This window comes from Meles meles, chromosome 1 (genome assembly GCF_922984935.1).
Source record: "Meles meles chromosome 1, mMelMel3.1 paternal haplotype, whole genome shotgun sequence".
NCBI lineage: Eukaryota > Metazoa > Chordata > Mammalia > Carnivora > Mustelidae > Meles > Meles meles.
Genome location: NC_060066.1, coordinates 31815388 through 32392103, shown reverse-complemented (window position 1 = coordinate 32392103; position 576716 = coordinate 31815388). Strand labels below are relative to the sequence as shown.

Below are 576716 nucleotides of genomic sequence, written 5' to 3'. Positions count from 1 at the left end.
TAGTGCAAGTAAGAGAGCCATTTAATCTGCTTAAATGTGAAGAAAAGCGACCTGCCTCAGGAGTTGCAAAAATATTCCTTAAATGCAGTATTTGCAAAGAAACAGGGAGATGACTAATTAAACTTTTTTCAGCATCTATGCCTCACTACTACTTTAATTCCACACAAACACATTTAAATGTATAGTAATTATAATTACTTACACACTTACCGCAAATTAAAAATACTTATAAATTTAAATATACTTAAAATATCATAGGGGTGTGTGTATAAACTTTAAATATTCTCCTAGGAACTATATTTAAAAATACTTTGTGGATGTTTCTCATAGCTTACCGTTTCACCATGAGAATTAACTTTCTTCCTCAAAGTAGTATAAAAACAGATGACATATGGACACTATATGAATGCTATTTTGCTGTGTAATACCATATACACATAGTTTTAAACCAGAGAGAGATATCAGAAATATAATTTAAAATTAGATACAAAAAGCTAACAGTACGAAATACCTACTATATCAAAACAGAAGTAAAATGTTAATTTATATCTTTATATATAGACATTTATTTTACCTTTATAGGTTAAAAAAATACAATTCTTCTCAGTAACTTTAATGGATATATTCACATAAATGTATATTTAAACTTTTGAAAAATAAGTTGTTTTGGAAATATTTTAAATATATGTAATACTTTAATATGTATTATGTGTTGTAAATACACCCCCCCACACACATATAATTTCCTCTTTTATCACATAATGAAAATATACATTATGAGTTTATCATTTCCATAATCAAAACCCACCCTGTTTAAATTTGGAAAAGCCTATCTCAAAATACTGACCTTTTAGTATTTAAGATAGAAATTCTGTCTTCTCTAAACTTAACTTCTCTAAACTTCTCTAAACAGCTTAATTTTTTCACTTCTATATTAAGAATGAAAGCATAATATTCACATAAACAGGTTTGAGAATTGTGGTTTCTTAAACTCCCACTCCCATCAGTGTTTCTCTTGCTGTTTCTGAGTCTTTTACACCAAAGTTATTTATAGCAATATACACCTAAACATTAGTAATATGTTGGTTTTGCTTAGTTTTCTAAAATTCCAGCCAAGTAAATTAGAAATAATGATGTCTCTTAAACTCTGAGGTTAATTAAAATCTGCATATGCTTTTGGTAATTTAAATTTTTTTTAACCTAAAGACTTAAAGAAAATAGTGATTAAAATAACTCATAATCAAAATACAGAGGAAGAAATATTTAAAGAGGATAAAATTAATTTGGCTAATTTAGCATTTGAATAATCAGGAAAAAATTCTCTGACAACTTTTATCCTCCTATGTATTTAAAAATCTGTGATTAAAATAGTAATTTATAGTCACTAGAGAAAACTTGGAAACTATAAAAAATTATGAGGAGGGAAATGATACATGATGGCTCCAAAGAGAAAATAACCATCCCCATTTTGGTAATATCCCCACCCAAAGTTCACAGACATGTTCTGACTCATACACACATACACACATTTTTTTCTTGTGTAGCTAAGATTACAATATATACTACACAGACTTTGCAAATGGTATTATTTTTCTAACCATTCTGGGGTTTTTTGGTAATTTAATTTTAATGTTTACAAAATACAAATAGTATTTCAAAGTGATATATAAAAATTTATCTTATTTTCCAGATCTCAGTCATTTCCTATTTTCCCATTTTGATGACACTGTAACATAAAAAGCTTGTGAATTTTTTCCTCTGAATCATTATGTTTAAACCTTTTTTTAATTTAAATTTAATTAGCTGACATATAGTACATCATTAGTTTCAGATGTAGTGTTCAATAATTCATCAGTTGTGTATAAATCCCAGTGCTCATCACATCAGGCGCCTTCCTTAATGCCCATCACCCAGTTACCCTATCCTCCATCCCCTTCCCCACATCTTTTCTCTCTACAACATCATAGCTATCATGGTAGACCAGTTCACCTTCTAATGGCTGTGTTGCCAGCCTCTAAACCAAATGTTCCACATTCACTTTCCCCGTGTGCAATCAAAACTCCACCTAACTGCCAGAGGCGTCTTCTTAAAAAAACTGATAGCCATTTTCTGCCTTGAACTTTGCAGTGGCTGCTCATTGCTTCTAAGATACAATTGAACTGCTTATGCTCAGAATCTGCCTGCTTACCTTCCCCTCAAATCTCATCTCCAGCTAGATTCCTCTTCCCTTATCAAGTTCCTATTGTTCAAGGATTCTTGCAGTTTCTCCTTGGTGCCAATCGAAAATCTTTCCAAAATGCAACCTTCTCCTATGCCATTCGTCCCTCTAGAACAGTTCTTTCCTTCTTCATATACCCAACTTTGATATATCCTTCATGTCTTACTCTAAATGCTACTTCCTTAGGGAGAACATATTTTATATCCCTTCCCAGCTCCCTGAAATTTTTCATAACACTTACCAAGATAGTAAATTTATATGTACATATATATGAAGTTATTTTTCCTTTGCAGTCTTTAACTTGTTTTATACACTTTCTGCATCACGTTGTTCTTTCGGTTTTTTGTGCCTTTTTATAAAGCTACACTTTTTAAGTAGTCAAAAATGTTTACTTCCTCTTGTATGTGTCCTTTTTTTCTGTTTTAAGAAATCATCTTCTATATCTCGGTTTTATATGCAATCTCTAGTGTTTTTTGTAAGATGTTTAATTTTTTTACATTTATGTTTTGTATTTAATGTTAATCCATCTATAATATGCTTGTGTATGGGCATAAAATGTGGGATCATTTTATTTCTTCCAAGATGAATAGCAAGTTGACTGAGCATAAATTAATAAGTAGCCCAGTTTCTCAGTCAATTAAGGTTATTTTGGTATGTAATAAATTCTTATACTTAATAGGTATGTTTCTGAATTTCTATATTTTCTACTGTTTATCTATTTCTATGTTGACATTATGTTGATATGATTACAAAGGCTTTTTTTTTTTTTGGCCTCTCTGATAAGGCAGAGCCATACTCTCATTCTCGATAATATATTCTGGTCCTATCTTGACATTTAATCTACTATATGTATTTAAGTTTATTTTATCCAATATTTTCCACCTAAAAATAAACTTGTTGGCTTGTTGGGATTCTAATTGGAATTGCATAATATTTACATGTTAATTTCTGGAGAACTTATATTTTATGATAGTGAGTCTTACCATTCAAGAACTTTGCAGGTCCCCCTAGTATTTTATTTTGATGAACAAATAACAGCTTACTTGGGTTTGGATTTTTATGATGTAGTTCTTTTCTCTTAGTAATTTAGGAATCTTACATCATTGCCTTTGAACTCAGTTGTGAATAAGATGTCCAGCATCAATCTGATTTTCTGTTCTTCTGTAGACTACTTATTTTTTTCTGCACGGATGCCTGCAAACTTGCGAGTCTTCCCGAATTTGCCTAGGTGAGTGCATTTACTCATTCATCCTGTCTATAATTTATTAAGTCCTTTCAGTTGGCAATGCAGATCTTCCTTCAGCTCAAAAGAAAATCTTCTATTATTTGCTTGATTATTCCCTCTCTGACATCTGTTCCATTCTCCTCCTGCAATCCCCATTTTTCACTTTTTAATTTTCTTGGATCTATCCACTAACTCCCTTATAGTTTCCATTTTATACCTTCAATCTATTTATACTTCCCTCTGTGCTTTGGGATAGTTCTTCAATTTGATCTTCAGGCTAATAATTCAGGTTTCAGTGGAAATCACCGTCTCCTTCATTTATATACTGAATTGAATAGTTATGAAAAATCAAGTTTTAGCTCCAAAAAGTGCTCTTATTTTTCTCTTAAATTTATTTTTGTCTCCTCCAGAGCTCTATTTCACTTGGGATGGATTCCATTTATTCTGATCGATCTTCCTATTTCTGGCTTTTAGTCCCTTTAGATGGGTGGGTTTTTTTTCCCCTTTGTCTGCTTATAAGGGTTCTGCCCAACATTGAAGTTCCTCACGTGAAAGCATTCTCCTAGGCAGGGGAAGGTAATGAGTCCTACCCACATGTGCTGATGGTATAGACACAGGCAGGCTGCCAATTTGCTGATGAGGTCTCTGCAAAAAGATTGTAGGGACAATGAGAGCCTTCTTTATGAACATCTACACTTCTCTAAGGGGCAAGCTTTTACCGGGACCCACTACTCTGATTTTACACTGAGACTCAAACTATTCACTAGTTGTTCTCCTAGACTATTGTGAAGCAATCCCAGTACCAGTTTTCTCCACCAAGATGCCAACTAGATAGAGCATTGTTTGTCCACATCTGCCTATAGCCCTATAGTCATTTATATCTATAGAGACAAATACCATGGATTTAGGTTATAGAAAAAAGAAGATGGACAGAGAGTTGTGTTTGGGTCACTATGTTCCCAGAATGTCCCTCCCAAGTATTTTTTAAAGTTTGTCTTTTCTTTCTATATGTTCTATCTGCCCTAAGAAGGCAAAACCATGCCCATATTACTCACCATTGTATATCCAGGACCCAGAACAACACCTGAATCAAATAAAATAAGGCCTTAATTTATAAGATAAATGAATGTTTCTGATAATAATCCTTAAAGAATATTTTTCAATTAAATATTTAGAGCTATGCTCACGTCTTCTCATTCTTCTTTTTTGTTTTTTTAAAGATTTATTTGTTATTTTAGAGAGTGTGTGGGATGGGGAAGAGGGGCAGAGGGAGAGGGAGCTGAGCACAGAGCCCCACACGGGGCTCAATTTCACGACCCTGAGATCATGACCTGAGCCGAAACCAAGTTGGGTGCTTAACTGACTATACCACACAGGGGCCCCTTTTTGTTATTTTTTATATTGCATTTAAACTTAGAAAGATCTTTCCAGAGCAGATTATTTGCTAAATTTTTATATGTAGATTCACCAGGATTTTTCCTGTTATCAGACAGAGCAGAGCTTTTTTTCATCTTAATGACTCACTGACTTCCCTTGAGCCCATCAAAGATGAGCTAGAGCTTCCTTGTTCTGCCCCTATATGTTCCCCTCAGAAAAGGACATGTTTGCATGTATCTCAGGAGCAATCTCAGTTCAGCTTCCCCATAGAATTAAATATCCCTCAGGAAACCATGTAGTTAGAATTAGATGAGCAACATATAACTATGTTTTTTTAAAACACACCCTGGGAACTTGTTTTCTGTTGCTTGTTTATTATTTTTTTTAAACTCAGGGAGCTTGAGAATGTTAACTGCTTTGCCAGTCAAGAACAGGGGCAAATTCAGTGATCAGGTGACTCTACTGCCTTGAAAAAGGCTAACTTTTCTTTTTCCTAATAGATCCAAAGGCGAAATGACAATATGTTCTGAACTTATCAGTGAATTTCCATATACATTAAAGAAGAGAATTTTTATGTTAAAGCTCTCTTCCAACACTGCTGTGCTCCTCTCAACACATCTTGGCCAGGTCTTCCACATCAATGGGTTATGAGGAGCTTTTACAAACCCCAATGATGAGATCATATCCCATACTAATTAAATCAAAATCTCCGGAAGTGGAGCCCAAGCATCTGCATTTCTTAAAGCTTCCCAAGTCATTCCAATGTGTGGCCACATTGAAGAACCAGGACACTAGATACATACTACATCAAGTGTTGTCTGAGGACTATTATCATTGGCATGACCAGCGAAATATCAAATCTTGGGCACCATCCCCAAACTGCTGAGTCAGAATCTATAATTGTGGTTAATATCCACTTTTAAATTTAAGAAGTACAGAGTTAGACCACCTGGTTTATCTCACTGGTCTTGATCTCTGCAAACTGGCTGATTCTAAGAATTCATTCAGAAGTTGTTAATTCAGTGTTGGTTCTATGTTGAGCATCTTGCTAATAGTACAAGATCCACTGTTTGGATAGGTGTAGATTTTTTGAAGTCACTGGAACAATGTAGAGTAACATATATTTTTAAATATATTAGGTTAACTTTGGTTTCCTTTGGCCCAGAAAAATGAATGGCTAGAGTTGGATGTTCTACTCAGACAGGCCAACCTCTGGGTAGCCACAAAGACATCATAAACCTCTATGCCCTCTCCCTGGTTGTTTAAAATTTAAGACCTCCTACTCCAAATATATCACAAAATATTTGTGTAACCAGGCTGTTTAAACTATCTGTTTCTATTCTGACTTTAAAGGTAGTATTGCCTAAGAAAGCAGAATTCTGCATAAAAACTGAGATACTTAGTGAGACTCTTGTATATAATCTAGGAATTTGGTTTCTGTCTGGCAGGTAGCCTTTTGGCTGATTTTGTGGGCAGCATTTTATTGATTTTTTTCCTCAGTTAATTTTTATTTGTTTTTAAAAAAATAGATATCCTTGTCTATCCTTATTATCCTTTTCCTTGCTTGCTAGCTAAATACACTTAAGATAGAACCACTGACCTTCAGCTCTCCCTATAATACATCTTCCCCTCTCCTCTTTACTGGCAAACATTACAGATATCATCATGACTTGGGCTTAATCCCAGTAGGACAAAGAGAAAAGTGTAACCACCATGTACCTGATAGTAAATTTTTTCTCTGGCAGAAACGATGCTATAATAGTCATAAAGAATATAAACTCTTAATAATCTTCTTCAGTTAATAAATAGATTTTTCAAACAACTAATTACAACATTCTAAGAAAGTATAACATTGTAGAAAACATAGCCCCTGAAATCAAGGAACTTAGAGGTGATAATTTCTACATCTTATATTAATTTATGATTACTATATACTGTACTTATGAATATACTGTTTTATATGTATGTACACATATACATAGACATGCATTTACACCATATATTTTATCCAAATAACATCTATGTTATTTATCAAGAATTTATAGCAAATAACACATAAATGAATCTATATACTTCCCAGTCTATTGCAAGGATATGATTCCCTAAATCCCATGATATAGGAGAATCAATTTCTGTACTTGATACTGGAAAAGTTTCAGCTTGACAAATAGGCAATAAAATTGCTCCCTGACCTTTCTGCAAATATTTTTAAAATGCTTGCATTGTGTAAGTTTCTACCCTGACGCTAGAGTACAGTACTGGGCAAACTAGACAAGGTCCTTGCCTTCATGGGTATTATATTCTCATTTATGGAGACTAGATGGATGGCTAGAGATTAAAAGGAGAGCAGAAATAAAATCAAGGAAAAACAAAAATTATAGCAAAAAGGGACTGATACAAGAAGAGAGCATTCTACAGGTAAGGCCGGCATAATGAGGAGTTTCAGCCATGGAAGGACAAGTAGCAGGGCTCTAAAACAGAGATGAGCTTCTCACGACCTGGAAGCAAACACAGGCTCAGTATATTTGAAGAGTAAGATGTGCTCCGTCTTCTCAAATGCATGATTTTCTAGACCACCTAAAAAAAAAAAAATATACAACCCTAAAAACTCACGCATGAAAAGTTTTTATGTGTCAGGCCTGGAAGGAGCGTGATCTTTTATACACATATTTCATCAACTAGAACTCCATACCATGCCCATTCCTAACTATAAAGGAAACTGAAAACATCATCAGTGAGTCCAGTAAGAAGAGGAAACAGGTTTACTAATTAGAGAGGTATCATTAGCTACAGAAGTCAGACTTAATTTGATTCCTGACTCTCATAGAAGTCCTAGGTTCAAGAAGACCTGTTCTTCTCTAGTGGTAGCTATTCCAAACTCCAATTTCCTCTGGAATGTTTATCCCATTCCCACAAGTAGAATGTCTTAGTACTCCCTTGTGTAATACTGAAACTACTAAAAGACTTCTACTGAGTCTCCAGTGACAAAATTACAAAAGGTACTAGAAACTCTACTTGTCTACTTGGCAGTATCCATCCTCTCCTTCTTCTGCAGGAACGCAACACCTATATTCAGCTTGGGGCATGTTCATTTGGACCAAAGACATTTTTTCAGCCTCTTGTCACTAGTTGAATTAATTTGGGGCAAGGAAACTGAAAAGAAAAGAAGGTATATATAACATCTGAGAAGTGTCCTTAACCTCCTTCCTGCTGGCTGGAATGCAGAGGTTGATGGCTGTAGCTGGAGGACACATCTTCAATTGTAAGCTGCAAGATATGCTCAGCATAGCAGGGCAGTAAGTAAAAGGAACCTGGGTCCTTGATGATTTTAGAGCTGCTACACCAATCCTGAGCTTGCTTACATTTATGTAAGAGAAAAACGATTTTTTTTTAATTAAGTTTCTTTCATTTTAATTCCAGTGTAGTTAACATACAGCATTATATTAGTTTCGGGTATACAATATAGTGATTCAACAATTCTATACATTACTCAGTGCTTATCATGAGAAGTGTACTCTTTAATCCCCACCATCTATTTTACCCATCCCCCCACCTGCCTACCCTCTGGGAATCATCAGTTTGTTCTTTACAGTTAAGAGTCTGTTTCTTCATTTGTTTCTTTCTCTTTTTCCCTTTGCTTGTTCGTTTTGTTTCTTAAATTCCACATATGAGTGAAATCATATGGTATTTGTCTTTCTCTGACTTATTGCATTTAACATTATACTCTTTAGCTCCATTCATGTCCTTACAAATGGCAAGATTTCATTATTTTTTATGACTAAATAATGTTCCATTATGTACACATGGACACACATATCCAGTAGCATGATTATTCTCTTTTCCATAGTGACTGCACCAGTTTGTATTCCCAACAGTGCACGAGGGTTCCTTTTTCTCCATATCTTTGTCAACACTTGTTATTGCTTGTATTTTTATTTTAGCCATTTTGACTGGTATGAGAAGACGTCTCATTGTAGTTTGGATTTGCATTTCCCTGATGATGAGCGATGTTGAGTCTTTCCAAGTATTTGTTGGCCATCTGTAGGTATTCTTTGGAGAAATGTTTGCTCATGTCTTCTGCCCCTTTTTAGTTGGATTATTTGGTTTTGGGATGTTGAGTTGTATCGGTTCTTTATGTATTTTGGATACTAACCCTTTATCAGATAAGTCATTTGCAAATACCTTCTCCCATTCCATCAGTTGTCTTTTAATTTTCTTGATTTTTTCCTTCACCATGCAGAAACTTAGGGGCATGTTCATTTGGACCAAAGACATTTATCAGTTTTGTTTTTATTTCCTTGCCTCAAGAGACACATCTAGAAAATGTCACGGTCAATGTCATGGTCAGTGTCAGAGAAATTAGTGTTTGTGCTCTCTTCTAGAATTTTTATGGTTTCATGTCTCACATTTAGGTCCTTAATCCATTTCTAATTTATTTTTGTACATAGTGACATAAAGTGGTCCAATTTCCTTCTTTTGCATGTAGCTGTACAGTTTTCCCAGCACCATTTAGTGAACAGACTATCTTTTTCCCATTGCCTATTCTTTCCTTCTTTGTCAAAGTTTAATTGACCATATAACTGTGGGTTCATTTCTGGGTTTTTTATTCTTCTCCATTGATCAATGTGTCTGTTTTTGTGCCAGTACCATATTGCTTTGATTACTACAGCTTTGAAATATAAATTGAAGTCTGGAATTGTGATACCTCCAGTTTTGTTTTTCTTTTTCAAGATTTCTTTGGCTATTTAGGGTCATTTGTGGTTCCATACAAATGTTGGGATTGTTTGTTTTATTTCTACAAAAAATGCTGTTGATATTTTGGTATGGATTGCATTAAATCTGTAAATTGCTTCAGGTAGTATGGACACTTCAACAATATTTGTTCTTCCAGGTCCATAAGCACGGAGAATCTTTCCTTTTCTTTATCATCTTCAATTTCTTTCATCAGTGTTTGGTAGTTTTCAGAGTAGGCTTTTCACCTTTTTGGTTAAGTTTATTCCTACGTATTTTATTATTTTTGATGCAGTAGTAAATGGAATTGTTTTAATTTCTCTTTCTACTGCTTCATTATTAGTGTATAGAAATGCAATATAAATTTCTGTACATTGATTTTTGTATCCTATGATGTTACTAAATTCATTTACCTTTTCTAGTTTTTGGTGAGTCTTTCAGGTTTTCTTTATATAGTATCATGTCATCTGCAAAGAGTGAAAGTTTTACTGCTTCCTTACCATTTTGGATGCCTTTCATTTCTTTTTATAGTCTGGTTGCCGTGGCTCAGACTTCCAGTATTGTGTTGAATATAAGTGGTGAGAGTAGATATCCCTTCTCATTCCTGACCTTGTAGGTAAATCTGTTTCCCCTGACTATGATGTTACCTCTAGTTTTTCATATATGGTCTTTATTATGTTGAGTTATGTTCCCTCTAACCCTACTTTGTGGAGGGTTTTTATCATACATGGATGTTATATTGTGTCAAATGCCTTTTATGCATCTATTAAAATAATCCTAGGGCACCTGGGTGGCTCAGTGGTTAAGCCTCTACCTTTGGCCCAGGTCATGATCCCAGGGTCCTGGAATCGAGCCCCACATCGGGCTCTCTGCTCAGCTGAGAGCCTGCTTCCACCCTCTCTCTACCTGCCTCTCTGCCTACTTGTGATCTCTGTCTGTCAAATAAATAAATAAAATCTTTAGAAAAAAAATCCTATAGTTTTTAATCTTTTTCTTTTAGGTATCACATTGATTGATTTGCAAATAATTGAACCAGGCTTGCATCCCCAAATAAATCTGACTTGATTATGGTGAAAGATTTTTTTAAAGTATTGTTAAATTCAGTTTGCTACTTTTTTGTTGAAGGCTTTACATCCACATTCATCAGAGAAATTGGCCTGTAGTTCTTTTTTCTTGTGGTGTCTTTATTTGGTTCTGGTATCAGGGTAATGTTGGTCTCGTAGAATGAATTTGGAAGTTTTCCTCCTTCTATTTTTTTGTAATATTAGAGAAAAATAGATATTAACTCTCCTTTAATGTTTGGTAGAATTTGCCTGTGGAGCCATCTTATCCTGGAATTTTGTTCATAGGTAGTTTTTTGGTTACTGATTCAATTTCTTTGCTGGTAATTGTTCTGTTCAAATTTTCTATTTCTTCCTGCTTCAGTTTTGGGAGGTTCTGTGTTTCTAGGAATTTATCTATTCCTTCTAAATTGCCCAATTTGTTGGCATATAGTTTTTCATAATATTCGCTTACAATTGTTTGTGTTTCTGTGGTGTTGGTTGTTATTTCACCACTTTTATTTGTGATTTTGTTTATTTGAGCCCTCTTTCTTTTTGCTCTCTCTTTTTTTATGAGTCTGGCTAGAGTTTTATCAAATTTTGTTGATCTTTGCAAAGAGTCAGCTTCTGGTTTCATTGCTCTGTTGTTGTTTTTTGGGTTTTGGGGGTTTTGTTTTGTTTTGTTTTTTAGTTTCTACATCATTTATTTCTGCTCTACTCTTTATTATTTCCTTCCTTCTGCTGATGTGGGGATTTGTTTGTTCTTTTTTAGCTCCTTTAGGCATAAGGTTAGGTTGTTTATTTGAGATTTTTCTTGCTTCTTGAAATAGAATTATTGCTATACCTGCTCTTGCTATATCTCAAAGGTTTTAGACACTTGCATTCTCATTTTCAGTTGTTAGCATGTAATTTTTTATTTCTTTGATTTCCTGGTTGTCTCTTTCATTGTTCCATAGCATGTTATTTAACCTTCATGTATTTGTACTCTTTCCAGATTTTTTCTTGTGGTTGATTTTTAGTTTCATGACATTATAGTCATAAAAGATGCATGGTATGATTTCAGTCTATTTTAATTTTTTGAAACTTGTTTAGTGGCCTAATATGTGATCTATTCTGGACAATGTCCAAAGAAAAACTACAAAGTAACCATAAGACATATAACAAAATAGCAATAAATACATCTATATCAATAATTACTCTGAATGTATATGTACTAAACATTATAATCAAAAGACAAACGTGACAATGTAGATTTAAAAAAAAAATAAGACCTATGCTACCTACAAGAAGCTCATTTCGGCCCTAAAGATACCTGCAGATTCAAAATGAGAGGATAGAGAAACATTTGTCATGCAAATGGATAGGAATAGCAATACTAATATTGGACAAAATAGACTTTAAAACAAAGACTGTAGCAGGAGACAAAGAAGGACACTATATGTAATAATGAAGGGAAAAATCCAACAGGAAGAGATAACAATTGTAAATATTTATGTATCCAATATGAGAGCATGCAACTACATAAAACGGTTAATAAGAAACATAAAGGAACTAGTCGATAGTAATACAATAATAGTAGGGGACTTTCACTCCATTTATATCAATGGATAGATCATCCAAACAGAAAATCAACAAGGAAACAATGGCTTTGTGTGACACGCTGAACCAGATGGATTTACCACATATATTTGAGAACATTCATCCTAAAATGGCAGAATACACATTATTTTCAAGTGCACAGGGAGAAAAAATAATTTCTGTCATATTTAAGTGATTATTATCTTGGATTTTCTGTCACTTGCTGCCAAGAGTAATTTTTACCAATACACTAACTTTGTACCAAGTTCCATAGTAGATGCTTTATATTTGTTATGTAATTTAGTACAGTAAATTGGATAGTGTGGATATCATTCTACCCATTTTTCAGATAGCAAAACCGAGACTCAAAGAAATGAAGTAATTGCTTACAACTAGAAAGTGGTGTAAATGGCCTTCCGAAACAGCTATGTCCATCTTGAAGCAAGTGTTGTTAGCCAATATACCCTATTGCCACCCATGGAATATAATCTATACCAGGCTATAGGTTCAATCTACTATCAAGGCACTACTTCCAGGCACAACAGCAACCTTCCTATACCACAAACTCACCATTGCTGCTTCTCTGATGTTATATCCTTTACTAGGACTTGAGTTTGTGCTTTCTCCTAGTTGTTCATTCTTGCATTGAGCTCCGGTTTTAGTAAATGGGTTCCTGGTTCCTTTTGTAAACCCTATATCCCCACCTTAGATTCTTACCTGCTTCTCCAGCTTTCCCTAATCTATGGGGGATCTAATGTCCTGTACCTCAATCCTAGTTCTTGTGGCTGAATGTTTACTAACTCAGCCCTGCTATCTTGCTCTTTTCAACCACAGCCCTGACTTGTCCCCATAATCACAGCTATGAACATGATGAAATAGGTCACAGAGTACAATTCAGATCTTATAGTCTAGCATTGGCTTGTCTGCAATGAAACATCACCTTTGGTTCTAACTGCCTTGTGACCTGGCCATGTCACCTAACCTGTCCCAGGTTCAGTTTCCTCTCACATAAAATGGAATAATAATAATAATCATAACCAACAATAATATTAAACCCATAGGCTTTTTGTGGGAATGAGGTATTATGAGTAAAGCCTATAAGGCTAGTATGTAAAATTCCTCAAAAAATGTTAGTTGTAATCCTTTTCATCATCAATGATTCTAAGGTAATTCTGACCTAACCCCATAAGTCTTCCCTGTTGCTAGGTGGTCCTTTCACTTTTCCTTGTTGACTCTCTAGGCTAACGAATGTTCACAGGGACTGCTTTTTGTTATTTGTCTATGTGTCCTTTTCCTCTAATAGATTGAAAGCCCCTTAAGGGAATGTACCATGTTTTATTCATTGTTATTTCCTCTAAAATGCAGTGGGCATATGGGTAGATTTGTTGAATTAAGACCACAAAGCCAAAATGACTCATTTTAAAGATGGGAAAATGGAAACTCTGTTAGATAATATTCTGGCCAAGCCAAAACTGTGTCATATTATATCTCTGTTTTCCCGTATATTGTTTTTACAACCTGCAATCTTCAAAATCAAGATCAGATGCTACTTTATTTAAATATATTTCCATGAAGTTAATCATTTTCTATCTGCTTCTTTTGCACCTTATTCATGACTGTATCATATTTTTTAGTATTTTATGTTCATATCCAATTTCATTATTCCTTATGAAGTCAGATGTTACAGTGACTTGATCAATTATGTGTTATTCCATAGCATCTAATGCAGTTCCTAAAACATAGAAGGTGACCAAAAAAATGTGTCTGGGATTTAATTAGAGAGACTGAATCACATCAGTGTTTTTCTAAATACTCGGTGTGCAGGTAGTCCCACTGTGAAGAATGCATAGAGATCATAATCAAATTTCACTTGGGAGCTTTTCTTAACTCCAGGAAAATTCAATTCTTCCAGATAAGTTGATCACATACAGAGCTTTATAGGATCTTAATCCACCATCCTTCACTCTAGGAGACAAATGCCACCACCCAAACTTCCTGTTGCTTCACAATAATTGAGTAACCACATTCTAGTTAACCACTGCTATCCCAAATTACTCAGTTGAGCTCTGGAAATCTGTGGGCAGGTTATCAGGCACTCAATTATATAGGCTCATAAGATTCAACAACCCAATCAGTTAGTTGATTCACTGTTTAGAGGTTGACAGTTGGGAAATTCAAGATTCTGCTGTGCTTGTCTTCAATCAAATGCATTATATTCAGGATGTCTGAAGTGAGGTTGGCAAAAGGAGAAAAGGAGTCCAATTGAAGAGTGGGAAGATGATAGGAAAAGATACTTTCATATTCATTTTCATCTAATCCTTTAAAATATCAATTTTTAAAAAATATTTAATGCCAAAATACATCATTGATTAATAAATGTACATATTTTGGAGATGAAAGCTCAAACACTTTTTACTGATAAAATACACTATCAAAAGTTTTACAAAGTACTACCTGACCTATCGCTGTGTGGAGCTGACTATCTCTTTCTGACTAAGGAAAAAAAATTATTACTTTCTTCTCTATGTTAGTGTTTCTTTTTTTTTTTTTCTGTCTCTTTTTTATTATCTGACTCTTCAGTTGATTAGGCAATCAACAAAAACATTTTTTAATAGATCCAGAACTTAAAGACTCAGATCTCAATTTTAATTCAGACATATCTCTATGCTGCAAAGTCTGATTGGTTACCATGCGAATGCATTCCCTTTCATTTAGCTTGAGTGCCATGCAGAAGGGAAGGGAAGAAAAGGAAGGAGAGGAGAAAGGAAAGAAGGAAAAAAGGCAGGCTCACTATGTCATTGATCCTCTTCTTATTGCTGTTTTCCACTAGATAAGATGAGAAGTACTTGTCAGCTTGGTTAAGCAGGCTGCCAAGCAGGATCGGAAAAATAATCAATGGCAAGACAAGTACGATAGATTTCTACCCCCCCTCACCCTTGTAAAGATGAAACTCAGCAACTCATCTGTGTCTTGCTTGTCAATTGCAGAGATAATTGTAAGGACTGAGAACTATAAGGATGGAAGAAAAATAATGCTTAATGATAAGGTTTTAAGATTTCTTAGGTCTTTACTAACTGTAATGTATTTTACACAAATTGGTAAATATCAACTGACTCATTACCTTTAGGATGATAGGAGACTATGATCAAAGAGTGGCAGAATAACACGGAGGAAATGTAGTGAATGTAGTGAATACCATAAGGTCTTTCCCTGACCCAAATTTTCCATGTATAATTGATAGAATCTAATGATTAAATATTGATGTAATACTTATCATTTTACTTTGAGTCACAACTTCCAAAATATGTTTAAGGATAGAAGATGCTAAAACATAAAAAAAATGTCAATCTCTAGGAGATAATGCTTTTTGTTCATAACCTCAACTTAACTACCAAGTGAACTGCTAAGCTTACTGTATTAACTTCTATATTATATTAAATGAGTATATGTAGAACATATGTTTTCAACTTAACAACTACGTAACATACATGAGGTTGTCACTCTGGAGCCAGTATTCGACACCTCCCTCAGCAGCTGACTCACTATCCAACAGGATGTAGGCAACCCTGACTGTCCTTTTGAAGCGCTGGTGATCATACTTAGAATTTTGAGACCACACACATGAGTAAAAGTGAGGATGGCACCAAAGTGGGTGTTAACTGATTTGTTTGTAGAGAGGGATGGTGAAGAACTCTCAATTCTGCTCTGAATATAGAGCTAGTGTTCATTTGTTTCCTGGTTAGACTTCTTCCGTCTTTTTATATCATCCATTCGGTGGCCTCCTTATTAACCATGCTTATGAATATTCCCTTCCAGAGCAAACAGCAGATACCACAGTGGCCAAGATTCCCTTGCTGTGTTCAGTAATAGAGCCTTCAAATTTTAGTTGAGCACTTAAGATCTGGAAGAGAGCAGTATTTCTTAGTCTATTTTATTGGTAGGTGTGGCCATGTAACTAAATTCTGACAGCATGACTAAATTCGGGCAGAAGTTCTCTGCAGCAAATTTGGGGGACTCTACTGAATATCTCTTGCCTATTTTTTTAAATTTATGCCTTCTTCTATCATACTGTTTGGAATGTCAACTCTGCCATATTGGATTATGAACAAAGATCCCACTTGAGTTGGACAGAACCTAGATCCCTGAGAAGTTCACAGAGCAAAAGCTGTCGTGTTAAGTATGGTTTACAGACCTCTAGACTTTTGACTGAGAGAGAAATAAACCTCTATCCTCTTTAAACCACTGTTTTGTTATTATTGTTTGTTTCATCAATCACAGCTGAAATGAATCCTATCTCATTTACCACACAAGTTAGACCAGAACTCATTCAGATTTTGACCAGTGCACTGAGGATGCTCAGAGCTCTAATCCAAATGCCAGGATGACTCAGAAACCCATTCCCTACACAGAGTAAAAAGCATAGACTTTTTTTTTTAAAGGATTTTATTTATTTATTTGAGAGAAAGAGAGAGCATAAGAGAGCATGGGGCAGAGCAGAGGGAGAAGCAGACTCCCCACTGAGCAGGGAACCCAACCTGAGGCTCAGTCCCAGGACCCTGGGATCAGGACCTGAGCTAAAGGCAGACAGACACTTAACCAACTAAGTCACCCAGGCACCCCAGACATAGACATTTTTAAGGGTGATAGTACAATCTTACTTTAAAAGATTTCCTTAGTTGGAGTTATTCAATGTAAAAAAATAAATATAATTCATTTAGATATGTAACATTCCTAGGGGTTCACAATAACTATTGTAATCTAGACTATTTGTCTAGAATAATATCATCTGTCTTTGATCTGATCCACAGAGAATTGTCCTTTTACCATGATGTATGAGGAGACTTGATTGCTAGATGCATTGATATTTTGGAAGGAAACAGTTTACTGGCAGTGTGGCCTGGAGCTGCTCCTGCTCCTGCCTGTACATGCACTCACCCAAGGCTGCTACAGAAAACTCACTGCAAAATGTCATAGGCAGAACATAAACTGAAGAAAGGCTAATTGCCACTTGGAGAGGACAACCTGGTTCCAATGGCTATTGCATAATATACAGATTCAAAGTGAATAGCTTCCAAGTTTCCAAGATGAGAAAAGGTTATAAATCCACTTGGGGAGTAAAATAAAGTGTAATATTCTGTCTTTATAACATATCTACTCTCCAAAGAAACTGAAAGAATTTCAAAGATAAGCTAACATCCTCCAAACTATTCTAGAAACATTCAAAAAGAGATAATCTGAATTTCTATTCATTGTAAAATCCTAAACCATTACCAGAATCCTTCTCTTGGCAGATAATCAGAACACCTACAGTCATTGATTGAGGCCATCTGATATGACTCTTTTCTCTCCTCGTCAAATGTTATTTCTTGAGAAGGATTTATGCACTCAAGAGCTCTGTTCCCATGGGAACCTACAGCCCTCTCTGACTTCTCCAGGACTTCACTGTCTCAGTCTGTTCCATTTCCTTACAAATTCAAATTCTCTCTTTCTACGTCTCAAACTACAAAGAGCTTCAAAACTACCTCTTTAACTCCTCTTCCTCCCCAAGCTAGCCAGCTTCTTCCTTGTACTGCAGAATTTCTCAAAAGAGTATTATTATTTGTTGCCTCCACTTCTCTCTCCCTTTCTATATCTTGGCTCCTATAATCTGGGCACTGTCCCCATCTTGAATCAATCTTCTTTATTAGGGTTCACAAATGTGCTAAATTAAATGGACTTTTCTTAAGTCTCATTCTGGTCACCACTGATGTCTAATTATGGGCTATTTTCTCCTTGAAATTCTTTCCTCCCTTCACATCCTTTCAATCTGTAGTGGCCTAGGTCCTCTCGAATTTCTTCTGACTCCACTTTTTTGACTTATTATTATCCAACATTTAAATACAAGTGGTCCCCAAAGTTCACACCTTAGCACTATCATGTTTCTCCCTATGATCTATTCCATCAAAGATACCATTTTAATAATGTTCATGGTTAACTTCATGCTGATAATTCTCAACTAAATTGTCTCAAGCCCTGTAACCTCTTTTAAGCTCCAAACTAGATATCCTCTACATCTTGCATGGTTGTAGTATAATGCACAGAAATAAAACTATCTCCAACAGAACACATTATTATACATAATTATCCTATCTATCCTCCTTCCTTTTACGTTTCTCTTCCCAATTCATAACCATTTCATCATTCTGATCATACTAGTGTCATCGTCTACTCCTTTAACTCGTGACCTCTGCTAGCCCTATAACCATTGACTTAATTCTAAAGAAGCACAAGAGATTCTCACATGGTGTTGCAGAGGCAAAGATCAAGTATAGGCTTCCTGGGGATGCCTAAAAATTGATGTCAGCCCTCAAAACGCTGCCTACACAATGATTCTTAGGTTCATTTGCTTATTTTCATTCCCATGGATTCCAGTTCAAGCCCATATAACTCTTTCATTGTGCATTGTTATAGCCTCATGAGAGGTCTCCCTCCCTCCACTCTCCTCTCATTTCCTCTACATTGTTTCCATAGTTACCAATTCCAAAAGAAATCTAAGCCAGATATTTTTCTGGTTAAAATAAAAAAAGGGAAAAGAATAAAAGCCCTTGTTGCCTCTCCCCACTGCACCACGGTCCTCCTTGAACTTAAATTTCAACACAATTCACTTGTATGCTCAAAAAGATTATTGAGTATATATGTGTTGGAGGTACACAGTCCATGCCCAAAGCCCTAGAGTTAGCCAGCATCACAAGACCAAAAGTGATTTTAAACAGAGCATACCAAAAAAATCCAGGACACTTGCAGAGTAATATTTTTTTTAAGTCAAGCAGTTGACCATAATTCAAAAGTAATTCCAGTCTTTACATGCTCTTCTTGAAAAACATTACCAGAAATTCAATTTATATTCCATAGCAAAACATTACAAAAATATTTCCTCTCATGGCCACTAAAATTCCTCTTTTGTCTACAAATTCTCTACAGTCTATTTTATTACATCTTTAAAAATTCATCCTCATTATAACCAGGTGGATTTTCAGTTTTTCTCTCTGGCTTCAAATTTTGTTGTTTTTAATCAATTACAAGCATTCTTCACCACGAAAGCAAACCTAGGGACTGACCCTTTCTGCAGCCTTTCTAGTTCTGTCTGTCCTGCCTTTTGCCACAATTATTCCCACAAAAATGTCAAGAAAAGGTTTGGCAAAGAAAAAAATCCTACTTGAATTGAAAAAACACCCCCCCCCCCACACACACAAAAGCCACTGGGAAGGCAACTTGGGAATGCTCACATACTAAAATATTGAATCTTCAAATAAAAAAATACAAAGAAATTTCCTTGCTGGAGTTTTCCAGTGCTAGAGGGTGAAGAAGTCAATCATAGCAGTAGGGATGGCTCCCATGAGAAGGTTTACACCTGAGTTGAATGTAAAAGAATGAGTTAATATGTGGAGAGTAAGGTCAAAGAGCATCGTATTTGAGGCAGTTAACAACAGGGGAGACATGGGAGTCAAACAATGGCAGGACCTATGCCACAAACCTGAGAGTGGAACAAATTCCAGACCCAGAGCCACAGACTAGCATAAAAAAGAGAAAGCATACCATGAATGGATGATCAGAATTTAGTAACAATGACCAAGGAAGTAGCCTTTGTGTGTGTGTGTGTGTGTGTGTGTGTGTTGTTTGGAGGCAGGAGGAGTGAGATAAAGAGTGGTGATGGTAACACAAAAAACAAAACTGAAGGAGGAAACACTACATATGTGTGCAGAGTAACCCCAGAGAGCTGAAGATTGTAGGTGTATCAGGTAATCGAGGTGTCCTGTGGTTCTGACTACCTCCTGGACCCCAGATACAGGTAGCTCGTTAAGTGGAAGCCCTTCAAGGAGTACTGGGATGCCAGTGTCATTGGAGTACCATCTGCTGCAGAATGGATGGACCACAAAATTCAATTGAAGATGCAATCTATTTCCTAATATTTGCAAATGAAGTTCATGGTGAGTTCCAAGGACAATAAGGGGGCAGAGAAAACAATGAGTTGATATCTCCTACCTTTCCAGCATTATTTCCCATTGTCTATTCCTATTTTCTTTTAAATTTTTGGTATGTCCCTTAGAGACACAAAATTGCCTGATATATAATCATAAATCTTTGCTCACAACATATCATTGTCATTAGTAGAGTGAACCTACTTTATTATATTATCTTTATTATTTATTATTATTATTATCTTTATTATTACTATGTATTTAATTCTTTATAATATATAAATATCCATAAAACCACTAGTCAAACCGATAATCAAATGTAACCCTTAGCATCTACATATTTTCCTCCCCCCCAACTCCCTCCAAGTGGTAAATACTATACTGAATGTTTCTCATTCTCTTACTTTTGAGAGAGAGAGAGTGTGTGTGTGTGTATTTGGCAACATACTGTTTGATGTTACCTGTTCCTCATTTCATTAAAAAGGTATAATCCTGTGAGAATGCCTCAATGGCTTGCTTTTATTATTCAGTAGTCAATTCCAAATTTGCCCATGCTGTTGTGTTTAGTCATAGATCATTTATTTTCATGGCTATATACAAATTCACTGTGTACATGGACTATTCAACTCTCCATTCTGACTACTCCCTGAACACACAAACATCCAGCCTTTTTGCTTTGAATAAAGTTATTCCTCTGTCTTTTCTCCAAGACCACAACGTAATAAAAATATTGGAGTTAGCAGACAAGGACATTAATACAGCCATAGGTAAAAGCATGAGTGAATTTATGAGAAATCAGAACAGATAAATGAAATTATAAAAACAAGATAGAAATTTTAGAACTAAAAAATAATGTCTGTGATGAAAAATTCATGGATGAATATAAGAGCAGATTGGACAATGGAAAAGAATGAATTCATGGACTTAAAGACAGTTAAATTATTAGAAACTATTCTAGAAACTATTCAAACTGAAATACAAAAAGGAAAAAAGGAACCAAGCCCTGTGACCTGTAGAATATTAACAAACTCCATAATATATATATGCGTGTGTTTGTGTGTGTGTGTGTGTGTGTGTGTGTGTGTGTGTGTGTGTTTAGGAATCCCAGGACAAGAGAAGAGAGAAGTGGACAGCAAGCAAACATATGATAATAATAATAAATAACCAAGTTTGACAAAAATAAATATATATAGAAACCCACAGATCCAAGAAGATTAACAAATCTCAAGTAGGGTAAACCCCAAATGGGTAGAGGCTAATGGGAATGACTATTCTACAAATGGGCAACATAAGATAGGAGCTCAGAATGTAATCTTTGGAGAGAGATTTCTTGGGTTAAATCTCAGCTATTTCATTTACTATTTGTGTAAACTTGAGCAAGTTACTTAACTCCCCTCTACCTCACTTTCTTCATATGTAAGGACAATAATGGGAACTGGTTTTTAATTTTATTGTGAACATTATATGAATTAATATATAAAAAGCATTCATAGGATATTCTTGTACTTTCCAAGCATTCAAAATTCTGATTTTTAAATAAAAGGGTAAACTTTGATTAAAAAAGAGAAGGAGGGGTGCCTGGATGGTTCAGTCGGTTAAGCATCTGACTTTGGCTCAGGTCATAATCCCAGGCTTCTGGGATCCAGTCCCACACTGGGCTCCCTGCTCAGTGGGGAACCTAATTCTCCCACTCCTACTCTCTCTGCTTGTGGTCTCTTGCTCTCTCTTTCAAATAAATAAATAAATCATAAAAAAGAAAAGAAAAGAGAAGGAATACAGAAAGAAATAAGCATTTATGAAGATGATGTACACAATTTTGAATTATATATAAATGAACTAATTTTCCCCTTTATAAGTGTCTGTTTTCTTTAATTATCCATGCCTATGCTTCCATATCCTTAAAACTCAACCAACCTAAGAGGGCAAATACTACATTAAATGTGATGACATTTCTAGATGTTCAAAATCCTAGTGTTATTGATATTAAGTATGCTAGTCATAACTATATCTTTTTTGCATAGCATATTTCTTCAAAACCTGCAAAACATTCATGACATGAAAATTGTATCTTAATAACATGGGTACTTTTCTTCAATCCAGATGTCATTTTAATCTCTGGAGGAAGAGTTCTTTATATATGAAAGCATTCAAATAATAGATTCTCTATAATTTAACACACAAAATATATCATGTATATTTATAGCATATTCCTTCTTTAATACAATTTATATTATTACCCACCAGGGCATTATTTTCTCACTATCTTAGTTTAATTTCAGAATAGTTTCTAACTCAAATTATCAATACAATTTCAGGTAATCTAAGTTGATTTCAAAGTTAGTGTGTCAGTTGCAATTTTTAAAAAAAATCATTGAGCTAAGTAGAAACTAACTTAATTCTATAATAAAGCCTCCAGTTACCTTTTCCAAAATCATGATTCACTTAAGGGTCTTAACAACATCAAAAAAAAAAAAAAACCCATATTCAATTATGGACACATATGGACAATTTTTATTCATTCATTCAGTGAATATTTACTGAGGGTCTGCTATGTGCTTGGGATGCATGGTAAACACAATTCACAAAAACATTCTTTGTCCTTTTAAAACTTACATTCTCGGGCGCCTGGGTGGCTCAGTGGGTTAAGCCGCTGCCTTCGGCTTAGGTCATGATCTCAGGGTCCTGTGATCGAGTCCCGCATTGGGCTCTCTGCTCAGCAGGGAGCCTGCTTCCCTCTCTCTCTCTCTCTCTCTCTCTACCTGCCTCTCTGTCTACTTGTGATCTCTCTCTCTCTGTCAAATAAATAAATAAATAATTTTAAAAAACTTAAAAAAAAAACTTACATTCTCAATACTCTCAATTGACAGGTCACTTCTGTGCCCCTAGATAACACAATATGAGAAAAACTTCATAACATTTCAGGATTAATTTCTGGGAAAATAATTTTTCTGCCTCCCTTCCAACTCCCTAATCACCAATCTTCTTCATATGCTGCTCTTCCTTCTCCACACACAACTTAATTATAAATATTCCCCCAAACTCTCGGATCAGCATTCTTTCCCCAAGTGAATTCTCTGAACTCATTTTTTTCCCACTCCCCTTTGATTCACTTCCTTCATAGTCTCAGTGATCTTCTCTATGCTGATAATATGTTGATGGCATGATAGGAGTATTGAACTCAGTTGATGGTCAAAAAATTTGGAGCCAGTTCGCTTACACTAAATTGCATGTTATTTAAGCTTTTAAGGTTCAATTTCATAATCTGTAAATTGAGAAGTTTGTACCAGATGCTGCCTAAGATCCCTTCAAGCAATGAAATGCTGTTTTTCTCTGATTCTCAAACATAAATCTTCATTACGGATCTGTCATTCATGGTCTCTTCCTACAATCCCAGCAGTCCTTAGGGTATTTCAATTTGGATATCCTATAGCCTAGAATTTATTATCTAAAAACTCAATTTAGATGACAAATTAGCTCCTCTCCAAATTTTCTTTACATCCAAATTAATAATGTCTTTCTTGAATAGCATATGAATGAACAACAGGTAACAATTGGTTAGTAAGAGAATACCAGTCTAATGTCTTAAGACAAGCTCTGCCCCAAAAGAAAGTAGTTCGTCTTTAGCAGAAGAAATACAATTTGGAGAAGTCTGTAGGATGGCGAGTTTTGAAGGCAACTTTCAGGTCAATTTTTAAATTTTTCCTTTTTAAAGTTCAATTTTTAAACTTTCCCACTGTATGAAACATTTTCAAACAGCGTTTTCAGGCTGTGAGAGCACTTAAAAAGAATGTCACAAGAAAATTGCAATTTGGGCTGCATAACACTCCAGTACGTAATTACTTTTTAAACAGACAAATGTGTGCAGTCTTCTGTGTACGATATATTTGTTATCTCCTCTTTATCATGGGTTATACTGCCTCCATCAGGAATGGTGCCACCCTTCCTTCTGCTTCAAGAGAGGCAGTATTAAGTTGTAGTTGAGCTTTAAGAATATGAGTGGTATAGTCAGGAAATCCTGGGTTTATTTCATCTTTACTAGCTGCATGACCTTGAGCTAGTTACATCAGCCTCCCAATCTTACTTTCTCCAACGGAAACACTTAACACTGAGGCTGCACATAGTAACTGATAAATAAATTTTCATTGTTATCATTATGAACAGCATAATCCAGTTCTAACTCATTCACTGTGTTCTTTTAAATCCACAGTAAATTGTCTTTCCTTCTTCTCCACTCCAACCTGGCTAATCAATTTGTTAAAAAAGACTACTCGGCCATCTCTAAATCAACCCAAAACTTTGGTGGTATTTATGAAAATTTATTATTTTTTTTCCAATCAGTGTCATATTTAAAAGAAAGTATTACTAGAATTCTATCCCAGAAGTGAAATAGTGATTCAGTTTCTGGATTTGCTTTTAGGGGTGGATGAAGAATGAGCTCCATTTCTGGAAAGGTCCTATTCCCTTTCTCTGCCCTCCTTCTTGTTTTTCTTTGCCATTCTTTTTTTTTTTTTTTCCATTTTATTTATTTTTTCAGCGTAACAGTATTCATTCTTTTTGCACAACACCCAGTGCTCCATGCAAAACGTGCCCTCCCCATTACCCACCACCTGTTCCCCCAACCTCCCACCCCTGACCCTTCAAAACCCTCAGGTTGTTTTTCAGAGTCCATAGTCTCTTATGGTTCACCTCCCCACCCCAATGTCCATAGCCCGCTCCCCCTCTCCCAATCCCACCTCCCCCCAGCAACCCCCAGTTTGTTTTGTGAGATTAAGAGTCATTTATGGTTTGTCTCCCTCCCAATCCCATCTTGTTTCATTTATTCTTCTCCTATCCCCCTAACCCCCCATGTTGCTTCTCCATGTCCTCATATCAGGGAGATCATATGATAGTTGTCTTTCTCCGATTGACTTATTTCACTAAGCATGATACGCTCTAGTTCCATCCACGTCGTCGCAAATGGCAAGATTTCATTTCTTTTGATGGCTGCATAGTATTCCATTGTGTATATATACCACATCTTCTTGATCCATTCATCTGTTGATGGACATCTAGGTTCTTTCCATAGTCTGGCTATTGTAGACATTGCTGCTATAAACATTCGGGTACACGTGCCCCTTCGGATCACTATGTTTGTATCTTTAGGGTAAATACCCAGTAGTGCAATTGCTGGGTCATAGGGTAGTTCTATTTTCAACATTTTGAGGAAGCTCCATGCTGTTTTCCAGAGTGGTTGCACCAGCTTGCATTCCCACCAACAGTGGAGGAGGGTTCCCCTTTTTCCACATCCTCGCCAGCATCTGTCATTTCCTGACTTGTTAATTTTAGCCATTCTGACTGGTGTGAGGTGATATCTCATTGTGGTTTTGATTTGTATTTCCCTGATGCCGAGTGACGTGGAGCACTTTTTCATGTGTCTGTTGGCCATCTGGGTGTCTTCTTTGCAGAAATGTCTGTTCATGTCCTCTGCCCATTTCTTGATTGAATTGTTTGTTCTTTGGGTGTTGAGTTTGCTAAGTTCCTTATAGATTTTGGATACTAGCCCTTTATCTGATATGTCGTTTGCAAATATCTTCTCCCATTCTGTCAGCTGTCTTTTGGTTTTGTTAACTGTTTCCTTTGCTGTGCAAAAGCTTTTGATCTTGATGAAATCCCAATAGTTCATTTTTGCCCTTGCTTCCCTTGCCTTTGCCGTTGTTCCTAGGAAGATGTTGCTGCGGCTGAGGTCGAAGAGGTTGCTGCCTGCATTCTCCTCAAGGATTTTGATGGATTCCTTTCTCACATTGAGGTCCTTCATCCATTTGGAGTCTATTTTCGTGTGTGGTGTAAGGAAGTGGTCCAATTTCATTTTTCTGCATGTGGCTGTCCAATTTTCCCAGCACCATTTATTAAAGAGGCTGTCTTTTTTCCATTGGACATTCTTTCCTGCTTTGTCGAAGATGAGTTGGCCATAGAGTTGAGGGTCGATTTCTGGGCTCTCTATTCTGTTCCACTGATCTATGTGTCTGTTTTTGTGCCAGTACCATGCTGTCTTGATGATGACAGCTTTGTAATAGAGCTTGAAGTCCGGAATTGTGATGCCACCAACTTTGGCTTTGTTCTTCAATATTCCTTTGGCTATTCGAGGTCTTTTCTGGTTCCATATAAATTTTAGGATTATTTGTTCCATTTCTTTGAAAAAAATGGATGGTATTTTGATAGGGATTGCATTAAATGTGTAGATTGCTTTAGGTAGCATAGACATTTTCACAATATTTATTCTTCCAATCCAGGAGCATGGAACATTTTTCCATCATTTTGTGTCTTCCTCAATTTCTTTCATGAGTACTTTATAATTTTCTGTGTATAGATTCTTAGTCTCTTTGGTTAGGTTTATTCCTAGGTATCTTATAGTTTTGGGTACAATTGTGAATGGGATTGACTCCTTAATTTCTCTTTCTTCAGTCTTGTTGTTGGTGTACAGAAATGCAACTGATTTCTGTGCATTGATTTTATATCCTGACACTTTACTGAATTCCTGTACAAGTTCTAGCAGTTTTGGAGTGGAGTCTTTTGGGTTTTCCACATATAGTATCATATCATCTGCGAAGAGTGATAGTTTGACTTCTTCTTTACCAATTTGGATGCCTTTAATTTCTTTTTGTTGTCTGATTGCTGAGGCTAGGACTTCTAATACTATGTTGAATAGCAGTGGTGATAATGGACATCCCTGCCGTGTTCCTGACCTTAATGGAAAAGCTTTCAGTTTTTCTCCATTGAGAATGATATTTGCGGTGGGTTTTTCATAGATGGCTTTGATAATATTGAGGTATGTGCCCTCTATCCCTACACTTTGAAGAGTTTTGATCAGAAAGGGATGCTGTACTTTGTCAAATGCTTTTTCAGCATCTATTGAGAGTATCATATGGTTCTTGTTCTTTCTTTTCTTCATGTGTTCTATCACATTGATTGATTTGCGGATGTTGAACCAACCCTGCAGCCCTGGAATAAATCCCACTTGATCGTGGTGAATAATCCTTTTAATGTACTGTTGAATCCTATTGGCTAGTATTTTGGCGAGAATTTTTGCGTCTGTGTTCATCAAGGATATTGGTCTGTAGTTCTCTTTTTTGGTGGGATCCTTGTCTGGTTTTGGGATCAAGGTGATGCTGGCCTCATAGAATGAGTTTGGAAGTTTTCCTTCCATTTCTATTTTTTGGAACAGTTTCAGGAGAATAGGAATGAGTTCTTCTTTAAATGTTTGGTAGAATTCCCCTGGGAAGCCGTCTGGCCCTGGGCTTTTGTTTGTTTGGAGATTTTTGATGACTGTTTCAATCTCCTTACTGGTTATGGGCCTGTTCAGGTTTTCTATTTCTTCCTGGTTCAGTTGTGGTAGTTTATATGTCTCTAGGAATGCATCCATTTCTTCCAGATTGTCCAATTTGTTGGCGTAGAGTTGCTCATAGTATGTTCTTATAATTGTCTGTATTTCTTTGGTGTTAGTTGTGATCTCTCCTCTTTCATTCATGATTTTATTGATTTGGGTCCTTTCTCTTTTCTTTTTGATGAGTCTGGCCAGGGGTTTATCAATCCTATTGATTCTTTCAAAGAACCAGCTCCTAGTTTCATTGATTTTTTCTATTGTTTTTTTGGTTTCTATTTCATTGATTTCTGCTCTGATCTTTATGATTTCTCTTCTCCTGCTGGGTTTAGGGTTTCTTTCTTGTTCTTTCTCCAGCTCCTTTACGCGTAGGGTTAGGTTGTGTACTTGAGACCTTTCTTGTTTCTTGAGAAAGGCTTGTACCGCTATATATTTTGCTCTCAGGACTGCCTTTGCTGTGTCCCACAGATTTTGAACTGTTGTGTTTTCATTATCATTTGTTTCCATGATTTTTTTCAATTCTTCTTTAATTTCCTGGTTGACCCATTCATTCTTTAGAAGGATGCTGTTTAGTCTCCATGTATTTGGGTTCTTTCCAGCTTTCGTCTTGTGATTGAGTTCTAGCATCAGAGCATTGTGGTCTGAAAATATGCAGGGAATAATCCTAATCTTTTGATACCGGTTGAGACCTGATTTGTGACCCAGGATGTGATCTATTCTGGAGAAGGTTCCATGTGCACTAGAGAAGAATGTGTATTCTGTTGCTTTGGGATGAAATGTTCTGAATATATCTGTGATGTCCATCTGGTCCAGTGTGTCATTTAAGGCCTTTATTTCCTTGTTGATCTTTTGCTTGGATGATCTGTCCATTTCAGTGAGGGGAGTGTTCAAGTCCCCTACTATTATTGTATTATTATTGATGTGTTTCTTTGATTTTGTTATTAATTGGTTGATATAGTTGGCTGCTCCCACGTTAGGGGCATAGATATTTAAAATTGTTAGATCTTCTTGTTGGACAGACCCTTTGAGTAGGATATAGTGTCCTTCCTCATCTCTTATTATAGTCTTTGGCTTAAAATCTAATTGATCTGATATAAGGATTGCCACCCCAGCTTTCTTCTGATGCCCATTAGCATGGTAAATTGTTTTCCACCCCCTCACTTTAAATCTGGAGGTGTCTTCACGTCTAAAATGAGTTTCTTGTAGGCAACATACTGATGGGTTTTGTTTTTTTATCCATTCTGATACCCTGTGTCTTTTGATTGGGGCATTTAGCCCATTAACATTCAGGGTAACTGTTGAGAGATATGAATTTAGTGCCATTAGTAGCCTGTAAGTTGACTGTTACTGTATATTGTCTCTGTACTTTTCTGATCTACTACTTTTAGGCTCTCTCTTTGCTTAGAGGACCCCTTTCAATATTTCCTGGAGACCTGGTTTGGTGTTTGCAAATTCTTTCAGTTTTTGTTTGTCCTGGAAGATTTTGATCTCTCCTTCTATTTTCAATGATAGCCTAGCTGGATAGAGTATTCTTGGCTGCATGTTTTTCTCATTGAGTGCTCTGAATATATCATGCCAGCTCTTCCTGGCCTGCCAGCTCTCTGTGGATAAGTCTGCTGCCAATCTAATATTTTTACCATTGTATGTTACAGACTTCTTTTCTCGGGCTGCTTTCAGGATTTTCTCTTTGTCACTAAGACTTGTCAATTTTACTATTAGGTGACGGGGTGTGGACCTATTCTTGTTGACTTTGAGGGGGGTTCTCTGCATCTCCTGGATTTTGATGCTTGTTCCCTTTGCCATATTAGGGAAATTCTCTCCAATGATTCTCTCCAATAGACCTTCTGCTCCCCTCTCTGTTTCTTCTTCTTCTGGAATCCCAATTATTCTAATGTTGTTTCGTCTTATGGTGTCACTTATCTCTCGAATTCTCCCCTCATGGTCCAGTAGCTGTTTGTCCCTCTTTTGCTCGGCTTCCTTATTCTCTGTCATTTGGTCTTCTATATCACTAATTCTTTCTTCTGCCTCATTGATCCTAGCAGTGAGAGCCTCCATTTTTGATTGCACCTCATTAATAGCTTTTTTGATTTCAACTTGGTTAGATTTTAGTTCTTTAATTTATCCAGAAAGGGCTTTAATATCTCCAGAGAGGGTTTCTCTAATATCTTCCATGCCTTTTTCGAGCCCGGCTAGAATGTTCAGAATCGTCATTCTGAACTCTTGATCTGACATAGTACCAATGTCTGTGTTGATTAGGTCCCTAGCCTTCGGTACTGTCTCTTGTTCTTTTGTTTGTGGTGATTTTTTCCGCCTTGTCATTTTGTCCAGATAAGAGGATATGAAGGAGCAAATAAACTACTAATAGGGTGGCAAAGACCCCGGAAAAATGCGCTGTAACCAAATCAGAAGAGACCCCAAATTGTGGGGGGGAGAAACGGGATAAAAAACAGGTTCTGAAAAAAAAAGAAAAAAAAAAAAAAGAAAAGAAAAAAATTTAAAAAATAAAACAAATAAAAAAATATAAAAAAAGAAAGAAAAAAAATATATATTTAGATGAACTAGTCAAAAAACATTAAAAAAGAAAAGGGTAAAAGTTTTAAAAAAATTTAGCAGAAGAAGAAAAAAGAAAAAAGAAAAAAAAATTGAAAAAAGAAAAAAAAAATTGAAAAAAGAAAAAAAAATTGAAGTAGCCGCAAGACTAAAGAATCATGGGGAGAAAGCCATGAGTTCCGTGCTTTGCTTTCTCCTCCTCTGGAATTGCTCTGCTGTCTTAGGAATTGAATCTGCTTTCTCCTTGATAGATGAACTTCGTCCTGGCTGGATATTTTGTTGATCTTCTGGGGGAGGGGCCTGTTGTAGTGATTCTCAAGTGTCTTTGCCCGAGGCAGGATTGCACCGCCCTTACCGGCGGCCGGACTAAGTAATCGGCTCGGGTTCGCTTTTGGGAGCTTCTGTTCCCTGAACGCTTTCCGTAGAGTTCCGGAGGACGGGAATGAAAATGGCGGCCTCCCAGTCTCCGGCCCGGAGGAGCCGAGAGCCTGGGGCCCCACTCCTCAGTGCGCCCCCAGAGGACAGCACCCAATCACTCCCGTATCCCCAGCCTCTAGCCGCGCTCCGAGCTCACCCAGCCCGCGACCAGTTCAAGGTAACCCCGAGCTGAGAGTTCAGTCCTCGGCTCTGTCTTTGCAGCCGGTTTCTCCGTTCTAATACCTGCAAGCTCTCCGACTCTCTGACACCCCCGATCCTTCTGTGACCTTGCGGGGCCTGGGGCCACGCTGGCCCCGCGTGGGCTTCACCCCGGTTTAGCCCCTGGAGCAATGTCCCTCAGTGGAACAGACTTTTAAAAGTCCTGATTTTGTGCTCCGTTCCTCCGCCGCTTGCCGGGAGCCGGCCCCTCCCCCCGCGGTCTATCTTCCCGTCGTTTTAGATTCACTTCTCCGCCAGTCCTACCTTTCAGAAAGTGGTTGATTTTCTGTTTCTAGAGTTGCTGTTCTTCTTCTCTTCGCTCTCCCGTTGGATTTGTAGGTGTTTGCAATGTTTAGATAAGCTATCGAGCTGATCTCCTGTTACCTGATGTAGTCTCAGGCTGCTATTTCTCCGCCATCTTGACTCCCACCCTCCCTTTCTTTGTCATTCTTGATGCCATTGAAGGTGACAGAAGTAAAATAGGAGGTAATGCAAGTCATTTTTGATATTAGAGGACTGATCCCCTGAGTCCATGTATGGGAAAGCAGGAGAGAGGTAGAGGAGAGTGAACGGTGGGGAAGACGAAGGCGGTGCTTCCTGGGTCCCTCTTCCTGGTTTAGTGCATTTATTTCTAAGGAAAACTAAACAAAGATCTTAGAACACCTGAGGGCACTCACTCGAAACATTTTTAATGAAACAAAAGAGAAACCCAGGTTTGCAACCAAATGCCAACGAACACTTAACCTTTTGTAAATGGCTCCCCAAATCTTGGCTTCCAGTTTGATCTACATCAATGGCAAAATGCCTGTGAGGGTAAAAATAGATTCATCAAGCCGCCTTAATACCAGAAATAAATCTTTTCTGATATCGGGGTTGCAGGGACACAGAAGAGCCAAACACGTTGCTATTACTCTATAGTCCACAACATAACTTTCATGTGGAAATAGTCCTTGACTGTTCACAGGTTCCTCCCATACAAATTTATGAAAGGAAATACTTTTTTAAAAAATCCTGGTATTTTTTTGTAACTCACATCCTAGACCTGGTAAATAGGAAGGCCCCAGACAACTGAACAGTTGGATCTGACATTCGTTTCCTCTTCTCATAACATGTGGCAGACCCTCACCCTCCTTTGGTGTGACGGTATCACCTCTAAGGGGAATTACAGGTAGGCATTGCCTTATAATTCTTCATTTGCTCTGGACTTAACGTAGGCAGGTAAATAAATAGTTCTGTTAAAAGATGCCATTACAACGGAAAAGTGTTATGTTGCTTGTACCTGGAGTGCTGTAACATTTTTCTTCTTTTCTGAAATAAACACTTTTAGCCAGCCCAGCAGAGATACAAGCAAAATTAACCTCATACTTCACAAATATTGGCCGTCTATAAATGGAAACAGTCACACTTACCACCCATTTTTTGTACATGCACTTGCTTTTCCTACAGTAGGCTTCGGTGAGAATCTAAAGCACCCTTTCTTTGCCAGTCTTTAATCTGTAGGTTGGTTAAGATGTTGGCTGGGATGAGAAGTATACTTTCTGTGGCATGGTCCCTCCTTGCTGAAGGTCCTCATTTAATCAGGCAGGATATGACCAATAAAACCTGTGAAATGACACCCTTTCACAAATGCATACAGCAAGATCCAAAGAGTACCATCAAAAGCATAAGAATAGCTAACATGCAGTATATGAGACGGTCGCCATGCGTATAAATGAATCACTTCCTCAGCGACATTACATCTTTGAATAGAAGGGATGAGCATGAACATCCCTCCCTTGTTCTTATTCTTAGAAGGAGTTCACTATTTCACTATTAGGTGCTATGTTAGTTGTAGGGTTTTGTAGCTACTCTTTATTGGGTTGAAGTCCTTTTCTATTTTTTTGTTCCTGAGAGTTTTTAATCGTAAATGGATATTAGATTTTGTCAAATGTTTTATCTACCTTTATTTGGATAATCATAGTTTTTCTTCCTGATTCAGGTAATAATGTAAATTAAATTGTCTGATTTTCTAATGTTAAATCAGGTTTACATTTCTGTGTTCATTCACTTATTCTTAAACAGTCTAGCTAGAGATGAATCAATTCTGTTACTCTTTTTAAAATGTATTATTGGCTTTCTATTTCATTGGCTTTTTCTTCTTATTTTTATTATTTCCTTCTAGCTATTTGCGTTTATTCTGCTCTTCTTTGTTGGCTTCTTTTTTTTTTTTTTTGTAAGATTTATTTATTTTAGAGAGAGAGAGAGAATGTGAGTGTATGGGGGAGGGGCAGAGAGAGAATCCTCAAGCAGGCTTCCTCAAGCATGGAGCTGGAAGTCGGGCTCCATCTCTGCACCCATGAGATCATGAGCTGAGCTGAAACCAAGAATCAGATATTTAAATGACTGAGCCACTCAGGCACCCATTTGCTGGCTTCTTAATATGGAAGCTGATTGATTTTCTCCCTCTTCTTTTTTTTTTTTTTTTAAAGGTTTTATTTATTTATTTGACAGAGATCACAAGTAGGCAGCAGGCAGAGAGAGAGAAGGAAGCAGGCTCCCCACTGAGCAGAGAGCCCACCCTGATGCGGGGCCTGATCCCAGGACCCTGGGACCATGACCTGAGCTGAAGGCAGAGGCTTTAACCCACTGAGCCACCCAGGTGCCCCCCTCTCTTCTTTTCTAATATGGGCATTTAAGTCTTTACATTTTTCTCTGAGCACTGCTTCAGCTGTATCCACCAACGTTAATAGGCTGTGTTTTCTTTATTATTCCGTTCAAAATATATTCTAGTTACTCTTGTGATTTCTTCTTTCACAATGGATTATTTAGAAATATGTTAATTTCCAAACATTTTGTGATTTCCTAGTTATATTATTGCCACTGATATATTCTTTCCTTCTCTCAGGAAAATAAGGCCACAATGATTCAATCTTTTAAAAATTTATTGTAAACCATTTTATTGACTGATCTATCTGATCTATCTTTCTACCCCTTGCACTTTTTAAAAAGTTTCCTTGTTTTGTAGTTGTTGGGTTTAGTGGTATGTAAATATCAGTTAGGGTCAATGTGGTTGGTAGCATGGGCTGGATCAATGTTGTTGCTACTAATCTTTTCTCAAGTTATTTTATCAGTTGCTGAGAGAGTAACTGAAATCTCCAAATCTGGGGCACCTGAGTAGTTCAGCTGGTTAAGTGTTGGGCTCTTGATTTCAGCTCAGGTCATGATCTCAGAGTTGTGAGATGGAGCCCCACATCAGGCTCTGCACTCAGCAGGGAGGCTACTTGAAGATTCTCTCCCTTTGCCCCCGCCACCATCCCTGTTTCCCTCTAAAATAAATAAATAACTAATTCTTAAAAATCTCTGAATTTGATTATGGAATTGTAATTTTTTTCCTTTTAATTATATAATGTATTTTGAAGGAACTGAAAACTTTTTAAAAAAACATTTATCCCCCCCTGCAGCTTCTGTATTATCACATGCATATTTGTTGTACATATTTGTACACAAAATTTACAAAACATTTCTTTTTCTTTTTCTTTTTTTTTTTTTTTAAGAGGACAGGGTCAGGGGAGAGGCAACGGGAGAGGATCTCGAGCAGACTCCTTGCTGAGCAGGAAGCCTATCCTGGGGCTGGACCTCCCCACCCTGAGATCTCCACCTGAGGCAAAAATGAGTCCAAAGCTTAACTAGCTGAGCCACTTTGGTGTCCCCTGAAGATATTTCAATTAATGCTTTATATAGTCAATATTCATTTATATTTACACACAAATATGCCCTTTTTAAATTTCTGCTTTTCTACCTGAAATGATTGTCCTTCTGATTAAAGATTTCTTTTCAGAATATTGGTTTTTATAAGTTTTGTTTTGTTTCTAATGCAGGCCTTCTGGTGACAAATTAGTTGGTTTAGTTTGTCAGAAAGCATATCCCTTTGACCTTCCTTTTTGAGAGCTACTTTCACTGGATATGGAATCTTGGGTTGGCAGCTTTCTTTCCCTACTGCCGGGGCTTCTGGCACACGCTGCTTTCCTCCTACTTGAAGTACAGGTAGTATTTTAAATAGGTTGGAAAAGCCCTCCGAGGAAAAAAAATTTAAGTTGTTTCCTGAATCCAATCAATCTGGAATATTTCTTTAAGAAGTGGAATAGTAAATTCAGAGATTTTCAGGTAGAAATACATTTTTTTTTTAATGTTCAAGAAACTGTCGGGGGGGGAAAATGGCAGCATGTCTGGACTATAAAAAACACGAGCAAATATAAAAAAAAAACCAAAAAACTGCAAAACTGCAAAGCTAACTTTGGTCCAAATCATATAGGACCTTGCAATCCAAGATAAAGTATCTGAATTTTAATCTATTTATAATTGGAAACTTTGGAATGTTTCAAGAAGTGATATAACTTGATCAGAATTATTGTATCTAAATCATTCATCTCATTTGTCTTTGCAGCAATGCCATCTAATGCTCACAAATCCTGGAGAATTTCAGGTTGGAAGTGCCATCCTTATCTCCATCTTAAAGATAAGGGAAGTGGACTTTCAGCTTAAAGATAAGCTGAGATTCCCTCTAATGACTTCTCCAAAGTCACACTGTCAATAACTGATGGAGCTTAAATATTTGCCTATATCTCTCTATCTCCAAAACTGCCATAAGGACAGTCTGTATTGAATTTTACTTGATACTTTCTCACAGATCCATAGTACTAACCATCACATACAGTGTGTGATTCTTTTTTTTTTTAATGGTTATTTTTGAAGGCATTTCTAAGAGTGATAAGCTTAAATAAGCTTCTTTTCTATTTGAGTTTATGTACCTTGCTATTATCCATATAAAAAGATTTTTCAATAGAAATGGAATCCAGTCCTACTTTCTTTAGAAGAAAACCTAAAATAGCTTTAAAAAAAAAAACAAAACTTCATTATATCTCAATAACTTTGCCACCTGTTCTCCCATTGAAGCAGCCTTTCTACATATAGATCCAAACATAGTCGGAAAGCAACTTGGTAGTACTGAATTAATTTAAAATTTTCCCCAGAAGCTTGCTTTCCAAACCACCTGATTCCCTTTATGTAGCTATGAAATTTGAAAAAAAAAAAAAGAAAGAAAAAAAAACAGGGGCGCCTGGGTGGCTCAGTGGGTTAAGCCGCTGCCTTCGGCTCAGGTCATGATCTCAGAGTCCTGGGATCGAGTCCCGCATCGGGCTCTCTGCTCAGCAGCGAGCCTGCTTCCCTCTCTCTCTCTCTCTCTGCCTGCCTCTCTGCCTACTTGTGATTTCTCTTTGTCAAATAAATAAACTCTTTAAAAAAAAAAAAAAAACAAACTGTTTCATCCAACTCTAGAAGTTTAATAATCATCCACTCACCTAGAATATGGCATAAGTCAACAACAGAAAAAGGAAACCCTCACATCTACAGTTATCAAGCTAGGTCCCCTGCAGTTTGACAAAAGTTGCTTTTCAGAAAAGAAAAAAAGAGCTAGGACCACCCACTTCCCCTTCCCACTTCATTCCCAAGTGAGAGGAAGGCCTCCTTCCTTGACTCCAGGAATAGAGACTGAAATATATGTATCTTAAATGATCCAATTTCAAGTTGGGGAAAAAAAAAAGAAGGAAAAACAAGAATCAGTGACAACCCAGATAAAAATATCTCTTATTTCAAATATATGAAATAAGAAAACATAAATGCACAGAAGTTGAAATGCCAAAAAAAGAAAAAGAAAACAAAAAGTCTCTCTATTTCCTAGTTAAACCAAACCTGAGAATTGATTTTTTTCATAAGTTATTCCCTTTAACATAACTTAGCCAGTCTAGTTAATTTTTATTCATTCCCCAAGTAACAAATCTAGCTATAACCGTTATCATTTAGAAGAGACTATATGGTTTTCTACGAATGCCATATATATTCTTGATCTCAGAAAACGTAGACATTGATGCTGTAATGTCTCAAATCACAAACAATAGGAATGATTGGAGGCATAGAATTGGAGACAGCACATAAGTACTGTTTGCCTGAGAAGATAATAAACCTCTAATCTGAGATATTTGAAGGGTCCCAAAGAAGGAAAGCAAGGCTTCTATTTAGCAATTAATCTGAGCTAATTAATAGATATGCAAAGCAGCATTAGGAAAAGGAGAAATTGCTAGGGCAAGAGGGAACCACCTACGTTAGACTTCATATTAAAAGGTCATGAACTTGGGCGCCTGGGTGGCTCAGTGGTTTAGGCCACTGCCTTCGGCTCAGGTCATGATCTCAGGGTCCTGGGATCGAGTCCCGCATCAGGCTCTCTGCTCGGCAGGGAGCCTGCTTCCCTCTCACTCTCTCTGCTTGCCTCTCTGCCTACTTGTGATCTCTCTCTGTCAAATAAATAAATAAAATCTTTAAAAAAAATAAAAAATAAAAAAAATAAAAGGTCATGAACTATATAATAAGTGGAAACTACAGGGAGAGAACTTTTGGTTCCTTGGAAAAATCTTTCATACAGTGCAAGACCATTGAAAGATGAAATAGGTTGCCTCAGAAGATCATGAGTTCTTTGTCACTCTCAGTTGCTGCAATTCTATAATAATATATCCAGTGGGAATATAGCAAGTTTTTAAAATATGTGGGTATAAAACGATTCTATCTAGAGAACTGATCAAGAGAAGGGATAAATGAATAATGCAAAGAGAAAAGCACTGATGTTTCTTTTGTGGCAATTTAAAACAGGAATGATACATTATTTATCATCTATTAAATTACCACAAATTAAGAACAATGATATCACCCAGGGTAGGCAAGCATGTGAGGAATCAGGCATTCTCACACACTGGAGTGAGAAAACAAATCAACACACTCGTTTGGGGAACAATTAAGGAAATTAAAAATCATCCTTTTATTAAATAATTTCACATCTAGGAATCTATCATATGGAAATGTTTTCAGTACTATTTATGCATATAGGTAAAAAATGTTTATTTCTGAAAAAAGGAAAAAATAGAAAAGTAGAGAAATATGTGGTCATCAAGAGAGGACAAATTAAATGAATTATGGTGGATTTATATTACAGAATATTTTGTAGTCATTAAAAAGAATGAGATGTTTCTCTCTATTCCAGCAAGGAACAATTTCAAAGCTTATGTTGTTCTGGGAAGAAATGAATACATAGCCTGAATCTATTCTAGTTCTGGTAACAACAACAAAGCTACTACATATGGTTGGATTAACACTGAGAAAACTTCCTGAAGAATCTGTACCACACTCTCAAGAGAGAAGAGGAGATTAAGGACAAGATTTTCACTTCTTACTTTGGATACTTCAGAATTGTTCAAATTATTTTTAAGAAGCATTTACAACTCTTGTAATTGTTTTGGAAGTCCATCACAATTTTAAAACTTTATCCTTTTTGTAACCAGTATTTCCTAATTGATAATCCCCAAGGGTCCTATGAATTGGCAGATTAAGGAACTTTATGCATTCTTGAAAAAAAAAAAAAAAGGACATCCCCTTGGACCAAAAAGCAATAATGAGAAGACAAAAAGAAAAAACAAAACAGTTCTCATAAAAAGACACCTTACATAGGGTGATTTATTATATTCTATTCCTTTCTCTATTGCTTTGTCACATCATTGCTTTATACTCTTAATTAATGTGCCCCCAAACATCAAGATGAAGAAGAGACAAATGGGATTCAAGTCTAAACTCAATTAATAGTGATATACATGATCCATGTGGTGTCTAGTGAGTCTTGCAGAGGAGACCTGGGAGAGAAACATCCCTAGGTAGTAAACATTACCGTGGGGTTCCTCATGCACTTCCGTTGCTTCCCTAGCCTCCTTTGTTGCACATCAGAAGCATTTAGGTCAATCATGCCAGCTTCCCTTGGTGACTCACAAGAGATTATATAAATTGTTGGTTATGCTGCAGAACTGTGCAAATGCCTGCCTAAAATAAAATTTATTTAAGGGAATAAGATTTGGGGTTGTTTTTCCAACTTCTTCATAATTTGAATTTGGCTTTAAAACACAGCATGCAAGGAAAAGGAAGCCATACATGATCTTATTAAAGATTTAATAACAGACTAGACTTTCCTAATTTTCTGTGGTTGCATCTTAAAACTTCAAGGACAATGTAGCATAAATGAGGTTCATTCTCCATGACAGTGTCATGCCACATTGCAATGATGTCAGTCTCTCTCTGGTATCAATCTCTCATTGTTCTCTCTCCGAAGAAGGACTCACAATCAACAATCCCTTACTCACCAATTTTTGGCCCAGGAGAACTATTGTACTTTCCCATTAAAAATGTCACCAGTGCAAGTCTGAGATGAGTAGTGTTAGTTTCACAGTAAAAATAAAATTAGATGCTTTTGTTATCCTATCTCCAAGGAAGAGTGTTTTGCTGGATTATTAGAACATGAAGTATCTGAATTAACTTTTTCTGATTCTCCTCTGCTCCTGCTCTGGAATCCACCCATATTTCTGGACCAGTTTTTCACATTCTCTTTGTACCTTTTCGCCACAGTACAGTCAGTAAAACTTCAACATAAAAACCCCTGAGTCAAGGCCATTCCCCGGTAATGAGAACTCGAACAGTGGGGAATGTGCAGACTAGAAGCTCACCCCAGGTTCCTGGTGAAGACAGTGGACCGTTTTAGAGTGTTGTCTCTTCTAATATTATTGTCTAAGGATTTTGCCTTTTGGATTCTCTCTTTGGGGCTACTCTCCCCTATTTTCAATTCTATCCTGGGGTCCAGTTTCTATCCATTTCTCCCCCTTACACAAAAAGTACTCCTTCTAGAGTTGTTGTGAGTTTTCCTCATATCTCATTTCCCTCTTCCTTATTTGGGGATGTAATTAAGTTGCTCAGTGCACTCTCCTCATTTCCTGAGATGCATTGTTCAGACAATTTTCTCAACATTAAGACAAGTTCTTAGCACAGATATTTCCTCTTGTTCACGCTGTTACTGAGACACAAGGTCAGCAGATCACTGTTTGAGAGCTCATACTCAGGAGACAAATGTTGGTTGGAAAGGAGAGGTTGCTTTATTCAGGAGGCTGGCAACCTAAGGAGGTGGTGAACTAATGTCTAAAGGCCATCTCCCAGGCTCTGAGTTAAGGAGCAAGGCTTTCAAAGGGAAAGTTTGGGGTAGGAGAGTATATACATATTGATGAAAGGGGAGGGGAAACTTACTATTCATGAAAAAAAAAATAGACACATGCATTGAGCAAACGTATATATAACGTACATCCCATCTTCATTTTGGGGTGGAGATTTAACATCAGAATGAGGCAAAAATTAGCTCCTGACATCAGGAGGTTATTTTATGAGAAGGAGAAGGATCTATGGACATGCTCTGAGAGCTGGAGAGGGTCTTGGATTTCTTATGGCAGGTAAGGAATGTGGAGCCTTGCTTATTCCTAGGCTGTACCCGTATCAGTTGACCTTGAGCCCAGGCCTCTGCAGAGACAGTTAGTGGGGTCTGAAAAGATGTAATAGCTCATTAGGGGGAAACAGTTCTCTGAAACATGAACTTTATTTTTTTTTAAGATTTTATTTATTTATTTGACAGAGATCACAAGATCACAAGTAGGCAGAGAGGCAGGCAGAGAGAGAGGGGGAAGCAGGCTCCCTGCTGAGCAGAGAGCCCAATTCGGGACTCGATCCCCTGGGATCATGACCTGAGCCAAAGGCAGAAGCTTTAACCCACTGAGCCACCCAGGCACCATGAACTTTAAACATGAACTTTAAATGTTCTACTAGTTTCAACCTCACTAACCCTATGGGACAGAGTTTTGACACTGCAGGATTCTATACACTGGAGTATTACTTTCCTTAGATGCATGTCAGTCTTGGAGTAAAAATGCCTCTCTCTGATCGATAGTCATGTACCTTGATGTCAGATGTATAAATGAAGCAGATAGTATCATTTTCCCTCAGTGAAACTGCTTAGTGGAAATCTACAAACACTGCTAGCAGTTCAGTGGGCACGTACCAACGCCAGGTGCATTCACATATGCTCTCTCACTTAATCCTTCTACAAACTCTTGTATTCTCTCCAGCACACAGATAAGTAAACCCAAGCCCAGAGAGGACATACAACTTACCAGGTTTTTGCAGCTAGTAACTGGCAAAGCTGGGATTCAAGTTCAGGGCTCCTAAATGGAAAGCCTAGCCCTCAATTTTCTTACCATGTTTCCCATTTTCTGTCAACATCAGAATATCAAAAGCAGAACAAGTAGATAAAAGCATAAAAGTTCAGTTAATACTTATCTTTTCAAGTTTTGTGGTTTTAGGCTAACCTTAACCCTTCCTGGCTCAGCTTTTCCATCCATAAAATTACTTGCCGCTTGATGAATATATCTTTTAAATTAGTGAAACTTATGCTTAAGTGTGGAAATAAACTATGGTGCACCTGGCTTTGTCCTATAAAGAGTCAGAATAAATCTAATGAAAATTAATAAATCCTGGAGAACAGCTAATGTATGTTATTCTTCCCTAGGCATATGTGTGTGAGGTATTCAGAATGAATTCGCAGGTGGCAGGAAATTATATACAGCCTCTTAAAAAAAGATATTGTGATTAGTAGATATAAGTGGTAAGTTTGAGTCCATTTGGAATATTTCAAAACGAATTTTATATTTATATTCTAATAACAACTACAGAATATGTTGTCATTGACAGAAGGAGATTTTTAGGAGTAAAATGCTATCTCATTTATATAAGTCTTTATGACAACAGTTGGGGAAGGAGGAAGGGCAAACGATAAAATCTCAAGTCAGAATGGGAAGAAATAATATCTTCTGCCTCACCCCTCGCATGGGACCCCTGAAAAACTTTGAAAAAGGATGTGTAGTAAAGAAGAAAACACAGGAGCGCCTGGGTGGCTCAGTGGGTTAAGCCTCTGACTTCAGCTCAGGTCATGATCTCAGGGTCCTGGGATTGAGCCTCGCATGGGCTCTCTGCTCTGTGGAGAGCCTGCTTCCCCCCTCTCTCTGCCTGCCTCTCTGCCTACTTGTGCTTGCTCGCTCTCTCTCTCTCTGTCAAATAAATAAATAAAACTTAAAAAAAAAAAGAAGAAAACACAGCAGTGATAGTTTGCTTGAAATAAACCAAAACATGTCTTTGATATCTAGCCATATGATATGGGTCAACTATGGTGATCGCGGTATCCTTGTATCAACACCTCCTTTCAGAATGGTCAGTAACAGATTTTTAGGTGCCCTAAAAATGGGCTTGCAGTGTTAAGTGTGATCCTTTTAAAGTAGGATAGAAACAACCAGGGCCCAGATATATAATAAAATGGTTTATTTATCCAGGTGAATGGCACCTTTGCATACCTGGGGATTTTCTGTCTTTTGCTCTAGAAGCATGTGTCAGGTTTTCCCTGTGCTCTCTGGAATATTGAACAACCCAGTATGTGACCCTGGTATGCTGTGAAGTTATCCAGCAGATTCTATGAGCAACTTAGATGAACACCTTTTCTATCATCTCCTATGAATATTCACTGCCTTTTCTCCAGTGCACTGAAATGGGGGAAAAGTCAGTAAACCAAGGGGAATAAGGAAGAAGAAATTTAAAATAATCATGATCTGAAAGATTTACCATTGACCTAATTGAAACATGATTGCTAATCATATAACTGGATGTTTTGCTCACATATTTTTAGATGAAGATTCAAAGTACTACATACATAATCATCCCATACATTAAATATAGACCTTGAGTGATAAAGCTATTCAAATAGCACAGATGACGGCACTTGAACTTTTGTGATTTGGTGTTGTAAGAAGTGGATCCAGGGACGCCTGGTGGCTCAGTGGATTAGCGTCTGCCTTCGGTTCAGGTCATAGTCCCAGGGTCCCAGGATTGAGTCCTTCATTGAGCTCCTTTCTCAGCAGGGGGCCTGTTTCTCCCTCTGCCTGTGGCTCCCTGCTTGTGCTTGTGCTCTCTCTCTCTCTCTCAGAAAAAAAAAAAAAAAAAAGAAGTGGATCCATATCTTAGCTCTAAAACTTATTTATAGTTGATTACAATGGAACTATTTACTTACCCTCTTCATGTCTAAAAGGGAATTAATAATTATACATAGCTTGCAGAATTTGGGGAAGTACCTAAGATTACTGTACCTTGGAATATGTAAAGCTCTACTAAATCTTAATAACTATTACCATTGACCAAAAAAAAAGGAGATTTTCAAAGCAAATAAGTCAAGATTAGAGGGTAATATAATAATAATTAAAGTGGAAGGTGTGATTATGAATTCTATAAAAATCCCCCATAATTTTCCCACACTTCTACATTATGCTAGTTTATAAACAGGCATGCCCTTTCTTGCCTTAAAGACTTGTTAACATTAATTTATAGCTCATGTCATATACTTTAATCTCCCCATTGTTATTTATTGCATATATTACTTTATATACTTTTAGCAACTAAAATAAATATGTCAAACATCTAGTAATATTTCCTTGCCTAGGATTGTTTTTTATAAAAATGTCTCCTGTCGATTTGAGCATATAGCTGTCATGTCTATGATACAAATAGTATCTAAAAATACAACTTTCAGACCCATGATTTTGCTTCACTGATTACAACAACCTTTTCTATTTTAGGAAAGGAAAATTCATGCCTCAAAGCAAAGGAATCGGGGCCAGACAAAGGAACAGGGAATGCAAAGTTAAAACTAAGGAAGGTCTGCTTTTTGCTCATCTCAATGAATCTGACTTACAAATACTATTTCCTCCTGATTTTTTAGAACAGTAAAGGAGGAATCAGCTTGAGAGGATAAAGTCCTATTCAAGTTTTTCCTTTGGGTTCCACAGCAGCTTTTCCCAAAATGTGCTCCAATACAAAATAGTTTCCAGAGCTCCTCTTGGGCGAGAAAACATAGAGGAGGGTCTGTTTTCAGATTCAACATTCCAATTCTTCTCAGAGATTAACAGCTATTAGTCTCTTTGTGTCCCTGCAAAATCCTACAGTAAAGAAAATTGTTCATCTTTTTTCTGCCTAGCATTTCCAAAGTGCATTTGACCTCAGACTGTTTTTAATTACTTAACGTTTACTGCAACCCCATGTGGGGAATCTGTGTTTTAAAAACCTGTACATGAAATATGAAAAAGAATGACCTGGAAAATAAGCAGGCCAGAAATGCACCATGCAGGATTTGATAGGCAGAGCTGCAGGGATCTAGGACCCAAAAGACTCGGATTTAAGAGGTTCCAGTTTTCAGAGTTTTTCTAAACAAAATCTCTCTTTTCAGATGAAAAGTTTCCATTAAGGGGAAACACACACATGCTTATACCCACATGTCCATAAGCAGTCTCCCCTAGAAATCACAGCCAAAATGATCTCTAAGAACTATGTTCTTGATTGCGGGCTAGCAGGCTATGCCAAAATGCTACACAGTCTGTAAAAACATGACATGTTGGGTCTGCTGTGTGTTCAATCATTTAACCGATGTTTCATGAACTTATTTAACTGAGGTGCACAATAGCAATATTTTTCCCAATCTTTTTGCCACTTCCTAGCCCAAAAAGTAATTGAAAATACACATGTATCAAGTATACTAGTGCATGTATGGCTACCCTCCCATCTACTTGCTCCTGCTCTCACTACTGAGATAACTTGATCCCCTCTTACATCCTGTTTATGTGTGTCCCCACAGGAGGGATTAAAGAAGATCCTTTTCAATACTCAGGCAAGATACTTAGTATCGAATAAAATATGCTGGTGATTTTGCCTAGACAGAATCATGCCCAGCTCTACCAACTGGAATATCATCTTATTCCTTAAAAATCTTAAAATGATCCCACCTTAGATCATGGTTCTTATTAATGTCTCTTGGCCCTGATTCTTATTTCTGTGAGCAGATATCGCACAGACACCAGTATCTTTAGAACTGCAGCCTCAGTGGGGGGGGGGGGGGGGGGGTCATTCACAAAAACTACATGGAAAACTTGGGTTCTGGAGCTGCGGATAGTCTCAGAGCAGGCTTAGCTCTGAGGCTGATTTGTTTCTTATCCATAGAAATACTGAGCTACAGTTCTTTAAATCACAACAGATAGAGAAATAGTCTCTAAACCTTGTTTGAAGCTAAGCCCAAGATGGGGACAATCTGTGAAGGTACAGAGTTCAAAGGCAAGCGGCAGGTAAACCCCTACCTTCCTATTTTTCTGTATGTTGCTAACCTGAAAACCCTTGCCCCTGCCTACAGCTCTGACTCCAGGCCTATAGCAGCAGAGTGTAGTGGAAAAGTAAACAGATGAATTGTATCATTCAAGTTGCTTAAGCTTTCAGAAAGTAATGGCCAGAAAATCAGGGAACAAGGATGTTGGGATTTTGCTATGATCGATCTTGGGATTTCTGTTAGTGATAGTTTTCTGCTTCTCATGGGCATCTTATTAGATCATATTAGACCAACAACTGTCATTTACTTCATCAACAATCAGCATTAATTAGGATATTGTCATAGTAATAGTGTGTTACACTAGTTCTATATGAATTCAGTTCAAACATATAATCCCTATCCATGAGATTTACCATTAAGACCCCAGTTTCCAACAAAATAAAATGGAAAATCTGTTTAGCTGTTTGGCCTGTTGCCCTTCCACTGAGGACTTGGTTTATGTGTCTGAACTTGTTTTTATTCTAGAATTAGTAAGGACCTACAATCCAATTTCTATTATTGTCTGTCTTGCACAACAATACCTTAATAGTTTTAAATTAATCCATCTTCCCATAAGTATTAAATTTTATAATATGTGTACAGAAGTTCCTTTGGAACATTCTAATTTTGTCTTTCAAAGAACTTTGTGGCAAGATTCTAGTCTTAAAAATTTTTTTGTAAATTTATGTATGACAGAAATAAGAAATTTTTGAATTCTTAAGGTATCTGACTAGGACCCTTGACTATAAATTACAGGAATAAAAGGAGACTGGAAACAGTAATGCCGGTCATCAATCTGCCAGTTTTTTATCTGCTCCTACTTACTGAATATTACATTATGCTAAGGGTAACACCTCAGCTCCTTCCTGTGAACATGTTCTGTTGAAAATGCTACCAAAAAAGGATAATGTTCCAAAGGAGCCCAAAGTTTTTGTGAAAACTTTAACCTACTTATAATTTTAGTTTTCACATTTAGTTTGTTCAGGAACGATAACTTCATCATTTATTTCAGTAATTCAATCCCTGTTGGGGTCATTCAGTGCTTAGTCCTGATTTGGGCTAATTGGTTTGGTAAGCTACTGGTTGAAGCAAGAATTGCAATTTCCTTTCTTGTCTGATAACCACAGGAGCTTCCATGATTCTTTAGAGATGAATCTTGACCCTGAACCCCAGACCAATGACCAAGGAGCTGAATAGGCAGCCGATACCTAGGTTTGTGGCTTTACCCTACCATCTGCTTCCAAACATCCTTTGTGCCATTTCTATACTTTACAAAGCGAAATACCCTCAGATTTCCATTCTGCAGGCCTGTCTTCCCACCCATGCGCTAATGACTCATGTGCTAATGACTGCTGCATTCCCAGATGCAGACAGAATGGTCTCCGCCTTCCCCCGAGGGTAGGGCTTATTTGTCCCGCAGATTTGGCTCCTGTGGTCTGCATAGTCTCTAGGTTTTGGCCATGCTTTCTTTAATCCACCATTTTGCTAAAGAACAATAACCTTAGTTGTTCTAAGCAAAGAAGGACAAATGCATATATTTGAAGTTAGAGAGACTTCATAGACTTAGTAACTCTGGAAAAGTATAAAAAAAGATTGATATTACTAATTCTTTATTATTTCATTCATCCAACATCTATGTATTAAATATTTATGCTATACCAGTCAATACAGCCATCACTAAATATTCAGTAGTGAGTAAAACAGACATACTTTCTACTTCATAGTGCTTATATCCTACTTTAAATCTGCCACATGACTCCAACAAAGCTGGGTCAACTTGGATAAGTCACTTAATTACTTAAGCCCTCATTTCCTTTTTTAAATCTAGTAACATAAAGAGGTTAAATTAAATTGTACCAAAGACTGTCTTCAGCATAATCTTCTAAGAAAATTAACTCTCTCACAATCAGAGTAAATGATCTAAACTATAATCTTTCCATAAATATCTTGTCAAGTAGTCAAAAGCAGCCTTCGTTCTTATTAAACAATCAAACCATTCTCAAATGTGGGTGTCTATGAAGAGTCTTCAGTAGTAACAAGTAAATCATAGCACTGGTAAACCAAAGGAAAGAATATTCATTTCATTTATAAAGTTAGTAGAAGAGCTTTAGCAAATTAAATAAGAACTTTACCAAGTTACCTTTATGTAAGTCATGAAATTAAGAGCCAAACAGTGATTGGTTCCCATTTCATGCGATTTTTCTATATTTTATCTGTTGAGAATCATATTTTGAAAGCAGGTTCATTCTTCCAGGCATTTATTGCACTGTATGATTGCGTTTTCATCTGTATGCACAGGTCTGTGCAACACTGGGCCCTTAAAGATACATTTTTTTAAAGCTATTTTCATAGGGATACTTTATGAGCACCTGCCCCTATTTGATACATAATAGCTAAACACTTTTTCTATGATCTGGTCTTCAAAAAGCTACTGCTAAATACCCATATAATACTAGAAATAGGCACTTAACAATCAGCATAATTACTAAACTTACAGAAATAGGTAATCTAGGCAAGATCTTTGGATGCTGAAAATGTAAGTTGACAATAACTGCAAATGGCAAAGTCTGAAGACTGAAGATGGTGAGGGCTGAAGAGATGATAAATGCAAGGAACCTTCAGAGGAATAGTGCTCTGGGAGAACAACTCATGTTCCCTCCCCCACCCCCCAAAACCCTAAGACATAGATCTAGTGCTCTCCTAATCTATATTAGGACCTAGAAAATCAGTGATGTTTAAATCAGAGCACAGACAGGGAGATTAACAAGTAATGAATCAGTTACAATATGATCTGATTAAAGCCTAGCAGCACACTCCATAGACTGCAGGAGAAACTCAATGAAGACCTGGTGAATGGGTACGTGAATCTCCGGAGACGGACAAGTGTTGTAGAGAAGTTAGCTTCGTTTTTAAAATAGTGGGTTCAAGGTACCCAGATGGAAATGTGAAATCAGCAGCTGGATTTATAGTGGAGTACAGGGAAGAACTGAGCTGGAGATAAATATTCAAGAATCATCTATCCAGAAAAATTAAAGATGCTCTTAAAACGTCTCTCTTATTAACTACACGGAAAGACTAAGAGTTTGACCATGACATAGATGGATGATTAAAAATAAACAGATAATGCTCTGTAGGTTCTAGAGAGAATGAGTGGAGTCATTACGAAAAAGAGTGACATGAATGCACTTAAGTAAATTGAGGCGGTGTCAAACACTCTAGATAATGAAGAAGATAGGCAGAAGAGGTGATTGTATTCCAAATTCAACAAAGATGACAAAGTGTTTTTAAAAATTCTGTTTAGGTATCCTACAGAGAACACTGTCTTCACAAATACAACATTCTAAGATGTTGAAAATGTGAGATGGGATTTAAAAGGAAGCAAAAGCGCCATTTAATTCTTCAAGGGTTCTTGCACAATTTCCTTTGAAAGTTGGCCTGATCTATTTAATTAAAATTTTGATTATAATTATTTGTTTTATTATCCATATATATCCAAAATATATCCAGATTTTGTGGCGTGAATCCCACAGACTAAAAGCTCTGTGACGTCAGGAAACATGTCTCTATTATCCACCCACCAATGTCCACCTAGGGCTAGTCCAGTACATGGAATATAGTAGCACACAATGAAGACTTGTTTCAATTAAGGAAGGAAGAGAGGAAGGGAGGAAGGAATGAGGGAAAGAGGGAAGGGGGAAGAAAGAAAAGTTCAATTTCTTACTGAATTTGGAGATAATTTGTTGAACCAATGTTCTATGTGACTTCATTCCCAAGCCTGAGTATTTGAAAGCCTCAGGATTCTATTGTTCTAAGTATGGATTCGGATCTATCCTACTGAAGATATTTTCAACGATTAAAAAAGTTAATGAGTCAGTTTTGTAGATCTTTCCATTTAAAAAAAATTTCCTGTTTTAACTTTCAATCTTAGAAATATTTTTAATGATAAAATGTAAGAGGTAAAAGGTGACATTATTAATGGTTAATTATTTTTACTCCCACATGGAACATTCTATTCATGGTTTCATTTCATTTGAATAATGTTCTTCGGTGCTTTTGCCATAGCAATGCCTTACTTTCATGCAGAATACATTAACCCACAGTTAGAAATTAAATACATATATAAGAATCACATAAAATAGGGGCACCTAGGTGGTTCAGTGCATTAAGCCTCTGCCTCTAGCTCAGGTCATGGTCCCAGGGTCCTGATCAAGCCCCACATCAGGCTCTCTGCTCAGCAGGGAGCCTGCTTCCTCCTCTCCCTCTCTGCCTGCCTCTCTGCCTACTTGTGATCTCTCTCTCTGTCAAATAAATAAATAAAATCTTTAAAAAAAATCACATGAAATGCTCTGTTTCACATCTTAATTAAAGTTACATTGGCAGCAAATTTTAAAATAATTCCAAGCCCCAATCTACTCAAACTATTACATACAGTCTCTGCTGAGAACCTTTGTTCTGAGGATTTCCTCCCTCTAGTGGTGGGGGAAAAACAGATTTTTTTTTTCCTGCTTCACGTGTTCTTTTGCTAAGATGGCCCTTTAAGGTATGTGCCCCTTTCCTTTCAGGACCAAATTTGGTTTAGGCACGATATGATACTTACTTACACATATATTTTATGTATGTGTGTGTGTCTATATATATATATACACAAATATATACATATATATGTATATATGTATATGTATACATACATATATATAAATTTTATAAACATTTTATAAATTTTATAAATATATATTCTATGTTATATGTATTATTTATTATAACTAATATATTAGAAATATATAAATATATAAAATAAACAAATATATAAATATATAAAATTTTATAGATTATGTATATATAATATAATATATAATATAAATATAAAATAAAATTATATTATATAATAATATATAAAGATATATAATAATATAAATAATATATATTATATATATATAACACATAATACATATAAACAGTAAAAAATTCATAGCAAGACAGCCTTCTGCCTTGGGTTTTTTCCCTATCTAATTGATTCTCTTGCACTTGCTGTATTAAAATTCACTGCAAATTTTTTCTCGTTCTTCCCATTGAGAGGCAGCTTTTGTTTCTTTTCTGTTTGAGCCCAGCTCAGCCTGCAATTGCTCAACAATAGAGTGTGGTAGAGGTGACACTGTGCCAGTTCTAAGCCTGCCCTTTAAGAGGGTCACTGATTCTGCTTCCTCCTCTTCGCAATGCTTGTTCTGGGACACTGTAGCTCAGAATGCAGTTGCTGTACTATAAGACACTCCAAATACATTGAAGGCCATATGTAAATATTCCAGTTGAAAGCCGCAGGTAAACACCCATCTGTGAGCTAGCATTAATTTCCAGCCACATGGAAAGAAATCTTAGACATTGCATCCAATAGACTCAGATGACTGCATTCCCAGCCAGCCTCATGTAGAGCAAAAGAAGCACCCAGCTGAGCCCAGGCAACCCACAGAATCAAGAGAAATAATAAAATGGTGGTGATTTTAAGTCACTAAGTTTTGAGTTATGTTATGCAGCTATAGATAACAAAGACAGTGTTGACTCATCTTTCTTTATCTTCCTGTTTCTAGTCTTAGCTTTGCCAATTTCCCCCCATGTTTCTATTTTCTACTCCCATATATCAATTCTGTTTAGCACCAACCAAGCTGAGAGCTCCAGAGCAAGGATGATCTGTAATTTTGCCCAAGATACTAAATTTCTAAGTTAACATTTTCAAAGCAAATAAATGTAGTAAATAGCAAAATCTATTCCTTCTGTATTTTGAAACTATCAAGAAGAAAATAAGGATTAATAATGCAGTGGCTCCTGTTGTAACCACAGAGTTGCATTACTAATTACTATGCTTCTGTGCATCCCCAGTGGAAGGGGTCCCACTTTGAAATTTAGCTTTTCCTCTAGTGAAGCTGGTTTTTCAAAGGGCTTTTCTCCATTTGTGTATTTCTTGTTTACATATCTGCAACAGTTGACCACTGCTTGATTCTTTTCTGGCTCTTCTTCCTCCTTGCAACACCTACATGCAACTATCCTCCCCGGTTCCTGCCCGAATATCTCTCTTTCTCTAAACATAGACTAAATATCAGTAAAACTGGATCTGTTATCGCTTCTCAAGTCAGTCAGGTCTTTATCCAAATTTAGGTTTGATGCACACCCTTCTCTCTGTTTGAAACAGATCTCTGACCCATCTTCCTTGAACTTCTGGAAATAAACACAACTCAGTGATGGAAACCCACACAGGGATCCAATGAGAAGCCACAACAAACACCTATCTTTTATTTTTCTCTAGACCACCTTTAATCACCTTACTACCATACTCTCTACTTATTTCTCTAATCCCTTCTTTTATTCTTCTACCATGATCCTGATTCATCACCTAGCCTGGAAACAAGTTGGAATTTTCTATCTCACAACTCCCATCACATATGGTCTAGTTCCTCATGTTCATTTACTCCTGCATCCTACCTCTTACTCCATGGCCAACATCAAGATCCAGCAAGCAGGCCCTGCTCAAGGGGTTCCTTTTCCATGAAGACCTCCTTTTTTTTTTTTTTTAAGATTTTATTTATTTATTTATTCATTTGACACAGAGAGAGAGAGAGAGAGAGAGTACAAGCAGGGGGAGTGGCAGGCAGGCTCCCTGTTTCTCTCTCATCAGGAGCCTGATATGGGACTTGATCCCAGGACACTGGGATCATGACCTGAGCTGAAGGCAGATGCTTAACCAACTGAGCCACCCAGGTGCCCCTCCATGAAGACCTCTTTGTTACCACCGTTATTTTTGAACTCTCTTTATTTGAATTCCCACAGCTCTATATTCGTATTTTATAGAACTTATCAATACCTACCTCATACAGAAGAAGCTTGTGAGTGTGACTCACTTCCCTACAAATTTCTATCCTACTTAATTAAAGGATAGTATCTGTGACATGAGGACCACATAATAAATACTCACTTTTTCTTTGTCCTGATTATTTAGCCACATTAAGTATTTTATTTTTAACTGTATGTCGGTATTATGGTTATCACTAACCCAAAATGTACAAAAACATTTCACAGAAGTCATAATTGAGGTATTACCTTTGAATCATCTTCATCAAGAAATCAGACTAGAGGAACTTTTTATACTTAGAAATAACAAAGAATACAGACCTTTATATCATATTATCATGAAATATTTTATCAGATAAGAAGTAGACTGATTCTCTGAAAGCTAATTATGTGATCTAAGTCTTTTTTTCTGAATTTGTTTTTTGTCCACTTGAGTTCTCTTCTTAAGACATTTTTTTTTCACTTAATGCAGATGAGTCATTGCTTTCTCCAACTTGTCTCCCTAATTCATGTCACTTTAAAACCTTCATGAAAGCTTTCAAGGTCACCACCAATCAGACCAGTCATCTTGATAAAAATAACATTGCTTCATCATGCCATTTTGGCTTTTAAGTCATTTACTTTATTTGGCATAACCCCAATCCCTTACTTCAGCCACATCTGTTGAGATGAAAGCAGAAGTGTTCTTTTTCAAACCTACACTGTTAAAACATATACCCTTTTAAATATGTCACCAAGAATGCAGAATTTTTTTAAAAATATTTTATTTATTTGATAGAGAGAGATATCACAAGTAGGCAGAGAGGCAGGCAGAGAGAGAGGGAAGAAGCAGGCTCCCTGCTGAGCAGAGAGCCCAATGCGGGGCTCGATCCAAGGACCCTGAGATCATGACCTGAGCCGAAGGCAGAGGCTTTAACCTACTGAGCCACCCAGGTGCCCCAAGAATGCAGAATTTTTAAAGACAAGAGGGTTGTCACTGACTTGTTTCCTTTTCTTCTTTCATTAGAAGATGAAACACGAAGGAGTAAGATCTTGTGCTCACTTCGGCAGCTCATATACGAAGGACTAAGATCTTAAGGGGACTGTGGCATGTGTAACATTGGATTACTCAAAACACTCAGCACCAAGCTTGGGTAGAATAAATGAGTCAACAAATGATTTTTATTCTGATTACCTGTAAAAGGTTCAGCAGGGGACAAATGAGGAGACCCATTTTGGTTGGAGATGGAGAAAGTGAGGAGCCCGTGAGATTTTTAGATATCCATGTTCATGTAGAACTTGGTATTAAGGCTTGATAAAGGGAAACAAGTTTAGGCTGAACATACCAGGATGAAAGTTATCAATGTGTAAGTGGAGTTTAAAGACCAAGAGTGGATGAACATATTCAAGGAAAGCCTATAACATGAGAAAAGAGATGGTGGAGGAGATTCAGACAGTACATGTCTGAATGCCTCAGTAGGGATAGCAAACAGAACTACATCTCAATTCAGCATATGATTCACCCAGGATCAAGGAGGTAATGAATGCTATACATAGAGAATAATTAGACGTGTACAAGTATCTTCCTAGCTTATAGGAGAAATAGTCCTGGTTTATCTATGTGAACAAGACTGAACACAGCTAGAGGGGAAGGGGGAAGGGGGTGAGTTTGAAATACTTGTTGAATGAATGAATGAGTGAATGGATGAATGATTAAAAAAAACATTAAATTTTGTTTCTAGAATCCAGAGGCCTACCTGATCAAACCTATTTGTTAAAACTTTCTTCTTCTTCCTTGGCTCCTTCTTCTGAAAAAGTCTCTAGACAATTGAATTAGAGAGCTAGTTCCTCCTTTTCTCTACCTGTTTTCTCTCTTCTCCAGCTGCTAACCTTTATGCCAAGGTTCTAATAGATACAACAAAATAGATATCCATTCAAATGTACCTGCTCCATTTCCTATCACACTATCTATTCAGAATCCCTGCCATGCTGAGCATGATATGAAATGTGAAGGATTCCTTTATCCATCTTAACTTTGCTTTCTCTCCTCTGAGCCCAGGGCTGACCCTTATGATTCAAAAGAATAAAAAGTATCACCCAACCCGGAACTTCTCACCCCAGCCTGGTGTGCAAAGGCATTTTATAATCCCTTCAATCACTTCATTCCCATACATAAAATAGTTTAGATTCAATGGTTTTAAGGTATTTACTGAGGACCTGGGGCATGTCTGGGGCAGAGTTTGGGGGATGTAGAATCCAATAAGTCTTTAATAAGAAGCCTTTTCCTCCCTATGAATGTTGTTATTTCTATAGTAGTCTTTTAATTCCTGTCTTTGGTGCCTGGTAAGGCCTATACCAGACTCAATTGGATGCCTAAGCAAATGGATTCCACCACCCCCCCCCCCCCCGCCACTCGTTCATAGTGACAGACCCTGTTCTGATGTTTTTTTCCACATAACTGTGTGCTTATGGTGTTAGGATTCCCAGTCAAAAGAGTCTGGGTCTTGATTAGTCCAAGCCAATGGACTCATGATAATTCTATTCTCTTGCCAGTCTTAGGAAAACACACAGCACCCAGTTCTGGAGAAAGAGACAAGAGAGGAAAGCTGGTAAATGAGCTACACTTTCTGAAAAAGGATTTTTTGCTTTGAAAAAGAAACACAGAAGGAAAAAAAAAATTGTCGCCTGCCTCTGGACTTGGTTTGCTGAGGAGGATTATTAAAACTGTTGCAGCCATCTTAAGGTGCTAAAGGAGGGCAAAACTGAGCTGTTGGAGAGCAAAATGATTGGAGATGTATGAATAACTCTCCCTACCTCAGACCACCTGGTTATATGACATTATAAATTTGCTTTATTTTTATAACTTCAAGGTAAGGTTTTTATTACTTGCAGCCAAAAGTTTATCAACTGAGAAAGACCTTAGTAAATAGGGTAGGATGAGAGAAAGGTTAAAGGACAAACATTGACTTCCATTTAGCATGGAGGGAGGATGAAAAGACACCACCCTGTACTTGATTCTGGAGAAGAAACCTGAGGAAATGGATCAGAGGGAAGGAATTGGGAACCCATGTGTTCCAGTTTTCTGTTCAATGTCACATTAAAATAAAACAAAACCCACATTCCATGTGATGAAAAATAATCTCAAATAAAAGTAATTTCAGGTGGCTCAGTGTGTTGGACCTCTGTCTTCAGCTCAGGTCATGATCGCAGGGTCCTGGGATTGAGCCCCGCATCAGGCTCTCTGCTCAGCGGGGAGTCTGCTTCTCCCTCCTACCTTTGCCTGCCTCTCTTCCTGCTTATGGTCTCTCTCTCTCTCTAATAAATAAATAAAATCTTTAAAAAACAAAAGAAAAGTAATTCCAATATTTCCTTGGCTTCTTAAAAAACATCCAAAGGTTTCGGGGGAGATTAGCCCATATCTAATTTACATAAAAAAGCAAAAGCTTGTCTCTGTTTCTGGGACTCCACATTATCCATAGAAATGCCAGCTATTCCCCCAGGCCTCCTTTTCTCCCAATGTGACCTCCTGATCTACAGTGGCTCACAGCCATAGACTACATTCCTTCCAGTGCCTATTTTTCTTTCCTCTTCAGTCTTTTATCTTCATTCCTTCCTCCTTGTACCAGGACAGGTATAGGTCGTCAAATTTAGAGGCAAATTTCCCATCCTGGCTTTTCCCAAGCTCATTGCTCTTTGTTATTGCCAGGACCCTGTGACACGAAGTCCCAAAGAACTCACATGGCAAGGTCAGACTCCTCGTAGGAGCCAGGAGCACAGGGCTGGGAGTCCTCACACTTCTAATATTGCTATGTTTTGTTGTCAGAAATTCGCCGCTCCAGACCGGGAAACCCTACAGAACAAATGACCTGGTTTCTTCCACAAGTAAGTTGTGAGGGTTGTGCGGGACAGAAAGACAAAGATAAAGGGGGAACTTATGGATAGATAAAGACTAAAGAAACATATCAACCAATCGTAATGCATGAACCTTATCTGGATTTTGATTCTACCACCTTCCAAGAAAACACACTTATATTTATGACATCTATGAGATTAATGGAAATTAGAACACCAACTGAGTATTTAATAATACTAAGGAAATATTTGTTTTGTTTGTAATTGTACTGCAGTTACTTTTTTAAAAAAGCTGTTAACTTTAAAGATATATACTAGAATTATTTGCAAATCCAATTACATGGTCAGGTATTTGCTTCAAAATAATATAGGAAGTGGGCACCTGGGTGGCTCAGTGGGTTAAGCCTCTGCCTTCGACTAAGGTCATGATCTCAGAGTCCTGGGATCGAGCCCCGTGTTGGGCTCTCTGCTCAGCGGAGAACCTGGTTCCTCCTCTCTCTCCCTCTCTCTCTCTGCCTGCTTCTCTGCCTACTTGTGATTTCTGTCTGTCAAATAAATAAATAAAATCTTTAAAAAGGATAATATAGGAAGGGTGGGAAATGGTCACATATCTATGGATCCTTATTGAAGCTGTGAAATAGGTACATCAAGGTAAATTATATACCTTTTCTGTTTATGATTGAATATCTTTGTAAAAAAAAAAAAAAGAGAATCTTTTTAGGAATAGATAGTACACAAACTTGAATATGCCACCAGTAGGTGACTTGGTGAGGCTTGCTTGTCAACGCCTGGGAAGAATCATTCTGGAGACTCACAGTCTCTGTGAGCATGTTTCCTAAACATCCATGATCTACCTGCATATTTCCTGTGTTAAAACCCGTATTTCAACCCATATACAGCACTTACAATTATTCTGATAGGTACCATGACCTTTCCAGATTTGCTCAAAACCCAACTACCCACTTCATGTAACCATATAAAAAACATGTCCTAACTATAGACTTTGTTGACACATCTCCTTGAAACAGGATGGTGAAATAAGTTTAAATCATTAGATAAGTCTGTAGCAATTTTCTCTTAGCCATTAATGCCATCAGCCATGGGGTAAAAGGAGTCTTACTGTTTCTGTCTTCCGTAATGTGTGTAATAGGTTTTCATGTCTTCTCTGTATTTAGTAAGGCTCATCTGCGAAAAGGAAGCCAGAGGCCAAATTATATTTAAACATCTCATCTGAAGTTGTCTCAGAAGATGTAAAATTATTTTTTCATTCAGGATGACTCACGCTTTTGTGAAAGACCTTAAGTTCAGATTCTAATATCTTCAAAATATTCACTCACTTTTGTTAATCTGAATTTGTTAACTTCATTTCTAATGGCTCTGACGCAACTCTTTTTCGTAACTCATTTGTATTCGTATAATACAGTGCCAATTTCTAGCTCTCTGGAACTGATTGTGGATTTTAGTTACTGAAACAAATAACTCTCAAACATTTGTGTGTTTCCGTAACTTGGAGTTCCTTTTGTATGCATTTCTTTACTTGAAAAAAATGTAATTCTTGTTTTCGTTATTCAGCTTTGTAATTCATCAGACTTCAGGCTGCCAGTTAGCATGTTCAAGCTAAGGAAATGTATATTCTCAAATCCTAAAACAAATGGCTTCCCAGAGAAGGTAGACGTAAAATATAGTGGGAGAAGTAGACCAGGGAACCAGTGAACAGAGGAATTGTATACAGAAGGCATTTGTCTTTTTCTTCCCTAACTAATAACTGTCCTCCCTTCTGTTTCAGAAATTCTCTAAATAGAGTGTTAATAGAAAATGGAGTCCTTCTATAAAAGCCAAAAAGGCCAGTTTGTTGCTTTCTAAGCCTCCAGTGAAGGCTCCTACTGACGCTTGTGAATCAGGCTAAGCCAATCAAATGTATCTGACTTGGATGTAGAGTCTAGAGCTAGTGATATCAAGAAGCAGGGAAATTCTTTCTGCCGTAGATATGACAGCAACAGCATCAGTGTCTGGAGGTAGGACTGGCACAATCACCATGGTGATAGCCAGTGCCCAGTGCCAGTAACAGTGTGGGCGCAAGCTGCAGTGTTCGTGTCTGGTGGCATTATTACTAGTCTTCTCACTGGGATGTTTTTCAAAACTGTTTTATGGGGCGCCTGGGTGACTTAGTTGTTAAGTGTCTGCCTTTGGATCAAGTCATGATCCCGGGGTCCTGGGATCGAGCCCCACATCAGAGCTCCTGCTCTGCAGGGAGCCTGCTTCTCCCTCTCCCACTCCCCTTGCTTGTGTTCCTTTTCTCACTGTCTCTCTCTCTGTCAAATAAATAAAATCTTTTAAAAATAATACTGGTTTTATTTTTGATTCTGGCTATGCCATCACCTTTTTATACTTATCAATTTTCTGACTGGATCCTTGTGGGGTTTTTGTTGTTGTTGTTTTTATTTTTGTTTTGCCAAAATTCTTCAAGTCATCCATTATCTGTTCAATGCATTATTTTTCAGTCTAATTCAGTCAATGTTAGCTTCTGTTGGTGTGGAGTAAGAATCCTGACTTTATAAAAAATAGTACCAGCAGTGGCTGTAGCACAGAACCTCCAGGAAATCTGGGAGCTAGGGAACATGGAGTCACTCTTAAGGAACAGAAAGTAGTAGCCCATGACCTGCCATGACAAAATATCTAATAAACTATCCCCTGAGTGTCCTTGGAATGAAATACTCACCGAAGGCAAGATTTTAGAAATGAGTGTGACCAGAGGCGTACAACGGGCACGAGGTATTGAAAGTAAGACAAAACAGGGTACGGACTTTTAACAACACTTGTCACTGAAAAACCAAATGAGACACTCAAACCCCAAATCCATGTCTAAAAGCATGGACCTGTGTGCCCACTCCCAGAAAGGAACATCACCTTCTCTTCCTGCACCCACCACTGTGTGTTTGAAAGGGAATTCTGCTCACTGTGCTGGTATCAACTGAAAGTGGGCTGCTGGATGGTTGTATCCACACTAAGCATCGCTTTAAAGGCAATGAAGAAGGCAATACTTATCAGTAGGCAAAACTCTGGACAGTAGACATCTTTGTCCTCTTTGCCTAAATGGACAGTTGTCCAAAATTAAGAACTATACTAACTTGTGAAGAATTAATGGTTTGACTTGATGGTCTTGCATTTGAAGGCCAAAAAAAAAAAAAAAATGAGGATCAATGACAAACAAATTTGAGGAAATGTTATGGACGGATCCAGTGTATGAAGAGAAGTGTTGGTCACCAAAGGCTCCCACTCTGGAAGAAGTGTCTCATAATTAGGAGGAAAGACAACTCACTCCGGGTCCTTCCCCGTCACCCCAGTGCTGTTTGATGGGCTCATGCACAAAGTACCAGAGTAGCCATATCGTTTCTCTATTGCTCTGTAACAAACTGCCCCCAAATTTAGCAGCTTAGAACGAGGGACTGAGGAACACCTGGAAGAATCATGACATGAACACTTGCTGCAGTACATCAGGGTCCTTACTTCTGGGAATCAAGTCTCTCCTTCAGTCAGTTAGTTTCCAGGTCTAATAGCTGTTTCAGGTCTAGGCAAGGTATCCTAATGTTGGGACCAACTGCCCTCAGCCTCCCAATCATTCATTCTTCATTTCTTTTAGTTGCACAGCTTCCATAGTACTTTTACTAGCTGCCCATTTATTTGCCCCTAGAGACACCATATTCTATCACCTATTTCCATGACTCTCTGACAGAACCTACAGGGCAGCCCTTCTAAATTTTTTTTTTAATATTTTATTTATTTGACAGAGAGAAATCACAACTAGGCAGAGAGGCAGGCAGAGAGAGAGGAGGAAGCAGGCTCCCTGCCAAGCAGAGAGCCCGATGTGGGGCTCGATCCCAGGACCCTGGGATCATCACCTGAGCCGAAGGCAGAGGCTTTAACCCACTGAGCCACCCAGATACCCCAGGGCAGCCCTTCTAAATTTGCCACTCATTACAATGTGTCTGACTTCTAACAGTTAACTGCTGCCATCAAACTCTGCTGTTTCAAGGATTTTGCCTCTCTACTGCAAATCTTGTTATTCAGCCTGGTCTACAGAACATGCCCACCCTGACCTTTTCTCTCATGCTGGTATCCTTCTCAACAGGACAGTCTGTATTGCTTCAGTGAACAGCATAAGCTCCAGGCTCTTCTGTGGACTATAGTCCCCTGGTGGGACTTTGGCCTTGTGTCATGTGTTTCTAATAGTTTCCCTCTACCACACCCATATCTCTGAGCCCTTTTATTTCTTCTTATGCTGTGTTTTGGAAATTCTGGCATTCATACTTCATCTGTGGTCAGTGACTAGTAGTTTGTCCTCACCATCTCCCCAAATCCTTGCCAAGGTGTTCAGTCGTCTGTCTCAGTGGAGTGATCTCAAATAAATAAATAAACCCTCCTTTTCCCTGCCCTTATATTTTGCCTATCCTAATCAAGCACTCATAAAATCCAGTACCAAAGGTATTCTCCAGGTCCTAGGGATGCATGTTAGCATGTCCTGCAGTAATGTGGAGATGTAGTCCCTTTCTTTATTAAGCCCAGCACATTTCTAGCTGAGTTTATGTTGTAATTCAACAATTGTTGTAGCCTGGTGGACTAATGGGAGCTTTGGGCAGATCCTAGGGAAATGGAGGACACATGTCTTTGCGGGGAGAGGTTCTGCATCACTTCCAAATGGAAGAAAGTTACTAGTGTTTGACAGGAATAAGCCTTTCGGGATGCCGGGATGGCTTAGTCTTTAAGCATCTGCCTTTGGCTCAGGTCATGATCCCAAGTCAAGCCCTACCTTGGGTTCCCTGCTCAGTGGGAAGCCTGCTTCTCCCTCTCCCACACCCCCTGCTTGTGTTCCCTCTCTCACGCTCTCTCTCTGTTAAATAAATTTAAAAAAAAAAAAAAAGGAAGGAAGAAAAGAAATAAGACTTTCTTTGAAGGCCTATAGGATGCAAGGAGATCTGAGAATTCAAGATTTTTAGGACATCAAATCCATCCAACAGGTCACGATCCCATTCCTTTTTTTTTTTTTTTTTTTTTTAACCAAGGCTCTGATCTTGGTGTCATAGACCTGCCCTGGAAGGATGGATTTTTTGAAGCCCAACTACTCTTCATTCAGTCCTGGGCCTGGTGCTTGGTTTCTCTGCCCTGCTGTGGCACAAGAGGAGTGCCTCTCTTGTGCTACCAAGAAGGCCCCCGGGTTTCCACACCTAGCTTTCAAGTGACAATGAATCATTCTCAGTCTTTTGTTTTGTTTTTCTCAGTATTTTTCAAAAGCTTTCGTCCTGTTTAGCCAGAGCCACCAGCTCCCTCCCTGCAGTTACTAATTTCCCCATGCTTCTCAGACACTTCACACATCACACTGGCTAGTTCATCACCTTCTACCTCTCTGTCATCCTTATTTTCTACAGATGAAAGTTTTAACAATCACACTGTTTTGTGCTGGGGCTCATAGTGTTCTACCTACACCAGTAATGGGGTCCTCCTTGCCTGCAATGCATCAGCATGATCCTGCTCCAAATCCTATCTTTGAGTGGGTTCTCTTGGGTCCGTCCTACCACTGACTGTCACAGATTGGGCTCCTTGATTCTGAGAAGAGATTGCATACAGAAGGTTTATTAGGAAGTGCTCTTTATCTCAATACACCGGTAAGGAAAATGGAGGGAAACAAGCAGAATTGGGCATGAGGAGAAGTAAACCAGCAATATAACCTCAAAGAAAGCTTCAGTTGACCCTGTGGGGAGGCCTGAAGATGGAACAACCCTTCACAGTGTCCCAGGTTGGAGAAAGAAAACTGGGTCACCACAGAAAACCAACTGTATCAGGAGGCTATCTTCAGCTGAAGCAATCTCCAAAGAGGGTTGACAGGTGGAGGCTATCCACTAGTTACACCACCAGAAGCTAGGTGAGTAAGGCCTACATTTCATGCCCCATACAGTACATCAGAACATCCACTGAAAGGTGTCTGCTTCACAGTGGGAACAGGGAAGAGCATAAATGGAGCCAGGTAGTCTCTTAGGGGCATCTCTGATACTACTGTGACTTTCGGGGAAAATAATGGAAGACTACAAGAACCCTATAAGACAACTATTTCAAAATAATCTTAACTAGCTATATGTGAGTTTGCCCGATGATGATTTTTACTCAGTTTATGGTCACAGTCTACTGTGCAAAGGGAGTTTCATAAGGGAAGCACATGGGAGGAGAAATTATCCTGTCCTTAATGTAATCGTGGAAGGCTTCACATTTAGAGTTAGGTAGATAAAAAGCAGAGGAAAGCATGTTAAGCATGGGTACAGTGCATAAAGCCACATAAAGAAATATGCCATGTTCTGAGCATGGCAAGGCATTTGATACTTAAGTTTTTGTTTGTTTCTTTGGTTTGTTTTTTTGTTTTTGTTTCACATCAGAAATGAAGGTTTGGAGAGTAAAGACTACAAATGTTATTCCCTTTGCACTGTAAGAAATCAAGTACTTATACCGCATATCTTTTGAATGATGATGGAAGTCAGTATAAAAGACTGTGATCTCAATGAAAGAATTCTTTTTTTTTTTTTAAGATTTTATTTATTTATTTGACAGAGAGAGAGATCACAAGTAGGCAGAGAGGCAGGCAGAGAGAGAGGAGGAAGCAGGCTCCCTGCAGAGCATAGAGCCCGATGCGGGACTCGATCCCAGAACCCTGAGATCATGACCTGAGCCGAAGGCAGCGGCTTAATCCACTGAGCCACCCAGGCGCCCCTCAATGAAAGAATTCTTAATAGACCTTGGATTTGTTTGCTGGTATATTTTCAACCATGACTTCATATCATATGTAATCACCTTTTCTTGCTTGTCTATTACTTTAACATATTCAACATCTGACACCAAAATATCTCAGGAAGAAATAACCATATCATTTTTGGGGGTGGTTGACACGGCCAGTGGTTCAGCTTAAGATAAGGCTCTCAGTGGCCAATGCTGGTGTACTCAGGCCATTATTTCTTTCACTTTTATGTATCATCTTTTAGAAACGGGACAGGATGTTGCACTCTCCCCCACTAATCATCCCCCTGTGAGCTAACCTGTCTGCTAAGATTCACAGGAGTGCTCAAGCTGCTCACAGTGGTGACGCAATGGCTTTCTGTGAATAACTTCTGGCTCCCTGGGAAGACATTGCATGACCTTACGTGCCATCTGCCAAGCCATCTGCATCTTATTTTGGATCCTAAATAAGAGCAATGGTCCCTGTTAACTTTTATGTGCCATTCATTGAACAAATATCTGTTGAGTGAAAGGCAACTCTGCCAGGTGCTATGGGTAAAAACGTCTTGTGGAGAAGAGCAAAATGCAAACAACTAACTACAAAACAGCTTCGTAAGCAATATGTAGAAGTATGTGCAAAGTCTAAGGGAAGAAGATGCTCATGAGAAAGAATGCGCCATAAAGATTTTCTCTATGTTCCAGTGTGTACATGCTAATAAGCATTTAATTTGGTTATATATAAAAACAGAACCCACGGTGTGATGTGGCATTTTAAACTGTTCTTAGCTAATTGTACTGCTCATAAAATGAATGGAAGTGCACTGCTTTCAACTTGTGCAGTGTTACCTATTATTCATTCTTGAATGATTAGACACCCAGGGAGAAAAAGATAGATGGGCTTGGTAGGGGAGAATGAGGATCTTAAGAGAAGCAACGCTCCTTGTTACACAATATTGATAATACTGCAGGTTCCTTCCACTCCTAAGTGTCAGGTTACATTCGTATAGGAAAAAGGACCCTGCCAGTAGGTAAAAATGGGAAGAACGCTCTTGGTGCACACCCTCTTAGGATGATTATGTTTTCAGCTGTAATGTTTATATAGTCTTATATTTATGGAATACTTACTGTGTGCCAGACACCAGACTAGATCACAGAGGCAGTATTATTTAATCCCTCACAGGAACTCTTGGGTGTAGCTATTAATATCCCTATGCATATGAGTAAACTCTGATCCGGAGAGATTTAAAAATGTAGCAGTTCAGGACCCACAGGAAACAGATGCTATATTTGAAAGGGAAATTTTTTAAAATTGGAAATGGCTGAGAGGACATTAATAGTGGCCATAGGAACTAGCAACAGTGGGAAGCCACATCCACACTTGGATCCAAAAGGGAAAGGGGAGAGATGGATTTTACTGGAGCCACTTGAATGCTTGAAGGAAGAAAGTCATCATATAAGAGATGCAATCCCAGAGCAACACAACCACCGACAGAACCACAGGGAATGGAGGAAGTCTAATGCAGAACAAATAGCCTGACCTCTCTATTGTTACTGTGTCTCCTCCCATCCTCCAGCCTCCAGAGGATGCCATCCATTGGCCAAACCCACCCAGTAACAGAAGGAAAGGGACCCGGGGGTGTTGTACTCTGAAAAGTTCAGCATAGAGAGAGTAAGGAGGATGGGGAGAGGTGAGGGCAAATAGAGAATAATGCAAAGAACTTGCCTGAAGTTATATCATTAGTAACAGCAGTGCCAGCAAATTCTATGAACTATTATCTTCTACTTCAAAGATCATGCAATTTCCACAGTGACAAGTTACTTTCCTATAACTTCTATTAATAACTGTTTCAGAGATCACACTATAAAAGTAAGATATTTAGGGACACATGGGTGGCTCATTCTGTTGGGCATCTGCCTTTGGCTTAGGTCATGATCTCAGGACCTCTAGGATTGAGTCCCATGTCGGGCTCCCTGATTAGTGGGAGTCTGCCTCTCCCTTTCTCTCTGTCCTTCCCCTTGCTCGTACTCTCTCTCAAATAAATACATCTTTAAAAACCAGATTTTTAAAAATATATCCTTTATAACATCAAAATATTTTGGTTCATAAACAAAATTATTTCTATCAGAGCTGTTCAAAGATTACCTTGATAGGTAGTGAGATCTCTTAATAAAGACATTCAAATATAGTAGCCACTCAAAAAACAGTTTATGAATTACTATATGAATAAATGACCATTTATCCTGCACTTGTGAACTTTTCTAACTTGAGGAGCTCTGCAGTTTCCTTCTAAGATTCTATGACTCCATTAAATACCTAGTATGTTCCTCAGACCTCTCGATTACAAGTGAGGGTGGTTTTAAGGATTAGTTGTACAAGATGCTTAAGCAATCCTTGACTAGAAATGTTACATTGCCCAGGGGGAAGTCATGAAGGATCACATCTTACTTAGGAATGCTTTCAGGTACGGGCAACAAAACAATTCTGAGCAGAAATATTTAAATAGAAGGAGTGTTTGTTGGGCGGTTGTTGATGATGCTGATGTCTCTAAAGCTCTCCAGGAGCTTTGGCTCATTGCTGTACCTTAGTTGTTAAAGCCCCACCATTAGGTGTTATGATTCAGTCCTGAAGGAGAGAGAGTGGCGATGCTTGTATCAGGTAAGCCAAGGCTTTCCCGGTGATCTCACTGAAGGACTCCACTTCTATTTAGTGAAAATCCAGAAGGAGGTCTGGAGAAACAGTTGAAAATGAGAAATGGTCAGCCAACCACAACTGTCTAACAGGAATCTCTTTCCCTAGCACTACCAGTTGGACGGATGGTCCTCTTGCAGTAGGTGTCTACAACTACTGATAGAGGAGGAAGATAGCCAGCATCCAACTCACAGGCTCGGGTTCAGGCCTCTATGGGTAGGCTGTGTTGCTTAACATTTCCTCTAGACATTAAAGCACAGGGAATGTTAGCTAACATCTGTCTGAGTTACTGGTCCATTACTGTGACCAGCTCAGTATGGGGAGTTTCCTCTGAATAGGCTGGGAAGGTGAGCACAGCACTGAAAATCAGGCTTACTTCTCTGGTTGTGGAAAATGGAATTAGCCAAACTAGAAGTTTCACGGATTTGGAGAGGAAAATGTGAATTATATTAACATCCAGTCTGATGGGATTTCTGACCGAGCTTTATCCAACATCTGCGTTCACAGCTGGTAGCAGGGGACTTACTGCCTGACAAAGCGACATCACTGCTGTGTTAGAATGACCTTCAAAATGTTCATCCTGAACTAAAGCTGGCAGCCTCTTAAATTCCAATTATTGACGTTACATGTTTGTTTGTTTGTTTTGCCTAGACCTATATTAGAATAAATCCTTATTTCATGCGATAACCCACAAATACTTGAAGTCATCATTCATGTTCCCACATTGGCCACTTTGTCTTGTTTTCAAGAGTGGTGACATTTCGTCTTGTTCACCCTACTATACGACAGTTTGGCAGTGTCCTTAAATTAAAAAAAAAAAAAAAAAAAAAGTCCTGACACATAGGAGGAGGAGCACAGTACTGATGAGATAAGAACATAGGCTGATTCTTTTTGTTCTTATACTACTATTTTTGTAGCCTAAGATTACATCAGTTCTTCCTGTGAACTGTTGTTTGGTTAGCCTCAGGTCAATTACAGGGCCCTGTGGCCTGACTCCAGGCACCCTCTTTAAGGTTGACTCAATCTCTTAATTATTTCATGTTTGCTATGTTCAAAGCACTTAAGGACAATTTTTTTTTCCATCCTCAAACTCTTCAATTTAGATGATAATAATCATCTATCCCAGTGCTCTATTTGCTTTTATTTATACCATCAAACATCTTGTCATGTTTCTTTTTGAAATCATCTTACTATATTAGTACCCCTAAAAATAGGTATTTTTGATAAGTAAGGGTAAAAAGTATAGAAAATTTCAATGAAACTACATAGAAATGTATTAATATATAAGAATTCTAGAAGTTCTTTAAGACTGCCAATATGAACCTTGAGATTAAAGATACAATCAAATTGACTATATATTTAAACAACAACAACAACAACAAAAACCTGACATACTTAGCTGGAAAATTTAGAGAGGTTATGCTGGAAACACTCTCTTTCTTTTTCCAAAAAATAAAAATCTAGGGAAAGTGAAAAGATTTAAGCTCATTCAAATGTAGCAGGTGTTGTATCAACAAGAAATGAAAACAAAAAATACCTTCCAGGGACTATAATGTGAAATTTGTGTCTTTATTTATTTTTTCTTAAAGATTTTGTTTATTGATTTAGTAGGGGGAGGCAGAGGGTGAGGAAGAGAGAATCTCAAGCGACTCTGCCCTGTGCACAGCCCAATATGGGGCTCGCTCTCAGGACCCTGCGATCATGACTTGAGCCAAAATCAAAAGTTGGAAGTCAACTGACTGAGCCACCCAGGTGCCTCCAAAGCTGTGTCTTCAAAGACAAAAAACAGTCATTTGAAAATCATGCTATACATGGCATATTAAAGGAAAATAACAGATAGGAGAGTGAATAGACAAATTATTTATCAACAATTTTAGCGAAGAAGTTTGGAGTCATCTCACTCCCAGATTGCTTTTGAAGTGTTCAGGTACAAGGTTCAAACACTGGCAAATGCCCAGGCTATTCTGGAAATTGGGCACAAACTAAATGCTGATAAATCCATGAGACCAGATGGTAGCTACCTGAAAATTTTAAATTAACCCAAGGAGGAAATGGTTGAATTATTAGCTAAAATGCAAAACAAAAATCAAACAAAACCATTTTCTTTATAAATAAAATAATGCTAGAGGAGAAGAGTTTGCCAATGAGACCCTCCCCGTCTCCCTGTGAGATGAGAAGAGCCCCTCCCCCACAGGAGACTATAGAAAGGATAGCCATGGCACCACTGTCAAAGGTTGGGCCACAGCACACATTAAACTTCTAACCCAAGTCCACCTTATTAAATCAGGTTGGCCCAAGAAGTGTATGAGACAATAGGGAAAACAAACTCATTCACTCAGCAAACATTTGTTGAGTCCCTGCTAGGCTGTCAGGTACTGGTCTAGGTGCCAGAGAAAAAAGAGACATTTCCAAATATTCCCAAACTCAGGCACCTCAATTTCATATCTGTTGAACAAAAAGGTAAGCTGACGTAATTGTACTTAAATCTTCATGGGTTTTCTGGGCTTCTTCGTACCGCCTGTCACAGCTGTGCCTCAGAGAATGGTGGAATTGGGCAGCATCACTCTGTGTACTCGTTTTTCACTTAATTATGGCCAAAGTCAAACTAAACAGGAAAGCATGTATCCTCAAGGACTAAAAGGTAAAAACATCTGGAAAAGTTGTAAGTAGAAAGCTGAGTGAGAAAGAAGACTCAACACACAGTGGAGGGATATCCCCAAAATGGCAGCCGTCAGCGTGAAGGAGTTATGTGACAGGCGGGAGAAAGAAATGAATTGCCCCGAGACAGAAGAGGGGTGCCTAATATGATCTCTTGTAGGTGTCTATCTTCTCTCTGTCCACAGAGGCCAGAGATGTTTCTGAGGTATTAGGAGCATTTACTGCCTCTGCGTGCCAACTGCAAAGACGCGGGGCATATTTCAAAAGAGAATGCTGATGTAAGTCAAACAAGCCAAGGACAGGACGAAGTATAACTCCATTAGCCCCATTTAATGAAAACAACAAACACTGAAAAATGGAAAATACATTTGTCTCTGAGAACAAGGGGCTGACTCTATGCATAAGGCCTGCCTTACCTGCTTACTGAGAGGTAGACACGCAAGCAGAGGCAAGGCATACAATCATATACGGGATGCATATGTGACCTTGGGAGCTAGCTCCTGTTAGACATTTTTAAACAATGTTGGCTGAAGGGATTGGATATAATTTATAAGGCTTTTTAAGTGGCCAAGTGTTTTAATCTTGTGTTTCTATTGAAATGAAGAGGGGAAAATGTGGAGATCTGGAAATTGCTTCAGACTGTGATTCGGGGATCCGCTGTGGTGGTGGCGTTAGGAGTGGTGGTGATGCATGTGTACGTGAGAGAGAGAGAGAGAGAGAGAGAAAAGGGCACAAAGATTTGGTTACCACGGACATAAAGATGCTATTGCTTTGAGGCTGCAGTTCTGAAGGTAAAAATCCAACCATTTTAACACCAACAATACAATTGGATAAGGGTTTACAACAATTTCATTCATTATTTAGCTGGAAACTGTTTATGCCTCTTAAAGTCTTCTACTCCTCCTGAATGTCAGTGGTCATTAGTATGACCATTACCATCTTTAGTCTAACAAAGAGGGAAAGAATGAATAAACTACCACCAGAATTAGATTGGGTCTCCCTGTTACTCACTCTCATGGCATCCTTTGCTTTTCCTTTTAGTTTTTATCACAATTGAATTTAATAATACAATGTTTCCTTTAAAACTAGAGGGTATCATGCTTAGTGAAATAAGTCAATTGGAGAAAGACAACTATCATATGATCTCCCTGATATGAGGACATGGAGATGCAACATGGGGGGTTAGGGGGATAGGAGAAGAATAAATGAACAAGATGGGATTGGGAGGGAGACAAACTATAAATGACTCTTAAACTCAGAAAACAAACCGGGGGTTGCTGGGGGGAGGTGGAGTTGGGAGAGGGGGAGGGGGTTATGGACATTGGGGAGGGTATGTGCTACCGTGAGTGCTGTGAAGTGTGTAAACCTGGCGATTCACAGACCTGTACCCCTGGGGATACATTAAACATTATATGTTTATTAAAAAAAAAAAATTGGAAGGGGAGGCGAACCATAAGAGACTATGGACTCTGAAAAACAACCTGAGGGTTTTGAAGGGGCGGGGGTGGGAGGTTGGGGGAACCAGGTGGTGGGTAATAGGGAGGGCACGTATTGCATGGAGCACTGGGTGTTGTGCATAAACAATGAATACTGTTACGCTGAAAAAAATAAATTAATTAAAAAAAAGTTGTTGTTTGGTTAACATATACCCATTTTCAGGCAGTCCTTTGTAAAGTTTTGACTTTTAATTCAAATTTAGATCTTTAAAGAAAGACTGCCCATCCTTGAATCGTACAAATTAGATATGTTCTAATAGTGTATTTCTGTTGCAATATAATGTTTATTTGGCCCAGTACCTAAGAAAACACTGAACTTCCACTTTCAATATCCCACTAGCTCCAACTCTCTAAGTAATCTTTCTTTCCAGCTGACACCCTGGGATGGATAAACTGAACCATCCATGGGGCACAGTAAGCATCATGCCGGCCATAATGTCTTTAGAGGCTCATAAAGTGTTTAATTTTTTTTTAATTAGAAAAAGAAAAAAGAATGTTTAGGTTGAAGAAAATGTTTTAATATATTATATTAACATATTTAACTTTATACCAGTTGAAAAATAGAGTTTTGAATATTTTTATGGGGAAAGGGACCTACACAGGCAAAAATGCTTAGCACCTACAAAAGTTATAATGTTGGGGGTGCCTGGATGGCTCAGATGGTTAAACATCTGCCTTTGGCTCAGGTCATGATTCCAGGGTCCTGGAATCAAGTCCCATGTTGGGCTCCCTGCTCAGCAGGGAGTCTGCTTCTCTCTTTCCCTCTCAACCTACTTGTTCTATCTCTCTGTCAAATAAATCAATAAAAATCTTTTTTAAAAAGTTATAATGTTGACCCTGAGGATGAAGTGAAGTAGAAAGATGAAACCAATTACCCTAAGCAAATTATGGTCTTGGAGGGATGAAATCCACTAGGTCTTCTCCAAATTAGTCCACATACCAACCTAGCTGTACTACAAATTTTTTATTTATAAAACTGTAAATCAGTCTTTTTAATTTTATTTTTTTTAATTTTTGAGAGAGAGAGCCTGCACGTGTGAGTGTGTGGGGGGAGGGAGAGAGAGATCTTAAGCAGGCTCCACACGTGGCACATACCCAAAAGTGAGGCTTTGATCTCCCGACCTGAGATCATGGCCTGAGCTAAAATCAGGAGTGGAATGCTCAGCTGACTGAGCCACTAGGCGCTCCAGAGCAGGCATTTTAAGTGGAAAATTTCAGTAAAGATTATCATTTATACTTTGTTAAAATCTTGAAAGACTTTTTAGAGATAAAGATTATACTTGCTCTGATGCTGCAGGAGTAAAGAATGCTTAAAAATGCATTTGCCATAATTCTCCTTCTGACTTAGTTCTTCTATTGTTTTTTTTCCTTTTATATATGTTTCAACTACATATTTCCCCATTAGTAAAATACAGCATGTATGTGAACATGTATGTGAACTTCACATCCATGGCAGTTTGGGGAAATCCATTTTTTAATTTGTTGCTGTCATATCTTTGTCTCTGTCTCTCTCTTGTCCGACCTCCACTGGATGACAGGTATGGCAACTCTGTGTTGAACGACTTAAAGAAAAGTAGCAAATACGAAGGAGAGACACAGGGTCCAGCAGAATGTCAAGCAGAAGCGATAAAGCACGAGCATCATGGAAAGATGATCACCATCAAATATCCATTTAGTGCCCATTCGAAAAATATTATTTTAATGCTTTCTGTAGGCCAGGAATAGTAATGAAGTCCATGGGAATGGGAAGTGTTCTACAGCTGGCCCATTTCCTTCACTAATGACTTGTTCAATGGAGGGTGCCGTCAACAGTCCTAGAAGATTCCACCCAACTGAAGGTAGAGACGGCTATTTTGAGGAGGTGCAGTGTTGCTCAGCCACTGGCAAATTAACAAGGCATGCCATAGCTGAGAAAGATTTACTCACTATGGACAACTTGAAATAGCCTAAAATAATCATAAACTGCTTTAAGCTAGTAGGCAGTGCCTGAGAGCATTAGAGAATTGGGCATTTGACTGGTTAACATTGCCGTAAGGATTTGGAATGAAATAAATGGAAAATCTAGGACATGATGCTATTATAATATGGGCTTCAGTAACTGGCTGGTGTCATTTGATGTATAATTACTGCCAAGATGGCTTCTTTCAAAATTGAATTAGAATTATAGAATAAGGAATTTCTTTTCTGTGTATTGTAGGCATTCCATTCCTGCTCTTGAACGTAGGAAACCCATTTTTACCTTAACCTTAATTTGGACCCGCAAATTTACAGTTGTGTGCATACAGTTTAGATATTTATAGATGATTTTTTCTCAGTCCTGTTGATCAACTTAGAAGCCCAGAGGAGGCTCTGGTCCCATCACACCAAACACTGAAATACACCTTAATATCTGCATCTATTTCACAATTTCCATTTACTTTCTCTAAGGTCATTTTAATGATTTGAAACCTATATTGGTCCTTGGAAATGCTGACTGAGCTTCTCCAGGCTCCCAAAGCATCTTCTGAATTTGGCTGCATATTTTTGCCTAGTGAGACCACTTTGAATTCTGTGAATCCAATTTTAATTAAAATAAATTAGCTTGACTGTGAGCTTTCTGATACTCTTAGTTGCATAGTTTTAATTATTCATATTAAGTAAAGAGCTGAGTCGAGGAAAAGCTGGTAAAGAAGATAGATACTTTCCTTGAACAAAATGGAAATACAAGGAGCTGGGAGAAGTCAGATGTAGCCAAAGGTAAAGATGTCGACTTAATCTGACTATAGGTTAAACAACATGCTTTTAAACTTGGGTTCAGTGTTGGACTCCTCTTTCCCCTAAAAAAGCGAGGTTTTCCTGCTTCCTCCAATTCTAGCATCTACTAGAAACTGAGAGTGAAAATCAGGATTTAGAAATGTAATCCAGGGCATCTGGGTGGTTCAGTTGGTTAAGCAACTGCCTTCGGCTCAGGTCATGATCCTAGAGTCCCTGGATCCAGTCCCACATCGGGCTCCCAACACCAAGGGGAGTCTGCTTCTCCCTCTGACTTCCCCTCTCATGCTCTCTCTCACTGTCTCTCCCTCAAATAAATAAATAAAATCTTAAAAAAAAAAAAGAAATGTAATCCAAGGCAAAGGAAAAAAAAGACTGTTTTTGCATCATGAGAGATCATCTTGAGGCTCAATGTTGGAAGTATGATTATTTTGTTAGTCCATTGGCAATATTCAGTGATCCTTGCCTCATTTTAGCTTTTTCATCCAATATGGAACTGAATGGAACAACAACAACAAAAAGGTATACCTGAGACCAGGGAGAAAATGGGAAAACCTGGGAAGGAAAAATAATGCATTAGCTAAAGAAAGAGAGCAGACAACAAGAGTCTAGGTCCCGGGAGGTGCAAGAGAGACAGCCTTGTAAGGTATCCAGCGCCTTTTCCAAAATTCCTCGTCTTCTGGTGAACAGAAGATAATTTAAAAAGAGCAGAGAGGCCATTTCCAGACTCCACTGGATGTTTCCCCGCCTCACCAATGCCACACAATTCCTGTGTACCCAGTATGGTTTATGAATGTGATTCTTGAGCCTGAATTCAGGGTTTGCATCTTCCTCCAGACTTCACGTGTGTGCATAACCAGCGAACAGGCAAAGTGGTTTAAAAATCACTCTACTAGAACTCTTTTCTGATTTTAAGGAGTGATGCTAAGTAAGTGAATTTCAGTTTATCCTACTTAACCTAAGCAGTCTAAGGGAAAGAATAAACAGCTCGATTTTCTTTTCTCTTTATACAGTATCAAGTCTTTCTGGAAAGACATTATTCTGATGCCAGAGTTTAGGTATTTTGGAGAAAACATATAAATATAATTTTAGGGCCTTAAGATACAGGTCCAGAGGAAGCACTAATTCCAGGCTCATGGGAGGAACTCTGTGGCCCAATAAAGAAGCTGGAGATGCAGGGATCCTCAGTTTGCGTTATAATGTTTTTTTGTTGGCTGTGTGAGATTACAAGTATTCCCTAGGGTGGATTTACTTCTCTCTTAGTGTGCGCTCATAGTAACATGGCAGGAAGGATGAGCTTCGGCTTCGTTGTATAACATAGATGTTGTGTAGGGTAATAGGATATGAGCTCCCCCACTGCACCACAATTACAAATCAAAAAGCCCTACCAGAACCCAGAGGGACTGAAATCATAATGGAAATTTGAAAATAAGAGGAACTGGGTAATCCATCCAACTAACTCTCCCTTTAAATAGCCAGTTTGGCCTAATCTGAAGACGGATGGGGCCTGCAGATTAGTTATAGATGTTGAAAGCTAAATGACCCTGTGGCAACTACGGTTGTCCTGGGCCTAGTATGATTTCTAATATAAGGATCATTTTTTAAATCTTGATTGAGTGAGATTGCTCATCAGGAAAATACATCTTTTCTTTATTTTTTCTAACTGCACTTATATATTGAGTAGGTGATTTATCTACCAACTGTAATATTCAAAAATATTGAATTAAAAAAATTTTTCGATATACAAAAAGACCTGTAATAAAAACTCTCCCTTCTATCCTGCACCCCGACCCCCATCACCTTTCCTTTAAGGCCACTAGCATTATCAGTTTCTCATGTAGCTCGCCAGAGCTGTTTTGTTCTTACATGAGCAAACATTTATTAGCCTCACTCTTTTTTTTTGCATAAGCAGTCCTATATTGCACACATTGCTTGGCATCTTGCTTTCATATCATATATCTTGAAAATCATTCCATTTCAACACACAAAACGCTTCCTCGTTATTTTTAAATGCCTGCAGGTTGTTCTGATCTAAGAATGTAGCATTCTACATTTTATTTCTCTCATACTGAGCGACACTTAAGTTGCTCCAGTCTGTGACTACTACAGCATTAATGCTTTAATGAATGTTCGACACGCATTATTTTGTATGGTGCAAATACATCTGTAGAATACATTTCTGGAGAGAGAAATGCTTGGTCCTAGTACAAATACATTCGTAGGTATTGCCAAATCACACTCCATAGAAGTTGTAAAAATGTATGCTCCATCCCTCATTGACAAAGTTATTAACTGCTTTGACATTGCTGGTCTTGTATATGAAAAATAACCTCTCCATTTGGTTGCATTTTGCATTTGTCTTATTATGAATGGCGCTGAGTATCTTTTCATTTGTGTAACAATACGTGCGTGTCTATTTCTGGGACGTATTATACCATCCAGATGAGAAATAGATTTGTGTGTCATTCTCATTCAGGTTATAGGATTACTTTCCTGGTTAATGCAGAAAACATTAGTAGTCTTTGCAGAATGTTGTTCAAACATACAAGATCTCCGGTCCCAAAATAACTGCTTAGGGAATAGATTTCACAATTAGAATTGTCTGTGGGAGGGAGCATAATATGAATATAAAATGAGATGTCTACCTTGCTCTTATCTACAAGCAATGGACGTAATGGAACTATTGAATAAATGACTTAAGTCCCAGATCAAAATCCTCAGCACTCTGAAATGTTAGCAGGTTTGGGTCTGTTCATGGAAACTCCCTTTTGGGACCAGTCTTAATGGACCCTGTCTTTATGGTGCTATCTCCCTAGTCACTTTCCTCCTAGCAGATAAGACCAACGGATAGGGAAAAATGAAGTGAAGGAAATAAACTTGATCAATAAATCAGTTCAGCCTCCCACTCCAGTTACACACTCTGTCATAACTACCGGAAAGATACTACAGAAGAATGACTTGGACATTTCTTTGTTGAAGCCCAAGTGCATATAAAAGTGAAGTTTACTTGTTCCTGGATTTATACAAAAATGTATGATTCATGAAACAAGAAACAAAAATTTTGGGAAAATAATATAAATATGAGATTTCTCACTTATTAAATTAGATCAAGGATTCATGACTTTCTGATTCACCAAAAATACTAAGTAAAATGAAAATTTCCTTTGACCAAATAAAAGGCAAGTTTTGGTTAATTATGGAATGCTTAAGAGCCTAAGAAAAACTGTATGTGGAACTGAACAACTACAAGAAAAATATATGTTTAAATTGCCAAATTATTTGATATTAACAATTTCTACTTGATAAGAGTTTTACTTTTCCAGTCTGGGTCCCTAGCCATGTGTGTTTTTATGATAAGCTAATCTTGATCATGCTGTCATTATGATTTAATTTAAATACATTTCCCTGGTCACAACTATCTATGGGACTTGGAAAGCAAAGCCATCCATCCCTATTTAGAGCATACCTGGAAACTACTCACAGGACTTTCTGTACAAACTAAGAAAACTTAATTCCCATTACCAGAGACCAACTATAGACCTCAGTATTAATAACACTTAATCATACACCTAGAAAGCATCTACAGGTGGACACAACTTTATGGAAGTGCTAGACTTCCACCATAGCTACTGGGGAAGTGAATTTATAGAAAAATAAACAATGATAAGTGGTGTGTACAGAACCTGAGTAAGCCTTAATATGCCTGATGTGAGGACTAGAGGTCACATCATAATGCCTGACTATAATGTTTTTATTAACAGGCATAATATATGTTGGCTAATTGGACATGATTTTAAAAATAGGCATAATATTCAGTAAGCATTTGTTAGAGCCTTAAGTGGTAGAGATTTCAAAATAAATTTCATTTTTAAAACTATCAAATATAGTATGTATATTATAATATACATATATAACATGCATATTTACATAAAACATATATATAATATTATGCATATAATATATAACATGATATATGTATAACATATAATATATAATGTTATACATTTAAAATATATAATATATAATATGTACATATGTAATATGTATATTATATCTATATATGTAGTATATAATTTAATTAAAACAACAAATGGAAAAGTCCATAGAAATTTTAAGATTCAGACCCTGCAGAGTAAATCAGAGAAAACTAGACTGTTTTAAGTCTCTGCATGGAGTAAAATAGTATTAGGACATATAATCTTCCTGGATTTTACCAGGACCATCCAATTTTAAAAATTCCATGGAGGGGCACCTGGGTGGCTCAGTGGGTTAAGCCGCTGCCTTCAGCTCAGGTCATGATCTCAGGGTCCTGGGATCGAGTCCCGCATCGGGCTTTCTGCTCAGCAGCGAGCCTGCTTCCCTCTCTCTCTCTCTCTCTGTCTGCCTCTCTGCCTACTTGTGATCTCTCTCTGTCAAAAAAAAAAAAAAAAAGATTAAAAAATTCCATGGAAAAGGTGCATCTGGGTGTCTCAGTCAGTTAAGTATCTGACTCTTGATCTCAGCTCAGGTAATGATCTCAGGATCATGGGATTGAGTTCCATGTTGGGCTCTGCACTCAGGGGGGAGTCTGCTTAAGATTCTCTCTCTCCATCTGCCTCTGCCCCTCCCCCACCTTGTGATCATTCTCTCTCTCAAATAAATAAATAAATAAATAATTTTTTAAAAAAAATCCATAGAATGAGGAACTAGGTCAAGTGAGAATGTCTGCTCCACATTAGTCAGCTTAGCTTTAGGGTTAGGGAGATTATATAATGAATGGGCAGTGCTATGGTATGATTTGAAATGTGTAGTCAGTCAACATTTAATTGTGGGTCAGACTTTGTCCATGTTCAAGAGATGGAGGCTGCTAATTGATAAGCAGTAGTTAGTAAAAGAATAAAGTTCGATTTAATGGACTTACACAGTACAAAGATTTTCAAAATACATCATTAAGACCTCCCTCCCTAGATTATGCCTTTAGTTCTGGAGTATATATTTCCTTTTTTATTGTGCACAAATTAGAAGTATATATTTTGATGAGTTACCATGAATGGAATACACCTGTGTAACTACCCCTGAAACAAGAAGTAAAATATCACTACCATCCCTGAAGGCTTCATGTCCTCATGCAATTTCTAGTGTCTGCCTCCTCTGCAAATGCAATCTGATTTCTAACACACTTTCACCTGGCTTTGTGCATCATAAATGGAATTGTAATCATGTATTCTTTTGAATCTGGCTTCTTTGTTCAGTATTATATTTGTGAGTTTCCTCCATATTGTTTCATGGTCTTGCAGATTGTTTATTTCAATTAGGGTATAATTTTTTTAGGGTATAATTTTATCAATAATCAATAACATCATAAGTATGCAGAAAGAAGTGAGATCTGCTGAGAATGGTACAATAGCCACTTGCAAGCCTTGGTAAGGCCAATACATTTTTGAAGTTCCAATCAATACACTTGTCAGCTGAATGTTTTACCTATCCACACTATGTTTACATATACAGTAGTCTCCAGTGACCTGTTTTACCCTTGTGGTTGGAAGTAAAAAATCACTGCAGGATAGATAGAAATATCTGGCTTTGCTCTAGGAGACCATTATTGCCTATTCAATGACTCCTCTATCTTTGGGAAAAGATTTAGCAATTCTAACAATTGCTCAGGAAATGAGTGTCAATGTAATTAAAGCATCTAATATTAATATCAGTAACCCTCAGAGGACCACATCTTCTGTTATAAAGACCCTAATTAATAGTGTAACTTTTATAACTAGAGAAAATGTTGCTTTTGAGAGTGAAGTTACAGTATTTGGATAGAAATCACAGAGCATCACACTTGAATTTATTGGGCTCAGAAAGAAAAGGACCTATTTCAATTTGTAAATCATCTTAATCTGTATCTTACATTTATATAAAATGGAGAGGACATAGAGGTGACTGCTTAATGAGCACAACAATGGAACAAATATATGTAACAAATTAGTAGGCAATTTAAAACTTGTGAATGGATGACCCTAAACTACTGAGGAAAAGGCACTCTTGCCTCGCAACCCTCAGCCTTGCTGTGATAGGCTGGGTGTCTATTTTTAGTTATCTCTGCTACTGAGCCAGATGAATGCCACCCCCTTCTTTCACTTTGCTTTGGATAATGGCCAGATACCAGGATTTACTATTCTTTAAATAGATTGCTCCCATCTGTTCACAATCAATAGGGAAAAAAATTGAGATGTAGAATATACCATGGTCTCTTGGCCATTCCTGTCATATCAGACTGAGAGGGATTTAAGGTATTTGTCATGTGACTTTACCTCCTTTTTTGAACATATGGTATTGGTAAAACACCCTTAAGATGGTATGTTATTGTAGAAAATAATTTTTATAATTTATAACAGGGGAAATAAAAAACATCAGATATTTTTTAATGTGTCTGTCTTTCACAATGCCCTAAGAATTTTTGTATGTAGCTAATTTGTGCTCTCTACTATAGAGTAGAAAACTGCCTCTCAGTGCCTGAGTGAGAAAGGGAAAATGGTGACTGGCTATAGTATATTCAGCTTTCCCTAGATTATGCTAGGGTAACAAACAATCCCAAAATATCAGTGGCTTACAATAACAAAGTTTATTTGTTGTCTATGTTATATGTTGCCTAGAAATCAGCTATGGCTGTGCCCTGCTCTAAGTTCTAAGGCAAAGGAGTAGCTCTTACCTGGAACATGCCATCCTCACAGTAAAGGGAAAGGAACAATGATAGAACTTTAAAATGGTTCTTAAATTTACTTCTCAAACATTGCATACCTTACCTATGCTCATATTCCATTGGCTAAAGCAAGTCATTACAAGTTTGAGAGCCAAGGGGCAGGAAGAATAGTACTTTTACAGGAAGGAACACCAAGGAGAAGCTCAGTGGACAACAGCCAGATGAAAAGAGACACCAACATTTTGGAAAGTATATATCCTTGCCCATCATCTTGGATATGAAAGAAAAAGGTAGTTTATCTCAAGAAGGAGATTCTGTGGCAGGAACAACCCAGAGCATTTGACCATAAATACCCCCCCACTTTTTTTTTTGTCCACCCTCTCCTTCTGAAACAGCTGGTTGCTGAAACAGTGAGGAACTTTTTAACTGAATTCTGACTAAATCTTTAGAACAAGGAGAATGAGCTGGCAAGTGGAATCCTGACAAGCCATGAGAAAAGAATAAGATTATTCTATTTTTTTTTTCCTTAAAAAAAGGGACTTGGTTTTAAAACACTTCTGACTGAGAGTTCCCTTTTATTACTTTTTTAAGATTTTATTTTATTTTAAGTAATCTCTATAGCCAGTGTGGGGCTCAAACTCAAATCTCGAGATCAAGAGCCACATACTCTTAGTACTGAGCCAACCAGGCACCCCAGGAGTTATCCTTCAGCATGCCGAACCTTTCATTTGCTTTTCTGTAAAAACAACTTAGAAATTAACTTGGACCCTCACAGGAAACAAATAGCTGCTCCTCCATTTTTTTTGAAATCCCTTTATATAATATTCCCTTTGACAGAATAGTCACACATACTCAACATCTGGGCTTTCCTCTTATAACTCCAACTTCCAAAAAACAAACAAATAAACAAACAAACCTGATCATATGTTCTCTTTCCTCCCTCGTCCCTTGGAAAGGATTCATTCATACAACTTGGCTCATGTGTCCACTCACAAACCAATCCACCATGCCCAGGGATGAGGAGGAGTTTGGAGACATAAGAAGGTATGACTGCCTATGAACTCAGTGTCCATAGTTCATCTTGCAGCTTCCTTCTTGGCTCTTTTTAAAGCAATTTATTTCAGATGTTTTTTTCTGTTTCTTTCTACATTGTATTGCCTCAAGTGATTATAAACAACCTCAGATGTGATTGCTAGAGATCCAGCTCCACTTTCTTGACCAGTATGTTAGGATGAGGACATACCCATTCCTAATAATAAACAATTTTCTAAAAAAATATTGAGAACCTTTAATATGTAGAGAAAATATCAAAACTAGAATAAATGGCCTTATATATCTCTTCTTTAATTTATTCACTTATTCATTACTCATTCATTTATGCATTCATCCAGCAAGTATTCATTAAGTACTTTAATATGCCAGACACAGAGCTAGGTGACTTATGATTCCTGTGAATATACAAAAAGTGTAACCTATTTTAATGGTCATTACCACAAGATCAATGTATCTCACTCCTTTTGAAATTCTAAGTCCTAATTTTAGAAAAGTGGCTTGGAACCTAGTCTAACAACTCACTTATTCTTGTGAAGTAATCATTTGGGACAACTTTCTAATAAATTAATTTGGAAAAATATATCAAGAGTCAAACAAAAGTTTGTATAATTGACCTACTGATTTGTATTTAAGGATTTATTCTAAAAGAAAAATGTTCATAAGATGTTTATTTTACCACTGTATTTATTATAACACCTTAGAAACCACCTGACTGTACAGAAATAAGGGAATAGCTAAGAAAATTAGGATATCAATTAAATAAAAGATTATACTATTTTAAAAATGACACATAGAATATGGGTAATATTTCTGTATATGTGATATGACCATTATATAACCATTATATGGCCATTAAAATAGGTCACACTTTTTGTATGTTCACAAGAATCATAACTCACCTAGCTCTTTGTCTGGTATACTAAAGTATTTAAGTGGCAAAGCCAGAATACAAAAAGATCAAATCACTATGTTGATATTATTTAAAATTTAATATATAATCCAAACTGAACAGTAAATACAAATAATACAAATAATTATGTTTGCTGTTAGTATGTTCAATCTCAATGTATTTAATCATATTGTTTCCCGAAGTGACCTTTTGTGAAGGATAAAACCAAATACTATGTAGGTCTTAGGTATATTAATTTATTTTGGTTTTGTACCGTTTTATAAAATCACAACCGATTTTTCTTGGTGGTGATAACGCAATTAATACTATATCAGGGTGATATGCGCTGCTATAACAAATTTGTCCCCCAAATTTGTATTAGGTCAAATACAGTAGAAACTCCTCTGTTGCTCATGTAGCAGCCTGACTCAAGTGTTCTGATTTGTGGGTCGATCTCTACACACAGTTATGTGGCCCTCAGGCTGATGGTTGCCCTGCCCTCTCCAAGAGTTTCAAAATGCCATTGGTGGCTTCCATCTCAGTGATGAAGACGGGAATGGGGGAACCCGTGGAGAAGATTTTTATGGAGCAAGCCTCACTCATCAGTTCTGCCCCCATTCCACTGGCTAAAATCCAGGACTTTGTGCATACCTGATTGCAAAGGAGACTGCAAAACAAAGATTTAGTATGTTCCTAGGAGGAAGAGTAAAGTAATTTTCTTGAGGTTGTAGCAATCTCTGCCCAAACCCAAAGTTTATTTGGTTCCAGATAATGGTTCCCTTACACATTTTCTTGATAATGTGTGTATGAACTAATTGGTTGTGAGTGGGACTGCAGTAAGAGCTAGCCATATTAGAGAACCTGCTGTGTTAGCCACTGGTGTGTGTGTGTGTGTGTGTGTGTGTGTGTGTGTCCACAAAAACCAGGACACAAATGTTTATAGCAGCTTTATTCACATTTGCTAAAACTTGGAAGAACTAAGAGGTCCTTCAGTAGGAAAAAATGAATGAACAAACTGTGGGACTTTGACCGTGGAATATTCTTCAGCAATATAAAGAATGGAACCAGCAAGGCAGCAAAAGATATGGAGGAAACTTAGATATGCATTGCTAAGTGAAAAAACCAATCTGAAAAGGCTATATGCTATATAATGCCAACTACGTGATATTCTGGAAAGGTCAAAACTATGGAAACAGTAAAAAGATTAGCAATTTCCAGGAGTTTGAAGGAAGGAGGGTGGAGGAATAGGTGGAAAACAGGGGATGCTTAGAGCAGTGAAACTATTCCATATGATACTGTAATAGGGGGTAGGTGTCATACATTTGCCAAAACCCATAGTTTATGCATAAACTATGGACTTTAGTGAATAATAATGCAACAATAGTGGCTCATCAGTTGTAACAAATGCACCACAGTGATGCAAGTAGTTAATAATAGAGGAGACCCTGCCTGAGAGGGCAAGGATGAGAAGCCATATGGAAACGCTCCATACATTTTGATAAATTTTTATGTAAACCCGAAAATCTCTTAAAAATTGCCTATTAATTTTTAAATATGGAATGACAATAAGTTGACTGTTCTTAGCTCTGAGTCTGTTTCTTAAATTTCTTAAATTGTTTCCCATAATTGGGGCACCTGGGTGGCTCAGTTGGTTGAATGTTGGGCTCTTGATTTCTGCTCAAGTTGCAATCTTGGGGTCTTGAAATCAAGCCCTGTATTGGGTTCTGCAGTCAGCAGGGAGTCTGCTTGTCCCTCTTCCTCTGCTCCTCCCCCAGCTCGTGTTCTCTCTCTCTTTCTCTCACTAACCTAACTAACCAACTAACTAAATACATACGTACATAAGTACATACAGACCTACATACATATAGTGTTCAAAAAAATGTTTCTCAAAGTCTGTTTTATACCTTCTCTGGTAAACAGACAATATTCTCTCCCCAGATTTGTCTGAGCAAATTCTATCAGGAAATGAATAAAGGGGATGTCACTTTGGTCACCAGAGCTGGGATAAGGTTACACCTCCTGAAACCTGAAAAAGTAATCTTGGAAAAATTAAAATGAAGGTATACTTATTTAGATGGAGCAAACTCAAAATGTAAGTTGGAAATTAAAATTTTAGGGGTGCCTGGGTGTTCAGTGGATTAAGCCTCTGCCTTTGGCTCAGGTCATGACCTCAGGGTCCTAGGATTGAGCCCTGCATGGGGGGGGGGGTCCTTGCTCAGCAGGGAGCCCTCTTCCCCCCCTCTCTGCCTGCCTTTCTGCCTACTTGTGATCTCTGTCTATCAAATAAATAAACAAATAAAAAATCTTTCAAAAAATTAAAATTTTGAGGTAACATCAATTTATGAAATTAGTATCTAGGAAATTAAGAGAAAAGCTCCACCGAATTTAACCCAAATTGTACAAAACAGAAGCAAAATCAAACCTGTTAAATGATCCTGTGACTATAAACACAACATTAGTATTTGATGAAGTATTATCATTGCTGTACCCTTTTTGAAAAGTCATTTTTGGAAGACTCTGCCTTTATTAATGCTAAAATTGGGTCTAAAATAGATCTTCTCATGTTTGCTGCGGCTCCTAATAAAAGTGTGGAATTTCTTTTGAGTTAATTATTCAGATCTGGGTGAACTTCTCCAATTTTAGATTTTCTCACTGGTGAAAAGTGTAGGAAGGAGACTCATTTCTCTGAATAATGCATTTGGCACCAATATTTTTAATATCTTACAGTGAAATAACATCACATATATTTAGGGACATTCCCTTGTATAGTTTGAAAGACTTGGTCTCTCTTCAGTTCTAAGCTCATATACCAGCCAGAAGGAAATTTCCAATTGTTTCCATTCTTGGTGGTACCTTTCTGAATTCCTGCACTAGGCCAACCTGTTCTTGTCTTTTTCCGTGCATTTTTAACTTGATCCTTCAGATTCCAGACCCCTCCAGGACTATTTCTTATAGACTTTCATAGCCCAAGTACTAAAGTCATAGTATGTGTTTAAAATACACATGTATTGTTGATCATAACAGTACTCAACTTTTTGAATTCTAAGAAATATACTCTCAATGTATTTTAAGAGTTGATATTACCATTGAAAAAATTAATTTCTTAACTAACTGAAGAATCCTGGCACCTTTATAGCATGGAGGTTTATAGCATTGAGGATGCTGGAATATCTAAGAACTAGCTCCCTAAAGTTCAATTTTAACCAGGTCATAATCTGTCATATTAACATATAGAATTGAGAGGCTCAGGAATACCAATACAAAATTCTAAGAAATTCCTTGGAGTTGACCTCTCAGATTTAATCCACTTTAATCAGTTTTAATCCTTTACTGTGTTGATAATGATATAATAATGAATCACCATTTATTTGCACTTGCTAAGAACCAGACAATATGCTACTATATTGTATTTATTCATGCTATTTTATAACAATCACTATATAAAGATAACCATTAACTTGCAATGGCTTCCTCTTTTACTTGAATAAAACCCAAAGTCCTAGACCCTCCTCAGTGTCACCTCATACCCCTCCTCCCTGCTCTTTGTGTATTAGTTAACTCACCTTTTTTAAGTGTCTTCCAGTATTGTGCTGAGATCTTTCTAACTTCAGCACCTTTGCACATGCTGTTCCCTGTGCCTGGAATTCCTGCCCTCTGCTTTTCACTAGCTCACCCCTGCTCATTCTCTCAGTTTAGTGTACCCGTCACTTCTCCTGAATGGCCTTCTGTGACACTTACCCAAATCTCAGTTTAGTCCCTCTTTGCATCATCTCTCATCAAGTATCCATTCTTGTCCTCTATAATCATTCATCAAAACTTGTGATTATTTATTTAGTTGCATATTTGGGTGTATATCCCTATCTCCTTCACTAAGCCGTAAGCTTCAGGAGGGCAGGGACTACCTCTAGTTTATGAAAGATACTTCCTAGTATCTATTGAGTGGACAAATTCATACATCAAAGAAGAATTACAGTTATCTCATTAAAACATGATACTTTCTAACTTATAATATTAAATAACTTCATTACATAATAGTTATCCCAAAAATGTTATTAAAAAGCTATTCTGTATCTAACTACAATAGACTCTTGCCCTTTATATAATGTAAACAATTTCTAAAATAATCTCTTATTTCATGGTTAAAGCGGTGGTTATTTTCCCTAGAATTAAAAGCCATCTGTGAAGCAATCCTTGGACTTTGTCATGGGGGGAATTGAAGAAAATATTCAGAATATCAAACATGGAATACTTCAAAACAGAAAGCTAGAAACAGAAATAGTCTTGTGGAATCATTTTATCATAAGCATCCTTTTGTTGGTGGCTAGATTTCAGCTAGTTTCAAAAGGCCTTCTCCAAATATTCCTACACTGAGATTTCTAGCTTAACATAAAAAACTTCACAGCACTCATATTTGCAATTATTATATATAACTTTGAATTGATATTTTGCTGTTTCATTTCTTATCTAACCAAATAGATGTAGTACTTCGTGTAGAAGGTAGAGGCTGTCTCTTAAATTTCTTTATACTCTCCCCAGCACAGTGCAATGCACAAGGATTGCACATTAATTGCTTGCTAAATAAATTAATTGCTAATTATTTTATTGCACTGAAGAGTCCAATGCAATGACTAGCAAATAGTTTTGACTCTGTTGTTTTCACTGGATGTAGAAGATAATTACAGAAAAGTGTGTGGAGTTTGCACAGAAAGAGAGAATTTTCCATGGGGACTTTATATGTATTGCATATCAATTATGTGCTGGAGTTTTTTAATAGATATTTATCTCTTTTGGTACTCCCGACAACCTTATGAAATTTTTATTATCAATATTGTTCTGCCATAGAAGGAACCAAGTCTGTTATTTTTGAAGACCAACTAGCTAATGAGAGTTGTAACTGGAACTAAAGTCCAGACCTATCTGATTCCAAGGCTGCTCTGTTGACTACCTTTGAAGAACCAAAGAACAGAAATGACTATATCATGGGGGATGGGGAAGTGGATGGTTGGAGAGAAAGGAAATAGAAAGGGAGGAAATGGGATCTCCATTTATAAGTGAAATAGTAATCTAGAGAGAAAGAAGCTATGACTTTTCATCTCATTTCTGCTGAGGGTAAGATTACATCATCAGCAGATAATACAGTAATCCCAGGAACAGAACAATTGCTAAGGCCATGCGCCAACTGATAGAGCTGCCTGTGACTATCTACAGATCAGGAAGAGGTTCCCATAGTGACAGAGCAGGGAAGGTAAGGCAGAGAGGTGTGACCTATCAGTGGCATGCCAGGGAGCTGGTTGGCAGGCTGGACAGGATGGGCAATGCTCTCTCCCTCTCAGGCTGCTGTGAACCAAGGGAAGGGCTCACTGCAGCCTGAGATGTTAAGGATTAAAACAGTTTGGGATTTTCTTTTGTTGTTCATATAACCATCAATCGACTTGAAGGTTTTTAAATGTATAATTTTATATTTATTTAAAAAAATTAATGTAGCAGTAAGGCTACGAAAAGATTGTAAGTGCCTGTTCTGTAGTTCAGATATTCTCGGCTCATAGGAGGAAGAGGAAATCATGCTAGCACTAACTGATAGAAATGGTTCTTTCTGATCTCACAAGAAGGTACCCTAATAAAATCTTCATTCATATTTTATGTCATTACATAAGAGTAATGAATGTATGAATAAATGAAATGTAAAGTAAAATTCCCAGAAATCACAACTAAAGGCAACTAGGTTTATATTTGCAATGATGCTAAAGCCATTTACAGGAATTCTCAGTAAGAAAAAAAAAAATCTAACTCAAAAAATTATCTGGGTAAGTATTCTTTCTGAGTTTCACTGTGGAAATGCAGAATTTTTATTTGACTTATTTCAAAAATCACTAGAAGTTGAAAATACCAATTCACTTGCTCTCTACATTCATTTTTAGTGGGAATAAAAATTGAAAAGCGATCATTTCTGCTCTTCATATAAGTCATTGTGAAGTTCTTCAGAACATACTTTAGAGATCATGATGACTGTAGATACTACCCTCATGATTTCAAATAACTTGCACATAATTAAAGACTATGGTTTTAAAATTTTTTATGTATATATTTTTGTTTTAAGTTTTTATTTCAGTTCTAGCTATGTTAACATAAACTGTCATGTGTCGTATTGGTTTCAGGATAGAATTAGATGTTTTTGAAAGTTTTATTCCTCTAAATATTTCTTGGTTCAGACTTTTTAAAATGTGTATAGTTTTACAAGACTTTTTCTGAACTGCTCTAAGCTATTAGAGTGTGACATTTTGATAATGACTTTTTTTATATGGAACTCCACACTGGCAGTAAACAAGAAAATGGAGCGGATGCATTTAGAGCTGCAGAATTTATCTACTTACTGGAGAATCCAAATGTCTGAAACAAAATGAAAACTGTAAGTCCTGCTCTACCCACTTCCTGAGGGCTTACAATGGCCTTTTTTCTCAGTGTGTTCTAAGGAAGAATACTGCTATAAGATATGTGTTGCCCAAACGTTGGTGATTTAAAAAAAAAAAAAAAAGCCAGGGAAGTGTTGCATATTAGATCTGCTCTTGGTGTGAGTCCCCATGCACAGTTAGCTTATTAGAGGCTCCAAAGGGCATTGAAGTAAAGAAGCTTATCTTGTGATACCTGGTGTTTCCTAACCTTATTAAACAACAAAAACCTTTTCTTTTCCAGAGAGAATGTTTTAGTTTCCTTCAGACCTCAGAGTCCAGGAAACAAACTTTGTAGAATATTGTTGTACAGGTTTCATATTAGTCAGGGTTGTCTAGAAAAACAGAGAGACCGTGGGAGGAGGGAGAGGAAGATGGAGGGGACTGGAGGGGAGAGAGGAAGGGGAAGAGAGGGAGGAGAGGGCGTGAGAGAACCAGAAAGTAGTTCATGCAGTTAGGAAGCCTGAGAAGCTTCATGATTTGCCATCTGCAGGCTGGATCCCCAGAGAAGCCAGTGATACAATTTAGTCTGAGTACAAAGACTTGAGAATCAGAGGAGTCAATGAAATAACTCCCAGTCTGAGGAAAGGAGATGAGATGAGGTATCCCAGCTCAAATACTGAGGCAGGAAAAAAAGGCCATGTTCATCTTCCTCTGCCTTTTGTTGTATTCAAGCCCACAGGGGACTGGAAAATTCCCACCCACACTGGGGGAGGCGGTGGACTTTACTGAGTCCAGGGATCCCAAATGCTAATCTCATCCAGAAACACCTCACAGACACTCTGAACGATGTTTTATCTAGGCACACCATGACTCACTAAAACCGACACATAAAATTAACCATCACAGAGTTTAATTTGAGGTCTATGACATGAACAACCAAAACAAACAAAAAATCATAACAAGGATAATAAAGGGTTAAAACAACAATAACTCGAACCCATTTAAACCATTTAAAACCCATTTATGGCTCAAAAACTTGCATGATTTTATGTGCCCAAACTATTTATACTTTTAAAAAGAAAACAAGTCCCCCAAATGTGAAAGAATACACTGTTATTCTAACTGGGCTTAGCTTGACTCATTATTAAAAATGTCACTGTCATTCTTAAGCTATGCTATGGGTTTCATGGATGCCCCATGTATCTCTTCACACAGACATAAATGGGTTTCATATTCTGTAATTTTCTTATATGCAAAGAGTGACCCATAGCATAAAGAAGCATTTTCTTTCCAAGTGTCCATTTTCCCACATTCTATTTATTCTCATCGAGCTTTTGACAAATTTTCACACAAGTGTGAAAACATGTATCACAGCCAGTATCATCTGAGCAGAATGAGCAAGCTAGTGCTTCAGCTGTCCAACGCCCTCACCAGTACAAAGCAAGATAAAATTTGACCCGACCTTTCACATACAGTTCCACTCTCCTCTTCCATGATGTCAGTTAGGCTCTGAACATACAAACAGATGCAGAAATTGACATTTTGCTGCCAACAGTGAATCTAACAAAAAAGAAAGCCAAGAGAAGATATACTGCCTTTAAGATCACAGTCCCAAGGAATGCCCATCGTGAAAGTATTTATGAAAAGGTCGATCATTATTTGTAGTTAAATTTGGGCAACCGGACAATTAATCTAGTTGAAAGGAGAAGGACATGCAGAAATGAACAGGTCCATGATAGATGTTTTGGCCAATGGTATTTGAAGATGTTTTTGAATAAAGAACCCAAATATTATGGGTCATGAAAAAATCAGATCACCTGGATTGAGCTGTGGAGAAGAAACCAAGAGGCATAGCAATCTGGGTAATAAACACAATCAATGTTTTTTGTTTTTTGTTTTTGTTTTGTAGTGGTGCGCACTTTGACACTGCTTCTTTCTGAGGTTGCACTCAAACTAGATAATCCCATCTCTTTGCATCAAAACTAGTATTTTTTAGATATAATTCTGCATCAGTTTTGCTATTGTTCTATAAAGGGGAAAAAGCAGGGGGAAAGCACTGCACCTGGGTGGCACAATCAGTTAAGCATCTACTGGGTTTCTGCTGCAGTCGTGATCTCAGGATCCTGGGACTGAGCCACAGGTTAGCTGCTGAGTCCCAGCTACCTGGGACTGAGCACAGAGGCTGCTCCGGACTTTCATTCTCTCTCTGCTCCTCCCCACCCCCTCTCTAAAATAAATGGGTGAATCTTTAAAAAAAGAGAGAGGAAAAAACAAAAAAGCAAAAGAGAGAAAAGAAAGAGGAGAAGGAAGAGAAGGGGGAAAGAGGAAGCCGAAGTAGTGAGAGAAAAGGAAAAGGAGGAAAGAGGGGAAAGGAGGTTTCCTTTCTGGTAGCAGAGTAATAGTAATAAGAGTAAATTTTAATGTCTATACTTCATGCCCTAAGAAGCATCAGTCTTTCCTCTGGGAGGCTTATCCTTAAAAAGAGGGAAACGTCTTTACAGAAAACCCCAGGAAACCTTTCATTACATCTCATTTCTTTTTTTCAATGGGTTCTTATGCCTTATCATGAGCACATTTATTATCAGCTCCTTTGTTGCCAAGGAAGCATTCAGCTTCCTTTGAAGTACCTGGACACTATGGGAGAGATAAAAGTATTGGGACAAAAATCTCAGCATTATCAGGAAAGAAGGGAGCAGGAAAAAGATGGTGGCAACCAGTATTTTCCCTTATGCTAATTTTTTTTCCAAAAAGAAATCTTTATAATACTACTATTTGTATCCCTGTGTGTTGTTCAATGAATTAATGAGGTCATCAGACTGAAGTGGCTCGAAAGCAGGGCCCGCCTAGGTAAGAAAACCCAAACCTAATCTTGTAAATGCCTCATGGTTATGAAATCAGAACCAGTCATAAACAGGGATCTAGACTTTAAGCTACAGCCAATCAAATCATTTCCTTTGTTCAGGCACCAGCTCTGCTTACCTTTTCTCATTCCTCTCCATGGAGCTCTCCCAACCACTTCCATTTTGGTGCTGCCCAATTGCAATTAAGCTTTACTCAAATAAACTCTTAAAAATGTTAATATACCTCCGCTCATCTTTTAATAGTATTTATTCCCTTTCCTTTTCTTAGTGTTTTTTGTAAAGATCCTGTTGAGCTCAGCTGTGCCAGAGGGACCCAACTGACATTAGTTTGCTTTTTTTAAAAAAATATACTTGAGCCCGAGCGTTAACGAAGGAACGTTGTGGTGCTGGGAAGATGGCGGCAGTGACCAGGGAGGTGGTCAGGGTTGCATAGTCAGCCACTCTTACCCCTTGACATAGAGTTTCTTCTTGGTCGTGGAATATTGTGTGTTCTTGCTGTCCCAACATTCAGTCATCCTTCTGCTCGTCATACCACCCTCACTTTTCGTAACGAACCCCCTCTCCCCATTCTCAGTCTATGGGGTTACCTTGGGTTGACCCATTCTCAGGCTCTGTGGGTTCCTACGTAATACAGACTTGGCCAGTCAAAACACCACCTTCCACTGGCCACAGAAATTGGCTTAGGGACAGGCATGAAACCAAAGTTTGGCCAAACAGAGCCCAAAAATCAGCCTCAACATCTTTCTCCATCATAGTTGATTACCTTGCTGCTTATAGCCTGGAACAACCGGCAGTCAATATGGCCACTATACAAAGTTTTCCTGATGGTAAAACGAACATAAAAGTAAAGTACAGTCATCAGGCTGAGAGAGTGCCTGGTGAGCCTGATGAGGTTGTTCGGATCCAGTTAATGTCCCTTTGGGCTTTACAGTTATATGGCCCAATGCATTGCCTTTCTTAAACTACGGTTGAGCTTCTAACTCTTACCATAGACTTAACCAGCTCACCTTTCTACTGCTAAACTTTGGAAGTAAACGTTTTATTGTATTAAATAAGTTTCCTTGTGCTTATCCTTTGGCATTTCATGATTTCTTTCTTAGTCACCTGTGAATCTTTTTGCACAACAAAATACCAATTAATAATGGAAGAGGAAAAGGACAACTCCCTCCACAAAAAAGCTTTCTCAATTTCCCCTGCTGGAAATAATCTCCCTTTCCTCTAAATTTTCATGAGATGTATTCCTCTAACATTTTATTTATTTTTTTATTTTCTAGCATTTTTGCTCTTTATTCAATAGGTAATGCTTCTTAATACATAGTCTGCCTCTGCTTCAGCTTGGTATCCACACAGAATCTATTGCATTTTTTTCATTAAATGCTGACTTAAAACTGAAAGAGTGAAAAGAAAAGTAAAAATAAAAATAAATAATTGCAGTGAGCCGCAAACACTCTTAGATACCACTAATGCTTTTAAAATTTAAATAAGGTTTATCTTTCATTTTCGGACGGAAGAAGTTTCAGAAGCTTGCTCTCTTTTGAGGAAAAGAGCAAAAGAGTCCAATAAGTAAACAAATACTGAGTTATAAAGTACTAGCCTGTAATATAATCATCTTACTAACACTTCTTCCCTTGGCTCTGACTCCAAAATAGCTTTTAAATTACTTCCTATGCTCCTTTGGAGAGCACAGTCCTGAACTCTGCCAGACATCCCTGCCAGGGTAATTTCCAGAGGCAAGAAGAACAAAGCCAATTGTTGTGGGCATGCACATGGCAAAGCCAGCGGGAGAAAATAGAAGGTAGTGAAGGGCAACTGATAATTTGGAATTGAGATGCAAAACACCAAATGATGTCACAGTTAGTTTATGAACAGACATCAAAGTCAAGAAATGGTAGAAGCAAATCACGTGTTTGGCAGAAAGCACGTCACAGAAATGTTTTAGAAGGCTCTCCTCAGAACTCTTCAGCTTTTGTCTAGTGACATCCGATATACATCCAAAGAGAGGAAAAATATACAGACAAATCCCAAACCTCTGGATATAACTCATAAATTAGTTTCTCTTTTACTTTTTATTGAAGAAAGAATTTTAAAATTCCAAGTATGTACTTTCTGTGTTAAAGTCTTTGTGACTATTGGAGTAGCGCTTATATCCCTCTCAACTGAGTCCTAGGAGCTTGGTTCTTGTCTCTCCCTCATCTTACTAATAACGAGGAAACCGAAACACAGAGTAATGGTCACATCTCTGATACTACTTGTCCAGAAATGCAAGTGAGGATTAGAACCCAAGTCTTGATACTAAAACTGTGATGTCCAAGAAGAAATCTTCTTTCAACTCAGAAAAATAATGCACAGTGCAAAATGCATTCGTATACACTATTCTTGTGTTCTTGAGATCCTGAAAATAGGAAATTTTAAGAATCAATGTCTACTTCAAAATGGTAACAGTTATAAGAAAGGTGAGCACTGAGGAAATGTTGGAGGGAGACAAGGGGCTTAAATGGGCTTCTCTGTGTTTCATTCCAATCTTCTGATATTAGAAAATTGTAAATAGTCAGATATTCCTTTATTCTTTATCTTCCTCATTTTTTCCCCCTCTCTGATGGATTAAAAAGACAGACACTGAGGTGACCAAGAAAGCTAAATGAGATTATACTGTATTGGATAAACTAGCTCATTTAAGAAAACCTTAGATTTCTTTCATTAATAAAGGCATATTTAGAGAAGAAAGAAATGTTCCATAAAAAGTTTCACAAATTGGTAACTCAGGGGGTGAAATGAGAGAGGTAGTCAGTTGTGTTGCAGTATCATTTTAATGTTTAAACAAGGTGGTATTTCTCGAGGAACTTTCTATAGGGCAGAGATTTTGTTGAAATAATTTGTGAGATTTATACTCTCCGAAACATAATAGCACTGAATACTGTTGTGTTTCCTATATGTATAGATGTTGAATCATCTCTCTTCCTGTACCTGACAAGAACTTTTCACACATCTGTCTACCTGACATTTCAAATTTCTAATTTGCTTTGTGAGAAAAATAAAAATTCTCTGACATACCCACTGAGTAATCTGTGTAGGAAGGAAGAAATCTGTCTGCTTCCATTTGGGAGAAAGGACTGAGGATACTGATTAAGGACATATGGGAAAAAAAAAAAAACGCAGATAAAGGGAAGTAAAAATGTAAAGAAAAGATTTAAAGGCACTGGGACGAGATGATAATAAAATTAATACCAACCAATTTATACTTAATATTTATCATTGGCCCTCTCTGGATGATTATTTCTCCATATGGGTGTCCTATCTTCCCAGCTGGGTTGTGACTTCCTTTCAACTCCAGCACCTAGCTGAAGCTTTGCTCAGCACTGACTGCCAAAAATCCTTGGCTGTCTACTCATCATAAAGAACAAATGGAGGGGTTTCTTTGTTTTGTTTTTTTTAATGCCTAAAGACATTTCTGTGAAAGCCTTACTAAAAAGATATTTATCCCACTGGGAAAAGGGAAGAGAGATAAGTGCTTTGAGGGACTTGAGAGAAATAATAGAGAGATGATTTACTCAAGCCTAGGAAGCAGAAGCGGGCCATAAATCCAATAAATAGCAGGACCTCAGGAAAATGGCAGTTTCCTACATGCTGGGTGAGAAGATAGTGAGAGATCTGTTGGCTCTCAAACACCAGATCTTCCTGGACACTGGCCATGTGAGCCGTAATCAGTGTGGATCAATGAAAAATGGGGACTTCAGATGTACTATTCATACAACATCCAGGGCCTTTGTAGGACTCTCAGGAGGGAGAGTTCCAGGAGTATCTAAGGCTACATTTCCCACCAGCCTGGCAGGTTGGGGACTTTGGTTGGATTAGGTAGAGTCAAAGGAAAAATCTCCTGCACAGATGTATTAGCAGAATAAAAAAATCATAGCTGCTACATGTTTCAAGTGCTTTGAGCCTTTCATAACATCAAAGGGGAAATACATTTTTATGATAAAAGCCATCTTTTGGATTGTATTGAAAAATACAAAAAAGCATAATAATATAAATAAAGAAGATATAATTTCACCATCCAAAGATGAGTTCTGAATTCATCTGAATTTTGGTTTATTATTCTTTCCTTCCTTCTATTATATATTTAGAAGACTAAATTTTCTAAGAACTTTCTCATGAAAAGAGAACATTTATATAACTGTATTCATGGTTAACATTTCTACCACACTTTTTTTTAAGTTTTAATGTAAATTCCAGTTGGTCAATATATAGTGTAGTATTAGTTTCCGGTGTGCAATACTGTGATTCAACATTTCAAGCAACACTGGTGCTCATATTGTATCGTTCTAGTAAAAAACTCATTTATGAATAACTTTGTAACCATATGTAAGACATCTACCTAGTGTTAGCTCTGTATGTCTAAAAAGTTCTAATGCCAACACGTCCCAACTAAAATTTCATCATTCATGAACAATTGTTTTCTACTCATCATTCTTTTGTTTTACAGCACATCTTCAAATAGGTCCTCTGGGCATTGTTAGCAACCAGGAACTCTTATAGGAAATGGCACAGCATCGTGGTTTTTAAGAATACGCAGTCTTTGAGGTTATGCAGCTGAGGCTTGAATTCCAGTTCTACAACAAATGATTTTGTGACTTTAGAAAATGTATTTAATATCTTTGAGACATAAAAATAACTACCTCTTGGGGCGCCTGGGTGGCTCAGTGGATTAAGCTGCTGCCTTCCGCTCAGGTCATGATCTCACGGTCCTGGGATCGAGCCCCGCGTCCGGCTCTCTGCTCCGCAGGGAGCCTGCTTCCTCCTCTCTCTGCCTGCCTCTCTGCCTACTTGTGATCTCTCTCTGTCAAATGAATAAATAAAATCTTTAAAAAAAAAAAACTACCTCTTAAGGTAACTCTGAGGATTAGACAAAATAATTTCTGATAACCGTCAAACTAGACTAAAGCCCCATAAACTCTCAGTTAATGGTAGCTGGCATTAATACTATAGGTTAAACTAACCCGCAGTTTCTGTCGAAGAGATAGCTGTAGTCAGCAATATTTTGTCCTATGTAACTCATCCTCAAAGTTCATCTACAGCTGATTAGGTTAAATGTGGGTTCTGTGTCCTAATGGTAGCTAATCCGTAAACTGGTGGGAAATTAGAAAAACAATCTATGTAACAATGGCAAGCAGGACCAATATCCTACTGCCATTTTGGGGAATTCAACATAGAAGATCTTGTAGATAGAAACGTGCTATGGGAAATGGATGTCTTTTAGGCTAAAAGAAAATGAGGTCAGTAGAAAGTTGGAGCTACAGAAAATAATGGTAAATCAGTAAATGTAAAAGTCTGAGTTTTTCCCCCCTCATTTTTCCTTAAAAGGCAATTGAATTTTTGTTGAAAACAAAACAATAACAATGTAAGGTGAGGTTTATAACATATGTAGAAGCCAAGGATATTAAACAATAACTCAAAGTACAGGAGATTGACAAGTAAATTAAGTTACATTGTTCTAAGTGTGAAGTGGGAAATGCAGGTGAAAGTGAAAATTTTGAAATAAAAGGTAGGAAGTAGAATATATCCAGTATAGTGTGAAATGGTACAATACTGATTCGAATTAGATTCTGGCAATTTAAGGATATATTTTATTATTTAGAGTAATCACTTAAAATACAATAAATTAATAAAAAGGGAATAGTACCATAACAACCACTTAAAAATTAAAAAGAGGGGTGCCTGGGTGGCTCAGTGGGTTAAGCCTCTGCCTTTGGCTCAGATCGTGATCTCAGGGTTCTGGGATGGAGCCCTGTGTCCGGCTCTTTGCTCAGTGGGGAGCCTGCTTCCCCCTCTGCCTGCCTCTCTGCCTACTTGTGATCTCTGTCAGATAAATAAATAAAATCTTTAAACTAAAAAGAAATATAGCTAAGAAATAAGTAGAGGAAATAAATGTTATATTAGAAAATAGTTGGTTAACCCCCAAAAAGACAAGAAAAGAAGCACTAAAAGAACAAAAACAGGGCGCCTGGGTGGCTCAGTGGGTTAAGCCGCTGCCTTTAGCTCAGGTCATGATCTCAGGGTCCTGGGATCGAGTCCCACATCGGGCTCTCTGCTCAGTGGAGAGCCTGCTTCCCTTCCTCTCTCTGCCTGCCTCTCTTGTGATTTCTCTCTGTCAAATAAATAAATAAAATCTTTTTTTAAAAAAAAGAACAAAAACACAAAAGCACAAATGGAAAACAAATAGGAAGATAGTGGGCTTGAGCCAAACCTTAACAATAATTTTACAGAATGTAAATGAAATTGACACTAAAAATTACAAAAAAGCAAGACCCAACTATAAGTTGTCTACAAAATCTATACATTGAATACAAAGACATACATAGAGTAAAAGCAAAAATGATGAAGAAAGACCTGTTATAAAAGCATAGGAGAGCTGGTATTATTCCATCAATATTTATATTAATAATACTATTATTATGAAACAGAGTAAAGAAAAGTATTATTTGGTAATGAAAGGGGCAATTTATTACTAAGACATAGCAATCCTAAATATGTATAGATAATAATAGGGCAACACAATTGATGGAGCAAAACCCTTCATAATTTGAGAAAGATATCCATAGCATAACAGGAAAATTTAACACTCCAATCTCAGTAATTATGGATAAAGCATTTGTGAAGATACAGAGCATCTCATCAATACTATTAACCAACTCCACATAATTAATATTTATAGAACAGTACACCAAAAACCTGCAGAATACACATACTTTTCAGTTGTATGTGAGACATTCACTGCAACAGTCAATATACTGGCATATATAATATCTCAAAAATATAAAATAAATTAAATTAGGAATCAGTAAGAAGTAGACACCTTTTTACAAGCATTTGGAGCATGAACAACACTGCTGAAGAGCCAATGGCTTGAAGAGACAGAGAAATTTAAAAATATTTTAGGGGCGCCTGAGTGGCTCAGTCGTTAAGTGTCTGCCTTCAGCTCGAATAATGGTCCCAGGGTCCTGAGATCGAGCCCTGCATTGGGCTGCCTGCTCAGCAAGGCGCCTGCTTCTCCCTCTCCCACTCCCCCCTGCTTGTGTTTTTTCTCTCTCTCTCTCTGTCAAATAAATAAATAAAATCTTAAAATATATATATTTTAAACTCAGTAATAGTGAAAACACAACATACCACAACATACGTGATACAGCCAAAGCTGTGCTTAGTGGAAAACATAGCTTTAGAAAGCCTGTCCTGGGAAAGAAGAAATTCTCAAAATCAATTGTCTAAATTACCATCTTAAGCTAGGAACATAATTAAACTCAAAGTAATTAGAAGGAAAGGAATAAAAAAGATAATGGCAGAAATCAATGGCATAGAAAATAGAAAAAGTTTAAAAGACAGAAGATTTTTAAGACTATGTTTTTTAGAGCAATCTTAGGCTAGAGAGGAAGGTACAGAAGTTTCTCATACATTTCCTGTCTGTATACATGCATAGCCTCCCAATTATCAGCATCCCCCCACAGAAATGGTACATTTGGGATGTTGAGGTATGTTCTCTCTATCCCTGCTTTGGGTTTTTTAAAATCAAGAATGGGTACTGCACTTTGCCAAATGCTTTTTCTGCATGAATTGAAAGAATCACATGGTTTTTATCCTTTTTTTTTATTAATGTGATACATCACTTTGGTTGATTTGCAAATATTGGACCACTCTTACAATCCAGGAATAAATCCCACTTGATCGTGGTGAATAATTTTTTTTCATGTACTGCTGGATACTATTTGCTAGGATTTTGTTGAAAATCTTTGCATTCATGTTCATCAGGGATATTGGTGTAATTCTTTTTAGTGGGGTCTTTGGTTTTGGAATTAAGGTAATGCTGGTCTCATAGAATGACTTTGGAAGTTTTCCTTCCATTTCTATTTTTTGGAACAGTTTGAGAAGAATAAGTAATAATTTTCTCTATTTTTTTTGAACTTTCAGAATGTTTTATTCACTGTCATGGCATTCTGTACAATGTTGGTCCTCGTCAAAGAATTCATTTCACAACCAAAGACGCCTTCCTTGCAATTTTCAATTCTGTTGATTTGGAGATCTTTGTTCCAAAGGGCAGAATATTTTTGCCAGGAGATATAACAATGAGTCCAGTGAATTAGAAGATGAGATCTATGTTTGGTAGAATTCCCTTAGGAAGCCACTGACCCTGGACTTTTGTTAGTTGGGAGATTTTTTATTACTGACTCAATTTCTTTGCTGGTTATTGGTTTGTTCAAATTTTCTGTTTCTTCCAATTCCAGTGTTTGGTAGTTTCTATGTTTCTGGGAATTTATCCATTACTTCTAGACTGCCTAGTTTGTTGGCATATAATTTTTCATAATATTCTCTTATAATTGTTTGTATTTCTGTCCTGTTGTTTGTGATCCTTCCTCTCTTGTTAATGATTTTATTTATTTGGTTTCTCTCTTTTCCTTTTGCTAAGTCTGGCTAGGGGCTTATCAATTTTATTAATTCTTTCATAAAGAACCAGCTCCTAGTTTGATTGACCTGTTCTACTGGTGCTTTTGTTTGTTTGTTTGTTTCTATATCATTTATTTCTGCTCTAATCTTCATTATTTCCCTTCTGCTTCTGGATTTAGGCTTCATTTGCTGTTCTGTTTCTAGCTCCTTTAGGTGTAAGGTTAGATTGTATATTTGATATTTTTCTTACTTTTTGAGTTAGGCTGGTATAGCTACACACTTCCTTCTTGTGACTCTTTTGCTGCATCCCAAAGGTTTTGGACCATCTTGTTTTCATTTTCATTTGTTTCCATTTATTTTCTTATTCTTTAATTTCCTGGTTAACCCACTCATTCTTTAGTAGGACGTTCTTTAACCTCCATGTATTTGTGGTTTTCCAAATTTTTTCTTGTGATTGATTTAAAGTTTCATAATGTTGTGGTCAGTGCTCGCTTCGGCAGCACATATACTAAAATTGGAACGATACAGAGAAGATTAGCATGGCCCCTGCACAAGGATGACATAATGTTGTGGTCAGAAATTATGCATGGTACATTTGTTAAAAATTGATGAACTAATATTTACACATCATAATCACCTGAAGTTCATACTTTACCTTAGGGTTCATTTTTGTTGACTATTCTATGAGTTTAGACATATGGGTAATGACATATACCCATCATTATAATATCATACAGAGTGTTTTCACCACCTTAAAAATCTGTGCTCTGCCTTGCCTATTCATCCTTCCCACACTCCATCTCCGGGGATCACTGACCCTTTTGACACCTCCATAGTTTTGCCTTTTCTAGAATGTCATATAGAAGGAATCAGACAGTATACAACCTTCTCAGATTGGCTTCTTTCAACTAATAATATTCATTTAATATTCCTTTATGTCTCTTCATGATATGGTAGCTCATTTGTTTTTAGTATGAATAATATTCTATTCTCTGGATATAATGTGGTATATCTATCTACCTACTAAAGGACATTTTGGTTGCTTCCAAGTTTTGGCAATCACGAATAAAGCTGCTATAAACATTTGTGTTCACATTTTTGTGTGGACATATTTTTCAGCTCCTTTAGGTAAATACCAAGGGACATAATTGCTGGATCGGATGGTAAAAGTATGTTGTTTTCTAGAAACTACCAAACTGTCTTTCAAAAGTAGCTGTACCTTTTGCATTCCCACCAGCAATAACTGAGAGTTCCTATTGCTCTACATCCTCATCAGCATTTGGTGTTGTCAGTGTTCCAAATTGTGGTCATTCTAATAGATGTGAAGTGATATCTCATTATTGTTTTAATTTGCATTTCCCTGATGACATATGATGTGGGGCTTCTTTTCATATACTTACTTGCCATCTGTGTATAATTTCTTTGATGATGTGTCTGTTAAGGTCTTTGGCCCATGTTAAAATCTGGCTGTTTTCTTTTTGTTGAGCTTGAAGAGTTTCTTTGTATGATTTGGATAACAGCTCTTTATCAGATGTCTCTTTTGAAAATATTTTATTCCAGTCTATTATTCATCTTCTCATTTATTATCTTTTGGAGCAGAAGATTTTAATTTTAGTGAAGTCAAGATTATAAATTATTTCATTTATGATTTATGCTTTTCCCCAAAGTTCAAAATGCTGCTGATCCTTAGAAGAAAAAGCAAGTCCAGGTTGTGGGTCTTCTAAGAACATGGTTAAACCTCCACCCTTGTTTCTCTGCGCAACCAGATCCTTCTGCCTCAAATCTGAGATATTCTGGTCAGTGGATATGACATCAAGTGCCATGTTTTGTCTCCTTGTTTATTCAACTCATGTTTATTGGTGGCTGCTTTGTGCCTGGACATGCTTTGAGTGTTGGGGATGTTATCTGAAACAAAATATAGCCCCTCTCTTCAATTTGGACATCAGATGAAAAAATATGAAATTGCAACCATTAAGCATTACAGAAGAATGCATGCAAGACTGTGACAAGATGAGAGTGCTTAGGAAGAGTGGTTAGCCTAACTCTAAGTGGTGGGGATGGGGTGTCAATGAAGTGGCATCTAGGCTGATACCAGACAGATGGTGGGAGGTGCGTAGGTAAAGCAAATTCATCTGCCCTGCACTAGCAAAATATGACATGTAGATTCTTGGTTTCCTGTATAGATACTTCTCTGTCGGCATAATATATTTGTTATTTAGAAAGATGTCTCTACTCATTCCAATATTTTATTCTAGAAGTTTAAAATAATGCAACTTAATTTTTAGTAAAAAAAAAACAAATTCTTTATCAGTTCTTATTTAGATAAGCAACAAATACTATATACCCCCCTTTTCAACAAAATCTGAAAGAAATCAAGTCTTCGTGACGTTTCATTTTTGTTTACTCCTTTCTTTTGTTTCCTTGACCTCTTGCCTTATTAAATATGCACCATTTTCATATTTCACAAAATGTTTGCTCAATATTAAATGGTAAAAGCAAACAATAAGTATATAATAGAATATCATCATTGCCCTATGTGCCAAATATCTTCTAACATTTCTGAAAGTAAGTAATTATTCTGTTCTTTTTTGTAAATGAAAGTTCTTTTAAACACAAATCACTGAGAATTGAAGAAATTTATAATGTTTATTACCCATTCCAAACCATGCTTCATCCTCCAAATGATTTCACATCAAATCTTGTCTTAGCAGAATTCAAAACCTTTCTGAATTATAATGCCTAGCACTAAAAACTTCATCTCTACTAGAAGATAGCTGGAATGAAAGTTTCACCATTCTTTAGAAAAGGATGTATCTTAAATAACACACCTATCTGTTTAATCCTTATTTATTTTAGGTGCCAACAATGTGCTGAGAATATAGTGGTGAATAATTCAGACACCTGATTGCCAGACCGAGGCTATAGCACCGGAACTGAGGTACGCTCAGAGAGAAATCTTGCATCCTTGTAGATACTTGATTATTTCTCCTACTCTTTCCCCAAAGGACCTGTAACTATTTACAAGAGTGACTGTATATTGGGCATAGTGAAGGCCCAAACCTTTCTGGGGATTGTTACATTTTAATTCTGGTCCAGAGTGCCACTGTGGTCCACTGACAAGTGATAAATAGAAATTCTGGGCTGAGTTAGGGTCACAGGGGGCTCCGTGCTTCTGCAAACCAGTTCGGTGCTTAATTTCCCCACCCCTGAGCAAAGGGTTACAACAGTATACTCAGCAACTATTAATTAACTTCCTGACATTTTCATGATGCTTTCAAGGTAGAAAGACACTCCCCCCAAAGTAAACCTCCCCCCAAACCTTGTCCTTAACTCCCTAGCAAAGTGATAATAAGCCAAAGTAAAACCACAATCCTTGGGCAATCATAGAGAAAAGTATCACCACCAAATATTTGAAAGATGCAAGGGTAGTGCCTGCAATCATATCCTCCATGTAACTCACTTGTTTAATTTATGCACAAGCTATATGAATTCTGCAAAAACACAGAAGATTCTCAAAATCTTAGTTCAGTAATTATACAAATTATTGTTGATTTTTCAAAGGTGACTTCATTACTAGAACAACTCAATTGAATCTTAGAAACACTTTCATTGGGCACTTCATTTCAGTTAACCACAGGTCATAATCTAAGTAACCCCAGGTTACAATGTAGGTAACACTTGCCCAGTGACTATTATGGACTTCTAGTACTTCATACCCTTCCAGCCAAACCAGGTCGGACAACAGATCCTAGATATCCTTTCCTAATGGTCTGCAAGCACTTCTGGTGCCAAATGCTGCCTGACCCATGGCTCAGTAGCAGATGGAACACACCGTGATTATTATATCATGGAGAAGAAATTATTCAGGGAACTGGTACTTAAACATCATTAGAATAGTTAGAAGAGCATTCTATATACTAAGTTTTCAGAAACCACTTTCAGAACAACTCCCCAAAAATTGCCCACCAGGAGAATAGTTACCTCTGCCACAAGGGAGGTGGAGTTTCACATAGATTTTGTAGCTTCAGCTTGAGAATCCCTCCATTGTAGCCATGATTGGGATACTGTCAGGTCACTAACTATTATCCAAAGATCAGGAAGACACTGCCACACCTGCAATTACTGTTCCAGCAAGTCTCAAGTTCAGCATGTCTCTCCCACGTACTCAAGTCCAACTTTAAAAGTCAAATAGGAGCTTCTGGTTGGTGGAGCCCAAGTTATAGCTAGGATCCCAGGTAGGAAGATGTTTGGGAAGAATAGATGTTCAGACTTCCAATTTCTGCTTACAGGTAAAATCTCTAGAAAGAGATCTGGACATATGATGAGCTGGCCACTTGGAATAGTATCTCTCAGGTTGGGTAAACCAAACAATGTAGTGCCTGGCATGCAAGTGCTCAGTGAAGGTTTCTACTTGCTTTTCTACTCTCAGCTTAAGCACCAATTCTTTAGGCTATTTCTGTCCATCTAGACCAGATGAAATTCTCTGGGCATAGGCTCTCTGAACTCCTACAACTTTTAGTCTTAGCTCATTTGTAATTATACAATAGAAGCGCCATGAAAGCAGGAACCAAGTATATCTTTTCGTAATATATCACAAGGGCCTCATATGGCCATTAGCTAATAACTGGTGTGGAAGAAGTGATTATGAATTGAATTGATGGAGGATTTGTCTCATTTTCAGGTTATATTTCAATCGCGTGCTATGGTGTCTTAAAGGGGTAAAACAATAAATATCCACGTTTCCTAGTTTCATAATATCTCATTAAACTAATGAGGTTCATGGCTAAGAATCTATTTTTAAAATAAATCTATCTTCTTTCTTGCTCTTTAAGCTGAAATATCAAAATGAGATCTCTAAAATGACATTTCATGTATAATGCACATAAAATAACCTAAAGCCTGGTCCTTGACTGTCCTAACTTCCCAGAATTCCATCTAATTTTTAAACTATGTATAGTGTCTTGGTGATAATTTTATTAGAATAATAAGCACTTAGGTCAAGTTTGCCATGATTTCAATTCCACGTTTGTTTTTGCAGTTGGGTTGACGTAATTAGCAGCAGTGTTTTATGGTACTGTGGCCAATATGAAGGGAAGCCTGTAAAGAATGACATTCAAAGGTTTTGTTTGTTTGTTTGTTTTGTTTTGTTTTGGAGTCCACACAATAGACGGTTAAGTTTGAATTCTAGGTCTCATGATTTATTATGTTCATGGGCAAATTACTATATTTCACCAAATCCAAACATTAATTAATATCGCTAAGAAAGAAGCATTCCAGGGGCACCTGGGTGCCTCAGTGGGTTAAAGCCTCTGCCTTTAGCTCAGGTCATGATCCCAGGGTCCCGGGATCGAGCTCCGCATCAGGCTCTCTGCTCAACAGGGAGCCTGCTTCCCCCTCTCTCTGACTCTGTCTGCCTCTCTGCCTACTTGTGATCTCTCTCTCTGTCAAATAAATAAATAAATAATCTTAGTTTAAAAAAATTTAAAAAAAGAAAGAAGCATTCCAGCTTCATAAATGTTAAATTTTATCTTGGAGGGCTATTTTATCTTAGAATTGTTGAAATATAATACTCACTCCCTTGACTTTGAGCTTTTCCTCCATGTTTTTACCAACTGGACAACTGCCTGGTTTATAACTGTCTACTTCTCTCCCCCTCTCCCATTCTCTGAAATGGCAGATGAGCAAATGAGGGACCCAGGGGACATCTTTCTGCTGGATGACTTGGCCTGCTCCTCCCAATTACTTGGTCTAGAATGGACACTTAATCCAAGTTGGTTGGATAATGGTTTTCTCCAAGAAATTTGTTTGACTAACATTAGCTTTATTTTCGATACTTTAAAATGTATTTTTAAAATTAAAAAAAAATGACACTTTGGAATAGTTTTAGATTGATGGGAACGTTGTGCGGATATTATAGATTGTCCCTGTGCAGTCTTCAACCAGTTTCTTCTGTGTTTAATATCTCACATTTGCCAAAACTGAGAAATTAACATTAGTACCTTATTGTTACCTAAACTCCAGATTTTATTTTATTTTTTTTTCATTAATGTTCTCTTTCTGTTCCAGGATCCAGTCCAGGGTATAACACTCTTTTCATCTGTGTGTCTCAGGTCTCCTCTGGTTTGTGACAGTTTCTTAGTTGTTATTGTTTTGTTTTTCATGATGGCCAGTTTTGAGGTGTACTGGTTAGGTTTGTTTGTTTGTTTGTTTGTTTTAAGATTTTATTAGAGAGAGAGAGAGTGTACAAATAGGCAGAGCAGACCAAGAGGGAGAAGCAGGCTCCCTGCTCAGCGGGGAGCCTGATGCGAGGTCCGATCCTAGGACACTGGGATAATGAACGGAGCTGAAGGCAGCTGCTTAACTGACTGAGCCACCCAGGCACCCCCTGGTTAGGTATTTTGCAGTGTCCCTCAACTTTGGTCTGTCTGCTATTTTCTCATAATTGGACCAGAACTGTAGTTTTCTGGAAATAATTCCCCAGAGATAAGGTGCCCTTATCACATCATATCAGGAGGGAAAATATACCCACATGACATCTCTAATTATAACTTTCATCACTTGCTTAAGTTGGTGTCTGTCAGGATTCTCTATTCTTCTTCATGGGTTTTTTTTTTTTTTTTAAAGCAAATCACTAAGTTTTCTTGGCATTTTAAAACCAAACAAATGCAATAGATTCAGTCTTTATACAATGGGGCGGGGCTGGAAATTCTTGGACTATGCAGGTTGTAGAGAAAGACTGTCTGCAAGGTGGGAAAATACAGCTGACACAGGAGAGAGATATTGAGGATGAGTGGGTAGAATCATGACAGCATTTCTGCCCTCTGAGGATCATAGATATCCCTGTCTTCTAGAGGTAATATTTTGCACCAACAATGTGCCAGAAAATCCCTTTTTTGTCTAAACAAGCTTAGATTGATTTTCTTTATGTATAACCAAAAAGATGCTAAATAGAAAAGTATGTCTGTGGATTGCTATGAGAATTGAATGACAAATACTGTGCAAAGTGAGTGTCTACCCCGAATGAGACACATAGAAGTACCTGATAATACTTGAGAATCTGAGATCAGACATTAAGAACATTTGTTGTTAGAGCAGTGCACTCAATGAGAAGTAAAGAGTTGCAGCTGTATTAAGACCTTGCTGCTTGTTCAATAACTAAGTAATATTTGTGTTAGATTTAGAGGCAAGTAAAGAGCAGCCTGATATTTGAAGAATGTGATTATCCACATTCTTCTTCCCTGAGGAAAGGGCCATCAGAGCTGAAGTCTTTTAGTCAAGAAGCATCTTTGATTCACAAATACTATGAGCATTTTTAATGTCCCATGACTATCACTTGGAGCAGTTTCTGCCTTGAAGTACAGAGAGAGGGGGAAATGAACATTTATACCTTTAGTAAATATCATTAGTTGATCTGTTATGACATTTATACATAAAATGAGAAAATGATTTGGGGATTAGTGGCTTTGAATTACTCTCACTTAATTCTCTATATTAAAAAATTATTATTTTTTTTACAATGGGAAAGTAGCTATCAAGAAGATAAGCTTTTAATAGCTCTTCAATGAAGCCAACTTGATATTTCCTTTCTCTTAAAGAACCCAGTTATGAGTTACTTTGCATTCTTAATTTGTTCTGATTTTCTAAAAGGTAGTTCAGTATGCAAGAAGTACAATGGAGAGGGAGCCCAGTGCCCAACAGTCTAAAATGTGCTGTCTCTATGTGACAGGAGCAGAAATGCTCCGTGGTCAGCGCCAGGGTCTGGAAAAACTAGAGCTACTAGGTGATGTGGCACAGATTGTCCTGAAAAAATTCCAAGTTAGAGAAATTTAGTAAGAAAAAGCAAAGGAGGGAAGAAGGGGTTATAAAAGAGTTATCAGGCGCCTGGGTGGCTCAGTGGGTTAAAGCCTCTGCCTTTGGCTCAGGTTATGATCTCAGGGTCCTGGGATCGAATCCCACATCGGGCTCTCTGCTCACCAGGGAGCCTGCTGCCCCCTCTCTCTCTGCCTGCCTCTCTGCCTACTTGTGATCTCTGTCTGTCAAATAAATAAATAAAATCTTAAAAAAAAAATAAAAGAGATCCCCAGACAACATGGTGAAATAGGCAGTCGATATCCTGTTCCATCCTACCTCTAGCATCAGCCCTGGCCATCTTTTCTTTTTTTCACTTCCTGAAACCAGAGTTTAATGCTAGCCCCATGAGTCTCCCTGTTTCAGGTCTAAATATTCACCTTCCCCTTATAATCTGTTAATGCTTCAGCAAGCATCTATTGAACACTGAAAACAAGAAAAATGCACACATATATAAATCTGCCCTATTCCCAATCCTCCATGAACTTGGTTCAGTGGGGGAGGAAAACGAGGCGTGTAGATCACTAAAACAAATGGGAGAGTACTGTAAAAGAAGGCAAAGAACGTTAGGGTAAAATATAGCAACAGAACTAGGCAAAGAAAGGAGGAATAATTAAAGCTGTGGATTAAGAAGGTGTGCTGTGACAAATGTTGTGAGTTCCTAGAAGCCCACATGCTAAAAGTCGCTGAGGAAGAAATTAAGGAAAAGATCCTGGATTTGATGATTTTACTATAAATATAAAATGTGCTTTAAATGAAATGATTCACAGATCACATTCATATATTCATATACAAATATTATAAGACTTAACAGTAGAATTGCTTGGATTTGGGGATAAGTAAAGAGAAAAAGGGTGACAATCATTTATGTAAATAATTCCTCATTTGTATTATGTATTGTATTACATATACATTATTGTACAATGTATTAGGAAAGACATAATACTTTTATAATAGGAAGAACAGCATTTCCCCCATATGTTCAGACTGGAGGCAGAAGAGAAAAGGCCCACTATTACCAAATGGTTCACATAATGATCAAGTATGTGAAATCAAAAAAGAAAGAATGAGCTTTAAGAATATGGAAAATATTGAGTCAATAGATTATATACCTGAAACTAATAGAAAAGTGTATATTAATTATCCTTCAATTAAAAAAAAGAATATGGGAAATGTCCTTTTCCTATAGAGACAGATTGTGGACTGTGGTCCTCAGCTGACTGGGGCTCATTTGAGAACTTTAATGAGTGGCAGTACTTTGGAAACAACCAGGGTCCTGAAATAAAGATGAAAAGGCAACAAAAAGCAGACTAACTGCTACCCTTAGGCAGGCAAATCAAAGCATCTGAACCTAAAAGGAGATAGGAAAAATCACTTCAAAGCTTTATTATTCTTTTGCTCATTTCTGAATAACTCAAACCAACGGATATCCCACCAGGAGCTTGCTGTCCTTTTTTGCCTATGAAGAAACATAGCTGTGGTGGCTATCTATTACTTCTATCTTGCAAGCATCCCCTACTCCGTCTGCTGCTGACTGGATACTTTCCTTTTGAGAGGTTTCTTCCCCCAGAGGATGCACAAGGGTATGCGTGCAACCCAGGGCATCCAACCAGAGCCCTTTGTTAAAGATTGATTGGCTGATCAGAGCACAAGGTTTGCTTTCTTTGTAAGATCGAAAACTTGGTCAGCTGTGTAGGGCTGGAACTGCACTTTGGACACAGTCTGATGGAGAATGAAATCAACACAGAAAGCAACGCTGACGCCAAGTGAGAGAGGGAAACCTATTCTTGCTGATGCTGTTAAGCTACAATTCGGTCCTGTCACCCCTTGTACTTCTGAGGTATGTAACCCAGTGCATTTCTTTTGTTTGCTTAGGTTAGTTAGAGCCAAGTTCCTGCCCTTTGCTATTAAGAGTCCTGTATGCAATGTTTTCGAATTACATATTTAGGTAGGAAATCAATGTCTAAACTTTCAAATCACAATCTGCCCAGTTCATAATCATGTTTAGTGTCATGTTATAGCATAAAGATACTCAGTCAATCCCAACCACTTTAGGATTAACTATTGAGAGAGAAAGAAGAAGAACAACTGGGATAAAGATAAAATATATTTTTCATCTTCTTTCACTGCCTACAGAAAGGAATGGGTTTGTTATATGGATCCCCTAAGGAAATTCTATTTTCATCTTCCCAGTGAATCACCCATGGAACATTAGGAAAATGGTATTGTCATTTCAAAGTGCCTCTAGTCCTGGGAATGCCATCTATTGGAGACATCCTTTAAAGGAAGAATGATTTAAGGAGCTAAAAACTATCAAGTAAAAATCAAACATTAATTGATCATCTGTTTGGGGCTGGACATAACACTGAACAGATCTATACCACTATAGCTCTATGAAAAACATACCCAAGTTAATCAGTGGGGTTAGCAAAACCTCACTAATTTGTAACAATAGCAAAAGAAAGTACCCTTAGCGAAGATATTATAAAATACATTCTAAGTGAAAACATTGCCCTTACAAGATCTCAGTAAATTCTCTGAATAAATAAATAAAAATGCAACGTCACTTTCCACAGAACACATGGGAATCTAAACTATAAATGCCCAGAAAGAAATCAGTTAAAAAAAAAAAAAAAAAAGCAAAACAAAGTTCCCGGTCAGCATTTTTTCAATTATTAGCACTCCACGGAGAATTATTCTTAAATTTCCCAAGCCTTTAGCTCAGGCAAAGGTACAGATTTTGGGTAGTAGGTTACGCGGAAACCACAGAATTTCTAGTTTGGCTGACTCTGGGTTCAACATTATAGTATTACTCCAGGTAAAAGATGAGCATCTCTGAACGGCAAAGTTTTTATCTATCAAACTGGAAATAATGATTCTCTTATAGGGTAGTTGTGAGAGGTGAATGAAAAAGGCGGGAATTGGAAACATTTGTTAAGTCATCGTTTAAAGGTGGAAAAATTTCAAAAGTATATTATCCGGAATTAAGGTAGAATATACTGAAAATTAATAGTGGGGAAATAGTTAATTTGCAGGGTCGGTGGCTTTGAGAGTTCATGAGGCTGTAAGTGTTGGATGCTCAGGAGACCAAGGAAGAGACATCGGGGCCGAGCTCTGCAACACGACCGACGGAACCCTGGCTGCGCACCGTCACCAAATGGTCAGGTTCCAGTTCAGGTCTGCCAGCAGAAACTACCCGTCTCCAGTTTGCATCCTTTTCTTTGCGCAGGTTAAAGCCGGGTTGGAGGAGGAAGGCTGGAGGTAGAACATGGGGCAAAGAAATTACGGTTCGGATAACAAGAACAACAAAACCAGCAGGATCGGGATGGGTGTCAGCGAATATGCCACGGAGTCATAAACGGCCGGAAAAGAAGTTTACAAGTTAGCAGCTTTCTGGGATGCTGAACGTCGCCCTTTCCTCCTTCTAACAAATCCAAGCAACCCCCTACAAAGATTTTTTTCCAGAAATCGGAGCCAATTTCGTTGTGGCGGAGCTTTTTCATCGCTTTAGCCCAACTTTCCTCCGTGTCTTTGGCGACACCTGAAATTGGGCTGCCCCGCGGGCGGGAGTACCCCCGCCCCCCGCCCACTCCCCAGCAGTGCCGGCAGCCCCGGGGCCTGGGTAGGAGGCTCTCTGAGAGGTGCGGGCAGGGGTCGGACTGGGCGCGCGCTCCGGTCCCCGCCGCGGCAGCGAGCGCAGGTTCCGGAGCTCCGGGCGGCGGGGACGCGCGCGGGAGGGGCGCTTTAAGCCCGAGCCGCGGTTTCCGCAGGAGCTATTTTTAGCGGCGCGTCGTCCGTCTTCTTCCCCGGCTTCCAACGTGGTACCCTCCGGCTCGCAGCAGCCCGTTGGTGGCTGCTTTCCGCCTGTCTCCCCCCCCGCCGCTGCTCGCTCTTGGTAGCGTCCACGCAGGCAGGTCCGGAAACTGAGCATGTGTGGAAGCGCTCGGCGGCCTCAGCGGCGGAGCGGGCAGAGCGGGCAGAGCTGGGCTGCGTCAGGCTGAGCCCATTCACCGCGCTGCCGCAGGAGCGCAGCGCCGGCGCCGCGCCGCCCAGCCCCGCCGAGAGGGGCGCACTCGCCGCCGCGGGGCCCGCCGCCGCTCACCGTAGCCCCCTCCTGGCGACCGGCAAGTAAGTTTGTAAGGTGGTTGGGCGGTGGGACGAAGGTTCTGCGCCCGGGGGAGCCCGGGCTGGCTGGCGGGAGGCGCGGCTAGCCGCTGCCCCGAATGCCCGGCGCCTCGGCGAGCCGCTTGGCCAATTTGAGCGCGGGCGGCCACCAGGATGCTCGAGCCGGGGCGACCGGCAGAGCAGGAGGGTTGAACTGACTCTGGCGGGGGCCGAGGGGGCCAACTTGGGCAGAGGGACAGGACCCAGCAGGCGGGGAGCAGACTGGTGCGGGATGGGGAGGCTAGCTTTGGGTGCGGGTGCCCGGCCGAGAAGAGCCGCAGAGGGAAAGCGGGGTGTCTCCGGGGGTTAGGGTGGGAGCGGTGTGAGAGCGCAGTATAGGGGCTGTTGGGGGTGGGGGGTGAACGTGTCCTGGTCGGAGCGGCAGAGATGGAAAGCGGGGCGCGTGAAAAGCGGATTTGAACGAGAGCAAAGGACGCTGGTGGAAGGGACAGTAGGTTCCGGAGAAAACAAGTGGACCCGGATAATTTGGGGAATTAGTGCCAGATTCAGGGCGCTATAATGATGGTGCGAGGCAGCCTTGAATCGAGGTCTTTGGAGTGAGTATGCGAGGCCACTGTTGGGAACCGTCTGGAGAGAGATGGATGCAGAAAGTGGCCTGGAAGGGCCAGCTGGAAAATCGTTGAGGGATTTGGGTGAGGAGGAGGAGGGCAGCGGTGCAGAGATCGGATGGAGGAACCGGGCTGCTGGTGGAGCCAGAAGGCTCGGGAAGGGGTTTAAGGCTACGTGTGGTCCCTGAATACTTAGTAGCGGTTCTCTGAGGTTCATTTGCACCTCGGGCTCCTCCTCCTTTTCCTACCTGGCTTGGTCGCAGGGCCGCTTGCTTGCTCTGGGCGAGCTCTAGTAGGAGATTTGGACAGACCAGGCAGCCGGGAGGGCAGTTATTTACATGGGAATTGCCTGGGCTTCCCGTAAGTGGTTCCCGGCCTCCTCGGAGTGCAGTCTGGAGTCCGAATGTTTGTATTGCAGGGGGCGGAGAGGGGTGGTGTCACTTCTGGGCCACAGGAATCCGTGGTCTGGCCCGGAAGGTGAGGTGTTTTGGGCTGGGAAGTCAGGCAGAAGTCTGCAGCGTGCAACTCGCGGCGGGGCGTGTGTGCGTGAGTGTGTGCGTGTTGCCAGCCCAGGATCGCGTCTGTTGCTGCAGTCTGTCTCCATGACGAGGAGATCCTGGGATCCACAGGCGGCACGGGGAGGGGATTAAGGGAAACGTGTTTTCCTACGTCTCTTCTATCTCCTTTCCCCAGGGTCACATTCCTTGCTCGTCCACTGATGCACCTTTCTAATCTCTTCCCGGTCCCCCGCACACCCCGAACCTGGCTCCAGTCTTGTGCTCTGATTTGGTACCCCGAGGAGGCGGCCGTCCCTTCTGTTCGGGGGGAATCCTAGGAGTCCCGGAGGCCCAAGGGGCTCTGGCCTCGGTTCCTTACCTGGGGCGTCACTCCGGGGATCCGCAGTTCACTCTGCTGCCCCTGCAGGTGACGCGGTGGTGTTGCCCCACGGACTCCGGAAGCACGATGGCTCCAAATGGCCATTGGGACCCAGAAGCCCGGCAGAGTGACCAGCACTCATGGGTTTTCAAGACCAGGGATCTTCCCTGAGTTTCCCCACATGTAAATGTAACTTAAAAAGAAAATAAGACCAGATTAATAGAATAAACAAGCGTCTAATGCAAAAAGCTTTATGCAAAAACGCCTCTTTGACTCGGAAAAATTTCACCCACCAACCGCAAGAAGGGAAGAAGCGTCTTCAGCATACAGGATCGGAAACCGGGGAGATGAGGGGGGGCGGTATCTGTTACCACGTCTGCCCCTTCTCAGACTCCATCCAGCTTTCTGTGCTCTCTGCCGTTGCCATATTTTTAGAGAGACTTTACCAGATACGGGGAAATGAGGATGAAGGTGACTCTGGAAACCTGTACCTTCCATGGAAGGACTCAGAAAGGGACGAGTGAGAACATACCTACTGTCTGCGGATTCCTAAGAGGGCTGGGCTCTGAGGTGGTTGTGCAACCACCAGAAATAGTTCCTGCATCCAAATTGCAGGGGGAGCCGCAGATGAAGGGAAGTGAGAACTCTAGAAGAGTGGTGAGGATCATGGTATGGGCTGTCTTGTGGGTGATCACCGACCTGTGGAGGGTTACAGCAGCAAGGACAACAAGCTTCGTGGCCAGGGCACGTCCTCATATTCCATGTGACAGTGGCTCTCTCATTTTCTACTACAGTAACTATTGAGATGTACCTTTTGAAATATGTCCATGATTCTGGATATCTGAAAGGTGGAGACTTTGAATAAAGACTTAATGCTGTCAGTTTCTCCTTCTATTACTATGCTTTTTTTTTTTAAATTTTCCATCGATTATTGTTAGAACATGTAGTTAAGGTTAGCCACCAATTCTCTTCTCCCTGGAGTGCTGTACAGATACAACATAACCTTATATGTTTGCCCGGTTTTGTTTGTTTGTTTGGAGGTCAAGGAGGAGTGATTATTGCACAAATTGATTTGGGTGCCCCCCCCCCCAAAAGGGCAGAATTTAGGCTCCCGAAGAGCTTATGAGCATGTGGAGGTGAAGTCTTCATTTATAAAATGTTAAATTTAATGTGAAACGAGAAAACCCTTCTCTGTCTATCCTTCATCTCTTGCATTGGAAATAAGATTGTATCCTTGGGCTGGTTCCTAGTCCTCAGAAGCATATTTTGACAATAATTTTCCAGGAGGAGTGTTTCCTAAGCCCTGGTGTACTTTAAGAAATATTCAGTGAAATCTTTGCTGTCCTAAGGTAAAGGCATTAAAAAAAGTGCTGAAATGGCTTGATGAGACAGAACTATGAGAGAGAAAGAAATGTTAGTCAATATGGAAGAAGAGAAATCACCTGTTACCTCAGGCTATCTTTTTGATAGGCTTAGAACAGTGGTTTTCTAGAGGGGTGATTTTGCCCCTCCTCCCCCCAGGGTACACTGGCAACATCTGGAGACATTTTTTGGGAAGGAGGGTGCTTCAGGCATCTTGTGGGCAGAGGCCAGGGATGTTGTTAACATTCTACAACACACTGGGTAGTCTCTCACAATAAAGAATTATCCTTTATTCTAAATCGTAGACTCCAAATCTTAGTAGGACTGAATTTGAAAAACCGTGCCTTATCACAAGACATGTTTTGAAATAAAAGCAACTCTTGTTAGGATACTTTCACATATTGCTATTGGAATTCATCTTGAAAATTAGTAGGAGTAGTTAATACTAAGAGGCTTTCTTTGCAAAATGGCTCCATGTTCAAAAACACTTGTTTTAAGGAAATTGAAGAAGTGTCCATTTAGTAGGGAAACCTTTTCAGCCTTGAGAACAAATCCTAACATGTATTGGGAATGTCTTCAATGATAGGTTGTATAGTATACATATGAACTGAGTAAACATTTTTGATGAAAACAAGTTATAAAACTGTTCAGCTACAGTATTTTCCACTGAACTGGCTTGGTAATTGCTCTTTAACGTACATAATTAAAATTTTTAAAATTAAAATTAATTAAGATTACAACTAGTAATTTTTTTATGTAGTGAGGGATTGAACAGAACAGAGGAAAAAATGTTAGATGAATTGTGGTGAGGGATTGAACAGAATCAGGGGAAAAAAAATGTTAGATGAATTTTTATTAGAAGCCTCATAAAATGTTCCAAAGTGAAACCTTAGTATTTGTAGACATCAACACAAGAAGGTAAGAATCCCATATAATTTTCATGTATTGAGTTTCAATTTTAAATTGACAGCATGGCATGTACTGAGAAATAAACCTTTCTAGCTTGTAGCACAGTACTCTTGCGTAGAGAGAAAGAGCAATAGCTTACACTCGTGAATGTAGTAAGATCAGGGAACAGTTCTAATAACCACGTATATGCGGGAACTCAGAACACTTACTAGATAAAAGCTTTGTCATTATCACAGGGAGGTCTAGAGGAATTAAAGAGATTTGGTGACTATTTGACCTTCTCTCCCTGCCCCCCCCATTGTTTGGTGATTGATTGGTTGATACCACAATTCATTCTACAGAGATCATCATTAGGGCTGCTTACTTCCTTTCATGATCTAATAACCATTCCCTTCACTCCTGGCCATGGCCATCCCTCAGTCCCTCAGGAGTTTCTGTGGCAGAAGAGACTTCAGACTCCTGCTAAGTCTCTGGGGTACCCAGTAATCCCTCCCCTTTTTCCTGTGTGTACAGACAAACAGCTCTTCCCTGCTTCCATGTGGAGCAGAGTTTCATATCTCTTGCAAAAAGGCAGTGGGAGAGTGCTTGTTTCCCACAAAGTCAACCTCCCGTGTCTCTGGTTGCATGTTTGAATTGTTTTTCAATCGTTCGTTCAGTTGCTGTTAGGAAGGCTTCCTCTTTCCCAGGGGAATGGTGAAAGAACTGAGGAAAATAGAAGAACTTCAGTGTGAACAAACTGGTGTTGGTGGAGTGTACCTGTCATTGGACTATATAAAAGCTCACGGATATGATTTGAACCAATGAGAATCGTGTATTACAAATTCAGCAAGCATTTGTCAGTTCAACGGTAGCAAGTCCTGTTGTAGGTACCGGGACTATTGGCATCTTTAAGGTCAGGCTGCTGTGTGCGTAGCAGTCAGTTTCAAAACTAAGGTCATTCAGAGAATATACATATATTTTATACACATCTTTAAAATTGTATCTGTAAACAGGATTGTTACTCATTTTCATGAAATTTGGAGTAATTATAGAGATACAGTGTAATTCTTGAAAATACTTATAAACACAAACATTCAGAGGGGAAGGTTATGTGGATGTCTGTATAGACTAGACAAAGACGGTGTGAGCAATTTGAGGTGAAAGAGGTCAGTTCTTGTTTCCCTTTTTCTTTCTTTAGGAAGTGGTACTGATTTTGTTTGACATCTGAACAAGGAGAAATGGTTCCCTTCCCTGCAGTTCACTTGTTGAATAGATGTGTGCCCTTATATGCTGCTGATAGTCCTGGTGGAAGAAGGCTGTGGGACAGCTGGTGTGATGGTTAGAAGGAAGCAGAATTTGAAATCAGTTCTGTCCTAATCATGTTTGCAGCAAAGACTCTGAATATACACCTTCAGAGACTGAGCAAGCCATGTCACTATTTTGAGGTGACTAATAGAAAGATTATAGAACTGAGCATTTTTGTTGTTCTGCATGTTAGGTCATACATATGCCTTATTTAGGGGCAGATGAATTAATATAGCGGTTCCACTACTTAAAAACAAACTTGATGGTCATTGTGGCATGTCAGTTATCATCCCAGTTGAAAGAAAGGTAGCGTGAGGGCAGAGAATTTTATCAAACGCTGTATGTTGCTCTGGTCGAACTTAACAACAACAACAGCAAAAGCAGGATTTGAAATTCATGCTATGGCAAAGGCAAAGAGGGTTTCTTCTTTTTATTTCACAATAGTTTATTATCATTAAGGATGAGTGATAGCAATGCATGAAATAGGCGACCTGCCTGTGGAAGGTTTTACTTTTGTTTATAGATGCGTGTTCATCTTAAAGAAACAAATAGCCCAGGACATCTCCTGAGGCTTTCAGCCTTCATTATAAATAGCATGTCTCTTCTATCTCTGGGAAATTTATTATGTGATGTCATTTAGAATCAGAATACTGGGCTAAGCTGATACTGATACAGTCCTTTCTAATTTTGTGATTTAGAGTTGTCTCTGTCTTCTTGAAGAAGGTAAAAGTGACGTGCTGTTTGTCATTGGGAGCACAGTCATGGGTGCTGACAGCAGCCTGTGGTACACAAGCCCATGATGCTACTTGACACTGGTCTGGGACCCCACTGACCGAAACAGAGATGTCAGTTTTCTAGATTGTGAAGCCTGGTTTTAACAATTTTGATTTGAACCACTGCTGTGACCGGATTTGAGAATCACTTGATATATTTGGAAAACACCAACTGATGAAGCAGAATGCTAACCACCCGTTCTGAGGAAAGAGTTATAGCAGTTTCAGATCAAGAACTTTGCAGCCAAATATGGCCCTTCTACTTAGTAGTTTTGTGACTTTAGATGAACTTCTTTTTAACTTCATGGAGCTCCAGTTCCTCATTTTTGAAATGGTGATAATTTTTTCTTTTTTTCCTATAGAGTTCGTGATAGGATTACAAGAAATATTTTTAAAGTGGAGGTGCCTGTTAAATATGGATGTGGTGGTCTTATCCGTGCTTCTGGTGCTGGAATTTACATGGTTACTGTCCAGGAAGGGGGAGCAGAGAGTGTGGGAGTCAGAAAGGTCATGGTGAGCAAAGGGAGGGGGAAAAGGGCCGTGGCGTGCATCATAGGTTAGGAAGGGATGTCAGCGATGAAGTCATCTGATGTCTTCTTCTAACTGATGAGGTCTTGGGGATTCAGGATTATGAAGTGATTTGCTCAAGTTCAGCAGTCACTGCATCATTTCACCTGAGTCTACATTTTTTTCAAGTTTCTGTTCAAATCTCTCCACAGTAATAGCACACTTACATTCTTGGTTAAATCCATATTTCTTCTATTTATTTAAAAATGTTTATTTATTTGAAGAACATCTCTTTTCAGTTGTTATAGTCCAGGTTTTCTATACACACAAAAAAGTAAATAAATAAAAATAAAAATCAGTGGATCTGTAATTGAATTTGTATAGTTCAACTTAACTGTTCACCTAATGATCAGATTGATCAAGTACATCTTCATTTTTTTCCTAATTGGTGTGAACATAAATAGAGTTTTAGGTAAAGGTATCTAAGAATCAAAAGTACCACTATGGATAATATTCTTCAACTAGGTTACATTTATTAATGATCAGAAGATTGAAGATTGGCCTTCTGGTGGTTCTGATGCCAAAGGTCATAGTGATGTTGTTGTTTTAAATCAGTTTCATGCTGTTGCCATTGTGGTTTCTTGAAAAGGGTTTCAGATTCAATAAAAATGTAAAAACCTATACACATTAGCGGTACTTTGCAAGTTGTTAAGTTATGTATGCTGTCTTATTTGTAATTTATGGTGAAGATAAATAATCAGTTTGCAGTAATGAAACACTTAAAAGTGGAAACCAGGACAGATGGCAACTTTTAAAGGATAGTCCCTTTAGAATCAGACAGACTTGAATCCAAATCTTTTTTTTTTTTTTTAAGTTGGTGGCTGTGAAAACTTGGGCAAATTATTTGGCTTTCTAGTTTCTCCTATCTATTCAGAATCACACAAATCAGATACCAGATTATGAGTATGATTTTTGTTGTGATTGAGGGAGTCAAGCAAATAAAGATCTTAGCATGAATCCTAGTGCCCTTTGTCCTTGTACATTGCCAATCCTACCATATTTCAGCCTTGCCCTTGAAAGTGATCACTTATACTTGAATCAGTTCAGATTCTTTTATTGTCAAGAATCAGAAAACCTAATTTCAAGTGGCTTGAGGAAAAAAAAGTCTTCATAATTACGTAACTAGGTACAGGAGGGAACTGTGTCTCAAGTAGGACATGATCTAGGGTCTATACCATGTGACAAGTTCCTTGTTTTCCTGTTGCACTTTTTTTTTTTTTTTTGAATTTTATTTATTTATTTGAGAGAGAGAGTGAGAGAGCATGAGCCGGGTGAGGGGCTGAGGGAAAAGCAGACTCCCCACAGAGTAGGGAGCCCAATGCAGGGCTCGATTCTGGGATTCTGGGATCATGACCTGAACTGAAGGCAGATGCTTAACTGACTGAACCACCCCCAGGTGTCCCCCCAACCCATTGCAGTCTCTTATTTCCCCTTCCTGAGTGTTGGCTCTATTTGTGACAGGGTCTCTCCTTGGGGTCCTAAGATGGCTGCCAGAAGCTTGTAGGGCTTTATTCTCTCAGGTTCAGATCCAGTGAAGGGGAGAATCTTCTCATAGCTGTTGCAGAAGAATGAAGAAACTGCTCTTTTCAGAAATCCCAAGAAACATCCCCTTCATATCTTGCTGGCTCCAGTTAGGTAAGAGCCTAGTCTACCAATCACAGTGGCCAGAAGGATTATATAGGTTGGTTGGTATATGTTTTCCTATAGAAAGGTAGGAGTTTGTTTTGGGGAGAAGGAAGATTCTATATTAGGCAGATAAACAAGAAGGGACCACTACAACACTTGTGTTATTATTCAGCCCTAAAGAAAAATGTTATAGTCATGGTTTTATTTCATCCGAGTTCATGGTTGAAGTCTAGAGAATTCTCCCCTCTCCACTACTGAATAGATCTGAATATTCATGATTAAAAGAAACCAATGAACATTAGCTTTCATCCTTAATTATACATCATTAGACTGGATGGATAGACACTGAGATTTATGTTTTGTTGCAGATAAACATTTGTTGGGGCACCTGGGTGGCTCAATCAGTTAAGTGTCTGCCTTTGGCTCAGGTCATGATCCCAGAGTACTGGGTTCGAGCCCTGCATCAAGCCCACATTGAGCCCCACATTGGGCTCCCTGCTCAGCGGGGAGTCTGCTTCTCCCTCTCCCTCCACTCTTCCCCTGCTCTTTCTCTCTCTCTCATTCACTCTCTCTCAAATAAATAAAATCTTTAAAAAATCCCAAATAAATGTTAAAGAAACACATTAATATATTTTCTTACATTAGACATTGGCTCATAGGATCACTGTTTTCTCAAAATGTCAGGAGTATCTGTCATTATGTAAGTTATTATTATTTGACATTATTATCTAATATCTAGTGACTTATCCATTGGATCACAGGTGACCTTGCTGGCTACTACTGATCCTACATCCACAGACCAGACTAGTGGACATGAAGGCAAGATTTATGCTACAAACAATTCTTTTTTTTAAAGAATTTATTATTATTATTTTTTAATTTATTTGTCAGAGAGAGAGAGAGAGTGCATGTGCGCACGAGCCAACAAGTAGGCAGAATAGCAGGCAGAGGCAGAGAGAGAAGCAGGCTCTCTGCTGAGCAAGGAGCCAGATAAGGGACTTGATCCCAGGACCCTGGATCACGACCTGAGCCGAAGGCAGTGGTTTAACTGACTGAGCCACCCAGGCGCCAGGCATCCCACAAACAATTCTTAATGTCTACAAATTTCTAGCTAGCAAAATAGCTAGCAAAATATTCCAGAAAGGTTAATTCATTAAATCTTTATATTTGTTTAAAAATTCTACAGTCCTTGTTGGGGCCATAGCCACAGAAGTCTTTATTTTTTTTTAAGATTTTATTTTTATTTACTTATTTGACAGAGAGAGAGAGAGAGCACAAGCAGGGGGAACAGAGAGGGAGTGAGAAGCAGACTCCCTGCTGAGCAGGGAGCCTGATGTGGGACTTGATCCCAGGACCCTGGGATCATGACCAGAGCCGAAGGCAGACGCTTAAGCATCTGAGCCACCCAGGCGTCCCACAGAAGACTTTTAAATGCAATTGTTTTCTAAGATAAAATGTGGTCTTACATTGAGAATTAGTTAAGTAATAGACTAAGGATTCCTTCTCATCTATGTTTAAATCTTTATGTAAATCGCAGTGACAAGATGTCACAGGCACATACCACAGTTTAGCAGAAGAATGTTAACAGCCATGATAAATAGCTTTGAGTAAAAAATATTTTATTCTGTTTTCATTCATCTAAATGGTTTAGTAACATAAACATCATTGCATTTTTAAAGCCAGCTTTTAAGCTACTATAAAATATAATCTACTTGTGATGAGTGAGGTGAACATGTCAAGGTTAAAAATTGGTTTTCCCATAGTTACTTCCGAACATGAGGGAATATACATTCTAGCATAATGAGTTTAAAAAAAAAAAATGACAGAAATAAGTAGGACATTTATTACCATTAGATTTATTTAGATCTTAAATTCTTAAAAGGGCCAAGGAAGTTTAAAGGTATTCTTCTATATCACTGAAGTATTTATCGAAGTGCAATTTTAACTCTTTACCAGCATGGTTTTGAATTTCGAATAAACAATCATATTGGTAAGTATATAATAGGGAAAGAATAAGGTACAGTTTTTAATTATGTGAACTAAAGTGAACAGCCAAGAGGGAAAAAGAACCATTCCGGCACTATGGAAATATTCAGCGATTTTTAGAAAGACCTAGGGAGGGGCACCTAGGTGGCTCAGTTGGGTAAGTGTCAGATCTTGATATCATCTCAGGTTATAATCTCAGGGTCTGATAGCATTGGGCTCCGTGCTGCGCTTGGAGCTTGCTTAAGATTCTCTCTCTCTCTCTCTCCCTCTCCCTGCCCCCCCCACCCCGCCGCCATGTGCATGCTCTCTCTCCTTCCCTCTAAATTAAAAAAGAAAAGAAAAGAAATAAAAACCTAGGGAAATGACATTTTAGCATAGCCTTATTGGCACAACTGCTGGTTATGTTATATATTAAGAATTTTTGTTTCATTGTTAGGTACACATCATGTTTGTCCTTACATATTATGAGGAAATTTTTCTTGGGTATTACAGTTAATAAATTATTTTTGCCATCCTTAGTGTGAAAATAAAAAGCTTGCTAGTAGTCCACTTGAACTATGCATTATTTTAAGTTTTCTATCAGCTTCCTCTTCTTGGATTGAAACACATAGCCTTTGCAAATAACAATAACAAATCCATTATAGATAGTTGTACCTTGAGGTATTTTGAGCTAATCATTTGGACCTTTGTGGGAGGGAATTGAGTGAAACTGAAATTTCACCCTACTAATAGTTGTAAGGCAAAATAAGATAAACAATAAAAGGAAACAGAACAAAATCCAGAGCTTCAGTTTTCTAATTTATCAGCATTCCCTAACTAAATTAAATAGAACTGATTCTGGTTAATTTAAGCAGAAAGGAATTCCTTGGGTAGTTGATGGAAGAGTTCATGGAACTGAAGGAAATGCTGACAAACAAGACCTTGGAAAGGATAGCCCACTACTGGGATGAACCAACTCTAGCTCTTTTCCATCTTAGTGTTGCTATGGTCACGGCTCAGGATTCCCAGCAGGGGAGAGAGAGAGAGAGACAGAGAGAGAGAGAATGTTCTGGGAAAGAACAGGACATCTTGACTGATAGTCCACTGACAACTGTGTTTAATGAGCCCAAGGAATTAGCCCAAGACATAATCAATGATCTGCTGCTACCAGAGAAATGGAAATAGATGATGCTGGGCAGGCACACTGAACTAATGTCCCTTACAGAGATTCATGATGGAGAAACGTGCTTTGGTGGTGATGAATTACTAGAAGGGAAAAATGGTGGGGGGAGCCCTGAGTATATTATCTAAGCAGAGTATCTATGTTGGAGACAAAAATACTGTGTTACTCTCCTAAGTCTGCTCTAACAAGTTCCCACAAACTGGGTGACTTCAAACCATAGAACTTTGCTGTCTCACTCTTCTGAAGGATAGACTTTGGGAGTCAAAGTGTTGGTGGGGGCAATTGTGTCTCTGAAGACTTGACGGGGAGACTCTGTTCCATGCCTTTCTTTTACCTTCTGGTGCTTCCAGGAATCCATGACGTTCCTTGATTGATAGATGTGTCATTGCCGTCTCTGTCTCCATTGTCTTATGGTGTTCACTCTCCACTGCGTCTGACTCTGTCTCTTGTCTTCTAATAAGGACACAGGTCATGTTGGATTAAGGGCCCTTACTATTCTAGTGTGACCCCATCTTAACATAAGCAATGACATCTTTTAAGACTCTACTTCCAAATAAGATGAGATTCTTGGATTCCAGGGAGGACATGAAATTGGGAGGACCACTTAGTACCAGTGTGGTGTGGGTAAAACAAACAATGGTTCACACAGCTAGGTCTGAAGAGCGGGGGGGTGATAGCCTATCATTCTCTCTAGTAAAACTCTTATCTGAAGCATCATGGCAAGTATTAGGCACTCTTTTTTAGATAATCTGTCCAGTGGAAAACTGGTAGAAAACAATTTGGCTTTTAAGAACAGTTTTTTTGAACTGCAGACCATAAACTTGGCAAAGGGGAGTTTAAGATAAATATAATATGAGCCTCCAGATGTTAAAGGAAGAAAGATGCCGTCTTTGTTCATATACAGAGACTAGGACCCATGGCTGGAAATTTCGGGGAAGCCCATTTTCTCTCGCCGTGAGCAGAGACATTCTTACATTAGTGTGGTTCTGGAGAGGAATGAGCTACCGTGAGAGTTAGTGAGGGCCACAGCTCTGGAAGCAGTCAGCATAAACTGGGTAAATATTTGTCATGATGATGTAGAAGAGATTTCGGAATGTGAAGGGAGCCTAGATTAGATAACTGCCCACGGTTCCATGTTGAAGATTCTCTTCTAAGAATACCGAGGGCTCTAGTGAACCCCAAACGTTTATTGAGCCTTGAGTATGGTCCTACATATTGGTAGAAGGAGAAGTTCAAATGGCAGACATAGTCTCCAGCTCTTTCGCAGGTTACTCTGGCATCCATCAAGAACAATCCAGGATCCCACACATTATCTGTCATAAAGCAGAGGATCGATAACTATTTGTTGAACGAACTTGTTGTTTAATCAGAGTCTGGTTTACAAATATATGTGCATTGTTTACCCAGGTACTTAACCTGATTGGTATCAGCCCTGCCATATTATGCCTACTATCTTTTATAGCCTTCTGGTTTTCTAGGATTTCCTTGCTCATGTATCATCACTATCTTTGTTTCACTTTAAAAATAGGGTTGGAAGTGGGGAGTAATTTTTCTCCTTAATCTCTTTCCTCTTCTAGGCTGTCTTTGCCAGCAGAGCTAGCCCTGAACCTCTAAAGTTAATGTATTAATGTGGAGACTGGAGGGGACTTAGGCTAAAGCAGTGTTTCCAAAGGTGTGGGATCGACGACTGGTTTTATGCAGGATGACTTTGGGTGGCATATGGATATGTACTGAATTGAACTGAAAAGACTTTGAATCTGTTCCCTTTCAGTGTTTCTCACTAAGGCAAGGAGAAAGTTTCAGTTTGGTGCTATTTTGTATCACAACTCTCTAATACACCTAAATCTCCCTTTTTAATGAAGAGTAGGCTTCAGATATAAGAGTAGGCTTCAGATACAGGCTTCAGTCCAGTAGCACCGTTTTGTTTTCATTGTATTTTTTATTTTATCCTCTATTTATGCTAAGTTCTAATTTTAGTATAAAGTAACGACACAAGCTTCCTTTAAAAATTCAGGTAGTTCATAGCAGCAATGGCCACGGTCGCCAAACTGTGGAAAGAACCAAGATGCCCTTCAACGGACGAATGGATAAGGAAGATGTGGTCCGTATACAATATGAAGTATTATGCCTCCATCAGAAAGGATGAATACCCAACTTTTGTAGCAACCTGGACGGGACTGGAAGAGATTATGCTGAGTGAAATAAGTCAAGCAGAGAGAGTCAAGTATCATATGGTTTCACTTATTTGTGGAGCATAACAAATAACATGGAGGACATGGGGAGATGGAGAGGAGAAGGGAGTTGAGGGAAATTGGAAGGGGAGATGAACCATGAGAGACTATGGACTCTGAAAAACAACCTGAGGGTCTAGAAGGGGCGGGGGCGTGAGAGGTTGGGGGAACAAGGTGGTGGGTATTAGTGAGGGCACGTGTTGCATGGAGCACTGGGTGTGGTGCAAAAACAATGAACACTGTTATGCTGAAAAGAAATAAAAAAAAAATTTTTCGGGTAATTGATGGGGCGCCTGGGTGGCTCAGTGGGTTAAAGCCTCTGCCTTTAGCTCAGGTCATGGTCCCAGGGTGCTGGGATCGAGCCCCGCATCGGGCTCTCTGCTCAGCGGGGAGCCTGCTTTCCTCCTCTCTCTCTGCCTGCCTCTCTGCCTACTTGTGATCTCTGTCTGTCAAATAGACAAACAAAATCTTTAAAAAAAAAGTTTCTGGTAGTTGAAACGTAAAAAAATGGTATGATATTAAACAGGAGGTGGATAGTAGTGATGGTTGTGAAACCATGTGAATGTCCTTCGTGCCTCTGAACTGTACACCTAAAAAGAGTTAGGATGATAAATTTTATGTCATACATGTTTTACCACAACTAAGAATAATAGTAAAAAAATTTAAAACATGAAGGAGAAGAAAGCATTTAAAATCGTAAATGAATCCTTAAAAGTCAAGTGAAGGCCAGCAGTCTAGTTGACAGTAAATGGGAGCACAGGCACAAGGAGAATATGCACTCCCCACACGTTCTCCCCCATGGGTCTCTGCTCAGTGTTCCTTAGAAAGCTCAGGGGCAGGGAAGTGGACCAGAGAGATAGCCCCTTGGTTCCTCAGGTGTGCAGGTAGTGAGAGGCTTTCCCCTGGGAACAGGCACAAAATCTCACCTACAAACCCAGATTCTTCCCTCATATACAAAAGCCTTAAGCCTCTGGGGGAGGGACGGAAACCCCACTGGGCCCAGTATCCCATACTGATACCAGCTGGAGATCTGCAACAGATCAAGAGCATATTTTGGTTGACACAGGGAAGACAGGGCAGAAATGTTGAGGAAAAGTCAACCCAAGGCCCAGACTAAGGCCTAAGACTGAGGATAGACCCAGAGAATGCAAACATCAGTAGTCTCTGTATTTGTAATTGCCAGATATTGGAAGTAACCGGGATGTCCATCAGTTGGGCAGTGGATGAACAGATTGTGGTAGTATTCCACAGAGCAGAAGTCTACTTGACAATAAAAAGAAATAAAAGGAAAGTTGCTTGACCTCACCCCTGTGCCAGTAATTACTGACGGTAACCATTAGAGCAGTAGCCATGAATGTTTCATGAAAAACACAGCACTTTAGAAAATGCAAACATTCAGAAGTAGATCAAGAGATTTATGGAGAAAGCAGGAGTTGCCTGGAGGGGTTGATTGTAAGGGTAGGGGAGACTTGAAGGTCCTGATTTTCTCAGCAAGAAAAAAACCTACATAATATGTGCATGTTCTTTTTCATTATAATGCATAAAATACTACTGATTTATCAACCATTCTATTTTTGAAACTCAGAGGCCTCCGTAAATATATATACAGCCTTTCCACTCCCTTAAATTTACCTCAAGTTGATCAAAGATTCTTCCAGGCTAAAGGATCTTTAGAGTTCATGCAATGTCCTTCAAAAATGGAGGTTTTTAACCTGTAATTTGCAAGCATGGATAGAACTCAGTATACTAGATACAAAAATGACATCTTTACTGTTACTGACATCCAACTGAAATTTAGCATTGCCCTTAATTGAGAGTCCAGGTCACAAAACACAGAAGGCTTGGCAGTACCTGTGACTTTTTTTACCAGTGGAAATCACAGATAATATCACATCACATTACAGTTGTTCGCAGATTTTTTTTTTAAGTAGGCTCCATGCCCAGTGTGAAATCTGCCACTGGAGCCCAGTGTGGGGCTTGAACTCACGACACTGAGATCAAGACCTGAGTTGAGATCAAGAGTTGGACACTTAACCACCTGAGCCACCCAGGAGCCCCTACAGATATTTTTTTAAAGTCATTTATTCATCCCTATTTGAAAGTGTGGTTATTATTGGAGCTGCTGTTAGATCTTTGTATTCAATTAGTAAAAAACAAAAACAAAAACAATAACATGTTTACCATGCCACAGTTCATGCTTTTAAAATTTGACAGTTGTATTTCATTGTATTTTGTTTCCTTTATAGTCCTGTGTATCTCATTCTTCAGAGAAGTCACAGGCCTTAACCGACTCCCAGAAGGATTCATAGCGCTTAGAAAGGTTAAGAACCTAAAGCCTTTCTTGGAATCTGAGTAGGAAGTTCCATTCAGGGTGTGGTCCAGAAAGCCGGAGCTGTTGAGTGAGTTCTAATTTACCAGATCTGTGCTTGATTGGCTAAATGCCAGCTGTGCTATTCTGTAGGAAGCATTGGTTCTAGTAAGTTTCATGCCAATTTGTAAATGCAAAGGGTACATTTTTGAGAATCTGTAGATTCTCTGTGTAGATTCTCTAAATAGCTCAGGGGAGCTTACTTCATTTTGACAACCCTGACAGGAAGTTTTGCCTCTTCTGGGGCAAAATCTGCTTTTGTTTAGCTTCTATCGTTGCCCTATGTCTGGTCTATATGACCTCACAGTTATCTAGGAATTTCCTGAAGTCACTAAAATACTTTTACTGTGACCTCCCTGATGTGTCTCAGGAATGAAGATCACAGTGATATCTGCCAAATCAAAATATATTTTGACAAAAATATACTTACAGGGAAACATTAGGCTTCGATTTCATGGAACATTTTTCTTCTTCTTCTTTTTTTTTTTTAATGGAATATTTTTCTCACAAACATTTGGGATCCTAGTAGGTGCCAGGCACTCAGCTTAACACTGGAATATAATAAGGGGCAAAACAAACATGTTCCCTGCCCTCATGGGTGTTGGAGGGAAAGGCATTGGTTATACTGTCTGGAAGGTGCTCCGTAGACCAGGCAGGTGGGATGGGGAGGAAGGCTGAGGAATAGAGGGACCTGTGCTTGAGAAAGAAGGCTGCTCCCTAGGTTGAGAGCTGTATGGGGCTGGAGTTGAGGCAAGGAGTAGAGGAGTGTTCTTAGCAGAGGAAACATTTTGTCACATACGAGGAAATTAAAGTCTGTGCCTGGGAGAAGGGTAAGGATGGGACTGAGTGGAGGTGGAAAGATAAGTCAGCCATCAGTCAATGCAGGATCTTCGTAGCCAGACTGAGGATTCTTGTTTTTGAAGCAGGGGGTGACATGATCAAGGATCCTTCATTGATACAGAGTAACTGTATTTCTTTTTTTTTTTTTTTAAGATTTTATTTATTTATTTGACAGACAGAGATCACAAGTAGGCAGAGAGGCAGGCAGAGAGAGAGAGAGGAGGAAGCAGGCTCCCCGCAGAGCGGAGAGCCCCATGTGGGGCTCCATCCCAGGAGCCTGGGATCATGACCTGAGCCGAAGGCAGAGGCTTTAACTCACAGAGCCACCCAGGCGCCCCAGTAACTGTATTTCTTTTCCAAGAGAACAGATAGCATTAAACAAAAGCAGGATGCCTGGAAATTTAAAAAAAAAAAAAAAAGTCTGCTATTTAAGCACAGTGGACAGGACACTTGTACCATAATACATATTCATTATTACAACTATTCCTTCAAGTCTGCTAGCAAGCTTTTGGTTTCAGTTCCAGGATAAAATTACTTGTTTCTTTGAACTTCTGAACTAGGGGAATTCTAAGCCACTGGCTTTTGTCATGCATCTTTGAAGACTTCTTCATAACGTTTCCATTATAAAAGCTATTACATTGTTTCCAATCTTTTTAGAAAAGGGGCTATTAAAGTCATTTAGATACCAGCTTGCTATTTTAGTTGTGATTGTTTGCCCTTTTATTTGGACCTCATTATAAAAGGCTGAAGATACTATGTCTGTCATTGAATTGGCTTGCAAGAAAGCTCTTTGCGGGGATGGTAATCCCTGGTACATTTAAATTTATAGAAAAGTTTTGAATTTTCCATTTGATTAAGGAACATGGGCCATAGTAGTATTGAACACTGATGTCTATATGATCCTTTTAGCCACTACTTTGAATTAAAATTCTTGCAATCTTTTTATCATTTGAGTGAGAATATAAAATACAATTTTCATTTCATGCGTGTACTTTTCAAAATGGCAAAATTTTTTCCTCAAAGTAATTGAGCAGGTCTGCCTCATTATAGTATTAGTTACCAATGGAACGAATTAGCTACCAGCTCATTGTATTATTCTAGTTGGACTTTGTTTTTGGCTACTCTGAGGCATTGGGCGTGAACAAGAGGAACATTCTTCATTTCAAGGTGTCAACGCAGGGTCCATGTGCTTACATTTGTGCAATTTCTGAACTGTTTCACACGAAGCTAAAGCAGCCTGTTCTGAGATAGTTGGCCCCCACCTGTACTGACGTGGCTTATTAGTAGTACTGAGCTTCTTTTTACCTAGTACACAGAAGATGTAAGAGGATACATGGTGACTGTACATTGTAAAGGACTTTGAAAGGTCCTTGAGACAAGGATATTCAGAAGAGGTGATTAGAAAAGTTGCAGAGAATTTTTTTTTCCTGTGTATTTGGCATCTTTACACACGATGTCAGTAAGAGCCTCAGAGCCTAACCATTGGATCAAAAGGCTTTGTTCTGTTTCAGGTGGTATTTGTTTTTGAGAATGTGTTTCCATGAATATATGTCTTTTGTCTGAGCAACATTTCTTTGTGGACTGCCCCCACCACTGGACCACTGGAATCAACTTTTTTCAGTTCCATGGCTGATATGGGACTCACCTGTCTCCTTTGTTCCTTTTCCTCTTGGGGTGAGCATGTGACTCAGTCAGCCAAAATATCCCCAACTTTAGCCAGAATGGTTCGTCCAGGAGTAGGTATATGATGTCAGCCAGCAAGATGGAGGGAGTTACTCCCTGTGATTTTGGCAGAACACCAAAATGATGCTCTCTTCCACATGGAGGTCACAAAGCTGTTAGAATTTGTATCTACAGTTGCTGATGGATTTTTGTCACCAAATGGAGAAAGTCTGCCTGAAAATGAAGCTACTCCAAGGAAAATAGAAACAGAAGAGGAAAAGGCACATTTCAGCCCATTGATCCCACCACACTAAATAGCTGTTTCTGAGTATTTCAGTTGCACGAACCCATTATTTTCTACTTCTGCTTCAACTGTTTTGAGTAAGGTATTTGTTACTTTCAACCCAAAGAATGAAAACATAAGCTGCCAATAAACTGCCCCGACATTCAGGTGGCCTCAGGAAGGGAGAGGTCCAAAGACGTCATCTGGTATGCGAGTGAAAGAATTGAACATCTCTGCTTCCCTGAGCCAGAAAGGGTTTGCAAGAGAAACCAACGAATGTGCTAACTTTCCACTCTCGTTGCCATTTCCTTTAAATAGCGCTGCATCTTTTAAGCTACATTCTGAAGTAGTAGCATCCGACTTTTTCTCATGTACAGGAGACGTGCCGTTGCCGTGTATTACACAAACAAACAAACGGTAGCCGGCTGATTCTTACTTATAGCTTCACCGTCTGAAATCCACGGGTCAGTTTATTTGTTACACATTTGCTTTTGGCATGAGGCATTCTAGGGTCTGCTGTGCAACAAGTAAGACATTACAACTCCCGTAACGGTCTCTCACATGAATAACAAGATTAGAGGGACAAGCAGTAGAAATAATAAAAGACAAATTATCCTCTGTTTCTAGTAACTCAGCAATGAAGGGCATTTATGTTCTCATGTGGACGTTAAATAGCTAGGAAATATGAGTCAGTCATTTTGGATGCAAAATGCTGCCACAGCTTCATTCCGTTTGGTATCCTAGGTATCAGTTTCTTACAGACATTTCCTTTTAAAGGCAGGGAAGAAAAGATACACAGTGTGGTAATGGCAATGACTATGTCAAGTGTCCTATGAACCTCAAGTGGAAAGCAGAGGAACTGTAATGACATTTCTGGTATGCGGTTTAGTCAGTGGCTTATTTTGTCATAATTCTTTATGAAGAGGGAGACACGAAACATCTATAAATTAGGATGGTTTATGGCTAAAGGAAAAACAAGGGGAGTCAGAGGCATTATTTAGACTCACTTTATCTTACATCAGTGCTTGTCTCATGGATATTAATTTCTGCTAAGAAGGGTTACAAGATAAGCCCTTCAGCTAAAAATAGAACCTGGTTACTAAGCTCTAAGAAGAGTGGCTCTGCATAGCGTAATTCAGTGACTAGAAAACATTGTCTTCCAGGGTATGGCCTGAATGGTTTCTGAGAACACTGTGAAGCATTTTGGTTAGCTCACTTCCATTGAGAGGGGGGAATACAATAAACAACGATTTTCTGCATTGTATCACAGAATATACTGAGGTGTTTATTATCCCTTGTGCTCCTATGATAGGAAAGTAGGTTTCTCCCTCCCAGGTAATATAATGGAGAAAACATCACATTTTCAAAAGAAAAATGCTTCACGAGGGCAAGTAGCATGAGGATAATGAAACTCTGCTGTGCTGTCTTTAATGAACTGATGGCTTAATAAACGATTGCCTTGGAGACCAAAAAAACAAAAACAAAAAACAGTTCTTACCTCTGTATCCATAGGAGATTGTTAGTAAACAAAGATTAGCATTCATGTTTAAATTTGGGGTTTGCTTCCAAGTGTTTGGCTTGTTACCAGTTAGTGTTTCTAGAAGCATATATAACTAAAAGAACAGAGCCCTTCTGGGATGTTCTAGCTAGATAGGACATTTCTAGTCTCACACAGGTAAGTGGCTGGAAAATGCACATTTGTGTGGCAGAGTTTCCTGTTCATTTGGATCTCAGTCTGCTCATCTTTCTGCCAGAAGGAGTGAGGTATGACGCACGTCCGGTTGCCATGGCCAGGGCCATGAAGAATGCAAAGCTTGATTGCTGGGACCTGTAGCCACAGCCAAGAGACAGTGGGACATGCAAACAGATGGGGTTCCTGGGCGATGAGAATTCAGAAGTGGCAGTATATTGGAAGATGTGGGAGCTTCCTTAAATTTTGTGAAAATCAGAAAAGAAGAAAGTGAGGTCTATAACAGTCCAGCTGGTAATTCTGAATTTATGACCCTTGCACTTGATACAGTTGCTGACCGACAGGACATACACTGATGCAAGGAAAGGACTGTTCCAGTGCGGAACAGCGTGAGTCACGGAGGAGCAACACCTGGGTGACAGAAGCACAGGGAAGGTCCAGAGCTTTCCTATAGCCTGACATGGAAGAGTGTCTGATTGGAGTTGATATAGGGACACGCCCCACCTCCAAACATTTATTTTTGTATAATATATTTCAGCTCACTGTATTCTAAACTGGTTGTAGTTTTTATTCTGTATTAATTTCAGGGATTCCAAACTTCTTTTTTTGTTTTTTACCATTTTCCCTTTTATCCCCATGACTTCCTCATTCCATAACTGGAAGCCAACTCATTTATCCATTCATGCTTTTCATTCAGTACATAAACTGAGTGCTTACTGTTTGCCAAACATTGGGGGGGGAAAAAAACAAGTGGTGAATAAATCTAAAGAAATCCCTGCTTTCACAGACTTTACATTCTAGTCCGTGGAGACAACCAGCAAGTTAAGCACATATATAAAAGCTTTAAAGAAAAGATATTCCAGTAATGTGAATAATGTGACCGAGCTTGATAAGCCTGAGGGTGAGGAACAATATTGGTGTGTGGATAGAGAAGAGAAGGGAGTTGAGGGTCTGCTTGAGGACAGAGGAATATTTGGAGAACTAGAAGGGATGGAGGCAAAGCATAGGGTCCGAGAAGCCGCAGCCAGCGAGGTAGCAGGATAGCCAAGAAAGCAGTCCTTGGAGAATGTTGAAGTCATTTGTTGAACCCATGAGTGACCTAACCCAGTTGATGATTTTGGAAGTTCCATCCTGGCTGCCAGGGAGGCCAGACCAGCACAGGTCAGAGGCCGAAGCAGAGTGGCAGGAGCACGTCGAGAGCAGATGGGAGAAGTCTGAGGCGTCCGCACCAGGACTCGCCGTGGAGGTGATCAGAGAGGCTGCATTTGGGACGTGTGTAAGATGTGGGAGAAGGTGGCCCACACAGAATGGCAGTGCACCTCTCCCTGGCTGACCAGATTAGATTAGATACTGGGTGTGAGGGAAAGAGAACAGTCGTACTTGGGTGGTTTTCATTTAGATCAGTGCTACTCACAGTACTGGTCTGTAGCCTTTGCCACTCATCTGTGCCAGCGTGAGGAGCTTGAGCCAAAATGTAAACCGGCCGACTTTCTTTTTATAGTGCGATTTTCTCAATGGAGATGCAGTACATTGATTTACATTCTAGTTCAGGTTCCTCACTTTGCTGCAGACGAGAAAAAGTTTGCAGAGCAAGCTCATCTGTGGCCCTCACTTTGAGGAGCATTGCTTTATTTTATTTTTTAAGTTTTATTTATTTATTTGAGAGAGAGAAGGAGAGTGAGTGAGAGAGTATGAGTGGGTGGCAGGGGGGAGGGGAAGGGTCAGAGGGAGAAGCAGGCTGAGGGAGAAGCCAAGTAAGACGCTGGGACCCCGAGATCATCACCAGAGCCAAAGGCAAATGTTTAACTCCCAGATGCCCCAGGAACATTGCTTTAGATGAAGCTGTCATTGAAAGCCGTAATTTTACCAAGTTCTCCGGCTTATTCAGGTATGGCATATTCTTGAATAGTTGCTGACTTTGCAGTTTTAGAGGTGTGCTCTGGTTGCCAAATTAATGGAACTACACACTGATAAATTATAAAATACCCGTGGAACGACACCTTAAAATTATGGTTTCTAGATTTTCAAATGCTTTGTTGATTTTGTTTTTTCGATTAGTAGGCACATGTAAAAGACATGTAAGAGTTTAGGAAGACTTTAAAAAAAATAACAAATTAACTCATGTTTATGAAGGAGAGTCACAGGGCAACTCAAGCTAAACTTTACTTGTTCTTTGAAATGTAGCTTATGCACCATCCTTTAGAAAGCCTTCTACGATCTCAAACCATTCTGATCTAAGTGTTTAGGTTTACTTCTCACACTCTGTGTTTTACCTTTCTCATAGCACTATTTTAGATCAATGGTTGATCTAAGGAAGACTGTGTCTTATAACTCCAGTATCCAGTAGAATGTCTGGAACATTATAGATATCCAGTTAAACTTTATAAAAGTTGAATAGTGTGACCATTGATTTCAAAGAACAAAAGTATAACTATATACTGCTGGGCAGAATGGTTAGCATTCAAGTTTGGGGTGACTACTATAGTAAAGATTTCTGTAGGTCAGCCAAAATCTGAGGTAAATGACCTCAGCTGTATCCTCAAATATTAAAGAAAGGTTTTAAATATTTAAATGAATATTACACATTGGACTTCTCAGTCATATCTTTTAAAAGAGAGCGGCTGACATGAGTGATAGTTCAGAAATAAAGGACACTAGTGCATATATATAATAACATCATTATAGAGGGAATGACTCATTATACCGCAAATAATGTTACCATGAGATCTGAGTTGGTGGGGTCCAGCAGTTTCTCTTCCCTGCTTTAGCATTTGCTGGCGTTCAGTTGTGGTATTTGGCAGAAACCCCTTAAAAATCTTAGGGTCTGTTTACAAGCAGACCAGTCATCACCCAGTGATTCCAGATTTCTTAACCAATTAGAATGTTTGGAGCCGAACTGTTTTTCAGTCAACAGGTTTTTTTGAACATGTACTGTGTGAGGAAGTACCAGATATCATCAAAGTACTAGGAATTGTTGGGGAATAGAATGACAAATCAGAGATGGGTTTTGTCTTTAAGGAGAAGAAAATGAAGTATCACCAGTCTCTTTGCCACATTATAGGATAATGACACCGAACGAACCCTTTTCCCCGGACAGTGAGTCATGCCTTCTTGGTGGAAATCTCAGATCCTGCAGACTTCTAGCTTGATGACCCTGTCCGCCGCTCCCAGTGATTGCTCCCTGAGATCACAACTGTTACTCCCTTAGGTCTGTCACGCATCAGGGAAGATCACAGACATGCAACAATTTTCAGAGCCACCGTGGTTCACAGTGTCCTGCTGGGTGACCAGTCTGCTGTTCTTACAGGGACTTACGGGTTCATCATCAATTTGTATTGTACCCACCCTTTCATTGTTTTGTTTTGCCTTGAGACAATCCAAGGTTTTATCAACTCTCACTTGGCTCTGAGTGTGCTCACACCTAAGGGTATCCTTCCTGTTGCTATTCTTAAAAACGGATATGAAAAGACTTTAGTGATTACCTCAAGCTCTTTTACATAATGACAATGTGGATGATGATAATAATAATCATGATATCAATGATATTTATTGAGGACTAAAAATAGCTGAGTCCCTGCCCTTCGTGGTTTGCACATGTTTTCTCATTTATTCATTATAACAACTCTGGAAGGGCGGTGCCATTATTATGTCCATTTTGTAGATGAGTAACCAAGGCAAAGAGAAGTTAAGTAACTTGACTAATACCTTCTTCAGTTCCTACCATCAAAGAGGGAGGCACTTACTAAACGAGCCTCATACAGAGCTCTTGTTCTCTCGTGAGCTTTCTGTGATTGACTAAACTCTTGTGATGGACCTGGGTTGTATTGATGAGGAGTGTTGAGACCAGTATACCTATTGTGGACAAAATACGATCTCTGGCTGTCATTCTCTCCTTGGACAAGCAGTGAATGTTTGTCTTTGCTGTCCCTGAGATTGGGCCAAAAGCCAGGGCAGATTTAAGAGAGGAAAGATGATGCTGGGACAAGAAGAATCCTCAGATTTTGGCACCCGATTCCTGGCCCATGCTGGTACAGGGGTTCTGGTAGTAAGTGCCATGTGATAACTGGTTTGTTCTGAGAAAACTACTGTTCACTTACCAGAGAAGTCCAAGCACATCTGAAAGCTGGTGGTGACGGCTCCAGTCCATGTCATCACCACGAGTAATTAGAGGCATTTATGCCTGAAACTGCTGCCTACTTCATGTGCATTATCTCATTTAATGCTCATGCTGACCTTACCGTATCATCAGTACCAGTGTGGCCAGTGACTACATTACTCATTCTTGTTCTGTCAGCATGAAGTGACTCGAGCCCCATGGTTGGGAATATATTAGACAAATAGACTCTAAGATTCTATTTTATTTTGTCTTGGATTAAATGTATTCTTTTGTCTGTGATTCGATAATTTTTAAGGGGAGGCATACTACCACTTATTAAGCATCTATGTGTACTGGGCACTGTGCTGTTTGCATGTAAGTTTTTATTTTTACTAATCTTAGGATTCAGTATAAATATTCATCAAGAGTATTTTATCATGCTAAGAGTATCTTTACCTAAGAACACCTTGGGAAAGGAGTAGGGGAGAATCTACAGGATAAAGGAAATAAAAACTGGTGAGAGTACTTAATGAATACAGAACAGATGCTTAACATGAAGAACAGATTTTTGATGGCAAGCTTTTGCCCTGGCAGATACATAAAATTTATCACTGTGGGAGGTCATGATCCAGCAATGCATCAAGTATAAATCTTGCAAAAAAAATATTGCAAAAATATTTTTAGTATATAGGTAACAAAATCTTTTTCTTAATTTGCTTTTCAGCCTGTCTGATTTGCTGCTGTTCATTGATGCATATCAAGTAGGGATTAGAGGAAAATAAGGCCTTATAATTGGAGTCAGTCATGGCGAGTAGTCTCTGTCTCTGTAATACCTATGTTTTACGGAGTATTTTCTGTAGATGAATAGAGTAGTGGAGAATGGACTAGAAAATGATGCAAAGGTGGGTAATCAGAACCAGAACTATGCAAGCACATCACTGATTTAATATGGGGAAGCAAATGGTATTTATATTTATTGTTTCATAGAACGGAGGCTCTTCTGAGCAAGAAAACAGAACAAAAGCAGTTTTGTTCTTCAGCAGACAAATAAGAACCTTACCAATCTGTCCTCACTGACACTCATCTCCTTCCCCTCTAGTGACCTGAAACCCCTCAAAAACGAAACACAAGAAAGACCTGTTTATACATAGATATGTGTGTGTATTTTATGTGTGTATGTGTTTATAGATGATACACTGCTTATGTAATCTCACATGTATGCACACATGTAATGAGTTGGGTTAAACTAGGTATTGTGTATTAGCAATCAGCTTCTAAATCTTAGTGGCTTAGACCACCGAAGTTTATTTTGCACTCAGTATACAAGTCATGTCCACTGCAAGCCATCTGTAGCTTTTCTTCTCATCATTCTACTCTGGGCTCAGGCTGACAGTGTAGCCCAAATCTTGAATATTGCGCAGCTCAATGCAGAGAGAAAAAAAATGACCATCACGGACTTTGTAATTGATCCAAGAACTTCTGCCCCCGTGTCAGTTCTTCCCACATGCTGCTGGTCAGAGTAAGTCATGCTCAAGCCTGATGTCAGCATGAAGTGAGTATATATGCAGCAGTATTTTTGAACAATAATGCAAGCTACTGCAGCATAGCAGCTCATTATGGGGATGTACAATATGAATGCTGTTTTTTGTTGGGAGAATATCAGTGTTCAGTGAATGCATTATAGTTTTCAGAATGTAATTGTACCACAAGAACTGCTCCATCTATTTCTAAGTATTTTTTCCAGGTGGTTGAGAAGATAGTGATAGATAAGAATAAGCCATTGCTTGTGGCTTTAGCCTCATTCATTCTCATGTTTCCCCCATCTCCTCATCTCTCACATTTCCATTCATTCTATTAATGACATTGGGTCACTGTTGCTATATTATAAAGTTCACTCCCTGTAGCTTCCAATTACATGTCTGTTGAGAATCTCCTCTATGCCAGGCACACTACATGTGCTTAAAGACACTCTGACCTCATTCAGAAACACTTCTTAGTGATTTAGGCCTGGAGGAAACAGTTTTTTTTCATTTTTAAAAAGTATTGATTAAGCACTGTAGTGGATGAATGAAACAATGAAACTGGATCACAGTTTTGTAGAAGAGACAAGATATGTTAGAGGAGAGTTTGCAGAGTCCTTTGGCCCATGAAGAGAGTGGCGGATTCTTGAGGAGTGGAATCGTTCCTGTCTTGAGAAGGATGAATAGAATTTTATTAAAAGTCAAGGAAGATGTGAGGTAAAAGCCTTGGGGTATAGAATTTGGGGAAAGCACATTTAGAGATAAGACTAGATGTATAGATTAAAAGAAATTATAGAGTTAGTTGGTAGAATTCATCAGATGTGTCCAGAAAGATTGGCCTTTCTGAGCCTCTGAGTATTGTCCTGACTCCAGACAGTAGAGCCTGATCTCATCTTTTAAATTCGCCCTTTCAATGGAACCGTGTCCCAGACTGAGCCTGATGGTTTCCTTTCATCCATTACCTTTAATTTGGGACCCTGATCTTTTCCCTTTTCTGTGTCTGAGATTTATATTTAAGTCTCTCTGTTTTATGGCTTCTTCCATCTGGATAGAGAGGCTCTTTCCAGTGAATAACCTGAAAGATTTCTTTCCCTTTAAATGAATTTCATATGTGTATTTCCATATTTCTGTTGAACATACATAATTTCCCTGTTATACACAGATCCCTCTGTTAATATGTTTAGAAGAATGAATTAATGAGTCATTTGCAGCATAAAATGCACTGTGAATCATTGTTTTTATGATGTTCTACAGATACTCTACCCAAAGGCATGCAATGACTCATCTGTGGCACAAGGACTGTGCTGTACAGACATTTCAGAGACGGATCAAAATGTAGCCTGCAGTGAAAACCCTCATTGCTTCAGTTACTCTTTCATGAAAGCCCGTGGTACAGATATTGAAAAAGAACTTCTTCTGCGTTACCTTTTTGAAGAGGTTCAATTGACTTAAGGCTGGGAACACTATGTATGAATGCTTTGTGTTCCACTAGGGAGAAAGAATTTCTTCATACAGCTGCCTTCCAGGCTATCCCTTCAGAAACCCTCTTGGATAATTTCTGTCGGGAAAATTATATTCTTTTTCTTACCCTTCTTTTTCTTCTTTGTATCTGGGTTAGAGAATGGATAATTTGGGTTTAGAAGTAGAATATTTCATAATTGCTTAAACCCTTACATTGTAAAATGTGACAATTTTAGGTCCAAAAATATGAAGTAATAAAACCAAAGTCATATAAAAGCTGGGGTATAAAGCTGGGATTCTTTTTTTATTTTTTAAAGATTTTATTGATTTATTTGTCAGAGAGAGAGTGTGTGTGCACAAGCAGGGGGAGCAGCAGGCAGAGGGAGAAGCAGGCTCAACACTGAGCAGGGAGCCCAGTGCGGGACTCGATCCCAGCACCCTGGGATCATGACCTGAGCTGAAGGCCGACATATAACCAGCTGAGCCACTCAGGCATCCCAAAGCTGGGATTCTTGACTTTCAGTATAGTGCTTGTTTCAGTGTATCTGTAAAATTGCCCCAAATTAGGAATATTGAATATTACGTGGAATCAGATTGAGGAAGAGTTGCTTGTTACTACTGATAAGGTAGTGTTTATAAATTTTGCAGTCAGTGTATGTTTAAGGTATACTTATGTATTGATTTCACTACTTAGAAAATTGAGTCATCTAGTTTAAGGTAGGAGGGGTCTTCATGTTATACAGGTAGACTGTGCTACTTAAGTATTTATTGTAGGCGCTTCTGAGGGGCAGTCGGGTGAGCACTCGACTCTGATTCAGCTCAGGTCATGATCCCATGGTTGTGAGATCAAGCCCCACGTTGGGCTCCACAATGTGTGGCCTTGCCTCAAGATCCTTTCTTTCTCCCTCTGACCTCCTGCTCATTCTCTCTCTCCCCCTTTCTCTTTCTCTGTAAAATAAATAAATAAATCTTTAAAAACAAACAAAAAAGTATTTATTGTATTGATTTATTTTTTATATTTCAGTGGGTTGATTTCAGTGCTCAGTAGGAAATAAAAATGTGGTCAGGCTTTGAAATTTACCATGAATGGGAGCTTAGTCAAGTTTTGAATTTGAGGTTTAGACCCATTTGACTGTTGTTATGCTATTCTGTAGGGGAACAGAGGGTTTTGCCTGGACAAATCAATGTCCAAATCCCTCCCATAATGCTCATTACTGAACTTCATCAAATGAAGACACCACTGGTTGTAAGTAGGATTCCAGTTTCAGGAATGCGTCAGAGTAGAGCAGATCCATCTTAGAATCTAAGGAGTACAGAGTCTATATGTTTTGGGATAAGTTAAGTAATAACCTCTTTGAACTTTAATATCCTTAAGTGTTAAAAAGGTGAATGAAGGGGCGCCTGGGTGGCTCAGTGGATTAAGCCGCTGCCTTCGGCTCAGGTCATGATCTCAGGGTCCTGGGATCGAGCCCCGCATCGGGCTCTCTGCTCTGCGGGGAGCCTGCTTCCTCCTCTCTCTCTGCCTGCCTCTCTGCCTACTTGTGATCTCTCTGTCAAATAAATAAATAAAATCTTTAAAAAAAAAAAAAGGTGAATGAATAATAGTAGCCTCCTCAGAAATGCTTCAAGACTTGCAGAGATATCCTAAGAGTTATTTGAGAATATATAAAAGTGTTGACCCTTATTTTAAGGACTCAGTAAATGCCTCAGTTATTTAACGTACCTTGTTTATATTTCAAGTAAAAGTACTTCCTCTGAGGAATCAGAAATAAGAATGTAATTTTGGCCATACTTTCCTTCAAAGAGAGAACAAAAGCCTCTATCACATGAAAGAATTAAAAGCAAAAGAGATGTAAATAAATTTTGTAAAGTTACTGATAATAGGGATAAGAAATAACCAAACAAGGACATACTTATGTATAGCGAGATGGAGGTCATCTGAAAGTACTGACATCGTAACTTTATAAACAGTTCATGGATAACTGCAACTTTTGTCAATTTTATTGTCAGTCTTCTTTGCCCCAAATTCTAGAGTCATTCTTTGGTCAGAAGAACTTCCTTCTATATTTGAATTCAGCAGTTTGCTTTTCCGTAATATGAAGTTTAATACATTTAATAGTGAAGAATGAGCCTATACCTTTAAAAAAATTGAGAATCATCTAGGAATTATGACCTAAGTATGGCAGTAAACTCATGTGGGAGAAAAAAAGCTATGGTTTGAATATTTTGAGAGAAGAAAGAAAACAGAATGCACAGCTGTCTTTTTAAAATTACATAAATGAAAAGGAAAGTCCTGAATAAGTTGTTTAATTTTTCTATATTTATTTGGCTGAATTTGTTTTTAATGTATACATTTGTTTTTAATGTATACATTTCATGTTTATTGGGAAAAATACACTTTATTGGATGCTTACTCTGCCATAAACGTGGAGATTTGTGTATATTACTTCATTGAGTCATTGAGGTAAACCTACCAAATACATTAAAAAGCAGGATTCACAGTCACTGTTGGTATTTTTAGGATTTATGTTTCACATGTTCAAAAATACAAATATCTATTGAGTGGAACAATTTACGTATTTTGGGATAAAATATTTATAAACATAAACTTGTTTTAATTAAAATTTTAGCAAAATGTTTTAAAATTGGTGTGATTTCCCTTCCAGTACGTGTCAGGTAAATGTCCTTGAGTATGTGGTTCACCTTCCCAAAATCTAGTATTTGTTAGTGCCTTAACACTAGAATGCATTTTACTTATCTTTGTATGGTTACTAGGATAAAATTGCATTATTTGCCTCTCCTTTTTAGCTGTGCAAATTATTATTTACTTATCTATAAGTGTAAAAAAATTTCTATATGAAAATACCTTATGTTTCATTAAATACAGTTGTTTGGCTCCATCAGTATATATTATTTGTAATTACTTTTTCAAGAAAGTGGATTCAATCAACTCTTTCTGCTAGTGATTAGAATTCTGATTAAATTTGAGTTGTTTTTAAATCAAATCCTCTGTAATTTAGTTTGTTCCTATGCTGTAATTTAATTTCTTTCTAATCCCTAAATGATAACTGAACTGGTTTGCTAGCCCAGAATCTTGCCTTATTATCTACATTCCTAAATATTTCCTATATTTAAAGTTGAACAACTGGAGTCTTCCCATTTTATAGTCTATGTGTTTTTGTTTGAAGATACATTTTAAGTGTTTTGAATTTGATTTTTCCTGATGTCTATGAAGTCTAAGCTTGGAATTACACCTTGTTAATAAAGTATCAGAACCAACCTGTTAGTCCCCCAAAATTTTATACTTGATTGTTGTGCATTTTAATTTGAATAAAGTCAAACAAATGCATAGCTTTTAAAACCTGTCAGAACCAGGTACTCAGTTTTTATTTTCTTCCAAAGAGTCTAAACAAGAACTGTCTGTGAAAAATGCAACATGGGCTACAACATAATTTTAAATTTTTAGTGGCAACATTTAAGAAAGAAACAGGCGAAACCGTTGTATTTATGTATTTATTTACTGAGAGAGAGAGTGTGCGCATGCTTGTGTGCAGTTGGGGGAGGGTGCAGAGGGAGAGGGAGAGAGAAAATTTTAACCAGGCTCCCCATCCTGTTCAGAGCACGACCTCATCACACAACCCTGAGATGGTGACCTGAGCTGAAATCAAGAGTTAGATGCTTAACTGAGCTATCCACGTGCCCTGAAATTATTTTAATACATTTTACTTAGCCCAGTGTCCAAAAAAAAAAATCATTTCAATTTGTAAGGATTATGAGAAAGTATCAGTGAGCTCTTTAGCATTTCTTATTCTCAGTCTTCAAAAGCCAGTGTGTATGTAACACTTCTAGCATATTTCAGTTAAATTAAAAATATTCAGCTCCTCTGTTGCACTAGCCTCTTTCCAAGTACTTAGTAGCCACATGTGGCTGTAGCTACTGTATGGATAACTTAGGTCTTTATTTGGGGGAAAATCTCTTGGCAGGTTATACACTGGACTCAAAGGAACTTTAGTTTCACTGTTAATTAGCGTCAGTTGGCTGGAATGATCACAAGGTAATTCACAGTAGCTAATAATGCAGCTAATATAGAGATAGAAGCCCACATGCCTAGTTTAACTTTTTTATGTGTTTTGTTTTGGACTGAGATAAAAGTATAATAATCTATGCCAGAATTACTCCTCTTACTATATGCCATTTTAAGTGATATAAAAATTTTTAAAGGAAAGAATACAACTAGATTCAGAGATTTTGTGCTTTTGCCTTTCGAATGAGAAGAAATTTCTAGTTAGGCTAAGATAAAACTGTTTATAGAAAGAAATCATATTATAGTTGAAGGTGTTAAACTGTTTCCTTTCCCATGCAGTCACTTCATCAATTAATTGTATTTTAATAATTGTTCTTCTTTGTTTATTCCCTTTTTCTGGTATTAAAATTTGTTTTATCTTAAAAATTTTCCATAATCTCAAAATATATTTTATGAAAAGATAACCAAAAGAGTTGATATATATTTCCAGATTAAGATTCATCATGTGTGAAAGTACGTGCTTTCAATGTTGCTTTCAAGAGTAGATTTAGCAAATATACTTTTAAGTGTTAACAGCTCTGGCTAAGGAAAATGCTCCAATTAAATAAGTTTAAATTAGTTTAGGAGATTTAAATAATTTTTATGACTTTGCTAATAGTTCATTTTTCACTATAATAAAAATTATCTTTGATTTATTTATATTAGCTTGAGAAAATTAGATTAAAATAAAATTTAATTATTTGTTTGGCTGTGTGGATAATAATTTCCACAATCCCCTTTTGCCTTCAAACATCCCCAGCCACTCATCCATTATTTTCTGCTGTGACTGACTCATGTTTTTTTCATCAGCCAGTGTACCCCTTGGTTTTCTCTAGGTCCAATATCTATTCTTTTTTTTTTTTTTTAAGATTTTATTTATTTATTTGACAGAGAGAGAGAGACAGCAAGAGAGGGAATGCAAGCAAGGGGAGTAGGAGAGGGAGAAGCAGGCTTCCTGCTGAGCAGGGAGCCTGATGATGAGGGGCTCAATCCTGGGATCCTGGGAAAAAACCACAACAGAATGGACAAATTGTTATATGTTTAAACAAGAGAATACTATTTAGCAATGTAGAAAAATGAGGTCTTTTTTTAAATGAAGTTCTGATACATACATAAACATGGATGTCTCTAACAACTTCATATTAAGTGAAAGAGTGGTACATTTATATGATTCTACTTTTATGAATTTTCTGAAATAGGTAGATTTGATCTGGGTGATAGCAAATTAGAAGAGGGGTTGTCTGTGGGGGTTGAGAATTGACTACACAGCGAGGGGAAGTGACAGAACTTTCCAGGAAAATGGAGAGGTTCTATATCTTGATTGGCATGTTGGTTATAGTACTGTGCACATAGGCTAACACATAGGCAGTTGTACACTTAGGGTCTGTGCATTTCAGTCTGTGTAAATTTTATGCTGATTTTCAAATTAGAATGTAGATGTTCATGAGATTGCAATAATACTTAAAAAAAAAGTTAGGTGGCCAAAGGGGAGAGAGAGAAAAAGGAATGTGAAGTTGGAGGGAGATGTAGAAGCATCCATAGATTCATCTTACCAGCAGGACAAGGGGATACTAATTCTGTATTTAAATTTGTAAAAATAATATTATTGCCAAAAATTGTGGAAAGGAAAAATAAATAGCTTGAGTCATCAAGACATCAGCATTTCATTTGGAATTGGGGGCCATCAAGTGGCCTAAAAAAACTGGGTAGAAGAGGTTGCTCCTTGGAATAGTACTGGGGGAGAAGGTGTGGGTGCCCTTGATTATTGCTTCTCAAACAAGCTTACCCATCAGTCAAATACGTAATAAATAGCACTTCGATGAGAATAAAATTTAAAAGACATCACAATTTCCCCATTGCCCTTAGGATAAGACTCAAAAACCTTTATATTTTATGGTTTGGCACCCACTGAACTTTCCAGCTCCATCATTTGTCACCCTTTCCTCCACCCCCACATTCCGCATTCATCCATAATCTTCTGGTTTCCAGAATGCATCTTAGTCTGTTTCATTCTGGGCTCTTGCACGTGTGGTTCTCTCAGTGTCGAGCACTCTTTCCACAACACTTGTGGCTCAGACTTCTTAGGTCTCATGCTTGGTTTTTTTGGAGACTGCAGGACTCCAGGATTTTTTGTCCTGTTGTGCATCCTCTCCCCTTTTCTCTGTACGTATCTCTCATGGGAATGTAAGCTTCTCCCACAGGAATGTGAAAATGTAATGGCGGGGACCATATGTGTGTCCTTGAGAAGTTTGCATCCTCAGCAGGGAGCACAGTGGCATGGGGGTATGGTTTGAGTCCCAGCGGTACATTTCAAATGAAGGAACAGTTTTAATTGTTAGAATAGTGGCATGAATTTAAGAAATGATGTACATGTTGACTTGTGAGTGTTTTCCTGCAGTCTTTCAATTTGCCCATTGGGGCAAATTCTTAGAATGAGATTTCTGAGCATATAGAATCAAGGTAGTGATTATCAGAGTCTAACTCCAGAAAATGAGTGGCGTCTATTCCAGTAATAGGTCAGAAATACAAGTCAGACCTAGAAGGATCCAAGAATTCCTTGGCTTGCCAGCTCTGTGTATTAGCAGTTTCCTCCCTGTTAACTGCTTTTTAATTAGACCAAAACCAAAAAGAAAGAAGGTACAGGTGAATATCTATATAACAAGGAACTTTTGCATAATCTAATAACAATATATTATTAATAATATTATTAATTAATATAATTTATAATAATAGATTAATGCCTGAAAGAGCTGCCTTATTTTTATGCCTTATTTCTGAATGTTTATTTAAATTCCAGTTAACATACAGTGTAATATTAGTTTCAGATGTGCAGTATAGTGATTTGACACTTTATTTTTTATTTATTTTTTTAAAGATTTTTATTTGAGAGAGCGGCAGTGGGAAAGAGCATGGGAGGGGAGAAGGTCAGAGGGAGAAGCAGATTCCCTGTGGAGCTGGGAGCCTGATGCAGGACTGGAGCCCAATGTGGGACTCGATCCTGGACTCCAGGATCACGACCTGAGTCAAAGGCAGTTGCTTAACCAACTGAGCCACCCAGGTATCTGATTCAACACTTTAATACAGCACCCTGTGCTCATCACAGCCTGTGCCCTCTTTAATTCCTATGACCTATTTCACCCATCCCCCCATCCACCTTGCCTCTGGTAACCATCAGTTCTCTAGAGTTGAGATTCAGCTTCCAGGTTTGCCTTTCTCTCTCTCTCTCTCTCTCTCTCTTTTTTTCTTTGCTCTTGTTTTATTTTTTAAATTCCACATATGAATAAAATCATAGGGCATTTTTCTTTCTGTGACTGCCTTACTTTGCTTAGCATAATACTCTCTAGCTCCATCCGCGTCCTTGCAAATGGCAAGATTTCATTCTTTTTTATGGTTGAGTAATATTCCATGGCACATATATACTAAATATTCTTTTCTTTTTTTCCCCACCTACTTGGGGTTAGGGCCAAGGTAAGTTGTCGGGTTGGTGTTATTGCCAGCATGGAGTATGTGCCTTGTTAGCTACAGTTTGGTGACCTCTCCAGGGATTAGGTTTAGGGTTAGTGTTAGGGCTCAGATTAGGATTAGAGTTAGGGTATGTGCCTGGAATCTGCCAGTTCGGAGACCTCTCCAGGGAATAAGACCCTAGACTTCTGCTGGGGTGAGAATTGACATGGCAGCAATCCACAGAGCTGAGGCAAGGAAGGGATTTAGGACTCTAAATACTCTTCAAATAAATATTCGATTGTCCTTTTGTTTTTGTTTTTTGGTTTTTTTTTTCCAATCTCTACCTTCATACCCATTCTCAGAAATATTACCAGTTCTTAAATGTTTGGGATATTGTGTAGAAGAACTAGGCTGCTGCTTAGCTTTTCTTATTGTATGTTCAGGAACCCACTTTCTCACATCTAGGGTCAGCATTAGGGTGAGGGTTAGGGTCAGGGGGAAGGTATGTGCCTGGGAACCTGCAGTACAGAGACCTCTCCAGAGGGTGAAGATTGGAGAAAGGGTTAGTGTTAAGGGTTAAGTGTTAGTGGTAGGGTTAGGGTTAAAGTTATGGTTAGACTTATGAGTAGGTTATGTGCATGGTGTCTTGCAGTTCAGAGACCTTTCCAGTTGGTAAAATCCTGGACTTCTGGTGGTATGGGACTAGATAGGGCAGCCACCTACTGTGCTAAGGCAAACAGGGGATTTGAGGCTCCAAATACTCTTAATATAGATACTCAGTTGTTCTGTCTGTTTTATATCTCTATAGTCACAGCTGTTTTCAGAAACATTACCAGTTCTTCAGTGTTTTAGGTCTTCTCTAGAATTGCTAGGATGCTTCTCATCTTTTCTTACCATGTGTTCAGGAATACATGTTCTCCGACCTGGGGTTAGGGTTAGGGTATGTGATTGATATCCTGCAGTTCAGAGACTTTTCCAGAATGTCGGGGTTAGGGTTGGGGGGTAGGAGTAGGCTGTGGGTTAGGGTGTGAGTATGTGCCTGTCGTCCTGTAAAATATCCTTTTTAAGTAATCGAGAATGCGTTTAGAGACTCTCATATAAAATACTGTGTAGTACTAAGAGTTCTACATAAATGCAGTTTAAAGGCAGCTGAATGTATATATTGACATAGGAAAATAGTCAGTATTTACCTGCTTATTACTCTTATTATTTATAAAGTATTGACAAATAAAAACACAGATATTTCTCAATTTGATACTATATGTGATTTCAGTTATACCACTCTGAAAAGCTTTAGTAGAACTCTGACAACAGGAAGTAATTATTTATAATACATGAAAGAGATTTTCTCATAAAAGAAAATAATGTGACTTTTGTTTTTGTTGTAAAACCTATTCTTAATCTATTTGTAAACATAGCTATTTTGTGGGTGATATAAATGTACTCATGAAATCCCTAATTTTTCTATAATATATTCTTTCCTAAAATTTACTGTGTTTGTCATCAAGAAAGTCCATATACTTAATTGGAAAACAAATGATGTGCAACCTCTGGAACTAAAACCTTCAAAATTTAGAATGTGTGCTTTTCTAAAATCTACCAAGTCATGAAAATGTTCAGCTCTGTTTTTTTTATTCAGAGTAATACTCATAAATGATCTATCTAAAATTTACACATCTGCAAGTTAAGTTGAAATTCTTATATTGAGCAAAACACTTTCAGAAAAAAATCAATTCTATGGCAGTCAGCAAAATTATATTTCTGGATCCTACATTCAAATTTTAAATAATTTTTGTGTCCTTGTGTATGTGTATATATGTATGTAGATATATATGTATGTTGACATGTTTATGTAGACAAAGTAGCAGGAATATACTCCAGGATACATGAGGTAGTTATATCCCTTCTTGATGGACCCATTTCAAGTCTCGTTTGTTTAGCTTTTTTATTAGTTAGATTTTACAACTATATATGGACTATATTAATATGGAAAGTTAGTTGTTGAAGACTTTTATGTCAGAGGGACGGTGAAGAAAATGAATTTCCCATTCTTATGGAGGAAAGTATTTTTCCTCTGGGAAATGCAATTTATTTTTTTCCTATTGTACTCATATGTGGATGAAGATTTCTCATGTCTTATTAAATATAATATTTATATTCTTTTTGGGATAGTCAAGTTAAGTTTAATCTTTTAAACCTAAATTTTTTTTAAAAACATTTTATTTATTTGTTTGACAGAGAGGGAGATCACAAGTAGGCAGAGACGCAGGCAGAGAGGGGGGGAAAGCAGGCTCCCCACTGAGCAGGGAGCCCGATGCAGGGCTGGATCCCAGGACCCTGGGACCATGACATGAGCTGAAGGCAGAGGCTTAACCCACTGAGCCACCCAGGTGCCCCAAACCTAAAATTTTTTTTAAACAATTAACATGTATGTCTAGCGTAAAGGTTGGTAGTTTCAGGGATATATGGTCTGTTAAGTTATAGGGTCTGTAACAAAATGTCTCTTCTCTTCACCTCCCTATTCTTTTTTTAAAAATTTTTTTAAAGATTTTATTTATTTATTTGACAGAGATCACAAGTAGGCAGAGAGGCAGGCAGAGAGAGAGAGAGGAGGAAGCAGGCTCCCTGCTGAGCAGAGAGCTCGATGTGGGGCTCAATCCCAGGACCTTGAGACCATGATCTAGCCGAAAGCAGAGGCTTTAATCCACTGAGCCACCCTGGCTCCCTTCTTCACCTCCCTATTCTTATTTTTATTCCTTGGGGCAGCTACCTTCAACACTTTAAGCTGCTTTTTTCTCAGATTTAGCTGTTTCTGAATACCTTAATTTCTTCACATTTGTGTAATGTCTTCAGATTTCTGATTATAAAAGGGATAATTTTAATATGTATTTTCCTCCATTTTTCAATTGATTATGTCACTTTTCAGTGAAATCAATATTTCATAATAAAATTATGACCATGAATATGTTATTCATTGTTGATTACATTTCTGTAATAATGGTGTTTTTCTGGACAGAAAGAGAAAATGGATATGCATTTTCTCTTTTCTGTCTTTGCATTGTCATTCATTCTAAATGTACCATGTTTTTATTTTTATTTTTGTGTTCTTAAAGATAGCTCTCATGCAGCTGTGTTACACCTGTCTATCCTCATGTTCTGATCTGATTCAGTTCTGTAATTCTGCTACACATTTGTCATACCTAATTTCCCTTTGTTGTCATCCCCAAATTCCCTCTGCTTTTCTCTTGCCTTCCCTCTGATCTCAGGTCTTCCCGTGTCTTAGCTTTTTCTCTCATTTTAGGCAGGCACATTCTCTTATAACTTCCAGAGAAGGATTACATAATCGAAGGTACATTTTTGAGATATTATATAGTCTAAAAATGTCTCTATTCTAATTTCACATTTGGTTAAAGTCTGAATGAGTATAGAAATATAGCTTAAAAATACTCCCCCACCCCCAGATTTTAAAGGCATTTCTCCATTTTCTTTTAGCACTCAGGTGCTATTGAGAAGTATGATGCTATCCTGTTACCTAATATTTTGACTTTGGCCTGCTTTCTAGTTTTTTAGTTTCCTTTTATTAAAGTTTTTAGAGATTTCTCTTTTTACCCAGTGTTCTGAAATTTTACATTGGTGTACTTTAGGTTGAATCATTTTTTTTTTTTATTCAGTATATGAAATACTTAGTAGTTCCTTTCTATCTGGTGACTTATGTTCTAGTATATTTTCTGAAACATTTTTTTTTATAATTCTCTTGGTTTTCTGTTTTGCATTTCTGGAGCTTCTGTAATATAGATATTAGACCAACTTGGTAGGTCTTCTAATTTTCTTATTCCTGTCTAATTTCCATCTTTTTCTTATTCTTGTTCTACTTTGTAGGATTTCTTTAATTCTTTCTTTCCTCTTCTTTACTGAATGTACTATTTCTGTTCTTATCATTAATTTTCAAATTTTATATAATATCCTGTACTTGTTTCATGTTTGTCTGTCTTCTGTTGTTCTCTGCAGTTTTCCTTCTTTCTTGTTTCCTTGATCTATATCTTGATTATCTATTCATATTTGCAGATAAAGCATTTAGAGTCCTATTGTCTACCTGTTAATTATGGGTAGAACTTGACTTCCCTGTTCACTTTTTCATTTTTGATCATTTCATTTGACATATGCACACCAAACTCTCTGTCTGCATCTATGTATCTGTTTACATCTACATCTGTAGATTCTATACCAAATTACTATTAACTGTAAGTATTTTATCTTGTTTGCCAGTTTGCTCGCAGAGGAATAATCACAAGTCCTTCCTCATAATCACAAGTCCTTCCTCATAAGCTGCCCTCATTCTTAGAACTAACTGGGGAAGGGTGGCTGGAGTGTGTGATAGGGCAGGGGATTACTTTCGAGGACATAGACATTCACTGGACATTTACTTATTCCCTGTTTTATGACACTCTTAGCAGTTACCTCACTCTGGGATCATTTATAGTTTGATTCACCTTCTCAGGAAACTGAGCAGTAAGTCCCCTGCATGGGTGGTGGATTTGCAATCATCTGGTTGCTGGGGGTGGACGATTGGACCAAAGGGCCTCTGTCAGGGGCCTCTGAGCATTCTTAGATGCTCAGTCAACCATTCCTCTTGGGTTCACCTTTGCCACTACCCTCAGGAATACAAGATGCATCCTATTCCCATCTTTTTCTGATTTCTGCCAGTTAAGTTGCTTGTTTCTTGGCTCTTACTCCTCCTTTCACCCCTTCTTGGCATTGGACTTTCAGCTTTCTCTGCTCTAAGCCAGTTTGCTCCCATTATTCTGCCTTCTAGCATTTTGGATTTCTGCTCTGTCTCTACCTCCCCCACTCCTCTCTCTGCCATTATCTCCCTTTCTATGGTTATTGTAATTCTGGGTTTTTTCCTTTTAAAATACATTTTATGATTACTTGTGTGTTCTTATAAGAGAGAGTAGAGGCCAACTTGTTTAACTGGGAGTCTTACAGATTTTAAGAGGTTGAAATGATTGAATTTCATATCATTTCAATATACTCTTGAACGGAGTCAATCTTGAGCCTATACTCCTTCTCTACCCTCTTTTGCTTTCTGTGTAGTCGTTAGCAATCACAGTGTTACCAAACTCTACCCTGAGTGCATGAAGATAAACAGCTGCAATCGGTGTTAGTTCAGCCTAAGGCCGGCTTCAGTTTGAGTGGAGGGTCCTTTGTAGCCAGAAGAAGGAAGAAAGCATAGAAGAACATTTGCAGCAGTGCAGGTTGTGTCTTTCAAGTAGACCTGGCAAAGCAAATACTCCTTTTTCTCTCTGGTGTTCCTTTCTATAATGTCAGAAAGCATTCCAAAGCAAAGAGTGCAATTAATGGGAGTTACATGGGAGATGCCCTCCCTACTGTGCATACATTCATCCATCTACTAATTATTAAGCACCCAGTGTAATCCAGGCACTATTCCAGGTCTTGAAGATACAGTAGAAAATAAAACAGGCAAAATCCATGCCCTGTTGGAACTTACATTTGTGTGCTCTTTGTAACTCATCATACAGTGAATGACATTTGAGAGAAATGCCCCACTTCTTTGAAAGTCTCTACTCAGTGCTTTCCACTAGAACGTATATTTAGAATATGTATACAAACCTTACCACTAGAATACACACACACACACACACACACACACACACACACACACACCCCTTATTTATGAAACAGACATATAACACATCAGGAGCTACAAAACGCTATGGATTGCTTTGTTGGGTGTACTTATCCATTACTATGCAGCAAATCACCCCAAAACTTAATAGTATCCATTACAGTGTAACAAAATACCCCACAATTTAATGGCTGAAACACATAATACGTATTTATCATTTCACACAGTTTCTGCTGCTCAAAGCTTTAGAAGCAGCTTAGCTGGAATGTTCTGATTGGAGGTTTACCAAGAGATTGAATCAGTTTGCCAGATAGGGCTGTAGTCATCTGAAGGCTTGATGTGGGGTGGCTTCCAAGGTGTTTCATTCACAATGGCTAGTTGTTGGCAGGAGGCCTTCGTTCTTCCCCACCTGGGCCTTTCCATGTTTGAGTGTCCTCACAACATGGTACCTGACTTCTGTCAGAGTGAGCAAGCCAAGAAGACAAGGCAGAAGCCACAGTGTCATCCATGACCTTGCCTCAGATGTTGTACTTCATTTCTACAGAATTCTATTAGTTAAATCATCCGGCTCTATTCATTGTAGGAGAGGATGCATGGGGGTATGAATTTAGGCTAGAATCACTGCAAGTCATACTGGAAGTTCACTACTGCCCTGGATATTTATACATGCTTCCTCATTTATTAAGTTACTTCCTTTCTTCATCTGTTAGGGCTGCTGTAAGAGAATACCATACACTGGGTGTCTTGTAAACAACAGATACAAATTTCTCCCAGTTCTGGAAGCTGGGAAGTCTCGCATCAAGGCGCCAGCAGATTTGGTGTATGGTGAGGGACCACTTCCTGCTTCATAGACGGCTGTCTTCTTGCTGTGTTTCTGTAAAGAGAAGGGGCAAGGGAAATCTCTTGGGTGTCTTTAATAAAAGCACTAATGTTGCCTCTTTTATAAGAGCCTTCATGACCTAATCACCTCCCAAAGGCTCCACTTTTAAATGCCATCACATTGGAAATTACATTTTTACATGAATTTTGGGTGGACACAAACATCCCACCTATATTCTCAAACTTGAATGACTCAGATTGGTGGACTTCGATGAACTAGGTTACTTATGAACAGTCAAAATAAAAAATGTTAGTTTCTTGAAAGCTAGTTATAAGGCTTAATTTAATATAGCAACCTATGTAGTTTGTTATATAATATGAAATCCTGTGTCAGCTAATGACTTTATAAATGAGTTGAACTTAAAATTACCCCTCAGATGTTAATGAAGGGTACCTGCATTGGTATGTGTCTGTGTTTCACCTGCATAGGCCATCTAATCAGATGCCACCGAAAAGAGACGTGTTTGGATGAGCCATTCCTTTGAGCTGCCTAGAATGTACTTTGGAGGTATTTTCTTATTTAGAAAAGTGGTCATTAGAAACATGTGATCATGAAGAACATCAAAGACCACTAAGTCAAGTGAAATGTAAGGAGGATATGGAGAATCTTCATTTTTTTTTAATTTGTATTTTTTATCCTAATATTCCAAATAGTCATAATGCTGTGTGACATATCATTTCAGGATGGCAGAATATTGGCCTCTCATTTGTTGAGAAGTAGTTGCTAATCATCATGACTGCCTTCAAGATTGGTTAAGACTGGGATTCCTGAGTGGCTCAGTCGGTTAAGCCGCTCCCCTGCTTGTGCTCTCTCTCTCTAACAAGTAAATATATAAAATCTTAAAAAAAAATAAAGAAGATTGGTCGAGATTTACTATTCCTTTAGAATCATGCTGTTAGAGTTATAGTTTCATTCTTGGAACTTTTTAAATTCTCTAAGTACATACACTTTTTTTTAATGAGAAAGTTGTGATTTTAATTTTAAATCCACTGGAAACCAATATAATTAGGGTACAGCATATTCTATCTTGCAGTAGATTTTAGAAACATGCAAATGAGGCCCGCTATTTGCCATGGTTGTTTGATTTTCATTTGGATGTTTTGAATTTAATGAGACTTTCCTAAACTGGTGACCGGTAAGCTGACACCTGTTTTACCTTGGAAGAGCTTTTTTTCCTTCCTTACAATAAGCAGAGTTATCAGTTGTGAGATACATGTTGCTATTTTGTGATGAGGAAGAATCCCTAGTCCAATGTGTTTTTTGCTCCCTCTTGCTAGGACAAAAATGAATTCTTCCAGCCATATTATAGCCTAAAGATACATTATTTCTGTAGCAGGAATCCATTGCCCCCCCCCAAAAAAAAAGGAAAAAAAATCATACAGCTTTTTATGGAACTAAAACAGTTCATGTAGGTTGAAAGTATAAGACTCCCTGCCATATGCCGTTCTCATCTTGTAGCCCTCAGCACAAAATTAGTTGAAATTTTAACATGCCCTCATGCCTTTGTAGCACAATTTTTCTGAAAACTGAAGAGGAGATCCATAATGCCATTACTTTGACTAGAGATTAAAGAAGAGATTTTTTTTTTTTTTAATGCACCTTTTGGTGGCAATTTAAAGAGGATGTTGAATCCTAGACTATGTTTCCATAGAACTTATTTTAATAGATGTTATGTGAAGAAAAAGAAATCTGTGATCATGTGAATTCGGGTAATTATAAATCTGTAAATAAAGTTAAATAGGCTTCCTTACTGCAGATGGTCACAGAGCACATGATCATCACCAAAAGGGAATATTTTACATGAAATCGAAATTACGGGGAGATCTTTTTCTTTTAGAGGTTCGTGTCTGTGGAACAAATTCTGGGAAACACCCTTTAAGGTATTTCTCATTTGTTTCAAACTGAAGTTGCGCCACAATTCTTGATGTTTTGATCAAGATGTGATCTCTAAAAGGCGCATGTTGTGACTGTTACGCAGTTTTCACCAGTGCTCCTCCAATCCCAGAGGGAAGGCAATATTTGATATGTTAATTAGAGATGGGGCTGAATATTATATGCCTGAATCTCAAATTAGTTTTAATTACTTCTTTGTATGAAACAGAGTGAGTGCGCTTTCCTCATTGCCCAAGCTACAGTTTAATGCCGTGAAATTTCCAGTTCCCTTTTATAGGCTCTGTACCTTACTAACATTTGAAGTATTTATGGAGGGAATGAACTAGACTTACTCTGTGCAAGGCCGTGGACTAAGAGCTGTAGAACATGAACTCATAAATGCTAATGACACTGTGTCTTGAAGCTCAATAACTGGTCCAGGGTCCCTTGGAACCTAGTGGAGCCGTGACTCAGAGCCAGGCCTGTTGCCTTCACACAAGTTCCTCACTGCCTCCCTCCTGGTACGTGCAGCCAGGAATAGAATACAAGTCATCAGTTGTTAAGTTTCATTAAAGAAAGAGTATCCTGACTTATGTGAAAATAATGGGATCTTAACTGAATTTTTGAAAAGTTGACATTAATTAGAATGTAATAGTAGAGTCGTTCAGAATTATCTCTGGGGAAGACATTGGCATAAGGATTAGTGATGAGAGAGTAAATATTCCTGAAGAACTGAGCTGAAGTAATATTAAAGGTACATTTCTAAACACATACTTTAAGCATGTAAAAGTATATTTTAGCAGCGATTTTGTTAGTGTTTTGTAAACCTGTCAATTGGACATTTCTTGGAGAGGCATTATAATGGAAAGGGTGCTGGACTTTTTGAATGGCCATTCTGTTGCTTATTAGATGCCTTATTGTGGTCAAGTATTTTACTGTTTTTACGTCTTTGGAGCCTGAGTTTCGTTTAGTGTAAAGTGGGTAAAGTAGAATGTATTTCATAGGATTGCAGTAAATCTTTAAAGAAAGAACTTATGTAAAACACATAGCACAGGGCAAGTAGCCAGTATCCCATAAGTGGTATTTCTTTTTTCCATTTTCCCTACCCTTAAGCTATTTAAAAGCTTTGTTGTTGAAATTAATTTATTCTGTAACTTTGTTGTTGAATTAATAATTTATATATATCAAATAAATTAATTTATTTTAATGACTATATATGTATATATAGGATATATGTACATATGTAGGGTGTATGTATATATGTATATAATATCTATCTATCTGTCTATAGGACCTTCTATAACTGGATGCCATCCTCCTAACAAAGTAATTGATGGTTGGAGATCTTTAAAGCTAGCTGAGCATTTCCTCAAAAGTATTTTTTTCTTGATCCTAAGACTAATGTTTTGACTCACTTAATTCAGCAATGTTCAGAAAAACTGTTCAGTAATTCACAAGTAAGGCTTATAATCAGTGGCAACTTGGAATCAAAGAAATGCAGTTGAAGACATGTGTAAGGTAGCAGAAAGTGTAATTTATCACATATACAACTGTTATTTTTTTGCTTTCACTGAAAGGGAACTGAAGTTCACAAAACCTGGGTGGTAGTGTGTGGAGAAAGGACTTCCGATTCCATTTGTCAGATTCTCTTTGAATCTCTGCCTACATGTAACACTGCCTCTTAATTCCACAAAGAATAAATCCGAATGAACACAACTGGAAAAAAGAGGTGTGTAGAGTAGTTCAGAAAACCCCTTTTTGGTATATATATTATTTTCAAACCTTGACATGAACTAAAGAAGAATCGTGAAACATATTTCTCAAAACCCTTTATAAATGGATAATCTGTAGGATAGATCATTTACAGAGGGGTTTGGTTTACATAATTTTGTAATAACCTTTGTGAAATAAAAAGCTGTAGTAAATCCATAGTACATTCGTATCATCGAGGTGGCTCAACGTTTGTAGCAAAGGGTATAAAGGAAAATCTGAATGTTGGAGACATGTAGCTACCCATGTTGGATGATTAAATCCTAAAGCAAACCCATCCATTGCTTTGGTTACATGAAGGCACATTTATAAAATACAGGAGTCGACGCTCTTTTTCCCTGTGTATTTTCAGGTATAGACACACACAGGCTAATAAAAATAGCAAAGGAGGAGTTTAGCCTCCCATGATGGGATTCTTGAAGAATAATGACATACATTCTGCCTTGAAGGCTGTAATCAATCTTTATTGAAAAGAATCTAGGCTGAAAACATGGAGGGCTTTTTGGACAATCCTCCCTCATTACATTGTGCATTTTTCTCCCATCTTCTTACCTCTCTTGGTCATTGAGGATTATAACTATTCACTTACACTGATTTTTTGTTTGTTTGTTTTGTTTTTACAAAGGAAGGTCAATGAACCTGCAATATTAAATCACATCCTTGTTTCTTTATTTTATTTGGATCTCTATAAAGATTCAGTGTTTAACTTCTCCCTTTAAGACTTTAGTAAAACAGAAAGCTAGGAAAGGCTTATGGCTTAATATAATTGTTTTCTGTTTGAAAAGATACTATAAAAATGTTTAACTCCATTTTATGAACAAGTTTGCAACAGACCTTAATAGTTTTCATATTAAAGCTTGTTTAAACAAGACTTACTTTATGTATACGTGTGCTTGTGGGCTTGTGTGCGTGTATAAAATTTTTTGGCAAGTGAACATTCTGAATTTCAGGTTTGATTTTAAATATTGATCATATTAATACATTTTTGCATAAAATGTAGCTCTAATGTGTATTTTCCTTTAGCTCATGCCCCAGATGACTTTCTAGCTAGGACACCATTGGAGCAAGGAAGTTAACAAATGAGAGCTCCTCTCCCATTACACAGCACAGTGCTTCCGGATATTTCCTATTTTGAGCAGCTGTAGGATCTAACTGACACAGCAGGATGCCTTCAGAATATCTTTATGAGGAGAATTCTCTCATGCTTTTTTGTTGTTGCTGTTGTTGTTTTTGCATCTTTTCTACATTCCCCCCACGAAAAGAGTTTTTTTGCGTTCAGCCACCATAAAGCACATCAATATTCTACTCTTCCTTCGGCCCAAGAAGAAGACACAAAGGAAAGCGTAATAAAGAAAATAAACCTGTTACATAAAGAATAATGTTAATATAATAATGATTACAATATTAGACTCCAGTCCCTCTTACATAAATTTTATAAATCCTGAGTATATACGGTGCTTATAGACATAGGCATCTTAAACAGAAATCCAACCTTAATAACTAGGGTACAAAATTGATAAATTTGAAAATACCATTTTATTCAAGTTTAACTTTGGTATCTGAGTGTAAGCATGCCCACAAAATGAAAAGTCTAAAGTAGTTGGTTGGGATTTCTTCTCTGTCCCTGTCCTAGAACTGACTGACTATAAAATCTAAAAGCAAATGTGTTTTTTTAAAAAGTCTGTTATAAACTGTCTATTGTTCAAGTTTAGTTTAAGCAAATGACAAAGTCATGGTAGTCTCTCTGGCCTGTAGTTTTGTTCCAGGTTTCTTCCTTACTCAGAAATCTTTGACAGTCCTTAGAGTCTCCGGAAAGTTTTAATGTTTTGTATGGTATTCGGGGCCTTACAAAAACCCATCTTGCTAACCTCTTCTCACACCCTTTCACTCTGCCTCTTGGGCTCACCAGGTTTTCTGCCTTTCCTCAAAGTGATGCATACAGACTTTCGGTGTCTTTGAAATAAATGCCCCGTCATCACTCTACTGCCTGGCAAATTCAGATTTTTCTCAAAGCTCAGCTAGGCTAGACTTTCCCTTTTAGGTAAGGCTTCATGCATCCTTTTTCCCTCCCTGAGTCCTGGCCAAATTACTTCCTCTGTGTTCCTTCACTCATTTTATTCATATCACAAGTATGACTATGTTATAATATTATTATAGGATACTTGCTTTTTTGCTAGTTTCTTAGTCTTTTTGGAGAGCAGGTACAATATATCTTTTTATCACTAGACCCTGACATGGTCCTAGATCTATCTACAGTTGTCAATAACCATTTTAATAAATGAGGGAGGAAATATCCAAATAGTCTTCCATCTTATAGGAGTATGTTAATCTTTAATGTTTAAGTGGAATGACTGCATGGTTGACATTTCTAGTAGCCTATATATTGCCAAGGTAATTAACATTGCTCCCACATTTTTGCCTTAGCCTTCAACTGAACCTGTGGGCTTCCTAAAGACTCCTTATGAAAGTAATTTATCCAGTTAAAATATATCGTACTATAAAAAATCAATTGTTTTACAGGTGCTTCGTTCCATGAGATCTTCCAGCAGAAGTAAATTTGGGTTGGTGCCTATTGAAAAGCCTTCTGTTTAGCTGATGGCATTGAAATGGAGCCAGAGAAAAAGTAAGGAGGAGGCTCACTACTCCTTTGCCAGGGAGCCAGAAGGACAAGTTGAAAATGACTTTCTTTTGACTAAAGAAAATCACATTCCCCTAAAGGCAGCACATTTTCAGACTGGTGATTGGCCAACTTTTTTTATCCATAAGGAACGTGATTTAATAGAAGAAGAGCCGCCTTTTAGAGAACTAAACTTTTTGTTGAGGTTTGGGCTGAAGAAACAAGGCCTATCCTTGCCTATCTCCAAGCAGGGCAATTAGAGCTCTTTTGGTTTGTAAGAGAAAATCAAACTCCCAGGGAATTTTAAAAGGCCCTTTTCCTGTGAAATATGACAGTTTGCAGAAGCCTTTTCTTCTTCCATTTACCCTTTCAATGAGGAAACTTATCTTCCTGACAAAAATTGCATTAAGCAGCAGCTGCAGCCATTTCCCCTTAGGCAGCATTCTGGGGCAATATTTGAGAGAAGAACTCCTTGAAGATAAGTGGGTTGCTCCGTAGCCTCAGGCAGGAGGAATAAAGGCATCCTTTCTCTTTCAGACTTTAGCTTGTTAGCCCAGGTTTTTTGATTAGGAGTCCTTGCTGACCAGCGGTATTTCTTGTCCTGGTTGAAGTTGTTTGGGAGGAGGGGTTGCCTCCCTGTGGTCGGTGCAGGTTCTTTTCTCTATTTCCAAGTCCAGGCAGTTTGAGAGGTGTCCTTTGTGGTCTGGAGTGAGACTGAGAAGCTGAGTGAAGTGGCACTTTATAAATCTCTCCCTCTTTTCAGGTAATACTTCTTTTCGGGCTCTCAGGCTGCAGGTCCTGGAGCAACAGTGACTATTACTGAGATGTAAAGATGCGGCCGTATCACCTGGCACAGGAAGTCTGAAGTTGGACTTGGGTGCTCCGCTCCCTCTTCATAATGTCCTGGGACTCTCCTCTCCCTCGTGCCCACCCTGTCCCTAGAGACGTTTTCTTTTCTCTCTCGTTGCTCACTCCTGCCTTCAGGATCTCCTTGTCATAGATTTAGGTTTCTCCCAATGTTTGTGTCTCTTTCCTCTGCTTAGCCCACAGAGACCAGGTAGTAGAAATTCTCTGTAGAAGGGAAGAAGAGGGAATCACTAAGAAAACTTATATTTAACATTTCAGTCTTCCCATCATTCCGTTGCCTTATTACAGTGGTGCTAACCAAATATGACTTCCATTTAGGATTTCGGGCAAAATAGGTAATGTGTTTTTAGCTAAGAATTACTGAGTGCATATTTCTTTTTGCAAGCAATTTCTTGTTGATAAATATGAAATCACTCTTTTTGTAATCCTCATTCTTTCTCTCTTTCCTTTGTCTTTTTCTCTGTCATTCCCAACAACAGTTATTACTTGTGTCCAGCTTTCACAGCTAAGTTTTGGTTCATATACATAAGATTTAGAAACATAGATCCATGGTACTTCATGTGACAAGATGAGAATTTCTTCAAATCTAGGATTCATTTTACCTCTACCAAGTATATGTTGAAAACAATAATTTTTAACTAAAATGGACTTTGGTATCACAGTTGACAAAAACAGAGCTTTGTGAAGAATTTCATTTATTGGTAGAAGGATGGATGACTTTAAATACATTTTCTCATATTAAATGTTTTGAGTTGACAATTTCTATTTCAAAGAAAAATATAATGGATTTGCTAGTTTGATTTTTTTTTTTTTAGCATATTCATCTTGCTACTACAGTTATTGAAATGGAGTCTTTGTCACGGGGAGGGTCTTGGGCTAGTGGGCATGTGATTGGCAATAGTGTGTGGTTCAAGGTGTGGCAGGAACAGGTAAGATGCAGGAGTTCGGAGGGGGATGTTGAGGTTGTTGGTGGTGGTGGTGAAAGGCACAGATAGACCAAGCAACTCTAGGTGTTACTAAACTCAAATAATCTTTATACCAATTTCTAAATGGTGTTAAAGACTATTTTGAGAGGATATTGGGTGAGCAGCGGGAAGTAGGAGTGAGGGGATAGAAGGGAAAGAGTGTAGCCCGTCTACATTCATGTTTTCCCCCCAACCAAAGGCACAGACTCCAGATTCTACCCCAAAGTTCATTTCAACTGATGTTTGAAATTGTTTTTAGCTCTCCTGAAAGGTGCTCTTTTCCAGAATGATGATTTATGCTATAGTTCTGAAATAAACACTTCTCTAATTGTGGATTACCAAATACCTGCTGTGTTTGATGTTGGAATAATTTGATCTGCACTTCTGGTTGAGAGGGCTCTACATTATTCCTTGGAAAACTAGTTCGTTGTAACACCTCTTTATATAACCTTGGTTACCTTTATTGCTCAATCAAATAAAAACTGAGCAATCACAACACATTGTTATATGAAGGAACAGTATGAGACCAGGGGTAGGCAAACTTGTTTTTATAAAGGGCCATTTAGTGAATATTTAGGCTATAAGGTCACTGTTAAAATTATTCAGGGGTGCCTGAGTGGCTCAGTGGATTAAAGCCTCTGCCTTCGGCTCTGGTCATGATACCAGGGTCCTGGGATCGAGCCCCGCATTGGGCTCTCTGCTCCACAGGGAGCCTGCTTCCTCCTCTCTCTCTGTCTGCCTCTCTGCCCACTTGTGGCCTCTGTCTGTCAAACAAATAAATAAAATTAAAAAAAAAATTATTCATCTCTGGGGATATTGTAAAAACAGCCATAAGACAATGTGTATTGTGTTTGAATAAAACTCATATAATACAAGGTAAAATAATTAGAAATATGATCCACATCCTTTAGTTTCAAATTTTATATTTTCCTCCATAATTCCCACTAATAGTGTGGCCTCCTGAAGTATACAAAAAATTTTGTAGGTTAAAAAAAAAGATGCAGGACACCTGGGTGGCTCAGTGGGTTAAGCCTCTGCCTTTGCCTCAGGTCATGATCTCAGGGTCCTGGGATTGAGCCCCGCATGCATCATGGGGGGGGGGGTCTCTGCTCAGCAGGGAGCCTGCTTCCCCCTACTCCACTCTCCGCCTGCCTCTCTGCCTGCTTGTGATCTCTCTCTGTCAAATAAATAAATAAAATCTTTAAAAAAATGTATTTTTCATCTGTAAATGGATAATAGACCCTTTAGGAAAAGAATAGAAGTAATAAAAGACAAAAGACATTGTGGAGAGAACTTTTCTATTTTTTTTTCACAGAAATCTTTTTCCCCCAATGAAACATTAAGTTGTCTTAGTTGTTTGATTAACTCTTCATGTAATGTCATGTAACATATTCTGCTAACAAGATAAAGAAATGTTGGCTTTGTTTTGCTACTATTTTCTCTGAATCTACAGAATTTCCCCTTAGAAATAATCTACATGTAATTTATTTGCATATTTTTCTTTTCTTTTTTTTTTTTTAAAGATTTTTATTTATTTATTTGACAGAGATCACAAGTAGGCAGAGAGGCAGTCAGAGAGAGAGGAGGAAGCAGGCTCTCTGCAGAGCAGAGAGCCCGAGGCAGGGCTGGATCCCACCTGAGCTGAAGGCAGAGACTTTAACCCACTGAGCCACCAGGTGCCCCTATTTGCATGTTTTTCTTATAGAGGACCTGCTACCTGTGGGAGACAATGTAGTGTATGGGTTAAGAGCTCTGGGGCGAGAATCAAGACTGGTTTTGACCCCCAGCTCTGCCATTCACCATTATCAGATAACTTATTTCTCTCTCAGTTTCCTCAACTCTGTGACATAGAGTTGCTGCAAAGATTATATGAGCTAATGGGGCACTTGGGTGGCGCCTCATGCCTTCAGCTCAGGTCATGATCCTGGGATCCTGGGACCTAGCCCCATGGCTCTCTGCTCAGCAGGGAGCCTGCTTCCCCACCCCCACTCTCTCTCTGCCTGCCTCTCTGCCTACTTGTGATCTCTGTCTGTAAAATAGACAAAAATCTTTAAAAAAAAAATTATATGAGCTAATACATGATAGCAGTCACCATATATATGCTGATTACTCTTGTGAGTGCTCAGAAAATGTCATCCATTATCCCTGTTATTCATACACATCGGCTCTTGAATCCACCTGAAATTTGCCAGTCACGTTTATTTTACTTGATTAATATTTTTCACTTGGATCTGATTGTTTTAGGAAGATGACTATATAGAGAAAATCTTAATATATATTTTACATTTACATTTCTATTCAAATATGTACAGATTATTTTAAAATTCTCTTTAGAAAAATAATTACACCACTTCTGTTGTTTGTTATCAGATAAAATTCTCTTTAATGGTGAAACCATTCGTATATGAGAATCTGTAGAATAATGAATTTGGTGATTGTAATATATCACAATTTGTTTTATTGCTTATAAAATAAAAATAGGAAGGAGATGTATGTACAGCCAGGGGTCATCATCAAGGTGACTGATCTTTTAGACTCTGAGATACCAAATATATAAAGTCAGTTGCTTTGGCATCTTTGGGACTATAATGGGTTTGGATGAATATTTTGACTGTGACTGCTGATAATTATAATATTTGGCAAAAATGTGCCATCTTTGACCACACTGTTTGTCATAACTTTAGTTTATCTACACGTCTCACTCCATCGCTCATCCTTCCAAGAAGCATTCAAGACTAGGAGAACTAGTTTCACTAATGGAGGAAAGTTCTCCTAGTGTGTTGAGTAGAAAATGGCAACCACCATTTGGTTGAGGAACTGGAGTACTTCCTAGGGAAAAGACATAATTCTATTACTAGTAATTAATCTAATAACAAAGCCTGGAATAGTTTTGTTGGAATCAATAGCCTGGTGTCTTTACTCTTAGATCTTTTCCATCATTAATATTTGACTTCCAGGGAGAGGAATAGCTCTAAGACTCTTTGCCTTAATAATATCTAAGAATTGGGTCTGTGTGCTTTAGTTCTCCTCTGTCACATAAAAGGCACCATAGTAATTCTTACACTGGGGACTCAGTACATCACCTCTACATAAAGGGATTTTCACGACAAGTGATAGCCACAGGGTCTGATATGAAACAGCAGTGCCTACCAGAACTGGCCGAAGAACACAACAGTGGCTATAGCCAGGGGAACCAGCAAGTCTAAGTCAAAGTGAAAATGGCACCCAGTGGAAATGCTGGAGGGGCATGCAAATCATGTGGGTGACTGGGAGTGGTATCCAGTGTGTGCTAGTATCTAACAGGACTTACCCACTAGAGGGGGCTGTGGCAGAAGGGGAAAGAAAAAGCAGAGTCCACATAGTAGCAACCAGAGAGTAGCCACATCCAAACAGTGGGCATAGTCTTGGGTCTCCCACAAATGCTGGGAGAGGACTTTACTGCCAGAAAAAAAAAAAAAAAAAAAAAAGAAAACTTTTCTGGCTACTGGGGTTACTTGTGCATTTTCCAGCAACATATTTTCTTATATTCTGAGAAATCAGAAACAATTCTGAAATATGTTTGCACTGTTTTGGAAGGATCAGATTTGTATATGAGTCTTCACAATTGAGAAGTACAAAATGCTACTGCAGTTAAACCTAGATGGAAATTAGGAGACCTGCGTCTGTCACCAGCTTCCTCATTAAATTGTTGTATGTCTTTGACCAAATCACTTAACTTCTCTGAGTTCCCATTTCCTCAGTGAGCTAATTTTTTTTTTAAGGATTTTCAGCAGTAAAAATGTGTCCCTAATATTTTTATGAGGGTAAAAGTGCCTGAAATATGTTTAAATGAAAGCAAATGCTAAGATGAAAGCATAGATAATTGAGGGGCACCTAGTTGGCTCAGTAGGTTAAGCGTCTGCCTTTGGTTCCAGGTCAGGATATCAGGATCCTGGGATCAAGCCCTGCATTGGACTCCCTGCTTAGCAGGGAGTCTGCCCTTCCCTCTTCCTCTCCCTCTGTCCATCCTTCTCCCTCCCCCCAACTTGTATGCATGCTCTCTCTCAAATAAATCTTAAAAAAAAAGAAAAGAAAACATCGATAATTGAGAGCCCTCTTCAAAGAAAGAATAGTACTTGCTTCACATACAGACATATTTTGTACTCGGAGTCAACCTCCTTTTTACCAGTTTGCCATTAAACTTGATTAGTATATACAAATAATTCATTGCACGCATGAACCATTAAGTGGTAGGAAGAGAAAACAACCATCACCAGCTATTATGACCACAGTGCATTTTTCACTTGGCTAGTGGGAGAAGAAAGTCTACCATTGGTTATGATACTTGTTTTTTAATTTAGCATGCAAATGAACTGAGTATTTCCACTGTAACCATCTTGTTTCAATTGCAAAAATCTAAAAGTATTTGATTAGTTGCTAATAAGTATCTGAATTTAGTTCAGCGTAACAGATTTCTGTTGAATGTCTGATTAGGTATAACATTGTATGTACAGTTTCGATGAAGGTTCTGTAATTATCCGTTTGGGGCAGTAAGATTTTCAAGTCAAAGATCAACAAAACATTGGAAAGAATGGGGTAATATGCAATTTAGTGGCAAAGAAGGGAGAAATCAAACAGGGCTGGATGAGGAAGGACCTCCTGGAGTTATTATAATAGCAGGACATGACAATAGCCCAAAAAGTAGGTCCAAAAAGATCACAACCCTCAGGCTTGACGATTCACTAGAAGGACTCACAGGATTCAGAAGTTGTTATACTCATGGTTCTGGACAATGAGAAATCAAGTCAACTGAAATCAAAGATTCATGCAAATCAATATAGGAGACCAGAAGTTCCCAGTCTACTTCTTTTTTGGTTCCGCAGTGCCCTGCACACAACCAGTAATACAGTAAGAACTTCATAAATGTTTTTCAAGTAAGTCAATGGATGAATGTGGCTAAACAGCAAAAACAAAAGCAATAACAAAACGGAAAACTGAAACATAGTATGCATAAAAAAATGATTGGGATTAAGTGAAACAATTCTAAAGTTAACATTGTATTCACAGAGTAAACTGTTCTTTTCTATTACTTATTTTTACTCTGCTTTAGTTATTTGTGATATGATTCTAAGCCCCAACTTGGTTTCCCAATGTCAGATTGACCATGGGCAAGAAACTTTATAGACTCTGTTTTCTCTGATTAAAGAGAAGATTGGATAATCAGAAGTCTCCCTTCTTCTTTCTCCCCTCACCCCTACCCCACTTGCTTTTTCTCCATTCCTCTCCCTCTTCTCTCTGACTTGCCAGGTCTAATCTGTAGGAGCAAAGACCTTCCAAACCAGTGAATAGTGTGATGTATTTCTTTTACCCTCTTGGCCCAGATGTATTCTTTGGGCCCAAATTGGTTATAGTTTTCCTCTTCTACACAATTTCAATTTTACTAATTAAATTACATTTTGGTGATTACCAGTGTTGTTAGAAACTAGTGGGCTCTATATAACATTTATTTTCATTTAACATTGCCAAATTCAACCTTTGATTATTCATTCAGTACCTATCTATTAAATGCCTTATTGGCTGTATCATTTGTAAATATCTTCTCCCATTTATTTTCACTGAATTTTCTTTTTTTTCCCTTCTTATTTCATTGATGGTTTCCTTCTCTCAGCAGTGCTTTTAATGTAGTACCAATTGTTTATTTTTACCTTTCTTTTCTTTAACTGAGGAGACATACCCAGAAAACAGTTGCTAAGGCTAATGTACAAGAGTTTAAGGCCTGTGTTTTCTCCCAGGAGTTTTATGGCTTCACATCTCACATTTAGGTCATCAATCTATTAATCTCAAATCTATAATCTATTGCAAGTTTATTTTTGTGATTGGTGTAAGAATATATCCAATAAGGAGTTAATATCCAATATGTATGAAGAACTCCTACAGCTCCACATCAAAACCTCCAAATCATCCAACTAAAAATGGGTAGAGGACCTGAATAGACATTTTTCCCAAAGATCTACATGGCCAACAGCCTCATGAAAAGATGCTCAGCATCACTAATCACCAGGGAAATCCATATCAAAGCCACAATAGATATGAATTCATACCAGTCAGAATGGCCATTATCAGAAAGAAAAAAATGCCAAGTGTTAGGAAAGGGAACCCTCGTGAAATGTTAGGAATGTAAATTGGTAAGACTGCTATGGAAAACAGTCTGCAGGGTCCTCAAAAAAGTAAAAATAGAAATGCCATGCAACCCAGTAATTCCACAACTGGGTATTTACACAAAGAAGATGAAAACGCTATTTCAGAAAGATTTATGCGCTCCTGTGTTCATTGCAGTATTGTTTGCAATAGCCAAGATATGGAAACAACATCCACATGCATTGATACATGAATGAATAAAGCTGTGATATATACACACGATAAAGTATTACTCAGCTATAAAAAATACAGAAATCTTACCATTTGCAACGACATGGTATTTGCAACCATGGCATTTGCAAACTATGCCATTTGCAACGACATGACATAGAGGGTGTTATGCTAAGTGAAATAAGTCAGAGAAGGACAAAGCCATATGGTTTCACTTATGCATGGTATCTAAAAAGGAAAACGAAGGAACCAAAAAAACAAACAAAACAGACCCCAAATAGAGACTCATAAATACAAGAATAGACTGTTACTTGCAGGGGGAAGGGGGTTGGGGGAATGGCTAAAATAGGTGAGAGGGATAAGAGGTACAAACTTCATTTATAAAATAAATAAGTCATGGGGAGGAAAAGTCCAGCACAGGGAGTATAGTCAGTAGTACTGTACTAATAGTATATGGGTGACGGTAACTACACCTATCACGGTAAGTATTGTGTATTGTATAGAAGTATGTTATACATGTGAAACTAATATAACATTGTATGCCAATTATACCTCAATGATCAATTTGTTTAACGTTAAAAAATATTTGTTGAATATCTGCAATGTACTTCTTCAGTTCTCAGACAAAACAGACCCGGATCCTTGCCCATTTTTATGGAACAGGGAGTAGGGAACAAATAAGACATAATAAAAATTAAAGAGGAGGAAGACACAGAGACTAGACAAAAACGCAATAAAAATTAAATCATAGAGTTTTCTAAACAGCAAGAAAAAGAAGAGAAATGACATAGAGCTGGGTAAGGAAAATTGAGCGGTTCTGTGGGGCAATTTGAGATAGAATGGCCAAGGTAGGCTTTCTTGAGAAAATTATACACCAATAAAATCCCAAAGGAAGACAGGAAGTGAGGGATGTGAATTCAAGCCAAAGAACATTTTAGGCAGAGGGAACAGCCCATGGATGGTTGGAGCACGCCTGGAACTTTTGGGAGCATTAAGGAGGCCAGTTGGGTTGGAGGAGAAAGAGCAGAGGGAAAAGGGAAAAAGGTCAGAAAGGTGGTGGGCAAGAGTTGAGAGACGTCATGAAAGCTTTGCAGGACTTTGTAGGAGACGGTACCCTTTATTTTCATTTTTAAAAATATTTTGTTTAATATTTGACAGAGAGAGACACAGCTAGAGAGGGAACATAAGCAGGGGGAGTGGGAGAGGGAGAAACAGACTTCCTGCAGAGCCAGGAGCTGGATGCAGGGCTTGATCCCATGACCCTGGGATCATGACCTGAGCCAAAGGCAGACACTTAACAACTGAGCCACCCAGGTGCCCCCATGGCACCTTTTTATTAATTTTTCTGCTTAGAACTTCTACTTTATAAAATAGTACATAATTTATAGAGGGAGTTAATTTATAATTAACATAATTAATATTTCCTTTATGAGCAAAATCATTAAATTATTTTAATTTTTAGAAAATTCACGACCACAAATACTCATTTTAACTTCTCATCTATGATGCAAATATTTACGTGTAATTTCAGTAATGAAATGTCCTTTATAAAAGCTTTCTCCTATATCTAACCACCATTAACCACCATGAGATTCTTTTTCATTGTGCTAGGTTCAGTTTGAGTGCAGAATCTACATTGATCAACTCATTGCTCTCTACAGTTTTATTTAATTAATTAATTAATTAATTAATTTATTTATTAATCCTCATTTGAACCACTTTGTGGAGAATAAAAATATAGCAGTTTTATGTCCTCCTAAAAATTTAGCTTGAACCAGAAAGCAGATATTTCTTTCTCCTGCTCTTTGATTTCATTTTAACTTCAAACTAATTTCATGCTTTTAAATGTTAAATTACTATAAGGTTTTCAACTTTCTGTCTTTAATTCTAGTATTATCTGTTATCTACCATGCTAATTTTGTTTCTGATTAATTGAGAGTACAATAGACACTAGCACAGAAATAGCAGAGGTCAGAATGCTTACCAAATGAGGTTTTGATACAATGCATAATTCATGAAATATATTCACTCATGTTTTTCCATTGTCCTCAACTGAAAATGTACCTTGCTAAATGCAGCTCTTCCACATTGTTTTAAATCTTGTTGAAGTCCTCATATTTCTACTGTTTTCTGCTTTTGAAAAATCTCTTTTAGTCTGTTATTTTTTAAATATAAATGTTTCTTCTAAAAAGAATACTTTTTGGCTTTGTCCCTCAAGATTCTCTAAAAGTTGGTTACTCAGTGCCCAAGGAATTATATATAACAGCTCATAATTCAAGTTAATCTATTGATAAGCAAAACATAAACTTATTTCATTATATAATGTACCTATTTTTAACCAGTATTCTATTATTTTGTGTTCTCAAAGAGAAGAAACTAATTTATTGTTGGTCTTGCATTGGTAATCAGAATGCTCTCAGCTGCAAGTGGCAGAAATTCAATTCAAATTAGCTGAATTGAAAAAGGGATGGGAAGTTTATCAAGGGTGTGGGTTGATTCAAATACCGTGGGTGCAGTGGATGTGGTGATATCACTAGAATTTTGGATATCTGTGTGTGTCTCTTGTTTTTACTAACTTCTTATTTTGGCACCATTTTGGGGCAACACATGGCAGCAAAGATGGCTGGCTGTCAGTGCCAGGCTTGTGTGGCCTCATAGCTAACAATCCCAGAGAAAAGACAAAGAGTCTCTTTCCCCTAACGTTTATAGTTTCTTCGGAAGGGTTACATTTGGCCCTTCTTGACCATGTGTGTATGGATAAATTTACTTCCAGAGAGATAAGAAACTCTGACTAACATGTATGGAGTACCTGTCTCTGGTGGGAAAGGTGAAATGAATGGCATGAACAGAGAATGAGACACTCTTAAACCAGAGAAGCAAAACAAACAACAGTAACAAATTCCCATTGTCTAATTCAGTTCCTTTTTGATGCCAAGTGTCAGTCAGCAGGTGCAAATAGCAGATTTCTCCACCAAGGCAGTTCATCGGGTGAATCTTCTTCTGAGTGTTAGTCTTCATCTCAAAGAACTGTGGACAGCTCGGATACAAGTATTACCAAAAAATAGGAGCATGTTTTCCCTCCATTCGAATGGCCGTCTCCTCCGTTCACTATACTGCTTATTCAGAACTCCTAGAGAAATATTACAGACTACATTGGAGTAAGGTGTGTATTGTGTTTGTGTTCTATCAGTTAGCACTCTTTAAGTTGTACAAGTTGTCCTTGAAGGATGGTAGTCTTTCGTTGCTCTATGAATCAAAAGACGGTGTCCTAGTGAGGGTATTTGGGGACCCTTTCAAACCTGGTGGGTGTAAGATGCACGGATGATTGTGGATGAGCTTCACGTGCTCCACAACAAGGGAGGAGAGTATGATGACATTTTATTATTGGCTTGTTTTTAATTCTGTCCAGTAAAATTCTCTTTTAGATTTAAAAAATGCCACATGAGAAGTTAAAGATCATTCTAATAAACAGAGAAGGCATAACTGTGCTCTTCGATGCCTCAGGAAGGGCCAGTGGACTATAGACACAGTGCTGGGCGCTGATTGTGGGGAATACGGTAAACTTCAGTGTCAGTCAGCCTCCTTTCTGAGATTCATATAGAGAAAGGTGACAACTTTGGTTTAGAGCCAAGAATAAAAGACAAAAAAAAAAAAATAGGAAAAAAGAAGACTCCTGAACAGAAATAGCACTGTAACAAAATTCCTCATCACCTACTGTCTTGCTAGACCAAGTATTTGATGAATTTTAGGGATTATTAAGAGCATATTTCTTATTCCATAGTCCTTAATTAGAAATTTAAACATCTCTAAATGAATTAATGCTGTGATAGGTCCATTTCTCCTTTTCATTTCTGCTGCCAAAATTCACAGCTCTGTCATCTCCAGCCTGGATTACCATTTGGCCCTCTAGTTATCTGCCAGCTCTGTGGCCTGTCTCCTCTAACCTATGTTCAACTTTGGGATCCTGGTGCTACTTCTCTATGTAATACTCAATTGTGATCTCTTTCCACCTATGAGGGAAATGCAAATAATAATAATAATAATAATTATTATTATATATATAATATAATATATTATATATATATAATATAATATATATAATATATATATAATATATATATATAATAATATATAATATATAATATAAATAATAATAATAATAATTATTATTATTATAGTAATTATTATTATTTCGTGCACAGACCTTTTATCATAAAATAGGATCCGGAATCTGGGAGCCAAGATCAAAACACAATTCTGCTTATTAGTTGTGCAGCATGGGTATCAGTGTATATACCGTCCTTATAGTTTAGCTTCCTCATCTACAGTGGGGTGATCAAAATGCGATCTGCCTTATCAACTTGTTTTGTAAGGACTAAATGAAAAAAAAATATGTGACGTGTTTGTGATAGCAGCTATGATATAGTTGATTCTTAATAAATGTTGGCTTTGCTGTGACTTCTGTCTCCCTCCCTAGCCTCATCTTTGGCCAGTCCTCCATACTGCCGTATGGTCTAGCCACGGCAAAGTTCTTGGTTCCTGAATTGCCATTCTCTTTTATATTTCTTGGCCTTTATACATACTGCTTCCTTTATTTTTCCCGCTGGACTGAATAGTTTAAGCTTAGCAAATATATCTTACTTGCATTCGCAGTTCTTAATACAATGCCAGGCACTTAATTGAGGACTTAAAAGAAATAATGTTGAATGAGGACAGCTGTTCATTCATCAAAATACAATTACTTTCTTCATGTATTTGTTTTCAGTTCAGCTTCACTGTATGGTAATGTAGGAGCCTCATCGGAAGAAATTATTTCACCCTAAGGTCAAGGGCATGCAAGTGTTGCAGAAATAAGTCCTTTGGATTAAAAACTGTGACTTTTTCACAGTTCTTTAATTTTCTTGGACCAAGCTGTCTGTTTCAATGAAAGTTCAATGTAGCATTTCCTGTAAAAAAGGAAAACGTGCTCCTTTGTGGTATCAAGAAGAAACATAAAAATCAGCTAATGGGTGAAAGTTTCTCTGGGCATGTTTTGTTTTCTGGATGAATGTGGTTTATGACTGCTGGGTGTTTGGAATTCCTACTTAATTATGGCTTGTCCTCTCAAGACTCTACCTTTCTTGCACTGGAGAGAACCAGCATGATCCAATGTAAGTGCAGGTCAGGGCTATTGAATTCCTTGGTCTGTGTCATCAAGGTACAAAGAGCTGGTGACATTCTCATTCTGATCAATTTTGAAACATTCAACCAGGAAGATTTGACCCAGCAAAATATGTTAGAAGCATCTCTTCCACAAAAATGTGTAGCTGTTTCTTGGCAACTTTTTCTAAGGGCTCAGAAATAATTCTTTGAGTGCCACGTGATAGTTTTGATGCAGGGTGATCAGTTGGTTTGAAACAATGGTAGTTAAAGAAGTATGAAGTGCTAAGAGGAACTAGGTTTCATTGTAAATATCTTTTCGACTTTGGGGTTATTCTGTTTGCATATTGCCGTGATTGAGTATTGGTGAGTTGCCCAGAATCACTTCAGTACAATAAATGACTGTCTTGTTCAAGACTTGCTTGTTACTTGTTTGTTTATGAACTATTACTCCAGTACTATTTGCCCTACTTTATAAATATTTAAGTATACTTTATCTTCAGTCCTCAAGTGAACAGACATCTCATTCAATGACAAAGCACAGTAATGCATTCTAATTGTCTAATATCAACAAAACATTTCAAAATTAACTTTATGCAAATATGATTGGATATTTTCCATTAGTTGAAATGAAATGTTTGAAAAATTGCTTCAGATGTTTTTCCCAATTAAAATTATTGTTACCAAAGATTAATTTGTCACTGAAATACTTAATGCAAATACATTTAATTTCTTTGCAAACTCAATTCAAGCGTAACATCTCAGAGGTGTCTTAGAAATAAATTATAAAATTATTTTAAACAGATCTTTTATTAGTTTTTAATAAAAATATAACAGATGATGGCTTTGAAGTAATTTGTGTTGAACTACAGAAGAAAATGCCATAAATCTCATTTTGACAAATGTTTTATTCTTTGTAATTTGTAATGGGAAACACTGCATAAAATCTTCAAGTAATCTTTTGGCACCATTTGTTATATTTATTTCGTAGGATAGGATATGTGTGCATGTGCATCTACTTTTCTTCCTCCCTACTCCCTAGACACTTCTTTTTCCCATAAAAAAAGTGAGAAATTTTTTAGATTTGGGAATTTATAAAACCAAGTCATGTGTTAAGGAATGAGGATGCAAAGCTGAAAGGGAATCAAGGTAAAACTTAGGATAATACGATAAATTAACAGCTTCAAAATTTGAGCTGTACATACACTGTTTTAAGAATCTGTTTTGGCATATTTCTTCTAGTTGGATCCTCTTCTAGTTGGATCTTCAGCTTTTAAAATATTATGGAAGAAAACCTGACAAGATCTTGTCACGTATACTTAAGAAACTTGCAACACTTATTGTAATGAATTAGATTTTTACTGATGCCTAAGGAACTTGTCGATAGGAAGCTGAATGCATTTATAGTACAAGGGTTGATCATAGGAAAATCTAAGATAAAATTGGCTTTTGGAGACTTGTACCTTATAGTGGAAACTCAGGCCTACCATGTGTGCCTGTAAAGTTTGAATTTCCTTTGGCAACCCATTAAATCTTTTTTTAAAAATTGGTGCACATGCCATAAAATTTACCCCTTTGAAGTATGCAATCCAGTGGTTTTTTAATATATTCAAAAAACTGAACAACCATAACCACTATGTAATTCCAGAACATTTCCAACATCCCTGAAAAGAAATTCCACGCTCATTAGCTGTGAATTCCCACTCTTCCCTCTCCCGGCCCCAGGCAACCATAATCCACTTTCTGTCTCTGTAGACTTGCCTGTTCTGGACTTTTCATACATGTAGGATCATACAATATGTGACCTTTTTTGTCTGTATTCTTAGCATAATGTTTTCAAGGTTCATCCATGTTGAGCATGTGTCAGTACTACGTTGCTTTCTATGGTTGAACAGTGTCCCTCTTATGGGCGCATTACATCCTGTTCACTCATCAGGGGATGAACATTTCAGTTGCTTCTGCTTTTTGGTTATAATGAAAATGCTGTGTGAACATTCATGTTTAAGTTTTTGTGTGCATGTATGTTGTCAGTGTTCTCGCACAGACACCCAGGAGTGGAATTGCTGGGTCACACGATAGCACTATGTTTAAATTTTGGAGGAACCGTCAAACTGTTTTCCACAGCACCTTTTACATTTTCACCAGCAATGTGTGACAGCTCCGGCTTCTAAACATTATAAAACATATGGTATTTTAATTCAGTAATTGCCCGCATTTTAATTGGGTTGTGTTTTCTTTTTATTGCTGAGTAGAGAGAGTTACTTATGTGTCGTGAATACTAGAGCCTCAGCCGATAGATGATTTGCAAATATTTTTTCACACTCTGTTCATTGTATTTTCACTTTCTTTCTTTATAGTGTCCGTTGACAAACAGAAGTTTTTAAATTTTGAATCCAACTTAATATTTTTCTTTGATTACTTGTGCTTCATGTGTCATATCTAAAAAAAAGTTGCGTTATAACTTCCTTAAACATCACACCCACGTGTCTTGCTTCATCTCATGTCCTACCCTAAACACACAGCCACATGCATAAATCTCACATACCCACTTACCGTTTAGCTATCCCTAACTATTTGGACACACCGTCCTCTCTCTGTGGCCTTGGAATATGTTTTGTCCCTCTCTCAAAGTGCCTTAATTGGCATTTTTTTCAAACTTTGACATTACCTAATTTAGGAAGTTGGCTCAGACCCACCTTCCCTTGCCTAGTTCAGTGGACTTTTATCCTCTGTTTTCCTCTTCTAATGCCCAGAAATACAATAATGATTTAATTTTAATTGTTAATTTACATCTCAGTCACCCGCACTGCACCTTGAGCTCTTTGAGATCACATGCTTTCCTTGATTTCTGGATATCCTGAATGGAGGAGTAGAATGTAGTAAATGCCCCCAAATACATGAATGAATGCCTACTGTTCTGATACTGCCTTCTTGGCCACCCAGAATTAGAGGCTGAGTTGTACTCAGACTGTTTTCCATGGGAGGACCTAAGAGTTTGGATCTTTCGTTCTGTCCTCTCTGTCAGCCCATCACACCCTTTTGGTTGCAATCACTATAGTACACCATTCACTGAAGTAAAATCAGAGAACGTTATTTGAGCTAAGTGATTCCTGGATTATTTGATTCCTAATCTGATTGAATACTAATTCTCTGGGTCCAGAATTAGAACTAGGTTTGGGGTCTTTGATTTTCCTCTAAAAGAGTGATATTTGACCTAGATAAAGGGGACTCACAAGATCTAAATACGAAAGTTGACTTTAATACCAATTTAATTTTCCTTAGACCCGTTGGGAAGAAGGGAGGTTGGGAAGTGTAGCCAAAAAGCAGATTAGAGGATCACAGTTTATCCAGGGAGGGCAAGGTCTGAGCTGACAGTATACAGGAGGAGTAGACATTGTCTGTTGTTTCACGGATTACCAAGGACACTGGATCTTCTGTTGTGTGCTTTAGGGAAGAGTGGCCATTTCACTGCAGGCATTCAGTGGTTCTGGTGGCGGAACTGGAGACTTGGATGTGTTCCATCAGGATATTCAGAGGATGGCCTTGTGAGTTACTTCCTTGGGAGCAAGGTGCCAGACTCTAGTCATTAGGGGCCTGTTTTTCTTACCACTAATCCCTCTGGAATATACTGTTACTTCATATTCACATTTCCAGTGTAGACTTATGCCTACATTCAAAGGGATGCTTGGCAGATTGTGTCCACAGCTTTAACTAATTCAGGGCGGATTTTTTGCTCATGCCATAAAAGGCTCATTACTACATTTGGGGAGGGACAATAGCAAGCCTCAGTACATTGACTTCAGCTTTCTCTTCTGAAGGTGTGTTATTTTTGGTGAATTACTTCAGTTTAGGAGATGAATACCAAATTAGAGAATTTTGGGCACTGTGGCAGGTGGACAGAACTCCCTATTACTTCATATCCTAAGTCCTGGACAGGAATGGCTTCTTAATGACCTGGAAATGTTGACATAAACTAATGGCTCATGCTAACAAGAGTCATTTTAGGCACTGAGCTTAATTCAGATGTTAGGCAAATATCTATAACATGATGATAGGATATTATAAACTCCTCATAAATAAAACTGCATTTGTATTTTATAAATATGTTTAAATTTAACATCAAGCAACTATACTTAGAAAATATTCTAATTGGCAGTATGTCTGAATTGTAGAACATGACTTGAAATATTAAGTTTTATAATTAACATAGAAGTACAAAGATAATTCATGAATATTCTTGTTTCTAGATGAGATTTTAATTGTACTTTTTAAAGGCCAAATGTCTCCATCATATGACATATATAAGGAATAGAAACAGTTTGAAGACATTATTATTATGATAAAATAATTTTATAGTCTACACATTTGGCAAATGATATTTGCTTATTGACTAAAATAAATAAGGCAACTGAAAGTAAAGCTTATGTAAAATGTGGCACTAGTGTAAACAGAAATACAGAGGGAAAGAGGAAAAGTCAGTAAATGAAGAAAAATTAACATTTCTTTCTCTAAATTACTTAATGTATATTTCAGCATACATGTTAACGTTTGTGGCAATTGGTTTATGATAAAAATGAGAGAATTTTCTGAATATAGACAGTCACTGAAACAGACAAGCCTAATACACTATTATAAATTTGACTTACAAATTTTTCTAAAAATGGAGGGTTATATTTGTGTGTGTGTATATGTGTGTGTAAGGAGGAGAGAGATAGGGAGACAAAAGCAGACAAGAAGAGCTACAGAGCATACCATGTAGTAGTAAGGCATATTTTGTGGCTAAGACATTCTAAATATGTCTGAAATGCTTCACAAGTATAACTCATGAACTCTGATTATAGCCTAAACTATACATGCTTTGGGGCTCCTGGGTGGCTCAGTGGGTTAAGCCTCTGCCTTCGGCCCAGGTCATGATCTCAGGGTCCTGGGATCGAGTCCCCACATCGGGCTCTCTGCTCAGCACAGAGCCTGCTTTCCCCCAACTCTGCTTGCCTGTGTGCCTGCTTATGATCTCCCTCTCTGTCAAATAAATAAATAAAATCTTAAAAAAAAAATAAACTATGCATGCTTTATAACTTGCAATTCTCTAAAATATATTTTGTGATTCTTGAAATCTATACACTGTTTACTACATGGAAAGGAATTATGTACTTACTTGTTATCATTATTTTTTTCCTCTCTCTGTCTCTCCCCCTTTTAAAATTTCCTATCTGGTCTTGATCTGATTCCTCAGCAAATGGGACTGTGAAGTCTCTGTCCTCTCAAGTTACTCTTATCTGTCAAAAGAAGGAATTTATACATAGCACCTAAATAAACAAAAGTGATTTCTTTTTCAGTTTTCTGTTGGTTAAAGCTGTTTCTTTTCTTATAGGGAGATTCACATTATGAATTTCATGTTTGTCTTTCGGAAAATAATTACATTTTCTGTTTCCACAATGAAAAGTTCATTGGCTGTCTTACCATTTGAGAGTCACTCCTGCATTGCCTGCATTTAGCTACAGGCATAGGGAAATTTAACAAAAGTATAGGTAAAACAGATAAGCAGGAATATCCTGCAAAATAACACATACTATTTAGGTATACATATTTAATGAGCCATACTGGCCTTTTGTTTACCTAGAACATGCCAAGTTCATTTTTGTCTCAGAGTCTTTAAGCACTGTTCTCTGATAAGAAATATACTTCTTTCTCTGCTAAATGTACTATGTGATGAATTATAAAATCATCAGTAAAACTCAAAAGAAGCTGCTGCTATTTCCCTATTTTACAGGTAATAAAAGTGAGGGAGCAAGTTTAGCTTTGGAGGGATTAATTGAGGTAAACTGCTTAGAACAAACTCTAAAATAGAGTAAACAGTTAATAAATATTAGCTTTTGTGATCTGATACATAAATAACATTGTGTATTGATATGTTCCTTTTCCCAGAGTCCGTTTATAAGACACAATTTTTAGAGCTAGTGAAAGAGCTTTTATAAGCCTACAACCAAAAACTCTTCTGTAGAGAAACCTTAAAATCAACAGTCAGAGTGTTTTAAGTGTTTTCACTGAATTCTTTCAGTCTTGGCTCTGATTTTTTAATACCATAACAATTAGCAGCGGTCAGCCGATATGTTGGGATTGGAGCAGCTGTCAGGGAGGGAAAAGGAAAAAAAAAAAAAGCTCCTGACTTAAATGGATCATAATAATGATCTGCCACCACAAGTCACCAGGAAGCATTTAAATTATCTTTATTTCCTTCCATTTTAAAGAAGCAAAGATACATGTAAGATTATGCTTTAGACGTTTTACCTGAGCTGCTGCATCCTCTACTTTTATTTTTGAAAAAAACTTCTAAAAAAATCATTCACAATCCAAACTAATAAACAATAAATAATAAACCAATAAATAGGAAGGAAATTAAAATTTTTCCTTTTATATTTTCTGCCCGAATATCATTTCCTTATATAGGCCTTCCCAGAACACTGTATCTAAAATTGTAGCCCATCACCCATTGGTCCCTTATCTTGTTTTATTTTTCTTTCTACCATTTATCTTTTTTTTTTTTAAATAAACACTTATTTATTTATATTAGAGAGAGATGGGGGAAAAGCAGAGAGAGAGATAATCTCAAGCAGATTCCATGCTGAGTGCAGAACTTGAGGCAGGGCTCCCTCTTGCCACACTGAGATCACCACCTGAGCCAAAACTAAGAGTCAGACACTTCATCGACTATGCCACCCAGGTGTGCATTCCTAGCATTTATTCTTTATTGATATTATATAACCCTTTATTGTTTTATTAGTGTTATTTTTTTGTACCACTAGGATCTGAACCATGTAAGGATAGATCTTTCCTCTTTTTTTTGCTATGTTACTGGCACATAGAACAATACTTCCCTTTTAATAGGCATTTAAATATGTGTCAAATAAGGGGCTCCTTGGTGGCTCAGTGGGTTAAGCCTCTGCCTTCCGCTCAGGTCATGATCTCAGGGTCCTGGAATCAAGTCCCTCTTTGGGCTCTCTGCTCAGCAGGGAGCCTGCTTCCCCCCCCCCCCCGCCTGCCTCTTTCCTTCTTGTGATCTCTCTCTCTGTCAAATAAATAAATAAAATCTTTTAAAAAATGTGTCAAATGAATCAAAGAATGAATTAATAAAGAATACAAAAGCACTAAGGAACACAGCTGGATTAAATTGCTATAAATTTTTTCTCCCTGCTACAATTTTACGATCTCGAATTTTTCTCCTGAAGCCTCTGTTTTATTCAACAGTTACTGATATTTGCAAAACATTTATAGCAAATCTCACTATAATCCTAAAGATACATTGGGTAAACTTGCATTATTCATGGTGCAGAAATAAGCAAATATAAACACAGCAGATAAAGATACTAAGTGAGAGATATAAACTAGACAGTTTATCTGACTCAAGAACATTGAAAATATTTTAACAGTTGCTGCTAAAAGTTCTGTGGTACCTATTCTGTAAAAAAGAGGGGCAGGGACTCTAGAATTTTTGTGTCATCTCTGTGTGTATAGCCCCTTTTATAACCACCACCTTTGCTTAAAATTGTATTTTGGGACTAAGATCACTATTTTCCATGCTGGTGCTCTGGTAGGTCTACTACAACAACAGCAAATGGCATAAATATAATACGTAAATTCAGTTTAACGGGATTTGATTGAGATTGAGAAATAAAAAACATTTAAAATAGTACTTCCTTTTTTTCAAAAAAATTTTTTTATTTCTTTATTTGAGAATAGTTGACACAAAATGTTACATTAGTTTCAGTTGTACAACATAGTGATTCATCAACTCTATACATTATGTTACAGTCACCACAAGTATAGCTACCATCTGTCACCAAACAGTTGTATTATGATACCATTGACTGTATCCCCTATAAATACCTTTAAAACAGTATGTCCATTTAGAAATATCAACATATTTTTCCTTGTTTCTCTGATCAGCCAATCTACCTATATACCTACTTACCAACAAATAATAATATTAAAAGACAACTAAATGAACTCTGATATGTGTCAGGGAAACCAAGATAAATAAGTTAGCCTTGTTTCTCTAAAGGAACTTCAATCTAGTGGGGGAAGATAGGAACATCAAATATGTGTGTGTGAGTATTTCACACACACACACACAGATGTATATATTTAGTATTTGCCTCTGGTTCCCATCTGCTCCCATTTCCCACATTACCTCATCTATACTCTGGAAGCCCAATGCCACCTGATTGCCAACCAAAGATCTTGCCTTCTACTTCTCAATGGAATTGGAATTTGTGAATTGTCTTAGTCATAATTAGTACAATTTCCCATGTTTGTACTTAAAAATGTTCCTCGTTCTGGACACCAGGGTGGCACAGTCACTTGAGTATCTAGCCATGTGTCCATCTCTTGGTTTCAGCTCAGGTTGTGATCTCAGTGTCATGAGGTCAAGCCCCGCATCCAGCTCCACACTTAGTGCAGTCTACTTAAGACTCTGTCTCTGTCTCTCTCTGCACCCCTTGGCCCCCACATGCTCTCTTTCTCTCAAATAAATAAATAAACCTTTTTTTAAAAAAAAATTTATCTACACTCAACCTCAACTCTTTCGTCAATCCCCAGAGGAGGTTTTCTTTCTTTTCTTCTCTACTACATCTTTCCATCTGTTCTTGATCTAATCTCTTCAAGAATTTTCTCTGTTGCTTCCTTATCTATTTTTTAAAATTAATTTATTTATTTTCAGCGTAACAGTACTCATTGTTTTTGCACCACACCCAGTGCTCCATGCAATACATGCCCTCTCTATTACCCTCCACCTGGTTCCCCAACCTCCCACCCCCCCACCCCTTCAAAACCCTCAGGTTGTTTTTCAGAGTCCATAGTCTCTCATGGTTCATCTCCCCTTCCAATTTCCCACAACTCACTTCTCCTCTCCATCTCCCTATGTCCTCCATGTTCTTTGTTATGCTCCACAAATAAGTGAAACCATATGATACTTGACTCTCTCTGCTTGACTTATTTCGCTCAGCATAATCTCTTCCAGTCCCGTCCATGTTGCTACAAAAGTTGGGTATTCATCCTTTCTGATGGAGGCATAATATTCCATTTTGTATATGTACCACATATTCCTTATCCATTCGTCCATTGAAGGGTATCTTGGTTCTTTCCACAGTTTGGGCACCGTGGCCATTGCTGCTATAAACATTGGGGTACAGATGGCTCTTCTTTTCACTACATCTGTATCTTTGGGGTAAATACCCAGCAGTGCAATTGCAGGGTCATAGGGAAGCTCTATTTTTAATTTCTTGAGGAATCTCCACACTGTTCTCCAAAGTGGCTACACCAACTTGCATTCCCACCAACAGTGTAAGAGGGTTCCCCTTTCTCCACATCCTCTCCAACACACGTTGTTTCCTGTCTTGCTAATTTTGGCCATTCTAACTGGTGTTAGGTGGTATCTCAATGTGGTTTTAAGTTGAATCTCCCTGATGGCTAGTGATGATGAACATTTTTTCATGTATCTGATAGCCATTTGTATGTCCTCATTGGAGAAGTGTCTGTTCATATCTTCTGCCCATTTTTTGATATGATTATCTGTTTTGTGTGTGTTGAGTTTGAGGAGTTCTTTATAGATCCTGGATATCAACCTTTTGTCTGTACTGTCATTTGCAAATATCTTCTCCCATTCCGTGGGTTGCCTTTTTGTTTTGTTGACTGTTTCCTTTGCTGTGCAGAAGCTTTTGATCTTGATGAAGTCCCAAAAGTTCATTTTTGCTTTTGTTTCCTTGGCCTTTGGAGACATATCTTGAAAGAAGTTGCTGTGGCTGATATCGAAGAGGTTACTGCCTATGTTCTCCTCTAGGATTCTGATGGATTCCTATCTCACGTTGAGGTCTTTCATCCATTTCGAGTTTATCTTTGTGTACGGTATAAGAGAATGGTCGAGTTTCATTTTTCTACATATAGCTGTCCAGTTTTCCCAGCACCATTTATTGAAGAGACTGTCTTTTTCCATTGTATATTTTTTCCTGTTTTGTCGAAGATTATTTGACCTTAGAGTTGAGGGTCCATATCTGGGCTCTCCACTCTGTTCCACTGGTCAGTGTGTCTGTTTTTATGCCAGTACCACACTGTCTTGGTGATCCCAGCTTTGTAGTAAAGCTTGAAATCGGGTAACGTGATGCCGCCAGTGTTGTTTTTGTTTTTCAACATTTCCTTAGCAATTCGGGGTCTCTTCTGATTCCATACAAATTTTAGGATTATTTGCTCCAGCTCTTTGAAAAATATCAGTGGAATTTTGATCGGAATGGCATTAAAAGTATAGATTGCTCTAGGCAGTATAGGCATTTTAACAATGTTTATTCTTCCAATCCAAGAGCATGGAATGGTCTTCCATCTTTTTGTGTCTTCTTCAATTTCTTTCATGAGTGTTCTGTAGTTCCTTGAGTACAGATCCTTTACCTCTTTGGTTAGGTTTTTTCCCAGGTATCTTATGGTTCTTGGTGCTATAGTAAATGGAATCGATTCTCTAATTTGCCTTTCTGTATTTTCATTGTTAGTGTATAAGAAAGCCACTGATTTCTGTACATTGACTTTGTATCCTGCCACGTTACTGAATTGCTGTATGAGTTCTAATAGTTTGGGGGTGCAGTCTTTGAGGTTTCCATATAAAGAATCATGTCATATGCGAAGAGAGAGAGTTTGACTTCTTCATTGCCAATTTGGATGCCTTTTATTTCTCTTTGTTGTCTGATTGCCGTCGCAAGGACTTCTAATACTATGTTGAACAAGAGTTGTGAGAGTGGGCATCCTTGTCGTGTTCCTGATCTCAACGGGAAGGCTGCAAACTTTTTCCCATTGAGGATGATATTTGCTGTGGGTCTTTCATAGATAGATTTTATGAAGTTCAGGAATGTTCCCTCTATCCCTATACTTTGAAGCGTTTTCATCAGGAACGGATGCTGGATTTTGTCAAATGCTTTTTCTGCATCAATTGAGAGGACCATGTGGTTCTTCTCTCTTCTCTTATTGATTTGTTCTATCACATTGATTGATTTGCGAATGTTGAACCAACCTTGTAACCCAGGGATGAATCCCACCTGGTCATGGTGGACAATCTTTTTAATGTGCTGCTGGATCCTGTTTGCTAGGATCTTGTTGAGAATCTTAGCATCCATATTCATCAATGATATTGGTCTGAAATTCTCCTTTTCGGTAGGGTCTTTGCCTGGTTTGGGGATCAGGGTAATGCTGGCTTCATAAAAAGAGTCTGGAAGTTTTCCCTCTGCTTCAATTTTTTGAAAGAGCTTCAGGAGGACTGGTGCTTCCTTATCTATTTTTTTATATTGTGTTAGCTTTTCCTTCTATGCTAGCTCTTTCTCCACACTTTGTACCCTTCATCCAGGTGGCTTTCCCTAGTTCATCTGTGTGCTGAATCCAGCCACACCAGCATGCTCCCTGAGAGCCAACTGTGAGCCCCACTTCCCAGCCCTGCCTTCATTAATGCCATGTTGGTAGATTGAAATCACCTCTATAGAGGAATAGTTCACATGGTGGAAATAGGCAGATGCTACAAATCAGATTTTAGTGCTGGTTTTCAAACATTTATAGGCAAACTACTGCCATGTTGCTCCTTTTCCTTTATTATTTTCCTATTTTTATTTTATTTTTTCAGTGTTCCAAAGTCATTGTTTATGTACCATACCCAGTGCTCCATGAAATACATGTCCTCCTTGATAGTCACCACCAGTCTCACGTATCCCCCCACCCTTCTCACCTCCCAAACCCTTAGTTTGTTTCTCAGAGTCCACAGTCTTTCATGGTCCCTCTCCCCCTCTGATTTACCCCAATTCACTTTTCCTTTCCTTCTCCTAGTGTCCTCCATCTTATTCCTTATGTTCCACAAGTAAGTGAAACCATACGATAATTGACTTTCTCTGCTTGACTTATTTCACTCAGCATAATCTCTTCCAGTCCCGTCCACGTTGATACAAAAGTTGGGTATTCATCTTTTGTGATGGCTCAGTAATATTCCATTGTATATATGAACCACATCTTCTTTATCCATTTGTCTGTTGAAGGGCATTTTGGCTCTTTCTACAGTTTGGTGACTGTGGTCATTGCTGCTATGAACATTGGGGTACATATGGCCCTTCTTTTTACTACATCTGTATCTTTGGGGTAAATACCCAGTAGTGCAATTGCAGGGTTGTAGGGTAGCTCTATTTTTAATTTTTTGAGGACTCTCCACACTGTTTTCCAAAGTGGCTGCACCAGCTTGCATTCCCACCAACAGTGTAAGAGGGTTCCCCTTTCTCCACAACTATGAATGAAAGGGGAGAGATCAGACTAACACCAAGGAAATAGAAACAATCATCATAAGTTATTATCAACAGTTATATGCCAGTAAGTTAAGCAACCTAGAAGAAATGGATGCATTCCTGGAAATCTATAAAATTCCAAGACTGAAACAGGAAGAAATTGACAACCTGAGTAGACCAATATCTAGTAATGAGATTAATGTAGTGATCAAAAACCTCCCAAAAAAGAAGAGTCCAGGACCTGATGATTCCCTGGGAAGTTCTACTTCTACTCAAAGAAGAAATAATACCTATTCTCCTGAAGCTTTTTCAAAAAAGACAACTATCATATGATCTCCCTGATATGAGGACATGGAGAAGCAACATGGGGGGTTAGGGGGATAGGAGAAGAATAAATGAAACAAGATGGGATTGGGAGGGAGACAAACCATAAATGACTCTTAATCTCACAAAACAAACTGGGGGTTGCTGGGGGGAGGTGGGATTGGGAGAGGGGGAGGGGGCTCTGGACATTGGGGTATGTGCTATCGTGAGTGCTGTGAAGTGTGTAAACCTGGCGATTCACAGACCTGTACCCCTGGGGATAAAAATACATTATATGTTTATTAAAAAAAAATTTTGGAAGGGGAGGCGAACCATAAGAGACTATGAACTCTGGAAAACAACCTGAGGGTTTTGAAGGGTCAGGGGTGGGAGGTTGGGGGAACAGGTGGTGGGTAATGGGGAGGGCACATTTTGCATGGAGCACTGGGTGTTGTGCAAAAACAATGAATACTGTTACACTGAAAAAATAAATAAAATGGGAAAAAAAAAAAGAGAAGCAGGAGAACTTTCAGACTCTTTCTATGAAGCCAGCATTACCTTGATCCCCAAACCAGGCAAAGATGCCATCAGAAAGGAGAATTACAGACCAGTATCCCTGATGAATATGGATGCCAAGATTCTCAACAAGATCCTAGCTAATAGGATCCAACTGTACATTAAAAAGATTATCCACCATGACCAAGTGGGATTTATCCATGGGATGCAAGGGTGGTTCAACATTCACAAATCAATCAATGTGATAGAACAAATCAGTAAGAGAAGAGAGAAGAACCACATGGTCCTCTCAATTGATGCAGATAAACCATTTGACAAAATCCAACATCCTTTCCTGATTAAAACTCTTCAAAAGTATAGGGATAGAGGGAGCATTCTTCAACTTCATAAAATCCATCTGTGAAAAACCCACAGCAAATATCATTCTCATTGGGGAAAAGCTGAGAGCCTTCCTATTGAGATCAGGAACACAGCAAGGATGCCCACTGTTGCCACTGTTGTTCAGCATAGTACTAGAAGTCTTAGCAACAGCAATGAGACAGCACAAAGAAATAAAAGATTCTCAGATTGGCAAAGAAGAAGTCAAACTCCCTCTCTTCCAAGATGACATGATAATTTATATGGAAAACCTTCTTTTCATTTAAACCAAGTTCTTGAAAAGAATAGTCCTCTCTAAGTCTATCTGCTTCCTCACTTCTTTTCAACTCTGTGAAATTAGCATCTGCTCCCACCTTCACCGGAAGTATTACAGCAAACAGAAGTGCTTGTTATTGTCTGACCTCTAGGCCACGTTTCATGCTGCTGGTGTCTTGCTTTCTGAAAACATCTTCTGCTTGCTCTGTGCCGTGCTGTCTCCTGGGTTCTCCTCCCCGTCCTCTGACCATTTCCCCTCTGCATTTCTCATTGGATTCTCTTTCTTTGTCCCTAGTTATTTATATTCTCATGATTCTGAGCACAGTCCTCTTCTACATACTCTGTGTTGGCTAACTCACCAGTGCCCAAGGCTTCAAGCCATTCCATTCATTATCGCCTAACAAAGCTCCAGGGCAGACTTTTTGCTGGTGTCTAATTGGATTATTCAGTCAACTTCTTGATATCTCTGCCTAGTTATGTCATGGGCACCTGACACTGAACATGTCAATGTTAATTCATTTTTTTCCCCCTTAAATGTTACTCCACCTTCTATATTTCCTATCCAGATAAATGGCGTCACCATCCACAAGTCAGCAAAGTGAAAAGCCTGGGAGTCATCCTTGACTCCATGCTGTTCTTCTTTCTGCAGATCCCGTCAGGCACTGAACCTCCTTCTCTCTTCTTCCACCACACCACTCATCCCAGCTCTCTCATTTTTAGGTCCTCATCAGTTCTCACTTAGATTGTTATCCTTTTCTCCTGATTTATCTTCCTGCCTCCCGCCAGCCTCCTTCCCAGCTCTCTCCAGTGCTATTCAACTTCCTTCCTTAAACTCCTTCAGTGTCTATTTACGGCCTGTAAGATAATTTCTTTATTATGAAATACCCTTTCAATTACAAGTAAGAGGAGATTCCACCCAAATTCCTTAAACAAAATGGAACTGATGACAACTGAAGATTCCAGGGAATGGATCTGGATTGAATTATGTCAACAGGAATTGGTTTCTTTTCCTATTTCCATTCTGCCTTCTATTGTGTTGGCTCCAGGCTCAGGTTAAATGTGATACCAAGATGGTGGCTGCCGCTGCGGCTTCACCATTCTCAGTTTTATGGTACAGCAGGAAAGAAAACAAGAAACTCCAAACCTCCCCATCAAGAGACTCTTAGTATCTCTTTGTTAACTGGGCCGTGTGCCTATTCATGAGCCAATCACCATTGCTAGTGTATTGTAACATGTTGATTGGCCCACATCCAAGGGGATGGCATATTCCTATCTCATATCCCATATACCATATATGGTATATGGTATATATACCATAGGGGTATATTATGGGCATATAATATAGGGGAGGGCATATTCCTAGACAGAAATTCAAACCGTTGCCAGAAAAAAAAGCAGTGAACACTGGAGAAGCTCATAACGAAAGCATCTAGTATTTATTGAGTTCTTTACATGTTTAAGGCACTGCTTTAGTGTTTTTCATGTATTAACTTACTTAATCTTTATAGCAACCTCATGAGGAAGTGAAGAAACCAACACATAGAGAGGTTAGATAGTTTGTCTAAGTCAGACACAACAAATAACCAATGTCAGTTGTAAAATTCAAGTATAGATTTTCCTATTCATTCTTACCCAGGAAATTTCTGAGAATGTTTTAAATCAGATGGCCATAGTTAAAAAAATAAACATATGTGTTATAAAATGAGTGGGTTCCGTTATCAAAGAGCTAAAAGTCACTAGCGGTTTCCAATATTTTTTGTCCTACACAGCACGAGGCCACTTTAAGAGTATATTGGAAGTGTCCCCAGAGTCTGGGTTTTCCTGGTTATCAGGAGGTTGGTAACTCAAGGTTGGGGTGAGGCTAAATGCAGTCCACAAGTGTCTGTGGCAGACACTCTTTTTCCGCCTAATCCCCAACTTATTCTCTCATAATCCCCAAGAGGTCAGGATGCAGTGACCACAAGCACCCAACTTTTTAAACTGCTGCTGGAGTTTAAACTGCTCTTGCAGAGGGGATTCCGCAGTATGCTGGCCTTTCTCCCAGTGGAAGCCATGAACAGGAAGATTTGGCCAGCTAATGCATGAAAGGTGGAATTCTATATATAATGCGTTTAAGTGTCAACAATTACTTTTCTGCAGGACAAGAATTACCTGTGTGTGGGGGGCCCTTCCTGATCTGCTAGCCCTTGATCCCTTTTTCAGACTACCTCTCACTCCTCTCCACTCCTCTCCACTGTTCTGCTTTATGATTGAGGGGCCGCTCCCTCGCAGGTCAGGCTGTTTGCGCTCCTCCACACCTCCTGTGTGTCTTGGCTGGTGCTGCACCCACTTCACTTTTCCGAAGTTGTGTCAAGCATCATCTTCTCCATGAACGCTTTCCTGAAATCAGCCTCCTTGTGAGCAAACATCTGCATCTCTCTTTGTGCCTCAGCTATATTATGAGAATATTTGCCATGATTTCTGCAATCCATACTGTATCCTGTATTTATGTTTGTCTGCTTCTGCAGTGCTGCAAAATCCTTGAGAGCCGGAGGACATTTTATTGATTCTTATCTCCCCTCCATACTGCCGGACACATAACAGGTACTCAGTAAATGCAAGTGAATGAAATAGGAAATATGCAGAAACTCCAATAAGGTATCTTAATTGGTGACAATTAATTCTGATGAGCACTAGGAGGAACTAGGAGTTGGGAAGTTACTCACTCAAAGAGTCTCAATTAGAGACCAGTTAACACATGTATTTCTGCAATACAAAGAACCCTCCGTTTCTGAACTCTTGCCATCAAAATATTCGCTATAACGTTATGCAGATATTTTCATCCAAAATTTACTATCCAAATAGGAATTCTGCGTATAACATGTTTATATAACTGCAACAATGGAACTGCTAAGTTGTAGGTGAGTCCGTGTAGGAGGATGAAGAGACTTCTTCTATCCCTGCTCAGCAGTTCACTCCACAATCATGTCAGTGTTTTCTAAGGAAATGGACGAGCTTGTGAAGAACATTGGTGAACACAAAAAGTATAGAAAGTCCCATGCTTTAAGAAGAATATTGGAGGGATGCACCTGGCTGGCTCAGTGGGTTAAAGCCTCTGCCTTCGGCTCGGGTCATGATCTCAGAGTCCTAGGATCGAGCCCCACATCAGGCTCTGTGTTCAGCAGGGAGCCTGCTCCCCGCCCCCCGCCCCCCCCCCCCCGCCTACTTGTGATCTCTGTCAAATAAATAAAATCTTTAAAAAAAAAGAATATTAGAGGGATAAAATATATTGAGTGAGGTAAACATATAAAAGACATAAGCTTGGTCATGCATATACTTCCATCTATAATGCATGGGCTTTGTTACACCTGTGAGAACATTCGAAACAATATCTTACTTGTTTTGGAAAGCTTCACTGAGTTACTCAAGGATAATAGGGTCTGTTTGAAAAGCTTGAAAAGTATCTCATGCAGGGGTTGGATAATCATAAACTTTGAAGCCATGTAGATGCTACTGAGGCACTACATTCCTCTGAAGATATGAAGACGATGAAAGAGTTTGATCATTGGTTAAAGAAGTCAGGCTTCAGCTTCAAATCCAGAATGGCATAGAAGATTGAACGACTATTCAAGAAAGCAGCATTTGAAGTTGTAGAGGAAGCAGCTTCTTGGTGATGAACTTAAAGCAGTTTTTATCATTGAATTAGAGAAAACTACGGACAGAGGTAGTTAATACATTTTTGTTAATACCAATTCTTTTGATAAAATTTGTCTTTTTAAAAATGAATGTCATCTTGGGGCGCCTGGGTGTTCTCAGTGGTTAAAGCCTGTGCCTTCAGCTCGGGTCGTGATCTCAGGGTCGAGGGATTGAGCCCTGCTTCGGGCTCCCTGCTTGGCGGGGAGCCTACTTCCCCCTCTCTCTCTGCCTGCCTCTCTGCCTACTTGTGATCTTTGTCTGTCAAATAAATAAATAAAATCTTTAAAAAAGAAAAAAAGAATATCATCTTATCAGAGAATTAAAAAAAAAAAAAAAAGCCAGGGCATTATACATCCGAAGATAGGCTGACACAGTTTTTAAGTGAAAATTTAAAGTTGATGTTAAACTAAAACCTGTGTATTTATAAAACTCTGAGCATCCAGAGCCCTTAAGTAAATATTGAAGATTAAATTGCATTTTATATGGTTCTCAAATCACAGCACTTTGGTTGACAAAGCAGACATTCAGTCCTTACACAAGGAATCCTAATTTGTGACAGCTCATTTCTTTGGTTTGTGGAGTCTTACAAGAACATATAGAGTTAGAGTTGAGATTTGAGTTAATTTTTGTTTAATAAAGAGCTGATGAAGAAATTGTTGAGTAGGCGCTGCTGTGAAGAAAGATAATTTGGATGATAAGCTAAGAAAAGCCTTTTTGTTTTGTTTTGTTTTTCATCTCAGCCTGGATATTTGGACTGTTTTTTAATCCCTAATTCTTTTTTTGCCAGGAGTGGTGTAATCTCTCTGCCAGGAGGGCTGTGTGCCTTCACAGACTGTAGCTTCTGTGAATCTTCAGTGATACTCTGATGGTTAGAAGCACTTTCTGTTTAGCTCCAAAACATGAAAGTTACTTCAGGTTTCAGTTTTAATTAAGCGTGTCTGTCCCTCCAAAATGAAAATCAAAAGCTCTTTGGGAAAAGTCAATTCTTCTCCAGCCTCGTTGAAAGGACTTAAGAGAAGTGAATGGGTTTTGAGTATGTTGGGTCTTTTCAAATAATGCACAAAAGAAGAAAATACTTGCCTAAGCAAAGAATGACATGCACATGTTTTTCTGGTATATGTATCTGTATCTGTGTAAAATGTATTACTCTGGGCTGCTGTATTCCCTAAGAAAAGGTATTGTCCACAGGTCAGGGCTGACTAGTGATTATCAACAGGACGCTCTTACCTTTTAAATGTCTTCTCTTGGAAGTAGGCTGTTTTTTTCTTATATCGATTGAGTATCTCTTACGCAAATACCTTCATTGTTTAACAGAAGAAAAATCGATTATTTGCATGACTATAACAATATAGCAGTTCAACTAAAATCAATTTAATGGGTATTTATTGGCTCTTTATTTTAGATAATAAACTACACTATGAAGTAGATGGTTGAAGAAAAAAATGTAAAGATACAATTAATCGCTTTGAGAATTAGTAGGAGCCAGATAAATGAATAAATATTAGACTGCTTTTGCTTTTGTAGTTGTTCTAAAATATTATCTACAAATAAATGCATTTTAAATAAATATTACTATGTCCTCACTCTATTTATCTGTCCATTTGTTATAACACAAGGGTACTCCACTAGCCCTATGGCCAGAAACTTCAAATTCCGTGCTTCTTAAGTAAATGACTATTTTTTTAAGTAGTTATATAATTTAATATAATACTAACATACCTTTAGCAGATAATAAGCCATAACACTAGTGACATAAATGATAAATATTGCAGTAGAAATATGTATATCATGAAAAAAGATACAAATTTGAAGGGGACACACAATTCTACCTAATTTTAAAGTGTGGGATGTTGATATTTGAGCTGGACTCTTCAGGACAAGTACGTTTTCTGGAAGGTAAGGGACAGACATTGCTGGAAGTTTGAACATAGTGATCAGTGTCTTCATTCTGAGCAAACAGGCATGGAAGGGTTTAGTGTATTGGAGGAGGAACCAGGCGCACACATGGCCAGGGCTTCAGAGGCAGGAAGACTGGGATAATTGAGATGAGGATAAACAAGGTGACTCTGGCTGAATGGCTAAGGGCCTTGAAGCAGTGCCTGAAAAGCCTTCAGAAAAGCAGCAGCACTAAGTATAAATTACATTCCTAAAATGCATTGTGTCCGTGGCTGGCTTTCCCCACGTCTCCCAAGTTACTTCTGAATGCATAAGTGCTTATGTTTTAAGAGTACAGAAAGATTCATTAAGTGTACCTAAGATATGTTTTTTTTTAATTTGAAACATTTATTTAGCAGGAAAGAAAACCAATCTGTTGCTTCATTTCTTTCTGTTTTTAATTAAACCGAGTTTTGGCAATGCTTTCCACATGGGACTGAATCTTTAGTGACTCATCAAAATTTGTTGTAAATTCTTAAAAACACCAGACAGTTTAGATATATCATACTTTTTAAAAGCCTCATTTATTTAGTGCTACCCTTGAGCACGATAATGCATACCTGAAAATCTCGAGTTTTGCACTGAGAATTCAATTTAATATGTTTGACTATTTCCAAGGTAAGAGTGTTGTGCTAGACCTTCAGCAGAGGGTGGAAACAAATTCACTGCACAGTAGTAACCCAACCTGAATTTAGACAAGCCAGAAAATATAGGCTAGACCATATGGAAGAGGATCCCAAGCGTAAAATCTACGTGGAATGACTGGCTGTTCATTTGGAATGACTACTTCTATTTCTAAACAAGGAGTTTGCATCTGTAAGTGCTTTGCCTTGATAAAATTAATTTTTGATATGGATTAGGGGTCAGAGACAAGTTTTAGGGCCATTGCAACCATTTCCAGCCAGTGATTTGTAAACTGTGTACCAGAGGATGCTAGTGCTCAGGGGGGTAGTAGTGCTTATTTTCCAAACATCAGCATGCTGCTTATCAGCACTAAAGATCTCGTGTTTTTAGGGAGAAGGGGAGCAAGTGAGAGCTTGTGTGTGAATGTGTGAGGGCTGGTTGGTGGGGCATCTAGGGGCAGAGGGAAGGTGAGAGAGAATCTTAAGCAGGCGCCACACCCAGCAGGGAGCCCGTCACATTTTGCAGGTTTTGATATCACAACTTTAAGATCATGACACTGAGATCATGGCCTGCGCTGAAACCAAAAAGTCGGATGGGAAACCGAATGAGCCACGCAGGCACCCCCACATAAACTTAAGATTTTAGGCTGCCCAAAGACGAAAGACAGAGCATAGGGAATATAGTCAGTGAATACGGTAAGAGCACTGGGTGGTGATAGCTGGTGGTGAGCTTAGGGTCAAGTTCAGAGCTGTCCAATCACTGTGCTGTACCCCTGAAACCAATGTAACATTGGTGTCAGCTATACTCCAATTAAAAAAAAGAGAACTCGTCCATAGGAAAAAAAAAAAATGAACTAAAGAGCCTTTTTTTAAATTTAATTTTCAAAATTGTTTCTTTTTTAAAATTTTTCTTATTTTTTATTTTTTTTATTATGTTCTGTTAGTCTCCATACAGTACATCATTAGTTTTTGATGTAGTGTCTCAAGATTCACTGCACGTGCTCCATGCAATACGTGCCTTCCTTAACACCCACCACTAGGCTCACCCATCCCCCATCCCTCTCCCGCCTAAAACCTTCAGTTTGTTTCTTAGAATCTGCAGTCTCTCATTGTACATCTCCCAGTCTGATTCCCCCTGCCCTTCACTTTTCCCTTCTCCTAATATCCTCCATGTTATTCCGTATGTTCCACAAGTAAGTGAAACCGTATGATAATTGACTTTCTCTGCTTGACTTATTTCACTCAGCATAATCTCCTTTTAAAACTCTTTTTTCAGTTAGGATTTTGGTCAATGGTCTATTCTTAAGATTTAAAAATATACCTTCATTAATTATTTTTAGATACTTTAAAAATCTGAGAAAAAAAGCTGGTCAAGACAAGACTATAAGGGCTTGAACACAGGCGGTAGTATTAAGGGGTAAAAAGGAGACAATGATTTAAAGAGATATTACTGAGCAGTAAAAAAAACAAAAACAACACATAATTCGGCAACTGTTTAATAAATAATTAGGAATGATGATTCTGGAAGTCAGGAAAAGGAATGAGGTACATAGAAATCTGTGAATTATCCACTGAGAAAATCCAAGTTAGAACTTTGGCGAATATCCACATAAAGGAAATGGGAAGAAGGTGATGGATCCATGAAGAGCAGAGAAGGTGAGGGGAGCCTAGCTGCTTCAGCATCCTGGAAGTCAAAGAAGGAGTGTTCAGAACAAGTGGACAGGGAGTGGAGTCTGACAGAGGAATTAGTGGTTACATATGGGCCAGCTGACTGGTGATCAGGATATTGAAATAAAAACCGGCAAGCAAAAGTGGGTGGTGAAAAGGGAAAGATGGTGGGTGCAGAGGAACGGTTTGTGGAGTTGGTCAGTGAAGTGAAGAAATAAGAAAAGTACTAATTTCAAGTCATAGCAGAGACAAGGAAAGGTTGTGCAGAATCAGGAATAGGGAGGAGGAAGACCAGGAAGAGGGAGAGTGGAAGACAGAGGCCACGTAGAAGCTATGATTACAACACCGTTCAAGAGACATTGAAATCAAATCGCAATAGCATGGGTAGAAAAGGTATCTTTGTAGTTTATATAAAAATAAAATGATTTTATTCCCAGAGAATTATAATAATATCTGGTATAATCAATTATTCTGAAGATAATAATCCCAAACTGCTTTAAGATGACCTTTATTTACATTTGTATTTATAGCGTGATAATTTATTTAAGAATTACTGTAATGTCCAGAAGCCTTTATTTCTCTGGCTATGGCAAATACTTTCTGTAAGTTGAACATAGGGGATATTTCTGAAGTGGGTACTTAGGATAATCATAAGTATAGCCATGTTTCTGTGATAAATGCTTTTAGACCAATTACTGACATGCTCAGTTGAATACTAATACCTCCCATGAAATGGCTTTAATATAAGTAAAATGACAGCTGCTCTACAGTGAAAGGACACATAAAGCTTTGCATTAGCTTGTCTCCAGGGTTACCTCTGTGCTTATCTGAAGTTTTAATATGTGGGATTTCTCAGTCCTCTGAAAAGACTGTATTTTCAGGCTAGGTATCAATAGTGTGTAAAAACAATGTGGGAGGAACTTACACTCTTTTTGGTCGACATCAGTGTTGACCTTAACCACTCCATTGTTCTAGAGAAACACGTCTATATCCTATTAGAAAGTCTGTGTGATGATTGCTGATGTAGCTAGAATATCAGGATTGTTTGGTCCTATTTTGCATATTCAAACAAAGATGTTAGTGTATGTATTTTACGACTAAATTATATTCTGGGCAAAATTGAGTAGCAAAACATTAGCAAAATGGAATGACTTCTACCAAGTTTCCACAATTAATATTCCCTAATATCCAAGTTTCAAAAAAATATTTTAATAATTATTTTTAAAAAGTAACAACATTTAGAAGTTTGGAACCCATAAATATGGTAAAAATATAGAAATAATATTTTTATAATTTAGAAGGAAAAGGGAACACTGCTTTTAAGTTCAGCAATCTAGAATTTTACATTTCTTGATTTCAGATATTTATTCTTTGTTTTTCAGCAAACATTGAGTACCTTCTTTGTCCCAAGTATTGGACTAGGCCTTGGGTTTACTATTCAGATTTTCTGTCCATCTTCAAAGAACTTGCAATTTAGAGGGAAATACCTGCATTAAAGAATTAAACCACTGTTTTTAAACATCTTCATGCATTCAGAGCAAGGTCTTATAAGAGAATGTTGGGGATTTAACCTACCAAGGACTAGGAAAGTTTGGACAAAATGCTGTCTATGTTGAGTTGTAATGATTAGCCAACAGAGGGAGAAAAGGATATGTGTATAATAACATGCAGTGGGACTAGCATGTGAATGGAATGGCCTGTAAGCTAGAGAGACACGGTGGAGTCGGGAAAATCAAAGACCATTTAGATGAAATAGAGTGGCTTGTGGAGGGTGGGGTTGAGAAGGGGTTGTGGGGCTTCCGTGAGAGAGGAAGGTGGGAAGGGAAGCTGATGTTAAATCATCTAGAGTCTTATAAACCATCTCAAAGAATCGGGGCTTTAATGTGAGGGCAAATAGAGCAATTTGTGGGTACTGGGACAAATTTATTATCATCACAGTCTTCTCCTTCTTCATTATTCTCATCATCATTGGCATTACTTTTTGTAAGATTTTATTTATTTATTTATTTGACAGAGAGAGCAAAAGCAGGGGGAGTGGCAGGAAGAGGGAGAGGGAGAAGCAGGCTCCTCGCTGAGCAAGGAGCCCAATATGAGACTTGATTCCAGGATCCTAGGATCATGACCTGAGCCAAAGGCAGATGCCTAACTGACCGAGCCACCCAGGAGCCCCAGCATTATCACTTTTTGAACTCTTCCTATGTGCCAGGCAATATGAAGTTCTTTCATGCATTTTTTTTCAAATTTTCATTGTGACCTTCCTTGTAAGTATGATTAACATTTCTGTGTTTTTTTTTTTTTTAAATAAAGAATTGGCTAAGATCCAGTGTAGAAACAAGCAAGGGAATGTACTTAATTTTCTTGAGGCCAGGAGTTGGCAAGAAGTATATAGCTGGAAAGCATACTCAAGTTTTACTAATGTCACTATTCCTGCCTCTCTGTTCTGCTGCTCTTAGCTAGAAAATCACTGCATCACACAAGGAGCCCTCAACCTGTAGTGTGCTGCAGAAAAACATTTTGGTTGAGAACTAAATGAAGTGGGACTACTTATTAGGTCATTGTTGTTACGTGGATATGAGTAGACACCGGTGGTATGAATGGAGAAAAGTGAACATATTCTAAAGATATCCCAGAAGTAGGATAACTAGGCTTAGTGCCTGCTTGGATGTGTGGAATAGTATTTCTGGCTTGGGATATTGAATACACTTCAGGAACTGTATTTATAAAATCTGCCTGGCTTATTGGTACTCTAGAAAGCGGTAATGTCAGAACAATTAAGCTTATACGTTGCTCGTAGGAATGTAAACTGGTACACCTTCTATGAAAGGCAATCTGCCAGTTTCTTTAAAATTAAAAATATGCATAGATTTGACCCAGAAATTTTACTTCCCAGGCATTTATCCACAAACATGCATTTACATTGTATCAGATATAAAAGGATATACACTGCAGGCTTGCATGTAATTGCAAATATCAGAAGCAAACTAAATCTCCTTTAATGTGAGATGGCCTAATAAATTAGGGTAAATCTGTTCAGTGAAATTGTTTACAACTCTTAGAGGTAATGAGGCACCTCTGTGTGTGGATCTGTAGGGAAATATTGTATGTGGGCTTATGGTTATGCATGTATGTGAAAATACCAGGTGCCAGAGAAAATGTGTGTAATTTCACCATTGTGTGAAAACTAAGTAGATGAATAGATGGGGAGATGAACTGATAGCTAGGAATAGTTTGGTATAGATAGACATCCAGAGAATATCTCTATGAGGATAAAGCTACTGGTAGAAACAGTTGTAAAGAGGATCTGGCTAGATGGTTGGGACAGAGGACAGAAAAGGGAGAACTGTTTATTTTCATTATATATCCTTTTGATTTTGATCTGTATGCCTAAATGTATTGTTTTAAAATTAACACGATGATATAAATTATAAAAATTCAAGGCAGAATCCTCTTATTTTAAAAAATATTATCTCTAGAAAAACATCTATAAGATAAAGGGGAAAGGTAAACTATTAGTTTGGTTTTCTTGTTTATTTTTATTTTAAGGATTTGTCCATATATGTAATCAGAATTTTCCCAAGAAAAAGAATATCTTTCCCCAGTGATTGACTTACATTCTTCCAAATCTCTGGAGGTCCTGAAATTCATAATACCATTATGAGACTATGAGAAGAAAAGTTCGTATTCAAACCATTATTTTTCAGTCCTTCAACTCATATTGCTGCTAAAATACTGCACTTTTGTCCACTAGTTCATTCATAGGTGGAGAGTACTTGGAACTTATCTAGATGCTTTGGAGTTTGAACATAAAAAACTATTTTTGACCTTTTAAACTTAGAGTTTATTGAAGCAAGTAAAAATAATATACATAAAAATTATGTACACATTTTACTGTATTTTAAGTACTAAATTGGATATAAATTCAGAAAGAGGGGCTATCAGAGAAATCTGAAACTATGAGGCAAGAATTCCTAGGATTTGTGGGGCTTGTATTGATCCTTGACGAATTTGGATAGTTGCAATCAAAGAACAAAGAAAACACCAGGTCACAGAGAAGAATCAGAACTTCGTAGTCTAGTCAGGACACAGGAATGAGTATTTGAGCAAACAAGCTCAACTAGAGTAGGGAGGCTAGGTTGGGAAGTACTGGTATTAGTCCATAGGGAAACCAGAAAGCAAGGAAGAGGACTCTGATCTGATAATAAGGAAACCACCCTGAAAAATTCAACATGTTCTACTCTTTTCTTGATAATTCATTTTTCTGACATTTTTTTGAATCTTTAGCATAAAAAGTTTGTTCTCTACTGGAAGCATTTTATTCTTCACTTTATGCCCATTATCTCTTACAATGCCTTTAGTGGAATTAAAATCCAATGTACCATTGGTCTTACCCGTTTTGAAATTATTCTATAATAAATAGTATCACTTTTGGATTCTAAGCTCTCTTTTTTCCAGGCAAAGTAAGGGCGCTTCACTTATGGACACTCAATAATGCTTATGCTCAGAACCTTTAATCATTTTCATTCTTCTTGCATGTAATTTTTTAATAGATTTACTGTCTTCAGTATGAAGTAGAACAAAACATACAGTTATCATATGGCAGGTTATTTAACCTGATCTTCATGGAATTTTAACATCGTAAAGTTACAAAATCATTTATGTAGTCATTGGACTAGGCCGTGAAAATTAATTTTTTACTTATCAGTAAAGTCACCTTTCTGAAGTTCTTTCATGTTATATAACTAAATGGCAAGGTGATTACAGAAAAACAAACATTTTAGAATGTGGTATTCCTTTCAATTCAGTTTGAAGCCCTGAATCTTATTCATGGATAAAATAATTAAAAAGAATTATTTTGGTGAAATAGAATCTCAATAATCCATTGTTGTGTTTAAGGGTTATTCACTTTTTTAAAAATTTTCTTTCTTCCTTCCTTCCTTCCTTCATTCCTCCTCCCTCCCACCCTGCCTCCCGCTTTCTCTTTTTCTTTCTTTCTTGCAGGCTCCACACTGGGTATGGAGCCCAACTCAGGCCTTGAACTCAAAGTCCTGAGATCAAGATCTGAGTTGAGAATCAAGGGTCGGACGCTTCATCGACTGAGCCACCCAGATGTCTCAAGTTAGTCACTTTTAATGAATATGTCAAAGGAGGATCTTGTATTAAATTGACATACTATTTTCTTTAACATTGTGCTAAAGGAGTGACCTCAAGAGAACAGTTGTGCCTATGCTTATAACTTACAATCATGGCTGGGCATTCAGACAGAGTCAAATCAATCCATATATTTTAAAAAGTTTTCCCTAATATGAAAAACATTCTCTTTATGACAGTGGAGGCTATTAGTAATGTTAGAATTTTGCTTTAAAACTATAAATTCATACTTAAGTGTGGAGAACGATGTTGGGATTTGCATAAAGATTGTGAATCATGGGGACCCCCGGGTACCTCTAGTTGGTTAAGCATTTGACTCTTGGTTTTGGTTCAGATCATGATCTCAGGGTCCTGGGATCGAGCCCCAATTTGGGCTGTGCACTCAGCAGGGAGTCTGCTTGAGATTCTCTCTCCCTCTCCCCATCCTTTTCATGCTCTCTCTTTCTTGCTCTCAAATAAATGAATACATCCTTATTTAGAAAGAAAGATTGTGAATCATCAAAATGTACAGAAAATTTAACCTTTTCTGAAGATCCTAAAGATGTTTTCTTTGGAAAGGTTTCATTGATAAGAAATGAGTCATTTCTCCAAGGCCTTTGAAAGCATCACATAATTGTCTTTTTTGTGTTACAAAATTTAGTAAATTTAATTGACTGCCTTGTGGTATGTATCCTTGAAGAAATAAATAAGTAAATTAGATAGTTATAGGATGCAAATAAAAATAAAAGATGATTTAATTCCAAATGAATCCCAGAGTGATCATTGTAATCATTATGAATAGCCATATGAATTTTTTATGTTCATATATTTTTTTCTTATAAGCACTAGATATACCATCAGAAAAAAAATGCAATTTTCTATTATTTTATAAATCCACATTTATTATAAACTTTTCAAAATCCAAGTTGGTAGTTATTACAGGTAAAGGGCATTGAGAAAAGACTGTACTTTTTGACAACATTGCCAGCTTCTTAGGAGATTTTCCTGAACTTCAAGGAATTACAAACAAAAAACCCTTCCCAAAGAAAAATTAAACCAGGCCACGTTCAACAGGGAAGGAAAACTTAATTCAAGACTTTTGGAATAGGGGACAGTGACTGATCTCAATTCTGCTGAAACAGAAGACAGGAGGGTTTTAAGTGCTAAGAGTCAACTAGTTGAAAAATACTGGAGGGTATTAGGAGAAGGTTGCTCAATGGGATCAGGCCATCTGTGTTTGCTAATTGGTGCTTAAGGAGTTAGGCACCTATCTTCCCACAGAGACTGGGAGGTAGAACACAATCTTCTTTGATGATTACATTTCCAATGGATGGCTCCCCAGTCCTTGAGAAAGACATTACTGGGGTTGTATAACTGGCAAGAAACGGATAGATTCTTATCTCAAAGGGGCAGAGAAAGAATTTATAATTGCAAATTTTCTATAGTAAACATTCTAAGAAAAGAGAGGTTGGGGTCTAGAGTCAGGAAGAAGCCTGTGTAAAGTTGAGTCAGGGCGAAGGCAACAGTGTTAGGCTGTCTTGGTCAACCCTTCAGTTACATTAAGTTGCATTGTATACATTGATAATATTTGGCCATTTTGACCTACAAAAACAATGATTTCATAGGGTTTGATCAAAGATCCTGAGATCAAATTTCTTCACGTTATTCCTACATTCTGCAGAAGCAGGTAAATCTGGAATTGTTGTCTTTATATTTTTTCTCACCCTAAAAAAGACTGAGGGAGGATTTTCTATGTATTTACACATGTGTATAACTGTATGTGCATATGTTTGTATATGTATGTGTGTTTATCAAAAACATGTTAAAAATTAAAGTTGCCAGAAATGGGAAAAGAAGTTAGGATAAAAATGTAAACCTTGAAGCCTTGAATAGTTCTTAAAGAAATGTGACAAATTTGTTGCAGAGCTTCTCATAAGTTAAAGCAAAGAAATAAACTTAATGTCCCCATAGGATTAAAGCAAGTCCGAATTTTAGAATAATAGTTTTCTTAGTTTTGAAACTTGGCACGTTTTGCTTTGAGTGCTCATAAGGGCAACATTTTTATGTCAGTAAATAGCCCACTAAACCTTATAGCTGATTTCACAGGCCTGGATTTCTCTTGATTATTTATTATTATCTTTATTGACATCCTTCAATGCAAACTCTTGGAAAAACCCCAAAGTATAATTCAGTAAAGGTAATTTGGTTACATATTAAAATAATGATATCCAGATACACATCTCTCTAAAGATAGAATTAAGAATTAAGATTATCTAGAATGAATTATATCAGACAATAGCACATACTTTTTTTTTTTTCATTTTTGGTCATTGAATCCTTGATAAGAATCAGGTAATAACAGATTTTGAGAGTTGGAAGTTACCAATTTTCGTAGCAGAATTTGGAGTCCCTCTGTCCTTAATAGATGGAAGTCCGTATGCTTTAACAAGGGCAGGATGGACTTGAAAACCTCTTCGGGAATGCAAGGAGACTGTTTAGGATGCCAGTCTTACAGCTGCTTACTCAACTGGCAGACAGGGTCTATTAAAATTAGAATCCATTAGAATTATGGTTTTCTCTATTCCCCTGTAGCTGCTCGTATGCCCTTGTATATACTCAGCAATTTTCAGAGTGCATTTTATTTTTTTACATGATGGCATCTATGTAAGTAAATTCTTTATGTGCAAAGACCATATTTTATTAGTCTTGTGCCCTTCATACTTAGAGTCTGGTAAATCATAGGGCACACAAAATATTTTGTTGATTCTATGAGTGATTTAAGAAAACTGAAGAAGTTTGATGTTTAACACATTATATATCAAATATGTAAAATTACCAACAAACCACGGACTGATGGCACCTCACCTCTGCCCCATGTTTGTCACTTTGCAGTAGGTACAGAATCATAAAATATCGTGGGTAAAGGTCACCAAGTCACAAACACCATGGCAGACAATGCTAATTTTATCCCAATACCCACGTTTATCCCTGGTTTCTAATAGGTACCATGGTTTGTGGTTGCCTAGAATAATGACTGCATTTCCCAGTCTCCAGTAGAATAAGAGTGGCCAAGTTACTAAGCTCTGTCCCGTGAAGTACAAGCAGAAATGTCATGTGTAAATTTCAGGAAGCATCCTTTTCTTTCCTCTTCTTGCTAACTGGAACACAGACATTCTCAAGCTCAGCAGCCACTTGGAACATGTAGGGGAACCACATGTCAAGAATGGTAAAATGACAAGAAGGAAGTCTCCATCTCACGTGTTTATAGAATTGCTATATCTTCCTTGGACTTCTTAAGACTCAGGATTTGTTTATAGGAGAGAAAAATAAACTGTCTTTTCTAAGCCACTCTGAGTTTGGATTTTTTTTTTTATTTTTTGTTTGTTTGTTTTGAAACTTGCAGCCAAACCTAACGTTAGTAGTTTGGTCCATTATCTTCTTTAGAAATCCTTCCAGGGGCGCCTGCGTGGCTCAGTGGGTTAAGAGTCTGCCTTAGGCTCAGGTCATGATCTCAGGGTCCTGGGATTGAGTCCCCGGATCGCATCCAGCTCAGCTCTCTGCTCAGCAGAGAGCCTGCTTCCCCACCCCCCGCCTGTCTCTCTGCCTACTTGTGATCTCTCCCTCTGTCAAATAAATAAAATCTTAAAAAAAAAAAAAAAAAAGGAGAAGTCCTTCCAAATCCCTAAGACTGGGGTGAAAGCTCGTCTTTTTGCTCCTATATGCTCCGTGTAAACATCTATTAGAAAACTTACTCCATTTTATTATAATCATCTTTCTTACATAAAACATTCTTTGAAGGCAGAAACATGTCTTAGTTATATGTCATTCATCCTTACCCCTGAACTCTACCTTGGATAGTGTATGTGCACATAGTATATCTGAAAAGGTTAGGTAAATACATACTGATTTTCCTCCGCATGTTACTCAATGTAAATTTGCTTTGCTCAGAAGTAGTAGTGAATGATTTTTTTGTTACAGCTTTGGACATGATACTAATTTGTGCCAAGGAGCTTTTTTTCAAAATGCATACTGTGGCCAATTAGGAGCTTTGTTTTGATCTTTTTAGCATAAGTATATAAAACTAACTTAGAGCACAACTGATTGGCCATATGGAGAAAAAAATTGGTGCATCTAAAAACACATTCTGTTCTTTCCCTGTATTATGTGCCTCAGGGGATGAACATTGTATTGCTCTTTAAACTGATTTTAAAGGTAAAGCATTCAGCTTATCATATGGTTGATTTAATTTTATCTTTGGTTTATAATAAGTCTTATATTTTAAGAAAAATATATTTTTCTATGTCTTATACCGTGACCAAACTATTAACCTGGATGAAATATATTTATAAAAAGTCAAATAGACTGCGTTCTATAGATATCATTTTATTTCTTTTCTTTATAGGTTATTTCAGACTGTAAGTGCATCATTCCAGCAACAAAGCTAAAATTCTAATTCCCAGTGGTCTTGTCTACTCGACCTACTCATTCCCTGTTCTGAAACCTAGAGAAGACTGCTCCACAAGACTCCTCCATAAATTGCTGCAATGTCTGTATCTAATTTATCGTGGTAAGTGAATCGCCTTCTAACCTAATCCAAATGCATGCATATCCTCAAGCCATATTTTGTGCAAAAGTTGTACTTTCAGAACTGGAGCAGAGAAAGAACTTTAAAAGTCTGGTTTCCAGAGATTGGTGCCGTGGATTAAGGTAAGGAAAGCTACCGAGAATTTAAACTTTAGCACTTTCAGCCCTGTGGTATCTGGGCACTCTGGAAAGGGTTCAAGCCTTTTATGAATCCATAATTTCATTGGATGAAAGGTGACATCCTATACCTTTCTTTCCAGACATCCTAGTGGAGAGATAAGTAGGAATTAAACACTCATTCAGTGGTCCTAGCTACTGTTATAATCCCAACTACAGGAGTAACAGGCTGTAAGGGAAGCTGTAGGGACTGGATAGGTATTTTCTCATCAGTACTTTTCTTCCGACTTCCTCTTTCAGCAGATCTACCCCGACTAAACGGAACAGAACTCTAATATGGAAGAGAAGATTCCCTTATAGATTCATATCTTTTTTTTTTTTAATTTTATTTACTTGACAGAGAGAGATCACAAGTAGGCAGAGAGAGAGAGAGAGGGGGAAACAGGCTCCCTGTTGAGCAGAGAGCCCGACGCGGGGCTCGGTCCCAGGACCCTGAGATCATGACCTGAGCCGAGGGCAGAGACCCAACCCACCGAGCCACCCAGGCGCCCTAGATTCATATCTTTAAATAGCTGGCATTCTGAATAATCTTTGACTTCCAGTTCATGTTTAAATGCTGTTTGTAATTTATAATAAGAAGTCTGAAGATTTTTTTGGCATATAATTAACAACTTTTCTATGGCAACCAAGAGCAATACTAGCAGGGATGAATTAGAAGCCATTTTTTAGAACTTTGGATTTTTTTTAAGTAAACATAAAGAGCTGAATATATGTAAATATACAAATATATATATATATATATATATATATATATATATATATATATATGTAAATATAAGAAAGACCTGGTAATCTTGCCCATTTTCATTGGAGCTTATCCCATCCTTGTCTTTGGTTTGTGCTGGAAATACAGATAGCTTGAGAGACTGGTTTCTGCCACTTTGCTCCATCTATTTATTTTTAGTTAAGTAAGAAATTTCTTTAGGGCAAAGGGTAAAATTATGTGTTTAGATGTAGAGTAGTGTTTCCAAAGGACCCAGTTTTTATGGACTCCCTAAAATATATATCCTTGGATTCCCACTGGGTGCAAAGGATCTCAGTTTGAAAAAAGGGAAAAAAAAGAAAGAAATGAATTAAAGAAGCTAATTCTGTATTATATAAAGAAGCTATATTCTGTAAAAATAAATGAAAAAAAGTAAGTTATGAATTATTACTATAAAACATACTATTAAAATAAAATCACCATTAAAATAATAAAAAGAATTCCATAGAATATGTGAACCCCTTCAAACCCAGAGAGAGATCAAGCATGAGCAGGGGGTGAGAGAGAAGCAGACTTCCCGCTGAGCAGGGAGCCTAATGTGAGGCCCAATCCCAGAACCCTGGGATCATGACCTGAGGTAAAGGCAGACACTCAACCGACTGAGCCAACCAGGCTCCGCCTTGGAAGATACTTTTTTATTTTTTTATTTTTTTATTTTTTTGTTTTTTAAAGATTTTTTTTTTATTTATTAATTTTGACAGAGAGAGATCACAAGTAGGCAGAGAGGCAGGCAGAGAGAGTGAGAGGGAAGCAGGCTCCCTTCAGTGCAGAGAGCCCGACGTGGGACTCGATCCCAGGACCCTGAGATCATGACCTGAGCCGAAGGCAGTGGCCTAAACCACTGAGCCACCCAGGCGCCCCGGAAGATACTTTTTAAAAAAGGATTTTATTTATCTCTTTGAGAGAGAGAGAGAGAGCACAAGCAGGAAGAACAGAGGGAGAGGGAGAAGCAGAGTTCCCCTGAGCAGAGAGCCCAACATGGGGCTTAATCCCAAGATCCAAAGATCGTGACCTGAGCCAAAGACAGATGCTTAACCAGCTGAGCCATCCAGGTGCCCCCAAACCCCTGGAAGATATTAAGGACACATTTATTTAAAGAAACTATACCCCTGGCAAATGCATGTGTTGGAGATGAATCTTTGAAAGTGGGCTGCATGCCAAAGAAGAAAGAAAAAGATGAAGGGGGGAAGACAGGAAGGAGAATGAGGAGGAGGAGAATGGGGAGAAGAGACAAACAAGAAGCAGGCGAGGGTGGAGGAAATGAAAACACAGGCATGATTGTCCTATCTCAAGACAGGGTGTGGGTGGCCTGGCTCCCAGAATCAGGACAGGGCAAACATTTGAATCTGTCTCAGTTAACATCTGACTGGATGTGATACAATAGTTCGGTCAAAGTCCATCCTTTCAGTGGGATGTTAGGGTCATTCAAAACACAGTGAACTCCACAAAGAGCAGAGATTATATGTTGTGGTCCCAGCCCAGTTGTCTAGCACGGCACTTGGAATTTAGAAGCTCTACTATACATTGATGCTGTGCAGATGGGTGAAAAATGTAAAATAGGTAATTCAAAGGTAGATTAATACTTTCATTCTAAAAATTTTTTTGATGCTTACAGAATTCATTTATCTGAAATTTGTTAGAATTCTTTCAATCTCGCAGGTACAAATTTTACAGAAATAATTCATCCAGTTGTATCCTTAATTCTGGCTACAACTAACGTTCCCCGTTAGATTTCCGTGAAGAGAGCTCTTAATTTCTTTTACCAGTGTTACAGCATTATACAACAGTGTGGAGTTTGGCCATAATGACATTAATTTGGTGAAATTATTATAGTCCAGGGTCTGGCTCTCTGTTTTGAAATTCAGAAACTAAGACATGAAAATACCGACATTGGAAAAGAAACTGGTACAACTATTAATTTAAAATAAGAGATGTAACTTTTAACTGCATGAAATGCTTGATTGGCCCCACCAGTGCCTTCTGTAACTGTTGTGGAAACTTCGATGGGACTGGCTGATGATTGCATAATCATCGCAGGGAGCGTTCCATGCTTCCAGTGTTTAAGGGAATCCAGATAGGGACAGGGTACACCTGGCGGGATCTGTCTGACGGTAAGGATGTATGTGCCAGACGCTCCCATCTGTTTCTCAGGGCGGCTTCTTCATGTCTGGGAATTAGAGTAACCCTGTCAGTCTTTATCTCTGTGAGTCTTTTGAGTTCCACTTTTGCCAGACTCCCCTCTGTTTGAGTATCTCATTAATGTTAGCAGAGTTTATTGTCAAAACCCACTCGACTCTGAACCGTTTGGTCTTCTTACTATGACATTGTATATATCTAACCATATTCATGTGTTGATTTAAAAAAGTTGACTCTGAGGCTTAATGGAAAGTGGGCCCTACATGCAACTGAAGAATTTAGAAATTCATGTTAACAACTATCCAAGCAATCCTCCCAGCTTTTAAATACCTAGTATAGGAAAATTATCTTTTTTTTACATATTAAAAGAAACTTACTTGCTCTAGTAGTTATGGGTATGACATTTGAAAAAAATGTGAAATAATCTGGCCCTTTCATACTGAATCTCAAAAAGAAATACAATCTAGGAAATGTCCAAATTTCTAGGAAACTGTGCAGTGTGAATCAGGTAAGGAGACTGGTAAGAATTGATTATAAGAATCATATTGTAACATACAACAGATGTTTCATGAATCTTCCTGTTCAGTAAATAATTACTAGATAGAGCAATGATTGAATTGACTTTGGTTGAGATAGAGACCAGTGGATGTGCAGAATCATTGCAGACATCTGTGAACAGGTGACAGATTCCAGGCTATGATCTAAGGGAAAGAATTGTTGCTGGTAGCAGAGGTAATTAGCAGGAGACATGAGGAAGCAGAGAGAGTTGAAAAAGAGTGCTATTTCTATAGCACAAAGAGGGAAATGGTATAATACCAAGGGGTACGTGAAAGGACTTTTAGTGTTTCTTCCCTGATGACCATCTTCAACCTGTCTGTGTTTTAATATTTTGATAAGATTATATGTAATATACATAATGCATGTATATATAATGTATATGTACATATATATAATGTTTGAAAACATTCAATTTTTCTGACATGAAAGCTAAGTAAATATTACGAAGATTGAACATTTACATGGCATTCACCTTGTACCAGACACTTTTTTAGACACTTTGTGGTTATTAACATACTTACCGTACTCCTCACACAACCTTATTAGCAACGTAGTGTTGTTATTCACATTTCCATGAGTGGAGAATTTAGACACACACACTTTAGTAGAAATTTGCCCAATACGACACAGCCACTAAGTGGCAGAGTTAGGCAATGGATGCAGGCAGCCAGTTGGTGCCCCTAATCACCAAGCTACCCATATAAAACGAACACTGTCTGGTAAAGTGATACCCTTGCTGTGTGCGTGTGGCTTCACGGTGAGTGCCCTAGTTCCCATTTCCAACTAGAATGCTTCCCTTAATTTCCTCAATTATAGATATCCTGGGGCTTCTCTTGGAAGGACGTGAGTATCTGGACCTGGGAACCCTGTCAGGCATTGGAATAGTATTGAGGGTGGAGTGTGGAGGTAGTGGGTGAGCGCCCTAATTTCCTAGAGGGGGTGAAGAGCTTGTTGCCATCAGAAACTAAGGTGAACCTTCAGCTTACATAAGGTGAGCTACCTAAATGACAAAGTATGAATCTTAGTTCCACTTGTCATGTGACAGGCTAGAAATTGTCAGGTTTTCATCATGATACAGAGGAAGCACAACAGAAAGATACTGGCATTTTGTGTAATTCAACTAAAATGACTCTTCCCGTTGTCCATCTCATAGAGACCCTCTGCTACTAAGTCAAGTACTTTCTCCTCCCTCCAGCCCTGGGCACTCTCAGCTCGCATTTACTAGCGTTACCATACATCTGTCAACCAGTGTTCAGAGAGTGATCCTAATGGTGGCCTAACTGGTTTTGCCAAATGCCATCTTCTTGACACCAAACCATTTTCATTGTGATGACTGCGCACATTTCATCTTTTGATCACCACGTCTTAAACACTGTGGCACCTGGGAGAGGTGAAGGTAATTGAACTAGAGCCAGGGAAAAAGAAGACACCGGATGAATGAAAGTAAGAGGCCAAGTACAGTCTATCGAGCGTCCGTAATACACTGTGTCCTGGGCTCTCTACAGGGATGCTGTCTTAATGGGAGGTAATGACTCTTCTTATAGGAGCTCATCTCTTAGCCAACAAGACTAAGTAATCAAATAACTAACTTAATGTAGTAAGTGCTCTAAAAGGTACTTTCAGGGCGGGGTACCTCAGCTCTCAGTCTGTTGAGTTGCCAACTTTTGGTTTTGACTCTGGTCATGATCTCAGGGTGGTGGGATCAAGCCCTGCATCAGGCTGCACGCTCAGCAGGAAGTCTGCTTCAGGATTCTCTCTTTCCCTCTGTCCTTTCCCCCATGCTCTCTCCCTCTCTCTAAAACAAATAAATTAATCTTTAAAAAAAAAATATATATATATATAAATAAGTAAAAGGTATGTCCAAGATGTTGGGGAAAACAAAATGGATATTTGTTTCTCCTGTACGGGAAGAAATGGTTTATTATTCAGGAGTGCAAATATGTCTCTTGTATTTACTTCTAAAAATAAAAGAATATGCTAATTATGAAGAGTCAAACACTATAGAAAAATACAAAGTAGGGGAGGAGTCAAAATGGCGGAGAAGTAGCAGGCTGAGACTACATCGGGTAGCAGGGGATCAGCTCAATAGCTTATCTAAACATTGCAAACACCTACAAATCCAACGGGAGATCGAAGAGAAGAAGAACAGCAATTCTAGAAACAGAAAATCAACCACTTTCTGAAAGGTAGGACTGGCGGAGAAGTGAATCCAAAGGATGGGAAGATAGACCGCAGCGGGAGGGGCCGGCTTCCGGCAAGCGGTGGAACAACGGAGCACAAAATCAGGACTTTTAAAAGTCTGTTCCACTGAGGGACATTGCTCCAGAGGCAAAACCGGGGTGAAGCCCACGCAGGGTCAGCATGACCCCAGGTCCCGCAGGGTCACAGAAGGATCGGGGGTCGGAGTGTCGCAGAGCTCGCAGGTATAAGAATGGAGAAGCCGGGGGCGCCTGGGTGGCTCAGTGAATTAAGCCGCTGCCTTCGGCTCAGGTCATGATCTCAGGATCCTGGGATTGAGCCCCCCATCGGGCTCTCTGCTCCGCGGGGAGCCTGCTTCCTCCCCTCTCTCTGCCTGCCTCTCTGCCTACTTGTGATCTGTCTCTCTGTCAAATAAATAAATAAAATCTTTAAAAAAAAAAAAAAAAGAATGGAGAAGCTGGCTACAGAGACAGAGCCGAGGACTGAACTCTCAGCTCGGGGTTACCTTGAACCGGTCGGAGGGTGGGTGAGCTCGGAGTGCAGCTGGAGGCTGGGGATACGGGAGTGATTGGGTGCTGTCCTCTGGGGGCGCACTGAGGAGTGGGGCCCCGGGCTCTCTGCTCCTCTGGGCCGGATACTGGGAGGACACCATTTTCATTCCTGTCCTCTGGAACTCTACGGAAAGAGTTCAGGGAACAAAAGCTCCCAAAAGCGAACCCAAGTGGATTACTTAGTCCGACCCCAGTAAGGGCGGTGCAATTCTGCCTCGGGCAAAGACATTTGAGAGTCACTACAACAGGCCCCTCCCCCAGAAGATCAACAAAATATCCAGCCGGGTCGAATTTCCTCTGTCAAGGAAAGCAGGTTCAATACCTAGGACAGCAGCGGAATTCCAGAGGAGGAGAAAGCAAAGCACGGAACTCATGGCTTTCTCCCCGTGATTCTTTAGTCTTGCGGTTAATTCAATTTTTTTTTCAATTTTTTTTCTTTCTTTTTTCTTCTTCTGTTAATTTTTTTAAAACTTTTACCCTTTTCTTTTTTAATGTCTTTTGACTCGTTTATCTAAAATATATATTTTTTCTTTCTTTTTTATATTTTTTCTTTATTTGTTTAATTTTTTAATTTTTTTCTTTTTTTTTTCTGAACCTCTTTTTATCCCCTTTCTCTCCCCCACAATTTGGGGTCTCTTCTGATTTGGTTACAGCGCATTTTTCTGGGGTCTTTGCCACCCTTTTAGTATTTTATTTGATCATTCATATCCTCTTCTGGACAAATGACAAGGTGGAAAAAATCACCACAAACAAAAGAACAAGAGGCAGTACCGAAGGCTACGGACCTAATCAACACAGACATTGGTAATATGTCAGATCTAGAGTTCAGAATGACGATTCTGAAGGTTCTAGCCGGGCTCGAAAAAGGCATGGAAGATATTAGAGAAACCCTCTCTGGAGACATAAAAGACCTTTCTGGAGAAATAAAATAACTAAAATCTAACCAATTTGAAATCAAAGAAGCTATTAATGAGTGCAATCAAAAATGGAGGCTCTCACTGCCAGGATAAATGAGGCAGAAGAAAGAATTAGTGATATAGAAGACCAAATGACAGAGAATAAAGAAGCTGAGCAAAAGAGGGACAAACAGCTACTGGAACACGAGGGGAGAATTCGAGAGAGAAGTGACACCATAAGACGAAACAACATTAGAATAATTGGGATTCCAGAAGAAGAAGAAAGAGAGAGGGGAGCAGAAGGTCTATTGGAGAGAATTATTGGAGAGAATATCCTTAATATGGCAAAGGGAACAAGCATCAAAATCCAGGAGGCACAGAGAACACAAGAATAGGTCCACACCCCGTCACCTAATAGTAAAATTTACAAGTTTTAGTGACAAAGAGAAAATCCTGAAAGCAGCCTGGGACAAGAAGTCTGTAACATACAATGGTAAAAATATTAGATTGGCAGCAGACTTATCCACAGAGACCTGGCAGGCCAGAAAGAGCTGGCATGATATATTCAGAGCACTAAACGAGAAAAACATGCAGCCAAGAATACTCTATCCAGTTAGGCTATCATTGAAAATAGAAGGAGAGATAAAAAGCTTCCAGGACAAAAAATCTGAAAGAATTTGCAAACACCAAACCAGCTCTACAGGAAATATTGAAAAGGGTCCTCTAAGCCAAGAGAGAGCCTAAAAGTAGTAGATCAGAAAGGTACAGACACAATATACAGGAACAGTCACCTTACAAGCTAATAATGGCACTAAATTCTTATCTCTCAATAGTTACCCTGAATGTTAATGGGCTAAAAGCCCCAATCAAAAGACACAGGGTATGAGAATGGATAAAAAAACAAAACCCATCAATATGTTGCCTACAAGAAACTCATTTTAGACGTGAAGACACCTCCAGATTTAAAGTGAGGGGGTGGAAAACAATTTACCATGCTAATGGGCATCAGGAGAAAGCTGGGGTGGCAATCCTTAGATCAATTAGATTTTAAGCCAAAGACTATAATAAGAGATGAGGAAGGACACTATATCATACTCAAAGGGTCTGTCCAACAAGAAGATCTAACAATTTTAAATATCTATGCCCCTAACGTGGGAGCAGCCAACTATATAAACCAATTAACAACAAAATCAAAGAAACACATCAATAATAATACAATAATAGTAGGGGACTTGAACACGCCCCTCACTGAAATGGACAGATCATCCAAGCAAAAGATCAACAAGGAAATAAAGGCCTTAAGTGACACACTGGACCAGATGGACATCACAGATCTATTCAGAACATTTCATCCCAAAGCAACAGAATACACATTCTTCTCTAGTGCACATGGAACATTCTCCAGAATAGATCACATCCTTGGTCACAAATCAGGTTTCAACTGGTATCAAAAGATTAGGATCATTCCCTGCATATTTTCAGACCACAATGTTCTGAAGCTAGAACTCAATCACAAGAGGAAAGCTGGAAAGAACCCAAATACATGGAGACTAAACAGCATCCTTCTAAAGAATGAATGGGTTAACCAGGAAATTAAAGAAGAATTGAAAAAATTCATGGAAACAAACGATAATGAAAACACAGCGGTTCAAAATCTGTGGGACACAGCAAAGGCAGTCCTGAGAGGAAAATATATAACGGTACAAGCCTTTCTCAAGAAACAAGAAAGGTCTCAAGTACACAACCTTACCCTACACCTAAAGGAGCTGGAGAGAGAACAAGAAAGAAACCCTAAACCCAGCAGGAGAAGGGAAATCATAAAGATCAGAGCAGAAATCAATGAAATAGAAACCAAAAAACAATAGAAAAAAATCAATGAAACTAGGAGCTGGTTCTTTGAAAGAATCAATAAGATTGATAAACCCCTGGCCAGACTCATCAAAAAGAAAAGAGAAAGGACCCAAATAAATAAAATCATGAATGAAAGAGGAGAGATCACAACTAACACCAAAGAAATACAGACAATTATAAGAACATACTATGAGCAACTCTATGCCAACAAATTTGACAATCTGGAAGAAATGGATGCATTTCTAGAGACATATAAACTACCACAACTGAACCAGGAAGAAATAGAAAACCTGAACAGGTCATAACCAGTAAGGAGATTGAAACAGTCATCAAAAAGCTCCAAACAAACAAAAGCCCAGGGCCAGACAGCTTCCCAGGGGAATTCTACCAAACATTTAAAGAAGAACTAATTCCTATTCTCCTGAAACTGTTCCAAAAAATAGAAATGGAAGGAAAACTTCCAAACTAATTTTATAAGGCCAGCATCACCTTGATCCCAAAACCAGACAAGGATCCCACCAAAAAAGAGAACTACAGACCAATATCCTTGATGAACACAGATGCAAAAATTCTCACCAAAATACTAGCCAATAGGATTCAACAGTACATTAAAAGGATTATTCACCACGATCAAGTGGGATTTATTCCAGGGCTGCAGGGTTGGTTCAACATCCACAAATCAGTCAATGTGATACAACACATTAATAAAAGAAAGAACAAGAACCATATGATACTCTCAATAGATGCTGAAAAAGCATTTGACAAAGTACAGCATCCCTTCCTGATCACAACTCTTCAAAGTGTAGGGATAGAGGGCACATACCTCAATATTATCAAAGCCATCTATGAAAAACCCACCGCAAATATCATTCTCAATGGAGAAAAACTGAAAGCTTTTCCGTTAAGGTCAGGAACATGGCAGGGATGTCCATTATCACCACTGCTATTCAACATAGTTCTAGAAGTCCTAGCCTCAGCAATCGGACAACAAAAAGAAATCAAAGGCATCCAAATCGGCAAAGAAGAAGTCAAACTATCACTCTTCGCAGATGATATGATACTATATGTGGAAAACCCAAAAGACTCCACTCCAAAACTGCTAGAACTTGTACAGGAATTCAGTAACGTGTCAGGATATAAAATCAATGCACAGAAATCAGTTGCATTTCTGTACACCAACAACAAGACAGAAGAAAGAGAAATTAAGGAGTTAATCCCATTTACAATTGCACCCAAAACTATAAGATACCTAGGAATAAACCTAACCAAAGAGGCTAAGAATTTATATGCAGAAAACTATAAAGTACTCATGAAAGAAATTGAGGAAGACACAAAGAAATGGAACAATGTTCCATGCTCCTGGATTAAAAGAATAAATATTGTGAAAATGTCTATGCTACCTAAAGCAATCTATGCATTTAATGCAATCCCTATCAAAATACCATCCATTTTTTTTCAAAGAAATGGAACAAATAATCCTAAAATTTATATGAACCAGAAAAGACCTCGAATAGCCAAAGGAATATTGAAAAAGAAAGCCAACATTGGTGGCATCACAATTCCGGACTTCAAGCTCTATTACAAAGCTTTCATCATCAAGACAGCATGGTACTGGCACAAAAACAGACACATAGTTCAATGGAACAGAATAGAGAGCCCAGAAATAGACCCTCAACTCTATGGTCAACTAATCTGCGACAAAGCAGGAAAGAATGTCCAGTGGAAAAAAGACAGCCTCTTCAATAAATGGTGCTGGGAAAATGGACAGCCACATGCAGATAAATGAAATTGAACCACTTCCTTATACCACACACGAAAATAGACTCAAATGGATGAAGGACCTCCATGTGAGAAAGGAATCCATCCAAATCCTTGAGGAGAACACAGGCAGCAACCTCTTCGACCTCAGCCGCAGCAACATCTTCCTAGGAACATCGGCAAAGGCAAGGGAAGCAAGGGCAAAAATGAACTATTGGGATTTCATCAAGATCAAAAGCTTTTGCACAGCAAAGGAAACAGTTAACAAAACCAAAAGACAACTGATAGAATGGGAGAAGATATTTGCAAACGACGTATCAGATAAAGGGCTAGTGTTCAAAATCTATAAGGAACTTAGCAAACTCGACACCCAAAGAACAAACAATCCAATCAAGAAATGGGCAGAGGACATGAACAGACATTTCTGCAAAGAAGACATCCAGATGGCTAACAGACACATGGAAAAGTGCTCCACATCACTCGGCAGCAGGGAAATACAAATTAAAACCACAATGAGATACCACCTCACAGCAGTCAGAATGGCTAAAATTAACAAGTCAGGAAATGACAGATGCTGGCGAGGGTGTGGAGAAAGGGGAACCCTCCTACTCTGTTGGTGGGAATGCAAGCTGGTGCAACCACTCTGGAAAACAGCATGGAGGTTCCTCAAAGTGTTGAAAATAGATCTACCCTATGACCAGCAATTGCACTGCTGGGTATTTACCCTAAAGATACAAACGTAGTGATCCGAAGGGGCACGTGCACCCGAATGTTTATAGCAGCAATATCTACAATAGCCAAACTATGGAAAGAACCTAGATGTCCATCAACAGATGAATGGATAAAGAAGATGGTATATATACACAATGGAATACTATGCAGCCATCAAAAGAAATGAAATCTTGCAATTTGCGACAATGTGGATGGAACTAGAGGGTATCATGCTTAGTGAAATAAGTCAATCGGAGAAAGACAACTATCATATGATCTCCCTGATATGAGGATGTGGAGATGTAATATGGGGGATTAGGGGGATAGGAGAAGAATAAATGAAACAAGATGGGATTGGGAGGGAGACAAACCATAAGTGACTCTTAATGTCACAAATCAAACTGGGGGTTGCTGGGGGGAGGTTTGTTTGGGAGAGGGGGAGGGGGTTATGGACATTGGGGAGGGTATGTGCTATGGTGAGTGCTATGAAATGTGTAAACCTGGCGATTCACAGACCTGTACCCCTGGGGATAAAAATACATTATATGTTTATAAAAAAATAAGAAACAAATAAAAAATTATTAAAAATACAAAGTAGCAGTAAAAAAAAAAAAAAGACCAAAATCTTACTATTCATAGAAAGCCACAGTTATAAATGCTGAGATATATTCTTTCCTACTTACACTCACAAAGTTTTGCCAAACTGAACTCAAGCCATGGATGGTATTTTCCCATCTTCCGTTGTCACTGTGTAACATCTGTCGTCCTTTCTCTGATGGATCTGGAGCAACAGAATCCTGTGTAAAGGCTGGGTCACGCTTTATGGGAGTAGCATTATTTATTTCACTCATTTAGATTGTACCTTTTCTAATTTTCACTTTTTACTATTGTAAGTATTTCTCTTGTGAGGAAAATATCTAACTACTGGTGGGTCACAAGGTGTTGTCATTCAGAGTTCCTGGTGAGGCCCTATGTTGTAGCTCTCTGGATTGCAGACATCAAGGCTAGGGAGAAAATACGTGTTTCTGAGAAAGTGTCTTATCAACTCATCTTTTTTATTTTAGAAAAGGACCTGTCTTGTATATGAGCTGTTTTACCAGATTTACTTCTGTATAAATACTGAATATGTGCTGTCAAGGAAGTATTTACTTACAGCTGATTAATAGAATTTTATTAAAAGTCAACAAATCATTTATTCCGTCATGGATGCCCATAGATTGGAAATATAGTAATGTCTGAGTTATGTAAGTTATTGATGTATTGACTAAATTTAGTAGTGGTAAATTATCTCTATTAAATATAATTATAGTATAAAATATTATTGTGAATGCTGGAAATTACAGTGATGCTAATAGGGGGTGAAAACTAATTTGACTTATCTTTATCGAAAAGTAATAGTGTGTTAAAACTCTAGAAATGAGAAAGATGCAAAGTTAGAAGTGTAGATACTTTTCTTTGTCAGAATATTCACATTACAATATTTTTATTTAAGTTCTTTAGTGAATAAAAGAAAAAGTGAATCCACCTATACCATTCTTCGTCACCAGTATTTAGGAGGAAAAATAAGATTCTGGAGAGACAGAAGCAGTCTATTTCTTCCGAAGACAGGGGAAAAGTCAGAATCTTTTCTCAAAGGTTGCTTTAACCATGATTCTGCAAAGTACTTTTCCTATTTACACTGTTAAGTGGCAGGCTCTCGGGGGCAACGTTTGCAGTGGCAGAGGAGATAGCGGCTTGAATTATCTCTGAAGGGCTCAGAGCTCACAGTGGCGAGAAACGTGGGTAAGTAGAGAGATTGCAAAGGGAAATTTTTTTATCCTGTGTTGTGTAGTAAAGGGTAAAAAGCAGAATTGTCAACCGTCTGTTATGGGGAGAGAGATAGAGAGAGAGAGAGAAGTTTAGACATAAATATAAAGCTAGTGATTCTAACTGAAAAAAAGACGAGGCTTTCTGAGTGATAGGAAGAACTTAGGTGGCGAAATACTGTGTTTCCCGGAATGTAAGTGCATATTGAATGAATGACTGTTATATTAAGGTGCTGGAAAGAGAGAGTGGGTTTGCAAGCCTAAAATTTAAGAATCCTCGTGTGAGGGGATGTTCAGCTTGTAAACGAGCAGATCCAGAACACAGAAGAGTGAGTATAGGAGAGTATGAAGAGCAGATGACTTAGGAGAGGAAGGGGAGAGAATAAGATAGCCAAAAATGAAAATTCAAGAGGAATAAAAATATGTCTTCAAAATCACATAATACTTGAAGTGTGGTGATTTGGATGAAAGTCAGTTTACCAAATTCTGAAAAATTTTAGTACGTCTTTGTAGTCGTAATATGCCTTTTCAAATAGAAATCCCTTCATTATTAACGCCAACTAATTCTACTTTGATTTGGGCTTGACACTTAAAGTAAACACATTATATTTTTAGCATCCTTGATCATGTCTGGCTTTGAGCTATGTGCTTTTAGTAACGGCTTTTTAAAAATCAAACATTTTTAAGAAACCTTCTGGATATTTTTCTCCATGTAGCAACCTCAAATTATTTCTCCTTGAATATTTGTGATCTTAAACATCATTTGTTGTTAGTGCATAAAATTTTCAGGGACCATTTCATCCTGTATATATCCCCCCATTATCTTTTTTTGTTTGTTTGCTTATTGGATTTTATTTTTTATTTGTTTTTAAGATTGTGAAAAGAGTTTACCTTGATTTTTAAAATATTGCTGTGTAACTAAGGAAATGAAAACACTTTTCAGCTCATTTGGGTGGTCACTAAAAGGGTTATATGTATTCATTTATACTTGGTTTTATGTTCTTTTTTTTAAAGAATAGGTTTGTTATAAGTTCTATAGGACTTTAAAAGTAATTCCTATGCAGTTAGAGAGGTGGATTAGTATAGTTTAGTTTTATCCAGACCAGCAGTAGATTTTTATGTAAATTAGAAAATGTTTTCTTGCATTTATATTCGTTCATGTCTTCATTCAACATGTACTTTTCAGTGCCTACAATGTGTAGTTTGCAATGCTGTGGATAGGATAGAATGATGAATGCAGTGGAAGTCCCTTCTTTCATTAAGCTTACATTCTAGGGCTGAAGACAGACCAATATAAACAGATAAGCAAATATGTTTTGTAGTATCAGAGAGTGATAAATATTTTGAAGAATAACCCAGCAGAATAAAAAAGAGTGATGGTGGGGAGTGAGGATGTGGCCAAGGAAAGCTTCTTGAGCAAGGTGACATTTAAGCAGAGAGGAAATAAGCAATACAAGTCTCAGCAGAAAACCATTTCAGGCAGAAAAGCAGGAAGGACAAAGGCTCTGAGACTGAAATGTACCTGCTGTGTTTGAGGAAACACCAAGGAAGCTGGTTTGGTAGAAAGAACCAGTAGAAGGGATAATGCCAGGACCTGAGCTTATAGAAGTAGAGGGAGACATGTAGATCATTAGAAAGACAGGAATATATTCTAAATGTGATAGGAAACTTTGCCCTCACTGACCATTTTACAGGAGAAAATCTATCTAAAATGTAAATTTAGTGAAATTTAGTAATGGCAAGAATTGCGTGTTCGTCTTATTTCTTGATCTTATTTCTATTTCAAAAGGAGTTCTCTGTGATCTTCAAATTTTATGAAAGCAATTCATACTGTATTCTTAATACAAACACTCAGCAGATGATTAATAGGAAAGAATAATGTAATACGTTGTAATAATGAAAGAAACAAAGTAAATGAAAAACCTTTTTCATGAATATAGCCTGTGTCTCATTATCATCCATTTAAAAAGATTCAACAAATCTGATACATCAGAATAATTAGGGACATGATATAAAGGATATTTTATCAATAGAAATATTCTATATTATGTTAAGGAGTTTTAGAGATCAGTGAATGTTTTGTAAATTGTGGAAATTGAAAATATATTATCCATTATCCAACTTATAGTTCACAAATTTTTTAAATCTCTCACCATCATAAACTTTAAGGCTAATTCCAATATATAAACATAAAAGTACATTAATCAATGGAGTGTCTCCTCTATACTGGTTGTTTAATGTGTGTGTGGTTTCAGTGAGGAACCAGATGACATAGAGTATCTGTCCAAGTGCTAACATGTGTTCTAGAGAGAATGCTGCCATAACATTTCCATGTGTCCTTCCTTGGAAAAGAAATTCACCTTTATTCTAAGACTGTTACCTTTCTACACTTCTTGTGATAAAATATGGTTTCCTTTATGGCACTGATTATAGATAGAAGTTAGGTTATTTCTCTTTATATCTTCACCTGGCACAATAAAAATTGGAAACACAACCTTGATCCTATTCCTCTCGTGTGTGTGTGTGTGTGTGTGTGTGTGTGTGTGTGTGTGTGTGAATTACAAAATCAGAAAGTCTGGAACTTTTGGTGGAGTGGGAATTTTTCAAACCAGCTCTAATCCAAGATACAAATTGTCAGTGGTACATGATCCAGATCAGAGAAGGAATCATCCATGGATATCTGCCACCTCCCTTTGGTACTGTGGGGTTGTGGATTTAGTGATTGAGAAAGCTTACAGATGACTTTATTACCTACAGTGGGATAAAATGTTCTCACAAGCATATAATAATATTATTTTACTAGATGTGGGCAAGCCCTTGTCTATGTAAGGAGGCGTGGCTAATCCGTCCTTCTTCCTGGAGACATCATTACCATATGTGGTCCAGGAATTCCCTCTATAGGGTTATAATGACTTCTCTCCTTCTATTTATTTTTAGTCATGTTTAACATTTATGCATTTCCTTCTCTTCTTAATAATTACATGTTCTTTATCAGATAACATTACAGTTTTCTTCCTGGTGATTCAGCAAACTCATTTTTTATTATGGGCAAAATTGGCTTGTTGCTCAGTGCTGTTTGTTAAGACTCCTAAGTAATAAGACTATTTATATTTCATAAAAAGTAGCCTTGAGCCTTCGGATGTGTTTTGATTCCCCAGAATTTGGAAAGTCAAATGCTCTCACATTCCCATTTGCAGAGGTCACATCAATGATATTTGGTGAGATGAAACTATTAATTATAGATACCAAGTTGAATGGAAGTGAAAATTTTCCTTTCATCTCGGTCTGCTTAGATAAAATGGTGCTTGAATTTATAACGTCAGTGCTAAGTTAGTATTCAGAGCAGCAGGGACTGAAAACCATCCCCTGCCAGAGCCAGTGCACCAGGGCTCCCTGCTGCTGCTGGGAGCTTGTGGTAGAAGGCTGAAGTTCTGAGACATTTACCATCTTTTCTGACTGATAGATTTCATGTAGGAGGGCTATTATTGTTCCAGATGGTTTTTCAGCTTTATGCACACTAGCTTCGCAGACTCCTGCTGTAATCGAAAATTGGTTTTATGCCAACATTTGACAAAGAAATTAGATGAAGTTAACTACTCTTCGGTTTTAGATAACTGATACAAAGTGCCTTCATAGATATGACAGAAAAAGTTGAAATTCAAACTAAATGGTGTCCTTGGGTGCATTTTCATTTAGACCTTTCCCCTGAGGTTTGTATAATATCATAAAATTGCACTCAGATACAGAATTTGCATAACATCAGGCTCACTGAAATTTGATGATCCCCTTCAAATCCGTATTATTCTTTTTAGTGTTTTTTTTTCTTTCTCAAGTGTATTTAAATTTCAGTTAGTTAACATACAGGATAATATTAGTTTCAGGTATAGAGTTTAGTGATTTATCACTTAAGTACAACACCCAGTGCTCCTTACAACAAGTGCCCTCCTCAATATCCATCACCCTTTTACCCCATCCACCACCCACCACCCCTCCAGCAACCTCTGTTTCTTCTCTACACTTAAGAGTCTCTAAGGTTTGCTTCTATCTCTCTTTTTCTTTTCAGTGTTTTTTGGAAAACTGGCTAGATATTTGAAGTAACTGTAAGAATGATGATATGAAAGGATTTAAAAGGCATTTGCTTGCATGGTGAGAGCATTCATTATGTTTATTACTTTTAGGTTCTTACAAGCTGAATAAGAGAAAGTCATTTTCTTGAAGTGAGAATTTTCTTGATATCCCTCCACATTTTTTTCCAAATTTGTCATTTGGAGAATAAAACAGACATATAAAATGCTTATTATACTTGGCAAGTTGTAAATATGATCGATTGAAGGTAAACATTGAGTTATAGCTGTTACCAGAAGATGTGTGATGAGGTAAGTGAAACTTCAGCTTCCTAGACAGCCACCTGCTAAGACAGGGATGAGGTCATCCTACATGTTGTTGGCACCTGATACTCAAGGGGTGCTGTGCACTGATGAATGGCTGAATTCACCAGAGCAAGTGGTCTAACTCCCCAGCCAGGCATTTTAATGGGGAGTGTATTTATAGAATAGGTGGGAAGATTTGGGTTAAAAAAAAACAAAAACAAAAAACCTACATGGGAACAGGACATGAAGTGATTCTACTGTTATAGGGTTATTCTGTGTCTAAAGTACGCGGACGTTTGTTACTGAACACTGAAGAGTTTTGTGGATATATTTTCAACTCTAAATTAGAGCTATGGCTCATTTGAGCTGAGGTAGGAACTGTTCTGGTGTTTAAGAAAATAAAACAGCCCTGTTCCTATTCTGTACTATTGATTTTTTTACACTTTGGAGAAATTTCCTCAGTTCCATGTTCTGAAATCTGCCCATTTTAACTGCCTCTGCCTTTTCTCATCATTCAATTATTGGCTGTCATTGACAGGGCATGTGCCTAAAAATAATATTTTCTAGAGGGAAGCTCTATTTTCTAGAGGTCACATAGCGTTACAAAGCTAGGCTTCATGGACAAAGGCCAGTGAGTGGCAAAGCATCCCATTATAAAATAAAAGAAAAAAAAAGAAAAAAGATAATATTGCTCTGATTTTGCTAAATTTCTTTCTTTAGTCTTAAATGATGAACAGCATGATTACTTGGTATTAGAATAGTCTTTCATGAGATGAAGGTGATAATAAATGATAATTATTATCCCTGATTGATAAAAGCCAAAGTGTTTAGCTCAAAAGTCTTCGTTTTTTTTTTTGAAGTCTCCACTTTTAATTTTCAGATTTATGGTTCTATAAAATTAAGAGCCTGGGAACTAATCATCTAGTTTGATTAATTATCCAAACCATGAATCTCATCAACAGAAACCCCAACAAGTGGCCACCCAGCCTTTTCTGAAAACCCTTCCTATGAGTTCTTTGCCTCCATTATGATCTTGGGTTTCTCTGCTACAAATTTTTCTTTATATTGGATCTATGGCAACTACTTTAGTTAGTGCCTTCTTTTTATTTTACCCAAATCCATATGTGCTATGTCTAATACAACATTTTCCCAACTTCTTCTGAAGACCACTGATTGCATGATATGTGTTAATAGTTATCATGAGGAAAGGTGGGGGAGACCACAGTCAAGTTATTTGGGGAAGTGGTAGTTCAAACAGTAGATTATTTAATTTCATTACTTTACAAATTCTTTATTGGGCTGAGTCATTCAATAAATATTTATTGAGCATCTACTACATGTCAGGCAGTGTTCTATATTCGGATCTATACAGGAGATATTTAAGAGGAAGATAAAATAATCCGGGTCTCCCAAATTTAGACTGTGGAATCTTTTGTTTTTTTCTCGTAGTTGGTGTTATTTGGAGTGGCACTAAAATTATTGGATAAAATTTGTATCGTCTTCCCCTCATCTCCCTTTCTTTAAAGTTTCTCAAATTAAACCTGTTGATTCCTTTAACCTTCAGTTACATGATTTTCAGACCCCTCTACTCTACTCTGGACATGTCTTAGTTTCTCTTTGATTCTATTAAAAATCTGGTAATAACACAAAAGGCTAGGTTTGGTTTGACATAGTACAGCATGGGATCCTTATGTTCTTTTTCTGGCTCTATATTCCTATAAGTGCAGGACAAATTCATTTTTATTTTGTTTTTGTCAGTTTTATCATGTGGTTATCAAATATGAGCTCGAATTCCATAAAGAGCACATATCTATATCAGGCATCATCTTTTAGAACCAGCCCATCAACCCTGTCTTGTTAAGATCTTTTTGGAAATTTGTTCATTGGACTTTCAAGAAAAGCTGCCCACTCAAGTCTATCTTAAGTAGGGACAGGTTATTGTAGGAATAACTCTAGAATAATGAGGACATGCATCTCAGTCACACAGGCAAGCTTTCTGTAACTACAAAAACAGCAGCCCAAGAAAGTGTCAGAGGAACACGAGACCCCTGTACCATTGGGTCACACAGAATTGAGAGTGTGGTTCAGGAACTGGAGGCTGGTTGGAATGCAGTGATCCTCTAGTGAATGTCATCTCATTGCCTCTAGGAGCAAAACTTTATTGATCTCCTTTCCTGTTTTTTGGCATTAGTCTGCTTTATTGATGCCTTTCTTTGGGACCTTCTGATTCTCTATCTGCTAGCCCTGCCTAGGTCTCACCGTTTTTCAAGCTCGAGAGCTGGCCCATTAGGTGCACTGCAGTCTTGTGCAATAGCTTTCTGTCCATCAAGCAGTTCTTCTACTATGGCAGTTCTGATTTACTGTATTGCTCATAGCACAGTTTTGATTTCTTAGTATCGCTCTCTTGGAGCTGATCAGGAGAAATTAATCATAAATAAAACCACAAGTAAACTAAATAGTAAGTAGTATAGACTACTGAATTGTTCTTCAAATGTGGTCCCTGGGCTGTCAGAGTCAGCATCAGCTGGGAGTGTGTTAGAGGCTCCACCGTAATCCTACTGAATCAGAAATTCTGGGACTGGGATCCAGCAATCTGCATTTTACCAAGCCCTCCAGGTGATTCTGATGCAAGCTTAAGGAGAACAGATGGCATAAAATTGTCTCCTTGGAGTCTAGATTTATAGTGTGCTTACAAAAAAAAATTACTTTGGGAATAATTGATATGCAGAAAATCTTTCTGATAATATTTAACTAACAGTTTCAGCTGGTTTTTTTTTTTTTTGATAGGAGGAGAATATTGTCAGCATATAAGATAATGCTTTTTTGTTTTAGCTGTGGCATACAACTGATGTAAACTTGGGACCAGTTTTTTGGTATACAAATTAAAAACAATAATTCTTATTCCTTAATGTTTAAAATGAACAGGAATATGTGCTCCTGGAGGCCATTTCTGTCCATTCTGGTTTTCATGGTATTTTAAAATATATATGCTATATACTGTTTTGAAATAGACTTCATAGTCATATAATACCCTCATTTAAAATACAGTTAAGTAACGTTTAGTACATTCAGAATTGTGCAGCCATCATCACAATCAATAGAATATTTTCATCACCCCCAAAAGAAGCCCCATTCCCACTGGTCGTCACTCCCCAATCCCTCCCTTTCAAACTCCTCATTAGCCACCTGCAACCGCTAATCCACTTCTTGATTTTACGAATCTTCCTGTTTTAGACATTTCATATACATGGCATCATATAATATATGATCTTTTGTAACTGGCTTCTTCCACTTCACATAATGGTTTTAAGGTTTATCTGTGTTGTAGCAGGCATCAGTACTCCATTTCTTTTCATTATTCCAAATCATTCCACATAATATTCTATCAAACAGATATACTATATGTGAATATAGACTATATTCTTATATAAATAGATACATTATTTATCCCCTCATCAGCTGATGGACACTTGGGTTGTTTCCACATTTTGGTTAATGTAAATAATGCTGCTACGACCATGCATGTACCAGTTTTTGTATGAACATTATTTTCATTTGTCATGGCATATAATTAGGACCAAATTGCTGGGACATATTGGTAACTCTGTATTTAATTTCTTAAGGAACTGACAGACTATTTTTCAAGGTGGCTGTGCATCATTTTACATTCCCACTGCAGTGTATGAGTGTCTAATTTCTCCATATTCTTGTCCACATTTGGACAAGAGCCATCTTTAATAGAGCCATCTTGATTAGGTATGAGTGGTATCTCTGTGGTTTTGGACCACAGAGTGGATTAGTGATGTTGATAGTAAGCATTTTTATATGCTTATTGTCTATGCCTTTGCAGAAATGCTGTTCAGATCTTTTGCCCATATATCCATTGGGTTATTTGACTTTTCATTATTAAACTACAACAGTTTTTTCTTTTATAGATCCTAGATGCAGGTCCTTATCAGTTATATGATTTCATGATAGTTTCTTTTTTGAAAAAAGCTTGAAAGACTAGATATGATTTCTGTGTATGAAGAAGGAGATTAATGAGAGGTTAAAATGATATATATATATATATTTTTTTTTTTTTGCAGTGAAACATAAAATAGCAATGGTCACTGCCATGATATTGAATTGAGGGATTTTGCTTCAAATTTATTCAGAAGAAAACCAATGCATAATTTTAAAGGAATGAGAATTTCCATACGGAGTGGATAGCTAAATAATGAAGGGTTCCAACAGAATTAGAAGGAAATATAAAATATTAAGTGTGGAAGTTAGGATTTTGGTTATTGTTGACACAGGAGAGTTTCTCTGGAATAATAGGGCAAGAACCGTCATGCACTCAGTTTATGTGTGAGGGAGAGGGGTGGAAAAGGAAGCACTATAGATAAGCCTTATTAAACAAAAGGTGATGAGTAGGAGAGAGGAGGCTGGTCATGAGGTGGACTCAGAATCAAGGCAAAAGAAAGTGTGTAGATTGGAAAGATTTGGGTATGTTGGAAGCCATGGAAGAGGAAGTGTGTGGAGAGAAACAATTGATGGCACGTAAAAGAGAGTGAAGGCAAAATCTTAATGAGTCAGGGTGGGGCAGAATAGAAAACACAAAGGAGAACCGTTTAGTAATGACTGGCCAACTCTTGAAGCCCCTCAACCATTCTCAGATAGGAGTCCCAAACAAACGGGATGTATCTTTACTGCTCACATCATTTACTGCTGATCTGAATGAGACTTCTCTCTCTCCTCACATTCTCTCATAATATATTCAACTGAAGTTTCCATCAAATCATCAGGGTTGATTTGTTCAGGAAGAAATGTTCCTTATTATAGAATATTCTGTATTATTGAATTTTTTTATAGCAACATTCTGTTTAAGGCAAGCTTTTAGTTAAAAAATTTCACCTGATGTTCCTTACAATCCAGTAGTTCTGTAGCCTAAATATACCTCTAGTCATGCCACAACTCCAGGTGGCATATAGATGTGTGAAATGATTACTAATTTTAAACTCTTAGCTGTGGCAAAGTTAATAAACAGTACTCTAGGCATTTCTTTCTAAATTATGACCGTCCCTCAAATGATTTTCTCTTTGTTTTTATGGTTTCTATATGAAGCTTTCCTGTTGATGTGATATCAATATCTGGAGAACAAATGTATAGAAATAAAACTTTTAACTCACTAAAAGTCAGGAGACCCAGCCTTAAGTCTTGGCTGTGCAGGAATTACTTGTGTCCTTGGTCAGCTCACATTCTCTCTGGATACTTTGTTTCTTCGCGGTAATGTTAAACCATTCCATTGAAAGGAAATCAAAAGTCCTTGCAGCTTTGTTAGTGTTAGTGAGTCTTTCTATAAATTGGGAGTTGCATTGTCTCTGTTTTCTGACCTACCTCGCCAAGTTTAATAGATAGATAGCATTCTGATTTAAAGATACAATGTTCTGCATATTTTCTCACTGCTCATTTTTTCAGTTGATTGTAACTCCTTCAAATAGAAATCCTGATAATGTTTCCATCCTGTCCTTGAATTTTTTTCATGTCACATTGGTCTAGACCTCCTTGCAGCCTGGCCCTGGCTCAGGCCTCCCCAACAGCGTTGATGCACTTGCTAGGACCTTGATGTCCTAATCCACATGAACTGTGATTATGAATACTGTGCTCTCATCCCACAGCCCAGCCCTGTCATAGGGTCCCAGCAATTTGGTATCTCCTCTATTCCAAATTCTTCTGCCAGGTCTGTGAACCACAGTGACTTTTTTGTTTTTATTTTTGTGTTTTGGTTGGAAGAGTGGGGGCTGGGGACTATAGGAGAGCTTTCCATACTAAGTACTATGTTGGTGCTCTGTAATGTAAACCCAGTAAATTCTTATACCTGTCCTGGGCATTGGGTAATCACTCATTTACACCTGAGGAAACTAAAGTGAATTCAGGTTAAATAATTTACCCACGTAGGTGGAAGGAAGTGGTCTGAGCCTCTGACAGGTAATATCCAAATTCTTTGCTCTTAGCTTTACCTCTAGGGTGACTCTGGGCAGGAAGAATACTGGGCTTACCTGGAAGGAACAACTTTAATGATCTGTTCACTTTTTTCCCCCTGGTTGCCCCCAAAGGCAGAAAGGAGGGAGACTTGAATGTGGGGAAAGGAAAGATTGATAAACCTATCTTTGCAGAGCATGCTCACTTCATTACAAGGTGTCTCTTTTAATGAAAATCATGTTTTCCCATTGTTAGTGGTAAATGATCATAAAAGCAGTTGTCATTCCTTGAGATGCTCATCTAATGAGGCAAGAACACTGTTGATCAGTATTTTAATTAGGTTATAGCATGAAAAGTTTTTAAAAATTTCTCTATGTAACACGTCCAGGCATTTTACATAGTTAATATCATTAGTTTCTGTACATCTAAATATATTTTCACCACTGGCAATAAGCCATGCTGAATTAGTTTGGAAATGTGTTATCAATGACATGTGTTCCATCCTCCCGGCAGCTATAATATTGCATTAAAATGAAACATGGGTTGTGAACCAGATGTGTGCCTTGTCATTGCATCATTTGAAATACTACATTATGAAGGAATTGATGCAGTGTTCACAAATCTGTCAGGTTGTCTTGCCCATGGTTGATGAAAACAAAGGAAACAAACCATTACTTTACTGCATAGAGGTTAGCAGCTCAGCCTGTATCGAGTGCACACTTCTGGCCGAAACATAAATAGATGATCAGGATTAAACTTGGGCTTCATGTAGCTAATAGTCTGGTGGAGGAGACAGATCATTGGTTTTCAATACCATGAGAACCATCTTTATTGGGTTTATCCTATTTACCTAAAGGGTCTGAACCTATAAACCACACCAGTCAAGTCAAAGCTGTCTCTAAGCAGAATTCTTTTATCATGTAGCACTTGGGATAAAATTAAAAATCACTAATAAAGCTATAGGATGAGAGATACTTGGAATAATAGCAGCTCCTCAGGAAAAGACCCAAGGATTTTATGTGTCTATATAGTAATATAAACCAGACGTGTGATGAGCTCCCTTATGTATTGTAATACATGACATTAGTAGAAGTATGGGACAAGGACAGATGGGCAAGGAAGAAGGCTTCATCTGTCTGCTATAAGAGTTAAATCACATGCAAAGGATGGTGCACACTTAACTACCACATTATGGAGGAGACGGGCAAAAGGAAGCCTATCTAGTAGAGGTAGATAAAAATAGAATTGCATCTCATCAAGATGTTTTAATTAAAAAGTGTTATTTAATCCTAAGACCCATTCGGAATCTGTGATGTTGGTGATGGTGATGATATCATTAATGATAACTGATATTAAATGATCTCATTTGGTGTTCCTGCAATCTAGGGAAGTAGGCATACTTATTACTGCCACTCACGGATGATAAAATGAATACAGGAAGGTTAAAGCGCCTCCCAGGGATCACACAGGAAGAGGGAGAATAAGCCTGTGTCCTCCATGACAGTGCCATACGGCTCCATATATTAACAGCTGCTGATCCTTGACAGTCCTATTCCAGGACTGCAGCGCCTGGTGAGAGGAGAATGATTTCATAGAGTACCAGTTTGCAGAACTCACCAGTCGGTTAAATTTGGCAGACGGATATGTGAAAGAATTTTCTAATGAGCAGAGATGCTCAAGAAATGGCATGAGGAGCTGTTTTAGGTATTTGCCCATATCAGGGGAGGCTCTTTTCTTTGTCCTGGCTCTAATTGCATTTCTTTTAGTACAGAGATGGAAATTTCCAGTTATCTAGCTACCAAGAGTTTTCTGAGGCTCTTGTGGTGGTTATTGTTGTTTTACTGTCCTTAAATTCTTGACTCAAAACAATATTAAATAGCATTTTGTTATTACCCATTCTGGTTCCAGTCTACATTCTATATATATTTTTTTCAGGGTTAGAAATAGAGTTTTGTTCAGGCTCAGAGTCTGCACAGCCCTGAGGCAGAACTGTGCAATCCTTTCAAAGAAGAAAGTTATCTGAACACTTCGGTTACCTTCCCAGGGACAGCAGTCATAGGCTGTGGCAATTACCTAATTTGAAACAGGTTAATGACAGATTTTTTTTTCCCCATTCTTTCATAGCAACATTATAAAAGCAAGCCGGCAAGAAGTCTAGGGAGAGAATTCTCATTGGTACTTTGCAAATATCATGTGTTGCATTTATTGCAATCCGTATACCCCATCCTCTGATAAAGAAGCATGCAGATCTTAGTGCAGCTTATATAAGTTTTAAAAAGCCACAGTTTCCTAGAAATGATGATAATTAACATTTATTGAGCACTTTCTGTAGTAGGCAGTATTCCTAGCACTTTACGCTTTAATGTGCCTTATGGTCACATTAAGCTGGAGAGTTAAGTATTACAAATATCCCCTTTATAGAAAAAATGCACAGACCTAGTACATGATGCCCAAGATCACACAAGTAGGCACTAAGATGTGATTTGAACCTCAGTTGTCTCAGTGCAGGGCCTGCAGTCGTAATTGAGTCTATATACGGTCTCATTATCCGGTGTGTTACCCACAAGAGAAGCAGACTCATTGTACGGTGAGTGCATGGGCCATATTCTGCAGATTGGCTTATTTGATACCTGCTGCTCCCATTCTGGCATATCTTCCTGTATACAGAGTCTGGAAGTTCAAAAAGTACCTCTAAGACTCCCTTGCAGCTGGAGTTCCACTCCTGCTCTGAGCTCTGCCAGACAGATTCCGTTGTCTGACTTGGAGTGTATGGGAATGAGATGTAGGAAACGCAGCAAAGGCCTTTCTTCTGTCGTTGCTGGTCTGGTCTTTGACATCATAGCTGCTGAGCAGGGGTTGGCAGCAGCCACAAGATTTTCTCTAGAACATTCTTATGTTGTGGCTGGGAATTTTTATAGCTATTTATCAGCCTATAATAAAATTCTTTCTACTGAAGCTAGCTATATTGCATACCTTGCGAACAGGAGCCCTAATTAATGCAGAGGACTTGAAGCCTGTAAACGGATTGATCTAAGGATCTTTCCGACCAGTGGTGTGTCCCTCCAGTACTGGGAAGTTGACTAGAGGAAATGCATTTCTCCAGTATTAGAAAGTTGGACAGAACGCCCATGGCAAGTTTAAAATCATCTGATTTTTAATGTCAAGAACCAGGATGGGGCACACAGGAGATTCTTCAAGTATTTCCTTGTCTCCACTCTGAGTTCCCCAGTGAAACAGCATTGCATTTCTGGGAGATCATGTATCTCTTATAAAAAATAATGGAGGTTATCTTGATCTAATCATTAAGGGCCCCCAAAAGCATTGCTTGTTATGTTAATATCCTCAATTACAGAGGAGCTATAGTGGAGATTTTTCTCCTTCTCCTCTTGCCTTTGTATTTCTTTTTTTGCCCTCCCCTCTCCCCATGTCTAGGTCTTTTTTTTTTTTTTAAGATTTTATTTATTTATTTATTTGACAGCGAGAGAGAGAGAGATCACAAGTAGGCAGAGAGGCAGGCAGAGAGAGAGAGAGGGAAGCAGGCTGCCTGCCGAGCAGAGAGCCCCATGTGGGACTCGATCCCAGGAACCCTGAGATCATGACCTGAGCCGAAGGCAGCGGCTTAACCTACTGAGCCACCCAGGTGCCCCCCCATGTCTAGGTCTTAAAGGAAGGGTGGGCAGGATCACATGGGGCACATCCCTGGTGGTGAACAGTCACAGAGATTGGCAGGATGACATTGAGACAGTGAGTTTGCAGTTGTAGCAGAGGAGAGAGAAAGGCAGAGAAACAGGAGAAGATAAGATTGGAGGGAGGAGCTTAGAACTAAGGAGATATTCATCTACTGTGTGGACAGGATGATGGGTGTTAGCAGATTTTTTTAAAAAGCTCTTTTAAGGGGCGCCTGGGTGGCTCAGTGGATTAAGCCGCTGCCTTCGGCTCAGTTCATGATCTCAGGATCCTGAGATCGAGCCCCGCGTTGGGCTCTCTGCTCCGCAGGAAGCCTGCTTCCTCCTCTCTCTCTGCCTGCCTCTCTGCCTACTTGTGATCTCTCTCTCTGTCAAATAAATAAAATCTTAAAAAAAAAAAAAAGCTCTTTTAAGAAGATGATTATAAATTAGTAAGCTGGATGATTGGAGCTGGGTAAGAGATAGACGGAGAAAATTATGAAACTATTTCAGTAACTTAGCAATGAGGAATAAATACCTGAAAGACACAGCTAGAAATGGGAAGTTCAGGAGTTAGTAAGGGGTGCTGGTCCAAGTTAGGAGACTATTGTGGAAGCTGAGCGTGCACACACACACACACACACACGAATTGTAAAAAGACAAAAATGGTCATTAATGCCATGCTGCAAGATATAAATAAGAATAAAAGCATATGGGGCACCTAGGTGGCTCAGTTGTCTAAGTGTCTGCCTTCAGCTCAGGTGGTGATCCCAGGGTCCTAGATTGAGCCACACATCAGTCTCCTTGCTCAGCGGGTAGCTGCTTCTCCTTCTCCTGCTGCTGCTCCCCCTTGCTATCTTGTGCTTTTGCTCTCTCTTGCTATCTATCTGTCAAATAAACAAAACCTTAAAAAAACAAAAGAATAAAGGCATATAAAATACTGGATTTAGAGATCAGCCATTCTTGAAGCATAACTTCAAATGCAACATAGTGGGTAGAGGGCAAAAAGCCAGAGATGCAGGTGTACACAGACCCCGCCCCCCTCCCGCCCATTCTCTCCAGTTGCTTGCTAGTGGGAGTTTCAGCTGAAGTAACCAGCACTGAACACGCAAACACTGCTGGAAATTCCATAGCAACTCTCTTTTGCTCCATCTAGACATAATCATGTTTTCCAGCCTGTGCTAGGAGGAGCCTTGTGCTAGTTCTCATGCGTCTGGGAAAGAAAGTTGCTCTTTTGAAATTGGTGGGCGTTCCTCTGAGGTTATTGAACTAGCTTTTACTTCTTTCATTTTTAAATAAGTCTTTTTAAAGGTGATATTGTGAAGGCATTGGGATATTTAGCAGATAATGGAAAAACCCAGGGGTTACAAGTAGAACTCAAAATAGCTTTTTCTTTTCCTGCATGGAGAATTTTAGGAGCAACAAAAACAAAAAAAGCCTTTTAAGCCTAGGGGGGCATCTCTTTTAATTTTTGCTTAGCTTACGGGAGGGCACCTGCTATAGACAAGTCATGTAAGTGCACTCAATTTTCCAAGTAATGAGATTGCTCAGAAAGTGTCCATTATGGTCAAAAACTTGAGTGGCAGGCATCAGATCAGTACTAAGCTGTTGACTTCAGGGGCTCTAAATCCACTTATAGTAATACCCTATTTATCTGAGGATAATTTATTTTGCAACTTTAGCCATCCTAGAACACATTCAGAACCAGAAATCAAGTTTAGAATTTTCTTATGTCCTAAAAAAGATCAGCAATATCCATTGCTCCTGTGCTTTCCATGGGTAAACCCCTCAGGCAAATATCACTTTTATTGTAGATCCACTGTTAGAAAGCTTGGATGGTGGCTTTCCAGACCATAACAAATTAGAAGCAACAAATTGCAAGGGAGAAGAGGTGTTACAGTAAACACAATGAGTTCATGAAGTAAAAGCTAGGAGTTTCACTTTAAGAGTGGATGAAAATAAATATAATCCTCATTTCTCCAGTCTCAGAAAAAAAACTACTCAAGGTCCCAGTAAATAAAATACTTGACTAACTCTGGGCAAGTGCTGGAGCAATAATGTCCCCGCCTTATGCTTATGCATATGGGTTAGTCCTTCAAAGACTCTCAGCCCTTGCCCTTGGCCTAATACTGCTGTTATGCCACTCGTTACCATCAGGAGTCATGGGACTTTAAAGTCTTTTAAGTTGAACTTCAGATGCACAGCATCTAAGGAAGTCTACCATTTTACTTACCTTGAGGTTCATAGTTTCCTATTGCTAAAAGGTAAACTGAGGCACACTAAAATTTTTCAGGAGTTTATTGGGCATACGTGGATTGAAATGGGGCACACCAAAGGTAGGAGCACTCTACCAATAGGACCTATGGGTAAAGTTTTCATAGAGAAGATGCAGATGTTTTTGTAGAGAACAAAGCAAAGAAATTATTCAATTACCTGTACCTTAAGCTGTTACTTTATTTGAGGAAGCCTAGTTGGCTGTTCATGTTTGATTCTTCTTCTTTATTTTTTTTTAAGATTTTATTTATTTGACAGACAGATCACAAGTAGGCAGAGAAAGAGGAGGAAGCAGGCTTCCTGCTGAGCAGAGAGCCCGATGCGGAGCTCAATCCGAGGACCCTGGGATCATGACCTGAGCTGAACGCAGGGGTTTTAACCCACTGAGCCACCCAGGTGCCCCAATGTTTGATTATTCTTAAGTTTTACTTTCTTGGATTCTAATGCATTGACTTTGGCTTAAGTTTGGTTTACTGATAGAGGCTACCAAGGTATTAGAGCCTACTAGCCTATGTCTAAGTCATTAGCAGGCAGTTGGTTGGACTACAGGATCTCTTTTGTGATCTTGCCACCTTTTGGATTCCCTAAAAATCCTTTCTGTAGGAGACCACCAACTTTGTAGCTATGACTCTACATTTTGTTTAAGAAGGGAAACATCAGTGTTACCAAATTGAAGGTAACATTTAACCTAATGTTTGCCATTAGTCTCTTATTGTGTTTGCCACTGAAAACAATGTAGAAATTTAAATGTTATGAAGTCTGGGATTTGCTTAAAAATAATTGGCGTTGGGACGCCTGCGAGGCTCAGTTGGTTAAGCATCCAATTCTTGATCTCAGCTCAGGTCTTGATCTCAGGGTCATGAGTTCAAGCCCTGTTTTGAGTCCAGTGTGGCACCTACCAAAAAAAACAAACACACACAAACAAATAATAAGAGTTGAAGAAAGTGAGTGGAGATACAGGTAAGACATGATTGGCTATGAGTTGATAATTATTGAGGATGTGTGATGAGTTGTTAATTGTTGAATTAGGTAGGTTCATTATATTATTCCCCTACACTTGTACATATTTGACACTTCTCATAATTAAAGCTTTTTTTAGAAATGCAGAGATTGTATTTAATGAAAAATAAGTTAACATTTTGCTCTATATCTGATTTTACTAGGGTTAATATCCCAAGTGAAATTTGTGGCATACTTTGCTAAAAGTTTATGTACATGGTATTATGCATATGCTAATGAAATGAAACCATTTTCATTAAAATTATGTCAGTATTCCATGACCCAGACATACACTCTTTGACTTGAGTCGTGAGGGAACATTGAATTCCTTCTTTAAAATATTTTCCGAGTAGTGAGTATTGATAGGTAACAAATAAAAACATGTGCTCTATTTTAAAGAAGATTTCAAATCTGTGCCACTTTTTTTTCATATACCGCAATAAAGATTCCTTATCATAGATTGATTTTCTGTGAAGTAGAACTGTATTTGTACATTCTTTTGAGATCTGGGAGTTAAGAATTTAAAAAAAAAAAATCAGTACTTTTTAAAAATCCCTGGTTGTTTTCTTTCTTAGTGTTTCTCCAAACACTAGTTTCTTTTTTGATGTTAAAGCAATACATTTTAAAGAAGGAAAATGTCACCTGCAAATCTATAATCCAGAAATAGCAAACTTTGCACTATTCCTTAACAGTACTCTGGAGGTAGGGAGGCATCAGCAAGGATGGCCACATTGTACCTCAAAGGACCCCCAGAATCAACAAAGACTTCCTTTCCCCAAGGATGACGTGTAAGAGCCGAGCTGCAGGACTTTGAAAAGAAACAGGGCAATGAGCACTGTCCTGTGTGTGATACTCATCTATGGCAGTAGGGCCCTCACGGTGCTTTGTGGTCAAAAGAGATCCCAAGACTGTTGAATAACCAATGGGTACTGAGCCTCAGTAATGAATGACAGTGAATTTCTTTTACTGTGCAAAAGTTTTCTTGCATATAGGAAATTCTTGCTTCATACATGTGTTTGTTAGAGGATGACCCCATTTACTGTGGTACAGGGCAAAGGAAGAAGATAGGGATGGTGACAAGGATTCAGGAGTTCTTTTTTTTTTTTAATATTTATTTATTTATTTATTTGATTTAATTAATTAATTTATTTGTTAGGTCACCATGCAGTATGTCATTAGTTTTTGATGTAGCGTTCCGTGATTCATTGTTTGCGTATAACACCCAGTGTTATACATGCCCTCCTTAATACCCATCACCAGGGTAACCCATCTCTCTACCCCCTCCCCTCTAAAACCCTCACTTTGTTTCCTGGAGTGCATAGTCTTTCATGGTTTCTCCTCCTCTGATTCCCCTTCAGTTTCCCCTTCCTTCTCCTAATGTCTTCCATGCTTATCCCTTATTTTCCACAAGTAAGTGACCTCAACACTCCACGCTCAGCAATAGACAGATCATCTAAGCAGAAAATCGACAAAGAAAGGAAAGCTTTGAATGACACACTGGACCAGATGGACCTCATAGATACATACAGAGCATCCACCCTAAAACAACAGAATACTCATTCTTCTTGAACGCACATGGAACCTTCTCCAGAATAGACTGCATACTGGGTCACAAATCAGGTCTTAACTGATACCAAAAGATTGAGCTTATTCCCTGCATATTCTCAGACCACAATGCTTTGAAACTGGAACTCAATAACAAGAAAAAATCTGGAAGAAATTCAAACACTTGAAAGCTAAATTAGACCATCCTGCTTGAGTTCAGTTTTGATAATGCAGAATTTGAGGTGCCTTTAACACATATAAGTGGGAAGTCTGGTAGGCAGTTGAAGAAGGTAAAAGTTGACCTGAGTTAGTGAGCAGAGGAGGGTTTTTTCCCGGCTGAGTTACAGTATAAGTGAGGTCACAAAGGAAGGGATATGAGGAACTATTAATAGAGCTTAAGGATCTATTGAAAGTTCACATTGACAAGTAAATAAAGTAGTCAGGTGTTACCAAAATATGTAAAACATGTTATGACATGATGATTTGCAGTGATATCATCAGTGATATCATCACAAGGTATACACTGATGTGTATCTTGTGATATACAGTGATGGTGTTCTTGATTTATCATCATTTAAAAAAATGGTAACAAAGGGTGCCTCATATTCCTTAATCAAGGAATGATAGAATGAAATTGTTGAAAAAATTTCTTATAACCTCATCATTACCCTAAAGTATTTAAATGTATTACAGAAGATATGGATAAATGGGAGGAGTAATTTTCTGGAAAAGATAAATATGGTTTGGTATTTCCTAACAAGATAGGGTTCTCACCCAGTAGGTGTACAATTCAAATAACATTAAGTCTAAACAGAAACAGTATTCTTGCTGCCACAGCTTTAGAACAATTTACTCAGGTCCCTTTGGCATCATATCGCTCCCAGTGTAGGAGAGCTGGAGGATCTGCCACTGTTCCCTCCCCCTTCCTGGTCCTCCCCTTAATTTAGACATTATTTTCCTTTCTGAATCAAGGCTTCCATATGGTTTCTGTTTCTGTACTCTTATATAATGAGTTGATTACCCTAAATCTTTTCATCACCACAGTCTGTACCTATAATTCAAGCTGATCTCACAAATGTATGATAAAAAGAAAACAGTAGGAACAGTATAGATGAACATTAGCTGATCTATTTTCTTTAAAACAAACTTTCTACTCATAAATTGATAACACCATCTCTGTGCATCATAAGCTACGTGGGATAGTTATTCACCACTTAGATTACTATAGCATAATACGGCCTGTATAGTCCCACAACACAGTTAAGAATGGGACTCTATAGTCACCAACTCATAGCAATGCTTTGAATTTTTCATTCAAATTACTAATTTGTGTAATGAATAAAAGTACGAATTACTTGTAATCTATTTTATAATCTATTTTTAATATATATTACTCGTATAATCTCTTTGTAAACAGCCTTGATAAAGTAGTAGATAGGAAAAAGCATATCATATCTAATTCTTTGAAAATATGTAAACACTTAAATGTTACCAAAATAAAACTTGGGATACTTCTCTATTCTACTTTCACTCTTCTTGGAAACATTCATGAGTAATGAAATCTGTAACGTAGGGTGGATTAAAAAATAGCTATATTTTATATGTGTGTTGTATATATATACAATAGAATATTATGCAACCATAAAAAAGAATGAAATCGTGACATTTGTAACAATGTAGATGGAGCTAGAGAGTGTAATGCTAAGCGATATAAGAGAGATAAGTTAGAGAAAGACAAATACCATAAGATTTCACTTGTATGTGGAACTTAAACAAAACAAATGAACAAAAGAATAAAAGAGAGAGAGAGGCAAACTAAGAAACAGACTCTGAAACTATAGAGAACAAACTGATGGTTACACTCCCCTCTGGTAACCATCAGTTTGTTTGGGGGAATGGGTAAAATAGGCAATGGGGATTAAAGAGTAATCTCACAAAACAAACTGGGGGTTGCTGGGGGGAGGTGGGATTGGGAGAGGGGGAGCGGGCTATGGACATTGGGGAGGGGAGGCGAACCATAAGAGACTATGGACTCTGAAAAACAACCTGAGGGTTTTGAAGGGTCAGGGGTGGGAGGTTGGGGGAACAGGTGGTGGGTAATGGGGAGGGCACGTTTTGCATGGAGCACTGGGTGTTGTGCAAAAAGAATGAATACTGTTACGCTGAAAAAATAAATAAAATGGAAAAAAAAAAAAAAGAGTACATGTACTGTGATTAGCCCTGAGTAACGTATAAAATTGTTGAATCATATATTGTATACATGAAACTAATATAACATTGTATGTTAACTAACTGGATTAAAATTTAAAAGAAAAAGATAAGAAAAAATAGCTATAGTTCAGATTATGATTGTAAAAAGTACCTTAGAAATATATCTATAGCTTAGAAATATAGGAGCTTTGAAAATGTAACTACTGTAGTCAATTTTATGTACATATTACATAGAACTATATTATTATCTTCCTCTATAATTTTTATTATCAAATTATACTGTTTGACATAAGTGGGTAATAGACTATTCTTGTTAGAACTTCATATTCCTATATATTGCATACTGTCAGAAACACAGTAAATTATTAGGCAAGGAAAAATTACTTGCATATTTGTTAGATGATTTTAGCTAGTTCAGTTAAAAGTACATTTTTTTAAACTTATTTTCAGCGTAACAGTTATTCATTGTTTTTACATCACACCCAGTGTTCCATGCAATACGTGCCCTCCCTATTACCCACCATCTGGTTCCCCAACCTCCCACCCCCCGCCCCTTCAAAACCCTCAGGTTGTTTTTCAGAGTCCATAGTCTCTCATGGTTCATCTCCCCTTCCAATTTCCCTCAACTCCCTTCTCCTCTCCATCTCCCCATGTCCTCCATGTTCTTTGTTATGCTCCACAAATAAGTGAAACCATATGATACTTGACTCTCACTGCTTGACTTATTTCTCTCAGCATAATCTCTTCCAGTCCCATCCATGTTGCTACAAAAGTTGGGTATTCATCCTTTCTGATGGAGGCATAATACTCCATCGTGTATATGGACCACATCTTCTTATCCATTCGTCTGTTGAAGGGCATCTTGGTTCTTTCCACAGTTTGGCGACCATGGCCATTGCTGCTATGGACATTGGGGTACAGATGGCTCTTCTCTTCACTACGTCTGTATCTTTGGGGTAAATACCCAGCAGTGCAATTGCAGGGTCATAGGGAAGCTCTATTTTTAATTTCTTGAGGAATCTCCACACTGTTCTCCAAAGAGGCTGCACCAACTTGCATTCCCACCAACAGTGTAAGAGGGCTCCCCTTTCTCCACATCCTCTCCAACACACGTTGTTTCCTGTCTTGCTAATTCAGTTAAAAGTACATTTTATGAAAGTAGTAGAACATACACGTTAGGAAAATAATAGAAAATCTTTTTTTTTTTCCCCACGGAATCCCTGCCTAACAAAGCAGACCATAATTATTCTAAAGATTTACTATCCATTAGAAGATTAAATAACCAATGACAGGGTATTTTGAGACACAATATTTTATTCTAGAGTTGAGTGGGGAAGGAACATATTTCTGGCAACTGACACACATCCACCCACAAATCATGACATGTTGCTATTTCTGAAGGATGAAATCTTTAAAATTAGAAGACAATTTGAAAGGATATGTTTAAATTTCTGTTGGAATGGGGTAAGAAAATGTAAAAGGAAACAATTTCTTACAAAATTAAAATCATATGCTTGACACGGGATCCAGAAACCCCACTCCCAGGTTATTACTCCAGAGAAATTAAAACCAATATTCCCACAAATACCTGTATGAAGATGTTTATAACAGTTTCATTGACAATCACTAGAAATTGAAGCGACCTGAATATCTTCAGCTGGTGTATGGATAAGCCAATGTCATATAGGTATACAGTGAAACACTACGGGACCATGAAAATGACGGAACTGTTGTTGTTAGCAACACCATGGATGAATCTTAAGTATGTTTTGTTACATGAAAGAAGCCAGACTGAAGAAGCTGCATATTTTATGATTCCACTTGTTTGACATTCTGGGAAAAGTATAGGGATGGAGAATAGATCAGTGGTTGCCAGGCTTGGGGGAAGGGACAGTGGTCGAATAAAATGGGTGCACAAGGAAATTCTTAAGGAGATGGAACTGTCCTGTATATCACCTGAATGGGGAATAAATGACTCCATGCATTTATCAAAGTCCATAGAAATGTGTTTCACAAACGTGAACAACAGTGTAAGCAAATACATTTTTGAAAAGATAACCAGGATGTCAAGGGATCCCAGGATGGAATGCAGACTAACAAAAAAATCTTAACTTTTTCTCAAGTGTATGACTTAACCTTACTGAAGGTAGTGAGGAAAAAAGTAGTTTACCTAAATAACTCTTAAAAACTCTGTTTTGATTGGATACAGTAAAGCCAGAAACAAGAAAAACTATGCATGAACCTTATATTCAGTTGGCAAATTTGTTTTTATAATTTTTTAAATAGATTTTGTTTGAGAGAGTACATGAGCAGTGGGGAAGGGCAGAGGGAGAAGGAGAAGCAGGTTCCCAGCTGAGTAGGGAGCCTAATGGGAGACTGGATCCCGGGACCCTGAGATCATGACCTGAGCTGAAGGCAGATTTTAACTGACTGAGCCACCCAGACACCCTGCAAATTTGTTTTTCATTGGAGTACCTATTAGCGATTCTGAAATTACTTTATATGTATTATGTATATAGGTAAATTACAGATAATGAGAGCCAAGTTTATTGCTATCAGAGAAGGAAGTTACAAATGGGCAAGAGGGGCATATGTCTCTTCAATAATCTGCTTTCTTGTGTGTGTGTGTGTGTGTGTGTGTGTGTGTGTGTTTGTGTGTGTGTGTGTGTGTGTGTGTATACCCAGAAGGGAGATTACTAGATAGCAAGGTAGTTCTATTTTTAGTTTTCTGAGGAACCTCTGTATTGTTCTTCATTGTGGCTGAATATGCCAGCATTGCAGAAGGGTTCCTGTTTCTCCACATCCTTGCTAACCCTTGTTGTCTCTTGTGGTCTTGATGACCGCCATTCTCATAGGTTTGAGATGATATCTCGTGGTTTTGATTTGATGTTTTCTGATGATTAGTCATCTTGAGCACCTTTTCATGTACCTGTTGGTCATTTGGATATCTTTGGGAAAATGTATGTTTAGTTCCTCTGCCCATTTTTAAATTAGATTTTTAAAACTGAACTGTAATACAGATGTCTAAGAATAAACATAGCTTCTTTTCCTTGCTGATACATCACTGCTGCACTGATTCTTACTGTTCTCTAAAATTATTCCTTGTACATCCACATCTGGGAATTTTTGGTCTCATTTTCTTTTTTTAAGATTTTATTTATTTATTTGACAGACAGAGATCACAAGCAGGCAGAGAGGCAGACAGAGAGAGAGGAGGAAGCAGGCTCCCTGCCAAGCAGAGAGCCCGATGCGGGGCTCGAACCCAGGATCCTAGGATCATGACCTGAGCCGAAGGCAGAGGCTTTAACCCACTGAGCCACCCAGGCGCCCCTGGTCTCATTTTCTTTAAAATTTCAGTTGAGTCCTTCCCCCACGAGATAGTTACATTCAATTTCGAATACTAACTCTTTTAACTTTTTTCCCTATTGTCTTTATTTGTACCTGCCATAATGGTTTTGGTGCCCCAAAGGCCACCTGAAAACACTGGAATGTTTTGACGTTTAAATTAAAGCAACTACCAGTTAGATATTAAGCCTCCTAAATAGTCTGGACTCAGTTTCCCATGTCTGACACTGATACAGTAATTCCACCATTATCCTAGCATACTTCATTGTGTTTGTGCAGAGATGAGTAAAGATTTGGCAAATGTAAAAGGCTCTATCTCTGTACTTTTTATTATATTTAGTGATACAGGTGTGACAGTAACAATCCTCACATTTAATCATCATTATTTCCTCTAGTTCCCAGCTGTTCACCTGGCTGAGAACAGTTGAAATAAAAATGAGTGTTTCAAGCTCATCTTGGGCTTCATAATCTGCTGCTATCTACCTCATCCAGGATATCATTTTTTAAACTCATGATTCAAAAAAGGGTGCTACAGCAATAGATGTGAATACTTAGTGAACATTATTTTAACTAGCATTTCACTATCCCCAGAGAAGATTTTCTGAAGTATAAGACAGTCAGACTGTGATCAGGAATCCTTATTTTTCTTCTGCTAGTATTTCATTCAATTCAGGTGATAATGAAAAAGGTAAAGAAATCACCCAATGAAAAATGGAATAAAAATGAAATAAGTTATACAAATTCTTTTTAGGACTACAGAAATATGTGATATCTTACACAGTATAGCGATGAAACACTGAATAGTGAAATAGAGTGCATATAGTGCTATGAGTGGGTAATTGCCAAAATTCTAGCTAATATACACATCAGAGAGCAACAATAAAATTTAATGAATCATGGTCCTTTTTATAATTCTTTCAAGTATAACTTTCCATATCCTAAGTAAGAAAAACCCATTTCCATTATATGTTCCTGCAGGAGAGGAGAGTTTTCTCTTGATGTGAACTGTGTGGTAAATTGCAAATGCACTTCTTTTTTACTTTTCTTTCTTTTAAATATTTATTTGTTTATTTTAGAGAAAGAGAAATTGCAAGTGCATGAGTGGAAGGAGGGGCAGAGGGAGAGGGAGAGAACCTCAAGTAGACTCCCTGCTGAGCACAGTGCCCCAGACCTGAGGCTCAGTGCCAGGACCCTGAGATCATGACCTGAGCTGAAATCAGGAGTCAGGAGTCGGTTGCTCAACGAACTGAGCCACGAGGTGCCCCACAAATACCTTTCTATTAACTAACAGACATTTATAACTAAAGAAGTCAGAACAGTTTTTTTATTTTAAGTATATAGTTAACTTTGAAATGGAAATATAAGCCAGACCTTCATTATTTAATTTTCTGTTATTTTCTCTAATATATAGGCTATTAGGATTTTCAATTACGATAAAACATCCATGGTCAAAATGCTAGTGTTACAGCCTGGCATGGTGGCTAGGAGTTTTCTCTCAGCATGCTGGAAAATGCTTGTTATCTCTACTGTGATCCCCTGTGAGATCCCCTGTGAGAGTGTCTGCTTTTCATATTACTACATTTCAAATAAAATACTCACCATTTCTACATGAACTTTGTTTTATTTCAAGGGCACTTAGGAAATCAACTGGTCTTATGTATGGGAATCCTAGAATGTTGAAAGTTTTTTTTTTTTTTAAATAAGAACAAATTCAGGCTTTTTCTTCTCTTTTTAATTATTTTTCTTTTCTCAGACTTTGAATTTGGAGAATTAAATTAAAATATCCATCAGCCATTTACAAGGTACCTAATAATATACTCGACACTGTCCGGATAGTTCCGTGTTACTTCATAAATCTTTACAAAAGGCCTGTGAGACTGTCATTACTTCCATTTTACTTTTGTGGAAACTTAGGATCAGACTTGTGAAGGCCGTTGCTCGAGATCACACATGAGGGCACAGAGTCAGGGATGACATGCAGATTTGTCTAGATACCAGAGTCCCCAATTTTTCCACTGTGTCAAGATGTGCTTTCTCATGTCACTTATAGCCTTTTTGGCTCAAGAAACATGTGCAACCAGCAGCAACAATGGTCTTTCTATAGAATAGAATCTCTCTGAACCTCTAGTATGTTGTGAGATTTCCAGGCCTCATAGAAATTATAGCATACTTTATTAACACAGACACCAGGAATGTAGAACACTTTGTTTCCCCGTGTATTGGACGCACCTCCCAACTTCAGTGACTAGAGAAATGGCGCTTTATTTCCTTCATACATGGTTTCCTAGCTACATCTTATTGTAGAATTAGAGAAACTTCATGCTCTTCACAAATCTCCTGTGCAAAGCAGAGAGAATAAATACCCGCCTCACAGGATGTTTGTGAAAATTACATGAAATGACCTATATAAAGGACTTAGTACAGTACTTGCACATAGAAAGCACTCAATAGAAAATACCTGTTATTATTCTGTCAGAAGTTCTTAATTGCCTATTACTTTGGTTTATTACTCATTGTATTACCCTGTGTCAGAATTCCTATACCCTACTTATCTAAACTGCTATATATCTGAGAGTACTGCCACTGGTCATCCTTTTTCTTCCCAGATTTTATTTCTTCCTCATTTGCCTGATGCCAAATGAATTAGAGATTATTTTATTTAACAAGCATTTTTGTAAGTATTGGCTATACACCAGAATCTATGCTAAGTGTTTTACAAATGGTAAATTTGTAGGTGATACTCAAAAAACTCTATGGGAAAGAATCTCAGTCAACATTTGTTGATTTATGCCATAGAGGGCCCTATTATAGGAATTAGGTCTTACACAATTGTGAGGGGAGCTGGAGACATGAAGTTCCAGAAGAAGAAATGTAAGATCAGGGAAGTCACCTGCCAGTCAATCTGAGAAGCCAGGGGGTGAGGAAAAGCCAGGACAGGCTGGAGCCCACACATCTCTGTGTCTGTCCATCCTCACATCTAACCACAGAGACTTCCAGAGATGGCCATTGCTTCCCCTCCACTCTGCATCTCTGGCAAATTTCTCATTCGATGTAAGTGATCAGAACCATACAAGGATGTAACGTAATTCCTGCCTCAACCAGATTGACAAAGCACAATCCAGCATATAGGAAGGTGCTATGATTATCCTTGTTTTACAAACAAGGAAATGGGGGCACAAAGAAATCAAGTTCAGTTGTACACGTCATACAGCTAGTGAGTGGCAGAATCGGGTTTGGTTCCAGGCAGTCTGATTCTGATTCCAGATTGCAAGCTCTTGACTCCTGTGCTTTGCTCCCTATGCGACAAAAATCGGGTTCTATACAAAATCTCAATGTATTTTTTTTCTATGTTTCAAATTTCCTTGTTTCTGGCTAATCAAGAAAATTCATCACCAGGCAGCTATATAAAGGAATGGTGTGTGTTCATTCTGTTCTATTTTCGTCAACGCCCATAACACTTTAGTTTTTTTCACAAATAATCTGTATTTTGTCCTTTCAAGACTCACTTTTTTCTGAATCAGTTCTTGATTATTAACCTTCGAGCTATTTTGATTTTTTTAACTCTGTATCTTTTAGCAGCTGCACATTTGAACTGTTTTAGTGATCTTTTGGATTTATGTTCTTGTGGATACTCTTACATCGTTCATGTGTGCAGGTTCCATATTCCTGAGCTTACTGTGACATCCTTAAATTTGGAACATTGCCTGGTTTCCTTTTATATCATCACCAAAGTGTGAATAGTAGGTGCTCAGAAGTACTTTTTATTAAATGCTACATATCCCTGTTGTAAATAAAGGAAATTTTATCTGAATGACTGGAAATCCTGTTCATACTGAATAAAACTACTTTCTACACATGTATGACAAAGTTATCAAGTTAACTCCCACTGGGTTTTATTCTGGTTTTATGGCTGTCCTCCTAAAAATACCCTCAAAAGAGAATAAAATAGAATGAACAATTTTGGGCTGAAAGAATTCCAGTATTTATCCAGTATTTACAAAAATGTTCCTTTCAAATCAGTTTTCTCTTTTTCTGAGTATTACAGTATTCACAATAACATTTTGAAACTTTTATTTTCAAAATCAACACAAATTGGTCTTGTATTATGATTTTACAGCTAGAGTTGACAGATGAATTTAGTAATTAAAATACTGACTCTCTCATTTTGGATTAGGAAAATGAGTAAGATTTAAATTTGTTGTGTTAGAAAATGAAATGCCTATAATAAAATATCTCCATGACAAGGTTCCACTCTGAATCACTCTTAGAGATAGAATATCTCATTTTAATATGTAAATAAAGCATGCTTAAACTTACCATGATCCTGTTGAATGGATTTATGACAGATAGGTACAAGTAGGTACATATTTTGGAGGATTAAGTGATCCTTTTTACTTATTAATTTAATTTAATTGCTTAGTAGCTACTTCTCAAACATTTTAGTGTGTTAGCCTGTACGGTGAAAGTAAATTTAAGGAAGTAAAAAGCTAAAGGCAGGTGGAAAGGCAGATATATAAATATATTTTTACTTAAATCTATCTAGCAAATGAGAAATTTTATGATTCTGTTCTTGTCACTAAAAATAGGAAAAAAAACATTCACTATAATAAAAATGAAAGCTAACTAGAAATAACTCCTCTGCTCTTCTATGTACTTAGAACTATGACTTAAACAAATGAATTAAAGATGAATTATATGAAGGGGAAGGCATTTTTTCTCTTTCTGTCCAAAATAATTTTGTTCCTTGGAGTGAGGTAAGTTTCTGTCATAAGAGATAGTAATGATAATAAAATAATAACATGAAAAAACATTTACCAGATGCTTTCTTGTGCCAGGCAGTGTGCTTACCACTCATGATTACACAATAAGGTAGTTACTGTTCTTATTTCCATCTTACAAATAAAGTGATTTAGGTTTCGAGAGGGTAATAGTACTTGGCCAGCAAATGGCAAAGTAGGGATTTGAGTTTCAGTGGCTGATTTCTGAGTTCAAAGTTTAAACCATACTATTGTCCTGGTAGTGTGGTAACCAAGATGTAGCAGGTTACAAAAGTGGCCAAATCCTTCACTTCGTCCTATATCCATGCCCTGCATGGGGTGACTTTTCAGCTTCTCACATCAAAAAGTGAAGTCTGGGGGCGCCTGGGTGGCTCAGTGGTTAAGCCGCTGCCTTAGGCTCAGGTCATGATCTCAGGGTCCTGGGATCCAGCCCCGCGTCGGGCTCTCTGTTCAGCGGGGAGCCTGCTTCCTTCCCCTCTCTCTGCCTGCCTCTCTGCCTACTTGTGATCTCTCTCTCTGTCAAATAAATAAATAAATAAATCTTTAAAAAAAAAAAAAGTGAAGTCTGTTTCCTCTTCCCTTGAATCTAAGAAGACCTTGTGACGTGTTTCAGTCAGTAGAACCCAAAGAAGTGACTTGGTTGAAGGTCGGTGTATAAGCTACGAGAGCCTTCACATGCTTCCACTCTTGGAACTCTACCTGGACGCCATGCTAACCTGCTGGAGTGTGAGAGAATATGGTCTAGACTTGCATCAGCACAGTTGTCTCAGCCACAGGCACAGGGATGGGAGAGATTACAAAAGAGATCAGCAAAACCGACTTGCACCTGAGAGCTGATGAGGAGGAAGACACTGAGGAGGAATGTGACTCACATTAATATCAGTTCTTGTTGGTGAGACAAAAAGAGACCAGCCAAAATCATTTATCCACAGAATCATGAGTTAAATAAGTGGTCATTTTTAGCCACTATATTTCAGGATGGTTGGTTTTACAGCAATAACTGACTGATACACCAAAAGCGTTCTTTAAATGGAACAAAAAAACAATTAATAAACACCATATTAAAGAACTCTATCCTATATATTCATATACAGTGAACTCTAAAAGACATGCAGCATATTCTGAAATCAGTCCCCCATTCCTCCTAAGGAAGTAGGAAGCATCTACAGTTTGTACAGTTAGAACATACTTGGGATTTTCTTCCCTGTATCTTACACCCATCTCGTCTCAGATTCTGCTTGCCATACTGCTTGCTTTTATACTTGTGTGAGTACTTAGTACTACAGGAATACCTATTGCTTCTGACTTGCTAATGTAATGGCTGAGTCTATTCAGAAACATGTAAATTAGTAGTTTGCTTAATAGAATTTGACTTAGTTTTCAGCCAAAAATATAAGCTGTGATATTTATTTCTGGCTTGCTTATTCATATATATCAAACTGCATTTTTAAAAGTATCATTATGTCGGAACAAAACCTGCACATGGATGTTCATAAAAGTTTTATTCATAATTGCCAAATCTTGGAAGCAACTAAGATGCCCTTCAGTAGGTGAATGGATAAATGAACAGTGGTACATCCACACCATAGAGTAATTGTTCAGCACTAAAAAGAAATAAGCTGTCAAGCCATGGAAAGCCATGGAGGAAACTTGGATATCACTAAGTGAAAGAAGCCAATCTGAAAAGGCCACATACCGTGTGATTCTAACCATGGCACTCTTGGAAAAAAAAACTATGAAGACAGTAAAAATTCAGTGATTGCTAGCTCTAAGTGTGGATAGGCTGAGCACGGAGGATTTTTAGGGCAATGAAACTATTCTGTATGATACTATTAATGGTGGATAGATGTTATTGTACATTTGTCTAAACACATAGAATGTATAAGGCCAAGAGCAAACCCTCATGTCAACTGTGAACTTTGGGTAATAATGAGGTGCCCTTGCAGGTTCATCAGCTGTAACAAATGTACCCCTCTGGTGGGGGATGTTGCTGGTAGGGGAGGCTGTGCATTTATGAGGTGAGAGGGTATATGGACACTGTATTTTCTGCTCAGTTTTGCTGTGGATCTGAAACTGCTTCAAAAAATAGTGGGTTAAACAAAGTTCTCTGAAGACCATGGTTTATATAATGAACTATATTCTTCCCTTTCTCTCTATGTGGAACATTTCAGAATTTTTCAAATATATTGATATACATGTACACATCTGTGACATGACAGGGTTGTGACTCTCTGAGGTCATCTTGGGCAGTGTAATTCATTGTCAGTGCAGTAACACTGGGATTTGTCTAAAAGGCAAGTGATTTCTTCTTTGAATCCTGAATAATTGATGCTAGAGGGCCATGAAAACTGAGCATGCATTACTTATCAGTTTTCAGTACCCAGCTTATTAGAACTACTGTCTGATTACTGCCCACTGAAAATCAATATAACATGAAAGGTGTCCATTTTAATGAGCAGAGAGACTACTGTGAGAAACAAGAAAGATGGATCAAAGAATTTCTTAATCTGAAGGGGCATTGGAGGTCATCTGCTAATTGAACACCTTCCTTTTATAAACATTGGCACTGAAACTCCCCAAAGTTAAATGATTACATAGTTAGTGATTTAGCCACTACCACTGTTTATTGCATTTTACTGTCTTTCATCAGTGTAAAGTTTGCAGAGCACATTGCGTTGGAGAAAGGAGAATATGGCGGAGCAACTGTGCCTGTGTAATTTGGGGAATGGTTTGGTGCAGAAATGGCTAGTGCTGACCCTGAACATTTTCAGTTTTGAGATCACAACAATTACATTTACTCATGGGCAAAGGGTTTATGGGTTTATTTTGGCTTTCTGGACAAAGTCTTGCTCACCTTCAACTCAACTCAAGCACCACTGTTTGGGAAGCCTTCACTAACGTCCCAGGTGCTGTTGACAGTGTCCCCACGGTTACACTCATGGTTCTCGAACCAGAAGCTTTACCTCTCAGGGGATGTATGTCTGCAGACAATTTTTTTTTTTTTTTTACACAACTTGAAGCTGCTACTAATACCTAGTGGGTAGAGATCAGTGATGCTACTGAACATCTTGTAACACACAGGACAGTCTGCCTCTACAGTGAAGAATTACCTGGCTAAAATGTCAACAGTCTTGCTCTTGAGAAACCCTGAATTGCAACATTGTCTTAGGTGCTTGCCAAAATCAGAGGTGGTTCTTTTCTGTGGATTACGCTTACTCTTAGTCCTTTTAAAATAAGCAATGAGATGGACATTTCAGGATATCAAGAGATATACATTAATTCATTGGTTTCCTTTTACTACCCTTGCAATTTTTTAAATCCAAAACTATATTCAGCCATATCCAGATATGACTCATGTTAGTATCAGTTCTTTGTTGGTAAGATTTCTTTTCTTCCTCCTCCTTCTTTTTCTCCTCCTGTTTCTGTTCCTCCTCCTCCTGTTCCTCTCCCTTCTTTTCTGGGTCCCCTGTTCTGGAAGGTTTTGGATACAACAGGGTTTTACTCACTGCTTCAAGGAAAGAGAGGAGATAGTTGTGTTCATTTATCTTCTCTCTTTACATAGAATGTAGGGCTCTGATCAGAACACACTACTGTCTCAATGGTGGCAAGTTCAGTGGTCAGGTCTTTCTCTGTTCTTGAATGACAATTTTATGTATTTTTTTAAAAGATTTTATTTATTTATTTGATAGACAGAGATCACAAGTAGGCAGAGAGGCAGGCGGGGGTGGGGGGGAGTAGGCTCCCTGCTGAACAGAGAGCCAGATGTGGGCTGGATCCCAGGTCCCTGGGATCAAGACCTGAGCTGAAGGCAGAGGCTTTAACCCACTGAGCCACCCAGGCACCCCTTGAATGATAATTTTAATCCAGTAAATTAATTTTACATATTTTTCCATTTTTGCTGCTCTCCGGGTAGGATGCACACAGGTAGCAGTATGACTTGTTTGAGGAAAACAGGCAGGAGTTGCAATAGGATATTCCCTTTAGCTTTCCAGAAAAAAAGACCATTTATTCTGTGGTCAGGGGTTTTTGGAGGACGATTAGCAGAGCAGGAAGGTGAAGTTGACACCCAAGAGGGATTTAACCAAGGGATCATACAGGAAAAAAATCATCACTGGAATGGTATTTATTATGTAATATTTTATTTCCTCCTCTAGACTGTGAACCTCTTGAGCTTTTCTCTCCAGTGCCTGGTGTGCTTCAATATAGAATAATGCTTATACTGTGACTAGACATTAGTGATCATATCACTTTTCCCCATGATTATTGGCTTTTCCAGAATCACTTCTGGGAGTCAGTTTTGCAAAAGCAGGGAAATTGGTAGCATCACTGGGCTTTTGTCAAAAAAATTCTTTTTTGGGGGGTACATAGCTACTTTTTCTTGTCTTTAACTGTTTAATTCTTGGGAAATAATTATACGGTTTGCCTTGGGGAGGAATAATTAAAATTGAGAAAACAAGAAAAAATAATTAAAATTGAGAAAACAAATTCTTTCCAAGGAAATTAAATTTGTTTCATCTTCTATAAGAACTGCTTGACTTTTAATGTACTTAGTACCCAAAGCCAATGGAATTGTGGAGCTCAGAATTTGCAACACTTAGAGAGTAACTTTAAGTAGAGTTCAAAGGAATTACATTCATGAAAATTAATTCACAGCTTCAAGAAAATATTTATATTTGTGATTCGCTCACTAGCTTTATATAGTAGGATGATATACTTGCACTGTATGAAAGATTTAGTTACAGTTGGGCTTAATGATAGAAAAAGAATTAGGTAGGGTTTCTTAGAATATGTAAAATAGCTGAGTATGGTCTTTAATGAATTTAGTGAATTAGATTTTTTTTTAATATACTTCCTAATCCCACTCCTTTCTTTAAGAGTCTTCTTTTTTCTTTTTTTAATATTTAAAAAAATTTTTTTTATTAACATATAATGTATTATTTGCCCCAAGGGTACAGGTCTGTGAATCGTCAGGCTTACACACCTCATAGCACTCACCATAGCACATACCCTCCCCAATGTCCATAACCCAGTCACCCCCCCATACCCTCCCCCTACAACCCTCAGTTTGTTTTGTGAGATTAAGAGTCTTTGAAGAGTCATCTTCTTTTTTTTAAAAAAGATTTTATTTATTTATTTGACAGAGAGAGATCACAAGTAGACAGAGAGGCAGGCAGAGAGAGAGAGAGGGAAGCAGGCTCCCTGCTGAGCAGAGAGCCCAATGGGGGACTCGATCCCAGGACCCTGAGATCATGACCAGAGCCGAAGGCAGCGGCTTAACCCACTGAGCCACCCAGGCGCCCTTTGAAGAGTCTCCTTATGAATGTTTTGCCCCAGAGAGTATATGGGAAGGTCTCATCTCACTTAGCAGCAAGGTGAAGACTTTCTTCTATGATTTATTGGAATTGTTTTTTTAATGCCTACAGGAGATACACATATGTGTGCGCGTGTGTGTGATATTTTTAAAAACTACTGAAAAAATATCAACCCAAAGCCTGATGATGAATATATAATTTCCTATTATTTTAGTAACAATCTAAGGTCTAGATGACTGAAAAAGTTTTGAGTTAGCATTTATGCTTGGTTTTCTTTTTTTTTTTTTTCTTCTTAAGATTTTATTTATTTGTCAGAGAGAGAGCGCGCACACGCAAGAGAGAAAGAGCACTAGCAGGGGGAAAGGAAGAGGCCGAGGGAGAAGCAGGCTCCTTGCTCAGCAAGGATATGGGACCCAATCCTGGGACCCTGGGATCATGACCTGAGCTGAAGGCAGATGCTTAACCAGCGAAGCCACGCAGGTGTCCCTTATTTATTTCTAGAAGGAAAAAAATTAATACAAAATAATTTTTTACTGAATTATCGTTTTGGTACTCTGTAAACATCTTTCCAGCTTTGATACTCCATTTGTCAATGAAGAGAACTTGCCGGAAAGGGAACTAAATTAATGTAGCTTGAAAGTTAAAGATCCTGTTACTTTCTTGTTTTCTTTTGTATGTGGAGTCGCCACTTTCCTAAAGGTGCAGGGGAGAAGAATGAGGCACAAACTAGTCAGCTCTAAGAGAACGGGAGCAGGGGACGACAACTTGAAGGACTGTGGCCCTGAACAACTCCTCAATCCCGTATTTATTGGATACAAGATAACAAAGATAACAGGGGGCTTTCTCTGTTGGGAAGCAGACTCTACATGGAGCTGGGAGCTGGATTCGGGACTCGATCCCGTATGACCTGAGCCGAAGGCAGTCGCCCAACCAACTGAGCCACCCAGGCGCCCTTCCAATACATATTAATATTAAACACTTAAAATGTTATTTTTTATAGTTTCTGTTAATAAGTAATTCGCACAATTCCTGTGAGATGCTAGTAGTTTTAGCATTTGAACCTAGGTTTTTTTCTGACAACTTTCACTTTTGACTGTATCAGGCTGTCTCAGGTTTTTTGTGTGTCTCAGGAAATTTCCTTAGCCATATCCAGTAGCATAACGATCAATCCTCAGAATCCCAGTAGGCAGCCTATCCTTCAAATGCTGGGATGGGGAAAATTGGCCCTGAGACTAAAAGTGAGCTACATCTCCTGTCTCAGACCGAGCAGTAAATGAGTGCTTTTTAAGGTCCAACCTTGGAAACAATCACCAGACATCTTTAAAACTGTCACCATACATAAAAGTGTGCAGCTTTTAACCTCCAGAACCAAACAGATCTTTGGGCTGTGAGCAATTCCTACATAAATATTTTTATCAATTTCCATAACCCAATTTATTTTGGCACAGAAAATTCCTGAACAAATATAATCATTTTCAAGGTGAAGTACACAGGGAGTCAGGAGCTTTTAGACCCAAAACTGTGACCTGAAATAGAATTATGTTAATGATCAAGTCAGGCAATGCGCACCTCTATTTTTCTTGATTAACTGAGGAGATTGAACTATAATTCTTAAATGGATTTGGGGCAATTTCTCTTCTGGTGTTTTTCTATATTTTCCAAAGGCTTTATAATAGGTATTTATTATTTATGTAATCAGATGAAACATTTAACTTGAAAAAAAGATGTATATTTCAATGCAGGATAATGATGTTTACATTTCCTCTATAATTCTGTTTGTTCTTATTGTCCTATAAAGAGAACACTCATGCTTAACATGGTATAGAAATTCAGTGATAGATGTTAACTTGCTATTCTAAAAGCTATTCTTGATAAATACCATATGAGTTTCCATTGGTTGCCGGGGCATCTATTTGGTTGTCTGTAACTGACTTAGAACATTTTTTGACAAACGGTTTTGACAAATAATTCAAGAAAAATTTGTTTTAGACAAGGCTCAGCTTTGCTTTCATTTAGAGCTTTTAAAAATGGGAGAGCCTAGGTGGCTCAGTTGGTTAAGCCACTGCCTTGGGCTCAGGTCATGCTCCCAGAGTCCTGGGATCATGTCCCACATTGGGCTTCCCCTGCTCTGCGGGGAGTCTGATTCTCTCTCTCCCTCTGTCTCTCCCCCTGCCTGTGCGCGCTCTCTCTCTCTATCAAATAAATAAATAAAATCTTAAAAAAAAAAAAAAGCTTTTAAAAATGGATGCCTTGTTCTTCTAGAGTCGTTCCTAATCTGCTCTATCATACACAGAGCTGTTTTTAGTATATTCATTCTATGATAATGTTTGATTTTGACTTTGACTTATTTTTTATTAACATATAATGTATATTTGCTTCAGGGGTACAGGTCTGTGAATCATCAGTCTTATACACACTCACCATAGCACTCACCATAGCACATACCCTCCCAAATGTCCTTAATCCTGCCACTCTATTCCTGCCCTCCACCTTTAACTTTGATCTAACACTGCTTTTCAATATGTGGTCATTTGATATTGGGCCAAAACATGTATCCAGCACATATGCAGGTACCTGACCCTAGGAATTCTATTGTACTCCTTATGCACTCTTCTCAGAGTTAACTAACCCTTCCAGTACTTCCTGTGATTTATTAATATGTGCACTAATATTTTTAGAAAGACGTCAGTCTATCAAGATTAAGACTTTAGAATTTTACAGTATCCTCGATATAATTAGTGAAATTGAATAAGAGCTAATCAAATTTTCAGTAACACTGAAAAGAGCTTTTAACAGGTTGGTTAAGGGTCAGTAATTAGATTTTAACTCCATGGTATCTGGAAAATACTCTTGAGTGTTTCCTAGTTTTGTTGTTTTGTTTTGTTTTTTAATGATTTTATTTATTTGAGGAAGAGAGAGAGAGAGCATGAGAGGGGAGAAGGTCAGAGGGAGAAGCAGACTCCCTGCAGAGCTGGGAGCTCAATGCCGGACTCTATCCTGGGACTCCAGGATCATGACCTGAGCCGAAGGCGGTGACTTAACCAACTGAGCCACGGGGGCACCCTGGGGGTTTTCTAGATTTTAAAGCAGATACAGTTTTCAGTGTATATGGTGGTTAGCATATTGTAAATAACAAATTTAAAATACAGCTAATGCTATTATCTGCTTTTAATTGAATATCTTATAATAATTTTGTCATTTTTACTACAGTGTCCTTTCTTTTCTCCTTAACCAATAATATTTTTTAGTCCTAATAAGGAGTTAAGGAGCTATGTTAAATTTCCGAACTTTATAAACTAATTTTTGATATATGGGATTTTGCTTTCTGACATTAATTTTTTTTTGTTTGTTTCTTAAATGTGCTGTCATGGATTTATCCCTGATGAAAGGACAAATATTTCCTATGTGACAAGTGCTAAGACATCGTGCATGACTCCCAGGTGACACAGTTGGGGTGTTTTCTGTCATATGTAATGCAAAGAGAAAAGAGACCACATTGAACTGGAGAACTCAGGAAAAAGGAAACCAGTGTATATTGATTTTCTATCATGTGCCAGACACTATGACAGGATAGGTACATGTATGATCTTATTTAACATACCCAAGGTCATCAGCAAATAGAAAAAAATTAGAATTCAGAATCATATCTGTCTCACCCATACTTGATATTTTCCTCACTCATACCACTTAAATTCTATAATAGGGTATTTTTGAATGTTTGGTAAGTTTGACAAGTATTAGTCACATAGGGAGATGGTATTGGAGGAGGTCATGAAGGAAACATGACCACCAGTTAACCCATGAGCTGGACCTGGGGAATCTCCTTAACCTCTCCCCTGTCCTTGGAATGTGAATTCCACTTACTTTCTCCATGCTAGAAGCTTCCCCCCAGGGTACACCTTTGAGATAGAAATGTGTTGCTGAGACCATCTGGATAATATATGTGACTGAACCGAGTTAAGGCCTCTTATAAACTTTAGAGATTCTGGTGGGCAGGTACAGAGATCTACTCATCTTGCAGCTGCCCAAGACAAGCCTCCTATGTAAGTTGCCTTGCTTATTCAGCCTACCACTACCACTCTGGAGTGGTCTGCCTTTCTTTGGGCTCTCCGTGAACTCAGTATATGGAGACCTATTTCACATTTCCCTTGGGAAGCTCCTGAGGTGGCAAACCAACAGATGGTTGGGACTGGGATGTGATTGATGGGAAGCAGAAAGGACATTCTGGTCAGAACCACCTCGGTAAAGGATGGGTATCAGGAAGGGTGTGAGAGCAACATGAAGTAGTTGAGACTACTACCAGATCGAACAGCCTTTGGCAGAGTGGTGAGCATACAGACTGGAGAGGAAGGGTAGCAACATATTGTAAAGGACTTTTAAATGCCAAGCTGAGGAGTATGGACTTAATTAGGAAAGCAGCAGGGAGCCACTGAAGGTTTTGTGTAGAGGAGCAATATGATTACAGCTGACAGCAGTCTTAATAAGGCTTAATAAATAGTACAGTTTATAACCTTCGGCCAACTGCTGCGCAGAAGCCGAAAGCTGGGCTGCGGAATTAGCAACCCAATTACCGTGAGGAATGACGGCCTGGATTTAATCTGAGTCATCCTTTATAACAGAGTAGAAACTCCTGGAAATAGGAACAAATATCTGAAGTGACAGGTGCCATGTCTTCTCAGAGCTGACTTCCTTTATTTGACTCCATGGTGGCACACTGTTAAAATGCCTTGACAGTGCCATAATTCACTTTTCACCCTGTTTAAAGCCTCTCTTCTTTGTAAATATTCAGCGTATTTTTATGTTTTTTTCAGTAGGCCTAAAATCTATTGCCATCTGTCTCATTACTTGGAATAAGGCATCCTTTATTGGTATTAACATACTTTGCCAAAACGGAAGACATCATTATGTTATCTGCAGTTTGATTTAATAGCTGATGTTGACTATGGGACAACACTGAAATTTCAGTTTTAGTAACCAAGATTTTTTTTTTTAATTTAGAGAGTAGGATACATAAAAGCCTATTAATTTCCTTTATCTTTTGATTATTTTAAGAGGCGTGTGTGTGTACACACACGCGGGTGCAGGGGTAACAGAGAGCAAGGGAGAGGGTATGCATATGTGTGTGTAGAGGGAGGGGTAGATGTTTATCATATGGCTTCTTCTGGAAAACAGTTCCTGGCAAACAAACAAAACTGCATAATTAAGTTTCTTATGCAACACACGCTCTTTCATACATTCTGGTGATTTCATAGTCAGAAAATTTTGCTCCCTTATCAGAATTCCAGTATCATTTTGAATTTAGGCCGTTTTGCTTATTATCTTGTGTAAGTTTTTTTGTCTTTTTCCCCTTACTGGACTGTACATCCCTGGAGGGCCTGTTTCTACACTTGTGCATAGTGTGGTACCTGACTCAGTGTATTATCTTCAAATAGTTCACTTCATAGCTCTGAGGTTTTCCTTTCTTAACAGTCTCACTTGAGCTTTCTTTCACTCAACAGATTTTTAGAAAGGCCTAAGTATTTTGCCAGGTAAACAATACAGGCCCCTCCCTTAAGTTTATAGACAAGGGCACCCAGCTGACTCAGTCAATAGAACATCCAACTGTTGATCTCATGGTGATGAGTTCAAGCCCCACATTAGGCATGAAGACTACTGGGGGGAAAAAGCTTGTAGACAAATAATCATAGAGTTATAAGATAATCTAAAAGTGTTGTGATTGGTGTAGGTACAGTGTAGAGGCATTCCAAGATTAGAGAATGTCTTGTTAGAGGAGATGACCTTTTTTCTGAGTTCTAATATACTTAAAAAAGGAAAAATTGTAAAGATGAAAAAGCAGGAGAGATGGTTCTAACAGAATATACATGGACCTGAGCATATGAGAGAATGGTGACATCAGATTGCTGCTAATTTAGGACAAACTGACGCGAGGACTGGCCATTTATAAAGGTGGAGCAGATCCTGAAGGCATTTTTGTTAACACACTATCAGATGTCACTAAGCTTTCTTTATTATAATTTAAAGTTACAATTGAAAATTAATTGGATGCTAAAATCTTCACAAGGAGGGCAGTCGGTGCAGTTCCTGTTGCCGTTTCTTTGAAAGAAGAAAGGTTGTTTGGTTGAAAATGGTTTTATTTTGTTGCGTTAGACTTTACAGGCACATTTAGAAAACATTGGGAATTAGGGTTCTAATATCTATTTAAGAAGGATAATAATAGTACCTACTATCGAGGTTATGAGTTTTCAGTGAGCTAATGCAAAAGTGATTAGCATAGTGCACAGCACACATAGGGTGCATTAGGATGGTGCGAATGCTCCCTTACAGCCTAGTCCTTCTGGACTGCTCTTTTAAGTAATGTTTGCACCTTGGGGCAAAGTGCTGCTTATTAAGCTATTTCTGATCTCCAGATTTAAACTGAAAGTAGCAGCTCTTGAAGATTTTCTTTTATTGCATGACTTAGCCATTTGAGGCCAGTGAGACTTGATAGGGGCCTTTGCTCAGGATTTTGCAAGTTTTCTCTTAACTTAAAATGTTTATTAACATTACAAAGAAATCAGATTGATGCCTGGGAAGGGTTATAAAAAGACTTAAAGGAATATTACACATGAAATAGATTTTCTGTGTGCCTAAATTTTTCTTTCCTTTTTTTCTTTTTAAGGTTTTATTCATTTATTTGACAGAGAGAGCACAAACTGGCAGAGAGGCAGGCAAAGAGTGGGGGAAGCAGGCTCCCTGCTGAGCAGAGAGCCCCATGCGGGGGCTCCATCCCAAAACCCCGAGACCATGACCCAAGCCAAAGGCAGAAACTTAACCCACTGAGCCACCCAGGCACCCCTAATAAAACATTTTTCATGTCTTATACTTAATATATGTGTCTTGAACTGTCAAGTTTCACCTCTGCCTTATATCAGCCGCGTGACTGCATCTGAAAAATGGCAGTTATAGTATTTATGTCATATGACCATTGGAGGGTTATACAGTATTTCACATAATATACCAAACATGGTGACTGTCAGATATTAAATATTCCATTGGTCTTAGCATTTGGAACTCTACTACTGTGTAAATATGACAAACTGTCATTTACTTACTGCAAATAAGACAATATGTGCAAATCAGAGAGAATGTACACTTCTTAAAACTTTAGATTTATCACTCAAATCTGAGTAAGGTTGATTACACTGTGTTATATATAGTCCTGTTCTTAGGAACTAATTATTTCTCACTTTAGACTTTGAGCCTGAGGAAATTCATTCATTTCAAACATGATCAGAAAACACCTAATACTCTAAGTAAATTTCAGTTGTGTCTTAAGGCCGATAGACTCATTTATCAAAATTTCTGTTCCTAATATAACTACAAACACTATTACTGTTCACAGAAAAATATTTTAGTCTCCTAGTCAGCCAAATTTTGTGATGAAAACAGGGACTGCTAGAAGTTTCAACTTTTACCGTATCATATCAAGGTTCCGGTAGTGTCTTTACACCTACAAAATATGTATGGTTCGGGGAGAGTTCCAACCGGAAACAGATGGCATACTCAAAATGAGAAACTTGAGGAGAGTTTAATAAAAGGATGACTGACAAAGGGTTGACCAGAGTGTAGGAAATTAGAACGGAGAGCATAGTTACCTCGAGGGATTAGGGACAGCCGTGGTGATGAGTGGTTCCTTGGCTACTCCCAGGCATGAAGTGGCCAGGGATGGCAGGGGACAGAGGACTTGGGGAAAGGGTTTTTTTCACTGAAGCAGGGGCCTTCTCAGAGACGGAGCTGTCCACTCAGGATCAAGTGGCCAGAGCTACTAAGGAAAATCCTAAATTTCAACTTTTGACAAAAATACCAGGATAGAGAATGTGATTTCAAGGAAGTTTAAAAAAAAAAAATGCTAAATCAATCAAGAGAAGGTTCATTTGGGGCTGTGGAGTCTACAAATTTGGGATTTTTGTTATCTTTAATTTTTATTTTACTTTGTAAATGAACTACTCAATATATGTAATATTTGCATAAAATAAGATATACATGCTTCATTTTAAGTATACTAATATGGTCATCTACTCTCACCATTTTTCCATATATTTAATGTTCTTCTGTATCTTAAAATGTCTCATTATTTCCTGGCTCTTTGTTCACAACAAAATGTCTGACTGATCTTTTGAAATGGTGCCACAGTTCTTTTCTGTTGATGGTGGTTTGTTTTTTGGAATGCTTTAAGAAAAATATCAGTAGTGGAGGTTAGTAAAATAGTGTTTATCCTTGCTATGGAGGAGAGTTCAGCAGCCATTGAAAATCACGCTGTTAACCTGTTTATTTTTGGAAGAGGAATAGAAACCTACAACAACTGGGGAAAAAAACCAGGTCACAAAATAGCATATATTTAGGTTGATAGGTAGGTGTGATTTAAAATATCTGTATAGTTATGTACATATGTATGTATGTATTGTGTGCGTACATCCATAAAGATATCTAGAAGAGTCACTCTGATGTTGACAGTGGTTATCTCTGGGTGATGGAATTCATAGTCATTTTTTTACTTAATACCTTTTTACGTAATTAAAAAAAATATAATGAACATGTATTATATTAATCCTCAGAACATAAATCCTTTTGAGTTTGGGAAAAATGCTGATACCCAAACCTATAACCATTAAAAATATAATAGCATTATCAGGAAAATGTAGTAAGTAAAATATTCCATTCCTGTGTTTATCACCAAAGACACTGCCGACTCCATTGACCTTGGTTGCATTTATCTGTTCATCACACATTTGCATGTGACATTTTGAGAAAGGGAAGCGTAGAGGCTTTGTATGGAGTGGTGAACTATGACTTCAGTCACTCTGAGTGCTCTGGGTGAGAACATATATCTTATCTGGACCAAGCATCTTCACTGATCGGAGCCTATGCTGACGTGACAGGATGTGCTCATTCAGTCTCCTGACACTATGGTGAGGCAGCCGCATTGCAGGCTATTGTTTCTGCTCTGTTTGCACAGAGAGAACTTCGAAGAGCCAAGTGGTGTGTTGATGGGCTTTATGGAGGTCACATGGTAAGTCTGTCTGAAGATCTTCCAAGAACATCTCAGTCCCCAGAGCTTGCATCCAGTCAATATCCTATTGGCTCAGAAGCTAAGTGGATGACGGATGAGCCCATTGTATGGGGAGAGGCAAGGGGAGCTGAAATCCATGGGGCCTGTGAGACTTGTCCTTCTACATCACGGCCCACTCCCTTTGTGGATCCCTTAGCCCTGTTGTCTGTCCAGATTGCTTTGTTGTTGGGGGACAATGCCTTAGCCACTCTCTGGTTCTCTGTTTCTTATTTGGGCAGTAAGTCAATGAATTTTCTAAATAAATTGAACTTTTAATTTACCAGTCCAAGTGCAATAGTCTGAACTGAAAGATTAATTTCATTTTATGGGATTAGACATGACTCAAAACACGATGGAAATCAGTATGTCAATCAGACTTTACACTAAGCTCTTCTTTTTTTCCAGAAATAATACAACTCATCTAGATAAACATGTACACAGTATTCCAACCCTGCTTTAAAGGGTTAAAACTGAGCTCTCAGAAAGTCAGTAACCTATGATATTTAACACTCTGGGGCAGAAAAGAAGGAAAACATTTTTATGTGAAGGGGAGAAAAATCACTTGTGTTTTAAAAATACCTTTAAATATGAATGTGTATGGACTTGGCAGAATGATGTAGGGGGGGGAAGAAAATATATATGGTAGCATTAGAAGAGGAATTTAATATGTAAGAAAGCCATTCTGAAGCAAATTTGACAGTTTTAAATTACTTTTCTTTTAAAGATATAGCACCTCGTAAAATTGGTTGTGAAATGGAGGTCATATATCTTTATTTGTTAATTCGTAGAATTTATGTTTTAACATTTATCTTTACTCTCTAAAGTCATGAAGAATATATCTTTCTTATCAGTTTTCTTATATCTAAAAAATAAATATGTCATTCCTTACTGTTTCACTAATGAAACAGTAAGTTTCATTATGGATCATTTTAGTTTTAGTTGCAATGAAGAAGTTATTTTGGTTTATGTGAAAAAGTAAATTAGCTGCATTTTAAAATCATTGTAAACCATTAATATGGGCAATCTCTTATAAAATCACGTACTCCTAAATCATTATACCCATTAAAATAATTATGTTGACTAGTATTTGGCAGTAAAAATAGTTTATATGTAATATAGCTTGAAGTATTAGTAAGATACCACACCATAACTGGTATGGCCAGTGAAGGTATTAATATTTGAGAAGTGTTCTCAAGTCAAAGAGACTGTATTCTGTTTCCCCGATGCAGTTGTTCTAGACACTAACCATGCATTTAAAAAAAAAGAAATCACTATAGAGTTACTACATTTATTTTTCAGTTTACCTTAACCAAATACTAGTAATTTTTTAAAAGATTTTATTTATTTATTTGACGGACAGAGATCACAAGCAGGCAGAGAGGCAGGCGGGGGAGGGGGGGGAAGCAGGTTGCCCGCCAAGCAGAGAGCCCGATATGGGGCTCGATCCCAAGACCCTGGGACCATGACCCGAGCCAAAGACAGAGACCTTAACCACTGAGCCACCCAGGCACCCCAATACTACTAATTTTTAAGAATACTTAAAATCTCATCGGATTCAGGGGTGCCTGTTGGGTGGCTCAGTTGGTTTAAAGCCTCTGCCTTCGGCTTGGGTCATGATCCCAGGGTCATGGGATCCAGCTCCGCATTAGGCTCTCTGCTCAGCAGGGAACCTGCTTCCCTCTGTCTTGCCACCTCTCTGCCTACTTGTGATCTCTGTCTGTCAAATAAATAAATAAAATCTTTAAAAAAAAAGAAATCTCATTGGATTCAGAGGCGAAGAATTATACCTCACTGATGAATTGGTCTTCGTTCCTGAAGAGATGACCCATCATGAAAGCCCAAACTGTGAGAAACTCTTGCTGAATAGGAAAATTACCTTGTGTAAACAGAAGCAAGATCAGTCATCTCAGGACTTTTTTTGGGAGTACATACCTATCGGTAAAATATGTGCCTCCAATACACGTTTGTATATGTTAATAAATTATATATATATGAACTACTGTAATATAGTCTATACGTGAAAAAAACATATTCCCAGAATAGAATTATTAACATAAATAGAAATGTTAACGTCTTTCATACCACTTCCAGATAGGTGATTTTGTGAAATACCAGGTATACCCTGCCCCATACACACATACACACATGCACACTGTGGAAAACATGAATGTAGAATTTCCATCTTCCCTGGACCTCTTAAAATAGTTCTGAGTTGTATAATTAGAAGTCCCAATTGGGGGGCGCCTGGGGGCTCAGTGGGTTAAGCCGCTGCCTTCGGCTCAGGTCATGGTCCCAGGGTCGTTGTGGGATCGAGCCCCGCATTGGCTCTCTGCTCAGCGGGGAGCCTGCTTCCTCCCTCTCTCTCTGTCTGCCTCTCTGCCTACTTGTCATCTCTGTCTGTCAAATAAATAAATAAAATCTTTAAAAAAAAAAAAAGAAGTCCCAATTGGAAAAGTCAGATTTTTTTTTACCTATTTATAAGTATATTAATCATCTATCACCAAAATAATAAGATGTAATGACCCTCCCAAAACACAGTAGTTTAATTCAATAAGCTTTCATCATTATTTACATGTCTGTAGATCAGCTGGTTGTTTGTGGGCTCAGCTGGGCTCACTCTCTGTGGTTAGTTGCGGGGGTGGGGGGCAGTTTTACTGATCTTGGATGGGTTCTCTTACATGTTTCGCTGTGGACTGGTTCAGGATTGCCTCAGTTGGCACATCTCGGCTCCCTTTATATGTTTGTCTCTCAGATCCCTTGGAAAGGCTAGATTGGGTAGGTTCTCTCTGTGATATTAGAGAAACAAGATTGGAAACATAATTGACCAAATGCTCTTTCATGCCTCTGCTTTTATCAAGTTTGCTTCTATTTGGCCAAAGTAAAGCAAGTCACTTGACTGAGCTCCGTCAGATTGGGAGGGGAACGCAAATGTGAAGAGGAAAAAACATGAATATCAGAGGCCAGGAATTAGGACCATTAATTCAATCAATCTACAACATCAAGAAAGTCTCTTTTCCATTAAATATATGCAAATTGACTAATAATTTCCAGATAGCTATAAGAGCAACCAGCCAATTATACCCAGTGTTCTGATTATTTAAGGTAGTTCTCTGCTAGAGGCTATAGATGTTTAATATTTTTAAAAAAATTTTAGCTCATTGGAAGTTTAAGTTAATGTTAAAATTGTATTCTCAAAGGATTTTGTCATCACTGACTTAGGTTGTCTGCACTCCAAGGATGCAATAAAGGTGGAATTGTGTCTGCCATAATAATGCATCCTTGGTCCCCATGTGGTTACTGCTGACTAAGTCTGTACAGGGCACTGTGTAATAGAGAAAGTAAACCTCCTTTCATGAAGCATTGGCCTAAAATTAAAGAAGAAGTGCAATGAAATTCTATATAATTTAAGTTAGAAATTGATAATCCAAAAAGAAGACACAGTATTCTGTGCCCTGTAGTATATTTTACACAATACAATATTTAAAGAACAAACACCCCCCCAAAGTAGGGGAGAAAAAGAGCACCTCTCTAAAAATTCTGAATGATCCACTTTGTATCTATTTTTGAGGTAACTGAAAAACGTCCCAAATTCTGTATTACCATCTTAGAAAAATTATTCATTTAAAGCATCATAAAATACTCAAAAGTGTAGGAGTAATAACATCTTCATCTTAAGTCACATTATATAGTTTTCTGTGTTTTCTAGAGGCACTGGTTCAAATAAAGAGCTAAAGGACTTCTCAGAGTGCATATTCATCCTGACAGCATTAACTGTCATTTTTGGACCGCTCATTTTATGCCATTTTAGAGCATTCATTTGGTACTCATTACTCTGTAGCTAAGTTTATTGCCCCAGATTTGCAGATTAAAAAGATTGGGGAAAGTTAAGTAACTTGCCCAAGGTCATGATCAGTTTAATCCATTTCTTTCTAACACCAAACCCTGTGCTGTCTAATCTTAATCATTACACTGTATTGCACTTACTATTACATAGATTTTAAAATATTATTCAGAACTTTTTAAAAGGTGAATGATCTGAACAGTGCATACAAAAGAAGTCAAAATGGTCCTTGTTATTGGCCAGGACAGAAGGTCTCATAGCTGGCCGGCATAAATATCCAGCATTTCCCTAGGGTTCTAGATGCTCTGACCCCCAGAGCTCAAAAACATTAATGTCTACCCAGCCAGGATTGTGCTTTCACGGAGCCACCTTTCATTATTATTTGGTCCCATAACAACCAGTAGTGTCTGACCCTATGGGAGTTTGATTTCTTATAACTGATGAAGTTTGCATCTAGTTAAATAAAAACTAACCAGGAAAAATTTTTCAAGGGATTCCTTGGCTTTTATCACTGGACACTTAGTCTTTCTAAACTATATATGTCACCCTCAAAGAGCACTTGATGAATATCCTCAAAAATGAAGATCTGTTCTAAAATGTAATTACCAACTATCCTCTTGACCATCCTTTATAAGTAAAATAACGTGCGTCAGGTATTCAATTTTGGAACTGTCATTCAAATTAAGTGATTGGGCTTCATTTAAGGAGCTATTTCTGTATTTCTGGAACTATAGCTAAGATATATTCTAGGAGCAGTTTGAGAGAATAAGTTGGCTAAATTCTGGCAGGCAGATTAGCTATTCCCAAGATGCTTCTAAATAAAGTTTACTTTCTAAGCCTCTGTTGGGCTAACTTAACTGTGCCAGAACAGTTGTTTATTTAGTGGAATTCTACCATGATTTAAACCTTTGGTAAGGCAAAATTGGATTTTTTTAAAAAGTAGAGGAAACATTGGCTATGCATGTGGGCAGCATTTTTAACCACAGAAGATGAAGATAGAATGAAAAGCTGTACATCTCTTAAGAGCTTGCTATTCTTTCTCAGAGAGATGAATCCTACCTCTTTACCCTCAGGAGCCGCTATCCATAGAAAAATAATTCCATCATACTGCCTTAGATAAATATAGTGAAAAGGCAAATTCCCTTAAAGTCCTTTATCAAGAAGCTTTTCAATGAAGTAATTATTTCTTTCTTAGTAAAAAACTAATCTTTATCCTTTGGAGAAAAATTAGAAAGTACATGTAAACAAAAGGGAGAATATTAGAATTATCTCTAATTCAATCATTTGAGTAAACCTATAACTATTATTGTGACTTTCCTGGGATTTTCTGTATATTTAATGGAGTCATACTGTTGTGATTTCTCATTTGCTTTTTCCTACTAAAATATATCCTGTAAATATTTTCCATGTCATTAAATATGCTCCAATAATATGATTTTAATGGCTACCTAGTAAAAGAGAGCAAACATTCTATTACATATTCCATTATGTACTTAGTTCTCTGTGTCACAATCAGATTGTTTCTTAATTTTTCACCTTTAGGATAACACTACAATAAGCATACATCTAACAAAATCTTCCAACATCCAGAACTATTTCTTTTGCATAAATTCATAATAGTGGAAATGATGACTAAGGTGTGTAAAATTAGAAGTCTGTAATGAATTTTGTCAGATTGTCCTCTTTTTTTAAAAAAAAATATTATTTATTTATTTATTTGACAGAGAGAGAGAGAGAGAGAGATCACAAGTAGGCAGAGAGGCAGGCAGAGAGAGAGGGAGAAGCAGGCTCTCCGCTGAGCAGAGAACCCGATGCAGGGCTCACTCCCAGAACCCTGAGATCATGACCTGAGCGGAAGGCAGAGGCTTAACTCACTGAGCCACCCAGGTCTTACCTTCACCAGCAGTTTTATGAGATTCAAATTTCCTTAGACTCTCTCATTTACTGATTACTATAATTTAATTTTTTTCTCCATCTGATGACTTATTTTAAGTGATGCCTTATTCATGTTTCTCTTATTAGTGAGAATGAACATCTTTCTTATGCATTTTAGTGTTTATATTTCTTTCTTTTGAAAATACAGGTTTCTCTCTAAACCATCTCTGAGATTGTTATCTGTTTATAGCCTAATGTGAACTAACATTTCCTTCATCATCAATCAAAAAAATAATTTGAAGACTAATTTGAGATTAGCCCATGAAAAGTGAGTGCTGCAGTTCACCCAGGTTTGTAGGTATTTGGCATATTTTTAACTTTACATGATTGATCTTTTTTACTTTAGATTTAACTTTAGATGATTTACTATTTTTTATTTTGTTACAGTCTTATAAAGAATATTATTATTTCTTTGTCCAAATCCATTTTGTTAACATGTTAGATTTACCACTGAATAGCAACAATACAAAAAATTAAAATAAAAAGAAGTAAAGGTGTAAGTCAGTCCCTATTCTTACTGGTACTATGTCCTTTATCTTTTAGGATAGTAAGAGAGACATTCCACCTGCAGTAATATGGATCTGTAGGCCAGTTTTTGTCACTAAAATTTTGTTGTTTTCTAAAGTTAGTCCTTTATCTTGGAACCCTTGGCTCCCATTCTTTAAAAAATGACCTGAACAGGGGCTCAGTTGATTACTGTTTTTTTAATTGCTACCCAGACCCTAAAGACCTGTAATTTATGGCATATCCATTTTTTATTTTGTATGTCTTCTTAAATTCAGCCTTTTAAGATAATCATGCGTGAATGACTTTATGTTGTGGAAAATATTCATATTCACAAACTGTGTTTTCTGTCCTTTAAGAAGTGGGGTTATAGGTGATGAAAAGGAGTTTCAGTGTGGTCCTAGACTTCTTCTGGAGCATCTCAGTGCACGGATGAAAGTGATATTCTCTGCATAAGTCACTGAATAATTCTTAGCTTATTTCTTTAGGAACATGATCAGCTTCAGAGGATACAGTGATGAGGAGTGAAGACCCTGGAGGCAGATTGTGTGGGTTTGAATTTGAGCTTTGCAGCTTACTCAGTGGTAGTATTGGGCAACTTTTTAAAACTCTTTATGCCTTGAATGCTAATAGTACCTATGTCAGCGTTCTTTTTTGAGGATTAAATGAAATCATATGGAATATGACTACAATGTTGCCTAGCTTGTAGTAAATAATAAATACTAACGACTATTACTAGAATCCGTATACTTACCAGTAAATAAGTAAATGACCTACCAGTAAATAAGTAAATGAAAATTAGAATTACCACATCAGGAAATCTTTCAGAAATATCTTTGACATTTTCATATTTTCCCCTCTCACACTACAACTAACTGAAAATTGTGAGAAATTGCCTCATCGGTGATTTCTTCCCATTGACTTCATTGTGCTCCAATGTGCTTCCACATTTGGTGGATTGATTCAGGACCATGTCCACTGAGGCTGGAAGATGGTGGGACGTGGCTTCCTGGAAGACTTCAACAACCAGGCTCACAGCTGTGGGTGATGTCGGTCTCAGATTCAGCTCTCGTTCTGGATACAGTTTTAAAGAAAATAAAAGAAACTGGCAGATTCTGAAGGAAACATCACTGTGTATTGAAGTCAGTTGCTTGACAGCTGCCATTATTGTGACATGGCTCTGGCTGTTTTTCCTTTCTTCCTGGAATATTAGCAGAGGAATATTAATTTCCTTAATTCTGTAATTATCTGTAAGGAACGTGCTTAAGCGTTTGGAGCTATGTGGGGAAGAGGTTCTGCGGAGTAATCTAATCCTCTAAGAAAGTCAGAGATAAAAGGCTAGTGATAAATCAATGTGTGATATCTCAATATGGAAAAAATAATCAGATACCTGGGGGCTAATGGGCTTATTGGGAGACAGGGACTGGAATGTTTCTGCCCTTACCTTAGTGATGAAAATAATAGCATCTGTAGCATTTACAATACATTTGGCTACAGATAAAATTATCTCTAATGCTGTTTAAATAGAAACTTCTGGGGTGCCTGGTGGCTCAGTTGGTTAAACATCCAACTCTTGATTTCAGCTCAGGTCATGTTCTCAGGTTCCTGGGACTGAACACCATGTCAGGCTCCAGGCTCAGGCGTGTCTGCTTGAGGATCTCCTCCTCTCCCTTTCTTCCTAACCCCATTCATGCGTGCTTGTGTGTGTATCCATTCTCTCTCTCTCTAGTAAATAGATAAATCTCAAAAGAAAGAAAGAAGAAAAGAATAGAAAGAAAAAAAAAACGAAATGAAATAAATAAATCTCAAAAGAAAGAAAGAAAGAAAAGGAAAGAAAAGAAAAATGAAACGAAACTTCTGTGATGATGGAAACAGCCAATAATTTCACTGTTCCATACTGAGGAACCAAGTTTGTTATCTTCTTTAATCTTGATTAATTTAAACTTTAAAGCCATATGTAGCAACCATATTGGGCAGTGTGGTCACCTAAATAAGTATAAGGTCTATTTTTCTCAAATAAGAAGAAATCTGGAACTAGGAAATAGAGGGATACTCTAGGTACTTAAAGATATTATTGAGGCAATGAGTGGATAGAATTTTAGTGCTTTTTATTTACATAATATGCTGGTATCTTTTATTCTCTTTAAGCATTTTTTCCTGAAGTTATAATCCCTTGTAAAATGAATGTATCCAAAGGACCATAACAAAGAGTTGAAAGAAACTTCCTGTATTATATAAACCAATGGACCAGTTTAGTTTCCCTCGTCTTAAAAGAGAACCAATAGGATGAAATCACCATTTAAAAATACAGTTGTATATAGCACAGATGGGAATGAGAGTTATGTTTATCCCATACTCTCTTCAAATATAGAATTGTGCTCTTTACCTATCTGACTTCATTTCAGAACTAAGTGAAGGAAGATTCATTACTATGTTTAAAATAGCTTGGTTTTAACAGCTGCCTCAGGAAGTAAACTTTATTGATTTTATAATTCTAAGAATAAAGACTTCACTTACCTCTTTCCTCTTCCAAACACCTGCTGGGTGTAAAATGATACCCTACCTGTTCCAAAACAAAGCTGCTACCTATTTTATAGAAGTCATAAAACTTTGAGAACTAAAGTTCTCACTTTTCCATTTATCTTCTTACCGTGGTAATCTAAGTTCTGAAAAAATTTTTGGAGCCTTCTTATGAATACCCTACTCTTATAGTAGCAGTGGATTTCAGGGATTTCCTGGACCCTCCTCATCTCAGGTAAAAATAGTTTGGAAGATTCTTAGTTAGTCCCCTGTCAGTGTACAGGGACAAAACCTTTTTCAAAATCCTGTTCGCTACCAGTCAGTTTCCATAGATTGTTTCTTCTTATTATAATGCTTTGAAGGAAACATAACATTATTGCTCCATTTTATGGACTAAATAAATGCATCTTTGAATAATTAAGTAATTTGCTGTGGTAGATTAAATTCTTCGAATCCTCCTAATGAGAGTTGGAGTTTAATCCCTTTCTCCTTGAATTGGGCTGGCCTTCGTGGCTTGTTTGACCAATTGTATTGGCAGAAGTGATATCTTAGGAATTCTGAGACTGGGTCATAAGAAGCCGTGTAGTTTCTGCCCACAACTCCTGGGACACTTGTTCTTAGAGCCCTGAGCTGACAGGAGAAGTCCTACCATCCTCAGGCCGCCATGCTCTGAGGAAGCCCAAGATATGCTAAGTCTTTGGAGCCAGCCCAGCTGAAATTCCAATATCATGGAGCAGAGATGAGTTGTCTCCACTCTGCCCAGTCTAAATTCCTGGCTTATAAAGTCATGAGATTTAATAAAAAGAATAAGATGAACATGGTGGTGAGGAGGATAATTTGTTGTTTAAGCCAGAGCAGATAACCAGAACATTTGCCAACTTCTAACCAAGAGCTTCTGACTCCAGAGTCCGTGCTCTGTAATCTCCCTGTAACTGTCAGCAGCTTGTGTTCCTGTGATGCTTTATTAAGTTCGTGATTTATAAGCACAAAAATAGAACTGAATGTTGAATTTCTCTTATAGGAGAATTAAGCTAAAACCAATTTAAAGTAACTCTGGTGTCATACTTCATTTTTCTTCATAACCTCTAATCCAAAATGGCATTATATTATTTATTTGTTTCTTCAACTGTCTGTCTCCTCCCCCAGAATATAAACCCTGTGAGGACTTTGTAGCTTCAACGGCATCTATACCAGTGTCTGGCATGAGTAGGTGCTCAAGGAATATTAGTTAAATACATGACTTAATGCTTACAGTGGAAAGAAAGCATAGATACTGTTCTTTCCATAGAATATAATTCTTCTGGAAAACTATGAAAACCAGAATCTTACAAAGATGATAAAGCAAACGTCTGGGTGCCCCAAGACCAGATTTAACAGATACGAAGATTATACGGTATTCACATCAACAGTTTTTTCCTCTTAAATATTAGAAAGTTGAATCTGCCTGTACTTTCTTCTTTCTTATTTCTCTTTCTCCTGTCCCAGAGGCGATGCTATGTGTATTCAATACATGTATTCTTAATGTTGTGACTGCATATAATTTTATGTACAAACAATGTTTGTTGACTCGGTCTCTGAAGTAAAGTTTATCATAATTCCAATGCGTTTTCACCTGATCCTGCCACGCCCCTAGTCCAATCATCTAGCCTGTCATCTTTTTTGTACCATCTTGCTACTTGTTCCTGACTTTTTCCTTTCTCACAGCAACACCCATCAGCCAAATTAGTCCTTCAAAAACATAGCATCAGATTCATAGACCTCTCTCCTCCTAGCCCTTCAGTGGTCTCTAGCGCACCTGGAACAAAATGCCAAGTCCTTACTGTGCTCACCAACATTCTGTATGACCCACTTTCCAGCCTAACTTCTGGCCTCCCAGTGTCCTTCCTCCCTGTGCTTCAGGTGCACGGGCTGCCTTTGGCCCCTTTGCCATTTAGGGAGCATAGTGAGCACATTGCTAAGCACATTTGCATCTCTGGGTCTTTGAATTCCCTCATCCTGCCCCCTGGCTTACCCATGCATAAGCCTGTCTCCTGTGACTCCATCAGATCACTGGCTGCATGCAGATTTTGTTCAAAAGTCATCTCCTGGTGGGGGTAGGGAGATCAACCAATGTATAGTTGAACTGTGGTCAGGATCCTTTACTAGGCTTTCCTTTTCTCCATAAAGTGTCCCACCACCTGATAGAATCTGGATGTGTATATATGCGTGCATGCATTTATCTGTTTGCTGTTTACTCCCTCATCAGATTATAAGCTTCTGTTAGGTTAGGGATTCTATGATTACATCCTTTCTATGATTCTGCTATGGTTACATCCTTTTGACGCCCAGAATAATGGCTAACATGAAGCAGATGCCCTCCAAATATGTGTTGAATAAAGAAACATAGGAATATACTGTTCTATGCTCTTAAAAACTGTATATAAATTATATCATACCGAATGTATCTTGTGGCAATTTGCTTTTCTCAATCAACATTGTTTTCAAATATGTCCCTGTTCAGATCTATCTACCTCCATCTATCTATCTATCTATGTACCTATCTGTTATCTCCATCCGCCTCTCTAGTCCAGTCCTTTTAACTGGGACGTATTGTCCCATACAGTTTATTTATCTGTCCCTCTACTTCTAGAGTATGGTCACTTTTAGTTTTTACTTTTAGAAATAGTGCTGAAAGAAACATTCTTTTAAATATGCTTTCCTTATTCATTTTTCCTTGTAGGCATATAACAGAATAAACATCTGTGTTTCTCCCTCAGTAGTTAGAGTCATCTATAGAAGTGATTACATTAAATTTTTTTTTGCTCTGAGTATTAGTCTACCCCCACCAAAGGTCCATGTGCAAACCTAAAAGTCATTTTAGGAAGGGAAAAAAACCAACATCACAAGAACTTTTTCCTTAAAGAACAAGTTTAATATTACCTTTAAATCTCATTCATTTCTGTTATCATGCCCTAAAGCTGTATGTCTTCTGTGGTCAAAATTCAAGCATAATGTTACCTCTGATTAAATTATTTTACTCTGATGTTATATGCATGCGTGTTTGTGTGGGTATAGATGACAATATGATCATTTGAATTACTGTGGTCCCAAGTTGTTTAAGCAGAACTAATATTCCACTAAATCATAAAGAAACTTTTTAGGGTTTTGCATTTTGCTTGCTAAAGTTTAAGAAAAGCTGATTTTATTACAAAACTGTGAACTTTGTTAAATGAAGAGGTGATGAGTAAAAACACTGGAAAAACCCATTGACACCTATAGTACTGAGGTGTAATATAGACAATTTCCGAAAGAATCAGAACTTCCAATGTGCTTTGAAATAGCATAGTTTACCAGTGATGTCATGTGTTTTTTTTTAAATATTTTTTATTTATTTATTTGACAGAGAGAGAGGTCACAAGTAGGCAGAGAGGCAGTCAGAGAGAGAAGGAGAAACAGGCTCCCCACTGAGCAGAGAGCCCGATGTGGGGCTCGATCCCAGGACCCCGAGATCATGACCTGAGCCGAAGGCAGAGGCTTAAACCACTGAGCCACCCAGGCGCCCCGATATCATGTGTTTTGACTGTGAAGTTATGAATGTCTAAAACGGAGAAGAAGAAAAAAAATGCTTTTGGGGGGTGATAATTTTGTCTTCGTCGTTGTTAAATGATTTTGGAAAGAAAAAAAGCTGAGTTCAATTCACTTAATTTATAATTTGTAAAACTTTGGACAGTCATTAATCTAATCTTTACTTCAACATTTAAAAAGTTGATCTGTGCTTAGGAAGATTAAAAAATAATGTTAGGGGGGGCGCCTGGGTGGCTCAGTGGGTTAAGCCGCTGCCTTCGGCTCAGGTCATGATCTCAGGGTCCTGGGATCGAGTCCCGCATCGGGCTCTCTGCTCAGCAGGGAACCTGCTTCCTCCTCTCTCTCTCTGCCTGCCTCTCTGTCTGCTTGTGATCTCTCTCTGTGTCAAATAAATAAATAAAATCTTTAAAAAAAAAAATAATGTTAGGGGCACCTGGGTGTCTCAGTCAGTTAAATGTCTGCCTTCTGCTCAGGTCATGATCCCAGGGTCCTGGGATTGAGCCCCACACTAGGCTCCCTTGTCACTAGTGAGTCTGCTGCTCACTCTTCCTCTCCCTCTGCCCCTCATTCCCCGCTTACATTCTCTCTCTCTGTCTCAAATAAATAAAATCTTTAAAAAATTGAACTAAAAAAATAAAAAAAAATTAAAAATGTTAAAGATGAATGACAATTATACCTTAATAAAGCTGGGAAAAATTTGAACGGATTCAGAAGACATCATTCATTCATTTATCAATCAGTTATTCATTGAACGCCTATTAGGAATCAGATGCTATCCCAGATGCAGGGGACACAAGTGGGGAAAAATACTTGAGGTCTCTCTACTCCCTGTGAGCTCACTATCAGTGGGCGAGAGAGATAAGAAGCAAACTAATGCTTAGATGAGGTAATGCCCGAGGATACTGTGAGGTGCTGAGAAGCTGATGACTGAAAGTGCAGTGTGGCTGGGGGAGGGGAGCAGAATTGCTTGAGCTATGGAGGCCCAGTGGAACCTCTGAGGGGGTGGTCCTTGAGCCGAGAGAGGAAGGAGGCGTCAGCCATGCAGGCATCTAGTGACAGTCTCTGCCGCGGAAGGAACAGCAAGTGTATGGTGCTGAAGGTGGGAACAAGTTTGCTGTCCTCAAGGAATACAGAGGTCTGTGTGGCTCAGGAAGTGAGGGGGGTGGTGGTAGAAGATGCGGTTGGTGGGACAGCGAGGGGCTTTAAAGGCCTGGATAGGACGTGTATCCTATGCTGGAATTCCTAGTTATTCTTGTAAACCACCAGAAGGGTTTATCTGGGAAAGGGAGTGACCAGATTTCTATTTGTGTGTGTGTGATATTATACATATGTAACATTATTTATTATAATAATGACTAGTAATATAATAATTATAATTAGAAATAATACTGATGGGAGGCAAAATATGACTACCACCTTCCTAGGATTTTTCAGCTGGATCCAGGAATTAAACTGATATAACATAGAATAACAAGAAAAACATGTATGTTTTTTGCATAAAAACATACGGGGGAACCCTCCTTAGGAAATGAAGACCCGAAGAAGTGGTAAAACCTACATGCTTTTGTGCTAGGTTGCGCCATGTGGAAAAGCAACTGAAATACACAGTGAGGCCAAAGAAAGACAAGAATTATTTTAGCAAGGCCTGTGTGAACACAGTCGTCTCAGCTTTGACTCCAGGTTGAAGAATGTTTCTTTTCTTCTGGTGCAGGGAAGCCATCTTTTCCATGGCAGTTTTTGTCTCCCTTTTTTTTCAGGAAGAGAAGGGAAGTTCAGAATGTTCTTCCTGCACTGCTGTTTCCCAGGTGCCCCGAGCCCAGACTAATTCCCATGAGAAAGTGACCTACGTATAATCAATATAATAATACATAACAAACATATGATGGTCACAGATAATATATAATATTCATATACAGTTGATCCTTGAACAACAGGTTTGAATGGTGCAGATCTACTTATATGTGGACTTTTTTCAATAAATACAGTAAAATACTGTAAATGAATTTTCCTTGTCATTTTCTTCATTACATTTTCTTTTTCTCCCACTTAATTTATTTTAAGAGTACAGTGAATAATACATATCCAGGTATATGTTAATCAACCACCTATGCTATTAATAAGGCTTCTGGTCAACAGGAAGCTATTAGTGGTTCAGTTTTGGGGGAATCAAGAACTATACTTGGATTTTCGACTGAACCGGGGGCCAGCTCCCCTAACCTCTGTGTTGTTCAAGGGTCAATCTGTATAATATAATAAATATATACAATATATTTATATGTTTTTATTTTATGTATGTATGTGTGTGTGTGTGTGTGTGTGTGTGTGAGACTTTCTGACTACTAGCTGAAGAGTGGATTGTAAGGGGCCCTTAGTTGGGGAGGGCACCTACTGAAAAGAAGTAAAGGTTTCCAGCAGTCCAGAAGAGAAAAAATGCATTAGTGAATTAGATCAGGCAAAATTTTTCAGCCCAGGCACTATTGACATTTTGGGCCAGACCATTCTTTGCTGGGGAGCTGTGCTGTGCATTGTAGGGTATTTAAGCACCATTTCAGGTCTCTTCTCACTGGATATCTGTAGCATCACCCGCCTCCCTGCTCAGCTGTAACAGCCAAAAATATCTCCCTATACTGCCAAGTGTCCCTCGGGGCAAAATTGGCCCCAACTGAGAACTACTGTTGAGGTGATAATACTGGTGGGAAAAGAAGCCAATTTTAATACACAGTTGGCGGTGGAGCATAAATGACTTGTTGGCTAACTGAATTTACAAGGTCCAGGGTAAAGAAGACATTGGTTCTTGTACATGACCTCCACTTTCATGCAAATAACAATATTCTTTTTGCAAATCATATTTATCTTCAGTATGCTAATACATACCCTGAAGGACTCTTCTTGACAACAATGTCTTACTTGGGAGTTTTATTGCTATTTACATGTACATTTCTGAACACAGAGAACCACAGCATTATCTACTAATCTGTGCTTCTCGGTTGTTCAGTCAGGTGTTCTCCCCAATTACTCTCAGTTGTGAGGATCTTTGATGCTATGAAAGGAAACTGTCTCTTCCTGATAAATATCAGTACATCTGCTTAATCATTCATAATGGCCTGAATGATTCATGTATATTTGTGTGACTTTATAAGTACCCTGAGGACTCATAGGTATGAATTTATGTCCCAGATGAAGAGCTAGTACGTTCTCTAGATGTAGGATGTGAAAGGGGCAGAGGTGACCACACAACTATGGAAAGTGGGTATGGTTTGACTTGAAGTAAACAGGGAAATAGTCTCCATTCTCTCACTCTGCTGTCCAGTCCTCTGGAACCATTCCGTCATCACGCCTGGAGAGTGTGGCCCTATCACATGCCCTCTCTGTCTTCCCTAAGCTCAGCAGCCCCAGATATGACAAGTGTCCTTCATGTGACATACTTCCTCACCTTTCTGTGCTCTGATCACTTACTGTTTTGTGGGATGTGGTTGGGCATATCTGCATGATCAGCCATATCCTGTGGGCACCCAAACCTAAAAATAAGTTCCAAAACCGATCAGATAGAGTAAGAGTAAAGTGAGGCTTTACTTCTTTATTCTGGGTGTTACATCTGTTTTTAAAAATCACACTAGGGTTTGTTTTTTCTTGGTTTTTTTTTTTTTTTGGAAATCCACATGACATTTTTTTTTCCTCCAAGGAAAAAATTAAAATAATCATGACTTTCTGTCTAAAAATGAAGATGGATACTATTTATAATGCTTTTGCTATAAAAATATATTGGAGTTCGTAATTATTGAAATTGGCATCAACAGAAACAACTATCATTTCATGACTGCTGGTCATGTGCCAGGCAGTTAGTGAGGCCCTTGCATGTGTTATTTCTAAAGGCCTTGGTGTTTCTATCAAATGGATATTATTATTCTCAGTTTATAGATTTGGAAACCTGAATTGAGAGGTTATATAATCTCACTCAAATTTGTATCGCTGGTGAGTAGTGTAACTATGTTTCAAACGTAATTGGTTTGGTTCCAGAGCCTATGTTCTTAACCATCTCACTTTCTGACCCTTTTAAAGTCAAATAGCCACAGTTGACCGAGGGCTTCCCCTATTCCCGGGATTTTATGAATCTCATGTCAGTGACTTCTCACTGCAACCTAATAAAATGGGTGATTTGTTCCTGTTTTATCACTAAAAATATATAAGGTTGAGAGAAGTTTCATACTTTACCATTTTTATCAGGACCTTACGATTTCAAGTGACAGAAAACCTAGATATTAATAATTCATGTAAAGGGTGGAACTGGCTTCTGTCATGCCTGACACCAAAGGATATAACTTTCTTCTCTCCGTCTTTTGGCTGTGGTTCCCTGTCTGTTTTCTTCTCACACATTGTCTTGCCTGTTAAGGTGGCTGAATGGCTTCCTACAGCTGCCAGCTTATATCTTTTCTGCCCGCCAGCCCTTAGCGACCAGCCATGCCTCTTCCCTACAGCTCCTACACGGTCCTGGGTCGTAGAATTGAATACATTTTCCTTACTGGCTAGAATTGAATCACATGCTCCCCTGGGGGTGTGGAAGTGGGGTCAGCACAACTGAAACTCCAAGAAGTAGAAAGAAGTGATACATTGTGTACGGTGTGTCCCCCCCCCCCCCACCGACTCCACAGGGATGACTGGTAAACAAAACAAAACAAAATAGCTGTCCATTATATGCACCTCTGATCCACCAGCAGTGAGTGACATAGTCAGGATTCAAATTCAGATATGTAAGGCTCGAAAGCACTTTCTCCAATCCTTTACACTGATCTCTTCTCCAGATAATTGTCTTTAAAAATCCATTGTGAGATAATTTCTCAATCTCTTAAGGTTTTGTGGGGGAAAAATGTCATTTTGTTAAGGAAATGACATTTTATAGCATCAGCATGCTTGTGATATATCTTTTAACAAAAGTAACAAACTATCAACATACAGGAAAATTTTATTTCTAAAAGATAGAAATTCTCTAAATTTAAGGTAAAAAATGTAATGATTTTGTGTCTAATTTCATAGCATATTTTTGGATTGAATAAAATGTTCCTCTTCATATCTCCAAAATAAAGGATATTTAGCATAGAATGGACTTTCTCCTCACCTTTCATTTTAGGGCTGCATTACTATTTTGTATCTTTCCCACTAATACAAACAGTCTTTGGCATTTCAACAATCTTTGGTTCAGTATTTTTGACCTTCAGCTTTGGGGATAGTACTCTCCCCTTTGGAAAAATTAAGCAGAGTAGTGTAAGCAGAAAGAAATAATAGCAAGTATGGGGTTAGGAACCAGGAAGCCAGGATTATGGTCCCAGTTTGAAATTACCTCCCTGTAAATGAGGGATGGCAAATGAGGTTCTTTCTGAAATGATCACTACAGCCCACTTACATAATCTCTTTAGTGGCTCTGTTTCACCCTGAGTGCAGTGGAGCTTTTCAAATTACCAGTAAAGCAACGTCCATTCACTTAGGCACAATGAATTGAGCATCTACGACAAGGTACTGTGGCAGATAGGGTAGAGCCTGCAAGGTGACTTCTCAAGATCATCTGTCATCCCTAAGAGACACTGATTTTCTCATATGTGTCTGACCCTGTGCTAGAAGCTAGGGCTGTAAAGATGCTCACAAAAGCCCTAAGGGGCTTATCATTTAGCTGGAAAGATGTGGGCAAAGAGAAAGAAGAATACATAGGGGAGCATATACAAGGTGCCATTTAATAGGGCAAGCAAGTGCTTCAGGCATTCAACTTCTAATGAGGAGTTCAGACTTTTGGGCACTGTTCACACACAGACTGTAGTAGGTTGAATCTAGTGTATCCGTGAATATCAGCGTAAAGGTAAACGTTAGGAGATCGAGTAGGTGTACAAAGACTGGACTGTTGACTGATTATGTCCACATCCAGAGTGGACTAAACAAGGAAAGAAAAGGATTGAAAAACCCATCACAGACCAGAGAAATAGTGATGTCTTCATATGTTATAAAGTTGTCCAATACAGGAGGCATGAGCTCATATCAACACGTGTTGTAAGTGAGAAATACACTCTGAATTTCCAAGACGCAATGTGAGAAAAAATGCAAAATATATCATTAGAAATTTTTGTATTGACCACATGTTGAAATGCTAATATTTTGGATGCACTGGGTAAGATCACGTCTTAATAAAAGTAATTATTTTTATTGTGGATTTTAAGAAATTTAAAATTACATTTATGGCTTATATTATATGGCTGTTGGATAATGCTGTTCTACTTGACCAGAGTAGGAACTAGGAATGCTTTGTAAATCCTACTTTTACCAGGTCTTTACTCCCAGCTGTAAGGAAGCTCTAGGTTCCTTTATTTCTAAAGCTTGGTCACTAATTTCAACATGTGTTTGAGGGTCATTGGGTAAGAGAGTTAATACTGAGCACCTACTCTTTCTGGGCTGCCATATAAGGTAGGTTTCATTATCCTCAGTTCAAAGGAGGCTCATTTGGATTAAGTAGCTTGTCTTGGTCTATAGAGAGCCAATAGCAGAATTCGGACTCAAGACTGTCCTGCTCCCAGCTGGTGCTCCACTCTGCACCCAGCTGTATGCCCCAGGTCCTGCTACTGAACTGGCACTGCCTGAGGACTGGGCTGCTAGGATGTCACTAGTGCATTTTCATACCTTCGCACAGAAGAGAAGGCAGTACAGGGTGAGGAGCAAACCAGCGTGGGATTCTAAGCGTTAAGTCTTCTGCTTTGCAGCTGGACAAATTATTTAACCATTCAGAGACTGGGTTTTATCATCTTGAGATGACAGTCATGCTGTTCTCACAGGTTTGCTGTAAGTATTAAGTCTGATGAGGTTTATTAAGTACTTAACAGTGCCTAACAGTGCCGTTCTTAGGATTCAGTAGATGGCAGCAGCATATTTAGGACAGGAGGCTAGAGATATGGCCTGTTGGTACAGGACCCTACAGCTTGTCTGATAGGCCTGGAGCTGGGTTAGCACTGTTCTTAATTTCCCAGCCATGTGAACTTGAGCCAGTTGCTTAACTTCTCTATGCCGCAGTCACACCTACATATGAATTGGATTTAATGAAAGTTCCACTCTAATTTTTGTTGGGATAATTCAATGACGTAATACATGAAAGGCTCTTAAAATACCACCTGGAGCAAAATAATGGGAAATGACAGTTGCATTGTTGCTTTTGCTGTTGTGAATATTTAGAAGACATTTGCTTTTTTAAATTGTATTTATATTTTTAGCTTTTTAGTCTTTTAGCTTTTTATTTTTTAATTCTAATTTTTTTAAGAGATTTTATGTATTTATTTAGCAGAGAGAGAGACGGCAAGAGAGGGAACACAGCAAGGGGAGTGGGAGAGGGAGAATCGGGCTCCTACTGAGCAGGGAGCCTGATACAAGGCTCTATCCCAGGAGTCCTTGGATCATGACCTGAGCTGAAGGCAGACGCTTAACTGACTGAGTCACCTAGGTGTCCCTTTGTTTTGTTTCTGTTTTTTGTTTTGGAGGTTGTTGAGTTTTATAAATTCTTTCCATATTCTGGATACTAACCCTTTATCGATTATGTTATTTGAAAATATCTTCTCCCATTCTATAGGTTTCCTTTTAGTTTTGTTGATTGTTTCCTTTGCTGTATAGAACCTTTTTTATTTTGAATGAAGTCCCAATAGTTTATTTTTGCTTTTGCTTCCCTTGCCTCAGGAGACATATCTAGAAATAAGTTGCTTTGGCCATTGTCACAGAAGTTGCTGCCTGTGTTCTCTAGGCTTCAGGTCTCTCATTTAGATATTGAACCCATTTTGAATTTATTTTGGGGTATGATATAAGAAAGTGGTCCAGTTTCATTCTTTGACATGTCACTGTCCAGTTTTCCCAACACCATTTATTGAACAGACTGTGTTTTTCCTGTTGCATATTCTTTCCTGCTTGGTTGATGATTAATGGACTGTACTTTTCTGAGTTTGCTATTATGTTCTGTTGATCTCTGTGTCTGTTTTTGTGTCAGTACCATACTGTTTTAACTACTGTAGCTTTATAAGTTGTTGTCTGTAATTGTGATGCCTACAACTTTGCTTTTCTTTTTCAAGTTTGCTTTGGTTATTCGGGTTCTTTTGTGGTTCCACAAAAGGTTTGAGATTGTTTACTCTAGTTCTGAGAAAATGCTGTTGGTATTTTGATAGGGATTGTATTAAATGTATAGATTGCTTTGGGTAGTATAGACATTTTAACAATATTTGGTTTTCTAATCCATGAGCATGGAATATCTTTCCATTTATTTTTGTCCTCTTCAATTTCCTTCATCAGTGTTTTACAGTTTTTGGAGTGCAAGTCTTTCTCCTCTTTGGTTAGATTTATTCCTAGGTATTTTATTATTTTTGGTGCAGTTGCAAATGGGATTGATTCCTTAATTTTTCTTTCTGCTGCTTCATACTGATATATAGAGGTACAACAGATTTACATTACATTTACGTTACATTACATTATATTTACATTTACATTGATCATGTACCCTGTGACTTTACTGAATTTATCAGTTCCAGCAATCTTTTGGTGGAGTTTTTTGGATTTCTGTATGTAGTATATCATCTGCAAGTAGTGAGAGTTCTACTTCCTCCTTGCTGATTTGGATGCTTTTCATTTCTTTCTGTGGTCTTGGCTTCCAAGTCATTAAAATTTAGTTCTTAAATTTTGTATTGGCCTAGGTATGCATCTGAAAAATAATCAGGCCACTGATGAATAGATTACTGTCTGCAGTTTCTACTCTCATTTTTTTTTTGTTTTTTTTGTTTTTTAGGGAGGCATGGGATTTGGTTTGTAGTTATTAACTCTTCAGATATAGGCAGTTAAATATATTGAAGAGACAATTTGGCAATTGGATTTTTTAAACAATAAAATCAAGGTTCATGTTTCATCCTAGAAAATCATATTAAAATATAAAGTACTGCTACAATGAAATCAAAATACCAGTACAGCACATTAACCTAGATGATCAGTGTTCTTTCATCAATTATAGTTCTCATGTTAAATGCATAAAAATAATTTATACCTTCCCTATTTGTACTGTTCTTCCAGCATGACTATTAACCATTGTGTATTTTTATACCTGAGCTTGGACTTAGAAACTTCTGTTAAGTATTTTCAATCCTTATTTGAGGGTTTGGTGTTTTTTTTTTTTTTTTAAGATTTATTTATTTGAGAGAGTGGGGGGAGAGGCAGAAGGAGAGGGGGCGAGAGAGAATCTCAAGCAGCCTTCACACTGAGTGCAAAGCCCCATGTGGGGCTCAGTCCCAGGACGCTGAGATCATGACCTCAGTTGAAATCAAGAGTTGGACACACAAGGGACTGAGCTACCCAGGCGCCCCTCCTTATTTGAGTTTTTATAAAGGAATTTATCATCTAAAATATTTAATTCCAGAAGTTCGTAGAAAGTATGTATGTACACACACACACACACACACACACACACACACACACACACACACACACATTCTCCCCTTCTATACATGCATACAGATGTTAGCATTGAGAGAATTTAATATAAATCATGTATTTAAGAACAAGTATAAAGTACTTTAGCTATGACCTTGGGCAATAGGCATTGGGAATTCAAGGAGAGTTCTTTTTCTGATGTTTCTAAATCCTTTGTCTAATAAGTCTACCAACAGAGGCTTTTATTTATAGGGAATTAAATGGAAACTGCTAAAGCAGTTCTGATAATATCCACCTGCTTTCCTCTTATTAAAGAACTTTGTAGCACAGTGGACTAAACAGCCTAATCTCACCTATTTTACTTCTAGTATAACTCTACAGGCTAGTGACAAGTCTGTAGTCATTTAAGAGGCTTATTTAGGAACTAAATACCCAAGAAGGGTGAACTCTGAATCATTGTAAGACAAACTAACAATGAAGATGTGACAAGTGCCAAGAGGCCTAACTGCTGAATTCTAAGAGTCTGTCCAAACATTAGCATTTTCACAGTGCCAGCAAATGCCTCTGCAGGATACTGAAGCTAGCAGCCTCGTGACCGTAGTTTGGGAAGTGCTCATTATTAACTGGGTCATGTTTCAGGACAGCACCCCAGATGGTACCACATCCAGCTTGTTTTAAAATAATACCAGCTTTGGGGCGCCTGGGTGGCTCAGTGGGTTAAGCCACTGCCTTCGGCTCAGGTCATGATCCCAGGGTGCTGGGATCGGGCTCTCTGCTCAGCAGGGACCCTGCTTCCCTCTCTCTCTCTCTCTCTCTCTGCCTGCCTCTCTATCTACTTGTGATCTCTCTCTCTGTCGAATAAATAAATAAAATCTTTAAAAAATAATAATAATACCAGCTTTGGCTATGCCTGGTTCCGATGCACAGTCTCCCCATTTTTGCCAAGACATAGGACATCCTCCTTGATTTCCATCTATGCCCATCATCTGTTGCCTTTCTTCAACTTTCTTCTTGCCTTTTATGTTTACTCTAGATGTCCACTTATTCAGATTTTACCTGATTAACAATGTTAGGGACAGAAATAAAAGGATACTCACGGTAATTAGTTCACAGCTTAACGCTGTTTAGATCACAAAGCCTTAGGAACATTTCTATACCTGGCAAGACTTGTCTTACTCCTACTCTTCTCTCAAAGTGCAATGAAAACAGCTCCTCCGGAAGTAGATTGGCAAAAATAGATATTTGTGTTGTTGTTGCACCAGGTTAAGAGTCCTGCCTTACAAGCAAGTTGGCCTTAATGTCTCCTGGAGTAGGGTGCTGGTGATTAGAAGCAAAAACAAGACCACAGTTTTGGCATATTTTTCAAACTCCAGTGTTTGCAGAGGGATGCCAACAGAGGTTTTTCTTATAGGCTGTGAAGTGGAGGCTGGCTTTGTGATGGTTTCCTTCTCCCGTCCAAGCCAATGGATGAGAGTGAAAGATGTGAGTGTGATGGGAGGTGGCTCAACTCCCCTTCACTGTAACCTTCTAGAAATCCATAAGGAGGACACCTGGTTGTGTGCAAACGCGGTTCCCCAACTTGTTGGCCAATAGTTGATGGAAACTCCTCTCATTTCTACTTCTCTTCACCAGTCAAGGTGTGGAGATGCCCTGTGGCTGTCCTATTTCAAGCTTCTCTGTACTCACTGGGAACTTCTCCACTTAGAAATTGAATTTTTGCAGTACTCTCTGGTGGAAGAAATCTTGGTTTTTATTCCACCCCAACATCTCCTTCAAATGTTGCATGTTTTGCTCTTCCTGCCCCTTCTATTTGTTATGAAGCTGGTCATTTACATCTAAGGACCATGCTTTTAGATTTTTTTTTTTAACAGGCTTTATTACTTTTTATTCTCAACTGATAAAAACTGTTTCAGTTATTGGTAGTCTTCTATGAAATGAAATTTAAAACACATTTTATCGCCCTATCTTTTATGAAGATAGGAATATTAACACCATGCTGCAAAGATTGAGCATATGTGAATAGTGTTTAAAATCAAATATAACTGATTCTGAAATTAATTTAATACATAGTTATTGATTGCACACTAATTGTTGTATGAAGAATTTGGGATAGGAGAAAATGTCCAGCCTTTGGGATCAAACCACTCTGAGTTAGAAACCTGGCTCTGCCAATTACATATTTTGTGAATTTGGGCAATTAACATAAACTTTCAATGTCTCAGTTTCCTCACTTATAAAATTGGCGTACCAATATTTATTTTTCAGTGTTGATGATTATTAATGGCATATGCAAAGTTACTGGGTTATAGAATGAGCTCAACAAAGGATTGATCGTAAGTGGTAATGCAGGGATACCACTAATTCTGATATTCTGTCTGTGTCAAAGTTTTCCAGATTTTGCATTTGCACTCCTTTAATTTGTTTAACAAACATTCAAAGAGAATCTATTATGTTAAAGGTTCTGAGGACTCCTAAACATTCTTAAGGGAACTTTATGCTTTTATAAGAATGATCAACTCAGCACAAATAGTTTTTTTTTTTTAAAGATTTTATTTATTTATTTGACAGAGATCACAAGTAGATAGAGAGGCAGGCAGAGAGAGAGAGAGGGAAGCAGGCTCCCCGCTGAGCAGAGAGCCCGATGCGGGACTCGATCCCAGGACCCCGAGATCATGACCTGAGCCGAAGGCAGTGGCTTAACCCACTGAGCCACCCAGGCGCCCCCAGCACAAATAGTTTTTAAAATAACTTTGATGGGCAGCTTTCTAAAAAGTATGGCACATTTACTTGCCTTTTGAAATATTGACAATGCAGGGCCATTACCATGATCATTAGTTATTGTACTGAGAGGTACTGCCATGATTTTTCAATGTTATGCAGGTGTGAAAGGATCTTTGTTGTTATACTTCTTGAATCTTATCATTTGGTGTTCATATTTGCTCTGTTTGTTCCTTAATGTTCTTAGTGTACTTCCACATTTCAACTTTATTTCTTTATTTTAATTAATTAATTTTAGAAATTCAGTGTAGTTAAAAAATAAATTCAGTATAGTTAATGTACAGTGTTGTATTTCAGGTATACAATGTAGTGATTCAACAATTCTATGCATTAGTGCTCAGCACAATAAGTGTTCTCATAAATCCTTTCACCTGTTTCACACATCCCCCTGACCTCCCCTCTGGTAATCGCCAGTTCCCTATATTGAAGAGTCTGTTTTTTTTGTTCATTCTTTTTTTCTTTGTTCATTTGTTTTGTTTTTTTATGTTCTACATATGTGTGAAATCAAATGGTATTTGTCTTTCTCTGACTGACTAACCTTATTTAGCATTATACCATCTAGATCTATCCCATTGTTGTTACAAATGGCAAGATTTCAATCTTTTTATGACTAAGTAATATTTTATTATATGTATATATGTATGTATGTGTGTATACATATATGTAAACACACACACACACACCCCATATCTTCTTTATTCATTTATCTATTGATAGACACTTGGGTTGCTTCTGTATTTTAGCTCTTCTAAATAATGCTGCAGTAAACATAGGGGTGTATATATATTTTGGAAATGATGTTTTCATATTCTTTGGTGAATACTCAGTAGTAAATTTACTGGATCATATGGTAATTCTATTTTTAATTTTTTGACGAATCTGCATGCTGTTTTCCACAGTAGCTGCACCAGTTTGCATTCCCACCAACAGTGCAAAATTCCCTTTTCTTCATATCCTCACCAGTACTTGTTGTTTTTGTATTTTTTTTTAAGGAGAGAGAATCTTTTTTTTTTTTTTTTTTAAATGTTCTATTCATTTGACAGAGAAATCACAAGTAGGCAGAGGGGCAGGCAGAGAGAGAGGAGGAAGCAGGCTCCCCACGGAGCAGAGAGCACGATGCGGGGCTCAATCCCAGGACCCTGAAATCATGACCTGAGCCGATGGCAAAGGCTTTAACCCACTGAACCACCCAGGCGCCCCTGTTTTTGTATTTTTGATTCTGGACATTTCTTACAGGTGTGAGGTGATGTCTTGATTTGCCTTTCACAGATGATGAGTGATATTGAGCATCTTTTCATGTGCCTGTTGGATATCTGTCTCTATGTCTTTGGAGAAATATCTGTTCATATCTTCTGCTCAGTTTTTAATTGGATTATTTGGTTTTTTGGTATTGAGTTGTAGGTTTTTAATATTTTATTATCTATATCCAGATTTTGAAAACATGTTAAAAGCTAAATGCTTCTTTGATGGCATTTAAAACTTTTTGAGGATATTAATTCAACAGTAACAGTTTTAGCTCTTGTAATCCTTCACTTTAAATTTCTAAATCTACCTTATCTATGTATTTTTCTTTTAACTTTTAGGAGGAGCATTCTGGTAATATGAGGGCTTTACTAAAGTAATGTAATAATGTGAGGGAAATGTGATAAAGTGGTAAAGAAGTCAGTCTTAGAAGTCATAAAAGTCAGAGTTCCAATCCTGTCTCTGCCATTTTCTAGTCATTTGACCTTGAGCAAGTTCCTCAGCCTTGCTAGATACTCCATTCTTTCTTCTGTAAACGAAAATACGAGTAGTACCTACCTCACAGCCTACTGAAATTCATGAAGTCATACATTTAAAGTACTTATCACAAAGCCTAGGACACAGTAAGAACACAGTGACTTACAAGGAGAACGGTGTAGACATCACTGTTATGTTCGTTGGTGCTTCAACGTTTGAAATGGGCTGTGTCTCTAACTTGTTTCTGCACTTTCTTTATATGCGACAAGGAAATTTCACCTCAATGCGACCTATCATTTACCTCGTACCGTATGATTTAAATTATGTGCTACAAAGAAAAATACACTTATGGAACATACTTCTCACATACCTAACCGAGAGCAATTGCCTTTAACACCTACTTTCCTTGTATTTACCGAACGGCATTTTCTTTAGGGGGATAACAGCTTATCGTGTGGAGTTTGGGTCTCTTTTTCCCTTGGATGCTTTTCTGCATACCAGCTCCTCTCCCAGCCATGGGCCCTTGGTGGAGGTGTGGGTGGAGCATGTGAGACATCAAGTACCAGGCTCACAGGTAACAGAACACTCATCAGATCAGACTGGGCTCCCACAGGGCTATAAGGTTGCTTGCTCACCTGCACAGAAATGACGAAGGACAAAAACTTCCCCGGGTAGGTGGGATCTGCCAGCTCCCTCTGTTGTTACTTCCTCTGTTATTATGCAGAAACGTTTCCTAGTTCCATTATCGAATAGATCTCTGATTTCTGTACAAGTGGAAAATCAAATCTTAGTGTTTATGGGACCAAACAGATGGATTTCTATGGCCATTTGTTTCCTGATGAAATGGGACCATGAACAAGGCAGCCTGCCAAAGGCATAGGTATTATAGGAAGAGAAAACCTTTCTAACGTGCTTGGTTTGCTATATCCATTACATCCTGATCCCTTTTGAGAGCATAATGCTTTGTAATTTTTAAGTGATGTTTTTCTTGTTTTTATCTCAGCACTATCATTTACTACCACCTTTTACTGTGTGATTTAAATGACATGGGGAGATCACCATACCTTTTATTTTCCATTAAAACTGTTGTAAGCACTTAATATATATTTCAGTATGTTCTGTTGAGCTTACATCATTTAAAATCATTTTTAAGTAGTTACTTGAAAAAACAAGTCATGAAAATTTTTGTCTACATTTCTCTGAGAATAATAGTTTTCTGAGTACTTTCTGTTTTAAACCAGGTCTAGCAACACAGAAATCTGTTGGGTATTCTTGCTTTTTCAGTTGTTCATCAGCAGTGGTAGATGCCCATGTGATCCTTTGGAATATCAGATATAACAGAGGTGCAGGAACTCATCTCCCACCTCAGAAGTAAACTAAATTCCCTTTACTCACTAATTATCCTTTTTTTTTTTAACTGAAAAGATTGCATTTTCTTGTTTTATTTTGGTAAGATGTAGTCAATAGCATTGATATTTTTAACATTATTTAGGTATCAAAATTATCTTACAGTGTTACATTGTTTTAAATAATTAAAGCTTTTCTCCTTCTGATGTAGAGTTTTGAAGTGGGGGAGAGAAAAAACATTGAGGGAGGGAAAAAAACATAATTTTTGCAACTTGAGTATTTAACCACATTACTTATTTAGCATTTAGCTGCCTGGCTAGACTTTTAAAGGTGACCACAAATTTACATCTTAAAAGCCAGAAAACCACAGTCATCTGGGAACTTAATTAAAAATATATAGATTTGGGGGTGCCTGGGTGGCTCAATGGGTTAAAGCCTCTGCCTTTGGCTCAGGTTATGATCCCGGGGTCCTGGGATGGAGCCCGCACTGGGCTCTCTGCTCCATGGGGAGCCTGCTTCCTCCTCTCTTTCTCTGCCTGTCTTTCTGCCTACTTGTGATCTTTGTCAAATAGATAAACAAAATCTTAAAAAAAAAAATATATATATATATATATATATATCTTGCTTGAATTAAAAAGATACTTTGGGGGTTAAAATTTCCTAATTAAGAATTAATCTGCTTCAGCAGATGTTACCAGTTTGATCACTTTTGATTCTTTGTTTAATAATGAGAAAAACATACAGTTCTTGCCTTCCTTCCATCAATATTTAAATGAGGAAAACTATCCAAAGTTCTGAGCCAAAAGTAGGTAGCCACATTGAATATGCTTTATTCACAAAACTGGTGGAGTTTCCCAGAAATCTTAGCAAATTATTTCTTCAGGTAGCCCCCACTTATACTAGAAGATGATATTTATTATTTAATATGAGTCGCTATTCTTTAGTGTGCTTTACGTGTGTCAGCAGTGATCACAACCACTTCTGTGATATATCACACTTGGTGTGATAATCCCTGTAATAATCCCTATTGTCCCAGTCTTACACAACTAGTAAATGGTTGCAGTAGGGTCAATAGTAGCTTCGTAATAGATTAATAAAATTAAAAACAAATTCAGATCAAGATCAATTTTGAAAACTTCCACTTACACTTTCTTCATTAGATATTCAAATTACAAAATATGTGCTTACTCATGCAAAGAAAACAGTATAAAAATGTATAAGGAAAAAGTTACACCATATCCCCTTTCTTTTTTTTTCTTTTCCTTTTTTTGAATTTTAATTTTTTTTATAAACATATAATGTACTTTTAAAATTTATTTATTTTTTTCAGCGTAACAGTATTCATTGTTTTTGCACAACACCCAGTGCTCCATGCAATATGTGCCCTCCCTATTACCCATCACCTGGTTCCCCCAACCTCCCACCCCTGCCCCTTCAAAACCCTCAGGTTGTTTTTCAGAGTCCATAGTCTCTTATGGTTCGCCTCGTCTTCCAATTTTTTTTTTAATAAACATATAATGTATTTTTATCCCCAGGGGTACAGGTTTGTGAATTGCCAGGTTTACACACATCACAACACTCACCATAGCACATACCCTCCCCAATGTCCATAACCCCACCACCCTTTCCCGATCCCCCTCCCCCCCAGCAACCCTCAGTTTGTTTTGTGAGATTAAGAGTCTCTTATGGTTTGTCTCCCTCCCAATCCCATCTTGTTTCATTTATTTCTCTCCTATCCCCTAAGCCCCCTTAGGGGCTTAGGTAGACGTTGCCTCTCCACGTCCTTATATCAGGGAGATCATATGATAATTGTCTTTCTCTGATTGACTTACTTCGCTCAGCATAATACCCTCCAGTTCCATCCATGTCATCGCAAATGGCAAGATTTCATTTATTTTGATGGCTGCATAGTATTCCAGTGTGTGTGTGTGTATGTGTGTGTGTGTGTGTGTGTGTGTGTGTGTGTGTGTGTGTATGTGTGTGTATTACGGCTTCTTTATCCATTCATCTGTTGATGGACATCTAGGTTCTTTCCATAGTTTGGCTCTTGTGGACATTGCTGCTATAAACATTCGGGTGCACGTGCCCCTTCGGATCACTACGTTTGTATCTTTAGGGTTAATACCCAGTAGTGCGATTGCTCGGCCATAGGGTAGCTCTATTTTCAACTTTTTGAGGAACCTCAATGCTGTTTTCCAGAGTAGTTGCACCAGCTTGCATTCCCACCAACAGTGTAGGAGGGTTCCCCTTTCTCCGCATCCTCGCCAGCATCTGTCATTTCCTGACTTGTTAATTTTAGTCATTCTGACTGGTGTGAGGTGGTATCTCATTGTGGTTTTGATTTGTATTTCCCTGATGCCAAGTGATTTGGAGCATTTTTTCGTGTGTCGAGCATTCTTTTCGTGTGGCCATCTGTATGTCTTTGCAGAAATGTCTGTTCATGTCCTCTGCCCATTTCTTGATTGGATTATTTATTCTTTGGGTGTTCAGTTTGATAAGTTCTTTATAGATTTTGGATACTAGCCCTTTATCTGATATGTCATTTGCAAATATCTTCTCCCATTCTGTCCATATCCCCTTTCTAAACGTACTCTCCTGGCAGTAGAGATTATCCTTCCACATTTTTCTTCATACTTAAACAATACTTACATACTTTCCCACATCCATCCATATTTTAAACAAAAGTAAAAACATACTGTGAATGAGGTGCGTGGGTTGCTTAGTCAGTTAAGGGTCTGACTCTTGATTTTGATTCATGTCATGATATTGAGCCCCGTTGCTTAAGATTCTTTCTCTGTCCCTCTCCTCTGCTCATACACACTCCTTCTTTCTCTTTCTTTCTCTCTCTCTCTCCCCAAATTACATTTCATAGTAGAGTGATGCTTACTCCAGGCCAGGAGAGTTATAGCTCAGGTTTGCATTGCTGCATAATATTTCATGGGATGATTTAACCATAATTTATTCATGCTATGATGGATGTTTGAATAACTGAATGTTCAGTTGTCTAAGAGTTTGAAATAGACACCTGACAGAGAGTGAGATGAGCCAGATGCTTTAACCAAAGCTAAAGTGTCATAATGAAGATGTTCCTCGTAATACTGTAATTTCTTAGTGATTTCTTGATCAAAATTATGCCTGGCCACATCCCAAGGACACATTTCTTAAAATGCTCCCCCTCACCTTAAAGTCTGTAAGTGATCTTATCATGTTTGTCTGTGTGTAGTATCTTCAGTTTAGATTCTTTAAAGCAAACCGAAAGACTTTAAGAAATATAAAAGTTAGGACATTTCCATTTAATATTGTTTTTACTGGTAAGACAAAAAAAAAAAAAAACCCAAAACAAAAAAACAACACTAAGTCATTGCGGTCCTAAACTTTGGATTGAAAAGGAGGAACAGAAGCAAATTAAAACAATAAACAAGGACAAGAAGCTCTGAAATAAACACATTGCCTGGGATATTCTGTGTTAAGAATATGTTTCCCATGACTGATGCAACAGTTTACTCTCTACAGCAAAGTCCCATGCCTCCTGTGGGACCAGTCAGCATTTCATGTAGAGCAAACAGACATCTCTAAGTCATCCTGGGACCTCTTGAGTATAGATTATCCCTTAAATACGTCTGTGTTTCCATTTCATGGAGCTCTTTTTAAAAAAAAATTATTTATCTGACAGAGAGAGAGATAGTGAGAGAAGGAACACAAGCAAGGGGAATGGGAGAGGGAGAAATAGGCTTCCCACTGAGCAGGGAGTTCCTTGTGAGGCTGGATCCCAGGACCATGGGATCATGACCTGAGCCGAAGGCAGACGCTTAAGGACTGAGCCACCCAGACGCCTCTCATAGAACTCTTAAAGAGTTTTGTGGGTTTTTTTTTTTTTCTTTTTTTATTTGAAAACAAAGCTACTCTATAGTGATTAGTGTTTCTTCTTTGCGCCTCAGAAAACTAATTCCATTTTCTTAATTCTGAAGAATAAGCAGCTCATTGACTTGTTTCTGTGGCTTTAACTACTTCTGAAGCTGAAGCAAGTTTGCATAACTGGCAATGTTCTGGAAAGCAGCAAACATACTCAGTACTGTTTCTATCAAGATCTGGGAACTGCGGGTGCCTGGGTGGCTCAGTAGGTTAAAGCCTCAGGTCATGATTCCAGGGTCCCCTGCATTGGGCTCTCTGCTCAGTGGGGAGCCCGCTTCCTCCTCTCTCTCTGCCTGCTTCTCAGCCTACTTGTGATCTCTGTCTGTCAAAGAAAGAAAGAAAGAAAGAACTGGGAACTGATAAAGAACACGTTCTTTGTGCTCCTGTGGAACCCATCAAAGCTGGAGGAGGAGCCTGACTTTATTCACATCTTAAATTTCTGAAGAAAAAAAATATATATTGTGTTTATTCACTCAGGACTTGGTATAGAAAGAATATGCTCTTGAGGTGATGACAAGAATACAATCATCTGAGAATGTGAGTTTTAACACTGATACTGTGAACATTCTGTTCTGGACCATCTGACGTCTAAGGCCACATCTGAGTGCATAATATTAGAAATCTTGTGATATATATATATGTACTGGCTGTAATGTAAATATTATTTTAGTTATACAGATGAATTCTCACTTAGAAACGAAAACTTGTTTAGAAAACATATCAAAGTGGTCATTCTTTAAACATACATTCTTTAGACTCAGGGATTTGTTCTATAATTTTGACATTTTGAGAAACTTTGCATATACATAATCATTCACTTCAAAGCCAGCTCAGTTGTAATTTATATAAATAGGACAAAAATAATTAATAAAAAAATGAAATAAAATAATAGGATGGGTTTTTTTTCCCCTTTTCCTTTCTCAGATAGTTTTGATGATGTTGAAATATGCTGATGGGAACATTAATGATTTAAGATAGCACAAAAAATTAAATAAAAATAGCACAAAGAAACAAAGTTTATATAGTATAAAATTTTAATTGTTTACTAGAAATGCTAGTATCTATTGAGACTAGCAATAAAATTGTTAGTATTATACACATGTCTGTAGTTTACTTCAACATAGTTTTTTTAAGCTTTTTTTTTGGCAAGGCATTTGACTTTTTGTTATAAAAAGATGAAAAAATGAATGAAACATGATTCTTGCTCTACAGAGTTTTACATGTTAGTGGGTAAAACTGAATTACACATGTAAGTAACAAATATGGTATAACATCAGGGAGGCTGTGTTGGGCTCAAGCAGCTGGGGTTGCGGGGGGGAGTAAGCTAAAACCACATGCAGACATGAGATTATGTGGGGGAAGGGGACACACTTGACTAGATGCCTGCTGTGTCCAAAGTGCAGGTCCCAGGGTCTACCAGATATTTCAAAACAATTCTTGTGTGGAGCACACAAACCATGGTCTAGCTCCTGATTCCATCTGCATTTGATTTCTTTCTTGGAAGGTCATGTGTTTAATCAAAGACTCAAGATAAAGAAATGGTTCATTCTTCAGTGGTAATTTTAAAATTATGTCTGATGGGTGCTGACGTAATATGCCAAAGAGAAGATGATATTAGCTGAATTTTGTATGCCTTTGGAATTTCTTAAATTTGTGAAATCCATGTAAATCTGAACTCAAAAACGGCACTATTTTAAAATCTATTCTATAAACATGACAGCAAACCAGAATGTTGATGTTATCTCATTTACAATTGCACCCATAAGATACCTAGGAATAAACCTAACCAAAGAGCCAAGAATCTATTCTCAGAAAACTATAAAGTACTCATGAAAGAAATTGAGGAAGACAAAGAAATGGAAAAATGTTCCATGCTCATGGATTGGAAGACCAAATATTGTGAAAATGTCTATGCTTCCTAAAGCAATCTACACATTTAATGCAATCCCTATCAAAATCCCATCCATTTTTTTCAAAGAAATGGAACAAATAATCCTAAGATTTGTATGGAACCAGAAAAGACCTCGAATAGCCAGAGGAATATTGAAAAAGAAAGCCAAAGTTCGTCGCATCACAAAATGTCGATATTAAAATAATCATTTGTTTTATAAATATATATATGCATATGTATATACATACATATATACACATATATAAGTATATATGTGTGTGTATATATATATGTATATCTGTAGATATCTATAGATATCTTTATACTATGTTCAGAAATATAAAAGAGAAACTTTGAATAAACTGGAGATTTTCCCCATATTTTGTTATCTTTATAAAAAAGGATTGTTAGACCACTATCTGTAGATACCTTTCCTATTACTTTGAACTGTATCATGGAATAATTCTGAAAACAGAGCAACCCAAGGCTACTTGCTTCTACACTTGTAAAGGAATAAAATTTTAAACTGGTCACCAATTTATTGCTCCTGGAACTTTGCTGTTTCAGAGGCATTCGCAATTACTTGTATAGTTTAATAGGACATAATTAGTAATCACTTCCCTTGCTTTTTATAATGTATTTTTAAATATATTTTATTTTTTTTATTTGACAGAGAGAGAGCACGCAAGCAGAGGGAGTGGCAGGCAAGAGAGAGGGAGAAGCAGGCTCTCTGCTGAGCAGGGAGCCTGATGTGGGGCTGGATCCCAGAACCCTGGGATCATGACCTGAGTCAAAGGCAGACGCTTAACTGACTGAGCCACCCAGGTGGCCCTTTATCATTTATTTTGAAACTTGATTAAAAACAAGATGGGATTGGGAGGGAGACAAACCATAAATGACTCTTAATCTCACAAAACAAACTGGGGGTTGCTAGGGGGAGGTGGGATTGGGAGAGGGGGAGCGGGCTATGGACATTGGGGAGGGGAGGCGAACCATAAGAGACTATGGACTCTGAAAAACAACCTGAGGGTTTTGAAGGGTCAGGGGTGGGAGGTTGGGGGAACAGGTGGTGGGTGATGGGGAGGGCACGTTTTGCATGGAGCACTGGGTGTTGTGCAAAAAGAATGAATACTGTTACGCTGAAAAAATTAATAAAAAGGGAAAAACAAACAAACAAACAAACAAAAAAAAACTCTTTGCAGAGTTGATTTTATGTACCCAATTTAGAGTTATAAAATTTTTTAAAGGCCTATTTGAATGATATAAATTGAAATATAAGCAATCCTTTAGTGGGTCTGTAGTGCTCTAGAATTAAATTAAAGCACTTTAATGTGAAGTAAGGCCTGTTGGGTGGAAGGTCCCTTTATTTCTCCCCACCGTTGATAGTCATATCCATATATTAAAAAATTGCTCCAAATATTCTTTGCTCATTCTCAGCTCTGTGTTTTTCCATGGGCTTACCTCTGACCAGAATGCCCTTTCTTGCAATGTCTAACTTGTGGGCTCTTTGCACTTCTTCAGGCCTCTGGTCAGATGTGACTTCCCCTTGGAGATTGTTCCCATCTCTGGGCATTGCTTCCAATCTGAGCTCTCCCAGTAGCTACCTTAGCTATTACTGCACATAGTCACATCCGTATAATCACATCACCTCTTGATCTCTCTCTCTCTTTCTCTCTCTCCCCGCCTTCACCTGGGAAGACTCAGTTCTTTGAATTCCTAGGGCTTAGCACAGTGCCTTGTCTTCAGTGCTGGATGATTTCAGGCCAAAGTGCACATACCCCTTTGAAAGTGAAAAATCTGTTTGGTGATTAAATAGCTCTCAAATGCTGTACTGTATTTCCACCAGTGTCGAGGGAGTTTAAATTGTCTGCTAGCTTTCTTTGATCAAGAACTATGAGCAGTGGCAATCATGTTGCTTAAATCCTCTTTCTTTCTCTGCCTGTGGCTTAATTCGGGCCCCCATTCTATCTTACACAAACGGTTTCAAGATCTTTCTCTGTACCAGCAGTGCCCTTTCCTGCCTTCCGTCCTGTATGTCAATGCTAGAGCTAAGTTCCCTCAAAACATACCTCATCATATCATTCCTGCTCTTAAAACCCTCGGGGCTCCCTGTAGAACACATAGTTCAGGCTTTCAGCCCCACATCGAGACTGTAAGCTGGGAGCAGTGTGAGATTCGGGATATATCCCGTTTTGCTCACTCATAGTCCCAGCACCTAGTGTAGAGCATGGCAGATCCTGGGCACGCATTCCCCATGCCGAATAAGCTATTTCATCAAATCTAAGATGTCTGTGATCACGAAACCCACCATTTCTTATGGACCACGAAGGAAAAATAATCTGCACATTAAACTATGCCATGATTCTTTCTTTCTTATACCCTTTGAGTTTTAATTTCATTCTTCCTGACAGACTTTTTAGACTTCTTCAAGGAAGACAAACAAACAAAAAAAGAACAAAGTTTTTATTTTCTGTCACTTCTTACATAAGTAAAAAACAAAATATAAGCAAAATAAATTTAATTAAGTTTAGGTTGATCTTACAACTTTGGAGTGAAAAGCCTGCCTTTTCTGAATGTCTTTCTGTCTCTGAATTATTGGTAGCCATGTTTTGGGCCACATAATATTGTTCTCACATCAGGAGTATTTGTGGTGAAAATGTTGTCTCTTTTTTTTCTTTAAGGATTTATTCATTTATTTGACGGAGAGAGATCACAAGTAGGCAGAGCAGCAGGCAGAGAGAGAGGGGGAAGCAGGCTCCCTGTTGGGCAGAGAGCCCGATGTGGGACTCGATCCCAGGACCCCGGGATCATGACCTGAGCTGAAGGCAGAGGCTTAACCCACTGCACCCCTGTGGTGAAACATCTCTTAAAAGAATCTTCTTCCAAGCTGCCAGCATCCGTTTTGCAAGTGTTTGCATGCATTTACAAGGATAGCAATATAATAACTGCCACCTGCCCAACCACATCTTCATTTCGAAGGTGTTAAAGGTTAAGAGAATAAAGTCCATCTCGAAATCGATGGAGTGTGTTGTGTATGGACTGAATGCACGTGCTGTGACTCTTACCCCAGCCTGCGCTTCCAGTCCATTCTCCCCTCCTCTCAATCCCACACACTCTTTCACTGAACTACAAGATTTTGTGAGTGCAAATATATACTTTTGCAACCCTGTGCTTTTGCCCTCGTTCCTACTCACTCTGCATGAAATTTACTTCTCTATTCTCAAAGCAACACCAGCCTTTCATGATCCACTTTAAATGCCGTCTCCAAGCCCGCCTTCCTTGCTTTCCCAGATGATCTCAGTTTCTGCCTCATTGGTGCCCTCTGAGCATTTTGTATACATTTATTTTAACACTTTGCACATTTTTTGTGACTGCATGGGCAAAGATAAGAACCAGCTATGTGGTATTTTTCTCTGTACTCTTGATGCTTGCAGTTATTTTCCAGTAAAACTTGAATAAACACCGTGTAATATATCCCATTCCTGACTTAGGAGCAGTATGGAGTGAGAGAACATTGTTCCAAGGTTGTCCTGGGAGGACGTCTGATGCTGGTGCCCTCAGCCAAGCATCATCTAATAAAGGACTTGTTATTTTGCTTTAGTCAGAATATTTAAGTTCTGTAGTGGTCAAGGACTCCGTTTTGCAAAACAAACCATTGAGAATTGACTAACCCAATATTTATCAGTATTGTAAAAACTATTTGATAAACAGTTATTTATATCTTCACAACTTTTGCACTAAAATGAACAGATCAGAGCTTGAAGAAAGACAACTAAAAGCAATTTTAGTAACTTTAGGAGCAAAGTGAAAGTCTCAGTTGAAATATTGCCTATTGATAAAAACATTAGCCAAGGTCAAATGCCCATCTTTTAAAAGTGCCTTCTCCTTTCATTAACAAGTGTCAAAGAGTCTGTGTCCAAATCCCTAATGTTAGCCATGAGTCATTCTACTTATACATGTTACTGTAACTCTCAAAGAGATCCTGACAAAAGAACAGGTGGTGACCGCCTGGGACGGTGTCACTGAAAATGTTGTCTGGTCCAACCGCATCTTTCACAGGGGATACTGGATAGAAATGCCAGAGCTTCGGAGTCCTGGGGCTCTGGATAATTCCTATGGACACAGAAGTTTGAAAATAATGTGTTTTTTAGATTATGATCCACTGAATGTGATACCATAGAAGATATATTTAGTGTTTTCCTGATGATAAACTAATTCCCCAATTCCAATAGGGATTTTTTTTTTTCTGGGCTTTAAAAGTCATACTTGTCATGTCCCATAATTCAAGACCTTTAAAAATTACTTTCCACAATATTTTCATCAATTTTTTTTTTGTTGTTGTTTTGTTTTACTATTAGATGCTGTAAGTGTAATGACATTTCACTTCAACCTCCTAAGCAATGGAGTTAATAACTGACTTGGAGTACAGATAGAAGAAAGAACTAAAAAAAGATCATTTCGTATTTTCTTTCTTTTTTTTTTCTTTCCAGAGGAAATGATCTATGTATGATATATAATTAAATGGAGAATTAAAAAAAAAAACAACAAAAAACAACTGAGTCACTTCAAGCACTCAGAAAGAGAGATGTGAGTCATCCTAGGTCACCCAGAGGATGCAGCCTACGGGAATAGAATGCGGATACTGCCCTTCCCTACCATACCCACTTCCTGCTCCCTCTGACGATTCTTAAATCTGTTCCTTGAGTCATATGATCAAGCTGACAGCTTTTCACTAAGGATTTTCTGAGCTTCTTCTAGTATATTTAACCAGAGGCAGATAAATATTATTTGCCAAAAAAAAAACCCCAAAACCCAACATTTGATTATTTACACGGTAACAAGGAAACTGGAAAAAAATGATGAAATAATTGAATTTGAGTAAATCTAGTCCCATTGTCTGGTTTATTGATGAAATGATTATGTTGCAGATTGATAGCATCAGTGTAGTTTGAAGGAAAAAGACAAACCGAATCTGTCTTGAGAGCTATTGTAGTTTTTTCCCCCACATCACAGTTCCACCTGCATTTTTTCTTTGTAGCTTCTGTGGCATCCAGAACAATCATCCGTGATAGATTCCATCACAGCAAATTAGGCAGCTGTTTGATTGCCTGTTTGATTGAACCTTTGCAATCTTTCCACCTAGTCCCTCTTTCATCTGGATTCTTATCAGACTCCCATGTCAACCAGGGATAAGAGATGAATGGGGTCTCAGGAATTCAAGAGACCAAATAAATACGTGTGTGTGTGTTTCCTGTGAATTTCAGTTGTATTTATTCTGAATATTTTGCATAAAGATGCATCACTAACTGATCTCTAAATGAGGGGCTAAGATATCTGACTGGCACCTTTTTTTTTTTTTTTTTTTTTAAAGATTTTATTTATTTATTTGACAGAGAGAGATCACAAGTAGACAGAGAGGCAGGCAGAGAGAGAGGGAAGCAGGCTCGCTGCTAAGCAGAGAGCCCGATGTGGGACTCGATCCCAGGACCCTGAGATCATGACCTGAGCCGAAGGCAGCGGCTTAACCCACTGAGCCACCCAGGCGCCCATGACTGGCACCTTTTTTATCACATTTTTAAGATAACTTTAATAAAAAAATTTTCAGTCTTTCTCCACTTTTGGACTAGGGTTTACTCATTTGATATTTACTTACTGATTACAGCAATTTACCACCTACCCCCAGTATGCCAGTCACTGCGCCAGGCCCTTGGACTCAGGTGAGCAAGCTACTTCCTTCCAGCCACCTTGCTTTTCTACTAGCATAGCCTGGCTTTGGGCACTAAAGGTTAGGAGTGACTGTCTGTCTTCCTATTCTCATCTGTAATTAGCTAACCATTCTCTGTCTTACACAGCAGCCTTTCACTAGGGAGAAGGTGGGCCAACATCTCGACAGGCCCAGGACCTAGCATCGCTCTTTGTTCAGCTCAGTGTCTATGATGGCATGGCCTCGTTAATCCATGCCAGGTTTTTCCTGTTGCATCCACAGTCACAGTTTGTGTTTCTTCACTAAAAACAATCTTTTAATTTAATGAAAGACACTCCTTGTGTTCTAGCGAAGGCTGCCAGAAAAATGACGTCATGGCTAACCCTCACTCTTCACCCAGTGTCACCAGCCAGCTGTGTTGCAGGTGCTGAAAGTCAAGGGGCGGCAGGGAGAGCATTCCTAAGTGTCTCCTTCCCGCTAGCTGTAGAGTTGACCATCAGCTGACCATAGTAAGTACATACTGAGTGCCTGCTTGCAGCTAGGTATAAGAGATGCAGTGGCTGACAAGACAGAAGTGGTCCTAGCCTCGTGGATTCCAGTCTGTCGCTTGTGGTTTACTCTAAATTTACCTTTGACACCAACGCTTTCAAACAGTGCCTTCAGGACTTGACAGTGACCCAAAGGATAGATCACTGAGGACATCTTTATGCCTGGAAATATCTGGAAAGCCTTTAAAGACACTGTCTGAGGCTGCCACCATCAGTTTCCAAGGGCAGGATTAAATTCCATCCTCATCTTTTTATGTATAATAAATGTAACTCGCAGTACCCTGTACCCGGTGTTCTGCTTCCAGTTACCTGGGGACTGCGTGGAAAAGAGCACAGTGGATTCTAATGAGACTCGAAGACCTGGGTTGTTTCCTGCATGCCATTGCCTAGCATTTGGAAAACATTTATACCAAGTCAAGTGATAGGGCCACCCTGTAGCCTTGGTTTCAGAAGCATTTCTAATGGTGGCTAGGGACTTTAAAAAGCAGTCTCTAAAAATGGCTAAACCCCATGCCATATGCCTGGGCAAAATTAAGTACATTGCTGATGAAACCTTTTTTTTAAAAAAATTGTTATCATTTTATAAAAGTAAGTTAGTAAACATACACCATGCTAGGATGTTTCAAAGCTTGGGGTTTTCCTTAATACTTCTCATTAAGGAAAAAACTTGCTATAAGACAAAATCCTTCCCTGTCTTCCGAATGAACCAGGCATGTACACTGGCCTAAGACAAGTGACTGACAGATGAGCCAGAATCATCCTCACGGCAATTCAGAAATTTCCTAGATGCAGGTATATGATATTTGCACTATGAAATGTACTAAGAAAGGTTGACACTTTCCCTTGTCTTGCACAGCAGAGATTTCAGACTGTCCCTGGGCTCTGCCTTTTTGCCTCTTTTGAATTTATCCCCCTCTATCCCCCATACTCACTGTGGTCAGGGTTCTTGTAGAGACATAAAGCTTTTACCATGGTGCCACCGGTGGTTTTGCAATGAAAATTCTACAAACTTTGATTAAACATCTTTCACTGTTCTGTGTCTTCAGGCTCAGCCTGTGTAAACTAGCCCCTACCGAAGAAATACAGAAAAGGAGCTAGATATCTTAGAGTAACTCTGCAAATAAAATATCTGAAAGTGGGGGGGCACCTGGGGGGTTCAGTGGATTAAGCCTCTGCCTTTGGCTCAAGTCATGATCTCAGGATCCTGGGATCTAGCCCTGCATTGGGCTCTCTGCTCAGGGGGGAGCCTGCTTCCTCCCCCCCCCACCCCTGCTCTCTCTGCCTGCCTCTCTGCCTGCTTGTGATCTCTCTCTCTCTCTCTATGTGTCAGATAAATAAATAAAATCTTTAAAAAAATTTCTGAAAGTGATATCAAATGATTGAGCATACTAAATATGTGTGTGTGTGTGTGTGTGTGTGTGTGTGTGTGTGTGTGTGTCTAGTTGTGACCTTGGGAAAAATATGTAACTTTTCTCTTTACTGTTTCCTTTGTGGAAAATAAAAGCATCCCATACTATCCCTAGTTTTATAGAAGTCCATTTAGGTCCCTCTATCATTACTGATGAACAAACTCTTAGTAGTAGTAGTAGTAGTAGTAGTAGTATTGTTATCATTATTTGAGATAGAGTCGGGGAGGAGCAATGAGAGAGGGAGAGAGAGAATATCAAGCGGGCTCCATGCCTAGTGTGAAGCACCATCTCAACCCTGAGGTCATGACATGAGCCCAAACAAAGAGTTGGATGCTTAACTGAACCACCCAGGCACCCTAATGAACAACCTATTATTATAGTCATTTCTAAACTCTAAATTTAGAAACCTGAAAGAGTATAAATTCTGTCTTTAATGGGGCATTGAGGAATGTTGTTATCATGAGTCAAACTTCTTATAAGGAATTTCACTTAAAAACAAGTTGTTTCTATAAAACCTATAATAATAAACTATAGCAATAACAAACCAGTAATAAATTTTGAGGAAAAATATGTCAAGCACATTTGACATATTTCTCAGTTTCCAAGAGCTAATTTAGCACTGTACAGCTGAACTCCAGCAGTAACCCACCAAACTTACCTTTCATTACTTCTTTAATGTACTTCACCTACAGAATGGTTCTAAAGTCCTGGGTCCAGACTCAGCATTCAGTACAGTGGTCTGTTAGCAATGTCTTCCATGGACAAGGCAATAGAAATTGTGGCATATGTGACCTGTACTTGATAATCCTATAAATTCCTATTGCAGTAATTATTAGTATCAGATAATGGAGTATTTAATTATACTAGGATTACTCTGTATACTTTAAAAATTGAATATCTCCAACTAGGCTATAAATTGATCGAAGAAAGTTGCCATACATTGTACTACTTTGTTTTTTTCCATAGGTGCTGTTCAAATTTGAGGTACATAGTCATTTCTCAAATATATATTGACTTGGTTAAACAATACAATCAAATGGCATTCAACTCTACTTCCATAAGCTTGTATAAAATCTCACAGAGAAAAACAGTACTTAGGACCTATATATACAGATTAATATATAGAAGATATGTATTTGTATTTACACAAATATATATAATTATACCATTATATATTTTATATTACATACTTATATTAAATATAAAGTGATGTGCTAAATTAATGTAAGTATATATTAAGTTAATATAAAGTATGTATTAATTATATATTTTATATATATTCAAGATAGGAAGAAGTTGAACAAGCAGTTCCTTCCTTTAGCCTGAAGGAAAGAACACTAGGGAGACATAGCCAAGCACGTATATTTAAGAATCTGTTCGTCCAAGAGCAGTTGCACCAAAGGAAGTTATTCCTTTAATGAGTGTGAATCAGATCTGACTAATACCGCAATTATTCATTAACACCTATAAGAAAACATCTGAAGATATTATATGAACTGTATTTTTGAAGCTTATGCTTAGAGAAAAGGGTACTGACTTGGATACTGATGGATTTATTTCCTTTTCATTATTCATTTTTTAATTAGCAGTATTAATGTAGTATTTTTATTTTACAAGAAGATCTTTGGTGATCTCAGAGACAGGTTTTGGATGGTTGGTTGGTTGGTCTACTGCTGTTTGGCAGGCCTCAAAAGTATTTTGGGAAAGGATAATGATCGGTTTCAGAAAATTTTCTCTCTGTAAATAATTTAGCAAAATTAAGGTCATTTAGAGAAATGACGTGAGATTTTTCACTTTTGTATGTTTACATCCCTACAATAATCTTTATTAACATTTAAAGGTTTATCAGATTTTTAAACTTTAGGCAATGTATAAAAACGTAAGTGAAATACTGTGTTGAATTCGTAATTGTAATTTCTGCATTGGATGTGTTACTTTATTTACCCCCCTGTGTTTCTGTCATTACCTGTTCCTATATTCTTCAGTTCTTATGGCCAACTTTGGAGAGAACACATGCTTCTCTGAGTGAACAGCAAATATAATACAAGACTTGATTAAATTATTTAAAAATCTATTAAGAGCCCATGAAGAATACATCTTAGTCAGCAAAAGCCTTGTCATGGTGGGAATGTTTACTCATTTTCTCAACTTCATCATTTATTCTGTTGTTCTAAAACCAATTAGTGTATCAGAAAATCAGTGAGATTTGCCACTTTACTACTGTACTGATGGTTAACAGAAAGATCTGCCTGGAAGAGCACTGCCTCGGGATAGAAGACGTGGTTCTGACCCTCGCTAATTGTGTGACCTTAGGTGATGCACTAAGTTCTCTGAACTCTGTTTTTCCTATGCACTCGAGAGACCTAGAAATTGATTGTTCAACTTTAGTTTGAAGCTCAAATGAGATAATATATCAATGTACATTTATTTAGTTAGTTATTGTCTGAAGAAGAATATATTTTTACTTAATTTTATTAGTTAACATACAGTGCAGTATTGGTTTCTGGAGTAGAATTTTGTAATTTGTTACTTACCTACAATACCCAGTGCTCAGCAGAAGGGCCCTCCTTAGTGCCCATCACCCATGTAGCCCAGCCCCGCCCGCCTGTCTGAGAACAGCCCTGTTTGTTCTCTGTTGTTTTTTGAGTTTGTTTCCCTTTCTCCTTTGTTTTCTTTTCACCCCTCCCATATGTTCACCCGTTTTCTTTCTTAAATTCCACACATAATTATTACTGTATTTCAGTAGCACAACCACCGACATTCCTTCCAGTAATAACACTACCTGATATTAAACATACATCTTTGTTATTTATGCCTTTTCTCATTCTTTATTGTTTCCATTTTGTAGATGAGAGAATTGCTACTCTAAGGGTTTGAAATGATTTGTCAACACTAGTAAGTGGCGGACGTCCCCTCCACTCTTCTGTGTCCAAATATTGTGCCTTTTCCACTGCACGCCACTGAGTACTTGTTCTCCTAAGCCTGTATTTTATGCATTTTAGGAAAACAAAACAGCAAGTCAAGGAGGCTGCAGGAAGAATGCAGGGAGAGAGGCTGGTTGTAAGCCTTCAGAAAGCTCAATCCTCTACTGCAACGGTTCTTCCATGTGACCTTTAATTAGTCATTTCTTCAAGGTCAGGGGAAAGGATTTAATGGGATGAGGGTTTATTGAGTCTATTCTCAACTTAATACACAGAGTAAGTGTTGACTTCTTCTAGGTTAAGAGGCATTGATCTGAGACAGTATTTTCAGCACTTCTAATAATTGCCCCTCCTTTCTCATAAGGAGCCTTCTTAGACCTTTTTCCTAATCTCTTCCTCCCTTTAGTAGAATTTTAATACCACAGATTTAGTGTATCTGTTTATTTTCCGTGGCCCTTTGGAGGTGCTGGACCATTGCACTAAGATTTTTTCCACCCTAAGAACTGATTTTCCATGAGAATAAGAAGGCACGAGGAAAGGCTGACAGTCTACCTCTACTTAGAGAAGGAGCATAGAGATTGAGAGCATCATGGGGCTGTTAGCTTGCCTGGGTTCAAATTCTAGTTGAGCCAGTTCCAAGCTATGTGGGCTTTCTAAATTACTTAATTTGTCTTTGTCAAGACAATTTGTTTCTCCTGTCAAGGGAAGGAGGGGTTCTAAGAGCAGCAGCATCATTGTGATACCCATATAAAGATTTAAAGCAATATTGGCATGTAGTTAAAGTTCAGTATGTGCTTTAACCTTGTATTTTAGAGTCGGGAAAATCTGGGTCCCAAGCCTGAATCATCTGGGTAACAAATAGTTATTAGTCATAGCTCAGTTTCTTCATCGATACATAATCGGTTTCACTCAAAACCACAAATGCCAAAAAAAAAAAAAAAAAAGCACAAATGCTTCTGCATTGCAGAGTGCCTCAAGATAGAAGTGACCCTATCTTTGTTTTTGCTATTTATGTATGGATTTTACTTTAACACAATTATTTCTGGAATTCTCAGATTATATTCCCATTGTTTTGTCTGTAGCCTGTGGAGTTGAACCTAGAACCTTTATGGGAAAGTATTCCACAGATGTTTCCTTTGCAATAAGAAGAGCACTTAATGCTTTACAAAAACATTTTCAAGCCCAGTATTGTACTAATCCTCAAAATATCTTATGATGTAGGGATTTTTCAAATGTTATTTTGTCATAAGAAATTAGTAGTAGAGTTAATGGAGTAAAATCAAACTATGAGGAAAATATATGTAGTTTATCTCCAGACCACACAAAATCGTGGGTTATAGATGTATCTTCTTGGGAAGAAAGGAAGCCTGTTCCTTGTGGAGTGTTTTGCATACAAACACACACACACACACATACCATGCAAAGACATAACATCAGAAAAAAAAAATACATAAAAAAGAAACCATTTATTTATTGACTTCTTTTATGGCTTTTTCTCTTCTTCATGGGCTGGAGGAATTTTGACATGACAAATATCACCCTACCACAGCCACCCTTTGATTTTTCCCTGGTCCTTGACATTAACACCATGTAAGTGTCAGTTAGGGGAGACTCTTGGCAGTGCCATCCATGGGCCTTTTTTGTTGTTGACTTCATAGTTGTTAAATAGCACTTCTTATCCTGAAGCTAGAAGAAATCTCCTGTGTTATTATTAATATATTTATTTAACAAATAGTTGGGTACTAGTAGATGTTAGGCATGGATTATCATCTCTTCTCTGGTCCCTACTCTCTATCACTGAGCATGGGCTTGTTCTTTATATATGTAAAGGTATAGGTCTTTCATCTTGGCTAATTTTATTCTTAGATATTTTATTCTTTCTGGTACAGTTATAAATGGGATTGTTTTCTTAATTTCTCTTTCTGCTACTTTGTTATTACTGTAGAGAAGTGCAGTAGTTTTCCACATACTAATTTTGTATCTTGTCACTTTACTGAACTTACTCATCAGTTCTAGTGGTTATTATGTAGAGTCTTTAAAATTGTCCATATATAGTGTCTTGTGATCTGCAAATAGTGAAAGTTTTACTTCTCCTTTACCAATGTGGATGCCTTTTCTTTCTTTTTCTTATCTGATGCTGCAGCCAGAACTTCCAGCACTCTGTTGAATAAAAGTGATGAGACTGGACATTTTTGTCTTATCCCTGATCTTAGAGGAAAGTTCTCAGTGTGTCACCATTGAGTATGATGTTGGGTGTGGGTTTTTCATAAATGGCCTTTATTATGTTGAGGTATGTTCCCTCTTAACCCAGGTTGTTGTGAGTTGTAATCATGAGTGAATTTTATCGTCAGATGATTTTTCTGCCTAGCGAGAGGATCATATGGTGGTTACCTTTTTCCTTATTAGTGTGATGTTTCACATTGACTGATGTGTGAATATTGACTGACCCTTGTATCCCTGGAATAAAGCCCACTTGATCATGGTGAATGATTTTTTTAATGTATTATTTAATTTGGTTTGCTTATATTTTGTTGAGGATTTTTGCATCGATGTTTATCAGAGATACTGGCCTGTAGTTCTCTTTTTTTGTAGTGACTTTGTCTGGTTTGGTATCAGGGTAATCCTGACTTGTAGAATGTATTTGGAGGCTTTCCTTCCTTTTCCATTTATGGAATATTTGGGGAAGAATAGATATTAACTCTTTTTTACATGTTGAGTGGAATTTTCCTGTGAAGCCGCCTGGTCCTAGACTTTTGTTTATTGGGAGTGTTTTTGGATTACTTAATCAATTTCATGTCTAATAATTGGTCTGTTCAGATTTTCTGTTAGTTCCTGATTCAGTTTTGGGAGGATATATGTTTCTAGGAGTTTATCAGTTTCTTCTAGGTTGTCCAATTTGTTGGCATATAATTTTTCATAATTTTTTTTTTTTTAATCAGAGAGCGAGCGAGCACAAGCAGGGGGAGCGGTGGCAGAGGGAGAAGCAGGCTCCCCACTGAGCAAGGAGTCCTATGCAGGACTCAGCAGGAGGATATTAAGATCATGACCTGAGACAAAGGCAGGTGCTTAACCGGTTGAGCCACCCAGGCACCCCTCATAATTGTTTTCTTATAACCCTTTGTATTTCTGTAGTGTCAGTTGTTACTTCTCCTCCTTCGTTTCTGATTTTATTTATTGAGTCCTCTCTTTTTCTTGATGAGTTTGGCTAAAGGTTTATCAATTTGGTTTATCTTTTCAAAGAACCTGTTTCTTTCTAGCCCTTTGAAAGGACTTACTCCTTGTTGTCATGACATCTGTACTCATTTAATCCTTCATAAGTGTATAATGAGTGCTACTCTATGTTAGGTACTAAGGATAAAGCAATGGAGAAAAAAGATAAAAGTTCTTGCCTTCTTGGAGCCCACATTAGAGAAGAGGGTGCAGACAGATAAGCAAGATACGTGAATAAATTATATGCTATATTCAATATTTTTTCAGTACTGAGAATAAATATAAAATAGGAAAGGGAGATGGGAAATGGCGTGTGGGTGAAATTTTAGATGATTTGGCCGTGGAACGCCGCACTGTGAGAGTGATTGATTATTGGATCATTACTGGAGGAAGTGAAGGATCTAGATGTGCGTGTGAATAGAAGAAAAATTAAGTACAAGGCCTAAGGTGGGAGTGTGCCTGATGTGTTTGAAGAGTATTGAAGAGGAGAAGGTAATTGAAATGAATTTATTGAGAGAGTAAATGGAGGCAAGGGAGAGGAGAGTAGTAGGAGATGAGGTCAGAAAGGCAATAGGAGTTTAAACCAGATAGAGCCCTGTAGGTCCTTGTTGTTAGGACTTTGGCTTTAATTCTGAGTGAAAAGGGAAGTCTCTGGAGGAGACTGAGCCGATGAGTAACATGATCAGATTTACATCTCAATAGAATCACTTTGGCTCCCGTGTTAAGAATAGACTAGCAGAGCTGGGAGACCAGGTAAGAGAGAATCTTGTTTTGGACCACAGTAGAGGTGAGGAGAGGATGAGAGGTAGTAGAATTATGGATATTTTGAAAGATTACCCTGCATGCTTGCTGCTGGACCAGTTACCGGATATGAGAGAAGGAGACAGATCAAGGATGATACCATGATTTTTGACTTAGCACCTTAAAGACTAAACTGGTTTTTAGGGGCACCAGGATGGCTCAGTCAGTTAAGCATCTGCTTTTGGCTCAGGTCATGATCCCAGGGTCCTGAGATAGAGCCCCGGTCAGGCTCTCTGCTCAGCAGGGAGACTGCTTCTCCCTCTGCCCCTCCCCCTGCTGGTGTGCATGCTCTCTCTCTCCCTGTCAAATAAATAAATAAAATCTTTAAAAGAATAAAAAATAAAGTGGTCATTAACAATCTGAGGAACATCATTACCTGTTAGCATTCTCTCTGAATAGATTAAAAATGGACAACTCACCAACTTGAACAGAGTGACAGGAAGTCATTACAGTACTTTATCCAAGAGACAGTACAGGGACTTGAATTCTATTCTTGAATGTTCCATAAACTAACCCTGTGATGTAGGATAAGCCACTTTATATAAGTCTCGAATTTACTTGTTCATAAATTGAGACTGACTCAGGCATTATCTTCCCTAAGAAGCCTTCTCTAACGTCATTGCCAAAGAATATTAATTTCTCCAGTGCCCTACTTCTGTGACTCGTAGGAACTTCTGTTATTCCACATATTTATATTTTGTACATTGACATAGTGTTGTCCTTCTAGACATTGTGCTTCTCAGTTGAGGGCAAGACCTGTATCTTGTGAATTTTGTATCTTGCACTGTAACTCAGTTTAGACCTATTGCTGTATACTTTACATGATTGCTGAATTTAATAAAAAGATGAACATTCATCATTTTTTCATTAAATTGAATCTTCGTCATATAAGCTTGGAATATATTGCAGGATTAGGGAGGTGGTATTAATATTTTTGGTTTGGGGAACGGATTGTACCCTGTAGAACGATAACTTTTTTTTTTTTTCCAGAAGGGGAGGGTGGCAGGGAAGAAGAACTTAGTAACTATTCTTTTAACTCAAATAATTTACATTCAGTCCCAGTGTAATTTGACCATCTCTTGGTTAGTCTTTGGAGGTTAAAAATAAAAGTTAGAAATTACATGACTTTCTTTTGATTTTGTTGTTTTCGACTCAATTATCTATAGCCTTATAAATGTCATTTATAAAGTAATTTAAAGTAATTTGCTTCCAATTCAATTTATATTTATTGATTTTTTTTCTCTCACAGGAAATACATTTTTGCATTAAGTATAAAGAAGTAAATGTAGACATAGAATAAGAAGGAATGAAGCCCTGCTGAGCCTACTTTTGGCTTCAAGTGATTCAGTTAGACTTGGTGATTAAGCCAAAACATAGATTTCCTGGATCACAGTTTGGATTGCTCCCAGTGCTGAAGGTTCTTCAAGGGCCTCACATAAATACAGGAGACTATCAAGCTAGTAATTCTGATTTTCAAGTTGTTAACTTGAAACAGAACAAAGAGCAATTTTAATTAAAGTGTATTTGGGAATAGCTGAGAAATTGCAATTCAGGACAAATAAGTCATGATGAACCATAGGCAAGTCTGAAGAGGCAGACTTGGTTGGGGGGGAGGGTCAGCTTTTATTGTTTTAGGAGGAAATTGGGAAGGGTTGTTGTGAACAGGAGTTTATTGGACAAGACAGGGTTCAAGGCTGTGGCGGCTTTTCATTGGCTGCACGTGGTGGTTGGTGTGTGGTTGATGGGTAGAGAGGGACCATCCTTCCTTTTCTTTAAAGCGGGAGGTAAAATTCCTATGTGAAAAACATCCTTTCTTACTGAAATCATTCTTGTCTTCCTTCTTCCTGCTGGTCATGCGGGCAACAGAGTAGTAGTACCTTCACGAGAGTCCCCCCCTTCAGTGCTTCTGGACCCCATCTTCAGTGGGGTTTCCCTCATTTATTTTCACAAAGTAATGAGAGGTTTTTTGTTTTGTTTTGTTTTAAAGATTTGCTGTAGGGGCACCTGAGCATCTGCCTTCGGCTCGGGTCATAATCCCAGGGTCCTGGGATGGAGCCCCTCATGGGGCTCCCTGCTCCTTGGCTGCTTCTCCCCCTCCCACTTCTCCTGCTTGTGTTCCCTCTCTGGCTGTGTCTCTCTCTGTCAGATAAATAAGCAAACATACATATATACATACATATATACATCCTTGCTCTGAAGACAATCCTGACAGATAAATTCCAAAAATACTTATGCAATAACAACATCATTGGGTATATTCAAGCTACTTGGAAGAGGACAATATTCTTTTTTTTAATCACTCTATTTTAAAATAAATTCAGACTCTGAGGAAGGTTACAGGAATACCAAGAGGGTCCCCATGTGCCTTGCCTCCGCTTCTCCTAATGTTACCTTCTTATACTGCTGTAGTTCGGTTATTGAAACCTGTAAATGGGCGTGTACGAATTCTCTTACTCATCTGTAGACCCTATTGGACTTCCACCAGTTTTTCCACTACTGTCTCTTTTCTAGTTCAGGATCTGTTCTGAGATGCCACATTGTATTCTGTTGTCATGTCTCAGCATATCTCCCAAGCTGTGTCAGTTTTCTTACCTTCCATGACCTTGCCACTTTTAAAAAACAATGATCAGTTATTTTATAAAATGATGTTTCCTCATGACTGGATTCAGAATTTGCAGGAAAGCACTCTGTTGAATAAATCAGCCAGTATGCATTTGCTCCAAAAGTAGCAGTAGGTCATATATAAATATTAACATTAGACCATGACCATGTTTTGAATTGTACTGAGCTATTATTTTTCCCCAATTCAGATCTACTGTGGATTTCCCATTCACAAATGAAAGAAATGAAACAAAAAATTTTTGAGAATATGCTGTAAAAATATACTGGTAGGTGTCTTGGGAAATACTAAGAAATATAAGACATAATACTTCACCTCAGAAACTATACAGTTAGGCTAAGGTGACAGTTTGTTCACTACCTGACTGAAGTTATTCACAATTAAAATGTATGTGCACAAAAGATTAAATGAATGGCATATTACTCTAATTTTAAGGCATTGAATCAATTAAGTTTTTTCAATGGCCTAATTAAACAGAAAAGAACTTTATTGACTTGTATAAGCTGCCTTAAAGCCCAGACCTCAGGACCTTCTGGATTCAGGGCTTTAAAAATTATCATCAACATTTGGTTCCTTTCTATCTCCTGTTGATGCCTCTTGTTGTGTTGACTTTAGTCTCAGTCTTCATGTGTTCTCCGCACAGCAGGGTAACTCCTGTCTCTATCTTCTGGGTTTTAAGGATGATGGGAAAGAAGAACAGAGAGATTCGCACTCCTGAACCAGTAGCTGTGGCGAGGGCAAACACTCTGAGGACTGAGTTTGTCCTGGATCACATGCCCTACCGCAGGGTTGGAATGTAGACTCAGGTTCCGTAGAGGCAGGTAACTGAGCAGGAGAGAGGTTGCTCCTGAGGGAAATAGGGATGGGATGTAGTTATGGGAAGGAAGGTATATGATTGCTAAGTGGTAAAAACAAACAAACAAACAAAACCAAAAACAAACAAAAACCCCACAAACCCTAGGTATTTACTGTAACCCTCAAATGTCAGTTGGTTTAATTTTAGCGGAGTAAATACTCTTCAACACATGAGACAAATTTATTGTTCTGGTAATGGATACATCTATGTGCAAACAAATAACTTACTACCCTATGCTTAGCTCATGGAGGAGAATTATATAATTAAATTATATTAATCTGTTGCTCCAGTCACTGCATGGAGATAGATCATGTTTTCTTCTAAAGTTAGTATTTGTGTTTTTTCAGTCATCTAAATATTAGTGTCCAGTGATTGTATTTCTTGGGAACTTCTCCCTGGTAAGCTGCAGTAGTCAGTGGTCTCACTCTGCGTGGTCTAGTCTGGGCTGCAGATCCCTGGATTTTTGAAGCTGCTCTTAGCTTTGTACTCTGAGGTTTTTGTTTGGTTGAGTTTGGGGGGGTTTTACCCTAACAATAAGCCATGTGGCAAAGTGTGTGTGTGTGTGTGTTTGCACACACATGCACACATGCTGCCTTACCCAGTATGATATGTCCTATAAAATCTGCTTTTTCTCTCCTGGTCAGTTGACTTTGTTATGAAGTGGTTGACAGGGAAGGTTATAAAAATATTGTACACCATTTGGAAAAGGAGAGAAAGGGCTCTCTGAATGGGTCAGCATATTTTTGGTTGGAAGCTCAGTTTGATAAGGTGACCACTCAAGTTTCCTTCCAACCCTAAGGCAGGATGGAACTTAACGCCGTGACACAAATAAGCTGCTGCCACCACGAGGCACCTGGTAAATGCCTTTTGATGATGGTGATTAAATAAAGGTCAAAGAATATCACTGTATCCTAATGGTAGTCATCACACAACATCATCCTTTCTCCCAGTGCCTTTGAAAACACTGCTTGAAAAGGGTATAAAAAATAGTGTTTTGTTTAGGCACCAAATGCTCTCATTAGGCATCTCAGGGTTTCTTCAGAAAAATAAAACAAATGTTAGGATGGTGAGTACTAGATTATAGGTTTAAAAGAAAACTAAATGTAACCTTTTGTTATATCAAATAATAAATTCCTAAGATAACCAGAAAGCCTTTCTTTTCACACAAAATGTAAGTCTTTCTATTTTCTAGAAGTCTCTAAAAAGAGCCTTGTGATACGACCACAAATCTATAGGGAGAGGAAAGGACATTTTAAAAAAGTAGAAGTTAAGGGTGTTTAATTTCTAGTGGAAAGTGCAGAGATTTCTAAAAGGGGATTATTTCCATTTTTCCGTGGGGGAACTTGATTAGCATGTGAAATTATCACAGAACTTTTAAAACAGTTGCCTATTCAGTTGTTCCTATGCATTTAATATTGGGTCTCATCAGAGGCAGAAATTTGTCTTACCTATTCAATACTTTGTTTAGAAAAATCAGGTGAGAAGACCACAGTTTCTTTAATATTCTGACTGTGCTTTTCCTTGTCACTGACATGAGTCTTACAACTATAAGTAGAAAGCAAAAAGGCTATCCAATTTGAAAGCAAAAGTTTGATTAATCAGATGTACTATGCTCTCAGGAATGCAGTAAGAAATATATTTCATGTGAATTCCAGACTAATGTTCCCTTTGAACTGACAAGATCATAGACAATGTAATCTATAGGATTTTCATATTTGCCAGGCAAATCGGCACCCCCATAGGATAAGGGGTCACTGTTACTCAAAGCGTGCTTGGAAAGCACAAGTTTTTTCGCATCTGGCTATGGACACCAACAAACCACTGGGTGTGATTTCAGAGACTAGGAAGGCATATGGTAATCAAAAGAAGTGCATTTTAACAAGACCCCTATGTACACACCAGTTTGAGAAGCACTTTTTTTGGAGTAGAGTAGTTTGAAATGTGAACTCTGGACATGGATTACCTGGGATTAATAGAGCAGCACAACAATTATGAACCATCAGGGGTAGACAAAGTATAGTTGGTTTTTCCAGTTTGGCCTGCTGCTTATTTCTGAATGGCTTGCACCCTAAGAATGGTTTATACATTGTTGAAAAGGTTTTTAAAGAGACTTCTTTGACACATGAGAATTATGTGAATTTCATAATTCTGTGTTTATAAATAAAGTTTTATTAGAACACAGCTACACTCATTTATTTGTGTTATGTCTATGCCAGCTTTAGTGCTACCTGAGCAGAGTTGAAGAGTTGCCGCAAAAACCCTATATGGTCTGCAAAGCCCCAAACGCTTACTATCTGGCCCTTTACAGAAGAAAATTTGCCTACCTCCGAGCTAGGTAGTCTTCCTTCAGTTACATAAATTCCGTGTGTCTTAGTTTTCTCCTCTGTAGAATGAGGATAATAGACTAGTATGGGTGTCATAGAATTGCCATGAGAGAGGAGACAGCATAGTGTAGTGGTTACAAGCAGAGATTCTGGAGCCAAACTGAGTTTGCTCTCGGTCTGCTATTTCATAGCCTTTGGGCTAGACACGTTACATAACCTCTCTGTGCCTCAGTGTCCTCATATGTAAAATGAGGAAAATACACTAGTACCTACTTCCTGTGGTTGCTGTGGAAGTAAATAAGTCAACGCAGATAAAGAATATCAAGTTGTGTCTGGCATTACTTCTATTAATTTCATTCCTGTTGGTGATGGTGCTGTGATTGTTTGCACCTGCCTCCTAGGATGATTTTAAGAATGAAATGAGATAATTCAGGTGAAGGTTAGGGCACCTTGATAAATGTTAGCTGTTGTTGCTGTTATTGATTCTGCACATTTTCAGCTAGAAGGTGCTGGTATAACTAGGTTCACATGTTGGCTGGGGATCGGAATGCTATCAGAATAAAAGAGAGTGAAAGGGAAGTAATTTAGAAAGGCCTTTCATACAGTTAGTATAGTACTTATTCCTATGTTTAAATAGTGATGCTAACCTTAACTTGACAAAGTAACTATTAGTTGTGATATCTTTTAAAATTTATTTTTAATATATCTTTTATTTTTTAAAGATCATTTATTTGAGAGAGAGTGAGAGTGAGATTGAGAGAGGGAGAGGGACTGGGAGAAGTAGACTCCCCGCTGAGCTGGGAGCCTTGAGGCAGGGCTCAATCCTAGGACCCTGGGATCATGACCCAAGTCCAAGGCAGACGCTCACCCAATTGAGCCACGCAGGCACCCCTAATGATATCTTTAAGTGACTTTGTTATATAAATAGGTGAGAATGGTTTATTATTTGTGTGTGAGTTTTATGTAACTGGCATTTCCATAAGGATTGTGTGACTGAAGGAGTTCCTAATTTTTTGGCATTTATCATTATTTCACAACTCACCCCATTCTTAATATGTTTTTAAGAATATAATGGCAAGCCCCTGACTAAAATTCATCAATTCAAAATTACTGGAGTGCCAGTAGTTTGCTTTTTACTGGATTACATACTCAAATCACCAAAATTTGATCTTTAGTGAAAAAAAAAAGTTAATTTGTGCTTGCAAAGCAGAATAAAAAGGCAACAAAATATCTTGTAGTTGAATTCTTTTGTCTGAACAGTAAGAAAGTGCCTGGCAGAAAGAGCACCTATAAAAAACAGTGAAGAGCTGTGATTTTTGTTGTTGTTGTTTTTGTTGTTGTTGTTGAGAGAAACACTGTATTCAGTAAACCCAGGAAAAGAGAGAATATTTAAGATAGGAGTGGGTAAAATACCATGAGAATTTGGTGGGAGGTCCTTGGTGCCTTTGAACTAGTTAAGAGTTAAATTTAATATAATCTATATGATTGATTCTAAAAATAATTTGATTTTAGGAAGGAACTGTTATGTAATTTCTCCTGCTGCTTATTTTTCATTATAAACCCATTATAACTTTTAGCAGTAGGAAGGAGTTTTCTTGCAAGTCAGAGTTAAAAATTAGAATAGTTTCTAAGAAAAGTTGTTGGAGAATGTGTGTGTGTGTGTGTATATGACTGGTGTGTAAGTGTGTATACTTCTAAAGTAGAAGATTAAATTCAACTGCATTTAAATAATCTAGAGTTTAAGTTCCATATGCTTGAAGTGTCTTTCAAGTTCTAAAATTTTAATAATTTCTAGATACTCTTTATTGAATAGTATTCAATACTATTGAATACAATTCAGTACCCATCTCCTCAAAAGAGGAGAAAAAGTGTGACTTTTCTCCAGATTAATCACCTTTATAACTCCAGCCTAACAATATGATACTACCTTTTTAAAAATATATTATCAATAATCAGCTTTTTTGGTCTAAGTATCTAGTGTATGCCCTGAACAATACAATGTCAGTATCTGTCTCATATTGTCCACTTCCCTGGGACTGTGCTTGTTTAGATGATTTTTGGAAATTTTTACCGACCATATGCTGCTTATAATTATGCATACTGTCATGCCACTATGCCTAATGGAATCATAAATCAAAATCTTTCATTCGGTTCCCATAGACATACTCTGCAATGTCTCATCTACCTATTAGTCTTTATTGCCCTCTACTGTATCACTTTAGATTTGCTCATCACATTTTTCTCAACTGCTAACTGGACACAGTTTCTTAGGCTAGATTCACTTGCAGAATTCCAGGGGGCACCATTACACCCCCTGGGATTGTCAGTGCACATACACACGTGGTCATACATGGAAGCCAAGCATTTACCTTCATTGCACCAATATAGAGGGATTCAATTTCGGGTGTTTATCCTTGCTATTTAGAGATGGCCAATTAATTTCATAAACTTGCTTTTGCATGGAGATCCGGCATTCTAGTACATCACTCAGTCGCTGTGAATCTAGTCAGTATTTGTACCTGTTTTATTCTGTTTAATTCACAGTTATTCCTGAGCTGCAGGCAGTGCTTGATAATATAAAGGTTTTGACTTCAGAATTTACTCACAAAAGATTAAAATTTAACTTGATTTAAAGAATGAACTTAAGAGACTTTACTGGGAATGGAAATAGTTTTGGCATATTTACAGTGCAGTGTTTTCAGTTGTGAACAGTTTCAGTTGGCTAGTTGTGTAGGTGGGAAGCTGTAGGAGTTGTGATAGTCAGTGTATCACAAGCATTTTGTCACTTCTTGACTTCTCAATATTTTTAACAACCGTAGTAGCAATTCCTTAAATTTCTGGAATGTTCCCTCCCCCAACAGGATGTCCCAAAGAACTATTGTTGTTGTTGTTTTCATTAATCCTCATGCTGTATGTGATGGGCAGTTGAGAAAAGATGGGACGAAGACAAAGAAAAAGATGAGAACCCCTGGAAGATGTGGGGCCCTAGTGGAGAAGTGTTTCCTTGCCTTTTCCAGTTTCTAGAAAATGTTCACATTCCTTGGCTCTGGTTCTCCGTCTTCCATGTTCAAAGCCAGCCATGTGTGTTCTCTAATCCTGTATTGTCTTTGTACTGTGGTCATAAATCCCCCTGACTCTTAACACCTTGTCTGGTTCTGAGGATCCTTGTGATTACCTTGGGCCCACCCAGATTCTTGACCATTTCCCCATCTGAAGATACTTCATTACATATGCAAAGTCCCTTCTGCTGTGAGAGGTGATCTGCTCACAGGTTCAAGAGATGAGGACAGAGGCATATTTTCAGGCCATGTTCTTCCTCCCACACTCCTCTCATTCCTCTCTCACCTCCATAGCATGGTGGCTAAGAGCATTGGCTTTTAATCCCAGTTTTATCAAGTTCTCCCTGAGGGACCTGTGTGAATACTGCACCTTTTGGGGTTTCATGTTTCTTACCTGTGAGTGAGTTGCTGTCCTGCTTAACATAGTGCCTGGAATATGGAGAGCAATCGTCCTTACCTCCCTCCACATTTTTTAGCAGAAGGGCCAAGGCTCATTCATATAATTTGCTATTGTGGTGCCCGGGACAGGGCCCCAGTAGAAGTTTTTGAGATCATTCAATAAACAGCAATGGAATTAATCAAGTAAAAGAAAATTGCACCAATTTCAGACTAAACTATTTCAGATTGTTAGTCCAAGCCACTATTGTGCATGCTTCATTTTCTTTTCTTTTTTTTTTTTTTTTTTTTTTTTTTTTTTTGTGCATGCTTCAAAGAAATGTTACCTACCGAGCCTTTAATTGCCTCTACTTTCATGTTCTATGTTTAGCTCATGTCACTGAAGCTGCACCCTATGTTTCAAATTGGTTTTCTTCCAGCAAATCGTGCAGGCATACTTTCTCTTAGGTATGACCTTCTAGGTTTCTGAGCCAACTTCGTGAAAAATTAGACATTTTAAGGAAACTGATCTTGGTAAAAATTTTCAAATCTGTCCTGCCTTTTCTAAATTTGTTTAATAATCATAAAGAAAGAATTAGAGGGAAATACTGATAGTTGTTTTTTTTTAAATAATGCCCTTCTTTCTTTTTGTAGTATTTTGTTTACATACATAATAAAATGTATGTTTATATCGTAAGTAGCTTGGAGCTGGAGGAAATAAGCCTGTTTTGTTTGTATTAAGAGTTTTGGAGATTTCTCATTGTTTCACATTTCATCAATATTCTTGTTTGATTTATATGCAGAAAATGAGATTTTTCAACTTGCCTTTTATCATCTAGGAAGAAATGGAATTTGTAGATTGTCAGCATAGTACTACAATTAAATTTATGTACATAATTTGTTTCTGAAATGGAAATATGTTATTATAAGTTATAATTATCATATGGTAATCGTATCTTTAATGTCAGTATAATTTTAACCTAAAAATTCTAGATGTAAAGAACATTTTTGAGTAATGTTGAGTAATAATGTTGAGTAATATCCCCAGTATCGTGAGGCCTTCCTGAATATTAACTCATATTATTGAGTTATTCAAGCCTTCCTGAATATTACTTTTAAAGCTATTGTGTGACTTGGCAACATCAGGATGAAGAGTGCAGAAGGAGTCCCAGGGAGCATTATCATCATCACTGGGGTGACTTTGGGCAATTGCTGGAAAATTTCATCATTTTATATTTTCTCAGGAAATAGATTCCCTTTAATAATTAAGGTTATGTACAAAAAGCACACACATTTTATATTAGTGTATCTGACATTATTCTGCATCTTATATGTAGTAGCCACTAGGTAAATATTTATTAGTCACTTGATTTTGACTTTTTGAGAATTTGTAGTGATAAGTTTGGACTAGTAGATAAACCAGTGATGATTTAGTCAATACAAAACATTATTAAGGTATCTGAGGAGAATCATGACATGGTTACAAAGAGTAATACTTTCCAAAAAAAAGTTCTGATTATTAATAAAATGTGTTTCATCAGTCTTCTGTTCTTAGGATGTTTATGAAAAATGCTTATATTTTATGCTTTTTGTTCAAAGTTTTATGAAAAATACTTGCCTCTTACTGACTTTGGCGTATGTACTAAGGCTCCCTATGCTGTATGATTTTTTGAGGAAATAATTTAACCTTTCCTGCAGTACATTTTTCTCGCCTGTCAAACAACTTTTCTTTCTTTAACTGAAGTGACCATATAATTTGTATCCAGATTGAAACACTTAGCAAAGGGTAGGGGCACTGTTAATAATTGTTCCAGAATAGCTGATTTAAACTAGACTGTTGTAGGCAAAATGGGATATGGATCACTACTTTTAACACCTCTTTCCTTCCTTCCCTCCTCTCTCTCTCTCTCTTTCTTTCTTTTTCAAGGTTTTTAATGTGTTTATTTGAGGGAGAGAGAGATCATTAGCAGGGGGAAGGGTAGAGGAAGAAGCAGACTCCCCGCTGAGCAGGGAGCCCAACACAGGGATCCACCCCAGGACCCAATCATGAAATTATGACCCAAGCTTGAAGGCAGATGCTTAACTGACTAAGCCACCCAGGTGCCCCACAAAAGAACTTTTTTTTTTTTTTTTTGGCTGTATACACTTTGGGTGGAGAATCTTGCTTACATAACTGGCCTTGCTTTCCAGTTTTCCTTTCTTTTCTTTCCCACCCCCAGTTTATCTTTGCTATCTTTCACGAGTTTTTCCCCCTTATGTTTGTATTTTATTTGTTAGTAGAGCTGAAATCAGCACATGAGTGTAGACACTTTCATTTACGTGCACGCACACCTCAAAGTGAGTATACAGTTTTTTCCTTGACCGACACTTTTTTTCATATTTTATCTAAACAGAATGCATGTTTTGGCCAATACATACAATTAACGTGATGATGTATCTTTTCTTCCCAACCCCCACAGAAGGCTCCTATGAAATCCGTGACATTTCAGAAGTGTGAAAATATTGGAGGTGTGAAATTTTCAGTTTCTAAGTCCGTGAAAGAGCAGAGGGTTGTTGACTTACGTGCCCCACATTGTCACCCTGTCTGGTGTGCTCCTGGCCAGCAAGGAGCAGGGGTGTGGAATGAGAAGCACTAGTGCCAGTGACACGTGCTCTGAACGTGTGTGGCTTTTGGGCAAGTGACTCAACCTCTTACGCCCATTCCTCATCCATAAAATGAGGTTAAGAAGGTCATTCTCCAGGGTTGACTGGAATGATTTACATGACTATTTAGATCCGTGCTTAGCACTTCTAAGGTATCTGTACAGCCACCTGTATTTTATGTTGCCTCCAGATTTAACAACAAAAAACATTTTTTAAAAAAAGTGAAAAATGGTATAAAATAACGTGGTTATATCTTAGAAGACACACCCGAGGGTCTCAAATGTTCTGGGTTCATGCAGGCTTTTTTTTTAATGAGGCTAAAAGAAATATCTAGCAGTTGGGTAATTAAGTCCAAATAACTGAGAGGTAGCCACGTGCATGGCAGCTATCAGATACCAGTGTGTTTTTCTTGAAAGTGTACCCACCGCACCTACAGCTGTGAGTTTGCTGTCACTAATGCTCCTAAAACTAATGCCCCTACCACCACTCGTGATGTGCCTCGGGGGCATGGTTTGCATAGGGTTGAAGGTGCTCCCTTGTTCAGCGCTCTGATTCAGCAGGTGCCACGTGCTGCTAGTTCATGATTCGTCCCTGATCTGTTCAGGGGGGAGTTATCTCAGAAAACCCTCAGAGGAAAACTTAAAAAAGAAAGCTGGTCTTCAGGCAGGGTGTTGCTCTGTGTCTGAAAGCGTCAGAGAATCTAAAGCAGAATGAGAAGAAAACAAGAGACTCAGTTCCCTAGTGCGTTCACTGTATTGAGTACAGTCGCCCTTAAAACCTCGGGATTCCTGCTTTTATGACTCTCTGGAGCGCCTGTGCAGGTACATCAAGCAGAAGCTGCCCAGAGCCCTCCAGCGTGGTGATGTGTGTGAGGGAATGCCTAATGCTTGCTGTTCTTCCCTCCAGTGCTGGAAACAGGCCCCAAGGGAGCATTGTCCACTGACCATCTTCCAGGTCTTCTAGTATGTTCTAAATTGCTGGCATACTTACTTGGGCTGTGTAATAAGCTTAAGGAGCAAAGTCTTTGGGAAAGGGAAGCATGGCCTCACAAACTCTGTAGACTCCTGGGCCAATTTATTCCTCAAGACTATAGCTTATAAGTTCATTCTTACCAAGTTGTCTTGTCATGCTTTAACAAAATCCCACCAGTCCAAATCCTAAATAACAGAGTCCAAGTTTATGAAGAGTCTAGGTTTGTGACATCATAATGTTTTCTACATTCTGGAAAGATACCAGTTACATACACAGAAGTATCCACAGTAGACCTTTGGATAAGCAACCTTCTCCACTGAGCTAGTTTTAAACACGAATCTCTCTGCTTTAGCGGTTGTTCCACTTCCTTAGGTGCTGTAGTTATAGATACAGGTATGGCAGCGGGGAACTTTTGGGTTAAGCAACGTCCGACCACATGACAGTTCAGAGAGAAGCCACTCAGCCCGCAGCACAGTCCAGCCGGCGGCCCATCTCATGGCACATTGCCTCCCTCAGGTGCCAGTGTCCCATCTTCACATGCATGCTCCCTGTATCCTCACATCCGTCTCCCCCTTTCATGTCCTCCCACTCTTTCCCCTTCCCCCATTTTACACACGGTTACCTCCATATCCGTATCTTCCAGGACTCTGTTCTTTCCTGTCTATCTTTCTGACCTGTGCTTATTTCTTCTGGGGGCTCAGGGTCTGCTGAGGAATACCAAAGCCATTTTGTTTTATTTTCTTTTTTTAAAGATTTTATTTATTTATTCTTGAGAGGCAGAGAGAGAGGGAGGGAGGGAGGCAGAGGCAGAGGGAGAAGCAGACTCCCCATGGAGCAGGGAGCCTGATGTGGGACTCGATCCCAGTACCCTGGGATCATGACCTTACTGAAATAACCAAAGGCAGGTGCTTACCTGACTGAGCCAACTAGGCACCCTGTTTTGTTTGTGTTATGTTGTAAGTTGATATTTATAGTCAGTATAAGAGATGAGACGGAAAGAAAAATGACCTCAGGGTGAAGGTCAGTTTAGTATTATATCACCAAAACATCTCTATGAGGCAATAGAAACTAATGCAAGAGCACGCTCTTTGAAGCCTGCCCTCTGCACCTGCTATCAAGCACCAGTTCTTCCCGCTGGCGTTTATAGGATCCTGACTGAGATCTCAACTACTCCAGGCCTCATTCTTTATCTCTAGAAAGGGCATGATGATAGCTACCTTAATCGTCACTCTGAGAATTAAATCAGGATATGGTGAAAGAATTTGCAGTTATGGAATGCATCAGTCATGGGGATGAAAGGTACAGCATAGGGAATACAGTCAGTGGTATTATAATAACATCTGTCTGGTGGCAGACAGTAGCTACACTTGGCAGTGAACATAACCTAAAGTGTAGGATTGTTGAATCCCACATTGTGCATTAGAAGCTCGTGTAACATTGTATGTCAACTGTACCTCAATTTTTATAAGTGTTTCATTAAAAAAAAAAAGAATTTAGATCTTGGAAATAGTAAACAGTGCTGGGTTGTTACTATTGGCCCCACTTTTTAGGCGAGGCACCTGAGTACAGAGGTAAGGGAACTGGCAACAGCAAGACCAGAAGACACCTGCCCCCCCCGCACCTCTGCCATCTACCTCTCCCACAGCCTTTTTCCTACCAGCTAGTCCAGTACCATCTAGAAGCTGAGGATTCAGAAGCATCAGGTTTTTGCAGTATGTGGATTTTAGTGCCCCTTCTCCCCCACCGCACCCCCAGCACTTAGTGAAATTTTAAGCTGAATATGTTGTTTATGGTCTCACTAGAAACCGTGTTCTTTTTTTTTTTTAAGTGGTTTTCCACACACACAGTGGGCATATACTGTGAGGAATGAAACAAGCTCTGAAAATGTTTCAGGCGTGCTTAAATACCGAAGACAGGCATCTGTAAAACATAACCATCTCCAGCTTTTATCAGTATCCTGATTTATGCCCCTGCAACCATAGCATGGGTTCAGTCAGTGAACACGCGCTGCCACTAAATGAGTCACTTTTGAGTGTGTACGATGTGCCACTATGTAGTCATCCACCAGGGCTTTTTAAACAGAAAGATACAAACCACGTGGGCTCATACTTACATGTCTAGTCTGGTTCACCAGGTCTAGGATGGGACTTGAGACTGCATTTCTAACATGCTCCCCGAGGGCAACGGTAGCTTTTAATTCTCTTCTAATTCTCTTTAAATTCTCTAACACGTTGGGGGGCATTTTCTGGTTATTCTTTCATTATTTTACTCATTACTTATATTCCCCAAAAGAAGTTAACTTCTGTGAGAGCGTAGACCTTTCTGTCTTGATCATCACTGTGTTCCCAGCCCCAGCCATGCCTGACACACGTAGGTTCCCCGTGGTGAGAGAAATCCCCAGTTTCTCTATAGACCAGTACTTGATAATACTTGTGATTCAGTAAATGACCAAATGAATATAGGTAATGGCAATAAACATGGACACCTAATATTTAAATATTGCTTATATTAATCACATAGCATTTCGAGGAATGTGTTATCAACCTCAAGTTGTAAATATGCAGTCACACATATTAAATTAAGTATTAGAGCCAAATACAATAAAACACTAAGACTAGGTGAACTATTGAAAGTTTCAGGGAAGAGAGACCCCTTGCACTAGTCTTGAAAGAAGATGAACACTTGTATTTATATAGAGAAAGGAGGAGAGGAAGGCATTCCATTCCGTGTAGATGGAATGTGGTAGGATAATTTTTTGAAGTTTTACCTTAAGTTTATTCCCCCTGAAATCCTGCCCCCATTCCCGAGGAATTATCCAGTTCCCTAGTTTCCCATCCTAGGGAATTTTGCAGTGTGAAAAGCAACGTTACCGAAAGCCTGCTCTTTTTTTATTTTCTGTAAATCCAAGCTTATTGAAGAGATTATGCAGTGTATCCTATGGTAGGCTAGAAGAGAGAATAGTTCTTTTGAGGACAGCTAGAGGAAAAAGAATTATCCCAAGACAGGAAAGAATTCAGCCTGAGCTGAGCAGATGATGCTGTATTACTTAGTTTTTCTACTCCATGGTCTCCTTCGGTAGTTTGGAGAGAATTATAAAGGAAGCCTATGAAATTGAAATTCATTTGTTAGAATACTTTAAAGATTGAGATATGGTAACATCTGGATATTTATTGATGCATAAAATAACTTCTAATTGCATATCTAATAATTTTGATTTGGTGTTGAGCACAGATTTTTAGCTATAAAGTAAAATAAAGATATGTCTGCTTTTCATTCATGATGGATTTATAGGTACTGCTGATCCTATTGTGGTTTATTGCCTACATTTGTAATAGAAGGAAATGCTAAATTTTTACTTAGAGGTTAATGAAAATAAAGGCACAGTCATTTTTCCCAACCAAGTCTATGGACCCTTGAACATGGCCTGCAGTTCAGAAGAAAGGCTTGTGCATCACTCCAAGGCAGTGTGTGTCAGTCAGGATAGCCTAGGATGGTGGTTCTCAATGTCTTGTCCTTACTAAATACTTTAGTTAATGCCACAGTAGCATTGGCATCACATGGGAGCTTGTTAGAAATATAAATTTGTGGGTTCTCCTACCCCACCCTAGTCCTACTGAATCAGACAGTCTGGGAACCAGGTGAAGCAATCTGTGTTTTAACACGCCCTCCAGGTCATTCTGATGCCTCCTCAAGTGTGAGAAGCACCAGACTAAATTATTCTCCAGTAACAAACTAGCCCCAAGTCTCAGCAGTAGTGAGCAGCATGGTTTCTATTTCATTCGGGCTTGAGTTCCATTGTGGTTTTAGCATGGGCTCATTCTGCTCCATTGTTTCCTTACGCTGGGATCTTGTAGACAGAACAGCCACCATCTCCAACACTACTAGTACTATTCCAGAGGAGAAAAAGAGGTTTGGGAGGCGGTGTCTCACTGGTGATTAATGGACCAGAAGGCGTACACATCACTTCCACTAACAGCTAATTGGCCAGAATTTGTCACGAGACTCCACCCAATGGCTGGAGGACAAGATGTGCCTGGAAGCCAGGGGGGTTAGTGGTGCCTGTTTGGTATCAAGAGATAGCAAGATCTCTGAAAAGATGACCCAGCGGTGTCCCTAACAGGACTGCCACAGCCACGTGAATGATTCCCATGGTTGCCAGGCACAAAACCGTCACAGTCACAGACTTTGAGGGACCCATGCAGCCTGGGACAGTGGGTGGACTAATGTGTTCCATACCAAATGTGACAAAGGTAAACGAGTTACACGAACAACTGCAGTGGGCAAAGGGAAAGGGGTGCTTTGTTTTGCTTTGGTGATGTTTAAGACCCTGGGATTTTTGCACAGTTCTGGGCGAGGGTTGAATTTGCTGCCACAGAATGCCCAGTGTTAGAGTTAAGTTGATTTAAAGAAAAGTGATTATGTCTGACACACCCGAGCTTGTGGAGTCAGTTTTACATCCACTCGATCTGTCGTTTGGGTAAAATGCACTAGTTCAATACTTAACACAGGACATTTTAAAGGGGAATGTCTTAAATGCTTTTGATGATGATAAAATAAACTCTTGGAATACTCCAGCACTGACTAAATTGACATATTGACTTAAAAAAACCTCAGACCTATAATCATTCTAAATTCATACTGGGACTCAGTTAATGGGGCAGTGTGAGTCACTGGTACTTAATCATTTCTTTGTGATCATGACAGGTAATTCTTTTTCATCTATTAGAAAATTTTACACACATTCAGCTAGGATTTTTCTGTAATACTCTCTGTCTGCCTTGCTTTTATCTAAAAATAAAGAGAAAGTATTAGCCATGAAATAATGAGAAAGTAGTTCCAGTAGAAGTGTCTTATAAAAAAGTCTGGCTCATCTGGTGAAGATTTTATTACTCGAAACTCTTGGAAATACCTACTGGAGTCTCATCCTCTAGTTACCAAAAATGGGTATTTGATAAAGATTGAATTCTGCAATGAAAATGCTGGCATTTATATTTGTTAACCCTAATTTTTTTTTTCAGTTTCATTATAATGCCCCAATAGGTGATTAAGCCCCACCCCCCCAGGAGAATTTACATGGTCTTGTTAATTAATTAATTAGTTAACATTTGGTGGGGGAGCTTATCTTTACTGGGTCAGACATATGCCAGTGTGTTTTATCTTCTCACTATGAAATATACACATTTTAATATTTGCCTTTTGTGGCTGCATTTTCCCCCCAGGAAAAAAATATGTGTGTATTGCCCAGGAAAACTCATTTATAGGATTAGTTAGTACTTTTAACTAAGTTCAGAAATCATGACTCATCTCTGACTTTTGTCCATATGACTCTTATTGTATTGTTATTGATTGCTGGAAATTTTCTGGTAATTGTTCTTAGGCAATAGCCTCCCAAATTTCTTAGACAGATTCCCAGAAATGAGAATGAGCAAATTTCGTGAGATTGTTTGCAACCTCCCTGTTTTAGCTTCAGTCAAACCTTTATATGAAATCCAGAATCCTTTACATCACAGTATGGACCATAAGAATATAGCTCACTTAACTTAATCTTATTTAAGACTGTTGTTTTGTTTTTTTGTTTTTTTTAAAGATCCATTCCTTTGACAGAGAGAGACCACAAGCAGGCAGAGAGGCAGGCAGAGAGAGAGAGAGAGAAGGAAGCAGGCTCCCAGCCAAGCAGAGAGCCCGATGCGGGGCCCGATCCCAGGACCCTGGGATCATGACCCGAGCCGAATGCAGAGGCTTTAACCCGCTGAGCCACCCAGGCGCCCCTAAGACTGTTGTTTTAAGTCACGATTTCATCTTTATTTATGAGTGTGTGTGTGCATATGTATTTGTGTGTGTTACATGATATATCTTGGGATTCCATTATAAAATGTCACTTAGAAATCTTTTTCAAAAATGCTTGGAGTTGATTTTTTTCCCCCCAGGACAATTTCATTGCCATTAGTTCACTTCCTCATCTTACATGGCAAGGAACCAACTGATGCAGGTTTTAAATCTTTGGCTAGGAAATGAACAGATATTTTTAAAGTATGTAGTGTCCTGTTTACTTTGACAACTATAATTTTGCCCAGGAGGTGATTACCGGAATAACTACTTGTTAATTACTACTTTTGCTTTGGGCTAATATTTATCCTCATGAAAAATGTTATTATTTCTTGTGGTCTTTATTGATGACTGATCAGTGTGGGGCATCCTAAATCAGGAAAGGAAAAGTGTGCATGTAATGTAAAGTATATTTATTTTAGTTTCTCCCCATTCTGTGACACAAATCTTTGTGTTGCATGGTTTTCCTTTTTTTTTTTTATTCTTTGTTGTCAGCAGTACATTAACAAAAGATATTCTGCTTATATTTATAGGGTTTTTCCTTTCAAAGTTATATGATATTTTGCTTCTAATATGTAAGAAAGATGAAAACTCATAATGAACCTATTCCTATTTTAAAAATTCCTAATCCCCTTAATCAAATGATGCATGATAAGAATTATGAACTGTTAGGTGCCTGGGTGGCTCCATGGGTTAAGCCTCTGCCTTCCGCTCAGGTCATGATCTCATGATCTCAGGGTCCTGGGATCGAGGCCCACATCGGGCTCTCTGCTCAGCAGGGAGTCTGCTTCCCCTCTCTGTCTCTGCCTGCTGCTCTGCCTACTTGTGACCTCTTTCTCTGTCAAGTAAATAAATAAAATCTTAAAAAAAAAAAAAAACTACGAACAATCTTCAGAATTTTCCCTCTTCATACTTGATTCTTGAATGTCAAATAGAATCATATTCTACATTTTATGTTGGGTTAGAAAGACTACAAAGATAAATACTTAGTCACATGGGTAAATGAGATAAAGAAATATTTCAGTTTGGACTCCAGCAATATCCTTCAACTTCAATAGGACTGTATGTGGTAGAAAAATAAAAACCAAAAAACTGTTCTTCCTCTAATACTCTGACCTTGTTCCCTGTCTTGGAGTGACTTGCAATTTCAAATCATTGTGTGAATAACAAAGCAGTATTTTTGTTGCCTGTGATGTTGAGGAATGAATGCCGAATATGTAGTCATTGAGCTTTTATTCGCTTACTGTGACAAAGCCCAATGACCCAAGAATCACAAGTGACTGCTAATATGTAGCTATTGACTGTGGTGCTCTGTAGATTTTTATGATGGAGATTCTCCTCTTTTGTAGACTGCTTACATGAGCTCCTAAGAAATTGCCAAAGCGATAAGTACAGTCATCGCGGAGAAACACAACAGGTACCCTACATGAAGCGCTACATTGCAGATGTCAGTCTTTTTCCTGCATATTTAAAGAATCTCTGTAGAACAGATGTCATATTTAAATAGTAGAATGTTTCCTTCTAGCTAAAAATTTCTGCAGGTGAACCGTCACTTTTAAGTGGTAGAAAGTGTGTAGTGTTTCCTTCTTAGTCAATGCAGAATGAAATACTTGAGTGTGTAACAGAATTGCTGTACCATCTCAAATTCTGTTCTGAGCACTAGTGATCTGTCAGTGAACATGGCAGGCAAGCTTCCAGCTCTCGCATCATTAATGAAGAGATGTTAGGGACTACAGATAATTCACAAGAAAATATATCGATGATAAGTGGTCTGAAGAAAAGACAAATCAAGTAAGATGATGGGGAAGTTGACAACTTTTGGTTGGGCCATCAAGGAATGTCTTTCTGCAAAGAGACTGTTGGGATCTGGGGGACAAGGAGCCAGGCAGGTGACTTTCTAGAGAAGGTGCGTTTCTAGACAAGGGAACGTCCAGTACAAAAGTTCTGAGGCTCATGCAGTATCTAGGAACAGAAAGGAAAGCATGGACAGAGCAGAGAGAGTCAGGAGGAGCAGAGATGAGGCCAATGAAGGAGGCAGGGGATGTGGGATCCTGCAGGATATGATAAGTATTTTAAATCTACTCTCAGCGAAGATAAGAAGGCATTGGATGGTCTGACTTGATCTGAGTTATGTTTTTAAAGGAGCACTTTGGTCTTGGTGTGAAAAATGGGTTTAGTGAGAGGAAAGAATGGAAGCCATAGGAAGAGACCATGGTAGCAAGGAAGGAATTCCAAAGAAAGAATAATGGCAGGCCAGCCTAGTATGATAGCTAGAATACTTTTCTCAGGACTCTGCAAATCACCCTTGTTCTAAAATGCCTCCTACCTCTGGAAAAGCAAAATTTATTTATCTTAGCACTGCCTGCTTCAGTGCAAAAAGGAAAGGATAGCCTGCTTCCTCCACAGCTATTTCCCATCTCTCAGCTTGAGACTCTCAGTACACTTTTCTCCACATGGAGATTATTTTGAACCATCCAGGTGGTTTTAATCAAATTGTGTAAATGTAGGATATTATTCTTAAGCTCCAACATAACACCACAGATCCAAAGATCAACTTCAACTGACTAAGGAAATATCAACTCCTAGGAGGTTAAGATAATATTTATAAATTCATAATCTACAGTACTTTGGGGTTAAGTATGACTTGTAGGATATGATTTACTGACCACTCACAAAGACATCATCAAGCTGGATTATAATTCTGGAAATGTTTCTTTATACAAGATTCATAAGTGCTGAAGCATCATTTTTAAAAAGCTGTGCTTTGGGAAATCAGTGGAGGAGAATCTTATCAGGCAGCACAGACAGGGCAGCTTCATGAGTATGCAACCTGTGCAACTGTACAAGGCCTGTGCTTCAGAGGGCCCCACACTTGGTTTAATGCTCTGCTGTGACTGTCTTGAATTCTTAATATTTTTTAACAGGGGGCTTTGCATTTTCATCTTGCACAGAACACCACAAAGTATGTAGCCAGTCGTGAATGCAGGGCTTGGAAAATTATATGAAAGTCTGTACCTTTGCTATAAGGCATAGAGAGGGGGCAGGGGTGGAATGGATTTGAATAAAGGGATTCTTAATGAAGTAAATTAACTCCCTGAAGAATTGCAGATCACTCAGACTAGTGGTTGTCACGTGCCTATGTGTAGTACCTGCCTACCTGATTTTTCCTTGTCTGTGGCAAAATAAGAGCGTGAGTGATGATGTCTTCAGTGCTTGTAGAGCTAATTCTACTCAAATCAAAGAGTTTAGCTCTATATTGTACAATTAGATTAATTAATTAGATTAATTTTTCCATTTTTGGTCTAACTTCTCTCTTGGGGGGGTAGCATTTTGGTAATAGAAGCTTTTTCTGTAAAATAAAATTTGACTACCTCATTTCAGTCCAGAGCTTCTTGACAAACAAATTAAAATTCCCCTATCCCATCCCTGCCTTCTGCCTTACTTTTATTTCTTTTTTCAATAATCCCAACATCACTTTTCTCTTATTCATATTATTTTTTTTTAAGATTTTTTATTTATTTATTTGACAGAGAGAGATCACAAGTAGGCAGAGAGAGTGAGAGGGAAGCAGGCTCCCTGCTGAGCAGAGAGCCCGATGTGGGACTCGATCCCAGGACCCTGAGATCATGACCCGAGCTGAAGGCAGTGGCTTAAACCACTGAGCCACCCAGGCGCCCATATTATTCTTAATAGCAATGACTCACAGTTCATAAATACTTGAACTTAATTTCTTATAGTTAAGTAAAACATGGTCAGAAATAAATACACATGAATATTAGAATTTCTTATAGGCAAATTCAAAGTTGGAAAGGAATTACCTTCTTGTAATCAGAGTATGTATTATTTTCTATAATTCTGGTTTTTTAAAAATCCATTCCTTTTTAAAAGAAAAAGATTTATTTATTTTAGAGAGAGAGCACACGCAGGGAAGAGGGTTGGAGAGAATCTCAACCAGACTCCTGCTGAGTGTGGAGCCTCACGCCGGGATCGATCTCAAGATCCTGAGATCATGACTTGAGCTGAAATCAAGAGTTGGACGCTTAAACCACCCACGTGCCCCAAATCCATTCCTTTTTATGTTCTAAATCGATATGAAAATGGATAGCAACCATTTTCTTTTCATCTTTGTATCCCCAGCACTTAGCATAGTACATCAAACTCAGTAAGCTTTCAAGGGAGATACAGAAAGTAATTGAATAATATATATAAATGATTTTTAACTAGAAATATCACTGATTTAGAGGGATATCTCCATTCTGTCACCACCTTTTTTGGCAGTTCCACCTTTTCCTTAGCCAGAGAGCAAGGACCTCAAGAAAGATTCATAAATGTGCATTAGATTTGTAACAGGAAGTTAGAATTCAACAGTTGCTGTGTTTCAGCTGGAACTGAACAAGCAGAATGAAGTGTGAGACCACCAAATCAAGATTTGAAAAGCTGATGATCAGGAACTGATTTTGTGACTCTTAGCTGACCACCCCCTCCAGCCAGTAAAACAGGTTGGAGATTAGGATAGGATTTTCACAGAGAGCTGCTGGTGTTCTGGGAATCCTGTTGTATCCCAGCCCCCCAACAAGAAGTGAGAGAGGCCTTTACCTCCCCTTATATCTGTGTGTGGAACTTCACTGAGACAACCCAGAGAACTTGGGGTCAACAATGGGTTGGGCTTTGACTAGCCCCAAGAAATCAAGAATAGGGATGATGATAGCTGTCTGGAGAATCTGCCAGGGGGATGCAAGGAGTTGCTGCATTGTGGGGCTGCCAAGACCCACAAGGCAAAGGCTCTTGCTTCTTGTTGCAAGATGTGGCCATCCAAAGGAGATCTGGCCTGAACAAGTCTTATATCTTATCCGAGAAGGCTGCTGGGGGTGGGGGGGGGGGGAGGTAACCGCAGCAGGAAGAGCATGACCCACGTACACGGTGGCTGGCGAAGGAGCCATTAGTGACCAGTGGGAAGAGTTATATTTATCCAAAGAGAGGAAATAGTAGGTGAGAGATGGCCAGTGAGGACAACCCGTGAAGTATGCTGCCCAACAAGAGATGAGTCTCCTCGTTCTCACCTAACAAGATGCAGCGTGCTGGTGCCAGCAAGTGCATCCCTGGAGCCTAGTATAGTGCCTGAACATAAAAGGGAATCGCTAGCTATTTGGAACACAAAGATGTGGAACCTTGTGAGGCAACTGTCACAGGGATGATGACCAGCATTGCATAGATGAGCATGAGGAAGTGCAGGTGACGTGTCTTATGTCAGGTTTTATTTCTGTAATGGCGGAACGCTGCTCTGAACGGGAGCCCAGAACAATACTGGACTGCCATTATCATATTTGTGTTAGAAAGCCCATGAGTGTTCATCGGAAGGGCTCAAAATAGTCCTTGCTGTGGTGTTTGTATGTACCAGGGTTTTCCATCTCTCCTTAGGTGAAGTCAAGCCTTTAATGGTGGTTACGTTAAAGATAGCCTGTGTTATCCCTCCTGACAAGATGCACTGGTGACTCAAATATGAATAAGACAAGCCTTGACCTCAAGTAGTTTATGCTATGCAGATTAAAGTCAGTTACTTGTATTTATTTAATGTATTACATGAATAAAGAAATACTAATTCCATTACTGCTGCTGTACAGTTCAGCAGTTGAACTTGGGTTCCCTAAAAAATTGGAAGTCCTTGAGGCACCTAGCTGACTCAGTCAAGAGAGCACTTAATCTCGGGGTTGTGAGTTCAAGTCCCACGTTGGGCCTAGCTTAGGCTTTGTACATACTATCCCTCTTGGGACAGTATGCCTTCATTTTGTATCCAACAGCAAGCCTACAATAAAACTTTAAAATAATCTTGACTGAGCCATGTATGGGGTGGATGCTTTTTAAACTATTATGTGGGAGACTTTCCTATTAGGCCATTTGAATTTTATTAAGTGCTCAGGAAAGGGGGGCTTAACCACTGTTCCATAAATATTTTATATACCGTTTTACTTTTAAACACCAACCCTGGCTTTTGGGTTGAACTTCTTAGAAAGTTAAATAAATGTTAGTTTTGACTTTTTCTCTAGGAGTGGAAATGCCGTCTATAAATTGTTTTTTAAATATTTCTGTGAAGAATAATTTTGTGGAAAAATCAGATTTATTTGGGCTTCTATAACCTTATAACCTAATGTTTTTGGCAGTCCTCATACTTTCCCTTTTCCTTGACTTTCTACTTGTAGTTTTGAGTCTTTGCTTTCCTGCGCCCTAGACAGGATCCTGAAACATTCGGCAGTAAAGGATGGATGCCCTTAGCTGTGTAGCCATGAGCTGGTGGGAAGTGTTGGGTGGTCCAGGCTCTGTTAGCAAATGTATTCTGCAAGGAACTGATTTTTATGCTAGTATGAATGGCAAGCAAAGGTCGATAGTTATGCTTCAGAACCATCTAAGTAAACACTGTAAACACTGGCCTAAGATTTAGTAAAGAGTAAAGTTTAATTACGTTGCAATAGCTTATAATTAAGAAAGTAGAACAACTTTGGGTCCCTTGTCATCAAGCTGGTTTTTGTTTGTTTGTTTGTTTGTTTGTTTCAAAGAAGTCCTTGTTCATGGTGACTGGGGGCCTGTGCCCAAGACAGTCTTGGCACAGCCTGTTTTGTCACCCCTGGCTGTAGGCCGGAAGCAGATGAGCAGCCTGGAGGTTGTGCAGGGACCCCATGTTTGCCCAGGGGGGCTTGCCTGCACCTCACAGCAGCTGCCTGGGACCTAAGTGTCAGCAAAGCCCTCCTCCACAATGTGTTTTCCTCAGGGCTCGACCCAGCATCACTATAGTACACTGTGTGTCACTGACCTTTCTTTCTGTGCTATGAAAAAAATGGCTATAAATTGTATAAGTAATCACTGTTTGTTAGACAAGCATTTGTGGACATGTAAAGTAAAAGTTACATAATGCTGCCATTTAAAAAAAAAAAAAAAGACTCGGAAGTCCTCCAGTCTTAAATACAGATTGCTACTTTTTGCCATCATCAGATTTTATTTTTATTCTTTAATGAATTGACTTTAATGAATAACTGTTTTAAATAAGAAGTTACGTAGGAATTTCTGTTTGTCCTTAATAAAATTAGAAATGGACATGATATATAGTTTTGGGGTTTTTTTTTTTTAAATAACTGCCTTTTTTTCCTGGCTTTGTTAATGTAAAATATTTTGCTTCTCTGCATCCAATCTCTGATTTTCCCCTTAATATAATTTACCACCTGCAGAAATATGGGGCCTGGAAAATGCAGTAGTGAAATGTCCATTAGCATAAACCAGTCTAGCAACACATGTTTAAAAGGATCTTCTAGGCTAAGCCTATTTCTGAGACTGTATTCAACCATAATTTTTAGCTTTCAAAATTGGTTCAGGTCTTAGATAAGGAGACAGTGCTCTTTTTACATAACTGTTAGGAATTTTTTTTGTTTTTTGTTTTTTTATTAAGTATTTTTATAAACTATATTGTTAGCCCCAGGGATACAGGTCCGTGAATTGTCAGGCTTATACACTTCACAGCACTCACCATAGCACACATAACCCAGCCACCCTCTCCATACCCCCTCCCCCCCAACCCTCTGTTTTGTGAGATCAAAAATAAATAAACAGCCATTTAATAATTTGAAGGAAAATGACCTGTTTCTTATGGTTTGTCTTCCTCCCAATCCCATTTTGTTTCACTTTTTCCTTCCCTACCCCCCAAACCCTCCACCCTGCCTCTCAAATTCCTCATATCAGAGAGATGATTTGATAATTGTGTTTCTTTGATTGACTTATTTTGCTTAGCATAATACCCTCTAGTTCCATCCATGTCGTTGCAAATGGCAAGATTTCATTTCTTTTGATGGCTGCATAGTATTCCATTGTATGTATGTGTGTGTGTGTGTGTGTGTGTGTGTGTGTGTGTATCTCACGACTTCTTTATCCATTCATCTGAATTTTGTTTGTTTTTTCTCCCCTTTGATCTTGTGTTTTCTAACCAAAGAGATATGACTGTAATTTCTTAAGAAAGATTTGGGACAGGGGTGCCTGGGTGGCTCAGTGGGTTAAAGCCTCTGCTTTCAGCTCGGGCCATAATCTCAGGGTCCTGGGATCGAGCCCCACATCGGGTTCTCTGTTCAGTGGGGAGCCTGCTTCCCCCTCTCTCTCCGCCTGCCTCTCTGCCTAATTATGATCTCTGTCTGTCAAATAAATAAATAAAATCTTAAAAAAAAAAAAGAAAGAAAGAAAGATTTGGGGCATTGTGATTGAGCCAAACTAAAAATGAAAAAAAAACAAACAAAAAACAAACATAATCTCATTACTTGCAGGTCTTCTGAATCAAGACATGTGTGGAATCTATGTGAAGAGATCATGTATTCTCTTATCCGTCCACGTAGTAAATATTTCTGGTGGACACAATGTGTGCAGAGCACTGTGCTCGGTGCATAAAGGGATTGTGCCTTCAGCCCCACCAGAGTAAATAACCAAGTGAGAGAGACAGAACAAAGTGAACATGACCTTGTGAGAAGCAGATGAGCAGAGTGCTAAGGAATAATTTGGGACTGAGTGCGGGGTGGGGAGCAGGAAATGAGAGCAGCCTACTTAGTGTCATCGGTGATGGTTTTGCTAAAGAGACTGAAAAATGAGAAGGAAATAGCAACTCAAATAGCATTCCGGCTGAAAGGATTAATATGTGTAAGGACCTGCAGATGGAAAGAGTTTGACATGTTCGGGATCCTTGAAGGACTCCAAAATGACTACAGCATGAGCAAGAAATAGGCCAAGACAATGAGTAGCCCAAGGCAAAGTAGGAGATAGACACCTGCAGGACCTGATGGGCCATAGGAAGAAGCTAAGAAATGTATCCAGCCACAGTGGGAAGCCATTCAATTATTTGAAGGAAAATGATCTGTTTCTTCTATGTTTAAAAATGCTTGTTTTGGCTGCTATAAGATGAATAGGTAGTAGGAGAGGAAAGTCTTAGTGGGAGACCAGTATGGAGGCTTTGGCAGTAAGCCAGAAGAGGGATGACTAAAGCGGTGGTGGTGGAGATGGAGAGAAGTGGAGAGATTTAATACAGAACTTGAAGGCAGGATAAAGAGCACTTGTTGATGAATTAGAAGTGAAGAGTGTGGCAACTGTAACTTCCAAGTTTCTGCTTAAGGAACTGCGTGGGGGTGCTGGTACCATTTACAGAGATAGAGAAGGTAAGAAGGAAGATTGGGGTGAGTTTAGAAATCAAGAATTTGTTTAGGGACATGGTCAATTTAAGATGTGCCCCAGGTGATGGATAATGCCAAGAAGCTAGTGGTATATTTAACTTTGCAATTCTGGGGAGGCTTTGTGCTAGAGGTAAAAAAAAAAAAAAAAAAAAAAAAAAAAATGGTAGTTTTCAGGGGCACCTGGGTAGTTAAATCGGTTAAGCATCTGCCTTCAGTTCAGGTCATGATTATGGGGTCCTGATATCGAGCCCTACACTGGGCTCCCTGCTCAAAGGTTAGTCTGCTTCTCTGTCTCCCTCAGCCCCTCCTCCATCCCACTCATACTTGTGCTTGCACTCTCTCAAAAAAAAAAAAAAAAAAAAAAAAATCAGGGCACCTGGGTGGCTCAGTGGGTTAAGCCTCTGCCTTCAGCTCAGGTCATGATCTCAGGGTCCTGGGATCGGCCCTCGAAGTCAGGCTCTCCGCTCAGCAGGGAACAAGCCCTCCCCCCTCCTCTGTCTGCCAATCAGCCTACTTGTGATCTACCAAATAAATAAATAAAATCTTCAAAAATAAATAAACAGACAAATAAATAAAATGAGGAGTTTTCATCATAAATATTTCATCTCAAGGAAATGTATGAGAACATCTAAGGAGATCATGAAATTAGAACAGAGGGAGGCCCAACTCCATCAGGCCTCTGGAAAATCAAAATTTTAGGACTGAATAGGAAAAAAGAGACCCTTCAAGGAATAGTGAAAAAAGAAATATTAGAAGAATTGCATATTAGGAAATCTGAGCTAGAATTTTTCCAGATAGAGGGACGGTAAAAAAAGACATGTGTATGTACCAGAATGCATCGTGCTGAGTATTTATATGGATAGTGTTATATTATCCTTTTAAAAACCCTTTGAGGTAGGTACTATGATTCAACCCATTTTACCCATTTTAGAGGGAGATTTAGTAGTTTGCCCACTCTGTACTGTCCATCTCCCCAAATACATCCCACAGCTAAAAGGTTAAGAGAAGTGAACACCAAAAAGTCACCTTGCATTTGACCCCATAAAGTGACTGAGGACCTAAATGTTCCGTTTTCTGAAAGTGGCAGGTGCCAAGCAGAGAATGTTGCACAGTGAGTAGCAGATGATGCTGAGCACTGAAAAGGAGAGAAGAGAAAGCAAGACATGGGAAGGTAGCTTTAGAAAGAGAAGGACTTGAAGGGATGGGAGCTGTTAGCCCCCGGTTAAATGCTGGTGGGAATGGGTGAGTAAAGACGGTGCCATCAATGACCAGAATGGGAAGCAAACTGGGGAGTAAAGGCTCAAGAAAGTGACCTAGGAGGAACATTTTCTCCCTTCCCTGCATCCTTTCCTTTGGGAAGAAAAAAAGACATTTCCTTGCTTTGTGAAGGATTTAAAAAAGAGCTTTGGTTGTTAATACCCGTGGTTCCGCAAAAGAAGAAGAGGGATGTCTTAGACTGTGGCCTAGCCTCCTCTGTCTCCTCTCGTTGGGACCCACTGCCCACGGGTCAGTGGGTCAGTCTCACCAGGGCACTGCATCTCCAAGCCATCTGCTTGTGATGGGGTCCCTGACACCTGTATCTTTCCTCAGTTGGTTCAGGACTCACAGAGGAAAGAGAGTGGTTAGTACATTAAAACCTCCAGTACGAGAGAGGATTCCGTTGGAATCAGAGAGCACGTGGTGAGATGGGGTTTAACAAGAAGACCACATTCTCTTCTGTAATAGGAAAAATAAAAAGATTTAAAAGTAGGGAAAGGCAAAAGTAGGTTTATTGAAGAGCCATTGGGAAAAAGACAATGATTTCTTTAATGTAATTTTAAATGTTATATAATATATTTATCTGAAGGAAGTCTAAAATCCACCTCCGTTGTACTGAGGGCCCTATGTAGTCTTCATGTATTAAATTACTATCACCTGAACGGAAGAAACCTATAACAGATATCGCAGTGATTTTCAAATTGGGGGAAGAGGACATAGCATGCCTACCAGGGCGGCTGATCAGAATCTAAATAGGGCAGTTTCCAAAAAAATCATTTTCAATCAATAATATAATCAACACTGTAATCTTACATTTAAAAAACATAAAGTATCATTTTCATTTGAAAACAGGATGACTTACGGGATTTTTATATCTATCAAAGGCTAATCTAAATTTAAAGAGGTAAAGAGGGCCCCTAGGTGGCACAGTCACTTAAGCATCCAGCTCTTGGTTTCTGCTCAGGTTGTGATCCCAGGGTCGGGAGATCAAGCCCTGGGGCACAGTGATCAGTGTCGGAGTCTGCAAGTGTTTTTCCCCCACTGCCTCCTACACCCCACACGATTGCTCATGCTCTATCAAAAAAAAAAAAAAAAAAAAAAAAAAAAAAAAAAAAAAAAAAGATGCAAAGAAGCAATGAATTAACCAGAGTTATGTTTTCCATTAAGATCCTGAATTAATATGTAAACACAAGACCTGCATTTTTCTGTATGTTCATTTCCTGATTCTTGAATCTTCATTTGGGGAAATTAAGATGGGAGATTGTTGTGCTACATTGGCATTTTAACTGTAAACCACTGGGCTTTGGTCCAGATGATCATTACCTACAGAAGCTATCTTGATTAAGTTCAGAGTTGCCTTATGTTGTACGTAAGCAAAACTACATTTTAATCAGCTAGTCCATATGTTTTATACAGATAGTGTGTTAATAGGCCCTGTCGAAAATAGATTCCTTTAATCAGCAATGTTGGATAGAAGCCTAAGTCTTAAGATAGTCTTATTTATTCTGATTTCTTCTTACTAAAATGAATAAACAGAGTGCATTCAGTGTGGCAATAGCATGTTACAAATCATTTCATCAAAGGTAATAAAATTAAGTTTCATCTCTGTGAGTTATTGTAGAGGACTGTTTAACATTTATAAGAATTTGACTTCTAAATCCTTCAAGCCCTAATCTTTGGATTTGCATAATGTGTTTGTACTTTCAGGATTTTCCACTTGAAAGGCTTTGAAGTTCCAAGGCAAAAACTGAAATAAATTGGAAATTTGTGTAATTTCAAGGTGAATGCTTGTAATACAGTAGTATAATTGGAAAGTACATGGAAAGGGAAACTCGTGAAAATCTTACTACTATTAACTTAGTGCTTTGAAATTTCATAGTAGAAAGATAATGTGCAAAACTCTTAATGAGTGCTCCAAAAATATCAAGTAGATATTTCTAGTCAATAAAATTAAAACGTTTCTTCTTTAGGTTGTTTAAAAGCAGTAGATCCTGAACTTGAACCCAATTCCAGAGTCCTTGCTCCTTCCTCTTCTCCATGCTACCACTGAAAAGTTTTGTGTAAGGATATCAATTTATCAAAGTACAGAGTGTTTCCTTACAAATTGTAAGGTTGGGTTTAGTGAATAAAGAATTGAAATATTGTTCACATTGGTCATAGTGGAGATTTTGAATGTATTTCCTTTTTTTAAATTCAAAAGTGCATTCCCATAGCGGGGTGGGAAGAAGGCTATCTTAAATGAATGAATTAAACCGATCATTGTATCTGCTCCCAAACTGCCCAAAGTCTTACTCTTTTAGCTTATTTTCATAGCTTTTTTTATATGTGAACTTGCTTATCTTTCTGTATTATTTCTTGTGGTTTTTTTCCCCACGATGAGACCATTCATTCATCCTGTAATCTATTTGCTTATTGCCTACTAGATGCCAATAACCATGCTAAATCCTAGAAATAAACTGATGAACAGACTGAGATTTCTGTGAATACAGGGATTAAATTAATCTGGTGGTAAGGACTCCTCATCGAAAGGGCTTTTTACTCTCTCTCCTCTCTCGGCTTGTTGTGAACACAGGTATAAATAAACCAGCTGGGAAGCCTGGAGGATTTGGATGTCTTTTTCCTGAAAGGTCTATAAGAAATATTCACCTTTTATGTCAGGACTTATTAAACTCTAGAGAGGCAGCTTGGTCTGGGATTTAATTTCTGGTATTTTTAGCATAGAATTAGGTATAAGAGCAGTGAATTCATGTATGCTTCTACATAACTCATGTTATAGACACTGGCCTTGCCCTTCACAGAGTTGAATTCGGTTGCATTTAACAAGAGAATTTCTAGCAAACCATTCCTACATATCTTGGCACCTGTGGCTTAATTCTTGAATTTTCTGTTGTCTGTATTTCCAAATAGGAAAGGGTACGTTTCTTAGGATGAAAACAGGGCTAGAAACATGTCTTTCTATAACAAGGAACCTAGTTTTGGTGTCCCGTTAACTAATACCGATTTGCACTCCCAAAGGATACTTCTGTTGGAACACTTTGCGTTGGTTTAGAATTGTAAAAGGTTGTATTGTGTAAATCCTGATTCTACATTAATAAGATTTTCTGCTTTGTTCATGTGTTGGGGCCACAAAGAACAGCGTAGACATAGCACTTACAAAGCAGCCTGTGATTGGCATAGTCTGTATCTTGCTGGATTGTTTCTTTGTTTGTTTGGTTTAATGCATAGATTTCCAATCTGTCATTTTCTTCCAGTTGGACTTCTGAATATGTTTGTTTTTTTTGCTGAGTGTGTGGTTTGTTTTTAGCTGCTGATTTTTAGTCAGACTGTACAGGAGGAGTAACAAAAGGCCTTAATTTTGAAATGTGAAATTTTTTTAGGCATTTGCTCTCCAAAGCTCTTTTTGAGTGACTTGAGATTTTTGCAGCAGCCACAGTATCCAACTTGGACAAATCTGCATTCTCAGCAGCTTTACTACTTTAAAAAAAAATACCCTTACACCAGCTCTTTTAGAAAGCAAGGAGACAGCTTTGCTAACAGTAATGAGTTGTGCAAACCACAGATGGTCTTCTTGCTGGAAATTACTGGAAAGGACTACAAAATGTTGGGTTTTAGGGCAACAGCCATTTACATACATCCATGTATTATGTGTATACATGCACATTTGTTAGTATACAACAGATTAATGTGGCAAAGAGTGAATTTGTATAGCTAGTACCAGTCCTGTAGATTTTTGAAATTTTGCAACATGCTTTCACATGACTTAACACATTTTGTGCCCACAATAACTCTCTTGGGTAAAGCAGGCAGATAGCATGACTACCACCATTGTGGGTAAGAAAATTAAGAAGTGTAGAAAGTCCAGGTCCTTGCCAAAGTCCCTTGGCTGGGAAATATCACAGCTGAAATTTATCTCTATCCCCTAATTCCAAAGAGTGGCCTTTTGGTCAAAATATACTGGTTGGATTCCAGCATCCCTAGTTTATAGCCCTGTCTCTTTCTCTAAACCTCAGCTGCCCCCTCTAATAATACGGAATATGATACTACCTCATAGGTTTATTGTGATCAGTAAATGAAATGATGCATACATGACCTGTGCCTTGTATATTATAAACATTCAGTGACTGTTTATGTTTGCTTGTGTTTTTGTTTAAAGCAAATAATAATACTCACTGCATGCTAAGTATTTTAAGTGGTTTTATAAAGGTTAACTTAATGCTCATGTCAGTTTTATGACACAGGGGTTATTAATACCTCCATTTTACACGTGAGAGGGTCAAGGCAAGATGAGGTTAAGAAATTTTTCCAAGGGCGCCTGGGTGGCTCAGTGGGTTAAGCCGCTGCCTTCGGCTCAGGTCATGATCTCAGGGTCCTGGGATCGAGTCCCGCATCAGGCTCTCTGCTCAGCAGCAAGCCTGCTTTCCTCTCTCTCTCTGCCTGCCTCTCTGTCTACTTGTCCTCTCTCTCTGTCAAATAAATAAATAAAATCTTTAAAAAAAATAAAAAATAAATAAAAAAAAAAGAAATTTTTCCAAGATTACAAGCTAGTAAATATCAGACTAGGGATTCAATTCAAGGGAATCTGGCCCCATGGCCATAGTCTTAACCACTCTGCTATTATTCTAGAGGCACACAGTCAAATATATACACATGGGGCTTTCATATTCTATTGTTTTACCACTTTAAATTCCTCTGACCTAAGGAATATTCTCATTATACTATGGTGGATTTTCTCAGCTGTTGCTACCATACCCTAGGGCATCCTAAGACTTTCATAGTTGTAGAGGAGAGTGTTCATTTTTGTCAGATAGCTGCAGAACTCAGGAGCATATCCAGTTAGTTCTAATAAAGGTACAATTTAAATTCCATTTGATGCAAAGTGTAATTCCAGTGAAGAACTCAAACTAGAGGGGCGCCTGGGTGGCTCAGTGGGTTAAGGCCTATGCCTTAGGCTCAGGTCAGGATCCCAGGGTCCTGGGATTGAACCCCGCAACAGGTTCTCTGCTCAGCAGGGAGCCTGCTTCCTCCTCTCTCTCTCTCTCTTTCTCTCTCTCTCTGCTTCCCTCTCTGCCTGCTTGTGATCTCTGTCAAATAGATGTATAAAATCTTTGGGGCGCCTGGGTGTCTCAGTGGGTTAAAGCCTCTGCCTTTGGCTCAAGTCGTGATCTCAGGGTCCTGGGATCGAGCCCCACATCGGGCTCTCTGCTCAGCAGGGAGCCTGCTTCCCCCCTCTCTCTGCCTGCATCTCTGCGTACTTGTGATCTCACTTTCTGTCAAATAAATAAATAAAATCTTAAAAAAAAAAACTAAACTAAATGAAACCATTATTTTATTCTTTACACATTTAAATCATGGCAGGATTTAGTTTAGGCTTAAGGTAGAATTCTATCATGTAGTATTTAGACAAAATGGCAAAACTATTAAAAGATGTGGAGCCTGGCAGACAAAGAAAGATGACAAGCATTGCTTGGCTATAACTTGAATGGCAAATGATAGAAGGGTAGTGATAGTAGATGAAAACCCTACAATGTAGGAGAAAAGGGAAAGGGATGCCCAAAATAGTAGACGAGTAATAAACAATAGTAATTAAAGGCTAAAGGTAAAGAAGCTTAAGAGAAGCTGTTTAAGAGAAGCTGTCTCCATGGGCAAAGCTATTGAAATAGACAACCAGCCCAGATCTTTGAGAGCAGTCCTCTATGGTTGGCAAGGTAAAGCCATAATTAGTTGCTGTTGGTGCAAATCCTGACATTTGGGGTGTCCATTAACTCATTTAGGCAAGAAGCATGCATTCTACTCAGTGATTTGGAAGATACATGGAAGGTTTCTCATGTTTCTAGTAAAGTAGAAATAAGTTATGTAAGAAGGAAATTTAGTTGATTATTATGAGGGTAAAATCCATTTAAACTGGTTGGTGTTGGAAGTTTTCTGCCACTTATTTTTTTCCTCTTGTTCCTATGACTTCATTTCATCATTGACCTATAGGGCTTTTCTTGCTCCTTGAAGAACTAGTTGAAATGGGCATGAATCCTATTTTTACAGAGCAGGAAAATCAAAGCTCTCTTCTTACTTCCTTTCAAGTTTTTGTCCTTCCCATGGTTCTCTGGTCTATACCTCTGCTTACAAGTTTGCTATTTTAATTCAACTCATAAAGATTTTAAAAATGTATGCACTCAAGGAACTATTTGATGGATTCAGTTGTTTTCCAGAAGATCTGGGGACTCTCACAGGAGAGCTATCACATTGTACACCACACAAAAGACTCCCATGTAGCTTAACCTTTATTCTCTGCTCCTTCCCCCAAATCCACACCGCAGAAAAGATGAGACCCCTCTTACAAAATGCAGCATAGCCCCTGAGTAGTGCAGCACGAAGGCTCCTGAGAAACTGTTCTAATTCTGCAGCATCCCTTGGAAGTTTGAAGAACAAAATTACATCCCCCCTTACATCCTTTTACAAAGAGGTTGGAGCCCCCATTTACTGAGAATATCCTGTGTGAGTGCTATGCTAGGCACTTTCACAGAGGATGTTTACGTAACCTATAGGACCTGGATGGGTATGTCATATCCCCATTTTATTTATTTATTTATTTATAAAAGATGTTATTTATTTATTTGACAGAGAGAGAGATCACAAGTAGGCAGAGAGGCAGGCAGAGAGAGAGGAGGAAGCAGGCTCCCTGCTGAGCAGAGAGCCTGATGCAGGGCTCTATCCCAGGACCCTGAGATCATGACCTGAGCCGAAGGCAGAGGTTTAACCCACTGAGCCACCCAAGTGCCCGATTATCCCCATTTTATAGCTGAGAAAACTGAGCCTCACAAGTGTCCAACATTGTTACCATGCTGGAAAAAGATGTTGGAATACCTGTGGAGAAGAGAAGGGATAGTTCTTTTCTGCTCAAAAACAGAGGAAGAATAAAGGGCAAAGATTATGAACCGCTAGATAGTCTACATAGTGGGACCATGGCAACAGGGATGGCTCCTTTCACCCTTTTCCTTTTCTCCATCCAAGATGTTGGCCCCCATTTTCCTTTGAAAATGCAAAGCACATTAAACAAAGATTCTTTTGGTGCCAATTAAGAGATTATTTTTGTCTCTGTTTGTAATGTTTCACTTAATATCAATGAGTATTTTATCTCTTATACACCTACATATTCCATTATGCTATTTACATTTGTTTAACATATTTAATTAAGAACATTGTTAAAAATTGAGAAAGACTTCCCTTTGTGAAATTTGGAAATTGAAGGTAACAGTTTGCACGTTTCCTTGCCAATCACAGTAGTCCTTTTTAGCATCTTTAAAGGGGTAATTCAATTACCCACACAGTTCTGCTTTCTAAAAACCTGCCCAGGGAAGTATTTTCTGAGGCAAACCAGCGGAGCTACTCAAGCCACTGGCAGTGTTCCGGACTCCAGCAACAACCATGAAAACATTAACACCCTTCAAGTGTTGGTTGGGAAGACTATCTGGTAAGGAAGGGCAAAAGGGACAGGGACAATGCCTGACAGCTATTTTCCGCTTGCCTGTGGCCTTTGGAGCCTACAATTACTTGCTCTTTCCAAAGAGGCTACTTGAAAAGGACTTGTGGGACATGGAGACATTTTTAAGTGACGTGGAACTTCATCCCTTGTATCTAGCACTGTCTCCAGTCTAAGCTGTCATTGCTGGCATGCTACAGTATGAGACTTTAATTTAGTAAGTGATCAATTCTGAAACAGTTTCTGGTGATAAAAATAGTCTGTATGAATTTGAGATAAAAGTTGTTACACTTATATTTTGAAAATAATCTTTTCTGAGAACTAGAGCACAACTGGCTTTCTTTCTATAAAATTTAATACCTTTCCCTTAAATTCGGACTCCCCTGAGCCCCTTCCCCCAAAAAGCTTGTTTTAGAGTAAAATTCAAATTTAATTTTGAAATAAACTTGATGAGATGAGCTGTAGAAACTTGATATTAAAAATTTATTATAGGGGCGCCTGGGTGGCTCAGTGGGTTAAAGCCTCTGTCTTCCGCTCAGGTCATGATCGCAGTGTCCTGGGATCGAGCCCTGCATCTGGTTCTCTGCTCAGCAGGGAGCCTGCTTCCTCCTCTCTCTCTCTGCCTACTTGTGATCTCTGTCTGTCAAATAAATAAATAAAATCTTAAAATTATTATAGCTTTTAATAGTATAATTGATGTACACTGTTATATTAGTTTTAACAATTCTGTATGTTTCCCAGTGCTCACCATGACAAGTGAAGTCTCCATCTGTCAGCATACAACATGATTACAACACAATTGACTATATTCCCTATGCTGTATTTTTCATCGCCTGGCTCATTTATAACTAGAAGTTTGTACCTCTTAATCCCCTTTACCTATTTTACCCAAGAAAATTGACATTTCTGTTGGTGAGAATGGTCAAATATGGGTGATTTCATAGAATTTGTAGGGTTCAATATGATATTTCTAGCCTTAGTGCGTCTAAGTATGCTTTTCTGGGAAGCCATGTTGGGACAAATTAACTTTGTTGCTTCAGTGACCTGCATCGTATTTCTTAACTTAGTCTTACTAATTTTGATGCCTTTCTTAGTTGTGTGTAGAACTACTGTAACATTCAGCTCCAGCCTACAAACTCCAGACTAGGACAAGAATGGTATTATTGAGAAGACTAGGGTATTATAAAAAGTAGATAACCCTGTGCAAAGTAAATCCACATCTCCTCGACTCTGTGGTACACCGGGTGATTTTTGCTAGCTACTCCCTGAAGGACATTCCATGCAGCTTGCTCACCTTTGAGATGCAGCCTTCAATCCAACTTCAACAGAGCAGGCAGAGTGATTCTTTAAAAATACAATTAAATGAAAGGATCCTTCCTTAGATTCACTCTACTTTGGTCATCTTTGGGAGGTTCAAGGCCAATATTGTCATTCTGTTTCTCTTTACTGCCACTTTTTGTGGCAAGTAGTCTTGATTGTAAATGAGTAAGTTGAAAAGTTGGTCAGTTTCATATGGATAGCATCACATATGGGCAGAAGATCTGCGAAAATCATAGATTATTAGATTTTTCACAAAGTAAACACGTCCTGGTACCCAGAACAGGAAACAAAACATTGCTAGAATCCTACAAACTCCTTCATGTCTCCATCAATATTATAACTCTCAGCAGTTATCCTACCCACACTTTTAACATCAGAGGTGGTTTTTCTTCTATTTGAACTTGATATGAGATACCAAGGTCTATATCATGAGAAGCTGCCCAGAGGATGCCATTTATTTTCAAATTGACTATCCTCTATTAGATAAAAGATTTATATAAATATTGAACTTTATATTAATGGAATCACACAGTATGCATTCTTTGGTACTGGGCTGCTTTTGCCCAGCATCATTTTTGTGAAAACATTCCTTGCTTTGCTAGTAGTTGTAGCTCATCCATTCCCATTGCTGTACAAATTTCATTGTACAACTATTATCACAATGCATTTGCCCTTTTCTACTGTTAGTAAACATTTGGGTTGTGTTGGATATTAAGGTGTTACAAATAGTGCCTCTGTGAACGTTTGTGACTGTGTCTTTGGGTGAACATATTGTGTAGGATTTATCCTAGAAATAGAATTGGTGAGTAAAAAGATGCATGCCTTCAGCTAAGCAGATAGTGCCAGACATTTGTTCAAAGTGGTCGTACCAATTTGCAAACCCACCATCAGGTGTTGGCAAATTCCAATAGCTCCTTATCTCCACAATTAATGTCATGTCTTTCACCTTGAAGCCATTCTTATGGGTGTGCTATGAGTTCAATTTGGTCCCAATTTGTGATTCTCATGACTAATGCTGTTGAGCACTTTTTAACATATTTGTTGGCAATTTGGAGAAAGCGGTTCAATTTTCATGAATACTAAGTAGGTGATTTGTGGGTATGGCTAAAATCATATGGGTGATGGTGAAATTGCTAAAGTGTAAATGCTGCTTTCATTAATGAATTTTTTACTAATTGATACTTTTATTCCTTTAAAAATCTTTTGCTCTAGTAAATTCAATTAAATAGAAGCTTAGAGTTAATTATGAATAATCCCCTCTGTGGAATGATATGAGATAACCAAGGTCTATATCATGGGAAGCTGCCCAGAGGATGCCATTTATTTTCAATTTGACTATCCTCTATAAGATAAAAGATTTATATAAATATTAATGAAATAAATATAACAAAAATAATTTTAATGGTTAAATGACAGTATTTCTATAGTTTAAATTTTTCTCAAAATTATAAAAGGAAAAAGTAAATATATAGTATGATAACTATGTTAATTCACAGTGTACCACAGATGGTGTGGTCTGGCAATAAGATACACATTTTTTTAAAAATATATTTTGGAGGGACTCCTGGGTGGCTCAGTGGGTTAAGCCTCTGCCTTCAGCTCAGGTCATGATCCCAACTTTTTACAAAAGTGGGGTATTCATCCTTTCTGATGACTGTGTAATATTCCATTGTGTATATAGACCATATCTTCTTCATCCATTCATCCGTTGAAGGGCATCTTGGTTCTTTCCACAGTTTTGTGACCGTGGCCATTGCTGCTATGAACATTGGGGTACATCTGGCCCTTCTTTTCACTACATCTGTATCTTTGGAGTAATTACCCAGTAGTGCAATGGCAGGGTCGTAGGGTAGCTCTGTTTTTAATTTTTTGAGGAATCTCCACACTCTTTTCCAAAGTGGCTGCTGTATCTGATAAAGAAAACTACCAACTTGTTTTCTATGTGGAATCTAGACTTAAAAATGACACCTAGTGTTAGCTTCTAGAACTACCATGAACCAAGAATAGATTGGGTTTAAGGTTCAGTTATGATTACAAATACAAAGTTGTGTAGCTTGACATATTTATATTTATCTCATATCATTTATCAGTAATGTTTACACCAAGAGAAACATTCTCTATGCATGAGGGGGGGAAATTTTATGGATAGCCTTTTGCTTTCCATTTGAGTTCTCATGTCAGCTCTCTAAAACATAGGAGTGAGCAATCCATGAGAATGTCTGGAGAAATAATGTGAACTCTATAATTTTTACAGCTAAGATGCTATTATAGATTAAACAGAGAAGCCCTGGCAGCCTCTAGTTACCCAAATAATCATTTCATTATTTCCTTCTGGGTTGCAATTATTTATTTCTAACTAGTGTTTTACTATAGCATTAAATATACTCCTTTTGGCACTAAAAGCAGTTGCCAAATGCATTGTCTTTGTCTGACATCACATTTTATTTGCTGTTAGAAAAATAAAAATCCTTTATTGCCTTACATTCTAATACCTTTTAACAAAATCTGTTAAAATGATTAGGCAGATTTTTTTTTCCCCAACTAGTTTCACAAATATTTGAAGAATTTAAAATACTGTAGGGAAGGTCTGTAATTTCTGAATAAACTTTGTTCTATTTAAGGGCCAAATATTAACTCAGTTGTTGAATAAAAAAATTATGATGAAGTTGAAACAAATGTCTCTCGAGTGAGTAACCACAGCATCTGGTATTCTTTACCTGTAGGTTGAAGAAAAAGTCCCAGTCGGTGGATATTACCGCTCCAGGGTTCAACCCTCTGGCTGCTGCAGGAAAGCAGACACCACAAGCCAGTAAGCCCCCCACACCCAAGACGCCCATCATTGAAGAAGAGCAGAACAATGCGACCAATACCCAGAAGCATCCTTCTCGGAGGAGTGAGCTGAAGAGGTTCTACACTATTGGTGAGCACCAGACATTTGATGCATTTGGACAGGTGCCGTCTGTCTGAACAGCCCTGTGAATGTGGGGATCTGCAGTTCCATGCCCCCTTGCTTATAGGATGCGTCTATCTTTCTGCGGGTTGATGCGGTCATTTTCTCATGCGGTTTGAACATGGAGACGGAAGAGCACTGAAAACCTTCCACAAAGTTGAATAAGGGAGCAGGCTTGGGGACCGGCCCTGTCCTGGCCTGAGGGGAGTTAGTCATGTGTGTCTTTGGCTCTCCAGCGTGTGAGCTGACGTGCTACCTACTTTCATTTTTGCCCCCCACAGCCAGCGCCGCTTCTTGTTTATTTGTGTTTGTTCTTTTCATGTTTCCTTCAGGCTCTCAAGACTCTCACCGTGTTCTGTCAGGGTGTTGAGACAGTGGTTGATGTGCCTCCATGACTACCAAAACCACTAAGAAAATAGAGGCTGAGGAAGGACAGATAGCTGTGCGGGCGTGCGCTGGCCTTGCCTGGTACTTCGCTTTGGAGGGATTGAATGCCACGTGGAACCCATCCGCTAAGAAAATAGTAAACTCTGGGTGGAGTCATGTAGGCATAATGCCGCTTTATTTGCATAGGGGAGATAAATCTACCCAGAAAGAGGAGATGGTGGCTTGGCTTTGCTTATAACTTCATTTTAGAGAGAATTGGTCATATCCAAAAGCCTTTAAAGTAGAGACTATGGCTTCATGGGTTAACCAAAGTTACATCAAAGGGCATACATTTATAGCAAATAAAATGAGGAATCTACCAGCCCAACCCAGTATGGGATGTTTGAAAATTTTGTCTCAGCTACTTTAGTGTTCTTATCTAGAGATCACACTCAGGAGGCCAAATTCCTAATTCTGACTCCCATATCCGTTTTCTCTGTGACTTTGTCAAGCCATGTTCCTGTGTCTTTGGGTTACGTTGTATCCTTCAGGTCTGAAGACATGCCTCCATGTAGGTCTAGTGCTATTTCAGGATGTGGTGACTAAAACCATGCTTTCCTGTTCTGCCATTTTATGTCCTCTTCCTACACCTACTCTCTGGTGTCCTCTTTCCTGATGAAAACGTTCAAGTCTTATTTTTCAAGAGATGGTAGGCATGGTGTCTTTGAGGTTATTTATAGTCAAATAATAAGAACTGATAGAAGTGTAAACAGGTTCATATTTCCATTTTTAAAGCTTACAGTAGCATGTTTCCAAAAATCAGTTAACTAGAAAAGTCCATAAAGTTTGCACAACTGCCTGTTTTCCAGTGTCCTTTCCTCCCACCCTTCAACGTGTCCATCACCTTCTATTGCTTTTCCAACTTACTAACTGGCTGAGGAAAAAAACAAAACAAAAAAATGCAGTATTTTGCCTTCAGAAAATAGTTTAGCGTATAAACACAATATTCCTTAAAGATGAGAAAATGAGGGAGAAACAATGACAAGCTTGGCTGCATAAATAGATAAGCCTAGAAAATAGAAGTCTAAATGATGAGTTTGGGTTGCAGAGAGATGTATGGTGAGTTATCACAAATAACCCTACCACTACTGAATTTTTAATGATTGGACTTGTAATAATTTGATTCATAATAAGTGCCAATGGCACATCTATTATGTTAAAGCAGATATCTGAATTGTTAATTTAATGTGTTTTTATAACTGCTCTACTAATTAGGACCCATAACTTATTTTCAAGGCTGAAATATTAGCAACTTTATAATTGCCTGTTTTAAAAGGTTATGTCACAAAACAAGTGTCTTTCAGAATCCTTTAATGACATGTGTTGGTAATAACAACAATTAAAATTACCCCTTACTGGTAATGCCATATACCAGGCACACATGAAGCTTGTTAGGCAGGTGTTCTATTCTTTATTTTTATGGATGAGGGATAGAACCTGAGAAAAGTTAAGGAGCCGTGAGCAAGAGACAGCAGACTGTGCAAATGAAATTAACCTTCTCTTGTGACACTTCAGAATCAGCCTTCAGTTATACAGAAGGCTACCTGCATAGGTGTGCCAAATGAGTCTCTATGGCTAATACAGTGGAGCAATATTTTTACTTCAATTCTCAGATGATCTCATTTAAGGAAACATGCCAACTAACCCATCCACCAGTCAGTGTGCCCTTTCACTGAAAGGTATCTTTTGATGTTTTAATTTCCGGCTCACACAATTGAGAAAAAAAAAAAACTAGAAGCCCTCCTGTGGCCAAGTTAAGTACTACATTTAGGCTTTGCAATGAAGAGCCATACTGTATTTAAGTGAAATAATATATTTAAATTCAAGCGATGATTCTGAGGATTAAAGAATTTTCAAATTAAAAGAAACTAGATAAAAAAATTAAAAAAAGAAACCAGAAGATTTTGAAGTTATTTAACTTTTAGGGGCTGAGTGGTGCACTAGCTTCTCTAGAAATTTCTTTCACTCTCACAACTGTTCTCCTTCATGGACCTATGTACAGCCTCTATTTCTTGTGGAGTGGACTCTAGGAAAGACATATAGTCTTCTTGTGTAGACAGTAGATTCGGGTCCTTAATTATTCCTAGTAATAGAAACCTATTAAGCCTAACAGCAGCAAAATAATGGCACAGCATAAACTCACTTTTATTTTTTATTTTTTTTAAGATTTTATTTATTTATTTGACAGACAGAGATCACAGGCAAAGAGGCAGGCAGAGAGAGAGGAGGAAGCAGGCTCCCTGCTAAGCAGAGAGCCCGATGCGGGGCTCGATCCTAGGCCGCTGGGATCATGACCTGAGCCAAAGGCAGAGGCTTAACCCACTGAGCCACCCAGGCACCCCATAAACTCACTTTTATAAGAGAAGTAACCCATTCTCCAGAAGTGTAATAACATTTCATTGATTTGGAATAAGTAGGGGAAAAGCTGTTCTCTATTGATGTGAAATATATGAATCTTCAGGTAAATTAAAAGGAAATAATCCCCCTCCTTGCGTTTAAGCTCCCCTGGCCTCTGACTCTTGCTTGTCCCCCTCGTCTTCCTGTGTTGGCATGTCTGTCTCTGCACCAGCTCTCCATTCCTGTGGGTGGGGGGTGATGCCGTTAATTTCCCCGATCCAAGCACTTAGTACTGCGTGAAGTGCGTAGGGAATGCTAAATAAGCTTTGAGGCTGGTAAAGGAGCGGTTGATAAAGGGGGCTAGCAGAGATTGTGAGGGTTTACCTGCCCTTGCTAGTGGAGAAGAGGAGGAAATTGGCTAAGCAGTTTCAGGAGGAGCTTTGGAGGTTTCATTCTAGTTCCCCAGTGCTCCTCAGAAGGATCAGAACACCTGCTGTGGAAAATGATGACCCAAATAATACAACCTTTCTATCTATCTATTTTCTGTCTATCTATCTGTCTGCCAAGATTAGAGTTACCAAAATCTTCTTTTATGACAGAGCACCTCTGTTTAAGTGCTCTCTGCAACGTCACAGACAAAGATCACAAGGGCAGAATTGACCTTCCCAGGTTCCTGGCTCAACAGGGCTTCCAAACAGGTGTGATACAGGGGCTCCTTGGCTCTCAGGTGTCGGAATGAATAATACCTCTGGAACTTTCCTTCAGCTGAGACCTCTTCCTGTCAGGTTCTCACCTTGTCATATGAACTGACAGCCTGCTTACCTCTGTTAATCGCCTGTTTACCCTCATGGCCCAGCTCAGTCTTTGCCTTTTATTCTATCTGTGTTTATGTCGCTGTAACACCTTCCCTTTATTAAAACACCACCTATGGTGAATCAGTCAGGGTTCTTTACACAGTAATTTCCACTTACATTCAGATGACTGAATTCTGGGTTTATTTGGGGCATATGTATAACTCAGACTCTCCCACATATGAAAATATGTTCATTCATTTAAGAATCTTTCATTTACTAATTCAATAAATATTTATGGAATGCCCACTACATGCCCGGCTTATTTGAAGTTCTGCTAATGTAAGAGTAAATAAAACCAAGTCCATGCCCTCAGGTGCTTGTATTCTAGTGGGGAGGACAGGCTATAAACAATCAGAAGGTTAACACATTGTCAAGGAATGATAAGTATATAAAGAAAAAAATAGGTTAAGAGAGAAAAGATGATAGAAAAGTTACTCTGTATAATGTGTTTAAATCCTACACAGGTTTTATTTGATGAATTTTGTCAGATGACCTGTGCAGTTCTGAGAGATCAATTAGCATGGCTTCAGTTACATATAGGACAGCTAATGTGTTCATAATACATTTTTCAGAGTTGTTTTTTGCTTTCCTTGCATAGACTTAGGTTTGAAAAGACTAATGGAATTGACATTTGCAGTATGAAGAAGCAAATGATTGAGGGGAAGTTTAATGACCTTCAAGCTCCCCAGCATTGTTTGAAGAAGTGGCATCCATATGCTTTTCATTCCTACCAAGAAAAGAAGAAGACACTTGGGTTAAGCTGTAGTGTGGAATATTGAAATTAAATAAAGAATTTGACATGTTTTAGTATATGTTACCAGAAAGTTTGCTTTTTGCTTGTTTTTAAGGTACAGCTCTTACTTTTTTTTAAAAAGATTTTCTTTATTTAATTTATTTATTTGACAGACAGAGATCACAAGTAGGCAGAGAGGGGGCGGGGAGCAGACTCCCTGCTGAGCAGAGAGCGAGATGTGGGGCTCGATTCCAGGACCTTGGGATCATGACCCAAGCAGAAGGCTGAGGCTTAACCCACTGAGCCACCCAGGCGCCCCCAGCTCTTAACTTCTTTAGAATGGTTCAGGAGTCTGTTTGCCTAGAGGGAAAGTGGTAAGACCAGCTCTCAAAGATCCTACATTATTTTGATCAATGTCAGGAAGCCGTGGTGTACTCATTCCATGTGCTTATTAAACTCCTCCTTTTGCTCACCTGATCAGCTGTCAGTGGTGAGATACCAGGCTGCTGGAACCTGATGTCTACGTTGGATTCCCGTTCTAAGTACGCATACATGGGTACTTAGAATCTCCAAAGCTCAGTGTCTTCACATCTTTTCTTTTTTACCAGAAGAGTGAAATCGTCTGCATGAGTGCTAGTCATGGTGCCTGGAATGAGGAATTTCTCCGTCAGTGAGTGAGCTTGTCATTGCGGTTGCTGGGCATCAAGGAAGCAGCCAGCGCTAATGATCCCAGGGTGGGGATTTGAAGCTAACCTGGGACTGGTGTGATGCAAGCCTCCTAATCTGTGATCCTTGTACATCTGATCAACTGCCTCCTGCTTCAAAAACCCTGCAGTGGTTCTTCACTCTCCCCAGAAAACCAGATTGTTCCTCTGTAGCCCTTTCGTGTTCTGCCCCCACTTACTCTGCAGCTTTCTCTCAGACCCCAGCCCTGCACTGTAGCCAAGCCAAGTTCCTTATGGTTTCCCGAAGGTGTGCTAATGTATACTACATCACGCGCTTGATGCCGGCTCTTCTTTCTGCCTAGAAGAGTGTTGAAAATAAACCCAAATGTCCCTCATAACCAGCCACACTTTCCCCAAATCTAATCAACATGAATAGATTTCAGAACATTTTAACATATCCACTGTTAGTTGCTTAGGTCACTAGCAAATACTCCTTGAAATCAGTGATTGCTTTTAACATTCTTCAAGGGTAAGTGGAACATGGATTCTGACCACCATGCAGCATTCTGTAGAATTAAGCCTTTGACAGTTGAATGACTTACTCATGATCACACTCTAAATAGTGGCAAAGCCAAGGAAAGAATCTATGTAGACGAGTAACTAATAGAAAAAGCTTATCATCTACGTCTTCAGATCACAGTCTCTTCTCAGAAGCAAAACAAAAATGCAATTACATTGTTAATAGAGCTCTTAGTGAGTGGTTCCTCAGTGCAAATCCATTCCATTGATGGTGAAACAGATCCATTAAAAAAGAATACTAGTTTTTAATCAGATTTGACTTAATCAACTAAAATGACTCTCCTTTCCTTCTTTCCTTTTTTCCTCTCTTGCTCTGTCCCTTTTTCTTCCTCTCTTCCTCCTTTCTTTCATTTTTTTCCTTTTCTTTCCTGCCTCCTTCCTTGTGTTAAAAATGAACTGCTTTTTGTGAAATGATGACATAGTATATATATTGGTTTGGTAGACTTTTTCAGTCAGATTTGTTCTTTTTAAATCTCTTTGCTTCTCAAAATTAAGTTGGGAAATGTCCCCCAGAATATCCTTTTGAAATTTTGGCCGGTCTGTGAAATTGTAAAATCTGAAATCCAATGTTCTTGTCTTTTGCCCTGCCTTCAGGTTAGAATGTCTTCCACATTGCAAGTTTAATGAAGCACAGTTAAAAACAAATTTGTATCTTACTAACCCTGGGCTGCTTACATATTAAGAGAACCTACAGAATTAGGGGTTCCCTGGGAATTCTTCTGAGTAGTTGGCAAAATTAAAACAGTAATAACTAGTTTGGAAACTCTAAAAAGAGAAAAGCAAGACACATATTTTAGCTGCTTTTTAATTGCGGTACACCAGGCATTTTAAAATATCATCACATAACTTGTATGCCTCTCGTTTTGAAGCCAGACTTTTTAATTATAAGAATAAAAAAGAGCAGCTCTAAAGTGAAAAACACTGTAACAGGAGAGACAAAAAAATTAAAAAGACTAATCTTGCTGGAGGCGACATATTCCTCAGCATGAAACTAGGTCACCCCTGAACCAGAACCTTCTCTCCAAGCTGGAAGAATCTTCATGTAAAAGCAGAAAGTCTCTGTGATTTCATCAGCAGAATGATCTTGGCATACAGGTCACCGCCTATAAGCACAGAAACTAAAATGGATAACTGCTCTCAGGGTTCAAATTAAATTATGTTCTTCAGAAAAATGACTTTGTTTTGAAGTTTGTTCTGACATTTTGATGACTTCTTGTATTTTCTGAGTCACAAGAATATGTAGGGAAAATTATTCCATTGCTGAGGTTCCTCGTGATACTTGTAAGCTGAAATTCTCTAAGTGAACCTGAGCTTTTCACAAGTTTTGAAGCCCCGTACATGTGCAGCAGTGTCATTTCTTTTCTTTTTACTTATATTGCATAAGAATGTGCAGTTTTTATTAGGATAGTGAATTTAAAGATATTGAGAGCCCAAGTTCAATTTTTTGTTCGTTTGTAGGATAAGTAGACCTAGGGATTCAGTGTAGGAGAGTCTGTGTCTGTGTGTATGTGTTGAAGAGGTATTTAGTTGGGTTTTTATTTCATGTCACTTTTTCTTATTTATTCTATTTAAAACCCACTTTAAAACAGGAAAACCTACCAGCAGAAACTCCTTTTCAACTCTAAAATAAATATGAAAGCTTTACATCTTCCTAGAGAAATTAGATCTTTTTTACTAAACATTTATACAATTTTAAACTTTACTTCAAGCAGTAGATGTCCTCAGAAGGAAGAAAAGTCTTTGTTTGATATCCCTGAAGATTGGTAATGCCTATAGTGTGCCAGAGAAGTTTGCAAACTCTAATTTTCCTGGGTTCACACCATAGTTTATGCAGCCGCCTTATTCTTTTTTGGCCTAACTCTGATTGTTCACTGTCAGAAGTCATCAACCCAGGATCAAGAAACACAGCTTCATCATTGTTGTGATAAAGGGATTAAGAAATATCGATAACTCTCAGGTTTTCCTGAGCAGCTTGTATTGGTACTGTTAGCCTGAAAAATAAAACTGTCATTTACTTTACCTCCAAAAATGTGTTAATTCAGGAGTAGCAGAAAACCGCAATTCAGGACAAGCAAGCTAAGGCAGAACGATAGAGAAGACCAGAGAGTAAAGGACTACCCTTCTATAGAAGAAACAGGGGCGTTGGGAGGGCTGTTGGAGTAAACTGGGGGTTGGAAGTGTTGTGGTCTTTTGTGGGCTCCCATCGTGACAGCCTCTCTTTGGTTGGGCTAGCCCAGAGGGAGAAGAAAACCCTTTCTTCTTCTTGTGGGTTAGTAAAGTATTGCGGACTAACAAGGTTTGTCTCTCCCTTTTGGAGCTGCACTTAAGGCCTAGTGGTAAGGTGTGAGGGCTCCCCCTGCTGGCCTTCCCATTCCATTTTAAATGAGGTTTCCTTTAATGAGTTTTCACAGAATGGGGTTTGAGTTGCAGCATAATTATAACTTACTAAAAATAAATTATACCGGTCAATTTACTTAATTATTTCCAAACAGCCTAATTAAAACTGGTTAGAATTGTGGAATAGTTGAAATGGACATTGTTTCATGGTTGAGAAATCATCATGATCCTGTTTGAAATTTGCTAAATGCCTATTAAAATAAGCCCTTTAGCTCTGTCAGCCATCAAAAATTGCCCTTTCCACCCACTGAGACTTGGAGGAATGCTTTGTTTCACTGAAGCATGACTGGGGAAGAGAATGACAGATTATTAAGAAAGACCACTTTATTTTAAACATTTAATGATCGAATTAATGGCAATTTGAACAGTAAAATGTGTCCTAATTTCCCAGTATTTCCTTTTTCAAAGAGTATGAATTTTAAAAGCTTCTTAGGATTTTGCACACATTCAGAAATAAAGTTTCTGTATGTCCTGATTTTTTTAAATTTCCCAATTCATACTAATGACATTTCTTCACACGTTAAAACAACAACAACAAAAAATTCAGTACTTACGTTCTTTGATGAAATAGTGGCCATGTTCACAAGTCTGATCAAAAGAATATTACTTAGAAGAATAAAAATAGTTAAAAGCTAGGCGCAATTAGGGCAATGTTTCCATTGCTATTTCTGCCACACATTATGAAACTATTTCGACTACCGTTGATTACTTTGAACAATTCAATTATAAATGTTTCAGTGGCCATTTGTAATAGATTTACAATAAATCATGTGCACATCTACACGCAAGCAGGCTTTTAGTGAGCTATTCTGAAACTTCACTGATTCAAACTTTGAGATAAATTGCACAGACTATGAGATTAAAAGTCTTGTGTTAGTACAACCTATGAATAAAAAGCTATATGGATTTGTAATAGGAATATGAGTACAGGATACAGAAAATATTGTGTTCAGCAAATTAGCTTAAGAAACAGTTTTTCGCTAGGCAAAAATACCTACTAGGAGAAATTAATGAGCTGGTTTTATTTTGATTTTTTTTTTTTTAAGATTTTACTTATTTTTTTTTTGGAGAGAAAGGAGGGGGTGAGGGATACCATGACTCCCTGCTGAGCACAGAGCACAAGGCAGAGCTGTGTTAGGACCCTGAGATCATGACCTGAGCTGAAATTAAGTTGGATGCTTAATCAACTGAGCCACCCAGGTGCCCCAATGAACTGTTTTAAAGTTATGTTATCTATTAATTAGCCTATTTCATGTTGCTGTGTAAATTAAAGTTAAATACCTTCAAATATTATATGAATAAGTCTTTAGTACTTTAGATGGATACTAACTTGTGGAGAAAGCCCATATTGTCTCTGTTATCATGGCCAACAAACCTTAGTATCACATTTCTTCTATTCTGTTTGGTCATTTCTTTGGTAAACCTCTTTCATAAGTTAGAATCTTAAGTCTTCTGGTGTATTTTGTCTTATGGAAGAATTGATAGGCATTTTATTTCAAAGAACTGTGTTGTAAATATTAAAAACATTATACATTCAGTATATGGAAAATAGCCCACATCAGAGAAGTCAGTAAGACTTGTTAAATTTTTTTATTTATTTTTGAACATTTATTTATTTGAGAGAGTGAGAGAGAGAGAACATGTGAATGGGGGTAGGGGCAGAGGCAGAGGGAGAGGGAGAGAGAATCCTTAGGCAGACTTCCTACTGAGCTTAGGGCCCTACACAGGGCTCTAGATCGTGACCCCAGTGGAACGAAGAGTTGAACACTCAACTGACTAAGCCACTCAGGTGCCCCTTTTATCTTTTCTTTTTTTTTTTTTTTTTAGGATTTTTTTATTTTGAAATCTGTAAGGCTTTAAACAGTGCCTGCCTGCCTGCTGCATTAAAATATTTTCTTTTTGCTAGCGTTTGTAGTCAAGAGTCCTTGAACTTTATGTGTTGCTTAAATTTTTATACATTGATAGAAGGGACATTGATTTCCTCTCATAGTTCTCAAAGCCATAGGAGGCAAAAATTGTCATCAATAGTATATTGGAGATAAAGCACCATAGGTGCTCACAGAGAGTTGAACTTTGACTGTTTATTGAGGGTCTCGTAGACCCATTCAAAATAATTTCCTTTCTAATTAGGTAGTTTCAGTGTCTTTGAGGGTCTTTCGAGTGAGTCAAGTATAACAGAAGCAGTAGAATAATATTTACTCTAAATAACAGGGTATCTGGAATGCTGTTTGGGGCTACAGAGTTTCACTTCCTGCCATAAATAATTTTGCCAAATTACAGATCTTTCCTGGCATGAGAAACATTGTTTTAAATACACATAGAGTAAATGGGATGGGGTAGGTATAGCCCAAAAGATGCATTGAAATTAAAGTAAGAGAAATATAAATAATAATAATTCCTTCTCTCCATATTCTCATATTTATTTTTCACTTCCACCCTTAGATGAGCCTATCCAAACTTTAATTCAATGGGTAGTTTTAAGAACTCTTATTCAAAAAAAATTTTTTAGAAAGAATGCTTATTCATTCACTTAATAAGTGATTGAGTACCATTGACAAGAGCCATTAGTTGGAAATGAGACTTCTTATAGAAGTCTTTTTTTCTGGAATGAAAGTCTCAGAGGGTACATAGAGATACACAAAATAGCTGGATGGAAAGAGAAGACACTAGAGAGAAGGAAAGCGTAAGAAAAAAATGTGAAATACCTAAAACTTTCCTCTCAAGAGGAGCCTGACGCTAAAATTTAAGTACAGGAGGAAAGCTAGACCTGAGAAAATCAACAAAATCAGCAACTGGGTGAGGAATTGATTCTTAACATTAATTCTTAAAATGACGTTATGTTTCATTTGAGGCTTCTAGGATAACTGTTGAGTTTCAAATTTGAATGTCAGGGTGAATGAGGTTACTGTTTTACAGAGATGGAAGATACTCCTGGGATAGCTTTTAAAATGGGATGTTGAGTTCATTTGTGGGTCAGTTGAGCTTAAAGTACCTGTGGAAATAGGCAGTTGGATCTGCCGTTCTGGTGCTCAGGCGTTGGGTTTTGAAGACAGTCGTCAGATCATATTGGCATGTGGGCATATAGGAGTTTCTTAAGACAAGTGAATAGAGTGAGAAGAAGAGTCTTATCCAAAGTATAAGAGTAGGAAGAGGCCAGAGGCTGCAGAAGGAACTGAGAAAGGATGGTCAAGGACAGAGCAAGTAATTCTTGTATCTTCCAGCTCTATACTCCAGTAGATACGTCCCTTCTTAGCTCCTACCAGTCCTTTAGGAAAGAGATGAAACCACATCATTCATATGACCCAAACTGTTAAAGAAGATTATCATGATGGGGCCTTGACATGCTACCATTAGAGAATGCAGGTGTTCATGAAAGCTGTGTTGGAGGTAGGTAGAGAATTTTCTCTATCGAAAGAAAGAGGGGGCAGCAGCTTCTCTTTGGTTCCCTTCTTTGGTCATCACTTACCTTTTAAGTTTATTGGAGTAATGATATCTGTGGAGGAAAATGGGTTGAACTGGGGTTGATGTCTAAGCATCACATCGGAAACCTGTTGATGTTAAAGCAAATGGTTTTTATCCGATTTAGAGAAAAGTCAATGTATATCAAAATATCTTTTTCCAGTATCGGATCAGTATTCATGAGTCTCTCCTTTTTGTGTAAATCACACTTATGATTCATTCTGCTTAAACACCCTGTTTATTGCAGAGGCATACCACATCACATGGTCTGAGAACTTTCTCCTACATTATTTTGGGACTTGCAGAGAACTTAAGGATGAGCACCAGACAGCAAATGACTCAGAGTCTTAAGGCAGTTTCATGATATACCACCTGAATGGGGAGGGGAAAGGTTTGATTTTACTTTTCATCAGCAGGATTCAGAGGGGACAACTTGAATGCCTTAAAACTATTCTAAGGAATTGCTCTCTACATTTTAATGTGCATTAGAGTATCTTATTAAAACACAGGTGCTCTTTAACCCATACGGGCACTTCAGCGTTGTATGCTTCAAACTGGAAGTTACATTACATGGAGAGAGAAGTATACGTATGTGATTACTTCTACCATGGTAACTCAGTTTTTGATGGGTTAGCAAAACTTAATAACCCATCATTTTGTGTCTGTATCATGGATGTGGGATTGTATTTCAAGAATCAGTGACCAGCAAATAAACTTTTTCTACAATTCATTTGTATGCAAAAAATAATAAATAAATAAATAAATACATACATACATACATACATACATACATAAAACACAGATGCTGACTCAGTAGATCGGTGATAGGGCCATGATTTTGCATTTGTAACAAGATTTCAGGTGACACCGAGGCTGCGGGCGGGTGAGTCGTAAGGCTCGTCTAACGGGCTTTGAAGGCTTTCTTCATTTGGCGGGGCACAGAACACATGTTTCAATATTTGCACCCAAATTATCATGCTGAACTAAGGATTTATCGTTCAGACTTGTGCTCCTTCTCAAAACACACTGCTTAGCTCCCAGCCCTTAATATCTGCGATACAAGAAGCTTTCAGAGTAAGAGTGTGGATACTGTCTCACAGTACCCGTACACAGCTCTCGCATTACAGAATACACACATTACCGTACTGCATTAATAGATAGAATTGTGTGGTTAACCTTGGAGCACTGGAGACATGTTAGCTGATTCCTGAATGTGATCAGTCAAGAGCATGAGTTGTGACCAGGCCGTGTAGTTTACTGAAAAGCAAAGGAAGTGAAAATTCCGACACAAAAGAAATTAGAGATTTGCTGGCTGTTCTGCACTAGTATTCACCGGTTGTGTTGGTCAGTATTTTCATCTACCCAGTGGGAATACTGACCAACACAACCGGTGAATACTAGGTTGTGTTCTACCCAGTGGGAATAAAAGTACTTTCTTCATAGAATTTTTGTGAGTTTTAGAATAGGTAATGCGTGTAAAGCTCTTCGTACTGAATCTGGCTAGTAAACATGAAACAAATAATTGCTATTTCATCGAAGAAGGAACAAGGAAATGGAGGGGGTCAACAAAGGAGTAAGAGCTGGTCAGTATTAGTTTTAACCTGGGGAAATACATTATTGATAAGTGTTTAATATCTATATTTATCTATTTTGCACTGAAAGCAAAAATAAGGTTTCTGGATCAGATGAATTATCTACAGCAGTGATAGTGCTGAGTCCCCTTTCTTCAGTCCCCTTGCAGCAACATGAAGAAAGATGTTCTACATCTTTCTACAAGGGTTTATGCTTCAGCAACCCTGACATTATGAATCTGGACATTTATACAGGAGATGGACAGCTGCCCTGCTTCCCTCTGGAAAGAGGTTGGCGTGGTGGGTGGGGGAGGCAAACAAAAACCCCTCTGTTTCTAATGTAAATGAATCCTCCCTGGAAAAGGTCCCTAAGATTTCACAGTTCTTTGAAAGATAAACAGAATCCCTCAGAGTTTTAGTCTCCTTCAAAATGTGCATACATACTCCAGAGAGACAAATCTGTATCTCTCCAGAGCTCTGTCTGTTCAATCATCTTTTAACCCAGATGCCAGTTTTCTTTGTTCATGCTGGGCCTTATGTCCTCTCCTTACCTCCCCTGCCTGTGATTCCTGAACTTTCAGCGAAGTTCGTACAAATCATGAAATTCTGGCTGTGATTGGGTTTCCCGTGGAAACTGGGGGAAGGACTAAGTTCCTTGTCCTGGTTGAGTTAGGAAGAAATAGGGAATACCCAGACACATAGAATATACCCAGATACATAGGACACTCAGCTGACCTTAGAGTTAAATACGTAATCATTAATAATAGAAAAAGAGGATGGAAAATCAGATGAATTTGAAAACTATTCCCACACTTATTCCTATCTAAATGTGCAGTCCAGGACCCGGGTCACTTACTGTTAGTACTCGAACTCCCACGTCTGACAAACTAGGGAATTTGATATCCTCCTGCTCAAAGATTCCCTTGTGCCTCTGATTCTTAGACTTTAAGATTTTTTTTTTTTAGACTTTAAGATTTTTAACTGAAGTGCATTTTATTAGTGTTCTTTTCAAATGAAATTATTTTGAGCATTGATTTTTGGCACAACGCCTTTCTAAATACAACTCAAAATAACATTTTTTAAAACATGTTCGATTACTTGCATCATCTCCTTTCTGCCATTTTTAGTATTCTTTCATTAAATTTTGTTGTTCTAAAAGGAGTCTAGGCTCTTTTTCCAAAATTTACAGGTTTCAGGTTGGACCTATGTGTTCCCTGTGTATGATTCCAACAGTTCCTCATGATTTGTTTTTTCTTGCAGGCTCCCAAACTTCATTTATACAGTTGTATTGCTGCCTTGAAATGAGCAACCTTTGTAACAATTAAATCCCTTTACAGAAGAAGGAATCTCTTCTCAGTGGCTGTGTTCTTTGTTTGGGTTTCATGACCCCAGATAGTTCGGACAAACTCCACAACCATGAATAGCATAAAAGTAGGTGTTCTGAGTGCAGTGAAGCACAATTAAGTTGAATATACGAAAATGTTTGTGAAACTTGAGTCTTCAAAGTGGGGAAGAGGAAGGAGAAAAGAACCAGCAGTTAGAAGCACAGGTGCATGTGGGGACCCGAGTGCATTTGCATTTCATTTAATCATCATAAAAACCTTGTCATAAAATACTGTAGTCTTCATATTACCATGAGGTTCAGAGATTTCCCATGATTTGCCCAAGGTCACCCTGCTGGTAACAAGTAGGAAGAGGATTTAAATCTCCATTTGACTCTAAAACCTAGCTTCTTTCCATTAGATTTCACTTTCTTCAAGCCATGTGACCTGTTCTTTTGTGGCAACTTTGTTATTTATCAGATGACATAATGGCCGCATAAGCACTGTATCATCTGTAAAGTGACAACTGTGACTTATTGTTGCTATAATTGATAAAGCCAGGTAAGTCATTTAAGCTTCCTGAGGAACAATTATAAATAATTGATATGCACAATTATGCACTTCATTTTGCTCATGTAATTTTACTTCTCATGTGTGTATTTGAAGTAGCATTTATAATTAATGCATTACTCCCACTGAAACACTAAACCTGCCCTTTCCATATTTTCTCAATGAAAGAGGAATACTGGCAATGTTTGAAAACTCATTTTATGATCTGACTTGAGGCTTGGTGTGTGTGTGTGTGTGTGTGTGTGTGTGTGTGTGTAGATTTTTTAGTAAAAATTAAATAGAACGTCTATAATTTGCTTGTTTCATGCTCTAATAAAGTATGAATTGATAAAATTACAATAATATTTTGATAGGAACCAAAACTAAGTTTACTAAGCATGTTGTTGAAAAATGGTAAGTTTATTTAAAATGTCATGTGGTAGGATTGGGTAGGACTTCTTTAAGAATGACTCATGTCAAACAAATCTTTCTTTGTAAATAGAAGACTTAAGGGTTAGGAAAATGTCATGGAGAAAATATCTTGGCTTAGGCAGAACCAGCTGACAAATTTCTTATGATGGTCAGTTAAAAAGAGGAAAATGAACACAAGATGATTATCCTAGCTTTGGGGATGACTAATGGCAAAGAGTCAACTTGGAGAGTGGTTTCTAGCACTTGGCCACAAGGCTTAAACTTGGGGCTGTGTCTCATTGGGATTTCATCTGTACCATTTTGATGCAGACAGATAAGATGTAAATTGACACAAATGCTGAATGAAATAAAAGTATGACAAGGTAAGTTCACCTTAAAGAATTGACTCAGATTGAAAAATTAACATTTATAGAATTGATTCAAACTTTGTATAGTTGGTTCAAACTGAAAAGTTAATACTTGATGAGTTTGAGTGTTAATTTTTCTCTTTGTTTGAAAAAGCCAGCTGTACACTTACATATTTCAGAAAACCTGATTTAACAGTGTAGTGGTAGAAAAAATTTCCCTTTCCCCCTTCAGGATCTTTGGCTGGTCTATTAATTGAAATAAGACAGAGTAAAGGAGAAAAATTTAATTTTGTATGTGTGGGGTCCCATAAAAATGTGAGACTCCAGGGGTGCCTGGGTGGCTCAGTTGGGTAAGCACCTCACTTCAGTTCAGATCATGACCTCAGGGTCCTGGGATCTAGCCCAGCCTTGGGCTCCCTGCTCAGCAGGGAGTCCACTTCTCCCTCTCCATCTGCCCCTTTCCGTCTTGTGTGTGTTCTCTCTCTCTCTCTCTCTCTCTCTCTCACTCTCTCTCTCAAATAAATAAATCTCCGTGAGTTGGGCATCTGTTGGGCTCAGGTCATGATCCCAAGACCCTGGGATCAAGTCCTGTATCAGGCTCCCTGAGGAGGGAGCCTGCTTCTCCCTCTCCCTCTGCCTGCTGCTCCCCCTTGCTTATACGTGTGCACTCGTGCACACTCTCTCTCTCTCAAATAAATAAGTAAAATATTAAAAAAAAAAAAAAGGAAAAGAAAATGTGAGGATCCAAAAGGCAGCCAAATAATTAAAGCTCATAGAAAATCCTGAGCTAAGGAGAGGTGTAGGGGTCAGAGGAAGCAGGCGTGGAAAGGTGAGAGATAACAAAGGTTATCCTGTTATGCAGGTGAGTTTCTAGGGTGAGCTGTATCTCTGGTAATAATTCTCTTCCGGGTATGTGCCCCCTTTCCCAAGTAAATTTAAGGCTGGCGAGGGGGAGGTAAAGAGCTTTTCCTGAATCTGCTTGAGTTTATTTGCTTTTAGCTCAAAATAATCCTTATGCCAAACTTGACATATTTTGGGGTGTTGAATTCTGCTTTTCTTCAACAGCAATTTGAGTAAAAAGAGATTCATAGATTGTAGTTTTAGGAGTTGTGGGGGAGGAAAAATAATGTTCTCTCTTACTAGATTTTTGGCTGAGATCCTCCCTGTAATAAAAGATAGATTAATAGGAGAAAAACAGAAGTTTAATAACATGCATATCTCCTGTGTACATGGGAGAGACCCCGGAAAACTGAACAGTTCCCTAATGTAACCCAAGCCACCACTTTAAATATACCATCTTCAACCTAAGATTAGAAGGTGTTTAGGGTGGGAGAGGAGAGTTTCGGGAAACCACCAGGTGGAGCACAATAAACAAGGGTAAGGATGTTCTGCAGATGTAAGTTGTTGCTTCTCCATTGATAGGAGTTTCTAGAGATTTAGTCGTCCTTCCTCCTAGGGAGAGCGAGACACCCTTACAAATAGAGATTGCCTTTATAAATGTGAACGCCTCTTACGAAAGCATAACTTCTCCATTTTCAAATTTTTTCCTGTGTCTGCTGTTGCTTAAACATAATAAACCTAAAACAGCCCTTATGCCTCCCCAGTATTTCGGGGTGGCAAATTCCCATCCTTCCCATCAGAATGAACTGTTCAGATGTGGCATAGCAAATGAAAAAGAGGATAGAATCTTAAATGATCAGGATCTCAGGGATACACTGTTGCTCTTGTCTACCCTAAGGAAGAAAGATTAACCGCCATCTGCATGGCTCCCACAGGGTAGCTCTAAAACCAATGGGCAGATGTTCCAAGATCAGTTTTTAGCCTTATATAAAGAAGGATCATATGAAAATAATAACCATAAAAGTAGGGGATTCTAAGACAACTCTGCCCTATATTTTATTTACTTGGCCCTTATGAAATAACACATTTATATTTTCTTTTTGCACAAAACCATGGTAATGTGTGTGCCATTCCCTTTGATAGTATATGCCTTGCCACAGTCAACTTGTGTTTGCATTTTGATAGACTTCTGAAATGATTTCCTTTTTCTCCCTTAGTATTTCTGCATTATTGCCCCAGTTGGGAATGTCCCTTAGTAAGTGGCCCCATGGAAGAGGTTAAAAATCTTGGCCATGGGACACCTGGGTGTTTCAGTGGGTTAAGCCTCTGCCTTCAGCTCAGGTCATGATCTCAGGGTGCTGGGATGGAGCCCGCATAGGGCTCTCTGCTCAGCAGGGAGCTTGCTTCATGCTCCTTCTTTCTGCCTACTTCTGATCTCTCTCTCTATGTCAAATAAATAAATAAAATCTTAAATAAATAAATAAAAAGTAAAAATCTTGACCATAAAGCCAGAAATAGTCGTATTTAAATCCAGTCTTTACCAGTTACTATGTGATATGAGGAAAGTTGCTTAATTTCTCTGAACCTTGGTTTCTACATCTGCCAAGAAAAGGTATTTTCTATATCACTATGCTGTCCTAAGGATTAAATGTAGATAATGTATTTTTTAAATTAGGATACCCTTGAAACATGATAAATGTTTAACAAACATCTATTAATAGTAGCTGATAAGAGTGTGATAATTCACAATTTTGAAACACTTAGAAACACTTTTCTACATAATAAGTGGTAAATAAATGAAAGTGGATAACTATCATGTTAACTTGAAACAAATTGGTGCTCCTGAGGTATCACACAAATCACTTATCCCCAACCCTGTGCCTCTACTAACAAGCATAAACTCATGCTATAGTCTCTCCTTAGTTTTCCTCAGAAAAGACAAGTTCATGTCACCATTATTCTTTACATTATCCTTCTCAGGAAGTGCAGTGGTAAAGAAGAAAAGATTCACTCATTGTTGCCAGAGCACACAACATATTCTCAAGGGATATCATAAAGCCAAGCTCTCCTTTGAAAATCACCCACAAATTATAAAACCAAGATGGGACTTTTTTCCCCAGAGAATCATTGATCCCCACTGTGAGAAGATTTTTGCTTTACCAGCACTTTGGAAAAACTAAGTTTAGCAGATTGGTGGCTGATGTCTTAGGAGTATGGAAGCAGTTCCCTGAGGTGTGATGAACTCAGGAAATGGTTGATTTCAGTGAAAGTTGGAGAAGCAAGGCAAGAATTAACACTTGGTGGTTGAGAAACAGGGTAGCCCAAGAGAGATTCCAAGGAGTGAACACAGATCTCAAAAGTGGTAAAGAAGAAACACATCATACAAACCAGGGGTAGGATATCAACATTCTGCCTAGACCCAAGTTATTACTTGGTTTTGTTCTTAGTTCTTACATTTCATTCTATTTTATCTTGAGTATACCCTGTAAGTTACATATTTGTTATCTCCATTTAACAAATGAACAAATTAAGTCCTAGACAGGTTAAGCAGCTTGCCTGAGATCTCATAGTTAGTAACTACTAAACCAAAGATTTGTCTTCTGCACAAAAGCAGGGCCCTTTTTGCTCTCTATCACCACTTTCTATGGATAAAGTGATCTACTCTTTTACAAACAGCAAAATCACTTCACCATCTTAATAGGTATGAAAGTGATCTTCCCAAGCCCTTCACAGATCATTGTTTAGATTTGGTAAGACTGTTTAGCCACTAAGGTTCTAGTTGGAGATTACTATAAATATTACCCAACTTGAAATCTTAAAATGAAATAATTTACAAGGAAGCAAACAAACAGTAGTCATTCTAAAACAAGTGTTTATTAGCCTGGTGGTACACCTGATTGGGAAAAATATATCCTCTTTCTCCCCCATTGGCTTTTGTTGGTCTCCATAAGGCAGCTCTAAGAAATTTTGGAGGAAGCTTCCTAAATATGAAACTCTTATTCAGAACTCGAAAAACACATAAGAAATACTTTTTTTTTCTCCCCAATCTATATTTCTGCCAAAGTTAATCAGAAAATTCACGTACATATAATCAGAATTATTTAATCTTAGTGAATTTCCAGTGTGAGTTAGGCTTTTTTTCTTTTTTAATTTCCATTGCCTCCAATAAAACTGTGGTAGCATCACTGAATATGAATAAATTCAGTTTATTTTTTTTAAATAAATTCAATTTAAATAAGTATTTCAAATATCTCATGCTGTTAGCTATGACCTGAAAGCAATATCATTGCAAGGAACTAAATTTCACATTGGCTTGAGGTTTAGGGTCATGAGAAAAAAAATAATGAAACTATATGTAAATTAGTTCCCGTATTTGAGAAGATTATTTGTTTTTTTGTTTGTTTATTTATTTTTAAGCAAAACCTTTACCTATCTCTGTTTTTTCCTGTTGTTTTTTCTTTTTTTCATATATGGGTACAGTTTGTGTCAATAGCAAGCCCTCCTTCACCCTCCCACCCCACGCCAAGAAAAGGGTTGAGGATATGGTAAATTCCTTTTTGCCTGTAATAGATTTCACATGTAGCTGGTCAGACTGTTAGTTTTGGCTTAAGACTCCCAGTCTTTAGTCTCATTTCTAGGAAGTCCCATTTCAATAACTTTATTATGGTAAATGGGCTACACCTACAGAAATTTATGACTTCTTTCTGTACCATAAGTATAAAGAAGAGGTTTCCTACATGTCAGCACTTCTCGGTGACATCCTCTGTGGCTAGGTCCGAATACAGACATTGGAGGATTCTACAGAGCATCTGTAAGGAAAAGTAGGAGGAGGCTGCAGAATGAACATGATAGTCTTCATTCGCAGAATTTCATAAAAGGCTTATTGACCAAGCATCCTACTTTGAAATTAGTTCAGTTTGATTAGTTTAGGCTGTATATGGTTATTCCTTTGTTTTTATAACCATTTTTATTTTAAACATTCCCACCAGAGATATGGTCATGTTGTCTTTGTTTTTCCTGCTTTATGTTGTTGGATTTTCATTTTTGAGTACTGAAATGTGGGGGAGAGAGGTTGGTTAATGATTCCATGAGAAAAGATACTGAACAGTATACACACATCAAAAACAAAAGAGAAGACCAAAAACAAAAACAAACTGTGAATTGTGTAATTCTTAGAGATTTCTTTAAAAATTTATGGAAAGCTTCTGCCATCCTTAAACATGAAAATTGGTTTCTTCAGACAAAACTAGGTGAATTTCTCCAAGTGGATACTCATTGGTGAGCGATATTCTATATCAGCTAAGATTTGCTTAGGAAAACAGAAACCACAACACTCCAGGTGTTTGTCCAAGAAAGGACTTAATACAAGGAATTATATGCATATAAAGCTATCGAAGAGGCTGAGTAGAAGTCCAAACTATCGCTGGTTTAAAACATAACAAAAGTACAAACGTGGCAGGAAGCTGGTGCTAATGCTCTTAGCTATCTGTAGCACTGAAATTAATGATTTGTGGAAAGATTCAAGAAGCTTCTGAAAACCTCACAGTGCCATCCACCCATGAGCTTAGCTTGGCCACTAATGAAAGCAAGTAACCTTTCTATCATCTCCTTTCCAAATCTTTATTTCCATAAATGAGTCCATCTCCTACTAGCAGGAGAATAGAGATAAATCTAGTTTTCAGGCTCTAGCCCCTTTGGACCCTTGTACATAAATGTCAGAGATGGGACAGCATTGACAGCCATGTGATACAGAACACACGGGTCAACTCTCTAAGTCTTAGGTGGAATTATTTATTCCCCCCAAGCACTGGCTTAAGTAATATTGAATGACTTAGCATTCTAAATATTTATCCATTCCCATCCTGCCTCTTAACTGCAGAGAGGACAATGTTTCTTCCTTTCATTTACAAGATGGTGTTCTGGTCAAAGCATATCATCCAAAGGGAGACATGATACGTGCAATACCCAGTTAGTATGAAAGTTAACCTATCAACCAACAGTTTGTGAAACTTCCAGCTTTCCTTGGCCTTTTATGGGTGTTTTTGTTAGCAGATCTGATTACAGTAAAAGCCCAAGTAAGCAGGAATGTATTTCAATATCGTGTTTATTTTGTTTTAAAAGATAAAAGTTTAACCTTACACTATAGAAATGCCCTTTAAGGTATATCTGATTCCTTATCAATTGGCAAGAGCAGTTAAGCATGTACATATATTTTCAGTGGAAGGAACCTCAGAGAAAAGCTCACTGCTTTTTTGACTGACCTAAAACTATGTACAAATATTCTGTGTCCCCCAGTAAGTAATAATAATAGATAAAAAATTATAGTGCTGCAACTTATTATCATAGGACATAGTAGATTCTCTCTGAAAGTTTTTTTTTAAAGTTTATTTATTTATTTATTTGACAGAGAGAGAGAGATCACAAGTAAGCAGAGAGGCAGGCAGAGAGAGAGGAGGAAGCAGGCTCCCCGCTGAGCAGAGATCCTGATGTGGGGCTCCATCCCAGGACCCTGAGATCATGACCTGAGCTGAAGGCAGAGGCTTAACCCACTGAGCCATCCAGGTGCCCCTCTCTCTGAAAGTGTTTATAGGAAAGATTATATAGTTGTGCGGGGATGATTTGTAAAGTTTGAAACAAATTTCCTTCAGACTGCCCCTAAATTATCTCCTATTATTTCATTAATTTTTGGTAACTATTCTGTTATGAGATAAAAAACCTTCAAGATGCCTAGTAATATACTGTGTAAATTTACCATCTAGATTTTGATTAGTTTATTAGTGTTTTTCACTGAGAGAGTGATTATAGAAAAAAGTCAGTATTGCCCATCTTTTATCACTGCTATTTAACAATTCTGGAAGTTATAGATTGGGCTTTCTCTGCCTCAGTGCTAATGCCATTTGGGGCCAAATAATTCTTTGTTGTGGGAGGTTATCCTGTGCATTGTAGGATTTTCAGCAGCACCCCTGCTCTCCATCCATTAGATGCCGATAGCACCAACGCCAGTTGTGGAAACCAAAAATGTCCCCAGACATTGCCAGATCTCCCCTGAGGACAGAGTCACCTCTGGTTAAGAATCATTCGTCCAAAAAAAAAAAAAATCATTTTTCTAGACAATGCAATATAATACCAAATAGAAATTAGGGAAAAATGGCAACCGAAGGAGAGAGAATATTACCATTTTAGATAATGTAGTTGTTTACCTGGTAAAACCAAGACATTCAGCTGAAAAGTCATTTGAATGAAAGACTACACTGAAGTAGTCAGAACTATATATAGAATCGTAAATTTATACAATCAATAACCATAAATAACAAGTTAGAAAATGGGATTTAGGAGTCCCTTTTATAATGAGTAACAAAAACAAAACAAGCTAGGAAGAAAGCGAGCAGGGAATGTATGGGCATTACAAAAAGAAAGGAATGAAATCATTTTGCTCTTCCAGATACTTAAGCATATCATAAACCTATAGTAATCAAAGCCAGTGCTACATCAATGCCATAACCACCAGTAGACCAGTAGAACAGAATAAATGGCCTCAAAACTGATTTTAATTCACATAAAAAATCAGTTTTGAAAAGCAGCATCATAAATCAGAAGGAAGGAAAGCTTATTTAATGATGCCGGTACATTGATTAACCACTTGGAAGAAAAATGTTACATACGTCCCACTTTACATTTCAGCAAAGTAACTGTTGGCTCTTCTGTGCCATTTTGTGGGTCCTCATTCTATCAAGGGCCTGTTCTCTCTCCTTCACCAGACTACTTGACTCTCACCATTGGCCTTTCCTGGGCCACTTCCTCCTCTGACGTCTACCGTCTCTGTTAGATTGCCCTCTTAGCACGCCAGCAAGTGCTAGCTTGTACCATGGATGTCCGTTTACTTCGCTCTCTTCTCTGCTAAACAGTGAACTCTTTGAGGAGACTTCTATCACTACATTCCCAGGCTCCAGCATGGCAGAATTGTTATTGTAAAGTATATTTATAAAGGAATCATTCATTTTTTAAGATTTTGGTAAAATGCACCTAACAGAACCTTTACCATTTTAACCGTTATTTAAGTGTACTTCTCAATGGCATTAGGTACCTTTCTATGGTTATGCAACCATCACATCTGTCCATCTCCAAAGTGCTTTTCATCTTGCAAAACTGAAACTTTGCATCAGTTAAACAGTAACTCCCTATTCGCTCTTCCCCCAGCCCCTAGAAACCACCATTCTTTCTGTCTCTGAATTTGATCATTCTAGGTACCTCATGTAAGTGCAATAATTCAGTAAGTGTCCTTTTTGTGACTGGTTTATTTCACTTGACATAGTATCTATAAGGTCTATCCATGTTGTAGTGAGAAAGCTGGCTGAAATTCTATTGTATGTGTATACCCCATTGTCCTTATCCATTTCCTCCATCCGTGGACACTTGGGCTGCTTCCGCCTTTTGTTTCTTGTGAATAATGCTGCTATAACCCCGTGTACAAATACCTGTGTGTGTCCCTGCTTTCATTTTTGGTTTTGAGTGTATACCCAGGTGCGGACTTGGTAGATAATCTGAGGATTCCAACTTTAATCATTTGAGAAAACACCATAACTTTTTTTATGGAGGCTATACAATTTTATATTCCCATTAATAATGCACGAGTTCCAATTTCTTTATATTCTCTGCCAACACTTATTTTTGTCTGTTACCTTCTTAAACATTTTAATTCCAATATAGCTAACATACAGCGTTATATTGGTTTCAGCTGTATAATATATCCGACTACAATTCGACAATTCTTTACATTACTCAGTGCTCATTATGGTAAGTGTATCCTTCACCTCTTTCACCCATTCCCTCACCCACCTCCGCTCTGGGAACCAACAGTTTGTTCTCTGTGGTTAAGAGTGTGTTTTTTGGTTTCTCTCCTTTTTTTCTTTGTTCATTTGCTTCTTAAATTCCACATATGTGTGAGATCAAATGGTATGCCTTTCCCCGAGTGACTTATTTCACTTAGCATTATACCCTCTAGATCCATCCACGTTGTTGCAAATGTCTGTTTATTTTTTTTAATAATAATCAGCCTAATGGTTACGAAGTGGTATGAATCATTCATTTTTATGTCTTAGCAGTTAACTTTGACTAACTTTGACTCACTCATTTGCCATAAGCAGACCCAGAGTCAGAGAATTCATGGGACCTTTTCCAGGGTAAGAGGCTGCTGAACATGTTTCTTGACTCCTGGTCCAGTGCTCCTTCCAGCAAGGCGAATGCCTCTCTGGGCACACAAGAAGATGCAAAAAGGGACAGACTAGAAACTTTCTACTTTCATGTTACCATTGCCTGCCTTTTGCTTTGTGGTTGAACATGGTCTAATCTTTCACTATCAAAAAAAAAAAAGAGAGAGAGAGAGAGAACAGGAAAATACTAGATGACACAGGAAACAGTTATAAACATGTGCCTAAAGGGGACAGTACTGTATAATGCACTTAACATTTTGCTAAGAGGGTAGATGTCATGTGAAATGTTCTTAATCACAATAAAAAAGTTATAATATATAAAAAGCTGAATGAGAAACATGAACAAATATTATTTTCTCTATAAACCAGTAGAGAAGGGTGAATTCAAAGTAATTCACACTGTTTCGACAATGAATGGGTAAGAGCTGAAGGAGTTTTCGTTTGTTAGTAGAGTGTCTGTGTGGGACCTCAATGAAGTCGTTTGTAGGAAATTGCTATGTGTAAGAGAGCTGACTCTGTTAGTGGGATGTGTATTGCCTATTGCTTTGTCATTTTCTATTAATATGAAGAGATTTGGATTTGATTTTTAGAGTTCTCAAAATATTTGGGGATTCAAAGGTAATGCAGTCTGTGAATATGATAAAATGTGCCATTTTCTGGCAGCCTAAAACCAGCTGCAGGAGAAGCAATACTTGTCTAAACATCCAATCACAGAATTCTTTCCCTTCACTGGAACTGATCCAAGCACAAAAATAACCCCTGCCACTTTCATGAATATATTAAAGCAGCATAAAGTAGCTATCCTAATGCCTGTGAAGACTACACCTGCCACAAAGGCATGATCACTGGGAAAAAAACAGCAACAAGGATAGAAATCTGAGCTTTGGGCTTCCCTCCTCCCGGCGGTTGCAACAGCATGCATAGGAACACGGCTCCTCGAAGCAGAGGCGGTGGTGAATCCCAAATCTGACGGCAGAACTCCCAGGGCCTCGTGGGTCTTCCCATCATAAAATCTGTTAAGCCTTTTGAAGTAACTTTCATGCCTCTCTAGACCATAATCTCCAGGAAGGCAGGAGTCATGGCTGATGGGTTCATCTGTGTCTCCCACTCTTTGCTCAGGGCCAGGCACATAGGAAGGAGACACTGGGACCACGTGCTGACCTTGTGAGTGAGTGAACGTTGAATGTTAGCCAATACGTCTGGGCATGATTGGGAAAGTTCTTTTTTTTTTTTTTTTTTAATTTTGGAGTTTTATTTCTGGTCGTAACACCAAAGTTTCTTTTTTGCTAATACCCCATCACATCTTTTATTTTTTATTTGTTTTTATTTTTTAAATTTCTGTTTTTGAAACGATATCATTTAGATAAAAAACTAAAGGTATGTGTGATCATAGGCAACTATCATTATCCACTTGGAGATCTTCCTGGGTCCCTGTTACAAAAGTCAGTTCTCACTGCTGCAGCTCCTGCCTTCGGAAGAAACACAGTGTAGCAGAGGTCATCCTGAATAAAAATAACGGGTATTTCTGAATTCTTACTCTTTCCTTGGCGTCACACCAATAAGCTTTTCCTAGACTTCTAGCTTAATCTTTACAACAGTGCTGTGCGGTAGATGTCTTCATTCCTGTATTACATGTGAGAAAGCTGTGGCTTAACTTGTTTGCAGATCTACCCAAAGTGCCAGTGCTCCTGGGGAGTGGGACTTGGAAGCAGAGGCTGCTGGTCCTGGGCTTTACTGGTAATGCGATGGTCTCCAACTGCTCTCCTCTCTAAGCAGGGCATGCCAGGGCAGCAATGTTATAGTCCCAGCTCCTGAAACATCACTCCATGTACAACTAGACCGAGAGCAAGAGCCAAAACCCGTATCTGTCCTCACAGTAGCATTCTGTGTGGCTCATTAGTGAGACTTCAGAAGCCTCGCCCATCTGATTCCCCTCACCTCTCTAGGACACTAGAAAAGTCTGAAGTAAGCAGGAGTGACGAGCAGTGCAGCAAGCGGTGGTCCCAACACTTCAGCATCCAACGATTTCTTTATCCTAGAATGGGTCTCCTCTCTAACCCTCAGCTAATTAATGCCTGTTAATGCTCTCAGACTTAATTCACATGCTACCTCTCCTGGGAAACCTTCTCCCGGTCCCCAAATGAATCTTTCCATTCTCTGTGCTCCTTGGGCAAATAATTGGAGTACTAGAATTCAGATAGTTTACCATCAAGAGCAGTCTTAAAATAAGTATGTAAATTATTTGGAAAATTCACTCATTCTGGAGCACTGTGTTTATCTTGGGAAATAGCCAATTAAACATAATATCCAACCAACAGGCAGCTATGTAGGTGGGGTGCAATAATTGTGATTAGAAAATATTTATTGTTGAAAGGAGCGAAATTTAGTTGAAATAACAATTAGCAAAAGAAATGAACCACAGAAAAAACACTCTAAAGTCCTATTCAAACACTTGGGTAAAGGACAAAAATATAAAAAACTTTTAATTAGTTTTTTGTTTTAGCATATTTGTTGCTTACGTAGGCTAAAATGGTAAGCAACTTGAATTCTGATCTTCATTTGTGGTAACAGTTCCATTTAGAATGCTCAGTCTAATCACATCTAAGTTCAGTATCTTCCAGTGGGAGGGACTTGGTGTTCCTTTGTTTTTCTTTTAAAATTTTATTTATTTATTTGACCGAGAGAGAGGGAGGGCACAAGCAGGGGGATTAGGAGAGGGAAAACCAGGCTTCCCAATGAGCAGGGAGCCGGATGCAGGACTTAATCCCAGGGTCTTCAAATCATGACCCGAGCCAAAGGCAGTCATAACGGACTGAGCCACCCACGCACCCCCTGCCTTCTAGCTAATTTTTTAAAAGTAGATTTGATATAAAAAGAAGGGCTCCATAAGTAATTCTTTGTACCAGCAGAGTCAGTCATACCAAGGGACTCGGTGTATTCAGAGAACAGGGAGGATTTATGTGTTGTTTGAGATGCTCTGACTTCAGCTCTAGTGGGAGGCTTGGCCACCACGCTGTGTCTGCCTGGAGGCGAAGTGCTTGGCTGAACTTCCTGTTGTTGGAATTGCAGCAGCCGAGCTGGGAACCTGGCTGGTGCTTTCTCTATGACTCTGTCCTAAATAGTCCCATTTCTCTTTATCGATCAAATCGATTTTGCCCATGGCCCCCTGTCCACTATATGAATATCTTGTGTGGCCAGCCAGCTCTGTTTCTATTCATACGCAGTGTCAGTATCTGGACTTCAGGCCTAAACTTATTGCTACATTTAAAAATCAAAGTTGAGCGGCGCCCTGGGTGGCTCAGTCGTTAAGCATTAAACATCTGCCTTTGGCTCAGGTCATGATCCCAAGTCCTGGGATCGAGCCCCTCATCGGGCTCCCTGCTCTGTGGGAAGCCTGCTTCTCCCTCTCCCACTCCCCCTGCTTGTGTTCCCTCTCTCGCTGTGTCTCTCTCTGTCAAATAAATAAATAAAATCTTCAAAAACGGGGCGCCTGGGTGGCTCAGTGGGTTAAAGCCTCTGCCTTTCACTCAGGTCATGATCCCAGGGTCCTGGGATCGAGCCCCGCATCGGGCTCTCTGCTTGGCAGGGAGCCTGCTTCCTCCTCTCTCTCTCTCTCTCTCTCTCTCTGCCTGCCTCTCTGCCTACTTGTGATCTCTGTCTGTCAAATGTATAAATAAAATCTTAAAAAAAAAAAATCTTCAAAAAAATAAAAACTAAAGTGAAAAAATAAATAAATAAAAATCAAAGTTGAATTCGGTATAGTCAGGCCCCCTAGAAATCCATAGGGACCTCGGAGACAGTAAATAGCCTTCCGGATAGATAGCATTTTATAAGTTTAACTGGTCGTTGGCTGGATGTATTTGTGAAAAACCACAAAGTAAAACTGCATCATGACTCTGATATAGTTTTGGAATATAGGTGACATTTGGTGGGGTGGGATCCAGAGCGGACAGCCGGGAAAGAACTCTTGAGACGTCTTTGGTGCAAAGTGATGGTTTTATTAAAGCCCAGGGACAGGACCCGCGGGCAGAAAGAGGGGCTGCTCCTGGCTTGTGAGGGGTGGCCCGTTATGTGCTTGGGAGTTGGGGGTAAGGAAAAAGGGAGGTTTTCAAAAGAATTTTCGTATGGTAAACAGGACTCGCCATTGTCAAGTTAAGGTCGTTTTTCCCTCCGGTAAAGCGTTAACATGAAGACAGTCGGCGGGAGTTTCCTTCTGGAACTTAGGTTATTGATGAGAATGCTTTTTTTTTTTTTTTTCTCTTGTAAATCACTAGGACATTTGTAAACGGAGGGAGACTCCTGTCTTGCTGGACTATAATCTCTATAAATTAACTATTTGTTTTTCCCTTCCCTTAGCTTTAGGGCAGTAGGGAGTGCCTGAGGAATGTTGCACAGATCCCACTGGGGGTGGGATGGGCGGTGGGGTCGCGGGGTGTCAGCTTGTGCTCCGTCCTCAGCTGGCCTTCTGCTCCCTCATCTGTTCCATGCCTTCTCTGTGTCTTGAGAGATGATTCAGTGACTCTTGCATTTTCAAAAGATAAAAGAAATACAGCTTTTCTGGTGGGTAGGGGTGGCCAGGGCCTGTCTGTATTCATCCTGAGGTTTTCAGATATGACATTCATTTAAATCGCATGAAGTTCATTAGTATAAATATTTCATATCTCTTGACAGTAGTGACATTGTTAGGGTCTCAGTTTATTTAGTTCCACGTGGTTTCTAGAAGCCTGAGTGTGGTCAAGGGGGTGGATCATTTTAACTTGCTTCTCCAAATAAAGAAGAGCATCCTGGATGTCAAAGAATGTTTCATTCTCCTCTTCAGTGCCCCTCAGCACTGATCAGAGTGCTGGGAATGCAGTGGGTGTTTCATAAAACATTTCCTGGCATCTTAGATAAGAAAGTTTTTCTAAACCAGGAGAAAAGAAATGTAGGCATAACTAGAAATAAATTCTTATGTGGGAAAAAGTAACCCTGAAGTCTTACGCATTAAAAAGTAAAACCAAAACAAAACCTTTAATGCCATTTTATTCTTGTACAATTTCTATTCTTGTATTTTTTAAAAACATTATACTCTACTAAAAACAAAATGTATGCAACCTCTCGCTTCAACCCCCAAGCCATAAATCTTGCTATTCTTGCCTACAGCTCTTTATTTGCAAAGTTCCTCTTTTACCTGAGGGCCATTTTCGCCTTCCATTATTGACTTTTCATTTTTCCTTAGGGTTCAACTCAAATAGCATCACTTAAGCCACAATCTGTATTAATACTTGATATTTTATGCTAAAATTTCTCTTCCACATTACCTTAAGCTCCCTTAAGGGCCAAGTTTATGTCCTGTTTATCTTTCTTTCCCAGTACCTGAAATGTAGTAAACATTCAGTAAAATGTTTAAGCCTAAATGCCAGTTTATTTATATTTGTATCTATTTTTATATTTCTATCATAAGTTTTCAGTATCCCAGGATGCTTTTTTCTTGTTAGATTCTCTGTAATATCCAATTCCTAGGATCCATCAAGTTATCATTTCTGGACATACTTACCATAATTTCCTCTGTGTCAGTGGTTCTCAACTTGACTGCACATTGGAATCACCTGGAGTATTTTAAAACTTACTCATCATAAAACATATCAACATTATGTTGTACAATGTACAACATTATGTTGTACAATGTACAACAAATGATGTACCAAGGGGCTACAATATCACCCCTGTGGCATTCTTCCTAAAAGGGCATAATCCAGTCTAGTTATAAGAAAACATCAGATGGATCTATTTGAGAATCATTCTACAAAACAGCCAGCATTCTTCAACATGGCTAATTTTATGTTATGTGAATTTCACTTCCAGTTTCATGATCTAATGCAGGATCTTGAATTAGACTGTAAACCAAAAAGTGACCACTAGTAGGAAAACTCATAATATTTGAATAATATTTGTAGATACTTAAAATATTATTTTAATTTTCTGTATTTGTTCATTTACAATATTACAGGAAGCTGGGTGAAAGTTATATGGTGATTATCATATTTCAGTGTTACTGTAAGTCTACAATTACTTAAAAATCAAAAAGTGGGAAAACTTTTTTTTAAAAAGTGATTTATGTCATCTCTAAATGTTCTGATTTAACTTAGCCTGGGTTAAGACTTGAGCACAGGGGGGCACGTGGGTGGCTCAGTGGGTTAAGCCTCTGCCTTCGGCTCAGGTCATGATCTCAGGATCCTGGGATCGAGCCCCACATCAGGCTCAGCAGGGAGCCTGCTTCCCCGACCCCCACCTCTCTCTGCCTGCCTCTCTGCCTACTTGTGATCTCTCTCTCTCTCTCTGTCAAATAAATAAATAAAATCTTTAAAAAGAAAAAAAAAAAGACTTGAGCACAGGGACTTAAAATCTTCCGCAGTGACTCTAATGGACAGACAAGTTGAAAACCAGCAATATAAGCCTTGGCTACCCAATGGAATCACCTGGGAAGATTTTTTTAAAATTTCAAAAGTTTTTTAAAATCCCAAAAGTTAATCCTTCAAGTAGATTAAATCACAGTATCTATGTGTTGAGTCAAAACACTGATATTTTTAAGAAGTTCTTTGGGCAACTCTACTCAAGTCATCATTCAAAACTGCTGCTCTAAGCTAATATTCCCAAATGTACATGATTGTAGCATATCCTAGAACATTCTATGATTGAGACAATGGTCATGAGCATTTTAAGGTAGAGGTCCCCACTCCAAACCTACTGTATCAGTATTCAGAGAACAGGAGTGTTTTAACATTTATCCAAGCTGAATTTTATGACCACAAAAGTTTGGGAAACACTACAAGCTATCTAGAAATACTGAAGTTGGTCCAGATTCTGCCAATGAAGGCTAAGACCTGATTAAGAGACTTTTCCTTATGGTAGCAGTGGAAAAAGGAAGGTTAAAACCATGGACTTCCTGTTAAATCCCCCAACTTTGCTGGAATATTAAGTTTGGCCATTATTTACTCAACAGTGATTTACTTGACATAAAGTATGGGAGGGTCAAGTCCCTGATTTCACAAAACTTGAATTCCAGTGGTCGAGGGAAACAAGTGAGAAAAGTAAAATTCTAAATTAACATGACAATTTCAGATATATTGTGCCTGAAAAGTAATTTTTAGTCCAAATGTCCATCAACAGATGAATGGATAACCAAACTGTAGTATATACATACAATGGAATATTATTTAGCCATTAAAAAGAATGAAGTATTAATACATGCCACAATGTGGGTGAACCTCAAAAATCTTATGTTAAATGAAATAAACTGGAACCAAAAGTCACATATTGTATGGTTCCATTTATATGAAATGTGCAGAAAAAGTAAATCCATAGAGACAGAATATAGATTGATATTTGCCAAGGACTGAGGAAGGTGAGATGGAGAGCAACTGCTTAATAGATACAGCATTTCCTTTGAGGTCATAAAAATATTTTGGAAGTAGATAGAGGTTGGTTGCCCAGCATTGCAAATGCACTGAATGTCACTGAATTGTTCACTTTAAAATTGTTCATTTTAAGGGTGCCTGGCTGGCTCAGTCAGGAGATCATGATGTGATTCTTGATCTTGAGGTTGTAAGTTCAAGCCCCATGTTGAGGGTAAAGTTTACTTTAAAAAATTACTCTAAAATTGTTAATTTCAAGTTATGTGAATTTCACCCCAATAAAAATAATTTTTAAAAATTTAACATGGCTACACCATAGAGAAGGGTGGATAATGGATGGATACTTCCGATTGGGCCATCAGGGAATTATCTCCAAAGAAGTTATTCTTTAATGACATAAATGGTAAGAACCAAGTCACATAAACATCAAGGAGTAGAGAATCCCAAACACCTGGAGTAGCAACTGCAAAGGCCCTGAGGTGGGAATGACCTACACATACTGTAAGGAGGGAAATAAGGCCAATATAGGGAGGGAGGGGGAAATAGAGGAAATTACAAGAGAAGATTGGGTGACTCATATTGGAGCTCATAGACAGTAAGGAATTTAAACAAGCATCATCTGAACCCAGTTATACTTTTTAAAAAAAGTTAGTGTGTGTGAAGAATGGATTGTTGGATATATGCTAGAAGCAGAAAGGCCAACTAGGATGCTATTTCAGTATACCAGGGAAAATAGTACCTTGGGTCAGAATGACAGTCACAGAGAAAGAGAGAGAAATGAATGACTCAGAATCTCTTTGCAAAAACTATTGATGGAGCAGATGTGGAGATAGGAGGGCAGGGGACAGGAACAGGTGGGGGGTTGAAAGTATCTAAGCCAAGTTTCCCTCTTCCAGAGAGGGTAGAATTTTCAGATAGAAGGGGAATTTTTCAGGAGAATGCTTTTGTTTAGCACCTTTCAAGCTCCAGGTGTCTTGGTGGCCCTAGAGAATTCTGTGTTTGATCTTGATGATCAATGTCAAAGGCATCTTTGGAGCTCCCTTATTAAATTTGAAGATGAGTATCTATTTCAGTTATTAGTCATGCCTGGCTTTGTTCTAGGCAGGATAAGATAGGTGTCTTGTTTAATTACCGTATCATGGTTTGTTGTTGTTGTTGTTGTTTTCTCTTTTCCTTTTTGGAGCCATGTGAGAATTAGTAATCAAGATGAATATTTAACACAAAGATTCTTTATGTGGTTTGAATTCTCATTGCCCAAACACATGGAGGGTAGAAAGAAACCTTAATGCCTTTCTGTAGATACCACTCAGTCCAGGTCGGCTGGGGCTATTTGCCTACTTCTCGCAGCCCCCAAGAGCGTCCGGTTTATGAGCAACCTGCTCCTTCATTAAGAGTTCGTTAGGTGACACCTTTGCAGAGGCAGCGCTGACCCTTTCCTTGAACTGCAGCCCTCTCCTCTCCCTCCCATCTCTGATCTTCAGTGATGGATGGTCTGCAGATCCTCGGAGAGGGAAAGTATGGCAGCTCCATGTTTGGTCTGCACCGAAAGAGGGCAGGCCATGTGATCCCCACCTTGTTTTTCTCACGTATACTCTCTTTGGACAGTGATACTTCTTTGAGAAAGAGGTGTCATAGAGTTCCCCTTCTGGGGATGTGCCCTGCTTGTTAACCTGATTACTAAAAGCATTTGGTAAGAAGCACAGCTATAACCATACTTCCCTAAGTTTTCCTTTTATAACAACTACAGATCTGATCAGGGATCTTTCCAAAGGATGGGCATGACAACCCCCTCCTTATTAACATATACTTGCTCTTACCATGGGTGTTTAAAATGAAAAATAAATGATGTGTCCTATCCGAAGACATTTGAGTTTTCTGTATCCAACAGAAATAATTTCCCAATCTCTTTGCTTTGAAAAACAACCAGCACATGCTGATAAATATGGGCTAATAAGTATTCTTGTCAGAAAGTAGTCGAAGCTGACATGTTTTTTTACCCCTGATGTAGAAAAATGAATTCTGCCTATACCAATTACGTGTTAAACCAATAGATTATGTCTAGATCCATGCCTAGATCTGTCAAACTGAAACAATTTACCAAAATGTAGTTTAATTTCCCCATGGCTTAAGAAAACAATGTGTACTATCCATATCTGTATCTGTCTACCAATCTATCTATGTCCATTCTGGGCCTATCTATTAATGATATGATGGGAATCAAATAAACTCTGAGAACTGAACATTCTGAGTAACTTTCCTTTTCCAGTAGAATGACTTACCGTATAATGCTCAGGAACTGGAATTTTGCCGAGTAGCTTAGCTGATGTACTGAAAAGAATTAATTGCCCTCGTAAAAGTGAGTATTTTACCCCAAGAATGTATTTTCCTTAACCAGCTTTTTGATGGGATCAGATCTACTGTGAATGTCCTGATTCACATTGTGCATAAAATGAATATGCTGGTTATAGTTAATGAGTCTTAGGATCTGTTTTCTCAAATGATACTGAGGAGGCTTATTTCCAAGGTTTCAATTAAATGAGAACTGAAAACGCTAGCCTCTGCTTTTGATCAGTTTATAAAATATTGGAGGACAAATTCTGACCTGCACTGCATGCTGTGGTTTGAATAAAGCTTTGCCGCAGAGAAGGAATTGATTGTGGAAATAATGATAATGAGTAGGACTGATGGCCGACTGCAGACTAATGATATATTTGAATGTTACATTTGCTCACCTATCAGGATATGAGTTAGAGAGTGCCACAGTGTGGTTTTCTCCCCCACCTAAGGCAGTTCTAAATTACTTCTTTTGCCCTAAGTTCTACAAGTTCCTCGGGGGGGGGGGGGGGCAGTTCATGTATGGATAAACCCTTTTCTTCCCCCCCTTTGGAAAGTAAGTTCTGTGCAGCCATAGCATTAACAAAGAACAAAAACAGAGCAGTGGAAGTTTTCACTGTGGGGCTAAGATTGTAAGGAGCAAAAAAAAAAAAAAAAAAAAAATGTTTGGGGAAATGTTAACAGATGCAGCAGCAGGGGGAAATTCTCCAAAGATAACCAGCTCCCCAAGCCTTGCAGCAAAATGCAAATTCTTGCGAGAGCCAGCAGTGTCTGAGAACTCCAGCAAAACACAGCTCTGGGCGTGACTCCTGCCTGGGTCTCCCACAGCTCTCCTGGGAGCAGAGGTTTTGAACAGAGAGAAGAGTAAAAGAGTAAAAGGAAGCAGAAGAACCAGATTGAATCCACATTTCCATTCTCTTGTGCCTTGACCATAAGCAGTTTGGAGGCTAGTGAATAGGGAGGTATCACAAACGCGTTTTGTATGGTGCTTTCATTTAAGACGCTTCGTTCAGGCAAACCAAGTTCTCATGGTGGTAGATTGAAGAATGCAAAGTTTTACGTTTAAAACGATGTTGTCTCAGGGCGCCTGGGTGCCTCAGTGGGTTAAGCCTCTGCCTTCGGCTCAGGTCATGATCTCAGGGTCCTGGGATCGAGCCCCACGTCGGGCTCTCTGCTCCGCAGGGAGCCTGCTTTCTCCTCTCTCTCTGCCTGCCTCTCTGCCTACTTGTGATCTCTCTCTCTCTGTCAAATAAATAAAATCTTTAAAAAAAAAAAAAAAGATGATGTTATCTCAGCATCAGCAGCTGCGGAGCTGTGACGAGCATAGATGTTGGTAGGTGTTGGTATGACAGGATCTGTTCCAGTCCTGGTTCTGTCCTTATTATCTGCGTGAGCTGGGGGGATACTGAGTATCTTCCCCCTCACTTCATCTGTAAAACAGCGTATGGAAGGACCTAGTTCATAGATTCTTAAATGCAGTGAGACCGTGCAGAAACAGCTGAGCACAGTAGGATGTCCATGTCCTTGAGAAACAAGGCACAAAAGCTGCCCAGAAGCCCCTTGTTAGGCACGTGGAGCGACTAACTAACGCCATGCCTGTGGTTTACATAATCTTTCCTCTTGGGTTATGTAAACGTCCGTGCTGGTGCTGCTTCTCAGTCGGCTTTTCTGCGTGTGCTTCCCTGCTAACTGTTCTAACTCACTGGTTTCCTAACAGCTAGTCTGAGCTCTCCTTCCATAGCTCCGGCCCTGGCTTCCTGTTCTCTCAGCTGAAACTGAGCAATTCCCTTCCCTCATTAATTTTGTAGCCATGAAGCTATTTATGCAGTCTGAGCAAATACCCACCTGCCGTTTCCTTTTCCTCTCAAGTGATGTGAATCAAATTCTTTCCTTTCCTTGTCATACATACCTGTAAACGCCAATTCCTTTTTCTGTTACTGCTTGTTCTGATTGTAGTTGATGAAACATTGTCTGCATTGAGCCCTTCCAATTAATTAATTAGGGTTTTGTTTTCTAACAAAGGAGCTATAACCCATTACCTAAAAAGCTTATCAGTAGTATTTAAGGAAACCTTCCCTTTTATGCTACTTAAAACCATCTTGATATCTTGCTGTCCTTAATAAGATAGCTGAAGCATGGGAAATCATTTCGTATATAGCTATGTTAGTGCTTGTTTAGTTTTTGTTTTAAGATTTGTTTATGCATTTGAGAGCGAGAGAGACAGCGTGTCTGAGCTGGGGAGAGGCAGAGGGAGGATCTCAAGCAGACTCTACCCTGAGCAGGGGCTGAGGTGGGACTAGATTTCATGACCCTGAGATTACGACCCAAGCCATAATGAAGATTCAGAACTTTACCAACTGAGCCACTCACAGCGCCCCCATTAGTGCTCAATCTAAAATGAAATTTAATTTAAATTTTATTTATATAAAGCATATAGTTAAGGATTATGCTACCCACAGAGGCTAGTGTTCTGGCCTAGGTTTCTTCTAAATGATGACCGTGAATGACAGCTAACCCAAGTATTAACATTTCCTGGACCTGTTCATTATCTGAGCCATAGAATTAGTGAAAAAGCCCTTCTCAGTAAAACTGCTGTTTGTGGAATTCTACTTAATTATTGGAAACGATCTTACCGTGAGACAGCTCCCAATAAGAGAAAGAAGGCCATATCTCCCCTAGATTCTGTTTGTTGAATTCATCCCATAGGATCCCTCAGACTCTGCATTATCTTAGGTAAGCTAAGAAGCAACAAGAGCAAACCCTCAGAGTCATTAAGAAGAGCGGTTGTCCCATGTGGCGGTCAGATGCCACTCAGGTTCATGGTGGAACCCTCCTCTCTGAGGTGGGATCTTTGACCTGTCCTGCTCATTTCAGTCTTTTTTTGAGAGAAGAGGGTCCATCTTAATAAAGAAAGGAAAAGTCAGTGAGGAGTAATTTAAACATCACCAACACAGATACTGAATTGAAAATCGAAGACACGTCAGCGAACTAAAGTATCTCATGTGTTACTGCAGATGTTAACCTCAGTGATCTGAAGTTAGATGGAACTGACTGAATTCTTGGATTTCGTGGCTTTGAAGAAGTCATGTCACCTCTCCAAACATCCATTTCCTTGTGCGTAGAATGGGAACAACCATCACTTCATAGAGTTGCTGTGAGAAATATAGAAGGGATAAGCTGCTAATTCTGGAACATGTGTTTGGGAAAAGCTTCCTTCTTGAACAGGCCGCTGTGGGGAGAAAAACACATAGCCCTTTTTGTATCAGTTGCTGCTGATGCATAAGAAACCGACTCAAAAAGCCAGCAGCATAAAACAACAGCGAGTTATTGAGCTCATACTTCTTTGAGTTGGTAATTTAGGTAACACTTAGCAGGGTGGGTCTTCACGCCTCCTCTGAGCTCCTTCATGCTTCCACAGTTGGCGCAATCAAGATAATGGAATTTTATGAAATGTTTTTATATTTTACCCCTGTTCAAAGTGATATTTGAAATATTTAGCAATCACTTTGGCAGAGGCTTGGGCCAGTTGAATGCAGTTGCAGGGTCACCAGCCTGGATGCCCCCTGCCTGGTGATTGTCAGTCCTTTTAGTTCCCGAATCACAGTTGGTCTGAGCGGGTAAATGGAGGAGCCTGGACGCCAAGGGAGAGGACCATCTGGGAACTGGAGCAGTAGCTCTATATCATCCAGTACAAAAGTAATTCTGATACAAACTGGTTGATTGTTAGCCCTGTCCCATCCATATTACAATCTTCCTATCCAGGTTGCCCCAAGACTCTTGATATCTTATCATTAATATACATTACCCTGAAATTAACACTGGTGCCCCCTACATTTTCATACACCAAGAATACTGCTTCCATCCACATGTCTCCCCATCTCACCTCTCACAAATTCCAGTAAGCCCACCTCAAGAATAAATACAAGTCATACAAATACTCCTTAGTAATTAGACAGCAGTTCTTAATTAGGGAAATGATAGCAAAAATAGGTAGTTTGAAAAACCATATTAAGTTTTGTAATACCAAAATCATCGTATTTGTCAAGTGAGACAAAATAAGCCCAATTATTATTTTTTTTTTATAATAGAAAATAAAAGTGAAGTTGGTGGAGATTCTCCCAAACACACAATTCTTGAACTAAAAAGAGACACAGACCCTATTTCAAAAGGCAACATGGTTGAAAACCATTGAGGAACATAAAACTGGAGGTAAAATGGAGGAAGCCAGAACCTCTGGGTTGGAACCCAGGATTCTGCACTTGAAACAAATAATCCTTACTGGCACTGAAGTTGGAAAACCTAATGGCTACAGATTTCCCACTGTATTGAAGAACTGCTCTTATAAAAGGACACTAACCTGAGTAATCAAGAGAGGGCAGGGCTGGCAGCTTGCTAGGGAAAAGTTTGAGAGATCCACTGATTACCGAAACCTCCCCCTTAAGCCTTTCCTGATAGCACTGATGCTTCCTGGTGACTCTTTCTACTTCTGTTGGAGTTGTATAAAGCTGACCAGGATTGTTCACAGCAGGCCTTGGGAGGCAGTCACTGTCCTGAACGTGGACAGATAACCTGGAGGGGCTCTCCTGAAGCCCATGCGTCCCTGCAAGTCCCATCTGCTGAGCAGGGGCATCGGTCCCATTGGTGTCCCATTGGTGTAGGCTCCAGATCGCATTATGGCAGTAGCCACTTGCCTCTGAGTCATGACTAGTGGATCCCACCCTCTAATCAGACCACCCTCCTTCAGCCCCTTTCATTTTTATTCAGTACACTGCAAAAAACTTGACTTAAGGGACTTGTATATTGTACCTTTCAGAAGATTTTTTTTTTTTTTCACACTCTCTGTATCACATAGGGTGCAGGACAAGGAAGCATGAGACAGTGTTGGTCGTCTTTTATCAATGCTTGTTCTGCAGATGGAGGTACATGGGATGTTGACTTTATTTAGATTCAAAACAGGTGGACCAAACACTTCAGCCAGGTTCCTTGGGTTTTAAGAAGATTACTCATGGCTCCAACAACAGATGCTTTGCAGTTTCATCAGCATCATATGCTTAATACAGAGGCAGCCTCGTAAAGAAGATATACTTCCTTTGATGCCATAGCTTTCATTTTGTACTTTTCTCAGTGAGGAAGGAATTCAGATACACTTTTCAGGCTCATCTATTTACATTGTTTTGTGTGAGTAGACTGCCATGTAATTACCCAAAGAAGAAATTATTTTCCAGAGATGGACTGCCAAAATTCATTGTATTACCAAATACAAATGCTATTAAAACTATTAAAATAGGGAACGTTTGGAAGCTCATGTTGGTCTGTCACAGTAGTAAATATATTCCGTAATTTGGAAACCATGTCAATGATGCATGTCTTCAAAACACACAGAATTTAGGAAGAGTTGATAAAGTTAATGGAAACTAAATAATTTTTAAAAAACAGTTTTGTGACTCTACATTCAAGTTAGTTACTAAATCCAGAATGTCTTCAATTAAAATGTAAATGGAATTAATTGCATGAAGCCATCTATCTGGATGAGATGTGATCACTGAATAATTTGCTAACAGGCACTGAACAGTGGCCAAAGGAAAATAAAATTATTGCTTAATGATTCAAATTATGATATTTTATGATAATTTCTCTATAGTGCTGATGGAATGTGACCCTGGCCAAGTTTTTCTTAGCCCCCTCCAGAGTCATTGTGTTCCCATGTATAATATGAGGAAATGGGAACATAGATCTGTAAGATCCTTTCCTTTACTTATTATATCTTGTTTTCTCTACCAACCAAGTTAATGAAAGAAGAACTAATTTTGGACTCAGATATGAATTCAGATATTGTTCCCTACTTCCTAAGTGCATGAACATGAACATGATAACCTTCTCCAATTTCTTCATGTGTGACAAGTAGAGAGCACCTCCCTCATGGAATTATAATGAATAAAGAAGTAGTTAAAGCTCCGTGTTGAGTCCTTCACTTACAGCTCATCAGATCTGCAATAAATTGTGTTCCTTTTCTTATCCTTCATCATTTTAGATGTCTCAGATCTGCCTTTTCATGAAACCTTCTGGCCACCGACCTCTCGTCCCTACAGAAAAAATTATAATCCTGAGACTATACTAAAGGGATGAATAAAATATAGAGCTATAGCAGATAAGACCTAAAGATATATAATCCCCCCCCGCCCCGAATCGTCTTGGTAAAAAGAATGGTATCATCTATTTAAATAGTTGTCCTACTTGGTGTTTCTTTTTTGGTTTTTTTTTTTGAGGTCTAACATTGGCCTTAATTTCTTGTAAATGAAATATATCTGAATTACAAGAAGTACCTTGCTTCCTGTATGTTGAAAAATCTTTTCTCATTGCTCCTTCTCAATATGTTTTCATTATATCTGGCTGTTATACATCAAAAATTTTTGATTAAAAATAACATGATTATTTGTTCATTATACAAAATACTAGAAAATATTTTTTTAAAATAGAAGAAATGAAGCATAAACGCACTCTCCAAAGTGAACAACTTTAAATGCAGTTTGCCCAGGTTTCTAAACTACAGGTGAACTCTGTATACACATTGACAAAACAGGCTGATACTATGTGGTTTGAAGGTAAGCAGCAGAGTATGAGCTCTGCAAGGGAATATGCTTTGACTTGTTGCTCCGTACTGTTGTTGCAGCATCTAGAACATGCCAATCACAGAGTATTTATTTAATTATTTATTTGGGGGAACGGCAGAGAGGGAGGAAGAGGGACAAGTAGACACCACGCTGAGTGTAGAGCCCAGTGTACGGCTCAATCCCAGGACCCTGACATCATTCCCCGAGCTGAAACCAAGGGTCAGGAGCTCAACTGACTGAGCCACTCAAGTGCTGCAGGTATACTCAATACCCTTTTGAACCTAACTTAACCTCTGTATCTTTTTGGGCCAATAAATGGATTCTGCAGCATCATTTTCAATGACTATGTAGTATTCTACAATATAGATATCTACCTAACTCAGTAGATCCTCTATTATCAGACTTGTCAGGTTTTCTGTTTGTTCATTCTTGCCTGTGGTAGTATTTTAATCAATATTCAGACAAATAAAACTATGCCTTTCTTCTTTATTACTGTTGGGGTAAATTCATAAAAGTCGAATTGCCAAGTGCAAGTTATCTATTCACAGTTTTAGAGAATATTACATATACTACCAAATCATTGTCCAAATGTTTATATATTCTATATATCCCATTCTTCAAATGTTTACATCTATATATAAATGTCAATTCACAATCCAGTCAACCAAGATTGACTCTTTCCCTTCACTCTCACAGATAGTATGTATATGCTGAAAAAAAAAAACAACTAAAAACCAGTTTTAAAAGGTTATTGCATATGAATGTTGTAAATACCCATATTCTGCATTTGCTGAGATACAAGGTCCTCTAACCCAGCAAGGATAAAGTCTTGCTAAAGTAATGTAAAGAGTTCGACAGTGCCCATTTAAGTAATCCCAAGGTGTTACAAAACCCAGAAATGCTGTAAAACCTTGTGAAATATCTATAGCCTATTAAGAGTTCTCGAACTCTCATGGAATCAAATATGAAATGTCTGTGTGGGAGCTGTTTTTCCAAGGTAAATAGATTATTTATATCTCTAGGTGCAAATGCTTGGAAAATAACCAGAACATGTTGCAGCTTAATGTGGCCTATGTAATTTTCACAGCTCCTGCTTTCCTGTCAGGGCACTGTCATGGTGTGGCTTTGATGGTTTGATCCGAGTTTGACCCCCAGCCATGATTCTTGCTTACATTTTTAACATCCACTTTTACGTGAACAATGCACCAGACAGTATCCCGTTGTGCTTCCTTGCGTTGTCTGACTTTGCGTTCAGAAAAACCGTGAAGACTGCTTCCACTGTGTCTGCATCTCCAGACTTGAGATTTTTGCCCCTTGGTATTTCTTGTATATGTAGACCTGGAAGTTCAGAGCCAATAGGTTTGTGTTTTCTGTATTGCATAGGGGTCAATTTGAAATGATTAATTCATGATTGCCAAGAGATTTAGGCATGATTTTTGCTGTCTGTGAAGTAGCTCAAAGAGGGCTAGCAACATGAGCAGTTAGGCAAGAGGCTGGCCGACAGAGTGGAGATGTAGAGAAAGGAGGGGAGTGAGAATTTAAAATGAGGAGTTAAATGGATGTTGAAAGAAAAAGTATGAAACTTGAACTTCAGTGCATGCTAGAAAGAGATGATACAAAGGTAGACAAAGAGGCTGGCCCCCACCTGCAGAACAAAGAGGTTATTATGGAATAGAAGGTTGCCATAAAATCAAAGGAGAAATTACAGTATGGAAGTGGAAGAATGGTCAAGAATCATGCTTTAACTACAGGGGTAGATTTGAACTGTGAGTCCTAGCTTAGAGAGTTGAGGAAGAAATCTGAAAATAGCTCTCCAGTAAGAAAACATTTGAAATATGTGGTGCCTACTGAAAATAAAGACCGAGGGTAAATAATTACTAGTTGTCAGACTATTGAAATTAACACATTCATATTTTTCTCTTTTAAAGAGTCAGTGATACCTGCCTTAGTTTGGAGATACTGAAATAATTTCTAAATGACCTGAGAAATGTTCAATTTTTCCAAAACAAAATTTTAATTCTTAAAATGTTTTACAAATTTACAGAGTCAGGCAGTGGCCAGTGTTTCAAAAACTCACATATTAAATGGTATCTGCATGGGCCTGTTATTATTTGTTTGGAATTTGTTACTCATCTAAAGCAATCTAGTATAATAGAGATTGAGCTCTGGAGATTCACGTTTTAGCAGCTGTGTTAACTGCTGTGTTGGAAATCTTACTTCTCTGAGCCTCATTTTCTTTATATATTAGTGGAAACCCTACCTTTTCAGTTAATTAAATAAAACAGTGTGTGTTAAATGTCAGACAAAGTAGGCAGATGCTTTTTTTTTTTTTAAGATTTATTTATTTATTTAAGGGAGAGAGAGAGAGAGAGAGAACATGTGTGCACGCAGTTGTGGCTTTGCAAGTCAGGGGAGGGGCAGAGGGAGAGAATCTTCAAATAGACTCCCCACTGAGTGTGGGCCCACGCAGGGCTCCATCCAGGACCCATGAGATCATCATCCCAGGTGAAACCAAGAGTCAGATATTCAACTGACTGAGACACCCAGATACCCCTAGGCAGAGAATTAATGTGGGTTTCTTTCTCACCACCATCCCATGTAATGCAAGAAAAGTCTGCAGAGGTTTATGAAATGAAACATACTGTAAAGTGGTGTAATTAAGTTAAAAAACCAGGGCAACCTTGAAGAGAGGAAATTGGCATTATTAGGAATGTGAGATGAAATTAGTGTTGGAGTTAAGCCCTCAATTTATCTTAATTTCTTGCTGTCTCTATCAGGATGCTTTTGGTTGCAAGCAACAGAAAAATCAATCTCAAATTGATTTTAACAATAAAATAAATTCATAGGCAGAGGTCAGCTTAACAGGATCAGGCTTGATCTCTCCATTTAAGTGATGAAAGACCCATACTCATGCTGTCTCCATTTCTTGACTCTACTTCAGTGCTAACTCCATTCTGTGTAGGCTTCCCTACTTCTTGGTTCCAAGATGGCTACCTTGTTAGCACTCAGGTTTCTTCGTGATTAAGGTATCCAGTCTGAAGTAACTAACAGCCTGTTATCAGTGGTTGAGAACCTGTATCTCATACATGCTGTCTCACTCATACTCAGCAAAGAAGACTTTTTTCTACTCTCAGACAAAAATCCTGAACCTTGTCCTAAATGAATCAAGTTTGAGCACTTGCCCATTCTTATCTCAATAAATGTGGCCTAGATATGGGGTTATGCCAATTACTTTAGGCCAGAGCTATAGATTTTACTTTTCATTTGAAGGTCAAGTCAGTTTCCCTTGAAGCACATGGGTTACACTGGAGTAGGGTGCTGTTATGACTGGTAAGAGGACTATATGCTAGGTGGCTAAAAAAGCAGACATCCACCGGAGTAGCTGTGACTAAATGGGAAACATTGGGTTTTAAATGTATACCCAAGATATATATTTGAAAGAAAGGCAACTTGGTGTTTATCTTATACTTCTGGAAATTAAATTCAAGGAAGAGTTTATTGAATTAAATATTGCCAGAAGAAGAAGGAGGGGAAGGAGGAGGAGTAAAAGAGAAAGGAAAAAAGAAAAGAGACAAAGACAGTGTTTCACAGAGACCATATATCCAGCAAGGACTCCTAGATTAGGCCAGAAACACCAGTCAAATACTAACTTCTTGTATACATATTTTGTTTTCTGGTGTTTTGATTTAATGGAAGACATGATTAGGAGAATGTAGAATAGATTGTTATACATCCATTAGTCTTTCAAATAAAGCCATTTTAAATGCTTGAACAGTATTCTATCATTGTTAATTCAAGACTTAGTTCTCTAAGAAGGGACCATAGTGTAGCATTCTAAGATATAAAGTAAAGCAAAGTTTCTTTATACTGAAGAGGTCAGATCTGAAGTTTCTAACATTCTGTTGTGAACAGCTGAGAGCCTGATTCTCAATTCAGCACTGGTGTAGAAAGCCATGTGGCCTGAAAGTGCTCCCAACATCATCCCAATAAATACTTTGAATCTTCTCCAGCAACTGAGTCTGAGCCATATGGCATATAATGAGTGATTTTTAATTCAAAAAAAAAAAATCATTCTTAGGAGAACCTTAGATGGCTTCTGGGACATCTGGTTTCAAGTAGCATGGTACTCTGCACTCTCAAATAGCTATATTAATTGCCCTATAGAATGGGTTATTTAAGATTAGCTATTTAAATGTTGGGGAATGGGTCCTAAATATAGTGATTTTAGTTTGGGTGTAATTAATGGTGAGCTAATCTTCTAAAAGTAATCAGCCAAATCCAGCTGCTTCTGCCAGATAGAACAGCAGATTAGTTAGGATACTAATTTAGCTATTATAATAAAGGCCAAAAGATTTTATTTTTGCCCCATACAGCAGTCTGAGGGTGAGCAGTCCTGGACAGGTTTTTCGGTGTCGCTGGTAGAGACTTACTCTAGTTCCTCTGGCATCCTTAATATTTATCTCCCATCCCTTGGTCCAAAAAAGACTTCTCTAGGGTTCCATTCTAACATCTACATTTTAACCATGAAAAGAGGGGAAAGGGAAGGAAGTTAATAGAACTTTTTTTGTAGAAGCCCCAAAAGTCATCACATTGCTTCTGTTTATTTCTCATTGGCCAGAAACTAAGTGCTGGACAGCATAGTATGCAGTTAAACCCTCTCTCTCTATGGAAGATGAGTACATATGATAGGGAGAAAAGTAGGAGGCTCCGGTAGAGAGCCTCTGGAGAAAAGAGGCTGTATAACTTCCTGTCCATCAAAGCTGAAATGATGCATCTGCCCAAATTCTCTCAATGAGTGCACCAGGTTGTCCAAATATAAACTAACATGAACAGAATATACAACTGGTGTACATGGGAATAATGTTTCTACTTCAGTTACCATGGGTTATAGAATCCAGCATTTAAAAATAATTAACATATGCACTGTTTATTTCTGATCTCTAAAAATGCACACTTTTGAAGGCTTGGAAAAATACAGAAAAACATTTTAAAAAGTTAATAATCAACCATAATTTCACTAGCCAGAGAAAACCATTATTAAGAGTTTGGTGTATTTCCTTTATGACCTTTCTCTGTGAGAGTCTTCTTTTTACTCATGTAATTGGACACAGTTTTGCATTTTTTAACCTAATATTATACATTTTTCTCACATCATTAAAATGGGATACTAATATCAGTTTTTTATGTTTGCAGTAAGTTAACCTATAGAAGTACCAGAATTTATTCTGCTGCTAGTACTAGATACTTAGAATTACCAGTCTTTGCTGGTATTAATAATGTTACTATGCACATCTTTGTGCATAATTTTTTGTCTGCATTTTGAAGTATTAGAATAGAATCTTAAAAATGAAATTGAATCAGAAGGTAGGAAATTTTAAAAGCTCTAGATCTATATTGCTAAGCCACTCTCCACAAAGAATATTGAAAATTTCTCCAGCTTGGGGGTGCCTGGGTGGTTCATGGGTTAAGGCCTCTGCCTTCGGCTCAGGTCATGATCCCAGGGTCCTGGGATCGAGCCCCGCATCGGGTTCTCTGCTCAGGAAGGAGCCTGCTTCCCTTTCTCTCTCTCTGCCTGCCTCTCTGCCTACTTGTGATATCTGTCTGTCAAATAAATAAATGAAATCTTAAAAAAAAAAAAGGAAAGACAATTTCTCCAGCTTGTTCTGCTAATCTCTTTCATATCACCCTTACTACCATTGTTATAATTAAATAAATTAAAGTTGCCTCACTTGGAAAAGGACATTTGCAGACCCTCTGTGATAGCCTGGAGTATGATTTCATATGCACCAGCAATGTTTTCATGTCTACATTAAATTTGATTATTTTAGTCATTTATACCTCCCTTGTTTTAATGCAAATATAAACTATCATGTGCCTGACAGAGTCACTAAATTAGGTAAAAGGGAATTATAATATCTCATTTAATGACACCTGCTTACATTTAATTTTAATTTAATGATACCAACCAACTTGATTCAGCCAAGAATCTTGAAGAACATATATTTTTTAAAATGAGCAGGTATTGAATTGCTAAAATATATGACACCTCATTTATTTATGTGCCAAACCTCATGCAGTCTTTTCAGAGGAGAGATTTCAGATTCTCATTTCAAAGCACATTAACTCTGAATTTGGATAAAATCCTAACACTTATGATTATATGATTTCCAAGCCCTTGGCAGATTAAAAACAGCAAATTAGAAAAGAGCAACACCCAGGGGCTCCTGGGTGGCTTGGTGGGTTAAACCTCTGCCTTCAGCTCCAGTCATGATCTCAGAGTCCTGGAATCGAGTCCCACATCGGGCTCTCTGCTCAGCGGGGAGCCTGCTTCCCCCTCTCTCTCTGCCTGCCTCGCTGCCTACTTGTGATCTCTCTCTCTCTCTCTTTCTGTCAAATAAGTAAATAAAATCTTTAAAAAAGGAAAAAGAGCAATAAACACATTAACAACAAATAATGGTAGCTGAGAGATCAACAGAAGAGATAGAGACTTTGTATTATTTATAACACACACACACACCCCATCACCATCACTGCCAGCAACAGCCTGAATTTCTGTTTTTTGAAATTGTAACATTTTTAAAACAATGCCACTTAATTGAATCAAGCTCGTCTATTCAAAGAATAGTAAAAAGTCCTAAAATAATTTTTACAAGAAATTTTAATATCATAGAAAATAAACATTTGTAATAAAAGAGCTGGATATAACTTTGCACATAGAATTTGATCATAACTTTTAAAAATTGAAAAGACATATCTTGAAAATAAATGCACTAAAATATTAACTATGATTTTCTTGGGCTGGTAAGATTATCTTTTTCTTCTACTTTTTCTATATCTTTTAAATGTTCTAAAATGTATATGTATTATCTAATAGAGATAATTAAAGTTACATTATTTTAAAATAATATTCAGTGGTCTAGTTAAATAGTTTATTGAGGGTCTATTGGGCATGTCTCTTGGATGCTATTTAAATTATTTGTTCTGTAAAATAATGGTAATAATTAGTCATACATTATGACATTAGAAAGAAAATTCTTGAATTAAGTCAGACATCATTATATATTTAGACAGGATGTTCATGTTATTTAAATAATATTGCAGACATTTGGCGAATTAAAATCATATTTCAGGTCAGGAGAACTGCAATAATTTAAACCAGAAAAGTATTTTAAAAAATTGTATGTAAACTGGGCACCTGGGTGGCTCAGTGGGTTAAGCCGCTGCCTTCAGCTCAGGTCATGATCTTAGGGTCCTGGGATCGAGTCCCACATCGGGCTCTCTGCTCAGCGGAGAGCCTGCTTCCCTTCCTCTCTCTCTGCCTGCCTCTCTTGTGATTTCTCTCTGTCAAATAAATAAATTAATTAATTAATTTAAAAAAATTGTATGTAAACTCATCTTGCGTATAGGAATGAAATGTTTATGTACAGTTTTTGTAGCATTTTTTCCATGTAAATCTGTTTCTTTGCATTGGGGGGAATAATTTTTAACATTTACTTAGAAGAATTCATAGTATTATCCAGAAAATCGTTAAATGTATGAAATATTTTTATAATGTTAGCTTGAAGTAATCATCTGCAGATTTTCTGAACTAATCACATGGACAGTTAAATTTCAAGATTTCCTTTATCAAATGATGTATTACACTGAACACATTTCTACATCTGCCTGTTTCTAAGTTATTTTCTCTCAGTTCAAAAATCTACTCTTGTGGATTCAGCTTTGTGCTGGGTCTCCTGAGAAGTTTCTGCTTTGCCCGCGGCTGACTTTTAGGCTCTGCCTATAGAGGGCGTCAGAAGAAAAATGCAAAGCCAGAGAGAGCGGGAACTCTGCTTGCCATTCCTGTGAATATTTATCTATGGAGCTCCCTTTCTTTACTTTGGCAACCAGGTTTGCTCCAGGAGCGACCCTTCTCTAAGTTCCTGTGTTTAATGATTCCAGACACTTCCTTTTTTTCCCTAGCCCTAGAATTAGTAGGGGCTTCCTACAGTTGCCATCTCTGTGATAACTTGGTGTTACCAACTTTATACCTAAACTGTTCTATCTCCTGGCTATATTGACTGCTACAGCATAATTTCCTAAAGCAGAAATACAGATTGATAAAATAATTTTCCTACTAGTTGATGTTATAAGTTAATATGGGTACATATTAACTCTTATAGAAGTTATCTGGACTTTGCAAAGAAGTTGTTCATATATAGGATATACCTATACATTCTATACATTCAGGGGTAGAAATCATAGTTCTTCTCATGACCAGCATAGCTTCCTGATCAACATTTTAAGGAATTAAAAATTGACTATATATACTCTATTTGTATGTGTGTATATGTCCAACTTATGGTATGTGTGTGTACTTACATATGTTATATATAAGTACACAAATATATATATATATATATAAAATTGTAAAAATATGACAGGAAGACAAGAAGGAAAAAACTTAAAAATTTAATATGGTTGTAGAATAGATCAATCATTAGTTCATAAAATAGATTAATTTCATCGTCCTACTTGCATCTAACTTCTGGACTCAGTAATAAGTTCATTGGTTAGTACAATAATCAGCACATCTGGTTACACATTCATCAGCTCAGAGGTGTTTGTATTGTTCTTATCAACAAGGTTGTTCCATCTTCCCATTTACTCTCTGTCCTGTTCCTACCATCAACCACTTACATTTGACCTTAGTTACAACCTAGATAATCTCAAGTTTCTAAATGCATAGGAAGAAAATATACCAGTGTCCTTCAATAAATGCCACATTCTTTATTGCTGACTTGGACTGACTTCTGCTAGCTCCTGAAATTCTTGGCCACCTTTGCCTGTCCCTAGCCATGACTATTTTTATTCCTGAATTTTTGAGCTTACTCTGGGTTCCTGGCTTGTCCCAGACCACACTTCTGGCTTACCTCTTCCCTTTTGCCACAATTTCGTATTGATGACTGAGTTGGTTATATGGTAACCATGTGAAATTCATCCCTTTCTATCTCACATCCTATAATTGCCATTCCTTGACACTTGAAACCCCTCAAAATTCTGGTTCTCCTGTGTGCCCTTCCACTTTCCCTAAGACTAGGTAGCGTTAGCCTTGCTGCTTCCCAAGCCTGCCAGCCTCTACTTAAGTAAAATGAGCAGAAAAGCCCAGGCCATAATGGGAGAAGTAGGTGACTACTTTTATTTTTCTGGTTATCTTGAAGTATTCAGGGAAGGATGTTATAAAGCCTTATGGCTGAGTTTGTCAGCTCTGGAGTCAGAATAGACTGAGCTCAAATCTTGGTTCAATCATTTACTAGTTGTATGACCTTAGGCAAGTTTCTTTATCTGTCTCTACCTCAGTTTTCTTAAGTATAATATGACTATAATGTATCTGCCTCAAAAATTTTTATAAGATTAATAAATTGAATAATCCATATAAATTTCTTAGAATTGTTCAGCACAGAAAAAGCACTCAAATGTTAGCAAAATGTTTATGTTACCCTTCAATAATGCTATTTCATGAGAGTTGATATTGAAAATTGAATATCCTAAGTGTATTTTCCTGACTTACCAACATTAGGGGAGGGTTATTAAGTAGACATAGCTTACTACTGAACCCTCCATCTCTATGCGGCATCTATATCCATAAATGAAAATGATAAATGAAAAAGGGAGAAAAATCACTACTAATAAAATCCTTCAGAATGTAATTTCAGTCTGTGTTTGAAAGGCCCAATGATTGTTAGGAATCTGGAAGAAGCAGTTACCAGAATAGAAATCTCAGAACAGCCTGTTCCCAGGTTGCTGGGTTAAGCAATTAATGGTCTAGCTGGGTTCGTATTTAGATTTGAGTACCAGACAAAAGATACTATTTTCACCCATGAAAGGGAACCTGTATGTACTTGGCTAACTTTTTTTTGCCCTAGACAGTGACTCCACAATGAACAGTTACCAATAATATATATCTGATAGATAGATAGGATAGATCATTCTTAATCTAATCATATATTTTAATGATCAGATGACTCTAAAGAACTTATTAGGGTTTGCAGATTTTCTCTGTAAGCATGATCACAATTGATCACATTTAAATTACTTTCAAGATTTCAGTAGAAATTGACCTAATTTTCTGTATGAGGAACTGACCCAAAGATGTAAAGTTAATGTGTCTAGTGTAACACAGCTAGTAATCAACAAATTGTTTACTCCAAATTTCTTACTCAAATTTAACATTCTTTCCATTACTGCAAGATGATGCCAATACTCTCTTGCTACTTCATAGAATGTCACAGAGTTTGAAAGTAACAATGGTAAAGATGGAATACCATTAATATTTGAACACTTTAATATTTGAAGAAACCAGCTAATCTACAAATCAAAGTAATTATGAATCCTTATTTTAGAAACTCACTAAAACAATTTATTTTCCTACTCAGGATATTGAGAAGAAAATCTTTAGTTTAATGTATATCTTCCAGAAAGAAAGAGCGAGAGAGAGAAAGAGAGAAGATACAACAGTAACCAAGATTTCAGTGTTTATTACATGCCAGGGGCTACAGTAAGCATTTACATGATTCACCTGATGTACTGCTCATGAGAATCCCACACAAAATACAACTTTTTCCCTAAATGGATGAGTGAGGAAAACAAACAAACAAACAAACAAACAAACTTAAAATCCAGAGAGGTTAAGTAGTTTTCCAAAGTCACACTGTCTCTACTAAGAAGGGGTCAGGATTCAAACTCAGAATAAGTTCTGAGCCCCTATTCTTAATCACAGTGCTATATGTTCTTGATTTTATTTGATTTAGCATTAGTAAGTGTGTATTTCTTCAATTCAGTAAGGGTTAGGATAGCAGGGATTGGTTAAAACGCAACAAGTTTCAGTGGTCTTGTGGCAGCAGCCCAGATGCTGTTGTCTGAGGCTCACAGTGGAACCGTGTGCATTCTGACCAACCACACGCTGCCAGCCAGCTGCACAGAATCCCAGTGTGTGATTCAGCTTAGACAGATGACCAGCATTTTCTTCCTGTGTGTGACTGACTAGCAGCTGTGACTCTAAATACACAGAATGATACACAGAGAATATTTTAAATAAGGATCGTTCCTAACATTATATCTTTTTTTTAAACCGTCTTAACCATTTTTTTTCCATCTTAACCATTTTTAAGTATACAATTCAGTAGTGTTAAGGATATTTGCATTGTTGTGAAAAAGATGCTCAGAACTTTTTCATCTTGCATATCAAAAACTTTATACCCATAAATGACTTTTTCCCATCTCCCCTTGTCCTCTTAATGCTAGCCCTTGGTAACTACCATTCTACTTTCTGTTTCTTTGAATCTGATGACTTTAGAGAGATTATATAAGTGGAATCATAAAGTATGTGTCTTTTGGTGACTGGCTTATTTCACTTATTAGTGAAGAAAGCATGTGTGCTTAGCATAAAGTTATCAAGGTTCATCTATACTGAAGCATGGGACAAGATTTCCATCCTTTTTGAGGCTGAATATTATTCCATTGCATGTACATACTGCATTCCATTTACTTATCGATTAATGGACATTGGGTTGCTTCTAACTCTTGGCTGTTATGAATAGCATTGCTGTGAACGTGAGTGTGCAGATATCTCTTTGGGACCCTGTTTTCAATTCTTGTGTATATAGATACAGAAGCAGTATTTCTGGATCTTTTGGTAGTTCCAATGTTAATTTTTTGAGAACCATCCCTATTGTTTTCCATAGTGATTACAGCATTTCACTGCCCTACTCACAGTGCGCTAGGGATGGAATTCTCCACATCCTTGTCAACACTTGTTTTGTCTGTAAAACATTGTATCTTTTTCAGGTTTTGGTGAGGCAATTTATTTTTTATTTCAAAAATGTACTATCCTTGAAGGCCTCTAAATGTTTAATTTCAGGAGCTAAATATTTCCCAGAACATTCCTTGAGTAAATGAGTAACTTGCTCTTTGAACCTAAAACACGTTATTTGTTTCTTCATTCTTTTGACTACCACTGTCTTACCAGGCTCTAAAAGCTTCTTCAAATTAGTCCAAGGGAGACAAGTGGGAAGGTGTAGACTTCTTACTCTGACAGTCTGGTAAAGATGGAGGGAAAAAATGGTTCTATTCAAAGACCCTTAGTACTTGAAGATTTAGAATTTAGGATGGAAATAAACCCAGTAAAATAGCAAGAATGTTTGAAAGAGAAGCCACCAACCCACTGCTGTAGAAGGCTGAATTCCAGGGAAATATGCCCAATATCCTTGAAGCTGAGAAGTAAGTTTCTGAAATCATTCCTTTCTATATTCCTATTTCTCATTTACTTGAAACATGCATCATGAGTTGGGGGAAAGCATATCCTGCTAGTGAAGCATGGAAATTAACCAACTGACAGAATCTTATCCAAGTAACAGTGGATTTGGGTATTTGTATAGTGACCCTATTAAAGAGTACATACCAGAAATTGCCAGTCTTTGACTTTAAGAATAAAGCACTAGGGCGCCTGAGTGGCTCAGTGGGTTAAAGCCTCTGCCTTCGGCTCAGGTCATGGTCTCAGGGTTCTGGGATCGAGTCCTGCATTGGGCTCTCTGCTCAGTAGGGAGCCTGCTTCCTCCTCTCTCTCTGCCTGCCTCTTTGACTACTTGTGATCTCTGTCTGTCTAATAAATAAATAAAATCTTTTAAAAATTAAAAAAAAAAGAATAAAGCACTATTATATTAGTTGTCTGTAATATTCTGATGCTGCAGTATGAGTCTTAAAAAAAAAACCCAACAACTCTTAAGGACATTTATCTTATTTCTATTAGTATCATTTGATTTTTCTTGTTTACATTTCTCGTTTCACTAGTAGAAACTTGTAGAGGCAAATGTCTTTTTCACTCTAAACATTAGAACAGAAGAACAAAGTGAAATTGTAATGTGTTTAATGTCACATGTATTCACAATAAGATAATATTTAGAGTCTCAAAAGAATTGTTAATGTGGGGAAAAAATCAGAAAATTTCACCTTTTACAGCCAGTGACTGATAAATTTTCTAATGCTATCAAATGATTTATAAAAACAATTGATAAAAAAAACATAGCAAGACAGATTTTTTTTAATGTAAAGAAGAACAAATATTGGCCAAAACTCAGGGTGGCTCACTTGAAAAGAAATAAAAATAACGAAAGCCTGTTAGGTTACGTAAGACAAGATTAAGTGGAAGTATAAGAGTAAAGGTTAATAATAAGCTAAAAACAAGGCACTTGTTCTGTGAGACATGTAAAAGTAGCAAACCTGAGGACAATGCAGTTTTCTTTTCTATATTTATTCTGTTATGATTCTGTTATGATTATCTAGCATGATGAATGAAATAGGAATATTCCTGCCATTATAGAACATAGTATAACTTCTTTGGGGGGATAAGTATTCAATAATGGAGAGTGCTTTTATTTTTAAATAAAAATAGTCTTTTACTTTCAACTTTAGCCTTTGCTAATTTTAAAAAGCCAATTTCCTTATTAAATTTTTGGTAAGACTGTATAGTAACAAAGTTGGAGGGAAAACACTGCATTTTATAAAGTACAAAAAAACCCCAAAATGAAAAAATTCTCATGAAGCAACAGACAGCAGTATTGTATTTCCTGTTGTTAGAAATAATTGCTAAAGCTTATCACTTGACTAGCAGGCTTGTTTTATGAAGGAATCACTAATACATAATACAGTGAGACTTTGGAGAAGTCTATGAAATTGATCACAAAGTGGCCATGAAACAAATAGAAGATTTCTTAGAGAAAATTGGTATAGAATAGAAAAAAACAGAGACCTTTGACTTCTCCAGGGGCCTTTTTAGTAGTAGAAGGAAAATAATAAGTAATGTGCAACCATAGTTATAACACTATTTGATTTCTTTCTAGTCTTTCTAGTTTAGTCAATGAAATAACAAGGGAGCACCATTTTCTGATGGACACTAACAACATAGTCAGAAACTATTTGACTTATTTTGTTATAATACTGATTTCAGATAGTGGGTGGATTTTTATGAAGTTCTGAGAATTATACAGAGATGTTTAAATACATATAATTACTCCAAACTGCCAGTCCCTCAGATGTCTTTTGGAGTATACTTTCTCTCACTAGGTGTCCCCCTCTTGCGTGAGATACCCTTTATAGCAATTCCACAGAATTAGCTACTGTGGGATCTTGGTAGGGACCAACCGTGGTATCGGGTTTCCAGAAAATAGACTACTTTGCTCTGCCATTGGTGGGAGTGAAGGTCAATACCTACACAAACTCCTTCTCTCTCTGGCCAGCCAGCTGCAGCTCAGCTAGGTTCACTAATCACTTTGAAGATGCTCACTTGGCTTGACATGAGAATGAAGATTTCCCTAGTTCTTGCCCAAACCATATGGGGTTTGGGGTGGAAACTCAATATTCTGATGACTTTTTCCAAAGAAGTTCTTTTTTGACATCTTTCATATCAACTGGTTCATACCTTTTAGGTATGTGGTGGACCAATGCTGGCCAAACCAATGTTATAGTCTCCTTAGCGTCACTTTTAGGATATGGAGATGTTTGGTACCGACTTCACAGTTTCAGCAGTGGGGTTCTCAGATGAAACTGAAACAAAGTTCTACCTCCATAGTTTCTATACATCTGACAGATCTAGTTATGCTAGTTTTTAACATATTCTCACCAATTAGGGTTTTAAAAAAATCAAAAACTTTTTTGAGGTAATGATTGATATACAAAAAAGCAGTATATATTTATGTATACAGCTTGATCAGTTTGGAGATAAGTATCTCATATATCCTTGAGGCCATCTATCCCATAAACATCCATCATCTCCAAAAGTTTCCTCCCACCCTTCTTACTTAATTATTCTTATGATAAGAACACTTAACATTAGATCTACCTTCTTAGAATTTTATTTAGTATACGATATATTATTGTTAACTATACCCATTATGTTGCCCAGTAGATCTTTAGAACTTACTCATCTTGCATAACAGAAACTTTGTACCCTCTGACTAATAATTCTTCCAAGCCCCTGGTAAGTACCATTTTACTCTCTGTTTCTATGAGTTTGGCTATTTTAGATTGTTCGTATAAATGGGATCATGTAGGAGTTACTCTTCTGTACTTGACTTCTTTCACTTAGCATAATGTCCTCCAGGTTCAATCAATGGGAGAAGGGATTGTGTTTTGTGGAAAAGACTTTTTAAAGAAATAACTTTTTTTATTTATAAGAAATAACTACTTAGAGATATAGCTTGTAAACTGAATATTAATTGAAAGCACAGTTTTTCTTTAAGGGGTAAGCACAATTCATAAGTCTAGGCATTTTTATATAAGAATAGAGTTATTTGATTCCATTAACTCATAAATTTAACAGATTAAGTTCCCTTAAAATTTATTCCCATTTACAAACCTAGTTAAATAAGCTTCTTCAAACATTTTAAACGATACTTTTTTTTAAACAAACACTATAAATGCCTAATGGAGCAAATTTAAAATACAGTAAGTCAATATTTTTAGATATTTAACTCCTATAAAACTAATAAATCACGTCTATAAATGTCATAAATTAGATTCTCCGAAGCATTTCAAACATCATAAAATCATGCCTGGAAGCAAGACTTCCAATTAAAGATGGCAGATGAAATATAACCATTAAGGTTTGTTTCTTTTCAATACTCAAGTTAAATGACAGTAAAGTGATTTTTTTAAAAAAGGAAAGATAGGACAAAGGGCAAAATGCAAAAGAGGGAATAATAATAGGAACAATTTGGAGGCTGGAAAGCTTAGGAGATAGAGAAGCTAGCAGAAAAGTTAAGAGGCACCAAATTATAGTGCAGAATTCCCAAAAGCCAGTTGGTGATATTGAGTCTGAAAGATAAGACTAAAAAGTCTGTTTATAAACTAGATTTACCCAAGAGAAAAGACCTAAAGTTATGGACATTAAGTATTCTATGAATCAGCTCCACGAGAGGATCTTACAGTAAAGAGTACAGCATGCAAGCCTCTTTGCCAGTAAGCTTTTTTTGTGTCCTGCTCTTAAATAGGAAAGCTGTTGAGGTGCATTCCAGAATTTAAAGACTCTTAAATTCTTAATTTAAGCACTTTTAAATTACAGCTTCTAATATGAGAATATTGACCAAACCAAATGCACAGGGGGAAAAAAATGGAAGTGGGGTAGAGGGGGGAAGCTTCTAAAACATCATTAATACTCTCAACAGGATTATTTTGTATCCATAAACCCAAATAGGGTGATACAGGAAGGAATATTCAAAAACAAAAAATAAAAGCTCTAAAAGATTAAAGAGACAATTGTATAAATGAGAAACTCAGTAAAGCCTTTTGAAGGAACTCTTCCCCAAAGTAAACAAATAAGATAAGAAGAAAAGAGGAAATAAATATATAGAAAAATTAGACAACGTTGTGGAAGTCCATTTTCTAAACAAGAGTTTGAAAAAGAGACGCAAGGGAAAAATTGAGTGGAGAAAAGTCAGAGAAACTACTTGGGAAAATTTCCCAAAACTGAAAGACTTGAGTTTCCAATTTGAAAGATCCCAGTACCAAGAACAATGAATAAAAATAAACCAACACCCAGGTATATTATCATGAAACTTAAGAAAACTTGTGACAAAGAAAAGGTCCTCACATATTCTGGAGGACATATTTATTTACTGGATCAAGAATTAGAATAGTATATAACTTCTCTGTAGGAAACTGTAAGACAATGGAGTATGCCTTCAAAATTCTAATGGTGAATTATTTCCTACCAAAAGTTTTAATAAAATTATAAATAATATGTGAGAGTAGAATAAAGCCATTTTCACACATACATGTCTTTAAAATTTCCCTCCCATACATCATTTCTTGGGTGCCCCATCAGTACAAAAAGATAAAGCAAAGAAGAGAAAGGTATAGAATCCAGAAGACAGAGACACCTATAAGGAAGAAGTAAAGAGCATCTCCTGAGGGACAGTTCCACTGAGAGAGCTATTCTATACATTAGTTCAGGCTGAAGCAGCTCAGAATGGAGAGAGTTCAAGGCTGGCTCTGGGGAGTGGAAAAAGAAAGAGATTGGAGGATCTGCTTTTTAATAAGAAGCCCATGAGTACTAACTGTTGGCTTCTTTTAGTTCATAGGGTTGTGATTTAAAAATTAAAACTAAGATTGTAAAGAGACAAAACAATCAGATCACCATGTTGTAGAAAATTCACACAAATCCAATTGGAGTAATATTTCTTTATCATCTCTCTGCTTTTTTTTGTATGCTTTCCTTGTGATAAAAATTACAGTTCAACCAAGGAGATGGTTATCATCATCTCCAGTCTACTACAGTAACTGTAGTCATTGATTTGGGTTGTGGATGGTGATTCTGGGTTTCTCAGTCCTACTTATAGAAAAATCTACCAAAATACAGGTTAACAAGCCAAACCTCTTTTTTTTTTTTTTTTAAGATTTTATTTATTTGACAGAGAGATCACAAGTAGGCAGAGGCAGGAAGAAAGAGAGGGGGAAGCAGGCTCCCCGCAGAGCAGAGAGCCTGATGTGGGGCTCGATCCCAGGACCCTGAGATCATGACCTGAGCTGAAGGCAGAGGCTTTAACCCACTGAGCCACCCAGGCTCCCCCTAAATCTCTTCCTTTAATGGGGCTTTTCAAGCGCACCCCTTTTAACAACCTAGTAAATCACATGTTCCCTTATTCATTTTTCTCTCCTATCATCTCAGGCAACTTTTGTCTGAACTAATTTACTAGGTTATATACCTATTATCCAGATTACAAGTTACATTTTCTGCCTGACTGAATTTACAACAGTTCTTTTTTTTTTTTTAATTTTACATTATCTCATTATTCACCATTCTACATACTATAGTAATTCGGTTCTTCTTGGAACTTATATATAAGTAGATAAAGGCAAAAAAAAAAAAAAAGAACATTGTAAATAAGTAAATTGTATAATAAATTAAGTGATAAGTGCTGCTGGATAAAGAGATGATAAAGGTGATCAGAGGTGCCAGGTTGGGGTGTGTTGCAATTTTCTTTAATGTTAGTAAGGGTAAGTCTCCTGGGTGGCTCAGTGGATTGAGCCGCTGCCTTCGGCTCGGGTCATGATCTCAGGGTCCTGGGATCGAGCCCCGCATCGGGCTCTCTGCTCTGCGGGGAGACTGCTTCCTCCTCTCTCTCTGCCTGCCTCTCTGCCTACTTGTGATCTCTCTCTCTGTCAAATAAATAAATAAATAAATCTTTAAAAAAAAAAAAAGAAGATGACGAAGATGAGCAAAGATCTTTAGGAGGTGAGAGGTTAGCAATGCAGATACCTGGGGAAAATAGAATTCCAGGAAGACAGAAAGAAAGGCCAAGAGGCAAGAACTTGCTTTATGCATTTCAGGAGTATCCAAGTGAATGTGACTGGAATGAAATGAACAGGGGAGAATAAATGGGAGATAATTTTGGTGAGATAATGGGGATCACATAATATAGCATCTTAGAAGCTTTTATTCTGGATCGTAGGACTACAGCCCTTACCCAGAGTGAAACAAACAGTGACAAATGATTTTGAGCAAAGAAATGGCAAGATCTGATTTACATTTCATTCTATCTGAAATGGAGAAAATTGAAAATGGAAACCATTGAACCAACAAGAATGGAAGCAGACAGACCCGTTAGAGGTTATTGTTGGGTTCAGGTAGGAAATAGTAACGGTCTTGACCAAGATGGTAGTGATGGAGGCAATGAGAAGTGCTCACGTTCTGTTTATATTTTAAGTGAAGAGCCAACAGATTTTCCTTGTAGGTAGGATGTGGTGTTTGAGAGAGTAAAGAGAAAGTAAAGAAAAACAAAATGAGAAGTTAAATGTTCCTCCAAGGCTTTTGGTCCAAGCAAATGGATTTTCCCTCATGTAAAATGGGAAATAGGAGGGTAGAGCAGGTTTACAGAGAATTCATGAGTTTATTTTTGAACATGTTAAGTTTGAGATGGCCAGAAGGGTATACAAGTGGAGAATAAGCAAGTTGGCTATGTGAATCTGGGGTTGGGGAGGAAGAGTTTTGTGCTGGAAATAATTGCTTTGGGAGTTTTCAATATGTGGATGATAAATAAAACCTTGATGAGCTCACCAAAAGAATAAGCATGGACAAATGACCAAGAACTGAGGCCTGCATGTCTTCAGTTTGGGGAGAAGAAGACCTGGCGAAAGAGGGCAACCAGTTCAGTAGGAGAAAAACTATGAGACCGTGATCTCCTAGAAGCCAGTAAAGAAAGTGTATGAGGAAGGGGTATAGAGGTCAAGGTTTGAATGGGAATTCAGATGACCATTGTTTCTATGAAGGTCAAGGGCTCTGATGACTTGAACAAGAATGTTTCAGTGCAATAGTCAGCCTAGAAGCCCAACTAGACTGGATTTAAGAGAGAGCATGAGAGATATTAGAAATGGAAAATAAAGGAAATTTCAAAGAGTTTTTCTGCAAAGGGGTGAAGAAGAAGGGAGTGCTCATCGATGGAGTAAATTGGCTCAAGGGAGGGCTCTTTTTAGGATGGGGGAAATAACAACATGTTTTGATGTGAATGAGAGTAATCCAGCAAGAAGGGGCAAATATGACAATATGCAGTACAGAGTTTCAGAAGGATTGTCTTTGAGTGGGTGAGAGAAGAGGAAGCTAAATGAGCTGAAAAGTAGGAACACATGAGAAAACTGAGCTAGTGGGGGCAGGTGCCAGTAGGAGGGTTGATATAACCCTGAGAGTCTGTGCAAGTTCTCTGAATGCCTCACTTTGTGCAATAAATTAGGTGGCAAGGTCATCAACTGAGAATATGGATGGAGGGAGAGTTAATGAGGGCTTTTTTAGGAGAAAGGAAATGGTGTGAAATCCCCTTCTAGGAGAGTGGGAGAGTGCATAATGGGAAAAGAGAGTACCCGTGCCACGCAGCACTCTGGGATCACTGGAGACACACAGAAATACCTCTGGAAAGCCTGCTTGTCATGCCTCTATAGCTGAATTTGAAAATACAAAGCAACTTTACAGTTGTTTTTTTAAGATGACTTTGACCGAAGAATGTTCTCAAACAATAGGCTAACCTTCTCCTGGCAGTCCAAACAGGTAAATGTGCAATGGTTAGTGGGCTTCTGTGTGAGATGGGTGTGCACATTTATGGCTGCGGCTGGGCCTAGATCCACTCCCCTATCTGGCTTTTCGACTCTCCCTGTTCTTGAAACCTTTCTGGATGCCCTTCCATGCGTTTCCCTCTCTTTCTGGTGTGTATTTCCTTCTTATGGTATTTCTAGATGGAACTGTTAGTATATGAACTGATGGGCATTACCAGTATTTTTGAGCTGGGGGAAAAGAGAAAAAAGAAAACAAGTACTAGAAGACCTGAGCACAGAGAAAGGAAAGATACATATTTAGATAAGAAAAGACTCAGAATGAGAGGCCCGTGAAGGTGAGAGTTGCTGTGAGGCCTGCTGTGCCATGTGGTACATATGAACAACAGCAGTAGAAAGAAAGCAGGATGATGGTATGAGATGATCTCAGGAGGACACCTGAGCTCACTTGAGTTACTTCTAGTGGCACTTTCAGATATTGGGTTAACTGAACACTGACTCTTATTTAATGATCTCACTTTTCAAGCAAGGAGGAATGTATTTCTTGTGTCTTTGTTTTCATTTATTTACAAGAAATACGTGGAATCCCTCATTTACTTTTTTTTTAAGATTTTATTTATTTATTTGACAAGAGAAAGAGAGATCACAAGTAGGCAGAGAGGCAGGCAGAGGGGGAGGGGGGAAGCAGGCTCCCTGCCAAGGAGAGAGCCTGATGCAAGGCTCGATCCTAGGACCCTGAGATCATGACCCCAGCCAAAGACAGAGGCTTTAACCCACTGAGCCACCCAGGTGCCCCCCTCATTTACTTTTAAGCCAAGCAGTCTCTCTCTCTCTCTCTCTCTCTCTCTCTCTCTTTTTTTAAGGCTAGAGTATTTTTTTTAAGTTTCTGTATTTATGTAATCCACCCCTAAACTCACAGCCCCAAAATCAGGAGCCACGTCCCCTTCCAACTAAGCCAGCCAGATGTTCCAAACCAAGCAGTTTCTTATAGTATGACATAATAGTTAAAAGCTTCCTATCAGGGTTTGTATATCTCAGCTGCGTGATCTTAGACAAATGATTTAATCTCTCATTGTTTGGTGTTTTAATATCTATGAGTTATAGAGTTGGTCTGAAAATTAAATAGTATTATTACAGATAAGGTACATTTTACTACTTACTCCCAACATTCCAAGGCCAGGCAGCTAGTAAACAGTGGAACTGGAACTATGACCGCCACCACCAGCACAGTTTTAAAATCTGATTCTTAGAGGTCCCATGACTAACTGCTGTCCACTTGGAAATAAAATCAGAAGGCAAGCATGAGTCTTTCTTGATCCTTGAATTGAAAACTCCATTTTTAGAGGAAGAAAAGAATTTACACATTATTTCTCTGAGGATATCCATGTTTTATTTATCTTGCAAGACATACTGACTTGATGGAATATTTAAATGTAAAGTTATTCAGTTAAAGGAAAAGGAAAGGACCCCTGGGTCCTCAAGCTATAGGTGCCTTTTTGACACACTGCTGCCTCCTGCTGCCTGCTGCCTAACTTGGCTTTTTCACATATCATAGCTTCTAAAATTAATAAGCTAAATCTCCCCCACTATTGCAGAGCCATACTAAAGAGGAAACTCAGTCCCTGAGGTGAGCACAGTTACACTAAGGGTGGAAGATTTAGGATTAGACGACCGAAAAGCCACTTCTTCCTTCCCGTATAAATGTCAACAAATGACTTATTGGATGCCCACTATGAGCCTGGTGCTGTTAGAAAATACTCAAAATGGAGAAGTGAAATCCAAGAAATCTGCACTGATAAAACTGGTATTCTCGTGTGAATAAATAGCCAACAAATAGGGCAAATCAGTAAATAAAATACTTAAGTTCATGATTGATACATTTAATAATAATATTGGTGACTAATATTTGCAGGTCACTGTGAGAAGAGCAAGCTAAAGGCACGATTCCAAGTGCTGTCTATGCTTTGCTTCATTGGATTCTCACAGCAACTCTCAAGCAGCTATTTAACTTTAATCTTAACCTTAACCTTTGGTGAAGATACTGAAGCAAGGCAGGAATGATCCTAAGAGGTGGAACCAGGCCCTGAAACAGAGCTCCTCTCTCTCCAGAAGTATTGAGGGCAGTCTTCTCAAGGGTGATGACACTAAAGAGGAGAAACCAAGCGTTTGAAGATCTAGGGGACAGCAAGCCATGCAGGAGGAACAGTGTGTGCAAAGTGAGTTTGGGATGTCTAGGTGCCAGAAAAAAGAGCCACGTGGCTGATTAGAGAAGCCTGCAGGGAAAGCATCAGGTCTAGGTCATGCTGAGGAGCTTGAATTTTAATCAGAAGAATAGTCTTAATCCTAATAAGGAGTTCACTCTGGATGTTAGAAGGAAAATAAATTGTAGGAGGGAGGACAAGAGTTGGTAAAGGCAACTAATTGGAGAGTAATAACTTCTGTCCCACCTAGACCTCCTTCCTCTTCCCGAGGCCTAAGGTGTATGAGTCTGCATGTTGACTCCTTCACAAGGGCCATAGACCCAACCAAATCTATGATTTGTGGCTGAAAACCAAACTCAACTCTGCTCCTGAAACCAATGAGCCCCATGACACCAGGCCCAGCTGATATCCTGCATCTGCCAAGGGGAGTTCTTTTTCTTTGTAATTTTGCATACAGGTGCCATATTGAATAGTGCCAGGATTGACTCCACTTGTCTTTTTTATCCCAAACAGCATATAGACCTAGCATGGGGGCATATACGTAGTAGGTTCTTGGTCCATCTGGTTTACTTGATTCTGATTTAATCTAGTCTGGTTATAGAATGTAAGACCATAAATTCAAGATGTAGACTCTGTTTTGATTATTTGCCCAGGGTGTATGCAGAAAGGAATGAAGTTGAGGGTCCCGCCAAGCCCAACTGAACAGCTCCCGTATCTCAATCTCAAACAGGGCAAGTAAAACATAAGTGTCTATTAAACTGTTGAGACTTTAATTTTTAATCCTCTGGCAACTGATAGGACATGTGGCTCTGTCTGTTTGAGGGCTGGTTTTTTTCTTGTTTCCAATAAAGTAAATCCTCAAAGAAAGGCAGGCTAAGAGGGATCTTAACACCAGTATTGCTCTATAAGAGAAAAGTTTTGTCAACTTTGAAATTAATTCAAAATTAAATTAACCATCTGGTTCACTTGGCAGTTTGTTAAAGGTGCTCTGCAACTAGTCAAGCCAGGGGGCCTCTTGGTTACACGTAAGAATGGAGGCGTGGAAACCTGTTCCCTTCCCCTAACTACTGCTTACTTATCTGCTATTTCATTTTAAGACTTTATTATTCATTTGAGTGGTAGCTCTTGTTTGGAGACTTAAAGTTCTCATCTGTCTTTTTGCTTTGAGTGTGAATGAGTTCAAAATCTCTTCTAAGAAGAACAAGTTCAGTTAATGAGACCAAAAATCACTGGTACCTAAAATTTCAGAGGATGCCAGCCAGGGGTGATCTGAGGCATGAGATCTGGAGCCCAAGGACACTGGTAAAAATAGACTGATTCATATTGCTGTTAATAGTTAAAAGGAATCTATGAAACACAGACAACAGAGACTGGGCACAAAGGAACCAGAACTGGTCTCTCTTCCCTTAAAAGGTGCTCAGTCTTATATAATCTCCCTGCCTAAAGGTGCAAGTACTACCCAGAAGGGAGAGTGGCCAGTGGGAAATTCTAGATGTGGGCCACATGTGGCCCGTGGACCACCAGTTTGCAACCCTTGCTTTAAAATTACATAGGGTTGGGGCGCCTGGGTGGCTCAGTGGATTAAGCTGCTGCCTTCGGCTCAGGTCATGATCTCAGGGTCCTGGGATTGAGCCCCGCATTGGGCTCTCTGCTCCACAGGGAGCCTGCTTCCTCCTCTCTTTCTGCCTGCCTCTCTGCCTACTTGTGATCTCTCTCTCTGTCAAATAAATAAATAAAATCTTTAAAAAAAAAAAAAAGTAAAATTACATAGAGTCGAGACACCTGGGTGGTTCAGTGGGTTAAGCCTCTGCCTTCAGCTCAGGTCATGATCCCAGTGTCCTGGGATTGAGCCCCGCATTGGGTTCTCTGCTCAACAGGGAGCCTGCTTCCCCATCTCTCTTTCTGCCTGCCTCTCTGCATACTTGTGATCTCTCTCTGTCAAATAAATAAATAAAATCTTTAAAAAAAAAAGCATCATTTTAAAAAATTAAAATAAAATAAAATTACACAGAGTCATAGTCCCTCTGAGAAAGAAGCGTGCATGGAACTTGCCTTTTGCTTTATTAACAGTCACATCATTACATTCTCTGTTGAAATGGAGGCATCATTCCCCCTTAAGAAAGCTGGAGCTAGGGGTGCCTGGGTGGCTCAGTGGGTTAAGCCGCTGCCTTTGGCTCAGGTCATGATCTCGGGGTCCTGGGATCAAGTCCCGCATCAGGCTCTCTGCACAGCGGCGAGTCTGCTTCCCTCTCTCTCTCTCTGCCTGCCTCTCTGTCTACTTGTGATCTCTGTCAAATAAATAAATAAAATCTTAAAAAAAAAAAAAGAATGCTGGAGCTATACTTTGTGGGGGAAAAAATAAAGGCAGCATTTATCTAGTTTCTTCGGTCACTTTTACAGCATGCAGGAATAGTGGAAGTGGCCTTTTCCTCCTTGCTTGTAAATGAGCCCACAGGCTAATAGGAATAGGGCATATCCAATAAAGGTAGCAAATAAAAGTCTTGGAGCAGTATTCAAATTCTCTGTAACTCACTGAAATTAGAATTCAGTGTTTTTGGAAATGGGGCCTGTGGCATGCCTAGCTGCAGGCTAAGAGATCCATGTTAGAGAAAGAGCAGTTAATAGGAACTCTTGTTAAAAAAAAAAAAAAAAAAAAAAAGTTGAATAAGGTTTTAGATTTTTGAAAATGCATTTCAAATATTCTTTATCCTTAATTTTGTGATTTCAATCTACCATATATTGTTTTCAAAGTATAAATTTTTGCGAAAATTCCTACCGAACTTCCCTTTTATCTAGTAACTCATTTAGTTAATTCAGTGAATATTTATTAGCAGCTACTAGTGCCAAGAACCCATCTAAGAACAAGAGATCCATCAATTAACAAAAAAGATAAAGATACCTGTCCTCGAGGAGCTTATCTATTAAAACTGAAAAATAATAAATTTCCTGGTATGTTGGGAGGAAATAAGTACGATGGGAAAAACGAAAGTAGAGCAAGTTAAGAGAGACTGAGTCTAGGGGTTATGTTACCCTGCATTTTTATTTTATTTATTTTTATTTATATGAGAGAGTGAGTTGGCCAGAGTGTGGAGATGATTTTGTTTACCCGAATATTCAGAACAACAAAGGCAGTTCATAGACGTGCAGTGGAAAGGAGTAATTTCCAACTATTACTCGGCTCCAACTACTACTCGGTTTTTTTCTGTAGAATTTGAACTGCTTGAAATGCAGTAAAGGAAAGAACTGAAAGCAAAATGGTCTTTTTGCACAACTAGAACTTCCCTAGATACTCAGTCTAATCACCAATAAAATTCAGACCAGAGAAAAAAGATCATCATAAGTGATGGTGTTAATGATTCACAGCCATGTGTGCTCTGTGTCTGAGTCCTTACTGTATGTGCTTTTTAATCTCCTAATTTTAGAGCATTTTCTAAAAATAATCAGATAGCTTGGCAAGTCTGCATTTCTGCAGAACCCTGATATTTAGAGTCCACAAAGGGATTATTATTAATGTGTGAAATTGCCTCCCTAGCAACCCAAATGTATCCCATGAAACAAAAAACTGTTCATGAATATCTGAAGTTATATTTTAATTTTGACTTATGCTTAACATTTTGTATTCAGTGAACCAAAAGTTGCAAAATTCAAAAGGCAGCTGTTTTTAAGCTGTGCATTTCATAGCTGGATAGTAATTCCATCTAGTGCCTTTTAATATTTTTGGAAAGAATAAAAATATAAAAACAAAACTCATGAGCAGAACTTTGCTAATTTTGAAGGGCTTAATATTTATTTTCATATGATCCAGATGGAATACAGTCAGGATGAAATTTTAGTATAAATTTCATCTTTAAATATAGTCTGAAAAATTCAATTCACACTATGGGATATCTCGCTCTCAGAAAATTAACAGGAGGTGCCTCGTGGTTTAAGTAAACGTAACTGCCTTAAATTGAGCCTGACTCTGTGGATAATATATTATTGCCTGCCAAATGCTATCATATGTGCTTTAGTATCAGTTAGGGATTTTGGATCACTAATGACTAAGTGACTTGGGTCATATTTGATCAAGCTGACAGTGTGACCTATGAAATTCATTTATCCTCCAAGATTGTCACTAGTTAGCTATTTCTCCAGACAGTTTTTGCCTGTAGCCTCTGTTCTTATCCCTAATATGTCTGATTCCTACATGGCTCAGGAAGGCAAAGGTGTCAACGGTCCTTTGCATAAGCACACACAGGTGTGAAGATAACCTTTTCTATCTTACAGGGAACCATCTGGTGAGACAACCCTGTAGATTCTGTAGAATCCTTCTTTCATTAAGAAGGCTCGCTGAAGGGCAAGTAAGAGGATAGTGTTAGGTCCTTCTCACACACAGCACAACTGTTCTTTCTTCCCAGTGGCTGTTTATTACTGAGAGGAGGAAATGTCAGCATCCCTTCATCAGATGCGAACTCAGCATCTGAAACAGTAAAAATTGGTGGAAGGACATGAAGTCAGTCCACCACAGTGGTTAAAATGTTTACTAATTAAATACAATTGTGACTCAATGCTCTGAAGTAAAAAGAACTTTGAGGGTGAAGTCAATATTTGCATGATTTGAGAGACTCCTTACTTTATGTATCTTTCTTCAAATATCTGAACTGGGTCATATTTGTTCTTCAACCAGGAACAAAAAGAGATTCTTTTTCTTTGGGCCCACAGATGTATTCGATTGTTATCAAGTTTCTTACTGGGAAAGGTTAAGTTAATATTTTTACAACAGATAAAATCTTCAAAGTGAGCCACAAGCTTAAGTAACGAGAGATTTTATAAGGCTAGAGTGTCAAGGATAAAGAGTAGAGAAAGGGTTTGCAAATCATGCAGCCATGATTATTCTTAGTGTAAAGTTCACATCCCTCCATCTCAACAGCTCTCTTAACATGCCACCTTGTCCTTTATATATTGTTGAAAGAGACCTTGGAGAGTCCAACAGTTGCAAATTCACATGCTTCTTTGGGGTTGTAAATGACTATATCCATCATGTGCAAATAATAGGAGTGATAGAAACCATAGGAATTCGAGAGCTTATGCCCTATCTAATGACATTAAAACCAATTTAAAATAAAGTTGTGTCTTCCAAACACACCCATCCACAAAATAAATGAGGCCTATGTACCCCCAATTTGCTACCTTATGACTTAGCCTAAGCCAAACAGCAGTTTCTTCTAACTTATTATCCAAGCTTCAGATCCCTTCTCGAAATTCCTGCCAAGTGGCCATTCACTTCTGTTGGAACAATTCCAGTGACGAGAACTCATCACCTTTTGAAGCTGCCAAGTTTTTTGTCAATTGTATCAGTGATGGTAGTTTAAGTAGTCTCTTTTGTGGTTGAGAATATTAATAAAAATGATTTGTGAACTTTAACAGTATATTACTCTGACCAGCAAGAATCCATAGGCCTCTCTGTTCTGTGATTGTTACTTGAGAGTCTGTCACTGTCGAGGGTTCTAACTCTTTGCTTCATGGATGCGACGGTCAGTTCCTGAGCTACAGAAGCATCCTCATACTTGACTATATTATCCCAGTTCAGTTGTATTGCTCATGTTATATAGACTGATCTTAAAAAGGCCTGTTTTCCATTAACACTTGTTTCATCCCAAGACATATAACTGTTTCTTGGTACTGGGCACTGAGCGAGGTCTGGGATATAAGGGAGGAAGGCCCTGCTTTCCTTAGATGTACAGTCTGTTTAGGAAAATGGGCAAAACACAAAATAATTTAAAAGTTCTCTGAAAGGAATGGAAGCTGAAGAGGCAGACAGGAGCCAGATCATGCAGAGACTTCTTGGTGTTTGGAGTTTTCTAAGAACATGGTGAGAAGCTACGGAAGGATTTTAAGTGGAAGAATGACATGGCTTTAGATTTTTTTGAAGAGGAAAAATGCTCACGTATAGTCAGTGTACAAAATTCAGAAAATACAAAAAGTATATTAAAGAGAAAATACATGATGCAAGATACGGTCACCCAGAGCCGAGGACGGTAGAATTCTGTACTAGCAAGTTCAGGCTAGTATAATAGAATACTACACACTAGGTGACTTAAACAGCACACATTTATTTCTGATAGTTGTGGAGACTGGGAAGTCCAAGATCAAGATGCCAGCAGATCTGTTGTCTGAGGAAGACTCTCTTCTTAGTTTGCTTTCTTGATACATCCTCTTATGGCCAACAGAGGGCTCTGGTCCTTTCCATATAAGGACCTGATTCCATCTTGGAATGGAATGACCTAATCTAACCCTAATGACCTCCTAAAGGCCCCACCCACTATCCCAATGGAATAAGGTTTTCAACATATGAATTCATACACTCCATACAAGCTCCCAAGACTCTTATCCTCCAGTATACATTCTCTGTAAATCTCTTCCCATTCAATGATCATGGGCAGGAATATGAATATGAATATGAAGATACCACTCCCATATGGTATAGCAAGGGTAAAAGGGTTTTGGAAATATAATCAGGGTCCCTAATCAGTTGATTTTAAGTTATTCCAGAGGGAGAGTAGTCTGGATGGACTTAGCCTAATCAAGTGAGCTCGTGGGACACCTGAGTGGCTCTGGTCATGGTCTCGGGGTCCTGGGATTGAGCCCCGGGTCGGGCTTCCTGCTCAGCAGGGAATCTGCTTCTCCCTCTGTGCCCTCCTGTGCCCTCCTCCTCTCAAATAAGTATATAAAATCGTAAAAATAAATAAATAAAAGAGGGTCTAGAGATCTTAGTAAGAAGTCAGAGATATTCAGATAAAGCAAATATGCTTTTCCATTGGCTCTAAGAAGCAAACTGCTGTGTGGAAAGGCCCATGTGTCAGGGAACAGTGGGTAGTGTCTAGTTACTAAAGGCCTCAGACCTACAACGGCAAGGAATTAGATTTTGCCAAAAACCAATGAACTTGGAAGAAGCTCTAGTGAAACTACAGCCCCTGCCAACACCTTGATTTCAGCCCGATAAGATCCTTTTTTTTTTTTTCTTCAAGATTTTATTTATTTGACACAAGGAGTGAGAGAGCACAAGCAGGGGAACAGCAAAGGGAGAGGAAGAAACAAACTCCCCACTGAGCAGGAGGCCTGATGCAGGGTTCTATCCCAGGACCTGGGATCATGACCTGAGTTGAAGGCAGACTCTTAACTGAGTGAGCCACCCAGGTGCCCCAGCCTGGTAAGATCTTGAACAGAGAACCCTACAAAGCCATGCCTACACTCCTGTTCCAAAAAAACTGGATAATGAATTATGAGACAATAAATTAGTGTTGTTTTTAAGCTTCTAAATTCATGACCGTTTGTTACACAACAACAGCAAAGTAACACAAAGGAAAGGTCTTCATGAGTAAACTGAGGGGTAAAATGGAGAACATCTAGAGTCACCGTCATGATCCAAACAAAAGATAAGGGCAGCTTTGGAGTAGGATCCTGGCAGTAGAAGTAGACAGATTTTAGTGCTATTTACTAAATCTTGAAAGAATAGAGATGGACATTTTGGCCTATAGTGTAGGGTCAGAAGATGGTGCTCAGTTTAAGAATTATTATATTTTGAGGTGCCTGGTTGGCTCATTGGGTTAAGTGTCCAACTCTTGATTTTGGCTCTCAGGTCATGATCTCGGGGTCATGAGATTGAACCCCACATCGGGCTCCTCACTCAGTGAGGAGTTTGTTCTCTCCCTCTTCTTCTCCCTCTGCCCCTCCCTTGCATACATATGTAAATACATACATACATACATCTTTTTTAAGGAAAAGAAATACTGTATTTCATGAAGTTAGTAGTTAGATATACATTACATGGATTTGCATATGTATGTGTATAAATGTCTGTATGCATATATATAAAATATTATTTGTCTTAAAATTAGGATTGTAATATAGTCCATTTTACTTTTTATTGGCTTAATAGTAAAAACATGGATTTTAAATGATTGCATAATATTCCACTGTATATTAATCTCAAGTATTTAGCCAGTCCCTTATTCCTCTATTATTGTATGGTTAAACCAGTTTTTATTCTTTGTACTTTTTATGAGTGATGTCCTAGTAAATATTCATTTTAAAATTTATTTTAATACCAGTATAGTTAACATACACTGTTAATGTTAGTTTCAGGTGCACAATACAGTGATTCGGCACTTCCATACTTCATCCAGTGCTCATCCCAAGTGTCCTCTTTAATCCCCATCCCCTGTTTCACCACCCCCCCACCCCCTGCTGGTGAGCTTCAGTTTGTTCTCTGTAATTAAGAGTCTGTTTCTTGGTTGGTGTTTTTTCCTTTGCTCATTTGTTTTGTTTCTTAAATTCCACATATGAGTGAAATCATATGGCATTTGTCTTTATGATTCTCAGTATTTAGAGTAAACCACTAGAATTGGGAGTTGCTGCGTCTGATGGGTTTGAAATTCTTTATGAATTTTTAAATTTGGATGTATTGAATCATCTTCTAGACAGGTGGGACCAATTTACATTCCCTCCAATGGTATATGAGAAGTTGACCTCACTTTTACCACCGACTCTTTCTGCTGTTAAAAGCATCTTTGCCAATTTAAAGGTGAAACAAATAAATGAAACAAGATGGGATTTTGAGGGAGACAAACCATAAATGACTCTTAATCTCACAAAACAAACTGGGGTTGCTGGGGGGAGGTGGGATTGGGAGAGGGGGAGGGGGGTATGGACATTGGGGAGGGTATGTGCTATCGTGAGTGCTGTGAAGTGTGTAAACCTGGCGATTCACAGACCTGTACCCCTGGGGATAAAAATACATTATATGTTTATTAAAAAAAAAAAAAAATTTGGAAGGGGAGGCGAACCATAAGAGACTATGGACTCTGAAAAACAACCTGAGGGTTTTGAAGGGTCAGGGGTGGGAGGTTGGGGGAACAGGTGGTGGGTAATGGGGAGGGCACGTTTTGCATGGAGCACTGGGTGTTGTGCAAAAAGAATGAATACTGTTATGCTGAAAAAATAAATAAAATGGGAAAGAAAAAAGGTGAAACAAAACAAAAACAAAAGCAAGACATTTCTCTATTAATTTATCCCAGCCTGTGTATCTTGAAGGTATGCTCCAGTGTTTTGTTTTGTTTTCTGTTGTTCTCTCCTGCCTGGCCTGACCCCTCTCTCTATATTCGAACTGCATGTGGCTGGAGTCAGGATCTGTTAGTAAGCACCAGGAGGAGATAGAATGATGTCAGGAAGCCAGTCATCCTTTATGAAAATATTTGCGATTTGTTCTAATAGATTTCCCAAAATTATTTCTAAAATCAGGAAGTCTTGATGTGTCTTCATCCTCAAATTAGTTTCTCTCCAAACACATAGAGTGTAAAATATTTTTATATAGTTTGTAATATACAAAAGGAAGAACAAAAAAATGACTTTTAATGTTTTTCATCTTTCTACATTTTAAAATATTAAAATATTTTTAAATTTTTAAATTTCAATAATGTTCTAAAATATTTTAATATTTTTAAAAGTTTAAATAATATTTTAGAATATTTTAATATATTATAGATATTATAGATAATTCTATCATCCTTCTGAGTTAAAACTATTAGTTAAGATCTCTACAGTAAAAAAAAAAAGAGATCTCTACCGTAGATTTCAAGAAGTGGCAATTAAAAATGTATTCAATGTATTAGGTTGCATATTATTTAATAATGGTTGTCTGTGGGTGATGGGCTTATGATGGATGGTTGTTATTTTTATTACTTTTCTGTATTGTGTATATGTTTAATATTGAATATTAGTGGTCTTCTCTAAAAATAAAGACTTTAATAGAACTTTACATTTAATAAAAAAGAACTTTTAGATGTCTTAGGAAACAATTCCTTGAAAATGCTTTAGAAATCCAGAATAAACAGAAGCAACCTAAAGCATTTGTAGGGATTAAATGGAAAAACTTGAAAAACCAGGCTGTGCAGTGTACTAATTATATGCCATAACACTTGACCTCAAACCAACAATTACGCTCTTGTAAAAAAACCCAAACTATCTTCTAATTTTTTTTTTCCAAACCACTTTTTAAGTATATTTTCAAACACCTTTTGAAAAAATGGATCTGGGAAAAAAATTTCAAAAGGCCTGTGACGTCCTGTTGGTGAAGGGATAGGCCAGGGTGCTGTGTAGTCAGAAAGCTCGGCTTTCAGAGGGAAAGAAAACTGTCACAGTTCAGCATCAAGCACAAATGTGAGTTATTTTTTTTTTAAAGATTTTATTTATTTATTTGACAGAGAGAGATCATAAGTAGGCAGAGAGGCAGGCAGAGAGAGTGAGAGGGAAGCAGGCTCCCTGCCTAGCAGAGAGCCCGATGCGGGACTCGATCCCAGAACCCCGAGATCATGACCTGAGCTGAAGGCAGTGGCTTAAACCACTGAGCCACCCAGGCGTCCCACAAATGTGAGTTATTAAGTGGCATTTGCAAACCACATTAGAAGTCGTGTAGGCATCTCTTTATTAATGATAATATCTCTTGTTTGAATTTTTTCTACGTGCTGGGTAGTCTGCTCTGTACTGTGTGTGCACTCTCTTTGTGAAGACTTGAAAAGATTTTTTTTTTTTTTTAGTTACCCAATTTTATGAATGAGGAAATAGGCCAGAAAAAGAGCTTGCCTAAGATCATTGCCCTTTGGTCAACAGTGGGGTAGGGTTTAATGTTGGGATTGTTTTATCCTAATGCTTGCTCTCAGCTATTACTTGTAACACTTACCCTGCTATCTTACCTAAACTGCTTTTCTTCCAAGTATAAACAAGTGACCATCCACCACTTGCAAGAATAGCTGTCACTGAGTCAGACTACACACAACTTGCTTCCCTGTCATTTTGCCTCTAGTCATCGCTCTTTGCTACAGCACTTGCTGGGTGCACAACCTTGCTCACTGGCCCACCATACTTTAAGCTGGAAACCCTGCATTCTTCATTTGACCCCCAAAGCACAACTAACCCTAAGAGTGACACTCTATTGGGTATTGGAGGTTGGAAGAGAAGAAGTGGTGATGGTGATTTCTGCAAAAAGCAGGAAACAGTGTTCAGTATCAACAGATGCAGTATCGGTCACTGTTGTTCCTAAGAACTTAGCCACAACTCCTCCACACAGGGAAATGATTTCTTTGTCAGACTCTGGCCTCTTGACACATGGCTGGAATCTTTGCTTTTCTTCTGCAGTCTCCTCTAATCCATCTGGCTTCCAGCTCTCCACCATGTCCAGGAACCAGGAAGGTTACACAGCTGTTGAGCTCTCCACCCACCATTCCAGTCTCAGCTCTGGCCCTATGTTTGTACTGAATTACTCACTAAGATACTCTGCTCAGGTTAGTGCCATCCACTTGGAGCTCCACCTTCACCTTGACAAAGGATTGCCTGCGGATTCAAAACTACATTTTTTTTTTCTTTAGCATCTCCTGAATCAAATGCTTCCACTCCAGCAACCTCAGCCAACTTTATATATTAGTCAGAGAAACAGAATTGTAGGAAATATATATAAATATATATATAATAAAATATCAAATATATATAAAATATCTCCAAAGAAACAGAACCATAGGAAATATATATAAAATAGTATATATGATTTTTATACATTATATATGTGTTATATATATGTACATATAAAATATATATAATACATAAAATATATATAATCTATCCATTTCTCTATGTCTAGATATTTATTTTTAAAAAATGGTTCTTGTAATATGGGAGCTGGCACACCAGAAATCCACTGGACAAGCTGGCAGGCTGGAAATTCAGGTTAGAATTGATGTTGCCATCTTTAGTCTTAAATCTTCAGAGCAGTCCAGACAACCCAGAAAAGTTTCTGTATCCTAGTTTTGAGCCCTAATTCCTTGTTCTTCAGAAAATTTCAGTCTTGGGGCACCTTGGTGGCTCAGTCGGTTAAGCATCTGCCTTCGGCTCATATCATGTCCTCAGGGTCCGGGGGCTGAGCCCCACATCAGACCCCATACTGGGCTCCCTGCTTGGGAGCTGCTCCTCCTGCTGCTGCCCCTCCTTACCATTCATGCTCTCTCTTACTCTCAAATAAATAAATAAAATCTTTAAAAAAAGAAAAAAAATCTCAGTCTTGACTGTGAAGACTTTCAACTGATTGGCTAAGACCCATCCATATTAATGGAGGATAATTTGATTTACTCAACATCCACAGACTTAAATATTTATATCATGTAAAAATTACCTTCTTAGCAACATCACAGTTGGTATTTGACTAAACAGCTAGGTGTATCACCTAGCCAAGTTGACACATAAAATTAACCATCACATTCTAGATATGTGAATTCCTGTTACGTGCCAGGCCCAAACATGTCTTACCATCATTGTGCTTAAAGATTAGTTGAAAATTTTTCACCTATAGTTCTTTGAAATGGCCCATACTTTCAGAAAGATCTAGTTACGCATTATGCCCTCAACCCCTGTATGTAGTACCATCAGATGTATAAAATTAGGCTGAGAGCTAAGACCTCCAATGGCAGCTTTGGCTTCCTTGTATAAAAATAAGGAAGCACCAGCACCCTAGGGTAATTCTGGACATGGTTGCAGTTATTCCAACCAAACAAAAACATCTATGATTGTGGAGGATCCTTACTAGCTACTAAGAAGAAACTGTCTTCGGGTGTAATGGTGATGGTGTGTGGCGTGATGGAGTTGGGCAGTCCTAAGTTGAAAATTCCAGAGTTGAACAAAACTCTACAATGTTGAACAAAACTTTCCTTTTTCATTTTATTGCCTATAAAATAGGAGTGATATTTTTTCAGAGCTTTAGTAAGGTCAAATGTATATAAATTTTCCAGCAGCATGTTTCATACTGTTAAAACGGTGGTTTTCTTTTGAGTCAAGACTGAGTCACAAGAAACTACAACCGACCCAATCATAGTCCAAACAAAGATAAAAATGATAATGATTGGGCAAGTGGCAATACCCACACTCTGGGTTTTATAGAGACAGGACTTGGTCCTAGAAAGTCAGGAGTCAAGGTTGTCTCTCTCTCCTTGCTTCCCCAAGATCTTTCATTTTCACTCTTTAAGTCATTTCCATTCTCCTCTGTAGACTAGTTCTTTCCTTATCCATTAGTTTGTGCATGGCCTTCGTTGTTAAACTTTCAGTTAGGCTCTAACTCTACACAGTCTCTGATCTTCAGAATTCATCCTTTAGTTGAGATTGCCCAGACTATCTGCTCATGGAAGAGCAACTCTTGAGTCAAGCGTCAGATGAGACCTCATCCTGCAGTCGCTCAAGGAAAAGCTCATGACTATCCATATGCCAGCATAGGCCCCTGTATGGGGATGGGGAATATGTAGACTCGGATGACATCCCTAGACATGTCCACCACTCATAGCTGCAGTGAAATCATATCACCTTGAACTTACTCAGACTCAAACCCCATGTAAAGTATAGAATGTGCCTCCATTACTTTCACCTAAACCTCACAATAAATAAATCTATCAAAATTACAGAGTTTAATCTGCATAACAGAACTAAAAAGTAGGGTATACCAACAGGAAGACAGAAACACTGTAATTCCCTATCCGTGTCCCATTCCCCACTAAGGTTTCATAGCTATCTTTTTTTTTTTAAGGATTTTATTTATTTATTTGACAGACAGAGATCAGAGGTAGGCTGAGAGGCAGGCAGAGAGAGAGGAAGGGAAGCAGGTTTCCCGCTGAGCAGAGAGCCCGATGTGGGACTCGATCCCAGGACCCTGGGATCACGACCTGAGCCGGAAGCAGAGGTTTAACCCACTGAGCCACCCAGGCACCCCCAGGTTTCATAGCTATCTTAAACTCAATGTGGTTTGAATGTCCAAGTATCAGCGTATACACTTTCCTTTTCCTTTTGTTCTTCCTTAAAACATACTTTACTGTTCTTAAGCACTTCTCTACATGTGGTATATATACAAAACCATGCGTTCTATGTGTATGGGTGATTTAATGATTTTTTTCAATCATAAATTCGGCAATACATGTTTCTTAGCACTTCCTTACTGACTTAAAAATTGTCTTTATGGGGCACCTGGGTGGCTCAGTTGGTTCAGTGTCCAACTCTTGGTTTCTGCTCAGGCCCTGATCTCAGGATCATGAGATGGAGGCCCATGTCTGGCTCTGCATTCAGGGTGACGGGGATGTCTGTCTGAAGATTCTCTCCCTCTGCCCGTCCCCCCATGCATGCATATGCACACCCCCCAGAATGAATAAATGAATCTTTTTTAAAAAAATTCCCTTAGGTAAGCTGGTCCTCCATGTGGTGACATTATCGTTGATTATTCCAAATGGAATGCAGTTATTCTGAGTTATAGATGGTGCTGATTAATATTTGATCAGATTAGTTTGGTTAATTATATTGCTAAAATAGATGGTAGAACAGGAAGGAATCTTACTAAATTTAATTTAAAAGACTTATCTAAGGCTTATGCACCTAATTTGTTTTAGAGCCAAAATATTTGACTCCTAAACGTGTGTTTCCCTTCCCGAATTTATTGTCTTCCTGTAATATTAGCTGTGTTCCACAGTCATGGACTACCGAGTTATATGAAAAATGTAGGCTTTTAATAGCCAAGAACTGCAAAACAGGAAAATATGATTATCTCAGGACAAAGCATTGCTACTAATGGAGAGAATGCAAAACTTATCCCTGTATTCATGGGAGTATATGTTCAAATGTACCATCTTTTAACAGGGAACACAAAATATGTAATTAATTGGATAAATCCACATATTTATATGAACTTTAAAAATTCTTAGATGCCATCTTTTCATTTTCTGTCATGTACGGTATTGTTGATAACCTCCACTTTAGATATGGTATTAATTTTTGGCTTTCTGTGAAATTCTATGAGTATTATTCTTATTAAGACTTAAAGCATTAGAAATCACTGCTTTTGACCTCATCCATCTGTTTTCCTTGGACAGATGCAGAAATTCAAGTGGTAACAAAACTCAGTTACTTTACTAGAGTGCTGAGTTGAATGGTTTTTAAACCAGGGACAAAGAGGAAAGAGGAAGAGTTTTATTGAATAAAACGGTCTATTGCCTTTCCAGCACACAGCTGATTAAAAATGCTTGTACAGTTATTTGTAATAACATAAAAGGCATGCCTTGTATTTGATAATTGTTACATGTTTTTCTTGTTCTCAGAGTGGTTCTCAAAAAGTGTATGCAGTATGCCTAACATTATACCAGGAAGGCAGCGGTTCAGAAACGCTTGAAGCTGTTTTGTATGTACACAAGCATGTGAGTGTGTCTGTGTGGCCTTTGTACACATATATATGATTCATGATCTCTTTGCACAAAGCATTTGAGGTACTAAAGGACATCATTCATGATAAAAAGCCACATCGGATTACAGTCAGTTAATAGCTCAGACACTACATAATGTTTTCCTCGGCTTAGATTTCTTGAAATCTAAATCCTGGGACTTTTAATATTTTTTAATTGATAATTAAAATTTTTAATTAATTAACTTTTAATTAATTTCTTGAAATCTAAATCCTGGGACTTTTAATCTGTACCAGGGTAAAATGGTTCCCTTGTGCTGAAAGAAAGGGTGTGAGGAAAAGATTTCCTTGGGGAAGGCAAGCTTTAAGAAGAGGTTACTGTACCATTCATAAAGAAACAAACTCTGTAACCATTTAAATTTAAAAGCTAAAATTTAAAATATGTATATATTTATTGAAATTAAAACTACAGGAATTAAAACACAAGGGGAAGATATGGCAGCCTTTCTGCATTACTGAGCTGGTTTCTGTCTGAGGTCTGTTTGTACAGATCAGATGTTCTTCCTTCTCCAGCAAGACTCAGCCGAGTCTTACCTAATAGCCTGCTCTAATCCAGCCAGCTGCCTTCTGCATGGGAAGAACCAGGACAGAGGGCTAGGATTTAATGTTGTGAACAAAGACTTGCTTAAAAATCCTGTCCATATCCCCTACTTTGCATTTAGGTTGAAACGACACATACACTAAGCTTCGATGAATGGAAATAAGTTATTTGTGATAAGACCCTCTTTATTTCCTGGTTGAAAGCAACCACTACAAAGTAACTAGTCACCCTAATTAGAAAACACTCATATTGTTTTTATTAAGTGTGAAAATCCATTCTTGTCCCATTATATCGTGACATAAGTATCTTTGAACAAGTAGAACTATATTGAAGAACTTTCTAGAAGAAAGGAAGATGATAACTTGAGCCCCTCTCGAGATGTTTTGGAAGAATTTGGAAGGTGAGAGAATATCAGTTAAGAGCGTGGGCTTTGGTATCACACCAGAGTAGGATTTCTCTAAGCTTCTCAAGGACTTCTTTTTAATTTTCTCTAAAATGAGATTAATATTAATAGGTCCTGCCTCAGATGTGCCATGTGAAGTATTTAGCAGATGCTTTGGTTTCCCTGTTGCAGTTATACCAAATTACCAAAAAGTGACACAAATGTATTATCTTATAGCTCTGGTGGTCTGAAGTCCAAAATGCTTCTCACAAGGCTAAAGTCAATATGTAGTAGGGCTGCTTTTCTTTCTGGAGACTCGAGGGAAGGATCTATTTTCTTGCCTTTTCCAGCTTGGGGAGGCCCCCTGCCGTCTTCCAGTGGCCAGCAGTGGCCAGTCAAGTCTTTCTCATATCCCCTCATTCAGCCACCGACTCTCCAGTCTCCCTTCTCTACCCATGAGAACCCCTGTGATCACACCAGTCCCATCCGGATAATTTCCTATCTCAAGACCAACTAATAAGCAACCTTAATTCATCTGTGCTGCTGTGTAAGCAAGGTCACATGTTCACAGCTTCCAGGGATTAGGGCAGGGACACTTTTAGGGGTTCTTTGTTCTGCCTACCACAGCAGAGTACTTGCCACTAAGTAAACACACAGGGGACATGTGAGTTTTCGCTATTCTTAACCCCCCAGAAAGGAAGCAGTTCTCTCTGAATGGTTTTTGTTGTTAAAGAGGACATGGGATGACCCATGTGCCAGAAACCAGATAAGCACAGAGCCCTCCCCCACTGCATTTCAGTACCTTTTACACACAGTCATTTTGCCACCCTGTCTTTAAAGCTGTAAAATAAAGGACAGGGTAGTTACATCTGACCTAAATATGCATGGTCCATGGCTTTCCTGTTCTCTCGCTACGCTTCTCTTGAGGATATTTTCTGTGAGGGTAGCAGCTCACTGTACGTAGCCAACTTCCCCCAGGTAGAACTTTCTGTCAAGCCGAAAACACCACATGTCCTGCTTGAACTGGGAAACTGCTCCTTAATCTTCTGTGTGTCCTGGAGAATATCTCCAATATTCAAGTGACCATTTTGGACTCAAAATATCCTTTGTCCCTGCTGGTTGCCAGGGGGGCCCTACTCTTCCTGGCACGCACATGTGAACGTGTACTCCTTCCCACCCTCACACGTGCTCTCCCGAGTTCAAGTTCTTGTGCCCTTGTCAGGACTAGAGGCAGAGCCTCCTTTCTTGTGCTCTCCTTTCTTCACTGATTTGTGCCTCCACCCCCGGGAACCCTCAGGTCCTTCCTTTCCATACCTTTGGCCTTAAGTCAGTCCTGCCTTGTATTATATCCATCTTTGTCAGCACACAGAAGGGCTCAGGGAATTCTTGTTAAGCACCTACCATTTGGCAGACATTGCACTTAGACATTTTACCTGCATTATCTTATTTAATCCTAATGTGATGCCCTAGCAGGTAGGTGTTATTTCTCGTTTTTTCACTAGAGAGGCAGTTGGAGGCTAGAGAGCTTTGTATACCTCAGCCAAAGCAACAGAGTCAAGGACAGAGAGAATTCAGACTCAGAAGTATCTGATCTCACAGCCCCTAGCTCTACCACTACCCTGGAGCCCTACCCACCCTTTGACTTTGTTTTTAAGGCATCTGTTTTATGAAGGCTCGCTGGAGTTCATGTATTTTAGCAGCAAATCTTCCAGTAGACTAATGGAAAACATACCGTAGTTTGGTCATCTTGGTGGTGGTTTCTTGTGGACAGCTAAAGACTGCTAGATGTATTATAATCACAGATGTATTATAATCACAGATGATTATTTTTTTAATCACAGATCTAGGACTTGACAAACCTCTGCCTTTGACATGGCTTGCAGAGTAGTCCAGGTGCATTTCCTTTTTTTTTTTTTTTAAGATTATATTTATTTATTTGACAGACAGATTACAAGTAGGCAGAGAAGCAGGCAGAGAGAGAGAGAGGAGAAAGCAGGCTCCCTGCTGAGCAGAGAGCCCGATTTGGGGCTCGATCCCAGGACCCTGGGATCATGACCTGAGCGGAAGGCAGAGGCTTTAACCCACTGAGCCACCCAGGTGCCCCAAGGTGCATTTCTTATATCTGCATAAAAAGAGGGGTGGTGTGGGGAGGAAGGCATTTGTCCATGTGTGGGTGGCTTTTACCCATGTTAAATTAGGGCACTTATGGAGGTAAATAATCCTGGTAAGTCAGTTCCCTTTCCATTAGAGATCAACTCTCAGTGACAAGCCAAAGCATGCTTTTCTTCTTTTACCAAACACCCACAAAGGAAACAGAAACCAGTTTAGCAACTTCGTAAGTGGGTGCAAAGGATTCCTATAAATAAAGCCTCCCATTGTGCCGCTCTGGTCATGCAAGGTTTGGAATGTTGATGGTTTATGTTGTCCTACTCTGAACTCTTACTGACAACCTAATGAATTAACTCTAGCTGATTTCAATACTTCTTAAAGGTGACCTTAATTAGAAACAATACTCTATGAATAGACTTTGTCCCCCCCTCCACCACTATTCTTCATCCTTTCCTACTTGGTTCCTTTCCCGAAGAGAGAAAAAAGGAATATAACTCAAACTAGGTGATCTTAGAGAAAGAATGGTATCTGGTACATTAAGAAGCTTTGTTTACTTATAAAATGTATCAAAACAAATACCAAAGGGGCGCCTGGGTGGCTCAATGGGTTAAAGCCTCTGCCTTTGGCTCAGGTCGTGATCTCAGGTCCTGGGATCGAGCCCCACATTGGCTCTCTGCTCAGTGGGGAGCCTGCTTCCCCCTCTCTCTCTCTGCTTGCCTCTCTGCCTACTTGTGATCTGTCAGATAAATAAATAAAATCGTAAAAAAATATATATATCCTTAAAAAAAAAACAAAAAAAACAAATACGATACAGAGGAGGTCAATTTGGGCAACTCATTTTTATTCACATGGTGGCTTTTCCCCCTTTTTTGATGATGGAACCATAGAACTTGAAAAGCTGTAAGAAATGGGGCATCTGTCTGCCTTCAGCTCAAGTCATGGTCCTGGGGTCCTGCCCGTGTCAGGCTCCCTGCTCAGTGGGGATTCTGCTTCTCCCTCTCCCTTTCTCTTTCTCTCTCTCTCAGGCACTTTCTCTCTCTCAAATAAATAAAATCTTTTTTAAAAATAAAAAACAATAAGCTGTAAGAAATGGGCTTTAGTAATATAAGGAAATATTAGTACTTCTTTTGTAGGTAGGACAATGCAAACAAAATCAACTACTGAATGTGGTTCTTAGATTTTTGTGTAATTCTGAAACCTAAATGTAGCAGAAGAAATTGACCTTTATTAAAAATGCTATCTGGAGTCATTACTGGGTCAGTAGTCAAAATTGGAATACAGACAACAGATCATATGAAAGTATTATGTCAATGTGAAATTGACTGAAGTTAAAAACAGCTCTGTGGTTATGTAAAAACATCAATATTCATAGGAAGTATATGTAAGTATTTAGGGACAAAGGGCCATAATACATCTAACTTATGTTCAGATGGTTCAACAAATATACACATTGCTTGTGTTTATGTGTGTTTACACATAAATATCACAGAAAGAAAACACAAATGTAAAAGAAAAGGGATAAAATATTAACAGTAGTTGAAGCTAGATAAAGAATAATGAGAATACGTTTGTCCTAAGCAATATTAATTCACATCTCTGAGCAAATGATGCTTGAATCTAAATTTCTAGCCAAAAAAATTATGATTAACAATACACCTATAAATTCAACTCTTTACTAAATATATCCATTAGGATATTCCACAGGTATTTCAAAATCAACCTTTCCACAGTTGGTTTTATAAGGTTCCCCTTCTGGGGCTCCTGGGGGCTCAGTCTGCCTTCAGCTCAGGTCATGATCTCAGGGTCCTGGGATCAAGCCCCGCAGTGGGCGGGCTCTCTGCTCAGCAGGGAGCCTGCTTCCCTTCCCCCTCTGCCTGCCTCTCTTCCTACTTGTGATCTCTCTCTCTCTCAGCAAAATAAATAAAGTATTTCAAAAAAAAAAAAAAGGTCCCCCTTTAACCTGAGCCTCTTCATTGTTCTCTGTTACCAAACTCGATTCTTTCCTCTACCTCCCCTACCTCACCTCCCCCACCAGCACAGCTACAATCACTCAAGGATTCCTGTTCTATTCTATACTATCCTACCTGTAGAGTCTCATCAATGAATCTACTCTTTCAGTCCCTCACTGCTGTTATTCAGCTTCAATATCACAGTGGATTATAATCATCACCTCCCAGGTGGTCTTTTGCATTCACAATGTGTCCCCCTCCACATAATTGACAAGACACATGAAGGTGCTGGTTCTTATTTATTTCTCTCATCTTCTATCTCTTCTCTCTCTTGGCCTGAATTTGTCTTGACTTCTCCCTTACCATGCTACAGTCACACTTCACTTTCAGCTGAAGCTTTCTCTAGCCACCAGGCATTTGCCCATGTTAGTCTTTCTGTCCTGAACAGTTAGTTTCCTTTTCCCCTGCTTATAACTTCTTGTTGAACATATAGGCCTTTTTGCCTGATTTATTCTTCCTTTAAATCTCTACTTAAATGACATTCTCCTAGAGAACATTCATGACACTACAAGTCTAATCAAATCAAAATTGAAATCAAAACAACAAAAATTGTATCATTATAAATATGTTTTTGAAACTAGCATAAAGTGTGTACATATTCATTCACTCAAGATTTTCCACAGATACTCATTGAACACCTGTTACATGCCTGGTAACTTTTGGTTGGGTCATTGGACAGATATTTGTTGACCTCCTATAGTGTTTCAGAGGGTGTTTGGGATGTGAGGACTTGAACATTCTTAGGCTTAAGTTCTAGTGAAGATGACTACTCAGAAACACAATGTTTACATTGTGTATACACAATGTATAATGTATACATTATAATGTATAATGTCAGTTAGTAACGAGGTCATGAAAGGAAAGCATACAGTGGGTGCTTCCTTGGGTACTGGAGTGAGGGAAGACCTCTCTAGTGAAGGGGTATAAGAACGGGGACCTAATTATAATGAAGAAGCAAAGTCAGGACAATGTCTGAGAAGAACGTTCAAAGAAAAGGGGAACCTCAAGTGAAAAGGCCTTAGGCCAGGAGCATGCTTGGTGTGTCCAGGAACAGCCAAAAGGCATGTGTGTGTTACAGTCAGTGAGCAAGGGGATAAGGATGGAAGGGAGTTGTTAGGGCCAGATCCTGTGATGTTGAGCAATGAATCCACTCTGTCAGTTGGAATTTAGTCTGGGTATCGATTTTTAGCTCTCCTCATGCTTTTATACTAAGACTGAGAACACAAACTAGACTGCATGCATTTTGTGGGGGAAAAGGGATACTGAGGACCAAGAACAATGTGAGGGAGTTTGTCAAGTGCAAAGACATTGCCCTGAGAATTACTGAGCCAGAACTGGATAGACCCTGGAGAACTGGACAGATGCTATCAGAATGATGACAACAGGTGGAGCAAAGCCTTTGTCCTGTGTAAACTAGCATCACTGGTCAGACAGCCTGAACACCCCAGTCTCTTCTCTTTGCTCCTCTCCATCCTCATTCTTTCCTGATTATTCCAAAATTAACCTAGCCGAAATCTAGGATCCTTTCTAGCCTTTAGATAGTGATGGAGAGTATTTGGCTTTTATACTATAGCAGTGACTTTTTTTGTTTTTTAAGATTTTATTTATTTATTTGACACAGAGAGAGAGATCACAAGTAGTCAAGAGTGGTAGGCAGAGGGAGAGGCAGAAGCAGGCTCCCTATTGAGCAGCAGAGAGCCCAATGTGGGACTCCGTCCCAGGACCTGGGATCATAACCCAAGCCGAAGGCAGATGCTTAACTAACTGAGCCACACAGGCGCCCCATGACTTTTGACAGGAAGTATAATAAATACATTGTTTTAAAAAATAAAGTAATGAATTCCAGTTTTTTGTTTTTTTTTTTTTAAACTTTCTTTTTTTTTTTTTTTTTTTTTTTTTAAGATTTTATTTATTTGACAGAGAGAGATCACAAGCAGGCAGAGAGGCAGGCAGAGAGAGAGGGAAGCAGGCTCCCGCTGAGCAGAGAGCCCGATGCGGGGCTCGATCCCAGGACTCTGGGATCATGACCTGAGCCGAAGGCAGCGGCTTAACCCACTGAGCCACCCAGGCGCCCCTGAATTCCAGTTTTTACATTAATTTCTAGCCACATGATCTAAATAGAGTAAATATAGTATAATTTTAATTCATTTAATTGGTATTTATTTTAATTGGTAAAAAAAAATGTACAAACAAACAAAAAAGAGTTCATTCTAGTTTTTTTCAAGAGAACTACTTTTTTCCAGGATTGATTTATAGGACTGGAGAATCTTGAATTATTTTCTAAAATGAAATGTATTCCATTTTCTTTTCTTAATCAGTCTCTAATCACTTTATCATTTTTCTCTTTTATTTTCCTCTTGTTGATCTTTGTTGTTTCCCTTTCTTGATGTCCATAATCCTAAAGATTGGCTGAAAAAAAAAAAAAAGCTTTTTTCTGATAAGCATACTCTTTTCAAGTTTATGTGAAATAAATATAAAGGCAGAAGAGAAACTAAAGCAGAACATCATATGGAAATGAAGACAGTATACTTAAAGTACATTATTCATATCCAGTAAAATTTTATAATTAATAATTATAATAATTTACAAAGTGAATAGTTAAAAATACGTACTACTAGGCAGTCTCCAAAGCACCATTGATTGATGTAAATATTTTAATTTTATTTATTTATTTGACAGAGAGAGATCACAAGTAGATAGAGAGGCAGGCAGAGACAGAGAGAGAGAGGGAAGCAGGCTCCCTGCTGAGCAGAGAGCCCGATGCGGGACTCGATCCCAGGACCCTGAGATCATGACCTGAGCCGAAGGCAGCGGCTTAACCCACTGAGCCACCCAGGCGCCCCGATGTAAATATTTTAATCAGACATTAACTTTAATGTATTTCTTTGAGGGTATCATAATTTTCATGTACTCTATAGAGTGTTATGTGTGTAATCATTCATTTTCTTCTATAAACATTATTATTCGATCTTGAAATCAAGCCTACAACTCATTTGCATGATGATTGATCTTCATGTTTTTCTTTATTTCTTTTCTGCACCTCTTCTGTTGGTAGTTTTTGAATTTTCTGAATCAGACAGTTAAGAAAAGCTTTGTTTTAGGGGCGCCTGGGTGGCTCAGTTGGTTAAAGCCTCTGCCTTCGGCTCAGGTCATGACCCCAGAGTGCCGCATCGGGCTTTCTGCTCAGTGGGCGAGCCTGCTTCCTCCTCTCTCTCTCTGCCTACTGTGATCTCTGTCTGTCAAATAAATAAATAAGTGAAATCTTTAAAAAAAAAAAAAAGAAAAAAGAAAAGCTTTGTTTTAGAATATGAAAACTCAGGGGCACCTGGGTTGTTCAGTGGGTTAAAGCCTCTGCCTTCGGCTCAGGTCATGATCCCAGGGATTGAGCCCGGCATCGGGCTCTCTGCTCAGCAGTGAGCCTGCTTCCTCCCTTTCTCTCTGCCTGCCTCTCTGCCTGCTTGTGATCTCTGTCTGTTAAATAAATAAATAAAATCTTAGAGTTTCAAATTCTTTTTTTTTAATTGAAAAAGATAGATGCATCCCCTATGTTTACTACAGCATTATTTATAATAGCTATATTATGGAAGCAAACCAAGTGCTCGTGGATAGATGAATGGATAAAGATGTGGAATACTACTCAGCCATAAAAAGGAATGAAACCTTGTCATTTGCAACAACATAAATGGATCTAGAAGGTATAACACTAAATGAAATAAGTCAGAGAAAGGCAAATACCATATGATCTCATTCAAATGTGGAATATAAGAAACAAAAAAGGAAAAAAGAAACAAACCAAAAACAAACTCCACTATAGAGAACAAACTTGGCTGGCCAATGAAGTCACAAGTGTAGGCAGTGTGCTACATGAGGGGCAGGTCTTTCACTAACACCACAAGGGTCTCTGGCCCAATGAGTGTTTTGATAGTAGTTGTTAGTACAAGTAAGGAAAAAACAAAAGCAAAAACCTAGAGAACAAACTATTGGTTACCGGAGGAGAGGGGTTGGTGGGGAGATGGGTGAAATAGGTGATGGGGATTAAGTCTACATTTAACATGATGAACACTGAGTAATGTATAGAATTGTTAAATCAATATATTGTACACCTGAAAATAATACAACACATGTTAACTATATTGGAATTAAAATTAAGAAAAAAAACCCATAAATATACAGAATGAACTAAAAGGTTTTTTCCTTTTTTTTTTTAAGTTGTTGGTGCTACAGTTTCAGGTGCATAACATAGTGATACAACAACTGTACACACACGCTGTGTTCACAAGTGTTGCTCCCATCGGTCACTATGCAAGTCTATTACAGTATCGTTGACTATACCCCCTATGCTGTTCCTTTTATCCCCATGACTTATTCGTTCCATAACTGGAAGCCTGTGACTCCCACTCCCCTTCACCCATTTTGCCCATTTCCCTTACTCTCCTCCCCTCTGGCCACCCTTTTTATTGCCTGTATTTATAGGTCTGATTCTGCTTTTTTGCTTATTTGTTTATTCAGGCTTTGTTTTAAAGGTTCATCCTAAGAAATTTCTGCAAAGACTGTTATATAAACATGGCTTATCTTGAGATGGTGGGCAATATGTGAGACACCTACACATGCTTTTATAGTGCTCTCTGCATAATGATAACTTAACAAGCTAGCATTTATTGAGTACTGATTACATGCCAAGTGCTGTTCTAAGTACCATGTGTGTATTAAATCCTCTAATCCTTCTAGCAGCCCTATGAGGTAGGAAGTACTAAAACCCAGGTTTCACCAATGATAAAACAGAGGTGGAGAGGACAATATTGATCTCAGACCTCCTATCTGGAAGGTGGAGAAACAGGGATTTGAACCCAGGCAGACTGGTCCGGGAGCCTTAACTGTTCCTCACTGCAACCTTTGCATTGGCTGATGCAGCCCAGACAAGGCAGGAGGTACACTGACTGCTGAGTACAGATTGCTGAGAAACATTAACAAGAGACAAGAAGAGAATGGAAAACGTGCTCCTTCTTTAATATGTGACGTTTTTCCTAAGAGAAAAAGCACAGAACTAGAAGAGATTTCTTTTCTTTAGTCATAAAGTATGTTCACAAGAAGGAAGAAAATGGAAAAGCCCATGTGTACCAGATGTCTGAGTCAGAGCTGTGACCCTTGTACTTAGCACAGGCTGGCCTCGAATTAATGGAAGCTCGGGAAATAACATGAAGTTTGTTACCTGCTCCGAGATTTGCTTTAGTGAAAGCTCTTTCCATGCATGCGAAACTTACAGGAATTTTGGGAGGTATTTCTTTCCAATGAAGCCCAACACTTAAAATACCCTTTATATATCCAGCGATTGGGGTGCCTGGGTGGCTCAGTGGGTAAAAACCTCTGCCTTCGGCTCAGGTCATGATTTCAGGATCCTGGGATCGAGCCACACATTGGGCTGTCTGCTCAGCAGGGAGCCTGCTTCCTCCTCTCTCTGCCTGCCTCTCTGCCTACTTGTGATCTCTGTCAAGTAAATAAATTAAAAAAAAAAAAAAAAAGTCTCTTTCTATATATCCAGCGATAGGGGGCTACTCTTAAGCAGTTCAGAATTTCTTTTAAGAGCAGCCCCGCATGGGGTGCCTCCGTGGCTCAGTGGGTTAAGCCTCTGCCTTCGGCTAAGGTCATGATCCTCAGGGTCCTGGGATTGAGGTCCACATTGGGCTCTCTGCTCAGCAGGAAGCCTGCTTCACCCTCTCTCTCTGCCTGCCTCTCTGCCTTCTTGTGATTTCTCTCTCTGTCAAATAAACAAACAAACAGCACCTCTGTTCAAAAAATAAAATAAAAAAAAAATTTAAACACTTGATAAGTGACTTTTCTCCTAGAAAAGCTACATGTTTTCTCTGGAACAGGGAAGGTGTTCTTGTTCTTTTGCAGAGTGCATTTGGAAAGGGTACACACTTCCAGTCGCATCTCAGGTTAAGACTGTATCCTTGGCATTGTAACGTGATATTACCAAAAGTACTTTTTATAATCCTACCTGCCAACAATTAACATCTATAAATAGGAAGATCACATGACTCGCAAATTACCCAAGTCTTGGAAAGAGTTTTTATGATAAATTTTCCTTTAGGAAAGGGTCTTTTCTCTACCATCTTTAAAAAAATTTCATTTTGAACAAGTTCTAATTATGTAATCAGGCAGAATTCACCGTGTCATAAAAGTAAACCAACAAACGTGGACTCTTAAAGTCACATTATCATAGGCAACAATCATGTATTATACACTTAAATTTCTTTAAGAGAATAGATCTCGTGCTAACTGTTCTTATGATAATAAAATTTTTAAATGCTTTCAAAAAAATAAAATCACATTATCATAAATTGGTTGATCTACGTGCTATAATAACATATAAAAATAGATGAAAAGTAAACTAGAAAAATAAATTAAAAACTAAGATTCTAGAATAAAAACTAAAGGAGTTGTAGGAGCAGTGGCATTTCTGATCACAGCATTTAAAATATTTTTAAATGAGAACCTCTTTGGCAGCTTGGATCCCAAAGATGATGGGCAGCTAGGAAAAAGCAATGTCCAAGAGCCAGTACTCTCATAGGAAGCTGTTCATCAGATGCCTAATGGACAGGTCTAAGCACAATTAAAGCACTGATTTCATCTTACAAAAAAACCCTGAAAGAACTACACTTAGCTGACAAGTGAGTCAAGTCTAACTCCTATCAGATTCCTAATGAGAGCAAATAAGAAAGAGCAAATGACAAAACATTGGGAAATATGTATGTTGTATAGATATAGCACATAAATATGAACATAGTTATTTCCTGAGAAAGGCATCTGTTGTATCCCAATTCACAAGTGTGTTTGATATGACTGTGGAAGTGTTTTTGTAGCTTTCTTCACATTCAAACGCAATGCAAATATAGGTAGCATTACCGTCTATGTGAGACATAAAACTGTCAAAGCCCTCCTTTGCATATTCTGCAGATGTTGAACACTGTGCATTTATATTTTGTCCAGGGCTTTTATATGTGTGTTTCTTCTTCTAACATGAAGTCTTGCTTTTAAAAAGAGCCAATTCCTTCCTAATTTTTACCTGCTACTTTTATTTCCCTGGGAGTCTGCAGCTATGCTGAATTATTTGAAGATGAACATCAGGACATCCTCACAACACTTCTGTCCTCTCTTTTTTGTGCACCATATAAAGCTGCAGGGAAACAGTCTGTCATTAATTTTCTCTATATAGCTAAGTTGGCAAAACTTTTGAGAATAAAACAGCAACGCCCAGTGTGGTTGTGTGCATAACATGAGAATATTAATTGAAGCACTTTGTAAATAAGAAAGCATTAAACATAAGTAAGGCTCTGTTATTATTAGCATTACTTTAAGCCAGCCATGTCATTAAGGGAAGAAATGGAAATTAGCATCTATTAAGCCCCAACTTACAGCAGAATGCTGAGAACTTGACTAGAAGTTTTACAGAGGTTGTCTTATCAAATAGCATTCATAGGGAATACTGCTGGAATTCTTAAAGGAGTCAAATAAAGAGTTTGTAGTGGATACAAAATACCTCCATAGAGAAGATGAGACATCATAAATTTTTATTTGAGAATGAATCATATTGCCGGTTTATTACATTTCCCTCTAAAAATCACTGGCTTGGTGAGATTCTTCACTAGGCAATGAGTAGTTTATTATGGAGCTGTCAGAACTTCGCAAAGGCTTTAGATTCTGTATTGCATTGAAAATCGTAGTATTCTTGCTATGATACAGAGTGTCATTGTTCTGAACATGAACTCTGCGTTCTTTATAACCATTGTCAGCTCATTACAGTGTACTAAGTCTGCACACAGTGTTCAGTGTCCTTTGTATCTTTTAACTTGTCCCTGAAGCCCACCTGTCTTGGCATCCAGTAGTCCTTGGACTTGCAAGGATCTGAGTTAACATTTCTACACCCTATGATTGTGACTCCTACCCCCAAATAAAATACAGAACAATTATGTGTAGATCTCAGTGAACTGAGATATAAAAGTGTAATGACAGGGGAGAATAAAAAAAGAAGTGTCCACCAAAATCTTCTAAAGTTGAAGGACCTGAGCAGGGAATCCAGGAGAGTCAGGCTACGGAGGCTGCCATCCACTTCCATAGAGCTAACAGAAGTGTGGATTAAGAGGAGACCAGGGAGGAAGGAAAGAGTTATTATGACCCCTATCCATTCACTCAATTACTAAGTGTCAGCACGATGAGGAATATTGTGGCAGACTCTCTCCTTGTTCTAATAGGAAAGAAATATAGAAAGAAATAACCATAGTAGTATACAATTAGTATAAGGTATGCTGTCTCATGGTGCAGTGGGTGTTTCTGCGGGGAAAAAATCAAACTTATGTTTGGACAGTGAGCCAACAGCATTTAAAAATCTGTGAAGGTACAAAACACCAGGAATGTTAGTATCCAGCTTATCAAATCTACTGCCTGTCAGTGCTATTAAGACTGAATAATAGAGATTCGTTAAAAGTGGTCATGCCATTGATTTACTTTATGATAAGAAATGATACGGAAGTCAGATACTGAGTCCTTTTATCTCACTCCATGACAGACTTGTAGGGTCAACTTGGTAACATTATGCAGACCATGCTGGCACTGTTTCCAAAACGTTCAGTGAGCCAAGAGCAAGTCCACAGTCACAAGGCGGGTACAGTTTCCTGTGTGCAGAAACAGAAACTTCTGAACCTCTCACACTGCCACCAGGGGTCAGGCACCCGGTGGGAGGAGAGGGCACTCTCCCAGAGAGGAAGTGTTGTATTACCCAGGGAAACACAAGAACCACAATCCCTGTCCTCTCTTCCTGAAAGCAGCATAGTACTGGCTGAATAGGCTTGAAAGGAGGACCTCAGAAATGTTCTGCACTCGCAAAGGTATGTGTAAGTGCTCTCTGCTTTAAACACGTCATTTTTGGAACGTCAGATAAGGCTGACTTTATGTTCTCTTTTCAAAATCCGGATAAGCTATGGATATGTTGGTTACAGCCTCTAGAAAGGAAATGCTTGGTAGGGAAGCCCGGAGGGAGTAAACTCCGTTGAAATACTAAATCTAAATACAGGATATAGAAGAGACTTTTTATGCATGTACATTTTTTATCCCTGGTTTGCTATAGGTGGTGCTGCTAAGTACGATTCTGTCAGGAGGTACTCTCAGAAATAGGTTCAGACATAGTGATTTAGGGTTTATTTTTATGTCCAATGAGCATTTATGACAAGTTGTTAGTGACTTCTTTTCATGCATTTGCAGGAAATCATTTGTCGATAAGGCTTCCATATGGTCTTCCCTTGTCCCTAACTGAAAAATTGTACACAGTTAGGGAAATAATAGTAATCGAGTCACACGCTCAGATTTTATCACCACTGCTCTGGGTTTCAAACGCTGATAATACATTTCAGTAGTTTCTCCTAACCACCCTCTTAGCAATTTGCTTAAATGTATTTGTTTTCCTTCAGTATTTTATTCCTTTAAGCTGTCTGGGCTCCAGAGAAAGGAGGAGAGAAATAGGAGGTTTTCGTCTTTTTTTTTTTTTTTAAGTTTTGGTCAAACAAGTCAAAATAACATTATTATTGATGGATCGACCTGTACTTTTAAGTGGAGGGAATAAAGGTATAAAAAGATCTGAAGCATGTAAGTAACTTACCTCTTTGATTTTTAATGGCGTGCAGCAGATGGAATTCATTATTGACTTTTAAAAATGAAATTGCCCTGCATTATTATTTATTTATAATTTTACCTCTCAAAAGAAGTGATTACCATTACTAGGTTAGTTTTTCCTCAATCACAGCAACTGTATGATAACATCAGAATGTAAAATGTGGTTTACCATATCTCTTTCGAATTATTTCAAAAATTTATGAGCACAATGCACAGTTAAAAGGTTGAGTATCTTTTCTTTTTATTTGAGTAATTTCAAAAGCAGTTATTTCACATTATAGAGCAATTTATGTATGAAACTCTCATTACAGAAACAGAAATGTTTTTAATTAGAAACAATCTAATTTCATCTTTCCAGTTCAGCACACAGATTTTTGTGATGATATGCGCAAAATGCCCAAGTAAAATATTTAGATGATTAGTTAGTTTCAGCTGAAACAACTCTTTAATTTTAATCAGAAATTCTAAAGCTTTTCAGTCATTAAGGAAGCTGATAACCAGTCATAACAAAATTTAATCTTGAAGCATTGCCCAACATTTAATCATTATATTTAGTTCAAATTTGAGAACTATTACTATTGTCTAGTTTTCCATCTTCATGATTTAAAAGATATACAAGAATGGAAAAATCCTCAGTGTTAGACATGAAGCTACAGATGTTATAAAAATGCGTGCAAACTTTTTTCAAAGCTGCTGTTGTTTTAAAAGTAACGTTTCACATCCAGGACAGCAGTTATTATTTATATAATCAGGAGATTGGATGCAGACAGTTTTCAGACCATTGTTGAATTCCAGTGAAGCTTCTGGTTAAATTAGACCCCTCCTCCATTCTTCTAGCTCTCCTCCAAGCCATCCTCCCCTCCCCCAGCTTCTTCCTCCTCCCCTTCCTCCCTCCTTTACCATCTCTCCTGACACTTGCACACTTGGACATCTTTTTGCATAAGTGCATCTGTTTTCTTCAACGGTGGTCAACATTGTGAAACTGAAGGATGGTAATTAATATTTCATCTGTAGCACTTAAGCTTCTTCACCTAGATTATACAGTTTGCTTCATCGTGCTCATCCACAGGCACTTAATAAATGCTTACTGATTGTCTAGTAAGGCTTGTGTTATGACCGATTTCGAGAACCTTCATACCCTGCAGTTACCACTTCTGTACTTCTTTGATTCTAAGATCGGCCCCCCCTTTTTTTTTCATTCGCGTTTTAGCTTTTTAAAATCTGAAAGTATCTTATGATCAATGGTGTATCATGGTTTAATTAGCAGGGTTTTTTTCCTTTTTTTCCTCTTGGTGGTGCATCTTATAAGACATTCTTTTTAGATCTGATGAAATATGGCAGTAAAAATACAGATTGATCTATTACTTGTACAATGTACTAAACGCTGTGCATTTCACATTCAAATATTTTAAGAGTATTCTTTTTCTGTTATGTGGCTTATCCATAACCAATTTTGGTCTCTCCTCCCTACCTCCCTTCACGCTGACTCCCTAACACTGTGATTCTACCCGTTCCTGAACCAACTGTCTTGACTGAACTCCTCTGGAAAATACTCAGAGGATTTTATTAGTAAATTAATTACCAAAATTTAACTGTAATGAGATGGAAAGAGTACACATTTTTAAAACTAAAGACTTCGGTTCAAGTTATGGTTCTACTCCTTAAAACTGTGAGTACTTAGGGATCCAGTAAATTTTCTGAGAGATTCAAATTATACATCCAAAGAAGAGAAAATAGTATGAATAATTTCTTTTTTTTAAAGATTTTATTTATTCATTTATTTAAGAGAGAGAGATCACAAGCAGGAAGAGAGGCAGGCAGAGAGAGAGGGAAGCAGGCTCCCCACTGAGCAGAGAGCCCAACGCGGGGCTCGATCCCAGGACCCTGAGATCATGACCTGAGCCGAAGGCAGAGACTTAACCCACTGAGCCACCCAGGCGCCCCTGAATAATTTCTTCATCATTGGATTGTTAGGATGGTTTGTAAAAAAAATTTGAACCAGTGAAAGTACTGAATATGAAATATATATGAGAACACTTTATAAACCATGAACTACTATTTGACTATAAACTTTAAGCATCAACATTAAACAAAACGTTATTAGATGAGATTATGTGTCAATGGAAAGTTAGAAAGAAGGAAGAAGGATAAATTCAAGAATTTGCCCCAAACTAAAAAGAGTAAGTTCTGCATTTTAATTATCATTGGAAATAATGATAGGGCCCCTTAACTCCCTGAATCACAAGAAGCACTGTGAAATCTGTCTCCAGTGGACTTCCACCAATTAGAACTTTAGTTATTTTGAATCCCTGTGCTGAATGTGTGCCAGTCTCAGAACTTATATCCTTTATTGAATTAGGGGAACCACAGCCCACAGCACCTCCGCGACATTAAAAATGAAAGAGATTACTTAGATTCCCAAATTCCTTTCCTATCTTTGTTCCTTCCACTTAAGAGACAAATCGATCTCTAAGTTACTGTAAGGCTTTGGCTTTAGAAAAAAATAACATAAGTATGTTTAACAGTGGATTTTGGAATCACTGAATGACAAAGAATTTTCTCTAATGCCCCCAACTTTCAGAGGAAAACACAATAGAGGTGGATGGGGTGTTTGCCAGCAGTTAGTGCTTTCTTTCTCCATTTGTTTGTTTTAGTTTCTTGGTCCAGTCGAAGCAACCAAACCTTAATTTGTTGTCTGTTTGTTGGTCCCTGAGTTTACCCATTTACCAGGCCCTATCATACATGAAGACAATGGAACATGCCCAATAACATACATTTTAATAGAGCTTTACCTTCTGCAGAAAGAGAATTATAGGTATAAGCTAATGCCCACTGGGGTAAACGATACAAATCATAGTAGTAATTGTGGAAAGGGTCCCACTGTCTGGTTCCAGATATTCATGAAGGGGAACAGATACAAAATCAGTGAACCAAATAGGATTAGTCACATAGTCGTTTCCATAGCCAGGACCCTTTCTCTGCCATGAAAAAGACTTCAGATATTTTCAGCTTGAAATTTCATCTACAACTCTCCAATGAGAAATGAACTCCACAGACAAACACAGGTGCTGTTGCATAAGACCCGGAAGCGCTTCAGGTTACACTGGTTAGGATAGTTCCGTGCATTTCAGCATTCTCTAATATTTTCATTGTATTGATTTCACAGTTTTGAAAACATAAAGGTAAAAAATAAGTGTCATTGCTGTTTCTTCAAAACACAGGGTACTTCAGTGGTACTTACAATATTACTGCTTAATGTAAATTCCATTGCTATAGTGAGTGTAAAACAGACTGCTTTGAAAGGTAGTGTGTGGTGTTGTTGTTGTTTCTGAGGATAGTCATACTTTCAAGACTAAAGAACAGAAAGAGTTCCAGTATTAAAGGCACCTGCAGGGATGCCTTGGGTGGCTCAGTCATTAAGTGTCTGCCTTCAGATCAGGTCTTGATCCCAGGGTCCTGGAATGGAGTCCCTTGCTCATCAGGGAGACTGCTTTGCCCTCTGCCTGCTGCTCTCCCTGCTTGCTCTCTCTCTCAAATAAATAAATAAAATCTTTTTTTTTTTTTTTTTTTTTTTTTTTTTTTAAGGCACTTGGATGTGAAAAGGGGAATTGAAGAAGGCCGAGTTTGGTCATTACTTGAAAATCACATTTCCTATTCTTTCTCTGCCAATAGAGAGTCTTCCAATTTCTCATTTCAATCCTTTTTTTTTTTAAAGATTTTATTTATTTGTTAGAGAATGAGCACAAGCAGGGGGAGTGGCAGGCAGAGGTCGAAGGAGCCTCCCCGTAGAGCAAGGAGCCTGAAACAGGACTCGATCCCATGGCCTGGGCAAAAGGCAGATGCTTGAGTGATTGAGCCACCCAGGCACTTCCGAAGACCAAAAGTTTTAACTCTAACCTGAACATTTTTCCTTATTTAAATGGAATATATACTGGGATTTAAAATTTCTCCCATCTCAATGTATTCATCATAACAGCAAACATTGACCTTGGGGTGACTTGGTATTAAGTACTATACTAAGAGCTTTACATATATTAACTAATTAATGTGTTAATACATTTTAGCATAATGGTAAGAATCATACATTAAGCTATATTAGCTCATTTCAGTTCATGGAAGCACCACTTTTCTAGATGTTTAGACCAAGAAATATTGGTGTAATTCTAGACTCTTCTTTTTCCTCTCCCACTTTGTATCTTATCAGCCCAGGTATTCTATTGGCTGTACCCTCAGTATAGATCCTGGATCCGCCCAGTTCTTAGCATCCACACTGTTTCCTCCTGGGTCTAAATTCCATCATCTTTTGACTACCATTACAGTCTAACTGGTGCCCTCTGACTGGTCTCCTTCCCTCTGCTGTTGCTCTCCTCTACAACACCTCTCAACTCCCTCGTCCCCCTCCTCCTACCCCATTCCCAGCCAGTCAGCTTTCAGTAAGACAGCTAAACTGGAGGAATATGCTGAGACATGAATCTTTCTTTCAGTTCTGTGCTTAACCCTTTCAGGAACTCTGAAAGAGTTTCTCTTCAGAAGCTGAAGTTGCCATCACAGTGCCCAGGGCCGATTCCCACCCCCCCCCCGCTCCCTCTCCCCCCCTCCCCTGGCATGGGTGCAAGTGTGTACCACACACATACAACTATGGCCTAAAATTTCCTCCTTGTTTGCTCTAATTCAGCTGCACTGGCCTTCTTGCTGTCCCTTGAATCTACCAGACATTCTTCTTTCTCAAGATTTTTGTAATTACCGTTCCCTCTGCCTTCCAGCACCCCCCCCCCCCCCCCCCCCCGTAGCAACTGATGCTGCCAGGACCCTCACTTTCTTTAATCTCTATTCACAGGTTGATTTTGCAAATGTGAACTTCCCTGGCCATCTATCTACAAGTTCAAATCCCACCTGTTCCTTAACAGCTCATATCCCCTTACTTCTCTTCCCTCTTTTTTTTTTCCTCCATAGCTCTTATCACTAACGCATATATGTATATTTATGTTTTTTATGCTAACTGGAATACAAACTCTATGAAGAAGGAATTTTTGTCTTTTTCTTTTCATGTCTGACAGCTCCTATCAAGACCAGAGCCTGATATGTAATACATCCTAAATAAATAATCGTTGAATATATCTTCAGATCAACCCTGTGCATTAGGTACAATTATTACCCCCATTTTACAAATGAGAAAGTTAAGGCACAGAAAGATAAAGAAATTTGCCTGAGGTCAAATCACTTTAGCAAATATCAGAGCCACAATTCAAACCTAAGGCCCTGGCTCGGGGGTCAGTGTTCAAACCACTGTACGGTTCTTATTTATGTGACTGAGTAAATTAATTGGAAAAACAGAACTATATATAGCTCATCTATTCACCGGGATTTTCTTCAATATGCTTTCCTTCCAGTTAAATGGAAAATTGACAGTTGTTTGGCTTAAACAGCACAGCCAGACACAGTGAAGCCTCTTCACTCTATTACTTGTGGATTTTATTTCAAAGAAGGTATGAGTTTTTACCGTGGAAAAACATAGAAACAAATGCACCCAATCCCACCCATATTGACATTCAAACAGTAGTAATAAAGGAACAGATGGGAAATGGTTAAAAAAAGATGTTAGCACTATGGAAAAGTATCAGATGAAAACATGTATTGAATGCCTACTGTGATTTGTAAAACCTAAGCCCTGGGACTATGTATTTGTTAATACAAGTAGACTCCAGTGAGAGAGACCCACGCATACACAATTATAATCATGTACCTCAAGTGTCATAGGAGAGTTATATATAATTCTGAATTGGAATTTAGGAAAAGAAACACCAAATGCAGATCTGCTGAAAGCTGAAAGCAGGGCCTTGGAGAGTGAGTTGTGGGGCAGGTAAATAGGGAGTGGAAGGGAATTAAGTATCTCAGAAGTGAAGAGAGGGGTGCATGGCTGGCTCAGTCAGTAGAACATGCGACTCTTGATCTTGGCGTCAGGAGTTCCAGGCCCCATATGGGCGTAGAGCCTGCTTTAAAAAAAAAGAAGACTTTTTTTTTGATAGAGGATGTTGAGGAATGCCAACAAATAAATGTGTCTTAGAGGATGAGACTAAGAGAGAATATTTTAAAATAACATCCCATATGCTATAGAATGGAAATTATAGGCAAATGAGTTATGTGAACAATAAGTACACACATTTTGAATTTAATTTTTAAGAGAATGTCTTTACTTATCCAAATGTATCATATAGAAAATTGTCAATTTCATCTATTCAGGCTACTTTAATCTGTTTTTTCATAGGATTCCGGTTACAGGGTACTGACAAATAAGAACAAGAAATTCTATTCACTAAATGATTACTTTTGTTTAATATGTTATGCCAGTTCTAGCATCTTATATATAAAAGGGCAAAGAAAAAAAAAAGTCGATTTATCCTGAGTCTGTTCAGTGTTTTTTTCGTCCTTGTATGTTTTCTTTCCCTACCTGGTTCCTCTGGGAAAGTCAGGTTTCCAGCTGATCATTTCTCTGATTTGACAAGGTCACTATGAACTTCCTGTCGTCCAGAATGTTGGCAGTTTGATCTTGCTTGGTGACAGACTGCTTGCTCACACAGGTCCTTCTTCCAAAAAAGGGCACAGTGCTCTTACAGAGTGATGACTTTATCCACGAACAGCTAAAAGAAGAAATACGATATTTTGATAATAAATGTTAAAAAGAAAATAATGATTACGTGAGATTAGAGTGGGGCAGGGCAGTGGTACCATGATGTTAGATATCAGTGGGGGCATTTATGAACAGATATCATTAAAGTTGAAACCCAGATGATGAGAAGTCATACAAGGACCCAAGAGAGTCGCTAACCATGTGTAAGTGCAAAGGTTGGGGGGTGAAAACGAGTTTTGCTCAAGGAACACGAAGAATACAAGTATGACTGGAGAGAGTTGTAACAGTGACAAAACGAGGCCTCAGAATTAGCCAGTGACTTGATGTACACTCATAATTAGCCATCATTTCTTCTTGTGAGCACTGGAATTGTTATTCCTCTTTACTGGTGTCTCAATTATAAATCTACTATTTCTGGTAGAGAATTACTTGAATTTGCTCTGCACTGCAGGATTCATAAAGACCTTTAACAGGGACGCCTGGGTGGCTCAGTTGGTTTGGTGTCTGCCTTCAGTTCAGGTCATGATCCCAGGGTGCTGGGATCGAGTCCTGCATCGGGCTCCCTGCTCAGCTGGGAGCCTGCATCTCCCTTTGCCTGCTGCTCCCCCTGCTTGTGCGCTCTCCCTCTCCTTCTGTCAAATAAATAAATAAAATCTTAAAAAAAGAAAAAAAAAAAAGACCTTTAACATACATCCCAATTGCACAGAAAGTTCCCTAACATCCCCATGAAGTAGGCAGGACTAACATTATTTCCATTTTGTAGATGAGGAAAAGGTAGGATTTAAGTGTTACATGACTAGAGAGATTTACAACTCCCAGTCCCCACCACACACACACTTGTCCTGATTCCCCGTTCTTCATCAGAGTTGCCAAAAGTCAGAACTGCCTTTTAGCCAGATTTGAAATGAGCTCAGGGCTTCAGTATAAGGGCTCATCATGGCCAAAAAAGGAAAAACAAGAAGAGCTTGTATTATGACTAAATTCGTTCTAACAGCACATGAGTGTATTGTAGGGTCTGCATACTCTGTTCAGCCACGTCACTGATCCTACAGGATGGCTAGCTGATGCATCATTTGATGTTCCCTGTCAGATTTGAGTATTAAATAGTTCATTCTGCAACAGGGATTTGCAGAAAGTAGGACAGTCGATTAGTCCAGTGAGAGATGCCGACAACCTAAACTGGAGTTCATCACAGGTTAGGTCCCGTAGCCTCCCCCGCCTTGGTCACCAGGCTAATTCTACACTGCGTCATCAATCATGTTCCCCTATAGCTTGCTGAAACGACATCACATGTGACATTTAAAAATTTTTTTTTGAGACTGAACTATATTCTTCTATTTTTTTGTATGCCTACCTTATCACGAAAGGATTTAGATTCTTTATAAGTTTATTAAAGGAATTAGTTTTATTTAATGCATACGTACCTTTTTCTTTTCTATATGCTTGAAACTTGCTCTTTTAAGTTCATATCTTTTCAAATGCTACTCTGTCTATAATTTTCAGGATTAAAAAATTCATTTCTAGCACAAAGTACTATCTTTCTCTGTTCAGGGTGTGTGTGTGTGTGTTGCCACATAACTTCTTACAAGGAAAAAAATTTTTAATGAAAAATCAATCTAGATATATGAGAAATATCTCAGGGTTGAAGCTATCAAGCTTACTTATTAAAGGCAAGTCTGGGTTATGGAGTTAACCACATTTCTGTTATTTAATTTTCAAAATCAAATTATTTTTTTAATGATTTTATTTATTTATTTGATGAGAGAGATCACAAGTAGGCCAAGAGGCAGGCAGAGAGAGTGAGAGGGAAGCAGGCTCCCTGCTGAGCAGAGAGCCCAACGCGGAACTTGGTCCCAGGACCCCGAGATTGTGACCTGAGCTGAAGGCAGTGGCTTAACCCACTGAGCCACGCAGGCGCCCCCAAAATCAAATTATTAAGTAGAGGTATGATGTTTACTGTCTCAGACTAGTAACTAAAAAGACCTTTTTAATTTCTTAAAAGATTTTATTAATTTTTATTTATTTATTGGAGAGAGAGAGAGAGTGTGTGTGTGTGCAGGGGGAGGGGTAGAGGAAAAGACAGGGAATCGCAAGTCGACTCTATTCTAAGCCCGTAACCAGACATGGGTTTGATCTCATGACCCTGAGGTCATGACCTGAGCTGAAATCAAGAGTCAGACACTTAACTAACTGAGCCACCCTGGTGCCCCTAAAAAGGTCTTTTTACCTTTTATAACTTTTGGTTAAATTAAGGTGTTTTTGGAAATCAGTTTTTAAAAACTAGTCATTCCTGCCTTTTGCCTATGGGATTTATACAAATGTCATTCTCTTATGACATGGCTGTGATTGAAGTTTGGTGGGTTTTTGCTTTTAATTCAGTCATTTTTCATATTTTTAAATTAATTTGCTTACTTTTGCTTTGGTCTTGTATTTTCTTAACACTTTTTTCTATCTGGATGAGTAATCTTGGTTGTAATTTTTTTTTTTTTTTTACTTTAAAAATATCTGATTTGGGGGACACGTGGGTGGGTCAGTCGGTTAAGTGTGGACTCGTGATTTCAGCTCAGGTCATGAGCTCAGAGTGATGAGATCAAGATCTGCACAGGACTCCATGCTCAGCTTGGAGGCTGCTTGTCCCTTTCCCTCCTTCCCGCCCTGCCCCTCTCCCTGCTCTCTCTCAAATAAAAATAAATAAATAAATAAACAGACAAAGTATCTAATATTCTTTTTTTTTTTTTAAGATTTATTTATTTATTTATTTATTTGACACAGAGAGAGAGAGATCACAAGTAGGCAGAGAGGCGGGGGGAAGCAGGCTCCTCACGGGGCTTGATCACAGGACCCAGAGATCATGACCTGAACTGAAGGCAGAGGCCCAACCCACTGAGCCACCCAGATGCCCCTAATATTCTTGTTTTTTTTTGTTTTTAAACACTCTTACACATTTATTAAACTTGTGATAGTATTTAAGAATCATTTTTTTTCTGCTTTTTCTTCCAAGTCTCAAAGCTGATCTCCTGATTCAATATTTTAGATTCTTCTTTTTTTTTAAGATTTTATTTATTTATTTGATCGAAAACACAGGGAGAGAGGGAACACAAGCAGGGGGAGTAGGAGAGGGAAAAGCAGGCTTCCCGCTGAGCAGGGAGCCCAGTGATGATGATGATGATGATGATGATGATGATGATGATAATGCGGGGCTCCATCCCAGGACCCTGGGATCAGGACCTGAGCCAAAGGCAGACACTTAATGACTGAGCCACCCAGGTACCCCAACATTGTAGATTGTTGTAATCATAAAACAACTGCCACCACCAAGTCTTAAACTTCATGAAAAGATCTCATAGTTATTATTCACTAGTGTTGTGATCCTTTTATCAGTTTCAAACACACTACATAAATACTGTATAACTTTAAAAATTCTTTAGAACACTTACAGTTTCTAATTTTCCTCGTATAAATATATCAAAACAATTTTTAAATTTATATCAATAACATACTTTAAATGCAACATGATATTAATGTGTTCAATAACTTTTTTAAAGGGCTAGCACACGTTTTGCTTTTATCATTTTAAAATTGCAAATCTTGAAAAACATAAAATGCTAAAACGTTTTCTTCTTTCTATTGTGACTCTTTTCTCCAGATAGTTCTCTGTCATGTTACCAACCTGTATCTCAAAGTACAAGTAAATACCTATTATGCAAACAACTGAAATCAAGGCAAGTCTTGTTAAGCAAAATTGGATCAGAGCACATGTAGAAAGGGGGAAAAATCAGAATAAAAAAGATGGTATTTCAAAAGAAAACTAGGTTTCTCATAATTTCTTAAGGTTAATATTCCAGTACTGGTACATAAGAGAGCAGTCCTGAATTATCTACCTCCTGGCGTTTTGAAAAAAAAAATAGTCGCCTTCAGCATGTTTTAAACCTCTACTGCATTCCTTGCTCTTCGATGTATACTTTTTACTATTGACAGTCTCCAGCAAAAATAGTGAGTGGAGACTCCTGTTTTACAGTGGGAACTTTAAATGCTATGATAAGGAAAAACGGATTTTTGAAACAGAAAAAAGATAAAACACTAGGTATGTGGTGGTAAATCCATGGTACAATGAGATGTTCTACGTTTGTGTTTTGCATCAACTCTCCTATTGTGTGATTTACTACTCTTGAGTCAATGTACAGACGAATGATGATGACATCATCTATATATAAAGATGAAAAAAATGATAAAGCTAACAAATCCCAATGCTCTTAGAACATCTGTTTTCCACTTCTCCCCTGCAGCCAAGAAAAAAAAATCACACTGATACTTAGTTCCTCCAGTTCTAGCAAGGAGCTTATTTGTTCCCTTTCACAGATGCCAGCCTCATGCCACTTAGTAACAAAGACAATGAATCTGAAAAGACCACCAGTGCTGGTGCAGTTCATATCTTGAAGGAATCGGCATTTAGGCAAGCCCTAAAGCTTTTGCCATTACAGGATATAGGAGGAGGTGGAGTTTGGAGTCATTTAGGATTTCCCATACTACTGTTACTCAGAGTAACTTATTACAAGGAATTCCTAACTGGACTCCTAACCTTTCTTCTTTCTCCCTGCCCTTCCAACCCATTGTCCACTCTGTCATCTTAAGGATCTTTCTGAAACATAGAACTCAATGGTTTTCTCTTAAAAGCCCTCAAAAGATTTACCATTGCCTGCTACATATATTCCAGACTCCTTATCGTGGCACATAGATTCTTTCATGATTTGGAACCTGTCTTCCAGCATCTCCTGTGTTCTATATCCTATTTTAGGAATGCTTATCCATTGGATTGTTGCAAGAGTTCAGTGAGAAAATGTATATAGAGTACTTACTAGTAACCAGTGTTTACTGAACACTTACCATCTTACCAGGTTTCAGGGACTGGGCTGGGTGCTTATGTGTATTCTCCCACATAATCTTCATATAACCCCATGAGGTGTAGATACTTTTATAATCTCCAGTCTCTAGACAAAGAAATAGATTTTGAGAGGTCAGGCAACTTGCCCAAGGTCACACCCATAGACAGAAATGGAGTTGTAATTTTATCTATCCAACTCCAAAACCGGTGCTTTTATAGACTTGACTGCTGCCTGACTCATTGCCAGGTGTACAATTCAGTTTGATTAAATATTCATTTTTTAAAAACCCATTACTATAAAACTTAAAGTATCTGGAAAATGACCTTCTTTTTCTTGCTTCCATCGCCCACCAAGGTTACTGATAAACCACATCCTTCACTTTTTCTGGATGCCTCTAGCACCTCTTTACTGTCCCCTTTCATCTTCACACTCCCCATACTGGAGGGTCATAATTTCTTGAAATAATCGAATTTCTCTGATCTGTTGGCAGTTCCATGGGTGTAGACGCCGTATCTTCGTGGTCTTTGTATTCTTAGAGCTGAGCATAATGTGTGGCACCCAACAAATGGCAAACAGTTAAAGAAGTGATGCAAACTCTGAACAGAATTTCAAAATATGTGGGGCTTTGCTGTTTCTCAAAAATGAAGAATTCCTCTTTCCATTCACTGTGTAACTGCCCTAACCCTTCAAATAACACTCAATCAGGTTTTATGAAGGAGCACAATCAGACTGAGAGAGGTCAAAGGGGGTGAAGAGAAGATAAAATTACCCCCTTTTTCTAATCATTTCCCTCCATAAAATTGAGGGATTTTGTTACGAAAGGAGAGGAGATCAACATTTAGAAATATGTCTTTTACGATCTATAATTTTAAATTCTCTTGAATGTTTAAATTCTCTTTTTAAAAAGTAAGTTAGGCTTCATGCTAAGTTGGGTAAGACTCATCTTGTGCTTTTCCCCTCCGGATTCTTTTTACTTTTTCCAGAGTTATACCTACATTCGTAGCGTTTCCGAGAGGTTAGTGAAGTTAGGCAACACTCCTAAAGTCTCACATCTGAGAGCAGGAGGGAGATCAACTGAGAGGCACATGGTCACTGAGTGAGTCAGTGCAGGTCCCTGGAACAGAGCTTAAAGCTTCTGACTACCAGTCCCTGGTTCTCTTCAGCCAACTACTACCAGGGCCCTGAGGAACTGGGTTAAAAATAGAGGATGGAGCAGTTAGCAAAGTAAACCATCATTACTAGTGTTCATATTCCATTTTTCCATGTTGAATAGACTAATAGTTTAAATTCACGAATGTTTATGTTCTGCTGGTTAGTATGTAATTGTATGTCAGGAATACCAACACAGAAATAATTCCCCAAAATATAGAGTCCACATATATCAGCATAAACACATATGTTAAATTATAAAATGAATAATATTCATTGATTATCATTATTCTTTATGAAGAGGAGGGCAAACATTATTTTTAATAAACTTTTGTTTAAACTTGCGTAACAGGATCCTCTCTCCCGGAGAGATTCAACAACTATACAGTCCAAAGGCGATGTGGTACAGTAGGATATATTTACAAATTATAATCCCATGTCTTATGGAAGTGAAACTCCCTGCCTCTATCTGTGAGTCTGAGGGTGAGCCTTAAAATCTCACCTGGTTGACCTCCTTTGTCTCCTTTTTATATCAGGTGGCTTAGCTTTCTCTGCAGAGAAAGAAGGCAGCTAATCTCTGGGTTTAGTTCCTGGCATGGCTACCTGCCAGCTCTGTACCAGTGGACAAGTCATAGAGCCCCCTTTCCCTCTCCTTTCTAGAACTACAACATGGGGATAATGTTACTCTCCTTCCCCACAAGATTGTTGCAAAGATTAATGGCATGTGTAAACATGGGCTTAAATGATAGAATCTTGGAACTGAAAAGTTCCTCTCCAAGGTGAAGCTACCTCACCATACTTCCAGCTAAGAAAACTGAGATGCCAGAATGGCAAATGCTATGCTCAGGATCATTTAGCCAGAGTCATAAATTTGAGGTTAGAAACCAAATCTTTTGCTTGAGTGTCTTTTGTTTTTGTTTTTGTTAGTTTTTTTTGTTTGTTTGTTTCGCTTGATAGGCACAGCAGAACTGATATTCTCGTGGGAGGAATATAAAGACTACGATAGAATGATCTGAAAGAGGAAGTGGGCTTTTTACACCAAGTAACATGACAGCGGATGAAGGAAAAAAAAAAAGAGGAAGGTGCCAGGAGGAACATTTATTGGAGGGTTCATAGCATGCCAGATCTATATTAAAAAGCAGAAGCATTTAATTACCTGATTTGTATTACACAGTTAAAATATCTACTAACGATATTTTTAAATGTGCAGAATCAGCAGAAGTACATTCCTTCCTTTCCCTGTTTCTGGAAAGTACTCTTCGAATTCTAGGACCTGGCAGGTCTAAACAATAAGCAGCAAATCCCTGCGTTATTGCTGTGTTGCCACCTGCATTGGCTGGGGGTGGAGAGGATGGTGAGGTTGTTTAAGGGGGCGAAACTGAGAAGAGTAGCTACTAGGTGAGATGAGCGTGCCGCTGAAACCCCTCACTCACAAGTAACTCTTCAATGCTTTCCAGTCTTAGAGGTTTGAGTGGATTTGCAAGTCATCTGGCAGATAACCTCCTATCATGATATTTACATCCCCATAAATTACTTCAGTGACAATAATGCTCCATTTCTCCTCTCACCCTTCAGCGTTGATTGGTGGTAGATAGGCAGAAGAAAGAAACTGAGAGCTTCAAGTTAAGGCTTAGTTGGTTTGGGTGACTGCCTTTGGCTCAGGTCATGACCCCAGGGTCTTAGAATTGAGTCCTGCATCTGATCTGGCTCTCTGCAAGGAGACTGCTTTCCCTCTCCCTCTGCCCACCACTCCCCTGCTTGTGCTCTCTTGTGCTCTCTCTATCTCTGTCAAAATAAATAAATAAAATTCTTTAAAAAAAAAAAAGTAAAGGGCAGGCCTTGAAAGGATTTGAGTAAAATGTGTGTGTGTGTGTGTGTCTGTGTGTCTGTGTGTGCGTGCATGCCCACCTGTGTGTGTGTGTGTGTGTGTGTGTGTGTGTGTGAGAGAGAGAGAGGGAGAGAGAGAGAGAGAAAGAGGGAGGGCGAGAAATATCAAAAACAGCCTTTGGTTACTTTACTTTTTTGCTTAAAGCTAGAGAGGTAACCATTAAAATCCAAGACGTGATACTACCCTTGTTTTCATGCTGTAGGACTTGATGTAGCACCCCTCCCGGGTGCTAGGAATAACAAGTCCAGGTGTAGCCTAGGGTTAGCAGGCACCGTAATCTACAACAATGGAAAGATGACAGAGCTGAAAACTGAGAACCTGAATTCCAGCTCCTACTCTAAAGGTGAGCCGTTGCATTTGTCTGTGAGTGAAGACCCCTGATTGCAGTCACCTAAAGCTGTATTTTTCTCTTGTGGAAGAAATAGAAGTAGGAAATCACTGATATAAATTCAGGATGTCAAGTCTCTTTAAAATTTTCTTCATCCGGGGCGCCTGGGTGGCTCAGTGGGGTAAGCCTCTGCCTTCGCCTCAGGTCATCGTCCCAGGGTCCTGGGATCAAGCCCCGCATAGGGCTCTCTGCTCAGCAGGGAGCCTGATTCCCTTCCCCCTCTCTCTGCCTGCCTCTCTGCCTACTTGTGATCTCTGTCTGTCAAATAAATAAATAAAATCTGTAAAAGAAATTTTTTTTCTTCATCCTTTCTTCATGGTTCGAAGAGGCTATACCTCTGGCCGTCACATCCATTTTCCAGACAGGAGGAAGGTGGGAAAGGAAGGAGGGGCCCCTGGACCAGTGAAGCAAAACTTTCCCAGAAGCCCCTAGGTCACTTCAGTTCATGTCTGTGTCCAGAACTGTGTCACAGGGCTATCTAGAAAAAGAAAGTGCAAAAATAGCCTTTTTTTTTTTTGCTAAGTATATTATTATTTCAAATAGAATCAGGAAGGAAGAAGGGAAGAATGGATATTAGATAGCAGCTCTTCCTTTAATCATTAAGTAACTATACAACCTCAGAAAAGTTATTTGTTCTGCCTGTATCATTTCCTAATAGTAAGATGGATATCATGAATATCAGCTCAATCTTAGCTCCCTGATCCCTGCTTCCCAGCATTGATTAAGGAAAAATAAATGAGAGTTTTAGCAAACCAAAAATAGTAGATATTTTTTATAAATATATTAGTAGATATTTTTAATAAAGTAGATGCTTTATTAAGGTAATAGAAAGGAAGGAGTTGTTTGTATTAGAAGAAGGAATGCATACATACCTTTCTGTTTCTCTAGTCATTAGTGAGAGCAGAATAAGCATAAATTAATCTAAAAGTCTATGTTGGGCATTATAAAAATATACCAATAAGTAATAAGAACTTAACCTTAAAATATACCTGCAAATTATTCTCATGGCTCAAGAGCTGTATGAACTCTTGCCATTTGACCATAGTGCACTCTTAAGTACATTCTCAAAGGATCTTGAAACTAAACCAAATGATGTAGCTCTCGCCATTTTTTAAAAATTTAAGATTATGAGAATTTCAGACTTTCATAGTGAAAAACATTTGTCCTTTTTCAGTAGATTAATGTGTTCAAATTTTTGTTTCAAGAGTATTAATATGTAACCAGAAATAGAATTTATGTTAAAAGTCAGAGATCAGCTAGCTAGTATCCTAGAACCATCCGTATAATAACTTCCTCTTATAAATCCAGAAACAGCCAAATACTTTATCAGTTAAACATATCAGGAGCAGCAGAACTCCAAAGCAACACTACTAAACAACCTGTCTCATAAGAGCGAGGGTAGACCTAAATTAGTAAGGTACTTAATTCGTTTGAAGATTTGAGACCACTGTACAGAGGTATTCTTCTTTTTTTTAAAGATTTAATTTATTTGTTTGACAGATAGAGATCACAAGTAGGCAGAGAGGCAGGCAGAGAGAAAGAGGAGGAAGCAGGCTCTCCGCTGAGCAGAGAGCCTGATGCGGGGCTCGATCCCAGGACCCTGGGATCATGACCTGAGCCAAAGGCAGAGGCTTTAACCCACTGAGCCACCCAGGCACCCCTATTCTTCTGTTTTTAACCTATGAAGCTATTTTCTTTATCTCAGTGGCTATGGTATGAGTATGGAGCACAGTGAGTAGGGTTAGAGACGATGGGCCTTTTTCTTCTACAGGGGTCAAGGCTGTACCAATATTCAGTAAATGCTAAGGAGAGTTCAATGGGAATTGCTAAAAATGATCTGTAGCATTCTCTTCAAATTAAGATTATACCAGTTCCCTTTGGAGAATTTCCTTCTGGCCTTTTGCCGTATGAAGTGGGACCTGACCTCATTTGTGAAGCCTAGAAAAATACATCATGGGGTCAACAGAGCACAGAAATGGCTTCTGGATCAAGGGGAGGGGTCATCAGTCATGGAAATCATTGGAGAAGGAGAAAATACTGACTTAATATTTCAAGTAGTGCTTCAGTAGTGAAAGGTAGGAAAGATCAACATGCAGGTGGGAAGAGATGAGGGGCAGAAAGGAGAATGGGAAGACTGGAAAGAAGACTTTGAAATTCTTTACACCGGAGTATGCCCGTACCCAGTCCTGTAGGTTTATACAATGATGCTCGCTGCCACTTCGTGAGGATGGTAAACAGCCATTGCTTTTCTGTGTATGGTTGGAACATGAAGTGAAGAAGGCAAATTAGATGTCTTCAGAAATAGTCACCCTTGGACTGTTTATGCACCACATTTTATATTTATCTATTAGTCTTTTTTTTGGCACACATTAAAAAAATCTATCAAAATATCTTTGTGGCTTTAATTTTTAAGTAGCTCTAAAATGAATGGTAGGGCGCCTGGGTGGCTCAGTGGGTTAAGCCGCTGCCTTCGGCTCAGGTCATGATCTCGGGGTCCTGGGATCGAGTCCCACATCGGGCTCTCTGCTCAGCAGGGAGCCTGTTTCCCTCTCTCTCTCTCTCTGCCTGCCTCTCTATCTACTTGTGATCTCTCTCTGTCAAATAAATAAATAAAATCTTTAAAAAATAAAAAAATAAAAATAAATAAAATGAATTGTAAAAGGTAGACTATTTTATGGATGTGAGTTTATATTGAGAGCATTTAGTGACCATATAATATGCTTTCCTTACATTCCGTTAGTGTTTATTCATTTAATTCAGTCAACAAATAGTTATTGAATGACTACTCTGTGTCAATAGTGACCTAGGTCATGCCATAGGAGATCATAATCAGTCTACTAATAAAAAGTTGATCCTAAGAATATATAACTGTTCAGTGATTTTCAACATAAATTTTCTTGGGAACATATTACTGATACAGTGATGTATTAGCCAACCGAGAAAACAATCCCTCAGTGCAGCTTTCATCCTCTGCTCTGGGGATTGCGATGTCTGCTATGTGTGATATATAATACCTTATGTACTTCTATAACCCTCATCAGGACAGAGTGCAAAAAAATTTTTTTTAAATACTTGCAGTTTGAAAACTGAAATAAAATCAGAGACACTGGGGCACCTGGGTGGCTCAGTGGGTTAAAGCCTCTGCCTTCGGCTCAGGTCATGATCCCAGGGTCCTGGGATTGAGCCCCGCATCAGGCTCTCTGCTCAGCAGGGAACCTGCTTCCCTTCCTCTCTCTCTGCCTGCCTCTTTGCCTGCTTGTGATCTGTCTGCAAATAAAAATAAAATCTTAAAAAAAAATCAGAGACACTGGAAATATTTAGTTCAAAGCCTAGACAAGAAGAAAGAAAATACCTATATTCATTGAAAAGTTGTTATTGATATGTTCCCTAAGCCTAAATACATTTTGGGAAGACAGAAGATTTCTTAGGACATTTAGATCTTGTAGATAGTAAGAATGAAGAAAGATAGGACATGATCCATTTATACCGACCCTTCAGATCTTAAGAAAAGGTTTGGGGAGAAAATGTAGTGTTCTCTATGCTTAATGTGGAAACAGGTATTACTTTTTTTTTTTTTAAGATTTTATTTATTTATTTGACAGAGAGAGATCACAAGTCGGCAGAGAGGCAGGCAGAGAGAGTGAGAGGGAAGCAGGCTCCCTGCCGAGCAGAGAGCCCAATGTGGGACTCGATCCCAGGACCCTGAGATCATGACCTGAGCCGAAGGCAGCGGCTTAAACCACTGAGCCACCCAGGCGCCCCAACAGGTATTACCTTTACGTGCTATCATGTAAGTGTAGAGCTAGCTTTGCAAGGCCATCCATTATTACAGTGATTGATGACATAACACATTTTCTGTGCCTTTTACTTTTTTCTGGGTGAATGTGGGAAAACAGATACGGCCTAAAATTTGAACATGGTTATGTATGTTATATATGCTATTTCATTTCTGGGTAGTTTTATTACATTGAATTCCTTTTTATGTTTGCCTTTTAAGCAGTAATTTCAGGTAAAATGCATTTAAATGTCTGGAAATAAAGCAACTTGTCAAGTGAAATGCTCTATTTTCTAGAAACAGATGGCTTGTCCTTGTTGGGTACAGCTTATTCTGCATCGATCTTGATTTTGTTTTAGTGTGTGTGTATGTATATATATACATACACACACACATAAAACAGCTAAGAAAAAAATATAATAGCTACAGAAAAAAAAAGGGCACTTTGTTTTTTAGAGGGAGAAAGTGTGCTTGTATGCACGTGTGAGCAGGAGAAGGAGGGAAGGGGCAGAGGGAGAGGGACAGAATCTGAAATAGGCCCCATGCCAAGAGCAGAGCCTAATGTGGGGCTCCATCTCACGACCCTGAAATCATGACCTGAGATAAAATCAAGAGTCAGTCATTTAATTGACTAGGCCACCCAGGCACCCCAATGGGACACTTTTTATACACCACTCTTTTTGGTGTATAAAATTTAAATTTTTGCTGCCTTTTGTTAAGTTAGACGTAATTATGTGGGCTACCATCTGATTCCTAGTTAACTAACTAAGTTTCTTGCATCACAGGTAAATACTGTTACTCCAAACCACTGCGTGCTCGTAAAACTATGGTAATAGCACTACTCTCCTCTTACCATGTAGCTGCCTTTGCATATAACTCTTCAAAAGTTAACTACTTTCAAATTTTCCCCTAGGCTCTTTAGCTTTGCCCTAGTACTCTTTGCCAGTTCTACCTTTTTTTTTTTAAAGATTTTATTTATTTATTTGACAAAGATCACAATTAGGCAGAGAGGCAGGCAGAGAGAGGGAGAGGAGGAAGCAGGCTCCCTGCTGAGCAGAGAGCCCAATGTGGGGCTCGATCCCAGGACCCTGAGATCATGACATGAGCTGAAGGCAGAGGCTGAACCCACTGAGCCACCCAGGCGCCCCACCAGTTCTACCTTTTTTACTTTACTCTTCATGTTAAACTAAGAGAATACATCTCTGAAACAAATATATTCATAGTCTCATGGGAAAGACATCTGAGAAAAAGAAAGCTCAAAAGGAAAAGAAAAAAGACCAAAGTGTAAAATAATGTTGGGCTTGTTGCCTAATTTCTTTTTTGGCCCTGATCATCTGGGCCAGCATTTGCTTGTTGCAAAAAAGATGACTCTTTAAGTTTCTTTGTGCTGATGGAATTTATTATAAAGAAAGGCATGGCTTCAACTTGCAGTTGCAGACTTCATGGCCGTATAATTCACGTGCTCTGTTCCTATGGCCAGTCATAAAAAAAAATTCAAGAGGTATTGTGTTGTTTGGGATTGTACCCAAAGTATGAAGTTTAATGTGAGGATTCTCACCAAACTTCCAAAACTTCTTAAAGAAAGAAGGAAATATAAACTTGTCCTATAAACTCAACTTCAGTAATCTCTTGAAGATTTACTCTCTGACTAAACCTCAGTCTTGATAGTAAAACATTTATTACTGATAACACACAAAAAGTCTATATAATTTATGTGGGATTTACATGAATGAACAACAAACTCCCTTAGCTCTGTAATACAGAGTTAAGATGTTTGGTTTGGAATATTTCATTTTATACAATTTTATTACCTAAATTTCTGTGGTGAACTACCAAGAACTAACCCCCTTTGAAAGACGTACTTGGATGAGCATATATAAGATTAAAAATCAGTTTTATTTGTAGGCTATATGAGCCATGGTAATCTGAAAAAAAAGTTAAAACATGAAGGGGCGCCTGGGTGGCTCGGTCGGTTAAGTATCTGTCTGCCTTCTGCTCAGGTTATGGTCCCAGAGTCCTGGGATGCAAACCCGTGTCAGGCTCTCTGCTGCTTCTCCCTGTCCGTCTTCCCCTCTCCTCCTGCTCATGCTCTCTCTCTCTCTCTCTCTCTCTCTCTCTGTCTGTCTCAAATAAATAAATAAAATCTTAAAAAAGAGAGAAATTAAAACATGAAAAGGAAAACTTCTGAAAACTCATAATATGCTCCCTCTTAAGGTCCTGCCTAGTTTGTGACCTGTGTACTGTAAAAAAAAAAAAGAAAGAAAGAAAAGAAACAAAAAGAAAAGTTACAGCTGATTTATAGGAGAGTCTAAATGAACAGAGTTGAAAAGTTAGTTTTGGGACTTAGAAGAAAAGTCCCAGAAACTAAAATATTGTAACCCGAAGTAAAAAGATGACAATGTCAGTAACAATATGGCTTCCATTTATTGAACACTTGCTGTATGCCATTTTTCACAGTAGTATACAATACACATATTATACCCATTTTAGAGATGAGAAAACTGAGGCTTAGGGGGATGAACTTAATCCAAAGTCAAACAACTAGTAAGTGATGAAGGCAGAAATCAGATCATAGAAAGAGGACTCTGGAGCCACCTATTTAACAAGACAGTCACCGTAAATTATCTGATGCTCAAACAGAGTAAGTAGTTATTTTTGAATCACAGACAAGGTGACCTTGAATACTCAAGTTTTTAAAACTAACATTATTTAATGAAAGTAAAGATAAATGGAAGAGGAACAAGTTAAATAATAACACATGGAAAGAAACATGGAAATTTAGACCATGGGACATAGCCCAAGATCACTGACATATTTCTGCAATAAGCCAAGGGCATGGAAAAAACAAACAAAATATGATGGGGCTTTTGCTAAGATCTTGCTGCTCCAGATGTGGTCCACTTTGATTCCAGCAACATTGCCACCGCGTGGGAGCTTTTGAGACATGCAATCTTTCAGGTCTTGCCCCAGATGCTAGTGAGTCTTAAGATGTGTAAGTGATTCGTTTGTATATAAAGTTTAAGGAGCACTGGTCTAGATGACTAGAGACTTAATCAATTGTAGTAGGTACACCTTGTTTAGATCATGCAACAGAAAAAGACATTTTTACCTTTTGGGGAGGTTGGGTTTGGACTAGGTCTTGGATTCTACAAAGGAATGATAGTGGCACCTCATACTTAACAATGGATGTCCAATTTTTTAATGGTTAAAATTTAGACATGTAAACTGATGCATGTAAGAGTGAAATAATATATCTGGAATTTGTTTTAAAATGTTTTGGCAAAGGGGCGCCTGGGTGGCTCAGTGGGTTAAAGCCTCTGCCTTCGGCTCAGGTCATGGTCTCAGGGTCCTGGGATCAAGCCCCGCATCTGCCGCTCTGCTCGGCAGGAGCCTGCTTCCTCCTCTCTTTCTGCCTGCCTCTCTGACTACTTGTAATCTCTGTCTATCAAATAAACAAATAAAATATTTTTAAAAAATGTTTTGGCAAAGAAAAGAGCAATAAGTGATACAAATGCGGCAAAATCTTTAAAATTATTGAATCTGTCATACTATTCTTCTACTTTTTTTTTTTCCAATTTGGGTTTTATTTTCATTAGTAGTAAATAAATCAGACTTCAGCCTGTATTGAGAACTAGACAGTGTAAGAGGTAAAATATACCTACCCTCAAATCCTCATCCAAAAGATACTGTCTCAAAGTTTTTCAATGTAAATTTGTATAAGGAACATCTTTTTTTTTTAATTAATTAATTAATTAATTTTTTACATTTTTAAATTTTTTATAAACATATAATGTATTTTTAATCCCCAGAGGTACAGGTCTGTGAATCGCCAGGTTTACACACTTCACAGCACTCACCATAGCACATACCCTCCCCAATGTCCATAACACAACCCCCCTCTCCAACCCCCCTCCCCCCAGCAACCCTCAGTTTGTTTTGTGAGATTAAGAGTCACTTATGGTTTATCTCCCTCCCAATCCCATCTTGTTTCATTTATTCTTCTCCTACTCTTCCTCATATCAGGGAGATCATATGGTAGTTGTCTTTCTCCAATTGACTTATTTCGCTAAGCGTGATACCCTCTAGTATAAGGAACATCTTTTAATTGTTAAAAAATTCTAACATTCTGATATTGTCTATTAACTTCAAATGTGTGGAGACCTACCATTATATCTGATGTTCTTTCTCTTACATTTTATATATTTTTTTTATTGTAGTATAATTCACATCCAGTGTTAAATTAGTTTTGGGTGTACAGTATAATTGATTCAGCAATTCTGTGCATTTCTCAGTGTTCATCAAATGAATATACTCTTAATCCCCTTTATCTATTTCACCCATCCTCCTACCCTTTTCCCCTCTGGCAACCACCAGTTTGTTCTCTGTTTAAGAATTTGGTTTTTGTTTTTGGTGGGGGGGGGGGGGGTGTCTCTTTTTTTTTTTTTCTGTTTGTTCATTTGCTTTGTTTTTTAAATTACACAGATGAGTGAAAACATATGGTATTTGTCTTTCTTTGAACTAACTTATTTCACTTACCATTATACCCTCTAGGTCCATCCATGTTGTGGCAAATAGGAAGATCTCATTATGTTTTATGGCTGAGAAATACTCTGTTTTATATCTTTATCTATATATCTATATACTGCTTATATATATGTATATAAAGTGATTATATATATATTCTGTTTTATATATATGTATAAAATGATATATATATAAACCACATCTTCTTTATCCATTTGTGGATAGACACTTGGTTTACTTCCATATCTGGGCTATCGTAAGTAATGCTACAAATATAAGGGTACATATATCTTTTTGAATTAGTGTTTTCATTTTCTTTGGGTGGATACCTGGTAATGGAATTACTAGATCATATAGCAATTCTACTTTTAATTTTTTGATGAACCTCCGTACTGTTTTCCACAGTGCTTGCACCAATTTGCATTTCCACTGACAGTGCATGAGGGTTCCTTTTTCTCTACCACCTCACCAACATTTGTTATTTTTTCCGTTTTTCATTTTAGCCGTTCTGACATAGGTGAAGTTATATCTCATAGTTTTGGTTTGCATTTTCCTGATGATGGGTGATGTTGAACATCTTTTCATGTGTCTGTTGGCCATCTGTATGTTTTCTTTGGAAAAATGTCTATTCATGTCTTCTTCCCATTTTTAAATCACACTAGTTTTTTGGTGTTGAGTTGTATAGGTTCTTTATATATTTTGGATATTAGCTCCTTATTGGGTATATCATTTGCAAATTTCTCATTCAGTAGGTTGCCTTTCTTCTATCTACTTTTGAATGCTAGATGTTTTCGTAATTTTTAAAAGATTTCATTTCTTTATTTGAGAGAGAGTACATGTGGGTGGGGAGGGGGGTGAGGTGAGGGACAGAGAAAAAGGGAGAGAGAGAGAGAGAATCTCAAGAGACTCTGTGCTGAGCATGAGCACAGAGTCTGATCCCAGGACCCTGAGATCATGACCCCAGCTGAAACCAAGGGTGAGATTCTCAATCAACTGAGCCACCCTGATGTCCCAGTATTTTTCATAATTTAAAAAAAAATACCAGAAGAAGTGGGCTTATGCTCTAGAAATTTTAGAAATAAATACAAGAAATTTCTCATAGTAAGAAAGGTTAATCATTTAACAGAATGCCAGAGAAGCTTTCTCCAAAGTATTTTTAAAATAGGACAAATTCATTGGTCTGGGGGCATTTTCAGGTAGTCCTGGCAAAAGCCAGATCCGTCAAGCTCCTTTTCTCAAAATGATCCTGTAATAGGTGTTGCACTTTGTGATTACTTTGGGCCATCGATCTTAGATTTAACGCCTTAGTTATGTTTTCTTAAAAAAAAAAAAAAAAAGGGCATTTGATGATGCTTCTGTTCTAGCCCTGTATTTGCTCTTGTCATGGCACTCTTCTCTGGCAGTTCACTTTAATGGCTGACGGATAAAATGTTAAGGTACATACTGGTCCAAACCAAGCGTTTACTAGAGTCCTGTACTGATCTCATTGTGTTGAGAATCTATGCTTAAGTGCGGACTAAGCCCTTTTGATGTTATGTGATCAATAAGAAACCTTTTAAGCTGGTATGTATTTGTCATATAGAAAAGCATTCCTTTCAACATCATATAAGCCCTTTATGTACTTACCAACTGTACAGCTCATCATTTTTGTTTCTGGAAAAGGGAGCAAAGGAGAATTCCCCAAGCTATTAAAAAAGAAACCCCAACCATTTTTGCAGCTTATGAAGTGTCAGTATTTGTGGTAATATGTTTCATGTTTTCTGGCTTCCTCCTATAGAAACCTGAGAATGGTTCTCAGAGACTTAATAGTAAACTCAGCCAACATCCTGAGCTGTAGACATTATACGTTTATAGATGAACCACCAACGCCTGACTGGTTGAGTAGGTGCCTCATGCTTACAGAGTGAGTCAGCAGACGAGCAAGAATATGCTTTCAGAAACCTTCCCGTCTGAACCACAAGTAGTTCTTCCTATATGGCACTATATTTTGGTCTGTTTGGTTTCGACTTTATGGAATAATCTACAGCATCTTAAGATTTTCCTTAAGACAAATTCGTATTAGGAGGAATAAATGAGTAATAGGACAGTGGAAAGAATTTTGGTTCTGACTCTGAGTCAGAGAATTACTGACATTCAGGTGCTGGTCCTTTAACACTTCTCTAATTTAGGTTATGCTCCCGCGAGGCTCCCTAAGGATAGGAAGCTGCATTGTTAGATGTGTGTGATTTTCAATTTTGTAGATATTCCAGTTTTCTCTCCCTCTTCTTCCTAGTAGATGCCCAGTTACCTAGTCTCTCCCTCTGTTGCCGCCACAGTGGCAGTCTGCGTAAAATTGTATGTATTGCTTATTAGCTCTCAGTCAGTAGAAACAAAACCTGGAACTTAAACCATGATTGTCTGCTGTTCCGTAAACATGTTCTACACCCTCAGCTTGTTTGCTCTGCTATAGCACAGTATTAGATTCCTTGGCTAGAGGATTGTAATTAGAATAGTTTGTTGTTTCTCCTGACCATGTTGCTGCTATTAAAATTGTTCATTATAAAATACAACACTATTTCAAAATATCTAAAATGCCTTTATAACTGTAGATATATTTGAGAGGAAATATGGTGCAACATTTCATAGTCCAAAGAATTACAAAATATAGTAAATAATTTTATTTCCTTTTGTATTTTGAAAGAATATTCTTATAGCAAAAGAAAGAGTATACAGCCAAGAAGTAAGGTAGTAAGAGAATACTGTTTAAGGATAATTTTCTCCCAAAAAAGGTATAAAATCAAGCGGACAAAAATGAACACATTTAAATATTGTATTTAACTCATTAATGAAAGAACCAGCAACATGTGACAACCAGTTCAAAGGCGAATCTAAACAGACATATTAATAGATGAGGATTATTGAAATAAAAGTGCAGATGGAGACATGTTCTTCCATTGCTGGTGAAGAAAGCCAGTTCAGTCTATTGGATAGAATTCACATAGACAAGAATGCCTTTGTTTATTTTTTCTTAAGATTTTATTTTTTATTTGACAGACAGAGATCACAAGTAGGCAGAGAGGCAGGCAGAGAGAAGGAGAAGCAGGCTCCCTGTTGAGCAGAGAACCCGACGCGGGTCTCGATCCCAGGACCCTGAGATCATGACCCGAGTGGAAGGCAGAGTTTTAACCCACTGAGCCACCCAGGTGCCCAAGAATGCCTTTGTTTATAGACAGGAATTATTTTGAATTGCTGTCAGTTTTTATCATTTATAGAGTTATAAAGTCACTTCCATAGAGTCAAAATCAGATAATCCAGCTGAGTTTACTATATACTGTATAGTTTTTCCACTAAAGCACAATGTTTTTTGTGCTGTTTAGTTTCATTTTGTTTCCCTTATAGTTCTCTATCCCTAATGGCACCATACCCTCCGTGACTCCCTACTACCAACAGAAGGAAGTCCAAATTCATTGGGTAGACATTCACATTTTAGCTTCCGCCTCCTTCAGTGTTTTCTGTTATGCAGTCCAGCACCCTTAACCCCCACAGTCTTCAGCCTTTGTTCCCAAATTTGACTAAACTTTCAAGTCGCTGCTAAATTGTCACTTCTCTAAGAAGCCATGTCGTACTTTATCTCCTTGAACCACGAATTACTCTACCTCCCTTGATACTCATCACTATTTTCTGTACTTTTCCTGAAGACGAAGCTGAGTTAGTACTGAGATCAGGAGAATACCACTTCAAAGAGCCTTAGTGGTGCAGGAGATGGTTGGTCAGGGGAAGGTGGGTAGAAATAGTTGGTATGTTTGAGCTTTTCAAGTTTAAGTCATGTCTTTCAATGGTTAAGATTGAGTCATGATCATGATGTATGTGATAATCTATGTTATGGTGGTTTAAAACTCGTAGAATAAGATGAGGGTTTGAGGCAAGGGGTTCAAAGAGTTCTGGTGTGTGAACTGTTGACTGATGCTTTTTCTGTTAAAACTGATGTGTCATTTGGGATGCTTCTGGAATGCATCAGATGACAGTAGAGTAGTAAGGGCATATTAATGTAGACAGGTGTAGTAGTAGTTTCAGAGACAGAAACAAATAAAACAGAAATATAAACAAATAATTAGTGTGGTAAGATAAGTATAATTAATGTAGTTATGGAACGTTTTGGGAGAAAATACACAGAATCTTACAACCTCTCTGCAATCTGTCACTGCCATGAAGTCTAAAATCTTTGAGCGCTCTGCTTTGGTTTATCTTTGGTAAATCAAAGAAGAAGCATTATGTTTACAGAGACAATGTTTCTCCTTATTTCTTTTCTTTCTCTCTTTATACTCTTAACATCCCCAGGTGCATATTTACACATACATATTTTATAAACACTCAATACCAAATTTTGGACAAGTGCAAAGAATTTGTATTTATTAAGGATCAACTATATGACACACGCAATGCAAGTATGTGTGTCCATATATTTCAGTTAGCTGTATATGAGATTTTTGTAGTAATTATCTTTATCCCCTTGCTGATGCAGATGATTCTGATTGGGACCTTAAGGATATATAGACCTCTGAATATGGCTCTTTTCTATGTAACTCAGAACTCATGGTCTCTTCTTTTTGGGAGAGTTAAGTAGTGAGTGGGATGATTTTCAAGCACAATAGTCCTCTATTTAAAAATAGTAAAAATAAAATAAAAGTAGTAAAAATAAGCATATATTTTTAAAGGCTTAAATAACAAGTGATCTTTGCTAAATTACTTAAGCTCTAACCTTTGGTGGCATGAAACTGACACTAATTACCTTGCAAATCAGTTTTTAGAAATACCCTAAAGTGAATATAATAAAGTTACATTTGAGGAAAACAAGTTAAATCTTAAAATTAAAACTCTGGCACATGATTTAATGTTTAAGCTCAAATTCCTAAAGAGGTACTTAAAACTCTTTATACCAGATACATCCTATGTTTGATCATAATACTTGAAAGAATACCCAACATAGTCTTCAACAGGTTCCAAAATCAAACAAGAAAATATGCATCTTATAAAGTATATTTACTTATAGTTATTCATCACAAGCTATGCATGCTTTATAAAACATTTATAAATCCTTTATAAAATTCATTTCAGCATTCTTTTACTAAAGTTTTGAGAAAACATCTGCAAAGTAGCACAACTTTTGAAGTTATCAAAAACTTGCCATCATGCTAAATGCATTCACAACATGCAAATTTGCCAGCTAAAGAAGCATCATCCCATTAACAATAAACCATTTGGCATGCAGTTATCTTCTCCCTTTGCCATATGGGCTTTTATCACATCTTTCTTTCAGTCCCAGATTTCTCTGCTCATTGCAGTTAAGTCAAATCCGTGCAAGGAGGGCTTCAGAGGGTAGGGTGTCTTAAGTAGGACCACAGAGATTTTGAAGTTGTAAGCGAAAATGTGGGACTGAAAGAGAAAGCACAAAGATATTCAGGAAGTGGCAATAGCCTGCCCCGTATCTTCACTGGCTTGAGATGGGGATGCACCAGGAGCAGTAGAAGCCCGAGATCTCTAGTCACAACTTACTAAAGTGCAAATGCAAGAGAATATTACATATTACTGTAGCTAGACAAAGGTTAAAAAGGGCTTTCTGGAGCACTTGGGTGGCTCAGTTGGTTAAGCATCCAGCTCTTGGTTCCAGCTCACGTCATGATCTCATGGGTCATGAGACCAAGCCCCTGCATCAGGCTGCCCACTCTGTTTGAAGGGTCTGCTTAAAGATTCTCTCCCTCTGTCCCTGCCCCCATGCACTCTCTCCCTCCCTAAAATAAATCTTGGAGGGAGGGAGGGAGGGAGGAAAGAAGGAAGGAAGGAAGGAAGGAAGGAAGGAAAAGAAAGAAAGAAGGCTTTCTGAAGACAGAATATAAAAGTTGCCAGAGGCATGATGCTGTTACAGGACTACTTAATCTTTGCCAACATCCATTAGATCTGGGGCTCTCAGCCTGGGCACTAGTGACGTTTGAAGCCGAATGGTTCTCTGTTGCTGCAGCTGCCTTAAGCACTATAAGATCTTAAACAGTATCCATGGTCTCGACCTGCTAGATGCCAGGTAGTAGCACACCTTCATTTGATAACCAAAAATACCTCCAGACACTGCTGAATATTCTGTACAGGTAGAGTTGCCAGTTTTAGCAAGTGAAAATAAAGGATACCCAGGTAAATTTGAATTTCTGATTACCAGCAAGTAACTTTTTCATGTCTGTCCCATTTGGTACAGACTTGTACTAAAAAACTTATTTGTCATTCTTCTGAAATTCAAACTTAACTGAGAGTCCTATCTTTTAATCTAGAAACCGTTCTGGGAGGCAAAATTGCCTATGACCGAAAACTATAGCATCAATAACTTGAGAGCAAACACCGGAGAGACTCTTGACTGACCTGAATGATAGTGTTGCTTTCCTTAACCTCTCTAACCCCATAAGCTTGTTTGCAAAAGGGGAATGGTTCATTAACTTCCCTCACAGAGTGGACATGAGGTATAAAGGAAATAATGTATGAAAAAACTCTGAGTACAGTGCCTGGCATAGTAAACAATTGATATGTGTTCATTACTGGCATTCTCTCACAAGATGGTGTCATAATACTTACTGATGTCTGGACTTAATTTTCACTAACAGCAAAGACTGTGTTACAGAAACAACAGGAACCCTGCAGTGATTCTCGATCTTGGTTGCACGTTGAAATCACCTGGGGAATGTCCTTTCCTGATGTCTATATCCTACCTGTGAGAAATTTGGATTTCATTGATCTAGAGAGTGGCCTGAGCATTGGAATTTTCGAAAGCTCCACAGGAGTCCTAAAATCTGGAGCCAAGGCTGACAACCACTCTTTGAGAGAAAAGTATTGGAAATTGGTATTCCTTAATAATGAAGAGAGGAAATAAACTAAACTTATATCTCTATATAACTATATCTGACTCTTGGGCTGTAGAAAATTGGGTTAGGATCAAATTTAGAGAAAAGACAGATATGATTTCAGTCATTCAACAAATACAGTATCTGTGTGCCTACTAGGTGCCGGGCCATGTTTTAAGCAGTAAAGGGAGTCCCTGTCCTTGTTGAATGATAGTAGGGAGGGACAGATAATAAACAAATAAGACATTTTAATCTAATTTCAAAGACTATAACTAAGGCCTTCATGAGAGATGGTACCATTCCAATGAAAAGCAAAGTCATGAATAATCTTAATGAGAAAACAAAATGGGGAGGAAGCAGCATGACTTAACAAGATGTTCTCTGAGCTTAGCTCTTAGAAGAGATGAAAGTTTGAAGGACATATTACCAAGGACATATGAAAGAATGTCATAAAACTGTAAAGAGTGTCAGAAAGGCCAAAACAGGGAGTAAGGTTTTAGAAAAGTGAGGTTTAGAAATAGTGAAGAAGGGACGCCTGGGTGGCTCACTTGGTTAAGTGGCGGCCTTCGACTCAGGTCATGGTCCCAGCATCCTGGGATCAAGTCCCACATTGGGCTCCTTGCTTGCAGGGAGCCTGCTTCTCCCTCTGCCCCTGCCTGCCACGCTGTCTGCCTGTGCTTGCTCTCTCCCTCTCTCTCTCTCTGACAAATAAATAAAATCTTAAAAAAAAAAATAGTGAAGAAACTAGGGCCATTCTGTTAAAAAGGGAAGTCCTAGGGGCACCTGGGTGGCTCAGTGGGTTAAGCCTCTGCCTTCGGCTCAGGTCGTGATCCCAGGGTGCTGGGATCGAGCCCCACATCAGGCTCTCTGCTCGGCGGGGAGCCTGCTTCCTCCTCTCTCTCTGCCTACCTGTAATCTCTCTCTCTCTCTGTCAAATAAATTAAAAAATTAAAAAAAAAAAAAGGGGAAGTCCTAGACTTAAAGAGAAAAGAAGGAAATGTGAGACTCTCTTTTTGAGGAAGATGTGCACTAACAGAAAGGCAGAACAAGCATAATGCCTATTTTACTTTATTTTTCTCAATTAAGAATAAGCTACCAGAATACAAAGCAAAAACAGTGAAATGGACATATTTAGGCCAAGGTAGGTGAGACTATAATGAAAAGCCACCTACCTCCACTTTGCATGACTTGTAACCTCTTGGTCCAGAAGACTGAGTTATTAGGATATTTTCTTATGGTATTTTGGTAGTAATATAATAGTAATGATAAGTGTATTTTTGACAATTACATGTTCTTTCATAACAAACATCAAAATACATACATAATGGTTTAAATACAATAGAAATTTATTTCATGTTCAAATCCAAAATGTTCTTGAGTTCTCTAAGGATGGATTCAGGGACCCAGGTTCTTTTCAACTGTGGCTTTGCCATCTTTAATAAATGGCCTCTCGGGTGTCCATGTGCATCTGCTTCCAGGCTATGAAAAGGAAAAGACCTTGGAGGGTTATCAATGGGATGCTCTTCTGGGCCAGGTCTGGAAGTAGCACACATGACTTTTGCAAGCCTTCCATTGACTAGATCTTAGTCACTTGGCCACCCGTGATTGAAAAGAAAGCTGGGAAATGGAGTATGCCCACGAAGAATAATAATCTGGTTTGATCTGTACACCAATAATAGGAGATCTGCCAGAAAACTGTAGCTAGAAGAATAATTCAGATTTCAGAAAATGGGGTTGAAATGGAGTTGAAGGATATAGAAACAACATAGGTTGGAAACCACTTGGGAGGGGAAAAAGGAGGGGTCTGTACCTCATCTTCTTCTGCATTATTAGGAAGGCATTTAGCAAATACACAACATTGTTGATAAATGAGAACTGATGGTTAATATCATTTAGTGGGTTCATACTTCTTCAGATAACTGAGTCCAGGGAATGGAATCACTGTCAGCCATGAAGGTGGTCTCTTGTGGTGTGCCTTAGGACTCTCCTTCCCCGTGTCTCATTAAACATTTCTATGAACAGCTTGAATGGAGACAAATTTGTGCCTGATTCAGTGAAAGAGATATGTAATGGTACTGTGGGTAGAAAACGAAGAGTAGTTTCAAAATGATCTCAGCAATCTAGAACATAGGTCAACAGAATTTTTCTGAGCATAGCAAGGGCATAAATAGTTTAGGCTTTTGGGCCATAAGTTCTCTGTCACAACTAGTCACCTCTGCTGCCCCCAAAGCAGCCACGCATAATACATAAGAGAACCGGTGTGGCTATGTTCCAATAAAACCACATTCACAAAAAAGGTGCCAGGCCAGATTTGATCCATGGACCAGACTTCACTGAACCCTGATCTAGAAGTGTAGGCTGACATCGGAAGGTAATGAATCTAAATTTATTCACTGAAGGCCAAAGAACAGTGGGCCTCACATGATGCATGAGTGATATCCTTCCTAATCACAGTAGGTCTCTAAGATAGGCATTATTTGCTCTTATTTTACAGATGAAAAAGCTAAATCTCAAAAATAAATCGACAGTTTGACCTAGCTTTCACATCTGAAAAACACTTTATGGGCCATCATGCCACTTCAGCAAATGTTTGGGGAAATTGAGAGCGTCACAATTAATTGCTCGGCCCCACAGATGGAGCACTTCATGAGGCAGCACTCCCTGGAGGAAAGCCCTGGGTTCTTCTGGCTCTGTGCGGATTCAAGGATCTGACCTTGAGACTCACTTGATGAATCTGGGCCTTCGCTAACAAATCGATAAAAATAAATGGCTCAACTAGATAAACACCAAGGCCTCTCTCAGGTCTAATAAGGTTGCTATTAATATGTTAAGGGCATCTTGTGAAAGAAAACTGGGACTTTTCCTCTGTAGCTCTAAAAGCAATTCTTTTCAAACTTTTTCTATTAAGTTTTACATAAAACCAATACATACCAAAAATAGCATTTTGTGGGCATAGGTATATTGTATAAGTTCAAATTTATGATATTTTCTGATTATAAATACATATATTGAATTAGGCTGATGTACATGAAATACCAGTTTTAAACTGGGAATGACAGATGATGGATGGATTCTTTCTAGCATCAGAGCCTCACCATTCTCCTTAGTGTGTTTTGGTTGAGTAATGTCAAGAAAATCCTTATTCACATACATAGTTGAGTTAAAAAAGATGAATAGTCTTTTTTTTTTTTTTAAGATTTTATTTATTTGACAGAGAGAAAGCACAAGCAGGGGGGAAGGGGAGAGGGAGAGGCGGACTCCTCGCTGCAGGGAGCCCAACATGGGACTCGATTCCAGGACCCTGGAATCATGACCTGAGCCCAAGGCAGACACTTAATTGACTGAGCCACCTAGGCGCCCCAAGATGAATAGTCTTGCAACCTCAAAATACTTCTCAGAATATGAAAATGATGCAGGTGGCCTAGAAGTAAAATGTACTAACTTCACAGCCAAAATTAGCTGCTCTACAATATCCAGGTATCCCCCGATTTTTGAAAGTTCAGGTTACACCACTTCACCTTTACACAAGACCTACCTACCATAATGCCTCTTTTGGATAACCAAAAGAAATCCAAAGAGGATTTTTGCTCTTAGGGACAAAAGGCAAAAGTAAAAACAGCATTCAGCATTTGTCTTGGAGCAAGTCTTTAAAGAGGCAGGCCTACCCACTGCAGGGAGAACAGCCCTGCAAAGCTCCTTCCCTGGGATCCACACTCAGCATCACAGCATCAAACCATTGTAGCCTTGAACTGTGTGGGCATCTTTATCTGGATTTATTTTGTGCATCTGTTAGCAGGATGTGTCCTAAGATATCAGCCAAGCCAAAGAGAGGTTATTTTTTTGGTTATTTTGGGAATGCTCAAAAACTTTTCCATATAAATTAATGGTAATTGCTTCTTCCTTTTATACCATTGTGGCTGATTAAAGGTTTCATAGAAATGTCCCACTTTCAAATAGTGGGGGAATCTATATTAATTCAGCATATGTAATAAAAATAAATGTAAAGTAAGCATTTGTAATGCCTTGTATCAGAGTAGGCTAAACTTATGCTACGGTGCCAAATAAACCCCAAACCTGGGTGGCTTGCTGTAATTAGTGTCTATTTCTCGACTTCTTGCCGATATTATATGCCCAGTTCAGGCTGAGGTTAGGGAGGAGGAGATCTGATCCACAAGGTTCTCAGGCATCCAGGTTGTTGCAGATGGTGTCCCCATCTAGTAGCTGTACCATCTGGAGCAGGTGGTATCTTTCATCGCTGAGGCAGGGGCTGAGGCATTTGGAGTGAGAAGCATTGCCTGGATTTTGAACAGAGGTCATTCTTTAGACATGTGAGTATAAAGCTCATACGTCGCTTCTCCTCAATATTTGCCAAAACCAATCTTATGTATGGCCTTATTTCAGAAACTGCTGGGTGATTCCCACGAGCTAAATATGCAGATGCACCCAGAGGAACTACAAAGGAGCAGGGCTCATAATTGAAGTAGGCTCCTGAACCCCACCCTACAGCCCGGACCAATGGGATTGAGTTGAGAAATTTGCATTTTGAAAAAGGTTTCACAGCCCATTCTCATTATCAACAGGAAGCTGCTGCTGTGAACAAGGAGTGTTTTTATTTAAAGTAGAGGAAAAACAACAGTTAGATCTGTGGGTTTAAGATTACCCTGACTGCAAGTGCTGGAGTTGGATTTAAGAGGGGAGAACCTAGAAGCTGGGATTTCATGTCACATAATATATAGGATTTAAGAGCAAACATAAATACATGTGCTTATATATCATGCAATGTGTTGGCAGGACCAGCTCAATCTGAGAGCCTAACAACATTGTTATAAAATTTCTCTTTATATTTTAGGAATCTCCTCCTACCCCTTCCTTGAGTCTCAGAAAACCAGTTGGGTAGGCACAAAGAGGCCTCATCACCTCCCTCAATAGATGCTTTGCATGCCACTGCTGTTGCTGCTGTTGGCTGTATAGAGCTAGCTGAGCACCCATAGGAGTCCCTGGATAGGGTCAGGGGAGTGGGATAGGTGGACATGGCCTGCTTCTCTCTTGAGAGGTGGCTGGACGTGATCAAACTTTCCTTTGTGCTTGTTAGGACAACACAGAATATGGTTATATTGCTGCTTTCCAAGAAAGCTGAGATTTAAGAGTAGCTCTGCAATGGAAGCAAATAACCAGTGCATGATTCCTTTGCAAATTAAACCTATCCAGTTCGTGCAGGATCATTTAAAGATTGACCATCTGAGTTTGGGTTTCTCTTCCTATATGCTGCCTGAATTGTGGCTGATTCACCTTGGCACTGTTAGCATCTCTCCCAAATGCTATTTGTGAAGGGGAAGTGGGGAGTCAGGGCATCTCCATACACTTTGGGAATAAGAGTAGGTTCTCTTCCTTTCAAATACTATGCTCAGTACTTACTAGTTGTTCATGTACCATGGCTAAAATAAGTGGAATATTGATAAGAACTTGGCATTGCTGCTGAGCACTTTCTTTAAGAGAGATGGATGGACTTGTAATCAGGTTCTTTTTTTAACGCCGTGCTTTGCTTTTTTCTTGCATTAATAGAGCCCAGGGTTCAGTTTCCCCCACCAACAGGAAGATGAAACAAAACAAAGCAAATACCTAATTAGCAGCTCTCAGTTGAAGCTGGAAATTGGCATGTTGGTATAAAAGTATTAACTAACAGCAGGTTTAGGTTTCTCCCAAATTATTTTGTTCTTTCTTTACATTTTGGCCTTTATATATTTTTAAATACATTAAAAAATTCAGAGCAAAGGGAGGAAAATTATTTCTAATACATTCTAACCTAAAATCACTTTAAAAACATAACTAAATATTTTATAACTTGAAAATATTTAATATTAATACTAAAATTAATATATTAAAATAAAGCATTTAATATGCCACACATCCAAATGTTTCAGTTATCAGTTTTAGATTAAGAACATGAAATATCAGGGGGCACCTGGGTAGCTCAGTGATTTAAAGCCTCTGCCTTTGGCTTAGGTCATGATCCCAGGCTCTCTGCTCAGCAGGGAGCCTGCCTCCCCCCACTGCCTGCCTCTCTGCCTACTTGTGATCTCTGCCTGTCAAATAAAATAAAATAAAATCTTTTAAGAACATGAAATATCAAAATTCTATCCAATAAACACAAATAAGAAGTTGCAGCAACATATAAAGACCTATTATAGAATTAAGAGACAAGTGGGATGCCTGGGTGGCTCAGTTGGTTAAGCGGCTGCCTTCGGCTCAGGTCATGATCCTAGCGTCCTGGGATCCCTGGGATCGAGTCCCCCACCGGGCTACTTGCTCGGCAGGGATCCTGCTTCTCCCTCTGCCTCTGCCTACTTGTGATCTTTCTCTCTCTGTCTCTCTCTCTGACAAATAAATAAATAAAATCTTAAAAAAAAAAAAACCTTCCACTGACACCTCAGTGAAGGTACCATATTAAGATTTAAGAGACAAGTGAAACAAGATGGAGAGGAAGAATCCAGAAAGGTAGAGACTAAGAGTATACTTCTTCAAGGCTATGCATGTAGTCCCATCTGTAGAAGTAAATACTGTACTGCAACCCCACACAGAGTACACACAAAAAAAGAAATCTGCAGTAGAAAGAGACTACAAATATTTGCTTTCATACCATCACACTTCTGTTTGGGATTTTGATTGGCTATTGATCCTAAAGACTTTTAAAGTCTTACTAAGTTTTCACAACTTTGGATATAAATGGTTAATGCAGGATATAAAAATAGTCCTCAAATAACTATATGGCAAGTTGATGTGAGTTATGGCGATTTAAGTTTCACTTAAAATTCTCAATGATGTTATTCCTAGGTCCTTGCTTTATTTGATTACCTACATATACTTATTTGTTTTTTCTGGTAAGTGTAGTAGTTGATACTTTTTAACACTTTTCAAATTAAGCAAAAGTTACTTGGTTTTTAAGTAGGGTTTGTAGTGATTGTATCTTGGATTTGCATCTAGTGGAGGGGAATTTGTTTTAATCAATATTAAGTTCTTTCCCATTCTATCAAATTGAATCTTCATAATATACTTTTTGGTTTCTGATCACAGTTGTATCCAGACAATGACCTACACTCTTCCCCTCTGTGGTAATTTTGACACAGGTGACAGTCTCTTATGATAAGTTTGAATGCAAGTGTAACTCTTAATGGAGAAAGGAGTAGTAAGACTTTGAATACAGAAAGCGTTAATGTCAAGCGTAACCAGTTTGGCTATCCACCAAGTTAGGCGTTAGGTTTACTAGCAGATGCAGATATACTATGGAAAACAGATTCATTCCTTTGTTTTTTAACACTTACAAAAACTCTTGGCTTATTGTCAGTCTGCTTTGTCAATTCCACCAGTGCTTCTGCTTATCCCATCAGAAATTTGAGTGCTGATACTTCTGTCCCATAAAATAGTTGCCAGTTAGATATTACATGATTTCCATGAATTGACAAACTTGTCCTTGAGAAATGAAGGCAAGTTAAAGACTTTCCCAAACAAATAAAAGCTGGGGGAGTTTATCACCACTATATCTGCCCTTAAAAAAAAAAAAATGCTTAAAGGAGTTCTTCAAGCTAAAATGAAAGGATGTTAATGGGTAACATAGAAGCATATGAAAAAATAAAACACAATGGTAAAGATAGGTATATAGTGAAATTCAGAATACTCTAAGACTGTAACATGATTGTTACAGATTGTGTGTTAATCACTTAGCCCTAGTGAAAAGGTTAAAGGACAAAAGTATTACAAATAAGTTTGGCTGTTATAATTTGGTAGTGGATACACAAAATAGAGGTAAATTGAGAGATCAAAAACAAATGGGGGAGGGGTGAAAATGTAGAGGCTTTTTTTTTAAAGATTTTATTTATATATTTGACAGAGAGAGAGACGGAGCACAAGCAGGGGGAGCAGCAGAGGGGTAGGGACAAGCAGGCTCCTCACTGAGCACGGAGCCCCAACATAGGGCTTGATCTCAGGACGCTGAGATCATGACCTGAGTGGAAAGTAGACACTTAACCTGACTGAGCTACCCAGGAGCCCCAAGAGTCTTTACATACTCTTGAAATTAAGTTATCAGCTTAGAATAATCTATTAAGTTTTATGTGAAACTCATGGTAACCAGAAAGCAAAAACCTGTAGTAGATAGATACTCATAGGATGAAAAGAAAGAAGTAAAAAGCATACCACTTTGGAAATCTATCATTTTACAAAGGAAGACATCAAAAGAGGACAAAAGGAGCATCAGTAATAATGTGGCATCAGTAAGCCCTTACTTATCAAATCTTTACCTGTTAATTTAAATGTAAATGTATTAAATTCTCTAACCAAAACGGATAGAGGGGCTGAATGAATTAAAAAAAAAAAAAAAAAAACCAACAAGATCCAACCATATGTTGCCCACAAGAGACTCACATCAGCTTCAGGGTTCACATAAACTAAAAGTGAAGAGATGGAAAAGGATAGTCCATGCAAATGGAAAGCAAAAGAGAGCAAGAGCAGCTATACTTAAGGTAGACAAAAGAGAATTTAAGTAAAAAACCATAATGAGAGACAAAAGAAGGTCATTATAATATGACAAAGATGTCAGTTCGTTAAGAAAATATAATAATCATTAATATAGATTCACCTGTGTTAGAGCATCTAAATATACTTTTTTTTTTTTTTTAAGATTTTACTTATTTATTTGGCGGGGGGGACATGATAGGGGAGAAGGTCAGAGGGAGAAGCAGATTCCCCACAGAGCTAGGAGCCCAATGTGGGACTCAATCCCAGGACTCCGGGATCATGACCTGAGCTGAAGGCAGTGGCTTAACCAACTGAGCCACCCAGGCCCCTAAATATACTTTTTAAGATGTGAAGGGAGCTGTGAAGAGAGAAACAGGTAACAATACAGTAAGAATAAGGGACTTTAATATCCCACATTCAACAATAGATGGATTAGCCAATCAGTCAGCCAACATTGGTTTTAAACTACACATTAGACCAAATGGACCTAACAGAACATATGCAGAACATTCCAACAACAGCAGAATACACATTCTTCTCAAGAACACATCGAATAGTCTCCAGAACAGATCATATGTTAAGTCACAAACAAGTCTCAGTAAATTTAAAAGGGTTGAAATCATACAAAATATCTTTCCCAACCACAATGGTATGAAACTAGAAATCAGTAACAGTAAGGAAATTGGAAAAAATGCATAATTCATAAATATTTGTAAATTGAACAACACACTCTTGAACAACCAGTGGGCCAAAGGGGAAATCAAAAAGTATCTTGAAACAAATGAAAATGAAAATACAATATACCCAAACTATTAGAAACAGTAAAATCAGTACTGTGAGATAATTTTATAGAAAATTTTAAGAAAAAAGAAAGATTCCAAATAAACAACCTAACTTTATACCTCAAAGAACTAGAAAAAGAACTTTGAACAAACTTGTTCAAAAGTTAGAAGGAAGGAACAAAAGATCAGAGCAGCAAAATGAAATAGAGACCAGAAAAAAATAGAAAAGATCAATGAAACTAAATGTTGGCTTTTTGAAAAGACAAACAAGAGTGACAAACCTTTAGCTGGACTAAGAAAAAGAAAGAATAAACAGCTATAAATAAATTTAGAAAGAAAGAGGAGCCATTACAGCTGATAACACACAAATATAAAGGTTCATAAAACACCAGTGTGCCTAGAATTGGATTACCTGAGAGAAATGGGTAAATTCCTAGAAATCTACAACCTACTCAAATTGAATGATGAAGAAATAGAAAATCTGAACAGGCGTCTGGGTGGCTCAGTCATTAAGTGTCTGCCTTTGGTGCCTCAGGTCAGGATCCCAGGGTCTGGGGATCAAACCCACATTGGGCTCCCTGCTCAGCGGGAGCCTGCTTCTCTCTCTCCTACTCTCCGTCTTGTCTTGTGTTCCCTCTCTTGCTGTGTCTCTCTCTCTCTCTGTCAAATAAATAAATAAAATCTTTAAAAAAAATAAAAAGGAAAGAAAGAAAATCTGAACAGACCAAATGTAAGGAGACTGAATCAGTTATCAAAAATATCACAAAAAGAAAAAAAAAAAAAGCCCAGGACCAGATGGCTTCAATGGAGAATTCTGTCAAATATTTAAAGAATTAACACCAGTTCTTAAACTTTCCAAAAAAAAAATGGAAGAGGAGGGAACACTCCGGAACTCGTTTTATGAGGCCAGAATTATTCCCAATACCAAAGCCAGATAAGGAGTCCGCAAGAAAACTACAGAACAATATCTCTCATGAATATTGATGCAAACATTTTTAACAAAATACTAGCAAACCAAATTCGACAGCATAATAGAAAGATCATATGCCATGATTAAGTGGGAATTAACCCTGAGATAAAGAATGGTTCAAAAAAAAAAAAAAAAAAAAGAATGGTTCAATATATGCAAATCAATAAATGTTATATATATGCCATATTAATTGAATGAAAAATAAAAATCATACAATCATCTCAATAAATGCAGAAAAACAGTTGAGAAAATTCATTATCCCACCATGGCAAAAGCGCTCAATAAATCTGGGTATGGAAGGAAGGTATCTCAACATAATAAAGGCCATATGTATCACAAGCCCATTATCATCTTACTCAATGGTGAGAGTTTGAAAGTTTTTCCTCTAAGATCAGGAAGAAGACAAGGGTTCCCACTCTCAACAGTACTGAAAGTTCTAGCCAGAGCATATTCAGGCAAGACAAAGAAATAAAATGCAACCAAATATGAAAGGAGGAAATGCAATTGTCTGTATTTGCAGAACATGATCTTATATACAGAAAATCCTAAAGACTTCATGAAAATGTTGTTCGAACTAATAAATGAATTTTATAAAGTTGCAAGATACAAATCAACATAGAAAATCAGTTGCATTCATATAGACTAACCATGAATTATCCAAAAAAGAAAGAAAGCAAACCATTTGTAATAGCATCAAAAACAGCAAAATGCTTAGCAATAAAGTTAACCAAAGAGGTGAAGGATCTCTACTGTGAAAACTATAAGACATTGAGGAAGAAATTGGACATAAAAAAAAAAAAAATAAATGGAAAGGTATTCTGTGTTCAAGTGTTAGAACAATATTGATAAAATGTCCTTACTACCTAAAGTGTTATTCATATTCAGTGCAATCCCTCAAAAATCCAGTGGCATTTTCATAGAAATAAACCAAACAATCCCCAAATTAATATGGAATTACAAAACACCCTAAATAGCCAATCCTGAGAAAAAAGAAGAAAACTGAACACATCATACTTCCTGATTTTAAATTATATCACAAAGCTATAGTAATCAGAACAGTATAGTACTGCCATAAAAACAGACACACAGACCAATGGAACAGAATCAAGAGCCCAGAAACAAACCATCCATATACTGTTAATTAATATTTGACAAGGGAGCCCAGAGTATTCACTGAAGAATATTTCTCTTTAATAAATGGTATTGGAGAAACTGGATAGTCACACACGAAAGAATGAAACTGGATTTCTAACTTATATCATATACAAAAATTAACATGAAATGGATTAAAGATGCAAATGTGAAACCTGAACCTATAAAACTCCCAGAAGAAAACACATGGACAAAAGCTCCTTGACATTGGTCCTAGCAATGATTTTTTGGATATGATACCGAAAAGGCAAGCAGTAAAAGTAAAAACAAACAAGTAGGACTGTATCAAACTAAAAATCTTCTGCACAGCTAAGGAAACCATCAATAAAATGAAAACCCAACCTAAAGAACGGGAGAAAACCTTTGCAAACCATTTATCTGATAAGGAGTTAATATCCAAAATACATAAGGAACTAAAAATTCAATAGCAAAAACAAAAAAACAAAAAACCCCAAAGAATCCAATGAAAAAATGGGTGGAAGACTTCAAGAAGCATTTTTTCTAAAGAAGACATACAATGGCCAACAGGTACATGAAAAGATGTCCAACATCACTAATCATCAGAAAAATGCAAATCAAAAGCACAATGAGATATCAACTCACAACCATTAAAATGACTATCCATCAAAACAAGAAAAGAGAGCAAGTATTGGTAAGGATGTGGACAAAAGGGAACCTGTGCTCCATTGGTAGGAATGTAGATTAGTACAGCCATTGTGGAAAACAGTATGGAGGGTCCTCAAAAAAATAAATCTAGGGCGCCTGGGTGGCTCAGTGGGTTAAGCCGCTGCCTTCAGCTCAGGTCATGATCTCAGGGTCCTGGGATCGAGTCCCGCATTGGGCTCTCTGCTCAGCAGGGAGCCTGCTTCCCTTTCTCTCTCTCTGCCTGCCTCTCTGTCTACTTGTGATCTCTCTCTGTCAAATAAATAATTAAAATATTTTAAAATAAATAAATCTAGAATTACCATAAGATCTAGCAGTTTCACTTCCGGGTATATATCTGAAGGAAATGAAATCACTATCTTAAAGAAATATTTGCACTTCCATGTTCACTGCAACATTATACACAGTAGCCAGGACATGGAAACAACCTAAATATCCATCATTGTATAAATGGATAAAGAACACACACACACACACACACACACACAAAACACACCAGGAATATTACTCAGCTATTAAAAAAGGTCATCCTGTCATTTGCAATAACATGGATGAACATTGAGAGCACTATGCCAAGTGAAACAAAAGTCAAAGAAAGACAAATACTGTATGATCTCACTCACATGTGGAATCTAAAAAAGGTGAACTCATAGAAACAGAGATTAGAATTGTGGTTGCCAGGGCTGGGGGTTGGAATTAGTGAGATGTTGTTCAAATGGTACAAACTTCTGATTTTAAGATGAGGAAGTTCTGAGGCTTCAATGTGTAGCATGACAACTATAGGAAACAGTCACCATTATATGCTTGAGTATTACTAAGAGAGTAAATCTTAAATGTTCTCACCACACACAGAAAAGTAATGTGTGCATTGATGGAGGTGTTAACTAACCTTTTGTGGTAGTCATTTTGCATTGTATCAAATCAACACATTATATACCTTAAACTTACCTTATTATACATATAGAGAAATGAAAACATGTCCATAAAAAATGTACACAGATGTTTATAGCAAAATTCTTCATAATAGCCACAAATGAGAACAATCCAAATGCCCACCAACTTAATGAATGGATAAATAAAATGTGATATATCCATACAGTGTCATATTATTCTCAATAGAAAGGAATAAAATAATATTAAATGTTATGCCATGAATAAGCCTCAGAAACATTATGCTAAGTGAAAAAAGTCAGATACCAAACACCAGATAGTATATAATTCCATATGTATGAAATATCTGTAAAAGGTAAATCCATAAAGAGAAATGGTAGATTAGTGGTCACCAACTCCTGGGGGGTGGGCATGGGGAGTGACTGCAGATAGGTAAGAGGTTTCTTTTTGGGGTGATAGAAATGTTGAAAAATTAGATTTTTGGTAATGGTTTAACAACTGTGTACATGTACAGTATCTGTTGAATTGTATACTTTTTTTTTTTGTGAATTGTATACTTTTAACAGATGGATTATATGGTTTGTAAATCATGCCTCAATAAATGTATTTTCTCTTATTTTATTAGTTTTTTTAAGGATTTTATTTATTTGAAAGAGAGAGAGAGGTTCAGAGAGCACAAGAAGTGGGGTGGGGAGAGGAAGAAGCAGGCTCCCTGCTCAGCAGGGATGATGCAGGGCTCCATCTCAGGACCCTAGGATCAAGACCTGAGCAGAAGGCAGATGCTCAACCGACTGAGCCACCTAGGGATCCCAATAGATATATTTTAAATATATTTTAAATATATTTAGATATATTTTAAATATATCTAAATATATTTAGATATATTTTAAAATGAGGTAAAGGTTGCTAGGGGAGGCAGACATGGTATAAGGAAACTTTTTTTTTAAGGATGTAAAGGATTTATGTGAATAGTATAGGTAGGAAAAGGGGAAGGATCCAGAGTGAAGAGAGAAAATAATACAAGGAAGAAGTAATAACATTGACAAGTCAAAGACAATATAAACCAGACTAAGGTCAAGAGTTCATTTGGAGGGGTGCCTGGGTGGCTCAGTTGGTTAAGCATCTGCCTTTGGCTAGGATCATGATCTCATCAGGATCCTGGGATGGGAGTCCTGGCTCAGCAGGAGCAAGGAATCTGCTTGTTCCTGTGCTGCTCCCTGCCCTCACCCCACCCCCGTCCCTACCAGTCGCCCCCTCTGTTTGTGAGCTCACTTTCTCTCTCTCTTTCTCTCATATAAATAAATTCTTAAAAAGTTAATTTGGAGAGGAAATGGCAAGAACAGAAGTTACTTCTGAGGCAAAGTAAAAGAGATGAGCTTGTTATAGATTGAAGAGAAAAAGAGAAGAAAAGTGAGTGTGTTCATATTTGATGGCCTAATGTCTTCTCATGCAGAAGGCAAGGTAACATATTAGAGTGATGAATTTAGTAACTTCAGGAGAATAGTGATGATTTAGACAACAAATGTCAAGAATAAGAAAGAAGGCTGATTGATTATATGAATAGAAGGATTTTTGAGACATTAAGGCCTTACTTGAGTTTAAATCAAAATTCGTAAAGCACATAATCATCAAGTTTATACATTTTTTTCTCCAGCAGCTCTAGCTTTCCATGAAACAGAAGCAGAAAAAAACTGATGGGCCAACTGCCTGTAAACCTGTATTCGAACTGATAAATGTACAGGTTCCTGCTTAGGTTGGATATAAAAGTGCAGATTAAATCAAGTGTAAAAGACTCAGACACTATTTGGATATGATTATCACAAACTAAATTAGGTATTTCTATATGTGAAACATATTTTAGAAAAAGAATTTCAATTTAGTTAATCAGAATTAGACTTAAGTCATTCCAATTTGATTTTTAAGCTTACTGAGCCTCTGTGAGATTTCAGAAGGTGGTGGTAATGCTTCCTTATCAAAAAGACATTTCAGAAAAACTAGGAGCCACCTACCATTCTACCAGGTGGGTCCAGTAGAAGGTCCAGAACATCTGAACACAGGGATGATTGCTGGATATGTAGATTTCTGGGTCCTTTCTCACAAACTCTGAGTTACACCCTAGGGGTATAGCCCAAACATTGTGTATTTTTAACCGGGTATAAAGGGGATGCTATTGTTGAAATGGTGAAGTTTTTTCTAGTAAGAATTTATGCTGAAAAGTGGTGGTGGGAAAAAGATGATTTTGAAAGAGGGAAGAGGAGATAATCTTTATGGTTTGGCAAAAAGCTTAAGTTTCTGACCGCTTTTCTGGACTCCATTATTTGGTATGACTAAATCTTCAACTCTTAAGTAATTCAAACCTTTTCTTCGCATTCATTAATAAATTGGTAATTCCAAGAAAGAGTTTATTTAATGCATGCGAAAAACTAAAAGTGATATAAAAAGATATGAAAGGACAGGAATAACCAGATCTCAGTAAATGTCAAAAGTCATTACTTCTTCTTTGCCTAAAGAATAAGGTTGCGTACTAAAACCCTTAACTACCTTGCTTTATAGGACCAGATTCATGAAATGTCAAACTCTTAACAGTTCAAAATGTCACAACGAACTTAAAATGTGACTATTAATGCTTTATTCTTCGAATATGGTCTCATAATGCTTGGTAAGAAGCATCTTATCTAAGTTGGTTTTAACTACAAAGTTTTGCCTTAAAACAACCTTCTCTGCTTCCTCCCAACCCCCACAGAGCCCCCAAAATTACGAGCTGCAAAAGTTTGAATTGTGCCCCTCCCCCAACACACACACACACACACACACACACACACACTTTTTTGACACTTCTCTCCTAGGCCCCCAAACTCTACTTAACTCCAGCGGAGTCTCCCTGGGCCATTTTTATCCTCTGCTCAGCCCTAGGCCCCCGAAGCTCAGCCTCCCCCGCTTTCCCCGGCAGTCCTGAAAGTCCGGTCGGGTCCGGACGGGGCGGGGCAGGGCGGGGCAGGCCTGCTCCATTGGAGCCGGACGGGGGGGGTGGAGGAGCAGATAGGACGGGTCCGGCTTGCTTAAAAGCCGCCAGCTTTTCGTCCCTGCATCTACTCCAGGAAGAATGCATCTACTTTACAAGCGAAGTTTTGCCTGACTTGGCGTCTGGAAGCAACAAGAATAACTTTTCAAAAACTTTTGCCCCCCCATCTGCTCCCCCCACCCCCGACGCATAGTCTCCTGATGGTCCGCCCCCGGGCTAAGTTAGGGAAGCCCCCTCCCCCTCCCCGCCTCCTGTGAGGCGCGCGGAGCCACCGCCCCCCGTCGGGTCGCAGGGGCGGGCAGCCTGGCACCCAGTGGCTGCTGCCGCCGCGAAAACCGTCGGCCTCCTGGGCCCCTGCCCCGCGGCAGCATGGACTACCTGACCACATTCACGGGGAAAAGCGGGCGCCTTCTGCGGGGCACTGCCAACCGCCTGTGGGGCTTCGGGGGTGGCGGCGAAGCCCGGCAGGTGCGCTTCGAGGATTACCTGAGGGAGCCCGCCCAGGGGGACCCCGGGTGCGGGTCCCCGCCCCACCGGCCCCCGGCGCCGTCCAGCCCGGAGGGACCTGGTGAGCCCAGCCTTCCTTCGCCTCCCGCGCGGCCGACCCGAGCTGAGGGCTGGGGCGGGAGTGGGGGCGGCGGAGGTCAGGGCTGGGGTTGGGAGTGCGCGGCCGGGGCTGGCGCCGCTCGAGAACGGGGTGGGCCGGGGTCGCTTTGCAGGGCGTTGGCAGGTGTGGCTGGGCGGCCAGCGGGGAGGGGGTGAGGGGGGAAGGACTCGTTTGCTCTGGGTACGTAGACTTTTCAGCAGTCTGCGTCGTAGCTTTTCCTGCTCTGCTCTTCCTGCTTTCTTCACCTCGTCTCGACTTTCTTTACCCCGCCAAGTACTTGGACAGGCTGATCCATTCTTTTTTCCCCTCCCACTGGGAGGTGAATATTGAACCAATTATGATGCCGGTGTTTTTCCTCCTTGAGGTAATTAACATTGCCTTGCCGGGTTTGGTGTTTTGGTTTGGGTCAGTTTTAATTGAAATTTGTCACCTGTTAAGATTCACTTAATATTGCTTTGGGAAAGAAAATGCTTAATTTACACCGGGACACAGGTTGATTTTTGTGCCATATACTTTGAAAGGCTGCGTGTAGTCTTGAGAGGGCAGAACTTGGAGATTATTTTTTCCCTCACTGACAAGTATACCCACTCTCGTGTTAGTTTTTTTATTTTTTCCATCATAATGACTTCGTAGCGTTCTTTCAAAAAAAAAAAAAAAAACCCAGCCATAAAGGCACGATACTGATATCTTAGGAAATTTTAAAGTGTTCCTTGAAGAGGTACTGCATATGATGACTTCTCGAGTGTCATTGGGCTCCTCTTAAAAGTGGCAGACCTCTCTTAGTCGTTTATATTTTATTTTTGTTATTCTAATATACATTTTGAGGTTCTGAGAGTAAACTACCAGCATTAGTGAGTTTAGAAAATAGAGAAAAGCTCACGTGTAAAATTTATCCATAGCCCCACATCCTGCCGTTCATTTTAAAGCAGTGAAACAGTGGAGACATCTATTGTCCAGTGTGTGTAGGTGTGTAATTTGAACTTTGAAGAAACTTGAATATTACTTAATTTTAGCATGGTCCCTTTAAATAAATTTTCCTCACTTTACATAACATATCCTCTTTAGTATTCCTATTTATGGAATTAAAAGATGAAAAAGTGGGGGGATACTATATTTCTCCTCGGAAGTGTTAACCAGATGCGGAATTCTCCTAAAGGAGGGACCAAGGATGACGATGGAACCTTTTAAGTGTCTGAATAAGGGATTTTTAAAATGAGTCTTTAGTTGCCTGATTGAAAACAAATGATAGGTGACCAGCCTCTAGATCTGACTCTCTGCTCAGCAGGGAGCCTGCTTCTCCCTCTCTGCATGCCTCTCTGCCTACTTGTGATCTCTGGCAAATAAATAAATTTAAAAAATATATATGAATAGGTAGATGGAGGATTCAGAGATATGTGGTGTAACTTAACCAAGAAGGAATATGATCAGTATTTTAATGAGCACAAACATATACATCAAATTCATTTGTTCAAAGACATTGAGCAGACTGCTATATCTGATGCTCTCCTTCATTGTTGCAGTTTTAAAATTCCTCTTCTGTTGAGGCTGCCTTATCAATTCATGGCACATTGTTAATATTTATAGTGCTCCCAGATCTCTGGGAGCCTAACACAAGTTAGGCCTCATGATGTCCCAGTTATGACCACATTCAGGTGGGCAGGTACATCTTGTCCTTAACTTGCCGAAAGAATTTGTACATTTACTTAATTTCTTTGGTCCTATATTTCCTTGTTTATAAATGAGACTGATTAGATGATCCCAGAGGTTCTCAATTTTAGAGCTCTTTTTCATTTAGAACACAAGAAGTGAAAATGATGGGTGGTAGATCTAGAAAATAACATTTGGGTGTGAAAACATTGTGGGTCTATGAAGTTATGCCTACAGAGTTCTAAAGGCAATTCAAGAGATAAGTGCTCCAGCAATAATTTGATCATTTTCAGAATAAGTATAGCTTCCTAGATTGACTCCTTTGAGAGGCTATGTGTATATATACAAGTGAAAAGTAGATGGTGCTTTGTTTCTAGTTAGCCTTTGCTTAAATGAGAACTCTTTTTTTGCAGCTACCTACCCAATGGATTTGGCTATAGGATTTTTCTTTTTCTTTTCTTTTATTTATTTATGTATTTATTTATTTATTTTTTTTGTATTTCTGCCTTTTGGTATGAGTATTAGTGTGTTTGAAAGATTTCTTTTGCCCTTTCTGCTCATGACTACCTTTATTTCAGATTTTTGTAACAGCTGCTTAAGATTCCTATCGTCACTCACCCCTGCCTTCAATTCTTTAAAATGTCCTGTGAACTATCGCGGTATTTCTTGTACAGACACATCCACACTTGTAAATTGGCTGCACTCGGACCCCATTGTCGTGATCTTGCCCCGTTTTGGGTTCTGTAATGATGTTGATAAAATACCTTTACTGTTGACATATTAAGGATGAATTAGATAAAATTCTGGTCAAATGTTTTTGATTTCACTCTTTCTGTAAACAAACCATTTACTATCCTGTTAGTGTTACTGATGCCTTTACTCCTTTCCTAGGTGGCTGCTTTTGCTCTTACTAGCTTTTAGTGTTTTCTGACTCCCTCATTATATAGTTTCCCGGAAAAAAACCATAAATGGAACTTAGACACATTAAGGAGCTTATCACACCATTTGCTTTAGTTAATAACAATTACAAAGAAAACATCTTATGCTGCAATTCTTATTTCTGCCTAGAGTGAATTAGGACTTGATTCAAGAAAAATTTTTGGACCTTGAGTATAGCTCTTGTTTGAGAGCATGACCATAAGACTATACTATGTAGCCTTTTTTTTTCATTTTTTTATTTAAAATCAATTAGTTAACATACAGTGTTAACGTAGAGTTTAATAATTTATCAGTCACATGTTACACCCAGTGCTCATTACATCAAGTGCCCTCCTTAATGCCCATCACCCAATACCCCATCCCCCTACCCACCTCCCCTCCAGCAACCCTCAGTTTCCTATAGTTAAGAGTCTCTTAGGATTTGTCTCCCTCCCTGATTTTCTCTTATTTTATTTTTTCCTCCTTTCCCCTATGTTCATCTATTTTGTTTCTTAAATTCCACATGAGTGAAATCATAGGATATATGGCATTCTCTGACTTGTTTCGCCTAGCCTTTAAAAGTACTCACTTTACTGGGTCATACAGTAAAAAATAAGTGTAAATAAGTAGATTTATCAAGTTTAAGTCTCAACTTACTGTGATTAGTTATCGTAAACTGCCCTGCTATGTCAACTCTGTTTTCTTGCTTGGTGACAGTATACTTTAAACACATCTCACTCGGTCCTATTTAAAATTTATATTCATTTAGTTTTAGTGGTTAAAACACTAGCTTTCAGGAGGAAACAACAACAAAAATAATAGTTTACAGGAACATTGGGCAGACACTATCAAATAATTAATCCTAGTAACAACTCTATAAGATAGATACTGTTATCCCATTTTTCTGATGAAGAAACTGAGCCAGACAAAGAAATAAGGGATGTAAACATAATCCATTTGAGTGTTATCTTCGTATTTCTAAGAGTGATGGCCATGTTAGGGGAAAAAAAATGTGAGGAGAATGCAGAGCTCTATCATGTATGATGTTAAATTAAAACAAGTTAAATGAGGTAAAGGATAGAATAGGTTGTCATTGAAGCTATGGTAATAGTTTATTTTGAACCCATGAAAGACCAAGTGGCTCTAAAAGATTTGGAGGACCAATTGTTGCAGTAACTATTAAAAAACCCCCAAAACTCACAGTGTTGGTCAGTGGAGGAGAGTGACCTTAGATGCCTGCCGTCTTAGTGTCATTGCTTAAGGTGGACAGAGGGGTAAATGAGGGAGAAGAACTTCACCTTGATGAACAATCTCAGTCTGCTCTCATGGTAACAGATGGTAAGTTTGAGCTCATCATATTTTTTCCTTAAACATGAAGTAGATTCTCCTATTTTAGAATTGCTGCTCATCTCACAGGACAGCTAAACTGAAATCTTTTGTATTATCTGTGGGTTTTTTTTGTTTTTTGTTTTGTTTTTTAAAGATTTTATTTATTTATTTGACAGACAGAGATCACAAGTAGGCAGAGAGGCAGGCAGAGAGAGAGAGGGGGAAGCAGGCTCCCCGCAGAGCAGAGAGCCTGCCAGTGGGGAGCTCTGGGGAGCTCGATCCCATGACCCTGGGATCATGACCTGAGCCGAAGACAGAGGCATTAACCCACTGAGCCACCCAGGTGCCCCTGTATTATCTGTGTTTTTGGACAAAAGTGTCTCTGAATATTTGACACTACAGTAAAACAATGATTCTCAGACTTGTGTCAGAATCACCTGAAAATCTAATTAAAACAAAAATGAGGGGTTGCTTCCCAAGAAACTCTGATTTGGTACTTCTGGGTTGGGCCCAATAATTTGCATTTCTAACAATTTGTCAACTAATACTGGTGCTGCTGGTCTGAGGACCACACATTGAGAATCACTACTTTCCTTAATGGGTCTTTTTTTCATGGTAAGGTTAGGAGTAAGTACAGGTAATATATTTCATTTATTAAATGCTTAGTACTAATATTTTTTTTAATTAAGTTTAGGAATAATCAGTGTATTTGGTCTTTAAAATACTGTGTTTCAGGGGCACCTGTGTTGCTCAGTTGGTTAAATGTCCCTCCCACTTGATTTTGGCTCAGGTCATGATCTCGGTGTGGTGAGATCATATGCCATTTCAGGTGTCATGCTCAGTACAGAGTTTGCATAAGATTCTCTCTCTCTCTCTCAAAAAAAAATGGTGCTTCAGAGAATAAGGCCGATTAGAGTACGTACAGATTAGTCTTGTAAATATAATTTAAAATGAGTATTTGTGTAATTGTTTTTGAAATTGAAAGGTGCAAGTATTTGGCTAAATTTAGAAACAGAATATTTAGAACTTAATTATATTTAAAACTTTATTCTAATGTATTTACCTACAGTTACATTCTTAGAAAGGTTTATTTGTTAGAGGCAATTTAAGTGTTTAAAATAGAGTATAGTAAATTTATAAATGCGGTTTAATGTATGTGAGAAAATTTAATTACCCAGGTTTATAAATAGGATTATTTAAGGATATTTAGTTTGTTTTCTGTTTGAGTTAATCAACTATCAGAAGTACCTTGGGAAATGTATTAGGAGTTACTAAATATATAAATAAAATGCACTTTATAGTTGAAGGCTTAAGGGAAAGTTAGGTTTTTATATTTATACTTTAATAAATGAAACATTAATTTAAAAATAAAGTAACTACAAATAGTTTCTTGCTTATAAAGGCTCTCTTTGTGGTCGCCAACAAACTTACAGTACGAGACTCTTGATAAATTTTCTTGAACAAAAAAGGGGCATGTTTTAAGGTCAAATTTGTGTGTTAGAGAAAGGTCCAAAATTTGCCTTTGTTTTCTAGCAGTCAGTGAAAAAAGGGAAATGTAACCAGACGTAAATCAGCGTCCCTAAGATAAATGTATTGCTTAGACAGTCAGGAGAAACACAAACTAAATTTTTAATTTTACTTAAAGTAGCCACATGTGGGCCTTACTGCTATCATATTGGATGATTCAGAAATAGAGTCCAAAATCCAGATTCCTTAACACGGTTCCTTACTATTTACATTTCAAGTGCTTAATAGCCACATTTGCCTAGTGGCTGCTATAACGGATAACACAAATATAGAACATTTCCATCATTGCTGAAAATTCCATTCATTACAGGAATATCACTATTGGTGGTAGAATAATTAGAAGAAGTTCTCATGGAACGCCAATATAGCAAAAAGTATCCTTATCTTTATATTAAATATAGCCTCTAATTTCAAAAAGCTACTTTTTAACACCATCCTTTAGTGTGGTTCAGTGGTATAACAACAAAGTGCAAGTTAATAAAAGCAGTTCTCACAGGGCCAAAGCAATTAATACAGATACATAGTTAATCAGATGGTGAGGGGTAGGTGCTAGATTGTAAACTACAGATTTTAGTTCATACATAAAATCTAGATTTTAGATTTCCAGAGCAGTGCTACTCGATAGAATTTTCTACAGAAATAAAATTTTAATTAAGTAAAATTAAAAATTCAGTTTTCAGCCTTACTTGCCTTCTGCAGGCACTCAGAAGCCTTAAGGCTAGTGGATACTATATTGGATAACACAGATATAAACTATTTCTATCACTACAGAAAGTCATTGGAAAGCACTGTTTTAGAGCAATGGTTCTCAACACTGGCTGCACATTAGAATTTCCTGGGTAGATTTTTTTTAAAATTCTGATGGTAAGTCCCCACTCTTAGCATGAGATCTCTATGCTCTGACAGTAATCAAAGATTAGATCATAAATCAAAATCTCTTAAGTTTAGGACTTCAGCTAATTTTTATCAGGTGACTAATGTGTAGGTAGGGTTAAAAAAAACAACAACAGTATTTTCCTCAAAACTATGTCTCAAATTACTGAGCCACAATGGGTTTTTGTTTATTTTTTGTTTTTGTCTTTTTTTCACAAGCCCTTTGGACATGCACCAAATATTTTGTAATTCAGTTTCTGAAAAGAGATGTATTTTTAAGTTGTATGGCAATCTCTCAATATGATAAAGACCTTAGGAAAAGTGAGGTGACAATGAAAAGTTCCTGAAAAGAAGACACATATATATTCTTGAAAGTGAAATGTTGAAGATAGAATCTTATATGCTTCCAGTCTTTTGTAAGACATTTTTTTCATAAAATTCATGTATGCTAACTATGAAGAAGTCCTGTATTGCAAAGATTAAAGATTAAAAGCCACATACGATCTAGAAATCCAGAGACATAATTAATATTAGAATAAGCATTTTTGTCCAGATCTGTGTGTATATACAGATAGAATGATGTATGGAAGGCTTGAAGGAAGGGGTAACTGAAAGATGTATTTTTTGCCCTAAGAAAGTATTTTCTAAATGGTGTGTCTAAAGTAGATTTTGAGAAAATTCTAAGACGTTGGCATTGTTAATTCTTGTTTCAGATGGCATTAGCATCTCCCATATTTTTCTCACCATCTCCTGATCCTGACTCATTATTTTTATATTTTTCATATTTTTAACATTCACAATTAGTTTTTCAGCTACTTTTTCTTTTTCAAAGATTTTATTTATTTATTTGTCACAGAGAGAGCACAAGCAGGCAGAGTGGCAGGCAGAGGCAGAGAGAGAAGCAGGCTCCCCACCGGACAAGGCGCACGATGTGGGACTTGATCCCAGGAGCCCGGGATTATGACCCAAGTGGAAGGCAGCGGCCTAACCAGCTGAGCCATCTAGGCATCCCTCAGCTACATTTTTATACCATTGTTCAGTACTTTCCACTAGTTCTTTTATCAAGCCCTCCTCATTCTTGGAATTTTTATTTTGATATATTAACTTCAGTCTTCTGGAATTGAATAATGTTTCCATAAAGAAGTGTTAAGCAAGCTAGACTACTTTTTTCTTCCTAGTAGGTGATTTGCTTTTTATGCATGAATTCTTCTTTTATTTTCCACACACTATTATTTAATCAGGAGTAGATAGAAAGGGAATAATCAGATTTATGTGTACTTGTGTGTATGTGTAATACTCTTAGGAATTACATCTTTTTTTTTTTTTTTTTAAAGATTTTATTTATTTATTTGACAGGAGAGAGAGATCACAAGTAGGCAGAGAGACAGGCAGAGAGAGAGGAGGAAGCAGGCTCCCTGCGGAGCAGAGAGCCCGATGCGGGGCCCGATCCCAGGACCCTGAGATCATGACCTGAGCCGAAGGCAGCGGCTTAATCCACTGAGCCACCTTTCCTCTAGGATCCATGTTGATGGAGCAGCCACTATATGAAACAGCTCTGGTCTTGAGATAGAGGAAAATGAGAGTTAAGAATTATAATGTGGGTCTTAAAGTTTACCTGGAATACTCATCACTTCTGTTCATGTTTCATTGAGCAAAGCATGTCACATGGCCGCATCAGACTTCAGTACCATGCAGTGTATTTTATATTCCTCCCCAGGAAGGAATACAGGATACTCGGTAACAATGTATAGTCTGCCACAATGACTATTTTAGAAAACAATTAGATTAGTTTGACAGAGGTTTGAAAATTGTTAGTCTTACTGTCACCAGTAGGGAAGCCCATTTCTTCTGTCAGTTATTCAGTCTACAAGTTCGATCCTTTCAAAAGTTCTATTAACAGTGCTTCTCAAATTTGTTGCACATGCATATCAGTTGTGAATCAGTAGTTCTGAAGTGAAGCCCGAGATTCTGCATTCACTAGAAGCTGCATTCACTGGAAGCTCCCAGGTGATGCTAATGCTGTTGGTCCCTGACAAACAACTAAGTAGCAAGGCTCTCTCCAGATAGCACTTTATGTAATGGAGCTTTTTACTTAGAAGAGGACCACTGAAAAAATCTTTGGATAGAGAAAGGGGCACTATAGGAAAACAACTAATGGGTAGGACACCAAGAACAGTATGAGATATTACCAAATAAAGGGGCAGATGAGCACTGAGAAGGAATTAGTTGACTGATTCACAAAGATCAGATAAAATAAAATTGAACAGGCCCATCGTATTTGCCACTTAGTTTGCTCTCCTTTACCAAGGCAGGTTTAGTGAACCTAGGAGAGAAGCCAATTTAGTGCATTGTGGAATCAGTAGGTGGTGATGGAGTAAAGACAGTGGAAAGTAGACTCATTTCCAAGCATTCGCCTGTGAAAAGCAGCAGAAAGATAGTGTGATATCTAGAAGATCACGTGTACAAAGTTGAAGAGAACTCAAGGGATTTTTAAAATTTATTTTTGTTTTGATTGTGGATAAAGAGTCATCAGAACTGAAACTTTGAAAATACAGGCATTTTTTTTTCCTGTCCTATCTCACTATAGAGGGAATCAGTTAATTAGAAAAGCTGTAATCAGAATATCTCTTGTAGTTTAGAAGATGCTTTTGAAGTTTTACTCTTTATTATTGTGTGTGAAAATATTGACTCCCACCTCAATATTTTTTAAATTATCACATTTTTTATCAGTAGCTACTACCCAAATTAGAATATTCAGTTATAGTAGTGGACTTCTAGTATTTTAAAACTGGATCCCATGCTATTTTCATTGTTGGTTTATAGGCTTGTTTTCTTCCTCCAGTTTGCCTTTTCCATTCTACTACCAAAATGACTTTAATTTAAAGTTCTGATACTGCTTTTTCAAATCGCTGCTTAAAAATCTTTTGGGACTTCTGAGCCAGGTAATAGCAAGCTGGGTAATTCAGACTCTCCTGCCGAGAACAATCTGAAGAGCTGGGCCAAAGCAAAATAAATTTTACTGAAGGTATCAGAAAGGAAAGTGATATAACTAGACTAAGATCTAAGTGAGGACAGAGGCCAAGGAAGAGCAGTTCTAATTTGGGATTGCTTTTTCCCTGGGTAATGTGTTGATTCCAGAAATAGCAACTGAGAGATTAAAAGGTGCTTTTAACAACATACAGGTATCAAGGATAAGAGATAGAATATAAGACCCATTACAAGCGAGGTGGTGAACTCTCACTTAGGACCCTAAAACATTGTATCTGAGGGTATAGAGAAACTGAAGTAGGTTCTCATAAGATATTGGTTTAGTTTCAGATTATCATTCCTGTATCTTCATTAACAAGAACTGGTATTGCTAGTGCCCTCAGCTGTTTGACAGAAGGAAACAATATTTTCTGGAGAAATACAGCATTTTGTGTGTTAAATTCTGTCAGTAGACAGTTTTGCAAATACAGTTTGCAGCACACAAAATATAATTAGGCACACAACGAGACCTCAGAAACAACAGTGAATCTGGATATTGTAGTTGTGATTTAAAATAGCCATGTTGAGAATTTTGTAGAAAGAAACAAATTATAAAAAAGAAAAATGGATATTCTGGAACTGAAAAATATAATCCAAGTTAGAACCTTTGTGGATGAATTTAACAGCAAATTAGCCAACACCATAGGAGAGAATTAGTGAATTGAAAGATAGGTCAGAAGAAAATATTCAAAATAAACAAGAGAGGGGTCGCTTGGGTGGCTCAGTGGGTTAAGCCTCTTCCTTGGGCTCAGGTCATGATCTCAGGGTCCTGGGATAGAGCCCCGCATCAGGCTCTGCTCAGCAGGGAGCCTGCTTTCCCCTCTCCTTTTGCCTGCCTCTCTGCCTACTTGCCATCTCTTTTTCCATGTCAAATAAATAAATAAAATCTTTAAAAAAAATAAAGGGGAAAAAAAATAAAGGGAGAGGGACAAAAGAATAGAAAATTTGGGAGAAGGTTAAGCTTAATAAAAATGCAATGGGAAGTTCTAATGTATGTACATTTGGGTCCCTAAAGGAGAGGAGAGAGAATGGGGCAGAAGCATTATTTAATAAGAGGTTGAAAACTTCCAAACTGATGAAATACTTTAATTCATAGATGTAAGCATCCCTGCAAACCTCTACTGGAATCAATACTAATCCCACCAAAGCTGAAAAATCTTAAAAGATGGCTCAGTGGGTGGCTCAATCTGTTGGGTGACTGCCTTTCGCTTAGGTCATGATCCCAGAGTCCTGGGATCAAGCCCCCCATTGGGCTCCTTGCTCAGTAGAGAGCCTGCTTCTCCCTCTCCTTCTGCCTGCCATTCTGCCTTCTTGTGCTCTCTATATCTATCAAATTAAAAAAAAAAAATCTTAAAAAAGAAATCCTAAGAGCAATCAGAACAGTTAATGATGTCACAGTAGAATTGACAGTTGATTTCCCAACAAAAACAGTAGAAATTAAACAGCAGGGGGAAATAATCTGCCAATCTAGAATTCTGTCCTCTGTAAAAGTACTCAGAGTTGCAATAAAAATGGTAAATATGGGGGTAAAACTAAGTGAATGTTGACAGTGTAGAAAAGTAATGATTTATAGTATTTTTTAATATACATGTATATAATTAAAATACCTAACAATAATTGCATTTAAGTCTTGGCAGGGACATACCGATTATAGTGCCCTTACATTGTCCAGGAAGAGGCTAGAAGTACTCTTTAATGTTAGACTGTGATAAGTCAGTATTTCAGGCTGTAACCTCTGGGTTGATCACTAACAGAATTATTACAGAATGCATAACTTTAAATTAATGAGAGGAAAACAAAATAAGTAGTAATCTAAAAGAAAGAAAGAAAGAAAGGAGAGTAACAGAACTGGCAGACAAATAGAAAACAGAACAAATAGACAATAAGGTCCTACTTTAGAGATATATGTAAAGTGTAAGGATAGGGCTTGGTAGAGAATACAACGATTGATCTCAGTGTTGTGAGTTCGAGTCCCATGTTGGGCCTAAAGATTACTTAAACTCTTAAAAAAATACTAAAATGTAAGGATAAGAAGGGTTGAAAATCTAAAGAAAAAGTAAACACTGATGGGAGAATAACTGGTATAATATCAGACGAGGCAAACTTTAAGGCAAAAAGTATTCTGAGGAAAGGTTCAATTTACCAGGAAGACAAAACAATTCCTAATTTATTTGAACCTAGTGTCATGGTCTCACAATACAGAAAACAAAGGAGAAGAATTTATAAGGGACCATATAGAGCCCACAATTCTAGTGGGAGATTTTAACAACCTGTATTAGTAATTTACAGAATAAGCATACAAAAGCAAGATCAATATGAATATAGAAAATTTGAAAACACAGTTGTCAAACTTAACCTTTTTGATACAGAGATAGATTAAATGTATGTATGATACACACATATAACACTACCCTACAGTACAGAATACACATTCTTTTCAAGTACATATGGAGTATTTACTAATTTACATATGATTATAAAGCAAATTTCAACAAATCTCAAAGCTTTGAACTTCTGTATTTTCTTTCACCATGGTGCAATTACTCTAGAAATCACGTTGGCAAATTAAGTAATATTCTCTAAATAGCAAAAGAAGAAATTAGAGTAGAAGTTATAAAATATCTTGGACCAAATTATGAAAACACAGAATATATAAGTTTGTAGGATTCATCTTAAAATGGGAGTTTAGTATTCTAGATTACATGTTAAGTGTCTGCATCTGGCAATGATAGAGTAATCCAAGTCCCTTGCTCTTTTTTTTTTTTTTTTAAGATTTTATTTATTTATTTGACAGAGATCACAAGTAGGCAGAGAGAGGAGGATGCAGGGCTCAATCCCAGGACCCTGAGATCATGACCTGAGCCGAAGGCAGAGGCTTAACCCACTGAGCCACCCAGGCGCCCCTCCCTTGCTCTTTTCAGTGTATCAAGATAATTGTATCTTGGGGAAAGTTTTTTGTTTTTTGTTTTTTAAGATCTTATGTATTTATTTGAGAGAGAGCAGGAGAGGGGAGAAGGTCAGAGGGAGAAGGAGACTCCCCGCAGAGCTGGGAGCCTGATGGGGGACTCGATCCTGGAACTCTGTGATCACGACCTCAGCCGAAGGCAGTGGCTTAACAAACTGAGCCACCCAGGCACCCCTTGGGGAAGTTTTTATATATTCGTTTTCCTATTAGAAATTTATGGAACACCTATTGTAACCCACACATAATAATATAAGGTGCTGGGTACATAGAAAGGCTTCTCAACCTTAACAGTACTGACATTCTGGGACAGAGAGTTCTTTGTTGTGAGGGGAATGTGGTGTACATTGAAGTTTGTACATTGTGTTTAACACACAATGTTTAACAGCATGCATGGCCTGTACCCACTAGATGCCAGTAACATTTTCCCAATTGCAATAACCAACAATGTGCTTCAGTTTAAGTTGTCAAATGAGGACAATAATGATAGCTACTTTATAGGGTTGAAGAATCAGATAAAGTAATAAAGGTAAAGTACTTAGAACAATGGCTGGCATATACTGAGCACTTGATAAATGTTTATTATTTTGATTGTTAAATCACAAATATGTATGTATTTCTAAACTGTAATAACTTTTTTTTTTAAAGATTTTTATTTATTTATTTGTCAGAGAGAGAGAGACAGACAGAGAAAGATCACAAATAGGCAGAGAGGCAGGCCGAGGCAGAGGGAGAAGCAGGCTCCCTGTCGAGCAAGGAGCCCGATACGGGACTCGATCCCAGGATGCTAGGATCATGACCTGAGCCGAAGGCAGCTGCTTAACCAACTGAGCCACCCAGGTGTCCCTAAACTGTAATAACTTTTGTGGGGAAGAAGAAAAAGACCTCTCCATACTCTGTCTAGATTCTTTTATGCTGGTAACTGTCTTTAAAAAAAGGTATTACGGGGCACCTGGGTGGCTCAGTGGGTTAAGCCGCTGCCTTCGGCTCGGGTCGTGATCTCAGGGTCCTGGGATCGAGTCCCGCATCGGGCTCTCTGCTCAGCAGCGAGCCTGCTTCCCTCCCTCTCTCTCTACCTGCCTCTCTGTCTACTTGTGATCTCTCTCTCTGTCAAATACTTTAAAAAAAAAAAAAAAAAGGTATTACGGGGGCGCATGGGTGGCTCAGTGGGTTAAAGCCTCTGCCTTTGGTTCAGGTCATGGTCCCAGGGTCCTGGGATCGAGGGGGCCTGCTTCCTCCTCTCTGCCTGCCTCTCTGCCTACTTGTGATCTCTATCTGTCAAATAAATAAATAATATCTTTTTAAAAAAAGGTATTGCGATAACCCAATAAGAGACTGGGCTTGGTGGCAACTGAAATTATTTTCGGAAAGTCTCAAATAATGTGATTATGTGATTCTGTTTTCATACTGATAGAATGATCAGTTTGTTTCATTGTGCTCTAGTAGTTATATTTATGAATAAGTCTTTTAATATTGGCTATTAACCTTTACAGTTGTTTTTGTAATAAACATTAAAGTAATATATAATTATAAATTATTAAGGTGGATACTTTGAATTTATTTTAAAGTTTAAACTATAGAAATCTGGTACATTGGTTTTCATGCTCTGAACTCTCGAAAATGAGAGCAATTGCAAGCTTCATTGTGATTAAATATTTAATGAACTCCTGGGATATTATAAAGCACAAATTGAAAAACTTCAGTTAGGCAAAGTAAATGTACACTAATGGTTATTCCTAAAATCAGTTAAGGATGGATATATATTATTAGTTAAAAGTAATCTGTAATTATAGTTTGCATTGCTTAAGTTTAAATAGCAAAATGAGGATAGTGTTTTTAGCTCCCCTGCTGTTTATGAAAGAACAGAAATTACTATTTAAAACTTTTAAAATTGTTTTAGATTTAAAATAATTTAATGTTTTATCATAAAATCAAATTAAAATATATGCTATTCATTGTAGGAAAAAGATTACAATAAGCAAAAATAATACTCATTTCCATAAGCGTTATGTCATTTTGCATTCGTACCATAAATATAGAAGAATGCTGTTTTTTCTATAGCCAAACAATATGTAGTCAGGCTTTTGAATTTTTACCAGTCTGATAGGTGAGGAATGGTATCTCAGTGTAGTTACATTTGCATTTCTCTAGTTACCAGTTGGATTGAAAATATTTTTATATGTTTAAGGGCCATTTTTATATTCTCTTTGAATTGTCTGATTATATGTTTTGCCTATTTTTCTGAGTTTTTACATTTTTTCCATTCTCAGTTTTTAAGAATTCTGTAAATATTTAGGAAATAAAAGTGGGGAATGGGGCATAATGGCAGTTGCCCCCAGGGACATAATGGTTGAGCCATAATTCTTTGTCTGGTTTTCTTTACGGAAAATGAATGATGTTTTATGAAAATTGTGATAGTTCTAGGTACAATTTAAGTTGTTGCTTCAGAACATTAGTTCATTCAAACTGGATGCTTGCCATGGCAGGCTGTTAGGCACTGAGGAGGCATTGTGGAACAAAGCAAGCACAGTATTTTGTAGGTTACCATTTAGCGGAAGGGATTAAAAAGAGATAGAGACTTAAAACTGAGTCAGATGATATAGAAGGAGATGTGCAAATACTATGTGATCAATAACAGAGACTTGGGTTACCTTAGGTGATCAGGAAGGTTTTAGGAGAGCTTTTTTAAGCACTATGAAACTGACTTTTTTGATATTCAGACTTATTAGTTCTATTATTAATGCTTTGTTAGAACTGTTTACCCAACTATCTTATTCAGTTTTGGTTTTTGTTTTTTAGAGATTGATTTTAATCATTTTATATTATTTAGATAGGAATGGTATTTATCAGTTCAGTGTAATGGTTGTTGCATGAAGTATAGATGAGATTTTTTCAATGCAAAATTTAAAGTGAAACAGGTACCATAATCTTGGTGATAATGACATGTTCAAGTGAAATGCCTTGATAAGCAAGTAAAAAATATTTAGTACTTTATCTGAAATGAAATGCACTAAAGTTTGTTTATATACAAAAGCATATCTTAATTTACTTTATGGTATATAAATAAGGAATTTAATAATTTGAAATAATTCCATAGAGAAGACTTCATCTTTAACTATGATTGTAGAAGTGGAGTTATTTTTTTTCCTGTGAGGACTAATGTTACATTTTACAGACTTGGTTTGGTTTATAATAATAATAATAATAATAATAATAATATCTTCAAATATATAGTTAATTGTAATCAAGTTAAATAGGTTGAAAGAAATGATCCACAATTCAGTTTTTAATAAAACTTAATAATACTTTAACGATGGTTGCTCATGTTTTGAATTGACTTGCAGTTATTATAGTGTCTCGTACTGGTCAGTTCTTAAAGCAAGCAAGCAAGCAAGAAGGTACATTTTCTTTTTCAGCAGTTGGTTGCATTTTAGAGCAGAGAATCCCAGGAAGCAAGCTGTAGGAGTAATAAGTCTACTAGATAATTGCCCAGTGAGCTCTAATTAACAGTCCTTGACATTGCTCTGGAAGGAAAACAAATTTAATAGTTTTAACTCATTTTCTTTCAGACACTGGCCAAAAGAAGACCTTAGACAAGAAAGATGGGAGACGAATGTCCTTTCAGAAACCTAAAGGAACTGTTGAGTATACAGTAAGTTACTGTCTTTGCAAGAGTAGTATGTAAGACATTCTTTGTTTCTACTATAATAAATAAGACAAAGATTGTTAATTGCCTTATTTCAAAAATACTTGCCTTTCAGTAACTGTTTTATTAATAATACTTGAGTTCTTAATTGTATTTTAGGTTTTATTTTTCCTTAAAGAGAAATTTTGTTAAGTGTGATACAAAGACAGTTACCCAGCAAGTTTAATTTGTTGCAGATGGTAATTACAGGGAGTCAAAATTCTTGTGTTGTAATAATTTTTATTAGATTAGGATTTTAGGAAAATATTTACTCTCTTATAAATGTGATCTTCATTATATTCCCAGCAGTGCTAAGTATAATGCAAATGGCAGATAGAATACTGAGAAGATAAATTGACATTTATCTTCCAGAATAACCTCTCACATCATGATTATTTGCATTGATTTATGGCTAAGTTTGTTTAGCTTTGAAATGGAACTTCTTTCTGTTTTCCAAATGATGTTCACATCTCTCTGGCAGTCAACTTTTTACATTTCTGATTACTATGGAAAACTGAAGTGAGAAATCCACTTTAGTCTGTGGTGTAATGCTTATCTGATTATATGTAAATATTGTTTATTTACATAATGTTAATGAAGTTATAAACAGTTATTTAACTGACCTTAGTTTTATGTTGTTTTGTGTTTTCTAATGTTATAACCGTATTAAGAAGCAAATAGCAGTTTTAAACAATCTCTGCATTTGTGTCATAAAATCTTCCAGTCTTGGTTTGATTTTGATTATTTTCCATGTATCCTTTGATACATGGAATGTATCCTTTTAAATGTATCCTTTGAAAAAAATATCAAAAATTTGGTTTACACTTTATTTCTATATATTGTATGGTGATAATTTTGAGATTCTAAGTATTTTTTTAAAAGGTTGGGAATCAGATATTTAGGGTAGAATTAATTTTACCATTGAAAGAATCTTATTTATGTATGTATTTATTTATTTATTATAGGCTTCAATTGAGTGTGCTTATACCTTCTCTGCATGATTGAGAAATTGAGAAAATAAGTTCAAACAGTAAAATAATAGGTCACGTAACTTAAAGTATTCATTAGTGTTTATACAAGCATAAGATTATAGGCATGAGGCATAAGATGTTATCTACACATGTAATAATGTGATTGTGAAGTATTGTAAAAGTGTAGTTCATTTTGAATTTAGGAGTTTACCATTCTTTTCTTATAATTCAATAAAACTTGTGTTCTCTGTAACAGAATTAAATTTAAAGTAAGAACCATTATTTTATGGGGGGAATAGTTGAAACTTGAAATTACATTTTTCCTTAACATTACAAGTGACCTTTCAGGAATAATCAAGTATTACCCAGAAAAGTTATAAAACATCCATCCTCTTGCAGGTCTTTGTTTAGACTTTTACTCCCTGTTTTTTAGTCTATTCCTTATGCCAAATCCTAGATGAAAGTAAGAAGTGTATTTCTATTTCTAAAATCTGAATAAAATATTATCTTATATTCTATTCTTATGACAGTTTTATAAAACTTTCATATAACATCTTTATATAAAATATTTATATAGCATGATTTTTATATTTAGGAAAAAATCTATTTCCCCATTATTTCTCTTAAAATAAAACTTTTAATATCATAATGTGCTCTCAGAATATGTTCTGAAATATTTACAATCTAGCTTAAATATATTTTATACCACCTAAATATAGTATAAATCAATCATTGTATTTACATAGCTTTAAAATTAAAATAATATATGTATACATATATATGTATGTATATAAATACATACATTATGTTTTTAATTGTGAAATCACTTTCAGTAGGAATCAAAGATAGATCTTGAAAATGCTATACATTGTCATTTTCTTCCTAATTAATTTAATATTTGTATACCTTTCTAATGAAAGAGCCTTTTCCAAGGGCACTAATGATTTTCTAATTATCAAATCTAGAGCCCTTTCCTTTGTTGCTTTTTGCTCATTGTTCCTTCTTTCTGGTTTCTGGTTTTTCCTCTTCTTAACGGTTGTTTTCAGTGAGGATCTGGGAATGGATAATCAAGCGATGTCTGAAAGTCTTCACTGCACCCTCATTCCTGTTAGTTGACCTGTCTATATAAATTATCAGGTTGACAGTTTTCTGACAGCTGTTTTAATCCATTGTCTTACGTCCCTCTGTTGCCTTTTTAGTTTTATTCATTTCTAGGCAGTCTTCTCTTTTTAAGTTTGTTTTTGGAGTTTGCCCTTTTTTCTTTATATAGTTCTGCAGTGCCACTGTAATAAGTCCTGATTCAGACATTTTTACTTACTGTGTTTCTTCAGTCTGAGGAGTATGTCATTCATAGTTCTGGAACATTATCACCCATCATTTCTTAGAGTATGTCTCCTGTTTTTCCTCTATTTGTTCTTGAAACTAATTGGACTATGTTTCATTGCCCTGGTATTCTTGCTGTCAGTTTTCCTTTATCTTCCGTCTCTTTTACTGGCTGTTCTACTCTTCTTGATTCCAATATAAGTGGTCCCTTTTTCTTTTCACTTTTCCATTTACAATCTATTACTTACAGATCTTAAGAACTTTACTATATAAACCATGTGAAGTGAGCCTACAGTTTTTTTCTATTCTTACCTTCTTAGATGCTTGTATTTCCTACTTTCATTTGATACTTACCAAATTGTAGCAAACCTCTTACCAATTTCTCCATCCTTGTCCAATGCTTGATTTTCTTATTTTTGTTTCCCTTCAGTCTGTTATTCATCCAGATTCAGCATCAGTTGCTTATTACCATTTGCTCCCCTGACCTGCTGCTACTACTACTACCATCATCACAACCTCATTCATTCCATGAATACTTTCTTGAGTCTTACTTGGAAACCTTATATACCTTCATCTCTGTCTATATTTCTGTTACTTTTAACCTCATTTACGGCAGTAGTGTTAAGTTGGTTTTTCTGCATCTATTCTCTTGTCCCTTTAATCCTAGACCTGTTGTCACTCAAGCTATATATCTTCTTTGCTTTATAACTGTTGGTGTCTTTTATTACTTTCCTCATTCCATTTAATATGATCATTGTGAGGATAAAATGTGAGATGATATGAAAGTATTTTGTAAACTTAGAGATGCTACTGCAAAGTAAAATTTGTTTATAGAGAGCTCCTACATATATTATCTCAGTAGGGTAAGTGATAGATCCTCTCATTACATAGATGAGAAAGTTTGCATAAAAGGAAGGAAACAAAACTATTCAATTATTATCCCATGTATTCATCACACTTTTAGTTTTATATAACCCTTGAAGGAAAACTACATATTTATATTTTTTTTACATTACATGCATATCTATTTTTCTTGACTTTGAAAGTCTTCTCCAGCCTAATTCTAAATGCCTTTCTGATCTCATCCTTTTTCAGAATTAACACTAGTTACTCACCTTCCTAAAGTCCTAAACTCATTAAGTGTACTCTGGGTGAATTGGGAGGAAGAAATAGTATCACACAAAAAGTGTGTTGTACTTTTTCTGTCTCCTAACATGTCAGTCCTGTGTTCTTCACTTTGAATGTTCTTTCCCTTCTCTCTTCTCAAATTCCTATTCCTTCTTCAAAATCCAACTTTTAAATATTTTTAATACAATCTTTCCTGGACAATTTGGAGCAAATACAGTACACTGTCCATACTCAGAACTTCTGTTACATTTGTTGTTTCATTTAAGTTGCTCTTCATCTCATATACCCTTTTTGGTCTTTCTTATTTTCCAACTAGATTGTTAATCCCTTGCGCACTAAAACCACTTAGATGCACTTGATTTTATCCTACAGAGCTGTCATAATGCCTTATGTATAGAGGACTCCACTATATTGACTATCTAGTGACTTTTTCTTTCAGGGAAATTGGCAAAATCCCATGACTTAAGATTTCTATAAATACGGTCATTAAAGGATATTAATGATTTGGAAGCAGATTGCTTTGGTTCAAATATGTTTTCTAATTTATATAATTAAATGAAAGGATATGTATATAAAGATCATTAGAAATAGCATCTTCAGTTTGATACAGGCATACTTTGCTAAGATAGAATTTGTATGTTTCTAGGTTCCATATGTTTTAGAAACAATTCAAAGGAATAATATATTTTAGAGCCTTTGAAAATAAAAGTCATTTGTGTTTTGTAAGTTATATTTTGTATTTGGAAATTACTTGAAGTTGAGGCCCACATATAATTGTGATATATTATGATAAAGCATATACGCTGTATAATAATAGGTTGAGGCCATTTGCTAACAAAGCACAAAATTTCTTAAGTTAATTAAAGATGGAAAGATGGAAAATACCACTTGTTAATGAAATGTGAGATTGGTCCACAGACATCTTAATAATATTAAACCTCATGATTTAGTTTTTCTGTTTTAACAGATTCAAATTTATTTTTTCTTTCAAACAGGTTGAATCAAGGGATTCTTTGAATAGTATAGCCCTGAAATTTGATACAACGCCCAACGAACTTGTTCAGTTAAATAAGTTATTCTCCCGAGCAGTTGTTACTGGACAGGTATCTTTTTTTAATTCATTGGTATTTAGAAGCATTCAGTAGCAATACAGAAAGTATCCTCTGCAGTATAGTTAATAATATAGAAAATTTAGGAATAATTTTATGCATGCTTTGAACAAATCATATTGTCTCTAGAAGAGAAAGTGGTCACATATCTATGTTAATTTTTCTTAGTAATTGAAAATTACTAAGATTGATAATTGTGAATTATCTTTTCAAACGTAATTTTAAAGAGCTTATTACAATTTCAAAGCAATACATGTACATGATAAAAAATTTAAAATTATCCCATCTCAGACTTACAGTTTCCTTTTCCAGAAGCAAGCACATTTACAGTTTGTATCCTCTTTCAGAAATATTCTAGCCTTTCCCTTTTTTTAAAATCTAACTTTGATTATTAGAAAATGTTTTATTTAAGTATGGCTTGACCTCAAACTTTTTCATGTGTAGGTAGTATTGACTGTATTGATATATTAACAAAGCACAGTGAGCTTTAGACTGTTTCAGCTCCTTTGTTATTATAGATATTGCTGTTGGGAACACTCTTCTACATCTTTCTCTCTTTTTTATATGCAGACATTTCTATAAAATCCTAGAAGTAAAATTGCTGAGTTAAATTATATGTGCATCTTAAATTTTGCCAGCCATTACCAGATTGTCATCTAAGACGAACACCCAGAGTACATGAGAATTATTGTTTCGCCACCCTATCTTTGACAGTATTTATTATCAAACTTGTCTAAATAGAATTTAAATCTTTTTTTTACTGTTTTTAGGGTAAATTTTAGGGTAAAAAATACTCTTTTGACTTGAAGATTTTTATTTTTTCTGTTTATTGGTGAAGATCGTTGTTAATGCTACTTGCTTCTAGAATACCATTCAGTTACTGATATTTCAGTTTGACTGAATTTGTATGTGAATACTTTCTTGAAGGTTTTATATGTTCCTGATCCTGAATATGTCTCCAGTGTTGAGAGCTCTCCATCTCTAAGCCCTATAAGTCCTCTGTCGCCAACATCTTCTGAGGCTGAATTTGATAAGGCCACTGTAAGTGTCCCTATTTTTCAAAGATAGCTATGAAGAAATCTCACTATATATGTGCATATCATCATGATTTTTTATCCTGCTTTGACTGTGGTTAAGACAAAATTTTCCCTTTTTATTTTGCTACATAAATTTATAAATTTCTGTTTTTAAAGGGAACATTCTTATTAAACCAGACAGCTTAAATTAATTTAATAATAAAATGAATTATATTAATTTAATTAATTTTTTTGTTATTGGTAGTGGTCCAGTTATTCATCAGCATTCTCTTATAAATACTATATAATAATTTAAGTAAAGAAGGAGTTTTACTTATTAATAAGCATGATGGTAACACGATAGGAAGTCCATGTCCTGTTGGATTTTTCTTTCAGTTTTCTCTGTTTCTGCAGCAGTTAGAACTCTTGAGTTTATTTTTCTTTTTTTTTTCTTTAAAGATTTTATTTATTTGAAAGAGAGAGAAAGAGAGTGCACAAGCAGGGGTAAGGGGCAGAGGGATAAGCTGACTGTAGGGAGATGCTGAGCAGAGTCTGATGCGATGCAGTACTCTATCCCAGGACCCGGATCTTGACCTGAACTGAAGGCAGTCACTTAACTGACTGAGCCACCCGGATGCCCCTGATACACTGCCTTTAAAAAAAAAAATCCTATCATCTTAATCATTCTTTCAAGTATTTTGAATAATTAATAGTGGATTAATTTACCTAGCATTTTTAAGGAATGTTTTATATGTTATGATTTATAAATGAATTTTAAAGACCCAAACTGTATTTAATAATTTCAATTAAAATCTCTCTGAAAGAAATTTTATTTATTACCTTTTTATGTAAATTAATACTAATCATAATTTTTCCTTTTTTATGACCCAATGATTATATGTTTACATATAAAAGTCTATTCCTCTATTAAATGACTAGATTCCTGTGGGAGAGTCTTCTGTGTTGTCTTGCCTACTTTAGGAGGCATCTTTTTTTCTCTGCCCCAATTTGCACTCAAAGTTTAAAATACCAAGTGACCTATGGGTAACAAAACACAAGTCATTAATATTAATTTGCCTACAAATTATTAGACATTACTAGTTTCTAAGCTATACTGTTAAACTAGTTTCACTTCTTTCATGGAGTAAAGTACATGAAGTACTGTTAACTCTTTTTCTCCTTGTCCAGGGGCTTTTAGTATGTTTGGGTGTGTTTGTGTGTGAGAGAGTGAGATAAGTAGGGTCATTTTCAAATATTTATTTGTTGGATATGTTATTTGTATCAATACATCAGCACTGTACTTTAGAATGCAGTCTCATAAAAGGAATATATTACATTTTCACCATTGCTGAGAGCAGAAGTCAGGTTCTAATGAGTAGGTAGTGCTGGACAGATGATGTAAGAATACTTTTTGAACATGGCCATGCCATTCTCCCATGACACAAATTGCTGTACTCATAAGCAGTTTAACAACAAAGGAGAGCAATGTAGCCTTAGGTTAATTTACCCTCTTTTTCAAACCCTAAAGCAGAAATTGTGAAAACTTGACTGTAGCATCCTGCCTGACTAAAACACTGTGGGGTCCTTTTCTGTCCATCATCTTTAACTCAAATGTTATTACCAACTAGCTTTCTTGAAAGGTGTAAGATCAAAGAAGAGAATCTAAAAGGGAGCAACAAAGCCAGGCCTCCTCCTTTGTGAAAATGGTCTCTTTCTCACTTTTGCCATGTTACTGGGAGAGAGGGAAAGAATGACCTTTTAATGAATGACCTTTTAATCTGTAGTGACTTAGCTGCTGTCAGAGATGCCCAGAAAATATCCTCTAATATGATTGGTCATATGAATAAATTATTTCTCCTAGCATGAATCCAGAAAGGACTTGAGAAACACTGACTCCTAGAAGTTTTCCCTTTCCCTGGGTGATAGTCATCACCTGCCATCTCATTGTAGGCAATAGTTAAAAATAATTCTTTTGAACAGTAATTTCATAAACTTTAGCTATATTTTGTTTTTTTACCTAGGAATATATTCATTACTAGATTCACAAGATAAAATACTCCTATATAACTTTCTACATATCTCTACTGTTTATATCTCCATATATAATTATTGGGTTTAGGTCTCCCATTCTAAGTCCCTTAGAAGCAAGGATCTTAATGTTTTATTAAATATAATTCGTTTGTATTACAGTAATTAAAATGTTTATTAGTACTGTTACATGCTTTTCCCGAAATTGTCAGAGTTTATAATTCTGATAAGCACCTATAGGTTTCTTTGATGTTCAGCTCTGTAGTAGCTTGCCATGGAGGCTAAAATATTATGTTCCTGGCTTTGTTAGCATAAAGGATCCCAGTGGGTTTTTTTGGGTAATCTATTTCAAAATAAAAATACTATTTTTGAGAATTTCAAGTAGTTTTTTACCCATTTTTTTTTCTTCACATATTGATGAAGAAACATAGAAGAAGGTAGAACCAGTGCAAGAGCAAATAAACGACTAAAATTTACCATGTGTCAGTACAATTCTAAGTACTTTGAAAGTATTGACATTTATTCCTGACCTCAAACTTAAGAGATACAGCACTTGGCCTGGCTGTTTTGTTTTCTCCTCTAGACCCATTCTACACCCTCCTTTGGACTTCAGACTACATCAGTGGGCTCCCTTGACCTTTTGCTTCTCTTAGTTTTGGTCTTTCAAGACCACTGACAGAAGATGAGAGAAAGGAGCAAGAGGGGGGCATATTTATTCTCTTAGCTCCCTCCCTGCAAGGTCACTTCAGAGTATGGCTACATGCTTTGACCTCTCATCTCATCAGACACAGAGCTCTCTGTCTCTGTGGTATTTGTTTCTTCCCTTTAGGCCTGTGGGTAATAAGGACACCTCTGTTGTTTGCCCTGGATTTTTGTATACACTGCATAATATCTTTGTAAATTGTTCCATTTTTAAACTATTTAAATTAATTCATGTTGATGTGCTATCTGTTTCTTCCAGTACCTGACCAGTTTCTTTAGACAGGAAACTGTCTAAGTTCCTTCAGTTAGCTAGTAGCTGAGTTAGGATTCCAACCCAGGTAGTCTGGTTCAGAGCCCGTGTTCTTTATTGGCTACTTTATAGCTGGAAAAATCATACTGTATGATATTTAATCATCTTGTACAAAAAAAAAAGATGACCATGGGGCACCTGGGTGGCTCAGTGGGTTAAAGCCTCTGCCTTCAGCTCAGGTCATGATCTCAGGGTCCTGGGATCAAGCCCCGCATCGGGCTCTCTGCTCCCTTCCTCTCTCTCTGCCTGCCTCTCTGCCTGCCTCTCTGCCTACTTGTGATCTCTGTCTGTCAAATGAATAAATAAAATCTTTAAAAAAAAAAAAAAGATGACCATAAGTCAACCTTTTTGCTTCATTTGTTCTAGTGATGCTTTGCTTTTGCACATTTGAACATTTGGCACAGTGACTGAGGCTCATTAGATAAATATTTATACTCACGTATTTTTAGGGACCTTTCTGTCCCTAGTGGCTAAAACAGAATTGAGCAGAGAAATCTCAAAGCACGCAGGAGCTTCAAAATCACTGCATTAAGAATCAGAATCTAAAAAAATAAAAATTAAAAAAGCATCAGAATCTATAAATACCAACAAAACCAGCTGCATAGACAGACTGATATTTTGGGTGGTAACGTACATGTATGTAAGTTATGAGATCTAATTAAAATTCCTCTAAGCGTTGTTTTTTTTTTTTTTTTTAAGAAATGTACTCTTATGTGCTATACTTTGAGCATTTACTAAGCTAATCTCATGTATTCTTTTTAATAGGATTACACTGACAAATCGGGATTGCTATAGATACTGAGTTGTAGAATTTGAGACTTTGAGGGAACCTAAGCGATCATGTTGTTCAACGAGGTATTATCTTCATATAAGGAAAGCATTTGACAGTGTTTCTTGATACGGTTTTTGCGAATGATTAGGTTACGTAGTAGGTAATGATGTCAACTGGCAGTAACTGAAGAGTCAAACAAAATTTGTTGATAGCTTTGTACCAGCTCACAGAGGGCCTTCCATTGGCTCTGGAATTGGCTTTTAGTCTCTTTGCACATTTATCAGTTTTTTAGAAAAATATTTGACAGGTAAGGTGTAAGTATTGCCGTGAAGCTCACTAGTTAAAATGTTGATAACGTGGCTTTTACATATCAGCTTCATCTTAACTCATTGGGCAAGTTACTGAGCATGGCTAACCATAGTGCCCTTTAAACTTAAGGTAATAATATATATACCCAATATGAATGATTTGAAAATAAAATGAAATGGTTCATGTAACACTTAAATATAACAAATAGTCATAAATATCCATTAATGTTGTTACTAAAACCCTGTTTTAAGTGATCTGTGCTGAATGAATTTATGAATCATATAAAACTCAGGTATAATAATTATCAGAGAGAAGAGGATAAATATAAAGTTATTAGTTTGTATTATAAAATGAAAAGATTGAGAACTTTGTTAATAGATACTAATGATTGAACAGTTTCATGCATCTTTTACAATCTAATTCCATTTAGGTTTTTAAAAATGCATTCATAGTATATTAAATATAATTGTTTTGCCATATTCTGTACTGCTCTTCCTTCAAAAATTATCTGTAGGATATCTATTAGGAGAAAGGGAATAAAATTTAGAAAGGAAGTCTAAAATTTTGTCCTCATGCAGACTTAAGGAGTTAGATTCATTTATTGAAATAGAAAAAGTTATGTTAAAATTTGAGAGTGCTTTTCAAGTATCTCAATATTTTGAGATTGAAGAGGAGGCATTTTTGTTTATTATTTCAAAAGGCCAATTCAGAACTATCCAAAGTGCTAGTTTTCAGCTCAAAGCTCTGAAGAACCTTGGTGCTATGAACACTATTCTATAAGGCACTGTTCATCTACTCGGGAAGTATAAAATGCCTCTGGAGGTATTTAAGACAAAGAATAAAGGACATTTGTCTAGCTTCCTACGTTGTATAGAATGGGGGAACCCATTGAGTTCTAGGGGGTCTGTGAATTTGGATATAAACAACTTTAAGTGAATTATAATGAAATACAATATGTTTCTAAAATTAAGAATATAAACAAACTATAGAGTAGCACCATGCATACCTGTGACTTTGTCCCCAGTAGAACTCACAAATATTTTCAAATCATTTTTGAGTTCTAGATATTAAAAATACTGTTTATAGCCATATAGTTCAAAATTATGATTATCAGTCAACACTAGATTTTATTATTTAATGTTTAATAAGGAAGGATATATGTATCAACTATATATATAATTATTATAAATATGAATAAAATTATAACTTTATTATAAATTTTAAATGTTTTGATAATTGCGTTTCATTATAATTGTTTTTCTTCGTAATTCTATATTTTAAGTATTCAGAATACATTCTGAGAAGGAAGTACTTAGTCTTCACTGTGAGAGTGGTCCATGGCATTAAAAAAAGTCAAGATTCTGTGATCTAACCAATTACTACTTTATACAGTGGTATTGATAAACTTTGTAGCATAATATTTTAAACAGCTCTTCCAGTGATGCAATACCTAAGTATCACAGACAAGCACTCTGTCTTTTCTCTGTTCCTAACCACTGAGGGATTTAGTAAACTGTCTTCTCAGGAGCAATTGAGATAGAGAGTGTCTGTTTGCATTTGTGTGTGTGTGTGTGTGTGTGTGTGTGTGTGTGTGTGTGTGTGTAGTGTGCAGGTACAAGAGATGTAGTTTTCATATTTTCCAGATTATCCATAAATATATATCCCATTAAGAAGTCATTGAAAATATAAGTTTAAGCTCTTTTAGAGATCTTTATTGAATGTGAACACAGTGCCATTCATTCCTATTTCTTTTTATTTAAGAATATTTTGGGGTACCTGGGTGGCTCGGTGGGTTAAAACCTCTGCCTTTGGCTTGGGTCATGATCTCAGGGTCCTGGGATCGAGCCCCGCATCGGGCTCTCTGCTCAGCCAGGAGCCTGCATCCCTTCCTCCCTACCTGCCTCTCTGCCTACTTGTGATCTCTGTCTGTCAAATGAATAAATAAAATCTTGAAAAAAATTAAAAAAAAATATTTTGAGGGGTGCCTGGGTGGCTCAATCGGTTAATGGTCTACCTTCGGCTCACGTTGTGATCCTGGAGTCCTGGGATCAAGCCTCATGTTAAGTTCCCTGCTCAGTGGGGGAGTTTGCTTCTCCCTCTTCCTCCTCTTTTCCTCCCCACTCATGCTTGCTTGCTTTCTCTGTCTTTCAAATAAATAAAAATCTTTAAAAAAAAAATATTTTGAACTGACATCCAAGAATGTGATGAGAATTGGGGAAAACTTCATTTGGCTTTAATAATGTGCTAATTTAATTGTTATTTAGTTCTCTGATGTACCTTTATTATTATTATTTTTTTTTTAAGAATCCTGACGTAGTCCACCTGAAAGAAGCAACTCCCTTATCTACTTTTACTGGTATTCGACCTGCACGAGTTGTATCTTCAACTTCTGAGGAGGAAGAAGCATTTACTGAGAAATTTCTTAAAATTAATTGCAAATATATTACCAGTGGCAAGGTAATGAATAATACTTTAGAAAAAAATTTTGATCATGCTTTATTACTGAAATATTACAATATGGCAATTGCATTTTAAGTTGTCAATATCAGCAACTGCTTGAATATTTTAAGATATTGGTGGAAATACTAGTTTGGGTTAGTATGGACCTTGCTTATAACTAAGTTAGAATGTGGTGGTCTTTTGCAGTTGTTAAAGGTAATGGCATATAAATTTACTGTAGTAGAGTATAGCTGATTTGCTGTCGGTAGAGTATTTCAAAAACCTGAAGTAAAATGACCACTGCTGGACACTGTTCGGAACGGTAACTCTTACAAACTTGGTATAAAACACAAAAGGAAAATAACTACTATTTATTATTTACTATATGCCAGAGGCTGTATGAGGTATTTTAAGTATTTCATCAACTCAGAATAGCCTATGAAGTCGGTGCTTCTATTCCTTCTTCACAGGAAAAGGTTAATAAGTCCAAGGTTTCTCTATCAGGGCAAGAATTCAGTCCCAATGTGAATGTATATTTTATCCTTCCGTACGTGCTGCTTTTCTAAACAAAGAACTTTCAGCGTGCAGAGAGAATATGGTAAAGTAACACAGAATTGGAGAATAATCTCCAGATATTGTTTAGAAAGTAACTATAGTATGCTACCAACTTAAGTCATATATGGTTTTCTTTTTTTCTCAGAACTTTAAAGATGTTTCTTTCAGAGCTCCAATGTTTTCTGACTTGCACAGTTTCTGAAGAGAAGTCTTCTACAGTTTTTATATTTGATGTTCTACATGACATTTGTATTTTTCTTTGGTTGCATTTAAGATAGTCTCTCTTTTTTCTTCTTTCAGATTTTTATTTAAATTCTAGTTAGTCACAAGACAGTGCAATATTGGTTTCAGGAGTAGAATTCAGTGGTTCATCACTTACATACAACACCCAGTGCTCAACATGACAAGTGCCCTTTTTAATAGCCATCACCCATCTCGCCCTCCCCTCCACCACCTCCCTCCATCAATCTTCAGTTTGTTCTCTATCTTTAAGAGTCTCTTACGGTGTTTTGTTTTGTTTTGTTTTTTTTAACTCCCCTCCCATATGTTCATCTGTTTTGTTTCTTAAATTCCACATGAGTGAAATCATACCATACTTGACCTTCTCTGACTGACTTATTTAGCTTAACGTAATATATTCTAGCTCCATCCACATCATTGCAAAAGGCAAGATTTCCTTCTTTTTGATGGCTAAGTAATATTCCATTGTGTATACCCCATCTTCTTTATCCATCAGTTGATGGACATTTGGGCTCTTTCCATAGTTAGGCTACTGTAGGTAATGCTGCTATAACCATTAGGGTGCATGTACCTCTTCGAATCTGTAGTTTTGTATCCTTTGGGTAAATAGTGCAATTGCTGGATGGTAGGATAGTTCTGTTTTTAACTTTTTGAGGAACCTTCATATTGTCTTCCAGAGCAGCTGCACCAGCTTGCATTCCCACCAACAGTGCAAGAGGGTTCCTCTTTCTTCATATCCTTGCCAACACCTGTTGTTTCTTGTGTTGTTAATTTTAGCCATTCTGACAGGTATGAAGTGGTATCTAACTGCAGTTTTGATTTGTATTTCCATGATGATGAGTGATGTTGAGCATGTTTTCATGAGTCTTTTGGCCATTTTTATGTCTTCTTTGGAGAAGTGTCTGTTCATGTCTTCTGCCCATTTCTTGATTGGGTTATTTTTTCTTTGGGTGTTGAGTTTGATAATTTCTTTATAGATTTTTGGATACTAACTCAGATACGTCATTTGCAAATATCTTCTCCCATTCTGTAGGGTTTCCTTTTAGTTTTGTTGATTGTTTCGTTTGCTTTGTGGAAGGGTTTTATCTTGATGGAAGTCCCAAAAGTTCATTTTTGCTCTTGTTTCCCTTGTCTCCAGCAATACACTTAGTAAGAAGTTGCTACAGCCGAGGTCAAGGAGTTTGCTGCCTGTGTTCTCCTCTAGGATTTTGATGGTTTCCTATCATACATTTAGGTCTTTAATCCATTTTGAATTTGTTTTTGTATATGGTGTAAAAAAGTGGTCCTGTTTCATTCTTTTGTATGTTGCTGTCCAGTTTTCCCAACACCAGTGTTGAAGAGATTGTCTTTTTTCTATTGTGTATTCTTTCCTGTTTTGTCCAAGATTAGTTGATCATAGAGTTGTGAGTCCATTTCTGGGTTTTCTGTTCTGTTCTATTGATCTATGTGTCTGTTTTTGTGCCAGTACCATACTGTCTTGATGACTACAACTTGGTAGTTATAGCTTGACTATAGCTTGAAGTCAGAATCATGATGTCTCCAGCTTTGCTTTTCTTTTTCAGGATTGCTTTGGCTATTGGGGTCTTTTGTGATTCCATACAAATTTTAGGATTGTTTGTTCTAGCTGGTGGTAAAAATGCTGGCGATATTTTGATAGGGATTGCATTAAATGTATAGATGGCTTTGGGTAGTATGGACATTTTAATAATGTTTGTTCTTCCAGTCCATGAGCATGGCATGTTTTTCCATTTTTTATGTCCTGTTTAATTTCTTTCATAAGTTTTTCTATAGTTTTCAGACTACAGCTCTTTAAGAGAGTCTCGATATCATTGACTTTGAACCATTGGGTTATAATATGCCTTTCTGTTTATAATATGCTTTTTCTGTTTGTTTTGCTTAGAATTACTCAACTTCTTGAATCTGCTGGTTTATAGTTTTCATCAGATTTGGAAAATTTGGAGTCCTATTCAGATTTTTTTTTCCATCCTCTCCTCTTGTTGGGAACCCCAATTATGTATATATTAGACTGCTTGATGTTGTGTCTTGTAGCTCATTGGTACTCTGTTCTTTTTTTTTTCCTTTCTGTTTGGGACAGTTTCAATTGCTATACCTTTAAGTTTATTTAATGTTTTTTTCTGTCATATCTAATTTGCTATTAATTCTGTTGAGCGTGTTTTCATCCCTGTAAGTTCGAACTGGCTCTCTCATATCTTCCTTGTCCATAACTATCATGCACAGTCTGCCTTCTGTATTCTTGAATATATGCAGTATAGTTATAAAAATTGTCTTAATGTCTTTCTACTAATTAATTTCTCTCATTTCTGGGTTTGTTCCTATTAAATTAATTTTCTCATTGTGATGAGTTACTTTTTTACTTTTCTTTATGCCTAATAATCTTTAACTGGTAATCAGATACAAATGTTATCTTCTTGGGTGCTGGGAATTTTTATAATTCTGTACGTATACTTGTACTATTTTCTGTGACACAGTTGTGTTTTAGAAGCAGTTTGATCATAACATAGCTTGTTTTTAAGTTTTGTCAGGCAGGACCAAAGCAACTCTAGCTAGTTTTTCTCTTTACTGAGACAATGCCCTTCTGAGTTTTTGGGGGCCCTATAAATTATAAGTTTTTTTTTTTTTGCTGTGGTTGGTAAGAACACAAGCTATTCCTTTCTCTGTTGACTCTGAATTGTTTCCTCCACTTCTTTGGAGTGCTGCTGGTTTTCTCGTCCTGGGATAGTTGCCATACATATAAGTAGCATTCAGTGCTCAGCTGGAAACTTGAACGTAGGCCTTCTGTGGATCTCCAAGCATTCTCAGTTGGGAGTGCTCATCTCTCTTTTCTCTGCCTCTGGCCTGGAAACTCTCTATTCAGTATGCTGGGGCATTTATAGAGTTCATATTCTTTGTTTTCCCTTATTCAGGTATCATTGTCGAGCATTCTAATAGTTGAAAACAGTCATTTCATGTATTGTGCATGTGTGGCTTTAGTAGTTTTAGGCAGAATTAGTTCTTGGCTGGAAGCAGAATTTCAGTTGTAACTATCTGAATAAAATTTTTATTTAAGTATCAAAGCAAAGATAAAGTCATTGGCAGGGTTAGGAACAGCTTACAGCCTGGTGTTCTTGGAAGGTAAACATCTGCTGAAGGCAGTTTTATTGTAAATAAGGGTTATTTATGTAAAAATTGTGGAAATTTATCTACAAAATTGTAATAGGTTACAGTGGACTTAAGACTGAAAAAACAAGATCCGCAAATGCTATTCTCTTTACTAGGATGTATTCCTAAATCATTTTTTATCTTCTAGTATTTACAGATATTGTAGTGTAAGTGATAACTTTACAGACAGGCTTTACTTTCTAATGAAATAATTTCTCCATGGAAGATTAGCCCACAAGGAATTGGGAGTTACTAATACTGAAGAGAAATCAGTGCTTAAAGTTTCTAAAGATCATATGAATTAAGATATTTTAATTGGAAACTGCTTACTATAGTATGTTCTTGCTTCTGATAATATGTTCAGATTTATGAAGCAGCATTTAAACAGAATGAAGCTAGGAATGCTTTAGTTTGGGTTTATGATTTCAAACTTGGTCTTGGTTAGATGAATTTGAGCAGTACTTTGTCAAAAGATTTTTGTGAATTTTATGTTGAAGGGGTGTTTCTTATGGCCAACTCTTGATTTAGAGAGAATAACATCTGACAGAATACCTCAGAGTCCCACCTAGAGTCAGGGAAAGAAACTTAAGGAATACATTAGCACATCTGCAATAGCAGCAAAAAAAGGTGAATTCCTACAAAGTAACATTACCAGATTGGACAGACTAGTGTTGAGAGATAGGGCTTTAGCCCCTTCTGGTCTAAGAAGGAGAAGCACAATTTAGAGTTGCTTTTCAAATGATGTCTGTCGTTATACTACTGAAAGTAGCAGTATTACAATATTAACAGTTTTAGTGAATTAATGCATTACTATTAATATTTGGCCTTTTCTCTGCTCTACACCTATACACACAGTATCCTATACACCTTTTCTATCCTATACACCTAGTGATTGTCTTTGCAAAAATACTCTGAAGTGAAAGATAATATGTAATGCAATGCCAGTGAACCTGATAATATAACATTATTTAAAACGAATGCTTACGTGAAGTTTATGAAATCAAGAATGAACTGAGTTCTTTCAGAGTTTTTGCTTTTGTTTAGTGTTTGCTTTCCTTAATTTTTTTTTTTTTTAAGATTTTATTTATTTGAGAGAGAGAATGAGAGAGAGAGAGAGCCTGAGAGGAGAGAGGCCAGTGGGAGAAGCAGACTCCCCGCTAAGCAGGGAGCCTAATGTGGGACTTGATCCCAGGACTCCAGGATCATGATGCAAGCCGAAAGCAGTTGCCAACTGAGCCAACCAGACGCCCGCTTTCCTTAATTCTTACTGATTACTTGGTTTTATTTCTCTTTATTTATTTATTTCTCAAGTAACTTAAGTTTATAGAAGGTGCGATAGAGTAAGGGAAGATAGAGAATCAGAAACCTTTAAGATTTTTTACATTGTATATACTTTTTTTTAAGATTTTATTTATTTATTTGACAGATCACAAGTAGGCAGAGAGGCAGGCTGAGAGAGAGGGGGAAGCAGGCTCCCTGCTGAGCAGAGAGCCCAATGCGGGGCTCGATCCCAGGACCCTGAGATCACAACCTGAGCCAAAGGCAGAGGCTTAACCCACTGAGCCACCCAGGCACCCCTATACTCTACTCTTGATTGTCTATTTCTGAGATTATCCATAGCAATGGGTGTCCCTACAACATACCTCACCATCTCTCTCTGATTTGTGTTAGCATGTGATCAAGGAATACAAACTCATTTATATGACTCTATTTAAAATGTCTATCAAAATATGATCAGGCCATGGTTTATATAAAGTTATTCCTTATTTAGGTAGTCTCTGGTCTGAACTTTAAAAAAAAAAATGCTGTTTAGAGTCTCAGATTGATGCAAACACACATGCATATGCTTCTCTCCAGTATTGCATGCAGTTACTACAAATGGTAAGCATGTTTTATTATCTGGAACATGTGCAATAACTTTCTCCTAGATGGGAGACCATTTTAAGTAGAGTTATCTGTTTTTACTCTTTTACTTGATCATTTTTAATAGTAGTGTCTGTCATAACTTAAGTTTTATGTTCTTAAAGTTAAGCCAGGTAAATTTACAGAGCTGAATATGGATTTTGAAGGAGAATGTTACACCAGATCAAGCAGGATTTAAGTTTTTCATTTCCTCAATAGCTTCAGAAAAAGACAGGACAGCGTTGAAGTAACCACCCACGGCTCTTCATTTTTACACTTACAGAATATAGTAGAATAGGAGTTAAAAATTGGATTAAGGAATAGTTAGCACCTGAGTTGGATTGATTGTGGTTTAGATTCAGATGTGGAGGGATTTTAGTAAAAGGCACAGATTGCCTGGATTTTGAATCTTCATTCTAACCGCTTATGTTAGCTATGTTATACCACTTATGTTAGCTATGTTATTTATTACTTAGGATAAGTTGCCTAGCCTTAATTTTCCCCTTCGTATAATCATCTCAGGCTGTGCTTGTGAAGATCAGATGAACAATAATGTCTGTAAAATGTGATACATACAAAGCTTTCAATAAGTATTAGCTAATAATCAGTGGGATTGGCTTCTAATGGACTTCAGTTTGCTCATTACTAAAACAAGAGGTTGGACTTCATATTTATATTGCTATTTATATAAATGTATTTAAAAGTTCATAACTTTTCATGATTAAATTAAAAATGACTACTATGTACCCTGGAAGTCATCTAATCTACCTGCTCCTATGGATGAAGACACTGAGGCCCAGAAGTTTTGCATGCCCAAAGTCAAATAGCCAATAGTAGGTAGTTAGCAGAGTCAGTTGAAACAGATTTTTTAAAAAAGGCATTTTGAAGAGATTATGCTATTTTTCTTTTATACTGGATTGAATTATCAACACATTATTTATTAAACCTGTTTATGCACATGAAACTATATTTGGTACCCGTGGTGAGGGAACAACACAGGAAGCAGAATGCAAATTAATGTAAACCATAATGAAAAAATGTTTTCGTGAAAATGTCTTAGTGCTTGGATATACTACTTTTATATATAACAGATGGCCTGACATCAGAAAAAAATTAGTAAAAATAGCTAGAATACTTTTTGAAAATTTAAAATTTGAACATTAAATGTCATTTTCTTTTTTCATCTTAGGGCACAGTCAGTGGTGTGCTGCTAGTTACACCAAATAATATAATGTTTGATCCACATAAAACTGACCCTTTGGTTCAAGAGAATGGCTGTGAGGAATATGGCATCATGTGTCCAATGGAAGAGGTGATGTCAGCTGCAATGTACAAAGAAATTTTGGATAGCAAAATAAAGGAATCCTTACCCATGTAAGATTGGTGTTTATACTCCTTTGGAATTTTATTACATCTAGATAGTTGACCCTGGTTTAATACTCTTAAGTATTTTTTCTATTCTTAAGTATTTTTAATTAGTTTTATTAAAACTGGTTTTTATTTATTAATAATGAAAGAATATAATATTGAAAAGATTATTTATAACACACTTTGAATAGTTAGGAATTGTTCTAAATTTATATTTGTATATTTGGTCAGGAAATTGGATATTTAAAAGTAACCTGTGAACCTTATTTAATTTAGTGTTTACCAGCCTTTTTTATTCAAATGCAGCATTCAGTCTTTTAAATTATTTCTGTTACTAATTTAAGGTGGTATAAGTAGACTAGTGTATCTTTCAAATTTTTCTTAGAAGAGCCTGAAGAGTCTGGTATGAGATTTGAGGGAGATCCCATGAGCATCCTCCTCTCTCACTTAACCTTGAAAGAGTTATGCTTGGAATATACTGGTCAAGGGATTCATGTGATTCAAATAACATAGCTGTGAGACTGCGGCCCAGCACAGCCTTTGAAAGTAGTTTGCTTGACCAAAGGAATGACCAGAGAGAAAAGGGAGGAATAAGAAATAAAAGAAGAAAGTAGTATTCAAAGAAAGGAATGACAGCAGAAAAGAATACTCCCCATTCCTTCACACATACTTTGTCAACAGTTTAAAAACTGGCTTCACTTTAACTGATACTGAGATATATATCCCTTTCTTAGTCCACAGGGATGTGGACCATTGTTTGAAAATTAACCCTTATGGTACAGAACTGCTTGCATAGAAGACGAGCAAATTATTTTTGTTTCTGAGGCAGAGTACATGAGTTGTTAGGATACGTGTAGTAGAATAAAATCCCTAATTCAAAAACTATCCATTATACCTCCCATCCAATAGCTATTATTTTGGCTTGGTAAACTCATCCATAGGCATGCAGATAATTTCTTAGAATATCTTCTACTTTAGTTATTTTTATAGATCATTTTCTAAAGTCACTTTCGGGAAGTAAATATTATTGGGGTGGGTGGAAGAATGAGACAAAGGTGAAAGAGTAAAGGATTAGATTAAAAAATAAGATATACATATATATATGCATATATTGTCAGTCACTGTGAGATTCACTTTCCTCTGCCCTGCTTTTCTACTTTTATTTTGATACTTTGGGATTCTCTTATGCGGAATGATCTGTAAGTATTCCACTAGGATGCTGTAGGGCTCTTCTTCTTGCAAATCACTGTTTTATTATTTAGATTGTCCCTAGAAAGACCATGCATTTGATCCATACATTTAAAAAAATTCCTCCAAAAAGAAGTATCTTTCAGTCCTGCCTTGTGAATTAATTAAAAACACTATTTGGAAGCAAATTAGATAAATAAAGCAAGTAGTTTTGCAGAGAAATGTCATGTGTAGCAGTACTGAGGCATAAGATTTGATTGATTTTTCTTCTGTCTTCTGCTTGGAAAGTTGATTTCAAAGGTATTGTTCTAGAACTGTATTAAGCAATAGCAAAATCATCGGCATAAATATCTAGTTTTAGCTTATTAATTCTGAAGATTTTACAGCCCTTATTCAAACATAGGTCTTCTTACATTTGTAACTTTATCTCTTACCTCATGGTCTTCTTAAACGTGTAGACAGTTTCTCAAAACTATTGCATTTTGTCAAGTTCCAAGACCCTATAGATGCAATTTGAGTGGATCGCCAGTAGATGACACTATTATATTTTTAATAGGACACGTTAGATGTTTATGTTTTTTATGGCGAATCAGATGCAGGGGAGACAAGGCAGAAACGAATTAGAATTCTGCTGATACCTTTTTAAAAAATAAAATTTTACCTATTTTAGTTATAAAGTGTTATGCATATTCGTTATATAAAATTTGAAAAATATTACAAAGGAAGAATAAAACAGATGAGTTATCCAGCTTCACCTTCCGGAGACAGCCAATTATTTTTGTCTCATCTCATCTCCTGTTCTTAAACTTACATAAATGCTAGTAGTTTTCCCACTGTAAACTCATGTTAATTTCTATTTGTCACAAACTGCTTTTTAACCATCATTTTAATAATTTCTGACTTCCATTTCATGCTTTATATAGATGTTTGTACTGCCTCCTTCCCAAAATTTAAACTAACTTTGAACACTAGTGCTCATATATATAAATGCCATTAAACATGGAAATCTTGATAGAACTATGAACCATTCACATATCTAGTATCTAAATCTTTAGCTGAACAAGTTCTTTCTGAATTATTAAGAGTTGTTGCTGATAGCCCAAAGAAATCCTATAAGTATTTTTGGCTCCATTTTATTCCAGTTGGTCTTCAGCTTTGCATTTGAGCTGCATGTCTTAATGTAATCTCTATTTATAAATTTTTTTTTTTTTTTTTTTTTTGACAGACAGAGATCACAAGTAGACAGAGAGGCAGGCAGAGAGAGAGGAGGAAGCAGGCTCCCCGCCAAGCAGAGAGCCCTATGTGGGGCTTGATCCCAGGACCCTGGGATCATGACCTGAGGGTCCTGGGATCATGACCTGAGCCGAAGGCAGAGGCTTTAACCCACTGAGCCACCCAGGCGCCTCTGTAATCTCTATTTAAATGTAAATAAGCACTCTGTGTGTGTGTGTGTGTGTGTGTGTGTCTATGTGTGTAATAGCAGTGTATTTTTAAGACATTTAAAAATTTTATCAAAATTTTATCTAAGCTTGTTTTCTATATTCCAGTAATAAATAAATTGTAATACAGAATTATAGCTTCACCCAAAACTTAAATTTCCAACTTCTTTTCAGGTAGATTAATTCAGGAAGCAGTTCTGTTGATGTTTCCCAGGTCTCAAGAAATCATCGCAAAAGCTTTAGTTAATTACTTGATCTGTCTGTATAAATCAAATTTTTGATATGCTACTGAGATATATACTATACGATTTTCTAGAAACCTTTTTAGTGATGACTAATTCATCATTAACATTTGTGGGAAATAAAATGCAATTTAAAAAGTAACAACTTTTAATTTTGTTTACTGACAGAGAGATAGATCAGGTATCAGGAAGGGACTTCTGCCATTTAAAGAAAATGACAAGAAGTCATACTGATGAGATAGACTCCAGAACCCGCGATGCAGGTAACGATAGTGCCAGCACAGCCCCGAGGAGCACCGAGGAGTCTCTTTCTGAGGATGTGTTCACAGAATCAGAACTTTCTCCCATACGGGAGGAGCTTGTCTCTTCAGATGAACTTCGGCAAGATAAATCATCTGGTGCGTCATCAGAATCTGTGCAGACTGTCAGTCAGAGTGGCATAGAATGTTTAACAGCCATATCAGAGTCTACTAACATGCCTGATCACTTAAAATCTGATTCTGGACATTCTACAAATGAAGTTGGGACTACTTCTCTTAAAACAGATTTAAATAATCTTGAAAGGGCCACTAAGGAAGATCAGGCTACAGGTAATTTTCAGGAAATGTCAGGCCCTAAAGAACAAAGCTTAAGTATAAAAGGTAATACAGACCAGGATTTTCTTCTGAATGAGAATTCACTACATCAAGAAGAGGGTGAAAAAGAAAGTATGTTTTGTGGGGAAGCAGCAGATTTTAAACAAAAGCCAACTGTCAACAAAGGAAAACAAGGAAAGGAGCAAAATCAGGACTCAGAGACAGAGGTAGAAGAGCTCCGGAAACTCTGGAAAACTCATACCATGCAACAGACTAAACAGCAAAGGGAAAATATTCAACAGGTGTCACAAAAAGAAATTAAGCATAAAATAGCAATTGCTGACATAGAAGGTAAGTGTTAAGGAATATATAAAGTTAATTCATCTTATGGCATACTGTCTCCCTCTTTCCCCAGGGATAATCTAGTGGCCCTTGACTGTTGTTTCTCTGGGAATATGTATGTAGTCTGTAGTCCTAGTCTAAGGTCTTTTATCCCATGGTGGATTGTACGTATAATGAGCATCTTTTCCACCATGTTTAGATACTCCTGACTCACAGTGTTCTATCTTTAAACAATTTCTTGAAAATGCACACAAGCTCTGTAATATCTTTGATTTCTCCATTTTCTCTTAATTCTTGGTGTGTTACCTCATTAAAATTTTTTCACCACACATAAAATATTGTAATTGCAGTTTGTAATTGCCAAAGGTTTTAATTCTATCTTTTTTAAAAGTGCAATTAGACATAAAAATATATTTCTTAAATTATTCCAAGTATCCAGAAGTTCATCATTGTCTGATTAAATGTTTTCCTTTAAAAAACACCAAGGCTAAATTAAAAAAAATTATTTCTCTTTCAATTTTGGGTTTTAGTACTGTGTACTTACGAAAATGATTGTAGTAGACTGTGTTTTGTTTCTTTTTTTGTTATAATTTTATTTTATTTTTTCAGTGTTCCAAGATTCCTTATGCATTACACCCAATCCATGCAATACGTACCCCCCTTAATACCCACGACCAGGCTCACCCATCCTCCCATCCCTCTCCCCTCCAAAACCCTCAGTTTGTTTCCACAGTCTCTCATGCTTCTTCTCCCGCTCTGATTTCCTCCAATTCACTTTTCGTTTTCTTCTCCTAATGTCCTCCATGTTATTCCTTATGCTCCACAAGTAAGTGAAACCATATGATAATTGGCTCTCTGCTTGACTTATTTCACAATAGCTTCCCCTCAATACATAATGGGCTAAATGGGGTATAGTTCAGGTATCTTAGCTAACATTTCTTATATTCTATTAAAATATTGATTCCAAATCAATCAAATTTGCATATAAACTTTTTAAATTAAACTCAAAAGTAATTTATTGCTAAAATGTTCATAAAATAAAATTGACCATAGGAACCATTTTTAAGTGTAAAATTAAGCAGCATTAAGTACCTTGACACATTGTTGTGCAACCATCCATTTCCAGAACTTTTTCATCTTTCCAAATACAGACTGAAACCATTAAATAGTAACTCCTCATTCTTTCCTCCCCTTTGCTCCTGGCTTCCACCATTTGTCTCTGTGAACTTTTGTGTCCACACTAGGCATCTCATATGAGTGGAATCATACAATATTTGTTCTTTTGTGTGTGGCTTATTTCCCTTAGGAGAATGCCTATAAGTTTCATCTGTGTTGTAGCATGTTTCAAAATTTCCTTCCTTTTAAAAGATCTACAGTATTCCAGTATACGATTGACCCTTGAACAACATGGGTTTGAACTGTGCAGGTCCACTTATACATGATTCTTTTTAATACAGTACAGTACTTAAATGTATTTGTCTTCCTTATGATTTTCTTAGCATTTTCTTTTCTGTAGCTTTCTGTATTATAAGAATATATAATACAATATATGAAACGTGAAACAACTCTTTCTGTTTATTGATAAAACTTCTAGTTAGCAGTAGGCTATTAGTAGTTAAGTTTTTGGAGAGTTAGAAGTTATACTCAGATTTTTGACTATGTGGGGATTCCATGTCCCTAACCCCTGCATCATTCATTGGTCAACTTTTCATACCACATTGTCTTTATGTATTCCTTTGTTAATGTACATTTGGATGTTTCTACCTTTTGGCTATTGTGAATAATCCTGCTATGAACATTGGGATACAAATATCTGTTCGAATCCCTCTTTTAAATTTTTTTGTATATATACCCAAGTGTAGATTTGCTAGTTCCTGTGGTAATTCTTGTTTAATTTAATTTTGAGGACCCTCCCCCAAGCTGTTTTTCACAGTGGCTACATATTTTATCTTCTCACCAGCAGTCCAAAAAGTTTGATCCAGTTTTTAAAATAACCTGTACTGAATTTTCTTTGCACCATATTTTTTAGATATCCTGATGATATCCAGTAGATGTTAAAGAATTAATTTACTCAAAGTTCTATAAAAGATTAAATAATTTTGTAATACCTTTTTCTTTATCCAGAATTAATGAATGTTCCTTAAAGAACATTTGACAAATATAGGAGATTTTTAGTAAATTTATAAAAATGTTATCCGAAATTCATCAATGCAGTAATCATTATTAACAGTTGGTGTATTTATCATTGATTTTTGGTGTGTATGTGTATATACATACATACTTAAATACATATGTATACAATTTTGGTATTTGTATGTATCTGTACATGTATATTATTTATATAAAATCAGGATTATGCTGTTGTATCCTTTTTTCAGTTAACATTTTATGTTGTGAATAGTTTCCTATGTCATTACGGTTTTTTGAAAATATGGCTTTTAATGGCCCTGTATTTTAACCTTTTCCATACCGTTAATATATTCATTAGTAACAATTCATATTGTTAAGATATTTCCTATCTTTGATATTATAAAGAATTCTGGTGTGAATGTCTTTATTTGTTATCTTTGTGTCTGATGGTTGCCTTATGTTTTGAAATCTTTGAAAAAAAAAAAATGAGGGGTTCTGTTTTTTTAGTATATGTGCTGCCGAAGCGAGCACTGAGGGGTTCTGTTTAACCTGATAATGTGGTAGAATGCTTTCAGTTTAGTGGGTTTGTTGGGGTGTGGGATTAGATGGGGATGGAGCTCCTATTATAAGAGAAATTGAGAATTTTAGATTAATTATACCTGTATTATTATTTGAGTTCTTTTTGAAAGGGCAGGGAATGAAAATTTGTTTTAAGTAACTAATCTTAAGTAACTTGAGGTTCTGTAGTAGGAAAATATTCCACATTTCTGATCTTTAGTGATTTTATAATATAAGGAAATGGTTTAAGAAATATGGAACTGTGAAGTATAATTGTAGGGGAAATGGTAAAATTTCACTCTTAATCAGATGTAAATATTAAGGCTCAGATAGATTTATGCACTTTGCACAGTACTATACAGAAGGAAGCCATGACTAGTACTCAGTTCCCTTGATTATAAATAAGTGCTTTTTCTTCCACAGTATGCCACCTTCATAAGCTAATAATGTCCAGATTCCTGAATTCGGTTTAATTTCAGACCCTCAGTATACCTTGTATCGGCATCTCTGTTTGGAAGAGTTTGAGATAATTCATAATAAACTATCCAAACAGGTGGCTGAATCCAGGATATTATTGATTGTTTTATCCTACATCATATATATGGAAAAGCTTCAGAAACATTTTTTTAAATTTTTCTCTGTAATAACTATAATAAAGTAAGCCTTTTAAGAGTCTACAAATGTATTTATTTAGATGTTATTTTAGAAGGCTGATAGAGAATATGCAGATAATTATATATGTGCATGTAATTGCTTTAATATAGTTGTTCCAAGCAAAAATTTATCGCAAGAATTCCTAAAACTTTCCCTTTTTTTTTTCCTAATATGCTTAGACATAATTTCAGTTCATAACTTGGGTACTAGTTAATGAATCTTGTTTTTAAGAAAATAAAAGTTACTTAAAATTCATCTAAGTGACTCTCAGTAATTAAATTTTATTCTGTATTGTCAGAAGTTTGGAGGTAAACTTTCTTAAACCAAATTATTTAAGCATGGTGTATGAGAATTGAATGAACACTATCTCATTTCTAGGTTCTGCACTTTTAAAAGAAAAGAGAAGGCATCGATTACATAAGTTTTTGTGTCTCAGAGTTGGAAAACCAATGAGGAAAACATTTGTATCTCAAGCAAGTGCAACAATGCAACAGTATGCACAGAGAGATAAGAAACATGAATATTGGTTTGCTGTGCCACAAGAAAGGTAAAAAAAAAAAAAAGGCTCAAAAACGTTATTGAGATTCCTTGAATTAAAATGATCTCTTATGTATCACTTAACACCAGTGGAAAAGTACTTTTAAAATATAGTTTATGATTAAAACGTGACTTTAAATCTTCTTAAAATTAATTTTTTAAAGATTTATTTATTTGAAAAGAAAAGAGAGAGCGTGCTCATGGGCGTACACACAGGCAGAGGGAGAGAATCTTCAAAGAGACTCTGCTGAGTGTGGAGCCCAACTCCAGGGCTGGATCTCAAGACTCATGAGATGACCTCAGCCTAAACCAACAGTCAGACGCGAATGAGCCCCCAGGCACCCCTTAAAATTATTTAGCTCCTATTTTGTACTTTTTAATTTACCCCATTTAAAATTTTATTCCTCTTTGTGATTTAATGAAAAAAAAAAAGTAAATGTGTACCTAGTTTTAGTGGTAAAGAAACTTCATTAAAATGTCTTAGAGAGGGAGGCAAACCATGAGACTCTTAACTATAGATAACAAACTGAGGGTTGCCGGAGGGGGAAGTGGCCAGGGGATGGGCTAAATGGGTGGTGGGTATTAAGGAGGGCACTTGTGATGAGCACTGGGTGCTGTATTTGAGTGATGAATCACTGAATTCTACACCTGAAACCAATACTGCACAATATGTTAACTAACTAGAATGTAAATAAAAACTTTAAAAAAAAATGTCTTGGAGCAAGAACATTCCTTAAGGTATTAAACAGTATGGCCACTACCTCAGGGCAGGTAATGATAATCCCTTTTTAAAAATTCAATTATCCTGACTAATTAATAGCCAAGAAAACATAGATGTTTGAAATGTGTGTTTGATCCTCAAATACGTTTATCAAGGATGTAATTATCTTTGGTAACAGTAGGTTTTGCTATAGTAAACAAAATTGAATATGGGAGCCAGAGACTGAAAATATTAGATCATCTATCCCTGAACCAATAATACGTTGTGTGTTCCTGGTATCATTTAAAAGTTAAACAAATTAAATTTCTATTAACATGGGAAAATTCTGTATAATGTCCAGGTTTTAAAACCAGCAGTTAGTAAATTGTTTACTTGTATTTTAGATAATTAGGTCATTGTGTGAATTGAAGTCACAGTTGCTGGTTCAGTTTCCTTTCCCATCACTAGTTTCTTTATTTTATTTTTTTTTTATTTTTTAAGATTTTATTTATTTATTTGACAGATCGCAAGTAGGCAGAGAGGCAGGCAGAGAGAGAGGAGGAAGCAGGCTCCCTGCTGAGCAGAGAGGCTGATGCGGGGCTCTATCCCAGGACTCTGAGATCATGACCTGAGCTGAAGGCTGAGGCGTTAACCCACTGAGCCCCCCAGGCACCCCACTAGTTTCTTTAAAGATGAAAAAAAAATTACCATGGACAGCATCTAAGCTTAGTCAAAAGCATGCCAAGGAAAATCTGAATTTCTTGGAACATAGAACACAGCCAAGTAAATTTCTTAACAGAGCACAGCCAAGTAAATTTTTTTAAGTTAATGTCTTCCTGCCATTGGGCTTCATTATCTTTATAAATAAAGCATTGTATATGTTGTGTGTATTTTATATCTTCAAGTTTTGTGAAGTCATTTAACATATCATTTTGTAATTATAGCTAGGAGCACAGAATTATAGGTCTGTTATTAACAGTCACATGTTCTAACAGGACAGACCACTTGTATGCCTTCTTCATTCAGTGGAGTCCAGAAATATATGCAGAAGATACTGGTGAATATACCAGAGAACCTGGATTTATAGTAGTGAAAAAGATTGAAGAATCTGAAACAAATGAGGATTCTACTAATGAAGCAGCAGCCAGAGAATGGGAGGTAAGGAGAAAAATGTGAAGATTTCATTGATCGTTTTACTTTGTGTGAATTTATAGCTTTATGGTAGTATAGGCAATGTGCAAGTGATCTTTGTACAAAAGAGTAATTCTTAAAGGTTTTCTGTTCATGTGTTTATTGAATGAATCTGATTAGTAACCTTGGTTTGGTTTTTTTTTTTTTTTTTACTGTTTATCATTTTCCTTTTGCCTTATAATGTTAGAGAGACAATTGCTTGACAATAAAATAACTTTCCTTGAGTGAATTTTAGAATATTAAATGCTGTTTTACTAATTTTTGTAAAACATTTATTTCTGATCTGATTCATTTTAATATAACCTCCCATGGAGGAAGTGCACCAGTCATTTAACACATTCATGCCAATTAGCATTCCTTCTAAGTCCATACCTGAGCATTATTTTGAAGTGAATTTACAATAATGCTAGGGAAGCTGATGCTAATTTTACAAAGTGTAAAAATTTCATATGCTAAAATTTACTGAACTTGTTTAAAAGGCCAGAATAACACTAATTAACTTTCTGTAACCACTTAATAGTGGTTAAAGATACATCTTTTAATATTGCACATCATGTTTTTACATGTGTTGTCTTATCAGAATGATATGGTGACAAAATCTGGTTTTTCTCTTCTGGTTGCTTAGATTAATGTCTTCATGATGCATTAGAAAATATAGAGCAGATGCTAAAATGTGATATTAAACAGGTGTACATTTTGTGAGTCATTTCTTGTTAATATTTGTGGTTGTTTGTGGAATATGAATTTATTGTGCATGTACTTAACATGTATAATGATTGAAGGTATACATGGCATGTCTTTCAACTTGATTTTAAGTTGTTTAAGTTCATTCTGTGTAGTATATACAGCATCAGTTTCAACTGTAACTCCAATACAATGGAGGGGAAGAGGTAACATATACTGAGCATTTATTTTGGGTTCTTTTAATACTTAAACCAACATTATTAATCTTCATACCAGCTTTATTCGCAGTAGGCCCCAAACTGGAAACAACCTGAATGTCTGTCAGCAGAGGAATGGATCAGTAAATTTGGCAATATTGATAAAATTCCACATAAGTTAGCAATAGAAAAGATCTGCTTGTACAGGCAACAACGTGGATGAATCTCATAGATAATGTGTTTAATTAAACCAAGCCAGATGTAAAAGAGTATATAATTGTATATGCTGCACTTATATGAAGTTCACCAGGGCAAAACTAATCAGAAGTCCATTAGACTACCTGTTTCTAGGGGTTGAGGTGTTCAGGGACAGGAGGAAACTTTATGGAGTACTCGAGATACTCTGTTTTTTCTGGGTGACAGTTAGTTGCATGGGTATTGACATATGTAAAATCCCTGTGTATTTAAAATTAGCTTTAGGAGGCTTTTAAAGTAGCTCAGATGATCAAAGATAATTACTTATACTAGGATAGCAACAGGTGAAGGTAGAGTGGAAGGGGATGAAATTAAGTTTTGTAAACAGGTATAACCTAGGTTTTAAGACAGGATTTAACGACAGCTAAATAACAGTGGAGTTTCTAACTTGGGTGGCAAGGGAGATTGCAATAATTTCCATCAAATAAGGAACTTTTCTCCATTGGGATTGGAGCACATAACATTGAAAATAATAGACTATCACTGTTGATGGATTATTGACTATTTTGATTCAAAGTAACTGCCTTAGTTCTTTCTTGTGGCAGATTCTGCAGGACATAACTTCTGAAGAAAAAATAAATGTCTCCTCACCTGTTTTCAACCAGAATTAATTCTAAAATAAAAAGGAAATGAGAGAGAAAAAAATTAATTTTAGAAACGTTTTGCTGCATTATCTAGGAACAGCGCTGTCTGTCTTATATTGTAGCCATATCTTTATTATGTGACTGTTGAGTACTTGAAATGTGGCTAATGCAACTAAGGAATTGAATTTTTAATTTTATTTACTTTCAGTTAAATTTTAAAATGGATATTTGATTCAGTTACTGGATAAGTTTTTTGTACATTTGGACCAACTGTGATACATGAATTTTTCAACTGTAAGTGTTTTGAAATCTAAATGAACCTAACTCTAAACAGCATCATATATTTTCTGTGAAAATTTAAGGTCTGAATTGAGAGGTGCTGTAGTGGAAATTATACTAATTCCTATAGATAGAGTAGCTACTGCAGACATATGTAGCTATTTAGCACTTTTGAAATCTGGCTAGTCTGAGTTGAGATGCTCTGTATTATAGAGTACACACTGGCTTTTGGAGATTGAGAATTAAAAGAAGGTGTAAAATACCATTAATTTTGAATGACAGTATTTTAGGTATATTGATTTAAATAAAAATCAGCATTAACTTGTTCCTTTTTTAATGTGATTACCAGAAAATTTTATAATTAAGTTATAATTATATATGTCTTGCATTGCATTTCTCTTGTACCATGCTGGTCTAGTGCCTGATGGTTACTAAGTGCCTAAATAAAAAGCATATTTTTTTTCATCCAAAGTCTGTTTACATTAGGGTTCACGCTTGGTGAACAAATGTATAATGACATTAAAAGATTTTAAATGTTAATGTTTTTAAAATGGAGTTTTTGTGCACGTATGTAAAAAAAAAGTACTTCAAAATGTGAAGTGCTTGCTGTTTTGGGGCTTTTTTCTATGTCAGGGTAAAGAATCAGAGAATGTAGGATGAATTTATTATGACAGCTAACTTGGACATCAGTCTGTTTGAGTAAAGCAGCTAGTAATACTTAGGAGATTAGTATCCCTAAGTGCTATTTAGGCAAAAATACATTGCTAACCAGAAATTTGTACATTTGGAAAACTTTTGCATATGATTAATTTACTCTGCTCCGGTTTCTCTTCTGTGTCCCTCCTGTCCCTCTCCCAATGTAAGCGCCAGAAGGCAGGGTTTCATACATGACTATCCTCAGAGCCAGTTTCATACAGGAAGGAAGGAAGAAGTAACAGTGTTAGAGATTGTATAGTGAATTCCAGAGAGAGGTGAGAGCAATAGAAACCTGCATTCACCAAGTGCAGGCTAGCCAAATTTTTAGATGTCAGGAGTAAGAACCTCTAAGATTCCTGATTATTGGGAGAAAGAATCTGAGAAATACTATGCATATAACATATATAACATATAAATGTATATAACTATGCATATTATACTAAGGTATGTAAGAGATTGATATTCTTTACCATATACTCTTTATTGTTCTAGTTTAGTCAATATAAAATAGCATAAAAACTTCAGCTTACCTCAAGTTTGTATTTTCCAACCATATTGAGTCCCTTAATTATGAATCCTTCCGCTGTTGGAGTTTAATAATGTTGCAACCGGAAAGAAACTATTTATTGTAGATTCTTTTCCCTAGTTTCTGCCAGTGTCACCAGTGACAAGAAGTAGAGCAATATGGTAGCGAGTATAATGTTTTATGTGAGGCTTTGCAGTTTTGTGAAAAATGTTACTTTTTTTATTTTTGATGGGGATTGTTTTTATAGATTTTCACTGACAAGGGAAGTATTCTAATGGTATTTCAACAAAGTGTAGGAAGGTCTTTAGGTAAAGGTGGGAAAGATGCTTATTGACACTATTTCCTCATGATAGTGCTATAATTTGATAAACGTACAAAAATAGAGAGAAACAGTATTATGAATTTGCATATACCGTCACCCAGCCTTATCAGCTTATTCCATCTGTAATCCTTCTTTGTCCCCAGTTCCCATTTCTTCAAATGTCATAAATATGTTATAAAATATATGTAGTATGAATAAATTTTTACGATTTGTTACTTGAATCAGGATCCAACTAAGCCCCAAATGCTCAGTTAAAATGTCTCTTTAAGTCTGTGAATGTAGGTTCTTTGTCCATTTCTTTGTGCATTGCTTTTTTTTCTTGCAATTTTCATTTTTAAGAAATCAGATTTTTTTTGTAGAATGTTGTGCAGTCTGGATTTTGCTGATAACATCCCCACAGTGTTGCTAACATGTTCTTCTGCCTTAGATCTAGAGCAACCCATTTAATCATAGACTATCATCTTTATTTTATTGATAATTTCTCTGTTTATTTCTTACTTGGCTAAAATCCTCATTAACACATCATAATAATTAATCTGTAATTCAGAGTCAGTTGTCCTTTTCACCATGCCAAGTTCTCAATCTTGCCAGAACCTTTGAATCATTTGGGGGAGCTTTCAAAAAACTTACTTGCCTCAGGGCCATCTCAGACCAAATGAAAATCAGTATTCTGTATAGCTCCTCAGGGGGTGACATTGTACAGTAGTGGTGGAAAAACCAGTGTGCTACCTTAGGTGTTGTGTTGAATATATGTAGTGCTAGGACTCTGGATGATTCTTTCAGACTGTACTGGTCATACCATACTTTAATTTTCAAGGCCTTGTGATGCAAATTACATATTATGTGTGTTGCATCTGCAGTCTGTAAATTTGGTTCACTGTGGAGAAAGGTTTCTTTAATCATTTTATGACTTGACTTTTAAAAAAACATGGTTGTTTGTTTGTTTCTTTGTTTTTCGTATCAATAACAGCCAGGCTGAATTACTTCAGGCATAGCTCCCTTACACGCCGAAAGGATTTTTATCACATTGTATACTCAGAGGCACTACAAGGAGAGGAAAACCAAGAAAATTATCACTCTGCAAGTCATTGATCTGTACCTCTTGAACTTGTCCATCAAATACTCTTTAAAGTTTGATGTACCTGACAAGTACCCAAGAGTCTAGTAGTATAGTCTAACACAGCAGCCACAGTAATAAGCTTAAAAAATCTTTGAAGCCTGTTTTATCCTTAAGGTTCAAATGAATTTTGCATTCATGTTTTTAATTTATCTGATGTTATATAGAAAGAATTTTTAAAATTTCTTATGAATTAAAAGTGATACTGCAGTGTAATGTAAGTCAGTTTTATCCTGTCACCAGGCTTACCACATGACTCAATGACCATGCCCCCTCAGGCTATATCACCCTCAACCCCAAGTTCCAACTTGAGAGTCTCTAATAGACTCTAATGGTCTATCAGTCTAATAGTCTCAAATAGTCTTAGAGATTCTATTAGAATCCTCTGAAAGTTTTTTGGGGCTTCAAAATGCCACATGTGTTGAGCGTGCCAGTCTTGCTGCTTGATGACACAGGTCTCAAAAACGGAGCTTTTTAAGCTACAGTTGCTTGCTGTCCCACTTCTTTGAGTTGACTTTCACTTAGGGATTTCATTTAGGGATAAGAAATGGCAAAAAAAGTTTTCCATTTTTACATCTCTCACGTATTAATTGTATGCCACTTATGGTTCAGTATCTTTCATACTACAAACCTACTAATTAAGTGCCCCTATGATGATAAAAACATTGACTTTATTAAATTAGCTTTCATTGATTTATTTAGATGTTTAACTCCCAGGTTTATACTTGTTGACTAAATTTTAAAATATGACTAAATTTAAAATGACTAATGACTAAATTTAAAATATGAGTTTACTAGTATTTTTTTTTTTATTTTATTTATTTGACAGAGAGAAATCACAACTAGGCAGAGAGGCAGGCAGAGAGAGAGGAGGAAGCAGGCTCCCTGCGGAGCAGAGAGCCCGATGCGGGGCTCGATCCCAGGACCCTGAGATCATGACCTGAGCTGAAGGCAGAGGCTTTAACCCACTGAGCCACCCAGGTGCCCCATGAGTTTACTAGTATTAAGTGCCAGTAGATTATATGGCATAATAGTATTTTTCATTCTTAAAAGTAATGATCAGAATTAGAAGCAAATCATGTCAGTTTAGTCGTCACTTCTCACCCTTGCCAAAGTATTAAGAAGAATACATTTCATTTGATTTTTGGTTTCTGAGATGACCTCATTTGTTTGGTGAATATTTCATTTCTTAAGCTGTCAGATATTCTGATACTCATTTTATTAAACTGAAGGATTTTTTTTAAATTAAGGCACAAGTGATGCCAAATTGAAATTGAAGCAATAAGTAAAGCAAGACAGATTTACTTATCACTCCTTGCCTAGCCAGCAAAATCCATACAGAATTGATTTTGTTCAAAGTGAAAGTACTCTTTATGTCTAAGTCACTAAAATGAGAGAGGTCACATGTCTTAGATAAAAGCAATTAAAGAAAAATATACTTTTTAAAATTGATCATATCACATAGTATTACAAACCAGAACTCCAAAAGTAATTCAGTAAATCTGACAAAAGGGTAAAAATCAAAAGCATTAAGAACAATTAGAATTTGGAGGACTGTCATTATATCTGTTGCAGACACAGATTTCTTAAGTTCTTAAAGAAATATTTAAAAATTAAAGCAATTAGGATATATGAGTTAATACAAATTGCCTTAATATTTCTATATTAAGTATTTTTAAAATCACTTTATTGAGATAGGATTGACATACAAAAATCTGTGCAAATTTATATATAAAACTTGGTAAGTTTGGAGACAAGTATATATCCATGAAACCACCACCACAGTCATAAATACATCCGTCATCTCCAAGAGTTTCTTCCTACCCTCTTTATTATTATTATTATTGTAATAAGAACACAACATAAAATCTACCCTCCTAGCAAATTCTCAGGTATGCTGTAGAGTATAACCATAGGCACTATGCTATAGAGTAGATCTCCAGTTCTAGACTGTTCATAAATTTTCTCATATTATCATTCGGCACTCATTAATTATGCCTAACATATTCTGTCTTGACTAATAAAAATCTCAGCTTAGGATGTTATCTACTTCAGGAAAATTTTGAACTAATGTTTTGCTTTTTGTTAATATTCTCCCCTAGTAACTAGCCAAAAGTTACAGGCTATCAAATTTCCATTAAAAATCCAAAATGTTATTTAATACAGAGTGTGGAAAGAGACAGAATGGATGAATGACAGACTAATTTTTTTTTAAGATTTTATTTATTTATTTGACACAGAGAGAGAAATCACAAGTGGGCAGAGAGGCAAGCAGAGGAGGGACGTGTAGCAGGTTCCCTGCTGAGCAGAGCCCTATGCGGGGCTCCATCCCAGGACCCTGAGATCATGACCTGAACTGAAGGCAGAGGCTTAACCCACTGAGCCACCTAGGCGCACCCAGACTAATTTTTTTTAACACACAAAAATTAATTGTATTTCTATATACCAGCAATGAACAACTAATTTATTCTTTTAAATATTAAAATTACTTCTAAAGTATTATCTTAAATATTGAGTAGGGTGGATTTTGTATAGTTGGCCCTGATAGACCACTCCCAACTCAGAGGAAATCAGATATAATTTCAGCACCAATAAAGAAAGTAGAGGAAAGGAGATTATTGAATATCTGAATCATGAGAATAGGTTGAATTATGAATTTTGTTCAGCCTTTAAACTGGTTGTTTTTAAAAGCGCTTCATTTTATAGTCTGTCATTTTACGCTAATGGTAAATTGAGATTTCTTTCAAACTCTGGGATATCTAAAAATATTTAAATGACTTAATTATGTTTTCTAAATACTATGAATAAAAAGGGCAAGAAAAAGATTGACTGAGCTCATTTTTTAATGTCTGCTAAATATTGTGTTTATTGATTAAGGAAGTATTTAGCTTCAAGAAACAAAACCATGCTCAAATAGCTTAAAACAGTTGTTTTATAATTGAGGTGTAATTGATATATAACATCAGTTTCAGGTGCACAACGTAATGATTTGATATTTGTGTGTATTTCAAAACAGTCACTACAAGTCTAAAGCTAGCATTTGCTGCCTTATATTAATTTCTTTTTCTTGTAATGAGGACCTCAAGATACAGTTTCTTAGCAACTTTTAAATGTGCATACAGTATTAACTGTAGTTGCCATGTATGCTATATCCTCAGGACATATTTATTTTAGAATTGAAAGCTTGTAGCTTTTGACCGCCCCCCTTTAGCCATTTTGCCTACCTCCAACTCCTCGCCTCTGGCAACCACCTGTTGATCTGTGAGCTTGGATTTTATTGTTGTTGTTTTATAGTCCACGTGTAAATGAGATTGTAGACTATCTGTCTTAACTCTGTCTGAATTCATGTAGTATAGTGCCCTCAAGGTCCAACCATATTGTTGCAAATGGCAAGATTTCATTCTTTTTTTTTTCCTCTTTTCTTTTTCTTTTTTTAAGATTTCATCTATTTATTTGACAGAGAGAGATCACAAGTAGACAGAGAGGCAGGCAGAGAGAGAGAGAGAGGGAAGCAGGCTCTCTGCTGAGCAGAGAGCCCGATGCGGGACTCGATCCCAGGACCCGGAGATCATGACCTGAGCCGAAGGCAGTGGCTTAACCCACTGAGCCACCCAGACGCCCCAAGATTTCATTCTTTTTTTACAGGCAAATAGTATTCCATTATGTGTGTGTGTGTGTGTGTGTGTGTGCATGTGTGCGTGCGCGTGTGTGTGTGTGTGTGTGTGTGTGTGTATCACATCTTTTGTATCCATTCATCCATTAATGGACACTTCAGTTGTTTCCATATCTTGGCTGTCATAAATAATGTGCACCGAACACAGAGATGCATATATAATTTTGAATTTGTGTTTTTGTTTTCTTCGTATAAATACCCAGGAGTGGTATTTCTGAATCATACGCTATTTCTATTTTTAATTTTTTGAGGAACTTCTGTACTGTTTTTCATAATGGTTGCATAAGTTTATATTTCTAACAATATTACACAGGGGTTCCCTTTATTCCATAGCCTCACCAGCATTTCTGATTTCTTACCTTCTTGATAATAGCCATTTTAACAGGTGTAACAGGTAACATCTCATTGTGGTTTAGTTGTTTTTCAAAGCATGGTCTCTGGACCATAAGCAGCAGCAGCATTATTAAAATGCATATTTTCAGATCCCATTCTAGTCTGCTTCATTAGAAACCAGTTTTGGAGCCCCGCAGTCTGTATGTCAACAAATGTTCCAGATGATTGTGATGCAAGCTAAACGTTGAGAGCTACTGATTTAGATCTGTAAGGACCCATCCTGTCCAGGTGCAGAGCAAGACTTCTCAGAAACATGGCTGAAAAGATACTTGAGCAAAATCAAAGCTGTATTAGGAAGAAGGTGCAGGGATGGATGCTGATAGGATAACCAGCAAAATAAGCTGCCCTGTGCTTGGGGTGTTTATGTATGTATTTCGGCCACATTTGGGTACACATATAATATTTTTAATTTTAGAAAATCTGGCCAGAAGTGATCAAAGGTTTTTGAAATGGCAGCCCACTGCCACCAAATCATGTAATGGTGTGTGTGGGGGGTGTGCCATGACAGGGGGAGGTAGTGACTATGGTGCACTCTAGGTGTAGTAAAATCCATGTGGAGATAGAGTTTACAGATGAGGGACTGTGGGAGAGAGATTTTAGGGTAAGTGTGTGGGGCTGGTTGAGGAGATGGGGGAGTAGCTGGTGTGAGTAGGAGGGAGGATATTTAGTGTGGAGTGAGCTGTGTTCTGTGCATGTTCATCATGGAATGTGGAGGTGTGGGTAGGGAGCTGGTTTAAAATGGAAGAAATATTCAGGCATACTATTATGCATTGATATTCGACTTAAAATTTAGCTCTAGGAAGTTTTAATTCATAGCCATAATATTTCATCTTCAAAGTTCACTTCTTCGGCTATATTCAGCATACCACTGATTAGTGAAGTATAGGTAGGTTATAGTAATTGTAAGTACCTTTTCAAGAAATTAGGTATTAGAAAATGAAGTTTAAAAATGGATTGTGTAAACAGGTAAAGGAATTTTCGGGTCACTTGAATATTTGTATAGGATTTATTATAGTGGATTGGCATCACTTTTACATAGACATTCTATAAAATTTGAGGGTTGGAGTATCCTCAAAAGATGTCTCATTGCTCAAAAAATGCTCACATAAAAGGTGACATTTTATTGGATATTTAGATTTAAATAAAGAGTGGATGTATGACTGCATGAGCAAAACAACAAAATGTTAGTTGAAATCATTTGTGTGCATTAGGAAGGACTCTGGAAACTGCACTTAGTACTTTTTTATGACAGATTTTTTAGTGTGCTTCTTAGTGTACTGGTGCTTGCAAATACATGCTCTGTGTCTTTAAAGTTTTGAGCCCTTTTTTTTTGCACATTTGGCTACAGTGCAACCAAACTTCAACATGAGAAACCTTCTCTTCCCTCCCTGGCTTTACAGTCTCCACTCAGAACTATCTTTGCAATAGAAACTACTTAGTGATTAGCTCTCTGTCTTGTCAATCAAATCTTTGTCTGTAGCAAACTGTTTTGTCACTTTAGTAGGGCTCTTGTGCTGAAAATTTATCTTTAACAGAGGAAGAATGCTTTTTAAAACAGTCCTTATGAGATGTGATATAACTTAATTTGCTCTGGAAAGGAAATGTCTCGTCTCTGGTATGGGAAAAAAGGGAGAAGACATCAACCAATTAATCATAAATACACTCTGGTAAATCTTAGTCAATGATTTCAATTTGTCTGTTTACTAGTCTTTTTATGGTGACATGATGCAAAATTATACAATTTCTGAAAGTTTAAGCAAAGGGAATATTTATAGAATACAAAGTTGTATGATTACAGAAAAGTACCTTTAAGCTTCTTCTGCTAATCCTAAATATCTTCAAAAAAGGAATGAATAAGAAACTGGAATTTTGTTTTGTAAAAGTATTTTGGTTTTCCTATTTTACATCAACAGGAAATTATAAAATCTTTATTGCTGCCTTAATTTTTAATTTAAGATGTTGTAGGAAAATATTCAGAATTTTTTTTTCTTAAAAATAAATTGAATCGAACCATCAGAATGAATTAACTTTAATTTTTATTGACTGGATCCCAAATTAGATACATTTATAATATTGTGTATTGAGACAATTATTTTAGTAATCTTGAGAAAAGCCTTTTTTAAGCTGTCCTAAAAATTTCCAGCTGTGCTACCTATTATAAAACTTTAAAAGATATTCTCTCTAGTCAAAAATTTCAACCTACTGTTTTGAAAATCTTGTTACTATTCTGTAAAAATATGTGTGCATTAATTGTTAGAAAATGTATTGCCAATTGTTCTTTCTGTGGTGATTCAGGATTATAACTTGCCTTATGAATAATTAATTTTATTTTTTACTGTAACTGTTGGTGATTTCAATAAAGCTAGGTAAATACTTAGAACCAAGAATGACTTAGGAAGATGCCCCCAAAGCATTTTGCCACCCATAAATGTTAAACATGTAAAAATACCAAAATTATTTCAACTGGTGTTTTTATTGGTCTTGAGAGTACTTTGTTATGTCTTTTTATGTTTAAGTTGAATAATTTCAATTTTTTTTCATGTGATACATCAGCACAGAGGGAAGTAGGCATCTGAAATGATTTAATTTGTTAAAATTGTGAACAGATTTATCAGAATAGCCAGTTAACACAGCTTTTTTTTTAAAAAAAAAAACCAAGAACTGTGGAGAGCATTCATGTATTTTTTAATTTGCAGTTCAAATAAGTGTTTATAATTAGTTTGCTAAGACTTTAATCTGTTAGAAATACAGGCAAAACAAAGTGTGCATGTTTTGAATTTTATGGATCATTATAATGTGCATCACAAACTTAACATATTCAACGTTTCCTGTTTTTACTCTTATAGGAAGCTATTACGTGGTTTTATCAGATAGGAGCGCATGCTTCGCACTGGTCTTCAGCTCTGCCCATACATGTAGTTTATGTATTATTTCATTTAACCTTCACAGTAACCTTGTAGAATCAGCATTACTCCCCATTTTAAAGATGAGGGAACAGGTATGAATGGTTACTGAACTAAGCTGTCATGGAGCACAGAGAGCATGACTGTCACATTCCTTACCTCACCAAGATGTATTTTTAAAAATGAGACAATACAGTGTGATATGTTTTGATGTGTGGACAAGCGCAGGTTCTGGTTTTCTAGCTGTTTTCCTTGTTTTAGAGTGGATACCCTAGTAGCTGTAAGGCAGAAGAAAAGCTTAAGAAAATAAGGTTTAAAGGATAGCAGTTCTTGTTTTGTACTTTGAGATTCCCTAATAAGATTTTGCCTGAAAAGGGATTCTTGTGCTTTAAAACCAAAAATAGAAAATGATTCTTATAGAATAACAAATATTTTGTAGCTTTTCACAATTCATCATATCTTTACTCAACTGATTAGTAGAATGGTATCTGTAGCCCTCATTGATAAAACTGTCATATAGCTAGTATTAATACGGCTATGTATTTATGTAAACCAGGACAATTTTCTAAATGCTCTTGTATATAGTGTCATATTTCACCTTATAGTAACTGTGTGTGTTAACCAGATGTAGATTATTTTCATTTTGCAAATGAGTTAATTTAAGGCTCAGAGACATTAACTAATAACTAATGGGTAAAATATACTCTAAAATATATGGAATGAAGTTAAACCTTTGCCATTGAACTTCAGTGAGAACCATATTGATCAAGCATGGTTAACTTCCCTGTCTTTATTTTTTTATGGCCAGTTTAGAGTTTATTCTGACAAACAACCTAAACTTTATAATTTCTAACTATTTACTTGAAGCTATTTATATATTTATTGTAACCATATGCTCTATCCTGGCTCTTTAATATCTGTCAGTAGTAATTTGCTTGAGCATTATAAGCCTATTTTATAATAAGAATTTAGGCTTAATCAGATTAAAGTCACAAATCATTAAATATAGCAATATTGTTTTATCTCTGTCAATATTTCATTAATTTAGTCAATTTTTTTTTATATTTAGGCCCTCATGTGACAAGACAAATTTTTTTTGTACTTAGGCTTTCATATATGAAAATAGGAGGAAAAAAATCCTGTGATAAATTATTTACATCTCTGTAAGAAAAAGTCCATAGGAAGAGCTACTTTAAATGTAAAAATCTTCCAGTGACCTTGGTTCAAGATAATAATCATGTTAATGGGAAAAATAATTACTTCTAACACTGTATGCTAATAACACTGTATTATTCTAAACACTTAACATCATTTAATCCTCATTGTGAAAATTGCTACTCTGATCTCCATTTTAAGAAACAAAAGGCAGTCATATTACAACAAATAAGGGTCAGAGCTGTGGTTGAATCCACACATTCTTGCTTTAGCCTGTGCCCTTAAATTCTTTACTCTCTCTCAAAATCTTTACAGTATAGCCAGGGAACGGGAATTAACATTTATTTTGTATATTTAATGTGTCAGTGTTTATTTTGATATATGGCTTACATATATTATCATTTATTCCTCATAAAGTGCTTAAAATATTATTTCTGTTTGAAAGACATAGAAATGGAGAGATTAAATGCAATTGTTCAACTTCACAAAACTACTAAAAAGCAGAATTAAAAATAAAGCAGAGGTCTGCACCCAAACTCAGTATTCTTTCTGCTATACTGTGTTACCTACTTGTAGTACCTGTTCACAGGAAATTTATTAACTAGTATTTATATACATCTTACTGTATGTAAAACATCTGCTTTCTAGTCAGCAACCTAACTGAAAAGATATATGCATATATATTCAGTGTAGAATTTTTTTTTCTTTATTCATTTGACTTAGTAGTTGAAAACTATGTTTATTACATATGCAAGTTAGGAGGCATAATAATAAAGTGAGTTTCTATGATCCCACTACACAACTAAAGAACTAGAGCATTATCAAAGCAGTTGTATCAGCCTGTATGTTCTTTCTCCTTGTCATTTCATGTTTTCCCCAAATTGGTAATCACCTCCCCAGATTTTGTGTTTATCTTTCCTTGATTTTTTTCTAAGTAATAGATTTTATTTTTGGAACAATTTTAGGTTTATACAAAAATTGAGTGCAAAGTACAGAGTTCCCTTGTACCTCTCCCCCAACCAACACACAGTACTCCTGTTATTCACAGCTTGTATTGGTGTGGTATACTTGTTATAATTTATGAAATAACATTATACATTATTATCACCCAAAGTCCGTATTTTACCTTATGGTCTATTCTTTCTGTTTCACATTCTGTGGAATGACATATACCATTATTGGATGATACAGGATTGTTTCACTACCTTATAAGTTCCCTGTGCTGCCTCCATTTGTCCCTCTTTACCTGAATATCTCGTAACCACTGATCTTTTTCTCGTTTCTGTGGTTTTGCCTTTTCCAGAGTATCATACAGTTGCCGTCATACAATATGTAGACTTTTTAGAATGGCTTCTTTCACTTAATAAGATACATGTAAACTTCCTCACTGTCTTTTAATGGCTTGATTGCTCATTTATTTTTAGTGCTGACTTAATATTCTGTTGTCTGGATATATCCTTTCACCTATTGAAAGACCTCTTTGTTACTTCCAAGTTTTGACACTTAAAAGGCTGTTTTACATGAAGAATTTGTGTGAAAATAAGTTTTCAAATCATCTGGGTAAATATGAAGGAGCATGGTTGCCGGATTATGTAAGAATATGTTTAGTTTTGTAACAATCTACCAGACTTCTCCAAAGCAGCAGTACCATTTTCCACTGTACCAATAGTAAATGAGAATTCCTGTTGCTCCACATACTCACCAGCATTGATGTTAGTTCTTTTGATTTTAGCCATTCTAAATAGGTATGTAGTGGTATCCCATTATTTTAATTTGTATGTATGATATTGAACATGTTTTCATATTCTTCTTTGCCTTCTGTTTTGTCTTCTTTGGTGAGGTGTTTGTTCAGATGTTTAGTTCATGAATTGGGAAATACCTCATCTGCCTCTATTTTCTGGAAGAAACTATAGAGAATTAGCATAATTTTTCCTTAAATGTTTGATGGAATTTATCAGTGAATCCAGATGCCAGCGATCATAATTTTCTTTGTAAGTAGAGTCAGCTACCATAGTACATGCATTATTGTTACTTTGCAGAAGTCAATATAATAATGTTATAAATGGAAATCTGTTCAGTATATCCGTTTTTTTATTCTTGTCTTTCATAGCTTCCAACAAGTTTGCATAGCTTTCTGTAGAGTATCTTGATGTTTCCTGGTAACTAATTCATTTTAGTTGGCTAGAACTGGGTCTCATATTTTCTGTTTTGGAAGATAAGTAGTTACTAATTAAATTTCTTAATCAATATAGGCCTACTCAGTTGATCTGTTTTGTTTTTGTTTTTTTTTTTCCTTGTGTAAGTTTTGGTGGTTTGTTTCTTTTAAGGCATTGGTCCATTTCATCTAAGTTATCAAAGTTATAGGTATTAAGTCCTTTATAATATTCCTTTCTGGGCGCCTGGGTGACTCAGTTGGTTAAGCGACTGCCTTCGGCTCAGGTCATGATCCTGGAGCCCCAGGATCGAGTCCCACATCAGGCTCTGCTTGGCAGGGAGTCTGCTTCTCCAGTTGACCTCTGTCCTCTATGCTCACACTCTCTTTCTCAAATAAATAAATAAAATCTTTGTAATATTCCTTTCTTTTAATGTCCATGGGATCAATAGTGATGATCCCTTTTCATTTCTGACATAATTCATTTCTTTTTTCTCTTTTAGTTAGCTTGGCTAGAGGTTTATCAGTTTGTTGACCTTTTCAAAGAATTAGCTCTTTGTTTCATTGATTTTTCTCTGTATTTTGTTTTCAGTCTCATTGATTTCTGTTAAATTTTTTTTTATTATTTATTTTCTTCTACTTCAGATTTGATTTGTTCTTTTTCTAGTTTCCTAAGATGGAAGCTTAGATTATTGATCTTAGATCTTTCCTTTTCTTATATATGCATTCTATGCTATAAATTTTCCTCTAATTCCTGTCTTCACTGCATCCCAAAATTTCAGTACTTTGGAACTCTTTTTTTTTCATGAGGTTCAAAACATTTAAAATTTCTCCCAGGACTTTTTTTTTTTTTTACTGTGCATTAATTAGAAACGTGTTGTTGAAAAGTATTTTCAATTTCAAAGTGGGGATTTCCCCACTGTTTCTCTGTTATAATTTCTAGTTAATTCTCTTGTGGTCTGAGAGCATACTTTTTATAATACCTATTTGTTCAATTATGTTTTGTGGATCAGAATGTGGTCTGTCTTAATGAATGTTGCGTGTGAGTTTGAAAAGAATGTGTGTTCTGTTGTTGTTGGATGAGTAGACTATACATGTCAGATGCAGTTAATTGAGGCGTTTTTCAGTTTGACTATGTTCTTACTGATTTTCTGCCTGCTGGATTTATAAATGACTGAGATAGGAGCTTTGAAATATCCAACTGTAATAGTGGATTTATATATTTCAAGATTTTGTCGTGAGTATTCTTTTTCTCTGACATACTGTGGAGAAAATAAGATTATTCCCTTTTTGAGATTCACTTCTTACATTTATTGTTCCAGAAAGCTTAAGCAGCATACACATAGAATAACTGAGTGGTTTTGAGTGGTTAACAGGTGTCTTTTTGACTAAAAGAACAGGGAATATATCTGCCTTCTCATGAAAATCTGAGTCACCTACAAATATACTTAAGAGGAAGTAATTTTAAATATAGATTTATTCAAATCAAAACTTTGATAATATGTTCTGGTTTTGATTCACTATGGATCTCTTTTTTTCCCTCTTTCTACTTTTTGGCTAATTTATGATTCTCTAATTGCTTCTTTTATACCTTATTTATTATAGTCCCATGAAGTGTTATTTTGAAAGTAGTCATTTAGGGAAAAAAAGGAGCAAAGTTTTAACATAATCCACATCTTATTTTAAAATAAAGATGTTGCTATGTATGTATAGAACAGAAGTTTATGTGATTTCAAGGATGCTGTTGTATGCCTTTTTGTTAGCTACTGAAACTTTGATTTCCTCCTTACTAAACATATTTTGGGGTACCAAACTAGGTAATTAGTTGATTACATTGATTAGGTAATATTTGTCTTTCTACTCCATTTCCCTTTACTAAGAAACAAAAGTAAGGAATAAGTAAGGGATAAAAATATCACATTCACAGCTATCTACCAGACTTTTGTTAGTCTGCTGGGAAGTTGGGGGAAGGGAGATTTTTTTTTTTTTTTTTTTTTTTTTTTTGGTGGGGTAATCTTGGGGAAATACCCAGCATCCTAGAAGGAGGACTATTAGACCATAGCATTAGTCTTATGTCTAGGAGAAGAACATGTTTTTACTCATGGGACTGACAGAAACTGTAAGTTTTCTGTAGTTTTAGCTTTTGTTCTGTAGTGGTTGTTGTTAGTCCCTTTGTAATAGATGGGTGGATTTGATCCTGCCCCTACATTTGTATTCTGTGGAAAATAAGTGCTTAGGGAAACACTTTCTCTGTGTGAGAGCCCTTTGTCAGACTGAAAAGACTGGAGAGTAGCACTCAATTCTGTAGAGAGTAGGTCATAGTACTTAGTTCCTACAGCGGGGGTTTGGCTGTATATGCAAACCACTTTATTCCTCAAGAAATGACTCTAGCAAGATAGTGAATATATTTTTAATTGAGGTTAGTTTCTTCAAATTCTGCATCTTTAATTGGTATAGGACATTTTGTAGAGATGTGTCCATTTTCTACTTAATCTGCTTCATCTTTTGGGTAATTAAATTCTGTACATGAAGTATGATTTACCAAAGGAATAAAAATTAATTTAAGACTAATTCAGTTCCATGGGGCACCTGGGTGGCTCAGTGGGTTAAAGCCTCTGCTTTCGGCCCAGGTCATGATCCCCGGTCCTGGGATAGAGCGCTGCATCACATCCGGCTCTCCAGTTAGCGGGGAACTTGCTTCCCTTCCTCTCTCTCTGCCTACCTCTCTGTCTACTTGTGATTTCTGTCTGTCAAATAAATAAATAAAATCTTAAAAAAAAAAAAAGACTAATTCAGTTCTATCATATATACTAGGAATCTGTATGTCTTTATTCATTTATTTTGATATGACCTATGTTTCTGTACTCATTTGATTTCACACCCTTTTCCTTTTTTTTTTTTAAAGATTTTATTTATTTATTTGACAGACAGAGATCACAGGTAGGCAGAGAGGCAGCCAGAGAGAGAGGAAGGGAAGCAGGTTCCCTGCTGAGCAGAGAGCCTGATGTGGGGCTCGATCCCAGGACCCTGGGATCATGACCTGAGCTGAAGGCAGAGGCTTTAACACACTGAGCCACCCAGGTGCCCCCACACCCTTTTTCTTAATTCACAGACTCTTTTGACAGTTTCTTGTGTATTCATTCATTATAGCCTGAGGAAATATTAGGATTGAGGATGTGATGAGTTTATAAGTCCCAAAATACAGCTTTTTACAAAAACAGTGTGAATGAGAAAAGGTAGATTTGTGACAGTAAAAAGAAACTATGACTTTATCAAATGTTAAAAGCTTATACTTAGGATGGCAGTTCATGTTCTCTCAGTGATACCTCCTACTCAGTGATATTGATATGGTTAGCTTGTAAGTGATTCCTTTTGTGAGCATAATTTAATTTTACTTCTAGCAAAGAAATGTGTTTAATATGGTAACAGAAGGAGCTTTAGTAGAAATAAGTATAAAATTAATGTTAACCAGAAGGATAGAAGGAATGCAGAGGAGTAGATAAGTCATATAATTTGAAAACTCTTGGCTAGGAGACTTGATCAGATTGAACACCCTGGGAAAAAAAAGAAAAATACAGCTGGCCATTTAGTATTTTGTGGAGATTTCTTTTCCTGCTCATAGAAAAACAGGCTGTGATTTTTTAAATTTTTAAGATCTAATTTCTCTTTCACCTTTACTGAAAATTTTTTTGTTCTTAATTGAAAGGTCTTTAATATTTTTATCTAATCCTGAAATTTAAAATTAATTTCAGAAGAGTTGAGCTCTTTTAGACAGTTGAGCTCTCAAAACTGAAGTATTTTACTATGGATAAATAAATAAATAAATACTATCAATCAATAAATAAGTAAGTAAATAAGGAAGCTCTTCAGACATTACCCTTTGGTCCTTAGGGTAATTTGTGAAAAATAATTAAGCAAAAATAATGTTAACAATAATAGCTATCATTTACTATGTTCAGGATAGTATGTCCTGTATGTGTGCATGTTATTTCATAAAAAAATGTATTTTGTATGTTGTCTTATTAATTCCATTGTTTTATGGAGAAATAGATCATAACCATTTTAGGTTTCTTTGTAAGTAGAATCAACCATCACATTGCATGCATTGTCAATTTGTAAAAGTCATTATGAGAAAACATATCTATTCAGTTTCTTTTCCCTTTTACTGTTCTCATGTCTTTCATAGCTTTCAACAGGCTTATATAACTTGTCAGAGTTACCTCAGTGTATATGGGTTAATTTATTTTAGTTGGTTAGAAGAAGAGCTTTTTAAAACCTACGTTAGAAGTCAACTCTTTCCAAGCCAGTGGTTCAACTGTGTTGATCATAAGAGCAATCTGTCATAGCTCAGGAGAGTCAGCACGTATTTATGGCACAACCAGAGTTCACTGTATTATGGTTTCTGTTTTAGGAATTGAGTCATGATCTGAGAGAGTTGTAGCTATTGTATCAACCTGAGGAAACTTGCGTGTTTTTGTGGACTTTTATAATAATGCTCCTCTTCATATATAGCTTTCAGCTGCATTATGCAAGAGACTGATCTAGGCACTTAAGAAGGTAAAGAATTTCTCTTAGGAATTCAGAATGTAGGAAAGCCATTAAGTTTTAGTCACAGATAACTGTTACAGTACCAACATAAAGAAATAATATAAAGATAAAAACTGAAAAGAGTCCTGTAGAAAGACTGAAGTAGACATGCCTGAGAAGGTACTGTTGATTAGATACACTTTTGAAAATCTAATTTTTACTTTCTAGAGCTTATTTTTCTTACTACCTTAGGTTTTTTAATGTATTTCATTACTTATTCTTCCTCTTCCTTTTTCTTATTCAGATCACATGGCATGGGTATGTTTCTTATCTTTACCTAAAAGAAATTCTTCCAGCATTGCCTTTAAGATATAATGTTGAGCTAAACTGATTTGGAGGGGAGAGTTGAAACTGCCTTTTCTTCGTAAAATGCTTGCCATTATGATTTTAGATGTTATCTTCGATTTTGTCTTTGATGTTAGCAAAGCATGTTGTTTTCTGTAGTGTTTACTTTATAAATAGCAACTATAATTCTGTTTATTCAATCAAATTCTGTCTATATGAAGCAGTTCATAAACCTTATATTGTGAACCAGTTGGATATAGCAGTTTTAAACTCATTCATGTGTATTTCACTATAGCTTGATGTTGGTATCTCCTGGATTTTCAGCATGGAGTGGGGAAAGAAACCCTGAATACAGTTCTCTTTCTCCATTTAAATTTCTCCATTTTTTTGTTTTGCTTTGTTCTGGCTCTTTTTCTCAACTGTCAGTGGAATTATTGTCTTCCTGTCTCCATATTCAGGTAGTGTCAGTGGCTGAGTATCACCGCAGGATCGATGCTCTAAATACTGAAGAACTGCGCACACTCTGCAGACGTCTCCAGGTGCCCCATTCAGTAGTTTAAACCCCTCCGGAGATTGAACACTCCCTGTTTTTAGTGTCTCCCGTCAGGGCAAATCTCATTTTTAAAGGATTTGTTTTGACTGTGGCACTAAAATAACCCATCAGAAAATTCCTTTTTGTTTTTAAAGAGTCCAGTTTTGCCTTGAAGAGCTCTAGATTATCTTTTCTGTCATCTTTTCATTTTTAAAATATTCAGAGGAATTTTCTGTCACTTGTAGAACTGTTCTCAGTATTGTGTTTCTTAGAGCAGTGAGGAGTGTTCATTTAATTTTAAAATTGGAAGAATGTTTTGGGTTTGAAGTTGAATCGTTACTAAATAAAATCTGAAAGATGAAGTACTATCAGACAATTGAAAACCTTTTAATGAATAACAAGGCTTAAATATTTTCTCTTCTTTAAGGTTATTTCAGTTGTATCAACCTCACATCAAATATTTTAATGAGATAAACTGTTTTTGTTTTTGAGGTATTCCTGGTTGGTATTAGAAATGCTTTAGAATAATATCGTAGATATCAGAACTAGATAAATTATTTAAAATTCCATGAAATAATCTTTGTGATTTTTTTTAAGAAACAAAGTGATACAATTGAACTCATTTTTCAGTTTTGTGTATTATTGTGTGCTTTCCTCTTCTTAATGAGATGATGTTTTCATGGCTGTGCTAGAACTACTGAATTTTTTTCTTTTCTTTTAATGCTTCTCATGCTGGCTTGGATTTTTTTTTTTAACCTTTCACATCATCAGAATAAGGGTAAAACATGCTGATGATGTGAAGGAATTAATATAGTTTAACATCTCATCAAAAAACAATACAGTTTTAGAACATGTATTGGTTGAAAATATATGCTGTTTAGGTTTGGTAAGAAATCTGGTAAAAGAACAAAATAATTTAGCAAGATTTCATTCTTAATGGAATCAGTTGCTGTACATTGCTGCATTTTAGTTATCTGCTCCAATAGAGTTCTGTTTTCCGACTTAAAAGTTACATCAATAAGTTATGTTTTACATCTTTTATTTCCTAATGTTACTGCATTTTAAATATTAAAATAAAAGTAATAATGGTACTTTATAAAATAATTTACTAAAAATATGAAAAAGTATCAACAGAATAGATTGTATCCAAGTTTGTTTTGAGTTAATTGACATCTTTATCATTTTAAGAATGTTGTTTTGGGATCATTTCCATCATGCAAAAGCATATATTCTTTTTTAATGGGTCAAATTTATCTAATTTTTAAAATATAGGTATGAAAAAATTGACTTTCAAATTTCTTGTGTGGTCCAACTCTATTTACAAAAAGTGTTTTGAAAGTAATAATAAGGAAGTCATTTTCTAAGTAATGGTAATTTTTCAGTGAAGCAAATCTATGTATGCACACATACTGATGAAAAGCTATACTTTCTTTGGATCATTCTTTAAAATTTTGGCACCCAGAAAGTTTTCTTAATAATTTCTGGCAAATTTTATGTTTACCATGAAAAAAAGAAAAATTCCCACATATTTTAAATAGCACTGATAAATAGCAAGCTAGCTGGCTCACTTTTGCCCTTCAGCAGGAAAATTAAAGTTTGCGTGTGACTTTTCCTTTCACACAGAAATAGGGATGTTAATCGTTATCTTTCCATCATATAGTGGTTGAGAAAAATATATGTTTATATTTAAAAAATCTTTTTCTACCTTGGATATACTACTGTTATTAGATGGAGCATCTTTTGACTTCTAAAATCCTAAATTAAAGTTTTAGCCCATTTTTTTAAGGCACAAAGTTTTATTTCTCTCAAAAGGCAGACATTGTTTAATGTATGTTGCAGTTTTATATTAACATGCTGCTGCTGTTTACTTCTTTAGATTACTACAAGAGAAGACCTAAATTCAAAGCAGATTGCTCCACTGAAAGCAGACCTGGAGTCTGAATCTTTTCGACCAAACCTAAGTGATCCCAGTGAACTCTTACTGCCAGACCAAATTGAAAAGGTATGACATATGTGCATTGATACATATGTGCACATGTGCACATATACATTTGTGCATTTCTGAGCGTGTGCCCGTAGGAGTAAAATGGCCTCTTTTCAGTTGTTTTCAAGCTAAAGAAGTAGGGTTACTGTTGTTAGTCTTCCTTTCCTGTGAATAAAAGTAAACAAAATATAGCAACTAGTACAACAGAAGATGTTCGGAGCAGACATTAGAATAAACAATAGCAATTTAGATGAGGTGTTATAATAGCCAAAATTTTGATTTCTTACTGTGTAGTAGTTACTTGGTTTATGTGATTATGTCATGTGTTTTTTACAGGACCTATCAGAGTTGGATACTCTTATTGTGTGTATTTTATGAGTGAAAAAATTTAGGCATAGAGAAATTTAGTATTTTTCTCAAGGTCACACAGCTATAAAATGTTGAAGCTCAGTTTCTAGGGCCCATTATTTGAGAGTTTGTTAATAATCTAACAGTCCATTCAGTTTTTTTGCCAATTTAATACAGAGGGTAAAAACAATAAGTAAACCCTATTTCTTGTCTTTCTTCTAATCCATGTCCTTACTTGGCATGTTCCTTTCTTTTCCTGGTGTACAATTACTGTTTCATTCTGAGAAGTGTACAGTTATTCTTTATGCATCTCTGTATCTTTGATAATAATTTCTACTGATATTTTTATAGCCTACATTTTATAAAGTACCATTACATTTCAGCTGACATTACTGTCTTGTATATTAACAATAAGCTATCAAGTAAAATGTTAACATTTTATTTTTCAAAGCTTACCAAGCATCTTCCACCAAGAACAATTGGCTATCCATGGACTCTTGTTTATGGCACTGGGAAGCATGGCACAAGCTTGAAGACTCTTTATCGAACAATGACAGGTTTAGACACCCCAGTGCTGATGGTGATTAAAGACAGTGATGGGCAGGTATGAAAAATGACTAAATAGACACCTTACCCTTTAAGATCTTACAGTTAAAAGAAACATTTAATATATTTTTCATAAAAATTATTTCCATTAGTACATTTTTATTATCTGATAATTTTATTAGTACTTCTAATATAGAAGGCATTTTTGAGTGCTACAGAGGATAGCATGAATCCTTTAAGGGATTATAGTCTGGTAAAAAAGAACATTTAGGTATACTAGTATCTCCTGGAATAAGCAAAATATGCCAAATGTAGTGAGAACCAAGAGAAAGCAAAAGTGGTGTTCATATCTATTTGGACAAGGTGAGAATGAAGTTCACGGAAAGGGTGAAAATTATAGAGTCTTGAAGCATAGTTTTGGGAAAGTTAAAGATAATTGTGTGAAGAAGATACCAAGAACAAAACCATAGGTAAGCAAGAGAAATATTGCTATTGGTTTTGGTTTGTTCCTGAAACATCTAATTCAGGTCAGTTAGTTCAGATTGGAGAGTAATGACAGGATGAAATAGCAATATTAATTTAAAAAGCAAAACACTACTACTACTGACATCTTTATTATGCTGTTTCCACATATTTGACTAATCATTGATGTGCATTACCTTATTTAATCATCAAAGCCCTATGAGATTGATACTTTTATCATCACTGTTCTAAAGAAGAGTAACTATGACTAAAAGAATTTCATCAACTTCCCCAAAGTTATACACCCAGTAAAAGGTAATTGCAGCACAAAAATGAAGGAACTTCTTACTACATGCCATAGCATAGATTTGTGTCACAAATGTTATATTGAGTTGAAAATCAGACACTAAGGAGTAACTGTCTTACAAATGCATTTAAGGAAATTTCATAAATGGGCAAAACATATCTATGGTATTCTGGCTTTTTAACTTCCCTGGGGAAGTGTTAATGATGTTCTGTTTCTTGTTCTAAATGAAGGTCAAATGGGACTGCTTTGTGATAATTCCACATTGAGCTGTGTGTTTATATTTATTTGAAATATGTATATGTGTATGCTTACAACTTTCAGTAAGAAAGTCTATTTTAAAAATATAAATACCGTAAAAGTAGATTCAATAGATTATAAAAAATTAAGACTGTTAAAGTGACTATAGAAATCATCTATAAAACTCTCTACATTCCCATTTTATGATGTGGAAACTTAGACCCAGAGCATTGAAATACCTTGTCCCAGTTCCTTATTCACTCATTCTTTTTCTAGGTTATTTATGTTTTGTATCTTGTTCTGTGTAAAAGTATAGCATTACAGGTCCAAGCAATTCAGACCAAAAGCCTTCCCTCACTGAATTTATTGTCTAATGAAGACGAAAAGAGCATATACCTTTTTAGTAGTAGAATGTTTACCTGTGCAGAAGGGTTTTTGCTTTCCTAAATCCTGTAATCCCCCTGTAACTTGTTATCCTTATTGTACATGTGTTGTGCATATGTTCTCCAGAAATGTGATAATCACTTTTTTTTTTTTAAAGATTTTATTTATTTATTTGACAGAGAGAGATCACAAGTAGACAGAGAGGCAGGCAGAGAGAGAGAGAGGAGGAAGCAGGCTCCCCACTGAGAAGAGACCCCCGATGTGGGGCTTGATCCCAGGACCCTGGGATCATGACCTGAACCGAAGGCAGAGGCTTTAACCCACTGAGCCACCCAGGTGCCCCGATAATCACTTTTTAAGATTGTTTAATTGTCATAATAAGCATCCTTTTTTAATTTAAAAAAAAATTTTTTTAATTAAAGATTTTTATTTATTTATTTGACAGAGAGGGACAGACAGCAAGAGAGGGAACACAAGCAGGGGGAGTGGGAGAGGGAGAAGCAGGCTTCCTGCTGAGCGGGAAGCCCAGTGTGGGGCTCAGTCCCAGGATCCTGGGATCATGACCTGAGCCCAAGGCAGCCGCTTAATGACTGAGCCACCCATGCACCCCAATAAGCATCCTTTTAGATTTCAAAACTAGGAAAAATTTTCCATTGAGAACCTGATAGGCTTTGTACTTGACAATAATGCAAATTTTATAACAGCCGATCGTGTTTTCCTTTTTAAGTAGAAGTAGATAAAATTATATTACATTTCTGGTTGTTTTTACATCTTAACTTAAACCTAAATAATGAGGTAATGCTTAATGAAGCAAATTAATAGTCATGTCATTGAGCATGCCTTTTTTTAATCCTTAGGTTTTTGGTGCATTAGCATCTGAGCCATTTAAAGTGAGTGATGGCTTTTATGGTACTGGAGAGACCTTTGTTTTTACATTCTGTCCAGAGTTTGAGGTAAGGACAATTATTCCAAAATCTGGTTTATAAAGAGATGGCATAATGAAAAGAACATGCACTTTGGAGTCATATACACTTGCATTTGACTCTCATCTCTGTCTTTTACTAACTGTAACTTAGCACTTTTTGACCATTTTGAGGTCCAACTTTCCTATGGATAGAATGGGAACCATAAAATGTAACAAGATTGTTTAAAAATTAAATGAGAATCATACACTTGACATAGTACCAGACATACATCATGGTCTCAGTAAGGAGTATACATCATTATTACTGTTCTGAATTTCCTTTGTGAAATTCTTAGAAACTTTCAGTGACTAAGTTGCATGATGTAAGTATTGAAAACTTAAAAAATAAATCATTTGGGTTTAAATCAGTTAATTACCTGACTTCTTTTTCCTTATTATGGCTTGATTAACTTAAATTGACTACATTCCAGTGCCAGTAAGATCTAAAATGTAGAGATGTACATGAATTTCAGTCAATATGTTGACTGTTTAAAACATTGCATGCAGTCGCAGCATCTTAGATACATTGAAGTTCAGTGTGTCAGACCTTTCCTAAGAGTTGAAATTATAATCTTGAAAAAGGAATCAGCACAGTTGGTTAAAAAAAGTAGTCTTTAAAAATAGTTTCTATAATGAGCAGAATAGGAAGGGTTTGATAATACACTAGATGTCTTGTGCTTCACTGGCTCACCAGATTAACCAGTGCTTTTTGTTCACTCATAAAATATAACCGATGCCTGCAGCTAACTGGAAGTTTATAATTATTACAGATTTTTTTTTTTTTTTTAAGATTTGTTTACTCATTTGAGAAAGTATGAGGGGGGTGGGGGTGAGGGCAGGGGGAGAGAGAGGCAGAGCAGCAGACTCCCTACTAATCATGAAGCCTGATGTGGGGCTGGATCTCACCACCCATGAGATGATGATCTCAGCCAAAACCAGGAGCCATAAGCAAACTGACTGAACCACCCAGGTTCCCGTTACAGATTTTTTAAGCATCAGTTATGCTTATATTTAAATCTTTCTATGCTATTTCTACCAGATAATGTTACAAATTAGATGTTTTATAACTATGAAAAAGCAAATGTTAAAGTTTATTTTATTGAAAAAAATTAAAAAATAAAAATATTTTATTGAAAACTATAATGAATACTTAGGAAAAAGTTGATAAAGATGAGGTGTGGTGGTAGAAATGGCTGTTTATTAGGTTTAAGTAAAATTCCCACGGAAGATTAGTAAAAAAGGTATTTAAGAATATGAACATATAGAAATTTTGCTCTTGGACTTCTTAAGTGTTTTTATGTCCTCACTGCTCTTTAAAAAAATTGAAACTAGAAACCATAAACATACGTAGTAGGGTTACATAAGAATGATGATAGGCAAATCTGTATCCAAAGAAAAGACCCTTGGCCTTATATCAAAGTATTATCAAATTAGTGTACATTTATGTTTAATGGTAAAAGTTAATGGCATCTATTTTAATTTTTTAAAATTTAAGATTTTCTTCTTCAACTTTTTTCACTAACCACCCAGTTCTTGACACATACATAGAAAAGAGAACTATGTGTAAAGAGATAATAAGATTTGAGGAATTGGAAATGAAAGTTGTGTGCTTTTAAACTTAGTCATACAACTACTGAAGCCCAAAGCATCATACCCTTTTGCCCAGTCTTTTGTTCGTGCTGTTACTATTCCTCTTACTGTCAATCTAGGCTTTGTTAAGTAGTTTGGATTTAGGAGAACTAACTATATATAGTAACCATTTTCATCTATATATTTAAAGCTTTCTTTTTATTTATGTAGGTCTTTAAGTGGACAGGAGATAATATGTTTTTTATCAAAGGAGACATGGATTCACTAGCTTTTGGTGGTGGAGGGTAAGTCTCTTGGACATTTTACCATGAGGTATTTAAAGAAACTATTCATCTGTGTTATTTATAAAATCAGTTATTTTTGGAAAGTTTGGACATTAGAATCTTAATTTGTATATTATGATTAAGAAAATACGTTTACAGGGAGTGCTTACAGGTAGTATGTGAAACTATTGATAAAATATTTGTTTATTCATTTTTAAATGCTGTTGATTCCCTTTTGATTAAAACCCATCTTTTAGAGTAGAGGGACTCCTTGGTATTTGAAAGTGAAATACACTAATATCTTAGACCTTCTCAAGTGTTTTAAAAAACACGATGGTATGTTGTTTCTCTCAATGTATTAAAAAGATTCAATTGTTTCCTTTTTATTCTACCCTGGAGACTATTTGGATGGATATGTAGGAGAATAATAGGAATTTGTTTTCTTATTTGCTTTGTTTTTAACAGTATGCTTCAGTCATTAATTTGATTTCCCTTTGCATAGGAAGCACTATGAGAACTTTTGTTTATTCTGGCACCCCAACTTTATTCAATCTTTAAAAGACAGTGTTTGGAAGTAGTTTGCTCTACTTCTCCTAGCCTAAACTTTCAAATAGTGCTTCTTAGCAAACGTTGACTCCTTCTTTTGGTATTTCTCTCCATCCTTCAGGATCAGATATAAAGTATGCTAAATAATTCCCAAACTTATAAAAGTATTATTTGTTTCCCACAGCTGAGGGTTTACAATAATTGATTTAGGCTGCAGAATCTTGTTAGTATGCAAGAATATTCGTTATCCTGAGTGATTCTAACAAATTTCTCTTAAGCTTTTATATAGGTAGGTGTTTGGAAGACATGATTTCAGTGATTAAAAAATTACCATGGTTATTATAGCCTTCTCTGAGGGACCTAACCAGATAACTAAAAACCATGTTATTCTTAGTTGTTGGAATCAGCATATGTTTATATATTCCAATTACACCTTTTTTTTTAATTGGTGGGTGCAGGCAGTCATTTGGCCCTACTTCAACTGGTAGTCGTAATGTGATTCATTTAGCTCTCTAGGAAGTCCTCATAGGCTGATAATTTCAAGCTCTTAAAGATGCCTTTGAATCTTTGAAAATAACATACATAATGTCATTAGATGTCTGCTGGAACTTGATTTTGATTATACCACATGATTGCAGTTAGCTAAACTAAACATTGGGTCATTCGATAGCAACTTAAGTTTACAGTCTTTGGAGAAGGAGAGTACAGGCTCAGAAACATAGAGCAACACGGACTTTGATATTCCAGAATTCCAAACAGGAGCCCCAAATATAAATCATGATGTGATGGACTAAGTATAGGCTTTGGAGTTAGACCTGATTTAGATTGTTTTCAACATATATTACATATGGGACCTTGAGCAAATTGAAGTCTATAAAGTTTCTTAAGTTGTGAATTGGAGATTGAACTCTTAACATTAACCATGCATGTTAATGTTAGATGAGAAGGGGTTTTCATGTTAAATACATTAAATATTTTAACTCCTGTCAAATATATTAAAACCATTTACCAAAGAAACCCGTAATACCAGGCAAAGAATAACAGAGTGGCACCTGTACAGTCAAAAGAATTCTTTGTGAAGTTAATTTTAGAGGATTCATTTTGTTGCTTAATCTGTGCACTAAGTGATTTTTATACTGGGATGTGAGCAAAACAAAATTGCCTTGTACTAATATGGAAAGGAGTAGGAAAGAGTTTGAAAAAATGAATGATTTTAGAGTTTTGAATATTGAAATGTCACATTAAAATTATTATTTTACAACCCCTGCAATATTTATCTTACAATTTAGGGCATAAGTATTAAGAGATTATTGCTAAAACTGTTTTCTTTTATGTATTGCAGGGGAGAATTTGCCCTTTGGCTTGATGGAGATCTCTACCATGGAAGAAGCCATTCTTGTAAAACATTTGGGAATCATACACTTTCTAAGAAGGAAGATTTCTTTATTCAAGACATTGAAATCTGGGCTTTTGAATAAATGTAATGCTCTCTGTCTTAGCAGGATACTGGCCCAAACCTGACGTGGACAAGCATTGTTTGGAAAGTTCAAGAAGCAATACAATGTAACATGTCACTTGTGCTTTAAAATTAATCGTATCACCATTTTTTACAGCGATAATTTTAGAATTTATTTTTAAAATCATGTTTCTGACCCAGGGTTTTTTAGGTTTAGACCATGGTGTGGGTCCATGCAGTATAACAGCTTGGGTTTTGTCAGAATTTTGGCAGCATTTTAATCATAGTAACCACCTCATCTACAGTCCATGTTATCTCAGTCTCCTAATAGGATGGTGCTCTTTTTTTGAACCTCTTTTGGTTTGTTGTTTTTAAAACTCTGTTGATTGTTTTACTGGAGCAGTCTAATTGGGACATTGAGAGAATGAAGACTAGATAATGCTGTGAGGTATTTGTGAGGTTGCAACAGGTGACTTTTGGACAGGCTCAACTTAGTCATTCTTGTGAAGGAAAAAACACATGCCAAAATAATGAATAGTCCATAAACCACTGAGTTCTAGTTTTAATTCATACTACAACATTCTCTTTATTAATTTTCAGGTATTCTCAATTTCATTTTAATAAAAATGAAAATTGAAGAGAATTCTGGTTGTAATAGACCACAGTGCACATGATCTGCAGGTTTGGGCGTAAGCTTTCATGACTGGATTATCTGATAAAGTTATATAATACAAAGGAGAATGAGAACTTGATTCTAGTGGACTTAATATATCAAGCAAGAAAATATACTATTTACATATTTGTAGCTTAGCAGGGCATTATCATAAGTACAAAAACTATGAAACAGATGCATATTTCTTCAACATATTGTGTCAGATACACTGTTTTATTGTTCTGTTGTTTTAGCCTTCTTGCACACCAACTCCCAAAATATAGGTTCCTGTTCAAAAGAGAAAAAAAAAGTGTTTTTTTGAGTGATATATGTTATTAACTACCATTAGCATTTGCTGTTATAAAAGGGCAATGATTATAGTAGACAATATTGTAACTCAGTAGACTTGTTGAATATGTTGAATATGTTGAATACTTACTGTCAAGTGACCTCAAAAAAAACAAAGACAAGATAGATTATACTAGTAGTTCTTATCCTCTTTTGTAAGAAATCAGTAATATGCCATTGTGGCGGTCATTCATCAGTTAATTTCAAAGCTTCATGTTAGGCAAAAAAAAAAAAAAAAAATCCTGCTGTTATACATGTGACAGTGACCTTGTGCTGAAATTTCAGCTATTCCAGATAAACATTGTATATTATCTTGTAAATTAATGTTTAAAGGTAGTTTTGTTCTTATAGAAAGTGTTGATTGCCAGGCTGCTTATAGCACTTTAAATTATTATAAAAAGGAAATTATAAGCCAAATATGTTGGCTTTAGTAGTTTTAGTTGTATAGGAGTTGAATATATTTAGATCTTTTGAAAGTTTAGATAATTATCTAAAGAAAGCATAATGCTAATGGAAAACAAAATCTGATCTATTTAATATGCTATCGCTGAATGTGAATAGAAATGTGGGCATCACTTCCTTGTCTATGTAAAGCTCTATCATTATAAGTTAGTAACAGTATATAGATTAAATGTTTACAACATAGAGAATTGTAAATAAATATATCATTTTTCCCCCTTTGGTCTTCCACAGCAGTATTATTGTCTTTGTGGAGTTGACTAATAATTAAAAGAAAATAAATAATTTAAAAAATCCTGTATTGGATTTCAGTTACAATAAGGTCATAGTGGTGTATACCAAATAAAATTAAATACTTAAATACAAATTTGAGTTTGGATTTATTTAATAATCAAGTTACTTTCATATCTAAGAAGTCTTTGATTAAGCCTACTACTATGGTTTATGTGTAAAAAATGCTTTTAGTAGTTTTGGGTAGTGTGGTGGTAATAGTAATGATAGAAGGATGCATTCAAGTAGAGCATCATAGTTTAAAATAATGAGGAAAAGAGTGTACTTGGCTTGTGAAAAAGTGCGCAAGTCACTTGATATTTTTAAATTACGTTATTTTCTTTTTTGATGAGGAGTGCATAGCCAGGTAGGACTGATGGCATAAAGAATTTCGTTATGTGCAGTGCCAAGAAATTTAGATTTTTTTTTTATCTCATAGGAGCAATTAAGAAATTTTGAGTGGAGGAATGACACAATCACGTTTACACTTCAGAAAGATCTCTAAAAATTAGATTGATAGAGTAAAAAACTAGAGACCAGGAGACAAGCCTTTACACAGTCCAGAGGAAAAATGATGAGGCCTGAATAAGAATTGTAGCAATAGTGATCAAGAAGGGAGCATGGATTTGAAAGAGATTTAGGAATTAGTGTTAACACAATTTCATTACTACTTGTCAGAAAGAGATAAGGATAATTCTTAGGTGTTTTACTTAGGAACTGGGTAAATTTTCCATTGATACGAGTGATGTACAAAAAGAAGCAGCAGATAGGGAAATTAGGTTGGTTATGAGAAATTAGCTGATGGGGAGGGGCGTTACTATTTCATTCTGTTAAAAAAAATTTTAAATCAACAGTATACAAGTAGATATTGCAGCTATAACTTACAAATGAAATGCCCTTGAAGATTATAGACTGAGTGAAAAGAGGGAATTCTTGAGATTAATTTTGGAGATATGGTAGTAATTAAGTGATAGGCAGAAGGAAAGATTCTTAAGCCTCATTTCTAGAAGCTAGAACAACAACAAATTAAACCTAATGAAAAAAAAGGGCAAAATGAAGATAGGAACAGAAGTCAGTAAAATTTAAGCCAGGACACAAGACAAAATCTGAGAATAATAAAACTAAACCTCTAGGAAGATGAAGAAAAAGTACCATTGAAAAGTGAAAGACATTACTACAGAGCCCTCTAGACTGTAAAAAGGAGAGCATATTGTCACCAAATTTTTACATCAATAAACTTGACAATGTAGGTAAGATGGAAAAACATTTTGGAAAACAGAATTTGTTAAACCTGACCCAAGAAGAAATAATGATTTTTGCATTGCAGAATTTGAGTTGGTTAATAAAAAAAATTGTCCGCAAAATATCCAGGTCCAGATGGTTCCACTAGGTAATTCTTTTAAGTATTAAGGAAAAAAAGTCAGTCTTAATTAGGTGAACTTTACCCAGGGTATTAAGAGAGAACTTCGGATATTGCCTTTTGAGGCCAGCGTGACCTTGATACCGAAACTTTACAATCCTTACAAGGAAGTAAAGTTCTAAAACAGTCTCTTATGAATATAGTTATAAAATCCTACATAAAATAGCCACAAATCAAATCATCCATATATAAAAGAATAGTATAAGCAAATTAAGTTTATTCCAGGAAAGCAAGAGCAGTTAACATTTCAACATACCATTTACTAGATTTACAGAAAAAAAAAAAAATTTCATGATCATCTCTATAGAAGCAAAAGAAGCTTTTGGTTAATTTCACAGCCAGTTTTAGAATAAAAATTCAGCAAACTAGGAAAGAAAGCTTCTTCCTTAATCATTAATGATTTAAAAAATTATTCTTGACAGATGTACAGGAAACATTATGTTTAATAGTGATTTGCTGAAAGTTTCCTCCCAGAGATAGGAAGCCTGGCAATAACTGCTATCAGCACTTCTATTCAACATGGTTCCGGAAGTTTCAACCAGTGAAAAAGCAACAAAGGAGGCCTAACGATTGGGAAGGAAGAACTTCAAATGTCATTTATATATGACATGATTGTGGACATGGAACATTTCAAAAAGATCAAAGTTTTAGAATTAGTTTTTAGATTAAGCAAGTTTACTAAATACAAGTTCAATATAAAAAGGTTTCATTTTTCATGTACAACCAACAATTAGAAAATGACGCTTAGAATATTGCCCTTTGTAATACCATTGAAAATACTGCATATATAGCAAAAAAAAGACCTCAGTCTTTATATACCATATTCATGATTGGAAGACAGTACTGAAAGATGTCAGTTCCCCAAATCAATCTCTACTGGCAGTGAAAATCTCGGCCAGGTTTATTTTTGGAAACTAAGTTGATTCTAAATTTATGTGGGAAATTTAAAGACAAAGAATAGCCAAGGAAGCACTGAAGAATGAGGTTGTAGTCTTGAACACCAGATACTACGATTAAAAAGCTAAGTAAGACAATGTGATATTGGTCAAAGGATTTACAGAGGAGAGAATCAAAATCAAGGGTCCAGAAAATTATTTTTATTGAAAAGCTGACACTTGCTCAGTGGAGAGTATGCTCTCTTAAATAAATGGTGCTGGATTAATTGGATATGTGTAATGAACAAATAACCTTGATCCATCTCACACCACATACAAAAATTACAGATTGTAGCTCTAAATGGAAAAGGTAAAATAGTAAAGCAACACAGAATATCTCATGAACTTCGAGTATGAATACATTCGTTAAATGGGGCACAAAAGTACTCACAAGGGAAATGAGCTCTACTATATTAAAATTTCAAGAACTTTCATCAAAAATCATTAAAAGGGAAAAGGCAAGCAACAGGGTGGAAGGTTTGTATAATACACAGATCTAATGAATGTCTCAAGCACACCATATATAATCAACTACAAATCGAAAAAGTTCAACAAAAAAGACAAAACTTCGGCAATTCCTAAGACAGAATAAATACCCAATAAAGTCTACCTTAAAATGTGAAGTGAAACAACTTTGGACATTTTTCTTGGCAGTATCTGCTAAAGCTAAGCTGTTGACCAGCAATTTAATTCCTTGGTATATACCCAAGAGCAATATGTGGATTTCTTTTTTGTTTGTTTTTTTGTTTTTTTGTTTATTTTCAGGGTAACAGTGTTTATGCACCACACCCAGTGCTCCATGCAGTACGTGCCCTCCCTATTACCCACCACCTGGTTCCTCAACCTCCTACCCCCCCACCCCTTCAAAACCCTCTGGTGGTTTTTCAGAGTCCATAGTCTCTCATGGTTCATCTCCCCTTCCAGTTTCCCTCAATTCCCTCTCCTCTCCATCTCCCCATGTCCTCCGTGTTCTTTGTTATGTTCCACAAATAAGTGAGACCTTATGACACTTGACTGTCTCTGCTTGACTTATTTCGCTCAGCTTAATCTCTTCCAGTCCCGTCCATGTTGCTGCAAAAGTTGGGTATTCATCCCTTCTGATGGAGGCATTGTGTATATGTACCACATCTTCCTTAGCCATTCATCCGTTGAAGGGCATCTTGGTTCTTTCCACAGTTTGGCGACCATGGCCATTGCTGCAATAAACATTGGGGTACAGATGGCTCTTCTTTTCACTACATCTGTATCTTTGGGGTAAATACCCAGCAGTGCAATTGCAGGGTCATAGGGAAGCTCTATTCTTAATTTCTTGAGGAATCTCCACACTGTTCTCCAAAGTGGCTGCACCAACTTGCATTCCCACCAACAGTGGAAGAGGGTTTCCCTTTCTCCACATTCTCTCCAACACACGTTGTTTCCTGTCTTGCTAATTTTGGCCATTCTAACTGGTGTCAGGTGGTATCTCAATGTAGTTTTAATTTGAATCTCCCTGATGGCTAGTGATGATGAACATTTTTTCATGTGTCTGATAGCCATTTGTATGTCTTCATTGGAGAAGTGTCTGTTCATATCTTCTGCCCATTTTTTGATATGATTCTCTGTTTTGTGTGTGTTGAGTTTCAGGAGTTCTTTATAGATCCTGGATATCAACCTTTTGTCTGTACTGTCATTTGCAAATATCTTCTCCCATTCCATGGGTTGCCTTTTTGTTTTGTTGACTGTTTCCTTTGCTGTGCAGAAGCTTTTGATCTTGATGAAGTCCCAAAAGTTCATTTTCGCTTTTGTTTCCTTGGCCTTTGGAGACATATCTTGAAAGAAGTTGCTGTGGCTGATATCGAAGAGGTTACTGCCTATGTTCTCCTCTAGGATTCTGATGGATTCCTATCTCACGTTGAGGTCTTTTATCCATTTCGAGTTTATCTTTGTGTACGGTGTAAGAGAATGGTCGAGTTCCATTCTTCTACATATCGCTGTCCAGTTTTCCCAGCACCATTTATTGAAGAGACTGTCTTTTTTCCATTGTATATTTTTTCCTGTTTTGTTGAAGATTATTTGACTATAGAGTTGAAGGTCCATATCTGGGCTCTCCACTCTGTTCCACTGCTCAGTGTGTCTGTTTTTATGCCAGTACCACGCTGTCTTGGTGATCACAGCTTTGTAGTAAAGCTTGAAATCGGGTAACATGATGCCGCCAGTTTTGTTTTTGTTTTTCAACATTTCCTTAGCAATTCAGGGTCTCTTCTGATTCCATACAAATTTTAGGATTATTTGCTTCAGCTCTTTGAAAAATACCGGTGGAATTTTGATCGGAATGGCATTAAAAGTATAGATTGCTCTAGGCAGTAGAGACATTTTAACAATGTTTATTCTTCCAATCCAAGAGCATGGAACAGTCTTCCATCTTTTTGTGTCTTCTTCAATTTCTTTCATGAGTGTTCTGTAGTTCCTCGAGTACAGGTCCTTTACCTTTTTGGTTAGGTTTATTCCCAGGTATCTTATGGTTCTTGGTGCTATAGTAAATGGAATCGATTCTCTAATTTCCCTTTCCATATTTTCATTGTTAGTGTATAAGAAAGCCACTGATTTCTGTACATTGACTTTGTATCCTGCCACGTTACTGAATTGCTGTATGAGTTCTAGTAGTTTGGGGGTGGAGTAGCGATTCTCATATCAGATAAATTAGATTTTAAACTAAAGACTGTAGTCAGAGATACAGAAGGACACTACATCATTCTTAAAGGGACTATCCACCAAGATGATCTAACAATTGTAAATATCTATGCCCCCAATATGGGAGCACCCAATTACATAAGAAAACTATTAATCAAGATAAAGAGTCATATTGATATGAATACAATAATAGTAGGAGATCTTAATACGCCTCTCAGAAATAGATCATCGAAGCAGAAAATTAATAAAGAAATAAGAGCATTGAATGAAACATTGGCCCAGATGGACCTCATAGACATACACAGAACATTCCACCCTAAAACAACAGAATACTCATTCTTCTCAAGTGCACATGGAACCTTCTCCAGAATAGACCACATACTGGGTCACAAAGCAGGACTCAACCGATACTAAAAGACTGACATTATTCCCTGCATATTCTCAGATCACAATGCTTTGAAACTGGAACTCAATCACAAGGAAAAGTTAAGAAGGAACTCAAACACCTGGAAGCTAAAGACCACCTTGCTTAAGAATGCTTGGATCAACCAGGAGATAAAGATGAACTTAAACAATTCATGGAAACCAATGAGAATGAAGACACTTCGGTCCAAAACCTATGGGATACAGCAAAGGTGGTTCTAAGGGGGAAACACATAGCCATCCAAGCCTCCCTCAAAAAAATTGAAAAATCCAGAATACACCAGCTGTCTCTACACCTTAAAGAACTGGAGAATCAACAACAAATCAAACCAACTCCACACGCAAGAAGGGAAATAATCAAGATTAGAGCAGAGATCAATGAGGTAGAAACCAGAGATACAGTAGAACGTATCAATGAAACTAGAAGCTGGTTTTTTGAAAGAATCAATAAGATCGATAAACCACTGGCCACACTAATCCAAAAGAAAAGAGAGAAAGCCCAAATTAATAAAATTATGAATGAAAAGGGAGAGATCACAACTAACACCAAGGAAATAGAAACAATCATCAGAAATTATTACCAACAATTATATGTCAATAAACTAAGCAACCTAGATGAAATGGATGCATTCCTGGAAAACTAAACTCCCAAAATTGAACCAGGAAGAAATTGACAACCTGAATAGATCGATATCTAGTAATGAGATTGAAACAGTGATCAAAAACCTCCCCAAAAAAGAGCCCAGGACCTGACGGATTCCCTGGGGAATTCTACCAAACTTTCAAAGAAGAAATAACACCAATTCTTCTGAAGCTGTTCCAAAAAACTGAAGCAGAAGGAAAACTTCCAGACTCGTTTTATGAAGCCAGCATTACCCTGATCCCCAAACCAGGCAAAGACCCTACCAAAAAGGAGAATTTCAGACCAATATCACTAATGAATATGGATGCTAAGATTCTCAACAAGATCCTAGCAAACGGGATCCAGCAGCACATTAAAAAGATTATCCACCATGACCAGGTGGGATTCATCCCTGGGTTACAAGGTTGGTTCAACATTCGCAAATCAATCAATGTGATAGAACAAATCAATAAGAGAAGAGAGAAGAACCACATGGTCCTCTCAATTGATGCAGATAAACCATTTGACAAAATCCAACATCCTTTCCTGATTAAAACTCTTCAAAAGTATAGGGATAGAGGGAACATTCCTGAACTTCATAAAATCTATCTATGAAAGACCCACAGCAAATATCATCCTCAATGGGAAAAAGCTTGCAGCCTTCCCATTGAGATCAGGAACACGACAAGGATGCCCTCTCTCACCACTCTTGTTAAACATAGTATTAGAAGTCCTAGCAACAGTAATCAGACAACAAAGAGAAATAAAAGGTATCCAAATTGGCAAGGAAGAAGTCAATCTCTCTCTCTTTGCAGATGACATGATTCTTTAATATGTGGACTTCTTAACCAAGAGGTAAGTATTAGAATGTTTATAGACTATTTGCTTTTTCCTCTCCCCACTATCTCCCCCTTCCACCACACATCTATCCACTCACCCATTATGCTGATTCCAATTCTATTACACTTTACATATGTACTTGTGTGCATCTCCTAAGAACTGGGGTATCCTTTTATATAGCCACACTACAGTGTTTGAATTCAGGAAATCTAATGTAATACAATATTTTGATTTAATATGCCATCCACATTTTAATTTCACCAATGGTCCTAATCATGTCTTCAAAGCATTATTTTTCCTGATCCATTATCCAATCCAGGATTCTGCATTACAGTTAGTTGTTTTTATCTCCTCTAACTTGGAAAAGTTCATTAGTCATTCTTTGTGTTTTATGAGTGATATGTTTGAAGAGCTCAGGATTATAGAATGTTCATCTGCTTGTCTCTGTCTAAATTTTTTCCTATATTTAGGTTACGCATTTTTGGCAAGAAAACCACAGAAGTGATGCTGTGCTCTCTGCATATAAAGATGCACATATATGTTTATCCCCTTATTGGAGATAATAGCTTGGATTAATTTATTAATATGGTGTCCACTATGCTTTTGCATTACTATCATTTTCCCTTTGTAATTAATAAGGTATGTGTGGGGAAATACTTTAATATCATAATTATTCTGTTCTCCAGATTTTCAGGTTTTTGGTATTCATTGAGGATTCTTGTCTGAACTACAGAAATTTTTGTAAAATTATTTTTCTTTCATTCTCAGCACATTTCTTAGTTGGCATTTACTGTAAGAACTTTCTTTTATCACTTGAGTATGTATTATTGGTATGAACTAATGGTTGGGTTTTTTTTTTTTTTTTTTAGTTTGAAGTGTTATAATCTATTTCTGTCATATATTTAACCAGTGAGTGCCCTGTCAAACTGACCTCTGTACATTTCTTCATTTTCTTAGGTGCTTGGCCCTGTTCCAGATTTACCCGTACTTTTTGTAACCCAATCCTAGAAGCAGCCATTTCTCCAAGTAGACATGTTTCTTTTCAAGAAGAATGATATTCTGAGATCCGAATTTTTTTTTTTCAAAGATTGTATTTATTTGAGAGAGCACAGAGGAAGAGGGAAAGGGAGAAGCAGACTTCCCACTGAGCAGAGAGCAGAGAGCAGGGCTGGATCCCAGGCCTCTGAGGTCATGACCTGAGCCAAAGGCTGATGCTTAACCAAGTGAGCCACCCAGGCACCCAGAAATCTGAATGTTAGATGTGCTTGCTGCTGCTTCAATGGCTTTGCTTCTAGGGCCTTTTAGGAGAAGGAAGTAAATCCATATCATGAATGCACACTAACACCTCTAATAGCAATCTAACATTATGGACTTCTTCCTTGTCTTCCCTCACTCCATGTTTGTATCTTCTCCCACTGTGAGAATACCAATATATTGCTGATTTGCTTAATCTGACGATATACCCATTATAGTTTCAGAATTGCTACACCTATACAGAAAAAGTAAAATATTCCTTTGCCGGTTGTTTGTCTTTAAACTGAAGATATTTAATCAAAATATTGTATTCAAGACTTACGTACACTTTTTATCCTATGTGGTTAAGAATTTGAAATAGAATTCGATTTATTAATCTTGTTTGTATTCAATTTCATTTTTTCTGTCTTTAATTTTACTTTTTGTATATGTAAGGATTTAAAGGATTCAAAAGTCAAACTCTGCAGAATTTTGTCTCTCTGAATCCAATTCCCCCCATCCCTACAGGAAATCAATTTCATTATTTCTGGTTATCCTCTATTATTTATATATATATATATATATATATATATGTGTGTGTGTGTGTGTGTGTGTACATTTATATATACACACAAACATGCACATATATAATCCAGTGTGTGTATAATCCAGTGTGTGTATATGTGTGCATGCATATGTATACACACTAAAAATAACTCCAGTTCTCAAAAGATTTTTGGTTTTTTTTTAGAACTGCATCCATTGTGTGGGTGTACCATAATTTATTCGGCAATGTTCCCATATGTATTAGGTTTTTCCAGTATTTTACAATTTAAAATAATGCATTATGCATATGTTTTCATATTGTTTTATCTTCAAGGAAAATTTTAGGAGTAGAATTTCTTGGTCAGAAAATAAATGCATGGGCGCCTGGGTGGCTCATTGGGTTAAGCCTCTGCCTTCCCCTCAGGCCATGATCTCAGGGTCCTGGGATCAAGCCCCACATCAGGCTCTCTGCTCGCAGGGAGCCTGCTTCCCTGTCTCTCTCTGCCTGCCTCTCTGCCTACTTGCGATCTCTGTCAAATAAATAAAATCTTTTTAAAAATTTTAAAAAATAAATGAAATGTAATTTTGTTAGATACCAACATGCCCCCAAAATGGGCACAAAAAGTCATCAGAGCACCCTTGTTGGGATGACAGTAAGGGAACCATAGCTCTCTGAAAACCTCTAGCCTGAGAGGTCAGATTGTACAGTGCATTTGTAAAGCAAATAATTCAATAGACATTAACTGTGCTCTTACTGTGTACTAAAAAATGTTGGAGGTATTGGGGATAAAAAGGAACATTCTAGGAATCCTAAGGGAGCATCTTCACTAAGAGGCCACTTTAGCAGGGGCCAGATGGACTTCTGCTCTTCTTACCTCTGAACAGAGTGACTTGAAGTTCAGCAGCACTTCCCTGAGCATGAGTTCCCATAGACTCAAAGTTTGTCTTACCCAGAATTATCCCCACATCATGTGAGAATCAACACCCAATATACCTGTTGGTAGTATTGAGAAAAGGAACTTAAGTTTGACAAATTCAAAGTGGAAGGCAAATGAATATAGGTGCAAAAACTAGAACTTAGGACTTCCCTCCTGTTGGGGGCCGGAGGGAAGAATGGTAAGAAGGTGAACTTGGGAATCAGGAAGTTCTGAAACTTAAAGTTATAATAATTGAAAGTCACCAAACATTTGGTGGTCTGAACAGAAGGGGTATTTAAAAAGTACATTTCAGCTGCCCCCAAACTCTTAAAACTTCTTACTGAAAGTTTGGAAAAGAAAAATTCTGAAGATTTGGAAACTGATTGTATACTGCTGCTTATTGAGTGTATAAAATTATCATTGGTAAAATGCTACTGATGATGTATATTTCATGTGTAATTTTCATTATTTGACAACTATAAAAAATATCTATGAGGACGTTTGCCACCTGAGTTTTTTTGTTATTTTGTTTTTTGTTTTTTGTTTTTTTGGTCTAAAAGCTGTTTTTCAATTATACATTTTCTTATCATGAAGTTTTAGGATAAAATTCTCTCACATAGCAGGCATTCTCCTCTAAGGGAACTAGATTTCCGACTTCACAGCCATACCTTATTCAGAGGAGTGTTACTGCAGGCTCTCTGAGAAGACTTTTCTAACTCCATCCTCAGATTCCAACAAAATGAAGTTTGGACTATCTGCTCCAGTGGCTGCATAATGGTTATCGTTCAGAGCTGATAATGAGGAAATTCTTTTGAAGCCTTGGTCTAAATATTCCACAAACACTAGAAGTAACCCAATCTGCACTCTTATAATTTTGTTGTATTTCAAGCACAATAAAGTGGTATTGTGGAATATAACATTAAAACAGTAATATATAAACAAGAACAGGAAATATAGAAAATATCTTTTATTCTTGTGCATGACTTTAAATGTTGACATAGGTTTCACTGTGATAGAAGTGTAGATCTTATATGAAATTCTGTTTAGAAATATTGGTCATTAATTTGTAATTTAATAAATCTATTAGGGAAACAAAAATACATATTCTTCTTTAAGAAGATATTGGAACTTTCAGTTTGAAAGAGAATCATACATGAAAACAAAGATAATTCCTATAGTAGTTTAATCCATACTTTATAGTAAACCTAACATCTAACTATTATGAATGTGTCTATTACCTTGAGGTATTATAATTTGACATTAATTTCTGTATTTAACACGGAAGTACTATAATTACCAACTTTCAGTGAAATTAGTAAGAATTAAAACGTCACATCTTAGTCAGTTGGTTTTTAGAATTTTGTAAGACACATTAAATCTGAGAAAAAATAAGTAACAGATTAATGCCCACGAAACTTTTCTGTCATTATATGAAACAGGTTTTTTTACTTTGGCAAAACTAATAATGCCATTTTATGACTCTCAGGTATTTCATAAAATTTGTTAGAGCATCAAGAAAATTAAAATGACTCAAATGTGTTTCTAATTTTCCAATGATTCTATCAGATTCTTTTACACTGAATATTCCACTTCATTGTAGAATTTTCTGTATTCCTACTTCATTGTATACACTAACATAAGTGTAAGCAGCATGATGCATTAATGTTTTGAGAAAAAATAAACTCCTCCAAGAAGTCCTACAAAGACAGTTAATTCTGAATCTCTCACCTGTATACTACTTTAACGGTGATGGTAAACATACCACCCTCTCTTTTAGCTTTAAGAACACCAGCGATGTTTGTTTTTATGTGATTTGTGCAAATCATACAAAAAGGACAACTAATTCCTATTGGAAATCTTTTAAATTCCAAGCTAACAAATTTCATCAATTTCCACATCTGGATACTTTTTACTTATGTGTTTATTTTATAAGTGATGCTTTGATAGAAATAATACAAAGTCTAGCTTCTTAGAATATTTTTAGTTTTGCCAAACTTAACTGAATTCTTTTCCCCAAAATGACACATCTTAATATGTCCTGCTAATGTTTCCTTAAAATCAGCATTTTTCTTAGATGTGGCAACTGTTTAAAGATCTATAATAATTTCTGCAACTAATAGCCAAATATTTTTGCCTAAAGGGTAAGTACAATTTCAAATATTTATGCCATTATTGTAAACTGATAACACTCTACATGCCTTCTAATAGGCTGTGTGCACTTCTTCAACATCTTCAAACTTCCTCAGAAATGGAGTCCCCAAAAGTCATTTATGTAAAAATTGTTTAATATTTACTAACTTATTACAGAGTGGTTTGCATTTTAATTTTTACTGCATTAGCATTTGGCATTAAGACAGCAGTGGGTCAAGTCTGGCTTTCGTTGCGGAAGGTTCACTGGAGTAGAGTAATCACGACATGGTCATCTCGGCCTTGCCACAGCATCTCTCCTTCGAAGTCAACCAGCCCATGCTTCCTGGCACGCATGAGAATGCCCACCACTTTATCTGAGATACGCACATAGCGGTCAAAGAGATCTCCAAAAGTAACCTGGATCTTGCCATCTCGTCGGTGGTGGGCCATGGTGCGGATGATGAAGCACATGTCCATGATCTCTCTGTAGATGTGCTCCTCGGCTCGCTTGGCCCTTTCCGCCGTTTTGGTTCCCTCCTTGGGACGCCCGTAGCCTTCGTCTCCTTTGTGAAGGCGGGTGGACATGGCCAGCTGATAATCGAATTCCTCACTGAAAGGATTGAGCTTCTGGGATTGTATGTGTTCATCAGCCCATTGTTGCCATCTCCCTTTCAGGCTGTCCACTTGGCTGTATTTCTGTTGGGCCTTGCAGTTGAGTTTCTCTGTGAATCTATTTGCCCTAAAAGGG

The 576716-nt window shown here is 37.6% G+C and overlaps 2 protein-coding genes and 1 non-coding gene across 11 annotated transcripts in view; 2 read left to right on the top strand and 1 right to left on the bottom strand.

The window, feature by feature from the left end:
* The first annotated feature begins 98583 nt into the window (after nucleotides 1-98583).
* On the top strand, nucleotides 98584-98691 carry LOC123928124. The gene has a single exon (XR_006815617.1). It is a non-coding gene; the product is annotated as a U6 spliceosomal RNA (small nuclear RNA).
* An 11231-nt stretch (nucleotides 98692-109922) lies between these two features.
* On the top strand, nucleotides 109923-564329 carry OXR1 (oxidation resistance 1). 9 transcript variants are annotated; one of them, XM_046004493.1, is made up of 17 exons: nucleotides 109923-110075; nucleotides 202164-202328; nucleotides 347972-348168; nucleotides 504074-504156; nucleotides 508607-508714; nucleotides 509648-509761; nucleotides 516162-516314; nucleotides 523342-523526; nucleotides 526558-527315; nucleotides 531027-531195; nucleotides 532881-533043; nucleotides 553343-553423; nucleotides 555293-555418; nucleotides 556200-556352; nucleotides 558542-558637; nucleotides 560449-560522; nucleotides 562390-564329. In XM_046004493.1, exons 2-17 carry the CDS (start codon nucleotides 202306-202308, stop codon nucleotides 562523-562525), a joined length of 2619 nt encoding a protein of 872 aa, XP_045860449.1. In that variant the 5' UTR covers nucleotides 109923-110075; nucleotides 202164-202305; the 3' UTR covers nucleotides 562526-564329. The 9 variants fall into 9 exon arrangements, with proteins under 9 accessions (XP_045860449.1, XP_045860469.1, XP_045860495.1 ...); XM_046004513.1 differs by lacking the exon at nucleotides 553343-553423; XM_046004539.1 differs by lacking the exons at nucleotides 109923-110075; nucleotides 202164-202328; nucleotides 347972-348168 and adding an exon at nucleotides 401259-401513.
* Nucleotides 564330-576229: 11900 nt separating this feature from the next.
* ABRA (actin binding Rho activating protein) overlaps nucleotides 576230-576716 on the bottom strand; it is a 10326-nt gene continuing 9839 nt past the window's right edge. Inside the window, exon 2 of the mRNA XM_045978302.1 lies at nucleotides 576230-576707. Within this exon, the coding sequence (XP_045834258.1) occupies nucleotides 576230-576707 (478 nt within the window). The remainder of the gene's footprint in view (nucleotides 576708-576716) is intronic.

Bases quoted from the DNA above. Each gene is read 5' to 3' on its own strand.
- OXR1 (XM_046004493.1), top strand. From the start codon at position 202,306: ATGTCTGTATCTAATTTATCGTG. The intron at 509,762-516,161 runs GTAAGTGTCCCT...TTTTTTTTTAAG, and splicing joins CTGAATTTGATAAGGCCACT to AATCCTGACGTAGTCCACCT. The intron at 523,527-526,557 runs GTAAGATTGGTG...GTTTACTGACAG, and splicing joins ATAAAGGAATCCTTACCCAT to AGAGATAGATCAGGTATCAG.